General features: G+C 36.1%; 9 protein-coding genes, 1 non-coding gene and 1 pseudogene across 19 annotated transcripts; 6 read left to right on the top strand and 5 right to left on the bottom strand.

Moving 5' to 3' along the window:
• Positions 1-78,278: 78,278 nt before the first annotated feature.
• On the top strand, positions 78,279-79,253 carry LOC141506035 (olfactory receptor 1L4-like). Its single transcript, XM_074212435.1, has one exon. It carries the CDS (start codon positions 78,279-78,281, stop codon positions 79,251-79,253), a length of 975 nt encoding a protein of 324 aa, XP_074068536.1.
• Positions 79,254-103,207: 23,954 nt separating this feature from the next.
• LOC141517453 (olfactory receptor 1G1-like) lies at positions 103,208-104,146 on the top strand. The gene has a single exon (XM_074228458.1). The coding sequence runs from the start codon at positions 103,208-103,210 to the stop codon at positions 104,144-104,146; it is 939 nt and encodes a 312-aa protein (XP_074084559.1).
• Positions 104,147-137,757: 33,611 nt separating this feature from the next.
• On the top strand, positions 137,758-138,697 carry LOC141517444 (olfactory receptor 1E16-like; annotated as a pseudogene).
• A 37,061-nt stretch (positions 138,698-175,758) lies between these two features.
• On the top strand, positions 175,759-176,721 carry OR5C1 (olfactory receptor family 5 subfamily C member 1). Its single transcript, XM_074228435.1, has one exon. The coding sequence runs from the start codon at positions 175,759-175,761 to the stop codon at positions 176,719-176,721; it is 963 nt and encodes a 320-aa protein (XP_074084536.1).
• Positions 176,722-202,323: 25,602 nt separating this feature from the next.
• On the bottom strand, positions 202,324-240,444 carry PDCL (phosducin like). 3 transcript variants are annotated; one of them, XM_074211638.1, is made up of 4 exons: positions 240,324-240,444; positions 225,523-225,693; positions 208,571-208,752; positions 202,324-205,909 (listed from the first exon to the last, which is right to left on the bottom strand). In XM_074211638.1, the coding sequence occupies exons 2-4, from the start codon at positions 225,686-225,688 to the stop codon at positions 205,355-205,357; spliced, it is 903 nt and encodes a 300-aa protein (XP_074067739.1). In that variant the 5' UTR covers positions 225,689-225,693; positions 240,324-240,444; the 3' UTR covers positions 202,324-205,354. The 3 variants fall into 3 exon arrangements, with proteins under 3 accessions (XP_074067739.1, XP_074067741.1, XP_074067740.1); XM_074211640.1 differs by lacking the exon at positions 240,324-240,444 and adding an exon at positions 239,740-240,035; XM_074211639.1 differs by lacking the exon at positions 240,324-240,444 and adding an exon at positions 239,747-240,035.
• A 3,949-nt stretch (positions 240,445-244,393) lies between these two features.
• Positions 244,394-303,293, bottom strand: RC3H2 (ring finger and CCCH-type domains 2). Of its 4 annotated transcripts, XM_074211634.1 has the most exons (22): positions 303,096-303,293; positions 294,198-294,494; positions 293,571-293,688; positions 291,536-291,769; positions 289,962-290,137; positions 284,318-284,518; positions 283,639-283,771; positions 283,388-283,506; positions 273,456-273,568; positions 267,329-267,379; positions 257,834-258,142; positions 253,986-254,200; positions 252,726-253,162; positions 251,299-251,469; positions 250,072-250,227; positions 249,529-249,742; positions 249,341-249,425; positions 248,765-248,846; positions 248,532-248,666; positions 248,054-248,161; positions 246,852-247,000; positions 244,394-246,242 (listed from the first exon to the last, which is right to left on the bottom strand). In XM_074211634.1, exons 2-22 carry the CDS (start codon positions 294,426-294,428, stop codon positions 246,044-246,046), a joined length of 3,636 nt encoding a protein of 1,211 aa, XP_074067735.1. In that variant the 5' UTR covers positions 294,429-294,494; positions 303,096-303,293; the 3' UTR covers positions 244,394-246,043. The 4 variants fall into 4 exon arrangements, with proteins under 4 accessions (XP_074067735.1, XP_074067737.1, XP_074067736.1 ...); XM_074211636.1 differs by lacking the exon at positions 251,299-251,469; XM_074211635.1 differs by lacking the exon at positions 267,329-267,379.
• Positions 283,855-283,966, bottom strand: LOC141510728 (small nucleolar RNA SNORD90). Its single transcript, XR_012475148.1, has one exon. It is a non-coding gene; the product is annotated as a small nucleolar RNA SNORD90 (small nucleolar RNA).
• A 2,084-nt stretch (positions 303,294-305,377) lies between the features above and the next one.
• On the bottom strand, positions 305,378-311,197 carry ZBTB6 (zinc finger and BTB domain containing 6). Of its 2 annotated transcripts, none has more exons than XM_074211633.1 (2): positions 311,142-311,197; positions 305,378-309,922 (listed from the first exon to the last, which is right to left on the bottom strand). In XM_074211633.1, the coding sequence occupies exon 2, from the start codon at positions 309,913-309,915 to the stop codon at positions 308,635-308,637; it is 1,281 nt and encodes a 426-aa protein (XP_074067734.1). In that variant the 5' UTR covers positions 309,916-309,922; positions 311,142-311,197; the 3' UTR covers positions 305,378-308,634. The 2 variants fall into 2 exon arrangements, with proteins under 2 accessions (XP_074067734.1, XP_074067733.1); XM_074211632.1 differs by lacking the exon at positions 311,142-311,197 and adding an exon at positions 310,742-310,831 and having other exon boundaries at positions 305,379-309,922.
• A 294-nt stretch (positions 311,198-311,491) lies between these two features.
• Positions 311,492-328,692, bottom strand: ZBTB26 (zinc finger and BTB domain containing 26). The gene is made up of 2 exons (XM_074211631.1): positions 328,620-328,692; positions 311,492-319,468 (listed from the first exon to the last, which is right to left on the bottom strand). Exon 2 carries the CDS (start codon positions 319,456-319,458, stop codon positions 318,133-318,135), a length of 1,326 nt encoding a protein of 441 aa, XP_074067732.1. The 5' UTR covers positions 319,459-319,468; positions 328,620-328,692; the 3' UTR covers positions 311,492-318,132.
• A 2,650-nt stretch (positions 328,693-331,342) lies between these two features.
• Positions 331,343-573,719, top strand: RABGAP1 (RAB GTPase activating protein 1). Of its 4 annotated transcripts, XM_074211617.1 has the most exons (27): positions 331,346-331,414; positions 332,540-332,645; positions 382,687-382,887; positions 403,376-403,604; positions 406,066-406,270; positions 434,327-434,501; positions 437,852-438,009; positions 442,391-442,501; positions 443,390-443,456; positions 448,364-448,466; positions 449,288-449,457; positions 466,900-467,074; positions 471,393-471,486; positions 476,149-476,299; positions 536,477-536,590; positions 540,076-540,150; positions 543,957-544,082; positions 545,085-545,228; positions 549,838-549,879; positions 550,439-550,567; positions 557,954-558,046; positions 558,834-558,944; positions 563,509-563,613; positions 567,103-567,186; positions 567,883-567,954; positions 571,000-571,197; positions 571,899-573,719. In XM_074211617.1, the coding sequence occupies exons 3-27, from the start codon at positions 382,738-382,740 to the stop codon at positions 572,019-572,021; spliced, it is 3,204 nt and encodes a 1,067-aa protein (XP_074067718.1). In that variant the 5' UTR covers positions 331,346-331,414; positions 332,540-332,645; positions 382,687-382,737; the 3' UTR covers positions 572,022-573,719. The 4 variants fall into 4 exon arrangements, with proteins under 4 accessions (XP_074067720.1, XP_074067718.1, XP_074067719.1 ...); XM_074211619.1 differs by lacking the exon at positions 332,540-332,645 and having other exon boundaries at positions 331,343-331,414; XM_074211618.1 differs by lacking the exon at positions 331,346-331,414 and having other exon boundaries at positions 331,491-332,645.
• GPR21 (G protein-coupled receptor 21) lies at positions 483,087-520,126 on the top strand. The gene is made up of 2 exons (XM_074211616.1): positions 483,087-497,158; positions 497,606-520,126. Exon 2 carries the CDS (start codon positions 497,989-497,991, stop codon positions 499,033-499,035), a length of 1,047 nt encoding a protein of 348 aa, XP_074067717.1. The 5' UTR covers positions 483,087-497,158; positions 497,606-497,988; the 3' UTR covers positions 499,036-520,126.
• Positions 573,720-576,716: the final 2,997 nt, after the last annotated feature.

Below are 576,716 nucleotides of genomic sequence, written 5' to 3'. Positions count from 1 at the left end.
CAGAGGTCCCAGCAGCTAGACAACAAGCTGGAAGGAAGGATCCCAACTCCAAACAAAGTCTAAACCTTGGGAATATCGGGGCAAAAGACAGGACTGGACTGAGAACAAACCAATGCTAAATCAGAACCTGGAAACAAAGAAGGATATATAAACCTCTGCAAAGGCAAAGCCTGTACTGTATAGGCAATATCTTTGTCAACAAATCAGAGGTCAGACTCCAGTCCCAGCCAGAAAAAAAAAGTTGGATCTATATTCCCTATACCCCAGGAGCATAAAAAACTAAAAGAGTGCTCACTATAGAAAAGTACTTTACAGATAAAGATGTTAACAATGCCATGTCAGAAGAAGAAATAAGTGAAAAACACTCACAGGGAAATTCTCAAAACAGTCTATGAACTAGACTCAAATCCAAAAGCTCATTGAAAAGCTTAAAAAAAGAATTTAAATACCAAAGAAAAGAGGAAGAAGAAAAATGGAAAAAAAGAAATGAGAATCATGCAGGAAAATTTGGAAAAATTGACCAAAGAATTCAACTCCTTTAAAAAGTAAACACAAAAGTAATTGAAGAAAATAAAACCTAAAAATTAGAATTGAACAAATGGAAGCCAATTAATCTATGAAACTACAAGATTCAATCAAATAAAATAAAAATGTTGAAAAAATTGAAGAAAACGTAAAATACTTTTTAGGGAAAATGAACAACCTAGAAAATAGATCCAGGAGAAATCTAACAGAAAGCCTAGATCAAAAAAAAAAAAACAACACAGAACACATCATGCAGGAAATTATCAGGGAAAATTGTCCAAATCTGTTAGAACAAGAAGACAATATAACCACAAAACATCTCCAGAAAGACACCCCAGGATAAAAACTACAAAGGCTGTTATAGTCAAATTGTAGAACTCTCAAATAAAGGAGAAAATACTGCAAGTAGCAAAAAGGAAACAATTCAAATACAAAGAAAACACAATCAGACTCACACAGGACCAATCAGCATCAGCATTGAAGGTCTGGAGGGCCTGGAATACAATATATCAGAGAGCAAAGGACCTTGGATTACAACCAAGAATTTACCACCCTGAAAAATTCAGTATATGTTGTTAGGAGAAAGGTGGATGTTCAACGAAAGAGAGGACTTCCAGAATTTCCTGACCCAAAGACCAGAGATGAACAGAGAATTCAATCACCAAATACATAACTCAAGAGGTGCATAAAAAGGAAAATGAAAAAGGGGAAGGATAAAACAAAACAAAACAAATTTAGTCAAGACCATCAAATTGTATACAATATTAAAAGGGAAGCTATAACACTTCTAACTATTGAGAATTTTACTTCTCTTAGAATAATTAAAGGACCAAAAATAACTGAAGAGATTGGACTTAGAAGACATGGGTATAGTTTGGTCTTGTCTGTTCATTGAAGAGGTCCATGTTGACATCAATATGTTTGAGGCAAAATTCTCTGATGAAAAGCAGGGGTGTTAACTCTGAACTCAGTATCCTTGACCCACTTCAATTCTTCTATGCTGACAGAGCATCAAAAGCTGGGCAGTCCTGTGTCAGTGTCTCCCATAACTTACAATCATATCTATAGCTCTCAAGTGAGACCTTTAGAGCTTCTCAATACTTAGAACCCTTTAAGATTCTTATAGTTAACTAAATCAGGGTTTGATTTCACCCTTCTTCACTTAATAAGGAATTATGTAACCTGGGGGGGGGGGTAAAGTGTGAGAGAAAATAGACTTGGGAGGAGGGTATATAAAAGTTCATGAAATGATTTGGCTTTAGATGATACTTTGGCTCCTGAGGATTATGTGTTTTTGGAGGGTACTTGAAAATGCAGTAAGGAAAAAAATAATTATAATTTGACATAATTCAAGACTCTTGAAAAATGTACTTCTAATGAGACAGAACAGGGAAGAGTACTTAGTGACTTTGAAGCAATGCTGCTTATCAATCAAGCAATCAAGCAATCTGAGATAGTACTCTGATAACAATTTGAGCTTATCAAACAATCTATCAAGCTGCAGTTGATGATTATTACCTGAGTGATAAATAATACCAAGTGAAGAGGCACAAAGATTTAAACTTTTTTTTAGATTTTTTTTCAAGGCAATGGGATTAAGTGGTTTGCCCAAGGCCACATGGCTAGGTAATTATTAAGTGTCTGAGGTTGGATGTGAACCCAGGTACTCCTGACTCCAAGGCTGGTTCTCTATCCTCCCCAGATTTAAACTTTTAAAGGAAAAAAAGGGAGAGTGTGAACACTGAGTATTTTCTATTCAATAGATTGGACCCAGAAAGGGAATAAGATACAATCCCACTTGGGTTTAAAATCTAGCCTACTCTACAGGGAAGCAAGTCAGGGGAAGGGAAAGATAAGGGAAGAAGGAACTGATAAGAGAGAAGAATAAGGTATAAGTGAAAATAAACTGAAAGTTAAATTGTTAAAAGAAAAGTTAAAAGAGAAAGGGAGCAAAACTGATGAAGAAGAATAAGAAGAGAGAAAAAATAAAGAGGAAAGATAACATGGAAGGAAACACAGAATTAGTTATCTTAACTGTGTGAAGTAAGTGTGAAGAATTAGTTATCTTAACTGTAAGTGTGAAGTGTTGAACTGTCCATAAACGTGAAGCAGATAGCAGAATTTATTAAAAAGTTGAATCCCACAATATGTTCTTTACAAGAAACACATTTGAAGCAGAGAGATATATACACACAGGGAACAGGATGGAGCAAAATATACTATGCTTCAGATAAACTAAAAAAATATGGGGTAGCAATCCTTATCTCAGATAAAGTAAAAAGCAAAAATAGATCTCATTAAAAGGGATAAGGAAGGAAACTACATGTTCTTGAAAGGCACCATAGATAATAAAGTTATATCATTATTATACATGTATACTCCTAGTGGTATAGCATCCAGATTGCCAAAGGAAAAGTTGAGAGAATTACTAGGAGACATAGAGAACAAAATTTTAATAATGGGGAACCTTAACCTCCCTCACTAGAAATTAGATAAATCTAACCATAAAATAAATAAGAAGTAAATGAAGAAGGTGAATGAAATCTTAGAAAACTTAGATATGATAGACCTCTGGAGAAAACTTAATGGGGATAGAAAAAAATATATCTTTTTCTCTGTATATATGGCACCTATACCAAAATTGATCATGTACTAGGGCATTTAAAAAACTCTTAATCAAATGCAGAAAGGCAGAAATAATAAATGCATACTTCTCAGATCATGATGCAATAAAAATATATGAAATAAAAGGTCATAGAAAGAGAAACTAAAAGCTATTTGGAAATTAAATAACTTAATTTTAAATAATGAGTGGATCGAACAACAAATCATGGCACTGATACCTAAACCAGGGAGTACCAAAACAGACAAACAAAAATTATAGACCAATCTCCCTAATGAACATTGATGCAAAAATCTTAAATAAAATTTTAGCAGTAAGTTTACAGCAAGTTATTTCTAGGATAATACACCATGATCAAGTAGGATTTATACCAGGTAGGCAGAGATGGTTCAATATTAAGAAAACACTCAACATAACTGAACATATCAATAGCAAAACCAACATCATACGATTATCTCAATAGATGTGGAAAAATCCTTTGATAAAATACAACATCCAATCCTATTTAAAACACTAGAAAGTTTGGAAATAAATGGAGTTTTCCTTAAAATAATAAACAGCATCTTCAAAAACTATCAACAAATGTTATACATAAAGGGGATAAACTCAGAGCATTTCCAATAAGATCAGGGGTGAAACAAGGATGCCCATTATCACCATTACTATTCAATACAGTTTTAGAAAAGTTCATTCTAGTAATGAAAAAAGAAAAAGAAATTGAAGGAATCATAATTGGCAATAAGGAAGCAAAGTTTTCACTCTTTGTACATGATACGATGGTATACTTGGAGAACCCAAGTAAATCATTTAAAAAACTCCTTGAAACACTTAAAAAATTCAGCAAAGCAACAGGATATAAAATAAACCCACATAAATCATCAGCATTTCTATATATGAACAATAAAGCCCACGAGCAAGAGATAGAAAGAGATATTATATTTAAAGTAACTGTAGACAACATTAAATACTTGGGAATCTACCTCCCAAGACAAACCCAGAAACTGTATGAACACAATTATAAAGCACTTCTCACCCAAATAAAGTCAGATCTAAATAACTGAGAAAATGGCAATTGCTCAGGGATCCTTAATCATTTTTTTTTAATTTTGAACTCCTTTGGAGACTTCTGGGGAGGAACTAAGATAGCGGCATGAATCTAGCATGCATTTCCCTACACAATATTAAATGAAATCTCTACAAGATATTAAAAGTTTAGATCCCACCACCCAAAAACATAGATCCAAAACAAAATTTTTTTCAACTGCAGACATCATGGTGGATCTTCAGTGAATGTCTGTCTTCTGGGGAAAGAAGGAGTTAGAGCCCAGATAGGTGGGAAAGAGAAAAGGCCAGAAGGAAGCTTCTACAGCACAGCATAGCTCTTGATATCTAGATAGCAGACCAAATTGAGGTTCAGTTAAACATCAGGCTATCAGGAAAGGTTCCTTCCCAAGACAAAGTCTGAACCCCAGAGAAAACTGGTGCAACAGACAGGACTGTGTTGGGAGCAAACTACTGCATAGGCAGAATCTGGACATCAAGGGGGAAACAATCTAGTGCATAGGCAAAACCTTGGCAAGTGATAAACCAGCGACCAGACCACAATCCTACCACAAAAAGTTTGATACTATACTCCCTATATCCCAGGAGTAGAACTCAACTATCAAAATAAGCAAACACCCAAAGAGAATGCTAATCTTAAAAAACTAATATTCAGACAAAGATTACAATAATGCCCTTTCAGAAGAGGAAAGCAGTGACATATTACCTCCATGAGAAGACACTAAAGAGTTTATGAATTGGACTCAAATCCAAATCCTCATGGAAGAGCTTAAAACATTTTAAAAACCAAAGAAAAGATGAAGAAGAAAAATGGAAAAATGAAATAAGAACCATGCAGGAAAATTATGAAAAATTGACCAAAAAAAATCAATCCTTTGAAAGTAAAAATAACCAACTGGCAAAAGAATGTAATGTATTTTAGTAAATATTCATCCATTTCATTCAAAAAATAAAATCACCCAACTGGAAAATGAAACTTATCAAAAACTAAAATTAGCCAACCAGAAAAGGACAACAACACATTAAAAAGCACAAATAATAGACTAGAAAAGGACCTGGAACACAATATTATGGAGGGCACAGGACCTTGGATTATAACCAAAAATTAACTACCCTGCAAAATTCAGAATAATCTTTCAGGGGAAAAGATGGATTTTCAATGCAATAGAGAACTTCTAAAATTTTCTGATAAAAAGACCAGAACTGAACAGCAAATTCAATTAAGAAATGTATAAAAGGGAAAATGGAAAGGAGAAAAAGTTGCTAGTCAAGAACATTAAATTGCATACATCCCTAAAAAAGGAGGATAAAACTTGTAACTCTTAAGAATTATATTTTTTCTTAGGATAGTTAAAATAAACATTTAGAGAAGGTATGGGTATAGGATGACAATGAAATTGTTGATCCTTAAGCCAATACCTTAAGTATTAGAGGAGATTACATGAAGACAGAGACAGCAAAACAATAATAATGGGAGACCTCAACCTCCCTTACTCAAAATAAGATAAATTTAAATACAAAATAAACAAGAATGAAATTAAGAAGGTGAAAAAAAAACTTAGAAAACTTAGATATGACAGACTTCTGGAGTAAACTGAATATATCTTTTTCTCTCTTGTATGTAGCACCTATGCCAAAATAAATCATGTACTAGGACTAGGATTTTAAAATCAAATGTAGAAAATATGACATATTGAATGCATGCTTTTTAAATCATGATGCAATAAAAATCACATGTAATAAAGGCCATGGAATGACAAACCAAAAATTAGTAGGAAACTAAATAACCTAATATTAAGTAATCAGAGGATCAAACAACAATTCAAAGAAAGAGTCAACAATATCATCCAAGGCAATGAAAATAATGAGACATCATCCCAAAATATATGGAATGCTGCCAAAGCAGTTTTTAGGGAAAAGCTTATATCTCTAAATGCTTATATGAATAAAATAGAGAAAGAGGAGATCAATGAATTGGGCATGCAATTAAGAGAGTTAAAGAAAGAACATATTAAAGATCTCCAATGAAACAGCAAATTAGAAATTCTGAAAAATCATTGGAGAGATTAATGCAATTGAAAAGAAGAGAACCAATGATCTAATAAATAAAAATATGAGTTGGTTTTATAAAAAAAATAAAGTGGATATACTTTCAGTTAATATGATTTTTACAAAAGAAAGAATAATGACCAATATCAACATGGGAACTCACCATCAATGAGGAGAAAATTGAAGTAATAGTTCATAACTATTTTGCCCAACTGTATGCCAATAAATTTGACAACCTAGGTGAAATGGATGAATATTTCCAAAAAAAATATAAACAACTCAGATTAACAGAAGAGAAAAATATTTAAATAACCCCATTTCAGAAAAAGAAATTGAAGAGCTTATCAATAAACTCCCTAAGAAATGATCTCCAGGTCCATCTGGATTTACTAGTGATTTCTGTGAAACATATAAGGACAAATTAATTCTAATTCTATATAAACTATTTCTAAAAATAAAAGAATTTCTGCCAAATTCCTTTTATGATGCTAATATGGCACTAATACCTAAACCAAGAAGGGTCAAAACATACAAAGAAAATTTTAGACCAATTTCTCTAATGAACATTGAAGAAAAAAAAGTTTCAGCAAAACGGTTAAAACAAATTATGAGGAAAATACACCATGATCAGATAGATTTATTCTAGGTAGGCAGAGATGGTTCAATATTAGGAAAACAATCATCATAATTGAACATATCAATAACAAAACCAATAGAAATCATGTTTATCTCAACAGATGCTAAAAATTCTTTTTGCAAAATGCAACACTGATTTCTATAAAAAATACTAGAGAGTATGTATATTTGTGGAGGTGATGTCTTAACAAGCATATGAATTGGATTTGAGTGAGGGAGTGCTGTGCTAAGTCACTAGCCTCACCTTCTCCTCCAGAGCTATATGGATCCAGTAGTCAGATATGAATCAGGATGACTGGAGATGGCCCTGGATGCAAGGTAATCAAGGCTAAATTACTTAGCCAAAGTCACACAGTTAGTATGTCTGAGGCTGAATTTGAACTCCTATACTCCTAAATTCAAAGCCAGTGCTCTATCCACTGTGCCAACTAGACAAACACCGATGAAGTTAAAGAAAACTTTTAAGAAGACCTAGAGACCCTTATCATCAAGGTACCAAAAGACGACAAGCTTATAATTCTAGAAGATTTTAATGCTAGAGTAAACTTGGATTACCAGACATGGCAGAGAGTCCTTGGGAGGAATGAAATTAGAAATAGCAACAGTAACAGTTACCTACTACTGAAGACTTGCACATTTCATGACATTCTCATTACAAACACTGTTTTCCATTTACCTAAACACAATAATGCTTGGATGCACCCTCATAACAAAGGCATCTATTAAACTATGTGTTTATAAGGAGAAGAGACAGACAGGATGTGAGAGTGACAAAGTCAATGAGTGGTACAGAGTGCTGGACTGATCATAGACTCATCTTCTCTAATATTCACATTCAACCAAAGTGGTGGCCCCAAAGCAAAATGACTAGTAGAAGAATTAATGTCAAGAGATTAGAGTGTTTCTCTACCAGGAACAGTTTGTTGCTAACTTGGAGGGAAAACTGTCATCACACAGTTGGCAACAGTGGAGAAGAAAAAAAGTGGGCAGCTTTCAAAGATCTGGGGAATAGCACTGTGTTTGTTCATCTGGGCCAGAACACTCCCAAACACCAAGACTGTTTGATGAAAATGATAGGGAAATACAGAAGCTGCTAAATGAAAACTGAGAACTCCACAGGGTTTACCAGTAGGATGGTTCATCCTTTTCTAATCAAAAGTACAAGTGAAGCTTAGAAAGATACAGGACTCTTGGTTCAATAAGAAGGCAGATGAAATTCAGTTTTATGCAGATAGTAATAAAGTCAAAATGCTTTTATGATGCCCTGAAGGCTATTTATGGGCCAAAGATATATGGTGCATCTCAACTACTGAGTACTGCTCAATCCACATTGATTAATGATAGGGATATGATCCTAGAGAGATAGGCTGAACATTTACAAGTGTTCTTAACAGATCATCATCACCATTGACCTTTTACCTCAAGTTGAAGTCAATTAATCCCTAGATGAAGTTCCAACTGAAGAAAAGGTTTTGAATGAGGTTCCTTTCAAGTGACAAAGCACCTGGTGCTGATTCTATTCCAGCTGAGATCTACAAGGTGGGGGGATTCCATTACTCACCCAAAAACTGACTGAAATTTTCCATGTTATATGTCAAGAGGTTACCCCCTAAGAATTAAAGGATGCCTCCATCTTCCATCTCCATAAAGGTAAAGAGAATGAATGGATTGTTCTGTGACAATGACAGGGGTATTTCTCTTTTAGTCATTGCTGGTAAGATTCTTACCAAAGTCCTTGTCATTAGGTTGATCCTTCACCTGGAAAGTGGTCACCACTCTGAGAGCAGTGTGACTTCAGAAAGGGTAAAGGAACAATCAATATGGTGTTTGCTGTCCACCAACTCCAGGAAAAATGCCAGAAACAGAACAGAGGTCAGTTAACAATCCTTGTAGGTCTGACCAAGGCCTTTGTTTTTGTCAGTTGTGAGGGTTTATGGAAAATTATGTCAAAATTTGATTTCCCAGAGAAGTTCATCAGTGCTGTATATCAGTTCCATGACAGTATGCATGTACGGATTCTGGAAAAGTGAACAATTCTCTCAAGATTTCCCAGTCATCAATGGAGTCAAACAAGGATGTATCCTTGCTCCCATACTTTTTAGCATGATGTTTTTATCCATGCCTTCACTGTGATTGAATATGGCTTCAAGTTCAGCTAACACACTAATGGCAAATTCCTCAACTTGAAAAGGATGCAAGCCAAGACTAAAATGGAGGAAGTGTTGGTGCATGATTTTGTTTGTGGATGATTGTGCACTTAATGCAGCCTCTGAAACTGAGAAGCAACAAAGTATGAATCGATTTTCTGCTGCTTTGTGCTAATTTTGGTCTAACAATTAACATCAAGAAAACTTGTGTGCTCCATCAGCCAGCAACACATCTCTATATGCAGAACTATCAATTATAGTAAGTGGAAAAGTTTTAAGTACTGTGGACAAGTTCACTTACCTTTGTAGTGTCCTTTCCAAGGAGGTACACATTGACAACGAGGTTGACACACGCCTTGCCAGAGCTAGCTCAATATTTGGGAGGCTCCAAAAGGAAATGTGGGAGAGAAGATATATTAGATTGCCTATGAAATTGAAGACTACAGAGCCATTGTGCCAACCTCATTGCTATATGCCTGTGAAACCTGGACAATCTATCAGTGCCAGGAAACTGAATCATTATCATTTCTTAGGAAGATTCTTAAGATCATCTGACAGAAGAAGATATCAGACACTGATATCCTTTCTCAAGCTAAACTGTCTAGCATTCCAACATTACTACAGAGAATGCAACTACAATGACTGGACATGATATTAGAATGCCATAGAATACTTGCCCCCAAAAAAACTATTTCATGGAGAATTCACATGGGGCAAGCACTCACAAAGGGATCAGAAGAAGCAATAATAAGATATCCTGAAGGTCTCATTGAATAACTTTAGAATTGATTGTACAGCTTGGGAGACACTGGTATTCCCTCATCAGTGGGAAGGCAGAATTGAAACATTTCAAAGGAACCATGACATATGTAAGTCTAGAGTACCCACCTAGGTGTTCACATGGACTATTGTGCACCACCTGATGTAGAGCATTCCAATTTGTCTCAAACATAATGATGTCATTTTGTTCTTCTTCATAATGAAAGATAGTATAGGAATTAATGGAGCTTTTCTTTAAAAAATAAGCTGTATTTATCAAAAACCATCAACAAGCCTTATATGTAAGGGGAATAAACTAGGAGCACTTCCAGTAAGATCAGGGGAGAAACAAAGATGCCCATTATCACCACTACTTTGCAATATTTGAATTATGAATGTTATTTTGGCTATAAGAGAAGAAAAAGAAATTGAAAAATAGAATTGGCAAGAAGGTAGCAAAACTTCCACTTTTTTGCAGTTTATATGATGGTATACTTAAACCTAGAAAATAATCTGAAAAACTACTTGAAATAATTAATAATTTCAACAAAGTAACAAGATATAAAATAAATCCACATAAATCATCAACATTTCTATAAAAGTGAATAATAAAAGCCAAGGGCAAGTGATAAAAAGAGAAATTCTATTTAAAATAGTTCTAAGGATGGAGCGGCTAGGTGGCACAGTGGATAAAGCACCAGCCCTGGAGTCAGGAGTACCTAGGTTCAAAACCGGTCTCAGACACTTAATAATTACCTAGCTGTGTGGCCTTGGGCAAGCCACTTAACCCCATTTGCCTTGCAAAAACCTAAAAAAAATAGTTCTAAGCAACATAAAATACTTGGGAATCTACCTCCCAAGACAAACCCAGAAATTCTATGACCACAAATACAAAATACTTTTCCCTCAAATAAAACCAGATCTTAACAATTAGAGAAACATCAAATGTTCTTGGTTAGACTGAGCTATTACAATAAAAATGACAATTCTGCCCAAATTAAATTAGTTATTCAATGCCATGCCAATCAAACTACCAAAAATCTATTTTAAAGAGCTAGAAAAAATAGTAACAAAATTCATCTGGAGCAACAAAAGATCAAGACTATCAAGGGAATAGATGGAAAAAAAATTGCAAAGGAGGTGACCTAGTTGTAACCAGATATAAAATTGTATTATAAAGTGGCAGTCACCAAAACTGCCTGGTACTGGCTAAGAAATAATGCATTAGACCACTGGGTTAGAATAGGTACAAAAAGGGGCAGCCAGGATACCCAGTGGAAAGAGCACTGGCCCTGGAGTCAGGAAGACCTGAGTTCAAATCCAGCCTCAGACACTTAATACTTAGCTGTGTGACCTTAGGTAATACATTTAACGCATTGCTTTGCAAAAAAGAATAGGTGCAAAAGAAACAGTAGTAAGTAATAGTAATCTTTGAATGAGTTTGACAAACCCATTGACATTAGCTTCTGGAATAAGAATTTCCTATTCCACAAAAAATGTTGGGAAAACTGGAAAATAGAATGGCAAACACTAGGCATAGACCCATATTTCATACCCTATACCAAAATAAGGTCAAAATGGAAACAGGACTTAGGCATAAAGGATGATACCATAGACAAATTAACAGATCAAGAAATGCTTTATCTTTCAAATCTATGAAGAGGGAAGAAATTTTGACCAAACAAGAAATAAATTAGATTATAAATTGCAAAATGAATGATTTTCACTATTTTAAATTAAAAGGATTTTGCATTAATAATATCTATGCAGCCATGATTAGAAGGAAAACAGAAAGCAGGGAAACAATTTTCACAGCTAGTGTATCTGGTAAAGGACTCATTTCTAAAATATATAGAAAACTGAACCAAATGTATAAGATTATAAGTCATTCCTCAACTGATAAATGGTCAAAGGATATGATCAATTTTCAGATGAAGAAACTAAAAGTTATGTGTATATATATATATGTATGTATATGTATATATATATATATATATATATATATATATGTTCATGTGAAAAATGCTCCAGATCTTAGTTGATTAAAGAAATGCAGATTAAAACAAATATCAGGTACCATGCTTAGCTCTCCTCAAAAATTCTATGATCAAAGACAATTCTAAAAGACCTGTGATGGAAAATGTCATTCACATCCAAAAAACTATGAAGTCTGAATGTGGACCAAAGTATACTATTTTCTATTTCTGAAATTTGCTTTATACTTCATATTTTTTCCTCTCATTCTTCTTTTTTCCCCCTTTGGTTCTGATTTTTCTTTTATATGACTTTATGTATGACTATATATGATGTATAGAAATAGTTTAACATAGTTATATGTAAAATTACTCACTGTCAAGGGGAGGGGAGGAGAGTGAGGGAGAGAGAAAAATGTGGAATGTGGAATTGAAAATCTTACAAGTAAAAGAATGTTGAAGGCTATCTTTGCATGTAGTTGAAAAAATAAATAAATGGATGAATTTTTGAAAAAGGAAATGATGAGTCAGCAGATATCACAATGACATGGAAAGATTTTTACAAACTGAAACAAAGTGAAGTGAGCAGAACTAGGAAATCAATGTACATAACAACAGCAAAATGGTGTGATGATCAACTATGAGTAACCCAGCACTTCTCAGCAGTGCAGTGAAGATTGAAGCATATTTTTTTCAATTATTTTATTCTTTCTCAAGAGTATTTTTTTCTTTTGATCCATTTCTTCTTCTACAACTGAGACTAATAATTTGTGGCATGATAGCACATGGATAAACTTTTTCAAATTGCCTATCACTTTCAGAAAAGGGAAGGAGTGAGGGAGAATAATTTGGAACTCAAAGTTTTGTAAAAATGAATTATATAATTTTCATGCTATGGGGTGAGGGAAAAATACTATTAAAAATAAAAATAAAGTCTCCATTTTAATGTTATCTGGAAATTTTATATATTGTAAATATTAGCTAACTTTCATTTAAATTGTCCATTTTACAGTGCATTCCCTTTGATCCAACAATATCACTACTAGATCTGTATCCCAAAGAGACCATAAAAAAAGAGAAAAAAAGACCCACATGTACAAGATATTTATAGAAGCTCTTTTTGTAGTTCAAGAATTGGAAGTTGAGGGAATGCTCATCAACCGGAGAATGATGGTAATTATGGTATGAAAATGTGATAGTATATTTATTCTATAAGAAATCATGAGCAGCTAGACTTTAGAAAAGCCTGGAAAGACTGACATGATGAGAGGTGAACTGATAAAAAGTGAGCAGAACTAGGAGCACATTATATATATTAACAGCAACATTATGAGATGATCAACTATGATGGATCCAGCTGCTCTTTGCAGTTCATCAATTAAGGACTATCCTAAAAGATCTGCTATGGAAAATGCCATCCACATCTAGAGAAAAAAAAACTATGGAAATTGAATACAGAGCTAAGCATACCATGCTTACTTTTTAAAGTTCTTTTATGAATTTTCTTTCTCCTGCTTTTTTTTTCCTAATCCCTCTTTTACAACATGATTAATATGTGAATATTAAACACAATTGTGTATGTACCACCTTTGCTGCTTTGGGGAGCAGAGAACAGAAAGGTGATTGATAGAAAAATTTGGAAATCAAAAGTTTGCAATAAAACTACCTTTACTTGTAATTGGAAAAAATAAATGAAACCTAAAATAAATAAATCATGAATTGACTGTTTTATTGGCATAGAGATGGAAAAATACTATGTAATAATATCCTTTTTTCTTCTTCAATTGATGTGAAATTTTTAATTTGAGTATTTGTAATTTGTTTTTCTTTTTTAAATCAAATAATAAATGATTTATCTATTGTATTTGTTATGCAAAATGCATTCTCATACCTAACTAATAATTTTATTATTTGCTTTTTATTTTAAATTGAAATAATTTCTTCTATGGTATCCTAATATATACCCCAGTGCTTAATTGAGGTTTTTAAATTTGTAAATATTCTAGTCTTTAATGAGTTTTATGCCAAATTCCTTGATCTGTTCAGAGATATAAATTTTTCCTTAACAATGCTCTCGCTGCATTCAAAATATTCTGTTATCCTGTCTCATTGTTATCTATACTTTCTTCTTTTATCCGCTATATGCATTCATTTTCAAAGAGATCTCATTTTAGGGATGTAATATACATTTCAATTTTGCGTTCTTAAAAGGCAGAAAATTTTCTTATCACTCTGACTGAGTGTTTAGTGAAGACAGAGTCCACGTCATTTTTGTTGATCACTACATACCTACACAATTGTGCATTTCCATGAAATATTCAATTCAAAATATTGCATCTAAGCCTTCACTAGATACTCCTAGTATTACTGTATGAATCCTCTTAGGAATGTCCATGAAAGGAAATTATTCAGTCATTATTTGAATACTTCCAGGATGGGAAACTCACTGCTTCATAAGGAGGCTTATTAAATTTCAAGAAGCCCTAATTACTAGAAAGTTTGTGCTGAGAAATATGGATCAGAATAGAATGAGAAGAGTCCCTCGAGTCACATTTCCTGTTGAGTAAGAAGGCTAAGGAGACTCAGCCAAGATCTAATTAATTTTTTTACATCTCCCTATATCCTGAGTCCCCTGGGGTTAGCAGTGTCCCTGAGAGAGTTCATATACATAGCCTATGAAATGGTGGGAAAGCTGTAATAGAGTGAAATATAGTTGCTGATTAATCCTATTAGGAGGGTATAGTTGTGAGCGAATGATAATGAAGACCTATGCTAGGATTATGACACCAAGAATATGGAAAAGGGTGGATACAAAATTATATAATTAGAATTAACAAGGTCTGACAACCAATTGGATATGAGAGGTGAAGTAAATAGAAGAGTCAAAAATAATCCCAAGTCTATGAACATGAGAGAGTAGGTGTTAGTTATCAAAATAGTAACATCAAAAGGAAGAACAATGTGAATGGGAAGGATAGATAATAGCTTGGTTTGGAACATAATGAACTTGAAGAACTGATGTGGCATCCAAGTGCAGATGTCCTATAGAAGATGGTTTCTTTGTCTGGACTTTAAAAAAAGAACAAATAAATGCACATACACACATACAAACACACAAACACATGCACACATGTGAGTCATCTGATTCTGGGTGCTATTTGAAAACATCTAAATTAATAAGATTGAGAAGAGATATAATGCAAGCAAAGAGTTATTTGAGAAAGCAGTATCAATAATGATTGAGGGAAAAGCTAGAGTTTAAGAGGTATAGAAAAAGTAGATTATGAATAAGTTAAGACAAATATCTCAAGAATCTTGAAAACAAGTGGAAGAGTTAGATGGGAAGGAATGTGGATGTAATAGGTCAAAGGAAGAAGTTTTAAGGATTAGGAAAATGAGTATATTTGTAAGCAAATAAGGAGTTAGTGGATGGGAAGATATTGAAAAGGTATCATAGAAAGGAGATTTTTAATATAAAAATAAATGCAAATGATAACATTTATATGGTATTTTAAAAGTTTTCTAGGACTGTCCTCACAATAACCATCACAAAGGCATCACAACCCTGTCTTCTGTGATGGAATCCAAAGAGGAGAAAAATGGGTAAATATGCTGAGAAGTTTCAAGGATTGCTGGAAGGAATCAGAAAATTCCTGTTAATGGCATAAAATTTCTCAATAAAATAGGTAACTAAATTATTTTCAAATATGGGTACCTGGTATAATCATGCACACAGAATTGCTGGATATACTTCAGTGTACCCTAAAATCTCAAAAAACATGCCTTTTTTCCCTAAGGGGAAACAAAGGACCAATGGTAATGCAGCATCACTTTTTTTAGACAATCTGGAGTTCTGAGTCACCTTGAATGCCCTTCTCTGGTACTTGATATGTAGCAATGACATGAGAGGAGTTTGTAATAGGCACTGTGCAGACTTGAAGTGATTTGGACTGGATCAGGAGTCCTTGACCTAGAGACCACTGATCTCAAAGGATTCATTGATCGATTTTAGAGGCACTGTAAAATTAGATGGAGGGAAACTACATTTTCATGTTTGCATTTTATTTTGAGAAAGTAAAGGGTCCATGGGCTTCCCCAGACTGCCAAAGGGATCTAGAACACAGAAATGTAAAAAATCATTGTCTGAAGTCCCTTCTAACTCTAAATCCTCTGAACCACAAAGAATTAAAGTAGAAGTGTGGTTGAGTAACAGGGATGACCCAGCTGAGGGGCATAAAATTATGCTGGGTGGAATCAGCTTAATTTCTCAACTTTGGCTAGTAGTACTCAGTTATGTAATAGGGACAGGCCAGAAAAACCAGACAGGAAAAGGGAGCTCAACACAGAGTTGAGAATTCACATAATATAATAGAGTAGAAGCAAGAAATTCTGAGAGTATCTAAAAAAATCATTGAAAGAGGATGTCATAAATTGAGGTAAGTTATAGTAGGAAGTGAAACCAGAATATGAGAAATTGATGAAGATAATATTGAGGGGGTTGAGGAATGATGGATTATATGGAAAAGATCTAATAGGGATGAAGAAGTAACAAAGGAGTTTTATCTTTGATTTATTCCTCTTCCTTGCCTATCTTATCTAAGTGGATACTAGATCCTGTCCATTTTTTGGAGTGTGGAATTGTAAAGTTCAGGATCTTGGAGGTGATAAAAGTTTGTTATGCCCAAGTCAATGTATGACTGAAGAAGGGTAAAGCAGGTCATTGGATTTAGGAATATAATAGGAGGAACTGTGGAGTAAGCATATCAAGTGTTTTAGAGCAATTAGCAATATTATTAATGAAGAGGATGATTCTCTTGGTAACCCTATCTCTCTTCTCTTCTTTCTTCCATACTCTTTGGGACTTTGTCCTAGCAAATAGAAAAATATTCAGCCCAGTGCTCTGAGAATCAGAGCAGAGACAGGGAAAGGAACATGGAGGTGAGACCCTTCATGTTTAAATGTCATTCTTCTGGTTTCTTGCAAAAGTTAATATTTGCAACTGAAATGGTCAAAGTTAAATAAAACAGATTCTTGAAGCATTTCTAGATGAAATTTGTGGATTTGATCAGTTGGATCCTTGTTATGTATTCAAAACCTTTAGGATAGTTGCAGAATTGTTTCATGCATTATGGTATTCAAGGTTTTTGCTTGTCATGTTTTTATGGGAGACCTATGATCTTTGTATTATTTCTGCTTCTTCTGTCACAAGGTCAAATGCTTTGACCTGTATGAAATTCTTATGTTTTCCTTCTGTTATTGCCATTTGCTTCTCTTCCATTAAATTTTTTCAACTTCATTATTTTTTGTGTCCAAATCTGTTATTTTTTCTCTACATTTCTCTCAATCTTCCTCCCTCTCTTTCTCATTTTTCCCTTCTTTCCCTCCCTCCCTTCCATCTTTCTTCTCTCTCTCTCTCTCTCTCTCTCTCTCTCTCTCTCTCTCTCTCTCTCTCTCTCTCTCTCTCTCTCTCTCTCCTTCCCTCCCTTCCTTTTTTCTCCTTTACTTTTTTGAAGAGATTTCCCCCAATCATGTTCATATTTTTTGCAACTCTGCTATAAGTGCTTTCTTTTAAAATTTTGCTTCAAGGATTCCACCAACTGAATTCTATTTGACTTTTCTTATAAAAGTTGTATTTCTCTTTTAAAGCATTCTTATTTGCAATTATTCCATGATTTATCACAAGTCTACAACAAAATCTGGGTTAATTATCCTTCCTAGTCTGATATTTTTCAAAGGTAATATAGACTGTTTTTGAAGTTTTACTCATTCATCCTTGTTTTTAATATCCCATTTTTGGTTAACTTGTTTGTAAGTTAAATCCTTATTCAGGCCTTTTCTCTTGAATTTTTTTAATCTTTCAGACTTTTTCTTATATTACCAGTCACTTATTTTTCCTTACCACTCTTTGAATACGCTTTCAAAGTCTGTATATGTGTCAATATGGAAATATTGATAACTCTGCCAGACTAAAATCACAGTGGAGAGAGCTCACCCCAGCTTTGTTTATAATTCTCTTTATCTCAAATGCCAATACTCTCTTAGTCTTTATTTCAATATGCATTGCATTCTACCTTGCCCTTCTTTACTGACTTCAACCTCATCTCTAGTTCTTCCTTTCCTGTGTATGAGTCATTTTTATTATATTAGCTCAGTCTATCCATGAGCAGTTGATTTTTGCACAGTTATTTAAATCTGATTTTATTTGTGTGAAAAGTGTTTTATAGTTCTTTTTATAGAGTTTCTAAGTCTGTCTTGGCAGGTAGACTCCCAAGTATTTTAGATTGTGTGAAGTTACTTTAAATGGGAATTCTCTTTCTAGCTCTTGCTGCTGTATCTTTCTAGTAATATGTAAAAATGCTGAGGATTTACAAGGATTTATTTTATAACTTTCAACTTTGGTAAAGTTGGTAATTGTTTCAATTAGTTTTTAGATGCTTTTTTAGGATTCTCTAGGTATACCATCATGTTATCAGCAAAGTGAGAGTTTTGTTTCTTCCTTCCCAATTCTAATTCCTTCAATTTCTTTTCCTTCTCTTACTGTTGAAGCTAATATTTCTAATACAATATTGAATAGTACTGGTGATAAAGAGCATCCTTGTTTCACCCCTGAGCTTATTGGGAATGCCTCTAGCTTATCCCCATTGCATATAATGCTTGTTGATGGTTTCAGATAGATACTGAACTCTAATGTTTTTAGTATATTTAGTATATTTAGTGCTATATTTTGTCAAATGCTTTTTCAGCATCTATTGAGAAAATCATATGATTTCTGAGAGGTTTGTTATTGATATAGTTAATTATACTAACACTTTTCCTAATATTGAACCAACCCTGCATTCCTGGTAGCCATTTCTTCTAAAAGCACTAGAGAGCATAGGAATAAATGGAATGTTCCTTAAAATGTTAAGCAGTATCTACTAAAACCATCAACAAGCATTATCTGAAATGGGTATAAACCAGAAGTATTCCCAGTAAGAACAGGGGTGAAACAAGCATGTCCATTATTCAATATTGTATTAAACAATGTTGCTTTAGCAATAAGAGAAGAAAAAGAATTGAAGGAATCAGAATCAATAATGAAGAAACAAAACTCACTCTTTGCAGATGATATGACATTATACCTAGAGAATCCTAGAAAATCATTTAAAAAGTTACTGGAAACAATTAGTAGCTTTAGCAAAGTACAGGATATAAAATAAACCCATATAAATCATCAGCATCTCTATATATTACTAACAAGATAGAGCAAGATATAACAAGATGGGAGCAGAGCCAAGATGGCAGTAGGAGAAGAGCCTCTCCTGGGTGCTCTCTCTAAAATATTTCAAAAATCGTAAAATTATGATTCTAACTACATTTTTGAGAGATAGAACCTACAGAAAGATCCAGTGAGGTAATTCTCCAGCCCAAGGTAACCTGGAAAATCTTGGAAAAACTCTGTTCCACAGGGTTAGAGGGGCAGCCTGCCAGAGTGAAGAAACTTCAGCCTCTGGAGAACAGTCCCAGAGTGCCTGGGAGCCATGGCTCTCGGCAGCAGAAGCAGTTTCCTGACCTGAACCCTGGGGAACACACTGGGCACAACTCTGCCAGAGTGAACCTGAAACCCAGGCCCCCAAGGTGGTTGCAGCAGTAAGTGCAGTCAGCGTGGTCATGGCACTCAGCATGCCCACAACCAGGATACAAAAGCAGAAGCCTTCAGGCAACTATGCCCTGAATGCTCTCCCAGGTCTGTCCTCTGTCCCTGGATCAGGACTCTGAGGTCCTGACCACATTCAAATCCTGGTTGCAGCCTAGGCCCCCCCATAGAACATGGATCCACCCTCCAGCCCCATGGCAGAGGGGTGCACTTGTGGTCATTTACAGACCAGGAGAGCAGTCAAAGTCTCACACACTTAGATCCCTGTGGAGGGGTGTCCCAATAATACTCAAAAGCTCAGGAAGCATTCCAAAACCAGGCATAGGCTGGGGAAATGAGTAAACAGAGAAAAAAAGAGGAACTGGACCATTGACAAATACTTTGTCTCTGATCCCAAGGAGGATAAAAATACTCAATCTGAAGATGAAGAAGTACAAGTTTCTGCATCTAGACACACAAAGAAAAATGGAAATTGGGCTCAGGCTATGAAAGAGCTCAAAAAAGATTTTGAAAATCAAGTAAGGAAGATAGAAGAGAAATTGGGAAAAGAAATGAAAGAGATGCAGGAAAAACATGAAAAGAAGCCAGCAGCTTAGTCAAGGAGATCCAAAAAAACATGCTGAAGAAAATAACATGTTAAAAACCAACTTAGGTCAAATGGATAAAACAGTTCAAAAAGTTATTGAGAAGAATGCTTTAAAAAGCAGAACTGACCAAATGGAACAAAGGAGATAAGAAAGCTCTCTGAGGAAAACAAAATCTTCAGATGTAGAATGGAGCTAAAGGAAGCTCATGATTTTATGAGAAATCAAGACACAAAAGAATGAAAAATTAGAAGAAAATGTAAAACATCTCATTGAAAAAACAACTATCTGGAAAACAGATTCAGGAAATATAATTTAAAAATTATTGGGATACCTGAAAGTCATGATCAGGAAAAGAGCCTTGACCTCATTTTTAAAGAATTCCTACAGGAAAATTGCCCTGATATCCTAGAAGCAGAGGGAAAAATGGAAATTGAGAGAATCCACCAATCCTCCCCAGAAAGAGATCCAAAATAAAAACAACCCCCAGGAATATTATAGCCAAGTTCCAGAACTCCCAAGACAAAGATAAAATGTTACAAGAAACCAGAACAACACAATTCAAATATCGTGGAGCTGCAGTCAGGATCACACAGGATTTAGCAGCAACTACATTAAAGGCTTGTAGTACTTGGAATATAATATTCCAGAAGGCAAAAGAGCTTGAAATGCAACCGAGAATCAACTACCCAGAAAAACTGAACATCCTCTTCCAGGGGGAAAAGATGGACTTTCAATGAAACAGGAGAATTTCAAATGTTCCTGTTGAAATGACCAGAGTTTAGCAGAAAATTTGACCTTCAAATACAGGACTCAGGTGGAACATAGAGAGCAGAGGAGAAGGGTAAATTATGAGAGACTTAATGATGAGGACCTATATGTATTCCTGCATAGAAAAACGATGCTAATAATGCTCATACAAGCCTCCTCATTTGGTAGAGCAGGTAGAAGGAGCTTTTATAGATGAAGCACAGGAGAGAGCTGAATTTGAAGATATAAGATATTGTAAAAATGGAGTCAATGGTTAATAGATAAATGTACTGGGAGTAAGAGAAAGGAGATGTGGAATAGGCTAAGACACTTCATATAAAAGACTTTTTTTACAATGATATAGGGGTGAGGTAAGGGGGAATGAAGGAACCTTCACTCTTATCACAAATGGCTCAGAGAAGAAACAGCATACACACTCAATAGGGTATAAACATCTAGAGTAAGGAGGAAAGAATGGGGACGAGAGAAGAGGGGGATGTGGGTGGTGGAGGAAAGGGTAGATGATGGAAGAGAATAGTTAGATATAACACACTATCTTTTTTACTTTTTGCAAGGTGCTGGGATTGGGTGGCCTGTCCAGGACCATGGGGCTGGGTCTCTGGGGTAGTATGTGGGCTTGGGGGCCTCTTGGCCCCAGGGCTGGTGCTTTGTCCGCTGCACTATTCAGCTGCCCTACAGTACATTTTGGAAGAGGGACAGGGTGAAGGGAGAAAGAGAATGTAGTATATGGTAGTGGGAAGGAATGGATGGAGGGAGTTACCATCAACAGAAGCAACTATGGAAAAGTATGGAGGTGGCTTCTGTGATGTTCTTAAGATGAAGAATGTGATCCACCTGAGACAGAACTGATGGTATCAGAACACAGACTGAAACATATTTCTTTCTCTTTCTTTTACTTTCTTTCTCATGAGGTCCTATATTTTTGTGGGGGGCGGTATTATGTTTGCTCTTAAACAAGAATATTTTAGCAATGTATAAAGAAATGTGGAGTTTGAACTGAGACCAAACTGATACCTTCAGGATATGATTTCTCTCTCATCATATTCAACTTGGATCAATGTATACTGTGGAAACAATGCTTCAACATCAAAAGAATGGAAACTTAGAAGAAAATGTAAACTCTGTCTTCTGGGGGGGGAAGGAAGATTGGGGGAAAGATTACAGAATTCAGAAGAAATAAAGAAAAAAAGATGTAACAAGATATATATTACTAACAAGATACTAACAAGATGCAAGAGAAAGAGACAGAGAAATTCCATTTAAAATAACATTGGCCAACATAAAAGACTTGGGAGTTTATCTGCTAAGGGAGATTAAGAACCTTTATGAAAACAACTATAAAATACTTTTCACATGAATAAAATCAGATCTAAATAACTGGGCAAACTCCAGTTGCCCATGAGTAGGTTGAACTAATATAATAAAAAGACAATTCTACCTAAATTAAATTACTTATATAGTGCCATATTAATCAAATTTACAAAAAATTACTTTAGTGAGCTAGAAAAAATTCTAACTAAATTCATATGGAGAAACAAAAAAGTCAAGAATATTAAGGGAATTTTTGGGAAAAATGCAAAAGAAGGCAGCCTAGCCATATAAGATCTAAAATTATATTATAAAGCATCATTCATCAAAACTGTTTGGTACTAGTTAAGAAATAAAGTGGTGGATCAGTGGAATAGATTAGGTGCAAAAGACAGCAGTAAACAACTACAGTGATCTATTGTTTGATAAACTCAAAGATTCTAACTTCTGGGATAAAAACTCACTCTTCAATTAAAAAAAGACTGCTGGAAAAACTGGCAGATAGTATGGCAGAAACTAGGAATAGACCATCATCTTATACCCCATACCAAGATAAGATTGGGGCAGCTAGTTGGAGTCAAGAGGATCTGAGTTCAAATTTGGCCTCAGACACAATAACTACCTAGCTGTGTGACCTTGGGCAAGTCATTTAACCCCATTGTCTTGCCAAAAAAAAAGATAAGATCAAAATGGGTGCAGGATTTAGACATAAAAGATAATATTATAAGCAAATAAGGAGAACAAGGAATAGTTTACCTATCAGATAGATAGAAAGGGGAGAAGTTTATGATCAAAGAAGAGATAAAGAAAATTATAAAAAACAAACTGGATAATTTTGAATACATTATATTTAAAAGTTTTTGCACAGACAAAGCCACTGCAACCAAGATTAAAAGGAATATAGTAAATTGGAAAACAATTTTTATAACTAGAGTTTCTGACAAAGGACTCATTTCTAAAATATATAGAAAAGTGGGTCAAATTTATAAAAAAAAACAAGTCATTCCCCAAAAGATAAATGGTCAAAACAATATGGAAAGGCAAATCTCAGATGAAGAAATCAAAACTATGATCATATGAAAAATTGCTCAAAATAATTACTGATAGAGAAGAGCAAATTAAAGCATCTCTGAGGTACTACCTCCCACCTCTCTTTAGCCAATATGACTAGAAAGGAAAATTATCAGTGTTAGAGGAGATGTGGGAAAACTGGGACACTATTGCATTGTTGGTGGAGTTGTGAACTGATCCAACCTTTCTGGTGAGCAATTTGGGAATATGCCCGAAGAGCAATAAAAATGTGCCTACCTATCTATCAATATCCTGAAGAGATCATGAAAAAGGGTAAAAATCATACATGTAAAAAAATATTCACAGCAACTCTTTTTGTAGAGGCAAAGAATTGGAGATTGAGTTGATGCCCATCAATTCGGGAATGGCTGAACAAATTGTAGAACATGTATGTGATGGAACATTATTGTTCTCTCAGAAATTATGAGGTACAGGATTTCAGAAAAACCTGGAAAGACTTGCAAGAGTTAATGCTGAGTGAAATAAGCAGAACCAGAAGAACATTATACACATCAACAACAACAACATGGGGTCATTATCAACCATTTCAGCAACATGATAATCAAAGACAATTTAAAAAAAACTTATGATAAAAATACCATCCATATACACAGAAAGAATCAAGGGGGTTTTAATGAAGACCAAAGCTTATTATCTTCAATTTTTTTAAAAACTGTCATCTCTTCTTTTTCTTCTCTAATGTATTTTTCTTCTATTTGGATTTGATTCTTCTCTCACAATATATTCAATATTGATCTATGTTTAGTATAGTTTAAATATAGAGCTTCTGTCAGACTGCTTTCTTCAGGGGTAGAGGTGAGGGAAGGGAGGGAGAAAAATTATAAAACTCAGAACTTTGTAAAAGATGATTGGTGGAGTCTATTATTGCATGTAGATGGAAAAACAAATAAAATATTTTTTAAATTGTCCATCTTTCCTTCCTTTTAGGGTTTTTTTGGTTCTCTGCTGTGCACTTTTGATTTTATTTCTCCCCTTCCATTACATACCCAAGAAAGCTACAATTAAACACAGAGATAGATGTGTGTTATATATGTAACACACATGCATATACAATATTCATGTATGCACATATAGAAGTAAATATATATGTGCATATTCATAGATATCTTTAGTCATACACATATATATGTAAGACTCCACTCTGCTTACTTCCACTTTCTCTGAATGTGTAAAACGTCTTTCCATATTTTTTAAATCCACCAGCTCATCATTTCCTCCACCACAACAAAATTCCAATCTTGCATGGTCTAGTTATTTTAAATAATTTAAAACAATATTAAATGACTGGAATATAGGGAAGTTTTCTATTTTTCTCTTTTGATTAGATAAATTTTAGTTTTAACTTTTTTCTGAGATCATGATTACAATCCCTGCTTTTTTATTACATAATAAATTCTATTCCCAATCTTAATTTTGTTTGTGTGTATAATTTTTATAATATTTCCTGAAAGCGACATATTGCTGTGTTCAGGCTCTTATTTTTCTATATTTAAATCAGTGCCTTGTATATCTTAGGTATGAGATGCTTATCAAAGAAATCTTATCTCCAAATTTAGGGCCATTGAATTTGTCAAATATTATTTACTATATTGTTCTTTTACTTCTGGATTTTGAATACCTAATCTGTTCTACTCATCAACCTTTCTATTTTTTAAAATTAATCCCAAGTCATTTCATGATGATTCCCTGGTACTGTAGATTCATATATGGTACTGCTTTACTCCAAATTTGTTAATTTTTAAATTTTTTCCATTGAGATTAATGACCTTTTGCTCTTCCAGTTGAATTTTTAAAACTATTTTTTGTTTGTTCTACAAAGTAATTCTTTGGTTGTTTGATTGGTATGGCATTGAGTATATTGATTAATTCAGCTATTCATATCATTTTATTTTTTTATTTTGCAAGACAATAGGATTAAGTGACTTGGCTAGGGTCACACAGCTAAGTACTTATTAAGTATCTGAGGCCACATTTGAACTCAGGTGTTCCTGATTTCCGGGCCAGTACTCTATCCACTGTACCACCTAGTCGTCCCCATATCATTTTATTTTACTTGCATGGCATAATCAAGATTTATTCAATTATTTAGGTTTATATTTCTATACAAACTGTTTTATAAAATCACTCATTTATATAGTTTTATTGCCATTTACAATAGGAGTGGTACAGTCTTTAACTTGAAAAGGCTCCTAAGAAAAGACTAAAGTAGAGGGAGAGTTGGTGCATGATTTCTTTGTTTGCAGATGATTGTGCATTTAATGTAGCCTCTGAAACTGAGAGGTGGCAAATTATGGATTGATTCACTGTTGCTTTTGCTAATTTTGACCTAATAACACAAAGAACACACAGATGTTCCAAAAAAAGTAACAGATTTCTCTTTGCTTTGCCTAAGTTTATTCCCTCATTTTTTTCTTTCCATTGATAAGAACTATCATATCTAAAATTATATCAAATAAGATATTTTTGGAAAAGCCCTCAGTCATTCTCCATTACAAATAATGTTGACTCAGTTTTCAATTTTGTTATAGAGGTTTACTTCTTACATTGGTTTTGATGTTGTTTTTCTACAGAAACAGGTGTTGAATTTTGTCAAAAGCTTTTTATGATCTTGGTATATCATATTTTAATCATTTTGTCATTATGATCTACTATGATTATAATTTTTCTTCTATCAAACCAAACCTATAGTTCTGATAACCCTATATAATTGCTAATAGGGTCTCATAGCATTTTTAATTACATTTAATTTAGTTTTTGCATTAATATTATTAGGGATATTGCTTTACATTTATTTTCTCTGATTTGACTTTCTTTGACTTAGGTATCAAATTCACATTTGTATCATAAAAATATTTCACAAGACTCCCTCTTTTCTTATTCTGGCAATCAGTTTAAACAATGTTGGAATTTTTGTTTGAATATTTTATAGAATACACTTATAAATTCATTAGAATTTGGATTTTTTTCCATTAGGCCTTAATGTTTGATTTGTTCTTTTTATGATATTAGTTATTTAAAAAGTCAATTTCTTGTTCTGTTCACATATTTATATTTTTATAAATATTCAACAATTTCATCTAAATTTTGACAGTATATGACTAGGCAAAAAAATTTATGATAATTTACTCTATTTAATCTTCAAATGTTCCAATTTCTCCCTTATTTTTCAAATCAAGGATTTGGTTTTTATCTTTTTTTTTATTTCCATCAAATTAGATAAATGTTTCTATATTTTCTTGGTTGTTTTGCTTTTTGAAAAATGGAACCAAATTTTATTTATCAACTCAATGATTTTTTGTTTTTAATTTTGATAATCTCTTCTTTTTAAAATAAATTTTATTAATAGCTTTTGGATTTTTTCAAACACCAAATTTTCCATTAGCATGCCTCCTTTTATCCCTTCCAGAGAGCCATTCCTCAAAACAATAATATTTTCAAAGTACTAATAACCTGCAAAATTGATCAATATATTGAAAAATTCTGAAAGTATGTGCAAAGTACCACACCTGAGGATCTCCAATTTCTGCAAAGAGGTAGGTAACATGTCCTCTCATTTCTTCTTTGAAGTCATTTTTATTGTTATAAATTTATAACAATTCACTTTGGATAATTTTAGGGTTCTTTCTATTTTCATTGTAAATTATTGTGTATATTGTTTTCTTTATGCTACTTACTGCACTTCTTCAGTTTTTAAAAATCTTTCCATGTCTCTCTTTATTCATGATATTCAAGTCCCCTTAGAGCACAATAATATTACATTATATTCATGTGTCAAAATGTCCTTGACCATTCCCCTATCCATTGATGTCTATTTTCTTTAAGTTCTTTGCCAAAACACCCATACCATGCTTTTATAAATCTTGGTGTATATGGGAATTTTCTTTTATCAGTGAGGCATAAGCATAGTAGTTGAATCTCTGGTTCAAAAGGTATGGACATGTAAACAATTTTATTGCTATATTTTATTATTTTAATTATATTTTGTATAGCAATTTAAGTATATATTTATATATAAGAAATGTGTATATAAAAATACCCTGGATATTTAAATTAAATTTAATGTTATCAATATAATCACAATATGATTTCCAAAGAGATTATACTGAACCACAGCTCCACTAACAATGCACTAGTATAGGGGTTGACTAGGTGGCGCAGTGAATAGAGCACCAGCCCTGGAGTCAGGAGTACCTGAGTTCAAATCCAGTCTCAGACTGGATTAATAATTACCTAGCTGTGTGGCCTTGGGCAAGCCATTTAACCCCATTTCCTTGCAAAGAATCTAAAAATAAAATGCTAGCATATATATCTTCTTGACATAGATTATTTTCCTCTTTTGTTGCCTTTGCCAATTGGAGGAGTGTAAAGTAAGATATCAGGGTTACTTTTATTTACTCTTCTCTTATTATTATTATTAGTAATTGCAGCACTCTTTCATATAATTGAGGTTTTAATTGTTTTTGCTTGGGGTTATTTTTGCCTACATGTAAAACATTTCCATATTTGTCATTATCTACAAGAAGAATCAAATAAAAGGAAAAAAAGATGAAAGGAATAAAGTGAAAATGGCATGCTTCAGTCTATATATTCAAATATCAGTTCTTTCTTGTTATCCAAACATGCTACATTGTTACTCCTTTGGGATCATCTTGGATCATTGTATTACTGAGAAAAGCTAAGTCATTCAAAATTATGCATCATGCAATATTGTTGCTGCTGTGTACAATGTTCTCCTAATTTTGCTCACTTTATTTCACATAAGGTTTTCCAGAACTTTCTGAAATCATCTTCAATCATTTAGTATAGATCAAAATATTGCATTATGATCATATAGCCCAGTTTGTTCAGCCATTCCCCAATTAATGGGCAACTTTGAATTTTCAATTCCTAGCTACCACAAAAAGAGCTGCTCTGGAGGTGGGAAAACTAGGACAGCAATGCACTATTGGTAGAGTTGTGAACTGATCCAACTATAAAACTGTGCATACCCTTTGAACCAATCAAAGATTAGTACTTTGTCTATGTCTCAAAGAGATCTTAAAGGGGGGGGGGGGAGACACATTCATATGCAAGAATATTCATAGCAGCTCTTTTTGTAGTGGCAACAAATTGGAAATAGAAGGGATGCCCATCAATTGGGGAATGGTTGAACAAGTTATAGTTTATGACTGTTATGGAATACTAATTTCCTCTAAGAAATCATAAGTGCCTGGATTTTAGAAAGGCCTGGAAGGATGTGATGAACTGATCTAAGTGAAATAGGCAGAAGCATGAGAAGATCATATACATTAACAATGTGAGATATTATGATGGATGTAGCTCCTCCCAACACTTCGGTGATCAAGAACAATACTGACATACTAAGGAAAATGACATCCACATCCAGAAAACAAAAACAAAAACTATGGAATCTGAATGCAGAACAGACATACTATGAACACTTTTAAAATTTCTTTTGTTTTTTTCTTTCTTTCTCCTGTTTTTCCCTTCATTCTAATGTTTCTATCCCACATGATTGGGGGTTTTTTTTAGGATTTTGCAAGGCAAATGGGGTTAAGTGGCTTGCCCAAGGCCACACAGCCAGGTAATTATTAAGTGTCTGAGACCGGATTTGAACCCAGGTACTCCTGACTCCAAGGCCGGTGCTTTATCCACTACGCCACCTAGCCGCCCCTATGATTGGTTTTTAATCAATTGATATTTTCCAGTTACATACTATGAAAGTTTTTCAACAATTATCCACATGCATATGCATATTTATAAATTATATAATTTCCTTCCACCCTCCATTTCTACCCCTTTTCCCTCAGCATTGAACAGTCCAGTGAACATTGCACATATGCATTAGTATTTAACATATTTACAGATTAGTCATTTTCTTTACCATGAATTAGGACTAAAGGAAAAGAAAGAAAACCATGAGATAGGAAGGAAAAACACAAGAAAAATTTTAACAAAGTGAGTATAGTGTTTATTCAAATTTTGTAGGCTTTGTCCTTTAGTTTTTTTGTTTGTCTGGCTTTCTTTTGTTTTTCTTTATCTGGATAGCATTGTCCATAACAGGTCTCCCAGGATTGTCCTAAATCTCTGAACAACTGAGAGGAGCTGCATCCATTGGAAGTTGATCAATTCACAATGGTGATGCAAAAGTGTTCTCTTGCTCTGATCCCTTCACTCAGCAACAGTTCTTGTAATTCTTTCCATTAGAGTCCAACCATTCTTGGTTTCTTATAGAGCAATAGTACTCCTTAACATTTCCATACCATAACTTGTTCAGTCTTTCCCCAAATGACAGACATCCCCTCAATTTCCAATTCTTTGTCACAAAACCAAAAATAAACAAACAACCAAAAAAAGGAGCAGCTAGGTGGCACAGTGGATACAGCACCGGCCCTGGAGTCAGGAGAACCTTAGTTCAAATCCAACCTCAGACACTTAATAATTACCTAGCTATGTGATCTTGAGCAAGTCACTTAACCCCATTGCCTTGCAAAAACCAAACAAACCAATTCTTTGTCACTGCAAAAAGAACTGCTACGCATATTTTGGAAAATGTGGGACTTTTCCCATTTTTTTATTTCTTCTGGATATAGACCTAGTATTGATATTGCTGAGTCTAAAGTGATGATTGGTTTTATTGTTCTTTGGGCATAGTTCTATATTCTTTCCAGAATGGTTGGAAATGGTTGGCACCAACAGTGCCTTAATGTCCCACAACCTCTTCAACATTGATTATTTTCCCTTTTTAACATCTTACCCAATCTAATAGGTGTGAGGTGGTACCTCATAGCTGTTTTAATTTGCATTTCACTAATAAGAAATGATTTGGAGCTTTTTTTCATATTATTATATGTAGCTTTCATTTCTTCATTTGAAAACTGCCTGCTCATATCCTTTGACCATCTAGCAATTGGGGAATGACTTGCAACCTAATAAATTTGATTCAATTCTCTATATATTTTAGAAATGAGATCTTTATCAGAACCCCTAATTGTAAACATTGATTCCAAGCTTTCTGTTTTCCTTCTAGAGACTTTACTCACTGAGTGTAATATCTCCAACTGGCCAGTAGGGGATGCTAAAGGATTTGCTCACTGAGTGTAATTTCTCCAGCTGGTCAGTAGGGGGTGTTGGATGCTTTCCCTGGAGTGTCTGTGACCTTGACTGCGGTCTTCTCCCTTGGCCTAGAGGGAGTGATTGAAGCTGTTAAATACTTTTGTCTTCAATCAATGGTGGGCCCTACCCTGGGGTGAGGTCATCACTCTACCTATTGTCAGCTGAGGTGGTTCTTTTGCTCACACACCTGTGCCTGGGGCAGAAGGTCTATAATTATGTTTATTCTGAGAAGAGGCTTCAGCAGAAATAGAGGTGTGGACTCCTGACCAGAGGAACCCAGGGATGATGTCCCCAACTCTCCTGCACTGAAACTCTTCCCCCAGCCCCATCGGCAAGCTACAGATGGTCAGCACCAACACCAATGCCTCTGCTCCCTAGCTGACCCAAGCCCCCGTGGTTGACCAGGCTCTACCCCACTGCTGATCAAGCAGGTTCTTTGATGTATGGTATGGATGTTGTATTTTATGAAAGGCTTTTTTAGCATCTATTAAGATAATCAGATATAATACTACCTGATCATGGTGCATTATCCTAGTAATAACTGGCTATTATCTCTTTGATAAATTTTTATTTAAGATTTTTGCATCAATGTTCATTAGGAAGATCAGTCTATAATTTTCTTTGTTTCCTTTGCTTCTTCCTGGTTTCAGTAATGGCATCATATTGGTGTCACAAAAGGAATTTGGCAGAACTCCTCCTCTTTTTAAAATATGTAGAATTGGAATTATTCCTTAAATGTTTAATAGAACTCACTTTTAAATCCATCAGGATCTGGAGATATTTTCTTTTTTTTTATTGATTAAAGATTTTATTTATTTTGAGTTTTACAATTTCCCCCCATCTTACTCCCCCCACACACAGAAAGCAATTTGACAGTCTTTACATTGTTTCCATGTTGTACATTGATCCAAATTGAGTGTGATGGGAGAGAAATCATATCCTTAAGAAAGAAACAAAAAGTGTAAGAGATAACAAGATCAGACAATAAGACATCAGGTTTTTTTCTGAATTAAAGGGAATAGTCCTTGAACTTTGTTCAAACTCCACATCTCCTTATCTGGATACAGATGGTATTCCCCATTGCAGACAGCCCCTAATTGTCCCTGATAGTTGCACTGATGGAATGAGCAAGTCCATCAAAGAATTACATAATAACAGTTTTTTTCTAAATTAAAGGTAATAGTCTTTGGTCTTTGTTCAAACCCCAGGATTCTTTCTCTGGATACAGATGGTATTCTCCATTGCAGATACCCCAAAATTGTCCCTGATTGAACGCTGATGGAATAAGCAAGTCCATCAAGGTTGGTCATCACCTCCATGTTGCTGTTCAGGTGTACAGTATTTTTCTGGTTCAGCTCATATCGCTCAGCATCAGTTCATGCCAATCCCTCCAGGCTTCCCTGAATTCCTGTCCCTCCTGGTTTCTAATAGAACAATAGTGTTCTATGATATACATATACCACAGTTTGCTAAGCCATTCCCCAAATGAAAGACATTTACTTGATTTCCAATTCCACAAACAGGGCTGCTATGAATATGTTTGTACAAGTGATGTTTTTACCCTTTTTCATCATCTCTTCATGGTATAGACCCAGTAGTAGTGTTGTTGGATCAAAGGGTATGCACATTTTTGTTGCCCTTTGGGCGTAGTTCCAAATTTCTCTCCAGAAAGGTTGGATGAGTTCACAGCCTGGAGATATTTTCTTAGAGAGTTTATTGATGGTATTGATGGTTTCTTCAATTTATTTTTCTGAAAAGGGATGATTTAAATATTTTATTTCTTCTTCTATTAAACTGGGTAGTTTGATTTTAAGGTTTTTTTTCAAGGCAATGGGGTAAAGTGGCTTGCCCAAGACCACACAGCTAGATAATTATTAAGTGCCTGAGGCCAGATCTGAACTCAGGTCCTCCTGACTCCAGGGCCAGTGCTCTATCCACTGTGCAACCTAGCCACCCCTGTAGTTTGATTTTTGTAAATATTCATCCATTTCACTCAGGCTATCAAATTTATTGACATACAGTTGGGCAAAATAGAATTTTCTCTTTAATTTTCTCCTCATTGGTGCTAAGTTCACTATTTTCATTTTTTTTTTACTTTTTTGCAAGGCAAATGGGGTTAAATGGCTTGCCCAAGGCCACACTGCTAGGTAATTATTATGTGTCTGAGGCTGAATTTGAACTCAGGTACTCCTGACTCCAGGGCCGGTGATCTATCCACTGCACCACCTAGCCACCCCTGCTGCTTTCATTTTTGATCATGGTAATTTGGTTTTCTTCCTTTTTTTTTAAATCAGAGCAACCAAAGGTTTTTATAATTTACTGATTTTTTCATAAAATCAACTCTTAGTTTGATTTATTAGATCAATAGTTTTGTTACTTTCAATTTTTTTTGGTTTTTTTTTTTTAGGTTTTTGCAAGGCAATGGGGTTAAGTGGCTTGCCCAAGGCCACACAGCTAGGTAATTATTAAGTGTCTGAGACCGGATTTGAATCCAGGTACTCCTGACTCCAGAGCCGGTGCTTTATCCACTATGCCACCTAGCTGCCCCTACTTTCAATTTTATTAACCTCTCCTTTGGTTTTCAGAATTTCTATTTGGTATTTAATTAGGGATCTATAATTTGTCCCTTTTCTAGTTTTTTAAGTTACATACCCAATTCATTTATCTCTTCTTTCTCTATTTTATTCAAATAAAATTTCACCTAAAAATGCTTTGGTCGTATCTCATAAATTTTGGTGTGATGTCTCATTGTAATCATTTTCTTGATGAAATAAGTGAATATTTCCATGATTTTTTATTTGATCCACTCATTCTTTAAAATTAAGTTATTTAGTTTTCAATTAATTTTTGATTTATCTTTCTATGGCCTTTTATTACATGTAATTTTTATTGTATCATGATCTGAGAAGTATGCATTTATTATTTCTGCCTTTCTGCATTTGATTAGAACATTTTTAATGCTCTAGTACATGGTCAATTTTGGTATAGGTGCCATGTACTGCAGAGAAAAAGATATATTCTTTTCTATCCCAATTTAGTTTTCTTCAGAGGTTTATCATATCTAAATTTTCTAAGATTTTATTCACCTTAACTTCTTTCTTATTTTGTGGTTAGAGTTCCTAGTTCTGAAAGAGAGAGGTTTAGGTGCCCCATTATTATAGTCTTGTTGTTTATGTCTCCTTGTAATTTCATTCAGCTTCTTCTCTAATAATTTATGCTATACCACTAGGTGCATATATGTTTAATAATGATAAACCTTCATTGCCTATGGTGCATTTTAAGAAGATGTAGTTTCCTTCCTTATGCTTTTTAATAAGATCTATTGCCACTTTCGCTTTGTCTGAGATCATTTTTTTTATTTTCACTGAAACATAATGTGTTTTGTCCAGTCTTTTACCTTCATCCTCTGTGTATCTCTCAGCTTCAAATATATTTCTTTAAACTATATATTGTGTATTCTGCTATCCACTTCTGTTTTATGGAAGAGTTCATCCCATTCACATTTATAGCTAAGATTATTTTTTCCCTGTATTTCCCTCCATGTTATCTTTCCCTGTTTATACTTTACTCTTCTCTTTCCTCTTAATCCTCCTCACAATGTTTTCCTCCCTTTCCTCTTTAACTTCTCTTTCAAATTTGAACTACAAATTTACTTTCACTTATATTTGCATTTTCCCTTTTATCAATCCCTTTACCCCTTTTCTTTTCCTTCCCCCACTTTCTACTTCCCTGTAGGGTAGGATAGATTTTTAAATCCAATTGGGAATGTATGTTGTTCTCTGGGCCAAATCTATTGAACAGCATTTACTCAAGGTTCACACACTCCCTTCTTTCCCTCTACTATAATAGGTCTTTATGCCTCTTCAACTGGTGATATTTATCCACTGATACCTAGCCTTCTCCTGGTATAGTCCTGTTTTAACCCTATCTTTCACTTACAACCCCACTTTGTCAAAATATACTCCTTTTATCTCATCTGATAAAAGTACTATTCTCAAAGGTTGATTATTTGATTGAACAATAAGCAGTATTGCCTCCTAATCACTAGGTACACTTTCCTCCTCTGTTTCATTAGATAAATGCTTTTCTTTATTTATTTTCACATGACTATAAAAGTCTTATTGTAAAAGCAATCATAATCCACTCCCCCCCCCCCAAAAAAAGACAGACCTCGAGAAAAAGAGAAAAAAGAAAACATTGAATTTCAGACTGTGCTCACATATCATCAGCTCTGTCTTGGGAATGGATCACATTCTTTATCATCAGTCCATCAGAGCAGTTGCTTCAATATTTTTCCCCACAGTTGCTTTTGCTAAATGTATTTCCCTCAATTCTATTCCTCCCCACTCCCATTTATTCTATTCTCTCTCTCCTCTCACTTTGTCCTTCCTCAAAAGGGTGTTGTTTCTGACTACCCTCTCCCAAGATCCTTCCTCTCTTCTGTCACCCACATTGCCCCTCCCTTTGCCCTGTCCCCTTTCTTCTATCTTTCCTCTCCTTTTTCCTCTAGAGCAAGACAGATTTCTAGACCCTATTGACTGTGTATGTTATTTCCTCTCAGAGTCACATCCAATGAGAATGAAGGTTCACTCATTCCACCTTACCTCCCTGCTTTCCACACCATTGCAAAAGTTATATCTTGACTCTTTTAAGTGAAATATCTTTGCCCATTCTACCTCTCCTTTCCCTTTCCCCTAAATACATTACTTTTCTGCCCATTGACTCCATATTTATACTATATTATACAATATTCAGCTCCCTCCTATGCCTTGCCTATGTATTTTCCTTCTAACTGCTTGAATAAATGAGAAGGCTCACATAAGTTATCAGTACTATCTTCTCATGCAGGAATACAAGCAGTTCACCATCATTAAATCCCTCATAAGTTGGCCTTCCCATCTGTGCTCTCTATGCTTCACCTGAATCCTGTACTTGAAGATCAAACTTTCTGTTCAGTTCTGATTGCTTCAAAAAGGAAGTTTGAAAGTGTCCTATTTTATTGAATGTTCATCCTTTCCCTTGAGAAAGGATGTTCTCTTTTTCTGGGTAGTTGATTCTTAATTATAATCCAAGCTCTTTCGCATTCAGGAATAACTTATTTTAAGCCTTACAATGTCTTAATGTAGATGCTGCTAAATCCTGTGTAATCCTAACTATAACACTACAATATTTAAATCGTTTCTTTCTGGTTGTTTGTAATATGTTCTCTTTGACTTGGGAATTCTGGAATTTGGCTATAATATTCATAGGAGCTTTTGGGGCGGGCTATCTCTTTCAGGAGGTGATCAATGGATTCCCATAATTTTTATTTTACCCTCTTGCTTCTAGAATATTTAGCACAATTTTTCTGGATAATTTCTTTAACAATGAAATCTAGGCTCCTCTTCTGGTCATGACATTCTGGTCATTGGACTTTCAGCCCATAAGTTTTTAAACTCTCTCCTGAATCTGTTTTCCAGGTCAGTTGTTTATCCTATGCAATATTTCAGTTTCTTCTAGTTTTGTTTTGTTTCATTGTTTCTTGATTTCTCACAAAGTTATCAGCTTCCCTTATCTGTATTCTACATTTGAAGAAATTACTTTCTTCAAAGAGCCTTTTTTTTTATCTCCTTTCCCAACTGGTCAATTCTGCTTTTTAAGGCAGTCTTCTCATTGACATTTTGGACTGCTTCTTCCATTTGACATAAACTGGTTTTTAAAATGTTTTCTTCAGTATTTTTTGTATCTCCTTCACCAAGCTGCTGACTTGGTTTTCAAGTTTTCCCTCTATCAATCTCATTTCTCTTCCCAATTTTTCCTCTATCTCCCTTACTTGATTTTCTCTTCTTTTTTTTTTGCAAGGCAAATGGGGTTAAGTGGCTTGCCCAAGGCCACACAGCTAGGTAATAATTGTCTGAGACTCGATTTGAACTCAGGTACTTCTGACTCCAGGAATAGTGCTCTATCCACTGCACCACCTAGCCACCCCTCTTACTTGATTTTCAAAATATTTTTTGAGCTCTTCCATAGCCTCAGACCAATTCCTACTTTTCTTGAAGGCTTTCAGAAGCTTTGATTTTGTTATCTTCTGAGTGTGTATTTTGATTCTCCAAAGGTCCAAAGTAATTCTATTGTTTATTCATTTCCCCAATCTATGATCTAATTTTAATGCACTTCCCAAGCTTTTGAGTATTTCTGGGACATCTCTCCAGGGACTTTAATTCCTTCAAGGTTTTATGAGAGGCTCAGACTGTTCTCCTGGCCTGTGTCCTAGTCTGTGGATGATCACAAGAACCCCATTCTTTCCTGGAGCTGTGAAAAGGGTCCCTGTTCTGGCAGTTTGGGGCCTCAGACTGCAACTAGATGTGAGCAGAACAACAGAGTCTTGTCCCAGGGATAACAGAGAAATCTCAACAGTCTCCCCTGACCCCCTGACTGTCCATGGGCTGAATGCTCTAGAAGCAGCTGCTGAATAGATCAGTAGGCCTGCTTCTGGTTCCCTGGGATGAGTCTACATTGAGATCTGAACTGCACTGGGCTCTGCACTCACTGTGGTGCAGCAGTGTTTTTCCACTGACCTTCCAAGTTGTCCTTAGCGATCCCTGGACCCAAAATTGTGCCTGTTGCCATGGATCCAAGCAACTCCAGGGAGCCAGGCATCCCATTCTGGAAGGCTGGAGCTGGTTCACTCTGGTACATCATGGCTTGCGCTGTGCTGTGATCCTTTCCAACACTGCTGGAACAGACCCTTCCCACAGATCTTCCTAGTTGACTTTGGCCAGAAAACTGTTTCACTTAGTCTTTCTGTGGATTCCACCACTCTAGAATTTGGTTAAAGTCATAACTTTAAGGCCTTTACAATGTTCTGGAGGAGAGCTTCTGAGAATTCCTGCCTCCACACTGCCATCTTGGTTCTGTCCCTCAATACAGCTCTCAAGAATAATTAATTACATCAAATAATAATCACTTTACAATCCTCATGAGTCAAAGTAGAATGCAAAACCAAATCATTTCATGAATCATTTATACCATTCCACCCCTTCCAAAGTAGATGCCCTCCAATTGTAACCAAAGCATCAAACCAAGAATGTCTCTTCATGACCATTTTCATGCCCAATCCCAATAACTACACTCTCTCCCTCTGTCTCTATAGTACTCCAATCATAGCCCTATAGCTCTCAACAACCAAAGTATCAGGTATACTCCCTCCCACTGTCCCTAAAGTACTCCTACCTTGGTACTAAAACCCTAACTAAAATATGAACTGAGATAAGCTCACTTCCTAATCTCTTTATGTTCAACCCTTCTAAGTATGTTCCCAGCCCCTATGGTACTACAAATCTCTAATTATCTAGTAATATAAAGTCATTTCTCATTTAATTATGTATAGAGTATCTAAGTACTCTAAGTACTGGGACACCCTCAAGGTCTTTCTTAAGAACTTTAGCATTAATTGTAAGGCTTGGGAGACACTGGCATAGGCCCATCCAGCATAGAAAGCCCTCATTAGAGAAAGTGTTGAGTTTTATGAGCAAGGCAGAATTGAAGTTGCTCAAAGGAAACATGAGATACATAAGTTTAGAGTAAACATCCCATACGTTCACCTGGACCATTTCTGTCCAACCTGTGGTAGAGCATTCTGGGCTTATATTGGTCTGATCAACCACAGTTGGATGCACTGTATTTTGTCTGAATCATAGTGATGTCATTTTGATCTTCATCAATAATGAAGGATAAGAACTAACCATACCATATCCTCTAAGTACAATCTCTTCAACTATATTCAACCTTTTAACTATCATAAAAGAAATACAATTTTCAAGAGTTACAAGTATTATCTTCCCTCGTAGAGTTATATACACTTCAATGTTCTTGACTAACATTTAGTTTCCCCCGCCATTCCATTCACCTTTTTATGCATCTCTTGAGTCTTGTAATTGAAGATCAAATTCTGTTCAGTTCTGGTCTTTTTATCAAGAAATTTTGGAAGTCCTCTATTTCATTGAACATCCATCTTTTCCCCTGACAGAATATGCTGAATTTTGCAAAGTAATAAAATTCTTGATTGTAATCCAAGGTCCTGTGCACTCTGAAATACCATATTCTAAGTCTTTAGACCTTTAATGTTGAAGCTGATAAGTCCTGTGTGATTCTGATTGTGCTTCCTTTGCATTTAAATTGCTTTTCGATTGTTTGCAATATTTTTCTCCTATTTGAGAATTCTAGGATTTGGTTATGATAGTCCTTGGGGTTTTTATTCTGTAGGTGTTCTGTGTATTCTTTCAAGGGCTATTTTGTCTTCTTGATCAAGTATATTTGGACAGTTTTCTCTGATAATTTCTAGAAAGATATTTTCCAGGCTCTTTTCTTTATCTAGGCTTTCTGGTAGACCAAGAATTCCTAAATTATCTCTTCTGGATCTATTTTCCAGGTTATTTTTCCTAAAAGGTATGCTTTCTTCAATTTTTTTAGCCCTTGATGGAATCTTGGTGCCTCGTAGATTCACTAGTTTCTATTCACTTAATTCTAATTTTTAGTTAGTACCTTTAGTTATGACCTTTTGTTTTTCCTTTTCCAATTAGTTAATTTTACTTTTTGCTGAGTTGCATTCCCTTTCCAATTAGTTGATTTGAGTTTTACATGAGTTAGCTTTTTCCAGTTGGTCAATTTTATTTTTTTTTTGAAGAGTTACCTTCTTTTTCCACTTGGTTATTTTTACTTTTAAAGGATTGAGTTCTTTGACCAATTTTACATAATTTTTCTGCATGCTTCTCATTTCTTTTTTTCCATTTTTCTTCTTCCTCTCTTCTTTTGAGTTTTAAATTCTTTTTTAAGCTCTTCTATGAGATTTTGGATTTGACTCCAATTCATAGCCTCCTTTCAGACTTCCCATTTAGATAATTTGCCACCGCTTTCTTCTTCTGAAGTGGCATTTTTATCAGCTCTATCTGCATAGTAGCCATCTATGGTTATTACTTTTAGGTTTTTTTGCTCATTTTGCTTGTTTGAACTCTCTTCCAGGGGTATAGGAATTATAGATTCAAGATTTTTGTGCTGGGACAGGGGTCTGATCTCTGGCCAAGATGCAGAGGTTTGTTTCCTCCTTTATGTCCAGGCCCTGCCTATGCAGTAGTTTGTTCCCAACCTAGTCCTGTCTTTTCCCAGGTTTCTGACTTTATTTGGGATTGGTACCCTCATTGCTGGCTTGCTAACTGAAAGGTCTTGTGCTGTTGTCTAGCTGCTGAGACCTGGATTGCACTGTGGCTAAAAGCCTCCTGCTGACTTTCCCACTCTCCCACCTAGTTGCAGCTTACTTCCCCTTTTCCCCCAAAGATACAGACTTTACCTGAAGATTCTCCATGAAATCTGCAATTCAAAACTTGTTTCAATCTTTTATTTTTTTGATGGGATCTGTGGCTTTAATGTCTATGTAAAGGCTTCATTTGGCACTGTATAGGGAAAAGCTCTTGGGAGCATGTTAGTTTCACACTGTCATCTTGGCCCCATCCCAGAAGTCCCACACATGACTAATTTGGAAATATGTTAAACACTATGGTACATGTACAACTTATATCATATTGTTAACTGCCATGGGAAGGGGAGAGGGAAGGTAGGGTGGTAGAAAATGTAGAATTCATAAGCTTTAAAAAGAATGAATATGGGCAAATATCAAGTGCTCATGGATAGGCTGAGCTAATATAATAAGAATGACAATTCTACCAAAACTGAATTACCTGTTTAGTGACCTACCAATCAAATTACTTTAATGAGTTAGGAAAAAGTCATAAGTAAATTCATATGGAGAAATAAAAAGTCAAGAACTTCTAGGGATTCAATGGAAAAAACTGCAAAAGAAGGTAGCTTAGCCTTACCAGATATAAAATTATATTATAAAGCATCAGTCATCAAAACTGTCTGGTATAGGCTAAGAAATAGAGTAGTAGATCAGTGGAACAGATTAGGTGTAATAGCGGGAAATGATTATAGTAATCTGCTGTTTGAAAAACCCAAAGAGTCCAGCTTTTGGGATAAAAACTCTCCAATAAAAACTGTTGGGAAAACTGGAAGTTAGTCTGGAAGAAACTTAGATTAGAACAACAGCTCACACCCTATACCAAGATAAGATCAAAATTAGGATTTAGACATCAAAAGCAATATTATAAGCAAAGAAGCTCAAGGAGTAGTTTACCTGTCAGATCTATGGAAAGGAAAACAGTTTATGACCAAGGAAGAGATAGAGAACATCATTAAAAACAAACCAGATAATTTTTATTACATTAAATTAAAAAAGCTTTTGCACAGATAAAACCACTGTAATCAAGATTAAAAGAAATGTAGTAAATTGAGAAACAATTTTTACAACTAGTATTTCTGACAAAGGATTCATTTCTAAAATATACAGAGAACTGAGTCAAATTTTTTTTAAAAAAAGCCATTCCCCAGTTGACAAATGGTCAAAGGATATGCAAAGGCAATTTACAAATGAGGAAATCAAAGTGATCCATAGTCATATGAAAAATTACTCTAAATCATTACTTATTAGAGAAATTCAAATTAAAGCATCTCTGAGGTACCACCTCACACCTCTCAGACTTGTCAATATGACCAGAAATGACAATGATCAATGTTGGAAGGGATGTGGGAAATCTAGGACACTAATACATTGTTGGTAGAGCTGTGAACTCATCCAACCTTTCTGGAGAGCAATTTGGAATTATTCCCAAAGGGCAACAAAAAATGTACATACCCTTTGATCCAGCAATACCACTACTGTGTCTATACCCTGAAGAGATGAAAAAGGGTAAAAACATCACTTGTACAAAAATATTCATAGCAGCCCTGTTTGTGGTGGCAAAGAATTGGAAATCAAGTAAATGTCCCTCGATTAGGGAATGGCTTAACAAACTGTGGTATATGTATGTAATGGAACACTACTGTTCTTTTAGAAACCAGGAAGGATGGGAATTCAGGGAAGCCTGGAAGGATTTGCATGAACTGATGCTGAGCGAGATGAGCAGAACCAGAAAAACACTGTACACCCTGACAGCAACGTGGGGGTGATGACCAACCTTGATGGACTTGCTCATTCCATCAGTGAAACAATCAGGGACAATTTTGGGGTATCTGCAATGGAGAATACCATCTGTATCCAGTTATCTTATTATGTAATTCTGCTATCTCTTGTATTTTATTTTTCTTAAGGCCATGATTTCTCTCTTGTCACATTCAATTTAGATAAATATATATACCATAGAAACAAAAACAAAGCTTCAAGGAGCAATAAAGTGAAGTCCAACTTAAAAAAAAAGAAACATACTCAGCTCTAGCCCACTCACTCTTTCAAACACCCAATTGCTAATGACAATTTTAGACATATGTTCTATATTTCTTGGCATATAATTTCTCTTTATTGAGTACCTTATTATTACTCTTTGCTGTTTTCCTTATATTTCCCATGGATCTTTTATGTCAAATTTTTTATTGAATGCTTCAAAATCCTAAAAGACTAGCAATTCATTGAATATTCATTTTGTTTCTTTAAGAATTAGGTTTGATTTTGCTGTGTTTCATATTTGCACCCATAAGCTCAGTTCTTTTGCTCTTCAAAAGACTTTTCCAACATATCAAAAAAAAACTGTTTGCATTTCTCTAATCAATAGTGATTTAGAGAATTTTTTCTTTTGACTATAGCTTTGATTTGTCTAAAAACTGCCTGTTCATAACCTTTGGCCATTTAACAACTGAAGAATATCTTGTATTTTTTATAAATTTGTCTCAGTTCTCTATATATTTAAGAGATTAGACTATCATCAGAGATACTTGTTGCAAAAAAAAAAAATTTCCAGGTTTTTGCTTTCCTTTTAATTTTCTTTATATGGCATAGGATTTACTTATGCAAAAAACTTATTTTTTTTAATTTATTTTTTTATTCTCATTTTGTACAAATGTTTTTTTTACATTAATAAAATATTCTTGTTTACAAGTAAACAAAATACCCCTCCTCCTCCATGAATATAGATAGACTTGTTTGGGCGAAAAAAGTAAAGGGGAGAGAAAAAAAATTAAAATTAAAAAAATATTAATAGTAATAATTGTAGGTATGGCCAGGTGGCGCAATGGACGAAGCACCAGCCCTGGAGCCACAAGCAACCGAGTCCATATCCAGCCTCGTAAACCCAACAATCACCCAGCCGTGTGACATGCAAGCCACCCGATCCCCACTGCCCTGCAAAAACCAAAAAAAAGAAAGTAAAAAAAGACCCAAAATAAAATAAAATAGTAATAATAGTAGGGGTGGCTGGGTGGCAGACAGAGCATTGGTCCTTGAGCCAGGAGCACCTGGGTCCAAATCCGGCCCCAGACACCCAAAGATCACCCTGCTATGTGGCCCCAGGCAGGCCATCCAGCCCCACTTGCCCTGCACCCTCCCCCAAATAATAATAACAAAAAATGTGCTTGAGTCTTTGTTCCAACACCAACAACTCTGTCATGGGTGGATCTCATTCTTTGTGGTAAGTCCATCACAAAAGTTATTTCCATATTTTTCCACCCTTGCCATTGCTGATCGCAACTCCCTCCTTTCTTATTTCTCCACTACCATGTACTCTATTTTCTCTCTCCTTTCACTATGACTCTGCTGTAGGGTCACTGAGTGGCACAGCAGACAGATCCCTGGTCCTGGGGCCAAGAAGCCCTGAGCCCCCCTACCACTCCTTAGGCCCAGAATCCACCCGGCCCTGTGGTCCTGGACAGGTCTTCCATTCCCAGCCCCTTGCAAGAAGTAAGAAAGAAAATGTGTTATATCTGGCCACTCTCCCCTCATGGTCCATCCTCTCCTCCTTTATTCACATCCCCACCCCTTCCCCCCTGCTGCCCCCTCCTTCTTACTCCAGATGTCTATACCCCACTGAGTATATTTGCTGTTTCCTCTCCTAGCCATCTCTGATGAGAGCAAAGTTTCCTTCATTCCCCCTTGCCTCCCCCCTTCCATATCATTGCAATAGCTCATTGTAATAAAAAGAAATCTTATGTGAAATATCTTGGACTATTCCCCCTCTCCTTTTTCTTTCTCCCATTCCATTTCCTTTTTTTTTCTATTGATTCCATTTTTACACCATATTTTATCTTCGAATTCAGCTTTCTCCTGTGCTTCAACTATAAAAGCTCTCTCTACCTGCTCTATTAACTGAGAAGGTTCATATGAGTATTATCAGTTTCATTTTTCTATGCAGGAATACATGCAGTTCATCCTCATTAAGTCCCTCATATTTCCCCCCTCTCCTCCAATCTCCATGCTTCACCTGAGTCCTGTATCTGAAGATCAAACCTTCTGTTCAGCTCTGGCCATTCCAAAAGGAACATTTGAAATTCCCCTGGTTCATTGAAAGTCCATCTTTTTCCCTGGAAGAGGACATTCAGCTTTGCTGGGTAGTTCATTCTTGGCTGCATCCTAAGCTCTCTTGACTTCCGGTATATTGTATTCCAAGCCCTACGAGCTTCCAATGTAGCTGCTGCTAAGTCCTGTGTGATCCTGACTGCAGCTCCACGATATTTGAACTGTGTCCTTCTGGCTGCTTGTAATATTTTCTCTTTGACTTGGGAGTTCTGCAACTTGGCTATAATATTCCTAGGGGTTGGTTTTTTGGGATCTCTTTCTCTAGGGGATTGGTGAATTCTCTCCATTTCTATTTTGCCCTCTGCTTCTAGAATATCAGGGCAATTTTCCTGTAGTAATTCTTTGAAAATGATGTCAAGGCTCTTTTCCTGATCATGACTTTCAGGTATTCCAATAATTTTTAAATTATCTTTCCTAAGTCTGTTTTCCATATCAATTGTTTTTTCAATGAGATATTTCATATTTTCTTCTAATTTTTCATTTTTTTTTTGTTTTGAAGTATTGATTCCTGATTTCTGGTAAATTCATCAATCTCCCTGAATTCTATTCTTTGTCTGAAGGATTTGTTCTCCTCAGAGAGTTTTCTTATCTCTTTTTTCCATCTGGCCAATCTTGCTTTTTAAAGCATTCTTCTCCTCAATAACTTTTTGAACTGTTTTATCCATTTGACCTAAGCTGGTTTTTAGCATGCTATTTTCTTCAGCATTTTTTTGGATTTCCTTGACTAAACTGCTGACTTCATTTTCATGTTTTTCCTGCATCTCTCTCCTTTCTTCTCCCAGTTTTTCTTCCAACTCCCTCATTTGATTTTCAAAGTCTTTTGTGAGCTCTGTCATAGCATGAGCCCAATTTCTGTTTTTTCTTGGAGTCTTTAGATGCAGGAGCTTGTGCTTCCTCATCTTCAGACTGAGTATTTTGGTCCTTCTTGGGCTCATTTGCAAAATATTTCTCAATAGTCTTCTTTTTGTTTCTCTGCTTTCCCATTTTCCCAGCCTGGGCCTGGTTTGGGGTGTTTCTTGAGCTTTTGGGACACCCCCACAAGGGTCTCAGTGTGTGAGGCTCTGTCCTCCCTCCTGGTCTGTGAATGACCATAAGCGCCCCCCTCTTCCACGGGGCCGAGGTGGGGGGGACCCTGTTGTTCGGGGGGGGGGCCTAGACTGGGATCAGGATCTGAATGTGTTCAGAGCCCGAGAGTTCTGTTCTAGAGGCAGAGGACAGAGATAGGCAGTCTCTCTCTCTTCACTCCCCTCCCTCAGCTCAATGGGCTCATGCCCTGGGGGCTCCTGCTTACCGGCTCCGCCTACTTCTGTTTCCAGGTCTAGGCTGCCTAAAGACCAAGCTGCTTGCTGTGTGCCCTGAGGGCTGGGCTCCACATGCTTGCTCTGGCAGAGGTCCCCCACTGTTCCCCCACTTTGTGCCCGGTGCTCCTCGGGGTGCAGCTCAGGAGACTCCCCCGCTGCTGTGAGCTGAGACTCCCAGTACCCTGGGGCTGCCTCCAGGAGACTGAGGTTCTTTGGCTCTGGTGGGCCACCCCTCTGGTGGTCCGCCTCTCCAATCCCGGGGAGCAGAGCCTTTCTGCTCCTCTCCAGGTTACCTTGAGTAGGAGAACTGCCTCACTGGGACCCTTTGTGGGTTCTGTCTCTTGAAAGTTTAGTTAGAGTCCTTAGCTGATGAATTTTATCAGAGAGCTCCTAAGACTCGATCTCTTCTAGTTGCCATCTTGGCTCCGCCTCCACAAAAACTTCTAATTCTATATAATCAAAAATTTTTATATTTCATTATGCTTTTCACATTTTCTTCTACCTTAGATTGTTCTTTTACCCATATTTTATATGATTAGACTAACCTTGACCTCCACAGATGAATTCTGTTATTCTATAAAATAATTTTTGGTAGCTTTATTTGTTCAGTATGAATAAATAGATTAATTTATATAGAATTATCATTTTATTAAAATTATGAGCAACTGATATTTTTCTAATCATTAGATCTGACTTTGTGTGAGAAGTGAATTGCAATTGTGTTTATATACCTTATTTCCCCATGTATAAGACACACCGTTTTTTGAAAAATTTGGGGTCTAAAAACTGGGAACATCTTATACAGAGGTTGTAGGGGTTTTTTTACTTGCATTTCCTGCTTTTTCTTGCTTATTGTCTTTGTGCTCATTCTTTCACATTTGTTACCAATATATTAACTTATATTTTGCCACATTCTGCCCAGAAATGACTCAGAAAAAAATTTTGTAAAGTACTGAATTCAAATTAAAAACGATCCAGTTGCAAAAATGAATAGAAATCATGCAGCTGAATGTAAGTTTGGTCCTCCTTCAACTGGGAAAATAAGACTGGATACAGGAAGAAGAAATCCTACTGAAAATGCCATGACAGAAAAGACCATGAGAGGCAAGTCAGCAAAGTTGCCTGAGTTGGAGAGAGGATTGAAGAGCAAAGGGCAATTGGAATTCCTCTGTCCACAAAGATGGTTCAGCATGAGGCAAAAAGAATTACAGATGAAAAAGAAGTTACTGATTTCAAAGAAGACACAATTGGTCCCTCAGGTTCATGAAACAGAATGGTCTAAGCATGCATACATGCACCTGACTTGCCCAGGGAGTGCGAGTTAACCACCGACCAGAGCATATACAGGATAGCAGTTAGAGCCTCTCCTAAGAAAATGATTCATCATCAAACACAGATGAGGACAAGCTAATGGATGGGAGTTTTGAGAGTGATGTATAAATTTCATGATGAATAATATACATTTTTTTCAAATTTTGGACCCCCAAATTATGATGCATCTTATACATGGGGAAATATGGTAGTTTCTGTGTTAGTCTTGACAAGTAGACTTCCAAGTATTTTATATGGAGTTTCCCTATCTCTTGCTGCAGGACTTTGTAGGTGATATATAAAAATGCTGTGTGATGACTTAGGAAGATTTATTTCATATCCTCAATATTACTAAAGTTGTTCATTATTTCAAGTAGTTTTTTAGTTGATTCTCTAAGATTTTCTAAGTATGTTATATCATCTGTAAAGAATGAAAGTTATTTTAACTCTTTTTTTTTGTTTTTTGCAAGGCAATGGGGTGCCAAGGTCACACAGCTAGGTAATTGTTAAGTGTCTGAGGTCAAATTTGAACAGAGTTCTCCTCCTGACTCCAGGGTCAGTACTCTTATTCATTGTGCCACCTGACTACCTCAAGAGTGAAAGTTTTGCTTCCTCATTGCCTCTTCTAATTCCTTCAATTTCTTTTTCTTATTGCTAGGGTTAGCATTTCTAGTACAATAATGAATAATCGAAGTAAGACTGGGCATTCTTACTTCACCCCTGATAGTACTAAAAAGGCTTCTAGCTTATCCCCATTACTACAGATAATGCTTGCTGATGGTTTTAGATAAACATTGCTTATCATTTATCTATGTATTCCTATGTTCTCTAATAGTTTTTAGCATTTTGTCAAAGGCTTTTTCTGTATCTATTGATATATCCATTTTCATATAATTGTTCATGATTATCAATTCTTCTGAAAACTGCTTTTCATATCTTTTGACCACTTTTATATTGGAAAATGAGCAAGTGGCTTTTTGTTTTCTTTATAAACACACTATCTTATCTATATATACACATGTATATACATATAAACAACTTGGGTATGAAATCTTTATCAGAGATATTTGATAAATATATTAATTTTTCTTTTGGCTAGTTCCCATTTTTCTTAGATACATAAATTTTGTCTGTGTAGAAGCTTTTCAGTTTCCTAAAAAATTATCTATTTTAATTTCCTCAGTCCCTTGTTTCATTCAAATTACAATTCCTTCCTTTAGTTATTAAAGGTTAACAATTTGCTTCTCTTCTAAATTTTTTAAGGTGGATCTTTAATTTTAAAGTTCTATATCCATTTTGAATTTATTATGAAATATGGTATAAGATGTTGGCCCAAACTTAATTCAGCCAGAATGCTTTGAGGCTTTTCCAGTAGATCATTTTTTATCAAGACAATCATTTCCTATGCAAATTATGTTTTCCAATTTATAGAATACTTGAGTTCCATTGTTTTTACATTTCCCTTATCTAACCTGTTGCATTGATCTGTCTCTCTATTTTTAACCAGACAAATGGTTTTAATGACTGTCTGAAAATACTATTTCTTCATTACCCCTACTTTTTAAATTTCCCTTGATATTCTAATTCTTTTAATTCTCCAAAAGAATTCTGTCATTCTTTGACTGAATTCTATAAAAACATAATCCTTTGATAGATTGATATAGCACTTAAATGATCATGATAAAAAATTACCCAGGGGAAACACTGATTAGGTACTCCTGATAGTCACTGAATCAACAATGCAAAGGTAGATATCTCCAGAACACAGGCTGCTCTGTATGAAAAGTCAGTGTGCAGGGCATCAGCTTAGCAACCTTATATAGAATGTGAATGAGGAAGTAGCATAGAAAAATGGAATTTTACAGAAACTGGAGAGGATGATAAGGGTATGCACATCAGAACAGGGAAGATAAAGACCTAGTTAGTTATAGAAGAAGCTGTGATTGGGCAGTTGATGTGACTGAAGAAGTGGTCACCTCCATGCTGAAGTTCTTCATCTATATCCCTTCAAAGACAAAAAGTAGAACCTAGAGAAGCTGATGGACAGAAAGAAGTCACTGGCTTCATCTCATTAAATTCCACTTTCCATATCCCCCTTCCCCCTTCTATTTACAGTACATGCATCATATATGTATTTGTATTCCTAGGACTTAGCATAATATCTGACTCAACATGAGAGTTCAATAAATGCTTTTTATCTGAATGAAACTTTTACAACCTCCAATTCCTACATCTCAGTACCTATGTCTGTCTTAATCTCACTCACCTTTATAACTGCTTTCCATCAAATCATATTCCTTCCTGTTCTTCCAAACTTTATCAAAAATACTTTTCCTACCAGCACCATCTCCTATTTCCTAGAAGTTCAATGATAATGATCATTTTTTAACATTATGATCTTATTGGTAGAAGTTTTCCGTGTTTTTGCAATTGTTTGGGTGTGTGTGTGTGTGTGTGTGTGTGTGTATTATACATTTTGCATCAGGCTAGGGACTCCCTTAAGAAAAGTATCATTTCTAACATTCTTTTCCATATGAATGCTAAGTAGTAATTATACTTCTGCCATCACAGAGTAGAGTTCATTTGCCTCCCCCCCCCATCAAACTAGGATAATATTATCATAGTTTTAGAGAACATTGAGTCTGACCCTTTCAAATTACTGATAAACTAAGAATTGGAGAAGTTTTAAGTGACTTGACCAGCAACACAGTAAGTATCTGAAGTGGAATTCAGGCTCAGGTTATCCTGAGTCCAAATCTAGCTTCCTGTCCACTACTCCATACTGCTAACTATAAGAGCTTTCCATATACTTTATTCTTCCACAAAATAAATAAGAATTCAGTCATTCCCTTCTATCTAGGAGTTCCCTATTAGAAGAGACTTTTTGACTCTCATGAGATTGGAATGTCCCCATGATCAAGGATAATATCTCCTCCTGGCAGCCTAGGGAACGGGACAATGTATGTCTTCTTCATTCTTGAAAGTATCTCACAGTTCCTTGAAGAAGGAAATGATAAATCACTTCAGTATTTTTGTCAAGGTAAACACAGAGTCAGACATGACTAAACTACAATAAAAGCCTCAAAGTTCCACATACTAGGCTCTATCTATACCAGATACTTAATACATGCTGTCAGTTTAGCAGTCGGACCCAAGCCTAACTCTGCATCATTTCTCTTGTATTTATGCTTCAAATCCATCTCCTTACCTGATTCCTCCAGTCATTGAGGGTCTTCATGCTCTGGATGTTCCATTTTGTACCAGCTCTCCTGTTCAAAAGCATTTGAGTTTGTGTGTGCTGCAACAGTTTTAATGGCCTGGGAGACAAAAAATAGAGATCTCTATGCAGTGGGCAGAAACACATATTTTGCCACCTTGCAAGTCCTGAAGAATAAACTTTCTTGCAAGATAGAGATGATAACTTTACCCCCTGAATCCTAACCCCTCCTCTCATCTACAAAACAATAGTCAATGTTTCTGTCTCACCTCCAGATAGAAGTTCTTAATCTGGGATTCAGGAACTTGCTTTTCGGGTGGCTAGGTGGCACAGTGGATAGAGCACTGGCCCTGTAGTCAGGAGTACCTGAGTTCAAATCCAGCCTCAGACACTTAATAATTATTTAGCTGTGTGGACTTGGGCAAGCCACATAACCCCATTGCCTTGCAAAAAATAAAAATAAAAAAAAAGGAACTTGCTTTTTATGATAAACATATTTCAATAAATTTGGTTTCCTTTGTAATCTTATATTTTAATTTTATGAATATAAACATAGAAGGGGTCCATAGATTTCATCAGCCTGATAAAGATATAGCACAAAAAAAAGATTAAGAACATTAATATGTGCAATTATCTTTTTTATTATACTGTCATGGAAATGCTTGGTTTATTGCATAAATTTATTTTTTTTATTTTTGCAAGGCAGTGGAGTTAAGTGACTTGCCCAAGGTCACACAAGTAATTATTTAAGTGTCTAAGGTCAAATTTGAACTCAGGTCCTCCTGACTCCAGGACTTGTACTCTATCCACTGTGCCACCTAGTTGCCCCAATTTAAAATATTTTTGAAAATTAAGATTAAGAATCCCTGCTTTGAAATTAAAGCATCTCTGAGGTACCACCTCACACCTCTCAGATTGGCCAATATAACCAGAAAGGACAATCATCAATGTTGGAAGGGATGTGGGAAACCTAGGACACTAATACATTGTTGGTGGAGCTGTGAACTCATTCAACCTTTCTGGAGAGTAATTTGGAATTATGCCCAAAGGGCAACAAAAATATGCATATCCTTTGATCCAGCAATACCACTACTGGGTCTATACCCTGAAGAGATTATGGGGAAAAGGTAAAAACATCACTTGTACAAAAATGTTCAAAACAGCCCTGTTTGTGGTGGCAAAAATATTGGAAATTAAGTGAATGTCTTTCAATTGGGGAATGGTTTAACAAACTGTGGTATATGTATGTCATGGAACACTATTGTTCTATTAGAAACCAGGAGGGATGGGAATTCTGGGAAGCCTGGAAAGATTTGCATGAACTGATGCTGAGCAAAATGAGCAGAACCAGAAGAACATTGTACACCCTGACGGCAGCATGGGGGTGATGATCAACCTTGATGGACTTGATCATTCCATCAGTGGAACACTCAGGGACAATTTTGTGGTATCTGCAATGGAGAATACCATCTATATACACAGAAAGAATTGTGGAGTTTAAACAAAAGCCAAAGACTATTACCTTTAATTTAGGAAAATAAAACTGTTACCTTATTATGTAATTTTGCTATCTCTTATACTTTTTCTTCCTTAAGGATAATGATTTCTCTCTCCATCACATTCAACTGAAATCACTGTATACCATGGAAACAATGTAAAGACTAACAGACTGCCTTCTGTGAGGGTGGGGGGAGTTAAGCAAGATTAGGGGGAAAAATTGTAAAACTCAAAATAAATAAAATCTTTAAAAATAAAGATTACCTGCTTTGAACCAGGAGAACATCAGGACTTATGATGGAATTTGCTATCCACATCCAGGGCAAAAAAGGAGTCTGAATGCAGAACAAAGCATGTAATTTTCACTTTTAAAACTTGTTTCATGGGTTTTTTCTTTTTTTCATCTTTTTCCCATTTTGGTTCTGTTTCTTCATTCACAATATGACCAATATGGAAATATGTTAAACATGATTTTATATGTATAACCTAAATCAGATTTCTTGCAGTCATGGGGAGGGTTTAGAGAAGGGAGGAAGGTAGAAAAATGTAGAACTCAAAAGCTTACAAAAAGATGAATGTTGAAAACTAATTTTCCATGTAACTAAAAAATAAAGTAACATAAAATTAAAAAAAAGAATCTCTGCTTTCAAAGACTTACAATTCACTTTACATTCATTGTCTTATTTGGTCCACCCAAATAAGGTACTAAATATAATTCTATCCATTTTACAGAGGGGAAAAGAAGCTTAGAAAGAATAAATGTCATACTTGGGGTCACGTATCAAGGACACAAGTGCTTGAGATAGTATTATACCCTAGGTTTTCCTGATTCTATTCCCATATTTCTAAAATAATGTTCTCCAAAGTTTTCTTGATCATGTACTCCTATATTTTTTGAGTCTATACCCCCAATATAAATGCATTCATTCATAAATTATATTAATATTCTACTATATTAATGACTAAGTAAATTATAAAGTTGGGGGGGGAACGAAGTCAAGATAGCAGTATGGAGGCAAGAATTCCCAGAAATTCTCTTCTAGAATGCTTCAAACACTCAAATATTATGAGTCTAACCAAGTTCATAGAAAGACCAATTGAAACAATTTTCCAGCCCAAGATAACTTGAAAGATCTATAGGAAGGCTACACCAGGGTTGGAAGGGGCCACAGCACACTGTACTAGATTGAACCAGCTCTATCCTTCCAGGAATACTCCACAAAGCACCTGAGTCCCTGGAGGCACTTGGGTTCATGGCAGTGGGAGTGGCTTCCAGACCTCCCAAAGACAAATTGGAAGAACAGCTGGAAAACTCTGCCAGTGTGAGCATGGAGCCCAGTACAGCTCAGGACTCAGCACTGACCCCCGCCGTGTGGAGTTAACCAATAGGGAGCTGCTTCCAGAAAGCTCAGCCCAAAATCAGAAAGGGAGTTGGGGGAGACTGTTGAGGTCTCTCTGCTATCCCTAGGACAGAACACTCTTGCTTTGCCCATACTCAGATCCAGGTTGCAGTCTGGGGCCCCAGTCTCAAGTAAAGGAACTTTACTACCATAGCAGAGCAGGAACTCTCCTCACAGCTCCACAGCAGAGGGGAGTGTTTGTCATCATCCACAGTCCAAGAGAGCAATCAGAGCCTCTTATAAGACCTTGAAGGAATTAAAGTCTTGGGCGGGGAGGGTGTTCCAAAAACATTCAAAAGCTTGGAAAACATGTTAAAACCAGATCTTAGGCTGAGGAAATGAGTAAACAAAAGAAAAAATCTGACCATAGATAATTACTTTGGTCCCATGGAGGATCAAAATATACCCTCAGAAGATAGCAAAGTCAAAGCTTCTGTATCCAAAGCATCCAAAAAAATAGGAATTGGTCTCAGGCTATGGAAGAGCTCAAAAAAAGATTTTGAAAATCAAGTAAGGGAGGTAGAGGAAAAATTGGAAAGAAAAATGAGATCAATACAGGAAAATCATGAAAACCAAGTCAGCAGCAAAAAAAAAATACTGAAGAAAAAACATGTTAAAAACTGGTTTAGGTCAAATGGAAAAAGCAATCCAAAACATCAATGAGGAGAATAATACCTTAAAAAGCAGAATTAGCCCGATGGAAAAGGAGATAAGAAAACTCTCTGAAGAAAACAACTCCTTCAAATGTAGAATAGAGCTAAGGGAAGCTGATGACTTTGTGAGACATCAAGAAACACTAAAACAAAACCAAAATAAAAAGAAAATGTGAAATAGCTCATTGGAAAAACAAATGACCCCTAAATCAAAAGAAGGTCAAAATGGATACAGGATTTAGATGTAAAGTGCAACACCATAGACAAATCAATAGACCAAAAAAATATTCTATCAGATGTGTGAAAAGGGGACAAATTAATGACCAAACAAGAAATAGAGTACATTACAAACTGCAAATGAATGATTTAGATTATATTAAATTAAAAAGGTTTTGTAATAAAATCAATGTTGCCAAAATTAGAAGGAAAGCAGAAATCTGGGAAACAATCTTCACAACTAGGAATTCTGATAAATGTCTCATTTCTAAAATATATAGAGAGAATTGAATCAAACAAAAGGTTGCAAGTCATTCCTCAATTGATAAATGGTCAAAGAATATGAATAGACAGCTTTCAAATGCAGAAATTAAAGCTATATGTATAATCAAATGAAAAATGCTCCAAATCATTATTGATTAGAGAAATGCAAATTAAAACAACTCTGAGGTATCACCTCACACCTATCAGATTAGCTAAGATGACAAAAAGGAAAATGATCAATGTTGGAGAGGTTTTGGGAGGATTGGGACATTAATGCATTGTTGGTGGAGTTTGAACTCATCAAATCATTCTGGAGAGCCATATGGAACTATGTCAAAAAATCAATAACAATGTTCATACCTTTGACCCATAAATTCCAATTCTGGGCCTATATATCCAGAAGAAATCATAAAAATGGGAAAAGTCCCACATGTTCCAAAATATTCATGGCAGCTTTTTCTATTAGTCAAGAATCAGAAATTGAGGGGGATGTCCATCAATTGGGGAATGGTTAAACAAGTTATATTACAGGCAACCAGAAAGAAACAATGCAAATATCATAGTGCTACAGTCAGGATTACACAGGATTTAGCAACATCCACATTAAGGTCTCGGAATATGATGTTCCTCAAGGCAAAAGAGCTCATACTACAACCTATAATCAACTACTAGCAAAACTGAACATCCTTTTTCAGGGGAAAAGATGGATATTCAATGAAATAAAGGAATTTTAAACTTTTCTGTTGAAACAACTAGAGCTGAACAGAAAGTTTGATTTCCAAGTATAGGACTCAGATGAAACATAGAGTGGGTGGATAAGAAGGGCAAATTATGACAGATTTAATGATGTTGAACTTTGTATATTCCTACATGACAAGATAATACTGATAAGTCATTTATTAGAGCAGTTAGAAGGACCATATATAGACAAGGCACAGAAGAGACATGAATATGAAGGTACAGTACATTATAAAGATGGAGTCGATGGATGAAAAAGGAATGTACTGGGAGAAAGGGAAAGGAAAGGTTGAATAGACTAAGATATTTCATGTAAAAGAGTAGAGAAAAAGCTTTTGCAATGGAGTGGAAGGGGGGAAAGTTGGGGGGAATACTGAGCATTCTCATTGGAAATGACTCAGAGAGGAAACATTATATATACTCAATAGAAATCTCTTACCCTAGAGGAAAAAGGAGAGGAAGAGGATGGGAGAAAAGGGACAGGGGGAGTTGGGGGAGGGGGTTAGTTGAAAGAGGAGAGGAAAGATGATGGGAGAGTGTAGTCATATACGATGCACTTTTTTTCCTCCCAAGGCAATGGGGTTGGGTGACTTGCCCAAGGTCACATGGCTGGTTGGTTTTAGGGTATCTGGGGGGTGAATTTGGGCTTGGGTCCTCCTGGCTCCAGGGCCAGTGCTCTGACCATTGCACCACCGAGCTGCCCCCCAACACACTTTTGAGGAGGAACAAAGTGAAAGGAGCAAGAGAATAGCATAAATGAGAATGGGGAGGAATAGATGGAGGGAAATACAATTAGTAATATAACTGTGGGGAAAAAATAATGAAATCTTTGCTGGACTTATGATAAAGAATGCAATGTATCCAAGAGATAAGAGTTAATGGTATCTGATCACAGACTGAATTATAATTTTTTTCTTTTTCTCTCACTTTAATTTTCTTGAGGTTTCTCTATCTTTGTGAGGGGGAGAATTATGTTTACTTTTACAATAAGACTATTGTAGTGATGTGTAAATTTTTAAAAAATCAAGTTAAAAAAAGAAAATTTTAAAGTACACAAAATAGATATTTTAAAAGGATAAGATAAAAGTGAAATATTTAATCCCAAAGTATTAGAGAGTCATTGAATTTTATTGACATAATGGAGTGATATGCTCAGATCTGTGTATTAGGAAAATTACTTTGATACTTGGAAAGGAGAGTTGAGATTTGAGACCAATTAAAAGACTTTTTCAATAGTCTAGGCAAGAGGCAATGAGGACCTGAATTACAGTGATGCTTGTGTGAGTAGAGAGAAGGGGCTAGATATGAATAGCTTAGGAGGAAGACCTGACAAGGCTGACTTGCTTTTGCATTCTGTGTGCACAAAAACTAGCTATTTATTAACTAAACACTTGAAAAATGGTTTTCTTTGATTATATAACCTTTCTATCACTCTTAAGAGCTTATCACAGTGCTTTGTACACTGTAAAGTATTTGAAAATTACTCTGGCTTTAGAGTTAGAAGACAGATTCAAATGACATCTCTGCTGCTCTCCTTGAAGAAATAAGGTCTCTTCCACTATCAGATTCTGTGACTGTGAACTACAAAATGAAAAGATTAGATTAGATACTCTTTAAAGAGTCTTCCAGCTCTCACTATGAACCTATGAACAAATGAATGAATGAATGAATGAAACTTAAAACACTATAGAAATATGAGTTATCATAATTCCCTGGGCCTGCCATAATTATTCTTGTCTCATACAGGAGCAAAATTCTGGACAAGATACTTCATGGATATGGTCTAAAAGGACAATTTCTGGGTTCTCAAGAGCATGTAGCTTTACCTGACTGAAGTGAACAATATAGTGCCTGTTACTGAGAAGAGACTCCATTTTGACATTGGGAAATTACAACAGCCATGGAACTACATGAGGTTGACTGAATTGAGTTTTCTGGTTCAGGTTTCCATACAAAAGAAACCAAACTTTGTTTCATTGAATCCATTTAATTAGCCTGCAAAGATCAAACAATCCCTCATGATTTGTTAGCAGTGAAGGCAAGGAGGTAGTGGAATCTCTAGAGAAGTCTCCCTGGGGTCTCATTAACTAGGCTGAGCCAGTGACTATGACCCACAGAGACAGTCCTCTCCCTGTGCCACTGAAATCTTTCTGAAACTAGCTTCTACTTGGACCTCAGTGCTTCCCTCAAAGGGCAGGCTATACTCAGACTGGCTTCCTGTCTGGTCTCAGAGACAGAGAAATTGCTCTAAATATCCCTGAATTTGAAGTTAGAGTTCAAATCCCAACTCTGCCACTAACCAGTGGTGTGACATTGGAGAAATCATTTCTCTTCTCTGGGTCTCAGTTACCTCAACCCTAAAATGAGAGAAGCTAAGCTAGATGATCTCCTCTAGTTCTAATTCTATGATCCATTTTCTTAAGGAAGTTTCACTTGCATTACTCATTACTCATCCAGAATTTCATGCTTTAGCCCTTTATGGTATCCTGAGCCTGACCAAGCCCAGTGACAGGCAAAGGAGAGTGAATTTACTTTAGTGAAAGAACTCATAAATTCAGAGTCAGGAGAATTGAAGCCTTTCCTTAACTGTCATTTACTTATTGTATGATCTCTATGGTCACCTACCTTTTCTTGACTTCATTTTCTTTTTCTGTAATAGACATAGTAATGCATATTCTACACATGGGTAGGAAAATGATCAATAACTTAAAATCAATGGGGAGCTATAATTGAATAAATGTATTGTGCTCCTTCCATTTATTAATTATTATTGAGGTCTGATTCTCTCATGATATTGCAGCCTCCATGACTACTTTTTACAGTATGTTCACCCATTCCCCTCAGTTCAAGGTGGGGAGTCGGAAAACTTCTTGCTCCTCATTGCCACTCCCAGATTCTTTCTCTTTTCCCATCATTCAATAAACTCTCCAACTTTGAGGTTCATACAACTCTTCTTTTTCACTGAATTAAAATCCTGGTAGTTGACTGCAGAACACCAAGTCCTCAACAATTCAGTCCTCCCCTTCCGTCCTCAACAATTCAGAACATAGATCATAATTTTTCTATCCTTCCCATCTCTTGACTTCATATACTAGGGACTGCAACATACTGACTCCTTTTCAACATATTGACTCTTTCTCAAACATACTCAGGTCCTCAACTTAGTCACTTCTATGACCTACAGCTAGGTAATTATTGTCTGAGACCAGATTTGAACCCAGGTACTCCTGACTCCAAGGCTGGTGCTTTATCCACTATGCCACCTAGCCGCCCCACTCTCATCATTTCTTACCTGGACTATTGCAACAGGCTCCCATTTGGTTCCCTGTAACACATTTTTCTCCTCTCCAATATATGCCATACAAAGCCAAAGCCACTTAAAATATTGGTCTAATTGCATCACTCCCCTGCTGAAGAAGCTCCAGTAGGTAGCTCCCTATTGTCTCAATTATAAAATACAATTCCTCTGATTGACTTATGAAAACTTTCATAAACAGGATTAAGTCTACCTTTCCTTATAACATTCCCTTTCATGAACTCTACAAACTAGTCAAAATGGTTTTTTCTTGATCTTCTTCACATCTGAAATGCTACCTCCTATTTTTGTCTTTGAATAAGGATATCCCATTCCAAGAGGGTGCTCTTGGCAAACTTTTACTATCCTTAGCTTCCTTCAGAGATCAACTCAAGCACCACTTCCAACAGATAGCCTTCCCTGATTTTACCCTTTTCAACAACAGGTACCTTTCTTCCCCTTGAATTCTTTTTTTTATTCACTTTATTTACAATTTGTATTTATCCATGTGCATGTTGTTTTCCTCCCAAAAGAATGTAAGCTCTTGGAATGCCAGGACAGTTTCATTTTTCTCTTTGTATCCAGAGTGTGAGATGCATAGCAAATTTTTTTAAATGCTTATTGATTGATCAGGAGAGGAACAGTATCACAGAAAGGGAGAGATAAAAGAGAAGGAAGAGAGAAGAATCTAGTTGGAAAAGAAACTAAGTTATTAAACAAAGTCCTTACTATACTGTCAGGCATTTGATTTGAAGAGAGCAACTAAATTTTCAGAATCTTTACTGCAATTATCTACAAAAGCCTTTAGTTGGACCCTATACAAGATAAGGGCAAAATAGATACATGATTTAGATATAAAACGTGATACCATAAGCAAATAAGGAGAGCAAGCAATAGTTGACTTATCAGATATATGGAAAAAGAAGAAATTTATGACCAAACAAAAGAGAGAAAAACAAGGAAATCCTAAATGGATAATTTTTATAACATTAAATTTAAAAATTTTGTACAAACAAAACCAGTGCAACCAAAATAAGAAGAAAAGCAGAAAACTTGAGAAACGATTTTTACAGCTAGGGTTTCTGATAAAGATTTCATTTCTTAAATATATGAAGAACTGGGGGCAACTAGGTGGTGCAGTGAATAGAGCACCAGCCCTGGAGTCAGGAAGACTGAGTTCAAATCTGGCCTCAGATACTTAATTACCTAGCGGTGTGACCTTGGGCAAGTCACCTAACCCCATTGCCTAAAATAAACACACACACACACACACACACACACACAGAACTGAATCAAATCTATATTAATCCAAGTCATTCCCCAATTGATAAATAGACAAAGGACATGAACAGATAATTTTCAGATGAAGAAATTAAAGCTATCTATAGTCATAAAAAAACATTCTAAGACATGCCTGATTAGAGAAATATGATTAAAGCAATTGTGAGGTAGCACTTCATACCTATCAGATTGGCTAATATAATAGAAAAGGAAAATGACAAATGTTGGAGAAGATATGAGAAAATTGGAACATTAATGCATTGCTGATAGATTTATGAATGGATCCTGCCATTCTAGAGAACAATTTAGAACTATGCTCAAAGGGTTATAAAACTGTGCATACCCATTCATCCAGCAATACTACCACTAGATCTGTATTCCAAAGAAATAATAACAAATGGAAAGGAAACACATGTACAAAAATATAGCAGCCCTTTTTGTGGTGACATAGAATTGGAAACTGAGGAAATGTCCATCTATTGGGGAATGGCTGAACAATGTGGTATATAAATATAATGGAATACTATTATTCTAAAAGAAATTATGAACAGGCAGATTTCAGAAAAACCTGAAAAAGACTTAAATGAATTGATGCTAAAGTGAGCAGAACCAGGAGAACATAGTACATAGTATCAGCAGCATTGTGTAAAGATCAACTATGATAGCCTTAGCTCCTAGTAGCAATACAGTGATCAAAGACAATTCTAAAATATTTGTGATGGAAAATAACAATCATATCCAGAGAAAGAATTAAGGAGTCTAAATGCATTCCATTTTCACTTTTTGTTTGTTTGTTTTTTCTTTTCTCATGGTTTTCCCCCTTTTGTTCTGATTCTTCTTTCGAAACATGACTAATGTGGAAATATGTTTAATGTGACTGTACATTTATAAACTATATCAGATTGCTTGCTGTGTTGGGGAGGAGGGGGAGGAAGAAAGGGAGAAAAATTTGGAATTCAAAATCTGACAAGAAATGAATATTGAAGACTATTTTTACATGTAATTGGAAGAGAAATAAAATATTATTAAGGAAAAAGTCTTTAAATGGAACTGTCCTCTTGATTTGACTCCAGTGATGGAATAAGGGGAAAGACAATGCTATCAAATGAGGCACAGTTCTTTGCCCACTTTTTTTTCTTTTTGTTTTAAGTTAAAAAGACTAATTTGGAGAATACAACATCATTAGTCTCAAAAGATCAGGAGAGTGAGTCTTCCGGGAATTTAGTCATCTGAGTGAGAGCCTGGTCATCCAGTATTCTGAACATCTGGAAATCCAGGAGTTCAAAAGTTGAGGAGCTAAGCCCATGCCAAATTTTGCAACTAACTTAGCATTGTTGTTCTCAGGAGCAAGGACCCAAGGCAGCTTTAGCTGAAATAAGGATTCACCTGAAGCAATGTCACATTTGGATATGAAATTGGTGGGACCAATGCCACATACAAATTGGACTAAGTCTGAGACTACTTTCCTCAGAAACTGAATTGGTATAGGGAAGAGTATGCCCCTGAGATTTTGGGATTAAGAAATACTTTCCACTTTTGTCATCGCTATACCTTAAAAATAAATATTCCTTTGCAAAAAGCTGATTGATGGTGATTGGTGGAAATTATCTTTACTTGTAGTTGGAAAAATAAATCAATAAAATTATATACTTCTAAAAATAATGGTTATTGGTGTTAAGTAATTGAATGGAACTAGAGGGCTACCATTAGGAGGAATACACCTGGAATGATGGATAATCAAACTGGTGGCTTTAAAGAATAAACACACCCTAACCCCAAAGGATAATCACTAGAACATTAAGGGAAGAGATGCAGCAGACTCTGGGATGAAGAGCCCATAGCATATTGGCTGCATGAGCAAGGTTCCAGAAACACAAAAGCAAAACAGTCTCTTTTCTTGAATTCATATTCTACAGAGGGTAAAAAGACGGGTATAAACATATTTGCAGAAAACTAAAGATAAGGTAATTTGAGGAGGTAGAGAGCACTAAACACTGCAGAAATCCTGGAACGTATCACAGAAAAGGTAATTTCTAAGCTGGGGCCAGGGGAAAAAAGGATTTTAAAAGGGACAGTTGAGGATAGAATGTGTTCAAGGTTTGGAGGACATCTTTGTGGCAAGAGGACAGCTGTGTGGCCTTGGCCAAGCCACTTAACCCCATTTGCCTTACAAAAAAACCCCTAAAAAACAAAATTAAAAAAAAAGATTACATGGGGGATGAAAAATAGAAATGCTGAGTTTAAGTGAAACTAAGTTATTCTGTGGAATCTAGAGTGTATAAAACGAATAAATGAATGGTTGAATGAATGAATGAATTCAGTATAGCCCTGGTATAGTCCTCCCAGAGTGCCCATAGAGCCAAAGAATTTCTCTTGGAAGTGACCTCAGAGATAATAATCTAAAATTTTGTTGTTCAGTTTTTTCATCTTGTCTGACTCTTCATGATGTCATTTAGGTTTTTCTTAATAAAGATTCAGGAGTGATTTGTCATTTCCTTCCCCAGTTCCTTTAATAGATGAGGAAACTGAGGGAAACAGGGTTAAGTGACTTGTTCAGGGTCACCAGCTAGCAAGTGTCTGAGGCTGGATTTGAACTCTGAAGTGAGGCTTCCTGGCTCCAGATTCAGCACTCTGCATTGCGGGGCCACCTAGTGACACAATTTACTTTTATCTTTCCATGAATCCTTTAGACAAGATTACTGACAAGTGGTCAGAGGCCTCTATTTGAAGACTTAAAAACTTTCCAGTAAGGCAAAAGGGGGACAAAGTATAAGCATTAAACACCTGTTGTAAGAACTAAATATCTTTTTCACAACAGCCTTGCAGCATAAGTGCTGTTATTATCCCAATTTTACATTTGAAGAAACTGAGACATATAGATGAAATGACTTGCCCAGGTCTGAGGCTACATCTGGATTGGCTTGGGTCTTCCTGGCTCAGACTCAGCAGTCTCTCCACCACAGCCCGTAGCCACCTCTGCCTTTTGAGAATGGCCATTCTACTTCAAGTTAGCTCTGGGAATTAGGCAGCTCCTTAAACTGAGTCTAAATCTGTTTCTTTTCACTTCCACCCATTGCTCCTCATTCTTCCCTCTGGGGTCAAGCAGACCATGCTTAATCCTACCTCTGGGTGAAGCCCACCAAATACTGAAAGACAAATCTCTGGTGAATATTTTATCTCCAAGCTAAAACAATCTCAGTTCCTTCAACTGATCCTTCTGTAGCATAACCCACATGTTCACTGGAACACAGCCACAGTTCCCTATAAATGACCTATCAGCAAGCTCCTGGAATTTGTAGAATGTTGCTGTTATGATGCACTTCTGCAAAACATCTGTGTATGTGTGTTAATCTATGAAGATTAAGAATGGGTTTCAGTAGGAAAATGAAAATAAAAAAACATATGCAAATATAACATATGCAAATCAAACACACATGCTCTGGGGATCAGTATGGACAAAAAGATTTAAATAAAATATGCAAACACAGGGAACTAAATGTGGATGAAACTTGCATGCAGATAGGATCTGGGTGTGTAAAGAGAATGTGTGTTTGGCTAGGAGAGACATGATGATAGAATAGGTGTGGACAGAATGAGGATTAAATACAAGTAGATAAAAAGTGCTGGTATTGGAGGGATTTTCAGATAAACAAAGAGCTTCAATTCAAAGTGGAGCTCTGAAACTTGCAAACCTTGTGATCCTTAAAATGACTCTGGGTCTCACTTTCCTCTTCTTTAAAAAGAAGTTGGACTAGGTGACCTCTAAATTCATTTAGTTCTCAAACTCCTTGGGTCTTCTGCAGGTATGCACAGCAAGGGAAATCATGTCATTCAGCCAACTATGCTCTCTAACGGGGAAATTTTTTACTCCTAGTTGAAATATATTCTTGTTCTCGCTCTCCTTCACCTTCCTCCTCATTCTATCTCCCTCCCACTTCTTACTCCCTTTGCCACTCACATACATACATCCAAACACTCACAAACATGGGAAGCAATTCATCCTCCCCCAAGACAAAAACTCTTACATACCAAGAGAATCATGCAAAGTTGTATGGGCATTCCTCCATTCTCAGCCCCTACCTTCCTCTAATTTCCTTCCTAAGGGTAAGAGTCTCTGGAGTCCAATTTCACCTTTTGGCTCTCGGACAGGATCTTGGTGACATCATCCTCCTGGGGCAGCCAGTGCCAATTCTCTAAAACTTAGCATGGACAGACCTTTCTTGACTCTCCCCATAAGCAAATTCCCTTACCAGCTGCCCCACCCCTAGCATATCACCCAAGAGGAGGCTGATGCTGAAGGATTCTGACTACTTTCTATTCAATGACCTCTAAGCCTCCCTCCTCAGAAATGCAGGGTTGATTCAATACTGGCTTTTGCCCCTACATGTTCTGGGTCTTCCTTTTATACCAGACAACTGACCAAGACCAGCCCCAAGAGGGTAAGAAACAAAAGGCTCTTTGAGACTACAATTCTTCTAATCTATTCTCTGTCTTTCCCTTCCCTTCATTTACAATACTGAAGCAGAGGGAAGTAGGTTTACAATAAATAGCCTAGAAAACTAAGATTCTGGTCATGACTTTGCCACTGAAATGCTCTGTGACTTCAGACAAGTACTCTATCTCTCTGGGCCTCAGTTTCCTCACCTGTAAAATGTATGCCTTAAACCACATGATGGCTGAGGTGCCTCTCAGTTGTAAATACTTCCTTTCTCTATTTCTCTTTTCTTCTCCCTCACCCCTACCCCTGTCAATGATGAAATGCCAAGGATACCTCAAAGACTCCTATTTTTCCCATTGGTCATCTTGATCATTCTTAACTTTTTCATCTATAAGATGGCGATATTTTTATGATCTACATTGCTGGATTACTGCAAAAATCCAGTGAGAAATTGCATGTAAAATGCTTTGTATCCCTTAAAGTGCTATCCGATAGGTGCTAATAGCAGTGGTAAAATTGGTAGCAAAAATCAATCAAATGTGGGAACAAAATGTATGCTAGGACAGAATGTGTGTGTATAATAAAGATACAAATCTGAGGCAATTAGGACATACGTGTGCCGAGTCGTCAGGGTGCAGATAGATTTCCTTAAATGTGATATATTCTTCACTTCTTTATTCTCTTAAAAGTGATTCACAATATCTGACTCAACCAACAAGGTAAGAGGACCAAAACCCACTTAACCACTTTACCATTCTCTCATGCTGTGTGTGTGAAAGTCAGTCAATTATAGGTGCATGAAATCATCAGAGTCCCAGACCAATTCTATCCCAAATCTTTCTTTTGCCCACGTCCATGTGAATGGTGGTTTCCCCCCAAATTTCCTTCTAGTGTTTGCTTTCTTATTTTTCTTATATTTCCCTTGAGGAAATCTCCTTCTGTGGGAAGGGGAACTGTGGAAAAATATTCACAGTTCTAGGACCAAAGTGTTCTGTAGACAATTATCTGCCACTACTTTCTGAGCTCCATATCCTGATATTTCTATCCTCTATCCATAGTGTCTCCCATTTGATCCTTGTTAAGCTCAGTACTTTTGGTGTCTTCACTTCTCTAGCTCTGATATTTCCCTTATTCTGTTTCCAGAATATTATTCTGCCCTTAGGTATTTCCAGAGCCCCTTCTTTGACAAAGAATATAGATTATAGGTCATAGAGTTGACATCTAGTTTAACCTTTCCCCCATTTTCCAGAGAAAGAAGAGGGAAAGAGACTTGCCCAAGGCCACACAATTTAGTGGCAAAGTCAGAACCTGAAACCAGATTTTTCTACCATATCAACCTGGTTTATCAATGTAGGACATATCAGACATATAATATATACATACATATATATGTAGATATAGATACCTTCTTCCTTTTCCCTTCCATACCTTTCTCCATCAATATTTTTCCTTGCCTTTTCTTTCTTTCCCTCCTCTCCTTTTATTTCCTTCTTTTTTATTCACCTTCCCCCTTGTTCCTCTTTCCTATCTCCTCCCTTTTCTCCATTTTTGTCTCCCTCTCCTCCCCCTTCTCTTTTCCCATCTGTCTCATCTTTTCTTTCTTCATCTCCTCTCTTTCCCTCTTCCTCTCCTTTTCTCTTCTCTCCCTCCCTTTTCTTCTTTCCCCCTTTTTAATCTACTTTCCTCCTCCTCTTTTTCTTCTGTTTTCATCTGTAAAAGAGGGGGGTACTTTATTAGATGGACTCTCAAATCTCTTCCAGGTTCAGGACTCTAAAGCTAACTTTAAGCTCTAGCTCAGACATTTTCTTACTAGCTGTGTGAAGTTTGGCAAGTCACTTGAATCCGTGGTTTCTTCATCTGTAAAATAAGAATGCTAGGAATTGTTAAATCTATTTCACAGTGTGATTATACAGTACTTTGTTTACTTTAAACCACTATTGAAAAGTGAACTCTTTCTCTCTTTCCTTCTTTTTCCCTTCATCTTTTTTTCTCCTCCTTGTTTCTCAGCCATCTGGTTGACTTTTCCCTCTCTCTTCCTCTGTCCCCATTTCAGCACTCCTTTCTCCTCTTTCTCTCTCTTCTTCCATCTCCCTCTCTCTCCCCCCCTTTTTTCCGTCCTCTCCATGTCTTCCCATCTCTCTCTCCCTTTTCAATAACTTTCTCCTTAGTCTACTTCTATTTTCTTCCTCACCTTTTCTGTTTTGTCTCTCCTTTTCCCATTCTCTTTTCCTTCCCTTTTTCTTATTCCTTTCTCAGTTCCCAATTCCCTTTCATACTGCCTACCACCTCTCCTTTCTTCTTTCACATATTCTTTTCTTCTTCCCCTCTCTCTTCTTCCCCTCATTTCCTTTTCCTCTTTTCCTTTCCTTTCCCTCTTTCTATTTTCTTGTCACTTTCTCCCTTTTCCTTATCTATATCCCCCATTTAGGAAATGATGGTCCTTCTAAATTGTCTTCCCTGAGACAGCATCATCCTATGACCTGAGACCCCATAGAAAAATTCTGAAATCCATCTATAAACATATGGCATCCACAGCTGGACATTCAGGTGAGTGCTGAGAGATACTGTCTGGTACAGCCATACAGCTCCTATAGGACACAATGGAAATCTCTTTCCCAAAACAACTTTACCCCATTGGATAAAATCCCTCTAAATTGGATCATGGTTGTGATTAGCATACTTACATGAAGGCACTCTTGGAGATAAGGTTCTATCTTACTTAAGATAAGACAAATAGTACTAAATTTCGAGACAGGAAAGTCTGAGTTTGAATCCTGCCTCAGACACATACTTAGCTATATGACCCTGGGAAAGTGACTTAACCTCTTTCAGGTTCAGTTTCCTCAGTTGGAAAGTGGGGAGAGTAACTATAGATGTATATGTATTTATTCAAGTGTTTTATATGTATAAAGGGCTTTATTAACTTCACTATGAGTATGAAAAAAGGCAAATGTCCTCATTTTCAAAAAAAGAAAATGACAATACAAAATGTGGGTTAGTGAGTTTAACTTTGATTCCTAACAAAATTCTAGAATGTTAGGCAGCTGGTGAACATTTAGAAAGGAAACTGTAATCACATCTGCTCAATGTATATGATGACAGATTTCAAAGAATCTTAAATCTCAAAGTAAGAAGGAACCTCAGAATTCTTCTAATAAAGTCTAATCCCTACCTAAAGCAGAAATCTCTACAGCATCCTTGACAAGTAAGGATTGGTTATTTAGACTCTAACCAAAAGTCTCTAGCTGCAAAAAGCTTACTATCTCCTGAAGCACTCCCTTCCATTGTTGCACAGAAATAATTTCTTTCCAAAGTTAAAATTCACACTTTCTAGTTACTGGAAGAATAGATTTTATTTTATTTTTTTTTTAGGTTTTTGCAAGGCAAACAGGGTTTAGTGGCTTGCCCAAGGCCACACAGCTAGGTAATTATTAAGTGTCTGAGACCAGATTTGAACCCAGGTATTCCTGACTCCAGGGCTGGTGCTTTATCCACTATGCCACCTAGCCGCCCAAGAATAGATTTTAAAAAGTATTTCTAGGTCACTGTCAGTGATCTTTGAAAAAAATCATGAAAAATTAAATAGGACTTTAGGATTAGAGAGGAACATAAGCACTGTCTTGATCTTAAAAAAAAAGAAAGAAAGACTGGGGGCAGCTAGGTGGCACAGTGGATAGAGCACCGGCCCTGGAATCAGAAGGACCTGAGTTCAAATCCGATCTCAGGCACTTACTAATTGAGAAGCTGTGTGACCTTGGACAAGTCACTTAATTCCATTGCCTTAAATAAATAAAACTTAAAAAAAGAATGGATAGTCTAAAAACAATAGATAGAATGTTTAGGAAAAAATCTTTAAATGTAATATTAAAGGAATGAAGGAACATCAAAAAATCATCTAATCCAATTCCCTTATTCTACAAGTTAGAAAACTTGAACCTATACAAGCTAAATGACTTTCCAGTATTCTTAGGTAAGCAGAAAAAAAAAAAGTCAGGACTTGAACCAAGGCTCTCTGCCCTTGATGATTAGAATCCAAATTCTCTCCATTATAATATGTTGCTTAATACTAGTAGAGTACTGTCCAGGTATCTATTCTTGATCATGTACTGTTTAATGTTTTTACCAATGCCTTAAATGAAGGAAAAAGTCACATACTTAGCAAATTTACAGATAACATTAAGCTGGGAAAAATAGTTAACATATTGGATGACAGAAGTGGGATCCAAAAAGATCTTAACAAGACTAAGTCAATATATGTCATCTAAGATAATACCTAGAGATAAATGAATGTCTTACATGTGGGTTCAAAAACTCATCTTCACAAACACAATATGGTGAAGGCAAAATCAAAAATTAGTTTATGCCTTTTTTTAATGGAGCTTTGAATAGATTGCAAACTTAATATGAGCTAACATTTTGAAATGGAGGTAAACTGATCCAACCTCTATTTCAACATAATGAATCCTCTACTTCATATCCAAGTGAGCAGAAGCCTTTACTTAATACTGTCAAATGATGTGGAGCTCACTGCCCCTAAGGCTGCTTATTTCATTTTTAGATTGTTAATAAGGAGAACCCACCTGTTCTTAGTCACCTGGCCAACTTAGTGTACTTAAAGAAATAGATAAGTTATAGTCAATGATTTTTGAAAGATAGTAGAGGAAAGGAAAGGTACTGAAAAAAGGCAAATGTCCTCATTTTCAAAAAGAGAAAATGACAATACAAAATGTGGGTTAGTGAGTTTAACTTTGATTCCTAACAAAATTCTAGAATGTTAGGCAGCTGGTGAACATTTAGAAAGGAAACTGTAATCACAAATAGACATCATAATTTTAAGAACAGGTCATACTAGACTCACTTAATCTTATTTTATGAGTATTAAATTGATCAGGAGAATACTATAAACATAGTTTATCTGGAACTTTAGCAAAGAACTTGGCAAAGTCTCTCACTCTACAATATACCATATGTAAAGGAAATGGAAAAAGAAATGATAGCTTACATTCAAAGAAAATAAGTAGAAATTTAAATGTGAATAAAATTACAAGATTAATTAAAAGGAGGGGGCAGCTAGGTGGCACAGAGGATAGAGCACCGGCCCTGGAGTCAGGAGTACCTGAGTTCAAATACAGTCTCAGACACTTAATAATTACCTAGCTGTGTGGCCTTGGGCAAGTCACTTAACCCCATTGCCTTGCAAAAAAAAAAGATTAATTAAAAGAAGACAAAATGGCAAAAAAAAAATAGGCATGGAAATAAGAGCCCTGAAAAACTTCTGAAAAGAATTAATGAAGACATGCTCAACAAAGAGAATAAAATTTAAAAATAAAAAATTTATCAGAAGCAACAAACAGCAGACTTATGATGGAAAATAGAATTGCATACAACAGATACCACCTGAATACTTTTTTAAATTATTGAATTATCTAAATTCTTTAAAAAAAAATTTAAACCATAGACTTAAATGAAAAACTAAAAAGATTATGACACAATAACCATAAGTAATCCCAAGAATTTAGAAAAATAAAAGAATCTGAATACTATATTTCAGAAAATTAATGACAAAATTTTCCTAAATTGTTGAAAAAAAAATCAAAGTGAACCACTGAATGTCCAAAGGGAAGGGCGCAAAATTTAGTATGCATAAACTTAAGATAAATTCCTCCAGATACAAAGGACAAAAATACTACTAAGTATATGAAGAAGTGAATAAATAACTCACTTACCAAGTAAAAACAATTAAGATCAATTTTAAGGACAATAGAAATTGGAAACTGGAATACAACATTTATAAAATTAAGAAGCACAGGCCAACAACTCAGAAAGTCTTATTAAGATAAAAGATGAGGATTTGAAAAGCAAACTGAAACAGGGAGCTATTCACTTCAAAGAAACCTTTGAAAAATAAACAAGCCTTTCAACAAAAATAGCAACAGATTTTGCAAATAGGATAAAACAGTTGCTGTCAACAATGTGAGAATTCTCAGAGATGTATACTAGTTAAATCTTTAATGATTTCAAAAGGGAATTTTAAGAGTGAGGGGAAAAGAGGGATGAAGGAAAAAAGAAAAAGTAAAGTTCCTTTCTTTAATAAAGAGAAACTCCAAATTAAGATACAGCACCCAGAGCTGAAGACAGAACTGCAGATGTAATCTGGGTACATCAGAGTATTGTGAAAATATCTTCCTAACCCTGGACAGCACATCTCCCTTAATGTACCACAACTTCATAATAGCTTTTTTGGCTACCATATCACACTGCTAACTTATTGAACTTGCAGTCCACCAAGATTCTGACTTTTTTTCCCCATATTTTTCCTATTGAATTTCATTTTATTAGACTCAGTCCAATATTCTAGTTTGTTGATTATTAAAAATTCTTACTCTGTCATCCAGTGCTTAGCTATCCTTCCTACTTTTTTATCAAAACATATTTGATAGTCATATCAGCTTTATCTGTTTCTATGTCATTGATAAAAATGTGAAATTGTCCAGGACTATTCAAACATCCCTGAGAACATCTTTTAAGATGACAAAAAAACTGCTAATAACAACCCTTTAGTTCAGTCATTCTATAAGTTCTAAATCTAATTTCCTGTATTATTATCAAGTCCAGAAGTGTCATATTTGCTATCAATAGCAGTTGCCAAAACCAGATAAAAATGTAATTGGGTGGGGCAGCTAGGTGAAGCAGTGAGCACAGGCCCTGAAGTCAGGAGGATCCAGCCTCAGATCCTTAATTGCTTAGTGGTGTGTGTGACCTTGAGCAAGTCACTTAACCCCATTACCTTAAATAAATTTTTTTAATATAATTAGGTAACAAAGAAAATGTTAATTTGTAGTTTTCTAAGTCAATATGCAGCCCACAGATGTCTGTTTCTATTTGTTTGACACTTCTGGTCTAGCTCATCTATTTCTATCTCATGCACAAGAAAAGCATGAAAGACTATACCAATGACTGAAAAAATATAGGTAGAAAACATCAAGACATCTAAAATATTCTCCTAATCTAATAATGAAGAAAATCTACCAAGAAACAATATTAGTCTGTCATAATCTTATAATCTTTTTTTGTCCTGCACATATAAAGTACTAAATATTTCTTGAATTAAAATTGAAGTCAGTTAAAACCATTCTGTATCTTTGTGATCATCACTTTCTTTTTGATGTTCACTTATCACACTACTTACAGTGTGTAACTAGTATGTTTTCAGTAATTCATGTCCAGCTCATTGACTCCAATTTATAGATACCACTCCTTAATTTTTTTTTGAAAATATAAACAAATCAAAACAAAACTCTCTCTCCAATTCTATAGCACCTGTACCATATTTCAGGATATTTCCAAGATCACTGAGAGTGGTTCAATAATCACATATGCTATTTATTTTAGTGCCCTGCAATGTGGTTCACTGGGCCTGATGTTCTTTGAAGTATGTAATCACAGATCTGGAGCTGGAAGGGACCTCAGAGACTATTCAGTCCAAATGCCTTCATTTTCTATAGGAAGAGACTGCAATCCAAGGAGGTTAAGTAACTTGCTCAAAGTCATACACACAAGAAGCACTAGAAGTAAGATTTGAATCCAGATCTTCTAATTCTAGAGTCATTGCTTTTCCCCTTGTATCATGATGTCTCCACTGTCCTCTCATTCTCTTTGGCAAAGAACATGGAGTCCAAGTAATTGTTAAGCATCTTTGCCTTCTCTCTGTCTTCCATAGTTGTTCCATTCACCTCAAGCTACTTTCCTAGTCTTTTGTGTTTTCTTCCCTCTCCCCAAAAGCTTTTAACATGGTTTTACTGTCTTTAGATTTCTACACCAGTCTCAGATCATGCTAGGCTTCAGTGATTCTGAAAATATTCTTGGGACTATACCAATCTTTTGTATTCATTTTTCACATTTGCAACTTGTTTTCACTTTCCATTTTTTTTAATCTGTTTATTTGATAAGCTTCATATTAGTAAATTTAGAAAAGTTCCCATTTCTTTCACATTGGAATTGTATCTTTTTTTGTCTTAAGGAAGTACTGCAGTCTATTTATGCTCTTAAAACAGAGCTAGAACTAAAATTCAGAAGACCTGAGTTCAAATTCGGCCTTAAAACACATACTAGATATGTCACCCTGAGAAAGTCACTTAAGCTCTTTCTATCTCAATTTCTTCATCTGTAAAACTGGTATAGTAATACTACCTACCTTCCAGGGTTGTTGTGAGGGAAAAATGATATATTTATAAAATACTTTGAAAACCTTAAAGAGCTACATAACTATTATTTCAAAAATATGATATCCAGAACTAAACAGAGTATTCCAGATGGTCTGACTAGGGCAGAGAACAATGAGATTTATAACCATACATATGTGCACACACACACTTCTCACTCTGGATACCATATGAACATAGTTTTGGTTAATAGGATTTTTGACTGTCATGTCATTCCATTGAATGATATTGTGCTTTCTAGAAATTCTAGATCTTTTTCACTAGAACTAATGACTAATGTTGACTCTTTAATCTAGTATGGGCAGTTGTTCAGTCCTTTCAGTCATGCCCAATTCTTTATGGTCCTATTTAGGATTTTCTTGGTAAAATTACTGCAATAGTTTGCCATTTCCTTCTCCAACTCATTTTACAGATGAGAAACTAAGGCCAACAGGATTAAATGACTTGCCCTGGGTCACTCAGTTCAGATTTGAACTCATGAAAACAAGACTTCATGATTTCAGGCCTGGTACTCCATCCACTGCACCACCTATCTGCCCCCCAATCCAAAATTTTGTAGTCATTTTTAACCCAATAACAGAACTTTTATTTATTTCATTTTATTTGATTCTTCCTTGTCAAAAAACTGGGGGGGGGGGGGGCGTAGTTTCTTATTAGCTTCCTCACATTTATGTTGACAATTTGACAAGTTTGTCCATTCTAGCTTCATTAATAAAACTGTTGATGATCACTATTTGAATGCTATCAACCAGTTTCAAATCCACCTAATTTATATTATCTAGACACTATCACTCTAACAGGTCCATAAAAAGCAGAAGAGTGAAAGCATTTATTTAACAACCATGTTTGGGGTATTTTTTTATAATCATTTATTTATTTAATTATTTATTCTTATTTTGTACAAATAATTTTTTATACATTACTAAAATATTTTTGTTTAAGAGTAAATATAATACCCCCTCCCCCACAAAAATATAGACCCACATGAGCGATAAAATAAAGGGGAGAGAAAAAAAATTAACATTTAATAATAATAATAATAAAAATTATAAGTATGGCCAGGTGGCACAATGAACAGAGTACCAGCCCTGGAGCCAGGAGCACCCAAGCCCAAATCCGGCCCCAGACACCCAACAATCACCCAGCTGTGTGACCCCGTGCAAGCCACCCCAATCCCATTGCCCTACAAAAAAAAAACAGACCCAAAATAAAATAAAATAGTAATAATAATAGTAGGGGTGGCCAGGTGGCAGACAGATCACTGACCCTGGAACCAGGAGCACCCAGGTCCAAATGCAGTCTCAGACACCCAACAATCACCCAGCTGTGTGGCCCCAGGCAAACCACTCAGCCCCATTTGCCCTGAAGCCCCCCTAAAACAATAATAATAATAAATAATAATAATAATAATAATAATAATAATAATAATAAATGTGCTTCAGTCTGTGTTCCTACACTACCAGCTCTAGATAAGTCCATCACAAAAGTTACTTCCATATTTTTCCACTGTTTCCATTGATGATCGCAACTCCCTCCATTCATACTTCTCTACTACCATGAACTATATTTTCTCTCTCCTTTCACTCTGACTCTGCTGTAGGGTAGCTGAATGGCACAGCATACAGATCCCCAACCCTAGGGCCAAGAGGCCCCAAGCCCCCATAACACCCCTTAGGCCAAGCATCCACCCAGCCCTGTGGTCCCAGATATGCCATCCACTCCCAGTCCCTTGCAAGAAGTAAATAAGAAAATGTGTTATATCTAACCACTCTCCCGCCATGGTCCCTCCTCTCCTCCATCACTCACATCCCCCCCCCTTCCCCCTGTCCCTCTTCCTCTCTTTCTTACTCCAGATGTCTATACCCCATTGAGTATATATATATATATATATAATATATATATATATATATTATATATATATATATATACTGTTTCCTCTCCTAGCCACCTCTGATGAGAGTGAAGATTCCCTCATTCCCCCTCGCCTTTCCCCTTTCCATATCATTGCGATAGCTCATTGTAATAAAGAAAAATCTTATTATATGAAATAGCCTATTCCTCCTCTCCTTTTTCTTTCTCCCATTACATTTCCCTTTTATCTATTGACTCCATTTTTACACCATATATCTTCAAATTCAGCTTTCTCCTGTGCTTCATCTATAAAAGCTCCTTCTACCTGCTCTATTAAATGAAAAGGTTCATATGAGTATTCTCAGTATCACTTTTCATTACAGGAATAAATGTAGTTCAGCATCATGAAGTCCCTCACATTTTTCCCTTCTCCTCCAGTCTCTATGCTTCATCTGAGTCCCGTATTTGAAGATCAAACCTTCTGTTCAGCTCTGGCCATCCCAACAGGAACATTTGAAATTCCCCTGGTTCATTGAAAGTCCATCTTTTTCCCTGGAAGAGGACATTCAGTTTTGCTGGGTAGTTGATTCTTGGTTTCATTCTAAGCTCTTTTGCCTTCTGGAATATTATATTCCAAGCCCTATGAGCTTTTAATATAGTTGCTGCTAAGTCCTGTGTGATCCTGACTGCAGCTCCATGATATTTGAATTGTATCCTTCTGGCTGCTTGTAATATTTTCTCTTTGACTTGGGAGTGCTGGAACTTGGCTATAATATTTCTGGGGGTTGGTTTTTTTTGTTTTAGATCTCTTTCTCAGGGAGATCAGTAGATTCTCTCCATTTCTATTTTGCCCTCTGATTCTAGGATATCAGGGCAATTTTCCTGTAATAAGTCTTTGAAAATGATGTCAAGTCTCTTTTCCTGGTCATGACTCTCAGGTATTCCAATAATTTTTAAGTTATCTTTCCTAAATCTGTTTTCCATATCTGTTGTTTTTCCAATGAGATGTTTCACATTTTCTTCCAATTTTTCATTCTTTTGGTTTTGAAGTATTGAGTCCTGATTTCTCGTAAAATCAGCAATCTCCCTGAGTTCTATTCTTTGTCTGAAGGATTTGTTTTCCTCAGAGAGCTTTCTTATCTCTTTTTCCATCTGGTCAATTCTGCTTTTTAAAGCATTCTTCTCCTCAATAACTTTTTGAACTGTTTTATCCATTTGACCTATGCTGGTTTTTAACATGTTATTTTCTTCAGCATTTTTTTGGATCTCCTTGACTAAACTGCTGATTTCTTTTTCATGTTTTTCCTGCATCTTTCTCAATTCTTTTCCCAGTTTTTCTTCTATCTACCTCACTTGATTTTCAAAGGGTTTTTTTTGGAGTTCTGTCATAGCCTGAGGCCAATTTATGTTTTTCTTGGAGTCTTTAGATGCAGGAGCTTGTTCTTCCTCATCTTCAGATTGAGTGTTTTGATTCTTCTTGGGATCACAGGCAAAGTATTTCTCTATGGTGTTTCTCTTTTTTTTCTGCTTACTCATCTCTCCAGCCTGTGCCTGGTTTTGGGGTGCTTCCTGAGCTTTTGAGTATTATTGGGACACACCCCCCACAAGGATCTCCATGTGTGAGGTTCTGTCTTCCCTCCTGGTCTGTGAATGACCACAAGCACACCCCTCTGCCACAGGGCTGAGATGGGGGGGGGGGGGCCTGATGTTCTATAGGAGGGACCTAGACTATGATCAGGATCTGAATATGGTCAGAACCCCAGAATCCTGTTCTAGGGACAGAGGACAGAGCTCAGCAATCTCTCTCCACTCCCCTCCCTAGGCTCGGCACTCATGCCCTGGGGGCTCCTGCTTACTGGCTTCTGTTTCTGGTTCCTCTCTCTTTCTCCCCCTCTCCATCTCCCCCTCCCTACCTCTCTCCTTCCCTCCTTCCCTTCTCCCCCCTCCCTCATTTTGTTTCAATTTTCTCTATAAGGAGAGAATTTTTGGATTTAGAAGTACAAAAGAAATGATTGATAGGGAGTAGAAAACTATTCATTGTCAACAATTTCAGAAAACAGTTCTATTCCTTCTTTGATCCTACTCTCTCAAAATAGCTTTTAAAAAATCCTTTTTCTCTATTTAATATTTATCATCTATCTCAGGCTAGTTTGGACTTTCACACACCTAGACCTATTCCAGGACCTTTCTTTTGTATTCTTCCTCAGTTCTTTTCCCCTTTCTATCTTCTATAAATAGAGAGACAGATAGGAACTAGGTTATTGTTTCTTTGGTTTAAGGAACTCCCAATGAGAAAATTTCCCCTCTATCAATTTAGGTTTGCAACTTAAGAATCTTAGCAAGTTGTCTCCAACAGAGATGTCAAACAGGCAATTCCTGGGCCATATTACTGCCCTCAACTCCATCAAAAGTAGGCCAAACCAAATCAAAATGAAATTGAAAAATATTTAGCAAAATAAGTACAAATAAAACAGAGCACTGATAATGTTGATGGATGATTTTCTAAGTTAATGCATGGGCCAAGGGGATCCTTATGTACAGTTTAATGGTGCCTATTTCTATTTGACTATGTCTCTGTCTAGAGTATCAAGAAAGTAAGTGACTCACCCAAAGTCATTAGAGCCTGTGTCAGAGATGACTTAAATCCAGGTCTTCTTAATTCTAAAACCAGTTATTAGCTGTGCAAGCACCCTGGACCCTTGAGCTAATTTTCTTCATCAAAATAACTGTGCTTTACTTTTCATTTTGGGATTTTATTCTCAAGAGCTTCCATTCCCTTTTGGGTCAAATTTCCCTTAAAGAACATAAGATAATTTGTTCCTACCTCCTTTCTCTGAAACTTTTAAAGTCATTGAACTGAGGAACAGAACTTACTAAGAAAATATCCCTGGATCTGATAAGTCCCTCCAGGTTAAAAATCAATCCTTTACTTGTCATACTTACAGATTGATTATTTAACTAATTTTGAATTCACCTACCATAGAATCCAGGTCTTTTTATCTCATCCACAAGGATACTGTGAGAGGCATTGTCAAATGTTTTACCCTAATCCAAGTATAAGCACATTAGAGACCACCAGGAGTAGTAGTAGTAAATAAAATACTTGAGGGGAGACAGAAGACTAGTTCAAAATTTTCCCTCAGACAGGTCCAAGCTGAGCAACCTTGGACAAGTCATTAAACCCCTTAGTCTGTTTCCTTATCTGTAAAATAAGGAGATTAAATAGCACCCTGCCTCACTGGACTTTTGTAAAGATCAAATAATATGTGTAAAGTACTTTGAAAACCTTGAAAAATTATACAAATGCTAATTGCTATTATTATTTTTATTATTATCATATAGAATTCTCATTTATCTCTTTTGTCAGTCTCTTAAAAGATAATTAATTTAACCTTCCTGCTCTTGAGGAAACACAGTGAAGGATCTTCCCTTTATTACTGCTAACAGATCAATCCTTTAATAAGATGTTTTGAGAACTTTCCAAGACCAGAGTCAAGAGTGTCCTAACACCCTATGTTATCTTTTCTCATCAAGTTCTGACATTCTTTCTAGCATTCATGTTCTGAATTCCCTTCCAACTTTAACATTTTAATTTATATCTCTTCCAGCTGTAAACTTCTTTGTCCTAAAGTCTCTTCCATCTCTGACATTCTATGTTTTAAAATTGTTTCAGCACTAACATTCTATGAATCTTATATTCTATGTTGCATATTTTAAATTTAACACTTTTCTCTCTTCCTTAGAATTCAGTGTTCCTGGAATAATAGTAGTAAGTTTTAGTGAATTTTGTTTATCATTAGTTTATCAGATTTCTAAGTCACAGTGTAGGTTTGGGGTTTTTTTGGTTTTTTTAGGTTTTTGCAAGGCAAATGGGGTTAAGTGGCTTGCCCAAGGCCACATAGATAGGTTGTGTCTGAGACTGGATTTGAACCCAGGTACTCCTGACTCCAGGGCCGGTGCTTTATCCACTGAACCACCTAGGAGCCCCTAACAGTGTAGTTTTTTTGCAGTAGGTCTAAGGCAACCAATTGCTTTTCAATTTTTTTTCAGTGATGAGTGTAATTTCATAGGATGTCCCTCACAAGGTAGATTCCTTCTGTCTCTACTGTCAGTTGCTTGAAATTCCATCATTATTGACTGCATTCTTTTGAACTTTCTGATTGATATTTTGCATATTATCTTTAAAATGAGCTTTATTAGTCATTAAGTAACTGTATAATATCAAGTAAGTCACTTAATCTTCCTAGAGTTCTAGTTTCTTCATCTGTAAAATGAAAGAACTGGACATGAGCTCTAAAATCTTTCCACTTGAACAATCTATCAATATTTAAAATGCTTTTTTTACCTTGTGTCATCTGATACTCAAAGCAACACAAAAATAGGCAGAACTAATATTTTATACACAGAACTAAGAGATATAAAATGACTTTCTCAACATCACATAACTAATACAAAGCAAGAAAAATGGAGTCTCAACTCTCAGTCCAATGCCTTCCCCATTCTACCAGGTGACCTGTTAAAATGTAGAGAACCTTCTTGTCATTCTCTGTCTATAGAAAATATAATTTTAGACTTTTTTATTGAAAAAGAACATGTCTTGGAGTCAGAAGACCTAAGTTTGAGTTTAGTCCCTACCTTTACTAGCTATGTGACCTTAAACAAATCACTTCCTCTCTCTGATCCTCAATTTTCTAACCTGTAAAATAGAGAGAATTATATTTGTGTTTCCTGATTCAGAGTTGTTTTGGAAAAAAAGTACTGTGTAAACCTTAATAGGAGGGTGTCCCAAGAGTCTTAGAGCAGTTTAAGTTCTAATAAGTTCTTATTAAGTTTCATAAATTTAAATAAGGTCAAACTTATTAAAAACAAGTTACACTAAAACTATCCTTAGATCATTCTTATTTTTGAAATAATAAACCAAACTTTATTAATAGTAAAATGTCTCTGGAAATTCCAGATGCCCTGAAGGAAAAGAATAACAACACCAGCTGGGGCAGTGGTAGCACCTCTGGATTCATTCTCTTGGGACTATCTTCAAACCCTCAGTTACAGAAGCCACTCTTCACCATATTCCTCAGCATGTACCTAGTCACCCTCCTTGGGAACGTGCTGATCATTATGGTCATTTGCTCAGATTCAAGGCTTCACACCCCAATGTACTTCTTCCTGAGCATCTTGTCCTTCACTGATATCTGCTTCACCTCTGCTATTGTCCCTAAGATGCTGGTGAATTTCCTGTCAGAGACAAAGGCCATCTCCTACATAGGCTGCCTGGTACAGATGTACTTCTTCATGGCCTTTGGAAACACAGACAGTTATCTTCTAGCCTCCATGGCTATTGACCGCTTGGTAGCCATCTGCAATCCCTTACACTATGCCATGGTCATGAGTCACAGACGTTGCATCAGTTTGGCAGTGGCTTCCTGTGTGATCTCATACCTCCACGCTCTGCTACGAGTGGTGCTCATGTCCCGCCTGTCTTTCTGTGCTTCCCACATTATCAAACATTTCTTCTGTGATACCCAGCCAGTGCTGAAGCTTTCTTGTTCTGATACCTCCTCTAGTCAGGTCGTGGTCATGACAGAGACCCTGGCGGTTATTGTGACTCCCTTCTTATGCATAATCTTCTCCTACCTGCGGATCATTGTTGCCATCCTTAAAATCCCCTCTGCATCAGGAAAATGGAAGGCTTTCTCCACTTGTGGCTCCCACCTCACCATTGTGGTACTGTTTTATGGAAGTATCATCTATGTCTATTTCCGGCCACTGTCCAGCTACTCTGTGGTCAAGGATCGAGTGGCCACTGTCATGTACACAGTGGTCACTCCCATGTTGAACCCCTTTATCTACAGCCTAAGGAACAAGGACATGAAACAGGGCCTGGGGAAGCTGAGAGATAGAATCAAATTATAGAGATCACAGGCTCATGGCACCAAAGATTCAAAGAATGCTAGAAGTGGAGGGGCCTTTAAAACATAAGACTGTTGGAGTGAGAAGGAACTTAGAATAGAAAACATTATATTTGGTGAAAGACACTTTAGAAATTATCTAAGTCCAATTGTCTCACTTTGTAGATGAGGGAGTTGAAGCCCAGAGTGGGAAGGAGACTTTCCAAGGTCACAGGACCCATTATTGCTCTATGGTGGAAACAGCAGAAGTATGCCAAAGAAAGAGAGAGTAAGAAAGAGTTCCATGAATTTAGGAAAAGTGTGCATGACAGGTAGACCCAAAGACAAACTGCCAAATTCACAAATGTGCCAAAGGTAGTTATGAGTTTTATCAACTCATTTATTCTACCTATTTTGAGTAGCACTTGGTTCATGCAAGGCACTCATCTAAGAAAAACTATAACCAAGGGTAGGTTAACTTTGCCCCAAGGCACCATAATTTAAATAGTCTTGATAGTATTTATCCTCTATCACCTACCTTAGCAAGAATAATTAATTGACATAAGTAGTTATGATTTCTTCTTCCCTAGCTGTGGTGAACTCTGACCAGATCCCATATCCCAGGGTTCCTCTACTCACAGAAATTTGAGTTCCAAAGTTTTTCCTTAAGACTTTGTCTTTAAAACTTGATAGAAGGGTACCTTTCATGTTGCTAAAGGCAACATGATATAGTGAATAGAGAGTTAACCTCTTCTAAGACAGAAAAGCCTATATAAAGGGCTGGCTCTGTGGTCAGACTTTTAGAGAAGCATGGAAAAACTTGCATGAACTGATGCTGAGTGGAGTAAGAAGAACCAAGAAAACATTGTACACTTTAACAACAATATTGTGAGATCATCAACTTTGATGACTCATTGTTCAGTGATCAAGGACAATCTTGAGAAACCTGTGACGGAAGACATCTACATCCAGAGGAAAAAACTATGGAGTCTAATTACAGAGCAAAGCATATCATGTTCACTTTTTATGTTTCTCCTTTCTTTCTCATGAATTTTTCCCTTAGTTCTAATTTCTCTTTTACAACGTGACTAATATGGACATATGTTAAACACAAATATACATGTATAACTTTTACCAGACTGGGGAGGGGAAGTGAGAGTGGTAGAAAAACATAGAACTCATAAATCTGCAAATGGATGAATACTGAAAAACAACTATTGCATGTAACTGGAAAAATAAGATTTCAATTTAAAAAAAGGTTGGCTCTGAAACACATATTGACTGTGTGACCCCTGGGCAGGTTGCTTAATCCCTCAGTGCTCTAAACAATTCTTTATGACTATAAATTGCATAGAAAGAGCTGTCCCACATAGGAGTTTCCTCACCTAGATGTTCCCTACACAAATAAAATCATAGGTCTAGTTCCTACTCCTTCCCCATTTAAGTTGTTTTCTCTGATTGCATCTTGTAGTGCTCATGCTGTGCTTCAGAATTGTTAAATTTCAGCTCTAGAACTAAGTGTTCCTTGTCAGGACCATGATCCTATCTTCCCATTAAGCTACTCTATGAAAAAAGAATATAGACCATGAAGAGGTGTATGGTGATCTAGGGAAAATCATTCATTTACTATGAAGATGATTTTCTGACTCAAAGAAATCAAAGCTATTGCCCTAGGAGAACTCCAAACCTCTGTAGGAAACAGAACCACTTTTAGGATGGGGTAAACTAGACACATTTAGCAGGAACAAGCTAAGACCTTAAAAAAATATGGCAGACTTTTTTCATTAAATAAGTACTCTTCAGAAACCCATGTTAGTACAACTTTCCCCATCAAAGAATTTACAGAGTTGGTGCTCTTGATCCCACTTGTGTTGCCATTCTGAGGCATTTGAGCATGCCTCAGATTACCATACTTGTCATTTATTCCTCTCATGAATTATTTTACTTACTCATACACCAAAGAAGGTCCATCTGTTTATTTGGTAGCTCTCAAAATAGGCTACCATTGAGTCAAAACAATGGGTAACCAGAAGACTGAACATAAAGCATGTTATCTACTTCTTGATAAAGAGAAAATGGACTTGGAGTATAGAATAATTTAGATAGATAGATAGATAGATAGATATGGCCAATTTAGAAATGTGTTTTGTTTGATTATGCATATTTGTTATAAGAATTTTGTCTTTTTTTTAATTAATAGGAACATGGGAGGGAAATAAATTCTTGATACTAAAGTACAATAACAATGTTTGTGAAATTCCTGCATAGAATGGGGTTCCTGACATCCTTCTGGGCCCTGAGAAATTCCTTAGAAATATAAGTTTGGCTAGGCGCCTTTAAGTCTGAAAATAGTCTGATAGGACCCAAAGGGTCATGGATATACCATAAAATTATCTAAAGATTTACAAAGCACCCTTGTTAGCCTAATTATCTTGCTGTATCTGTTAAATTCCAGGACTGCCTCCCCCTTCCCCATATGCGGCTGGAACCATAAGATCATAAATTCTGCTCCCTCAAACCTGTGGGAAGCCTATGAATTCCTGACTCCCTCCATCTCAGAAAATATGTTCAAACATTACACAAAGATCCTGACCCCTCCACACTCCATCTATATAGAACCCTATGTTTACATATGTATATGACAAGACAATATATCTAACTGCTGTCTTTGTTTCTGTATCCCCCCCAAAAAAAAACACTATAAAAACTCTATCCCCTGAACACTCAGGTACTGTCTGATTTGGGTACTCTTCATCCCCAGGCAGTCCCCAGGAAAGAAATAAAGATCTCCAAACTTATCAAATTCTGATCTCCAACTCACTCATTGGGTACAACATTTGGAGGCCCCAGTGAGATCTTGGTGTTTTGTGCCACCAAGGGAGACCACAGGAGCCTCGACTTTAGGTTCAAATGGACTGCCTCTCCCTTTCCTAGGGGAGCTGGCCCCTGATGATGTTCCAGGGCCCCAGGACCAGGTAGACATAGTCTTAGTATGAACCTCTCCTCAAGTGCAATGCCCCAGTCACCCTAAGTGGAGATCCTCTTCCACCTCCGGAAGTAAACTTATTGTGGGTCTGGGTATAGACATTTGGTTGCAGGGAAATTCCATATCAGATGTGATGTCCAGGTCCCCTCTTTTGGGTGCTCGTTGTGATAGGAAGGAACACATCCGATCGACCTTTGGGCGGGAGAGATGGTTGGACAGGACACTGAAATCTTCCCTCACTGCATTCCTGAGAAGTCAGGAATTTGCCATTGGCCTGTGTTTGTTGATATGTGTTGAGATTGTCAGTTTGGAAAATTCTGTTGCGTTTGTGTGATCTGTGCTTGTGCCTCATCTGTCTTTATATGTTCAGATTGTCTATTTATGTGTGTGTTCAGGTTCTTCTATTGATACAAATGTGTAAAGAGCCCATCAATTTTGTTTTTAAGATATACAAAAAGATGAAATCAAGAATTGACTATAGTGGGGCAGCTAGGTGGCACAGTGGATAGAGCACTGGCCCTGGAGTCAGGATTACCTGAGTTCAAATCCAGCCTCAGACATTTATTAATTACCTAGCTGCATGGCTTTGGGCAAGCCACTTAACCCCATTGCCTTGCAAAAACAAAAAAAAAAAGATGACTATAAAGGGTTAATACAAACCCATGGTCTGGGAAGAATAGTGTCAGAAGAGCTAATGTTACTAGAAAGTAAAGTGAAAGACAGCAAAAGGGGATTGTGAGCAATATTGGAGGGAAAGGGACCAATTAAAGAACTGTTAAACAGCTACTCAAGGTGAATGTAATGATTATAACAATTGACAGGAAAATAAAGCTACTTAATTTATATTTAAGTTTTCTCTATCACAGAAAATTACCATTAGACTAGAAATAAAAGTAAGTAAAAGAGAGTTGACACTTAACATAAGTAAGTAGGAAAGTAGTAAGAGAATGACCTTGTAAATTCATTTTTCCAGGACCATAGGAATTCCAGATTATTGAAATAACTGAATGGTGTGGTTACTGAACTGTAACCAATGATCTTTATAAAATTATAAAGCCTGAAAGGGAGTAACACAGAAAAGAATTAAAAGATAAATTCTTTATTTTCAATGAAGAGAAAAAAATGGAATCTGCAAATTTTAAGTCATTGAAACTGACAAATTACTGGCAAAATTCAAGAACACAAGAAAAGAATCATTAGTGGACAGACATTAATCAAAAAGCAGTGATGGGACGGAGCCAAGATGGTAGCATGAAGACAGCATTTCCCAGGGACTCCTTCCCCCCAAAACTCCAAAAGTCATCAGATTATGACTCTATTCAAAATTTAGAGGGGCAGATAGCCCCTCTAATAGCCTAGTAAGTGATTATGCTTCTAGCCTTTGGCTTCTTATAGCCTTTCACTCACTTTCTCACACTTCCTTTCTATATGCTTCACTCTACCCTGTTCTCTTTTTCCTCCCTCCTTCCTCAATCTCTAGACATAGCATTGGTGACTGGCGAGACCACTGAAGATTTAGAATTCCATCCCAGCATGTAGGAAGAATAACTACTTAGAGGTTAATGCTCTTTTGCCCATGAGGTTGCCCCAGGACAATCTTTCTTTACCCCAGACTTGGTAGGGAAAAGCAGGTATGATGAGAGAAATGCAGAGCTCTGGCCTGGGAATCTTGAGATCAATATTTCTTTGCCATCTTTGCTGCTAAACCCACCAGGTGACCTTGTGCAAGTAGATTCTCCTTTCTGGCCCTCAATCTTCTTCTCTACAAAATAGAGGAGTGGATTTGATCATTTTAAAGATCTTTTCTAACTCTGTAATTCTAGGATTCCATTGCTTTGGGTCTCCTAACAACAACTACTGCTTCTGATCAGCATTAATCCCTGACCCTGGAGGCTTCCTTAATGAAGACCAGCAATAACAATAGGGAGAAATGAGATAAGGTCTTTTCTTTATCCAGGCTGCAGAGAAGACTTGGTTCAACCTTTGTGAGTTGATATTCTCTTTTTCAAATTAAAAACTTCCCAGGATACTTCCCCTAAACAGAGGCAGCTAGGTAACACAAGGAATAGAATGAAGAGCCTGAAGTCAGAAAGGTCCAAGTTCAAATCCAACCTCACTCTTACAAGCTTGTGTGACCTTGTGTAAATTGCTTAACATCTGTTTGTCTCAATTTCCTCACTTCTAAGTGGAAGAATAATACTCTCCAAGGATTTGGTGAGGATCAAATGAGATATTATTTGCAAACTGTTTCTCACAATATCTGACCATCATAGGTAATATTTTATTAAAGAACCATCATGGGGAGGCTAGGTGACCTTGCAAAATCCTTTAAAAAAAAGAGCTATCATGTCTCACTATCTGTCTCATTCCCTTATACTGTATGAAGGAGTTCTTTTTTTCCTAGACTGTGACCTTGGGGGGGGGGGGGGGGGCTTTTTATTATATTCTCTTTCCTCTAAGTTGAACTATCCAGTAGTACCTTCAAGTCACCATCTACCAGTAAAAATCCATTTTACTGCAGTGATAACAACCTCAGATAAAATTCTACTTCCTAATTCTTTCTAAAACTCCTAGCCCACACCTCAGATTTATGGCTTTACTCAGAACAGCTCTGATCCTGGGAGTTTACCCTGAAGATCATTTATTTTTGCCTCAAGATGCTCTCTCCTAGGGTGTTCCTAATAAATCTTTGAATATACTTGTGTTTGGCTTATACCATTACTTTAAAAAGATCCAGTGTTTCATTATTGTGGACACACAGATCATATGTCCCTACTTCCCACAACCCCTTTCCCAACCAAAAATATTTTAGTAGAGTCTTTATGACTTCTTTTGAGTATGCTCACCCAAATCAACTAGTCAAAAACTCTGGGGTGATGAATCTCTTCCCCATTATTATTTGTTAGACTAGTCCTCAAAAAGACTGTCTTTAACTGAGTATATACCTGAATCCTTTCCAGTTTGTTAGGACCTGCTACTTCAATGGCATAGCCTTCAAAAACTCCAGTCATCTCCTTATTCCTTGATGAGACATTGGCAGAGAACTGCAGTGGAAGACAAAATATTATACAAATCAACAAACTACAGAAACACAGCATAACTACAGGTCCTACCTTGCACAGACCAATTCATGGGCAAGGCATTATTTTCTGTTCCAGTTCTGATATGCTTATCCTGGCAAAGCAGCCAAGCAAATCTCAGTTATTGGAAGCAATAGGTCATATTGCAAGAAGGGGAACTCCGGACACAAAGGAATGAAATCTTTTTGTATAAACAAATTTTGTAATTTTTTTTCTATAGTGTTAAAATAGATAAATGTTCTCGATTCTGCACTGACTCTTGTAAACCCCATTTAGCAGTAAATCAGGTAACAGACACCTGGCTAGGAAATCTCGGAGGTTTTTAATTGCAAAAAGCACTCTGGACTTAACAATAGGAAGCCAAGTGCTTGCCCTTTGGGGCAGTAAACACTACTCGTACTAGTCTCAACAGGTGTTAACTAAGCATGACCCTTGGAGTAAGTGCAGTGGATACTACCTTTCTTTAGGTATTAGTCCCTTCTTAAGGACCAATCCTGTGGCAAGAGCAGTAGAAACTACCTGAAGCCAGATGCTAAACTCCTGAAATACCATCCCATTCCTCCCACCACAGCAGTGATTTAAATTGTAAATTTGTAACCTCTCCTCATTTCCAACCCCCACACAGCTTCCCCCCTTTTACCTTGTTTCAGTCTCAAAGAAGGGGAGGGATTTCCCCTTTGCCCACAGTCTCCTGACCCTTCTGTACCCAGAAAGTGGGCAAGACTATAAAGTCTCTGGTCTGGACTCCCCTCATGGTGGTTAGACTCACTCCAGTCTCAGCTCTACTGGCTATCTCTGTCTCTCTGTGCCTCTCTCAGTGACTGGAGACCAACTTTGTAAATCTTTTGTTTGCATTGTAAAGGGAATCTTCTTTATCCTTCCACACCTGAGGGCCTGACCTTCAACCTGACTTGGATCACATTGTTCTTTGGTGGGAGCACAAGTCCTAGAAGACCACCCAAAAGAGACCCCTCTGCAAAAAGCAAAATCTCCAATGAGGGACTTGGGCCATTTCCAGGTCACCACCCCCTCCCATGGATTTTGGGAGAGAACTTAAGGAGATCTGAGGGAGGAGCTAAGCCCTTTTGGCCTTCCAGTCTCCTGCTGACCCCTGGCCAGCTGGCCTGGCCAATTCAATCAGCAATCCACATGGTCTTCTCTTAAAACTCTTTCTAAAATATTCTTGTTTAAGAGTAAGCATAATACCCCCTCCCCCCCAAAAAATAGACCATCATGAGCAATAAAGGGGGAAAAAATTATTTTTACAAAGTAAGAATAAATAAATGAGAAAACTCTGACTTTTCCATCCCTTTCTTAATATGCTATAACTTGCTTTAATGAATCTCTATTTTCTTTCCAAAATCTGCATTCCTGAGTCTGAGTTGCGATTCTTTTGGGGCAGAACCAAATCCAAGAAACAAATCAGAGGCTACATTTCTCTGTCTCTGTCTTTCTCTCAAACTTCACCTCGTCTTTTGTGTCTTTTGTTATTAACTTCCAGCTTACAAACAGCTTGCTGTCTCTCCAGGAGGAAAAAATATTTTAACCTGTATACTTTGCAGACTTATATAATAAAACTTGGATTTTAAAATTCCAGGGTATATGTGAATTCTTTCACCAACAAGACCCCAGTCCTAAATTGGCAACAGCAATACCCCACACACACACACACACACACACACACACACATTTTGCCTCAGCTTGTGCTAATCACAGTCTGCCCTTTAGTCTCTTTCCCTCACAGCACTATTGAAACTCACTATCTTGCTGCCTTTCAAAAGAACCTAAAATGTGAACCTTCTGTAGTAACTTCTGAACTTCTCATAGTAACCTGAGCAACCTGGGAATTAAAATCTAAGTTTTTCCTGCCTCCCAGAATCTGAGAGTCAGGTGATTTCATCACCCCCAAACCATCCACAGCTGTCTCTTGCATTCCCCACCCCAGCTGCTCTAGCAGCACTTGAGTTACAGCCCCAACTCCTCCCAGGTCCTGATTGCAACTGCTCTTTCTGCTATTACGCTAGCTTCCTTCTGCTTGGATTCTATCCAAACAACTCTTCAAATACCCATTTCCCCAGGCTCTTCCTCTCTAGGGAAATTTCCAAGAGAAGTTTCCTTCTCATGCACTCATTAATTTAAGGATTATAAAAATTCAAGAATTTCAACTTGTTCATGAAATAAGAATTCATTCTACAGCCTGACAAGTTGTTGTCCATTCTCTCTTTGGAAAACATTAATGATGGGGAACTTGTTACATTTTTCTAATTGAAATTTTGTTTTTCCAATTACATGCAAAGATAGTTTTCCAACATTCATCCATTTGCAAATTTATGAGTTCCACATTTTGTCTACCACCCTCACTTCCTTCCCCCCCTCCCCATGGTGGTGAATTGTCTGGTAAAAGTTGTACAAGTATAATTGTAATTAGCATATTTCCATATTAGTCATTTTGTGAAAGAAGAATTATAACTAAGAGGAAAGGAAAAAGCATGAGAAGGAAAGGAAAAACACAAAAGAATTTTTGAACATAGTAATACTTTGCTCTGCATTCAAACTCCATTGTTTTTTCTCTGAATGTAGATGGCATTGTCCATAGTGGCTTTCTCAGGATTGTCCTTGATCTCTGAACTTCTGATAGGAGTCAAATAGGGAATTTATTACTTTCTGAGGAGCCCAGTCTGCTTTTGAATAGTTGTAATTGTCTATTTCCTGACATCAAGTCAAAATCTAATTCTTTGTAACTTCCATCTATTACTTCTTTGGGAGGCAAAACAGAACCTGTCTAACCTTTAAAATACTTGACCAGAATGTATACTAATGAAAAGACTAACAGACTGCCTTCTGTAGGGGGTGGGGACAGAAGCGAGATTGAGGGAGAATTGTAAAATTCAAAATAAATTAATTAAAAAATAAAATTGAATATTTGAAATCAGCTTGATCAGTTTTCTTATGTCCTTCCTGTCTTCCCTTCTGCAGACCAAACATGCTGCCAGTATTTTCAGCTAATCATCCATCATATGGCATGCTACAATCCCTTTCACCCTCTAGGGTGCTCTCCCCAGTGTATCAACATCCTTTCTAAAATGCAGTGCTTCAAACTGAACATGATCTAACAGAGCAGAAGACTGTAAGACTGCCATCACCTAATCCTAGAGTCTAAACAATATGGTCCCTGAAAGCAGCTCAAGATTACATTAACTCCCAACTAAATTTTGGAATAAAATTGAACTTAATGATAATAATAATAGCTAATATATGCTGTTTACTATGTTTCAGGCATATCATCATATAATTTTTCATATGATAATCTCAACAGTCCTGGGAGTATTGGTGTTATATTATTCCCATTTTGAAGATAAGGAAACTGAGACAAAAAGTGGTTAAGTGACTTGCCAAGGGTCACACAGTGATAAGTGTCTAAAGCCAAATTTGAACTCAGGTTTCCAGAGCTAACTCCAGAGCTTCATTCACTTCATGATCTAGCTATTCCTATCTATCCATGCCTTTCCCATATTATATTCATGTAAGCAAAAAAAGGATAAGATTCTCAAAACTATATTCCTGGTGAAAGAAATTGATTTCTTTAGAGAGTACTCAGCCTTCATATCAGTCACCTTGCCAAACTTCTGAAGAAATGTAAGACTTAGTTATCTCTTCCTGTGTTAATTAAAAAGTAGGACAATAATCAGGAGGCTGGGAGAACCTGTCCAGCCAGGAAGAGTTGTCAAGAGATCAGATAGCATTGAACAAGGCTGATAAGTCTTTGAGAAGCACTTTGGGCAACATAAGTCTCTTTTTCAATATAACTATTGTGAGAAATGTAGGGTATTGGTCTTCACTGGGTGTGTAGGGGAGCCCTTAGGGAATCCATTACAAAGGGGAAATGGCCCAGTCAATCACAAGACTGGAAGAGTTTTACTAATCCCATTCCAGGGATACCAAACCCCAAACTGGTTCTCAACAGGTCAAGAGTGACCTAGAGATCTTGACCTAATGCTAGCTACTGAGTTTGTGTAATTAGGTAATTGAATATTAACCCACATACCCCCTGTGACAGTTGGGGTTCTTTAGCATATCATGGGTCCTATGATGTGTGGGAGGGATCAAATTGGGGGCATGTTATGGAATGGGTGGACTTCTTAGATTGTAACTGAAACCCTGAGAGCCTATGAACATCCAAGAGGGAGGGGGAAGAGTTTCTGAAGACTATAAATTACCTGACTTTGAAGACTAATCCATGCCTCACGCCTAGGAGTGAGGTACCCATATATTGTAAGATGTATCTTGCAAGGTTCGTGAATAAAATGTACAATTTTCTCTCCTCTAGCAGGTTTTTCTTTTCATTCATTTCTAACAATTTGGGAGCTCATGCCAGGATCTTCAGAATTCAAGGAAGCCCCAGAAGAGATCGGGGAAGGAGCATTCATAGCTTGATTTCAAGCCAGATCCTCATTTCTTTTCTGGGGTTCCCTCATGTGGATCTCTGAATGAACCTGAAACCCTGCTATTGATGGGGAGAGTGATGGAAAATTGTGGAAACGATCCAGAAAGGTAGGAAACTTCAGTTTTTATCTTTTGAGGCTGACTCTAGAAAATTCCAAGAAAGGAAATCCTAGATGGAAGGCCAGGGGTTGAAAAGGCACCTCAGGGGAGGTGGAGGAGGGGAGGAAGAGACCCCCTCTGCCATCCAATACCCAAGGAGAGGCCTTTGGGTAAGAAATGAGATAGCTGGGACAGCAAGGATGCCATCCAGGGTAAAGAGAAAAGTAAGTTCATCAGATACTGCTATTCTGAATGGTCACAAATTGCCATCCAAGGACAATCTGTCTGATGAACAGTGAACCATAAGGTACTTTTAAATAAAGAGGAGGTGGAATATGCAGCATGCTGGATAATTGGGAATGCTAAATTATTCCTAAACAAGTTAGAAAAAAGATAAAAGAATATAGGTGGGGTCCTCTGGCTGCTCCTAGAGAGAAGGAGACTACCCTCAGGGCCCAAGAGGAAAGGGAAAGTCTGGAGAGAGGAGAAAAAGAAATGTTTTCTAAATTAAAGAAGCCAATTGGATCCAGTGCTGTGTGAGTGAGTTTGAATGTTCCCGTGGGAGTGTGTGTGTTCTATGTCTTGTCTTGTGTAAGTGTGTCTTAGGCATTTCTAGGTCTGAGGACACAGCTCAAGTTTTAAAAGGAGGGTTAGCTGGGAGTTGGGCCCAGGAGTTTCAGAAGGTGGGGGAGAAGGAAGTAGTGTGCAGCAGCCCCCACGTGGAAATCAGCCTTTCCCTCACTGAGCCAGTGGTAGCTGTACAAGGTGGGAAGGGAGGGGGATTCATAAAGAGAAAAAGCTGTGGTTTGAGGAGAGTTTAGAAGAGTTTAAGAGAAGAAAGAACCTTTAAGAGAAAAATTGAGAAGTTCTAGGAGGGAAGTTTTTTTTTTTTTATCCTTACTAGTGTCTGGGAAAGAGAGTCCATGCTTTCTCCCTGGGTCGGGGGAAGGGGTGGTCTTGATCCCATCCATCATCTTGTTAAGACTTGAACCCTAGACTGAGTCTACCTAAGTGCCCCACCCACCTGTGGAGGGTAGGGGGGATAGACAGGAGAGCTCAAGATCCCTCCACAGGTGGGATGTGTGATTGGGAAAGGAAAAAAAAAAGTATCTAAGATCCAGGGGTTAAGAGACTCCTTTATTGAAAGGAAATCATGTTTACTGAATATCTGCTGGCCACATGGCCTGAGTGATAACCATTGTTTTTAAAGTTTCTAAACTAAAATTTTGGAAAGCACACTGAGGGTTTTAAAAGAGGGATATTAGTGTTGTAGCATTCTGACAAAATTTGTACAAAATGGGAGGAATTAAATAACCTAGATTGTTAAATTAGTTTGGGATTAAACTATTTTAACACTATTGTAACTTTTTGCAAGGAGTTATGTGGTTTGGGATTTTAAACTTTATTGTAAACTCTATTGTAACACCTTGGGGTTAAAGAAAAGTGATATTGTGTTACTGAGAAGAAGTTATCAGGGATGTTTACTGATTTCTTTGGGGGAAAAGCTCTAATTGGTTTTAATGTTAAGTTCAATAATGCTAACAATTGCATTTTTATTTTGGATAGAGCTTTTGGAATGTGAGTGCTGGATTCTCTGTATAAGGTGATCTAAAGTTTTTGTCAAACTAAGCTGTTGGGAAGTTAGTTGAATTGTAATTACATTGGGGTTTTAAATGTGTCACGTATGAGATTGGATTCTGAGAATTTGGGGTAAAGAGGCAAAAGTGTAAAAAACATGGGATATTCATTTTGCTCTTGTTCTAAGGGAAATGAGATGTTTAAATAAGAATCTTAATGTTTAATGTATATTAACAGTGCATATTTAATTTTAAAGAAGTCAAGAATGTGGACTTCTCTCTTGGTAACTGCAGGCAGCTGATGGGGGGCTCTGAACACATTGCAATTGTGGTCCCTATTGTAAGGTAACTTATTGATGAATAAAATGGTTTTATCAGTTATGTGATATTCTTTTGTAACTGTAAAGAGATTATATTTGCAATATTTAGTTATCTATTGTGGATATGTTATTTGAATACTATACTGTTAAAGCCTAGGACTATAGTCTGATTGCTTTGAAGGGCAATAAGAAAAATGTGAAAAAGTATAACGCTTTCTGGGATAGATAATGTAATGATGGAGGAATTGCTTTGTACAATCTAGTAATTTGTGTGTTACTCTTATTGCTGTTCTGTTATAATGAAATTAATAATGCATGTTGGAAACTTAAATCTACCTAAGATGTTTTAATGGTTTTAAAGAATTCTGAAAAGTAATTTGTATGTTAGGGGTTGGCTAGGTGGTTCAGTGGATAGAGCATTAGCCCCGGAGTCAGGAGACCTGGGTTCAGGTCAGGCCTCAGATACTTAGTGATTGCTTAGCTGTGTGGCCTTGGACAAATCACTTAACCCAATTGCCTTGGGAAAAATAACCATTTGTATGTTGAGGATGTGAATTGGGAATATTTTGGATTTATATATGTGTATTCCAAAGCAGTGGTTGTTTGCTTTGAAGTAAAAGCACTACATAATATAGGAATGATAAACACAAGATAATTTGATATTTCTTTGTGCAATCTCTGAACAAAGGAGGCATTTATTTGTTGTAAGATACAACAGGCTAGAAGGAGGTTTCTCTAGTCAAGGGGAATCTGATATGTCATCTTTATATAGAGATGGAATAGATATGATTTCAGACAAAGGGATGTCTCTAGTAAGAGGTAGGAGACAGGCCTGTAGGGCCAGTCATAGTTACAATACCAGGTTTTTAGGCAAAGACCCAGGAAGGATACTCAGAGCTTTAGGTAGGGGTTTCATTAATTGGGCCTCCATTAAGATTATAATTGGAAATTACTGAATTGCATTCACTGGAAGTTGTAATTAGGTAAAACTATTTTAGATCACGGGACTTTTAATCGATTTTCTCTTTTGTCAGATACCAGGATGGTCAACAAAAAGAAATGCTACTGAGTAAATATCATGTTCTTGAAGCCAAGGAAGCCAATGGGCCAAGGATGTCAGGTGACAGAGATGGGCAGCCGAAGGAGCAGCTTCTCAGGATGGCTGAGGTTGGACCCCTTTGACTTGATTTCCCCAAAAATGACATTTGGATAATATCTCACCTGGAAGAATAAATCTGGCCTAAGCCATTTGACTTCCCCTTGTGACCTCTGCCTGGACACTGACATTCAATACTCATAAAGGAAATTTCCTTTAATGTCCTGGAAAGTTTTAGGTAAATTAGATCTAATAGCCAGAGATGGGTTAGGTGTCTGGCTGTGACACCTGCTATCAGCTACATGCTAAGATAGGAATTAAGTTTCCTTGGTTTTTGTATTAGAGGGGATATTTAGGTAAGAAGAATGGGAAATTCTTAGGATAATTACAGTTTCAAGTTCTAGTTTTAAGGAAAGGAGTGTGAGTTAGATAAGTATACCAGGAAAAGGAAAATATGGGAATATTTGGGAAAAAAATTCATTTGCTTAGGGATGTCATTAAGGAATCATTGTTGTAATGAGAGCAAAGATTAAAATTGTTTTATTTTAAGTCAGATGCTGCATACTCTTAGAAAAAAAGATGACTGTTGAATGTATGTGTATGGAGCAAACTCCCAATGAGAATGATCACATTGACTCAAACTTGTGAGTTTTCTCATGTAGTAAAATACTAACGGAAGCTTGTGTTAAAAGTGAACTATGTGTGTATCAATATGGCAATAAGGCAAAATGTAAATTGTAATAAGCTCCGGAATCTCATTGTTTAGTGATGGAAGCATGTATTTTGATCTGAATAAGATGTTAAGCAGTTTCTCTACCAGAAAACAAGGTCTCAAGGAGTCACCAGACCTGGAGAGGACTCTTTTTTGGAACAGATTTAGAAGATGCTGAAGGACACTGGATGCCTCCAAGGGAGGAGAGACACTGGACCAGTTTTCTCCACCATTTTCACCTATGTGTACATTGTTTATCTGTAACTTCCCCTTAACTCTGTGTGACACCCCTACTTATGCCCTTCTCCTTATAGAAAGGAGGAGGGGAGACAGGGTGAAAATGTTCTCCATTGAGAAAGAAAGAGGAGATTATTGGGTGGCATTATTATAGCTATGTGAGTTGGTATAGGGAATGAGTCCTAGCTCTGATTTAAGACAACAGGGTATTAGTAAAGATGGAAGGAGAGTCTAGCTGGCAGAAGTCAATGTCCAGTCTTTTGGCATGGCTGTTGGACTTGCCATAGTTCACAGCAGTTTGAGAATTGGCCTTGGGTACCCCTTGGTCTGGTCTAGATTCTCAGTCCCTGGTCAGAGGTGCATGGTGGCACAGGATTCTGATCCAGAGGAGAGAGATTCCAGTGGCATATGACTGAGTCAGTTCAAGGTGACTATTATTTATAAGTGGCTAGCCAGGAGATTTGCCTGGGGAGTAGCAAATGTCTGGACATGTCCAGAAGCAGGGTCTATATATATATATATATATATATATATATATATATATATATATATATATATATATATATATACATATGTATATATGTATATATATTCTGGACTGTACAACTTAAGGGATAGGTGGCTTCAGACTCATGTGAGATTAATGATGGTACCTGGATCCCTTGTAAAGATGTGCAAACTGGGGCAGTTGTTAAGGGAAACTGATTATGAGTTAGTATGGACTTGCAAGGAAAGTGCTGAAATGGCCATTTGCCAGAAAGATAGTTTAAGGAACGTCACTAGGTATATTAGCTATTCTTAGGGTTGATCCAATGGCACAAAATCAGGAATTTAGTTTGGAGCCAGGAAGACCTTTCTAAAGACATGGGTATAAAAACTTGCAGTATAAAAACTTATCATGATGATTATATGGCCTATTTAAGAGGGCCCCTTGGAAGTAAAGAGGAACAGTATTATCCATTTGTTGGAAACTATTCCTGGAAGACCAACTGTCATGGACCCAGCTCTGGACCTTGGCCACCTATGGGCTAGGAGATGCCTGGAGGTGTGAACCCACCCACATGGGTGCTGAGAATGCCCCAGTAACAGGAGTGGCTCTGCCCATGAGGGAGGAACAGGGGAGGAGCTGGGAGCTCAGGACTATAAAAGGGATGGGGCTGGGGAAGAGGAGAGCCATTTTTTGCTGCTATGTAAGCAATAAAGACCTGCTTGGTAGACTGCAACTGGGTGCTCTGTCCAGTTATTGCCCTCTGTCCCCAAGGAGGGTCTGTGCTTCTGAAGACCTGGGAAAGGTATGTATCCAGGCGAAGGCTCAGGATAGGTCCCCGAGCAACCAACTAGCACTAGAGAGACATTATTGGATTTGTGGGACTACTGCCTAGACCCAGTTGTCCAAAGAGTTGGTCAGGGAGTTATCTAGACTTAAGGGCCTACTGCCTGGGCACAGGATGGGAGTTGGTGCTATGGAACCCCAGTTTATCCTGAATAGACTAATAAGACTCTAAGCTGTAGTGGAAAAATTACCAGTCACACAGCTAGGGTCTTGGACTTGCTGGCTACCCAAGCCACGCAAACAAGAGAGGCAAGTATTCAACATAGATTGATACTAGACTACCTCTTAGCCAAAGAAGGAAGAGGCTGTGGTAAACTGAACTTGCCAACCTGCTGCCTAAAGGTAGATGACAATAGGCAGGTGGTAAAGAAGATAACCAGAAAGTTGGCACATGTTCCAGTCCAAACCTGGATGAGCCCATTTGTTGGAAACTATTCCTGGAAGACCAACTGTCATGGACCCAGCTCTGGACCTTGGCCACCTATGGGCTAGGAGATGCCTGGGGGTGTGAACCCGCCCACATGGGTGCTGGGAACACCCCAGTAACAGGAATGGTACATTTAGTACCTCTTGGATGAACTGGTTTACTGGTTCATGGTGGAAACAGTTACTGGGTATCTTACTATTGGCCCTAAGTGGGAGAATCCTATTAGCCGTGTGTGTCTCCCATGTAGGATCCAGTTAATAGTTCAAATAGTACAAGATTTTATCAATAAATTAGGACTGGTGTATGGCTCTAATAAGGAAGAGATAAAGATATTGATAGGGAAAGTCAGTAGTCCTATCAAGGATGAGGATTGTGAATTAATTTGAGGAAGACACTGCTGGTGAAGTATGAAGATCAAGTTGTTATTAAAAAGAAAAGGGCATGGGGCTGCTAGGTGGCACAGTGGATAAAGCACCAGCCCTGGAGTCAGGAGTACCTGGGTTCAAATCTGGTCTCAGACACTTAATAATAATTACCTAGCTGTGTGGCCTTGGGAAAGCCACTTAACCCCATTGCCTTGCAAAAAAAAGAAAAGGGCGGAGTTGTGAGAAATGTGTAGGGTGTTGGTCTTCACAGGGTGTGGAGGGGGGCCCTTAGGGAATACATTACAAAGGGGGAATGGCCTAGCCAATTAGGGTTTTCCTAATCCCATTCCAGGGATACCAAACCCCAAACTGGTTCTCAACAGGTCTAGAGCGACCTAGAGATCTTGACCTAATGCCACTGATTTTGTGTAATTAGGTAATTGAATATTAACCCACATACCCCCTGTGACAATTGGGGTTCATTAGCATATCACCCCTAGTATGATGTGGGGGGGAATGATGTTAGGGGCATGTCATGGAATGGGTGGACCTCTTAGATTGTAACTCAAACTCTGAGAACCTATGAACATCCATGAGGGAGGGGAAAGAGTTTTTGAAGATCATAAATCACCTGACTTTGAAGACTAGTTTGTGCCTCATGCCTAGGTGAGGTACCCCTATCTTGTAAGATGTATCTTACATGGGGCAGCTAGGTGGCATAGTGGATAAAGCACCAGCCCTGGAGTCAGGAGTACCTGGGTTCAAATTTGGTCTCAGATACTTAATAATGACCTAGCTGTGTGGCCTTGGGCAAGCCACTTAACCCCATCTGCCTTGCAAAAACCTAAAAAAAAATGTATCTTGCAAGGTTCGTGAATAAAATGTACAATTTTCTCTCACTCTAGCAGGTTTTTCTTTACATTTATAACAACTAATATAACTAATCTGATTGTGAAAGATTATTGAACTAAGAGACAGGAAAAATGACTTCAAATCCCTCTCGATGTTTACTTGCTATATGAACATAAACAAGTCACCTCTCTGAGCCTTGATCTCTTCAACTATAAATCGGAAATAGTAAAACTTGCACAAAGTGCCACATAGAGTGCTATGAAGAGTTCTTTGGACATTTTATTGATTCACATCATTCAGGGCAGTGATAGCAACTAAAGGTCCTTCCAACTCTAGGTCTATGATATTATGATATGGGAGAGACTGTAGGATCAAGCACCTTAATACTTTGATAGTGATTTAGTCTAGCCATTCTGAAAAACAATTTGCAATTACGTAAAAAAGTAAGTTATATACATCCTCTCTTAAACAGTGACTCTACAGCCAGAAAAAATGATAGAAAGGTCTTAATCATAACAAATTATTACTGGAAATATTCTTTTTGTATTAAAATCTAGAAATAATATAGATATATTAAGAATAAACACATTGCTGTAAGTGAATGTAATAGAGTATTAAAGTAACATAAAGTATGCCATTCTGAGAAATCTGAGAAGACTCATGTGAATAGAATGAAGAAAGAAAAATTAGGAAATCAATATATATAATCAAAATGAATACAGAAGTATGAATTTAGATTAACAAATGGCAATAAAATTCAGATCAAATTCAAGGATTAATTTTATTATTGACAGATGACTGATATTGGAATACCTCTCAGTAGACAGGTAGCAATCAGTATATTTAGAATGTTGTATATTTTGCCAGTTGAAATTTCTGTATTGGGTAACTTTTTATTATAAGAGCGAGTACTATTGGGACATTGTTGTTATTCAATTGTTTTCAGTCCCATTCAACTCTTGGCAAAGATACTAGAAGTGATTTGCTATTCCCTTCTCTAGTCCATTTCACACATAAGGAAACTGAAACAAATAGGGTCAAGTGACTTGCCCAAGGCCACACAACTTTTCAAAGTCTGAGGCCAGATTTGAACTCAGGAAAATTGGTATTCCAAGCCCAACACTGTATTTACTATACCACCCAGCTGGGAAGTAAATGCAATGTACAATCAAAATGCACAAAGAAAAAATTAACAACAATAAAGTCATAGAACTTTTGATGTATTAAACAATGAAAAAAAAGAACCCAGGACTTAGAATCAGAAAGACCTGCCTTTGAATTCTATTTTTTTTATGTGAAGGACACTTTATTTTCCCCAGGGGTAAGTTTCCTTACCTGAATATGATGAGATTGGATCAGCTGAAACTTAAGGTATTTTTCATTTCTAATATTCTGTGAAGCTGATTCTGGGTAGCATTCCTCTCTTATTGCCATACTGGGTCAGTTCATTATTCCAATTTTGATCATTAAATTCAAAATTGATAGTATGTGCAAGGCAATAAATATAGAAAAACAAAATAAATAGTCTCTGCCCTCACAGAATTTATAGCCTATTGGAGGGACACAAGTGAATATATAAATATAAACTTGATTAATTTAAAAGGAAGAAATATTAACAACTTCTAGTAGAGATGAGGAAGGAATATATTCTAGTGGGAACTGGGTTATTCAAAGGCATATAAGCAGGAGATGTGTTGTTGGGTTTTAGAAACAATAAGTAGGTCAATTTATCTAAAATATAAAACATAGGAAGGCGAATAATATGAAATTAGTTCAGAAAGATAAGTTGGAACCAAATAATGAAGGTCCCAAAATGAAGTGTTTGTATTTTAGCCCAAAGTCTTTAAGAAGCCATTGAAGAAAAAAAAAATCAAATTCATGGGGCAGCTGGGTGGCACAGTGAATAGAGCACTGACCTTGGAATCAGGAGGACTTGAGTTCAAATCCAGACTCAGACATTTAATAATTAACTAGCTGTGTGACCTTGGGCAAGTCACTTAACCCCACTCCCTTGCAAAAAAAAAATAAGCCAATGAAGATTCTTGAAGAGTGATCTGACATGGTCAGACCTGTGCTTTTGGAAGACTATTTTTAAAGCTCCATGGGGCTAAGGTTGGAGAGAGCACAGACTGGAAACAGGAATGCAATAATGCAAGTAAGGAATAATAAAGACTTGAACTGGAATAGCAGCTTTGTGATCATAGAAAAGCAAATCTTGGGGTTATTTTGGAAGTGCAACCTAAAAACAAAATCTTGGCAATGAACTGGAAATAGAGTAAGAATGAGGGGAAGATTAAAGATGCCTTAAGAGAAATAGAAAAGTTAGAAAGAAAGTATTTAATAGGGGAAATTATGTGTTTGAGAAGGTGGATGTGATGAAAGGGCAACCAGTGCTACAAGACTGTAACCCAGGATGGAAAGAAGAGTTGTATATATATATATATATATATATATATATATATATATATATATATATATATAGATTCATTGCAGAAAAGTGATCATTAAAATAATAGGAATTTTTAGGAAGTAGAAAGACATATAGAAACATGGATATATGTATCTATAATATTCATATAAATATGAATATATGTATCTATGTCTATTTTTTGTTTTATATATGTATATGCATATACACATTTATACACATCAAGCACTGGCACAATTTACATAATAAACAATTGTTGATTGGTTGAAGTAGACAGTGCAAGCATAATTATCTCCATTTGATAAATAACTTCTAAAAAGCTATTATTTGCTCAAGAGTCAGATTCCGAATTTAGGTCCTCTGATAGATAGCACATTCATAGTTCTTTCCATTAAGTAACATTCGATTCAATGGCATCCCATCAGTGTCATCATTCAGCCTCTGCTGAAATACTTATATTGACAGAGTTCATTACCACACAAGGCAGATGAGGGTACTTTTCAAATAGGTCTGTTTTAGAGTTATCCTTATTTTTTGTCAAAAGCTGAACCCTATAACTTTACCCAAACCCCAGTTCTAACCGTCTTGTTGCAAAGGAAAATTATAATCTTTCTTGTATCTGAAAATACTTCCAATATTTTATGGGAGACATCATTTCTAAGTCTTTTTCTTTTTTTTTTTGACTTACAATTGTGTGTTAACATTTTAACTACTTAAGGGATTATACCTTGATATGCACATATTGTCATAGAACCCCAGAGTTGGAAAAGATCTCAGTACATCCTCCTTTGTGTCCCTGACATATAGTCATGTTCATTCTTTGCCTGAAGGCTCTGAAATCATGATGAACTCATTATTTCCTGAGGCAGTCTATTTCACTTTTACATAAATAATTGCTAGGAAATTCTTTCTAATATGGAACAAAAACCTGCTCTCTGCAAATTCCTTCCATCACTACAACTCTCATTAGTTTCTATATAAGTTAGGCTCAGGATAGAGGAAGACAGGGACCAGGGAACATTTGTCAACAGTTCTTTTCCCTGCTCCCAGAGCTGGTCACTCTGAAGGGGAGGCGGTCTACCTGACTCCAATTCTCAGGAGGCCCCTTGGCCTGGGAGAAGTAAATAGGTCAGATAATTACTTTTTTTTTGGTCTTTAATGAAGAAACTGGGGAATCAGTCTCAGTGGCCTACCAAGCAACCAAATCAACAAAATACAAAAAGCCCGAAGTTGGATCCTGCTCCCCACTTTCCCCAGTCCTGCCCTCTCTGTTTCCTCTGCTATTTGGACTGGTCTTATCTTCAATCAGCCCCCTGCCATGAATCTCCCATAATACATGGAAAGAAACGATGCACTGAGTGATGGTGTCATGGTAGGAAAGGACTGATTGATGGGGATGATGAGACTAACTGAAAGTTTTGACATTGCCTCCTCTCCTTTCTCTCTATAGGTCAATCCTATCTTGGCTATTAAGATCATTGGTAAGAAGACTCATTCCATAACCCGCAAGTTCCTTCAAGGTCCAGTTAGGACAGAAGGAAGGGAAGAAAAAACATTTATTAAAAACCTACTGTGTATCTACTCTGTGCTAAGCATTTACAGATATTGTCTTCTTTGATCTTTACAACAACTTTTGGAGGTAGATGCTATTATTTTGTCCATTTTACAGTTGAGGAAAGGAGACAAACAAAGGTAAGATGACTCTTGCCCAAAGATGTGCTGCTACTAAGTGACTGAGGTCAGATGTAAACTCAGGCCTCCCATCTCCAGATCCAGCACACTAGATAAATTGCTTTAATGGTTAAAGATCAAGATAGTCAATATCCAAAATGCCACCCCATTCTGGAACAAAGGCAGGAGAATAAGGCTCAGGACTAAACACACACACACACACACACACACACACACACACACACACACCCCTTGTCTCACTACTCATCTTATCACAGGCTACCTCTTCACCAACATTTATCAAGTATTCACTTCACCCTAATCACAGGTAGGTTTCCTAACTATAGTAGGTCTTTTCCTCACCAGTTCTGGTCTCTGGAGAGGACTCTTGGAATCAATGAAAGAATGAAAAGGAATTGCTAAATAACTCTTCTACTCCAGGCAAGTTTCCTCAAAAGGCCTCATGCCACACTGCTACAAAGAAAGTCAAATTTGTTAGAAAAATGCCTGGAAACTTTTACAAACATTTTTAAAAAGAAATTTAAATAAAAAATTTAGATTTCTAAAATGGGGGGGAAGACGATTGATATTGACTTCTTTTCTGTGATAACATACCTGCTAGTTTTCAGTAAACTGGGGAATTTAAGTCTAACAGTTGTCCTTTATTAATGTTGATGTATAGAGCTGTTTCTTCCATCTATATTGTCATTGTACCTGTTGTATTTAGACTCCAGCTCAGAATAAACATTTATACTGACAGGCTATCTTTTGGGTTCCACAATAGAGTCTCATTTTTTTCAGATGTATATATTGGTGAAAGATCAGTTCAAAAATACTATAAGCTATTATTTCTAAAAATGAAAAGATGAAAAGGAAAAAATTATAATGGCATGATCAACCTCTTTGAAGTGTAAATCTTCCTCTAAAGCCTCATTTATGGATGTCACTTGTCAAGAACTCACCTTTGGTTTTAAAGGTCATGAGTGTAGACCTAGAGGAAAAAATACTAAATGACTGCTTTCTAATAACTATCTAATTAAAATCAGTGTAGGTGACACTGAGTAATTAAACAATAGATTTTTTTCCATTACAGCAGCTTTTAAAGGCCATCTACTAAGTCTTAGAAACAACACAGAAGAAAAGACAACTCATGCCAACAAATTACCAAGATAATTTCCAGAACTGAAGTGAAGAACCCTCCCATCACAAACTACATAGGTTTGAACTATGTCACAAATAGGATGGAGGAAACTGAAAATCAGAAAGACAGGATGGGGAGGCCATATAGCAACCTAAATGAAGCTCAGTCTTTGATGTCAGAAAACCTGAATTTGAGTACTTCATCTGACACATACTGGTTAAGTGAGCAAGACATTTAACCTCTCAGTCCTCTAAGCAACTCTCTATTGCAGAATATCTTCCATTTATATGATATTTCAAGTTTTGCAAAGTACTTTGCATAGGTTATTTGATCTCACAAGAACTCTGAAAGGTAGGAGGTATTATCCCCACTTTAGAGAAGAGGAAACTGAGATTAAGAGAAGTTAAATGACTTGCTCAGGGTCATACAGCTAATAAATGTCTGAGGCAAGATTTCAATTCAGGACTTCCTAAGGCTAAGGCTAGCACTTTATCCTCTTCTCCGCCTAATTTTCCAGTAGAGGACAATGTGCACTGAGAGAAAAAATTTCTTTTCTGGGGAATAACTTATACCTATGAAATCACAGGTGAGGATAAAAATAAAAGTAGAGGTGCATAGAAGGGAAAAAAAGAACTGGACTTAAAATCAATGGATTGGACTCCAAGTTTTGACCCAGACAGAAACTAATTCTATGATGGGCACATGACTATTATTTTGAAAACACAGTTTCTTCATCTGTCAAAAGAGAAAGTTAATAAATAACTACATGTCAGTGTTATGAAGAAAACATGATAAATCATAAAGCACTAAGAAAACTGACTAGACTTTTGACCCAGTGAAGAAATCCACACTGTTAAAACTGAGCAGCAACTATTCTGAAACTTATAATTGAAGAGTTACCTAGGGAATGGAGAGATTAAGAGACTTGACCAAAGTTAAATGGTCAATATCTATCATAGATCAGATTTGAACCGAAATCATCCTGAAACTGTCATTAGCTTTTTCTTCCTAACAATACACTACTTCTATATGGGAAAAATATAGACATTGTTATTGCAATTAACATTATCCTGGGAATTTCAAATTTGTTCCCATATCCCCTTTCCAAAGTGACCATTCCAGAGACCAGAAATGGTATGTGGAAGTACCACTCTCATCTTTTGGTTTCTCTATTTTAGCCAGACTTCCTTCCAATAAATTTTTTTTCAGAAAATGCAAAAGGGAAATATAACTGACATCTCTGAATTCCTCCTCCTGGGTCTCTCTGAGCAGTCAGAGCAACAGCCAATTCTCTTTGGACTGTTCCTGGCCATGTATCTCATCACCGTGTTGGGGAACCCACTCATCATACTGGCCATCATCTCCAACTCCCACCTCCACTCCCCAATGTATTTCTTCCTGGCCAACCTCTCCTTTGTTGACACCTGTTTTACCTGCACCACAGTCCCCAAGATGCTAATGAATATCTGGACCCAGCATCAGAATATTTCCTATGCTGGGTGCCTCACACAGATGGATTTCTTCATGACTTTTGCTCTTCTGGATGATTTCCTCCTTGCTGCCATGGCTTATGACCGCTATATAGCCATTTGTCTTCCTCTCCACTACACCATGGTCATGAGCCCTCTACACTGCGTGCTTCTAGTGACTGTGTCATGGCTCTGCTCCCACTTCATTGCCCTCTCCCTCACTCTCTTCATGGCTCAATTCTCCTGTAGATCTCATGTGATTCCCCACTTCTTTTGTGACCTACTACCCCTTCTCAAGCTTTCCTGTTCAGATACTACCATCTTTCAGGTGATGATGTTCATTAATGCCAGCTTGGCTGGTTTTATCCCATTCACTTGCATTTTATTCTCCTATATCCACATTATTTTCACTATTTTCAAGGTTCCTTCTGCTGATTTGAAGCACAAAATCTTCTCTACCTGCGGCTCCCATCTCTCAGTGGTCATTCTCTTCTATGGAACTCTCATTTTGGTATATTTACAGCCTTCATCTTCCTACTCAGCAGACACTAGAATCATTGCATCTGTGATGTACACAGTGGTAACCCCCATGCTGAATCCCTTTATCTACAGCCTGAGGAACAAGGACATAAAGAGAGCCCTAAGGAAATTGTTCAGTAGGGGAATGGTCCCCTCTTGGTGATATGCCATAACCCTTAGCAGAAACTCAGGGACCATTAGAAGACTTATTTAGTCCCTTTGCCTTCATCTCCTGATCAGCTAGGATGATAAATGCATCTGACTTTCCTATAGCCCATTCTTGTGAGATGTCTTTCAGATGCCCGATTCTTATACCTTCCCTGAAAACCAAAACATCAAATGACCCAAGTACAAGACAACAACCAGAACCAAACTTCAGAGTAATGGCATTTCAGGAAGGGCTCTTTTCTTCTCTAGGACAAATTATTTCCTTTCCCCTACCAGTGACAATCAAATCTGAGGTAAGTGGGGATTCCGTGCATCTTGGAAGGACAAAATTTAACTACATTTCTAGTGCTGTGGACTGATTGACAATGAACTGAACTCACAAGTATGAGACCACATCAAAAAAATGAAAAAGAGGTTTTCATTGATTTAGTACATACAACAATGGTCTGTGAAAAGCAGGAAACCATTAAAAAGAGACAAATGACACATAGATGAAAACAGGTAATGTACAAAGCCACCATAAAGTAAGTTTATGATAAAGTGTATAATGTGAAATCTTCAAAGTCTGTTCCTTGCCAGAAGTTATTTTTGTATGTTTGTTTAATAGTGAAGGAGAGACTGGGTAAAAAGGTCCCTGGCACCCAAAACAGTATGTGATAAGGAAGCTGAAAGGGCTTAGAGAGAAAGAAACATAAAAAAAAGCCAAAACAATTTTTTTTCCAATTTAACAGTTTCAGTTATCATACAAAGCAGAAAGATGGGAGAAGCATAAAATAAAATTCCTCTGCAATTATCTATTCCAAGGTTCAAGGGCAGACCATTTCTATGGAAAGACTTATTTCTCTTTAAACAATCTGTTCTGCTTCCATTGAAGGCTGGGCATGTCCAAGCTGAAGGTACCCCAAGTCTTAAGAACATGATCACTGGCTTGAGGTCAGGTATGTAGCTTATCTTAGTGAGCAAACAGACAACTTGTCTAGAACAGAGGATCTTAAATCCTTTGTGTTGCACACCTTTTTGGCAGTCTGCTGATACCTATGGACCCTTCTTAAAATAATATCTTTAAATACACTAAAACTCAAAGGATTAAAGGAAATCAAGGAAATTCACTATAGTTATCAAAGTGTTTTGGAGCTCCTAGATAGATAAAACAGGCAAGAGCTTAAAAAAGATGGAACTTCAAAGGAACTGAAGATAGCCTGAAAAAGGAAAATAACTTGTGGATTTTAACTGTCTCCAAATACTTGAAGGACTGACACATGAAAGAGGGACAAAATTAGAAGCAATGATTAGAATTTTCAGAGAAACATAATTTACTTCAATAAAGGTAAAACTAATTTCAGGAAAAGACTGGACTAGATCATTTATCCACAGCAAATTCACACCAATCAGTAAAACAATCTTGCTTTTTATATCCTAAAAATTCAAAAAGTATAATCCTCCTCTTTGACTATCAACATGAGACATGGTGGAATAGGAACAAGAGTTTTGACTCTGGATTTTGAGTTCAAATCCCACTTCTGATTCTTTGTATCTGTATGACCCTAAGAAAGGACCTCATCCCCGGGTCTCTCTGGATCTCTGACTTTATGATTCTGCTCCTCTCATTCCCAACTTCTTTCAGCTCCCTTCATCTTGTTTTCCACTATTTGGAGCATAGAGAGCTAGGAAGTCCCGGCAATAGTCAATGAATTCTGGTCAAACTGTAAAAAAGGACTAACACTTCAAGGAGGGCATGAACAAGATACTCTGAAGTAACTTCATTTCTAAGATTATAGCATTCAATGACCACCTCATTGACCCTGGTTCATTATTCTGTTTTCCTCTAGTTACATTGGTAGAGTTTGATGAACAGAATTTAATTTAATTTGATTTCTAGGATGACCTTGCTTTAGTAAGCAGAACACTAAACTTCTTTTTTTCCAGTATGTTTCACTGGGGCTATAATTCAAGCTCCTTCCATAGTAGGCCAAGAGTTCCCTTAGGGACTTGGTCACACTATAAGGAAACAGAACTGTATCCTGAGTTTGAGCTTTGCTCTGGGCAGTAACTCAAAAGGGCAGCATAGAAGGGAGATGTTTGGGATTGGAGAAACAGAAAATGTGGTTCTAGTAAGACAATCTATAGACCTTCAGTTATTATTGAGGCAGAGGGAAATGCCAGGATAACCAATGCCAACCTCCTAATGACAGCCCAAAACTGACACCTCCCTTAAGATACTGTGGAAGAGAAATAGTTTAATTGGAAGATCACAGCCTATCTCCAATGAATATTAAATGACCTTTGTGCAAGGCTCTGTGCTCCATGCTAATGACACAAAGATATCAGTGCAGTGAATAGAGAGTATCAGATCTGGAGTCAGAATGAGCTAAATTCATATTCATCCTCAAAACACTTAATAGCTGTGTGACCTACTAAATAGCCAAGAGATACATATCATATACTTCACAAGTCATTTTTCTTCTCCAAGCTAAACCACTTCCAGTTCTTTTGAAGGTCTGTCTTTTAAACATATGACTGCTTTATCTACCTAGGAACTCTGAATTTTTTTTTAATTAAGAAACATTTTGATAACTGCAATGAATTTCCCTGATTTCCTTTAATCCTTTGAATTTTAGTATATTTAAAGACATTTAGCCTCTGCCTGATGGAGTTTCTTCATATGTAAAATTGAGATAAAAATAGCACCTATCTCCCAGGGATATTATAAGAATAAAATGAGATAATATTTGTAAAGCCTTTCACAAAATTTAAAGCACTATATATTAATGCCAGCTCTTACTGCAATTAAACATTAATGGTTCACATTTATAAAGTATGTTAGAGTTTCAAAATTACTTCCTTCAAGCACTTGAAGGTAATAATTTTGTTTCATTATTCCCATTTTAGAAATGAGTAAGTTTGTCAGTCAATAAACATTCTTTAGTGCTAATAAATAGCAAACACTGTAAAGTTGAGTTATCTGACCTCACAGTTAATCATCTAGTGAGGGTTAGGATAAAATTCAGGTCTTCTGACCTAAATATAGTCCTCATTCCTATACAACATTCAGCATTAAGACATAGCCCCTATCCTCTGGGAGCTTATGGTCTAATAGAGTAAACATGTCTACAAATAGAAATGATATATGACAGAATATAATCTGTGAAAAATGAAGATTGAGATAAAAGCCATGTGAAATTTGAGGTGAGAGATATAACTTTTAACAGAAGAAAGGGCAAAGCAGGGATTGAGGTAGGTTTAATGGAAGAGGTGACATCAGTCTTGTACTTTGAAGGAAGGAATAAATTTAAATGGGAAGGATTTGGAGGAAGCAGCACACATTAGACAAAAGGGCTGGTTCCCAGGCATAATAAAATATGATCCTATGACTCAAATGAGCAAAAATATAGACACAGAAAAGCACAGGACAAAAATAGCCCTATTTGAGTCTAATGTAGATGATGTCAAGGGGAGTAGTGTGAGATAAGTTAATAACAATAATAATTATCATTTACAAAATGCTTTAAGATTTGCTAAGCACTCTACAAATGGTACTTTATTGAATGTTTACAAAGACTAAGGTAGGTGCTATCATTCTCATTTTACAGAGACTAAGAGAGTGTCTGTGACTCAATGAAGGTCACACACTACTGTAGTGTTTGATGAAGGATTTGAACTCAGTTCGTCCTACTTATCTATTCTCTAGGTCACTTAGTAGACAAAAGACAAGAAGATCTTAAATTCCAGGATCAAAATTATTTAAATATTTCATTAGGCAACAGGGAAACAACAAATGATCTTTGCATGGATAAGAATTATGATTAGACCTGTATATTAGGAACATGATTTGAGCAATTATATGAAGAATGCATCAGAGGGGGAAAAAAAAGATAAGTCAGGAAGGTAAGATACAGAGTCAATCTCCTCTGTCTACCTCTCAATAGTCACAGGAGAAATATTAGGATGAAAACAAACTTTTTTGCCAAAAAAAAAAAACTTAAGAAGGCAAACATTTTAATTTTGGACTACAATATAATACATTTCCTTTGGCCCTATTTTCTTCTCTTCTTAACAAGCTCTTTATTTTCTATACCAGATTCCATTTTTTTCTTATCTTCAAGAAGGGGTAAACAGTAAATCAATCAATAAAAATGTATTAAGTATCTTTTAGGTGCCAGGTAGTATCTTATGCCTGAGCTTACAAAAAGAAGCAAAAGGAAGTCCCTATCCTCAAGAAATTTACAATTTAATGAAGAAGATAATATGCAAACAATAAATATCTATAATAAATACTCCCATTTATCATATATATGGATATATATTCTATATAGAGAGAATATGATATTCTCTCTCTCTCTCTCTCTCTCTAGATATATATATATATATATATATATATATATATATATATATATATATATATATTAAATGGGAAATATTTCAAAGAGGAAAGTGGAATTTTAGTTGGGATTTAAAGGCTCAATGTTAGAGCAGAGGAGGGCAAGTAGTCCAGGCAAGGGAGACAGAAAGAGAAAATGCCCAGAACCAAAGATGGAGTGTCTTGTTCATGGAATATCCAGGAAGCCAGTGTCACCAGATCAAAGGGAACATGTTGAGGAGTTAAGTGTAAGAAGACTTGAAAGCTAGGAGGAGGTTAGGTTATAGAGCTTTGAATATCTAACAGAGCATTCTGTATTTGATTCTGGAGGCAATAGTAAGCCTTTGGGGTTTAATAAGAAATGATCTCATCTAAATTTTAGAAAAATCTCTTCAGTGGCTGAATAGAGAAGGGATTGTAGTATGGAGACTTGAGGCAAGCAGACCCATCACTAGGCTATTGCAATAATCAAAGTATGAGCTGATGATGGCATGTACTAGAGTGGTAGCGATGGTAGGGAGAGAAGGGGCATGTTTGAGAGATGCCACTAAGATGAAATTGACAAGCTTTGACAACTGGGATGCGGGGGTGAGAAGAGTGAAGAATCCAGGATGACTGCTCCTCCATCATACACCTGAGCGACTGGGGGTTGTGTTCTTAAAATAGAGATATCAAAGGAGTGTTTGGAGGTGGGGTGAAGAGATTAAAGGGAAAAACAATGAATTCTGTTTTGAATATATTCCTTTCTTATGCTCACATAAGGCTAGAAGATAGGAATTTGATGAGTCATAATTGCTGCAGGGCATTCCCAAATAAGAATATTCTATCAGTGCCAGTCAGCACCTTCTCTACAAGGTATAATTTGGAGAGATACTTGGTGTCATGAGGGCTAAAGTTAATTTGTTACGGGTCATAAAACCAGCATTTGTCAGAAGTGGGACTTTTACCCAGGTCCTCCTATCTCTGGATACATTCTTCATCCACTCCACCACACTGTTATGATACCCACCTAATAGTAGTAGTAGTACTTAGTAGTTAGTACTTGTAGTACTTAGTAGAAGTTTTAGTAGTGGTGGTGATGGTGATAGTAGTGATAGAAGAAGTAGAAGAAGCAAAGAATTGTAATAATAGTAGTAGCAGTTGAAGTAGTAGTAGTAGTAGTAGTAGTAGTAGTAATACTAATGGTTGGAGAAAAAGAAGAGGAAGGAAAAAGAAGAAGAAGGAGAAAATAGTGGCAGGAGGAGAAAGAAGCAGTACTTCTTATCTTCAAGAAAGGGTAAAGAGTAAATCAATCAATAAAAATTTATTAACTATCTATTAGGTGCCAGGTAGTATCTTATGCCTGAGCTTACAAAAAGAAGCAAAAGGAAGTCCCTACCCTCAAGGAACTTACAATTTAATGGAGAAGATAATATGTAAATAATAAATATCTATAATAAATACTCCCATGATAAATATTCCATATATATATATATATATATATATATATATATATATATATATATATATATATATATATGGTAAATGGGAAATACTTCAAAGAGGAAAAGCTTAATTGAGTGCTTAATTGAGTTATGCAGAAATTTTCATAGAAATTTCTTATTTTCTATAAGGACAATTCAGTATTAAGTCATGAGCACCAGAAATTATAGTGAAGCTATCCTCAAGGAGTGCAGTTGTATCGATAAATATGGATTATGTAAGTAAATGGTAGAAACTATGTGGCATGGTGCTGTTGGCTGAAAAAATTTGAGACTCACTAAAAACTTAGTTTCTTAGTTAAAATCATAGGTCAGTATAATTCATAAAAGCAGTCATTTAATCTATCTAAACAAAAGTCTATAGAACTTTAGATATAAAAGAATCAAAAAACAGTAATATTCCTCTCTCATATTTATCTGGACTCCACAAAAAAATTAAAACAGGATAATGATGATGATGTTAACAATAATAACAGTTCATAGTTCTATAGCACCTGAAGGTTTACAAAGCATTGCCTTCATAACAACTCTATGAATATCTTTGAGTATCAATATTGTATTATGTACATTTTAAATAAGGAAACTGAAGACTTATTCTTAGTCCCATAATAAATGCATTAACAAGTATTACTGTGTGCCTTCTAGTTGCCAGATATTGTTCTGGCCCTGGGGAATAGAAAGACAAAACTTGTAGCACATGTTCTGTAAGGGAACACATCATATACCTATAAAAGTATAGGCAAAATATATGTAACACTGTATATGACACCAAAGAGATCATTTAAAAGGGGGGGGGAAGATCCATATATACAGAAATATTTATAGCAGCTCTTCTTATGGTGGCAAAAAATTGGGAATTGAGGAGATGCCCATCAACTGGGAATGGCTGAATGAGTTATGGAAAATTAATGTTGAGTACTATTATTCTGTAAGAAATCATGAATGGGTGAACTTCAGGAAAAACATGGAAAGATCTGCCCTGATACAAAATGAAGTGAGAAGAACCAGGGGAACATTGTACATAGTATCAGCATATAGTAGATCATTTTGTGATGATCAACTGTGATGGACAGTTTTTCTCAGCAACACAAAATCCAAAAGATTCAGGATGGAAAATTCACATCCAGAGAAAGAACTAATGGAATCTGAATAGAGATTGAAGCATACCTTTTTCACTTTCTTCCATTTTTGTTTTTTCTATTGTTCTGTTCTTTCTTTCACAACACAATAATAGGGATATATGTTTTACATGATTGCACATATGAAATCTATGTTAAATTGTTACCATCTTAGAGAGGGGATAGAGGAGAGAGAGAGAGAAAATTTGGAACTCAAAATTTTATATTAAAAATGAATGCTAAAAAATTAAATTTTAAAATATATAAAAATAAGCTTGTATATGTCTTATAGGTAAAATACTTTGTTAGGAAATATTAAGAAAATTAGACTCAAGTCTAGTTCTTCAAGTGCAATGCTTCACACATTTAAATGCTATCTTTGGGCAGGGGCAATTCTAATTGCATTGCTGGGGGGGGGGTACTCCCCCAGGATGCTAATCTTCTCTGTAGTGTTGCAAAAGTCAGCTGGTTGGCACAGTGTTTGACAAAGCACCAGCCCTGGAGGCAGAAGGACCTGAGTTCAAATCCAGCCTCAGACACTTGACACTTACTAGGTATGTAGACCTGATTGCCTCACATCCAGAGCCATCTCCAGACAACCTGATTCATATCTGGCCACTGAACCCAGATGACTTCAGAGGAGACAGTGAGGCTTGTGCCTTAGCACAGCAACCCCGCACTCAAATGCAATTCATTTGTTTGTCATGGCATCACCTTCCTGATAGGGTCTTTTTGAAGAATAAAGGATAAACATCAGTTCTTCAAGCACAAAGGAACTGGTGTCAAACACATAAAAACAGTGTTCATTAAACCAAACATAAGGATTCCTGTAGGCTGCATATTGACTTAGAAAACAACATATTCACTATCTATTTTCTATTGTATTTCCTAATTAACTATTTCCCAATTACATTTTGGGACTGCTCTCTGGAATGTGGCTGGCACTTGTTTGAGAAAATAGTGTCACCACTACTTAATTAGAACCTATAGTCTTGGGAATATCTTTCCTACAAAGTTTGCTCTTTCCGTCCCTCACATTCTCCCTTCAGATTGACCTTAAATGACTTGCCTCTCTCTTCTAAACGTGGACTGGACTCCATTTTAATCTAATTCCATCTGGATAAGTCTGTGGGAGGAAATAACAATGATCAACAATAATCACAATGCTTTGTGGTCATCCTACATCTAGTCTCTTCTTTCTCCAATTCATCTTAGAATTACCAAATTGATATTTCCAAAGCAATGTCTTGACCACAGTACCACCTGATCAAGAATCTTCAGTGGCTCCCTATTGCAGATACAAACTCTTTGACTTGGCATTTTTAAACCTTTCATAATCTGTCTCCAGTGTATCCTTGCAAGGTGATTATATATTCCTCCATCTCTAACTATTCTATGCTCCAGCCAAATTGACCTTTATAATGTCTCCCAGATATAACATTCCATCTCCATCTCTTGGCCGATGAACAAGAAGTGAATTTATTTAAGTATTTTTCTAAATTCTACTTCAAATACATAATCAAAAAGTTAATTTATGTAATAAAATAAAGAATTATAATAAAATAAAATTTTATAATAAATATGGAATGTTTTTCTTTTCTGAATGGAAAAAAATGAGACAGCCTGGTTGGTGGTCCAGTGGATAGAGCATCAGTCATGGAGTCAGAAAGACATGAATTCAAATCCAGTCTTTGTCACTTAATACTTACTAGCTGTGTGACCCTGAGCAAGTCATTTGATCCTGATTGCCTTGCAAAACACACACAAACACAAACACGTCTTTGAACATGTTAACTGTTCTGCCTCCTCATCTCTTTGAAATTCTAGCTTCTCTTCAAAGCTTAGACCAAGTACTGTCTTCTCAAAAAAATTTTCTGATTCTTCCACTTGTTAATTTTAATTTTATTAATTTAATCTATTCTGCACATATTCTGTGTATCCCCCTCATAGTGTATAAATCCCCTTAGACAGTGTCTCTTTTTGTTCTGATACTTATTAAGTGCTTTTTATTGACTGATGTCTCAATTGACTGATTCATGTGAAAACTTACCCCAACTTCACAAACATTAATGTAGGTGCTCCTGTATACAGAAGGCAATTATCAGGTGCCGTTTGAGATAAGTGAGATGAGACATAGTCATTACTGTTCACATGGTATTCACAAACTAAAAAGCAGACTGGCCATGGAATCAGAAAACCTGCACTTGAGACTAGGTTCCAATATTTACGATGTGTATACTTATAAGCAACTCACTTATCCCATCTGAGTCTCACTCAAATAATCTGTGTCAAATTGTTACTGTCTTAGAGAGGGGGTAGAGGAAGGAGGGAGAAAATTTGAAACTCAAAATTTTCTCTGTAAAATGAACAATCCCTGGTGTACATGATTTACAGAATTGTGAGGGAAATATTTTGAAAACTCTCAAGTGTATTAGAAATGTGAACTGTCATTATTGACAAGCTTAATCTTTCAGAGGAGAGGGGGAGTCATTTGCTGTTAATAGGGTGGGAAGAAAGTTGGAGTTAGAGGAGAGAGAAAAAGATATGCAAGGGTTACTTCGGATAATGATGAAAGGCATCATTAAGAGTAGAGTTTGTAATAGGGAATCCAACTGAAGTGGAAAAGAAGAAAAATGAAGCAATTGCCATGGGGAAATCAAAAAGGGAGGATAGACATATCAATAGACAGATAGGTTAGATGAATAGAAAGGCAGATGACAATGTCTTTGAATCATTTTTCTATCCTAGTTTGCTATTTCCTCCTCCAGCTCATTTTACTGATGAGGAAACCAAGTCAAACTGAGTTAAGTAAATGGTTTAGGTCATATGGCTATTAAGTGTCTGAGGCCAAATTTGAACTCAAGGAGATGAGTCTTCCTGATTCAAGGCCCACTGCAGAACATAGCTGCCCAGAGATAGAAAAAGAAATAGATAGATATTTTAAGATTGATTGGATGCATGGATAGATAGATAAGATAGATGGATAGATAGATAGTAAGATAAGATAGATTGGATGGATGGATAGATAAGATAGATAGGTTGATAGATTGGATGGATTGAATAGATAGACATGGATAGATAGATAGATAAGGTTGATTGGCTGGCTGGCTGGATAGATTGGATGATTTGGATAGACAGACATAGATGGATAGATAGTAAGATAAGATTGGATGGATGAATGGATGCATAAAATAGACTGATAGATTGGATGGATTGAATAGACAGACAGATGGACAAATAGATAGTTAAGATTGATTGGATGGATGTATGGATAGACGGATAGGTTTGATAAGACTGTTAGATGGATAGATGATAGATTTGATTGATAGATAAGACTGTATATATGAATAGACAAACATAGAGACAGAGATGAGAAGATGGATAGTTGGATGGATGGGTGGATGGATGGATGGACACCGAGAGATAGAATAAAGGAAGAGACAGAGAGATAAGAAAAAGCTAAATTCTTTGCACTGCCCCCTGAGACTTGGAGATACAAAGAGAGGCAGACCTTCTAATGAGGAAGCAACATATGGCATGGGTTCCTAAAGCGGGGGCAGACACATTTCAACGAAAGTCTCTAACTGCGATAGCGGCCTCGGCAGGGACTCTAGTGGCCACGGTCAGGGCAAGGCCAAAGTGGGGTGGAGGAGTCTGCGCCGGAAGCCGAGGCCGAGGCCGCCCCCTCCCCCATGAGGCCCCGAATCCGGCAGCGTTCCCGCCAGGCACGAGTGCTGGATGGCGGGAGATGGCGCGGAGGCTCGGGCATCGCGGCTGGCGCGGTGGCAGCCGTCAGACCCAGGGGTCTCCGCCCCCCGCCGGGATAATTGCACCAGAACCGCCCGGGGCTTCTCCTTCCAGCCCAGGCGGATCCGCTCCACAGAAGAGACTCGGCGGTTTCTGAGGGGAGCGCGGAGGAGCCGCCCCGGGCCGGGCCGCACGAGGCCGACGCAGCGAGACAGGACATTCGGGACCCGCGGCGGCCTCGGCCCGGGCTGCGGGGGCCTCGGCCCGGGCTGCGGGGGCCTCGGCCCGGGCTGCGGCGGCCTCGGCCCGGGCTGCGGCGGCCTCGGCCCGGGCTGCGGCGGCCTCGGCCCGGGCTGCGGCGGCCTCGGCCCGGGCTGCGGCGGCCTCGGCCCGGGCTGCGGGGCATCGCGCCGCACCCGCGCCCGCCCCGCTTGTCACCGTTTCTGCCGCCTGGCAACCCGCAAATGGACCAACAGAAGCGATTTCTAAGAACTCGGGGAGCTTCACCCGGAGTCCAAAGGGATCCAACCCCCGGCGGGCGAGGTCCGGGCCTGGACAAACTAGAATTAGACCCAACACGAAATTCTCTGACCCGGAGATCAGAAAGGTAACGTCCCCCTGACCCACCCCGGGAACATGCCGCAACCGCCATAACTGCCCCAAGTTTTGACAACGGTTAAAGCATTTTTGGCCAAAGATAGTCATTTTTCTTCAAATAGTTTAATATAAAGTTTCCCACTTTGCCAAAAAAAAATCTTATGCTACAATCTCAGTGATATATTATAGTCCCACCAAAGGGTGGGGGAGGGAGTCATAGAAAAGTCATGAGGAGAGAGATGGAAGGGCGAACATCCCGCTGCTCTGACGGTAGCGCCGTGGTTATGTCACCGATGGATCAGGAAGGATTCTTTACTTTGAAGTCACTTTTATCTTTAAAACTTAAAGGAATAAATTTTTGATTCTGCTGCATCGTTAGAATGACCCAAGGCCACCAGGGCTGTGAGAGCAGGGGCGGCTCTGGCTGAACTTGACCAAGATCAAATGAGGCATCTGAGTTAGGCCATCTGACATTTTTTAGTGTTAAGTAACCTTGAATTTTAGAATGTGGCTTGGTAGTTTGCATTCCAAGGTGGATGGAACCATCTGTTATATGTAAACAAATGACTTTGGAAACAAAAAGGGAAGGAAGGAAAAAAGAAGGGAAGGAACCTTGGAAGAGAGAGAAAGGGAAGGAGGAAGAAAAGAGGGAGGGGAGAGGGAAGGAAGGAGGGAAGGGGGAAAGGAGAGCAGAAAGAAGGGAGGGAAATTAGACACGGCAGAGAGAACCAGACTAGAACCGAATCCGGGGCACAAACGTAAGCACTAGTAGCATAGAAATCGCTTATTTTGGCCCGTTTGCAGATTGCCAGTCAGAACCAAGGGATCCAAAGCATCTTAGCTGCTACCAGAGCAGTGTAGTAAGGTTTGAACTGAGACTGAGGCAAGGCCTTCCCTAACAGGGATGATGTTGCTGCTTACTTTGTCTTATTTTCTTTCCTCTTTGGGACATCTTGGCAATATCATCAACTTTTTCCCCATAGATCTAGAATAGAAAGTCACCACAGACACCATTTGTGCTATCTTACTTTAGAAGTAAGAAAACCAAACCCAAGTGATTTTCCCAAGGTCACATAGTTTAAAGGTCAGAAGATGAGAAGCCAGTTCCTAGAAAGCCAGCACTAGCATGCTTTTCCGCTATACCATGTTTCTTCCTTCCCTTTTATCTTACAGTGAGAATTAACTAAGGATAATTCAGTGGACCAAAGACCTTGTTCCATAATTATCTTTCACCACTCCCTACTGCATGAACTATTCATCATCATCTGTTATATGATCCAAGCTTTTTAACCTCTATGACTTGGCTCCCTTTTTGTTGTAGGTCTTCAATGCTGCCCTCGAGTTGTTGAATTCCTGCCCATCCTTTAAAGATACACTTAACTATTATTTCCACAAAGAGATCTCCCCTAAAGCCTTATCTCCTGAGTCTTATCTGAAGGACAGGCCCGGGACCTGCTGGATCCTCCTGAGAAGATGTTGAGGAAGGCACCAAGAGACTTAAAGGTGAAAAACAAGTCAATACACAGCCACAACCTGGCTTCCTCAAAGGCTTTAATGTCTATTTCCTGAGAGGCAATATCCAGATTCTCCTTTCTTGTCTCTTTGCAACCTTGACTGTGGCCTGGACTCAACAAAAAAGGATTTGACCCTTGACCTTTAATGACAAATATGAGAAGTTTGCCTCCCTCTCTCCTTTGACTGCTTTTGCAGCAGATTCCATAAGGCCAGGGCTTGAGAAATATTTTGGGAGATTGATACTGATCTTCTGAACTCTAGATATGAAGATATTTTAACCCTTTGGGGGGAAGAGACTGGAAACAAAGGGAAAGATAGAAAGAGAGCTCTGGGTCCATCCCTCCAAACCCATTTCTACCTCTTTGGGGAAGCAGATAGTCACCTCTGGACCTAGGATAGGCCAGGGCAGATGAACTTCATTGGAGAGGGAGAGAAATCTTATCTTCTTGATAGCCTGTATCCTGCAGCCTGTGAAATACATCCCCACCCTACCCCATGATGGCTAAGGTTGATGTGAAAAATGGAATACCTTTGGAAATAAGTGTTCCAAAACATAGGAGAAATAACTCCTATGAACAATGTATGAAAACGAAGCATATAAATAAAGTATTCTCTTTTGAAAGCCACAAGGTGGATATGTCAATGTCTGTTCTTAAATAGCATATTATATAATTTATATTTTTCTCAAACTTGATTTATAGAAAGTGAGCATTTGTTAAGGCATAAAAAATCCAAAATAAATCCAAAAGGCAAAAATTTTATACATTTTTGGTAGATGAAAATGCAATAAAGTTATCAATAAAGACTTCCTAAATTAATGAATGGATCAAGGAAAAATAAGAAAAAAGAAAAACAATAAGCAAACATTCCAAAAATTTATGCCTTATTTTGTGTTAGGTACCTTACAAATATAATTTCATTTTATTCTTAATTCTGTGAGTTGTTATTGTTATTCCCATTTTACAGTAGAAGAAACTGAAACAAACATAAGTGATTTTGCTAGGATCACATAGTTAGCATATGTGTGAGGCCAAATTGGAATTTAGGTGTTCAGACTCCAGGTTCAGGGTTCTATACCCTGTGCCACCTAATTGTCTCTACTAGCTGAACTACCATACCGGCCCAATGGCAAACTATATGATAATAACAGGGATACACTTGTATTTTATATCCAGGGTGAATCCAGACTGGTAGTGCACAAGAGTCTTATCACATCCTAAGGGCTCAGGAGTTTGATTAATGACCAGGTCTGGCCCGGTCATAACACAACTTATATACAACACCAGTGTGCCTTGCCCTTAACAGATTCTCCCTCACTGGGGAGAGAAGAATCTTTCTTTGTACAAAGTAGTTCTCTGTTGTTTTTTGTGACTACTGAGAGATTATTGCTTTGTATGTCTTTTCCCACTATCATTGTAAATAACCACCCTTATGACAATTACAAAGCCCAAAGCTAATTCTTTATTGGCAAAGATAAAAAGCAAATGGTTTTCAAGGCCTTTGGATCACAGTAGGTGTTTAGCAAATTGATATTAATGGGGACAATGGAAGGTCTCCCAAACACCTCAGAAAGCCTAGGAATCAACGCTTGATTAGCTGGCTAATCTGTGTCACCTTCAAAACTAGCACTATCTGGTAGAGTGTATTAGGATCTCACTATCATTACAGGGCTATACACATGATGTAAGAGTGCTGTTGTTTTGAGTCTGCAATCAGTTGCACTACCCTTGCCTCTCATACCTTTCATGGACTAGATATAATATTTGACACCGCTGTTGAAATTAAGCTGTGACGTTTTCCTAGAGCATCATGCTCAGATTCTTTTGGCTTGTGCCAATTAATCCAGTCGATCATTTAATAAGAACCTATGTCATGTTTATTGTTAATTATTTTATTGCATTTTGATCTACAAAATGTTAAATAATGAGGTTTAAAAAGAAAACAAGGAAATAGTCCCTCAAGAGCGCAAATTCTATCAAGGAAGACAACATATAAACATAAAAATCTACACAAAATTAAAACAATGTAATTTTTCAGATACACATCAGAAGAAAAGAATATGATGATAATTGCATAGAAGATATACAATGGCAATCACTTTTAGAACAATGGGACCTGAGAGACATATGGATATTTCTTGGTTAGTATAAATTACGGTAGAATCTGTAATAATACATGACCATATATAATAATATATACTAACATATAACATATGCAAATACATATATATTTCAGGAGTAACAGGAACTTAGTGGGACCACAGAGGTGGAAAATGCTTTGTTATTTAGTTCAATAGCCCATTGAATCCAAGAGCAAGTCAACTCTGCATAGAAATGGAGGGGATTTTCCTTAACATAGTAAAAAAAAACAAAAAACATTTATTTGAATTCAAAACTCAGCATTTTGTGCTATGTAGATATCTTAAACTCTCCCACTAAAAAGAGAGAAGAATAAGATTAAGTCTACTCACACAATTATTATCATAGTACCAGAAAGTTACCTATAGCAATAATGTAAGAAAAATAAACTGGGGGCAGCTAGGTGGTATAGTGGATAGAACACCAGCCCTGGAGTCAGGAGGACCTGAGTTCAAATGTGACCTCAGATACTTAATTACCTAGCTGTGTGACCTTGGTCAAGCCACTTAACCCCATTGCCTAGCCAACCCCCCCCCCAAAAAAAAAGAAGAGAAGCAAGCTGAAATAATAAACATTAACAAGAAATTAAAAGTTACATTTTCAAATAATGTTTTTTTAATTCCAGGAGAATCAATGAAAAATTAAGACAATAAATAGCCACATTAACATGTTTGCTCTCCTTGCACACATTCAAAATTTGGGAAATGAGTTTGTGATAAAAATAAACTACAGAAAATGAACCAAGAAGAAAAGTTAATCCATTAATTATAAAAAATACCCTCTTTTTCACATCTCTTTTTTCTTATTTTTTTCCAGTTACATGTAAAGATAACTTTCAGCATTCATTTTTATAAGATTTTTACTTCCACATTTTTCTCTCTCTCCTCTTGATAGCAAGTAAGCTAATATAGGTTGTACATATGCAACAATTTTATTAGTCTCTTGATGGGGGATTATATACTTCCTGCTATAAAAAAAGGATCCAGAGAGGTAAGGCTGATAAGTACACCACACTCAATGGATCTTTTTTTATACCAAACCACAACAGATTTTTCTCTCTCTGTTTCAGTATCTATAGCTACTTCCTCTGATTTATTGGAACATCTTCATTTCTTTCCAGTCTCCAATATCTGATATTGTTTCTCTGATGAATATGAGTCCTTTTTGGTACATAGGAGTCTTGACAGCTTGACTGATGAACCATACTCAGAGGACCAAAGGTCATGAAACTCTATGATCTATGGGTAAATTTAAGTTAGATCTAGAAAATACCTTAAGAGATCACCTAATCCAATGACTTCATTCAATCAAAGTAACTAAGATAAATAAAAGATGAGTCCTTAAACCCAGTTCTTCTAATAAGTAATAAAAATGGAGAAAATTATACTCTTAATTTGCTCTCTCATGTCCTTGCTCTCTACTTCTCTCTCTCTCTCTCTCTCTCTCTCTCTCTCTCTCTCTCTCTCTCCCTCCCTCCCTCTCTGTGCGTGTGTGGGTGTGTTTAATATTTTTTATTTTTATCATGAGTCCTTTGGAACTGTCGTGGATCATTGTATTGATCAGAGTAGCCAAGTCTTTACAGTTGATTATCATTACAACATTGCTGTTACTTAACACAATGATATCTCAGTTTTTCTCATTGCCCTTTGTACCAGTCCATATAGGTCTTGTCATGTTTTTTCTTAAACCAGCCCCATGTCATTTCTTATATAGCACAATAATGTTCCATTACAGTCAATACCACAACTTGTCCAGCCATTTCCCAACTGTTGAGCATCACTTTGATATCCAATTTTTTGCTGTCACTAAAAGATTTACTTTATTTTTGTACCTAAAAATCCTTTTCACTTTTCTCTAATTCCTTTGGGATATAAACCTACTAGTAGAATTTCTTCTTGACTTTGAACTTTACATTAAAATTGGAGCTTGCTCATCTTGGGATAGATAGACATTGTCCCAAGCTTCAGGCTTTTTCATGCTGTTGTATTCAAAGCTAGTTCTGGAAGTCTGCAAGGTTTTTGGTATTGCCAAGGGAAAGGTATAGTTGTTACTGCCCTTCTAATCTGCACTCTAATCTTTACCTTTGGTCCCCTGAAGTCACACATGCCAACATTCCTCTCTGCCCTGGAACAATGACCCAGACCTGCATTGTTGCTAATCAGTGCTAAAGTATATAATTTTCTGGCATGTCTGACTCCTTGCTGTCTGGGCAAAGAGAAGCTCCTACTGCCGTGAGGAGCCACAGCCATGCATGTGATCTCTGGTCAGCCCCACCCCCCTGCGCTCCACCCAAATTTCTCCTGCCAACTTCTTAAGTTTTCTTTGGTCAAAAAAAAGTCTCATTGACCTTTTGTTGGTTCAGTTACTCCAAAATTTTATTTGAGGCACTTATTTACTTTAAAGTTATTTGGAGGGGAATTTTTTCTTCAACATGCCAATGACAAGAGAAGGTACCACGATTTCTCATAAGAGTGATAACAGAACATCTTGTTTTCAAAACAAGCAAGTGTCCCAGTGAGTGGAAGATTCCCAATAAAACCTTCTTACGGTTAATATCCTAGTGAAGTCATCTCAGAGTTAAGAAATATTAAGAAAAACAAACCATTATTCTTAGAAGAAAGACCTTGCATTCCAAATGAGACTTGTGTTTTCATGATAAGCATATTTTTATTAACTGGGAAAACAGTAAACTATTTTCATGGAAAAACCTTGCATTACAAAGAAGCTCAGAAGCCTCTTGTTTGATGATCAGTGTGCTGTACAGGAGGATAGTAGACTTTTCTTAGACCTTTATTTAACTTAGATAGACATAGATGGTCATTAGAAATCTTTTTGGTATTCTCACCATCTTAATGGTGAATAATATTTTATGAAACTGTTTTATTCTTCTCTTTGTTACTAGGTAGATTTTTTTTCACGAAAAGATTGTAACACTGAAAACTCAACCAATTGGGTTGGACGAGATGGGGCTAGGGAGGGGAGGGAATCTTGTTAGGCCATATAATCTTGCTTGACTATACCTTGGATGCAGCTCAGTGATCTTCCCTACCTTTGTGAGACTTGGAGTATGCCCTTCTCTCGAGAAAAGCAAATAAAAACTTTCTTTTTGCTCAGACCAGTCCCTGGAGATTTTATTTAGTATATTTTTATAATACACACTTGGAGCTGGCTAAGATCTTTGAACACCTGCTGATTTGGGGTCTGGCCATCAGCCCAGTGCTATGGGATTGCTTTTCTTTGTGCAAGGGAATTATTCAGGGGACATGGAAGAGCTTTCCTTATTAATCCTGCAAAGGTCTACAGAATCCTTTATATCATATCATATGAGTCCATCTTTACCATAGAAAAAGAAAAATTGGATCTCAATCATAACTAATTTCCATATATCTACCAGTATGCAATGTTACATATTTCATTGCTTAACTTTAAGCTATGGAGATCATAGATATGTCACTTGTGAGAAATAATATGTTAACTCACTATTCCATGGATTATATATTAGATTAATACCAGAAGATTAAAGTACTTTGATAAAGTGGGCAAAATGAGAATTCAAAGATCCTTGAACTGTCTTGTCATTTCATACTATAAGATCAATGAGTGCCGGAACCATATAATATGTTTCTTTTTATCATAGGCATAACAGAAGGCAAGATATATAGTATATGTTCAATGGCTATTATTTCCTGCTCTAGAATTTTTAATTATATGATCTTTTCATTTAATTGTTGACCACTTCCCTCTTGATGCATTTCTAGTATGTCAATGTACTTTATAAATAATGACCCAGAAATTAACACTGTATTCCAATAGTCTAAAGGTCAGTTTTGCTCAACTCAGAAGATAACTTTAAGCACACTAGACTTAGAATCAGAAGTATTGACTTTGAGTTTTGGGTCTGACCCTTGGTACTTGTGTGGGCCTGAACAAGTCATTTAACCTCTGATTCTCAGTTTCCTCATCTATAAAATTAGGAAAATAATCCTTTTATGACCTATCCTTATTATTAGAGAAATACAAACCAGGATCTGGAGGCAAGGATTGTGATGAAGCACATGACCAAGGTGCACAGCTCAAATTGTTTGTCTGAAACAACAAATATTAACATTTAGCACTAGTATAGATTGGATAGACTGGGATGTTATTCAATGGTCACAAAATACTTCCCATTCATTTATTTTTTTTTATTTATTTTTTATTCTCATTTTGTACAAATGTTTTTCTTTACATTAATAATATATACTTGTTTACAAGTAAACAAAATACCCCTCCCCCCATTGAATATAGATAGACTTGCTTGGGCAAAAAAGTAAAGGGGGAGAAAAAAATTAAAATTAAAAAAAAAATAGTAATAATTGTAGGTATGGCCAGGTGGTGCAATGGACGAAGCATCAGCCCTAGAGCCACGAGCACCCGAGTCCATATCCAGCCTCATAAACCCAATAATCACCCAGCCATGTGACATGCAAGCCACCTGATCCCCACTGCCCTGCAAAAACCAAAAAGACCCAAAATAAAATAAAATAGTAATAATAGTAGGGGTGGCTGGGTGGCAGACAGAGCATTGGCCCTTGAGCCAGCAGCACCTGGGTCCGAATCCGGCCCCAGACACCCAATGATCACCCTGCTATGTGGCCCCAGGCAGGCCATCCAGCCCCACTTGCCCTGCACCCTCCCCCAAATAATAATAACAAAAAATGTGTTTCAGTCTTTGTTCCAACACCATCAACTCTGTCATGAGTGGATCACATTCTTTATGATAAGTCCATCACAAAAGTTACTTCCATATTTTTCCAACGTTGCCATTGCTGATCGCAACTCCCTCCTTTCTTATTTCTCCACTACTATGTACTATATTTTCTCTCTCCTTTCACTCTGACTCTGCTGTAGGGTCGCTGAGTGGCACAGCAGACAGATCCCTGGCCCTGGGGCCAAGAAGCCCTGAGCCCCCATACCACCCCTTAGGCCCAGAATCCACCTGGCCCTATGGTCCTGGGCAGGCCATCCAATCCCAGCCCCTTGCAAGAAGTAAAAAAAAGAAAATGTGTTATATCTGACCACTGTCCCCCCATGGTCCATCCTCTCCTCCTTTATTTACATCCCCACCCCTTCCCCCTGCTCCCCCCTCCTTCTTACTCCAATTGTCTATACCCCATTGAGTATATTTGCTGTTTCCTCTCCTAGCCAACTCTGATGAGAGCAAAGGTTCCCTCATTCCCCCTTGCCTCCCCCCTTCCATATCATTGCAATAACTCAATGTAATAAAAAAAATATTATTATGTGAAATAGCTTGGACTATTCCCCCTCTCCTTTTTCTTTCTCCCATTCCATTTCCCTTTTTTTCTTATTGACTCCATTTTTACACCATATTTTATCTTCGAATTCAGCTTTCTCCTGTGCTTCAACTATAAAAGCTCCCTCTACCTGCTCTATTAACTGAGATGGTTATATGAATATTATCAGTATCATTTTTCTATACATGCAGTTCATCCTCATTAAGTCCCTCATATTTCCCCCCTCTCCTCCAATCTCCATGCTTCACCTGAGTCCTGTATCTGAAGATCAAACCTTCTATTCAGCTCTGGCCATTCCAAAAGGAACCTTTGAAATTCCCCTGGTTCATTGAAAGTCCATCTTTTTCCCTGGAAGAGGACATTCAGCTTTGTTGGGTAGTTCATTCTTGGCTGCATTCTAAGCTCTTTTGCCTTCCGGTATATTGTATTCCAAGCCCTACGAGCTTCCAATGTAGCTGCTGCTAAGTCCTGTGTGATCCTGACTGCAGCTCCACGATATTTGAACTGTGTCCTTCTGGCTGCTTGTAATATTTTCTCTTTGACTTGGGAGTTCTGCAACTTGGCTATAATATTCCTGGGGGTTGGTTTTTTGGGATCTCTTTCTCTGGGGGATTGGTGGATTCTCTCCATTTCTATTTTGCCCTCTGCTTCTAGAATATCAGGGCAATTTTCCTGTAGTAATTCTTTGAAAATGATGTCAAGGCTCTTTTCCTGATCATGACTTTCAGGTATTCCAATAATTTTTAAATTATCTTTCCTAAGTCTGTTTTCCATATCAGTTGTTTTTTCAAAGAGATATTTCACATTTTCTTCTATTTTTTTCATTTTTTTTGTTTTGAAGTATTGATTCCTGATTTCTGATAAATTAATCAATCTCCCTGAATTCTATTCTTTGTCTGAAGGATTTATTCTCCTCAGAGAGTTTTCTTATCTCTTTTTCCATCTGGCCAATTTTGCTTTTTAAAGCATTCTTCTCAATAACTTTTTGAACTGTTTTATCCATTTGACCTAAGCTGGTTTTTTAGCATGCTATTTTCTTCAGCATTTTTTTGGATTTCCTTGACTAAGCTGCTGACTTCATTTTCATGTTTTTCCTGCATCTCTCTCCTTTCTTTTCCCAGTTTTTCTTCTAACTCCCTCATTTGATTTTCAAAGTCTTTTTTGAGCTCTATCACAGCCTGAGCCCAATTTCTGTTTTTCTTGGAGTCTTTAGATGCAGGAGCTTGTGCTTCCTCATCTTCAGACTGAGTATTTTGATTCTTCTTGGGAATCACAGATAACGTATTTCTCAATGGTGTTCCCCTTGTTTCTCTGCTTGCTCATTTTCCCAGCCTTAGCCTGTTTTGGGGGTGCTTCCTGAGCTTTTGGAACACTCCCACAAGGGTCTCAGTGTGTGAGGCTCTGTCCTCCCTCCTGGTCTGTGAATGACCATATGCGCCCCCCTCTGCCACGGGGCTGAGGTGGGGGGGGCCCTGCTGTTTTATGGGGGGGCCTAGACTGCGATCAGGATCTGAATGTGGTCAGAGCTCCAGAGTCTGGTTCCAAGGGCAGAGGACAGAGCTCTGCAGTCTCTCTCTCTTCACTCCCCTCCCTCAGCTCAATGGGCTCATGCCCTGGGGGCTCCTGCTTACCTGCTCCACCTGCTTCTGTTTCCAGGTCTAGGCTGCGGAAAGACCAGGCTGCTGGCTGTGTGCCCTGAGGGCTGGGCTCCACGTGCTTACTCTGGCAGAGGTCCCCCACTGCTCCCCCACTCCGTGCCGGTGCTCCCCGGGGTGCAGCCCAGGAGACTCCCATGCTGCTGTGAGCTGAGGCTCCCAGCGCCCTGGGACTGCCTCCGGGAGGCTGAGGTTCTTTGGCTCTGGTGGGCCACCCCTCTTCCGGGCCACCCCTCCAACCCCGGGGAGCAGAGTCTTTCTGTTCTTTTCCAGGTTACCTTGAGTAGGAGAACTGCCTCACTGGGTCCCTTTGTGGGTTCTGTCTCTCGAAAGTTTAGTTAGAGTCCTTAGTTTGTGAGTTTTTATCAGAGAGCTCCTAAGACTCGATCCCTTCATGTCGCCATCTTGGCTCCGCCCCCCCCTTCCCATTCATTTAGATAAGTTTCTGGACAGGACTAGAGTTTAATTAATTATGACAAGAGTTACAATTATTAGTCAGTCTTTAATCCAAATTTAGCACTGTCCACTCCCATAACTAGGGTTCAGTCTGGGGCTAAAGTTAAAAGATCGGTCTGAGGGAAGTGAATTTGGAGCCAAGAGACTTGAGTTAGAGGCGAATTCCACCTTTTCCTGTTTATGTCATCCTTGGACAAATCATTTTACTTCTCTAAAGATCAGTTTATTCACCTCTAACATAGGGACAATAATTACCTTGCTGTGTTTGTATCAAATGAAATCATTATGTTAAATACTATCAAAATATTATTAATTCTTCTCTCTACCTTTGCTGTGATCAATATTTATTCTAAGACTGCTTTCCTGCTATTACCAAAAAGTCTTGCTGAACCCTGATGTTACAAGCCTAAAAGGGAAATATGGTTTTAGAGTAAATGGTGCAAGAATCTTTTTATTTCCCAGTGGAATGGAATTGGGTTATCCTTTAGGTTACCTGGAAAGGAGATGCAAGGTCCAACCAAGATTCCAAAGGATGGATGAATAAGCTTACTACCAACTCATGACAAAAAGATCCTAGACTTAATGTGGAGTAAACATGTTGCTTTTTTTAAACACTGTCAGTGCAAGAATTTATTTTGTTTTATTATACATACATATATATATATATATATATATATATATACATATATATATATATATAAAATAAAGATGTTCCTTTTCTTTTTCTTTGTCATTGGAATGGGAGAAAGATCAAATAGGTGCTTAATTGAAAAAAATATTTAAAATAGACATGAATAATGGGTGTAGAGAAATAGAATTTGAGTCTATCTTATTTTCCAGGGTCCAGAGAGGGATGATATAGAGAAGATGACATTGAAAATCTTGCAGAAATGACCAAGTGTATCTCAGAGAACTGATGAAGATGCAGTCTTCCCAGAAGAGTGATAGACTCAGGGTACAGAATGAAATGAATATTTTGCTGCATAGGAATGTCTTTTTATAGATTGCATAATTATTAAAAGGGAGAGGCTTTATTTTTATTTGAGGGAATGATATAATGGGATAAGTGCTATAGTGTTGAGAAAGAAGAAAAGAAAGAAAAGAGTTTCACTGAAACTTTTTTTAAAAAATCTTCAAAAAGCACATAAAATGCTTCATAAAAATACATAAAAGATCTAAAGAAAATTCAGAAGGAAAGACAATTAGAACTTTGCTAAATTTATTGCATACCTTTTTTAAAATAGCAAACTAAATGCAACAGATTTGTAGTTTACAATACTTTTCCTTTTCTACTAAGTAAAATGAAACATTTTCCTTTGGAATTTGTTAAATTCAGCATAAATATTATTTTTTTAATCATGTGGAAATGTAAAATAATGGAAGCAAAATAATGAGATTAGCAAAATTCTAGAGTTATGTTGTGGAAAGATCTTGAGAGCAACAGATGGGATTTCAGAAAAACCTAGAAAGACTTGCATGAATCAATACTGAGTGAGATGAGCAGAACCAGAAGAACATTATACACACTAACAAAAACATGTGATGATGATCAACCCTGATGGACTTGTTCATTCCATCAGTACAATAATCAAAGGCAATTTTAGGGGATTTGTGATGGAGAATACCATCTGTATCCAGAGATACCTTCAATTTTTAAAAGTTGCCTTATGTATTATATAATTTTGCTATCTCTAATGTTTTCTTTCTTCCTTTTGGATCTGATTTTTTTTCTCACAACACATTCAATTTTGATCTATGCTTATCAAAGATATAAATGTGGGGAGCAGAGCCAGGATGGTGGCATGAGAACAACTTTTCCTAGGAGCTCTCTCCAAAATATTTCAAAAAATCCTAAAATTATGACTCTAACTAAATTTTTGAGAGACAGAACCCACAGAAAGATCCAGTGAGGAAATTCTCCAGCCCAAGGTAACAGGGAAAATTGTGGGGAGGATCTGTTCCACAGGGTTGAAGGGGGCATCAGTGCAGCCAGGATCATCACACCTTAGCGAAGGAGCACCAGCCTTCCAGGAAAAGCCCACAGGGTGCCTGGGTACCTGGAATCTGGTGCTCCTGGAAGTAGAAGCAGTTTCCTGACCTGCCAATCCAGGGAACACTAAGCACAACTTGGAAGATCAATGGGGAAACCTCTGCCAGAGTGCAGCCATGGCCATTAGCGCAGCCTAGATCCCAGGAAACAGAAGCAGGTCCCCAGAGCTGCCCAGCAGGAAGCTGCCCAGTAGCTGTTTTCAAAGTGCTCAGCCCACAGAAGGTAAGGGAGTGGGGGGGAGACTTTTGGAGTCTCTCTTCTGTTCCTGTGACAGGACTCTTATGCTTTATCCATAATCAGGCTCTGGTTACAGTTTGGGACCCCTCATTAGCCTAGAACAAGGACCCTCCTCACAGCTTCAGGGTAGAGAGATGTGCTTGTGGTCATCCACAGACCAAAGCACAGGCCAGGAGAGCAGTTAGAGCCTTTCATAAGACCTTGAAGAAACTAAGGTCCTTGAGGGGGGTTCTCCCAATCATACTCAAAAGCTCAGGAAACATCCAAAACCAGGGCACAGGCTGGGGGAAATGAGTAAACAGAAAAAAAAAAGAAACCTGACCATAGACAATTACTTTGACCCTATGGAATATCAAAATACACATTCAGAAGATGACTTTGGTCTTTGGTCCAAGATTCTATATTCAGTCGTCTAAGAAATATAGGAGTTGGGCCCAGTCTATGACAGAACTCCAAAAAGATTTTGAAAATCAAGTAAAGGAGGTAGAGGAAAAATTGAGTAGAGAAATAAGAGAGATGCAGGAAAAACAGGAAAACCAAGTTAGCAGTTTGGCGAAGAAGATCCAAAAAAATGCTGAACAAAATAACATGTTAAAAACTAGTTTATGTCAAATGGAAAAAGCAGTCCAAAAAGTTAATGAGGAGAAGAATGACTTAAAAGGCAGAATTGGCCAGATGGAAAAGGAAATAAGAAAGCTCTCTGAGGAAAACAAATCCTTCAAATGTAGAATGGAGCTAAAGGAAGCTGATGACTTTGCAAGGATTCAAGAAACAACACAATATCAAAAGAATGAAAAACTAGAAGAAACTGTGAAATATCACATTGAAAAAAACAACTGATCTGGAAAACAGATCCAGGAGAGATAATATAAAAAGTATTGGGCTACTTGAAAGTCATGATCAGGAAAAGAGCCTTGACTTCATTTTTAAAGAATTTTTATAGGAAAAATTGCCCTGATATTCTAGAAGCAGAGGGCAAAACAGAAATTGAGAGAATCCACCAATCTCCTGAAAGAAATCTAGAAAAGAAAAATCCCCAGGAATATTATAGCCAAGTTCCAGAACTCCCAAGTCAAAGAGAAAATATTACAAGCAGCCAGAATGAAACAATTCAAATACTGTGGAACTACATACAGTCAGGATAACACAAGATTTAGCAGCTTCTACATTAAGGGTTTGGAATATGATTTTCTGGAAGGCAAAAGATTTTGGAATGCAACCAAGAATCAACTATACAACAAAACTGAACATCGTCTTCCAGGGGAAAAGATGGATTTTCAGTGAAATAGGGGAATTTCAAATGTTCCTGTTGAAATGGCCAGAGCTGAACAGAAAGTTTGATCTTCAAGTACAAGACTCAGGTGAAGCATAGACAGGGTAGATGAAAAGGGTAAATTATGAGGGATTTAATGATGATGAACTGCAAGTATTCCTGCATGGGAAGATGATACTGATAATACTCATATGAACTTTCTGATTTATTAAAGCAGTTAGAAGGAACTTTTATAGGAAAGGTACAGTAGAGAATCAAATTTGAAGGTTTATTATATTTTTTAAATGGAGTCATTGGGTGAAAAGGAAAGGAGAGGTAGAATAGACTCACATAAATGAGTCAAGTAGTTTTTGCAATGGTGTGGAAGGGGAGAAGGCGAGGTGAGGGAGCCTTCATTCTCATCAGAAATGGCTCAGAGAGGAATCCCCCTTAATAGAGAATAGAAATCTAGAAGGAAAAAAAGGAGAGAAAGGGGATGGGAGAAAGGGGACAGGGGGAGGGGCGGGGGATGTAGGTGATAGAGGAGAGGGTAGCTCATGGGAGAGGACAATCAGATATAATACATTTCCTTTTTTTACCTTTTTGCAAGGTGGTGGGATTGGATGGCATATTTTGGACCAAGAGGCTGGGTGATTGCTGGGTCTCTGGGGTGGAATGTAGGCTTGGGGCCTCTAAGTCCTAGGGCTGGTGCTCTTTCCCCTATGCCACTTGGCTGCCCCACAGCACACTTTTGAAGAGGGACAGAATGAAAAGAGAGAGAAAATATAATAAATAGTAATAGGGAGGAATGGATGGAGGGAATTATAACCAGCAACAGCAGTTGTGGAAAAATATGGAAGTAACTTCTCTGATGGACTTATGATAATGCGATCCACCCCAAAGACAGAATTAATAGTATCAGAACACAAACTGAAACACATATTTTTTTTTCTTCTTTCTTTCACTTTATTTCTTGTGAGGTTTTTTTATTTTTGTGGGAAGGGGGGTATTTTTTACAATAAAACTATTTTAGTAATGTTTAAATAAAAAAACTAAATTAAATAATTAAATAAGAAAAAAGGATTATAAATGTAAAGCTTATATCAGATTGCCTTCTATTGAAGGAAGTGGAGAGGGAAGGAGGAAGGGAGAAAAATTGTAAAACTCAAAACCTTGCAAAAAAATTGATTGTGAGAAACTATCATGGTATTTAATTGATAAATATAATATTTATATAATTAAAAATAGTTATATGACTACCAAAAATGTGGTAAAAAAAATATTAAACTACATAAAGAGAAGCAGTGTCCAGAAAAAAAGAGGTTCTTTTCCCTGATTAGACCAACTCTGGAATAATGTGTTGAATTCTGGGGGTTTCTTAGGAAATATAATGACAAGAGATAGTCCTATCCAGAAGAGAAAAGTAATTGAGAGAGGGTTGGCATTCGAAGATGGAAGTTAATATGACTGTTTGTAGAAGTGAAGAGAATACCTGAGTAAAGAGAATTATCATGACTTCAGATATTTGAAGTATTATGTGGAAGAAACATTAGATTTATTTTGTTTGTCTTCATATGGCAAAATGAGTAATTATGGAGAGTAAGAAGAAGCAAGTTTCGAATCACTATAAGAAAGAAATTCTAATGGCAGAACTGACCAATAATAGATTAGGTTGCTTCAGTAGCTTTCCATCTCTAGAGGAGTTCATACAGAAACTGAATGGCTACTTGTCAGGGATGCTGTAGAAGGTATTCCTTTTCAGACATAAGTTGGACATGACCTCTGAGATTCAACATTGAGAGTCTATGAATCCAATTCTGACTTTAATTTCTTCTCTAATTCATCAATTTAAATTCATCAATTTAAAGAAAAAAAAACCATCATGTGGTTAGATCTGAGTGAAAAGAAGTGATTCATAGACTAACTATCAGAGCCTAGGGCTCTGATTCCAGAAAAGCCCCAGAAGGGCTATTGCTGAGTGGTATGAGATTACTGTTTATATACAATTTGTGGTGGGGAGGGGATTGCTTTACAGTCCCTTAGAAGGATTAAATTGGCAGCCTGTGTTGGATGAACTGGAGGGGAGAGAGAGGCTGAAGGCATATCCCTGACCTTGCCTAGTTCCTATGCCAGACACATAAATGCAATCTACTAACCAGATAATCTCTGCCACACAGCTACTCTTCATTTTGAGTGTGATATCTCATCCTCTATTTACTAAGTGGCAACATTGGCTAGTAATTTTCCAAACATTCTGCCTTGAATTGCCCTTATAAGCATTTATATATGCACTGAGAGAATATAAGTTTTGAGAGATCATGGAAAGTCATTTTTTAGTTTTTCATCTTCATTGGTTAGAAAAATGCACTGAACATAGAGGGTGTTTAAAATATTTATTGAATTGAATTGAATCAAAATCACCATCATAATCTGTTATTCATGCAAAAGTCAGAAGTTTTGTGTATCTCTGAATGAGAATCCTATCATCATACCAACAATAATAATGATTATTAATAATAATGGCATCTTGCTCCTATATAGCACATCAAAAGTTCTCTACACATGTTGTCTCATCAGATCTTCCTATAATCCCTGTAAGTCAAGTGCTATTATTATTTTTAAATGAGGAAACAGGTTGAATAAGGTGAAGCAACTTTGCCTAAGGTCTCATATGTAGTCATAGAGATAAGAGATGAATGCATGTTCTTTGATCCAAAGCTAGAGTTTTTCCCACTGTGCTGCTCTAATATCAGGAATCTTCTAACTCTAAATCAGATCATGTGTATTTTCTATATATAGAATCTTAGACCCAGAGTGGGAAAAATGAATTACCCAAGATCATAACTAATAGTGAGGGAAGTGGAAATCTGCCACCCCAAGTGTCTCCTATCTTCAAGTCCTCTGCTCTTTCCATCACAATATCCTGCATTTTAGAAATACATGGCTAAAGCATAGAAACATCAGAAAAGAGGGGTTTTCAAAGAAAATGTGCTATTTAATAAAGATTCAGAGGAATATAAGAAATAAGAAGGGAGAATCAACACTATAATGGTTCTCCTAGGGACAGCTTCAATCACTAAATTAGGAGATCAAAGTTATCCTAAACTCCTACCAATCCAATATTCTATTCCAGGTAGTGTTCTACCATCATCTTAACAGGTCAAGAATTCTTTCTTTTTTAGTTTTTTGCAAGGCAATGGGGTTAAGTGGCTTGCTCAAGGTCACACAACTAGGTAATTATTAAGTGTCTGAGGCTGGATTTGAACTCCTGACTCCAGGGTTAGTGCTCTATCCGCTGCACAACCTAGCCATCCCAATTCTTTTTTTTTTAAGAAAAATTTTATTTATTTTGAGTTTTACAATGTTTCCCCTATTCTTTCTTCCCTCCTCCCACCCCTGGCAATTCTTATTAGTTTATGTCAGTGATAGAAGATTTTTCCACATATGGTTGTAATATATACAAAGAGAGCTAAGAAAGATAAAATACAATCCAAAGAATTTTAAAATATGCCATATGAAGCAATCTTCCTTTGCATAGGTTTATACATAATTATATAAGACATATGGTGCATTGAAATCAGGATCTGGGTTCAAATCCCTGAGAACTGGGTGGAATAAAGTGTCAGAAGCATGAATAGAGAAGATTGTTTCCTAGTCAAAGCTTGATAGGGACCTGGACTGAGCCTGATTGCTTCTTATAGATTAAGGTCATTGTTTGAGCAGCTGAAGTTCTTTTCCAAATATTCTAAAATCTTCATTAAAAAAGTTAAGCAACTCTCTCATCAGGCAATATTAGGATATTTTCCCCTGATGTTATCATGTGAAAAAGAAAATAGGAGCGATTATTACATACAGTAATCAAGGTTAGACGAGTGTCCAGATATCTCAGAAGTGAAAAGTAGTAAAATTTAATGGAAAATCTGGATTTTTCAACATCAAACACAGCATTTTAAATGTAATGGGAACTCAATAAATTCTAGTCATAAAAATTTAGGGATTGAAACAAGCTCAGATATCAATTATTCCAGCATTCTGTCCCATACGGGAATCTCATGTATCCCACAAGTGAACAATTTTATAAAATGTTGTGGTTTCCAATGTATTTTACATAGTTTATATATTTGGTCCTCTTAAAGTGTGAAGTATCCCCAGCAATTCAGCAAACAAATGTGTGCACATTTATTGGTTGAATGGTTGAAGTTGGCAGTGTAAACAGTACTGTCTTCTTTTGACAAATAACTTCTAAGGTACTTGCTTCAAGTTCACTCTAATCAGCTTCAGCTAGGTAGCACAGTGGATAAAGTACCAGGTCTGAGGTCAGAAAAGATCTGAGTTCAAATTTAGCCTCAGATACATATTAGCTGCTTATCCTTGGGCAAGTCACTTAACCCTGTTTGCCCCAGTTTCGTCATCTGTAAAATGCCCTGGATAAGGAAATGACAAAGAGGTCCAGTATCTCTGCCAAGAAAACCTTAAATGGACATGATTTCTCTCTCGTCACACCCAAATTGGATCAAGGTAAAACATGGAAACAAAGTAAAGACTGACGGAGTGCTATCTGTGGGGTGGGGGTGGGGGAGGGAAGCAAGATTGGGAGAAAATTGTAAAACTCAAATAATATCTTTAATAAAAAAAAAAAACCTTAAATGGAGGCACAAACAGTCAGTCAGACAAAACTGAAACAACTGAACAATAATTACATAGGTAGGGCCAGAATTTAAACTTATATCTTCTGAGTCTACATTCACATTCTTTCCAATATCATAGCATGTTTGCTGACATCCCTGATGGATGGTTATTTAGTCTCTGCTTAAATCCCTCTATGGACAGGGTGCTTACAACCACACAAAGCAAATGATGCTAATTTTTAGATAACTGTTTTGGTATGATTCCTTATTTTTGATCATCTTAACCTTGCCCATCCTCAATTCTGCTCTTTTTGAACAAGAAAATTATAATCCCTTTTATGTCTGATAATACTTCAGATATATGAATGCATACATCATTTCTAAACCTTTTTCTCTCAGTATTCCTTGTTAAATTTTTAACTTGGGGGGGGGGCAAGGCAAAGGGGTTAAGTGACTTGCCCAAGGTCACACAGCTAAGTGTCTGAGGCCAGTTTTGAACTCAGGTCCTTCTAACTCCAGGACCAGTGCTCTTCCACTGTGCTACCTAACTGAACACATTTTTAATGTCTTAATGGATGTCCTCAATAAGGATTGCTTGGCCTATTAGGAATGCATGTGTTGCCATAAAATCACAGAATTGGAAAAGAACTAAGAAGGTTCTTCATAACTCTATTAACAAATGGTCATATTTTCATTCTCTCCTTGTAGATTCCCCAATTATGGAGAACTCACTATCTCCTAAAGCAGTCTTTTTCACTTTTAATAACTCTAAGTGTTGGGGGGAGGGGAGGAGGGGGTCTTTCTTATATAGAACCAAAACCTATCTCTCCTGAAATATCTTCCATTAAAATCTTCGATTTATTTCTAGAAAACTTGAGGCTCAGGATCAAAAAAGATATTGTCTAAGAGTTTGGCAGCAACTCCTTTGCCTGCTCCCAGAACTGGTCATTCTAAGGAGGTAGAGTCCCATATCCCTCCAACTTTGAGAATTTGTGCCTGAGAGGCTTAGAATGGAGGTCAGATAATTATCAGATAATTACTTTGGCCTCTAATGAGGAAGCTGGGGAATGTGTCTCAATGGCCTCCTAATCAGCTGAATCAACAAAATATGAAAAGCCCAAAGCTGTTCCTGGATTCAAGTGCTTGCTTCCCAGTTTCCCCAGTCCTACCTCTTTCTTCTCCTCTATATGGAAAATTGGTTTCTCATTTTCAGTCACCTCCCTGCTGTGAATTTTCCATTCTCCATAGGAAAGATGAAGAAACAGACAGCACTATGCTGTCAGTGATGACCTGCTGAGATAACTTGGAAAAGCAAGGTAAAAACTGATGGATGTGGGATGGGTGACTTTCATACAACATCTAGCTCTCCCTTTCTCCTTTAATGTCAATTGCATCCTGACTACTATGATTATTGATAAAGAGACTTTAATTCTACATTCCATAAGAGTCAGGTCTGAACAATTAAATAATAATATGCATATTAGTTCAAATACTAAGTCTAATAATGCCCAAAGAATGGAACCAGGATCCAATTTACCCATTCTCTTATCTCAGGCTCAATCTTCACCAATATATAATAAAGAAATAATCTCACCCCAAACATAGGGAGAGTTCTCGATTGTTGACCTTTTCCTCACCACCTCTGGTCTCTCAGGGAGGTTGAGAGGTTATTAATGAGTGAATAATTGGAAAAAGGCATTTATTAAATGAGCACTCTGATCTGATCCCTCTTTACCCACCAGAGAGGACCACCAAAAACAAAAGAAAGTTAGGGGTATACCTCAATATTCTCTATAGTCCTAGTTTATTCTCAAAGTTCCATTTGGCATAGAAGTAACCCTAATTTCCAAAGGTCTATATCAGAAATGTGCAAATTCTGTCAAACTAGAATGGATTTGTGAATTCAGAGTAGGGGATACTGAAAGTTTTCTTTCTAAAGAATAGCTTAGAATTCTCAGAGAGGATTGTCACCTGGCTAATTGAAAAATAGGTTTTTCCCCTTCCATATCAGTTATCAAAGGCCATCTACTAAGTCACAAAAGAAGTTATAAGCTTCTTTGGAGGGATGACTCATGCCAAGAAAATCTCAAATGATTTCCAGAGTTAAAGGAAGTGAGAATATTTCAGGTTATAAACTATACAGTCTTGGTGTGTCACAAGCAGGGTGAAGGAAATTGAGACTCAGAAGGACAGTGTGGAGGGGCCATATGGCAGACTAAATAGAGAATGAGTGTAAGTTCCCGACTGTGACCAACACTGGTTGTATACACTTGGACCCATTCAATAATATCACTACCCTTCAGGAAACTACTTAAGATGTGGAATTTCATAATAGTATATGATCTATGATGGTAGAAGAATTTTCCTCATTTAGGAAATAACTTAGAGCAATGAAATCATAGATACAAATTTTGTTTTAAAAATATTGTATTAAGGAAAGAGTAGTGGACTTAAAATCAGTGGGTTGGGGTTTGAGTTTTGACTTTAACACAAACTACTTATGAGATGAGAACATATCTTTGTTTCTTAGAGTCTCAGTTGTTCATCTGTAAGAAAAAAGAGAGAAAATTAATACTGGCATGGTGATGTTATAAGGAAAACACCTTATAAACCATAAGGCACTATAGACATTTTGCTAGATATGGACTTAGGAGTCTGTTAAGGAACTCCCAGTGAGGAGATTCCCACCATCAATACAGAGCAACAACTATAGGGAAATTTATAAACTTAGAGAGATTAAGAGATTTTTCCAAGGTTATACAATCGGTATTTATCACAGAATTTAAACCCAAGGCTTTTGAAACTGAGACAAACTGTCTACCACCATGCCTTACTCCTATATATGATGGAAATGTGGTTTTTGTTATTCTTGTTCTCATTATTATCATCACCATATCTCATAATTTCCTAGGAATCTTATGCCTAGTTCAAAATCTTAATCCCAACAAGAACATATATTGGCATTATGTCCCATTTTCCACAGTAACCACTCTAGAGATCAGAATGGTAGATGGAAATACCACTACCTTCTGTTGAATTCTGATTTAGCCACACTCCCCTCCAATCAGTCTTTTTCATGTGATGGGAAGGGGAAACACAACCATCATCTCTGAACTCCTCCTCCTGGGACTCTCTGAGCAGCCAGATCATCAGCTGATCCTCTTTGGGCTGTTCCTGGTCATGTATCTAGTCACCATATTGGGTAACCTACTCATCATACTGGCCATTGCCTCCAACTCCCACCTCCACTCTCCTATGTATTTCTTCCTAGCCAACCTCTCCTTTGTTGATAATTGTTTTACTTCCACCACAGTACCCAAGATGCTGATGAATATCTGGTCCCAGCATCAGAATATTTCCTATGCTGGGTACCTCACATAGATGTATTTCTTCATGACTTTTGTTCTTCTGGATGATTTCCTCCTTGCCACCATGGCTTATGATCACTATGTGGCCATTTGCCTCCCTCTTCACTATACCACAGTCATGAGTCCTGCACGGTGTATGCTTCTGGTGACTGTGTCCTGGCTTTGTTCCCACCTCATTGCCCTCTCCCTCACTCTCTTCATGGTTCAGTTCTCTTTTTGTGGATCCCATGTTATCCCCAACTTTTTCTGTGATCTTCTACCCCTTCTCAAGCTTTCCTGTTCAGACACTAACATCTTTCAGATGGTAATGTTCATTGATGCTGCCCTGGCTGGTTTGATCCCATTCACTTGCATTTTGTTTTCCTACATTCATATTATCTCCACAATCTTCAGGGTCCCTTCTGCTGATGGGAAGCACAGTCTTCTCCACCTGTGGCTCCCACCTCTCAGTCATCATTCTCTTCTATGGAACTGTCATTCTGGTGTATTTATGGCCCTCATCCTCCTACTCAGCAGAGATAGGAACTATCGCATCTTTGATGTATACGGTAATAACTCCAATGCTGAATCCCTTCATCTACAGCCTGAGGAACAGGGACATAAAAGGGGCTCTAAAGAGGCTGCTCAGCAAAGGAATTATTTTCTCTTGGTGAACTGCCACAATACTAAGCAGAAATCCAAGGACTACGAGAACATTCACTCTAATGACTCATGCTTTTAAAAATGTCTTGGTTTGACAATAATTTTTTGCACTGTGTCTTTCAGAAGTCTTCTGCATGTACTTTCCTTAGTGACTCAAGCATCTGATAACCCAAGTATCACAATACAACAGCCTCAGAATAAGGGTATCTCAAAAGAAGCTCATTTTTACCTCTGTAACAAACTGCATTACTTCCCCAAGAAGTCATGCCCAATCTGAAGGTAAATGTCGAGTCTCTGCATACTAAAGGGACAGAATCTATGATTGTTCTGATGGACTGATTAATAACAGACTGACCCTGTGGAGGTGGTTAGGGACAAAACCAGAAGATAGAAAAGAGATTTTCAGTGAATTCAGCCTACAAATGAATAATATTCTTTCAGAAAAAATGTCATTCATTATAGACAAACCATAGATTATGCATGACAGGAATGTACAGCATCAACAAGAGGGCAGCTGGTGAGAAATAGTGTCATGAATATCTGGTAGTCCCTTATTTGAGAAAAACTTGTTTATAGTGAAGTGTGAACTGGACACAAAATGCAGAGTACTCAAGGTAAAGCAGCAGTGTGATGAGGGCAAGGGAGGAGAGACAGAGACAGAGACAGAGAGACAGAGACAGAGAGACAGAAACACAGAGACAGACAGACAGAGACAAAGAGAGACAGAGACAGAGACAGAGAAACAGAGAGAGACATAGAGACACAGAGACAGAGAGAAGAGGCAGAGATAGACAGGCAGAGACAGAGACAGACAGACAGACAGACGGATACAGACACAGTCACAGAGAAAAAGAGACAGAGAGATAGCAAGAGGAAAAGAAGGAGTTAGAGAAACTCAAGCAAAGTTTTCCTATTTAAGAGTTTGGCTAAAGCCCATTCCTGCATATGGATGAATTGAAGAGGATGGTGGGTTACATAAAGCAGGGCAGTGATTAGTGCTAAAGTTTAAAGTCAGAACATTACTGTGGAAGATCTTCTCTCTCCTTACACAATCTCTTTTCCTTCCGTTGAGAGCTGGGGCCTAAGTTGAGAGTAAGTCTGAGAACATGGTTAGTGACCTGAATTTATGTGTGTAGTCAGCCTGGTATGAAGGTCTGAGTAAATAAAGCAGAGTTCTTAACTTTGGTGGTCTAGTGAAGCCTATGGATTCCTTCTCAGAATAACATCTTCAAATTATAGTTGATTGAAATATAATTATGAAAAAAATTTTAATTCACAGAGCTCTGATTAAGAGCTCTAAGTTGAGGAAAGTTTCTAGGTGCTAATGGGATGTTCCTTCATGGAAATTGGAGGCTGTTTATCCTGGAGATAAAATAGATACATGGAGAACATTAATTTTATCTCCACTTATCTTCAGTACTGTCACATGAAAAAGGGATCAGAACTAGTAGCAATGGGTGGGAGATTCAGAGAGAGACACACTATAGCTCCAAATAAGGTAAAACTCGCTTCAGATAGGAGTTGGACCAGATCATTTCACATTTTATAACAAATTTCTACTAATCTTTGCAGAAGGTCCTTATTTCTTATATCCTATAAATTTTAAAAGTGAAATCCTCCTTATATATAAGTGTTCTCAGGAAGTAAAATGGTACAGTAGAAAGAGCTCTGGCCTAGGAGTGCTGGGTTCAAATCCCACTTGTGATTCTGTATAATTGTGTCACTTTAAGATTCCTTGGTCTTCAGTTTGTTCAGCTATAAAACAAGAGAGCTATAAAATAAAATAAAGTTGATGGCCTCTAAGGTCTTTTCAGGCTCTTGATTTATGACCTTATACTCCTCCTAGTCCCAGTTTCTTCCATTTCTATAAATCCTGTTTCTTAATCCCTGGACCCTGAAGAGCTAGGAAGTCTATTCACTGATGTCTAGTAATGTTTCCTGAACAGAGTTGTTATTAAAGTAATTACCGCTTCAATGAGTTGGACAAGATGCTCTGAGGTGTCTTCTCTTATGATATTTTCTTTTGAATGTTCTGGTAGTTTTATGAATGGAATTCTTAATTTGATTCTAGGATGGTCCTGCTTTCAGATGCAAGGCTTTGCCTCCCCTCTATGCTTCACCAAGGCTGTAACTCACACTCTTGGTAGCAGATCATTGCTATGCCCCAATAGAAGGATTCAAGGCTATTTTCTTTGTCTATTGGGGATATCCCTTGTTATGCACTGCTTCTGGGCAGCGACTCAGAAAGGCAGGAGGGTAATAGATACAGTGAAAAGAAGAAAGAAAGATGTATTTCTAGTAAGACAATCAATAAGCCTTCCAAAGAAATAAGCCTATGTAAACAGGAAGAGGGACAATAAGGTGATGCAGTAAATAGAGTCATGGGGCTCAGTGGTAGTGGAGGTGGTAGCTACAGCCAGCATAAACCTACTGGAGTCATGTAGATATATTCCTAGAAACAAGTGTTTATGATGACAATTCAGAATCAGGTTATCAACACCAGTAATTACAAACTGATTTTTATGTAAGAAAATGGTAGAAAACATTGCAAAAATTAATCATTCCCTAAAAACCTAGCAAGAATTGGTTAAAATTACTCATCAGAAGGTACTATCTTCCAAGAACTAACATGGCAAAAGTCCTTACTATCAATATAGACCTCAAAGACCTAGAGAAGTCAAAGAAATAAATTGTACTGGAACTGGCCTGTTATCATAGACTAGAATATTACCTACAACCTCTGAGATAAAGCATTAGTGTATAAAACTTTTTTTTCAATAAAAGTATTTTGTTTGTTTTTCCAACTACATACAATGGTAGATTTTAACCAATCATTTTTTTGCAAGGTTTTGTATTTTACAATTTTTCTCCCTCCCTCCCTTCTCCCCCACCCCGACAGAAAGCAATATGATATAGGCTTTACATTTGTAAACATGCTAAACATAGATCAATATTTAAAGTGTTGTGAGAGAAGAATCAGATCCAAAAAGAAGAAAACATTAAAGATAAGAAAATGACATAATACATAAGACAACTTTTAAAAATTGAACATAAGCTTTGATCTTCGTTTAAACTCTACAATTCCTTTTCTGTATACAGATGATATTTTTCAACACAATTGTTTTAAAATTGTCTTTGATAATTGTACTGATGAAATGAACAAGTCCACCATGGTTGATCATCACCCCACATTGTTGTTAGTCTGTATAACATTCCTCTGGTTCTGCTCATCTCACTCAGCATCATTTCATGCATCTTTCTAGGCTTTTCTGAAATTCTATCCTTCGTGATTTCTTCTAGAACAATAGTGTTCCATCATATATATATATATATATATATATATATATGTATGTATGTATATACATCATATACATATACATCATATACATATACAGTTTATTCAACCATTCCCCATTTGCTAGGAATCCCCTCAATTTCCAATTCTTTGCCACCACAAAAATTGATGCTATGAATATTTTTGTATATGTAGGATTTTTATCCTTTTTCATGATCTCTTCATGATACAGCCCCAGTAGAGGTATTGAAAAGGGTGCATACATTTTTATTGTCCTTTGGGCATAATTCCAAATTGCTCTCTAGAAAGATTGGATCAGTGTGCAGCTCCACCAACAATGCATTAGTGCCCTAGTTTTCTCACATGCTTTCCAACATTGATCATTATTCTTTCAAGTGGCCAATATGAAAGATGTGAAGTGATATCTCAGAGATGCTTTAATTTACATTTCTCTAATCAATAATGATTTAGAGCAATTTTTCATATGACTTTAGATGGCTTTGATTTCTTTGTCAGAGAATTGCCTTTCCATATCCTTTGATCATTTATCAATTAGTTTTATCAACTAGTTTTTTTGGTAAATTTGACTCAGTTCTCCATATATTTTAGAAATGAGTACATGTCAGAAACACTAGTTGTAAAAATTGTTTCCCAATTTACTACATTCCTTTTAATATTGATTACAATAGTTTTGTTTGTGCAAAAATGATTTAATGTAATCAAAATTATCTAGTTTGCTTTTTTATAATGTTCTCTATCTCTTCTTTGGTCATGAACTGCTCCCCTTTCCATAGATATGACAAATAGACCATTTCTCTTTCTCTTAATTGGCTTATAATGTTACCTTTTTTTGTCTAAATCCTGCACCCATTTTAACCTTAACTTGGTTCAGGATGTGAGATGTTGGCTTATTCTTACTTTCAGCCATACTATCTTCCAGGTTTCTCCACCAGTTTTTATCAAAGAGTGAGCTTTTATATCAGAAGATGGAATCTTTGAGTTTATCAAATAGCAGATAACTAGAGTCATTTACTGGTATCCCTTTTTCACCTAATCTATTCCACTGATCCACTACTCTGTTTCTTAGCCAGTACCAAATAGTTTTGATGACTGATGCTTTATAATTTTAGACCTGGTATAACTAGGTCATCTTTCTTTGCAATTTTTTTCATTAATTCCCCTGATCTTTTTGACCTTTTGTTCCTCCATATGAATTTAATTGCTATTTTTCCTAGCTCAATAAAGTAATTTTTTGGAAGTTTGATATGGCACTAAATAAGCAATTTAATTTAGGTAAAATTGTCATTTTTATTATATTAGCTTGGTCTACCCTTGAGCAATTGATTTTTGCCAAGTTATTTGGATCCACTTTTATTTGCGTGAAAAGTGCTTTATAGTTGTTCTCTGAAATTTTCTGAGTCTGCCTTGGCAGGTAAACTCCCAAGTATTTTATGTTATCTATAGTTATTTTGAATGGTATTTCTCTATCTCTTACTGTTATGTCTTGTTAGTAATATGGAAATACTGAGGATTTATGTGGGTTTATTTTATATTCTGCAACTTTATTAAAGTTGCTAAGTGTTTCAATAGTTTTTAGATGGTTTTCTAGAGTTCTCTAGGTATACCATCATATCATCTACAAAGAGTGAGAGTTTTGTTTATTTACGATTCTAATTCCTTCAATTTCTTTTTTCTTCTTTCATTGCTAATTTATTATTTTTTTGCAAGGTAAATGGGGTTAAAGTGGCTTGCCCAAGGTCACACAGCTAAGTAATTATTAAGTGTCTGAGACCAGATTTGAACTCAGGTATTCCTGACTCCAGGGCCGGTGCTCTATCCACTGTGCTGCCTAGCCATCCCTCATTGCTAATTTCTAATACAATATTGAATAATTGTTTCACCTCTGATCTTATTGGGAAGGCTTCTGGCTTATTCCTATTACATATAATGTTTGTTGGTATTTTCATATAGATACTGCTTATCATTTTAAGGAACATTCCATTTATGTCTATGCGCTCTAGTGTTTTTAGTAGGAATAGGTGCTGTATTTTGTCAAAAGCTTTTTTAAAAACTATTGAGATAATCAAATGATTTCTCTTAGCTTTGCCACTGATATGGACAATTATGCTGATAGTTTTCCTAATATTGAATCAATCCTACATCCTGGTATAAAGCCTACTTGATCATACTGTATTATACCAGTGACAACTTGCTGTAATCACTTTGCTAATATTTTATTTAAAATTTTTGCATCCATATTCATTAAGGAAACTAATTTATAATTTTCTTTCCCTTTTTTTTTTTGACTATTCCTGTTTTAGGTACCAGCACCATATTGGTGTCATAGAAGAAATTTAGCAGATCTCTTTCTTCACCTATTTTTTTTCAAATAGTATTTATAGTATTAGAACCAAATATTCCTAGAATGTTTGATAGAATTCACCTCTGAATCCATCTGACCCTGAACCATCAGGAGTTCATTGATGGCTTGTTGAATTTCATTTTCTGAGATAGGGCTATTTAAATTATTTAATTTCCTCTTCTTTTAAGTTGGACAGTTTATAATTTACTTGTTTCAACCTCCCCCTTCATCCTGTCCCTTTAATATTCCCCCTTTTTAAATAATTTTTTAAAATCATTTCATCAAGTCATGGACATACCATGAATGTCCGTATCTTCAGCCTAAGTATATTCCCTGTAATTTGTACAGTTCTCAAGAGTTATGAGATTCTTCCTCCCAGGTGTGAATACAGCTAATTTCATCTTCTTAGATAACAGTTATTTTTTTTTCTTTTCCCCTATTTACGTTTTCATGTATATCTTGAGTCTCCTGTTTGAAGATCAGATTTTCTGTTTAGCTCTGATCTTTTCATCAGGAAAGATTTAAAGTCACCTCTTTCATTAAATATCCATCTTTTACCCTGAAAGAGAAGGTTCAGTTTTGCTGGATGATGGATTCTTGGTTGTAATTCAAACTCCCTTGCTCTCCAGAATATCATATTACAAGTCCTTCGATCCTTTAATGTTGATACAGCCAGGTCCTGTGTAATACTGAGGATGACTTCGTGGTATTTGAATTGCTTCTTTCTGGTCACTTGCAGAATTTTCTCCTTGATCTGATAATTCTGGAATTTGGCCACAATACTCCATGGTGCTTTCATTTTGGGAAAGGGTTCAGGAGGGGATTGATGTATTCTTTCAATAATTATTTTGCCCTCTGGTTCCAGGATATCAGGGCAGTTCTCCTTAACTATATCCTGAAATATGGAGTCCAAATATTTTTCCTTTGATCAGTGATTTTAAGTAGGTCCTTGATTCTTAAATTGTCTCTCTTGGATCTGTATTCCAGGTCAGTTGTTTTGCCAATGAGGTAGTTTTCTTTTTTTATTTTTGTTTAACAGATTCTTGTTGTCCCAAGAAGTCATTACTTTCCACAGATTCCAATATTTTTTTCAGAGAAAAATTTTCTTTGTATGCCTTTTGTATCTTTTTTTTTCCCATTTGATCAATCTAATTTTGAAGGAATTGTTATCCTTTTGTGTTTTGCTCAATTGTGTTTTTTGAGGGAATTATTTTATTTTTGCATTTGTCCAATTGTATTTATAAAGGATTTGTTTCCTTCTGTCAATTTTTGCTGTAAGATGTTTTCTCTTGCTTTTCTTTTCCCAGTTTTTCCATTTGATTTTTAAAACTCCTTTCTGATTTCCTCTTTTTTTCTGTTGGTTTTTTTTTTCTGATCTCCTCTGAGAAGTCTTTCTTGGCTGGAGGCCAATTCATATTCTCCTCTGAAGCTTCACATATAACATCCCTTCTTTCCTCCTTTTTTGAGCTAGTATCCTTATCTCCAAGATAGCATTCACTAGATCCTGCTTTTCACTGGCTTTTTTTCATTTTGGGATGATAACTTTCCCTAGAGTCTTGTATTAGGGGAAGGGCTGGTTTGCAGACTTTTGTTTATTGAGAACCCTACAGGCCTTGCTCACCAGCATTAGGAACTCCAGGGGAATTATTCAGTGGAACAACAAGTAAAGAAAGCTAGAAGCTTTCCTTTATATTGTCTTGTGTTGGGGGTGTCAGTGACCTAGTCCCTAGGTCTGGGACTGGATCTGGACTGTCCTTCTACAACCTAGTCACTGGGCTAGACTGTCAGGGATAGAAACACCAGAGCTCTCTTTGGATAAGCAGGGCTTTGAAAGTCCTGCTGCCTACGCCCGGTCTTAGGGCATAGTCTGAACACCTTGGGCTGTTTTCTATGTTTGTACTGGAGAAAGTCAGGCCCTACCATAGGAACTCAGGAGGTTCCTTTGGGAATACTGGGGGCTTACAGTTAGGGCCATTATTCAGACAAGTAAGCTGGCCAGATAGGTTTCCTGGACAGCTAGGCTGAAACTTTTCCAGTTGGGCCACTGAATACATTGCAAAGGCTTCCACCAAGGTTTTCCAGATGAGTGCCCTGGTCTCACCCTGCCATTAGTATTCTGGGTCTCTGCACTTTGCACTCTCCCTCCAGGGTTACAGACCTTGCTGGAAGATGCCCCCATCTGTTCTTCTGTGTGTTCTGTCAATCCAAAATCTTTTAAGAGGCTTGAATCATGTCACTTCTGAAGGAAAGCCAGGAGAGCTTAAAATGGTGCTTGACTTCTATCTGCCATCTTGGCTGGAAAAGTGTATAAAACTTTAAAAAAGTTTTTAATAGATGTCTTCATACCATATAATTATTATCTCCAAACCAAATGAAACAAAAAGTGTTCAAAATTTAGAGACCTATTAGGGAAAAAAAAATCAAAATTACATGGAATATCATACTTGTCATCTTGTCTGCTAATGGAATTATCCCTCTCAGGGATCTGTAGAAGATAAGCTTATACCACAATAATCATATTCAATTACAAAAAGATTGACATTTTATCCTGTATAATGTCTATATAAGTGTAAATATAGAATATTAATTATTAACATTAATTAATATGCAATTGATGTGCAATATTAATAATAATTAATATTAATTAAATATAAAAGACTAATAATGTCTGTGGTTCATTTTATTTGACTTTGATCAGAAAAAATCAAAAAGCAAGATAAGGATAATGAGAATGATAGTGATAATAATAATAAGAAGAAGAAGAACTTATGCTTTTATAGCACTCGAAGGCTTAGAAACTATTTCTTTCACAATAGTTCTCTAATATATAGGTATTTTCAATATTGTATCCATTTTACAATATGTAAAGTGAAGGCTTGTTCATCAACAAAATAAGTATTTAAGTTTCTTTGACTCATCATTTCTCCAATATTCCCTAACAATATTACCCATTTCTAACCTACTGCCAAGACCTATTTCAGCTATGTGTCATCTCTCAAATACTCTCCCTTCTCTCTTCTACCACTGCCACCACTCCTACATCATTTCACAGCTGGCATATTGTAATAGCCTGCTAATGGGTCTACCTGTCTCAAGTCTCTCTCCATTCCAATTTGTCCTCCATTCAAGCCATTAATGATTTTCCTAAAATGTAGAACTGACTATTCCACCCCCTTACTCAATACACCCTAATTGGTTCCTTATCACAGCCATAATCAAATACATAATCCTCTGTTTGGCATTCAAAGTCATTTCCAACCAGCCCTCTATTAGATTCTGGCCCTCAAGTCAGGAGAACTAAATTCAAATGCGGCCACAGAAACTTGTTAGCTGTGTGACCTTGGGCAAATCACTTAATGCTAACTGCCTCACATTCAGGGCTCTCTCCAGTCATCTTGATTCATATCTAGACACTGGACTCAGATTGTTTCAGAGGAGATAGTGAGGCTGGTGACTTAGCACTGCACCCTCCTCATTCAAATCCAGTTCATTTGTTTGTCATGGCATCACCTTCCTAATTTTATGGTCTTCTTTGAGATCAAAGTACAAACATGATCATCATCATAATCATCATCATCATTCCAGTCTTCTTAAACTCTAGTCTCTGCCATTTACTCTTTGACCTAGTGTCACTGGCCTCATGGCTGTTATACCAAGTCACCATCTCAACTCTGGGAATTTTATCCCAATGTCTCCCATGCCTGAAATGTTGTCCCTTCACACCTCTCCACCAGTTGCCTTCCCTGACTTTTATTAAGTCCCAAATAAAATTTCATTTTCTACAGGAAGTCATTCCTAATCTCTTTTAATTTTAGTGCCTTCTCTCCATTAATCATTCCCTGTTAATCCTATATATAATTTGTTTGTACATATTCATTTGCTAGTTGTCTCTCCCAGTCGATCATGAGCTGCTTGAGATTAGGGACTGTCTTTTGTCTCTTTTTGTAACCTCATAGTTGGTGCTTAATAAATGTTTGCAGACTGACTTACTTGTCTGCTTTTCATGTCATGAAGGTCATAAGTGGGATGTGAAGCCAGCAGCTGGGAATCCAGAACCAGCATTTTTCCACTGATACATGTTTCTTCCTCTTCTGTCTCAGAGGGATAAATAGCTTTCTTCCTTGCTAAGATTTAATTATTACTACCTAAGCCTCTAATGACATTTCCAATTACTATTCCAAAGACCTTCATCCATAATTACCTTCCACTATTCCCATTGCATGATCTATATTCTAGTTAGACTAGACCTATACCTCATCCTCTATTACATGGCCCAAGCGCTTCAATCTCTCTAAGCAAGCTCACTCTCTGCTTTAGTTGAATTCCTATTCATCCTTTAAGGTCAGTTTAAATACCTCCTCCAGGAAGCCTTCCCTAATTTTTACCCCACCTGGGACTTCTTCCTTGGGCCTCAAATGACACTCTGCTTGCATCATTCTTACCAATTATTATTATACATATTAATCACATTCTTGATTTTTTGCTACTCTCCATTAAGTTTCATAAAGTTCTAATTTATTTAAAAATTTTGTATCTCCTTTCAGAACTAATTGTAGCATGGTGCTCTGTATAAAATCTAACAAATGATTCAATTACATTAAATTTTTCTTTTCTGCTATTGAAAATATTATTAGAGTTTAGATTGAATTTCAAAGAGTCATTCTTCCCTTACCTCTGCTCCTCCCTGTCTCACTAACCTCCCTTTTCAGTTCCTCATTCCAGCTCTTACTATGAAGATCTGTAAAGGAAATGTGCTCATTCCCAGAACACTACTACTGGGATTCTCAACCTTCAGTTTCTCTAAGTTTCACTGGAGGGACAGTCATTGGGCACAATGAAATCTCACTTGCTTGCCCCCTTAGTGTGTGGATGTGAGAGTTTATGTGCCAAAGTTGAAGGAGAAGCTCTGGGTAACCTTCTAGAACCAATCTGACTGCAGAGTCAACAATGAGAGTGATGAATATTCACTGTCACTTTAACACAAGGGCAGAGAACCTGGAACTGGTAAGGCAATTTAGAAAATCTATGAATAAAGTTTCTTTCCTTTATCTTAATCTTCTCTCTCTTCATTTTTCTTCTCTTTCTTCTATCTCCTTGTCTTACTCTTTCTCTTCTTCTTTCTTTGTCATTTCCCTTGTCCTCCTTCTTCTATTTTGACAATTTTTCTCCTGATTTACAGAATTCCTCATTTGTTATGTTACCTCCTGTTCACATATACCATGTACCTCTCCATTGTCCTAGATATCAAGATCTACGAATTGTTTCTTTATCTTAATCTTCTCTCCCAATTCATCCTTCCTTCATCTTTCTTCTCTTCCTTCTTTTTTCTCCTTGTTTTTCTCTTTTCTTCTTTCTCTTTTTTTTGCCTTTTCCTTCTATTTTAAAACTTTTTACTCCTGTTCTTCAGAATTCTTCATTAGTTATATGTTACCTCCTGATCACATTCTCCATTGTCCTAGTTGTGATATTGCCTTTTAAATCTTCTGAGATTGTTTAATTCCTTTAATTGGTGTCATATAACAACATTGATATAATGTTGGTATTAAAATACAGGCTCTTATTTTCATGGAAAGCTTGGAGTCATTTTTTTCAAAATTTTCAATTTCTCAAAGACAATACAGTTTATACTGACTAGTTATCCAAATGCATAATGTAATTTGGGCAAAAGAAATTATTCATTCAATTGGTCTTTTCTATGTGAATAATCAGATCAAACTTTTTTGAGTTATTTCAGTTCTTTTCCCAGTATCTCTGGAATACTTGGGGACTTGATGCCATAAGTATAATATGATCAACAAACAAAAATATGGAGGATATCACTATTTACAGGAATTCCTCTTCTACTTGAAATCTGTGTTAGATCTGTTATTTGGTGCATTGAAAATATATTCAACTTCATTGGGGGAAGGAAAATTAAAACTAACACAACTAAAACATGAGATTTAAAAGCAGTCAAGCATAAATTTGAAAATTTACAGCAGTGTGCTCCCCACCAAAAAAAGGAAATAAAGTTTCAAGAAACAGAAAATGCAGTGACTTTCAACAGAGCTTGTCTGAGTTGCAAAACATTTGCAAACTATTGGAGATAGGAATGTATTCATACAAAATATCTAAATTATTCTCTTCCCAACAAGTAGGAAAGATGATAGTTTTATAATGGTCTAATAAAGAGTTGATCTGATCCTAAATTCATTCAGATATCATTACAATCTTTTTTTTTGTTCAGTAATAAGAAAATGCAATTTTATGAATACAAAAAAGATATCAGGAAGACAGTGAGACTCACAAGAACTAGTAATATTTATAATGTTATAAAATGCTAAATAGGCTGCTAATGTTCCATTTAAATGCTATAAAATGCTAAATAGGTTAGTAATACTGCATTAAATAATGAATATATCCATCTGGAAACTCAAACCATACTGACTGAATTCTATTTTTGCCATGCATTTTGCTATAGCTATAAACAAATCCCACTACCTGCTGGTATTCATGTTACATCAAAAATAATTACACCATATATTTTAACTTGGTGCATGAGGCAGAATTCTTTTTAACTGTAAATTTGATTTGCTTATTGCCTATAATCTCAATTTAATTCTGTCAAAAGTATCTGTCAGTGGTTCTTAACATCTTTATGTCAAAAACCCCTTTGGCTATCTGGTGAAGTCTCTAGATACTTTCTAAGAATAATGCTTCATAAAATAATATTCACAAAATAAAATACTTGGAGTTGCAAAGAAAATGGATTATATTAAAAACAATTATCAAAATATTTTTCTTAAAAATTTAACCTTTGGATTCCATGTAAAGAATCTCTAACCTATGTTTTCAAATTAGAGCAAACCACTGTACAACTGGAAAATGGCAATAGCTTCCAATTGGGAATACTGAATAAATAAATTCAGTAATAAATTACTGAATAACTTATCCATATTTAAATTAGGTCAAGAAGGATGTAGATTGCTGAGAAGGCTAGGTGACAGTCCTGCATAGGTAATGACTGGATCCTTCTGATCCCATTCCTCTATTGTTTTACTCCTTTCCCTTTAATGAAAAGTTTTTATTTTGGAAGAACATAACTCCAGTTATTATATCCCTGAATTAATGTGAATGACATATAGATCAACTGTTCAAGAAATATCTCTGACCTTCACTCATGATCAAATGAAATCGGAAGTCTTATTCTCAACATATCCATGAAGTCAGTCTATAACTTTTAGACCCAGACATAATAGAAAAATTATTCCTGCTTTATGGTAAAATCCTCTTTCAACTAAAGGAAATACCTAAATGTCTTATGAAGAATTCAGTGTCACTATGCAACTTTAAATACAGAATGTTGTGAATACAGATGTGCAATAATTTTCTTGTAAATATTCTATGGGTGGTCCTGGTCAATCCCAGTGTAACTTTCCTTATGTAATAAGTGTATTAGTAAGTTCACAACTCTATTTGCTTACATCCCTAAAGATCAATCTCCTCTAACAACTCTTGAGGATGTTATTATTTTCCAAAATCAGAGCCTAGAAACTGAGAAAAATGCCAAGTTCCCTATGGTAAATGACTATACCAAAGTTCTGCTTCCATGACATCATGCATATTATCAAAGTTGGTGGAGAAGGGAATAGGAGATAGAAGAGGATGTCTGAAAGAGAAAAGATTGATTGAGTCCAAATTTTCCCTTGTGGCCCATAAGTGCTATGTGAACTGATCTATTTGCTAAGCTTTAATATGGGAAAGCCTATTGAAGTAAAAAGGACAGCTCAGACAATCTTTTATAACTATATACATATATATTCAATATATTCAAATGCCTAAATTCTATTCGTCTGGATACCTGCTAGTTTTTGCTAATATATATTAAGGTCAGATGGAAACCTATTAAAGCAGATACTGTCACAGATAGTGATATGTCTAGATTTGGTATAACTTTACCTATCAATACTGACAGATGTACCCATTTTACTGGACAACTTATAAAGAAACCTGTAGACCAGTGCACACTGAACAATATTTTCACCATCTGTATGTTACCCTACATCTACAGGACAATAGAATGATAATATGGAAATTTTAAAATAATTATCACCAAAATATATGCTGAAACTAAACTTCAGAGTTTTTCCATAATCCTCATGAATAAAGATCTACCACCAATAGGAAAATTGAACCTACTCATATTCATACCATGGAAACATTGTAAAGACTAACAAAATGTCTTCTGTAGGAGGGAGGAGGGAAGCAAGAATGGGGGAAAATTGTAAAACTCAAAATTAATAAAATCTTTCTAAAGAAAAAATAATAACCCCCTCTTTGGTACTTTGTCAAATTCCAAAAGAGACCCTTCCTGGTAACCCCCTGCTAGTACCTTTACATCTAAAGCTACATTGTGTCTACTTTATATGGATCCTGTTTATATGTGAATAAATGTAAGATATTTAATAAAATGTTAGATTTCAGAAGTTGGGGCCTCATTTGACTTTTTCTTGTATTAATATGATTAACACCATGCCTAATATATGATAACATTTAATAAATGCTTAGGAAAGTGTTTGCTTTATACATTACTGATCTATCTGATTTGTTTATGAAGCTTCCTCTAAGACTCATCACTAAAATTAATGATTAGGACAGGTCTTCATGTGGTAGAGATTAACCTTGTTCTCTTAGACCCAGTTGGGAAAAACTAGGAGCTATGGGTAGAAGTTGTTAAATGTCAGATTTCATTTTAATATAATGTGAATCGTTCCAACAATTTATTCTTTATATTTGGAATGCATAACCTCATAAGTGAATCGTGAGTTTCCTATCACCAAAGGCTGGTTGACCACTTCCCAGAAATGTTTTATAGAGTATTTCTATTTAGGAACAGCTTAGACTAGATCATGATCCCTTCTAACTCTTAAAGTCTAAGATTCTATAATTCAATACATTTTGAGTTCTGACCTAGTTCTGAAATTATATGATAATATGTATTTCCAATCAGAACAAGATTCTCACTTGGAAAATCAGTCAAGCAATATAGGTAAGCAAGAAAACAAATTATAGTTTTTTTTAAAAGTGGTAGGTATTGGGGCAGCTAGGTGGTATAGTGGATAGAGCACCAGCCCTGGAGTCAGGAGTACCTGAGTTCAAATCTGGCCTCAGACACTTAATAATTACCTAGCTATGTGGCCTTGGGCAAGCCACTTAACCCCATTGCCTTGCAAAAGAAAGTGGTAGGTATTTCCAAACTATGTACCCAAAAAAGATATAGAGCTAAACATTTTCTCTAATTCTCCTAAACACTCAAAAAATCCACAAAATAAAAATTATGAGCAAGAAGTAAAATACTTGCAGCTGTCTCCATAGGTCAAGACACTAAAAAGTCTAACAAAATAAAAACCTGATGAATTAACACCAGAATAGGCTAATCTTTAACCCCTGATATATTAATTCAATACCCCCTTCCTATGCCAGTCCCTGTGCTGTGGAAGAGTAGCACCACCTAACCTATGGGCTTGTGACTAGGATCCATTCAGCAATTTCCCTGCCACTACTGTAATTTCTGCCAGTGCATACTGTTCCAATTTTTATCCCACCATCCTGTAGCTACAAACAACACAACTCAACTCTACCCACTTCTAGCCCTAAAGAGAGAAAATAGAGAAACCAGAAACCTACTAGGAGTAGGAGGGAGGGATGCAATTCAGTCAAAAACTGAAGAGGGAAATGAGGCAAGTTTCAACAAGTGTTGGGATCAAGGGTTCCAAATCTGAAGGAAAGAGGACTGAAATTCAATCTCCTCAGAAATCAACTGGGGTGGGACTGAAGCTGGTGAAAAATAAATTCCTCAAGATGCTGAGACAACTTTGAGGTCTAGTCCTCAAAAGATCACCATCAAAAGGAAAGGAGTCAAAAAAATAAGTGATAGGATAATGTAAGGTGTGTGGGGTGGGGGGGAGACTGAATTTATCTAAGCTCTCTGAAGCAAAATAATGTAGTTAAAATTATGTAGTTAAAATCTGAAAGCAAATAAATGAACAAGAAAGTTATTAAAATAGAAGATAAGATGATCTCTAGTACATCTAAATGAATCCAAATTATCTCTGAATAAATAATGGAAGAAAAAGAAAAAAAATAATCAACATGATGAATCAGAGGACCCTGTGGATCCCTGAGAGAGAATGGAAATAAAATGGAATAAAATAAAATAGAATACTCTTGTTTCAAAAGAGATACAAAAATTGGGAGAGTGGAATTTAAAGCCTTCATAGAAGAAATAGTGAGCAGAATAGAAAAACTTGAATCTATGATGGGAAGTCTCTCTACAAAAGTAAAAGAGAGACAGTTATTTGGGAAGTCAAATATAGAAAAAAAGCTAAAAAAGAGAAGAAAAAGGCAATATTATTAGAAGAACATAAGAAATGAAGTCATAAAAAAATTGGAAAGTTAATTAGGAATTTGGCACAAGTGCCCAAGCACCAAATTACCTGAAAATTATAATGAACCAAATAGAATCCAATGACTCTATAATTCAGCAAGAAATATTAAAACAAAGTCAAAAGACTGAAAAATAAAATAAAATGTAAGATAAAGCACATAGGATTTCTATATAATCAAATGTATTGATGTCAAATACAGGATGGTTAGAGATAATTTACAGATTATGGATATTCTAGAGGAATATGGCAAAACAAAACAAATCTAAATCTAATCATCAATTTTAAAACAAAGGCAGATATTCAATAAAAGAATAACTTAAAACATTCATTTTTTAAATGACAAGATAATTTGCTTTGAAAACACCCCAGCAACAGAAACACAAGAAAAGCAAACAAACCTAGCAACCAAGGAAGGCACAAGCAAAAGAACAGATTACCCAAGAATAAATGGAGGGGGTACTAGAAAAACCTATGGGGTTAAAAGCATCATTGTTGGAATTGTCATCATCTTCATCATCCACAATAATATAACAATAAGGAGGTCATTAAGAGATTTCTTTCTAAAAGTACACAAGAAAACAAGGGTGAAGGAAAAAATAAAACAGAAGTGATAGTAGAAGAACAGATTTGAAGTACCATGGACTAAAGATGACAACAGGTGAATCAACATTATGTAGGACTAAACTGTAGAATAAGAGGACATAAAAGGAGAGAGAGGAAGAAGAGAGAGAAACATGTCATGTACCCTAATCAAGTCAACAGTAAACACATAAAAGGAAATAACTCCTTTAGTCTTTCAGGAAGAGTGAGACTAAAGAAAAATGAATGAAGTGACAAAGTGGAGAATTTAAAAATATAAATAAGGAGAAAATCTCAAGTGATGGGAGGTGATCAAACTAAAGAATACTCCCATGAAGAGATGTATGTATCTCTCTCTCTCTCTCTCTCTCTCTCTCTCTCTCTCTCTTTGTTCCTCTCTTCATATATAATATATATATATATATATTTTATTTTAAAATGTACATATATCTAAAAGAAATGGTGACTTTGAAATGAATATAATCAGCAAAGAGTTAGTGATCAAAGATATAGCAACTTCTGAGAAAATGTTTTTCCTCCAGAGGCAGAATCTTGCCTCAGAAGAAGGGAAAAAGAGCTCCTGCGGGCAACCAACATGCTGAAACATATGAGGGCATGGGTCCAGAGAAGAGATTTATTGACAAATTAGAAAGAAAACTATTTCAATCTTCTGCAGAAATGAATTCTTCTAAGAGTGAGGTACTATTGAGGACCACAGTTGAGTGGGTCTCTGATGATGATGGCTGAATAAACCATCTCGGTAGAAGGAGTCTGCTCTTTACCTGGTTCAGTTCTCCATCCCAGGAAGCTTAAGTAGTTACTTTCTAAGCATACTATGTTCCTAGAAGATAAGAAGTTATGCCACACTTGATATGCCAGTACATACAGCATAGCCTGAGAACAAGGGCAGTACTCAATGTGCTCAAAGGATTAGATAAAGAAGGGACCTTAAGGGGCAGCTAGGTGATGCAGTGGATAAAGCACTGGCCCTGGAGTCAGGAGTACCTGGGTTCAAATCCATTCTCAGACACTTAATAATTACCTAGCTGTATGGCCTTGGGCAAGTCACTTAACCTCATTTGCCTTGCAAAAACCTAAAAAAAAAGGGACCTTGTGATTTTTGCAATATATAAGCTTGTGCACAGTTCAATAAATCAGATTTCCTTTTCCTTCTTGTCAGAGTCCCTCTCTTCATTTATTAGTCAGCCTTCAGTCATGTAACTCTTTAACTCTTTCCTCACTCCACTGCAAGTTGGTGTGACTACAACATTCTGGCGCCCAACGTGGGGCCCTGAGAACACTGATAGCAGGCTAAGGGGGTGTTGCAAGCCCACCTTAGTTTCAACTGAAGATCCCCCTTGTTCTGGATGAAGACCAGGCATCTAAAGATAAGGTAAGGGGAAGGCTAGGAAAATCTGCTTTATGGTTACTTTTACTTTCCTCCCGAGGAAGTTAGTAACAAACATGGGGCAAATTCAAATTAAGCAGCCCAGCCAAGAGACGTATGAGAAAGTCTTTTTGAAATTAATGAAACACCGAGGACTTATAGTCACAAGAAGTCAGATAAAAGAATTCCTAGATTTAATAGAGATCACATCCCCCTGGCTACCAAAGAGGGGAACTTTAAATCCAGAAAAGTGGAAGGAGTTTGGGAATATTTCTTGTCAGTAGGAGCTGAACAATGTTCATTGTTTCCAATTATATAATGTTATAAAACTATGCCTAGTGGACCCTGCACATTATAGAGAAGTCCGTAAATTTGATGTAGGGGCACAGGTAGAAGGAGGAGGAGGTGAGTCAAGAGAAATGGCCTCAGAGTCAGATAAAAAGGCCAAAGGAGAAGACACAGGAGGTGGTGACAAAGAGACTGAGCTTATTTGTCCCACTGCTCCTCTGTTGTCACACTGCCTCTCTTACAGTAGCATGCAGCCCTCCACACCTCCAGTGGAAAAGCCAAGACAAAATAGAGAACAGATGTCCCTGCAAGTTAGTTATGAATATAAATATATATGTATATAAATATACATGTATACACACACACACACAGACTATATATAGTCTGTGTGTGTGTGTGTGTGTGTGTGTGTGTGTGTGTGTGTGTGTGTTTAAATACTGATTGGATGTTTTACATCTCTCCACTGACCTAGAGAGATGGAAAAATGTTTCTATATTTTGAAATTTTGGTGCTAGCCAGGGTGTCCAACAATCTCACTTGGATAAATTTGAAATCTTTTCACATAAGAGTTGTTTCTGTGTTTGTATTAATGTCTAAACTCGTGTGTGTGTGTGTGTGTGTGTGTGTGTGTGTGTGTGTGTGTAATTCAGATCTGATATACTTACTGTTATTTGAGTTAAATGTTACTCTTTTTAGTTTCGGTTATGTTTTCCAGATCATTGGGCAATGGGCTTTGGCTATCTGGAAGACAATAATTACTCCTAAATGTAAGAAACAATCATAAGTGATAATTATACAAAATAGTTCAGAAAGTTTTACAGATTTTATTTCTTGGCTACTAGAAGCATTGAGAGGTCTATGGGAACGGGCCCTGCATTAGACATGATAATCAAGCAATTGGCTTTAGAGAACTATACAAATGATTATAAACATGCTTTTCTCACCCTTTCAAAGGATACAGACCTTGATTTATATGTTAGCAGGAGCTTGGATGCAGGTTCTTACACTTTTCAAGCAGCTGTGATGACTATACAAGACAGGAAAAGGGAAAATACAGAAAATGAATAAATAGTGTTGACTTTTTATTTTCCCTGCTTCTTTGCTGTGATTATGTGCTATCAGAATGCTTCTCCCCACCGCCCCCACCCTTCCCTCTCTCCACTGCATGCCAGCTTACAGTTCTGGCTCTTATCTCTCAACCTTGAAGTTAACTGAATTGGAATTTATTAAGAAAAAGGACTAATTTATAAGCAAGAATTATTTCATGAAGGCTTAGTAGTATAAGTGCCAAAAGAATTTTTTTTTGGCGTTAAAAGAAGCAGGGAAAAGACAGTGTATATTACCAAATACGTTAATTAAAGAAATCATAGAAAGAAATGCTATCTTAATTTAAGAAAGTTTAGGGATAGTAAATTCCAGAAAGACAAGAGAATCAGGTACATTTTAAGGTATATAATTTGATTACAAAGAAGTGCAAGAAAAAGGTAAATTAGTTAATTTTCTACCAGAATAATTTGGTTACATTATATCTGCAGGAGTTTATTAGTATAGATTTTGATAATGTTAGTTATTACAGAGATTGATGGAATACTGGGGATCTAAGAACAGAAGAGCTCCCAGGAAAGATTTTGGACCTTGCTCCTGTGGGAGAAGTTAAGTGATTTATTCTATCTGAAGAAGGGGACATGGGATATTCTAATTAGGCAGTGAGAATTTTTTTAAGTGGCTGTTTGCCTTCTCACTAGTTATACTAGTTAAAATCTAGAAGTGTTAAATATGAAAACCTTTGAGTGGAAGAAATATTGTGAAAGTGGAATCACATAGAGGTATGTACTAAAATCATAAGAGCTAATGGAAGAGAATAAAGGGTTGTGAGGAAAAATAAAAAAGGCAGATAGAGACAATTGGAGTTTTTGAAAGTATGGAAATTGGTTAAAGCATGTAGATAGAAGGTTTGAGTAGGTTTGACATTATATAAGTAAAAGGATTGATTTTGGGATTTGGGGAGCTTTGGGAGGTGATTTCAAAAATCAAAAAGAAAAAGGTAATATAGAAAGCTAAAAGTTCAAATGGAGATATATGTAAACTGAACTAAGGAGTTTGTAAAAAAAAGGGGGGATTGAGTTTTTTTATTCTAATGTTTTATGACTCCTCCAAAGTTATAGGAAGAAAAAGAATTAATGAAAATGTTATAATAGATAGGGACACAATAGCCTTGGTAGAGGCTGGGAGTCTAACAAAACTAATCTCATGATAGACTGTGAATTATGCGCTCTTAATCAGGCTTTAGAATTACTAAAAAAAGAGGAAGGCAATACTTTACATTGATTCAAAATATGCTTGGGGTACCATTCATGTATCTGGAAAAAATCTGGGGTGAGTAATGATAAACAATAAAGATAAAGAATTAGTACATATTACTTTATTATCTCAAATTGAGAGGACTCTCTAATTCCTAGAACATTAACATTAAGAAGTATTGGTCAGTGAGGATAGAAAACTCTTTTAAGTTAGAGCACTGATAAAGATAAAAAGAATTTGCATACTTTTTAGGCTTTGAAAAGAAAATGATTTAAGGTTACTTTGAATATGACTTTTGGAATTTAAGAGAAGTAAAAAGAAAATATTGTAATTATAAAAAGGGATTTTTAGCAACAACTGGTCTTAAGAATTTTTCTGTATTGCAAAATTCTAGGGAGTAAAGGGAATATACATGAAATTCAGATATGTGTTTAAGTGATGTTGCCATAATTTGAAAATTGCATTAGATGACCACTTTTGCAATATCTGGCAGTGAATTGATTGGAAAAGTGATAAACCCCATAAGACGAAAAGTTTGATATGAAAGCACTTGCTAAGTAAATGTTGTTTCTTCAAATTGGGTAATTCTATAATATGATATATCCTCTGTACATAATAATCTGAAAATACATGTAATTGAATTAAGAGAAGCATAGGGATATTAAAACACTCTTCCAAAAACAAAAGAAAGGGGGAAGATTAGGATGTAACCCCTACCAACAAGTTGAATACTTTAAATTTTCTTTTATGTAACATTTCAGAAGTTATACCAACTGAATGACAATTTGGAATTAAAAAACTAGGAGTAGAGAACAAAAAACAAACCTATGAATCAATGGGTCCTGAGGGTCCTGGGAACAAACATGCTATGTGGAAAAATCTGGCACTAATGCCTAGCATGGGCCAGGAAAAGTAATAACCAGGGGCAAGGATTTATTTGTGTTTCCCCAGGTAATGGAGAAGCAGAAAGCTATTCACCTGTACGGAGTGCCTCAGAGGTCTACAAGCTGCAGTGGAGACATAAAAGAAGACACCCTGCAAGGAGGCGCAAGAGACCAAAATACATGGAACAAACCTGAAACTATGTTTGCTACTCTTATCTATGGCAATGATGACTAAGATGGCTCAGGGAATAGAGACAACATAAACCCATTTGGCTTATTGGAGTAACCCTCTGTGGCTATCCCTAGTCAGGTGGGAAGATCCCTCAGTACCCATAGTAATGATTGGCCCTAAGATGCTGGAGCCCATATTTGGCCCCCTTTAGAAAATATCACTATAGCTGACCCTATTGGGTTCAGTTATACAGGTTTGTCCACTACTCCCCCAGTATGTTTTCCCCAGTTGGGTTGGGTTCTGATCCATGTATTCCCTTACTAAATGTAACTCATGTACTCCAGGCAGGACATGCCTTCGAAACCTATGGCACCGTTACTTTTAATCTGACTATGAACAGTCCTAACACCACTGTCAACAATAACACATAGACTAGTCATCTACCACTCACACTTTGTTTAAATAATACATTTTGGACATTGTAAAGTAGGTACCCCTCAATAGTTCAATGCCATTCTACCCATGCCCCAGAATACTAGTTATGGCACAAACCCCACAATTTCTACCCTCATTGGGACTTGGGTAGACAATGGGTCTATACAGAGGGGTTGGGTCAAACCTATATGGACTACACAAATCCACAAAGATCAACAGCATATATCTAGAAAACATTTGCCACTACTGATAACATCATCTTTCATGATTATAGGGGGCACGTACACACCAATGAAACAACACAGAACAGTATCATGAAATGTCTCCCTATGATTTATGGATTCCTAGTAGGGAATGTCATCACTAAAAACAAACAATGAGGGAAACTTTGGAATGTGAAATATATGAAATGTGAAATTGTTCAGTGTATAAATAAATCTTTAGTTATTCACAAACATGTCCTCATACTAACACAAACTCCTTTTACCCTCTTACCCATTAAAATATCGGGTTGATATCAAGCTCCATCCTTACTCAGCTAGTAAAAAGAGGAAGATGTAAAAGGTGCATCTTGTGTATTATTCTAGGAGTTATTTTTCTTGCTTCACTTTTAGCTTCTGCCACTTCAGTAGCAGTATCAGTCATATCTATGCAGGTGGGAACAAAAACTGATGAATTTGTTACAGAATTGCAAAAAAAAAGGATCTAAAGCATTACAGCAAAAAAACAGAATTAATAAGGATCTCCTTGCATTGATTGATAGTGTGAAGGACGTATTGCTTGTAGAAGGGAATTAATTTTTTCTGTTAGAACATAAATTAAATATGAAATGAAATGTGCTTATAGATATGTACCTCTTTGTGTTATCCTAGTAAAATATAATACATCCGATTATTATTGGGATAAAGTTAAAAACAATTTGCTGGAGCATTTGGAAATAGCTCTTTAACTTTGGATATACAAACATTAAATAATATCATTGAACAAATTAATAATGCATCTTTAAATAATTGAATGTAAGTGAAATTGTTGAGAATCTCTGGAATTTCTCAAAAGAAATGACTCCTATACATTGGCTTTATATACTTGTTTCACCTCTGATAACTCTGATCATATTAGTACTCTTTGCCCGTTGCTTTCTTCCTCTATGTTGCCGTTTCTGGAACCAGGCCATGAGCTCCATTAGAACAGAATTATATTCTTAAGCTTTAACAAAAGAAAGGGGGGAATATTGAGGACCACCGGCAAGTGGGTATCTGACCATGATGGTTGAGTAAACCCTCTCAGTGGAAGGAGTCTGCTTTTTACCTGGCTCAGTTCTCCATCCCAGGAAGCTTAAGTAGTTACTTTCTAAGCATACTATGTTCCTAGAAGATATGAAGTTATGTGGTTGTGATGCACTTGATATGCCAGTACATATAGCATGGCTTGAGAATAATGGCAGTATTCAGTGTGCTCAGGGGATTAGATAAAGAAGGGACATTGTGATTTTTGTAATATATTAGCTTGTGCATGACTCAATAAATCAGACTCTCTTTTCCATCTTGTTGGGGTCCCATCTCTTCATTTATTAGTCAGCCTTCAGTCACATCACTCTTTTAACTCTTTCCTCACTCCACTGCAGGTCAGCAGGACCCCCAACAAGGTACAATAGAAATCCAAGGAGAAAGGGGGTAAGACCTACACAGTAATAATATAGAAATTTTCAGAAAGAAATCAAAATAAGTACTTTCTGAAGTTCTAATTCCTTGAGACAGAGACTAAAGAAGGAAAAAACAAATAGAAGGAACTTGACTGAAAAAGTTTGAAATTGGTAGAAAGGGCAAAGAATTAATGAAGATAGTGAGAATAAGATGCTGCTTTCTGAAAAATGTACAGAAAATTATTTTAAAAACCATCAAGAAAAAATAAGCTTAAGGGGAAGATAGAAAAAGAGATTTTATTTAACTGATTAACTCTGAGAATCAAAAAGAGAAAGAATGAGATAATTAGTTAAAAGAAAGAAAAAGGAATTAATAAGATAAATTAAAAAGTCCATAACTAGAAAAAGGGGTGGGTGACAAACAAGTACTTTATCTCTTGAGCTGTATTTACTTATTATCATTGCAGAGGAAGAGGACCCAAGTTCTATCAGGAAAATAAGAGGACATTATAAAACTCTGGTAATATGAAAGAATTAAACAATTCAATAGAAAAACTGGTTAGATAAGAAAAAAAAAAAACTCTATCACTGTAGCTTACAAGAAATATACCAGAAGAGGAAAGACATTCATGAAATAAAAATAATAAGCAGAAACCAAGTTGGCTTTGAGATGAATGCAAAAAAGCAGCAGTTGCAATCATGATATCAACAAAGGAAAAACAACATTCAGAAAGGAAAAATGGCTAAACAAGGAAACTGAATTACACTAAAAGAAAACATAGATCAAATGAAATTGAACATTAAAATCATGCTGGAAAAACTAGAATTAAAAGACTTATGCTACTGAGTGGTACTATTGAAGATTACACAAATTTATCACCATATGTAACTTTTGCAAAAATTGATGATGTATTAGGTTACTGATATATGCATGCAAGTAAACAGAAAAAGGAATAAATAGTAAGCATATCCTTTACAGACTATGTAACACAAAATAGGGATCTATTCTAGGTGCACAAATAAAAGACAGACTCAAATGAAAACTTAACAATGAAATTCTAAATAATGATTGGGTCAAGGAATAAATCATAGATACTATTAACAATAATATGAAAAAAATAATAAAAATATCAAATTTTCTGGGTTAAGCTAAGGCAGAATAAACCATCTGTCATTGGGTTAAAAAATAAAATAGATCAATGAAACAGACTTGATAGAATTCAATAACCCTTATTATATGAACTCAAAAACAAGAAATCACTTTGGAAAGAATTTTATGGGAATATATATCCCTAACCAGACAGTGGATAGAAGCACTCACAAAAGATAAAATCAATAATTTCATTGCATAAAAGTGAATAGTTTCTGCACAAACAAAACTTATATGCTTATCTAATTTTTATGATTATGCCATAAAAATTAGATAAGCTGATCAATTTTATTTTAATATTTTAGTACTTTATTATATTTAATACTGTAATATTAAAGTCAGTTAAATGGGAAAAAATCTTTTTATCAAGTTTCTCAGATAAGAGTTCATTATCCAGGGCGGCTAGGTGGTGTAGTGGATAAAGCATCGGCCTTAGAGTCAGGAGTACCTGGGTTCAAATCCAGTCTCAGACAATAATTACCTAGCTGTGTGGCCTTGGGCAGGCCACTTAACCCTGTTTGCCTTGCAAAAACCTAAAAAAAAGAGATTGCTATCCAAGACATAATAAAAATTTATAGATATAAACCTTTTGATACATACATATATATATATATATATATATATATATATATAATGTATATATGTTTATGTATTTACAACCAATGGGCAGCTAGGTGGTGCAGTGCCCCACTGGTCTTGGATCCAGGAGGACAGGAGTTCAGGTACTTGCCACTTACTGTGTGACCTTGGCAAGTCACTTAACTCTGATTGTCTTGGATTGCTCTAGTCATCCTGATTCATATCTAGCCACTGGACCCAGATGACTCTGGAGGAGAAAGTGAGGCTGGTGACAAAGCACAGCACACCCTCACTCAAATCCAGTTCTTGTGCTTGTCATGGCATCACCTCCCTGATGTCATGGTCTTCTTTAAAAATGAAGGACAAATATTATGTAAATACAACCAAAAACATTTCCAAAAAAAGAACTGAAAATTCTAAACAATTATATGAAAGAATGCCACAAATCACTAATAGAGAAATCCAAATTATTAATAGTTAGAGAAATGCAAATGGAAACAACCTTGAGTTCTTAATTTACCATCAAATTGTCAAAGATCACAAAATATGACAATGTTGATGAGGATGCAGAAAGAAAGGGACATTAATACATTAGTATGACCACTTTATATTTTTTCTAGTATTCTATTTTTCCAATTACATGAAAAAACAATTTTACATTTTAAAAAATTTGGGGGTTCCAAATTTTCTCTCTCAGCTTCTCTCCCTTCTCCTCTATTGAAAAACTAAGCAGGGTTGGGGATAGCTAGGTGGTACAGTGGATAGAACACCAGCCCTGGAGTCAGGAGTACCTGAGTTCAAATCCGACCCCAGACACTTAATAATTACCTAGCTGTGTGGCCTTAGGCAAGCCACTTAACCCTACTGCCATGCAAAAACAAAAACAAAAGAAAAAAGAAAAAAGTAAGCAGGGGCAGCTAGGTGGCACAGTGGATAGAGCACTGGATAGAGTAACAGCCCTGGAGTCAGGAGGACCTTAGTTCAAATCTGACCTCAGACATTTAATAATTGTCTAGCTGTCTGACCTTGGGCAAGTCACTTAACCCCAATGCCTTAAATTTAAAAAAAAAGCAAGCAATTTATATTGATTATACATGTGCAGCCATGCAAAACATATTTCCATATTAGTTGTGATGTGAAAGAAGATAGATTTCTCCTCCCCTCCCAAAAAAACTCAAAAAAAAGTAATTTTTTAAAAAAATTCAGACTTTATCAGTATTTTTTGTAATAGCAATGACCTGGAAATAAAATAGATACCCAAGTTATATGCATAAATGTAATAGAATATCATTATTCCTTAAGAAATAACAAATATGATAAACTCAGAAACTTGGACAAACATGATTTAATGCAGAGAATAAGCAGATACAAGGAAATGAGACACATTGATTCCAATACTGTAATTGAAAAAAAAACACAAAATATTCAAAACTGAATCTATTAAAATTATAAAGCATAGAATCATATCCCAAAGAAAAAAAGAATGGGGAAAGAGGAGAGAAAATACTAAATATTTCTATTAATTGAAAAATATTTTTTTTTTAAATTACACACATGGACCTAAAGAATAGACATAAGAACCTTCTCTCATTTCTTTCCAGAGATGGCAGGTCAATAGCTGGGAAATACTAAGTATATGGTCAAATTATTTTATTTCTTGATTGATTTTGACTTTTTTAAAAAACAAAGCTCCTTTTATTTTTTCTTTATTTAGAATTTTGCAAGGCAATGGGGTTAAGTGGCTTGTCCAAGGCCACACAGCAAGGTAATTATTGTATCTGAGGCTGGATTTGAACTCAGGTACTACTGCCTCCAGGGCTGGTGCTCTATCCACTGCGCCACCTAGCCACCCAGATTTTGATTTTTAAACTCTTCTTTCTTCAAAAATATATTTGGTATTTGATAATTTTCTCCAAGGGGGAGGAAGTAAGGAATTCAGGAGGAATTTTACGCATTATGAAAACAAACGATATCAATAAAAATTTCAAAACAGAAAAGAAAGAGTATTTTCAACAATGCCAGCTCTTAGGAAAAAAAACAATCTCAGAATCTAATGGGAGAGAGAGAAAATATCTGAAGCACGACCAGCTACTTGGAGAGAAGATCATATAAATGATCTCTGGAGCCACAAAAAAGACCTGGAGTCACTCTAGAGTAATAAAACACAAGGCATAATATAAACAAACAAACCCTGAACTTTGTCCTCCCCTACTGTGATGTCCTATTTAAAATGATAGAGGTCCTTTTGGAAGGTTTTGTCTCTCTAGCAATCTCCAGTGAATTTTCCTTCAAGGTGGGGAATCTAAACCATCTGTGTGTATCCCAAGGTTGTATGTATTCCTGTCTCTGGGATAAATAAAAGAATGTCAATGTCTGGAATATCATTAGGTATTCTCTCTAGGAAACCCAAATTCATTTTTCTTCCAGGGGAATTTCAGACCTTTAGAGCAGTTCCATAAGACTAGAATTCTGTCTCTAATAATTCCTGAAGCAAAAGCAGGACTCAACATATTGACAAGGAAAATTACTTCTGTAATGGCTCCAAATCTTCAAGCTTTTTTTTTTCTTTCCAAGGGGAGTCCAAACCATAAAATTGCACTATGACTCTGGAGGAAGTATAAGGTCCTGAGAGTAAAGTAGTATTCATTAAAGAAAAGAACTGTATCAATTTGCTAAAGATTATTATTATGTGTTTTCTTTGGAGTGAAATGAAGGTTATTCTGTAACAAATATGCAATCCTTTCATGGGAGCTTGGGAGCCTAAATATAAAGTAGAGAATTAGATACAAATTAGATTCTGAAATTTCATTTACAAGAAGACCCTTGAGGTAGGGTAAGGCAAAATGAGCAAAGGAGATATATTTGGAGGAACCCTCCTAAAATTAAACATAGCCACTGTAAATCTAGAACTTTGGGCACTGGCCCACAGTTTATTTAGTAATTCACAAAAAGAACAAATGTTTTCAAGTTTTATTTTGTGAAGAATATTGTGCTAGGCCTTATAGTAGGAATAAGTTTAAAGAAGGCATAGTCCCTGCCCCTATGGAGTTCCCAGTCTAGTAGAAGGCAAAATATATATAATAGATTTGTAGTTTCATGTACAATAAAATTTTCTTTTCTGCTCTGTTGTGGAAATGCTTGTTTTATTTCTTAATTTCAGAAAATGAATATTTTTTTAAATTTAGAAGGAAAATTTGCCACATGGAAGAATATTAAAATATTTTTTTCATAATAAGTATAATAGAGATTACAAAGTAAAGGAATATGTGAGAACCATATAAAATTCTGTGTGAAAGTAAATACCCACAATTACAAAATATCTAAACAAATTGCGGCACAAAAATGTTATAGAATATTACATTATGCTATAAAAAATGATAGAGAAAAACATTAACTGATGCAAAGTGAAATAAATAAGCAGAGTTAGGAAACCAATATGCATAGTTACTATAATAATGATAATGGAAAGAACAACCATCACAAAACATTTGAAACAATGCTCCATGTTCTAAAAGAATAAACTTAGCCCCAAAGAGAAGACAGGGAAGGCATTTCCTTCTTGTTCTCATCCTTTGAAGAAATATAGGGTCCATGGGTATGGAACATTGTATTTGTCTATTAAATAGCTATTTATATCTATAGATGTCAATATATACCTATATATAAATAAATATATCTATAGATAGATAAATATCAGTTTGGTGATTTTTTTTATCTTATTTTTCTAAAAAATTGGGAATGATTATTGGAAGGGAAAAGGAAAGAAACAAAGAGAAATCTAGATGATGTTAAAACAAAATATATCAATAAAGGTTATTAAATCAATATGTGAAGTCAAATAGCTATCAACTGAAACAAATCAGAAAAGGCTTCCTGGAGAAGATATCTGAGGTAGGTTTTAAGGGATACATAGATTCAATAGAGATATTATGAGGAACACTTTTTGTCATATGTGAAGATTCACAGAAATCAGACGTACGGTTATTGTTATTTGCAGCCAAACTTTTCCAGTCTCCTCTAGCTTTGGGATGTGAGCAGCATTCCCCTGTCAGCCACAGACCCAGAAGCCCATGAGGATGTGAAGAGACAAGTCTCTATGGGCTCTAGGGAAGAGGAGAGATGAGGGATTGGGTAACAGGGTGGGGTGTGGAGGGGGGAGGCATTGTAGCATTGTAGTATGCTCTCTATAGACCTGTGAAGGACATAAGTTGATGTTTCATCCCTGCCTTGGTGGAAGGGGGAGATAATTTCCTGCTAACTCCCTCACACCGTGTCTACTGAAGAAGACACTTTGGGACTCACTTTTATCCTAGGTATGTCCTTTATTAGAAACTGAACCCCTTGTTTCTTTTTCTACATCTCTGTACCATGAAAAAAATTACCCAAATATTTTCTTGGATGTCCCTTTTATAAAGATAAAATATCCTCTTCTTAGCCTATGAGCTTAGATAGGTTGAATAAATTATAAATGTGGTATCAAGTTAAGTGGTGAGTTGATTGAGAGTGGTAAAGAAGGCAAGATTCAAAAGATCCAAGCATTAGGGTAGGAGTCAGAGGATGAAAGTAAGAATGAGGAGGGTATAAGTGAAAAAGAATTCTGTCATTTCTGAGTAATGCAAATTATAGTAGAAAAAGTCCTTGACTTGGGAGTCAAAAGCCCTGGATTCATGAACTGCTTCAGTAGCTATATGACCTTAGGCGAATCAATTCTTCTCCCTAAGCTTCAGTTTTCTCATATTTAGAAATGATACTGCAAACAGAAATAGGACCAAAAGAAAGTCATCAGTATTGGGGGATGGATTCAGAAGATCATCTGAAGGAAAAGAAAAGATACAAGCAGGGGAAGAAGGTGGTGGAGTCTATTGGGGGGGGGGGAGTAGGGAGGAGGAATATAAGCATTCTATTCAAATATGTGAAAGTGTCAAAAAAGAAGAGAAAGTAAATAAATTTAATCTCCCATCCTTGGACCCAAGCCATAGGCTAGAATTCAGAATTTAGTGAAAAATAGCACATAGGAAATCTTTGGTTTGCTGTGAGGGGAAAAAAACATCCTTAATGAGAACTATAAAAAAGTGAAACAGACTACAAGGTTTCCCCTCTCTGAAGGTCTGCAAATGGAGGTGAAAACAAAGGATACTACAGGCAGAATTCTATATTAGAATTCTAATTAGAAACAAGTTGGTCTAGATGAACTCTGAACATCCTGCCTAACTCTGAGATGCTAAGTCTTGCTCAGAGGCAGCATGGGTGATAATGAAGCCATTTTCTGGCAGTTAGTTTCCACATCATTAAATGATGTGTTTGGTCTTAGATTGTTTAGATTTAACTGGTTATTTCAGATTTACAAAGAAAATCTATGTATTATCTCGATTTTCATAGCAATATTAACAGTTATGCATTATAAAAGGAATAGAGATAGATGAAAGATGGATAGATAAATAGATTAATATCATCATTTTCCAAATGAAAAGAGTGAACCTCAGAAAAGTTAAGTAATTTTCTCAAGGTCATATACCTAAGAAGTGACAAAACTAGGACTTGAATTCAGGGCTCTTATCTCCAAACCCCCTGCTCTTGCCATTACTCATTGCACATTAATGACCTCTAAGATTCCTTCCAAATCAAACATTCTAGCATTCACCCTTCACTCACAAAGCACTGAAGTCTTGTTCATTTTGCAGATGAAGAAATGGAGAGGGTCACAAAATCTCTCTGCTCTTCGATGTATGAAGGTGAGTGATGCTTTCCTTGTGAGAGTGTAAACTGAGAGACGGCTCTCAATAAATTGATATGAACTGGGGTGGCTAGGTGGAGCAGTGGATAGAGCACTGGCCCTGGAGTCAGGAGTACCTGAGTTCAAATTCGGCCTCAGACACTTAATAATTACCTAGCTGTGTGACCTTGGGCAAGCCACTTAACCCCATTGCCTTGCAAAAACTAAAATAATAATAATAATAATAATAATAATAATAATAATAATAATAAATTGATATGAACTGAGTCAAGTTTCCTCTCTCTTTTTCCCTGTGGAAGTCACTACTTAACTGTTGTAGAGAGAGAACTCAATTTGAAATCACAGGACCTGAATTAGTGATACTTTACTACCTATGATAAATCATTTAACCTTTCTGAGATTCAATTTCTTCTTCTGTAAAATCAATACTAGACTAGATGGGGGCAGCTAGGTGGCATAGTAGATAAAGCACATCCCTGAGTTCAAACCCAGTCTCAGACACTTGGGCAAGTCACTTAACCCCATTGCCTTATCAAAAAAAAATATTAGACTAGATGATCTCTAAGGTCTCCTCCTGCTCTGTAGCTATGATCCTACAACCTGAAGATTTGGCCCCCAGATCATAGCTTGCCCACTCCCAGTCTAGCAGGTAGATAAAGCATGATATAATATAGAACCTTACATGATAAATTCATGATAATGGTTCAAAGTGCTACTTGAGATCCAAGAGGATAGGGCTTTACAGATCAGGAGGATCATAGAAAGTTTCCTGAAGAAGTGGCATTTCAATTGAACAAATAGTGAGGGAAAGGCCATTTCAGGCACAGGGACTACTGTGAGTAAAGACAAAGAGGCAGGAGAACTCCAAATATATTCAGGGACCTTACATTGGTTAAGTTTGGTTGGAGAGTAGAATAAGTAGAAGGGAACACTATGAAATAAGGCTGGAAAGGCTGTGATGGTATTAGATTTTTCCAGGCAGAGGAGTCTGAACTTCATTTAGCAGGCTAAAGGGAGTCACCAAAGGGTTATTCACAGAGGACTGACATGCAGATCAATGTTTATTATTTTGAGAAAGGTTAATTTAACATTGCCATTCATAACTTTATTTTCATAGATTCTGCTATATAAGTATTTATCCAAACTCATTTTGAACCTAATTTTATTTCCATTCTATCCAATGTATGGGGAAAGAGCTTCATCTTTTACCTTTTCTTTTGTCCCTACCATTTTAGAAGATTGCTGTGAACTTTACAATCCACAATGCAAAGATAATATTAATTGGGATAGTATGTTTTAGGGGAAGATCACTGGAATGTGAATCAGAAGATTTTAATTCAAATCCAAGCTCTTCCATTTTTACAAGCTATTTAACTCTGAGTCAGTTTCAATACAGATAGGAAGCACAATGGATAGAGCTCTGGACCTGGAGTAAAAAAGATCTGAGTTCAAAAGGCCATAGACGCTTCCTAGCTGTATGACCCTGTGCTAGTCACTTATGCTCAGTTTCTTTAACTATAAAATGAAATTTTTAGAGCACTTATTTTCCAGAATTGTAATGAGGATCAAATTAGATATTTATAAAGCATCACTCTGCCTGGCACTCTTTTTCTTTCTGTCTCTACGCCTCAGTTTCTGCATCTTTAAAATAAAATCATTGGACTAAATGATCTTTAGAGTTTCTTTCAGTTTTAAATTCTATCATCTCAGACCTCCTCCCCTACTTTGCAGCAGGTATTATTGACCATTACTTCCTCCTTAAAACTGTTAAATTTTTGGTTTGGTGACCTTGCACTTTCCTAGTTCTCCTCCTAGCTCTCTATTGCGTCAAAGCCCAATTTAAGTTCTGACTACCTATAAAAAGTACACTCTTGAGATTTATGAAAACAAAAAAGAGATGTAGACAAAGGATGATGGCTATCTTTTGCCTTTTCTTGTATCTCCAGCACTTAACAGAATAGTGGGTATTTATTAAATTTTTATTGACTAACTGAAAGAACCAAAGAAATGACATCTGATCTAAGCCTTGAAGGAAGATTAAGAATTAAAAAAAAAACAGAGATAAGTTGTTTGTCCATTCCAAATATGAGAGATAGCTTAAATGAATGAATAAAACAGAGTTAGGAGGCAATATATATTAAGTTCACGGTAAAGGAAGTAGAATTGTTTGTCTGCCATGAATAGTATGAGAAAGGAAATAATGATAAAGAAGCCTGTAAAGATTTATAGGAGAGAGATTATGAAGAGCCTGAAGAGACAAATTAAAGAATTTATATTTTATTTTTAGTCTAGACCAAACTAGGGTTTTAGGATCATAAATTTGGAACCATAAAGGATCTTAGTTCACCTCCTCATTTTACAGAAAAGAAAACTAAGCCCTAGACACATTTAAATGACTTTTCTTAAGAGACACATGAAGTAAATGATAAAACCAGTATTTGACCCTGGTTCTGAGACTGTAGATCCAATATTCTTTATACTATACCATGTTACCTCATCAATAAGGAGCTACTGGAATCATTTGAACAGGAGACTAATATGCTCCAAATCTTTGCCTTGGGAAGATTATTTTGGCAACTGTGTAAAGGATGGAAAGGAGAAGGGAGAGATTGGTGACAGGGAGTTTAAGATGCTATTAGAATAGTCTGGCTGAATGATATTAATCTGAACTAATGTGGCAACAATGTAAGTGGAGAAAGTGGGATAGCAGATATAATTAAATTTGACCACCAATTAGATATTGGAGGAGGAATGGGTTGAAAAATGAGAAGAATTCAAGAGGATCTTAGTATGTTTCCAATTTTAATAACCTTAGAATTCTAAATGCTACAAACACAAAAGACCATTTGAAATTTTAATTATATAAATTTCATTTCTACTTAGTTTTGTGAATTTTGATTAATAATATTTTAATTTTACCAAGATGGGGCACTCTGTCACTATGTATAATTTTGTAGCACTTCTGTATGATACTTTTTCTTACCAATTTTCTTCCTTGGCCAATTCATCACTTGATCTATTTCTATTACACTTTTTCTTGTGGGGATCATGTCAAAGCTGTCACATATGCATTGAATCTTCATTCTTTTTATGATCTTAAGGCTAAGATTACAAATAAAATCCTTTCAATAAGTGAGCAGCAGCTATTGGAAGTTTTTACAAAGATTAGAAATGGACAAGAGCAACAAGACAGTGATTATGTTGAATTTTAATAAGAAAATACATCATGAGATATTTAAAAGCTAAATGATGAAATTTTTTTGAAGTCTGTAGTAATTATACTTCTAAAGTTATTAAAATTTTTAATTGCATTAATTGCATTAAGACTCTACATTTTATGTAGATTTAGGAATTTTCTATGTATGGAGTGGTAATAATTGAGGTCATATGAAAGAATGGGAATTTCAAGGAAGATAGGGAGGAAGAAATGAGAAAAGAGACAGAGCTTTATGATACATCAATTCCTGGGAAGAAAGAGAAAGATGGCTATCCAGAAAAAGAAAATGAGAAGAAGTCAGTGATTAGTCAGTGATGTAGACAGAGAGAGGATCAAGAGAGCAGTTCCATAAATGTTAGGGGAGAAAAAAGAATACAAGAAAAGAAGTGGATGTTTAGCAATGTTAAAAGCTCAAAGAGGTTAGGAATATTGAGGACTGGGAAAACTGATTTAGAAACTAATATCTTATTTCAATAAATGGTGTCAAAAGGCAGATTTCAAGGGACTAAGAAGGGTAGCAATTGGATGCAATTAATATAGATTGCTCTTTAACTCTTTCTAGGAATTCAGTAGTTAAAAAAGAAGAGAAATATAAGATAATAACTTGAGGAGATGGCATGGTCAATGGAAAATAGATGTTGTTGTTGCTACTGTTATTGTTGTTTTAAATGATAAAGTAAGGGAAAACTAAGTCTATTTGTAGGCAACAAGAAAGAAACAGATGAATGAAAGGAGTCTGGGAAGAAAGTATAATCCTGAAAGAGAAGGGAAGAGATAAAATAAGACCAAGAGCACAAGTGGAGAGTTTTCCTTTATATACAGTAGGGCTCACACTTATGGAAGTCTCACCTTGAAGGTAGTGCTTTTAAGATTTGTCAAATGTAGGGGTAGCTAGGTAGCACAGTGGATAAAGCAGGGGCCCTGGAGTCAGGAGGACCTGAGTTCAAATCTGGCCTAGACACTCACCTAGCTATGTGACTTTGGGCAAGTCACTTAAGCCCCATTGCCTTGCAAAAAGAAAAAAAAAACAAAAAAAAAGATTTGTTAAATGTATTCCTTACAATGTTTCTATGAAGTAGACAAACATTAATGGTAATATTTTACAAATGAGCAAACTGAATTCCTGAAAGGTTCTATGACTTGCTCATAGAATGTATGAAACAGAAGAGGAGGTATGGAGGTGAGATAACACAGTTCATGATGGATGACTTCAATACTCAGTAAAGTCAGAGGTGAGGTAATCTGCTAAAACAAAGAATCAAAGTGGAGTTGAAGTCTATTCAATTAAGTAATCCAAGTGTCTAGTAAGGCTCCAGCAGAGAGCCTTATGCTCCCCACTGGAGATGCACAGATGAAAAATGGCATAGCTTCTGCTCTTAAGGAGGTTACATTCTAATGGGGGTTACTTTATGCATATGAATAAGTATGGTTCAAAGAAAAATGTGTTTTGAAATGATTTACATTAACCAGTCCCATATAGCTCTCGGATTCAGTTTGGTCATTTATAAAATGTTTCCATTAATGCTTGTCTCCTTCATAGAATCATTGTAAAGAATACACTTGGCAAATTGAAAAGCACATTGGTTCAATAAACTCAGGGAGGGAAGGGACTATGTTTTTATTCATTGGTGTCTCTTAAAAGTCACATGACAAGTATTTTGTTCATTAATACATGAATAAATGACAATTAATAATCACATTAATCTGATTATTCAACTACCTTAGGCCTCCTCAGTTCCCATTTGCTTGACCTTTCCTGACCTAGATGAGCTTCTACAATTTGAAATTTTTCATTATGTATTTCTATTCTAGATAATTTTTTAAAATCCTAAGTAACATCTTTATCTGAATATAGGTATATTCCCTAAAATTAAGTCTTTGGGAAATAAAGGACTAATTTTCCATTTCATTGATAGAAGACTGCTAAATTAAGAAATTCCCACTACCAATTCAGGTCAACACCTTCTCTGTAGTCTAGTTTTGTTATGTTGAGTCCTCTCTGACTATTCTGGATACCATTTGGGGTTTCCCTGGCAAAAATACTGGGGTTTTTTTTACCATTTCCTTCTCCAGTTCATTTTACAATTGAGGAAACTGAGGCAAGTAGGCTTAAGTGACTCACCAGAATCATATAGCTATTAATGTCTGAGGCTAGATTTGAACTCAGGAAGATTAGTCTTTCTGAGTGCAAGTCCAGAGCTCTATTCTCCACCTAATTGCTCCTTGTTTATACAGTCAATATGTGTCAGAAGCAATACTTGAAAACATGTGTTCCTGTGATCTATGCACAAACCCATGCTACCTCTCATAGGTATAAACAACACTAACTTTAGAATATACTTGGACTCTATTCCGTCTGACAAAGGAAGGAAAGTATTATGTCAAGGGAAATATCCCTTTCCCATGTTACTAAGACATGGAGCAAACTGTTGAAATCTTTGCTGCATCTGCCTCCCTCGAAATGGCAAGTCAGCAAGTTCTTCCCCCAAGACCCATGGAACTTTCCTTTCTACCCAGTTTTCTCCCTTAGAAACTGGAGAGGGAGGGTGTATATTGTGATGGACAGTCCTCACCCACCTTTTGTTTATTCTGCCTCTTTTCCCAGTTGCCATCCTGCAGGATGACCCTGGAGAATGCCACTTGGATTGATGGAGCCCCAGCTGAATTTATCCTCCTGGGTATCACTGACCGCTGGGACCTGCGTGTAACACTCTTCCTGGTATTCCTACCCATCTACCTCTTGAGCTTGCTGGGAAACATGGGCATGGTGTTGCTGATAAATGTGGACCCCCGGCTCCACACCCCTATGTACTTCTTCTTGGCCAGCCTCTCACTCCTAGATGCCTGCTACTCCTCAGCCATTGGCCCTAAGATGCTGACAGATCTGCTGCTGTCACAAGCCACCATCCCCTATGTAGCCTGTGCCCTCCAGATGTTTGTCTTTGCGGGCCTGGCAGATGCTGAGTGCTGTCTCCTGGCAGCCATGGCTTATGACCGCTACGTGGCTATCGGAAATCCACTCCTCTACACTACGGCCATGTCTCGCCGCCTTTGCCTCTTGCTCTTGGCAGCCTCCGGCTTGGGTGGTGCGGTGAGTGCCTTTGTCCACACAGCGTTCACTTTCCGTCTGCACTTCTGCCACTCTCGTGAAATTAACAGTTTCTTCTGTGACATCCCACCACTGTTGGCCATTTCCTGTGATGATACCTCCCTCAATGAGCTGCTCCTTTTTGCTGTTTGTGGATTCATCCAGACGGCTACAATGCTAGCCATTGTTGTATCCTACACCTTCATCCTTGTGGCTGTGATTCGCATGAAGTCGGCAGAGGGGAGAAGGCGGGCAGCCTCCACCTGCGGTTCCCATCTTACCGCTGTGGCTATGCTATATGGCACTCTCATTTTTATGTACCTGAGACCTAGCTCCAGTTATGCCCTCGATACTGACAAGATGGCATCTGTCTTCTACACACTCGTTATCCCTGCCCTCAACCCACTCATCTACAGTCTCCGCAACAAAGAGGTAAAGGAGGCCCTTCGAAGGACCCGAGACCGATTTTGCTTCTCCTCCCAACAGCACCAGTGAAGGAACCAAAAGACTGGGTTGAGGGTGAGAAGAGAAGAAAAAAATGGGAGAAAGGGTACCCTCACACTACTACCATATTTTCAAATGACTCAAGGATTCAGAGAGGGTAAAAGAACCTTTGCTTTTCTGGAGATAGAGAAGGAGTATGTGCCTCTGGATAGACTTAGTTCTGGGATGGAATTATAGAGTTTTGGAACTGGAAAGAATCTTGAACAGAGAATTTTCAAAACTAAGAGACCTTGGGGTGGCTAGGTGGTATAGCGGAACAGGCCTTGGAGTTAGGAGTACCTGGGTTCAAATCCAGTCTCAGATACTTAATAATTACCTAGCTGTGTGGCCTTGGGCAAGCCACTTAACCCCATTTGCCTTGCAAAAATCTAAAAAAAAAAAAAAAAAAAAAAACCTAAGAGACCTTAAAACATAGAACTGGAAAGGACCTTTAAAAAAAATCCAGTCCAACTACTCAATTCATATTTTGTTTTTATATCACTTTCACCTCCAAAAATATCCCTCCCCACTCCTCTACCCAGAGACCCATTACTAGAGAAAAATAAAGTAGTTTGGTAAAGCAATCCAACACATCCACCAAGACCAAAAGTATATGCTTCTGCGAGTATAGGGAGATATATTCTCATCTCTCTTCTTTGGGACCAATATTGATCATTAAAATTATACACAGAATCCATTTTCTTCATTGCTGTTCTTTCCATTTAAATTGCTATAGTATGGGGCAGCTAGCTGTTCATGCTCAGACACTTAATAATTGACTAGGTGTGTGACCTTGGACAAGTTACTTAATCCCATTGCCTTAAATAAATATTTTTTTAAATTACCACAGTAATTGTATGTCGTTTTTTCTGCTTCTCATGAACTCACTTTGCATTAATTCATAAAGCTTTCCATGTTTTTCTGTATTCTTTACATTATCATTTATTAAAATAAAATATTTCCTTGAATTCATATGCTACAAATTTATTTAACCATTCTCCAAAAGATAGGAATCTACTTTGTTCTAGTTTTTTGCTATTATAAATACTACTGCTATGATATTTTTAGCATGAGCCTTTCTTTTTTAAATTTTTTATACATTTTTTGAATTACATGTAGAGATAATTTCAACATTCATTTTTGTAGTTTTCTCTGTCCTTTATTTTGCTCTCTCCCACTCTAGGGTGGCAAGTAATCTGATGTTATACACGAACAATAGTGTTATATATATTTCATATTAGTCATCCTGTGAAAGAAGAATCAAAACAAAAAAGAGGAAAAAGCATGAGAAGGAAAAAGCAAAAAATATTTAAAAAGGTGAAAATAGTATGCTTTGATCTACATTCAGATTCCATAGTCCTTTCTTTGGATGTAGATGGCATTTTTCATCACTGTTCCTTTAGAATTATATTTGATTGTTGTATTGCTGAAAAGAACTAAGTCTATCATAGTTGATCAAAACACAATGTTGCTGCTTAAGTGTATGATGTTCTCCTGGTTCTGCTCACTTCACTGAGCCATCATTTCATGTAAGTCCTTCTGGGTTTTTCTGAAATCTTCCTGCTCATTGTTTCTTATCCATTATATACAATACCACAATTATTCAGTCATTCTTCAACTGATAGGCATTCCTCAATTCCCAATTCTTTGCCACCTCAAAAAGAACTGCTATGAATATTTTTGTACATGTGGGTCTTTTTCTCTTTTTTTGTGATTTCTTTGGGATACTAGTAGTGGTATTTCTGGACAAATAGGTATACACAGTTTTATTGCTCTTTTTGCATAATTCCGAATTGCTCTCCAGAATGGTTGGATCAATTCACAACTCCACCAATAGTGCATTAGTGTCCCAGGTTTACTATATCCCCTCCAACATTGATCATTTCCCTTTTCTGTCAGTCTGATAGGTATGAGGTCATCTCAAAGTTTTTTAATTTGTATTTCTCTAAAGATATCTCTAAAGATAACTTTAATTTCTTTATCTTTTGATATCCTTTGACCATTTATCAATTAGAGCATGACTTGTTTTTATAAATTTGACTCAGTTCTCTATGTTTTAGAAATGAGGGGCCTTTATCAGAAACATTGGCTGTAAAAATTGTTTTCCAAATTTTTGCTTTTCATCTAACCTTAGTTGCATTGGTTTTGTTTGTACAAAAACATTTAAATTTAATGTAATCAAAATTTTCCATTTTACACTTCAGAATGTAAAATTCAGATTCTCAATCTCTTCTTTTGTTATAAATTCTTTTTCTTTCCATAGATCTGATTGGAAAATTGATTCCTTGCTCTTCTTATTGGCTTATGTTGTCACCTTTATGTATAAATCATGTATCCATTTTACCCTATCTTTGTATAGGGTGTGAGATATTGGTCTGTGCCTAGCTTCTGCCACACTGTTTTCCAGTTTTCTCAGCAATTTTTTTTTAAATAATGAGTTCTTATCCCAGTGGTTCTATCAGGTTGTTCTTTTTCCACCGAAGTTTCAGGAAGGAAAGCTAGTGATAGATGATAGATCTAGAATTGGAAGGTATTTCTTTTTATAGATGAAGAAACTGATATGTAAACCCAGAGTTATAAGTTATAAAGAGTTGCCCACATCTATCCAGGTCATAAATAAAAGAACTTCGTCTTGTGTTCCCAAATCATTTTTACTAACTCATGATGATGCTTTAGGATTAACTGACAAAAATTGAACCAACTCCTCTTCAAATGGCCAGTCATGCCCCATGGTTCTCTAACCTTTCTCCCATCTTGTCCAGTCCACTTGTGCCTATAATTCCCCTGCTACTAAGGTCAGATTCCCTCCTGACTTTCTATGTGACTGTCCTTTTCTAAACTCATGACACCTGCCCTTTAAATACTGCTCCATGAGGATATTACCTTTTTCTTTCCAGTTCAATCTGCTTGCCACTCTCTTATACCACTAATCATCCCTCTAACTGAACCCAACCTTTGTTGCAATTGTGGCCTTAAATGAAGCTAACTAGATAGCATCATTTTAATATACAGAGGCAATCTCTACCTATATTATAATAAATAACAAAAGAATCTATCAACTTAGTCTTATAATAAATAACAGGGTAAAGGAATATGGAATAGCATGAGATGAAGTTCTTTATCATAGATTTATTATATAATTGTAGCTGTAAAAATTTTGGAAGCCATTTAATCCAACTTCTTAATCAGAGAATGAATTTCCTCTGAAGCTGTTAGAGAATGTGGTCATATAACCTTGGCTTAGTTTTGAAGAGATACAGAGAAACCTTCACCATAAACTCACAACAAGGTGATAGGAACACATTTCAGTATTTCAGTAGTCTGAGATAACATCAGTATAGGTGTATCATCCATCTATGCAGACCTTGGTCCATCTGTGTTCTAGTAGGTGATCTTCATGAGTTGCTATTCAAAAAAAATAAGATGACTTTACACTCAATCATGAGCTGCTGAGGCAGAAGCTCCATTGTTTTCTCGGCATATCATGATAATTTTCCATTAGAAGAACTAGTCCCAATTCCTAGAGAAGTTACTACCTTCACCCTACTGCTTGACTTAATGATTTTCTCCAAGCTCCAAAGAGACCCAAACCTGGTTCCACAGAGGAAAATATTAATGAGCTCCCCCCCCACCACCCAGTTCAAATCCCAAATGTCAAATTAGGGCTGTCTCCTTGCTTTGGAGACCAGGGGAGGGAAGGGGAGAAATGTCTATCTCTGATTAGATACTCAACTGGGCTTAAAAAATAAATATTACCAAGGGGATATAACCCTCAAGTACTTCCCTATCAATTATAACACAGCTGTGAAGAGTCAGTGAAGAGTCCTAAGACTCTTTTGGGATTTAGACTCCATTGAAGTCAACTGGGATTGGTGGTATATATGTATGCCTATTTTTTCTTTTATGTACATGAGTGATGGTGTGTACCTGTGGGTACTGGGGATAGACTATGGACACCATGGTCTGTGGGAATGATTTGTGTAATAGTGTGGGATGGTGTGGTTGTGAGTTTATGTAACTTTTGAAACCCTAGGACACCAATGCTAGAAAGAGACTTTTAAATAAAGAACATTCAGACTGAAGAGATCTTACAGTGTAGAATATTAGAGCTAAAAAGAATTTTTAAAATATCTTTTCCAACACTTCCTCAATTTTACAGTAGGAAAAATTGAAGTCTCCTGACCAATAACTTTCCCCAGTTGCCTTGGGTTTGGATGCATTTATGCATTTTTGTATAAATATATGTATTTTGCCATGTATAGTGCCCAATTGTTAAGGAATGATTGCATATCACTGCGTGTGATGTGATCTTATATGCCTCTTCATGAGTTTGACTATCTGTAGCTATTAAATATCTGATAAAGCAGTTTAAGGAATCATTTGAAGCAGGCTAGTTAGTTTGGCTCTGCAATTTGTTTGCAGATATCCATCGATTGGGTTTCTAGGGTTGTGATCAATTTATTCTCTCCTGTAACTTCCATCTTAACCTATCTTCTAGGTATGTATACCCTAACCCTGCCCCTGGGTCACTGAGGTTCCAACTAGAAGGTTGAAGGAAGTGGGATCTGAGAAGAGATTTCATGTAGATGAGCAGAGACCCACTCAACAAATAAAAGAGACAATGTCAGGGAGGCAGGATAAAGAAATTTAAAAAGTCAGCAGGCTTTCTCCATGAACTTGGCAGAGGAAGGACTGAAGGAAATGATCAAGGAGTGAGGTCCTTTCAATTCACCAAAACCTTTCTCCCTCCCTAAATTCCCTTCTGCCACTGAATCCCCACTCTCACTAAAAGTTTGAAATGGGATTGAGATGAGGTGGAGAAATTGGAGACTCTTGTGGGATGACTTACAGGTGAGTCTGTGACTATGTAAGTTCTGTATATGAGCTTTCCTTTGGGCTACATGTGAGTAAATGTCTCCAAAAGATTTAATTTATAATGGTTATTGTCCTTCTCGATGTCTCCTGTGTATAGAAAGCACTACAATTTAAAGGCTTTAGCATCCCTTACTTCCTTTTGGTTTTGAGACAGCTCTGTAAGGGTGAAAGGCAAAAGAGCTAGGGATGATTATCTTCATTTTACAAATAAAGAACTTGAGGTTCAAAGAACTGAAATTATTTGCCCACAGTCTTAACAAAGGTAGCCAGGGAGAAAGCCAGAACTCAACACTCATATCTTTTAACTCCCAATATTTCTGGGTCTTTCCATCATAACATACTATCACAATAAGTGACCCCCTAGAGACTGGCTCTCTGTTGTCTTTAGAATCAAACACAAATTCCCCAGTTTATTTAAAACCCTTCCCAGTCCGACCCTAACTTACTTCTCCATACTTTTTTTGCACTCTTTCAGCTAAATTGACTTGCACAGGATATTCCATTTCTTCTCCCTAAGTCTCTGCTTCTTGAAAGGAAATTCTTCCTCACTACTGCCTTAGAATCCCTAACTTCCTTCAAGCTTAAGCAGAAACTTAAGCAGAAATTATTTTTTTTTCATTTATGTTCCCAGCACTAACAGAGCCTGGTAGATGGTTTGGAATTAATAAACTTGTTGAATGAGCATGCAGATAAATAATAATAACCAACATGCATTTGGTACTTTAAAAGTATTAATCAAATGAAGGAAATGTTGAAAGTGAATAAGTTTTAACATATTTTTTATAACAGGTGACTGGAAATTATCCTATTTCATAAAATCTTCCTATTGATCAGTTTAGGGAACAGAGAGGAGTGGGTGAGGTGCAATCAAAGCACCTTCTAGTAGTTAAGTCAATTAGCTTTGAGATGACTCCTTTAATAATAAACAATTGCCTTCAATTGACACTCCCCTTTTCCCCCTCCACCTCTTTCCATACCTTGCCCCCTCCACATCCTTCATTGGGGCTGTACTCTTTTTTGAAAGACACTTCTATTTTAGTCAGGAGACCCACCCATTCCACTGCTAAGGAGAATGGCCCTTGGGCCTGATCTCTCCAGCTAGCATAATTCTTGATGTAAAGAAATATCACTAAATATATTTGTCAATCTAAGATAAAAGGTATTGATCTTTATTGGTTCAGTTGGTCCTCGCAGCTACACTGTGAAAGAGTGACTGGGAGTTATCCTCATTGTACAGATGGAAACCATGCTCCAATGAGGTTAAATAAATTGTCCAAGGATTAGCAAGGTAGCTGATTTAAAACCAGATCCTTTGATTCCCATAATATATTTTCACTACATTTATGAATTTGCTTTTAATTGAAGTTTTAGTGATGAGGACAGAAATATAAGTTGAAAATGTTTCCAGTTGCTTAAGATATGGAAAGAAGCTGGATATAGGCAGAATTATAGAAAAGCTCCAGCAGAACAATCATGGAAATAGGGACAGTGCTAATTACACAGCATCTAGGGGCTCTTGGATTCTCAAAAAAAGCAGAAACAGAAGGTGGTGAGTCATCCATTTGTGACAAATAACCACCCAGTATTCAAAGAATTAGAATCCCAAAATAGTAGAGCTGGAAAGGACCTTGGATTATAGAATGTTAGAGAAAACAATGTTAGTGCCAAAAAGGACTTTAGACCTTGAAAGATTAGAACTTAGAAGATAGAATTATTTATAATCGAAAGGGACTATGGAACTTAGAAAGTTAGAAAATATTGAACCAGAGAAAAATCCTAGAAAGTAGAACATTAGTGCTAGAAGGGGTCTTAGATTGTAGAAGGTCAGGGGTAGTGGTTAAGTGGATAATGCACTGGCCCTTTGGTCAGGAGTACCTGAGTTCAAGTCCAGATTCAAACATTTATTAGCTCCGTGACCCTGGGCAAGTCATTTAACCTTGATTTCCATAATAATAATAATAATAATAATAATAATAACAACAACAACAATAACAATAATAATGCAGAAGATTAGAAAAAACACAAGGTATTAGAACATAAAGGAATGTTAATATTACTTCCTAAGTATTTCCTTTCACACATTCTTCTTTACTGTCAAACTATCTCTTGTACTTGACATTTCATCTCCCATCTTGTACAATTCTAGAACATGTAATATTCTCCTTCCATCTTAAATAATCCTTGTCTTCCTTCAAAAGCACAGTTTAGGTCCTACATTCTACAAAGAGTCTTTCCTAACCCACTAGTCAAAGTGCATTCTCTTATTCTTGAAATTAATGTCTATTTATCTACTTGTGTACAAAGTGTCCTCCACCTACAATCTAAATAGAATAAAAGCTCACTGAAGGCAGAAATTGTTTCCTTTGTGTCTTTTGTCCTCAATATCACATACAGGGTATTTAATAAATGAACAGAAAATTAGAACATGGAGTATTAGATTTTTTAAAACAGATTTTAGAACAGAGTAAATAGAACATTATAAATGTCAAGATTCTGGAAGGATTATAATTATAGGTTGAAAGCAGGAAATGACTTTTAAATTAATCTAGTCCCTCAATTTGAAGATGAGGAAATTGAAGCCCTCAAAGGGAAAGGGATTTGTCTAATATCACACAGGAAATAAGCAGTCAGAATTTGAACCTAGTTCCTTTGAGTCCAAATTCAGTATTCTTTCTATTAATCTTAGAATATTAGAACAAAGAAATGACAGGGCTGGAAGAGTCCTCATATAAATCTGCTAGTCTATCACCCTCAGTCTGAAAAGACTCACTAGTTTCTTTTTTTTGTTATTTTTAGATTTTTCAAGGCAATGGGGTTAAGTGGCTTGCCCAAGGCCACACAGCTAGGTAATTATTAAGTGTCTGAGGTCAGATTTGAACCCAGGTACTCCTGACTCCAAGGCCGGTGCTCTATCCACTGCACCACCTAGCCACCCCGAGACTCACTAGTTTCAAACCCTTTCTAGCTTTGCTTTGCATTTCTGTGACACCACCATTCAACCAGTCTCCCACGTTTGAAACCTTAAAATGGTTTCTTTATTTCTTCCCTATCTATGACTTCTCACACATAGTTTATTTCCAAGTCCTGTAGATCTCACCTCACCTCAGCAAATCACTCAAATGTATTCTATGCTCTCTATTTCTCCTACCATTCCAGAAAGAGAGAGAGAGAGAGAGAGAGAGAGAGAGAGAGAGAGAGAGAGAGAGAGAGAGAGAGAGAGAGAGAGAAAGAGAGAGAGAGAGAAGCTCTTTGAGATCCCATTTGGGATTTTCTTGGAAAAGAGGTTGGAGTAATTTATTATTTCCTTTTCCAGATCACTTTGCAGATAAAGAAACTGAGGCAAACAGATCAAATGAGTTACCCAGGGTCACATAGTAAGACTCTGATGCCAGATTGAATTCAGGAAAATGACCCTTCCTGATTCCAGACCTAGAACTCTACTCACTGTACCACCTGGCTGTTGAAGATCTACCCATCCTTTAAAGTCACCTCCCCCTAACAAGCCTTTCATAATCTCTTGATCAGTATCAGCTTTCTCTTTGGTTCTCAGAATTCAGGATCACCTTATTTCACTTAAATATTGTAATGATGCTTTTTCTTTTAATATTGTTATTTCCCAGGGACCACTCCCCACACCCAATGCAAGAAAGCACTCCATTGTAACAAAAAGTACAAAATGAGCCAACACACCCTGACCAGATCTGACAGTGTTTGCTGCATTCAGTACTTGTATAACCTACCACCTCTCTACCTAGAAAATATATGTTTCATCATCAATTCTCTGGAGCCAAGATTGGTTATTGCATAAACGTAAGTTCTACTATCCATTAGTATTTTTTCTTTACATTAGTGTGGATATTCTGTATATTTTTTATGTATTTCTTCACTTTTTCTATATATATTTTTTTGGTTCATTTCCTCTGCATTAGTTCATATGAGTCTCCCCAAATTTCTTAGAATTTTTCATATTTGTGGTTTCTTATGACACAAACCTATTTCATTGTATTCAGTCATCCTTCATTCAATGGGCACATGCAAAGTTTCTAGGAGTTTTTAATACTACAAAAATAGAAATACTTTGCTATATTTGGTACACATGTAGAAAATTAAAAACAAAGAACATAATGTGTTAGTTGAAAGAAGTGTTATTTCATATTACTTCCTTTGATATACTCTTCATTTCAGTAGAACTGGCCTGCTAGCTTATTCCACATATATGACATTCCCTCTGTAACTTTGAATCAGGAAGGTATGAAAGACTTTCTCCTTGGCTTCCTGGGAATAACAGTTGTGTATCCCTGGGTCAAATAATATAAGCAATTAGTTGGGGGTTTTTTAAGAAAAGAGTTTCAAATTATTCTTCAGAGTAGTTAGATTAATTTACAATTCCACTAACAAAGTATTAGTATTCCTAGTTTCCTTCAGTTCCTCTAGCATTGACCAACTTTTTATCTAAATTGGGTGTAAGGTGAAATTCAGACTTGTTTTCCTTTACAGAGTTATTTAATTTATCTTTTTAGTGATTTGGAACAATTTTTATATGGGTTGTTAAGAGTTTCTACTTCAAGAACTCATGTTATTGTGAATTATAGTTATTAGTTTTAGTATCTTATTTTTCTACTATGAATTATAATAATAGTTAATAATAGCTGATAATACTGTGCTAAGTGCTTTATAATTATCACCTCATTCAATTCTCTCAACTCAGGTTGGTAAAAATTATTATCCCCATTTTACAGATGAGGAAATTGAGGCAAACAGAGGTTAAGAGGCTTGCCCAAGCTCACAGAGAGTAACTTTCTGAGAGCAAATTTGAACTCAGGTCTTCCTTATTCCACATCCAGCACTTTATCTACTGTATCACCTAGCTACTTGTTAGGCTGTAAACTCAACTTCGTATCTCCCTTAAGGAATGGACTTGCTTCCCTGAGACAGGGAAGGCTATTAACCAATTGGATCATAGGGTATGAGAGTTGGGAGAGATTATTTAACCCAGCACCCTAATTAGTTGAGAAAAAAGAGGCCCAGAAAGAGATAACTTCTCCAAGGTCACATAGCTACTAAATAGCAAAGGTAGGGCTTGATCTTAAATCTGACTTCCAATCTATTGCTTTTGCCAATCCCATGCATAGAAGCACTCCCACATACCTAGAAATCCCCCCCCACACACAAATGTTGCCACAACCATTAGATGACAGAATGTAAGAATTAGATGGGACTTTCTTTAGCATTCAACTCCAGAGAAACCTAACACCCTTCTGTCACTTCCCACCAGAAAGAAGTTCAATGACCTGAACACAAAAAACAGAGCTAGAAATCAAATCCAGGTCTCCTCCAATTCACACCCTTCCTTCCTTCTTCCCCTTTGTCTATTCTGGTCCTTTCAGAACTTTCCTTGAATACTATACTGTGAGAAAATGGAACTTAAAGCAGGAAAGATATATTCCCTGATTACAGCCTATATTCTCTGGCTTATTTCAGTTCATAGGATAATAGAATGAGGCCTGGAAGGAGAAAAGGAGGAATATGTGCTAAGTGTTTTATAAATATCATTTCTTTTGATCCTCACAAGGAATTCTGCATTGTAAATTCTGTTTTCATCCTCATTTTATAGCTGAGGAAACTGAGGCAAACAGAAGTTAAGGGACTGGCCCAGGGTCACACAGCTAATAGGTATCCAAGGCTAAATTTGATCTCAGGTCTTTTAACTGTGCCACCTGGTTTCAGGAAGAGACTTTTGAGGTCACTGTGTCTAGTATCTTCATTTTACAGTTTTGAAGAATATTTAGTCCAGAGAGTTTCAGTGACATAGAAAACATCCCTGAGGCAGGATTTAAGCAAGTTTTTCTAACTTCAAGTCCAATCCACTACACAACACTGTCTGTCAATTATACTTCATTTCAAGCTCACTTTTACACCTGCTATCTGTAGAGCACTGTATTAAAGATTGTGGAAGTTACAAAATTAAAATTAGGTACAGTCCCTGACTTCATGGAGCTTATAGCTCAGACTGAAGATACAACATACACACCTGGTCTTTCATAGGTTCAGTTACCCAAGTATTTACAGTACAATGACTTGAACTTCTAGTTTCCATGACTTTATCAAAAACTTTCTCTAACACATGACACAAACCCTTCCTGTCTTAATAGAAAGTCTTTTTTCCTAAGCAGATAAACCTGAAAATATTCATTACCTGGGAGTCAGTTCTCTGGGAAGAACCTGTTCTGATGTTAACCCAAGTCTGACAGTCTTTTCCAGTTCCTATCCTTGAAATTTTGTCACATTAGCAAGTCCCTGTTATATTTTTAAGAAACTTCAGTCCCTTCAATGTCACCATAAAGCACAAAAGGAGAATTTGAGTATATTTACACTAATTGATATCTAACAAGCACACCTAAGAAATGTGAGCAATGTACTTTATAAAATCTGAGGAGACAAAGGTCTTTACTAACAGGAAAGGTCAGGGAAGGCTTCCTGAATTAGGAAGCAATGAAATTAGTCTTCAAAGAATAGGTAGGAATGAAACAGAATAGGGAAAGGGGAGAGCTTAGCAAACACAGGAACAACATAAGCAGAAGCAAAAAGGTGAGAAAGCATGGCTGTGTACAGAGGAGAAAGCAATTTGCCCAATCTGCCTGCTACATTGAGTGCAGGAAGGGGAGCAGTGTAGTTTCAGGTTGTAGAACTTTGAGTGTCTGACTCACAAATATGAATTGCACTTTCTTGGACACAGAAAAATGTTAAAGAATCTTGAGCAAAGGAATTACGCATGATCTATAAAAAGGAAGATTATTCAATTGACTTCAGCAAAAAAAAAAAGTGAACCTTTATGTCTCTTTCTATTACTTTTACCAGTACTATGTGTCCAGCCCCAGTGTCTTTTTTCCTATGACACTCAGAGAGATTGATTGTTTTTCAAGAAGGATTTAGATGGGGGCAGGTAGGTGGCACAGTGAATAGAGTGCCAGCCCTGGAGTCAGAAGGACCTGAATTCAAATTTGACCTCAATTTGGCCTAACTGTGGGACCTTGGGCAAGTCGCTTAATCTCTTTGCCTTAATAAACAAACAAACAAACAAGGAAATAAATAAGCAAACAAATTTTAAAGAGGATTTAGATGTAGTTACAGGAAAAGAGATTTCCTTGGCCCATAACTATTGAATTACAGAACTGAATCTATAAGATCCTTAGTAGAGCCATGGAGACCAACCCAACCTCCTGGGTTTACATTCTCCTCTCCCACCACTCAGACATCTAGACCTGGCCCCCACCTGTCTCTATGAGCAGTCATAGAAGCATAGCCTTCTCACAGACACGCTACCAATCCATCTCCTTGCAGGTTTTAATGATAGAGGAGATCTTGTAAATTACATGGTCAATTTTTTTCATCATAGTGAGGAAATTGAGTATCAGAGGGAGATAGTGATGAATCTAAAGATACCCAAGTCATGTGACCTTTGAGCTAGGTGGTGTGAGCAGAGATCCAGCACTAGAGTTCAGGTCATAGGATCATAGGACTGCATTGGGAAGGATGTCAGAGACAAGTCCAACTTCATACATCTTTCCCTCATCCCTCCCTACAGATAAGGAAATAGGCCCAGATGTTAAATACCCACCCACAAGTAGAAAACTGCAAAAGCTGTATTTGAATTCATGTATTCTGACTCCACATCTTAGCTCTTCCCATTATACCACACTATTCTATTCCTATACCAAGGTGGTAGCCACCTAGCATCCTCATCTCTTCTCTCTGACTTCTAAGTGAGTACTTTCTCTTTTTTAATTTTTGTTTTCCAATTACATGTAAATATAATTTTCAGCATTCATCCCTTTACAAGTTCATGAGTTCCATATTTTTCTGTCACTCTTCCCTCCCTTCTCCCTTCCCATGTTGGTGAACAATCTGATAAAAGTTGTACCATGTACAATTGTGCTTATATATTTCCATATTAGTCATGTTGTGAAAGAAGAATTAGAACTAAGGGGAAAATCCTGAGGAAGAAAGAAAAAAATAAAAAGAAATTTTTAAAAGTGAACACAGTATGCTTTGCTCTGCATTCAGACTCCATAGTTCTTTCTCTGGATATGGATGACATTGTTCATAACAACTGCCTCAGGATTGTTCTTGACCACTGAACTATTGAGAGAAGTTGTATCCATCATAGTTGATCATTTCACAATGTTGTTAATATGTACAATGTTATCTTGGTTCTACTCACTTCACTCAGCATCAGTTCACACAAGTCTTTCCATGCTTTTCTAAAGTTGACTATTCATGATTTCTTTCAGAACAATAGTACTCCATAACATTCATATATTATAATTTGCTCAGTCATTCCCCAATTGATGGACATTCCCTCACTTCCCAATCCTTTCCCACTGCAAAAAGAGCTGCTATAAATATTTTTAAACATGTGGGACTTTTCCTGTTTTTATGATCTCTTTTGAAATATATAGTAGAATGGTATTTCTAGATCAAAGGCTATACACAGCTTTATTACCCTTTGGACATAGTTCCAAATCGCTCTCCAGAATGATTAGATCAGTTCACAACTTGACTAACAGAGCATTAGTGTTCCAATTTTCCCACATTCTCTCCAACATTGATCATTTTCTTATTTTTCTTCTTGGCCAATGTGATAGATGTGATGTGGTACCTCTGAGTTGTTTTACTTTGCATTTCTCCAATCAATAATGATTTGGAGCATTTTTTTATATGACTACTTAGTTTTTTCATCTGAAAATTGCTTGTTCATATTCTTTATCATTTATCAACTGGAGAATCACTTATAATCTTATAAATTTGATTTAGTTCTCTATATATTTTAGAAATGAGGTCTTTATCAGAGACACCATCTGTATTCCTTCTAATCTTGACTGCACTGGTTTTATTTGTGGAAAAACTTTTTAATTTAATATAATTGAAATTATCCATTTTACAATTTATAATGTTCTCTTGTTTGCTTATAAACTTCTCCCATCTCCATAGACAGACAGAATGTTTCTTGTTCTTGTAAATGATCTATGGTTTCACCCTCTATGTCTAAATCTTGTACCCATCTTGATGTTATTTTAGTATAGGGTATGAGATGTAGGTCTATGTCTAATTTTTACCATACTATTTTCCAGTTTTTCCCAGCAGTTTTAATCAAATGGTGAGTTCTTATCCCAGAAGCTAGTATATTTGGGTTCATTAAGTGGCAGATTACTACAAGTCATTAACAACTGTTTCTTTTGTACCTAATCTACTTCTCAATTTTTTTATCCAGAACCAGACAGTTTTGATTATTGCCACTTTATAATATAGTTTTAGATCTGGTATATGTGAGGTCACATTTCTTTGTATTTTTTTCCATCAATTCTCTTGATATTCCTGACCTTTTATTGCTCCAAATGAATTTTGTGGCTGTTTTTTCCCCCCAGATCAAGTGACTTTATAGTTTCATTGGTATGGCATAAATAAGCACTTTAAAGACTCATCAGAGTGAGTCTTTTTTTTTCCATCTCCCCATCACCCTTGGTTATTCCAAATCTATGTGGCTGCCAGCCCTACTCCCCATGCTCCTTTAGATCTCACTCCTGTTGCTTAGGGTGGAACTTTCTGTGTCTTCCATTGTGACAACTTTCTCTTCTGAAAAACCAAGATACACTGATATGATTTTGAATGGAAGCTTCATGGAAATAACACTCCTGCTTTCAGTGAAATGAACTTGATGGGAAGGTCACAATGACATAGAAGAGTTCTAGGTAGGTAAATGGGAGAACCACTGGAGAGAAGGTTGCTTTCTCTTAATCAGTCACCTGTTTCTATTCCCATATTGCTGTTGGATTTTTTTGTTTTTTTCCACATTTATTGAGAGATAATTTGTTTTCTGTTCTTAATTTTAAAAGCAGGCAAGTCTAATCTTTTATTCTAGCAGAACTGAGTATGTCTCTCATTGTGATATTTTGGGAGAGCACTAGAAATGGAATCAGAGGACCTGAGTTTCCAAAACAGCTCTGATGCTTACCACCTATGTGAACTTGGGCATGTCCCTATGTAGATCTGGGCCCTGATTCCTCACCTCTAAAGTAAGATGGTTGGATTATATGGTACCATTATGCCTTAAATCTATGCTCATAGGACACCACCAAAATCAACCTCTTCATCTCTCATCTCTAAGAAGGACACAGCCAGTGAAGAGCCAGCCCACTAATCTTTCTAACTCTTGTCATCATATTTATCATCAAACAATCCTATAATTATCACAAAAATGCTGCTTTTTTAGAATTAGACAATCCCTTAGAAAATAAAATGTTACAGCTAACAGAGACCTCAAAATATCAAAATGTTAGAACTGAAAAGGATCTTGGAGTATAGGTCATGATAATGACAACATATTTCTATAGCACTTTATGGTTTAAGTGTGCTTTGCTGATTGAAATCTTACAAAATAGGGTGTATAAGGATTATTTCCCCCATTTTATAGATGAGGAAACTGAGACTGAGAGATCAAGTGACTTCCTCAGGTAGTAATTGTCATAATCAGAACTTAAACCCTAGTCTTCCTAGGGTCAAGTCTAACATCTTTCCCATGTACCATGTTATGGATTTTTATTGATCATATAGCCTAGTTCTTTCACTTTTTTAGAAGAGGAAACTAAAATGATTTGTTCAAGATAAAGCAGGATTTTTGACTCCCATTCCAAAGCTCTTTGCACCAGCTTATACTATCTTATGATTATGAAGTGGTCTCCTACCTTCCCCTTTCCTTTCCCTGTTAAGTAGGTTTCCATGAAAACTCTTTCTGGTGGTGCTTAGAGGTAGAATGCCCATCTGGATGTAATGGAAAAGTCATTTAGATTTAGATTTGGATTTAGAATCAGAGCTTTCAGTTCAAAGTTTAATTTATTACCATGCAGAATCATAATATTTGAAGGAAGTTGAATAGATGATTCCAGGGTCTCAGATTTAGAGGTTAACTAAGCATGTGTTCTCAATTTACTGATAAGAGGACTCAGTTCTCAGCCCTCTTTGCTGTCCTCACTGGATGGCTCCCCTTCTACAGGTTCCACAGCTCATGATGTTACCAGATCTCCTAAACTGCAGATAGGGTTCATTTGGTGAAGAATTCACATAACCATCTGACTCCAGAGTGCAAGGGTATAAAGAAAAAGAAATTATTAAGAATTACAGCAAACAAATAATATACAAATGATAGAGAAGGATTTTCAGTTAGATGTTATAAAGGGTTATAGAATTATAAGGTTTTATAGGGTTACAGGCGTTATAGGCATTATAGAGGGTTAAGAATTCTCTAAGAGATATAAACATGTGGAGAAGAATTCATAATAGTAAACAAGGCAGTCTGCTGCCTGGCCAAATTGAGTAGGAAAAGGGGGTAAGGAAGAGGAGGAAAAGGAGGTAATGACTCCTTAAATATATTTTTTGTGGTAGGAGGAGCAAGGGTGGAGGTTGAGGAGTAATTTAACATCTAACTTGAGGGAGAGTCTACTGTACATATTTCAGGCCTGTGATTAATTAACACTTGGTGTGAGGCAGCATTTATTGCCCATGAGTAGCATCTTGTGCCCCAAGGGCATGACCAAGATCAAATATATGGGTCACCTAAGTCCAAAGTTCAACTTTAACATTAAAGGTATAGATAGGGATATTTAGGGTTTACAAAAGTCAATACAGAATGGAGAAACACTTTAACAGAAAAGAAAATTTACAAGATTTGTTTCCCTTATGATAATTCTCTAAACCTAGAGTTTCCCTGTTACAGTGTGAGTAATGGCTAGAGATTGACTATGACCCAATAGTCAGACACCACCATCTCTGCACCAGGAAAGTCTTCCTCCTGAAATCATTATGAGTTAGGGGTACTTCAGGCATCAGGGTAAGGGTTGGGATAACCCCATTTAACTTGTGCACTTGCTGTATTTTACCCCTGTCCCAGGAGCAAAGAATTTTTAGAACTGGAAGGAGGAATAGGACCTTAGATATCTCATCAGATCAGATCTCATTCAACAGTTGAGGCCAGAGCAAGGGAAGTGCCTAAGGTCAAACATTCTTAGTCATTCAAAGAGCAAAATGAACCTTTCTTTCAAATGTAAATCTTGAACTCTGGAAAGTAGATCAGAAACAGTTTCCCAGAGCAGGACAGATTGTTCTGAATCCTTGGAAAGCTGTGTCAAGTAATCTTGGGCTATGTCAAATAATCTTGGCAAGTAAGGCAACCATGGCAGAAGAAGCTTGGGGCAAAGAGAACAGAAAGAAATTTCAAAACAACCTTTTAAGTCAAATGTGGTCTGGGCTATTTTATGTTGTTCCAGATCTGTAAGGGAATTAAGAGGTATGATAGGAAGAGACCTTGAAACACATGGCTTCATGGGGAAGGAGAAGTAGGGGTCAGGATTCCAAAAGATATATGCCTCAGTATGTATCTCAAGTCCATCACCTCTCAGGAGGGTAGGTAGCAAGTTTCATCATGAGTTCTCTTGAATCATAGTTGGTTATGGTTTTGATCCTAAGTCTTTCAAAATTGTTTGTCTTTAAAACATATAAATTGTTCTCCTAGTTCTGCTCACTTTACTTTGCATCAATTCATATAAACATTTCCATGATTTCTTCTAGTACAATAACATTCCATTACATTCATAAATCATAATTTGTTCATCTACCCCCTAACTGAACATATTCTTAGTGTCCAGTTCTTTGGCACTACCAAAAAAAATTTCTATAAATATTTCTGTAATATAAGATCTCTTTTTCCTTTGATCTCTTTGGGATACAGATCTCATAGTTGTATCACTGGATCAAAGAGAATTCACAATTTATTAACTTTGGGGACATAATTCCAAATTACTTTCCAGAATGACATGTTGAAACACATTGGGAACCCATGATGTATGGCTATGGAGCCAGGCACTTCAAAGAAGTTTCCAGAATAAATCACTTTAATCTTGCACCATGGTTGGTGCCATATGGCCACCATTTTTGTCTATTACAGATTTATACCTTCAGGGTTCTAGGTTTTGGGGGTAGGATTTTTGTTGTGGGAGGACTGGGAAAGGATAAAAACTCTCTGTGGTTTTGTAGAGTGGCATCATTTCAGCAATTTTATACTCATATGGAGCTTTCGGTGACACTAAAAGATTAAATGACTTGCTTAATGTCATTTAGACTTGGATCTAGATACATTATGACTGTTAATGTGTCTCACACCATCTTTCACAAAGATGCTTCTGGGCTATAATTCCATTCATAGGACTTCTAAGTTACTGGGTCACTTTATTGGATATTATTCTATGAACAGATTTTCTATGGTCTAAGTTATTGCTGCTGGAGCAACTTGGAATTTTTATACCAGATTCTGGAGGCAGGAAAATTGCTCTAAGCTGGAAAGGAAAATTCAGGGTAGAGATATAATCCCTAAGACATTAGTGAAGGTAGAGGAGGAGCTTATTTCTGTGAACTATTTGCTTCTTTCCTATTTTAACAAATCATTTTTATTAATTAGGTGATAATTAGACCATAGTTGCCAGTCTGAAAACTACAACAATGATTTGGTGAATAAAGAATTGATCCCTCTCCTCACTCATCCATCTTTCCTTCTCTACCTCCTCTATCCCTGTCCACAGACAGATGTGATCCCAGCCACCAACCAATTCTTCTTTGAGCTTATGTTATATAAAGATCACTTCCAGGGGGCGGCTAGGTGGTGCAGTGGATAAAGCACCGGCCCTGAAGTCAGGAGTACTTGGGCTCAAATCCGGTCTCAGACACTTAGTAATTGCCTAGCTGTGTGGCCTTGGGCAAGCCACTTAACCCCATTTGCCTTGCAAAAAAAAAACAAACTAAAAAAAATCACTTCCAGGCAAAGGACTGCAAAGGGTCAAGATCCTCTAGAAAAATATGAAGGGAAGGGAGTTGGGCATTTTTGCTAACAGAGGTGCCAACCCAGGTATGTACACCATGTATCAGTCAAGGGAAAGGGAAGATTCTGTGACTGTTTTCCTAGCTCTAATTCTTCAATTGGTCTAGTCCCAATTGGGATAAGGTCTATCCTCAGAGAAAGCAAGAAGAGCCTAAAATCAAAAGACAGAAGACTAAGAAGGCTAGAGAATGACAAAGAATTGTTGAGGGCCTTGGGCCTAGTAGTTTGAAGAGTAAATAAAGACTAAGGATAAGCATTCTCACCTATATCTGGGGACCTTAGCTCTTCCCATTTTATTTTTGGATAGTAAAATTGTGGTCAATACTGCCACCACCCGGAAAATCCAGTCATAACCATTCTAAAATCAGAGAATCTCTGGAAGGAAATAATTTATACCACTATCATCCTTCCCATTGCATCAATCCAACTGTAATCCTAGGTTCATAGATTTGGAGATGAAATATATTTAGAACTTCTAATATGGAAGATCATTGAATCATATCCTCTTATTTTACAGATTAGGAGACCGAGAGTAAAAGCATTTAAGTGACTTGCCCAGTGTCTAAGGTATTATTTGAACAAAAGTTTTCTGGACTCCAAGGCCAATAGTCTAGACCCACTACTCCAGGCTTCCAAAGGTTTAAGGATAGATCCCCCTTATAGAAAAATATGAAATATTCAGAGATCACAGTCTTTAAAGGTCCTTTGGTCTAAGTCTCTTCTTTACAGATGAGGAAAATAAAGGTTAGAGAAGGTAAGTGTTACTAGCCAAGCTCACATGGCTAGTAACAGAACTAGAATCCAGACACAAGTTTTCTGACTCTTAAATCTAGTGCTTTTTCAATAGATAGTTGCTGACCCAGTTTGAATCCATGACTGTCCCAACACAACAGGCTCTGTAAGAAAATTGTGTTCTTAAGGTGCCTCAGGATTTTGTTGAGTCAAGAGTCATCCCATAACTGAATCTTTGACATTTTCTTCCCCTTACAAGCAAGCAGACAATGAACAGTCATCCACAGCTATGACACATCTGGAAGATGAAAGACTAGAATAGACTTTAAAAGTCTCTTTAAAAGTCTCAAAATTGACCCAAATTTATCCTGACAAATTATAGAAACTCTTTGCTGGAACTAAGATCTCACTTCGATTTGACAGTTCACAAAAATCAGAATTGGAAGAGACCTTATAAACTGCTTTATCAACCAATTAATAATTGGCATTATTAATCATTAATAATTAAAATGGATAAGTGATATTATTAATAATTATTAGGTGCCTATTATATGTGAGTCATTGAACAAGGTACTTAGAATACAAATGAAATGCAAAAATGAATCTGTCTCTGCCCTCGAGGAGCTTATATTCTATTCAGGGACATGTAATAATGAACATTTACAAAATAAGCTAAAATTAGGCATTCAGAAAAGTGCTCCTTTACTTCTTTGTGTATCATGGCCTCCTTTGGTAGTTTCATGAAACCTTGATTCCTTCCCAAAATAATATTTTAAATGCATGAAATAAAATATATAGAAAAACAAACAACAGAAACCAATTGTATTGAAATACAAATGTGTTGAAATTTATCAAAATAGAATTTTTCAGGAAGCAGAACCAAGATGGTGGAATGAAGGGAGGAATTCCTGGAAACTCATTCCCCAAAAAACTGCAAAATCCATCAAATTATGACTCTAGACAAAATTTAGAGGGGCAGAACCCACAGAAAGACTGAGTAATACAATTTCCAGTCCAAAACAACTTAGAAATTCCATGGGAAAGGTCTGTTCCACCAGGACCAGGGGGTTGGAAAAAGCCACAGTGCAGCCACAGTTGCAGCACAGCACAACTGGGCTGGGTGCCTGGGTACGTGGCAGAGGGGGCTGTTTATAGACTTCTTGACCCAAGGATCATCAGGGAAAGCCAGAAAGGGTGATGAGAGAATTCTGCCACACCAAAGTGAGTGCAGAGCAGAGCTCTGGTCTTAGAGCAGGACCTGTAGTGAGAACCTGCAGTGGGAGTTGGCAGAGCCACCTAGCCAAAAGATGATAAGGGGGTTGGGGGAGACTGCAGAGGTCTCTCCACTCTTCCTGGGGCAGGACTCAGCTGTTTTCCCACACTCAGATCCAGGTTGCAGTCTGGACCCCCCACACCACCACTATAGCTGAGCAGGGACCAGACAGGCAAGAGAGTAGTCAGAGACTCTCATAAGACTTTGGAGGAATGAAGATCCCTGTGGGTTGTCCCAACCCTCTCCCCCAAAGTCTTGAAAGTGCAGTAAATCAGTCATAGGCTGAAGAAATGAACAAACATTAAAAGAAGAATCTGACCATAAAAAATTACTTTGGTTCCATGAAGAATCAAAATACATACTCAGATGACAACAAAATCAAAGCTTCTGTATCCAGAACCTCCAAGAGAAATAGAAAATGGGCTCAAGCTGTGGATGAGCTCAAAAAAGACTTTGAAAAGCAATTAAGGAAGGTAGGAGAAAAATTAGGAGGTGAAATGAGAGTGATGCAGATAAATCATGAAAACCAAGTCAACAGGTGAAAGAAATAAAAAAAAAAATACTGAAGAAAATAATATATTAAAAACCAGTTTAGGCCAAATGGAAAAAGCAACACAAAAGGCAAATGAGAATGTCTTAAAAAGTAGAATTGGCCAGCTGGAAAAGGAGATAAAAAATCTCTTTGAAGAAAATAACTCCTGGGGCAGCTGGGTGGTACAGTGGACAGAGCATCAGCCCTGGAGTTAGGAGGACCTGAGTTCAAATTTGACCTCAGAACACTTAATAATTACCTAGCTTGTGTGACCTTGGGCAAATCACTTAACCCTATTGCCTTATTTAAAAAAAAACCTAAAAAAAATAACTCCTTCAAATGCAGAATGGAACAAAGGTAAGCTGATGATTTTGTGAGAACTCAGGAAGAAATAAACTGTACCCCCCCCCAATCAGAAGAAATATGAAATATCTCATTGCAAAAACAACTGACCTCAAAAACAGACAGATCCAGGAGAGATAATTTAAAAATTATTGTGCTAACTGAAAGTCATGACCAGGAAAAGAGCCTAGACTTCATTTTTCAAGAAATAATACAGCAAAATTGCCCTGAGATCCTAGAAGCTGAGGATAAAAAATAGAAATTGAGGGAATTCACAATCACCTCCTGAGATCCCAAAAGAAAAACTTCCAGGAGTATTATAGCCAAATTCCAAAGCTCTCAAGTCAAACAGAAAATACTAAAAGCTGTTAGAAACAAAGAATTCAACTACCATGGCTCTATAGTAAGGATTACACAGGATCTGGCAGCATCTACATTAAGGGCTCATAGGGCTTGGAATGTGATATTCTGGAAGGCCAAAGATCTTGGTTTACAACTAAGAATCAACTACCCAGCAAAACTGAATATCCTCTTTCAGGGGAAAAAAATGGACTTTTAATGAAACAGGGGACTTTCAAACTTTCCTACTGAAACAACCAGAGCTAAACAGAAAGCTTGATCCATAAGTACAGGACTTGGGGGAACCTAGAGAGGGTAGATGAGGACTAATTATGAGGAAATTAATGATGTTGAACTACTTATATTCCTACATGGGAAGAAGATACTGATAAGTCATATGAACTTTCTCATTTATAAGAGCAGTTAGGAGGAGCACATATAGACAAGTCACAGGAAGGAGCTGAATATAATGGTATAATATAGTAAAAAGATGCAATGGATGATAAAGGAAAGTACTGAGAGGAAGGGAAAGGAGATGAAGAAGGGGCTAAGATATTTCACATAAGAGTCAAGAAAAAGTTTTTGCAATGGAGTGGTACAGGGAGAAGGCAAGGGGGAATGAGTGAGCCTTCATTCTCATCAGAAATGGCTCAGAGAGGAAATAACATACACACTTAATAGGGTGAGGAAATCTATCTTACCCTAGAGAAAAATGAGAAGAAAAGGATGGGATAAGGGGGAATGGGGGGGAGGGAAGGGGGAGTAGGTGATAGAAGAGAGGGAAGATCATGGGAAAAGGTACTCAGATACAACACACTTCTGAACAGGAACAGGATGAAAGGAGAGAGAATGGAATAGATGAGAGTGGGGGGAAATACAGCTAGAGATAGCAACTGTGGGAAAACTATTGAAGCAACTTCTCCGGTGGCTATGATGGGGAAGGCAACTCATCCCAGAGACAAAACCATTGGAATCTGAACACAGGACTGAAGTACACTTTTTTTTCCCTCTCACTATTCTTGAGGTTTCTCATTTTTTGGGGGGGGGCGGGTGTTATGAATACTGTCACACCAAGATTATTTTAATAATTAAAATAAACCAAATACATAATTAAAAAAACTGTTCATGGAACTCAGTATAAGGGCCTCTGAATTACAAAATTTCAAGTTCAATTTTTGAGGACTAGCATTTGAGGCATTAGGAAAGAACAACCCCTTCATTTTAAGGTTGAGGAAACTGAGACCCAAAGAAGGGAAGTGATCAGTCTTCTAATGCCTAAACTGATGTTCTTCCCTGCTTCCTTGTTTGTTTTTGCCTAAATAAACTTGTGGCTCAACTTTTCATCCCGCCTGCTCCCTCAAATGGTTCTGACTTATTATTGCTCATAGCTTCCACTTCTGTAGCAATATTTTCCTGATAACAATCTTGTGGAAGCAGGCATGGAAGTAGTAGTATCTCATGTTACAGATGAACTATGACCCCAAAAGGATTAAGTCCATTTGAGTAGGGTTAATAGTAAGGGTGGTAACTTGGATTTTGATGCAAATCTCTGGAGTCTGAACCCTGGTGGTTCTGCACTATCACAAATAGGTGAATATACCTTTTTGTCTCTGCCTTGGGTTATAGAATTGGAATACTGGCTGAACCTCTTCCTTGTACTTGTAATGTTCTATTTTGCATGAAAATTATTTGCTGCCTTTTTTATTTCACTTTTCCCATCACTTGAAAAGGAGGCAGAGGGAAGGAACAAGCTAAATTTCATGAGAGCAGGTTCTGTTCCCAGCCTATTTTTGTGTTAACGAAAGTTCAGAATCTGAGATAGAAATGGCAATAAAAAACAGTAATCAGCTCTATTTCACCTTTGTCAGGATTGCTAAATACCTCCTTGAAGAGTACACACATTTTTAGAGGTCATTGGTATTATTTTGGAATTATTTAGAATTTGGAATTGGATTAGTATATTCCCCCCCCCCCCCAAAAAAACAAAACACTAGCACCACCACAACCAAATACCAGCGGAGTCTTGGTAACTTCCGGCTGAAAAGGAGTAAACTGGGCTGGGAAAAAAGGTCTAGGTCTGGGTCTAGACTTGCAGGGTAAAATTTTGATTCGCAGCAGAAATGTTGCCCTAGCACATGAAGGCACTGCTCTTGAAAAAGTGCTAATATTCCTTCTGAGGAAGCAGGAACCCTGCAAGGAGGTGTCAGCTCTAGAGACAGCAGCTGCAACTCTTGGGAAAAAAGATCAAACATCTTCAGAGGCAGAAACACTCCTGGTTCCAGTAACTCCGTATTGGGAATAGCTATTACAGCTGAGAGAAAACTTGGAAGCTGTCCAGGGAGTGTCTGATCCTTTTTCGAGCCGGCAGCATGGAAGTCTGGGGGAAACTGCTTAGAATCTCTCAGGGATGCAGGGGAAATGAAAAGGGAGGGGGGATTTTCCCTTGTTTTTTTCCCAATCTTACTTATTAATTTTATTAGCATGTATTTTTAATCCCAGGTCTATTGGTTGAGAATACCCTATTTGAGAACTGTATTTGCATAATGATTATCCAAAATAGTTGTTGGGCCCATAGGGCTTAAACTTAAGCAAATATATTCTAAATTGAATTGAACCTATAATTTTTTTTAACTCATGCTTTTTTCTGTTCCAACTGTCATTCTGCTTCCCAAACTCAGATTGCCTTACTGCTCCCTGTTTCATTCTAGTTTCCAAAGCTCTAGGCCCACAAATTGCTGCAAATAGTCTCCTGGATGTGCCCTATTCCCTCCTCTCAGGAAATCACTCCAACAGCTCTAACATTATGTTGTAATATTCTCTATTTTGAGATTTATTCCACTTCTAAGGGTCTGATACTGTAACTCAATGATAACACTGAACCTGAAAAATAAGAAAAAAGATTATATCTTAACAAATTCATCTGAAATACAGATTTTGCTTGGCTATGGTGCTGACATATTCCTACTTGATGTAGCATTTCCTGACATTCTTGATGTTTCATTTTTCTAGCTGACTCATTTTTCCTAATTTTGGCTCTTTTACTCTTCCCTCAGTTTTTTATTTTTGCCTTCTTTGGGTCCCCCCCCCCTTTCTCTCTCTCTTTGGTCATGATATGGAATAGAAATATACATGTTTAAAACTGTTAACACTAAAGATTTGGGAAATTGGGATATTAATGCACTGTTGGTGGAACTGTGAACTAATCCAACCAATACTACTACCAGATCTGTATCTTAAAAAGATCAGAGAAAAAGGGAAAAGGCCCCCCAAAGTCAAAATATTTATACCTCTTTTTATTATGGTAAAGAATGGGAAATTGAAGAATAATCAATTAGGTTTTACAAGTTGTGATATGATTGTGACAGTTACTATCATGTTATAAGAAATGAAAAGCCAGATGGGAAGACTAAATGAATTGATACAAAGTAAAATGAGCAGAATCAGAACATTGTACATAGACAATGATATTGTATAATGATCAACTATGACTGATTTAGCTATTCTGGTCAATACAATAATCCAAAACAATTCTGAAGCACCTAAGATAAAAAATACTATCTATCTCCAGAGAGAGAACTGATAAAGTCTGAGCACAGATTCAGTATAATTTTTTCTTTATTTTTTTGGTGACATAGCGAATATGGAACTGTTTTACATAATTTCATGTATACATGTATAAATGATATTACATTGTTTTGCCTTCTCAATAGGTAGGGAAGGGGTAGGAGGAAGAAAATTTGAAAATAATTTTTTTTCAACAAATGTTAAAAATAAGTAAATCTATTTAATAGTTTTATATTCTTTGTGCTTAATTTTAAAAGAGAATGAATTTTTAAAACTTTGTCATCCAAAGACTAACTCAAATTGGTTATAATTTGCTAACATTTATAAGCATGGGCAAGTCAACTTTTCTCATCCATCAAATAATGGATAATCTCAGCATTAACTTTGCAGGGTTTGTTGTAAGGATCAAATGAGAGCTAAAAGCACTTTGAAAACCTTTAGAGCACTATGCTAACATTATTATTGTTGCTGCTATCATTATCGCAATCGTTTGTTTTTGAGAGCTTTGTCTATTCAGATTCAAAGGCTTTTCATTGTCAAAAAAAGCTCCCCTCTTGTCATTCTTTCTCCTCTACTGCCCTCCTGTGGTCATTCTTGGTCATAGCCTTCACCTTGTCTTAGAACTCTCACTAAGCTGAATTAGTCATCTGGCCCATCCATAAAATTATAGGATATATAGTTGGAAGGGACTTTAAAAAATTTGGAAGCAAAATCTGCTCATTTTATAAATAAACTGAAGTCCAAGAAGGAAAAGTTGTGTGTACAGGTCCAGGTCCACACAAATAATAAGCAGCAGATTCACAGATCAAATCCCATTCCTGTCACTCCAAATCAAACCCTCCTTCCACCACATATACATACCCTTACATTTTCTATTTAATGCTATGGTGTTTTAATTGGCTAAGGGTCTTTAGCCCCTTTTCTAGACAGAGAGATTTATCTGAACAGATTATATGGATGTCTTGCTATTTTGTTCAGTCCAGGCTATACTTGAGATGGAGAGGTTAGTCACTATTTTCAATTATTTTAAGATTTTTGGAAGAGAAAGTAAACTTTTTCTGCTTGACTCTAAGAGAAAGAAGTAGGATTAGTGAGTCCTGAACAGAATGGGCTATCTTAACAGAAAAGTTAGCTTCCTGTCAGTAGAAGTATTAAATAAAAGATCCTGCTTCAGGGGAGAATAAATGACTTCTGAGACTTCTTCTCTTTATAAGAACCTATCTCCCTTTACCCCAAATAAAGGTTGTGAATCATGGTTTTAGAAGTCAAGTTCAATTTTAACTACTATACCACTGATATAACCCCTGGGTTCCTGAAGACTTACAGGAAAGGGCTCTGGCAGTTCTTACCAAGATGCAAAGGTATGAGTACTCTGTGGGTCTTAAGGAACCACTCTGATCTTAGGCTTGGCATAATTAAAATTGGAGAGGTTCCTCCCCAGGATGTTAGTCCCGGAAGGTAAACTGTCTAGGATACTGTCTAGGATATAGTAATTCATGAAGTTTATTAAACTGTAGTAAGTACTCATGGTCTTTTTAAGGTTTGTAAAATGTCTTTGTTACAACAGCCCCACAAGGAAAACAATACAGCACCTACCTACATTGCTAGAAGGAGCCTACACAATGATAAATTAGATTTCTGGAGCTGAGATGAGAAATTGACTGGCAACATAGGGCTGCATTAGAAGTACCAAATACACAGGGGCGGCTAGGTGGCACAGTGGATAGAGCACTGGCCCTGGAGTCAGGAGTACCTGAGTTCAAATCTGATCTCAGACAATAATTACCTAGCTGTGTAGCCTTGGGCAAGCCACTTAACCCCATTGCCTTGCAAAAACTAAAAAGTACCAAATACAGCCCAGAGGGTTGAATTGAAACCCTGTCCCTCTCTGCTAGTCGAGTTCTTAGGAATCTGCAAACCCAAATGTGAAATTTTCGCCAGTTTCCCACCTTAGTAACAACTTTCCCTCTCAAACTTCACACAGTATTTTATTTTTATTTTCTAACTCTCTAGAACACTTACTATATAATCCTGTGCATCAAAGCATTTAGTGTGTTTTTAATACTGCTAGCCTCTCCACTTAAGGATATCTGAACTTTGTGACTCCTTAAGCAGAGCATTCCACACATTCTAGGTATGCAACAAATGATTATTCTGTTGAGACTTTCACCTTTCAGAGTCTCAATATTCTCATCTGTAAAATGTGTATAATGATTACTGTATTGTTTTCCTTTTGGGGTTGTTGTAACAAAGACATTTTACAAACTCCAAAAAGACCACAAAAATGGTAAGGAAGCAAGACTCTAAGGAGCATCTAAAGGATACAACACAAAGATGGCTTTAACTAGCTCCTTCCATGTAAATTCCAAGTAAATTTTTACTTCAGTCTCAAATGTCATTTCCAAGCAGAGTGACTCTTCTATAAAGCAGGGCAGATGCCATCCCCAATTAAACTTAATTCTAGATTTAATGCAACAACAGGATGTCACTGCCAGAAGCAAAGGCCATTTCCTCATTAATATAATCAGAATTTTACCCACACATATCATCTGGAATATTTTAACAACAGACTGTCAAAGTAGGGGACTTGGAAAGAATGTGATACCTTCCAGGGCTAAGCATATGACCAAGAGAATGTTTAAGTAATTGCAACATTTATAAAGTCAACAAAGTTCTAATTATGGTATCCTTGAGTTTTAGAGCTAGAAGGGACTGCTGAGATCATCTAAAGACAGTTTGCAGAACAATGCCATGTGAATGCTAAGTAAATATTGATTGGTAATGATAACAAAGATATTATGTAAGAGACCCTGAGGCAAATAAATTGTTTCCTGTTTACACAACTTTGAAGCCAACTTCCTACAATGATTCAACATTTTATTGATCTAATCTAAGAAAGGTTAAGAATCTTTAATTTTACATATAATAAAGGAGTTTACAAAGAATAGGCAAAAAGCCAAAGTGCACAGGAAGGAACAAAATAAACATGTAGACATGTGGCTCAGAAGAAGCCCCCAACTTGTTCATATTCACCCCTATATTACTAGACCCTTTCCCTACCATTTCAATCTATTTCCAGATCACTATCTTCACTGAAACCAGCAGTTGGATTATGTATTGATGTCAACAGCACCATTTCTTTTTCTGGAAGCAAACCACACTCTTGTAAAAATGCCTCCAGGTCCACAGCGAAGAAATCTTCTCCAAGTTGGTCAGTGACTCGGACAAAATTACCAATTAATTCTCCTCCCTTATAAATCAGCAAGGCAGGAAGAGCATTACTGGTGAAGCGGGAGCTAGCTCCAATGAGGGAGCTCTTCACTCTGCAGAATTTGACTGAAGTATACTCAGCAGCAAGACATATCATACAGCCATTCATTGCTTCCGTCCCAGGGATGTCATCTTCATAAATGTGAATCACAATGAGAGTGCTTTTCTGTTCTTTATCAACTGTATCCAAAAACGCTTCCCCACTGGTAATCTCAAAGACCTGCCTGAATTGGTGGTGTCCACTGTGCAACTGTTGCCTCATCTCATCCATTCGTTGCTTCCTATACTGTTGCAAAAACTCTTCATCATCCTGTTCCTCATTCAACATGCCATACTCCTTCAAAGTCATCTGCAATAGGATCGAGAGGTTGATAAATTAGTGCAAAAACAAGTTTCACACAAAATACAAGCAAGTACATATACACTAGTCAAGAATAAAAAGGGCTCTTTGCATATCAGTGGCATAAAGGATTACCAAGGGCCTCAAAGCCAAATGCTTGTTAACAAACTCTTCACCTCTGGACTGAGACCAGATGATCTAAAGAGTTGTTGGGTCTCCTCTCTCTCTCTCTCTCTCTCTCTCTCTCTCTCTCTCTCTCTCTCTCTCTCTCTCTCTCTCACACACACACACACACACACACACACACAAAATCATCACCTGGCTCTCAACCCTTTGGTGATGGTTTTCTTTTCATTTATTGAAACTAGTCCCAAGGTAATATTTGGGTCAGTGGCTTGTAAATGAAGCATTAGGCTGTAAAACATGTCAGAGCTTTTGTTCTCTTGATCTAGCCTTACAAAGGTCACCAACATATCCCAAAGAGACACTGGGGACTAAAATGAAGAAAACACACACTATTCAAACTTCAGCCTTCTTTTTGCACTCTCTTCTCTCTCAATACTCTCTCTCTTCTATTTAGGCAAGCCAGGGGCAGCTAGGAGGTATAGTGGATAGATGTTTGTCCTTCATTATCAAAGATCATAACATCAGGATGCCATGACAAGCTTGTGAATTGGATCTGAGTGAGGGGGGCTATGCTCAGTCACCAGCCTCACTTTCTCCTCCAAAGCCATCTAGGTCCAGTGGCCAGATACGAATCAGGACCACTGGAGATGGTCTTGGATGTGAGGCAATCAGGATTAAGTGAATTGCCCAAGGTCACAAAGCTAGTGTCAAGTATCTGAGATGGGATTTGAACTTCTGTCCTCTTGACTCCAAGGCCAGTGCTCCTCAGGAAGATGGGAGTGCGACCTTGGGCAAGTCACTTAACCCCAACTGCCCCACATCCAGGGCCATGTCCAGTCAGCCTGATTCATATATGACTACTGGATCCAAATGCACTGGAGGAGAAAGTGAGGCTGGTGACTGAGCACAGCACTCCCTCACTCAAATCCAATTACTATGTTTGTCATGGCATCACCACCCTGATGACATGGTCTTTTTGAGAACAAAGGACAAACATCATTTGGTAACCCAGGAAATACACTTTAAAAATAGGTGTAATTCACCTAAAAATGCTCTTTAAAAAGTCATTTTGTATTAATAGAACGAAGACAAAATAACCAAACTTCACTATAACAGCTCCAATTCTACTACAATAGTATTAATCAATCATTTCAGATAAGACCAGTTTAGCAATACTTGGCTGACTGGACACCCTTTTCTTTGTCCCTTATTAGGAAGGCTTCCTTTGGAACCAAATGTCCTCCACAATATTGTTATGTTTAAATGTTTTCTGTGGAACCAATAAATATTAGTTGAAATATGAATGTAAAATAAAATTAATGCTTATTTTGGTAATATTCATGAGTTTTCATGTCTAGTGGCAATGGAAAAAACATCACCGTCATAGAAGAAAAAAAGGATGGTAATAATAATAATTATATTACATTTCTATAACTATACAAGGATAATCTATGCAGGAAGGGATTTGAAAGGTATCATTAAAAACAAAGGATTATAAGAGGATCATGAGACATTATTCATGACACAGGATCATGAGAAATGGAAGGGACCTTAAAGGTCAAAGAGTCCAATCTTCCTCAGTGTAAAGATGAGCAAACTGAGGCAGACAGAGGTTAAGTGACTTGCCCTCATCATCCAGATAATGTCTAAGGTAGAATCTGAACTTCAGTCTTCCTGATTCCAAGTCCAGCAACTCTCTCAATCCAGTCTCAGCACCACATAAACCAACTTACCACAAGTACAATCAGAAAAAGAGGATGGGTTCATCATGAAAAGCAAGAAGCAAAATACGACCTGCTTCTACACAAAACAACAAAGAGAAAACCGGCAAGGTGAAAGGATTGGGGTCTGTAGAGATGAAAAGACAGCACCCACAACATAATTATCATGTTTATCAACATCACTAGCATTTCCATATCACTTTTTGCAAAGAGGCCATATTTGAACTTAAATCTTCTTTATTCTCGATACAGTATTCTATGTGCTGCACTAAGAGAAAACCACTGGAGAATCAAAGTGCCCAACAATCCTCTCACAAGAGATCTGTCAAGGGGGTGGTATAGTCATTATTCCCTTTTACAAAGGAGGAAAGAAAAGTTCATAGAAATGACTTGCCTAAGTTCATAATATTACTAAATGTCAAGACCAGAATATTTTCAGGCATTACACTTTTTTATCTTAAATAAAATTAGTAGTAGAAAATACACAATATTTATTAAAACAAACCCCAAACTCAAGTCTCACAATTCTCTACAATACAGAAAATATTTTATTGGTATGGTCTAGAGTCAAAAAGACCCGGGTTCAAATCCAGCAAGGAACATGTATTAGCTGTCTGACACCAGGTTGTTTGTATCAATTTCCTGTAAAATAGAGATACTAACAGCACCCATCTTGAAGAGTTGTGGGCATCAAAAAATTTAATAATAATAAAAAGCACTTACCATACAGTAGACACATAATAAATGCTTATTCTCTCTTTTTATCTAATTTGGTCTTTAATATCCAGAGCAAATTCCCTGATAATGCTTGGGTCAAAATTACCTTCCCATTGATTTTATCTTGAAGTTCTCTCTGTTTCTGTTTGTCATCCTCTTCATCCAAATGAGATCTACAAGTCATGGACAACCTCTTGATGAGCCTTTCCATTTCTCTACACTGCTCCTCTCTCTGTTCTGTCTCCAGTTGCTTAAATCTGCGCCAGTCGTTGATGACACCTTTTGGACCTGATGGCAACAGACACCACAGGAATAGTAAATCATTAGTGCCTGCTATGGAGTGGAACAAGTGTGATAAAGAGAAGTTGGAAGTCAGGAGAAATGGTTTGACACCAGTTTTGACACTTATTGACAGTGTGGTCTTTAAGCAGACTATATCTTCTCAAATGCCCCTTTCTAATTTTAACATATTTCATGTCCTCATCTAAAAATCAGAGAAAAATCTAGTAACAGGTTAGCCCTTTTTCTCTAAGCAAAGGAATTGGCACAATAATTCACATAATTAAAGAGACCATTCCTATTTTATTTCAATTCTCTCAATGTCATCCTCCATTCTGTTCTTTTCTGCAGCCTCAAAAAAGGTAGCCCTTTTCCTTGCCTATTCTAACCTCTCTTCTTGTGACCTGGTTTCTGTTCCCAGAGTTCAACTCAAGGCACTCTATTCAGAGTCAGCAATGATCTCTATTGATAAATCCAATTGCCTTTGTTTTCTCTGATCTTTCTAGAGAATTTGACACTGCTGACCACCACCTGAATATTTATCACCTTCTTGTCTTGACAAAGTTCTCTTCTTACCTGTCTGGCCATCCTCAGTCTATCTTGGAGGATCATTGTCATATGCTGCTCCCTCAAACCCCAGGATGCTGTCCATAGGCCTCCTCTCCTCTCCCTTTATACTCATTTTTCCTGATGATTTCATCAGACTCAAGGGTTCAATTCTTTCTCATCTCCACACAAATGACTACCAGATCTATAAATAAAGCCAATTTCTTTCTCCAGAGCTATCCTGCACAGCAGTTGGTACATAGTAAGCACTTATTAAACATTTGTTGATTGATATTCAACTGCATGTTACAAGCATATTAAATTAAATATTTCAAAATAAAACTTTCCATGTTATATCTTAAATCTACCTTCCTTCTCCTTACTTTCCCTATTTTTTCAAGGACATCACCACCTTTTTAACCAAGTTCATAAACTCAACTCAACCTCCACTCCTCCCTCTTTTTCTTTCCCACATGATTCTAGTTTTATAACTCTTGCATCCATCCTACACTCTGGTCATGTTATAACTGCCCCAGTTCAGTTCTTTAATCAACTCTCACCTGACTGCTCTCAATGGCCTCTTACTTAGATTCCCTGCATTACACCTTTTTCCTCTAATTCATCCTCTACATAGCTGTCAAAATAATAATCCAAAAATACAGGTTAAGACCACATCATTCTTTTCAATGGCTTCTTTTTGCCTCTTAATAAGCATCTCAATACTTTTAGACAATATGTATGATGCAGTAATTGGCAAAGAAAACAGAGCATCACAGGATCTTACAGGAAATTACCTACTGATGCTCCCAAAACATTCTCAATCCTTTCTCAATAAACTCAGTGCCAGGTTCACTGTCTGCTTTTCCACCCCAATTCCTGATCTCACACCAGAGGTCTTCAACACACATACTGATATCTCCTCAAATGTCCTAATCTCCCTGTTACTCATTAATTGAGTTCCCATGACCTCCACTCATTCAAAGTTACGCCCAGGTAACACCATTGAGCTGGTGGTCTATCACCAGCGAGGTCCTTCTCAACCTCTCAAATCTTTTGATACTTCATTCTCCTCTTATTCTCCATCTTATTCTACAGCCAAACTAGACTGTTTGATGCTCCTTGCATATAATGTGCTACCTCCTGTGTCCATGCCTTTGTACTGATGTTCACTATTCCTGGAATGCTCACTATCTCCTCATCACTAACTCCTTTAGTCCCAAGTGTTCTTCAAGACTTGACATAAGTACTACTTTCCCAGTTGGTAATGTCTTCCTATCCAATGTTATCTTGTATACGCTTTTTAAAAAAATATTTTAAATTTCCCCCAATTACACATTAAAAACAATTTTTAACTTTAGCTGATTTTTTAAAAAAATTTTAAGTTCCAATTTCTATCCCTCCTTCCCCTTCCCTGAGATGGTGAGCAATCTGATATAAGTTATACATGTGCAATCATTATTTCTACATTAGTTGTTTTGTGTAAGAAGATAAAAGAGAGAAAAATATAAGGAACGAAGGAAGGAGGGAGGGAGTGAGGGAGAGGAGGTAGAGAGAAACCAAAATGACATCACTATGTTTGAGACAAATTACAGTGTGTACCACTATGGCTGATCAGACCAATATGAGCTTGGAATGCTGTGCCATAGATTGGGTACAAACAGTCCATATGAACACCTGGGGTGCTTACTCTAAACTTACATTAGTCATATTTCCTCTGAGGTACTCAATTCTGCCTTACTTAAAGAGTGTAGCACCTTCACTGATGAGGGCATGCCAGGATGAGCAGTCCTGTGCCAGTGTCTTCTACGCTGCACAATCAATTCTAAAGTTCTTAAGAGAGATCTTAAGGGTATCCCCATTATCACTTCTTCTGATTCCCTTGTGAGCACTTATCTGTAGTGTTTTTGTCAAGTGAACTTCTGACATTACTGTCATTGTACTTGCACTCTTTATAGTATATAGTATATAGTATATAGTATATAGTATATAGTATATAGTATATAGTATATAGTATATAGTATACATTTGATTGCTGGGTAGCATAGCTCAAGAAAGGACTTTTCAGGTATCTTCTCCTGCCAGGTGATCTTCAGAATCTTCGTAAGACAATTTAAATGGAAGTGATTCAGTTTCCTGACATGGTACTGGTAGACTGTTCAGGTTTCACAGGCATATAACAATGAAGTCAGCACAATGGCTCCGTAGACCAATGTAATAGTTAGTCTATTACCAAGGTCAGTGAACTTATCCACAGTCTCCAATTGCTGTATTCAATGGCATGGTGCTGACTGATGAAGCACCTGTGTTTTCTTGGTATTAAATGTTAGACCACAATTAGCACAAGCAGCAGATCCTTATTTTGTTGCAACTCAGCTTCAGAGGCTGCATTGAGTGCAGTCACCTGCAAACAGAAGATCATGCACCAACACTACCTCCACTTTGGTCTTGACTTGTAGCCTTTTCAAGGTGCAGAATTTGCCATCAGTGTGATAGCAGACCTTGAGACTGTGTTCATCCTCAGTGAAGGTCTTTCCTATCTCTGAAAACATCATGCTAAAAAGCGTAAGAGGAAGGACATATCTTTATTTTGTTCCACTGGTAACTGGGAAATCTCAAGAGCATTAACCACTATCTAGAACCTGGGTAAATAAACTATCATGGAACTGACATACAATACTGATGCAACCAATTTTTTTTTTGGCTTTTTGCAAGGCAAATGGGGTTAAGTGGCCTGCCCAAGGCCACACAGCTAGGTAATTATTAGGCGTCTGAGACCGTATTTGAACCCAGGAACTCCTGACTCCAAGGCTGGTGCTTTATCCACTATGCCACCTAGCTGCCCCAGGGCAACCAAATTTTGACATATTTTTCTGTAAGCCCTCACTACTGACAGTATCAAAGGCCTTGGTCAGATCTATAAATATTGTATACACAACTCTATTCTGCTCCTGGAATTTTTCTGGAGTTGTCAGGCAGCAAATACCTTATCAACTGTTCCTTGACCCTTTCTGAAGCCACACTGGTTCTCAGGGAGATGACCATCTTCTGTTGAGAGTCACTTGAGCAAGTCTGGGTTAGAAGATCAGTTATGGCTAAATAAACCCAAGCTTTGGTGACCCTCGAGCTGAAGGCTTTCTGTGGAACTCTGGTGTGATAACACAATTAATTGCATCATCCATGGCCTCACTTGTGTGATAGCCCTGTACCCAAAATTCTTGACCTGGGTTATATCCTGCTAGGTTATTTCCTACACTAGTTTTAGAAACATCATTGTTTTTATACTGTATGCTAATTTTGCGGTTTTCTGCTATAAAGAACTATCTAATACTATCAATAAATGGCTCTGCTAGTTGTCCTGCTAGAACCCCCACTTGTACGTACGCATTTCATTTTTCTCTTGAGCCAAACTAATCCTCCTGCTGGGGGCAGGGGTTCTATGGGCAGGGGACTTGAAGCTGGTCTGGAGGCTAAAAGAGGCTTTCAAGAGAAGAAACTCTCTTGTGGAGGAGCCATTAAAAGTCCCAGGACAAATTCAGGGGTAAGGGGTAGGCTTACCTACCGCTTTGGAAGAAAGCCCAATATGGCAAGGTTTTCTTTTTCATTTTTTCCAAGCTAGTACAGGGTGTAATAGGGAAGGACCTATGTAAAGTAATAAAGAAACAAGGGCAGGGCGTAAATTGTTTCAAGAAACTGACTAAAGAGAAAGGCCTAGAAATGAATAATAATAATAATAATAAATAGAAAAGGTTTTATAGACCTTTTATGAATGTTCTCCATGGTTCCCAAGGAAAGAATTGAGCTTAGAAGGTACTTTGAATCTACATAATTGAAGAACAGTGTGTGAACAGATAAATGAATATTAATATGATAAAATGCAGTTGACTTTTTCTCTTCCCTGCTTCTTCACTATGATTCTGCCAGAATGCTTTCCCCCACTCCTCCCTCTTTGCGGCTTGTCTGTTTGTAATTCTAGCTCTTATCACTTGATCTTGAAGAGTTTTTTAAAAAAAGAACTAGCTAGAGAGAAAGAATTACTTCATGAAGATTTGGATAAAGAACTGTTAAAAAGGAAATTTATTTGGAGTTAAAATAATCAGGAAAGAGACAGTATATGTTACCAAATATGTTATATAGGGCAAGTAATTCCAGAAAGATGAGAGAGTCAGGTTAATTCTAAAGTACATAATTTGGGCACTAAGTAATGCCTATAATGAAAAAAAAAAGATGGGAGAACTAAATAGTTAATCTTTTACAAGAATGTTATAACATAGCTTCAGGAATTTATCAATATAGATTATGATAATGTTAGTTATTATGGAAAATTATGGGTCTAGTGAGGATTTAAACACAGAAGATTCTACCACCCCCCCAGAGTAGAATTAGGACTGTCCCCTTAAATAGAAGTTATTTGGTTTACTCTATTTGAAGAAGGGGACAGGGGATATTCCAATTAGGCTGAGGGATTTTTGAGTGACTGCCTTCTCAAAATATATAAGTTAAAATCTAGAAGTGTTAAATATATTAATACCTTTGTATGGAAAAATGTACTGTGATATATTGAATGCTCTATATATTTTCTCCAGTGTGAAAGCAAGGTGGGGGTTTTCCCCGGAGTTTAGGGGTCTCTCTGGTTCAAAGTGCTTTGATTCTGTTTATATGTTTTATATGTGTCTGTTTTAAAATACAGGAAGAGGGGGCGGCTAGGTGGTACAGTGGATTGAGCACCAGCCCTGGAGTAAGGAATACCTGAGTTCAAATCCAGCCTTAGACACTTAATAATTACCTAGCTGTGTGGCTTTGGGTAAGCCACTTAACCCCATTGCCTTGCAAAAACCTAAAAAAGTAAAATAAAAAATAAAATAAAATACAGGAAGAAGGAAACTCTTAGCTGTCTCTGCATGGTCATGCCTACCATCATGTCTTTGTATTCTGATTGGTCAAAATCTCTTTCCTTTTTCTCTTTTCAAAATTTGATCTTTTTTCTTTCTTTCCAAAAACTCATGATTTGACGCCACAGGAGATTTTCCTGAAAATCATTTCTCTTAATTTCTATTGTCTGTTTTCTGGTCTGATTGTCTAATAGAATTTTACTTACCGATTTGGCAACTTATAAGGGACCTAGTAGAAACTGAAATTGTCCTTAAAATTATGTTTCTTGACTGGTCTTAATTAAAAAATTTATGGAAAAGAATAATGGAACACTATATTAAGGGAATATGTAGGTAATTCAGTTTGAGTAATGAGTTCTGAAAAGATCTGGATTAAGAAAATAGGGTTGCAAGGTAATATGAAAAGGCATAGAGACTATTAGGGTTTTTGGACCATTTGTGAAGTTTGGAAGTTGGTCTGAGCCTGTAGAAAGTAAGTATAAACAGGTTTCACTTTGTATCTATAAAAGATGGATTTTGGGAACTTTGAAAGTGATTTACAAATCAATGTAGTAAGAGTAGAGAGCTATAAGTCTAATACAGAGATACATGTTTAAACGAGGTTGGGATAATATGAAAATTGCAATAAACTGCCATTTTTGTGATCTCTTGCAGTGAATTGATTGGAAAAGTAATGAACTCTACAATTTAAAGTTTGATATGAAAGCAATTGCTAAGTAAATGTTAACTGCTTCTTGAAATTGGTTAATTCTATAATGTGTCAATCCTATGTACGAAGTTATCTGAAAATACATGTAACTGAATTGAGGGGTTTGTAAAAATATTGATTTTTTTTTTATTATGTTTTTTGGCTCCTACAGAGTCATAGGAGGAAAAAGGACTAACTAATGGGAATGCTAAAATAGATAGTATTCAGAATGGCCTTGATAAAGGCTAGGAATCTGCCGAAACTTTTGTTAGCATAGACTTCTGAGTTACATGCTCTTAATCTGGATTTCTAATTCCTAAAAAAGGGGGTATAGTTCATGTGTTCAAAATATTTAGGGTGACAAAGGAATGATAAACTGTAAAGGTAAAGAATTAGTATATAGGGCAGCTAGGTGGCACAGTGGATAAAGCACCGGCCCTGGAGTCAGGAGTACCTGGGTTCAAATCTGGTCTCAGACACTTAGTAATTGCCTAGCTGTGTGGCCTTGGTCAAGCCACTTAACCCCATTTGCCTTGCCAAAAATAAATAAATAAATAAAAATTAAAAAATGAGAATTAGTACATACTATCTTGTTATCTCAAAATGTGGGGAATCTCCAATTCCCATTTTGTCAGTGAGGATAGAAAGCTCTTATAAGTTACAGTATTGAGAAATTAGAATAGTACTGATACAGATAAGAATTTGTAAACTTTTATAATCTGTATAGGAAAATAATTTAAAGTAATTTTGAATATGAGTTTTGGAATTTATAAGATTATTAAGAGAAGTATTAATAAAATCTTGCAATCATTAAAAGTTTTAGAAACATCTGGTCTTAAGAATTTTTTTATTGCAGTTTTTTGGGAGTAAAGGAAATATACTTTATATTGAAAATGTATTATGTATAATCAGTAAACTTTGAATAAGAACAGATTCAAACAATGTTATTTTGAAAATTTAAAAATTGTGTTACAATAACAAAATATGAAAGAATTGAAGTGGCATCCATCACATTTTTAAAGATTTTTTTTTATAACAAAGTTAATGGATACTTTGCCAACAGGTTATATCTCTCAAGGTCTTTTTTGGCCCAGAGAGTTTGTGAAAAGCTTTGTTTTTACATCTATAAATTTATCTATATATTAGAAATTATATATGTATCTTGTAACACTGACTTTGGTAAAAGATTTTACATTGAGTTTTTGAAATTCACTCATATTTCATATATATGTACATATATATACACAAAGCTAAATTCATAGAGAATCTTATTTCTTTTTGAAAATAGGAATGTATTTGGAATAAGAGGAAAATAAGCTTATGAGATGTGAAAGAAATTTGTGTGTGAAAGAAATAAGAGAAATTGCTTTGTTTTTGCTTTAAGAGAATAAGATGTCAGCTTGGAGATCTTATGTTCATATAGGTTAAGAGTTAAATGCTCAAATTTAAAGAAGTGAAATGGTAAACGGAGAAGAGAGTATAAGAGATTGTAAAGTATACCTTAATTGCAATTATTTCCAATATTATCAAGTATATGTGAGGGACTTTGAAAGATGATTGGGAAATTGAAAATTATGTAACCCATAGTTAGATAACTTGCTGATGAGCAAGATGTTGATAAAGTTATGTGATCTAGTTTGGTCTATATAAGCTATTTTACTCTAATAATATCTAAACTTAGAATTAATAATTGATCGCTTTGTAGAGATAATGAGAGAAAATATCAGAAGTTATAACCCTCTGGGTTCCATGAAATTTTTAAACAATGTAATGGATCTTATTCTAAACCTGTAGGTCCAAGCATATATGCAATAAAAGAAATTATATACTCCTTTTACATCTATATGAAAGAATGAATTATATGCTATATTACTGGTATTAAGAGAATGGCCATAACTCCTTAATATTTTTATGGACAGTAAGTATAATTATCATGTGATCAGACCTTTATTAATCATAGCACTGATGTAGAATTATTGCAACTCTTTAAAGAATTACTAGAAGTTATTAGAAACAAATACAATTTCATTTTTACTTAACATATAAATTCCCACCCTGGATTGTCTGGACATAGATATATATATATATATACACACACACACACACATACATACATATACATATATATATATATATATATATATATATATATATACACACACACATAAATACATATATGTAAAGGTAATCATAGGACTTATCAATTAACCCTTCCACTCCTTAAAAGCTTAGTAGAAGAGTAAGCTCAACTGTCTCACAAAAAATTTCATCAGAATGCCTCTGTACTAAAGAAAGAATTTAAAATCACCAGAGAGCAAGCTAGGAATATAGTAATATCCTGTCCCCAAAGGGGTATTTACCTACCCCTCCAAATTATTTTAAGAATCCTAGAGGCCAGCCTCTTGATGAGTTATGGCAGATGGATGTGACTCATTATGCACCTTTTGAAAAATGAAAATATTCCTTTTTCTGTAGCTACATTTAGTTCATATACACTGGCAACAGCACAAAGTCCAGAGGTTCTCTAGGTATGATTGATCATTTATTCTACTGTTTTGCAGGGATATCAAAATTTATAAAAAATAGATAATAGCCCTGGATATACTTCTACGGCATTTAAACAATTCTGTCTATATTGCAATATAAAACATTACAGGCATTCCCTATAATCCCACGAACTAAGCTATAGTTGAGAGGAAGAATAGGTCATTAAAAATGTTCCTACACGGGCAGCTAGGTGGTACAGTGGATGGAGCACAGGCCCTGGAGTCAAGAGTACCTGAGTTCAAATCCAACCTCAGACACTTCATAATTACCTAGCTGTGTGGCTTTGGGCAAGCCACTTAACCCCAATGCCTTGCAAAATAAACAAATAAATAAATAAAAATGTTCCTATATAAACAGAAAAGGGGGACTGTGAGCAAATACTAGGTACACCTAAATAAAGCTCTGTATTCATTAAATTATTTGACTTTGGATGATAAGAATAAAACTCTGACTGCAAAACAGTTTGGCTACAAAATTACCATAGGTAACATAATAAATACACCTAAGAGTACTCTTAGGGTAGTGTGGAAGTATACTAAAGATGGACACTGGAAAAGACTTGATCAATTACTAACCTGGGGTCGAGGGTATGTTTTTGTTTTGTTCACAGACAGAAAAACTGTCTGGATGCCAGAAAGGAAAATCAGACCATGCAGAACAGATGATCAAGTAACACAGAAAATGAATATCTTAAAATTGAAAAAGAAAGCATAAGAGAAGGAAGGACAGACCACACAAAAGGAAAACACAATATGGACTTATAGGACAATTTGTGATGCTTACATTAATCATGAACAATTTAGGGACTGCAAAAGGAACTGAATATTGGAATTATGCTCAAAACCCTCCATGGATAACTACTATATTATGGGGAGAAAAGTATGGCTGAAGTTCTTTGATAAGGGAAAGCTGCAAATTATTTGGGATATAGCAAATTTACTACTAGAAATATCAAAGAAGAAATGCTGAGAAGTTAGGTATAATTTTTCTGACTTACATAGTATAACACCTATGTGTTTTTGTAAAAAGTATACTGTTGAACTATGTATTAAATTAAGTAAAACTAATCATTCAACTCGTTCAAATATTTATAGTATGGGAGCATTTAGGACCTTAGAAATGTTAGGAGTTCCATTTGTAGAAAAGAACTGAAGATAGAAATAGATTTCCTACAGCTTTTCCTTGTTTAAAATTTACATGCTTGGGATTTTAAACATGAACATTTCCCACCCTGAGTTGCTTGTCACATCCCATGCAGAGGAATTTAGCATCATTGCTGAGAAAGAGAGGTGAATAATGTTAACTTTTACAATTGCATTATTAGAGCATGTGTCTGTAAAGAAGTGATAAATAAGGAAAAGATAGAAGGAAAATATACTTAAGAATTGTCAGAAAATGTTACTAGAGCATTTAAGGCTCAGAAGACTTTATGAAAATCTTTACCATTTGATTAATGAATTACAAACTTTTGTAATGAACAATTTGTGTTAGGGAAGAATATATAGATAGGAGCAAGAAATTGAATGATTGGTTGTCTTCTCCACCTGTAATTGGTACACTGTTATATGGTATTATTTCTGTTTTCAGTTTTGTTGTAATCATGATATTGAACATTTGTTGTTTGTCTCTCATTTTAAAATCTATCTTTGCCCTGAATAAGAGTGTGAATTTCACTTCAAGATATTAAAAACCAAAGGATAGTTCAAATCCAGTGTTGATCATGTTTTTGGTGAATTAATTCAATGACAGAAAAACCTCCCATCTGGAAGGCTTAAGAGTTGTATTAGTTGTTTTGGAGTTGCAATTATTATGCTTGTATCTCTTATAGCCTCATCTGTATCACTTGCCCTGTCCATATCTAATCTACATAATGAAGTTGTTCAAGCACATTATTAAGAGGAACTTAGTAAAAATGTAAGTTCGCAGGGCGGCTAGGTGGCACAGTGGATAGAGCACCGATCCTGGAGTCAGGAGTACCTGAGTTAAAATCCAGCCTCAGACACTTAATAGTTACCTAGCTGTGTGGCCTTGGGCAAACCACTTAACCCCATTTGCCTTGCAAAAAATCTAAAAAAAAAAAAAAAAGACAGTAGTTCCTATAGGAAATGGTAGAGTTCAGACAAATACTTAGTTGTGAATATGCCTACATGTGAATTTGTGTGACCAGCCTGGAATATAATAATACTCAATGGGAATGGAATAAGGTTAGAAATCACCTTAATGGATTGTTTGGGAATTCTACTATATCTTTTGGTATTGATGATTTGAATAAGTTGGCTAAAGACATCCAAGAAATCTCCTACTGAGACTTGATTCCTAAAAAGACAGCCAATAAGATAATTGAGTGGTTTTATCATCCTACCCTCTTTGGGCATTGGGCCCAGAGTATTATACAATTGTGTCTTATATTGATTCTCTTGATGTTTCTCCTTTGCTTTTTACCAGGTTTAATCGAAGTATTTTTTTTCTGTAACCAAAGCTACTATATATGCTATCAATAGAATTCAGAATCATGTAACCCAGGTTGAGTATCAGGTTGGGCAACTGTACAAACAGAAAAGGAGGAAGTGCTGAGAGCTGCTCAAGTGAGTTTGGGTTAGAAGGTCAGTTATGGCTAAAGAAACGCAAGCTTTGGTGACCCTCGAGCTGAAGGCTTTCTGTGGAACTCTACTGTGATAACACAATTGCGTCATCCATGGCCTCACTTGTGTGATAGCACTGTAACCAAACTTCTTGACCTGGGTTACATCCTGCTAGGTTCTTTCCTGCTGCTAGTTTTGGAAACATCATTGTTTTTATCCTGTATGCTAATTTTGTGGTTTTCTGCTATAAAGAACTGTCTGATCAATAAATGGCTCTGCTAGCACCCCCACCACATTTCTCTCTTGAGCCAAACTAAGACTCCTGCTGGGGGGGGGGGTCCCTATTAATCTTCCAGGTGAAGGATCAGTCTATTGAGAAGGACCCTGGCAAGAATCTTACCTGCAGTAACTAAAAGAGAAATACCCCTATGATTCTTAAAGGACAATCTATTCCTTTTACCTTTATAGAGATGGAGGCATCCTTGAATTCTTGGGGGAATAACCTCTTCATGCCATATAACCTGGAATATTTCAGTCAGTTTTTGGATGAGCAATGAACACAGACATAGTAGATCTTAGCTGGAATAGAATCAGCACCAGATGTTTTGCCACTTGAAAGGAGCCTAATGGCATTTAAAGCCTCTCCTTCAGTTGAAGTTCAGCTAAAGACTGACTGACTTCAACTTGAAGTAAAAGGTCAATGGCTTCTGCATTGATTGATGATGGTCTGTTAAGAAAACTATGGATCTCTCTAGGATCATGTCCCTATCATTAATCAATGTGGATCCATCAGCACTGAGTAGCTGAGTTGCATCATAAGTTTTTGGTCCATAAATAGTTTTCAGGGAATCATAAAAGCATTTTGGTTTGTTATTATCTGCATAAAACTGAATTTCATCAGTTTCTTACTGAACCAAGAGTTCTGCATCTCTCTAAGCTTCACTTATACTTTACTTTTGATGGAATTAAATGCTGCCTTCTTAGAAATGGATGATTATTCTGCTAGTTAACCCAGTGAAGTTCTCAGTTTTCTTTTAGCAGCTTTTGTATTTCCCCATCATTTTCATCGGACCAGTCTTGATGTTTGTGAGTATTCTTATCTAGATGAGCAAATGCAGTGCTGTTCACCAGAGCTCTGAAAGCTGCCCACTCTTTTTCTACTCCACTGTTGCCAACTATGTGTTGGCTCAGTTTTCTCTCCAAGTTAGCAACAAACTGTTCCCACTCCAAGAGACAATTTAATCTTTTGATATTAATTCTTGTAGTAGTCATTTTGCCTTGGGGCTGCCACTTTGGTTGAATGTGAATATTTAGCTTAGAAAGGATGAGTCTGAAGTCCAGCACTCTGCATCACACACTGCTTTTGTCAACCTCACACCCAGTCTCTTTTTATAATCATATGGTCTATTAGATGGCAATGTTTGCTGTGAAGGTGCATTGAGGAAGTTTTACCTCATTTAGGTAAACAGAAATTAGAGTCAGTGATAAGGTCATGAGACAAACAAGTCTTTAATAGGTGACCATTGCTGTTACTGTTTCCAACCCCATTTCTCCCAAGGACTCCCCACCATGCCTAGTAGTCTGAGCCTACTCTAGCATTAAAGTCACAGAATTATAAGCTTAGACTCTTTTGGTACTCTGACAATAAGGGTCTCTAGGTCTTCATAACATTTTTTTTTTACTTCCTTGGGGTTCATTATGGTGGGCACATAATGCACTGATACGGCATGACATTTTCCTAGAAGTGGCAATCTCATTGTCATGACTCTGTTGTTCACTCCTTTTGTTAGGCATTCAGGAATGTTGACTAGATTAGTTTTGATTGTAAAACCTATCCCAGCTTCATGGCGCTTTCCTTCACTGTAGATACTACAAAAATGTATATTCAGCTCCAACACCTCAGTAATATGGCCTTCATTTGCCAGTCTTGTTTCACTCAGGGTTGCTATTTGGATATGATACCTGCTGAGTTCTCTTGTAATAAGAGTTGTTTTGTCTTTCAGGTCTATTGGATTTTGTGTTGTCTATGAGTGTGCACACATTCCATGCACCAAATGATGAATGGAATCTTCTTTGAAGAAGCTTTTGCAGATTTTTTTTTGTCTCATCTGCATTGAGGGATCCTTGCCTGCCATGGGGTTGGATAAGCAGAAAATTTTAAGGGCACCTTTTCTAGCCACTTACCCACATCAAGAGGTGAGGCTGCTCAGTCAACCAGGGGGCTGAGGAATCCCACTGCTGCTTTCAGTGAGCTGGGCCACCTGTGTGCAGGGTTGTGATTACAGCTCCTAGTGCACCTGCTGCTTCATCACTTGCCTGTTGCCACAGGACTACGAGGAATGGTAAAGTATGCAAAAATGCATGCAAAAATTGGATTTAAGAGAGATAGAGTTTTCATGAAGTCATCCATCTCATTCTCTCCTCCAAAGTCATCATGACCAAGCATGGCAAGACAGAGTCAAGACAACTGGTGATGGCTCTAGATGCAGTGGATGACTTGACATCTTTGATGTCTAATCAAGCTCCAAGTGCTCCACAGCTCCTTCAGCTGACTTCGTGGCCACTGGAACAAAATGTTCTCATCTGCCCATGGAAGACTTCATATGCTTGGGTTGGCACCCTCCCCCCCAATGAGTTGAGACTCCCTTTGTTACCCTTAACCTGATTTAGCCCATCTGCCAAAATGGTTTACCAGGGTGTGGCTCCTGTGTATGCTACAGCTTCTTGGAGACACAGATGAGAGCTGAATGGCTCAGACAGACATCAAAAATGGAAAGCAGCCCTGAAAAGGGCTCGGCATTACTTAGCTGTGTGACCTTAGGCAAATTACTTAACCCCACTGCCTTGTAAGAAAAAAAAAAGAAAACAAAAGGCTCAGCAGCCCTCACACCAGAGATACTAGTCTTTCTTCCTTGAATACAACCTAAAATGTACAAATGGGACCTTTTTCCTTTTTTTTTTTAAATCACTTCGGGAAACAGACCTAGTAGTGGTATTGCTGGATCAACAGGATCAGTTTTATAGTCCTGTGTCTACTTTCTATGTGTCTTGTAAATAACCACATAGGTACAGGTTATCTCATCTCCATCAACATGTAAGCTCCTTGAGGGCAGATACTATTCACTTTTTTCTTTGCAACTACAGTGGCACATGTTAGGCATTTAATAAATGTTTGTTGACTGATAAACATTCTATATTCTTCCAGTTTTAACATCATCTTATGATTTAATAGTATAGGAAAAACAGCATACTATAGTGAAAAGAGCCCTGGACATGAAGACAGATGACCTGGGATAGAATCTCAGCCTCAGTTTCCTTACCTGTTAATTACTGACCCTGGCATTACTTCTATCACATGTATGCTGTAAGGAAAGTGGTTTGTGAATCTTAAAGGCAATACATTAATCTGAGTCACGTAATTGATGATAGTAGTGGTAATATAAGTGAATTCTTTGACCCAAAACTCCAATCTGCCTAGGACCTGAGAGGTGAATGGGCAAAAGAAATGACTCTACTTTCACTGGAGGGGAGGAGAGGGGAATGTGACAAAAAAAAGTTTCTTACCAAATGTAACTTTAATACAGGATATACAGGTTAAGGACCTGAAAGATGCATCCTGGTACATCTGTTTATGGTACTGATAAAAGCTAATACCATAGCCACTCATGTTGGATAACCCAGTCTTGCCTATTTTTTATGGTTCCACAAGGGGCAACTAGGTGGTGGAGAGGACAGAACACTGGCCTTGGATTCAGGTCAGACAGGAGATCTGAATATGGCCTTAGACACTTGTCACTAGCTATGTGACCTTGGGCAAGTCACTTAAGCCCGACTGCCTCACATCCAAGGCCATTTCCCATCATTCTGATTCATATCTGGCCACTGGACCCAGATAGCTCTGGAGGAGAAAGTGAGGCTGGTGACTTAGCACAGCCTCCTCCTCACTCAAATCCAATTTACATGCTTGTCATAGCATCACCTCCCTGATGTCATGGTCTTCTTCAAAAATGATGGATAAACATTATGGTTCCACAGATGTCAGTGAATTATTGGAACTAATCACTTCGATTTTCAGACTAGGAAACAGGTCCAGAGAAGGAAAATTACAGAATCTCAGAGCTTACAGGAGAAGGGACTTCAGAGGTCATCTAATTTAACATGTAAATAAATAGGAATCTCCACTAAACTATCTCAAATAATAATAGCCTCTGCTAGAAAACCATCAATGATGGGTAACTTGGCAGCCAACCCCAGAAAAACTGAAAGGGTGATCAGCGGTGGCAATGGCTGCTTGTGGAACTCTCAGCCCACAGACACTAAGGAAAAGAACTGGTCAACTGATTTCAGGGGTCCCTTTGCTGGCCCAGTTATCTATTGCTTTGCCCATATTTGGATCCAGGTCACAGTGGCAGTCCCAAAATAAGGAGCACTAACTAGCACACCAGAGCTTACAGCCACAGTGGAGTGGGAACTCTCACCACAGTTCTAGATTTTTTCCTTATATCACACTAAAATCAGATTCTTTGAAAGTGCCACCCTTAAAGCTTCTAGTTCTGCCATTTAGGGACAATTTAATTCCAAGGAAATATCCTCTTTCATGAAAGCCTTTCAAATACTTAAAGATAAGGGTTGTGTTTCTGTCCTCTTAAATTTTCTGTTCTCTGGGCTAACTACCATCACTCCCTTTGGCTGATCTCCATATGGTGTGATCTCTAGCTCTCTTGGTGCCCGATCTTTGCATATGCTCCAGTTTGTCAATGTCTCCTCCAGAGCTATCTGGGTCCAGTGGCCAGATATGAATCAGAATGATGGGAGATGGCCCTGGATGTGAGGCAGTTGGGCTTAAGTGACTTGCCCAAGGTCACATAGCTAGTAAGTGACAAGTGTCTGAGGTCATATTCAGATCTCCTGTCTGACCTGAATCCAAGGCCAGTGTTCTATCCTCTGCACCACCTAGCTGCCCCTTGTGGAACCATAAAAAATAGGCAAGACTGGGTTATCCAACATGAGTGGCTATGCTATTAGCTTCCCTAAAATATGATGCCCCAAACTGAACAAAATACTCTACAAGTGTCTATCCAAGACAAAGGAGGGGATGACCATTATTTCTCTTGTTCTGAAAACTATAATGCAGAGTAATACTGTTAAGTCACTTTGCAGTAACATCTCATACTAAGCTTTGAAAGCCTTTGATCCCTACCCCCCCTTCAAACTGTTGTCTGATTTGATTCCTCTATCTCAATCCTCTTTGTCAGTCAGTGGTAAAAATGGGACCCTAAAACAATTCTTCTCGACTATCCTTCTCCAAGACTCTTTCCACTACACCAAATTTCTTAGAACTCTTAGAAAAGGCAACATGATATAGGAGAAAAAAGTACTGGTAAGGAGAAAAATGAAAATAGACCTAGAAAAGCTAGGTATTATTCTTTTTATAATCTACCATTGTCCAAATTTGGGGATATGATTTTCCCATTCATGATTTTATCAGAAAATCAGAAAAGTGACAAATCCAGTAGTTTTCCTGTACCTGTGTTAACTGTGATGCCATCCCTGGCCAGCTCAGTGTCTGCAGGAACAGAATCACCCAAGGCAGTGTCTTTATTCTTGTCTTCCCTCTCACTGTCTTCATCCTCACTACTGCTGTAGTAGTACTGCAACTTCTCCCCAAGTAGCTTATCATCCAAAGTGGTCATGGTGTCTAAAGAGAGAGAATCTCAGTTTTAGAAGGGATGCTCAGAGATGATCTAGTTCAGACTCTCCTTGAGTAGAAATTCCCTCTAAAATAATAATGATATAAGAATAGAATTAACATAATGCATGAAGGTTTGCAAAGCACTTTACAAATGTTAACATACCAGATCCCCAAAATAACCCTTTTTACAGGTGAGGAAATGGAGACTGAGAGAAAGGTAAAGTGATGTGCCCAAGGTCACCCACCTAGGTAGTGTCTGAAGTCAGATGCCAACTCAGATTTAGGTCCTCTAATTTATTTCCTATGGTACCTCATACCTATAAGAAGCAGACATCCATCTTTGGTCATGGGAAATTAACTAACTTCTGAGGCAGTCCATGCCACATGGATAGTTCTGAGGTTTTTTTAAGAAAGATTCTGAACCTAAATTTTGCCTACAGTTTCTGCCAAATGGCCTCAGTACAGTCCTTAAGTTTAATGCATCTCCCATATGATAGTTCTGTAGATACAGTTACTTTGATTGGAAAAAACACTGGTTCTGAAATCAGAACTATGCTTGAGTCCTAGTTTTGACATTTTCTATCTCTGCAGGACTGGAGAAGATACTGTAAGTATTATTATTATCAGAAATGAGAATAATAATAATACTTACAGTATCTACTCTCATTAAATGAGTGAGAAAAGTATTTTGTTATTCTTAAAATGCTATACAATTGTAAGATGTCATCTGTTATATTTGTTATATTGTATATATTATATTCTACAATAGTAGAAATAGCAATAGATTTGGAGTCAGAGATTTTTTTTCTTAGCTTCACAATTTGCAACCTGAGGCAACACTGGAAAAGTCCTTTTTCTCACTGGGTCTGCTTGAAACTAGAACATCTTTAAAATATTTTCAATGGGCAGAGCCAAGATGGTGGAAAAAAGGCAGGAACTTTTAGGTAAGCTCTCCCTCAAGGCCCTCCAAATACCTTTAAACAGTGTTCCCAAACAAATTCTGGAGCAGCAGAACCCACAACAGAACTAGGTTCGAACAATTTTCTAGCCCAAGGCAACTTAGAAGGTCAGCAGGAAAGGTCTGTCTAACAGGATGAGAATGGAGTACAAACCAGTGCAGGCCACGGACCAGTGCAGACCCAACCCCAGAAAACCTGAAAGGGTGATCAGCTGTGGCAATGGCTGCTTGTGGAACTCTCAGCCCACAGACACTTAAGGAGAACAACTAACTGGTCAACCAATTTCAGGGGTCCCTTTGCTGGCCCAGTTCTCTTAGTGCTTTGCCCATATTTGGATCCAGGTTACAGTGGCAGTCCCAAAATAAGGAGCACTAACTAGCACACCAGAGCTTATAGCCACAGTGGAGTGGGAAATCTCACCACAGTTCTAGATTAGAAAAGAGTGCTTGTGGTGACTCACAAGATCAGAGGATAGGCCAGGAGAGTAGTAAATATATCTCTCCTTAGATCACACAGTCTTGGAAGAACTGAAAATTTATAGGTCTCTAGAAGTTTCTGTGAAAACAACTGCAGAAAACCCCTGAAGCTGGGAACAGTGTGCCCTCCACCATGAAAGCAGAGCCTACTTCAGCAAAGAGTTAAAATTCAAAACATAGGCTGGAACTGTTGTTGGTGGGGTTGTGAACTGATTCAACCTTCATGGAGAGTCCAAAGGCCATGAAACTGTGCACATACTTTGATCCAGGTCCATATCCCAAAGACATCCAAAAAAAGGATAAAGGATCTATTTAAACAAAAATATTTATTGCAGGTCTTACGTGGTGGCTAAGAATTGGAAATCAAAGGGATGTCCATCTGATTGTAATAGAATATTATTGTTCTATAAGAAATGACAAGCAGAATGATTACAGAAAAACCTGAAATACATTACCTGATGCAAAGTATACAGAACTAGAACATAGTATACAATAACAGCAATACTGCTATTATTTTTTTTTGATTAGCTATTCTCAGTAATTGTAACAATCCCAAAGGACAAATAAAACATACTATCTGCCTTGAGAGAAAGAATTGATATCTGAATACAGATTGAAGCATTCTATTTTTCACTTTCTTTCATACTTTCTCTTTTATTCAATTCTTGTATAAAAATGACTAATATGGAAATATCTTATGTGATTGTCTACAAATACCTTTTTGATTGTTTAACATTTCAGGAAAAAGAGGAGGAAGGAAGAGATAGAATTTGGAACTCAAAACTTCAAAAAAGTTAAAAAAAATATTTTAACTTGTAATTGGGGGAAATAAAATATACATTTAAAAAGTAGGCTGGAAAATAAGCAAACAACAGAAAAAAATCTATTGGAAGTTGCTGTGGTGGCAAGAAAGAGCAAAACAGACATTCAAAAGAAGACAACGTCAAAATTCTTACATCCAAATCTCAATGAAAAATACTAATTAGTCTCAGACCCTGGAAGAGCTCAAAAAGGATTCTGGAAATAAAGTAAGAGTAGAGGAAAATTAAGAAGAGAAATAAAGGTAATGCAAGAAAAAAATCATGAAAAAAGTCAACAGCTTGGTAAAGGAGGTACCAAATATACTGCAGAAAAGAACATTTTAAAAAATATAACAGGCCAAATAGCAAAAGATATACAAAAATCCAATGAGGAAAAGAACGTCTTGAAAAGCAGAACTCACAAAAATGGGGGAAAAATTCACAAAAAATTCAGTGAAGAGAAGAACTACTTAAAAAGCAGTTGGTCAAATGGGAAAGGGAGGTATAAAAGATAGCTGAAGAAAATAATTCCCTTAAAAATTAAAATTGGAAGTAAGATTAGGGGAAAAAATTGTAAAACTCAAAATAAATAAAATCTTTAAGAAATAAAAACAAATTAAAATTGAAGAAGTAGAATAAATAAACCAAAATAATGAAAATAGACAACGCTCAGTGGAAAAACAACCAACCTGGAAAATTGACTTAAGAAAAAAATAATTTAAATTTCTGAAACTCCTAAAAAACCATGATCAAAGAAAGAACTTAGATATAATTTTTCAAGAAATTATTAAGGAAAACTTCCAGATATCCTAGAACCTGAGGGTAAAACAGAAATTGAAAGAGTCTATCATTTACCTCCTGAAAGCAATCACAAAATGAAAACTGCCCAGTAAATTATAGCCAAATTTCAGAGATCCCAGATCAAGGGGAAAAAATGTTACAAGTTGCTAGAAAGAAATAATTTAAGTAATGGTAATAATAGGATAACAAAAGATTTAGCAACTTCTACATTGAAAGGATCAGATGACTTGGGATATATGATATTCCAGAGGATAAAGGAACTAGAATTACTTACTCAACTATCACTTACCAGGAAAATTGTGTATAATCTTCAGAGAAATGGACATTCAAGAATTGAAGAGTTTCAAGCATTTCTTATAAAAAAAAACCAGAGCTGAATAGAAAATTGAATTTCAAATACAAGATACAAGAGAAGCATAACAAAGTAAACATGAAACAAAAAAATAAGAGACTTAAGGTTAAATTGCTTACATTCCTACACGGGATGATGATATTTGTAACTTCTAAGAATTTTCTCATTAGGACAGTTAGAAGGATTATATATAGACAGAGAACACAGATGTGAGTTGACTATGATACTATCTCAAAAATAAAATTAAGGGGTAAGAAAAGAAGAATGTACTAGGGAAAGGAAAGGGAAAGGTTGAATGGGAGTAAATTATCTTACAGAAAAGAGGCACAAAAAAAAATTGTACTATAGAGAGAAAGATGGGGGAAGTGGCATGAAATGCTTGAACTTTCCTCTCAGCAGAATTGACTCAATGAGGGAACAACAGACATACACAATTAGGTATAAAAATCTATCTTACAATCCCAATGGGAAAGTAGAAAGAGAAAGGGATAAGGAAAAGGGTGCTGCTCATAGAAAAGAGGACAGACTGGGGAAGAAAGTAGTCAGAAGCAAACCACTTTTGAGGAAGGAAAGGGTAAAAGGAGAGAGAACAGAATAAAGAGGAGGGGGAAATAGGATGGAGGAAAATACAGTTAGAAATCATACCTGAAAAAAAAAATTTGAAGCAAGTTTCTCTGATAAAGATGTCTCAAATATATAGAAAAATAACTCAGATGTATGGGAATAAAAAACCATTGCGCAAGTGATAAATGATAAAAAAATATGAAGTCAATTTTCAGATGAAATAATCAAAGCTATCTATAGTCACACAAGAAAATGCTCTAAATCACTACTGATTAACAAGTTAAAACAATTTGAGGTACTGCTCACATCTATTAAATTGACTAATAGGATAGAAAAGGAAAACAACAAATTTTGGAGGGTATGTGGGAAAATTGAGGCATTAATGCATTATTGGTATAGTTGTGAACTGATTCAACCATTATGTATAGCAATTGGGAATAATGTCCAATGTCCAAAGACCTCTAAAACTATGGATGTCCTTTGACCTAGCAATATCACTACTAGATCTGTATTCCGAGAGAAATAAAAAACAAAAAGGAAAAGGACTTATCTGTACAAAAATATTTATGGCACCTCTTTTCTAATGACAAAGAATTAGAAATTGAAGGGATGTCTTTCAACCAGGGAAACTATATATGACTGTAATGGAATAATTCTGTGTTATAGAAAATGATGAGTTTTAGATGCACTCAGAAAACCTGGACTTACATGAACTGATGTAAAGTGAAATAAGTAGAACCAGAAGAAAATTGTACACAATAATAGTAATATTGTGAGATGATAAACTGTGAATAACTTAACTATTCTCAGCAATACAATGATCCAAGACAATTCTGAAGGACTTATGATGAAAACTGCTATCTATCCAAGAGAAAGAATTCAGTGAGTTTGAATGCAGATAGAAGCATACTTTTTAAAATCTATTTTTCCTGTTTTTTTTGGGGGGGGGGGTTGTCTGTGTTTTCCTTTACAACATGATTAATATGGAAATGTTTTGCATGACCACACATGTATAATCTATATCAAGCTGTTTGCCTTTCTCAGTGGGTGAGAAGGGAAAGAGAATTTGGAATTCAATTTTAAAAACAAGATGTTGAAAATTGTTTTTACATGTAATTGGGAAAAATAAAATACTAACTACAAAAATAAATTTTAAAAAATATATTTTCTGCTCTAAATCTATGATTGTATTTTTACTTCGGCCAGATTGACTCTTTGATTCAATAAATTAATAATTATCTATATACAGGCACTATGCTAAACAGAAGGGATAAAAATATAAAGAGAAGATAGTTCCTGCCCTTAAGTAGCTTATAATCTACTAGGAAGAGGGAAGGGCCATAATAAATTCACCAAAAAGTTAAGACTATATAAAAAATAAGCAACAGAGTGACGGGGAGGGAGATGTTGAGAACTAAAAACTGGTAGAATCAGGAATACCTTTTAAAGGAAGTAATACTTAAGATGGACCTTGGAAAGGAGCTGGGTATTCCAAAAGGACAGAGGTAAAGAGAGGCATATTTGCATAGGCATCATCATATACAAAGGCACAGTGAAAGGAGATGAAATTCCTTGGATAGGAAGAGCAGCACAGAGTAATAGGAATAATGTGTAATTGGCCTGGAAAAATGGACTGAAATCATATTGTAAACAGCTTTAAAAAACAAAAAAGAATTTGTATTTTATCCTAAAAGTAAAAGGGAGCCACTAAAGTTACATGAGCAAAGGAGCAACATGATGGCCTATCTTCTAGGATCTAAAAGACATCTTTATAATGTGCAACTGTGAACACATGCAATCATCTAACACAATTACACATACAACCACTTGTCAATATTAAATTATTAAGCAATTTTATTCTCCATGACATAATGGAAAATAGCACTTGCCCTGGAATTAACATACCCAGGTGAGTTTCAGCTCTGACAATTACTAGCTGTAGGACTTGGAACAAGTTTGGGTCTTAGATTCTTCATCTTTCAAAAAAAGAGGAGAGTCTAAAACAGGCTCAAAATTAAAGAAGTTAGAAGTTTTAATGATATGAGGAATACAGAAAGAAAGATTCAATAATTATAAGGGTCATGAACCAGAGAATGAGGGTCTAGGATAGACAAAGAGAATGGATAACAAAGAGTGAAAGCAACCCTCTCTAGAAAGGGGTACAAAAAGTGAAAATTTAAAAACTAAGAAACAAGACTACTAGAATGGAAGGAGAAAAGGGAATAAAAATGAAGGAAAAATTAAATAACCTAATAAAAGCATGAGAGAAAATGAAACTAATATGAATAACTCTAAAGGGAAAGATATAACAGATGATTGAGACTGGAAGTGAGGGGAACAGAGCCAGTGAGAATAGGGTCATTTAAAAAAAAAGACTAAATTAAGGGAATATATACATAAATATATATATATATATATATATATATATACATACATATATCATATATGAAACACATAACAGGAGAAAACATATTAGAAAAATTCAACAGGAGAGAAAAATGGAGGAAAGTATAAAACTGACTCTCATAACTTTTAAATATGAATCAATTAAGTCAATAAAACAAAAAACCCAAAAACAACAGAATGGATGAGGAAACAAAGCTCTACTATCTGTGCTTACAAGAAACTGTTGCTTACAAGAAAAACTTTTATACAGAGAACTGAGTCAAAATTATAAGAATATAATCTTTCTCAATTGACAAATGGTCAAAGGATACAAACAAGCAGTTTTCAGAGAGAGAAATCAAAATTATCCAGTCATGAAAAAATGGTATAAAGAAGCTATAGAAATGCAAATTAAAACAATTCAGAGGTAATACTTCACATCTATCAGGTGGGCTAATATAACAATAAAGGGAAATGATCAATGTTGGAGGGGATGTGAAAAAACTGGAACACTGATGCACTTTTGGTAGCGGTGTAAACCAATCTAACCTTTCTGGAGAGCAATTTGAAATATGCCCAAAGGACAATAAAACTGTATATACCCTTTTATATCCAAAGAGATCAATGAAAAGGGAAAAGGATCCAAATGTACAAAAACTGTGCTGGAAAAGAATTGGAAACTGAGGGCATGCCCATCAAGTGGATGAACAAATATATTCAAGCATATGAATGTAATGGAAATTATTGCTCTATACGAAACAAAGAACAGACAATTTCAGAAAAACCTAAAAGACTTAACAAAGAATTGATGCTGAGTGAATTGAGTAGAACCATGAGAATATTGTACACCTTAACAGCAACATTCTGTGATGATCAACTTTGATAGACTTAGTTCTCAGCAATACTGTGATGGGAAATGCCATCTATATCCAGAGAAAGAACTACTTTGAATGCAGATCAAAGCACTATTTTCACCTTTAAATTTGTTTTATGCTTTTTCCTTCTTGTGGTTTCCCCCTTTTTCATTCTGATTACTCTTTTCCATTATAACTAATATGGAAATATATGTAACATCACTGAACATGTATTAAACCATATCAGATTACTTACTATCTTAGAGTAGAAGGAGGGAAGGGTGGGAGAAAGAAAACTTTACAAAAAATGAATGCTCAAAATTATGTTTACATATAATTGGAAAAACAAAAACAAAGATATACACAAAATTAAACTGAGGCAGACAGAAAAAAATCTGCTGTGAATTAAGTGAATCCAAAGACATAGGAATTGCAGTCATACTATATTATAAAGCAAAAACAAAATTCAAAAAAATTCAAATAATAAAAAGGAATAAACAAGAAAGCTGTATTATCCTAAAAGGATAATACAGATAACAAGACCAGTAATAATTTTAGATGCTTCCAATCCAAATTAAAGAAACATTAAAAAGACATAGACAATAAAAGCAAGAGCAACAGGAAATTTCAACATTCCTCTCTGTTTTAGATAAGTCTTATAAAAGGGAAAAACGTGGAACTGAAAGAATTAAGACTTAAAATATCTTCAAAACTCGATTACAAAATTGGATACATATTTCTAAGCACCTCATGGAACTTTTACAAAACTAAATATGTACTAAGGCACAGAGATATTGCAACCAAGGGCAAAAAAGCAGAAATAGTATAAAATAATATAAAAACAGTTAATGACTCAAGAACCACAAATAAAAAAACACCGAATCAAATGAAGACTTAACAATGAAATGAGTGTATCAAAAAACAAAAAAAAAATAATTATATGAAAGAAAATGACATGATGAACTGACTTTAAAATTTCTGGGCTGCAGATAAAGGGGGAAAAATTACATTCCCTACAAACATGCATTAACAAAATAAAAAAAAAATTAATGAATTGAATATTTTTTTAAAAATAGACAAATAAACTTCAAAAAAATCACAAAATAAGATATGAATATTAGAGAAAAAAGTATATAAATTAGAAAACAGAAAAACCCATTACAATAATGAATAAACTGAAAACTAGTTCTTTGAAAAGACCAATAAAATTGCTAAGCTTTTGGCTACTCTTAAGAGGGCAGAAGATTAAATCCATAAACTATAAAATGAACAAGGTGAAATCACAATAAAACTCAAAGAAATAGAGAGTAATCAGAACATATAATACAGTTATAAGCTAACAAAACTGAGAATGCAAAAAAAGGAGAATATCTTCAAAAATATAAAATATCCAAACTATCAGAAGAGCTTGATAGAGATCTTAAATAACCCAATCTCAGAAAAGGAATAATTTCAAGCTATAAAGGAACTATCAAAGAACAAAAACTCTTGGCCCTATGCATTCAAAGGAAAATTCTATCAAACTTTTATTAAATATAATTAATCACATTAAATATTAAAGCATCCAAAACCACACAATCATTTTAATAGATCCAGAAAAAGTCTTTACAAAGCACCACTTTTTCAGGTTAAAAGCTCTATTTATTATAGGCATATAAAGTATAGGTAGAAAGGGATCTTTCTTGGCACCACAAAAATGATCTATCTAAAACCAAAGGCAAGCACCATAAGCAATAGGGACACACTAGAAACTTTTTCAATAAATGTAGGAATAAATAACACATACTATCCCAACAATTATTTTATATTGTTCTAGAAATGCTAGCAACAATAAGAAAAATGTAAATAAAATAAAACACTCCAGATGATAATGATGATATAGTTGGGAAACTTTGGGGAATCAGCAAAAGATATTATAATTGAGATAACTTCAGCAAATTTTTAGCCTACCAAAAAAACCCTCAAAAATCAACAGCATTTATATAATAACAAAACCCAAGAAACAAAAATAGGGAAATATCATACTAAATAACTACAAAACACATTAGATATGTAGAGGTCAACCTACGAAAGCACAGGAAAAGACTTGTAGGGACTCAATTTCTTTTTTTTTTTAAGGTTTTTTTTTTGCAAGGCAATGGGGTTACGTGGCTTGACCAAGGCCTCACAGCTAGGTAATTATTAAGCATCTGAGGCCACATTTGAACTCAGGTACTCCTGACTCCAGGGCCTGTGCTCTATCCACTGTGCCACCTAGCCACCCCCGTAGAGATTCGATTTCAAAATGTTCCTTAAAGTAATAAAATAGCTGAAAGAATATTTAGTGTCCTGGGCTAGACATTGTCAATATATTAAAAATTATAATACTACCAAAGTTAACTTACACTTTTAATGTTATAGCAATCAAATTACCAAGGGGATACTTTATGGAACTTAATACTAAAATCTTGAATATCAAGGAAAAATGATCACAAGGGACGAACAGAAATAGCATCTCCAGACTTGAGATTCCATTATAAAGTAGCTGTCACAAAAACCATCTGGTATTAGATCAATGGAAAAGATTAATAAAGGAGAATCTGAAACAATGGAACTAACTCAATAATGCAATGTTAGATAAAGCTGAAAACATAAATTAGAAAAAAAATCCTTATTATGCTAAAAAGTTCTGAGAAAATTAGAAAATAGTCTGGCAGAAATTAGATGAACACCTTAGATTATATTCTACAATACTTTCTAAATGAATATGATATTAATATTAAAGACTATATAATAAAAGAATCAGATTAGAAGTAAATCATATACCTCTCAAAGCTATGGATAGGGGATACATTCCTAACCAAAGAAGAGAGGGGGAAAATACAGAGATAAAAAAAATTAACTTTGATTACCTGAAACTAAAATGTTTCTACATAGATAAAATTTATACCCCTAAGATAAGAAGAGGAGTGGTCAAAAAGGGAAAAAAAATTTGTATCAAAATTCTCTGGTAAGAGTTTGGTATACAAAGAGATATAGATATTGATATACTGTAAAATATTCATAACCACATGAAAGATTGCTTCAAATACAAATATAAACACCCTGTAAATTGGCAAAAATGATAAAAAATGACAAAAGTCAAGGTCAGAAAGGTTGTGGAATGATAGGTATACTAATATATTGTTGGTGGAACTGTGAAACTATAAAACTATTTTGGAAAACAAATGGGAATTATGTAAATAAAGTAACTAAAATGTCCATGAACTTTGAACTAGAGACTATCACTTGGGCTGATAGAAAGTCATTATTTAAAAAAAGTCCCCATATACTCCAAAATATTCATAACTACTTTTTTGTGATATGAAGTAGTTAGATACAAAGTAGATAGATGCCCATCAATTAGAGAATGGCTAACGAAATCAGTATATGAATGTAACCAAATATTACATGCTATAAGAAACTGAATACTATGTGCTATAAGAAATTATGTTATACAATGAATGGAGAAGAGCATGGAAAAAGCTACATGAACTGATGCAAAGTGAAGTAACAGACAAGAAAACAAACTACAAACTAACTATAACAATATAAATGAAAAGAACACATAAAAATCAAAACTAAATATAGCATGATTATAAGATTCAGAGATATAAGAAGATACCCTTAAAAAAACCACTGGATGGGGATGGAAGGTCCTCAGGCCACATGTTTTCTGACTTTTTCAATTTATCAATTTTGATTTTTTTTTCCTGTTTAAAAGTTTCTATCTGTTGAATGGGATGACTCTTTGGGAGGTGGTGGAGGAATAATGAAAATATTTATGATGATATAAGGAACAAATCTGACTTCAAATCCAAGGCTCTTCCTCCTGTATTACAGAAGGCTTCATCAAGAGAATAAAGAACAATGACTTATTTATCTAGCATCAAAGGGGAATAAGGTTTTCAACATGTATGAGGAGTTTGATAGATTATTGGAATCCCATAGTTTTTTATTTTAATAATTTTGAATATAAATACTAATTTAACATTAAGCTATCTGAAAAGCACTGAAATTTCAAACCCTTAAATGCCAACTTTAGTTCACTAGAATATGATGTCTAATGTCCACTAGCAAATTTAATATAAACTTTAGAGCATGTTAAAGTTGGAAGAGATCTTACAGACCATGAGACTCTTATATCACAATTCAACTGGTAAAACTTCCTTTTGGGATTGATGATGAAAAAAAGTAAGGTAAGAGAAGTGATCTGCCAAAGTTACCCAGTAAGTGGCAGAACCAGAACTCTTCTAGGCTCCAAACTCTGCACCTTAGTTCGTGAATTTGAATAGGGTATATTGAACATAAATTAACCTATTCTTGATGATTCTGGATCATTTTGCATATCAGTTTGGATTTACAGCTGTGCATATTATAATGCATTCCAATTATATAAGATTATTTGCCTCTGAACTTAACAAATGCCAGTCTGTAGTACTTTTTATATAAAGGTTTCTCTCATTTTTTCTCTCATTTCTGTACCCACTGAAGGGAACTGAATTACCAACTAGTAGACTCAATTCCCTTGTGTGATCTGTCTCTTCAAATCTGAGATGGGTAGAGAAACTAAGTAAGATTGCCAGTTAGGGACTGGATGAGTGATATCATGGGTTCTCTATATTAAAAAAGTAGTGTCTAACTCAAAATTGAAAGAGACCATAAAAATGTATATAAAAATCCTCCAAGCAGCGCATTAACTTAAAAGTACCATAGATAAATATTATCCATGTTCTATTGTATATTTATTATTTCCCAATTGCATTTTAATCTGTATTGAATCCACCTCTAACCTAGAACACAGAGAGATTAAATGACTTGTCCAGAGTCCTTAAAGTCAGGACATGTCAGGGGCAAGACTTGAAGCCAGGCGATGCTAAACTAACTCTTGAGGCCAAGTCTTCATTCACTTTTGCCATGTTGCCTGTCCTCCATAAATGTTAAGATACAATTCTAAAATAGCATGCTCTAAATGACAGCCTGAGAGCGAGGGTTATTTGTTTTAGTGCTGAGTTCCTATGAGATCTTAAAAACTGGCTCTCGGGGCAGCTAGGTAGCATAGTAGATAAAGCACCGGCCCTGGAGTCAGTACCTGGGTTCAAATCCAGTCTCAGACACTTACTAATTACCTAGCTTTGTGGCCTTGGGCAAGCCACTTAACCCCGTTTGCCTTGCAAGGAAAAAAAAACCCTAAAAAAAATGGCTCTCCTAGGATGAAAATAGGTGACATTTATGTGGGAGCTCAGATCTGTCACCATTGAACTCAGAACCACTCTTTCCAGCTATCACCAAATGGCCCAAATATGTGGGAATCACTCCTGGCACCTGGTACAAACCCCTCACAGATATTATGATGAAAAATAGAAGAGTGAAGTGGTTGTTCCTATTTAGGACTTACAAGAATCAGTAACTTCTATCATTATCATTAATCCTCCAGTACCCTGCTCCAGAACTTTTATGATTAGCAAACTAATATCCTACTTGCTTAATTTCTGTAATCTAGAATATCCTTTTACTCAGAAACCAACCCTCTTCCTCTTCAATTTCTCCCCATATTTATCCCAATCCAGTTCAGCCCTACTCCTTTGTGGACTCTATACTTTGCCTGCCAATTCTACTTTATCTTTTGGAAGACTTACTATGAAGAAACTCTTTATTCTCCATCTTTTTTCTCTCTCACACTAGAACTCGAAAAGTTCTAGCATTCAGGAAAACTCAGCTTTCTATGGAAACATCTCATTTCCTTTCCACTCCATCTCTCCAATGCTAATTGTTTTTTGATGCCTCTCAACACAACAAACCAGAAGCAATCAGCGTACTTCTTGCTTCCCTCTGCTATTTCCAGACCTTTCCCTTCTATCACAATTCAGCAAATGAAGACTCATTACTTCTCAGTTGAGATTGCTGCTGCTTTCAGCTACCAGACTTCACATCACTCTCTCTTTTCTCAAGAAATTCAATATCTAAATCACTGTCTTGTTATTCACCAATTCACTCCTTTATCCTAGAGGATATAATATACATGATAGTTCAAGTCTGAACATTGTCCTCCAAGTTATCAAATTCTTCCACTCTCATGATTTATGATAACCTATGTTCTCAGCCAGTCACAGGATGGTCACACCTTAGACTTTACTATGAACTAAAACTTCATAATCTTGAGTTTACAAATTCAAGCTCTTCTTTGACCTGCTCTTTTTTTAAGGGTTTTGCAAGACAAGTGGGGTTAAGTGGCTTGCCCAAGGCCACACAGCTAGGTAACTATTAAGTGTCTGAGGTCTGATTTGAACTCAGGTTCTCCTGACTCCAGGGCCAGTGCTCAATCCACTGCGCCACCTAGTCGCCCCATTTGACCACCTCTTAAAAATATCCTTGTATTTCTCCCTCTGCCTCATTCCTAAACTTATTCTTTCCTAAGATTTCCAGTTCCTCCATCCCTATTTGTTTATGCAGCTCGTTACTTTACCTATCAGTTCATAAGACCAAAGATATAGATAGAAGGGACCTAAGCCACAATCATTCAAACTTCATTCCTTTGATCCCTCTCATCTCCCCCCCCCCCCATCCTGCCATTCTCTAAACTTGGGTCAATTTGTCCTTCTCTGATCCTACTTCAAAGTTTCTGAATCGTGCTAGAAATCACATGATCATGCTGACTGGGTTCTAATAAACCACGTTATGTAATCTCTATCGAGTCCTCATTGCCCAGTGACAATCCTTTATTCTTCCACTGTAAAGTTTTTGACTTTCTCTTCTCTTTTTCAGACCCCACTCGACCTCTCGTAAATGACCTATATCTTATTTTGCTGAGAATATTTAGGTCATTCTTGTTGAGCCCCTCACTTCATACTTCAACTCCGGCCATTGGCTTTCAGTCCGTCCATCATCCACCACCTCTCCCTTCTCCTGCATTACAGCCAGGCATCGTGGGAAGCAGGTGACATCCTTCAAGGCATCCCCTCCAACCCGAACTAGTACAAGTTTCTCGGTCTCTCCTCCACCAGGCTACCAGAGCGCACATCTGACTGGCGGCGCGGAGGCCGTCATCTGGAGGGACAAACAAGTCTCCCCGGGGGCCGGCGGGAAGCCCTTTCTGCCTTTCCGGGCAGCCGCGCTGCGCTTCCCTTTCTCCTTGGGTCTGGTGCGGGCGGTCCCGAGCGGCCTCTGCCAGGCGCCTGGGCGCCGCGAGCAGCTCCGCGGTCGGGGGTGGCCCCGTCCGGAAGCTCGGTGGGGCTGCAGCTCGCGGTGGGGCAGGGACTTCCTGACTGGGCCCCATTTGATTGGAGGTGCCCGGAGAGGCCCCGAGGCTCCCTCCCTCCTTCCGGGCCGGCGGCCCGGGCTCCGGCCCGACTGCACCGCCTCTCCCCGCGCCCCGCCCCGGCCCCCGAGCCCTCCCATCCCTTTCCCAAAGCTCCGGCGCAGCTAACCGTGCTTCGCTCACTCCCGGTCCCGTCCGGGGGGCAACTCGCCTCCGGGGCTCGGAGGAGCGGCAGAGCGCTGCGGGAGGAGGGCGCGAGGCGACTCCTCCGGAGCCACAGACAGGCACCGGAAAGCGACCCCCCCGCCCAGGCGGCGGCAGAGCCAATGGCCGCGCGCCCCGCCCCGCCCCGCCCCCGCAGGGTCGTCTACGAGTCCTGCTCCTGGACAAACCTCTTCGGTGCAGCCGGGCCTACCAAGCCAGGGCGCTATTTCCAGTGCACCGCCCTGTTGGACTATTGGAGGGAAGTTTATTTTTCCTCACTCAATTTGTTCCTGGCCAGAAAAAATTTAAAGGCTCTCCAAGAAAAACCTTTGCAATATTATACTCACAGGATTTAGCGAGAGGAAAGGTAAATATTATTAGAGCTTGTACTAAGGTAGGCCTTGGCTAAGGAGGCCAAATCTTAAAGAAGAAACAAAAACAAAAAGATTAAAATTTTTCCATGGGTCGTCAGTAGCAAAGCGGGGATGGGAGTCCCCAAATTCCTGGGCAAATTGCAGAAAAATCACAATTAGGATAATGGGCTATATTTATAAACTTTACTTTTTAAGTACTTTTTGAAAATGACCTGAAATACAACAAAACAATCTTTTAAGGTGGACAAATAATTTTATTTCGTGCATGCAAATACATGTCAAGTACTGCAAACTTTTCCATCAATTTTCTTTCAAACACTGAAAACCATGATGCTCTATTCTGTGAACAGCCAAAGCTAATATCTTTTTACTTCAGTGCTACAGCAAAAACACACAGAATTCACTCTTTGCTATTCAGTATCATCACAACCCTCATTGTTCCATCTCTGCCCTCCCCCCCAAATACAGGCCTGTATAGTATCCAAGCCTTGCCCCATTTAATCCTATTCCTATAGCACAAAGGGAAACATTACAATTTGGAAATTCAAATTGAAATAAATGGAATAGAATTTATTCCCATATATATCCCCCATTTCATTGTACAGAATTATTTTAAATTATAGTTTTAAATAGAAGCTGAGTATATGCCTTAAAAATGAGCATTTAAATCCATCTTAGAGATGGTGCCTGCTTTATACATGATGGGTGTACACCATCTTTAATTTCATTTACATTTCAATCGAACAATAGATTTGCAAAGAAAATGTCTAATACAGACGTAAAAATATTCACACTAGAGCTTCACAATCGGTTGTACAATTGACAAACAGGCCTCTTTTCCCAAACTTTCCAGCTAAGCAAATTTATAAAATGTAATCAATGCAACGAGAAAAAACATTTCTTAAAACTTTCAGGGAAAAGAATATGCGATAAACAGTATAAATGCAGACAGCAGATGCTGCAAGCTAACCACGATACTCCCAAGTGGCTGTACAGTGGGTATGTGCAGTACCAATAAAAGCCACATGTGTTGTATCACAACTACAGTATAATTGTTTGCCCAGCTAAAGAGAACGCATGCACTTCCATGCCTTGGATTAACTGAGGCCTAATTCTTGATAGACTGATGGGATATGTGCAAATGACCTTGGCTTTTGGCAGTACTATATGCAGCCAGTGTTTGTATTTTGCTGGTTTGATATTATTTTAGAAAAGTGTGGCAGGGTGGGGGAAATGCTGATTTGGGGTTTATGGGATTACCGTCAATGTAATTCCATTGTCAATGGAATAATGTGGGGAAATTTTGACATACTAACCCTTGACACTAGGTGCCTAGGACATTCCCTTGCCAGCAAAGGGACAATTGGTGACTTCTAGTACCAAGGGATTAATTGCACATTTAATCAGAAATATGGACACATCTGTGTTCTGCTTGCAGAAGGGGTCCATGTGTTAAGAGGGATGCTCTAAACTTTAGAGTCTAAAGTAAAAGATCCCATCAACATTATGCTTACTAAAAGACCAGAAAACACACTTTCCAGGAATTTATCCATTGTAGCCCTTTCCCCTTTAATGATTATCTATCATACTGGTGACATCCTGCCTGGAGATTGACTCAAGAGAAGAGTTAGATACTACTCAGACACTGTGCAGAAACCACATGCAGCTGATACTTAAACATGTACTTCATGCTAACAAGACAACTTGAACTTCTGACAACTGTCAAAAGTATGCTACATGAGATTATAAGACAATTTCCAAATGATTCAACTTTCAGGTCTTGCAAACGGTTGTACACCACTTATCAACTCATCCTATAATAACTAACTTGGAATAGCACATAATTTGGATGTGCTATATATCCTTAGCATCAAATTCAAATTCAAGTGATTAGATTCATGACAATGGAAACTGCTCAGTACTAGAAAGTGAGGTAACCCTTTCATTGTGTCCCTTCACACAATGAAATTATTCTGCCACTTGGTGACTAAAAATAAAATTTCCTTTGAAATGTATAGTGCACAATTTTTATCCATGCCATTAAGATACTGATCTCTTATAAGCTTCTGAAAGTGAGTGCTTTAAAAAACTATCATCACTTTTACGTTTTCTCAGGAGAATACAGCAGTAATATTTTACGATAACCTATGTATGAAATCAGGTCATGCAACAGGATTATCCTATCCTATTGATTACCCATACTGTTCATGGAACTCAGAAAAAATATTAAAATCAAAGGAACAATACTATATGCTCTGGACTGTTGTCAACTCCGTTCCTGGTCAAGTCGTAAAAGTCCATAGGTCAAATGATTTAAATATTACTGAACAGAAGCAATATACAGAAATAAGTCACTGTGCAATTATTGGTGTTTTCCTCTTTTGACTTTCAATACACATAGATATGCACTTGTTGGAAAACAGAGCACAGACAGTAAATCTGTTTTACAGTTTCCTTATCATGGCACTTTTGTGAAAAAGGGTCACTTTTCTGCTCTCTTCAAGTGGCACATATCCACCTCCTTTGCCTCACAATATAACTAGTTACAAAAGCGAGACTGCTACTACTCATAGTAAAGTTTCAAAACAGAATAACTCCAACACAGAATCAATTCTTATGTTAGTAGTAAGAAAGAAGAGTTTTCAGGTTGGGGATACCTGTTTTGTGGGACCACCCGCTGCAAGAAAAGCATTTTTTGTTGTTTTGTCTTTTTTTTAAACAATACATCTGTTCTGAGACATACCAGTAAGGTTGGCAGGTATACACTAAATGCAAATGTAATTTCACCAGACAAGTAGGCAAACATCTAAGCAGTTATCCCAACCCCCTCCAGCAGAGCACAACCAAGTTTTAAAATTGCAATTTTAAAATTAAAAAGATACGGTTAAATACACAAGATCAATTTATGTAGTATATATTCACCCCCAGAACATGCTGAAGATGGTCTGTGTAGTTCTGTTGCACAGAGGGTTCTTTCCCTGAGGGCGCATAAGGAGCTCTCAAACTGTTAATAGGTCTCTATTTTTGTAACAAAATAGCAATTTAAAAATCTTAAAAAAAAATACATCACCTTCAACATGGAAGATCTCACTATTTAAATATCCAAGAAACAGACATACGGTTTGCATATACTTGAGAAGGATCATATATAGCAAAGAAAGTATGTCGGAAGCATTTCAAATGTAGTAAGCTCATATTTATAGAAAGGTTCTGATATAAATTATACAACAATCATGTTCCTGTAATATACTAGGCTAATTTATAACATCAGAAATAAGTTAATGTAACATGGTTTACTTCCTATTCATTTCAGGCTACAAGGTGAAATAAATAATATTTCTTTGCAGGGATGGGGAACAATGGCCACTGCAACAAACAGTATTAGCCAAAGGAAACTACATAAAGGCTACTGTGCTGTTATGCTACAAACATTTTCATACATCTGAGTATTAAATAAAAGTGTAAGATCTTCCATACTGACACTAGAATATCAAAACTACCCCCCCCTTGTTTCTCAGATATATTTACAACATATCAGTCATATTATGGGCATGTTCATTAAGACAGATATCAAACACTGGCATTTTCTTATTCTGATCAGGAAACCTCAGGGAAAAGATAGCCCTCCCCACCCTGACCCACCCACCCACCCACCCCTGGAAATGTGCACAAAACTTTTGTTATCAAAATCTTATCTGATACATTGCTGTGGTTTTGTAAAACAACTAACAACTCAGACGACCAATAACATGATCCTGTTTAAGCATTTTGCTAGCAGGAAAAGCCCTTACATACAGTACACCTGGTGAAAGATCGCTTGGCTTAAAATATTCCAGTACAATTCTCAGAATAAACAACTTCACAGAAGTTAATTAAAAAAACATATTAAAAAGTAAAATTCATTTCAAAGAAATAGGGGAAGAAAAGAGACACAAACAAATACAGATAAGGTTACCAGGTAGGAGTGCCCTGCTTATGTTTTCAAAATGTTGACTGTGCAATTTTAAACTTCAAAGAATTCTATTTCCAGAGCACTTGGGAATCATCAATTGATACTATCTACCTTCAGATAGCATATCAAAATAATCTTTTCCAGTCACATTTCAGCAGGGCAAAAAAGCACTCTTGTCTGGTTTGGGGTTTGTTTTTTCAGTCTAACTGGAAGTCAGGTAATGTGATATTATTACACGTTTCACAGCCTTCTGAAACTCAATAGCCAAAGAACATGCAAAATTAAATGCGAACATGAAATTATGATAAATATTTAACCAAGAAAATTCAATGAACATTTTCCCACCCCACCCCAAATTAATTTAAATTAAAAACCCAGCAATACCATCTCGTTAGTCAGTGCAAACACTACATACAGGGTTTCCACAAGAAAGCCTAAAAGCACCTGATTCTTTTGCCAAGTCATTGGATTCAATAATGTACAGGTGTAAATCTGCATTAAAAAAACAGCCATTATATTAGTGCATAATTTATCAAAATTGTTAAAAACGATTCTGCATATAACTTAAGAGAAGTCAATATCTAGTACATTAGCTGAAGGACTTAGGCACTTGGTTACATTTTTAAATTACTTACTTAAACAAGTAGCCTGTATATAAATATCAATAGTAATAAAGCAGAAATTATTCCTGGAAAAATGAGAATTTTTTTTTAAAAGCTGTAATGCTACAGCAAAGCACTGTACCACACTCCTACACATTATGCAGTAAAACAAAGCTAGTGTGTTAACCCTGTAAAAATCTAAGGTAAGACTGCCTACCTTCACTCTTCAAAAGAAAAAAAAAACCCACAAAAAATCCCATGCAAAGTTCCATAACAAAAGATAAATAAAGCAGCTACAGGGAGAAGATGGGAAATTCTCTCAGTAAAACAAAAAAGAAACAAATAAGTTAATAATGTTGACTTTCACTAGATGTATCATTGTAGGATCCTGCTAGTTTAATAACTGAGTTGTTAATATTTTTTATAGAAGCCATTTAAAAGAGGAATGGCTCAGTTACTGCACCGGATTGCTACAAACTCATAAAAAGCTGCTTTAAGCTTAAGTAAAATGTTGTCCAAATTCCAATCATTTCTGGAAAGTGAACTTGTTACCCTAATAAAGTAAATTCTTATTTTTCTTTCAGAATGCTAATGTGAGAGGGCTCAAAGTATCAAAGAGTCCACAGGAAATGGATGCCCCCAGTATTATTTTTTTAAAAAAAATATACATTATATAATATATATATTATATATATATAAAAAGCTAAGTGTAAATGCTTCCATTGTGTGGTCACAAATTCCAAAGATGGACCTCCTTTCAGCTGTTAACCATCTTCCCATTTGCAACAGGCTTTAAAAAGTCATTTTTATCCTCAGACATAATATGAGCAGTTTTCAAGATGAGATTGCTGACACTGACAGATGTGGTGACTGGCAGGCAACTTGCATTGCTAATAGATGCTGGGATTGGCTGGCTGAAGCAAGAAGTTACCGGCAGGACTGATTTTTGTTCCTCCCTGAAAGGGAAAAGAACAAAATTGACAAGTGATTGGTTTCACATTAATAGGAGCCACATACATCTGACAAGAACTGTAACAAAGTATGGTAAAAGAACTATAGTATATGACAGCAATGTTTAAATAACAGTATCTCACAATGCTCTGGAGTATACAAAACGTTATTCTTTTCAATAACTATGTGAGGTAGGTAGTACTAATTATTATCATCCCTATTTGACATAGAGAATTTTATTATCTTGAATGCATAATAAAGTTTCCTTTCTACCTGACTTCTACTCGGTTTCTTTCTTGCTTCATTCCACAAAATAATTATATTATTCTTTATTTATTTCCAAAATAAAAATAAAATTGTTGCCATATTACACACACACACATACACACACACACACACACACACACACACACACACAAACACAAATGGTATTCCATTGTGGTCGTATGTACTTTTTTCTGATTGGCATAAAAGCCCAGAAACTAAATCTAACTTCAAATTTCTTTCTCCTTTTGTAATATTCATGCTCTCCATGTATGTTCCCTTTCATTTCCTCCCCATACTTTCTTCCCCATACCTTCCCCAACACAGATTTTGAATTTTCTAACACTCACAGAATCACATGGTCTTCACCTAAACTTTGCCTCTTGGGCTCTACTGGTTCCTTTGGATGTTGCTTTAGTGGATGGCCATTTTCCATTGTAGTTCCATTCAGTAGCTGATCTTTTTGAGAAGTGATACCAAGTTGTATGTCCAGAATCTCCTAAATAAAAAATTTCTTCAGTTGCAAGATAAATTTCTTTGTTGTCAGACACCAACCTTCCTTATCCAAAGGAATTCTATATATACTCACAAATACTAGCAAATTTCATCTTTTTTTATGTCTGAGTATTTAATGTATAATTTTGGAAAAGATATTTTGCTTTCTGCCAAAATATACAGCAGAGCTCGCTATTCCTTGCTGTTTCAATTTATAAAAAAAATCAAAATTTTCATGTTATTCAAGACCTTTGATAGTTTGAAATTAGACTTTTCACAACAATTTTCACAAAAACTATACTCCCATCAAAAAATAATTTGTCATTCTTTGAATATACATTCTGATCCTAACTCTGCTCATGTTTTCCCAATCCTTGGCAACTCCATATGTCTTAATTTTACCCTTCCTTCAAGATACAGTGCAAACAGTTTTCTTTGTGAAGTCTTTATATGATCATACCAATATGGAATTAATAGTTAATTACAGACTAGTATAAGAACAAGTAACTTTGATTTTCTTAATGTACATTTATATTCTAACTTCTGTTTCAATTTTTTGTACACATTATTTGTATAAATTTGTTAAGTTCTCTCTATATATACTAAGCTCCTTTAGAGCAGGATCTTCTCTCTTTTTAAATTTTTATCAGTCCTTAACACAGTACTTGTAGGGACCATTTTATATGATATACTTGCAAAAAAGATTAATTCCCCGGAAAATTTCTAAGAACAAAAGGGTACATTTGATGGACATTTATTATGGGTATTAGATTATTATCTTATGTCACATTTGTCCACAAGAAAACTACAAAGTTTAAATATAGGACATCAACAGAGACAAATGTGCCTAAATAGAGCAGAATTCAAAAACTTGATTTCCCCAGCATTTTCTAAAAGACCATCTACAAAATCTAAAAACTGTTAAAAGACCACTATAAATCTCATCTCCTGGTGTTGTTCTCCATTGTAAAAATACAATCAATAAATACCAAAGGAAATGCTTCCTACATATAAAAGAGCCATCAGAGCACACCCAGAATATATAATTGCTACTTACTTCTATTTGTTCACCTTGTCCATCAGGTTCATCAGTGTCAAGTGCTGAAAGTTCTAATTCAATATCTCGATCAGGCTTAGTATCTGCTGTATCTTCTGTATAATCATTCTGAAAATCAAATAACATTCAGACAAAAAAGAATTAAAGTTTCTCTTTATAATTAGAAAAAATGAAAATCAAAATACAACAGGTTAAAAAGCATTTCCATCTAAATTATAAAGGTAGAGAAACTCAAGCTCAAAGGAGTCAGATAATCTACAGTCACATAAGTAACAGAACTAGAATTTAAATCTGGTTTTCTGACTCCTCTCCAGTGTTTTTTCTACTATGACATGCAATCTTCAAAAAGACCCACCAAAATGTAACATAAACATGAATTAAAACTAATGCAAAATTGAACAAAACCATTAAGAACTGAAATCTTTTCCATACATCAAAATACATAAATTTAATTGGTTTAGGATTCAATTCTCTTTACCTCTCCATTTCTCAAATCCATTTCCTTGCTTAGGAGATTTAAGGTAAGATGACTGGCTTCATCCAAGGAATTCCATTTCTGTTGCATGGCTAGTGCATTGGCTTCCCTCTGAAGCAACAATGAGTTGCTCTTTGCCTAAGGAAAATAAGAATTAAAAATCCACAGACTTCAGCTGTCTAATTTTCAATAATGAAAAACACAGAAGGATGTGTAACCAACATAAATAATCCTACCTGCTGAAGTTCAATGCTTAGAAGATCTCCAGTACTGGAATGCTTTCTATGACTAGATAAATCAGCAACAATAAATCTATCCCTTTAAAGAAAATATAATAAATAAAAAGTCAATGGGAGATATATTATCATCAATCTTTTTTTAAAATTAGAATTTTAAGTAATTGTACCATATCTCTTAAAACATCAAATATTTTCCTAAGTTGTGATGAAATCACAGTATCATCCAGTTCTCAGTCTGGAAGAGACTTTAGATATCTATTCCAATGTCAAATTTTAGACAAAGTGGCTTACCCAAGGATTCTATCTGAGTCTCTCTAAAGCACACACATGTACATATGCATACACACACACCACACACACACAAGCATGCGTGCCCACAAACAAACCTAGTCAATGGAAAAGCCTACTTATTTACCAACTTCTAATGTCTACTCTTGTGCTCCCTCCATGACACCATGCTTCCACATATGGTCCTAGATATAGAACAAATATCTCCTAAACAGTGGATATGGAATTTATCTTTTGAGTGCATATAAATATATAAAATCCTAATTAATCAAAGATCAGTCTTACCGTTCTATATAATGTGCTGAAGAAGCAGAATCAGAGCCATATGAACTCCACCTTGAATCAACAGCATTGACGTAGGGAACATAATCTGCAGAAATGTAGATAATTAGCTGTGACAAAGATGAAAAATAAAAAGCAATTTCTTAGAAGTGACCTACAGTACACAAAGTGAAATCAGTAATCTACAATACCTGATACACTGATGGGTTTAGTAGCACTTCCTTGGGAAGCAGTGGCCTGTATAGGATCGGTGGTATGGTAACCTGTCCGGGAAGATCTGGAAATTGCACCCCATTTTGAGATAATAGGTCCATCACTAAAAGGAATTATAGGATCTTCTTCTTTCATCCTTCTCTGTGTTTCAAATAAATGTACTCGTCTCTTAACATCTCCACTATCCAAATCCTAAAAAAACAATAAATTTCAATAAAACAATATTTCAATAAAAATAGTACTTCAATATAACAAATATATGATCTTTCTTCAACAAGTAGTACAAGTACTTCCTTTCAGAAGATTTAGATTCAATTTTTCAGGGTTCAAATTTTTACTGCTATCCTGACAAGAGAAAACATCAAGTCTAAGTAGAAACACTGTTTAAATCAAATAAATACTTTCTACCTTCATGAAACATAGGCCTATTCATTTCATTTGGATTTATTCAACAAGAAAATGACAACTTTTGCTCATTCATAAATTTGAGTCAGCATGCACTATTCCAAAAAAAATCATACCATTAACACAGCATTTGAATTAGCCATTACATCCTTGGGCTCTGAATCAATGGCATTTATACAAGAACCTATGGTGCCACAGGACCAGGGTGAATAATGGGAAAGATGATCTTCCTCAAATTTTGTACCACGTACGTCAGTTACATTCTCAGAGAACTAGTGAGAAAAAACAAAATACAGTCGATTTTTACAGTTATATTCACTAATTTGTAACTATTATGAAGTTTACATAATAACCCCCATCATGAGGTTTTTAGCTATTAAAGAAGCGGGATTATTTTCCAATGACTAACAGAAGAAATGGAGACAAACACGTCTTCAACAATTTTAAGTCACTTCAATTAGAAAAATGAACTTTATCTTTATTTCCAATTTATCTAATCATTCCTTCAGTATTCTTCCTAAGCATATAAATACAAGGAAATACTATCCAAGTAAGTCAAACAAAAAAAATTTTCTCATTCATTGTATGTTAGACAATGCAAGAGATAAAGAAATATATGACATATTCTGTACCAAGAATGAGCTTATTTACAGTTAGAATAGAAAGGCATATACACATGAATTGTAAGAGAACAGGTAACTGACAAATCATTAATAATGAAGAGAGAATGAATAAGAGAAAGGAAGATGAATGTGGGCTGGAGCAATTAGAGAGGGCTCCCAAAGAGCAGGGACTCAGCTTTGAAAGATGAATAAAATTTATAAAGCTGTAGGAAGATGAAAGATGATATTTCACTCTGGGGGAGGGGAGAAAGAATCAGTACTAGCATTGAACAGAGAGAAAAATATGTAGTGCTAAAAAAATATACTTTTAAGATCTATCATTCTGATGAGATGTTTATAACAGAAAAAAATTAATTTTGAAACAAATTTTTGTCATTTCATTTTAAAGACACATTAAACAAATAGTTTGCTCTGGAAATAATGGAACTGAGAACACTAAACTAAATTTAAGATATCCTAAAGTGAAAGGTTAATTTAGTACTAAGCAAATGGCAAAATCTCTCAAGTCCAAATAGCATAAATGATACACTACATTGTTTCTACATTTCTTCCTGATGAGAATTATACTACTAGAAAGTGACATATTTAACCATGTAATAGTGTAAAACAAAACCATTCATGATTTTTCCACCTTGCTAATTCTAGTTTAAATAAGCACTTCTCCTTTAAGCAAAAATAAATGTTTGACCTGACCCTGAAAGGTATGAAATAACTTCCTACCTCAGTACGAAAGTCTACACTGAATAGAGGAGAAGGTGGTGTCGGTGACTGTGTTGCCATAGGAAGAGTTGAAGAAACAAGGGATGCTTTCTGGGTATGATATTGCGCCCACTGTTCTGGTTTTCGTCTTAACTGATCCTCATAACTGGTTTTCAAATGACCACAAGGTTCCTAGGGGGAAACAACCAAACATTCTTAGTTTATCTAAAAAATCAGAATAGAATATGAAATGCCTGTGCCAAGATAATAAAACTAATTTACTATGCCAATTTATTTTTAAAAAGGAGAGAGAATTGAGGCACCGGCCCTGGAGTCAGGAGGACCTGAGTTCAAACCTAGCCTCAGTCATTTAATAATTACCTAGTTGTGTGACCTTGGGCAAGTCACTTAAACCCATTGCCTTGCAAAAAAAAAACAAAAAAAGTGAGAGATCATGAAATTCTACACATACACATGTGTCATTTGTAAATATATGTGTGCACATATATGTATGTGAATAAATGTGTATGTATATGTGTATTTTTTACAAACTCAAATGCTTAGAGAAATGGAAGAAATGAGAGAAATAAGACAATCTGAGGAAGAGAGTGAGGTAGGAAAGAGTGATGGGGAAAAGAATAACCAATGATTTCTTAATTCACTTTAAGAATATTTATTAAGCACCTTTTACATACATTTCTCTATAATGAAAGCTCTGGGATGTTCAAAGACAAAACATAACTCCTGTCCTCAAAGGGTTTTCAATATAGCAAGAGTGGTAAGAAATATAGCCAGATACAAATCAGTATACAAGAGTGCAAAAAAAGATAAAAAAGTGGTCCAAGATCAGAAGAAGAAATCATTTCCAGGCTGTGTAGATAATCAGGGAAGGTTTAGTGGAGGGAAATCTTGCAAGATTGATACACTGTTAACAGAGATGGGGAATAGATCAAAGGAGATAAAGACATTTTGGAATTGTGAAATGTGCATAAAAAAGCAGAGGTAGGAGTAGACTCAGTTTAGTGAGTAGTTCAATTTGGTTGAAACAGAGTCCACAAAAGGAAGTAGTATAAAATTCAACTCAAAGATATGCTGAAGCCTCAGTTCATAGGGTCTTGTAACATAGAGTGTGGTCTTTTATTCAACAATGAAAAGTCATCGAAGATTCCTCAGAAGTAGATGTCAAGCCAATCTGGCTAATGTGAGCAAAATGGATAAGACTGGGGGCAGTGCAATACTCTAGGTTTGAGTTTGGATTAGGGTGGTGTAAGAAGAAATAATAGAGGCCCAAATATAGCATAATGTTATCAATTATCAAATAAGATAATATATAAGAAAAATAAAATGCTCTGTGCTTGAATTTTGATGTTTTACTTACACACACACACACACACACACACACAAACACATGTCAAAGGTATAGTTTTCTTATTTCCATTATCACTTACCCTCGGTAAAGGTACAGTAGTCCTTGGTTCACTTGGTGGCTGACAAGCCACTGGATAATACCCATCTAGGGAACTACTATATCTTTCTCGCAAAGATGTCTGATAGACAGACGAATGCATCACATCCATCGGAGGTAAAGAATTACTCCTAATAATGTCATCTCGTTGGTACATTGGTGGACGCCAGATGCGCCGGCTGTCATACACAGGAGCATACATTCCGGAAGGTACTGGGGGAACTGGTCCATACGGCTGCGGAGGAGGAGGCTGGTAAGGAGAAGAATTCACTCGATCTCGAGGGGGAAATGTACTGTAATGATCAGCATATGGCACGGAAGCCGGTGGGAGGGAAGATTCTGGAACATTATTGGACCTCACAAAACGAGGAACACAGGGAGCCACACCAGCTGGTACCGTTGGAGGTGGTGGGTAGTATCCTTGAAAATTGGAAAGAGGCATATTTAATGTGGTCTCAGTACTATCTAGGATTGTAATGGTTTCAAAAATTTTAAACAATACTGAATTTGCAAGTAAAGAAAATTTGTTTTTAGTCAAAAAATCAATCTTAGTTATTTGGGGTTATAAATAAACTATATATTAAATCATATGACTTTAAGGAAATTATTGCCAATTATTGTCTTTCTAAAATGCAATTTTAGCTCCTCTTTTCAGCTAAAGCCATTTTAATTCTGGGGAAGTGATCATCATGAATATTGATTTTTTTTTTTAGCTTCAAACACTTGGTTAATTGTTTGGGTGATTATTGAGATGTTTTGGCTCACAGGAATTATCTTCCTTGAACTACAGGTCACTTAGTAACAAAACAAAATTTTTGTTTTGCTTTTTTTTTTAAAACAAAACTAAACAAATAAAACCTTCTCTTTTTAGGTTTTTTTTAGGGTGTGTTTTTTTTTTGGCAAGGTAATGGGGTTAAGTGGCTTGCCCAAGGCCACACGGCTAGGTAATTATTAAATGTCTGAGGCTGGATTTGAACCCAGGTACTCCTGACTCCAAGGCTGGTGCTTTATCCACTGCGCCACCTAGCCACCCCAGATAGAGCACCGGTCCTGGAGTCGAGTACCTGAGTTCAAATCCGGCCTCAGACACTTAATAATTACCTAAGCCGTGTGGCCTTGGGCAAGCCACTTAACCCCATTGCCTTGCAAAATCCAAAATCTTCTCTTTTAACTTGTAGGGCTCAATATAGTTAAACAAATTTTAGATCAACTATATATATATGTAAAATTTCAAGGTACTTACCTGTCTGTGGATACTGTGGAACTTCAAAGGATATCTGGGTCCTTGGATCTGGAAAATACTGAATGCTTTCAGAAGGCTGAGGATATACAGGTACTCTAGTTACAAATGAGCTGGATTTTGGAGGCACAGAATTCAGCTCTGTTCCAACAGTAGGGGGCCCAGCTGAGGTAGCTGCTACATTGCTTACAGGAGTCTTGGGTGGAGAACCAATTTTACTGGTGGGAGGAAAAAAGTGGAAGGTCAACCCATATACACAGCAGTTTAACTAGAGCTTTCCTCTAGACACCAAATTTGGTAATGAAACCTCAGAAAATGACAGAATATTTCTGAATTGGCAAATCAGCCAATACCTTTTAGAGCTCACTTATAAATGGATAAAGCACCAGCCCTGGAATCAGGAGGACCCGAGTTCAAATCCAACCTTGGTCATTTAATAATTGCCTAGCTGTGTAATCTTGGGCAAGTTACTCTAAACCCCATGGCTTTAAATAAATAAAATTTTTAAAAAGAGCTCACTTATATTATCAAAGTACAGTTTTGTAGTAATATAATAAAAACTTATAAGGAGAACAATGGGAAGACTACAAACACATTCTCAAGCCCTCAAGTCATTTTCCCTTCACATAGTTTCTCCATTATGGAGAAAACATCATGAGAATTCTAGTTCAATAGATTCCTTCCACTATACAGATGTGTGCAGAATAGAGAAAGGTTATCATTTAGTGAGTTACTGTAAATTTTATCTAGATTAAATGACCTCTATATAGATTATAATATATTACTTGAGAGTAAGTTAGGTGACATGAAGCTGCTTTTTTTAAGGCAGTAAGGTAAGAGCAGCTATCAGCTTATTCTTACCTTTCTTATTTCTTCTTTAGGTCAAACTTTTGACATGATCTTGAGAATTGTTACACATTAGAAGCTTGATCTTGCAAACTGACACAGGAACACAATATTCCTTATACCAAATGAATTACAGGGCTGTATATTCAGTATTGTAGGGCAATGGCAAAGGATAATGGACCTGGATTCAGGAAGACCTGAATTCAAATCCAGTTTCAGAGATTTACTAATTGAATAAGGTAAATTACTTAACTTCTATTTAACTCTCTGTTTCCTCAATTGTAAAACAGAGATAACAGCACCTATCTCCCAGGTTGTTGATCACATGAGATATTTGTAAAATGTTTAACAACTTAACAAAAACATATATGCATGTAAATGAATGCTCCATTCCCTTCCCCTTCAACACTTACTGAAGAAAAAGCTTTTCCTTCATTGAGTATATAACAAGGAATATAGGTTGCTCTTAAGTCACAGCAGACTGGCCTAGCAGTCTATGAGCTGCTGTGTGATACAGAAATTAACTTTAAGTATGATGTGGCATTAGTAAGTACAAACTTAAGTTTTTGTAGATTTGTAGGTATTTTAGAACTGTATTTATTTCTAGGAAGTAAATAAAGATTGCAAAAAAACCAAACAAGCATTTATTATTATATGAGGCACAAATTTTAAAATTGTTCTTCTTGACTTTGTGACCTGGTGAACACTCTAATAAAATACAATCAGGGAAAAGTGATTTTTAAAAGGATCAAAATAATAAAGATATATATATATATATATATGTAGTTATTATTATTCCCCAATTATCAAATCCATTGTGTAGATGAGAAAGTTGAGGCAGAGAAAGATCAAGTGATTTGTGCAAGGTAGCTCAATTACTCTTTTGAATCCAAGAACAACAATCTCCATTTCATACTATGCTATCATTCATCAAGGCCCCAGCTCTTTGATGCTCTCCTTCCACACCAACAGTCAATAGTGTCCTTATCCACTGAACTTCTATTGCTTATACACTAGTCTGTAATCACACAATTTAGACAATATAGTCTATGTCCTATTATTTTTTTGCTTTTGTTCACGCGCTTCATAAAACTAGAAGGTAGAGTTGAGAAAAGGTTGAGCCAGGAGTTAAGAAGAATTGAGTTCAAATACGGCCTCAGACACTTACTGTGTGACCTTAAGCAAGTCATGCTATTTGCCTCAGTTTCCTCAACTGTAAAAAGTGAAGACAATAGAACCTACCCTTGTAGAATTGTTGGAAAATTCAAATATTTGTAAAGCACTTAGCACAGTACCTAAAACATCATAGGCGACCAATAAAAGCTAGTTTCCTCTTCCTTGAACTAGACTATAAGTTACTTGAAAGCAAGATTTGTACCACCTCTATATGTCCAAAAATATCAAGCAGATAGAACCTAAATAGATACTAACATTTGATTGTTGTTACCTTCTCCTCTCTAAAATATTACTATATTTAGAACTTTTCACATATTTTCAAATATGAACAAAATTATAGCTAGCTTTCTACTAAAAACAGTGCTAAGTAATTCTGTGCATTTGTAGAATACATTGTACTTTAAACTTACACACACTGTGTCATACTTTTAGCATCATAATTGCACTTAAGGTAAGCAGGAAAGCTTTTATAATACTTTAAAAGTTTTCAGTATAATTTTCATTCCCAATTACAAGTAATGAAATTGAGACTCAAAAAAAGCTTTGCCTATACAATAGTAAACTTTGATAAGAAATGAAATTAGTATCCAGGACTCCAAGTCTAATATCTTCACTAAACCACATTATATACCACATGTTATACTCACTTTCCTACATTTGGAATTTAGAATTTAAGTTTCTTACAAGATAGGTCTTTTGTTTTGATTAGAATTTGTCCTATTCATTCAAAATATGATTTGATAACATTGTTGACAATTATACAAAGAATCATAAAAAACAAGAAGAAACTTAGCCTCAGAAGTAATGGGAACCAATCAGAAATCTTGGTTTCCAAATAAATTCCACCAATGAATATGTGATATAGTTGAAATAGATACAGATTCAAATTTCAAAGACCTGGATTAGCAGTCTAATTCTACTTTCTTCTACCTTAGATTAGTTATAATTTCTTTATAGCTCAGTTTCCTTAAATAAAATATCTCTAAAGTCTCTTCCATTTCTGAATCGTATGAACCCATGAATAACTGAAGTCAATGACAAACCACTTCCCTACAACCACTAAGTTTTTCCATCTGAAAAACTAAATGATTTAACCCTACACCAAGGTCATACTTACAGCTTAATATATAAACTAGTTATTACTTTTAAATACCTAGGCCAAATACATATGCATTCAATAAATATTAAATGATTAATTTTTCTATAAGCTGAAATTTTACTAAGAAAAGCAGAGTGGTACAGTATACAGATATGGCTTTGGAGACAACTGGGATTCAAGTACTACCTCTGACATATACCACTAGTTGTGTGAAATGAACAAGTCACTTAACTTTTCAGTGCCATAGTTAATTCTTTAAAAGTATAATTTACAAATCAGTCATCCATAATATGCACTCATGAAGTGAATTTACCAAACTTAGAGCATCAAAAAAGTATTACTACCATAAAACTGTACTTCAGTTCTAATATAGGACCATGATTACAAAGGAAAATACTTTTACAAAAAATATAGTTAACCACTTTCTCCAAAATATCACAATTGTTATTATTTCCATAATGTTATACATGCTATACAAAATACTTTCCTCATTAATATGCTACTTGCCAAATAGTGTAAGAATCCTTTGCATCATTATAATTGAGACAACTAAGGCTCAAAGAGGTTATTGAGTTATTGAATTTTGGAAGTGTAATTCAAACCCAGAACACTAGACTCCAAATTCAGCTTTCTTCTTACTACAGCAGGAAGATTCTCAGAACTATCCAGATGGATTCAAAAGACTTTCAAAGACATAAACTGAAATATTTTAACTTAAAATAATACCTACTTTTCAGTTATAGATTCTGCAGAAGTCCCAGATATATTCTGACCACTGGAGACAACCTTCCCAACTTTCTTCACATTCTCCAGAGCTCTTAATGTGGTATCAGCACCACGAGGGATTAGCTGGGAAACACTGTTCTCTGCACTTGAAATCCCATTGGTACTTGGAACAAGTTTCCCAGTTGTTTCAGTACTTCCTATGACAGAAATTACATTTCCAGCTGTGGTTGTGACAGTGTTATTTACACCAACTTTATTTAGGAGAGGAAATGTTCGTACAGTTGCTGCGATCTTTTTGTTCCTTAAACGATACCTGTTTTCAAAAAGAATAAAGAAAAAAACAATACAAATCTTTAACTACCATTTCAAAAACTAAAAATGACTAATATTCAGAAAAATATCAATTAAAACAATCATGGGGTATATTGATATTAGTAAAGATGATAAAAGATGGAAAATTTGAATGTCAAGAGTTATGAGACAAACAATGAAGCTGTGAATTGGTCCAACTGTTTAAAAAATGTGTGATGCAACAAGTTACTAAACTGTTCATAATGAACTATAAGGCAGAGATCTCATTATGGGGTTTCTATCCTAAGGAAGTTAAAGCAATGATAAAAAATAAATACACATGAAAATATTCATAGAAGCATTTCTAATTTTAAAAATATGAAAACAAAATATGTGCCTAATGATTAAGGAATAGTTGAATAAAATATGGTATGTAAATATAATGAAGCACTACATATTATTCCATAAGCAACAATACAAAGAATTAAAATGAAACAGGGAAAGATTTTTATATGATATAGTAAAAAAAAAAGCAGTGTCAAGAATAAACAAAATGATTATAATATAAATCAAAACAATAAGAAGCAACAAAATGAAGATCAAATACAAAGGATAACTGATATCAAATGGCAATTGTATATTTCTATCCTTTATGTCATAATGGCCTACCAGTTATTACCTATGACAATTTATTTCCTTCTCTCGTACTTTTGTACCAATAGTATTTCAAGTCTGGACTATATTCCCTCCTCATTTCTTACTGATAAATTACCTAAAATTTTTCCAGTCACAAAACTCCTACCAGAGATCGTCACTAACCCATCATCCTCCACCTTACTGCACTCATCATCTAGAAAGTAATTTGCTTATGGTTGTATTTTTCATGATACTTTGTAGCATCACATTTTGTTTTCATTATCACTTGTACATTGTAGGTATTTAGTTAGCAAAATTTATAAAGTACTTAATATGTACCAAGTACTACTATGTTAAGAGTTGGGGAAATAAGGAAAGGCAAAAATGCAACTGCATGTAAAGAGTCCATATTCTAAAGGGAGTAAGAGGGGATGAAAAAAAATTGTACAAACAATCTCTATGCTACATAAATGAAAGACAATCTAAGAGGGAAGGTCCTTGGAGGGAGGCAGGTGGTGGAAAAGCAGACATTAGGATTTGAGTTGAAACGAAGTTTGAAGGAAACCAGGGAAATTATGTTAAAATAATGGGATCTAATGATTCCTGAAATGCTTATTACTCTCACTGCATATTGCACTCCCGAAGATGAGTATGTTCAGAAAGATCACTATGAAGATTAATTACAACTTATATGTTCACATTTGTGAATAAAGATGAGAATAAGAGAGTCTATGAAGGACTCACTTGGACACTCCAAAGTATATCAACACATAATTAATACTCTATGGCTATAATGCACAGTAGAAGATAGCAAAAAGGATGTTGCAAAACAAGATTCTAAAGAAAAAAATGTTACAGAATATACAGAAGGCTCAAATGTAGACATCATGAATACTTCCTAAAAGAAAAAAAAAGGAGAATCTTGGACATGTTAATCAGTAAATTAGAATCAGAAAATTTGGAAATGATATTTTAATGTTGGAAATGACTAGTAAACAATAAGTGAGTTACTACTGAAACATCTACATCGTCATGCCAGATTTTAGAAGAAATAAGAATGTCATGCAATTAACTACAAAAAATATAAATGAATAAATGAAGATACATTTTCTAGACTATCATTATTTCGGGAAGAAGTTTAACCAGAAGGGAAGCCCAAGTCAATTCATTCAGTAAACATTTAAATCTCCTTGCCCCTAGAAGAACACAGCAGAGCTAGAATTTAAACTCAAAAATAAGATCATACAGAGCAGAAGGGCACCCAAATAGTGCAATGGAGAAAACATTAAGCCTGGCATCAGGAAGACTCATCTTCCTGAGTTCAAATTCGATTTCAGACAATTAACAGCTAGGTGACCCTAGGCAACTCATTTAATCTTGTTTGCCTCAGTTTCTTTATCTGTAAAAAGAGCTGGAGAAGGAAATGGCAAACTACTCCATTATCTTTGTCAAGAAAATCCCGAATGGGGTCAGAAAGAGTCAGACACACTAAATGACCAAATAGAATAGTAGAAACTAATGAGTCTAATGAATAATATAATGAAAACAAGTTTACAGTAAATGTAGCAAGAGACCCAAATAAACAAGATCATACAGAGCTCATGAAAAGATGAAAATGGAAAGACAATGAAATGATAAAAGATAGAAAAGAGATGTGAAGATTTCTCTAACAAACTCTTGGGTCCACCAATAAGAGAGTCTAACATTTGGATACTCTAATGTAATGGTCTCTGATTTGATATATGACAAAGTAGAAATAACACTATAGAAAACAAAGGATGGGATCAGAAAAATGGACTAGTTTTCTGCAAATTTATCAAAATTTTGTGCTTCTATGAGCTATATAATTATAGATCATGACCCAATAGACTACCTTTTAATCATACTTCCTATATCCTGGCAGAGAGAATGTAGACTAGAAGACTAGAATGAAAAATACATTTTCAGATAAGGAAAATATGTGAATTTTGTTTTGTCTGTTATTTTATATAACTATGGTATATGTTACAAGACAGCTTGTTTTTAGACAGGGAGAGTGGGAAAAGAGAAGAAAGTTGGGAAGGAAAGAAAGGATGGGATAGTGATACTTAAAATAAAAATGTCAATGAATCATTTTTAAAAAACAGAAAACAGATTTAAGTTCAGGAAGGAACATATATAGGGCAGTGTTGGAATTATGTTAAATCTGAAACATTAAGACAACAACAACAACAAAAATTTCTCATTCTATACATTTTAGAGATTGATGGCTTCATATGTAATTTTCTTTGCATAGAGAAATGTGAATTTCATCTGTAAAGTTCACATGATTAAAAGAATATTTTTTTTAAAAAATTAAGAAAATATGCACCAAATTTGGAGCAATTAAAATTGAATCCACAAGATAAAAACAAAAGATAGAACAAAAGGTAAGAGCACATGAAATAACAGCAGAAAACGGAAATATTACAGTTCTTGCTTAACATATCCAGTATTATATCACACCACTTTCAGGTACTGGCAAAGGAAGTAACTTCAAAGGCTAGTTTTAGGGACTGGCTGTGTGTGCAAAGAGGTATTTCTACACATTTCTACACATTTTCTCCACAACAGTGACTCTAAACACCCCTCAAGAGAAAGAATAGATCAATTCTGCACAGTCACATTAAAAAAAAAATACAGAAACTTGGGTAGGAGACTGGGGGGGGGTGTGGATTGGCAGCACAGAAGCAACAATGAAGTCCTTGGGAATTCTATGTCTGAAAGAAATGGAACTACAATTCTGCATTAAAAACTCTTAATAGAATTTATCCCAAGAATATTGGATAGGCCTATCCCTAATCATGAAAATGCTAAAGACATACGTCTTAAAGGTCTGCACACCAAATGAAAAGGGATGAGGAGAGAAGTTATAAACAAATGACAAGGAAACAAAAGACTAAAATTCCAAGGAAGCAAAGCTTTATTTTTTTCATAAAATTTAACTTTTTAAGGAGCAAACCAACAATGAGACTCAAAAGCAAAAAATAAAAATAAAAAATAAGATTTTTTCAAACCAAAAGAGTTCCCATTAAGCTGCATAATTCTAAACACCTCACTAAGAGAAATGAAGTAAAATGCAATTATCAAGAAATGAAAAAAACTCTCTTATATAAAATATTACTTAAAATAAACAAAAAAGCAGAACCATCAAGGAGAAAACATCCTCCTTCCTGTTCCTCATTAACAATATTTTTATCTCCCATCCTCATCTTTCTACTGGTCTTTCCACATGCCTAGAATGCATTCCTCTCTAACTTCTGCCTCACAAAATTTCTATTTGCCTTCAGAATGTAGCTCAAGCACTAGCTTCTACATGAAATGTTTCTTCATTCAATCCCTATTGCCTTCACTTCCAGATAACACTGAATTTAACTACTTTATTTATAATTCTGTTGTCTCCCCCATTAGAATGGAAATTCCTTGGAGAGGATTTATGTGAATTTATATCTCTAGTTCATGGAAGAATAAGTACTTAGCAAAGACTTGCTAATACAATGAAAAAGAAGAAAAAGAAAAAAAGAAAATCTATTTCATAGAATGACTCCTATGTTCCCCTATAAGTGAATCAATAACTTTTATGAAAAGGCAAATAGTACGGAGTTACTCAAGACAGAATAGGAGACAGCACACAGTGAGTAATTTAAGAGATGTACCTTCACCAAGCCTAGAACAATGGAAAATTGATGTTATTTCTTTAGCCTCTTTCAGTGAAGATGGCACCTGGCACCATAAAGATTTCCAATTTCCCAAATGACTATCTCAAAAATAAGAAAAAAAAGTTCCAGATGAAACAAAGATTAAAGAAAACCAAAGAGAAGCACTAGAGACCTTTATCTTATAAGTAATGCATAAAGAAATGGTCAAACAACCTTTAGATAACTGGCACCAGGAAAAGGACAGAAATCAGTACAACCTCCTGGGTGGGGTTAAAATGGGAGATGGGACCTTTCCAGATACCACTCTAACTTTTCAATTCCATCTCACAGGTATGAAAAAAGGCAGGTTTAAGAAGGAGGATGGTCTGGTCTAGGTTGCTTTCAGACAGAACCACTGTAGGGAAGATGGATCCTGGACACAGATGCCTGATGTGTAACTTCAGAGATTGGACAATGCAGTAAAACAACAACAAAAATTCTCAATCTATACATATAAAGAGATTCAGGGCTTCTTATACAGTACTTTTCTTTACAAAGAGAAATGTATGTGTTGTAAAGTATTTATTTTAAAAAATTAAGAAAATATGCACCAAATTTACTGCAATTAAATTGAACCCAAAAGATAAATACAAAAAAACACAACAAAAAGGAAAAATCTCATGAAATCTAGAAAACAGAATATGGGTGAGGATGGAATTACACAGATCCAGTCCAACACAATCTTGATTCCTGATCTTCAGTGAAAAACAAGAACTGAGCTTAGTTATCCTATCTCAGTGGCAAGAAACAGCAGAGCCCACTGTGGCACAAAATCCTCAATACACCAGTTGAAAATTAAGATGTGAATAAAGAAGGAAAAGTAATACAATGAAAAAGTACCGTTGAGATAATCAGAAGAAAATAGTTAATAATTATACTTAGTATCCTATCCTATGGTTTGGTCACAAAGAAGACTAATACAATAATTAAGCTACTTACTGTAAAGACAAAGAAGTTTAAAGAACTCTGATCAATTCAATGATCAACCATCATTCTAGAGAACTCATGATGAAACTTGCTAACCATCTTCTTAAATGAGAGATAATAAACTCAGTATAGATTGAAACACCTATTTTTTTTAATACATTAGCAAGAGAAATTTATCAACTTATCTACTGATTTTGTTTTTCAAAACAGTCAGAAGAAAGTGATAAATTAGCTTTTTTGTTCATTGAAAAAATAAAATTTGGCACAGCTAGGTGGCTCAGTGGATAGAGCACTAGCCCTGGAGTCAGGAGAACCTGAGTTCAATTACCTTGTTGTGTGACCTTGGGCAAGTCACTTAACCCCACTGCCTTAAATAAAAATTTAAAAAATAAAGTAAAACAAAATTTAATATGAAAAGGAGGGAAGTCATAGTTAAGAATAAAATCTTCATATACACCAATATTTACATCAGCACTTTTTGTGCTAACAAAATATTGTAAATAAAATAGATGCTCAATTATTAGGGAATGGCTAAAGAAATTGTAGTATACAAATGTAATGGAATACATTGTGTATTATAATAAATTACGTGATTGATGAATACAGAGAAGCATGGAAACATTTATATGAACTGATACAGAATTAAGCAGAGTCAAGAAAATATAGCTGTAACAAAGTAAATGGAAAGAAAACCTACAACAAAAAAATAAAAAGTAAACATAACAAAATTTTCGAGAACAATCAGGACTTGAATGAAGAGCTATGCTATAACATAACAACCCATTCCTTCAGGGAGGTTGGAGGCCCACAAAGTTTGTATGTTTAGACTTTTTAAATTTATAGATAAGTTGTGCTGATTATTTTTTCCTCTTTAAAGTATTTGTCATATGGGAAGATTCAATGGGTGGAGAATTATTTGGCATAACTATAATAAAACTTATTTAAAAAAATAAAAGGGGAAAGAGAAAGGGAAGAAGGGAGTTTAAGATAAGATAGAGTGGGAGAGAAAATGTTCACAATCAAAACAAAATGCAAATTAAAATGACTGGAATTTAGACCTTACACCCATCAGATTTGGCAAAAATGACAAAAGTTTAAAATGGCAGGCACTGGAAGGGCTAAAGGAAAGTCATACCCAAAATGTCAAACAAATATATACTTTGACCTAGCAATAGCAATACTAGGCAAATACCATAAAGAGATGTAAGAATTCATGTCCACAAAAATATTTACAGCAGCAGCTTTTACATCAGGAGAGAATTTAGAAGCAATTGAAGAATGACTGAACAAATATAGTATGTAAATGTAATGAATACTACTGAGCTAGAAGAAATGATAAATTCAGAAAATCCTAAGAACATCTGGATGAACTGATACAAGATAAAAAGAGAACTAGAACGTATAATTAAAGGAAAATTAACTAACTCCCACGTCTCCGAAGAAAGATAGTTTTGGACAGCAAATTTTGCTTTGTTATTACTTGGTTACATTTCTTTGTCATGAGAAAAGAAACTTCTCTTGGGAAAGAACTGGGGATGAGTTAGTGAATAATAATATTAAAGGTGATTATCAAAAAAATATCAATATTAAATTACAAAATTACAAAATTAGAAAACAAAAACGTTCAGAAAAGAGATACAACAATCCTGATGCTACTGTGCTAAGTCTAAAATATATTTTTAGAAAAATTGTAATTGAAGTCAATTGTTTCAAAGAGTTCTTTTTTCTTCTTTGAATCTTGAAATGGTTATGTTTAAGTTAATAATAAAAATGAAATAAAAAAACTAAAGTGGGATGCTAGAGAATATAAGAAATGGAAAAAAAAGACACTAGGATGAGATTAGAAGATAGGTTTGACCTCAGAAGGGGAAATGCTTGGGCATAGCTGTAGACAGTTCCATGGTGAGAGGAAAGAGAGAAAAAGATAACTGGTAGAAGACAACATTATAATGGATTTTATCAGGAGAAAATAGGCAGAATAGAAGATCACCTTTTTTGTCTAAGAGTTCTATCATCTCCAGTAATAAATGCCATCAAAGCAGATGAAAAAAAAGGGACCCTAGAGATGGCCAACTCTGTGTGCTTGTGGGTGTGTATGTGTACGTCTGAGAAAGAGAAAGAAATTGAGAGAAATAGAGACACAAAAGGATTGAGGTGGGGTAGAGGGTGTATACAGATTAAAATATAGGATATTCTGTCATTAGGAATATTAAAGGGAACATGGTAAGGGCAAAAGGTAGAGTCAGACTAAATGATTTAGAATTCAATGATTACCACCGTATGAACTGACAGTTTTAAACATAAAACATGGGGGAAAAAAAGCCACAACAAAGAGAAAATAAACATTAAAAAAAGTATAAAAGGTTAGGATAAAACAAAAGCTAAAAATTGGCATAACGTTAAACTAGGAAAGGAAAAAAATAAATTTGTTGCACTAGAAGGTCCACCTGACAGAAAAGAAATCAGGATAGGAGAGAAGGAATAAATAATAAAGACAAAGTAAATTAGACTTTCCTGGGAAAGGTCACAAGGAAATGCTACTTATTTTAAAAGGTTGAAGCATAGGGGAGAAGGTAACATTTTCAATCACACTCAAAAATATGGGCTAGTACAGACAAGGAGGAAAAATTTATGAAAAAAAGCAAAGAGGTGGGTTGGGGTAGTGTTATGGTGGGGAGCGAAAAGAATTTGATATCTTTGGGACAGGCAAGGTATATAGGAGTAGCAGGGTGAGTATATGGGAACAGACTACCATCACAGCAACAAAAGTAAAACTAATCCCAGGGGAAAAGAATTTATTTAAAAGGAAAAACATGAAATTAAACATGAAATGAATAAATAAATTGAGAAGACATAACCCTATCCATCAGAACCTAAAATGCATGTGGATGGTAGAATAGATAAGAAAACTGAATATAACAATTTTCTGCAAATATTTACAGAAACTGCAGTAACTCTGTCAGACTATTTGCTAATACTAATATTTAATATTAAATATTTAAAAATATAATAAGGTAAAATGTCAAGTTAAAAGAAACTAGTTTAAATATAATTAATCACTATCAAGAGTAAATATATATTTACCAAAAGGCACTGCATGTAAATTCACATATGAAAAGTCAATTAAAAGATTTTTTTTTAAAATAATTTTTTGTTTAGGGTTGTTTTCTTTTTTGTTTTTTTCAGAGCAATGGAGTTAAGTGATTTGCCCAAGGTCACAGAACTAGGCAATTATTAAATATCTGAGGTCACATCTGAACTCAGGTCCCCTTGACTCCAGGGCCGGTGCTCTATCCATTATGCCACCTAGTTGCCCCATAAAAAGAGGGTTTAACATAAGAATTGCAAGAGATTATAATGTTCCTCTCTCAAAGCTGAATAAAACTGCCATAAGAGGTAAGAAAAATACAGAACCAACTATAAAGTTATATTTAAAATAGTGGATTAAAATTTTTTTTCAATTAAATTGTCAAAAACCACAAATATCTCAAAACATGATGAATACAGTAAAAATCTTTACAAGAAGCTGAACTACCACATTTTGAATTTTTATGATTAAGGTTTGACAAGTATTAACAAAATGTTATTTTTTTAATCCTTCTTTTCTTCATTTAAGCAATTTAAAAAATATTTTACGAGTGAGAAAATTAAATACATTTATTTTGCAGTATCATACTTTTACAAAAATATATTATGTATCAAGATTGCAAAGATAATATACACAAATGTAATAAGCTAAATATATTAATAACATACTTCACAGATAATAATTCAATAAAATATCTATTAACACAAGGAATAGAAGTAAAATATACAAACCAAAATGGAGACTTAATAATGGCATCCTGAATTATGACTGGATCAAAGAACAAATCATAGAAACAATTAACAACCATGTGAAAGAGAACGATAATGATGAGACAACATACCAAAATTTTGGGGGTGCAGCTAAAGCAGTCCTCAGAGGAAAAATTATATCTCTGAAAACATACATTAACAAAATAGAAAAAGAGAGGATTAATAAACTGAGTATTCAATTTAAAAAACTAGAGAACCAACAAATTAACAAACAAAATAAGCACAAAAGAAGAAACCTTGAAAATTAAAGATAAAAAAGACAACAGAAATGATAAACAAAACTAAATGCTGATTCTTTGAAGAGCCAAACTAAACCAATAAACATTTGGCTAACATTATAAAGAAAATTGAATTATTAACACTTTTAAATGAGTAAAGTAATTCAAAACAAAGAAATGAATTTAATACTTGAAACTCCAATCACAATTATATCTTAGCAAAAACTAAGAATTTTATAAAATGGATGTTTACCTACAAAAATATGAAACATCTGAATTAAGAAAACATGAAATAAAAATCCAAAACAATGGAATCTCATAAAGCAAAACTCAACATGTCAATCTGAAATTATAGAGAGAAAAAAACAATGACCAGGTGTATGTACAAGGGAATTATATTAATAATTTTTTAAAGCAATTTATACCTATCCTAGAGAAGTTACTGTCAATACTTAATAAAGAACTCTATAAAACTTCTTTCTAATAATATGGTTCTATAACTAATTCTGGGCAGAATAAAGCAGAGAAGAGAAATATAAACCAGTTTTCATTAATGAATATTGATGTAAAATTTCTTAAATCTTAAAATATCCAGAAATAATAATTATGACCAATTGGATCACTATGCAAGGATGAATTGGTGTTAGGAAAATAATGGACATAATCCTAATAAAATAACTTCCTCAAAGTACATTATTATAACAAATATCAAAAAGTACTTAAACTATAATATGAAGATATGCTGAAAATTCTAAAGAGTCTAGAAATAAAAGGGTCCTTTCCAAATCTAATAAGCATATCTCAGAAAAAATAAACAAGTTATTATTTGAAATAAAGTTTTTACAGGTATAAATCAAGGATATTCTCTCTTCATTCTCTTTTATAACAGTTCTAGAAATGATAGTAAAAGTAATAAAACAAAAAGGAATAAAAGTTTCATGATCATCATCATCAAAACGAAACCAAATTAAGTGTTAATATATGACACAATGATTTACTGAGAAAAAGTCAGAATTAGCTTAGAAACTGAAATAAACAAGAGCTCCAGTAAAGTGGCAATACGTAAAATAAACCCACAAAAATTGTCAGCATTTATACACAAAAATAACAAAAACCAGGAGGAAATATTAATCAAGTGACAAGCATTTATTAAGCACCCACCATATGACAGGAATTGTGCTAAGTGCTAGAGTTAAAAAGACAAAAATGAAACAGTCCCTGTCCTAAAATAAGAGAAACTGCACAAATTCATCAAATAACACTCAAGATTTATATGGAATTATGACCTAATTAAAGCCATATTTAAGTAGAATTATGACCTACTAATTATAGTCATATTTATCAATCATAATTGAGCTGCCATGTAATGAAAACAATAAGCAAAACCCTGAAGCAATCAATTTCAACAGGCCAGTCTTTGATAGACTCAAGAGCACAAATTACTTTGTCAAGTACCACCCCCCCCCCCCACAATTCAACAAGAACTATCAGGAGAAATGAAAAGCTCTTTGGTAAAAAAATGGTTTAGAAAAGCACTTGTATATACCATATATCAAATGCCAAATGGATAGAACATCTAATTATAAAAGGTCACATTTTTTAAATTGAGAGGAAAAGGGACATGAAGGTATCTTTCACATAGGAAGAATTCTTAATTGGAAACTTTTGTAAAAGAGCAAAAATCAAGGAAACAAGGAAAAAGGAAACTGTTGTATGGGGGAAAAAAGTTTTGCCAATCAACATGTAAAACACAAGGTATAAGGATATTAACATCCTAGACCTAGCTATTTCCCCAGTAGGTAAAAGTGGTCAAAGGAAATGAACAGTTAAGAAATTAAGAATCAAAGACTATTAATAGCCATATGAAAGAATATTCCAAATCACTAATGATAAAGAGAAATGAAGATTAGAACAGGTTTTACCTCATATCCAAAGTGACAGAAATAGCAAAAGATGAAAGTGATCAATGATGGAGGGGTTAAAAAAGGAAAAGTCATGCTTATAAACTACTAATGAAGTTAACTCTCAAACCATTTAGGAAAATAATTAGATTTTTTTTAAATGAGTAAAACATTTCTGCACTGGAAATTAAGACAAAAAAGAAGTTTCCATGTAAGCCAAAATATCCAAAAGAGCACTTGCTGAGGTAGCAAAACAATTGCAAACAAAGTGCTCAACAACTGGGAAATGGCAAGCAAATTTTGGTACAAAACAACATAGAACTAGAACAGAAGAAACAACAAATATGAGGAATAGCACAATGAAAAAACAATTTATATATATATATATATATGTATATATAATACATACATAAACATAATAAATTCATGTAAAAACAAAATTTTAAAAACAAACTGCCAAAAAAAAAAGGGTAGGTATTTGTAATGACTATCAAAATGTAAATGTAAAAAAAAAATAATGAACTGAACATAACAGAATTATGTTATATGCAAAGCTACACATACAGAAATGATGAAAAACCACTTTATTCCTTTTGCTGATCAATGGTGTGAAGTTTAATATGCTGTCAGGTCAGTTAGTTGATTCATAGGTTGACTTTCTAAAATGTTGAGTTTTAAAAAAAATCTGCTACAAGGAAAGACTCACTGGGTAAAAGAGTTTTAAAGGGATATACTGGGAAATTAATGATATAAAAGTGGAAGGGATCAATAGAATTTTCAACAAGACCAAAAGAAAAGAAAGATATGAAGAGTTGGAGCAGATCGAAAAAAGGTAGAGAATATATTTGCTGGTGGAGAAAAAAAATCACATATTACAGTTTTTTAAAAAATGTGACTGAGAAAATTTTAGTCTTAATCCTTACTTTTCCATCACTACAAGATTTTTTTGGTTTGTTTTGTTTTTTAAGAATAATTTATACACACATATCAAAGGCATTTCTGGAGATATGAGAAATCTTTAAATTTGAGTCTTTAAAAATTAAATCTGTGTGTCACTCAAAGAAGAAAATAGTAATCTTTAAAAATAAATCACAAAGTAACTACTTGGGTCAGAGGATAAAGCACTAGCCCTGGAGTCAAGAGGGCCTGAGGTAAAATCCAAAGTCAGAAACTTGATACTTTTTAGCAGTGTGATCCTGGGAAAGTCACTTAATCCCAATGCCTCACCAAAACAAACAGAAAAAATGGCAGACTACTTTCAGTTATACCACTGACTAAAGGATATTGTATTCTACGGAGAAAATATCTTAAAAGTTCTCCAACAAAATTTCTTCTAAGAATATAAAAATCATACAACACTTTTTGAAACACTAAATAGAAATAACTTATTTGGTGATTAATTATATCAATAGAAGGATAAAACAGTTATCTATATGCTTGCCAAAATTGTTTGCCATTATCATGAAAGATGTGCAATAAAATCCAAATGGAAAAGAGATTCCATATGGAATTTATGATGAGGTCCTCTGGATGATCCTGAATACAGATGATAATATATTGATTACATTAACCATGGAGAAATTGCATAGCTTTCCACAATGAGATTTATGATCTCTCTGAAGAGTTTAGACTCTCTTTCACATTAGAAAAAAAGGCCATGGATAAAGAATGTCCTTTGTCCAAATGAAGAAATAAAAATAGAAAGAAAAACAGCAGAGGTTGTCTAATTGACTCAGGATATAATGAGAATGAGCAATGAAATGGGCCCCAAATTGAAAGGGAACTAAGTAGGCTGGAATGCTTTCCAAAAAAATTGTATGAATTTAATGTCCCTTTTATTCTCCTAGGAAAAAGGCAATATTCTTCTGTTGCTGATATATGACTGCAAGCTATAGAAAATTGGAATCTTTAAAATTAAAGCTGTGTATCACTCAAAGAGCAATGGAGAGTTGCATCATGGTCTCACATAATCCCAGAGGTTCAAATACCATCTCAGTATGCTCTAACAACTACATAGTCTAGTTAGTACCATACTCTCTTAACCTCCAAGATGCATATCAACATTAAAAGTTTATTATATACATCTCTAACTGGGTGACCCATAAACATTTCAAATTTAACAAGTCTGAAACATAACTTGTCATTGTTTCCCAAAACCCAGTCTTCTTCCTAGTGTCCTGTACTAAGGGTTCTACTATTTTTCTAGTCATCAAGATTTAGTCATCCTAAACTCCTTACTTTCACTCCCTTGATTCTGCTTCCACAACTCTTACACATCCATCCACTTTTTAACTTCATGACTACACCCTAATTCAAAAATTTATCACTTCTTGTCAAGAATATTATAATAGTGCTTTCCAATCCATCTTCCATACAGCTGCCAAATTAATATTCCTAGACGTCAATCTTGACCGATCAAAAAACTTCAGGGACTCCAGGATATGATACTAATTTGGTTTAACACTTAACACTATTCAACTTCTGGGTCTAGTTTATCTTTATAGATTTATTTTACATTATTTCCTCTAATATATTGTAAAAGCAAGAAAAATAATCATAAATGCACCTTTCACCATTTCACTGATTCATGCAGCTACTCTCATGAAGCATCCTCATTATCACTCATCAGGTCTATTTTTCAGAGCTTTCTAATTGGTGCCCCTGACTTAAGGCTGTCTCTATTCTAACTCATCTCAGAGCTGCCAAAATGATTTTTCTTGAGTTCAAGTTTGACAGTAGCATTGCTCTACTCAATAAAATCAATACTCTATAATGCATTTGATATCAAATTTAACTGCTTTCATAAATTTAAATCCCTTCACAACCTAACTCTAATTTTTGTTAGCCTCATCTTCTTAATTCCACTTCTCACCTACAAGATGTTATACCGTATTTTTACTTATTTTGTTAACATTTCCCAATTACATTTAATCTGATTCAACACACAATGCCTGCCTACCTAGAGTCTGTCAACTCTAATCTAGCTAAACTGACCTTGCTTTTCTTATAGGTTATTATAAATTACTCTTTTGTCCAAGAATGAAATTTCTCACTATTATCTAACAAAATAATAATCTTCAAATATTCAGCTCAAACACTAATTCCTACATAAAGTCTTTTCTGATTCCCTCAGTTGCTGATGCCTTCCCTTACTTACATAATGTTGTATTTATTTTTCACTTATTCAGTATATTCTTATATGTATACATGCTGTCACTCCCAAGAGAAAGTAAAAAACTTGAGCAGGGGCTGTTTCATTTTTTGTCTTTGTATTTCCAACTACTATAAATAGTTCCTGGCACACAGAAAATACTTAATAAATGATAGTTTATTAAAATAATTCAAGAGTTCAGGGAAAAGTCTATGGGAGCCTGGAAAAAAATAGGAATTTATATTTTACTGATAGCACAGAAATGAGAAATATCTGCATTTAGTAACTGCTAAACTACTTGTGAGTTTCAAAGTTTATTTTATAGATTGTGGCCTTGGAATACATTGAACATCATATTGGGAATAATGACATGGTGATAGGGACTGGACAACTAGGATTGAAAAGACTTCTTCCAGGCTTCCACTGGATGATGAAAAATTGGACAAGACTCTGAAACAGTTCAAGTTTATCTTTCAGGTCAGGCTTACTTGCATGATAATGAAACTTGGGCTCACAATTAAACCCTACAGTTTTTTTTAAACAATTTTTCTTTATAACTATTTTTAAGATCATGTGCCAAGTAATATGAAAAGTTGGTAGAAAGAGACCTCAAAACAACAAAAAAACAGACTTTTATGTAATTCCTAGAGTAAGATGCTTGCCCATATTTAATTCAGTGGGAATGCTGACCCTGGATCAACTATGATGCCAAGGTACAAGACGGCAATAGAGAAAAGACTCCAGTATATTTTTGATATGCATTTCATTTAATTCTTTGGAAAGTAAAAATTTAGCGATTTAAAGCACTTACAAAGTGAGACTATCTACATCCTCTAAATTTGTTACAAAATCAGTAAATGGACTGTTATATTTCTATACCTTCAAGTTAGTAAACAGAACCACAATGAGGCAAAATTCTCATACTTACTTTTCAAGCTCTTCCTGAGAATGAGCAAATGTACAATTTGATCCTCGTGGACACCCCCCCTGCTGTCGCAGATCTCGGCACATACTAGTTTTATATTTGCTATTTGGTTGCGGCTAAAAAAGAAAAATAAAAAGTGATTATATTTAAGATGCCAATACTGTTTAAAATTATAAAAAAGTAAAGACAAGTTACTATTCATCACTGGATATTAAGCTCTTTCAAATCGTACCCTTACTTATGTCTTTTCAGAAGATAAATCAACTATTCAGTTTTGTTATGGCTATAAGAGAAATACAACGTGGCTGTAAGAGAAATACAACATTGTGCAATACAAGCAACCATTATAATCTTTTGTGGATTAACTGAAATTGGTTCAAATGTTCCGACTATAAATTGGGAACAAAATACAATGAATCTTACAAATGTTAAAGAGGACCACTTCTTTATCAACTTAAAGTTCTCTCCTATTAAAAAAATAGTTAAAGTTTAAGAACGAAACCCAGAATTTATTGAAAGATGCTATAAAAGGAAAGTATTTCCAGGTATTTTTATTTGAACATGACATATGCAGACTGTCAGGCTGGTTGTTTAGATGTTCTCAGTGAAATTCATGGTTGCTTGAAAGAGTTTGGTCTGGCCACCAAAACTGGGGGGCGGGGGGGAGAGAAGAGATGAAGAATATGTTGCCAAAAAACATAAAGCAGTTGAATAGATGTATGTGACTTAAGTTATCTGGGACAGGCTCTCTCTCTCTCTCTATGAGAGAGAGAGAGACAAGGGGCTGGATTCAATGTCAAAAAGAAAAAATAAACTAAATCATAAATATGAGTATTCTTTATGTTGTGGATTTTGAAATTCATCAAGTTCACCAAACACTTATTAGCACCTACTAGATGGCACTATGAGTCAGTAAACTAGCATTTATTAATCACCTGCAATGTGCTAGGTATTGTGCAAAGAGTCAAAGATACAAAAAGCAAAAAAGTACCTGCTTTCAAGGAATTCAAACTGATGGAGGAAACAACATGTAAGCAATTACATATAAACAAGATATATACTGGATAAATCAGATGCATATATATATTGGATAAATCAGATGCATTCTCAGTTTGAAGATTAATATTAAGAAGTCCTGGGAAAAGGACTTTAGCTGAGTTATGGCCAGGGAAGCTAGGAGGCAGAAATGAGGAGTGAGTACATTCCAATCATAAAGGACATTCAGTGAAAGGACCTGGAATTAAGAGATGGAATGTCTCATGTGAAGAACAGTAAGGTCAATGCTACAGGAATGCACAGTGCAAGGAGGGGACTAAAATGGAAAGGTAGGAAGGGGTTAACTTTGAAGGATTTGGAAGGCAGAGGATTTTATATTTGATTCTGGAGGCAATAGGAAGTCATAGAGTTTATAGGAGAATGATATGATCATTTTTAGAAAGATCAATTAGCTTAGAAAGATCAATTTGGTTGCTAAAGCAGAGCATGGACTAGAGCAGGAAAAGACTTGAGGCAAGGGGACTAAATAGTGTTGTTTTGGTCATGTCTGATTCTTTGTGACTCCATTGGGATTTTTTTTTTCACAGAGATGCTGAAGTGATTTGCCATTTCCTCCTCCAGTACATTTTACAGATAAGGAACTGTTAAGGAAAAAGGTTAAGTGATTTGCCCAGGGCACAAAGCTAGTGTCTAAAAAATAGGCAATTTGCAAAACTTCAGGTGTTAAAGGTGAAAGAGGTACTACAAAGGTAAAATAAAACAAAATGTCCATACCCTCAAGAAGCTTCTAATCTGGTAAGGGCAATAGAACACAAGGAAAAATAGCTATAATAAAATTAGAACACGATAATGTAAGAAGGATTACTACACTTTGGGTATTCATTTATCAGCTTAAATGACAAATTCTCTTTATTTAAAGCTATGTACTTCGTAAAATCCACTGATTTAAATATGCTGATAGGTCAAATGTTAATAAGCACTAAATTTTTGCTATATGCCAGGAACTATAGTAGAGATACAAAAAGAAGCAAAAAACAGTCCCTGCCTTCAAGAAATTTATAATCTAATGGTATGATACAAAAAAAAAAGAACAAAAGAGAAAACCAGACAAAATACTATAAGAAAAATGGAAAGAGGGGAGAATACCTTTATCCTTTCACTGAGGGCATCAGCAAAATTAGGAAATGCTACCTGGGGTAAACTGAAGAACTTTAAGAATTTCAACAAACACAGATAAGGGAATAAAAGATAATTTGTGTAACTTCAGTGTTAAGCTAGACATTGTCCATAAGAGGGCAAATAGTTTCTCCATAACATCTGTATTTTGCTTGAGCTCTTTTCTCCTCCCCAATTCCTACCCTCATTACTGGTGACCCTGATATACAAATTGATACTCCCTCCAAAATCATAATTGATGTATTCTGCAACATATTTACTTCCAATGGCGCCACTCAACCTCAGCCATACAAAAAAACCTTTTAATCTGGTTATCACCCACAAATACAACAACAACCTCTATGTTGAAGAACTCTGAAATCCTTTTACTCAATTATAATATATTTGTATTCCACCTCTCCTTCCTACCTTCCTTTACCAAAACCTACTCTTTAAACACACTATGACCTCTAACCCTCAATTTCTCAGGTTCTCTACTATGCTATTATTTGTGCACTAGGCACTCTTTTTCCTCTTCTCGAATGCTCGGTGAACCAGTTCAACTACACACTGTCCTCTGAAGACCCTGGCTCCCTTAAATAATCAACTGCAGGGGGCGGCTAGGTAGCACAGTGGATAGAGCACTGGCCCTGGAGTCAGGAGTACCTGAGTACAAATCCGTCCTCGGGCACTTAATAATTACCTAGCCATGTGGTCTTGGGCAAGCCACAACCCCATTGTCTTGCAAAAAACCTAAAAAAAAAAAAATAATAATCAATTGCACCTGCCAAGCTTCTCTCCTGGATGACTCTCATCCACTGCCTATGCTCATTTTTATATACGTGTGTATGTATTTAGTTGAATGAAGGCAAAAAAATTGTTTAATTCCACTATAAATTTTATGTTATATAACCTCTTCTGAATCTCCACATGGTATACAAATCTATAGCTTCCTAAACAATTCATTATCCCATTCTCCAAAGTGGCTATTCCAAACCTTTTAAATTTCTCACGGTTTCCCTCCCTTCACTCTAAAAGGAACAGGCTATCTTAAAAATGGGAAAGGAGTAAGAGAAGAATTAAGAATATTTACATGAGGAAATCAAGAAACCTAGAAGATAATATGGTGGAGAGTATTTAGATGAATGAAAAAAGGGACAAAGTGTTGCTGAAGCATAATATCGATCACCTAAACAAATCGAAAATTAGCATTTGGGAAACTGTACATACTAGATGTGGATGGAGCATGACACTACAGCAAAAGAGAACTCAATCCCAAAGATTTCTTCTTTCCAAAAACAGACTAGTTAATAAATTAGTTATTTGACTTATAAGAGGAATTTCTATTCTGGAATCAGATTCTGACCAATAAGAAAGAGTGGTTGCTGAAGTCAAAATAAAAGGAAAAGTAGGCATATACAATGATCAAAGATTCAAAGATTCAAGACATCTATAATAATACGATTTGTATAAGCAAAAAAAAAGAAATAAACTAGATCATTACTGATTAGAGAATGGCAAAATAAATTATAGTATTCCATTAGTACACTCAAGACATTGTGGCAAAAAAAAAGAGCAAATTGGGTAAACTCTGTTGTCAAATTTCGGGAAAACATGAATTATTCACACAAGACAGGAAGGTATAGAAGAACTGTAACCTGCACTGGATGCAAGTGAATGAAATAATGAGAACAAAGATCTATTTAATTAAATATATGAATGTAATGGACTATCACTTTGCTGTAAAAAACAATGACTATAAACAAAGGTAGGCACAGCTAGATTTGGATGAACAGTTGCAAAGTGGATTAAACAGAGTCAAGATATCAATATACTCTGATTACAAAATCAAAAATCGAAAGAACAACGATTAAAATACCATGTGATTAAAATAGCCAACTTAAGAAGAGATGAAAATTCACCTTTCTTCATTGTGGATGTAAGGGAAGCAACATGGAAGTGAAACACAGCACAAACATCTGATTTAATCAATGTATTGGTTGATTTCAGTTAACTTTTTTAAAAATTCTTCATTACAAAGGACAGATGGGGGGCTAATATACTGGGAAAATTAAGGTTATAAAAAGATATAAATAAAAATAAAATCAAAGTAAAAATGGAAAATTTTCAGGAAGGTGGAAGAGTGTCACTGCACCAGAGTTTATTATTACAGAGGAGAGGGAGAACCACTGCATAGTTCTACATGAATCTTAAATTTTGGGAAAATAGATTTCAAAGTAAAAGGTTAAGTAGGATCCAAAGACCAAATATTTTATAGGAGAAGTTGGCCCCCAAAATGGCAAGTTTTCCCAAACATAATTCTACAGTTATAAACAGAAATTATTCCTACTGAATAAAATGAGTGTGGTTTTTTTGGTAGATGGAAAAAAAATAGAAAACAAAGATTTTGGTAACTGTTGATAAAGGAGTGGCTGAACAAATTATACAAAATTATTATACCATAATTTTATTATGACAATCGAAATGGCAAACAGGAATTCAGAAGGACAAGGAAAGATTGTTATAAACTGATGGAAAGTGAACAAGGAGAATATATGCAGTGAGCAAAATAGCATAAATTAAAACATTAAAAGGCAGTCAGGCTAAATTTAATTCTAATGGACTATCTTAGTTCTAAAGCACAGCTATTTGCCTCTCAGTTTAGAACTGGAAGAAGTTCTGAAACAGAACACAGGCTATATAAGTCAGATACAGTTATGACACCAACTAAGTTTGCTTAACTATTTCATTTTAAAAGGGAGAGTAGGGACAGCTAGGTAGCACAGTGGATAGAGCACTGGCCCTGGAGTCAGGAGTACCTCAGTTCAAATCCAGCCTCAGACACTTAATAATTACCTAGCTGTGTGGCCTTGGGCAAGCCACTTAACCCCATTTGCCTTGTAAAAACCTAAAAAAACAAAAAAACAAAAAAAGGAGAGTAAAATGAGATGTTGGGGGGTAGGGGGAGGTAGATGGAGGTACTGGGAAATGACTATGACATAAAAAAAAAATAAAATATACTACAACAAAACTTAGAAAAAAGGGTAAATACCTAGAAACCAATGTAGAGGGAGAATGAACTCAAAAATAAACTCAAATTTTCAAAAGATATATCATATAAATGTGTACATGATATGAAAAACATATATACTTAGCTATATATACTTAATCAATTTATTTAAAAATATTTAATTATGTATATAATGCAGGAGCTAGAATTTTAGAGGAAGTATCAATATGTATGTCAGTCACCAGTAATAAGGGTAGGAGCTGGGGAGAAGAGAAAGATTGTAAATCAAATACTGAAATCATATAATATTTAATAATATAAATACACACTCTATGCATCTATCTATCTGAACACTACCAGATTTTTACAAGAATTTTATCAAGTGTACTAAAGGCCAGAAAAAATGAGGTTGATGATGCATCAAAGTACAACTAAAGTGTTTTTAAGCTATAGAGCAACTAAGAGCACAATCAAAATAGGGATAGGGAAGGCTCAAAGTATATAGAATAATAAACAAGGGCAGAAGGCTGAACTACTCAATTCCTAGTTTTCTTCAGTTTACTTTTTTCCCCCTTCAAAGCAGAATGATCTGTGGATAGGAAAAGAGAAAAAAAATATTAAAAACCTAAACCTTGCAGAGACAGACAGCTTACCTGCACCCAATGAGTTTAAGTCACCAAGCTTAGACAAATTCTTATGTGATTATGAAGACAAGTTGTTGAGATTTCAAAGATCAATGATCTTTGAAAGATCAATGATCTTTGAAAGTTCTCGAAAAGAAGAGTACTCTAAAGGGCAAATATCCCAATTTTCAAAAAAGAGAAGAGAGCAGAACTTGACAACAACAGACCAATGAGTAAGTTTTACCTTCTACAAGGGGAAATACTACAACACATTATTAAGAAAATGGTTATTCAAACTTAAAACATCTATACAAAGTAAAGATACTTTTAGTGCCTTAAAAGGGCACTAAAACATGCCCTCATCAATATCAGGTGATGATGTATAGTGATATATAGAGATGATGAGAATCAACTTATGCTAGCAATTATTTCGTAAAATAAAATTCTTAAGAGAGTTGACCAGATCACAGAGAGGTTAAGAGACTTGTCCATGATTAGGAAATCATTACGCATCAGAGACAGGACTTGAACTAAAGTCTTCTGACACCAAGGCAGTTTTATATCCTTTATGCTATACACTGTCACTCTGGAGAGGAGAAGAAATTAAATTGGAATAAATATAAAGTTCTATAATGGGATCCAAAACACAGGATAAGGGTGGCATGGACAGAAAACTGATCCTGTAGGGGTTTTACTAGATTGTTAGCATGAGACAATGGTCAAAAAAGCTATCAGATCTTAGTTTGTTCAGAACAAGTCCCATTCTGCTTTAGTTTCTCTCTCTCTCTCTCTCTCTCTCTCTCTCTCTCTCTCTCTCTCTCTCTCTATATATATATATATATATATATATATATATAAAATGTGTCCAAGGAATCACATTTTAGTTAAGATATAGACAAACTTGAATTTATTTGGATAGCAGTGGAATGACTGAGTTGGAGTCAGTAAGATAAAGAGTTCAAATCCGGCACTATATATTTATGAGCTATGTAAACATGGGTGACTTACTAAAAAACTAAAGTTTGTCTCAATTTTCTCAAATGTGAAATGGAGATAACAATATCCCCTTCCCCCACTTAGTACAATGCTTTCTCATCTAGTAAAAGCTATATAAATGTTAGCTATTACTATTTCCACACTAGGATCTGAAAAAACTAGGGATGTTTAGTTTGAAGAAACAATCATTTGAAGGGAACATAATAACTGTCTTAGGCAATTTCTGAAAAGCAATGATGTAGAAAGGTGAATTAAATTTGTTTGGCTTGGCTCTTTTTGGAGCAATGGGAGGAAACTGTAGTTTTAACTAAGTTTGGTATAATAAAAAATTGCCTTAACAATTCAGGTTTTGCAAAAAGAGAATAGGTTACACTCTCACTGGAGTTCTTCAGAGGCTGGATAACGATTTGGTCAAGAGGTATAAAGCATTCTTGGTCACTTATGAGTTGGAATAGACAGGTGCTGGGATACTCTCACATATGTTTTCCAATTCTGTAACATCACTGTTAGATTTGTACATTAGGGAGATTATTCTGGCAGATGTGTGAAGAATGACTTAAGAGAGAAAAGAGAATAGTAGTATGAACCCAAAGATATTGGATTAAATTTGGAGGGGGGAAAAAGGAAAAAAAGACATGAAAAGACATAAGGAAATTGAAGCATAATATGCAATGATGACTTGAATATGCCAAAAAGACATCAAGGAAGCATAAAAATGGGAGCAGTGTGAATAGTGTGAATGAAGGATGGGAGATGGAATAAGCAAAAAAAAATAGTGTGGTGTTTTTTTTAAATGGACAAGTTTTTCAGCACTGAATAAATATTTCTGCAAAATAAATAAATGGGTTGCAACCTGTACAAGAAGAGATAACCATGCTGATGACAATATCAACTCGGTGAAAATAGTCACTGTATGTATTTTTCCTGATTCTTCAATTTGCATAAATTCCCATCTTCCCAGACTTATAATCAATGCTTCCTAGAGACCAATGAGTTATTATAGTTTTTACATTCATGCATCACAATTTGTAGAGCTAGACTCCTATCAATTGATAACTTTTCCTAATTTTTTGCTACTATAAAAAAGCACTATTTGAATTATTTTTTAAAGCCATTATTCTTACCCACTTAAGATTTTTTTTTTGAAACAGGAAAGCCTATGAAGCAGCAAACATCAAAAACCCTTTGGTACTGATTAAAAATTAGAAAAGTAGATCAATGACACAGATGAGAAAAGGGAGAATCAGAAATAATGGTGCTAATAATCAAGTAAGCTTTAGGTTTATTTTACTCAGCATGAATTACTCAGGAAAGAAGTCCCTTTTTGAAAAGAACTGCTGAGAAAACTGGAAAGTAAGCAATCTAGTAGAAATCAGGCTAAGACCAACATCTTATACCATATTCCATAAAGAATTCAAATTATTTAAGAGTAAAAGTCATGGCCCAATAAAATAGTTGTCAAAGGATAAGAATATACAGTTCTATAAAAAAGTGCAAACTATTACCAATTATATGTGAAAGAATGGTCCAAATCATTAATAATGAGAAATGAAAACCCAACAACCCTGAAGTTTTACCTCAGACTCAAGAAAGAAGAAAAATGATAGGAATCATCAAAGCTATCTGTTTGTGGAGAGGCAGAATAACTGACGTACTGCTGAAGAAACTAAAAATTAGCAAAATCATTCTACAAAATAATTTGGTATTATGGAAATCAAGGGTCCAAAATATCTATAGTCTTTGACCCCAAACTTCACTACTAGGCATATATGCCAAAGATATATGGCAATAATAAAAAGGCTCCACATACCACAAAATAAGCAGCAAATTTTATGGAAGGAAAAACCAGCACAAGTAAATGTATATCATTTAGGAAATAGCTATACAAATTTTGATACATGAACACAACAGATGAGTAGTGATAAGTGTGATAAGAAACAATAAATATTGAGAAGTATGAAAGAAAATGAATGGGGCAAAGAAGATTCAGTAGAGCAAGGAAAACAATATGTACAAATGACTACAACAATATAACCAGAAAGATCATTAAGAACAGAAAATTTACAAAATTACAAAAAAACAAGCTATTTATCTCTTCCTCTATTGTATTTTTTTTCCTCTGGGCAGGAGGAGAATCAAGGAGAAAATCTAGGTGGCGTAAGAATAAATAAAATTTTATTTAAATAAAGGAAAATGACTCAAACTAAATCTTCATTTCTACTCAATTATATTACAAAATATAGTCAGGAATCTGAGGGTCCCAAAGAACCTTTCGGGGATCTACAAGGTCCAAACTACTTTTTATAATACTAAAAAATTTCAATTTCTAAAAGAGAAAATCATCAATAGAAATTAACCCACATGAATAAAAGTTCTTTTCATGTGGGGTTGGAAGTGCTCAATAAATTTTGAATGTAAGTTGAGACTAAAAAGCTTGAAAACCACTGATTTATAGTAATTCATTTAGACAGTAATAATACCATAAAATATAGTGAATCCCTGTTTAAGATCATCTTCAAACTCTTGCTATTGAAAAGAAAGGACTTGTGTTGCTCATGGTACTAGTACTAATTTATGTAGCATTTTGAGATTTTGCAAAAAACTTTGCACATACAATTGTCTCATTTGTTGCTCACAAATGCCCTGTGATATAAAGACTGAGGAACTTACAAGAAAAGTTAAGTAACTTACCTGCAGCTATTAAATAACTGAAGCAAGATTTTAACTAAGGGCTTCCTAATGATAAGTCTAGCTCACTTCCTATTGTACCACCCAAATGTCACTAAAAAATTAATTTTCCACAAGAAGGCCAAAAGGGCATAACATCACTGACACTTAGTAATACATATTTTGTTGCTGTTCAATCATTTTTCTATCGTGTTCAACTCTACATGAGTTCAACTGAGATTTTCTTGGCAGAGAAAATAGAGGTTTGTCATTTCCTTCTCCAGCTCATTTTACAAATGAGGAAATTGAGGGAAATAGGGTTAAGTGACTTGCATAGGATCACAAGGCTATTAAATGTCTGAGACCAAATTTAAACTCAGGAAAATGGACCTCCCTGACTCCAGGCCAGGCATTCTATCTACTATGCAACACTGCCCCATTATCCACTTAGAAACTGAAACAGTCAGAAATACACATATTACTCTCACCTGTGGTGTATCATGGCCTTTACGACTATAGTTCTGAATAAAGTCCACTAGTCCATGAACCACGGTCTTCACAGCAACCATTGCATTTTCAAGCTGCTCCCAAGTTGGTGAGACAGCATCTAAAATGATGCAACATAAGAAAACATATAAGCAACATTCTAATTTAGTGATATTTTCACAAAAATGTTTAAAGGGTTTATATAAAAAGGTAGAATTAAAATTTACAAGCAATTGGGCTATGCTTCACATACCTGGATTAGGATCAATGTTTGCAAGAAGTTCCAAATGAGGCCTCAATCGGTTTAGGTTTGCTGGATCACCTGTACGCTGCAAAACAATTGTCAACTCCTGGACACTCTTTGCAAAGGATTCTGGAGACTGAAGCTGAAAAAATACAGATAATAAACCATTTAACTTAAAGCAAATAACTGTTTTATATTCAAATTATATCCCTTCTTTTCATTAAAAGTTTTTCATGTGTCTTCAGATTTCACAGAATGATTATCAGTGATGAATTGAATTACCATCTCAGAATCTGCCCTATGAAATTTCATCATGAGACACTTTGAAAATCCATAACCCATGTTTCCATAGTGCTTTCAATCTTAAAATTATTTTTCTCATGATAATCCAGGTAGATGGGTAGAACTGGTATTATCCCCATTTTACATATAAGAAGATGAATTCTCAAAGGAATAAAATGACTTACTCAATAGCTCACAATTAGTTAAGTGGCAAAATGAGGACTTGAATCCAGGTCCAGACTATGAGAAAAATGTGGACTTTCAAAACTACTTTTCTAGATACTAACATAATTTTCTAAGTATCTTTCCAAATAATTGGTTGCCTTGATCATGCTGCAAGTTAAATTTAAAATTTTTTATTCCCTATATCCTAGGAAAAAAAATCAGAAGTTTTCACTTTACAAACCTTATCAATGATAGACTGCATATGTGATTTATGTGCCAAATCACCATAGAGAAGTGAAGACCACTGTTCTGGTGATATACGAAGCCCTGCCTCCATAGCAATATGAACTATCTGGGCATCATGCTCCCTTCGCAAAGCTTCATAACTTCTAAATTCTTCTTTTAATTGCATCAGAGAAGAATCTTCATCCCTTTTTGTGACCTGAAAATTATAAGAAAATAAAAAATTCCATTTCTTTAAGAATGAGCCAGAAAATTGCCTGGATTAATTTCCTGAAAAATTTAGAAGCTAAAACCAACAATTTTGCTCTAATATGTGGGGAAATTAACCTGAGCATCTCACACCACATCCCAAGATAAGGTCAAAATGGGTATATTTCAAGTTAGGCTTATCTGTCAAATCTACAGAGAGGGAAAGAATTTATGATCAAACAAGGGGGAGAGAGCACTGTAAAGTGCAAAATAGATTAATTACATTCAATTTATAAAGTTTTACAAAAACAAAACCAATGTAAGCAAGATGAGAAGCAAAATAGAAATCTGGGAAACAATTTTTATAGCCAACTTTCTGATAAGGAGTCATTTCTAAAATATATAAGAGAACTGAATCAAACTTATAAGAATACAAGTCATTCCTCAATTAATAAATGGTCAAAATGAACAGGAAGTTTTCTAGCTATTTAAAGTCATATGAAAAGTGCTCTAAATCATTATTGATTAGAGAAATGCAAATTAAAATAATTCTGAGGTACCACATTACACCTATCAAATTGTCTAACATGACAGAAAAAGGAAATGATAAATGTTGGAGGGGATGTGAAAAAAGTGGGACCCTAATGCACTTTTAGTCAAATTGTGAACTGATCCAACCATTCTGGAGAGCAATTTGGAACTATATTCAAAGGGCTCCAGCATTATCTTTACTATGTCTGTATCATAAAGATATCACAAAAAAAGGGAAGAGAATCCATTTGTACAATAATATTCGTAACAGACCTCTTTGTGGTGGCAACAAAATGGAAATTGAAGGGCTGTTTATCAACTGGGGAATGGCTGACCAAACTGAGGTATATGAATATGATGAAATACTACTCTTCTATAAGAAATCAAGAGCAGGCAGATTTCAGAAAAACCAGGAAAGATTTAAATGAACTAAAGCTAAGTAAAATCAGCAGCACCAGAAAAACATTGTAGACCTTAACAGCAACATTCTGTGATGATCAACCATGATAAGACTTAGCTCTCCTCAGCAACACAGTGATCAAAAACAATTCTAAAGATTTATGATAGAAAATATCATCTACATTCAGAGAAAGAAGTACAAACTCTAAATAGAGAACAAAGCATATTATGTTCACTTTTTGAAATTTGTCACGTTTTTTCTTCCTCATGGCTTCCCCCCCTTTCTTCTGATTCTTCTTTCACAACATAACTAATATAGAAATATATTTAACAAGATTGTACATGGGGACGGCTAGGTGGCGCAGTGGATAGAGCACCAGCCCTAGAGTCAGGAGCACCTGAGTTCAAATGGGTCCTCAGACACTTAATAATTACCTAGCTGTGTGGCCTTGGGCAAGCCACTTAACTCCACTGCCTTGCAAAACCTACATCAGATTATCTGATGTCCTGGGGAAGAGGAAAAGAATGGAGAAAAATGTGGAACTCAAAACCCTACAAAAAAAAAAGAATGGTGAAAACTAACTTTACATGTAAATAGAAAAAAAATAAAATTTAAAAAATCTGCCTGTAGTCATATATGATACACATTAACAAAGTATGGAACTTTAATGAAACATCTTATTAGGGCATTATACAACTCTACAGAGTATAAAACAAACTTTTGCAAACATGGTCTTTTCTGCAAAGCTGAAAATTTATAATTGTATTCATTTCTATAAGAAATTATTTGCTAAGAAAGCATTAAATTTGGCTGAGATTTTATTACTTTGTGACTCAATTAAGATGATTAAGGACAAGTTAAATTTAAGAAATGTTTGGGAAGTTCAATTTGAAATGTTCAATAGGCAGTTGAGATAGGGCAGATGCCAGGGGAGAATGGCAATAGAAAGATATGCACATACAGATATTTACAAATAGGGAAAATAGAAAGACATGCATATTATCATATCTTCATTACATAATGGGTATATTGCATATTGCTAGATAATCCATATACATTTTAGACATAATATATATAAATGCAGGTATACACATACGCACAAATAAAATAAAAATATATATTCCATGTGAATTGATGTGGTTACCCAAAGAAAGAAAGTAGACAATGAAGAAAGTCTTTGAGAAAATCTTAGGGAACATTCAAAGTTAGAAGTAATGACACAGAAAAGACAGCAAAGTAGATTGAGAAGAAACATACAGATAGGAGAATGATGTCATAGAGTGGAGAGTATCAAAGAAGAAAGGAATTTTAGTAGTGCAAAATCAAAAGAAGTCAGAAAGAATGAGGATCAAGAAAAAAAATCAGATTTGGTATTTAAAGGATCACTGTACAATAGCAATTCATTACATTCATAAACCATAATTTGTTCAGTTACCAATTGATGAGTATTTCTTTTAGTAGGAAATGAAGTGCCAAAGAAATGAAAGAGAGATGATTCTAGATAAACTTAGAAGGATTTGTATGAGCAAATACAAAGAGAAAACAGAACAACTTATACCATAATATTAATTGTCTGAATGACTAAACCAATGCAATAATCAATAATCACTCCAGAATACTGAATAAATGCTGATGATGAATATTAATGACATCACAATGTAGAATTGATATACTAACATATAGAGTAAGACTCACAATTCTGCATGTGGTAAAACTGCCAATTTATTTTTCTTGACTAAGTTTATCTATCTGTAAGGAATTTTAAAGTTTTCCTAGGGGAGAAGGAAGCGGAGAACATGGGTAAAGTATGGGTGGGAGAGAACATAAGATGAGGAAAAAAGAACGTTGGTTACTTTCAAAATAGTAATTTCACTTGAGTGAAGAGCTCAATCATGGTCACTGATGCAATCAGAAATTACTGAGAAATTAACAATATATAAACCATTATGCTAGATACTGTTCCCTATCCTTGTACACTGACAACATAGCAAAGAATATGACACACAAGTTTAAGTGCAGACTAGTTATAGTGCATAAATACACGATGACAAAAACACAATAAGTCAATACTGAAGAGATTTTAGGAAGAAAGGTACAGCAGTATTGTTGATAGTGTGAATCAATACAATCATTTTGGAAAGCAATTTATATTTTGCAAAATAAGTAATTAAAATGTTCATACCTTCTAACCCAGTGATTACATTACTAGGTTTACACTCCAAAGGCCATTGATAAAACAAAGTCCTACTAAATAACAAAATTTTTATTATAGTACACTGGCAATGAATTGGAAGCAAAGTAAATGTCTATTAACTGAATAGCTAAAAAAACCTGCACTGTGTGTGAATGGAACATTACTGTGTTCTAAAAAATGATGAATGTAATGAATGTGGAACTTCTATAGGAATCAAGCAAACAACAAAATAAGCAGAGCCCAGAAAAACAATACACACAATGACTACAATCACATCAATGGAAAGAACCACAAAAAAATTTGAAATGAATGTTGCAAAGTTATGAAGGGCATGGCTCTAAAGAAGAAATGAAAAGATAAATCCACCTCACTCCTACATTGCATATATTTTCCAGATGTTTTCAATGTAGCGATATTATGCTGATTCCCCCCCTCTTTTTCTTTTAACTTTTTTTTTTAGGTTTTTGCAAGGCAAATGGGGTTAAGTGGCTTGCCCAAGGCCACACAGCTAGGTAATTGTTAAGTGTCTAAGACCAGACATGAACCCAGGGACTCCTGACTCCAGGGACTCCTGACTCCAGGGATGGTGCTTTATCCACTGTGCTACTAGCTGCCCCCTTTAACTCTTTAGAGGTATTATTTGTTATATGTGATGGCTCTCTGGGAGGGGAGAGGATGGATAGGTAAACTGTAGGGAACTATGGGAATATTTTTAAAAACAATAAAAACATTTTAAAACACGCAAAATGACAATTAAAATGTAAAGAACTACAAAATCATCAAGATTAATAATGTAAAATTACAAAAAAAAAACCCAAGTATTTCTTCCAGAAAAAGGTAAGAAAAGGCACTTCCTCCAACTCCTGTGCAGAAGGAGGAGGTTTGGGGGAGGGGCACTGTATTTTCACAGACTTTTTTAATGTATAGATTGATTTTACTGGAATTTATCTCTAGTTTTTTTTTCTTTAAAAGTATTCTTTGATAAAATTCCTCTCTGGGAGGGGAAAGGGAAGGAAAAGAAGAAACAAACATAAAAAACAAAAGACACTAATTACAACTTAATTTAAAATGTGTAATATCATATGGCAAAAGGACAAAATATGTAAAAAAATTGATGATTTACAAGAAACAATAAGTCTTAATTCAGGATAACTCTTAGTGTGAAAAAAACCCATACATACTGAAACAAAAACACTGGTTTATCACAATAGTTAAAGAAGGTTCTTTGATGCTATTTTTTTTTAAGGTACCAATGAATACAATGGGTATATTGAATGCCTTATTGGTGCAGAAACATGAAATATTTTTGGAATATATTTTTAAATTCTAGCATGTATTGATTAAAAAGAGAGCATCATCTACTAAAGCATTGTTGATTGAGTTGTGAACTGATTGAACCATAATGTGGAGCAATTTGGAACTATGCCCAAAGGGCTATAAAACCATGCATGTCCTTTGACCTAGAAATGCCACTACTAGGCTTGCATTCCAAAAGAGATAAAAAACAAAAAGGAAAAGGACTTATATGTACCAGGATATCTGTGGCAGCTCTTTTCTGGTGGCAAGAAATTGGAAATTATGGGGATGTCCATCAATCGGGGAAAGGTTGAACAAATTGTACTGTGTGATTACGTTGGAATGTTATTCTGCTATATGTGAGAAAAGATGAGCAAGATGTTCCAGGAAAAACTTAGAAAAATTTACATGAGCTGATTCAAAATGAAATGATCAACTGTGAATAATTTAGCTTTTCCCAGCAATACAATGATCCAAGACAACTCCAAAGGACTTATGATAAAGAAATGCTATCCTCCAGATAAAGAGAATAAAATGCTAAATAACTTTTTAAAATGAACATCATCCAGGAAAAAGCAAACTCAGGAAACAAGATAATAATTTAAACAATTATGATTTACAAGAGAATACACACTGACTATGAAAATGCAAATGAAAAGATCAGTAAAAGGAAGTCACACTATGAATGATTAAAAAAATCAAAGAAATTGTAAAAGATAGTTAATAAAAGAGAGATCACCATGCAAAGCAGAGAAGTAGGGGACTACAACAAAACACTGATAATAATGTCAAAAATGATCACTGTATTTGATAATTTTCTGGGGCACTTAGGGAGGATTGAAAGAAGAATGGGGTGTGGAGAAGCAGAGAAAGTTGAATCAACAGAGATAAAGAATATAAGTATTAAAAATGGGATTTTTGCCTTTTATTAAAAGCAAGTTTAATTTTTCCCTGTTTAATACCTCATTTGAAATGTTTGTCAGTTTTTTTTATTAAAAATGTAAGCTGACATTCTTAATTTTAATCTCATACCTTAAAACAAGAAGCACGATACAGTAGCTGCACAACATGACCAATACTTGTTTTTGATGCCTGAGGAAATCTTGGTTCCAGTCTTTGGACAACAAAAAGTACCAAAACTTTTCTTGAGAGAGCAGAACCATCTTCCAGAGCCAGCAATACCAACTTCAAGGCCTCTTCTTGCATAGCTGGAAACAATTAAGTCATAAAATATAAAAGAAATTTTAATTGAAGAACACTATAAACTTGTATTTGGCATTATGCTCCAGCATAGGGTGTGTGGTAATGCATTATCCAAAATACTACTCTATTTAATATGGTAGAATAAAATAATCTTACAATTCACATAAAAGATTAAAAGAAAAAGGCACACATTTATTCTTAATTAAGGAGACAAAGGATCTGGAAATCAATAGGAATAAGGAGTATAGGTAAACAATGGAAGGAAAAATGGCAGAAAACATCATTTAAATAAGGAAAACTCTTTGTTCCTACAATTTGTTGTTCAGTTGCTTCAGTTGTGTTGAATTCTTTATGACTCCATTTGGGATTTTCTTGGCATTTTCTGATGTGGTTTGCCATTTCCTTCTAAGTCACACATTTTACAGGTGACGAAATTGAAGTAACTAGAGTTAAGTGACTTGTACAAGGTAACATAGCTAGTCAGTGTGTGGGGCCAGATTTAAACTCAGGTTATCTTTACTTCTTGGCCCAGCACTCTATCAACTGCTTCATCTTGCTACTTTACAAGTCAATCTACGGAATAAATCTGAAACTATTATAGAAAAGATACAACTTATAATGTAGAGCAAATATGTCTTGGAATCCATAATTAATGTAATAAGTATAAGTAACTTTTAGGGCAGAAAGACCCTACAACCAATGTAGACTGACATTTTCTCTGTAATTAATCTTAGGGAGTTGAGTGAGGTTAAGTAACTGAGAGGTTAAGTAACTTTATCAGGATCACATGGTTAGTATGTGTCATAAGTAGGACTTGAAGTCATGCTTTCTTGACTCCAAGACTGGTTCTTAATATAGAAAGAAATGTATTTAGTCTCAATTTCTTTTTAAAAGTAGAGCAAATATCAAGACACTGATTTCTATTCCTTAAGTTTATACTAGCTATATATTTCACTGTACATACTGTCAACTTAATGTAAAGGTGCATCTACATACAAAAGTTTTCTTCCAATGATCAATTTTGGCTTCTCACTACACCAATGAAACATTCACCATCTTCAAAAACTACCACAACAAAACCCACAAATTTTTAAGAATGAAAACAAGAATGGAGCAAATTCATAAAAATTTATCACTGCAAAATGTTTGGACACACAAACTGCTTAGAATAAGTCAATCTTAAAAAAAATAGTGAATAAACATGTAAAACAATGGATTATTAAATATGATCTGACAATGCTTTATAGAAATTTTTTCTTAATTATTGTGCACTGAACAAGAAAATAAGAAAATTAACTGATTTATCCCGAATAAGTTGAAAAAAGTATTTAACAAAGTATTTATCTCTGAACTTGTCAGGAACTGTGTTCCCTGAAAAGAAGTTTTTTTTTTTTATCTTTTACCTGGTCCTAAGAATTGGCATCCCCGAGCCCTAACAGCAGCCCATAGATTAGCAGACAATTGTTGAGGGTTCTGGTGTTGTAAAATCAGTTCAGTTACAGTTCTTTCCCCAAGTGATCGTGCTGCTCGCATGGCTCTTACACGACCTTCTTCTTCCACAAGTTGACAATTTACAAGAGTCACCAGTTTTCTTTGCATAGGACGGCTCAGTGCACTCTGATTCAAGCTAGCAACACCTTTCAAAAAAGGGAAACCAAAAGATCTAAGCTTTAAAAAAAAATGAGTTGAGGATTTTTAAAAATTTTTTTCAGTATTTACTTCACTAATTGAGCTATAATCCAAGTTTGTTAGTTGCTCACAATCTACAATAGTATTTATGTCAAACTTTTAGAGGTGGTTAAAGGCCTTAGAGCTCAAAAGAAACTTTTAAAATTCATTTAGGCCAGCCTTTTCATTTTATTAACAGAGATATGCATCTCAGAGAAGGGAATTTATCTGACCAAAGTCACACATTATCAGTGTCAGAATCTGGGATTTGAACCCAAATCTTGAGATTCCCCAATTTGGTACTATTTCAAGTATCATAGTATATGCTTTGCTTATGACTAATATCTACTTTCTGATTGCTCAACGTTATATAGCTTGTATGTCTGAGGCAGAATTTGAACTCTGGTTATCCCGACTCCAAATCTTTGCCTCCATATCCAAGACCAGTTTGGGTAGACCATTAAATTTATGAAGGGCAAGGCTAAGCCCTAGTTTCTTTAACAATAAAATAAGAAACTCAGGCCTTTAACGTCTTTTCTCACTCTAAATACTAAATATTTTGGGTTCATCAAGACAACTTGGGTTCTGATATGCATATAATGGTCAATGATATTTTATTGCATATAGACTAAAGAAAGTATTCTGGATCCATTAATAACAGATACTTTAACAGACAGTAATCTGATTAATGTGAATTCTCTCTCTCTCCAGTGTAAACTTATCCAGGTCTTTATATCCTGAGTGCTTTCCCTTCCATGTATCTTCCATATGGAATCTACCACACATACTGGTGATGCTCCTCTAGCTTTTTAATATTTCATAGATAACAAGACAACACTCAGACTATCCATCTGTTATCCTTCACTTTTACTGCATGAGAAGCTTCCATCCTTTAGCAGTCACATAAAAAGACAACACAGTTTACCTGGCTGTTGTCAGTTATTGATTACTAATGATAGCAATAAATTTCTCTTTTCACTTAAAAGCAAAACATTTTTCTTCTGGGACTTATCACACAATCCTATGTAAAAGTAATGTAACAAACCACTGGACTTTTTAAAATTCCTTGAGTAAGGGATCACATTCCATATTTCTCTGATATTTCTCAAATGCCAAGAATATATTTCATTAACAAGATGAAGAAGACAATGATAGTAGCTCATATTTAGAGGTCTGCAAAATGCTTTCCTCAAAATGAATCATATATATATATATATATATATATATATAAAATCATCTACAGTACTTTTCAGAGATGAAGAAACAAAGTCACAGAGATTAAATGACTAGATAGGGTTACATGTAAAGGTTGGAGACAGGATTCAGTATCCTTACTGAAGAAATTTAAGTTCAACAGAACAAAAGAAAGGTCTCCTTAATAAGATTTGTTAAAGTGTATATTCTAAGAATTCTAAATAAATAGTTCTAGTTTAACTAAAGAATATGAATTTCTCCTATTGCTTGGTTTGTTACATTTATTTACTATGATGAATCTGAATACTTATCAATAAAAATTCCTACAAGAAGCAGGCCTTCCATGCCTGTCTGACCTATATGATTCCTGTTTAAATCCTCCCATAAAATAAAAAATGAAACCAAAATAATAATAATATAGGTTCTCAATAAAAAAAAGACAGTTGGATCTTCTGTCAAGTCCATTTCAAAATTTTCAGTGCTTTACCTCAGGGTATCAAAATTAATTCTTCCATGGTTAATAATTTCCCATCAAATCCTACCAATCAACAGAGACATAGTTTTTAAGAAACTTACCCTTCCCTCCACTTAGTGGTTTTAAGTAGAGTGCCAAATCCTCAACACATTTCTTTGCAACCTCATAGTGCTTATTCTCTCCTAGATTACTTAATTTTACTGTTTGATGATCTGGTACCTAAAAAGGGAAACTTCTCATAAATACAGCTTCAATACATTCAGCTCTATATGATAATCTTGCTCAGCATAAACTATAATTCTAATAGAATCAAATCAAAATGTCAACAACTGTAAATGAACTATAGATCATCTAAATCAACTAATTTATTTTATAAATAAATAAATTATGGACCAGACGGAAGTGCTTTTCCAGAAAACTGATTCAACACTAATGTTGTCTACAAATTTCAAATCTTACAAAACTGTTTCTCCATTACTGAAAGTTACTGAATATATAACAACATATTCATAGTGCTTTATTATTTATAAAGTTCCTTCCTCACCACAGTCCTGTAAGGTATAACCATACAGGTATCATTAGCCTCATGGAAGGAGGCTCTATGAGACTGGGTACTCACAAAACCAAGAATAGGGGACATTCAAATTTATCTTAAGTGAAAGCCCAACATTTTTATGCTACTTCTCATGTAAGGCCAAAACAAAAATCAGTACAACTTTATACCTTACCTGGGCTCCAACTAATTGGAGAAGTGCAAAGTTTACAGGAAGCACATCAATGTCTGTGTTGATGGCAGTCTGGTCAAAAGGGCATGCTTTTCGGTGAAGTTTATTTAAGCAGGTCTTGCAGACGGTGTGTGAACAACCTAAACTGATGGGCTTGTGCACATTTTCATCAAATTCATTATAGCAGATTGGACAGGACAGAAATTCTGTCCACTGAGCAGCCTGCACAGGCATTGTGGAAATTGGGTGCTTGTTTAGCAGTCTAGCAGATCATTATTTCACTGTGTAGTGTTATGTTAGCTAGAAAGGAACAAAAAACAGAAAGAAAAAAAAATTATTCCCATATCTTCACCATCAACACTAAAATATTAAAGCAATTTTGATTTGCTATATAAGCTAAAACACTGTTTTATTTACTTAATAAAATATTTAGTAATTTTATATAAATATAAAATGTCTAATAATTCAATTAAGACAAATAAGGTCTCATGCTTAGTTGCCACTCAATTATTTAACTAAACTGAAACTGAATGAAACTAAATTAAAATTTCAATAAACATGTGTGAAAATAAAATTACATAGCAATCATTCTTATCAACTAATTCAACAATTGAAATGCCATGACAATAAACAATTGACAATGACCAAAGTTTAAGCAGATTTTGTTTTCTTCATTTTTAGAGACGTGCACAATAATACAAATTTTATGTAAAAGGGAAAGGGACTATTTTCCAAATGAATATTCATAATGGCAGAGGTAATTTATTAAAAGTCAGATAAAATACATCAAACAAATAACTTTCTTCATTACTTAAGAAACTTAAAAGGTTTGGGATGTTCCTTAGTGACTAAATACAATCACAAAATAAAAAGTAACAATTACAAGCTGTAAAAAGTATATTTTTAAAGAATCACAAGTAATTTTTAAAGCATTTCAATGCTATTCCTCAATCTAAAGATGTTTTTGTCACAATAAAAGCTCAAAACTATAAAACCAACTGTGATTCACTTCATAAAATTGGCACTTATGAGCTATGGATCCATTTTTCCTGGAATGGTTTAAAATGAAGCAATTTACTTAATTTGGAGATTTTTGTAGGTAATTTTATTTTTAACCATTGGTAAGAAAATTTTTTCTTATAGGCAGGAAGCAGTTATTACATGAAGCCCAAATTTATGCTTTATATTATCTGTATATCTGTGATCACATTAATTCTGAATTTTAAACTTTAGGAATTAAAGAGTAACTTTTAAATCTCATTTAAAAACTTGAAATTTAATTTAACAAGAGACTAAATGTATTGTTGGGGGGGAAGGAATAGAAGGAAGAAATGGGAGAGAGAACTTAGAAAAGCTTTGTCCTGTTCTGCCCACATAGAGCTTACATTATAGTAGTTTCTACAAATATCTACCTCAATGCAAAAAAGAGAAATGTGAACAAGCCTATTCACTTACAGATTTCCAGGTTTGGAAAATCTGGGAATTTTCAGATATAAGCAAGTTATAACTGAATGGCTTGAAAGTCCACATGACACAGATAAAGAAACTGAATCCCAGACTCAAATCAATTTAATGCTTATTGACTGACTTATTGATTGAAAACAAAAAAAAAAGGAAGCCATATGTAATATTCCTCCAAGTATAACATATCACAGCATCACAGGATGAAAGATTTAGAGCTTAAGTAAGGTCACCTAATCTAATCTAATGTAATCTGACAGCAACAACAAATCTAAAGCACTCATTTTACAGAAAAGGAAACTGAGGTATAAAAAAATTAGATTTACCCAAATTGATAATAGCAACTAGTAAAGCTTTATTTCCTATGCTGACATAAAATAAAATCAATATATATGAGCAAGTTGCATTAATACTGATGTACGATTTGAAATGTTAACACAAGCAAAGTCAATTACAAAAATTATTATCTGTAAAACTAAAATACTTAAACAGTACAAAGAAAAAGATATTACTGATACATAGAATTTCTGAATCTAGAAGAAAGTTTGTCACAGTTCTTTTCTTTGTTTTCAAAGACTGCAAATCTTTAATCATTTTTTTGGGGAAGACCACTGAATTTGGCATCAGGTTTGCCACCTTTGTGACCTCAGGCAAATCACTTGACTTCTCTAGATCTCAGGTTCCTCAACTGTAAAAGGTATTTAAATCGTATCAGTGTTCCCCAACCAATGAGCCTAAGATCTTTTAAAAGTCAGAGGATCAATGAAAAAGATTCCTCAAATCCAGAAAGGCAAAAGATTTAGCACAATAAGTTAACCAAACTTCCACAAGTGCATATGGCTGATCATAAATCTATTTCTATTTGTTTTAAAACATGGTCTTTCTATCTCAGCCAACAAGAAGTACAAAGATTACCCATAGATGGATCTCACTATTGATTATTATAGGATCTTTGATGCTTAGATTCCAACTTCTAGGCAACTTGATGAGTTTCCCCCTCCCCACCTTCTAAGGGACATACTGGTCTTAGTGCAGACACTTCATCAACCTAGCCCAATGCAATTCTGAACTCCCAAACTCAGATCAGCAGGTCTCAGTCTACCTTGGTAGTAGGACTTAAAGGTGAACACCCCACCTAGTCTAATTAATACAACTACTACTATGTAAAGGATGGAAAAGTACCCATTTATGAAATTTGAAATTAGAAAGGCCTGAAAAAGGTGTAAACCGAAATTCGATTATATATTTCCTCCTACTCTAATCCTTTGATTTTATGACAACATATGAATACTCAAGAGATAATATAGCAAAGATATTTAAACTCCAAATAATCTATATTCAAGAATATGGCATTTTTGTTGGTGTCATGGTCTCCAACTTAAAAGCATGCAGATACAAGATTGAATCTAAGATATTTCAAAAAGTATTTTTTAACTCAAATTCAGGACAATTAAAAAGTACTTATATAAATTTGACAGGTTTTCTGAGTACTAAAAATCTGGTCATTTAGGACAATTATACAGCTGATACTATACTTTGCTCATAAAACTGGTTACTTGCTAATACACTGTTGAGCATCATTAGAGATTTTTAAAGGTTTTAAAACACAATCTGAGAATCAAGGTAAATTACAAAACAAAAAAATGTCCCCCCAAAATTCAAAGGGAAAATACTATTCTGTTTCAATTATTTTATATTAAACTCAATTCTAGATATAAAAAGAGCTGATTAGTTTTACAAATTTATTATAGAAGAAATTCTCGGGGCAACTAGGTGGCTGGCCCCTGGAGTCAAGAGGACTGAGTTCAAATCTGATCTCAAGACACTTAATAATTGCCTAGTTGTGTGACCTTGGGCAAGTCACTTAACCTCACTGCCTTAAATAAATTTAAAAAACAAAAAGAAATTCTCAGATCTTTCTAGGCAAGTTTATATCTTCCAGATTCACAATGCCACACCCATGGCTAAGAAGTTTAAAAAAAAATTTTAATGTTAAAAAAATTAATTTCTAATATTACAACAGTACTTACAAGCTGGAAAAAAACAAAAAGTTTCAATGGCATTAGACGAAGAGATCATTTGTTTACCGGTCATGTTTTTCCCTAAAATCTGGAGTACTCTCATTCAGTCAAATAGGACCACTAAAATATGTCATAGATTCCTGTTTTACAATTACTTGTTTAGAAATACTAATTCAGAAGGTAAATTCTAGAAGTCTATTAAATTAGCAAAAATAGTCTTTCAAATCTTTTATTTACTAAGACAATCATCATTGGTAGAAAGTTTAAATTTCTTAGAAAAGAATTCAAAATTGAAGTCAGCTATACAATGAAATTTTAAAATCCTTTCCATTCCAAATCACTTTAAACATGGTTTCTGAAGAAATGATAACAACTACTAAAGAAAAAAGGTAGATGGCAATTATTTGCGCAAGTGTTTTCAAACACATTAAAAGTCTTAAAATAGAATATGTGGGCAATTTAATTTCCACATAAATTTAAATAAATGTCTTTAAAAATAAAAGATAAAATTTATTATAGGAAATAGAGTAAATTTCCTTCCAGATAGACTGAATCAACTCTGAATGAAGTTATATATTCATTTATGTCTATTATGTTTTTTAAAGGCAGAGATAAAAAGATTACTCAGATTCCTCAAGACTACTTCATTTGTTAAATATTTTCAGAGAGCAAGACGATTAACACTTCACTCTTCCATATAACTTAAAAGTCATATGAAAATAATATGGCAGTTCTTCAACTCAAATATTGGAGAATTTCTGTCAATGAATATATTCTTAATTGCTACTGCTGTATAAATAGACTTCTGATCTATTTAAAAGTGGAATTTTTTTAAAATTCTGAGTAGGGGCGGCTAGGTGGTGCAGTAGATAGAGCACTGGCCTTGGAGTCAGGAGTACCTGAGTTCAAATCCGGTCTCAGACACTAAATTATTACCTAGCTGTGTGGCCTTGGGCAAGCTACTTAACCCCATTGCCTTGCAAAAAAAAAAATTAAATAAAAAAATAAAATAAAATAAAATAAAATTCTGAGTGTAATACTTTTCTCTTACATGAAGCCAAAAAAAAAAGATTTTAAAAAACTAATCTTGAAAATTTGTGTTGAAAAAAAGCACTTAAATTAAGCAATAAAAAGTTGGGGTCATATAAATTCCTTAACCCAAAACACTAACCGTAGGTTTGTAAAATTCTAATTTAAATGTTATGAGAACAATGTGGTTTGCAGAATAATAAAATATTTAAAGACAAAATGAATTTTCCAAGGACCACAAAAATAATCTAAGAAAAAATTCTAAATTTCAATCATTGAAAGCACTGAGGAAAACATTTAAAATTAATTTTTATTAGGCAAACTTTTAGTTACTATAACTATAGGGCAGCTAAATAAGGAATTTTAAAAATCATAATTTGATTTATTCCTTTTCTTGTACCTTCCACATTTATACATAGAGTAGGCACTTAAAATGCTTTTTTGAATGAGACCTGTTCTAATAGCTTTTCAAGACATAAACCCCTCTTTGTAACATTTGCTAACATGGAAAACTACAAAAAAGTTACTAACTTACGTGACAAATATGATGGAAGGATGAAAATATTGTTTCAAAAGAGCAAACATTATATACACTTAATAAATTTTGCTTTCTATTATTAGCAAACCATAATCTGTTATCAAAAAAAAAAGTTCATTGTTGTATTTGAATTCATATTACTGTAGAAAAAAGTTTAGAATTCTACCACTGCAAAAATTCCTCACTCACTATTTTTATTTTTATATAGTCTACAATACGAAAACTATATTAAGTTTGGCTATTACATGTAAACTAATCAAATCTTTGTCTCAAATAGGTGTATTAGGTTTGTAAATCACATGTAAAAATGGTATAAATAAGATATTACTTCATATTTGTATACTCTTTACCAGTATATCCTTGGGCAAGTCACTTTTACCATTCTGAACCTAAGTTTCTTTAAGAGGGATGGGGGGCAGGGAGGGAGAAGAGAGAGAAAGAGACCAACTAGATAATCTCTTAACTCTCATCTGGTTCTGAAAGCTATGATCCTAGCTATAAGTGCTAGAGAAAAGGAAATGGATAGGTCATTCTGTAAGAAATTACAGATGGTCAGTCCCAGTAACTTCAGTGATACCAAGGAAATATCAATGGAAGCAACAGAAGAGCTACCAGAACACTTGAAATAAGAGGCCCTGAAAAAAAGTCAGTGTAAAAAAGTATGGATGGCTTACAATTAAATTTAAGTTCAAAAGACCATTATTTATTATGAATAGTAGTAGTTTTAAGTTTACAAATACTATTCCTTGTGAGAGAGATAATAATGAAATACATGAGGGGGATTTCAATGCTTTAAGGAACCCTTGGTAAGGAAAGAAACTGTCTCCACCATTGCAGATGCATAAATTTTCTACAACTTAAGAGGATTGTCTAGATCATTGAAAAATTAAGTGTCTTGCTGACTCCCAGGTAAGATTTCTGCTCATTATGACAGAATGTCTCTCAGTTTAAGTACTATTTCCACCATTTTACAAATGAGGGAATTTAGGCACAAAGATTAAGTAACTCAATCAGAATTGCATAGCAACTACTGGTACTGATTTTTTTATGGTTAAAGTTCAACATTATTGCAAACATAACATAATACTTCTCATTTAGATACCTTAAAATTCATAATTAGAATTTTAAATGGATTTAAATCATTTTGCCTGCACTTTCAGCTACTAATTCAAAAAAAAAAAGAAAATAATCTAAGATTCTAAATTAGTACTCTAAATTATCCCGATTTTGAGAAAAGGCTCAAATATATCATTTTGAAGAATTCTCCATAGTTCAGCTGTTTAAACTACTGTTCAAGTGATTTTGGAGTTTAAATCAATTCTTAAATGGATTTAAGATTACACTCTCAAATGATATTTTCTAAAACAAATATTTTTCCTATTTTATTATAATCTACCACTCCCAGTCAAATTCATGATCCTTCAGCAGTTATCAAGACCAAAAATGAAAACACATCCCCTTTAGATGGCACAGTTGTGTTTATCAAGTAATTTTTGCTGTGCATATTTATCCTTCCCAGTGAAAATCAAGCTCTTTATCCTTCCAGTGCTATTAGGCTAATTTTGAATAATAAGCTCTATCAAGTTTGTTTTCATTTGACTGCTTTTAATGAAATAATTTATTTCTTGGATAAGCAGCCAATGCTCTGAAGTCCACATTACAATAAAAGAGGATTCAAAAGCAACTTTACTTTATATTCTGTTAATGTCTCTTTACTAAAAAGAAATGAGTGCAAAAGTCACTCGGAAAAAAGCCTTTCACATAATTACAAAGACAATAAGGAAAATCAAAATGTTACTAATAACATTAACAGTGAATGGATACAGTACAACAATCATTTTTTCTTCAGAATGCTTTATCAGTTTGCTTAATTTTTCAATTCTGGGAGAAAAATTGATGTTTCTGGATAATAAAAGAACACTCTTGGAATATTGCTGGAACTATAAAACTCTAAAATGCTTAAACTACAATACAAATTTCTGTTTTTTAACTTAAAAAACTTAGAAATACCAAAAAAATTCATGAAAATGATGTTTTTTTAAAGTAGTAAATATAGCAAAATAAAAAGTTGGTAATCAAGTAAGGAAACTGCCCAATTAATACAGGCTTCTAGTGCATGTGATCTTGAAATTGAAAACCATCCACTCCCCCCCCCAAAAGTAACAGAAATCAAATTTTGTTGACATTTTTTGTACTGGTTTTTGTTCACAGAATTTGATATATTATTGTTAAAAGGAAATAAGCCTGTGTGGCCTTGGGCAAGCCACTTAACCCCATTTGCCTTTCAAAAACCTAAAAAAAAACAAACCAACAACAAAAGGAAATAAGCTAGAAAAATCATGATATGAGGGTGGGGAGAGAAGTCAAATTTAAAGAGATACAAGAGCTTCCAAATATGATTCAGGAAAAAAAATCTAACATGTATTAGTAAAATACCCATGAGAGAGATGTGAGCATTCAGGTTAGGCATACTCCTTATAATAAATACTACTTTTTATTCCTGACCCTTTTCCATTTGTCAATATTGCTTTATTAGTGAAACTAAAGATGAAAACAGCCATCATAACCTTTTCAATTCCTTAATGCTAAGGACAAGTATTCCCTTTGATTCATTCACTAATGTGATGTCCAGTTCTGTTTTAAATGTCTTTAAAACAATGATGCTTTACAACATTCCTCTAAGATGGTGGAAGATTCGCCCCAAGAGGCTTTCCCGCAAGGAGGAGGAAAACAAGAACATACAAACACACCAATAAATAAATTCCCTGGCTCTCTTTCATTCAATTATCCCAGTCACATCCCCAGGGTCATCCTGTAACCAATCCTCTTTCCTCTTACTGCTGAGACCCCTTTACATGGTACCAAGGGGCATTGTTTTTAGTGTGGTTCAAAATACAGAGGCTGTTATTCAAAAAAGACAGGTGTGTGAGAGTGTAAAGAAGGAAAAGGGTCTTTCTTCTATTCACGAAAGACTCAGATTCCATTCCCTACCTGGGCCTCAGACGAAATGACACACTGGTAGAATGAATGATGTCTAACTCCATTCAAACTCTCAAACATCATGATTCTGCTAATTTCAGAATCATGACTAGTCTCTTAATGTATTGCTTTTGTTTTGCTTTGTTTTTTTTTTTAAGAAAAAAGAAATGACAAGGGAATGGGAAGGGGAAAAGATCGGGTGAAGGTGAGGAAAATAGGTAATAAACGTTGAATGATTGGGAGAGGAGAGGGCAGGAGAGTAGGGATGGAGAGGGTAAGACAGAAGGGAGTATTGGGAAAGAGGAAGACTAGAAGACATGGAAGGAGGAGCGGGAAGAAGGAACCGGGGGAGGGAGACTGGGAAAGTAGAGAGGGAGGAGGGAGAAGGGAGAGGAAGGGAAGGGGAAAAGAGAAGAACGGGAAAACGTGAGAAGAAAGGGGAGGAGAAAAGAGGGGAAAGGGGAGGGGAAAGGGGGAAGTGAGGGAACGGAGAGGGAGTAGAGTAAAAAAGGGGGGAGCAAGAGAAGTGAAAATATTAAGGCAGAAAAAGGAAAACGTAAAATGGAGAAAGAACAGAGAGCCAGTAGAGAGCTCGGTGGGGCTCTGCCCCAAGAAGCCCGCTCTGCGGCCGCGGCTCCCGCCTGGGCGGGGCGAGGGGAGGGAAGATGAGCGGGTGCCTTGCCCCTCCGGCTGCAGTCTACCAGCTGAGGAGACAGAGGTGGCAGCGGGAGCCCTGGGGGAGAAGGGGAGCGCGAGAGAGCGCAGGCAGCCCGGCGGCCAGGCGGCCCCGGCTGCCGGGCGCCGCCGTTCTCCCCGAGTGCCCCTCACGGCCTCCCACAGGCCCAGGCCCCGGTTCCCGCCCGTCCGCCCTACCTGAGGGCCCGGGCGGGGTCGCTACGGGCCGCTCCGGGGAGCCCCGGGGCGACGGCGGTGACGGGGGTCGGCGACGAAAGCGCCTCCTCTCCCCGGGGCACGGCTCGGCTGCGGCTCCGCGGCTTCAAACTCCATCGGGAGCAAGCGGGGAAGCCCCGTAGGCGTTGGCGGTGTTGGCGGTGGCGGCGGCGGCGGCGGCGGCCGCAGCGGCGCCACCTCCTCCTCCTCCTCCTCCTCCTCCTCCTCCTCCACCTCCTCGCGAGAGGCGGACGAGGAGGGAGCTGGGCCCCGGGATCCCCTCGCGAGAAGATACACCCCAACTCGCGCGAGATCGCGCATGCTTATTCTTCACTCTTTGCTTCCCCCTTAAGGCTCGTCACCCTTTTCACGTGACGAAGGAGCTCTGCTGAGGTACTCTGGGAAGCGGAGGAGGACCGAAAGAGATTTCTGGGAAATTCCCATCCATCCATCCATCCACTGTGTGTAGCGACCCGGCATAACAGTTTCAAGCTAAAGTTGACCGAGGTCTAGGAAAGTTCCTTCCGTGAAGTGGTTCAAGGACATGGGGAGATTTAATTTCTCTCCGTCTACGTCTCGCCACAAAGTTGGCATATAACTTCCAAACTATTTTTGAAACGGTATTGGCCCCAATTCATACCAAGCTGGTCCTTAGGAACAAATGGCAAATAAGACCGAGTTTGTAAATGGAGCCCTGCTATTTCTCTTTCATATGTTAAATGATTATCCTTTAGGTCTACTCTAAGTCTAAAATTCTATGACCCCTGAAACTGCCGTTTCTGATATTTAGTGGATACACAAACCTTTTGATATAGGAAGTTTTAAACTTAGATGTTTTAAGTTTTCCTGATGCATGTTCTCTACCAATTAAAAACAAGTAGTTAAGTAATTGATGAAATTTTCTTCTGTTGCTATGGATTTGAAATGAAGTTAACTTCCACTTTGCAGACTAAACCAAAGAAAGTATAGGAATTGCTTTGAGTGGGTGACTGACCAAAGCATTTTACCTAAGTCTCTTTCCTCATTTGTAAAATAGAAATAATCCTCTCACCTCACAAAGTTATTGTGAATTACACTTTTAAGGTTTGCAAACAAGGAAAGAATTTTTGTTGTAAACCTCAAGGCCCTACCTTTTCTTGAAAATTCATAAATCTCCACAAACTCACTACTTTCTTATTTAAATCCTGAATATTAATGTCAGTTTCATTTGAGAAAATGATAAAAGTCAGGGGAAAAGGGACAAATGGCATTTCATTTGGAAATCAATGGCTAGTTTTCCTCAAGATCTTTAAAACAGAGTAAAGTCAAAGCTTTAATTCAAAAATATGGTCCTTCTCATTTTCTCTTGACCATGAAAAAAAATCGCATTCCGTTTCTCTACAATAAAAACTTTCTACTCTGTACCAAATATTTATAAGAAGGGTTTAGCAATTTCTAGGACATGGTAGGCAATAAATACTTGTTTTCTCTTTTCCCTTTTCTACCCTAACACACTTGCATTCCTAAAATTAGATTCCATTTACCAATCCCTATTGGGATTTTTCAAGCACACAAAGCTGAGAACTCTTCATGGAAACGTTGTGTTATTGAACAGTATGACTAGTACTTGACCTCTCTATCCCAACGATCCAAGAGTGCTTTACAAAAAGATTCTCATGAGGTATAAATACATATGTGTAAATATCTGTAGACACATCTATGTGTATCAATATATATATGTATCTCAGTCCCTAAGCTAGTTACAATAGGAAATATTTTTCAAAAATTGAACTGGGCAAGATGTACATTCCCCAAAAATGTTCTTATAAACCATTCTAGCTACCCACAAAATAATTTAAATTTTAAAACATTAAACTACCAATGAGGAAAAATAAAACTTCAAATTAAATCTCAAAATTTCTTGGGGCAGCAAGGTGGTGCAGTGGATAGAGCACTGGCCCTGGAGTTAGGAGTACCTGAGTTCAAATCCAGCCCCAGACACTAATTACCTAGCTGTGTGTCCTTGGGCAAGCCACTTAATCTCATTTGCCTTGCAAAAACCTTAAAAAAAAATTTCTTCTAAAAGTTGTTTATCTAAATATCCAAATATCTAAATTTTAAACTCAAAAGACAGTACTAATTGCTGAAAAAGTGAGATCCTTGAAAGCAAGGACCATGTCTTACTCAGTGTATCTTAGGCAAAGCTATTTTTCAATTTCATCTCTGTCAAATTGGGATAATTGTACTTTCTTATTTCATGAAATTTTTGTAAGGAAAGTATTTTGGAAAAATGTAAATCCTAGCACATAAGCCCATTGCTCCATTCATAAACAGTAACTTAAAAATGTTTATTGAAAGAATATTTTCTAAGGAAAAAGATCCATTGAAGTGAAATTCTATCATTTAAAACATTTTGTGTAGATCTAAGAATCCCTCTTCAAGTTATCTCAATCTTCTAGCTCAGATGACCAGTGGAATTTAATTTCATAAATCAGAGCTGAAATCTAATAAATCAAATTCACTCTTTTCATTTTTTGCATATATGGAAAGGTGCAGAAAATCTAAATGACATTTTCAACATTTAAGATTCTGTGATCCTTTAATATTATGTTTTTCACAAATATCCTAGTAACAATCTTTAGCACCAATATATTAAATGATTCTCATCTGAGGGGTGGCATGAGCTATAGAAAGGCCATCCTTAGCATAAGACAGACTTGGTTCAAATTCTGCATCCAATACTAAGTAGCATTAAAATTAGAAAATCATTTAACTTCTCAGTATCGTCAAGCAATTCTCTAAAACTGGTAGACAACATTGCTTCTCCACAGTCATAGAGAACATTCCACACTGTTAACCCCATGGGTTTGGGCATTAAAAAAAAAAATCCCTGTCAACAAAATCCTCAAAAATAGTTGAACCATTTGAAAATATGGCATTTCAACAAAAATATCCCACAGAATGCCTATACAACACTAGGATCATCCATGGTGTGTGATTGGCTTTGTCTTTATAGCAGTCTTCCATAAAGGTTCAGGTTAACCCCATCAGAAGTCATCACCTGGATTTTTGTGATGAGAAGCCTGATATTTGTCTTTTAGGTTAATTTGTATTTTGTCAAGATTTTTACACAATTAATTCCTATATTGCAAGAGGCACAACCAATCAATTAACAAGCATTTATTAAATGTCTATGTACCAGGCATTGGGGCTACAAAGATAAAACAATCCCTTCCCTCAAGGAGCTTACATTCTATAAAGGAGAACGTACACAGATAAGTAAATACAAAATATACACATAGCAAATATAAAGTAAACGGGAGGTAGGGCAAGAAGGAAGGATACTAGGAGAATCAATAAAGGCCTCACGTAGAAGGTGGCACTTGAGTTAAGCATTAAAGAAAGTTAAGTATTCAGAGGCAGAGCTGAGAGAGAGAATACATTCCAGAATGAGGACACAAAGTCTCAGAGAAATGAGATGCTGTGTCTAGTATGGGGAGCAGGTAGTTCAGGTTGTCGGAACCTATAATAAGAATGGAAAAGAAAACTGGAGAAAGATTAATGAGATTAAATGCTAAAGAACAAGAATTTGTATCATAAAAGAAATAGGGAGTCACTTGATTTAGAAGAGTATAGAAGTGTTGTTCAGACTTGTGCTTTTAGGAATATGACTTTGCCAGCTTTGTGGAGAATGTCTGGAAGACAGGAAGAGATCTATTGAAGGGAGATTAATTAGGAGGCTACTGAAATATATTTAACACTCAGTCACTTGTCTCAGAGGTGGACAAGATGTCATAATCCAACAAGATTCTACCGTACCATAAATATATAGAAATAATAGGGAGCTTTAGCATTAAAAAGAATCAAAATTAATTTACTTCCACTATACTTACTGTACATATATAGTTTTACTTTTGGCACATCCATGGAGAATACCTATATCTGCATAAGAAAAAAAGTACTCATTATTTTATTATCAATCCTTGAAAGTTAGCCCTAGTCACATGAATAAAAATTTATCACTAAGAAAAATCACAACCTTCCACGTACAATACTAAGCTAAAAAAAAACAACTAGGTTAAAGCACTGCCATAACAAAAAAAAAAGATATTGCCAAGACAAAGTAAAAGTAGTGTTATGAAGAACACATTCCATGTTTTTATAAATTGTGTATTTCTAGGAAATACTGTTTCTCATTGGTTACAAAATCATAATAATAAAAATATTTGATATGTCTGTATTAAAAATGATCTAGAGATCACAGCTTATTTAGTATTCCTTTACAAAGTATGTGAATCAGTAATTCAAATAAGCCAAACTTATTGTCAAATGGAAATAAATTAAAATATATTTTTAAAAAAAATTGCATGGGTATAATTCCTTTTTATTCCAGTGAGAGAAATGTTTATAGATTTCTATCTATGTGTATAGTTACATATGTATGTTTTTACATATAAAACATATACACATCTTGGAAAATATGTGTATACATATTACATTTACATATGTGTATTAAAAAAAATCAACTTTAACCCTGCATATTCCTTTGGTGGCACAAGTAGGCAGCAACATATTCACAATGATAATGTGTGCCCAAAAATTTGTATAAAACATACTAATAAGGATTAGCAAAGTGGTTTGGCAAAAAACTAACAAGAGAAATAATAGATGGATAGAATGCACAAATTCTGCAATGTTATCCCTCAAACAGTTGAAAAAAAGATCCAGATGATAACACCTGATGTGTTAGGTTGGACCCTTATGGAAGATTGATATAAAGATAAAGCCAATCACATAGACTGAAAAAGTGTGGATGGATGCCCTTTAGATAAATGGAGAAAATATTCACACTGAAATAAATAGGCTGAATAATTTATCTGGAGGCAACAGTAATATTTTTTATAAATAAGAAATATTATTTTTTTATAATTTCAACCAGATAGTTAACCTATTTGGTTTAGAAAAAGTGGCAGAATTTATAAAAGTAACCAATATATTTATCCTAGTTAGGAAAAGATTCATCACATTTGCTTTCTTCTATAGGACAAACAGTTCTTAAGTGATTCCAAAATGAACCAAGAATGATAGTCCATGATTTATTTTCTTCTCCTGGTCACCAAGATAAGAGTACAAGTAAAATATGGTTGCTATTCCTGTGTAAAGCACTAACAATGCAAATTCAAAAAAAAAAAATCCGAAAAAACCCACTGAATTCTTTCTGCCCCTTAGTAAAGAGTCAATTAACAATATTAATAGAGAATCTATGTTTACAACATTCTAAAAAGTACCAAATAGGTTGGCTATGAAAATCAACTAATTAATATTTTGGTGATAAAATTTAAAGCAAACAGAAATCTATCAACCATTCCATTAACTCCAACAACTTTTAAGAATAGATATTACAAAAACATTAGCATGACAATACATCCAAAATTAAGACAAATATAGGAAGGATGGAATGTAGAATTAGAAAAGAGTATTTTTGCAGAACTCAAGATAATAGTTTATAATATCAAGTGTCCAAAGCAAGCTTATATTAATATTAATCATAGTCTATTTTGACTTTTGTGATGATGTCAAGGTTTGCCCTTTCACCACTACTTCTCCCATGAACAGAAGTTAAGTGCTTTTTAAGGGCAGATTTGTGCTTGAAGTCCATGTCACAACAATGACATTTATAGGGTCGGTCTCCACTGTGAATATTCAAGTGGTCCTGAAGAGTGCTCTTAGCAGTGAATGTCTTTAAACACACAGAACACTGGAATGGTCGAATGCCCATATGACCTCGAATGTGTCGGTTAAGATTTTTCTTCTGTGTAAATGTTTTTCCACATTGCAAACACAAGAACAGTTTGTGCATTTTCAGATGCCGAAGATAGTTTTCAAGATGAAGAAATCCTCGCGGACACTTGGGACACTGGTGCCTCCAGGAATAACCCTCTTCTAGACTTTGAAGTCCATTTGTTACACCAACACTGCTTTCTGTATTTTCACCAATAAACCCTGGAAAGTGATTTCCAGGAAGTTCTGTCATCCTACTTTCCACTGTAGAATTAATCAATGAATGCTGTGTTTCTGGGAAATACATATTTGATTTAGAAGAGGTACAAGGCTGTGAAAACTGCTCACTTTCTATAGTGGGCACATTGATGGAATCCATTCGGAAGATGCAAATTTCATCATCTTTATATCCTATTTCAACTGTTGAAATCTCTGATGTTTTCATATCTTTTTTGTCCATTATCAAGCTCTGTATAGTAGGCTGCAAAGCATTCTCTTTTTCTTGCTTAACTTGGATGTCCAAGTTTACAGGGCTGTCTTCAGAAATCTCAATTATTTCACAATCTCTCTCTAAATTTTCATCTTCATCCTTTAGCTCTGGATAAGAGGAATGACATATCTCAGCACCTTGACTATTGTTCTTCATAGAAGAATCTATTTCCAAATACTTGGACAAAGCTTCTGTGCACTTCTCCACAATATGTACCATTTGAAGGTAACTTGCAGCAGTCAAATATTTCAAAAGTTCTTTCCTTTTAACCTCCAGTGCACCAGTATAGCAGGAGAGTAATAGCTTTCGGCCAATCTCTGCACTCTGCAATATGGTAATTCTGACCTGCTTTGACTGGTTGAGTAAAAACTGATCTCTCATGAAAGTTGAGCAAGCAGCAAAAATCACTTTATGTCCCTGGAATTCCGTGTCATTGATATAGATGGATACGTCACAAAATAAATTCTGCTGTCTCAAGAGGTTCATTTTCTGTAGGACAGCATCACCTTGTTGTTCAAATTGGAAGTGCAGGACATCAGATTCAGCAGCCATGGTCACACTTATTAAGAAAAACAAAACATAAATGTTATAGTGGGAGATGTCACTCCAACTTAAAAGTGTTTTAAATTACTGTAGTTTGAAAAGAATCATTTAACTATGTCAAGTCTAAATGCTGGCAGATATTTTGATACTACCTTGTTATGTGACTTTGAATCTGTTGCCTTATAATTTTTTAGAAATACAGGGAGGGGAGAACATTTGTAGATCATTTAGTTCAACTCCTACCTGAAGCCCATAACATTCATGGAAGTCAGGTACCCTAAATGGCCTAGCTCAAACGGGGTAAGCCAGCTTTCTTTTGAAGCTTACTACCTCACAAGACAACCTATTCCACTGTTAGACAACTGTTAAATTCTTCCTCATTTTAAGCTAAAACCTACTTCCCTAAAAATTATACTCACAAGTCCTACTTCCCATTTTGTTCTTTAGGATTTAGTTGAAATCTAAGTCCTCTTCTACAATATGTGACAAATATTTGAAAAGTATTCATGCCCCCTAAACCCAAATTTGCTCTTCTCTGGGTAAAATATTTCTCCTATTCTAGATGTTTCACCTCTCCTGTCTTCAGTTTATTCACCAGTAAAAATTGCTGGACTAAATAAAATGTAAGCTGTTATTGGTACAAGGCAAACAGCAAATTCATTCAGGAAAGGATGAGAAGGTGGCATCGGGGCATCTTCCCTAAAAAAAGTCAAAACTAAATGATCCCTTGGAACTCTATCGTTAGGAGACTCAATCTAGTTAGAAAAGCAGAGCGATATAGTGGAAGGGGCATTAGGCTGAGTTAGGAAACCTAGATTAAAAATATGATTCTCACCTTCGCTTGCTCAATCACCAAGAACAAATCTTCGTAAACTCTCTGCGGCTGTTTCCTCATCTATCAAATAAGGGAGTTGGTACGGATCCTCTGGAAAGGCTCTTCCAATCTAAAAGGCCATGAATAACCTCCTCGAGCCTCGACTTCTAAATTTATCAAAGGTGGATGCTAAAATCCCTGCCGACCTCATACGAGTGCTGTCAGTGGAGCTGTTGCCATCGCACGGTCGCTTCCCCCTTGCCAGAGTCCATCCCAGGGCCTATCCCTCCTTCTGCGGCCCCTTCTCTCCAAACCCTAGCAATAAAGAACAGGGAAAGGCCTCGAGTCCAGAGCCTGACCTCTGACCTCTGCCCACCGCCAGCCCCGAGCTGACCCGAGCGTTCCCACCGTTTACACTCACGCGCGGTGGCCACGGACCAGCAGTTAACTGCGCCCTCCAAGGTGAGCCCCTCGGGCAACAGCAGCGGAGACGGCTACAACCGCTGCCCAGTCCGGAAGCTTGGCCCAACCTGGGACAAAACTCTTCCGGGGCAAGTCGACTTCACCCTCCAGTGGTCGCTCCCCCTGATTTAGTAGCGACCGCGGCAACAAGACTGGGATCTGAGCAGCGAACCGGAAGCACATTCCTACGGTCATACTACCCGAACCAGACTGACCTGCGTGCGACAGTTTGACCCCGACTTACTTCCGGCAAGCCCCCGGAAGTAGTTAAGGGGCGTTTTATCTCGCCCAACTTTCTCCTTTCCTCAATTTGAGAATCTTTGCTTGAGCTATTTGCTAAGTCCCTGGAAGAGCGCTATTCCCTACCCTCAGACTTAAGCAGAGGGAGTTTAAATGCGCTTATATATTGTCAGGTTCTTCGTCCGAAGAGCAGTTTCAAATGAGACTTTTCCCTGAATTTATTTAAAAATCTGAAATTAATCCAAGGCCTTTCTTTACAGATGAAGAAAATGAGCCCCCCTCTCCCAATAACATCTAGTATGCTGTGTCCTGAGGCCCCTCCCATTTATAACATTCAGTATTCCAACATTCATTTTTCTTGGGAGTTAGAAATCTAATCGAGGATAAAACACAAATGTTGGAGGGGCTGTGTAGAGAGAAACAGACACTATTGCACTGTTTGATAAGGTTAAGAATTAGTCCAACTATTCTGAAAAAAGCGATTTGTAACATTAATAGTTACTATACTGCAAACCTTTTGACCCAATAACCACTACTAATCATATACTCTAAAGAGATCAAATAATGATGAAAGGTTAAATGTACAAAATAATTCATAGCTGCTCTTATAGTAGCTTCAAAGAACTATAAAAGAGGGAGTTCCCATCATGTGGATAAAAGCTGATCAAATTTGGGTAACAGAATGCCACAGTGCTAAAAAGAAATGACAAAAGAGATCTTTAAAAAAAAAAAACCTGGTCAGACTTATATGGAAATTAGCAGAACAAAAACAATTTACAAAATAAAACATTATTAAAGGCAAATGATTTTGTAAGACAAGACTGATCAATACAATGACCAACATCAATTTTAGACCAATAATAAGGTATGCAACCTGCCCCCTGACAGAGAGGAATGGATTCCAGGTGTTGGTATTGAAATAAATATATGCACATATATATATATATACACACACACACACACATACATATATACACATATTTGAACATAACTATTTTGGGAATATGTTATTTTGCTTTCTATTTGTTACAAGCATTCTTTCCAATTAGGGGAAGGAATATGAGAAAATAATTGTTAATAAAATTAGACAAAATAGATAAATTTAGAAATCTTCAGTTGCAGTCCTAGCTATAACACTGACTACATGTGTGAACATGGGTAGGTTATTTCATCAGAAAAGACTAGATTCTTTATAAAGTCCAACAATACTATTAGGCCTCTTCAACAACATCTAAAACAAGATCAATAAAATAAATTGGCATAACAAAACAAAACAAGTACATGAAAAATGCTTTTTGGCATAACTGACATGCAATTAGTTGGATGTGTAGGCCACTGAGTTGGTATATCCATACGTGCATATTAAGACAGACCCAACATAAAAACGGATGAGCTGGGATCACAGATACACAGGAAAAAGAATAGGTTGTATTTCATTCTGAAAATATGCAAGACTTTCAACAGTTCCAAGTCAATCTTTAGACAAAGACTTAAAATCAGTACTTTCTTAGTGATGTTGTGTTTCTATGAATGATGTAACATCCCAATTGCAAAAAAAAAAAAGTTTAAAATTGTGGGTGACTGCAAGGACAAAAAAATGAAACCAGAATGAAGCACATTATCAATACCTATGGAAGGAGCTCTGTAATTGGAAAAGGTTAGGCAGTCAGTGACAAAGCAACAGTAAAAGATAATAGATGACACAATGAATGCTACTCTGATTGCTACAACTCCCACTAATATCCAATTATACCATATACATCTAGGATGATGAAGTAACCAAAGAGCAGTATATAGAATAGGAACAAAGATCAGTGGAATAAAAAAAAAATACAGGACTAAAGGAAGCTCAAGTCAAGAAAAAAGAAAGATTTTATGATAGATGGACAGAGACTCCAGACACATGCAGCCTGGTCAGAGATCCTGTTTTGCTCATGATTCCTCCCAATTCCAACAGCACTCAACTTTGAGGGACAAAAAAAAATAATTACAGGGCTGAGGTAGTTTTTCCTCTGAATTAGTAAGGCCTCAACTACTGTGGACTACTATTATCAGAACCTTGGATGAGCTTTTTAAGAATACTCCAAAAGGCATAGGTGGCTGTAGGATGGGGTGTGGTCACAAAGTATTTACAAAATACAAAGTAACACTAAGTCTTGATTTTGCATTATTCATCCTTAACTCTTCTATCTTTTGATGATTCTTATAAATATATAAAGACATTGCTCACTGTGAAGCAAATCTGGAACCTGAAGTCCTGCAATTAATATTCATTCAAATGGTAAACGATCTAAAACAAAGGTTTCTCAGCCCATTTTTTGTCACGGCCCCCTCTGGACATTTATCCAAAAAATCATTGGACCCATTAATCAGCAAGGAGTGGGTGAGGGATTCAAACAGTTCCAAACCCACCCTACTATATAATCATCGAACACCCCCCCCCCAGTTCCCCAGACAATTAGTCTCGATGATTTATTTCTTCCTGACAGCATTAGTCTTAGCTTCCCTTCCTAATTAAAATGGTTCTAGATCAGTAATATCAAACTTTAAACAGAAACAGGAGGAACTAACATAAGAATCCCTGATGGTAACAAACTGATTTTAAAATGTAGTTTAACCTATTTCATTGTATTTTTGTTAAATATTTTCAAATTAAATTTCAATGTGGTTTAGTTGCAAGTCACATGTCTGGGTTAGATGTTGGGACACCCCTGAATCTAGATGATCTCTAAAGTCCGTGATATTTCTAAATGCCATGATTTGTTAATATCTACATTGACTATAAGTCAATATTAGAATGTAAGATAAAGAGGTAGAGTGGTATCTTTTCACCTCTGGAATTCTCCAGACAGAAAACTAAGTATAACAGGTGTTTTATATTATTTCCTATTCTCCAATTTGGTAATTAACACCTTCATCTCAGTAACCTTTAATTCATAATAATATTGTCTCTTTGGCTGTGCCATCATTCATCATTACTGATCGGATAGGAATCCTAGGTGATCAAAGATTATGCCAAGAGATTATGCTTTGGCTGGCCTATCAAACAGAATAGAGTGTAAATAGATCATCAGCATCAATGAATTAGCCACCAAATAAGAGATTCAATTAAAAAAAAGGCAAGTTATCAAGACTATCTTCAAAAGAATCCCAGAGGAAGAATACTACCTATTCCAATGCAATTCTGGATCTTTTAAATTATTTCCTAAGTGTTAATGGTGAACTTAAATTTAGACTTTTAATTCACAATTAGCTCCCTTATTTAGCCAATAAGAACAATAGCTATTTTATAATCTATAACTAACCTCCAAACTATATGCAACTTTGAAATAATTTGGACTAGTAACTTGGTAACTTTTCTAGTAAGTGAATATCTTAGATTGTATCCTAAAAGTGACACCATCCTATAAATAACTTACCTTCACTGGCACTCAAGGATCTCAGAAGAAATAGGGAGAATGAAGCAAGCCATGGACACCAGGGTTTTAGTTGTCACACTTTTATTAAGGAAACTTCCTCATAATAGGTGAAGAGGTAGTTTATAGTCAGTATGTGTAACATACAACAAGTTTAGGACAGCTGTTCATTAGCTGAAAGTAGACAATGGAAGAAGATACTTTGCTATATAGTTGACAGTATTGAAAAAGTGAAACTGGTCTCAAAGGAATGCCCTATTTATACGGCTTTTAATGAAAAAAATTTAAAGGAATTAAATCTGTATCTGATTTACCTTTCTAGATGTTAGTCACTTCAACTAAGTGCTTGAGGTTTTAAGTTTTTTAATTTTTAAACTGTAGTGTTAAACTTAACAGAATTCCTTCTTCCTTTTTGTGCTTTATGGGGTTACAACATCTAAGATCTGTAAAATTCTAATGTCGAGTAAATAAAAAATTTTAAAGTCATTCTACCACAAGAATTTAAAATGTTTTCTATGTCATTCAGTAGTCTGGTCAAATTTCAATACAAGCTAGGAAACCTACATATGTGGGAAAAAATCAAGTTCAAGTTAAAATAGCAAATTTAATAAGCTTCAATGAATTTCATTAAGAAAATCTCACTGAAATGAAAGGGGCTCCCTCTCCAGCTAAAAACTGGAGGAGAATTCAGTCACTTTAATGATTTATATTTGCAGAGAAGGGCTAAGAGGAAATAATGATGGTAAATAAAACCAAAGTGTCAGGATATTTATAGTTAAGTGCTCTTAATAATCCAAGGTAGTTTTCTTCATTATTCCTTGTTAAGTCAGAGACCACATTAGGCAGCTGTGGTATCACAGAAAAAAAAGAAACTGGCCTGGGTAGGAGTCAAGACATGGATTTTAGTACCTGTCACTAAGTCTGCAAATAAGAAACTTTGAGACCCTGGATAGTCCCAGTTCTGCCACCAACCAGCCAAATGATACTGGCAAGTTAACTTTCTGAGCCTCTGTTTAGTTCTCTGAAAAATGAGGGGGCTGGACAAGCCCTAATAAACCCAGAAAGTCTAGTCCTCAATAAAAGTGCTATATGTAACTTTGAACTCTTGCCTATTTAGTCAAACTAATAAGAAAAAGCTATCTCTAAGAATGACAGCACAGCTTTCAGTTAATGAATTGTCTCTTGACTTTGCCATGTAATTTTTCTGTAGTTAAATGATGCTCAAAGCAAACCTAAAACAAAATAGTTTAAATGTCTTGTTTTAACTTCTCATTGTTGCATAGCACCAGTACCTTCAGTTAGACTTTGTAAATTAGGTAGTGTCAGGGAGCAGCTATATCACAATCTACTTATTATATTAACAGGTTTAAGCGCTTACTGGCTCTACCCTTAAACACATTTTGCATTAGTTGTTTAGCAAATAGCATGGGAAAGAAGTTTTTAAACAATATTGATCAATAAAATGCTTCCAATTAGATTCACAAAAACATCATCCAACATACCAACCACATGAATTCCCTCAAACCAGTAAGTTTCTTTACATGCACTCAAAAAGATAAAATACTTTTTAAACTTGATGGAACTTAACACAATCTAATTCAGATATAGGCTTTGGGCTTACTTTCTATTTGACTCTCTCCCACCCCGTATTCTTATACTTGCCAAAGGGAGGAGCAATACAGCAAACAAGTCTATGGCCACTAAGTAAACTGATCTCACTTGTTTTTAAGAGCAGAATATTGTTCAAACCACTCCTTTTCAACCAGGAATCTCTAGCTAGTAAACACTGGCTGTTTCTTTGCCTAAAACCTAGTAGTGACTTAAAGAGGAACCAAAACCTTCAGTTAGCATGTCATGCTTTATCTTAATATCAAACAGTTTAGTTTTTAATTAATCCTTGAGGAACATGTGGAATAAAAGTTCTGTTTTAAAATGATAATAGATAAATCATTTCCCGTCCTTGAAATCAGTTTTCTCATCTATAATAAGGAATTAAACTAGTTGATCTCTAAGGTCCCTTTCAGCTCTAACATTCTATGATCCTACGACTATCTAAATCTAACTCTGATGTCATATAACAGTTAAAACTCCAAAATATTATTCAAGAGGCAAAGAAAAAAAACTATACAGGTGGATTGATTTGGTACTAATGGGTCTGTTTCAGATATGGAGCTATGTTTGGACATCATTAAAAGAAATACCTGATTATAATATGTGCCTCTTGTGATCCATTAGGTATTTTTTCAGTTGTTTTAGGTGTGGAAGTACATTGTAACTCAAGAAAAGTGCAATTACAGTTTTCAGAATATGCTCTACAAAGTATTGGACAATGTACTTTTCTTATCAAACTCATTATCAATGTGGCTCACTAACAAATCAACTACCAAGTAGCCTTTTTAGTTTGTTTTTTTTTTAAAAAAAGATCATCACTCTTCAACACATCCATTATGTATGCCATTTGTCTAGGCTTTAAAAAAAATCAATAGACAAGTAACACTGTTCTCAGAAGCAACTGGCCTTTTTATGTAATATTCTAATTGCAAAAATCAAAGGTTTTCACTTTGTGAAAACATTACACAGTGATTTTAACTGCTGTCATTATATGTGACTATAATGTTATTAAAGGTGAATTCTACTTGAGTGGGCAGGTGTGGCTGAAAATAGCAAAGTGTTTACCTGATCCATGTGAATGGAAATCAAATTATTAATACTGTTTAAAATATGTAAAATGAACTAAATATACTTCATGTAAACAACTTCAAGATGAACTCAAATGAAATTTCTGGAAGAAATAAGATGTTTAACAAAAATAAATGAATTTAACCAATGAGCAACCAGTGGTTCATTCTATCTGAGGTCAAAGGTAAAAAGAATTTAACATCAGTTGTCTTTTAAAAATCTCAGCTCACTTTTGTTAGCAATTTACAGTGTTTTTCATTTCTTCCTAACATAGCATCTATGATGGAAAGTAGTTGAGGTTAATTTGTTGTTACCATGCCCCACAAAAAACCCAAAAAGGGGATCAGCCAGAGTCATGAGTCAATGTGATTGACCCACAGTATAGTAATTCTCAAGAAAGAAAAAGAGATACTTATGGGAAGAAAATTCATCACCAAAAACAAGGTGAAAAGGTAGTAAAAACACCTTGAAGCAGAAACTTAACAGGTGCTTTCATTGAGCCTTAACTGTACACATCGGTTAAATTAACCAAAATTCTCCGCACCTTCACCCCCCATGTTATAAACTGTTCTTCCTGCTCTCTTGATCAACAATTTGTTATGTGTAAAATACTACTTAATTAACACAGGTACCATCGCTCCTTATAGTCAGTACCGCTTGGGCCAGTTTACCTGCATCTAATACCTGGGATGCATCAGGTGGCTGCTGGCACCCTTTAGTTTCTGTGACTGTTGTACAAGCAAAAGAATCAAAATCCACTGTGAGGTCTTGCACATTTCTTTCATTAGCATTATCAAAGCTGTTTTTACCATGCAACTGCTTCAGGTGTTTCCTCAAAACTGGTTTATGTGCAAAAACCATGTCGCAATAGTTACATTTATGCGGCTTATCTCCACTATGAAGGTTAAGGTGATCCTGTAAGGAGCACTTCTGAGAGAAGGTTTTCCCACAGATTTTACACTGGAAAGGTTTGATGCCTGCATGTACTCGCATATGTCGGTGGAGGTTGCCTTTCTGAGTGAAAGTCTTTCCGCAGAGTAAACACATAAAGAGTTTATGCATTTTTAAGTGGTTGGCATAGTTCTCTAGATGACGGAACACCCTGGTACACTTTGGGCACTGATGATGCCACTGAAGGCCTTTGTCTACGCCACGGTTATTAGGACCAAACAAGTCTTTAGAGGCCATAATGATGTTATCACTACCTGCATAAGAAAGGGCATAATTGTGGAGATGGTTTTGTTCAATTTCATTTACTCTGTTTTCCACAGTTGAATTAATTAAGAAGTGCTGAGGTTCTGAGGAATGTAAAGCAGTTGGTTCAGAAGAAATAAACTGATTTTGATCTTTTTTACTCCTAACTTCTGAAACCTCCCCAATTGATTCTACTTTAACAATCTGAATGTCACTGTCCTCCATGTCCATACTATCCTCAGAGGGCTGAATACAGGGGGAGTCCTGCTCTTGTGAGTCTCTGTCATCTACCTGCTGTTCTTTTGAGTCTGAAGAATCACTCTGCTGTTCACATTCCTCTTTGCCCTCCAAGGGCTGCTTGGGCTTTATAAACTTCCAAAGGGCCTGTGTGCATCGTTCTACAATGTGGCTCATCTGAAGAAAGCTTGCAGCTGTCAAATAATTTACCAGTTCCATCTCAGGAAATTCCAGAATGCCACTATAACAGGATAGCAGCAATTGTCTCCCCACTTCTGAACTCTGCAATATGGAAATCTTTATTTCTCTGGAATCATTCAGTAAAAACTGGTCTCTTAAGAAGGGTGAGCCTGCAGCAAACACAATTTTATGTCCCTGAACCTCAATATCATCTATGTGAACTGCGACGTCACAAAACTTATTTTCTTCTCTTAACTTGTTCATTTTTTGTAACATTGAATCTCCATAATTTTCAAACTTGAAGCGAAGGAGATCTGATCTTTCAGACATTGTGGCAGACCTAAAGGGCGGAAATGTAGAGATGTTGAGATAGGGGAAAAAAAGTAAAAAATGTAAGAAACCTGGGCTTCATTTGCAATATATATATATATATATATATATATATATATATATATATATATATATGAAAATTACCTATTTGCTTTTAATGAAATGTTCCTGGAAAGACTATAGCTTTCCAAGACAAATGAAAAATTATTCCTCATCAACAGTATCAAATGTACTTAGGAGTAAATAAACAAACAGCTCAATGCTTCTCTTTTGTCAACACTTAATGATACATATCATTTGTTATTCAAAGACGTTTTTAGTCTTTCCAAATAAAAATTTGATCAGATTAAAAACAAATTGGAATGAACCTAAATAAGTTGGGATGAGTTATCTACTGAGTTAGATTTTACTTAGAACTAAGAACTAAAGCTCAAAGTTATGTTTTCTTTTCTTTTTTTTTATTTTTGCAAGGAACTAGGATTAAGTGACTTGCCCAAGGTCACACAGATAGCTAATTACTAAGCCTTTGAGGTTGGATTTGTACTCAGGTCTTCCTGACTCCAGGGCCAGTGTTATCCCCTATGCCATCTAGAAGCCCCTCATGTTTTCTCCAAGGAAGGTCAAGCACTTGAAAAGCTGCTCACTTCTCTTAGGAAGAAAAAGAAAAATCTTATTGATTTACTTCCTAAAATAATGCAAACAACTTGACTGCCCTATTCCTAGACAGATGACAATATGGCAGAAATATAAAAGGAAACATTTAAAAAAAGTTAAAAATGAATTAAAGGGTTTCTAGGAAAATAGTAATTACAGTAACAGAGAAAGTGAGGTTGGAGTTGTAGGAAAGGTAGAGACAGAGCCTATATATGGATGTCTCAAAAAGTCTTTTGAGGATTTTAAAGCTTTTAATATCAGTTCTTTGTGGTGCAGAAAGAATAGCAAGTTGGCCAGTTTGGCCAGTTAAAAGTTTGTTTTTAAAAGTTTAAAACTCCACTGAGGCTTTTGGCATACCATGTATATAACATATATGCAAATTTAAAGAGGCTTTATTATTATTTTTTTTTAGGTTTTTACAAGGCAAATGGGGTTAAGTGGCTTGCCCAAGGCCACACAGCTAGGTAATTATTAAGTGTCTGAGACTGGATTTGAACCCAGGTACTCCTGACTCCAGGGCTGGTGCTTTATCCAATGTGCCACCTAGCTGCCCCTAAAGAGGCTTTATGAGAGCTCATACAGTACCTTGTAATCAGTATAAGTAAATACTCAGTTCAGATATCAAAAGGGGTCAGATATCAATGGAATGGAAGAGAAAATAAAGCATTTATAGCAAAAAAGAACCCTTTACAAAATCTCAATTCTATTAAGATAGTTGATGACAACTCATAGGAAGAAAAAAATCCAAAAACAAGAAAGATGAAATCATTTCTGTGGTCTATTTTTAAGTTTTAAATATTTCATTTATTAAATACATATATTATATATAGGAAACATTTAACAGCTTAATAAAGCACCAAAAGTTATAAATTTACAGTAATTTTGAATATCAAAAACCAAGCTAGCACTTCTTTTGGAAATATACTTCTTCCTGACTGCATTATCTCTTAGAATTGTCTAGCTCAGACAAATATTTCCCTCCATGGAATCATCTGGGAAAGTTAACCATAGCAAATCATTCAAATATTGTAGTATGAACACTATTGAGAACTAGACTTATAGGTTACATCTTCTTCTGATAGTTTAAGATTACTAACAGGCAATTATTCTTTGGTTTATATTTATTGGTTTTCTGAAAATTATCTTCTTAAAAGCAATCTGAATGTTGTAAAGACAAAGTCTTGAGAAATCAATTTCTGAGGACTGATGAGGAAGAAACAGGCCATCTCCCAAAAGAGAGATGATGGACTCACAGATGTACATTGTTTTCTAACACAGTCAATGAAGAAATCTGCTTGTTTGTGTTTGTAATAAAAGATTTGTTTTCCTTACTTTCTCAATATAGGGGGAGAGATAATGATGTGTTGAGAGAAGATAGATTATCATGTAAAAAAGCCCCAAACTTTAAATACATAAATAAATCAAAAGTGTACTTTTATTGCAAAACTAACCAAAAAAAAAAACCTAACAAATGTGATTTATCTCAAATACTCCCCCCAAAGGGCTATAATTTTGGTGAGGCTTCATTTCACATTTATGTATTACATATCAGCCTGTTCAGGGAAGCTTCCCCAGGTATTTCAAGTAAAAAAAGACATTAAATCTAATTCATTAATTCATTCATTCTACATGATTTTATAAAATGACTTTTGTGTGCTGAGCATTGAGCTAAAAACTGGAAATACAAAGGAAAAATAAAAAAAAAAGCCCCTGCCTTCAAAGGTTAGGTTCCATGGGAGAAGAGTGGGCCTTGGAAAAACATACACAAATACAAAACAGATACAAAATAACTTCCAGGGGAAGAACTCTTACAAATGGAGATCAAAATTTGCTTCTAATAGAAGATCATACTTGAATTGATCTCTGAAGGAAGGTGAATTGGTATTGCACTCCAGGTGTAATAACTATCCATGCACAAGGCACAGAGACAGGAGATTCAGTGTTGTGTCTGGAGATTACCATGTAGGTCAGACAGATCAGAATATCGAGTAGAAGTGGGAAAGTAACAGGCATTAAGCCAGGAAAGGTGGATTGCTGCCCAATTGTGAAGGGTCTATAAGCCAAATAAAACAGCTCTTAAAGGCAAGGTGGTACCACTGCAGCTTCCTGAGTTGAGAAATTAAACTGTCAGAACTGTCTTTTAGGAATATCACATTGTCATCTCTGTAGAGGATTTAGAAAAGAGGGAGACTGTAATCTGGGAGACCAATTATGACTGCATTACAAAATCCCGGCAAGGGGTGAAGCAGAGGGAAAGGAACAAGTGCAAGAACTATCATAGGGATGGCATTAAGTCCAAATTTGTGAATGTGTTCCTAATAAGTTCTTAAAAATTAACTGGAAGGAATACTACCTCCAGGAAGACTGGAAGGGTGGTGGTATCCTGAAATGAAATTGGAAAATAAAAGGAAAGGAAGGTTGAAGAAGTATATAGGAGGAGAGTGGTGTCAAATAATGATTTCTATTTAAGACAAACTCTGTTATAATTAATTGATACTTACTTGAAGATATCAAACTACCTGTGGGGATAGACTTAAAGAAAAAAATTATGGAATACATAGATCTTGGGATTTTCTGTTTAAGGGAGCATGATGAGATTACTGAGAAAAGGAATAGAGAAGAAGGCTATGTCAAAGCCCTGGGATATATAATCTTTTTTTTTTTTTAGGTTTTTTTGCAAGGCAAATGGGATTAAGTGGCTTGCCCAAGGCCACACAGCTAGGTAATTATTAAGTGTTTGAGACCACATTTGAACCCAGGTACTCCTGACTCCAGGGCCAGTGCTTTATCCACTGCACCACCTAGCCAACCCTGGGATATATAATCTTGAAAAAGAATGATTTGCAGTCATCATCAGTCAACAAAGGAGGCTCAGTAGAAACAATTAAATAAATACATGCTCCAAGAGAGAGCTGTGCCATTAAGACCCAGGAAGAAAAGCTGTGTCAAACACTATAATAAGGTCAAGAGGGATGAGGAATGAGAAATGCCCCTCAGATTTTATGATTAAGAAATCACTGGGAAATTAGATTCAAACCAGCATCTCATCATATATCATTATGAAAATGAATATATGAAATGAAATGAAAATGAAAATGCTACAAAACTTTAAAAAGTCAAAAACAAATTAGAGATATAAAGAAGCTATCTTTCACAGTTACAGATGAAAAAGTTTTCCAAATTAAACAAGGACAGAAGATTATAGAAGATAAATTAAAAATTTTGATTACACAAATTTGAAAAGCTTCTACACAACAAAATTAATGCCATTAAATTAGAAGGGGGGGCAACTAGGTGTCGAAGTAGATATAGCACTGGCCCTGGAGTCAGGAGGACCTGCAATCAAATTCAATCTCAGACATGGAATAATTAATTACCTAGCTATGTGACCTTGGGCAAGTCACTTAACCCCATTGCCTCGCCAAAAAAAAAAAATTAGAAGAGAAAGAGTCAACTGGGGGAAAAATCTTTAGAGCAAGTTACTCTAAAGTCCAAGATATATAAAAAATTGATTCATATTCTTTGACATTTTAGCTTTTAAAGAATATATGGGAACAAGAACTATTCTTCAAAAGCTAAAATGTCAAAGAATATGAAGAAAGAAATTATCCAAGTAAGAAATCCAAGCTATCAATGGCCATGTAAAAAAACTCCAAATTACTAAAAATAATAGAAATAGAAAATTAAAACAACTCTGAGATTTTTATCTTATATTTAGCAGACTGGTAAAGATAACAAAAAAAAAGAAAGTAACTGTGTGGAATTGTGGGAGGGTAGACACAAATACCCTATTGGTGGAGCTATGAATTTGTTATCATTCTGGAAAGCAATTGGTAACAGTCACTAATGCTCTATCCATTCTGATTCTACAAAATTACTACTAGACTTACACGCCAAAGACATCAAAGAAAGAAGGAAAAATTCATGTACCCAAATACTTATAGAAGCACTTTTTATTGTAGGAAAGAACCAGAAACTGGGGGCAGGGGCAGAGCAAGATGAAAATGCCTGTCAATTAGGGAACAGCTAAACAAATTATAATATAATAATTATATATAGTATATATAATTATAATTATATGAATGTAATGATATATTATTTTGTCAGATATGACTTGAGGAAGAGAATTAAAACAGACTCAGTGGGGAATAGGATAAACAATTAAAAGTAAAGCAATAAAGTATATAATATTAAAGTTGGAATGAAATCAATACAATTGTGATTTTCTCTACAATCATTCAGCAACAGTATGTAAGTTAGAAAGACAGATGATGGAAGTAACACAAAGGTTGGAGTTTAGAAAGGCAGTGATTGGACAGGAGAATTTAAACATAAATAATAATAAACTACTAAATACAGGAGTCAAGACTGTGAAGGGAAGAAAGTGAAGCCAGAGCAGGGATGACTGCCTAGAAAGTAAGGATAGTTGGAATGTTTAGAGGTTGCAATGAGGATAGCGACAAAAATAGAAGTAGTAAGGAACAGGAAGAAATTTTAGGACAGATGTTTAGATAAAAGAATTTTAAAGTTCTAAATTGTAAAGATGTGATCTTTGTTAAGAACAATGATATGGTCACCCTTATGTGTGGCTAGGGTAGAGTGATGGTACAGTTTACTGGAGTCTGGGAAGTTGATGAACTAGAAAGCAAGATAGGATATTTGAGATAATATTTGCACTTTTGTTTCTATGTTATATTGTGCACATATGTCTGTCATCTCTTTAACTAGAGGCATTATTATATTACCTTATTCAATTCATTTCAACCATTATCATATAGCTAATTTTTTTTTTAGGTTTTTGCAAGGCAAATGGGATTAAGTGGCTTGCCCAAGGCCACACAGCTAGGTAATTATTAAGTGTCTGAGACTGGATTTGAACCTAGGTACTCCAGACTCCAGGGCCAGTGCTTTATCCACTGTGCCACCTAGCCACCCCATATAGCTAATATTTTCAAGGAAGGCCTCCAACAATTCATTGTGATGTGCAACTGGCATTGAGTTTTCAAAGGCTATAGAGCAATGGAGACCAAAGTGACAGTTCTCAGTAACTATCTGTAGCCTAAGAATAACTTCAGAAAAGTTCAGAAAAGGTTTATTCCTTGCCAGTCAGCCATAGGAAGACTATCTTACTAAAGGTTACAATCCATCAATATAACAAGTATTTTAGATACTATGATATAGTGGGAATGACATAAAATTTGGATTTAAATGACCTGCCTTTAGAATTGGAAGGAACCTTAAAGCTAATCTTCTCCAACTTACCTCATAGCTGGTTTTGTGTTGGGGGAAGGGGGTTGGAGGGAGGGAGAGGGAAGGAGATAAGATCAAGGATGGCTATGTATTTTATTCAAGAACATAATCAGTGACCAAGCTGGGATGAGAAACCGAGTCTGACTCCTAGTTGAAGACTTCTTTTTCTTCAGCTCATTTGATTCCCCAGAAGAGAGGGGTGTAAAGTACATAACTGCTTCATTGTTTTCTGTGAAAAACAGAATGCTGGCCTGCAGGCAAACAAAACATATGCTCAAGAAAGGACAAAAGTGCCCATCATAAAGGCTGGAAAGGCTTCTCTACCATATGTTAGACTAGCATTTTGCACATAAAGACAATATCCATTTAAAGTCCGCTAATTTTCCAATTCCCAACATGAAGTAATAATAATGTCCAAAGGCCAGAACTTTATGGTCAGCTAAAGCAACAGATGGTTTGATAGAAAATGGTGGAATTTTAATAGACATGGTACCAATTAGTTCTCTGGAAAAGGGAAAGATTATTTTCAGAAAGGTTTATTCCAATTGAAAGGAAAGGGTAGAGTGGAATTGGAAGAAGGGAATGTAGATCGCTTTCTTTTTCTAGGTCACTGGTTAAAAGACAGCAATAGAGTGGCTTAAACACCAATGCAGATGATAGGACAGAGATGTAACTCACAAAAGAGCAACCTTGCTATGTCCTTAACATTTAGATTTTGCAGTGATATTAGAGATAAATTTCATATGTGACTAAAACTAAAATAATTTCCTTAAATGATTTTCCAAACTCTCTCTGCCACCAAATGTCTTCTCCATTACAAAAATATATTTTAAAAATTTTTTTTTTTTGGCAGGGCAAACAGGGTGAAGTGGCTTGCCCAAGGCCACACAGCTAGGTAATTAGTAAGTGTCTGAGACTGGATTTGAACCCAGGTACTCCTGACTCCAGGGCCGGTGCTTTATCCACTGTGCCACCTAGCTGCCCCCACAAAAATATATTTTAAATCCAATATCCAAAAATATGTGATTTGGCTCTTGACCTTCTATTAAGTAATAAAGATAAGCAAAAAAGTCCAGAGCATTCATTTCTGAAACAATCAGTAAATGCCATGAAAGTCTATTTTCTTAAACTACTACTGTATTCCTCACAAAGCAGACATCTTTTAAAAAAGAGGAGGAGGTTCAATAATTGCTGACTGATTGATAAATCAAAGTCTATTTTCCCAACAGGAAACTTGGTAGAAAAAGCAACAGATTTGGATTCACTGGTCTTGGAATTCAAATCTTAAATTGGAACTAGCTATGTCACTTCATGGCTTTGTTCTTTACTTTCATCATCTGAAAAAGAAGGTGCTTGGACTAATTTCCTTCCAAATCATAAAATTTTAAATATTACAGTTCCCATTAGGTAATAACATACAAAATAGCTTAAACATATATTGCGTTTAACAGATTTCAAAGTAATTTCCCTGTGTAGTATTTTACCTGTTTACTAGAACAACTCTGAGGTATGAAATGCATTTTGCAGATGAGGAAAATGGAATCTCAAAAAAGCTAAGTGCCTTTTCCTAAGTCACATGGGTGTTTTTAACAAACACTGGCACTAAAACCTCAGACTCTTTTGACTCATTCCAATTTCCACTGAACTATATGACTTCCTTTAAGCTTGAAATGTCTTGTTTTCTTAAATATCATTATTATAGAAATACTGTCCACTTCAGGTTATTCTATCAGGCACTATAATTTTATGATTCTTATCTTTATCACCAACAATACTGAAAAATCTTTCTTTATGAAATAAAAGATTGTCTTCCTAGCTTGTTTTTTCAAACCTCATCCTTTTTCCTTCAACCTTCACTTATCTGTGAAACCACATCATTTTACATATGAGGAAACTGAGGTTATTAAGAGTGTTTCCCAAGGTCACACAATCAGTGACAGAGCAGGCAGGCTTTCAAACCCAGCTCTTCTGCCTCCAAATCCAATATACAATCCATTGAACCGACTATTTATGTCTTAGTTCTAACAACTCTGTTATGATTATGCCCAATAGCCTTTCCACAATTGATTCTCACCTAAACAAATACTCCCTTTTATATGTCCCTCTGCTGGAAATTGGCTGTTACAGAATCATTTGTACATTAAGAATTCCTCTTCCTAAAAAATAAAAAATGTCCTATCCATAAGATGCATCTACTCAAAAACTTTATGAAAACTTCTAAATATCTGATCGTAAAGTAAGAAATGAAAAATCGGTGGATCTCTGAAAGACAATTTGACTAGCGTTGCTAAATAATAACGGATGAATGATACCTTTTCCTCAATGTAACAAAGGACCATTCTCCACCCTCAAAACTTTTGATGCTACTGTATCTGTATTTCAGAGTTCGTGTCAGAATGAATGTGATGGGCATTCGTATATGATCTTCCTCCTTAAGAAAACCTCAGCCGATTGCAAACACAAGAAGACATAAGGAATATTAATACTTAATAGATGGCTTTTCCCACTTCAGGGAAAAGGTTTTTACACCTTCCCGGGATGAAAACTATGTCACCCCGGCCCACCACTGCCGCCGCCGCCGCGGCCAGCCGAGAAAGACTCTTCACATCCCGGTGCCTAAGACCCAGGACAAGTGACTTCTTCCAGGGCCTCTACTTGCCCTCGGCTTGTAACGTCTCTAGTGCCAGGGATGCTCCCGACCAGCGCCGCTACTCGCCACCTTCGTCACCTGCCGAAGCCGAGGGCTGTGGCTTGATTTGCTCCCAGAGATGGAACGGGGAGGGCGGAGGGAGGGCGGGGGAGAGGGGGCGGTACCTCGCCGGAACGCCGGACGGGTGTCTGAAGCGGCTGGAAGGAGGCTGCCGGCGGCTGCGGCGCGGAGAGCGGCGGCCGGCGGGCCGGGCCCCGGGCACCCGCCTGGGCGGCGCGCAGCCCCCGCCGCCTCCCGGCCATCGGACTCCAGGGAGCACTACGCTGCCATTCACCCAGAGTTAAAGAGGAGGAAGTACCTGGACAGAGAGAGGCGCCTGGGAGGCGGGGCCGCGCGGGAAGGCGGCAGCCGCGGCGTCCGACCCTCGGGGCCCGCCGCAGCCGCTCCGTCCCGGGCCCTCCGCCCCGCCCGGTCCCCTGCCCCGAAGCCCACCCAGGGACTTCCCGGGAAGGAAGCGGCCGAGGCGGCCAAATAGGGACCCTTCGGCCCCGCCCCACCGCAGGCCCCGCCCCACATCCCCGCCCCCCCCGCCCAGTCCCGCACTTACCAACCGAGAGTGGCCGAGGCTGGGATCCCGCACAGCCTGGAGCTCCGGCCCCTCGGGGGCTCCGGGGGGGAAAAGGGAGGGGGAGGGGACTGCGGCCAAAGGGGGGGAGGGGACAGGGACCGGAAGCGGAAGGGAAGCCTTTGAACTTCCAAGAATGCTTCCGGGGTTTCGTGACGGATTTCTTCGTATCTCCAGCCAATCAACATCTCGGCACTGAAGTGCGGCTCGGAAAAAAGACTTTGCAAGCTGGCCTTCTTAACCCGTTCTTTTCCCCTCCTGATGTAGGTCTCCTCACCCTAGGGCCTGAGGAGTGAGCAAGGCACTCTTCTCCCGGACGGGCTGGAAGTCATTTCCATCTTCTGCTCTTTAACCCTTCCACTTTACATTTCTCCTCCCTCCTCCAACCCAGCCTCAGCCTAAGCTTTCTTGTATCCAGTATTCTTCTGTGCCCCAGAATTATGGGCACCACTCTTTTGTCCTGATTGTTTGTTTGCTTCGTAAAAAGGCATGTTGAGTCTGGCTAAGCTCGGTAGAGCAAATCAATCCTCCCCCCCCCCCCCATGGTGCAGCTGAGCATCTATTTTGAACCGTGCCCCCTTCACTCTCCTGTCCACCTCTTATTTTAAGATTCCTTTCCGGGCCCATAGCCTGGGCTTTTTAGTAAGGCATAGACTGCGCCACCTTCCAGCAATTGGTACCCGCCTCAGGATATCAGAAATAATGGTGGATTTTTAGTCAAAAGATTTGTTACTTGTGACAATTTCATTGTTGCTACTTGTGTAGCTAAATAAAAATTCCTAAACACTTCCTGCTTTAATTCCTAAGATCCTGTGATGAATGTTCTATTTGATTATTTTTTTTAGGTCTGTTTATTTTTTGCAAGGCTAATGGCGTTAAATGGCTTGCCCAAGGCCACACCAGTTAGGTAATTATTAAGTGTCTGAGACCGGATTTGAACCCAGGTACTTCCGACTCTCAGGGCCGGTGCTTTATCCACTTCACCACCTAGCCCCCCCCCCCCCCCCCCCCCCGATCTTTTGGCTACTAGAACGAAAGCTCTTTTCAGTAAAAATATGCTTTAAATACTTGTTAAATTGTATTAAATATTCTGGTCTCAAGAACAGCTTCTCTTCTAGCTCTCTGCATCCCCACTACTATATAACAAGATGCTCTATAAATGTTGATTGGTATCTTTCCAAAGCTTTTTTTTTTCTGAACCACTTTATTTTGCATTATAGAGGCAGCTAGATGGTGCACTAGATGGAGCACCAGCCTTGAAGTCAGGAGGACCTGACTTCAAATATGAGCTCAGACACCAGACAACTTATTAATATGTGACTGAGCAAGACACTTGGCCCTGATTTGTCTCACATCTCCAATCGTCCTGATCTATATCTAGCTACGGCACCCAGATGTCTCTGGAGGAGAAAGTGAGACTTGGTGATTTAGCACAACACCCCCCCACACACACACACACACACTCAAAATTCGATTCACTTCATGACCTAGCCTACCCGATGTTATGGTCTTCCAGAAGGAAGGACAAACGTTATTGCATTATCCAAGTTAACCACCTAAGGTAATAATAAGGTAATAAATAAACTGTTATATCCAATGTGCCTTCTAAAATTTACATTACTCATTCCCTGCTACAACACTGTTGGCTCTAAGGAGGTAACACATGGTGTCCATTCCAAGTGTCCTAGTAAACAACGTGGTATAGTGAAAATGCTTTCCATTTCTTTGGTGCTTTAGGTAAAAGTTACTATTATCCCCATTTGATAATGAGCAAACTGGATCTCCTTGAGTTGAATTAAATTTTTTTAATAATCGGGCCCCAGAGTAAAATGTAACTCCCCTTCACAAACTTTTGTCCAGCCAAGTACATGCTGTGCCTCATATAAACAAATCCTTGCTGTTGCTGACCAATTGACAAGCTGTCCCCATGGTCTCCCTCCTGACTTGTACCTTTTGAAACTACCTACTTTCAAAGCTCAATTCTAGTGTCACTGCTAGGCAAATGCAGCCTCCTCCCATCCTGATCCTAACAGTTGCTAGTGACCCCGCCAAATTCGGACAATGCTATGTGATTTTACTTCTTTTGTACAAACTAACACGTAAACCCTTGTTTCCTCTATAAAATGCAAACTCCTTGTGTGAAGGCATGTTTGATCTATCTCCATTACCTGACACACAAGTTCTTATGGCGATGCGGCAAATGTCAAGAACTGGAGCCTAGATCGCCTGACACCCCAGTTCCTTTCATTCTCCCCTATATCAGAGTCACCGCCAACATCTATTACTTACTATCTCTGAGAGCCTCGGGAAGTCAAGTAACAGAATTACCCTCTCTGGGACTTAGTTTCCACCTTTGTAAAACAAGGGGATTGGATTCCTGTAACTCCAGGGTTCCTTGCAGCTATAAATCTCACATCCTTAGTTCCCGGTTTCCCTTTTAAGTTCAGACCCAGAAAAATCCTCTCAGCTTCCCGGATCTATCAGTTCCAGCCTCAGGAGCTGGTGAGAAGGCGCAGGCGCAGCTGCTCTAGCAGTTGGGGAAACTGGAAGGAATCCGGTGTGGGGAGACCCAGGTCTGCGTGCCGCATCTCCTAACCAATAGGAGTCGTGGGCCCAGGTGTGCGACCAATGGGACAACGCGGGAGGCGGACCGGAGGGCGGAAGGAGTGCAGTTCACGTGATGCGGGAGGGGCTAGGGGCGGGGCAGAGAGGCCCTGGTTGAGGAGCCTCGGGGACAGGACGGCTGCTGCTGAGGAGGAGACGGCGGGTCGGGTCGGGTAGGGCCGCGTTCCCCCCTCCTAACCCACCCACCCACCAACCATTCTCCGCGGGCGGGGAGGCAGCGCCACTCACTGTGATCCCCGCGAGCCGCGTGAGGGAGGGGAGCCTGGCAGTCCACCGTGCTTCCCCCTCTTGCGAGGCTCGGGCCCCTGAGTCGCCGTCTACTTTGAATCCCACCTCTTTAGCCGGCCCTAGGCTCGGACCTGAAATCCCTAAAATTGCTAGATTAGGTGTATGTGGGGGGATGGGATGCCAGGGAGAAGCATTGATGGAGATGGGCGCATGCGCAGGAAGCAGCCCCTGACCAAACCGGTTGCCCCTGTCTGGGTGGGGGTGTGTGCTTGTCTTCTTTACCCCTTTTCCTGGAAAGGAGACCACCCTCCTTTTAATCCTGACCCTCATGGCCTCGCCTCCAGCCCTTGAACCTAGAGTATTCAGTCAGAAAAATAATGCAATTACAGAACTATAAATTTGTTATCCCTGGGAGGGACTTTAGAGATTTATCTAATCCACCCTCAGTTTGCTCATCTGTAGATTTAGAAAGACTTTGACAATTAAGAGTCTTTGCATCTTTGACATATGTTTTTAAGGCCCCTCGCAGCTTTAAATCTTGTCTTAAACATTTATTTTGCAGATGGACTAACTGAGGTCCATTATTTCGAGTTAAACAGCTTGCTTGTGACAGAATTGAAACTAGTTGTCTCTTGAATTTCTTGTGCTTTCCATGCTTCCAAATTCATTATCACTCTCCTATTAATTCCTTCTCTTGTTTTCTGCAAGGCCTCTCCTATCTTAAAAACCAAACCAAACCTACAATTTCCTATCAAGTTATTTAATTTTGTAGACAGGAAAGAGATCTAAGAGAGAAAGACTTGCTCAGGATTTCATGGCTAACAAGTGCTAGAGCTAGGTCTTCTCCTAATACCCTAATCACATTGTGCTAGTCCCACCTCTTCTCCCATTAAAGAATGTTTGCCCCTAAATCTTATCTTTGTCTGTCATATTACAGCACATCTGGAAATCAGCCTGAGCTATAAAGGTTATGGAGAATGGCTTGCCATTCTCCCAATTGTGAGTTCTCTGTTTTTGTGTTGATCTTTTTTTTTTCTTTTTTTTTTTAGTTCATTCCTATAACATTTCTTTTGGGAACTCAAAGCTTCCAAAGACATTTACTAAGCACCAGCTATGTGGAGAGTATTGTCCTTACTGCTGATGAATAAAATTTAGGTAATAACTTGGTTTCTGTCCCTACTGAATTTATGGATTAATATGGTGATGAGACTATACAAGTAATGAAATTATCTGATATCATTTGGTATTCCAAGTGCATAAGGGAAGTAAAAACAAAGTGCTATACTAAATATTAAGGGAGAAAAGCAGTTACTAAGTAGAGAAGAAAATTCGCAAAGGCTTCCTGAAGTCAGAAAAGGGAGCTTTGAGCTGGACTTGAAAGATAAGAATTTGGTAGATAAAGAGAACAACAGTCCAAGGTTAAAGAACAGTGTTCTTTATGGGACATAAATGGGATGGGAAATCAGTTTGATCTTTTCCCTGATCCCTCATGATATTTGTCAATGTTAATTAAATAATTACAAAGTTCATAGAATGATAGGATTTAAAAACTGTAAACGACACTATAAATCATCTGGTCCAACCCTTTTATTTTACAGATGATGAAACTGAAACCTAAAGAGGATAACTGATTTATCCAAAGTTTATATATATATATATATATACATATATATATATATATATTTATATAAAATGGCAGACCAAAATTTGAACCTTAATCTTTTAACTCTAAATCCTATACTGTTGTTGATAAAATGTTTATTTTTGGCAGCAGGGAAAGGGTGGAGGAAGAGAGAGAGAGAGAAGGATGGCCCAGATTTTCCTCTACCATTGCTGATAGGTACTTGCTCATCAATTTACAGTCTTAAATAGGTATCTGGAGCTCTGAGAGGTTAAAGTGACTTGCCCAGAGTTATTCACTTAGTGCTTTTCAGAGGCTAGACTTGAACTCTGAGCCTCCTGACTACCAGGGCTTCACTATTCTCTTAATGCCTATCAAATATAGCCATGGAAGTAGCATGGCCCCAGCTCTTAAGTATTTTTCATTATGAGTCTCTAGAGTGCCCTTGTGCCTATTCTATCTGTCCTATTTTTGTCATCATCTTTCTCTACTTTTACTTTTGACTTCATTCCTGAGCTGCAGTATTTATCTTAGGAAGCTAATGTCCTAGAAGAATTTGTTAAGCTAACATATTAGTAGTACCTAGTTCTTATTATACTCTTAAACCTGAAGTTCTAGGCTTACTACTTAGTCTTCATTTTTTTATTTGTTTGTTTTTTAAGAAATAAATGATCATAAAATTTAAATTTATTTTGAAATTTTTATTTAAGCAAATACCTGACTTCTCAGGTTGTCCCTTCCAGCTGGTTTATATTATATAAGCCAATGGTTCAATTGAAGTTGAAATGAATTGCATTTGTCATTTTAAATTCTTGTGGTTCAATGGCCGGATATTATTTCTAATAATATCAAAGAATAAGTGAATTTTTTCATTCATGTATTTCATTCAATCTGGTGTCTGAATACTGAATACATAAAAAAGGATGTATGAGTAAGCACATTGAGATTCTTTCATGTCATTGTTTGCCTTTATACTTTGAGTAGGAAAAAATAATATTTTTTATGTGTCCTTTGGGACAACTATAGGTTTTCATATTTGAAAGTTAAAATTTAGAATTGACAGTTTTAAAAGTGTAATGACTTTGGGAATTCTCGGGGGCACTGTACTTTTTTTTTTTAAAAGTAAAGTACATTGGCATTACCATCTAAAATGTATATAACACCCTAATTTATATTTTTTAACTGATTTTCTAGCATTTGTGTTTTCAAACTTTCCTAATTTTTAATTTTCTGACTAAGTATTGAATTTTCTAAACTATCTAAAAAATTAATTCATTTAATTTTTAAGATATTATGTGATCTGTGAATACTCTTATTGGTATAAGTGTTAAAGTAAATCAGTTAATGTCATCTATAAAATAATGGGATTGGATAGGTGATATCTATGATCAATTTCAGCTCTTGGCCTTCTGGACATTGTTATAGTGCTGATGTGGTAATACAAGATTAGCATGTTTCATTTGCTCTCCTATCCACAATCATTTATTAAGGGCCTACCAAAGATTAAATATAATAAAGGTCTTGTCTTCAAGGAACTTAACTGTCTCAATGACTATTATACAAATAATTATAAGTCAAGGAAAATGAGGTAAGTGCAAAGGAGAAGGAAGAGGCTATGTGAAATGTGAGAAATTGGAATCTCAGTTGGACCTTTAAAGGAAAAGGAATGATTAAGGCTCAATAGATAGATATCTGGATAGAGTTGAGGCATAGGAGATGTTTTGAAGTATCACAGAGAGAGGAAAGGATGGTGCAGCTTGGCAGGAATGAAGGATTTATGAATACGAATAATTTGAATTAAAGCCAGAAAACTAGACTTCAGGCAGACTGTTGAAAGTATTCAGTACTAGTGTTTCTACTTTATTTGAAAGACAACAAAGCCACTGAAGGTTATTGAGTTGAGATGTTTGTAGAGGATATGATTATACAGTTTAGACAAATCTTGTTGTAGAGTTCCTTACTACTTCATCAAAAAATAATACCTTATGAAGAGAAAAATGTCCAGTTAGATTGACACCTACTTTGCTCATTTTATCAGTGTCAGAAATAGTTTGGTTTTTTTCTTTGTTTTTTCAAGGCAAATGGGGTTAAGTGGCTTGCCCAAGGCCACACAGCTAGGTAATTATTAAGTGACTGAGGGTGGATTTGAACTCAGGTACTCCTGACTCCAGGGCCAGTACTCTATCTCCTGTACCACCTAGCCACCCCTAGAAATAGTTTTTGATCAGAAAAATTTGGATTTTGGTTTTGCTTTTGAGTCTCTGAAAAATGAAGGAACTAGAAAAGATGATGGATCTGTGTCCTTAAGAGCTCCAATGATATTTACTACTTAAATTTGTTTAGATGATTGTTAATCTAAAATGGTTTGTTAATCTTTTTGTGTCATAGAACTCTTAGTGAAACCTCTGGATTCCTCAATATAATATTTCCCAATGCATAAAATAAAATATATATGATTACAAAAAATATTGAAATTCAAGGATTGAAATATTAAAAAGTTCACTGCCTACATGTTAAGAACCCATTGTCTCAAAGCTGTGCTAGTAGGTGCATATTGGTGCACACCTGTTCTCCCTGCTTACAGGGAGGCTGAAACTGGTGAATCACTTGTACTCTGGAGTTCTAAGAGGTGGTGAGCTAAACTAATTGAATAACTAAGTCCAGCACCAATATGTTGAGCCTCAGTTAGTATGGAGGGTCATTAGGCTGCCAGACCAAATCAAATGAGAAATTAGATCGAAATTCTTTGCTGATCAGTATGTAGATCAGGCCCATCTTGGGGCATTACCCTTCTAACTTGGGTAAAATGGGAAATACAGTCTCAAAATAAGATCTCTGCTAAATAACTTTGACATTTTTGATCAATGTTTTTATACTAACTTTTTGCTTAAGATACCTTTTTTAAAGTTTTCTATTTTTTACTTATTTAATATTTTATTTTTCCTCAATTGCATGTAAAAACAAGTTCTAGCATTCATTTTTAAAGTTTTGAGTTTCAGATTCTCTACCTGTTGCCCTCTCCCATAAAGCAAGCAATTTCTAATGGGTTAAAATGTGTAGTCACTTAAAATATTTCCATAATAGTCATGGTGTTAAAGAAAACAAATCGCACCTACCCCACCCCCTCCAAAAAAAACTCAAGAAAAATCAAGTTAAAAATTATGCTTTGATCTGTATTCAGATATCATCACATTTTTCTCTGGGGAAGCATAGCATTCTTTATCATAAGTCCGTCAGAATTGTCTTTGGCACAGCACTTCAGAGAAAAACTAAATCATTCACAGCTGATCATCCTACAATATTACTGTTACTTTATATACAGTATATTTCTCATGTCATCTGCTCATATAAGTCTTTCCAGGTTTTGTTGAGAGCATCCTGCCTATCCTTTCCTAATAACAGAATAGTATTCCATCATAATCACATGCTGCAGTTTGTTCAACCATTCCTCAACTGTGGGCATTCCCTCAATTTCCACTGCCTTGCCACCAGAAAAGAGCTGCTATAAATACCTTTATACATATAGGTCCTTTTCCTTTTTATTTTTCATATGTTTTGGAATGCAGTGGCATGTGCCCTTTGGTAATGGTTCCAAATTGCTCTACAGAATGATTAAATCATTTCATAACTCCTCCAAATAGGGAAATGTTTGATTTTCCTTATATCCCCTCTAACATTTGTCATTTTCCTTTTCTGTCCTATTAGCTAATCTAATAGGTATATGGTATACTTCTGACTTCTTTTAATTTGCATTTCTCTGATCTTTAACAAATTAGAATTTTTTTTAATATGCCTGTTGATAGCATTGATAGCCTCATCTGAAACTGTCATATCTTTTGATCATTTTATCTATTGGGAAATGGTTCTTATTTTTTATAAATTTGACTCAGTTTTCTGTGTTTGAGAAATGAGTCCTTTATCAGAAAAATTAGTTACTATTGCTAACTGTATTTCCTTCAATCCTCCCTACCCCCATTCATTTTATTTCCTCTCTCTCCTTTCACCCTGTCCTTCAAAAGGGTTTAGCTTCTGACTAGTCGCCCCCCCTTCCCTCCCACAACACTCACCCTCCTTTCTCTTATCCCCTTCTCCTCCTACTTTCCTGTAGGGTAAGATAGATTTTGATAACTAATTGAATGTCTATGTTATTTCCCTCTTTGAGCCAATTCTGATGAGAGTAAGATTCACTCACTCCCCCAACTTCCTCCCTTTTCCCCTCTACTGTAAAAGCTTTTCCTTAGCTCTGTTATATGAAATAATGTCTTACCTTTTTTTTCTTTCTTCCACTACATTCTTCTCTTATCCCTTAATTTTATTTTTTGTAGATAGTATCCGTCTATGTATACTCCTTCTAAATGTCCTAATAATTGAAAAAGTTCTTAAAAGTTATGAGTACCATCTTCCCATGGATGAATAGAAATTGTTCAACATCATCAGGTCTCTTATGATTTCCCTTTCCTGTTTACTTTTTTTATGCTTTTCTTGTATCATGTATTTGATGATCAGATTTTCTTTTCAGCTCTGATTTTTTTTAACAGGAAAGATTGAAAATCCTCTATTTCATTGAAAGAGTATGCTCACTTTTACTGGGTGGTTGATTCTTGGTTATAATCCAGATTCTTTTACTTTGTGGAATATCCTATTCTAAGCCCAATGATCCTTTAATGCAGAAACAGCTAAATCTTGTGTTATCCATCTGTACCTCAGTGATATTTGAATTGTTTCTTTCTAGTTGCTTGCAACATTTTCTCCTTGACCTGAGAGCTCTTAAATTTGGTAATATTTCTGGGAGTTTTCATTTTGGAATCTTTTTGAGGAGTTGATTAGTAAATTCTTTCAGTTTCTATTTTGCCATCTGATTCTAGGATATCAGAGCAGTTTTCCTTGATAATTTTTTTGTTTGTTTTTTAGGTTTTTGCAAGGCAATGGGGTTAAGTGGCTTGCCCAAGGCCACATAGCTAGGTAATTATTAAGTGTCTGAGACTGGATTTGAACCAAGGTACGCCTGACTCTAGGGCCCCGGTGCTTTATCCACTGTGCCACCTAGCCACCCCCATCCTTGATAATTTTTTGAAGGATGATGTCCAAGTTCTTTTTTGATCATGGCTTAAAGTAATCCAATAATTTAAAAAAATTTTTTAACTTTTTAGATCCCCTCCCCCAACTACATGCAAAAACAACTTTCAACTTTTAGTTCCTAAACCTTGAATTGCAAGGTTTCCTCCCATCTCACACCCCCCCCCCCCATTAAGAAAGCAAGTTAGGGATAGCTAGGTGGTGCAGTGGCTAGAGCACTGACCCTGGAGTCAGGATGACCTGAGTTCAAATTCAGCCTCAGGCACTTAATAATTACCTAGCTGTGTGACCTTGGGCAAATCACTTAACCCCATTGCCTTGCAAAATCCAAAGGAAAAAAAAAAGAAAGAAAGTTACTTGTGTAGATTAAAAATGTATAGCCACAAAAAAAATGTATAGCCATGAAAAACATTACTACAATAGTCATGTTGTAAAAGTAAATATAACCCACCCCTTCCCTCCACGAAGAAAGAGAAACTTCAAGAAAAATGAGTATGGGGAAAAGGGTATGCTTCAGTCTGTTTTCAGAGACCATCAACTTTGTCTGGGGATGGATAGCATTCTTTATCATACGTCCATCAGAGAAATTGCTTCAATATTTTTTCCCATAGTTGCTATTGCTAGCTATATTTCCCTCCACCCTATTCCCTCTCACCCCATTTATTCTCTTCTCTCTCTCTCCTTTCTCCCTGTCCCTCCTCATGTTCTTTCTTTTCTATACCTACATCCCCCTCCCCTCCCCCATCCCCTTTCTCCCACTCCTTTCCTCTCCTATTTTCCTCTGTGGTAAATTAGATTTCTATACCCAACTGAATGTGTGTGTTATTCCCTCTCTGATCCATTTCCAATAAAAGTAAGCCTAACTCCCCCCCCCCCCACTTTCCCCCTCTTCCATTCTACTGCAAAATCTTTCTTCTCCTTTCCCTATCTCTCAATACATTCCTTTCTTTCCCATTAAATCCATTTTAGTAAAATATTATACTTTCTTTTTCAACTCCCTCCTGTTCCTTGTCTATATATACACCACTTCTAACTGCCCTAATAAATGAGAAGGGTTCACATAAGTTATCAGATTCATTTTCCCATACAGAGATTCAAGATTTGTCCTTCCCAACCTCCCTTCCTATGCTTCACCCAAATCCTGTACTTGAAGATCAAACTTTCTGTTCAGTTCTGATCATTTCATCAGGAAAGTTTTGAAGTCCCTGATTCATTCCATTTCCATCTTTTTCCCCTCCGAAAGATTATGTTCAGTTTTGCTGGGTAATTGATTGTTGGTTATACTTCACCCTTTTTTTGCCTTTTGGAATATCATATTCCAAGCCTATGAGCCCTTAATTTGGAAGCTGCTAAATCTTGTGTTATTCTGATTGAGCTCCACAGTATTTAAATTGTTTCTTTCTGGCTGATTGTAATATTTTCTCCTTGACTTGAGAGTTCTGGAATTTGGCTATAATATTCCTGACAGTTTTCATTTGGGGATGTCTTTCAGGGGATAATCAATGTATTTTTTTTTCAATTTCTCTTTTAACATCTGCTTCTAAGATACCAGATCAGTTTTCCTAGATAATTTCTTGAAAAATGACATCTAGAATTTTTTTTGGTCATTATTTTCAGTTAGTCCAGTCCAGGTCAGTTATTTTTCCAGTGAGAGATTTCCCATTTTCTTCTAGTTTTTTCATTTTTTTGGTTTGCTTTTTTTGTTTGTTTTTTGTTTTTGTTTTTGTTTTTAGTTTTTACAAGGCAATGGGGTTACGTGGCTTGCCAGTGTCTGAGGCCGGCTTTGAACTTGGGTATTCCTGACTCCAGGGCCCATGTTCTATCCACTGCATAACCCAGCCACCCCTTTTGGTTTGCTTTTAATGTTTCTTGATTTCTTATAAAGTCATCAGCTTTCCTTAGCTCCATTTTACATTTTAAAGAATTGTTTTCTTCAGAGAGCTTTTATATCTCCTTTTCCATCTAGCCAATTCTGCTTTTTAATATTTTTCTCCTCATTGGACTTTTGGACTGTCTTTTCCATTTGACCTAAACTGGTTTTTAAGATGTTATTTTCTTCAGCATTTTTTATTTCTTTCAGCAAACCACGAGCTTGGTTTTCGTGATTTTCCTGAATCACTCTTGTTTCTCTTCCCAATTTTCCCTCTACTCCCTTATTTGATTTTCAGAATCTTTTTTTTGAGTTTTTCCATAGCCTGAAACCAATTGATATTTTTCTTGGAGGTTTTGGATGTAAGGGCTTTGACTTTGTTATCTTCTGATATGTATTGTGATCCTCCACAGAACCAAAGGAATTGTCTATGGTCATATTTTTTTTTTCTGTTGTTTGCTCATTCCCCCAGCCTTTTAACTCTTTGTTGATGTAGGACTCTGCTTCCAAGGTGGAGGACTCACTTTTGAAGGTTTCTGCAGCTATTGTCAGATCTACAAGTTCTTAATTACCTCAAGATTTTATGAGAGGCTTTAACTGAGGATGATCACAAACACTCCTGCCCTGGAATCATGAGAAGGGCCACTGCTCCACTGCAGATAGTAAGCTCTGTTATGTTTCTGCTCCTTTTACCTGGATCTCAGTATGGGCCAAGCAACAGAGTCCTGCCTCAGTGATGGCAAAGAGATCTCTGCAATTTATCCTGACTACTTTACTGTCTTTGGGTAGTACATACTCGAAGCAGTTCTAGGTGGCTTCCCAGGCCTGCTCCAGGTTCCCTGGGGCTTGGTCTGTGCTGAGGCCTCTGCTGAACTGATCTCTGCTTTCACTCTGGTGTGGCAGAGTTTTCCTGCTGCCCTTCCCAGTAGTCCTTGGCAGTCCCTGGACTGAGAGGTCTGGAAACCATCACTGCTGCCCAGACCCAGGCACCCCATCGTCATACCAATCAAACTTCCAAATTATTTAGAGTATAAGAATAATCTTCATTTAAATATTAATAGAAGTGTTGATAAATGTCATGTTGATTTAAGATCATAGGGAAATTTATGGAATCACATTTTGTTCCTTTGTGGTTAACTAATTTGCCTTTTAATGTTCTACTTTTGAGTCTTGAGAAAATTTAACTGAAGAATTGATACTTGTGAATGTTTCTGAAGGAAACATAAGCTTATAGATTCATGGAACATTTGAACTGAAGCAGACTTGAGAGATCTAGGTCAAGGTGAAGTAACTTGCTCAAAGACACTTAGCTAATTAATAGTAGAGGCAGGCTAGAAATTATTTCTCCTAATTCCCAATCCAGTGCCCAATTCACACCCATTTGTTCAAGCAGTGTTTATTGTTTATTTTTTCTTTCCAGAAAAAAACATCTGATATAATTGAATGGATATTTAAATTGGAAATTTTACCATTGTGTGACCTTAGCAGCCATCTTCCTCTGTTTAATAGAAGGGTAATGATGTGACCAAATATGGTAGAATCTATTTCATGAATATATTAACTGGTGGGTTTTAGCCTCCAAAATACAGTAAGATTACATTTGAAGTAGTCATCAGTTTATAGTATTGTTAATTAAATAAGCCTTCCATAAGTTTGCTATAGTTCAAATAGGGAGGTTTTTGAAGCTGACTTTTCCAAAAAATTATTTTTCTCTTTCACTCAGTGAATAAGCTTTATATCAGGTGTCCCAAAAATCTTAGTGCAAATTGCACTGAGACTTTTAGGACACTTCCATATACATTCTGCCTTCGTTTAGTTTTGTGATTAACATTAAGATTTAAATTGATCCTGTATCACTTTCTTATTGAGCCTATTTATAAATAATTGGTTTTGTCCTGTAACTGTTGCTTTTTGTCCTATGACTGCTTAAGTCATTGTTTTTTGTCTCTGAACTTAGTTTAGCTGACCTGTCATGAGTTAAGTTTAAAAAATCCAACTAACTACCTCAAGGAATTTAACTGACCTTGGAGACAATGTGAGAAAGTAGAATTTAAGCCTGATATATTTACCATCAAGCCATCCTTCAAGAAGATCTGGTTTGCTGTCCAAAACTCTGGGCTGCTATCTCACATCCATGCTCAGACTGTGAGCACTTGTTAGTCTCATAAAAGAAGAGGGAAGGAGAGGGTTTGCTGGCACTCATTACTGGACTTCCAACCAATTTTGCTGTTCCCTATGCCTTAGCTCTGTAACCAGTCACGTTACCCTTAATGTGTGATGTCATCTACTCTGCTCTGTTCTTTGTTTTATGCTTCCCAGAACCTGTAAAAGGAGAGCTGTCCTTTTGCTTCTCTTCGGCATTGATGGAGAAAATCAATTGATCCATTTATTGACATGCAAATGCCCCGACTAATAAAGTTTGCAGAGATCTGACTCAGTTTACCTTGTTCAGTGACAACATTGAACTGCACGTAGTACCTTGGGTAACAGCCTTGGGAATCACTTCTTACTTAGAACCAAAGGATTTAGAGCTGCAAGAAATATTAAGAGATTATCTAGTTCTACCTACTCATTTTACAAATAAGGAAATTGAGGCCGAGAGAATAAGTAATTTGTTTTATATCATAAGGTAAATGGTTGGGCAGCTAGGTGGCACAGTGAATAGAGCACCAGCCTTGGAGTCAGGAGTACCTGGGTTCAAATCCAACCTCAGACACTTAATAATTACCTAGCCGTGTGGCCTTAGGCAAGCCACTTAACCTGATTGCCTTGGAAAATTTAAAAAAAAATGCATAAGGTAAATGGTAATTGCATTAGAATTCAGAAGTCAGAAAATCTTCTCCAAATTCAGTGCCTTTTCTATCCTCCCCACACTTATTTATTTTCTTATATTTGTGTGTATATATATATATGTGTGTGTGTGTGTATGTATATGTCTGTCTATATATGTGTAGTATGTATACAAATATATATTTATGTATGTATATGTACATCTATATAAAAATCTGAGATGTGAGCTTTGATGTGCATTTTTCTTTTAATAATTTTGCTAGATTTGGAGGTTCTGATCTCCAGGGGTTAATGATCTGTGACATTCATATGCTCTTCTAATAAGGTTACATTTGCATACAACTTCAGTAATCTTTAACTTTGACAAAGAAATTTTTCTGTACACTAAAATCTGGCAGAGCTCATGCCTTAAACCCTGTTGCCAAATTAGAAACTTTTATGGAAATATAATCATTAGTAACATTTAAAGATTAAATTTACATGACTCCTTTTCAACTTGACAAGCATTTAGTACATACTAAATGGCAAGAATGGTAACATAACAGGAAAAAAAACTGTCTCTGCTCTCAAGGAGCTTATATTTTTCTGTGGATTCATTTGCACAGGAAACTAAATACATAATCACTTGAGGGTAAAGTTAACAGTTCAGTGAATTGCAGAAGCATATCTCCAAGAAGTGGCACATGGATTGAGCAAAGAATTTTAACAGATAGAGGTGAGAAGTGAATTCCACTTTATGAGTAGGTGGGAGGTGTAATACAGAATTCTGGTAACAACAGTAAGTAGGCTAATTTAGATAGAAACTTGGACCATGTGAAGGCGAGTAGTGTGAAATTATGCTTGGAAAAGTAGGCTGGAGTGAGATGGTAAATATCTTAAGTGCTGAGCTGAGGATTTTGGTTTTTATCCTGAAGATAATAGAGAACTTCTAGATTCTTGGCAAGGGAGTGACTTAGGCCTGTACTACTGAAAGATAATTTTGACAGTTGTATAGAGAATTGGAGAAGGGAGAAGAGACTGGAATAGGGAGACCAATGCTATTGAAGTAATCTAAGCAGAGATGATAAGTGCCTGGATTAGGGTTGTAGTGTTATGAGTGAAGAGAAGGGAAAAGAATGGAGGGGGATATTGTGTTGGTAGAAGTTTGGAGGAAGGGTGAGTTGAGACAGGAAAATAGGTACTGTTTTGAACAAGTAGGATCTGAAATGGCTACAAGACAGATATATGGAGATGTCCAGTTGGTGATTTTGGACTAAAACTCTCAAGGCTACATGTATAGATTCTGTCTGTGATAACCAAAACCCATGGCAACTTACTAAGAGTTATTAAGAACTAGTAAGTTAGTGTAGTGAGAAAAGGGTAGAGAGCCCAGAGAGCCCTGGGGTATGATCTTCAGAGCAGACAAGATAGAATCAGACAAGTAGGAATCGAACTGTGGAAAAGGGGGTGTTTGATAATGTCCAGAAGTCAAAAACTGGGGACCAAGAAAAGGCCATCATCAGATTTGACATTTTAAAAATCACTGGTAATTTTAGGGAAAAGAGGTAGGGTCAAAAGTCAAGATCAAAAGTTGAAAAGTGATTGGGAGTTGAGGAAGTAGAAATCATAAAATCATTGATAAATGATGAAAGAATATGAACAGGCAATTAGTTTTAGATGAAGAAATCAAAACTATAATAACATAAAAAAATCTCTAAATCATTATTGATTAGAGAAATGCAAATTAAAATATACTTTTGAAGTATCACCTCACAGCTGACAGATTGGATAACATATCAGAAAAGGAAAATGACAAGTGTTAGAGGGAATGTGGGAAAATTTGGGACACTAGTGCACAGTCGGTGGCAATTATGAACTGATACAACCTTTCTTGAGAGCAGTTTGGAACCTAAGCTTAACCTTTGACTTAGCAATTCCACTGTGTCTGAATCTCAAAGAAATTATTTAAGGTGATTTGGGGAAATAGGGACAGGAAGAACCTATATGTACAAAAATTTTTGTTGCATCTCTTTTTGGTTGGCAGAGAACTGGAAACCAAGGGGATGGACATCTTTTAGAGATGGCTTAAACAAGTTGTAGTCTATGATTGTGATGAAGCACTATTATGCTATATTAAGTGACTAGTAGAAAACCTGGAAAGACATAAAAATGATGTAAAGTTAAATGAGCAGGACCAGGAGAACATTGTACATAGTAACAGAAATATGTAACAAAGATTAACTGTGAATGATTTGGCTATTCTCAGCAGTAAAGTTCAAGATTTTAATGTATGATCCAAGACAATTTTGAATGACTTACAATGAAAAATGCTGTCCATCTCCAGAAAAAGAACTTAAGGAATCTGAATGTAGATCAAAGCATACTTTTTTCCTTTTTGTTGTTCTGGGTTTACTTTCATAACAAGATTCATATGAAAATATGTTTTGCATGACTACATATGTGCAATGCATATCAAAATGCTTGCTTTCTCAAGGAAGGGAGAAAGATAGTGGAGAGGAAGAAAATTTGGACCCCTTTGTTATCAGAGATGACTAAAATGACATCACCATGTTTGAGACAAATTATAATGTATCCGACTGTGGCTGATGAGACCAATATGATCACAGAATGCTCTACCACAGGTTGGGCACAAATAGTCCATGTGAACATCTGGGATGCTTATTGTAATCTTTACTTTGAGAATGACATCTGACTAGCCTTCCAGCTGTAAATTTCTGTTTCTGCTCCTTCAAGTTATCTCTTCATATTACTTGCCTATCTGCTAGTCCACCCTCACTTTAAAATGTAAGTCTATCCCTGTCAATTCCTTGCTCTTCCTGTTCAAATCACTATGCTTCAGAGACCCCATGCCTTCTGCCAATTATTCTTGGTTTGTCTTAACTCATCTTTCTGAAAAGCAGTCATAGTTAACCTAGGTAATTTTTTATTATTGCATTTCTCCAAAATATTGACCACAGATTAATTTGTTTTAATTTGCATTCAGCCATTTAAGTAAAAAAGAAATAAATTATGCAGTATCTCCAAGCTGAACATATAGGATTTATGCATGGCAAATAAATGACACAGTAGAGCAGATAGAGTAGATAGCCTTTGAGTCAGGAGATCAAGAGTTCCAATCCAGCCTCAGACACTTGATACTTACTGTGACCTTGGACAAGTCACTTAACCCTGATTGCCTCTCTTCCAGGGCCATCTCCAGTTGTCCTGATTCATATCTGGTCACTGAATCCATATGGCTCCATAGGAGAAAGTGAGACTGGTGACTTAGCTCAACACCCCTTCACTCAAATCCATCCATGCTTGTCATAGCTTCCTGATGTCATGGTCTTCTAGAGTGAAAGACAAACATAATAATCATAATAATGGTCCATGAGAGACTACAGACTACCTAAGGGGAAGAGAATAACTGTTGAAGGCAAGGAGAGAAATTCTTTTTTTTTTTTTTTTTTTTTTTTTAGGTTTTTGCAAGGCAAATGGGGTTAAGTGGCTTGCCCAAGGCTACATAGCTAGGCAATTACTAAGTGTCTGAGACCAGATTTGAACCCAGGTACCCCTGACTCCAGGGCCAGTGCTTTATCCACTGCGCCACCTAGCTGCCCCTGAGGAGAGAAATTCTAAAGGCCGTTTGGACATAAGTCCGAAACCCAGTTCTACCACTTTACTTCCTGTTTACTATAAGATGAGTCACTTCTACCTCTCTCCATTTGTTTCCTCCTCCATAAAAGAATGCAGTTAGATTCTATCTCTAAGTAAAATCTTCAAGCAGCTCCATATTGCTCTGGTAAACCTACAATTCTTTTCTAACCAGTTGACTACTTTATTGGTTTCTGGAATGGTAGTGTATTTAAAAAGTTTATTCAAAACTACTGAAAAACTCTCTAACTCTAATTTGTTTATACGACAAAGGTGTAGTTTCATCCTTTGTATATGGAAGATGACCCTATTTAATAACTACTTTCCCTCTGCTTCAAAGATAGATTTCTATTGCAGATGTATACTATATACTTTTGTGAGAAAACTAATAGTTGTGGCAGTGGGTGAAAAGCATGTCTGGAAATTAGGAGATCTGGATTTTAGTCCCAGTTTCTACATTTATTAATAGTATAACTGGAAAAATTACTTCACTTCTCTGAGGTTCATCCCCTATAAAACAGAGATCTTTTTCCTCTACCTCTCACAGGGTTATTGTAAGAAAAATGCTTGTAAATCTTAAAGTATCACAGAAATATGAAGGGGGTAGGTAGGATGGGAGTGGGGGTTGGGCCTACTATGTTCCAGGTATATTTTTTTTCCTTAACAAATATTGTTTCATTTGATCCTTACAATAATAGTTAGCTGCTATAATTATCTCCCTTTTACAGTTGAGAAGACTGAAGCAGAGATCTGGATGATCTGCCCAGTGACACACAACTAATAAGTATTTATGAGTTTAGAACTCAGAACTGACTCTAGCTGCCTCTGAACTATTATTAATCATAATCATTACCTAGAATAATGGCTGGCAGTTAATTAGGATTTTGAAATTTGTGTTCGATTAGACATAAATTTACAGTAACCCTTCAAAGTAAATAGTACAAAAATTTGTACCCTTTTTTTTTAATAGAGGAGAAAACTGAGACAAACAAGAACTGTAATAACTTGCCCCCATGGTCACACAGCAAATAACAGAAGTAATAGAACTATGATTTTCTTAATTTCAGTCCCATGATTTTTCCACAGCACCACTCTAATTATTCCATGAATTGAATAAATTGTGTCTTTTCAAATGTAGCCCTCCTCAAGAATATAAGCAAACTAGTTGCTTTTTTTAAAGGTTACATATGAAGTTTTATTCTCTAGGATTAACCATGAAACAATTAGGTGGAGGCCATTATGGTAATGACCAACCTTAATTGAGAGAGGGTAGTATTTATTCAAAAATAAAGGATAGGGTATTCATTAGCTTCTCTGTAGGCCTATCTATGAGGTTGTACAGTACTGAGTTGCTCAGTTGTTCATCAGAAACTATTATCCTTATGTAATACTATCTGAAGAATTCTTATCTCTTCCTGGACTTAAAGTTTCATGAGGGCAGATCAGCCTCCTGTTCATTTGTCTTTTGTAATTGATATTTTATTTTATTTTATTTTCCAGTTATATGTTATGAAAGTTTTTCAACATTCATCCACATGCATGTGCATATTTTTAAATTTCATAATTTCTTTCCACCCTCCCCTCCCCAACAAACAGTCAGGTGAATACTGTACATACACATTTGTATTTAACATTTATAGATTAGTCATTTTTGGAATGAATAATTAGGATTAAGGGAAAAGAAAGAATACCATGAGATAGGAAAGAAATACATAAGAGTAATTTTTAAAAAGTGAATGTAGGGGCGGCTAGGTGGCGTAGTGGATAAAGCACTGGCCTTGGAGTCAGGAGTACCTGGGTTCAAATCCGGTCTCAGACAATTAATAATTACCTAGCTGTGTGGCCTTGGGCAAGCCACTTAACCCCATTTGCCTTGCAAAAAAACCTAAAAAAAAAGTGAATGTAGTGTTCATTCAGATTCTGTATTTTGTTTTATTTTGTTTTTCTTCCGCTGGATTGAGCATCATCCATAGCTGGTCTCCTACAGTTGTTTGTCCTAGCTCTCTGAACTGCTGAAAGGAGCTATATCCATCAAGGTTGATCAACTATTTTTGTTAATGTGTACAATGTTTTGTTGGTTCTACTGCTTTTGCTCAGCATCAGTTCCTGTAATTCATTCCATGCGTCTCTAAAGTTCAAACATTCATGGTTTCTTAGAGAACAATAGTTATTCTATAACATTAATATACCATAACTTGTTCAGCCATTCCCAAATTGATGGACATACCCCTCAGTTTCTGATTATTTGCAATTACAAAAAAGCTGCTATGAATATTTTGTGGGACTTTTCCCCAATTTTTTATGATTTCTTCTGGATATAGACCTAGTTTTGGAATTGTGGGGTTAAAAGATATGATCAGTTTTATTGCTCTTTGGGCTTAGTTTCTTATTGCTCTCCAGAATGGTTGGTTTAGTTCGCAGCCTCACTATTGCTCAAGGTTACATCAATCTTATGTAATAAAAATGACAGTTCTACTTAAATTAAGTTATTTATTCAGTGGTTCAATTTATAGTCCCATCCTCTCACAACCTTTCCAACACTGACTGTTTTCCCTTTTTGTCAACTTCACCAATCTGATAAGTATGAGATGATACCTTATAGTTGTTTTAATTTGCATTTCGTTGATCAGTAATGATTTGGAACATTTTTTCATGATTGTATAGTTTTAATTTCTTCATTTGAAAACAATCTATTCAGGGGCGGCTAGGTGGTATAGTGGATAGAGCACAGGCCCTGCAGTCAGGAGTACCTGAGTTCAGATCTGGTCTCAGACACTTAATAATTACCTAGATGTGTGGTCTTGGGCAAGCCACTTAACCCCAAATGCCTTGCAAAAAAATAAAAAAACAAGCAAACAAAACAATCTATTCATATCCTTTGACCATTTATCAATTGGTGAATGATATATAACCTTTTAAATTTGATGGAATTCTCTGTATATTATCAGAACTCCAGCTGTGAAAATTGTTAACTAGCTTTGTTTCCCTTCCTTTTTTGACAGCATTATTTTTTTTATCAGCGCAAAAACTTTAATTTAGTATAGTCAAAATCATCCATTTTGTAATTTATAATGTACTCTATTTTTTGCTTGGCTTTCCATAGATCTGACAGATAGAGTATTTCTTGGTCTAAATTGTCTTAATTAGTCTATGGTGTCTAAATCCTCTACCTATTTTGACGTTATTTTTATAAAGGGTGTGAGATATGGGTATGTACCCAATTTTTGCCATACTGTTTTCCAGCTTTCCCAACAATTTTTGTCAAATAATGTGTTTCTTATCCCAGAAGCTAATCTTTGGGTTTGTCAAAACACTAGATTACTGTAATTTTTCTTTTGAACCTATCCTAATTACTGGTCTATACTCTTATTTCTTAACCAGTACCAGGCAGTTTTTATGATTGCTGCTTTATAGTATAATTTTAGATCTGGTAGACTTGAGCCACATTCCTTTAATTTTTTTTCATCAATTCCCTTAGCATTCTTGATCTTTTGTTGCTCCATATGAACTTTGTTATTTTTTTCTAGCATGATTAGTTATTTGGTAGTGTGATTGGTATGACACTGAGTAAGTAATTTAATTTGGATAGAATTGTCATTTTTATTATATTAGCTCAATCTAACCATGAGCAATTAACATTTTTCAATTGTTTAGATCTGACTTTATTTGTTTGATAAATACTTTGTAATTGTTTTCATACAGTTTCTAGGTTTGTCTTGGAAGGTAGATTCCCAAGTATTTAATGATATCTGCAGTTACTTCAAATGGAATTTCTCTTTCTATTTCTTGCTTTTGAGATTTGTTGTTAATATTTAAAAATGCTGATGATTTATGTGGGTTTAGTTTTATATCCAACTACCCTGCTGAATTTGCTGTTTCAAGTAGTTTTTTAGATTTTCTTGGGGTCTCTAGGTATACCCATCATATCCTCTGCAAAGAATAAAAATTTTGCTTCCTTTTTTGCCTATTCTGATTTCTTCCATTTTTTCTGATTTCTAAAGCTAACATTTCTTTTCCTTTTTTTCTACTAATCATTTTTTATTAAAGATTTTATTTGAGTTTTACAATTTTTCTTCCAATCTTATCCCCCCCCCATGGAAAGCAGTCTGTCAATCTTTATTTTGTTTCCATGTTTTATATTGATCCAACTTGAGTGTGATGTGAGAGAAATCACATCCTTTAAGGAAGAAACAAAAAGTATGAGATAACAAGATCAGACAATAAGATATCTGTTTTTTTTTCTAAATTAAAGGGAATAGTCCTTGAACTTTGTTCAAATTCCACAGCTCTTTATCTGGATACAGATGGTATTCTCCATTGCAGACAGTCCAAAATTGTCCCTGGTTGTTGCACTGATGGAATGAGGGAGTCCTTCAAGGTTGATCATCACTCCCATGTTGCTGTTAGGGTATACAATGTTTTTCTGGTTCTGCTCATCTCACTCAGCATCAGGTCATACAAATCCCTCCAGGTTTCCCTGAAATCCCGTCCCTCCTGGTTTCTAATAGAACAATAGTGTTCCATGACATACATATACCACAGTTTGCTAAGCCATTCCCCAACTTGATTTCCAATTCTTTGCCACTACAAACAGGGCTGCTATGAATATTTTTGTACAAGTAATGTTTTTACCTTTTTTCATCATCATCTCTTCAAGGTATAGACCCAGTAGTGATATTGCTGGATCAAAGGGTATGCTCATTTTTGTTGCCCTTTGGGCGTAGTTCCAAAGTTCTCTCCAGAAGGGTTGGATGAGTTCACAGCTCCACCAGCAGTCTAATAGTGTCCCAGATTTCCCACATCCCTTCCAACAATGATCATTATCTTTTCTGGTCATATTAGCCAATCTGAGAGGAGTGAGGTGGTACCTCAGAGAAGCTTTAATTTGCATTTCTCTAATTAATGATTTAGAGCAATTTTTCATATGGCTATGGATTGCTTTGATCTCCTCATCTGTAAATTGCCTTTGCATATCCTTTGACCATTTGTCAATTGGGGAATGGCTTTTTGTTTTAAAAAATGACTCAGTTCTCTGTATATTTTAGAAATGAGTCCTTTGTCAGAATCATTAGTTGTAAAGATTGTTTCCCAATTTACTACATTTCTTTTGATCTTGGTTATAGTGGTTTTATGTGTGCAAAAGCTTTTTAATTTAATGTAATCAAAATCATCTAGTTTGTTTTTGGTGATGTTCTCCATCTCTTCCTTAGTCATAAACTGCTCCCCTTTCCATAGATCTGAAAGTTAAACTAGTCCTTGATCTTCTAATTTGCTTATAGTATTTTTTTTAATGTCTAAATCCTGTAACCATTTAAATCTTATATTGGTAAAGGGTATGAGGTGTTGGTCTAATCTAAGTTTCTTCCACACTAACTTCCAATTTTTCCCAGCAGTTTTTATCAAAGAGAGAGTTTTTATCCCAATAGCTGGACTCCTTGGGTTTGTCAAACATCAGATTACTATAATCGTTTCCTACTGTTGCTCCTAGTCTATTCCACTGGTCCACCACTCTATTCCTTAGACAATACCAAACGGTTTTGATGACTGATAAAGCTAACATTTCTAATAGTATATTTGAATAGTAATGTGATAGTGGACATCCTTTATCTTATTGGAAATACATACTCCTAGTTTATCCCCATTACATATTATATTGGTTTTAGAAAGATACTGCTTATTATTTTTAAGGAAAACTCCATTTATTCCTATATTCTAGTGTTTTTATTAGGAATAAATATATTTTATCAAAGGTTTTTTCAGCATCTATTGAGATAATCTCAATTGAAATTATCTCTTGGTTGAGATTTCTATTGGTTTTGTTATTGCTATGTCCCTTATATTAAGTGTTTTCCTAATACTGAACCATTCCTGCTGACCTGGCTTGAATCCTACCTGATCATGGTGTATTGCCGTAATCTCTTTGCTGAAGTTTTTTTTTCTAATTTATTCTTATTTTGTATAAATTTTTTTATACATTACTAAAATATAATTGTTTAAGAGTAAACATAATACCCCCTCCCCCCAAAAAATATAGGCCCACATGAACAGTAATGTCAAGGAAAGAGAAAAAAATTAAAGTTAAAAATAATAATGATAATACTATAGGTGCAGCCAGGTGGCGCAGTGGACTGAGTACCGACTGGAGGCAGGAGCACCTGAGTCCAAATCCAGCCCCAGACACCCAATAGTCACCTGGCTGTGTGACCCTGGGCAAGCCACCCTAACCCCATTGCCCTGCAAAAACAAAACAAACAAAAAAAGACATTAAATAATGATAATAATAATAATAATAATAATAATAATAATAAATATGCTTCAATCTGTGTTCTAACAGCTCTAGCTCTGTCATGGGTGGATCACATTCTTTATAATAAATCCATCACAAAAGCTACTTCCATATTTTCCCACCATGGCCATTGCTGATCACAACTCCCTCCATTCGTACTTCCCCACTACCATATACTCTGTTTTCTCTCTCATTTCACTCTGTCCCTCTTCTTAAATGTGCTTTAGGGTAGCTGAGTGGCACAGCAGACAGATCCCCAGCCCTGGGACCAAGAGGCCCGAGGCCCAGATACCACCCCTTAGGCCCAGCATCCACCCAGCCCTATGGTCCCAGACAGGCCATCCAGTCCCAGCCCTTTGCAAGAAATAAAAAAGAAAATGTGGTATATCTGACCCCCCCCCCCAGTCCATCCTCTCCTCCACCACTTATATCCTCCATCACTTACATCCCCCTCTTGCCCCGTTTCCCTTCTCTCCTTCTTACTGTAGATGTCTATACTCCATTGATTATATATGCTGTTTCTTCTCCTAGCCACCTTAGATGAGAGCAAAGTTTCCCTCATTCCTCCTTGCCTTCCCATGTTCCATATCATTGCAATAGCTCATTGCAATACTAAAAAAAAATTATTATATGAAATATCTTAGCCTATTCCATCTCTCCTTTTTCTTTCTCCCATTACATTTCCCTTTTAGCCATTGACTCCATTTTTATACTATATTATGTTTTCAAATTCTGCTCTCTCCTGTGCTTTATCTATAAATGCTCCTTCTACCTGCTCTATTAAATGAGAAGGTTCATATGAGTATTATCAGTATCATTTTTCTATGCAGGAATACATATAGTTCATCATCATTAAGCCCCTCATAAGTCCTTCTCCTTCATTCTCTATGCTTCACCTGAGTCCTGTATTTGAAGATCAAACTTTCTGGCCATTCTAACAGGAACATTTGAAATTCCCCTGGTTCATTGAAAGTCCATCGTTTTTCCCTGGAAGAGGACATTCAGTTTTGCTGGGTAGTAGATTCTTGGATGCATTCTAAGCTCTTTTGCCTTCCGTAATATTATATTCCAAGCCCTACAAGCCCTTAATGTAGTTGCTGCTAAGTCCTGTGTAATCCTGACTGCAGCTCTATGGTATTTGAATTGTGTCCTTCTGGCTGCTTGTAATATTTTCTCTTCGCCTTGGGAGTTCTGGAACTTGGCTATAATATTCCTGGGGGTTGTTGGTTTTTGGATCTATTTCTCAGGGAGCTTGGTGGATTCTCTCCATTTCTGTTTTTCCCTCTGCTTCTAGAATATCAGGGCAATCTTCCTGTAGTAATTCTTTGAAAATGATGTCAAGGCTCTTTTCCTGATCATGACTTTCAGGTATTCCAATAATTTTTAAATTATCTTTTCTAAATCTGTTTCCCATATCAGTTGTTTTTTCAATGAGATGTTTCACATTTTCTTCTAATTTTTCATTCTTTTGGTTTTGAAGTATTGTCTTGATTTCTCACAGTCATCAGCTTCCTTAAGCTCCATTCTACATCTGAAGCGTTTGTTTTCCTCAGAGAGCTTTCTTATCTCTTTTTCCATCTAGCCAATTCTGCTATTTAAAGCATTCTTCTCCTCAATAACTTTTTGAACTGTTTTATCCATTTGACCTAAGCTGGTTTTTAACATGTTATTTTCTTCAGCTTTTTTTTTTTTTGGATCTCCTTGACTTAAGCTGCTGACTTCTTTTTTCATGTTTTTCCTGCATCTCTCTCATTTCTTTTCCAAATTTTTCTTCTATATACCTCACTTCATTTTCAAAGTTGTTTTTGAGCTCTGTCATAGCCTGATCCCAATTTCTGTTTTTCTTGCAGTCTATATAGATGCAGGAGCTTGGACTTCCTTATCTTCAGATTGAGTGTTTTGATCCTTCTTGGGATCATAGACAATGTATTTCTCAATGGTGTTCCTCATTTTTCTCTGCTTACTCATTTCTCCAGCCTGTGCCTGGTGTTGGGGTGCTTCTTGAGCTTTTGAGTATTATTGGGATTCACACACACACACATACACACCCCACAAGGATCTCTGTGTGTGAGGCTCTGTCTTCCCTCCCGGTCTGTGAATGGCCACAAGTGCCCCCCTCTGCCACAGGGTTGAGGTGGGGAGGGCCCTGCTGTTCTATTGGGGGGGGGGCTAGTCTGTGATCAGGATCTGAATGTTATCAGAGCCCCCAGAGTCCTGTTTCAGGGGCAGAGGACAGAGCTAGGCAGTCTCTGTCCACTCCCCTCCCTAAGCTCAGCACTCATGCCCTGGGGGCTGCTGCTTACTGGCTTCTGCTTCATTCTGGGATCTAGGCTTGCCAGGGCCAAGCTGCTCGCTGTGTGCCCTGAGGGCTGGGCTTCACATTCTGGCTCTGGCAGAGGTCCCCCACTGATCCCTCAAGTTGTGCCCAGTGCTCCCCAGGGTGTAGGTCAGGAAACAGCCCTCGCTATCTTGAGCTGTGGCTCCCAGTGCTCTGGGGCTGCCTCCAGCAGGCTGCAGTTGCTTCCATCGGGTGGGCTTCCCCTCCAACCCTGTGGAGCAGAGCTTTTCCATGTTCCACTCATTTCCAGGTTACCTTAGGCTGGAAGATTGCCTCACTGGATCCCTCTGTGGGTTCTGTCTCTCGAAAATTGTGTTACAGTCCTTATTTTATAAATTTGGAAATATCAGAGAAAGAGCACCTAAGAGATGATCCACTTGGTTCCTCCCCCACTAAAGTTTTTGAGATTTTTGCATCACTGTTCCCTAAGGAGATTGGTCTGTAATTTTCTTTGTTTTGATTCTTTCTGGTTTAGATATCAGCACCATATTGGTGTCATAAAAGAAATTTGGCAGAACTATTTTTTAAAAATAATTTATGGAGAATAGGAATTAATTTGTTCCTTAAATGTTTGGTAGAATTCATTTGAAAATGCATCTGAACCTGGAAATTTTTTCTTAGGAAGTTTATTGATGGTTCTCCATATTATTTTTAAAATGGGGTTATTTAAGTATTTTATTTCCACTTCAGTTAATGTGGGCAATTTGCATTTTTGGAAATATTCATCCAGTTTTATTCAGGTTATTAAATTTATGGCATACAATTAGGCAAAATAGCTTTGAATTTTCTCTTTAATTTCCTCCTCATTGGTGGTGAATTCATCCTTTTCTTTTTTGATAGACTGGTAATTTGGTTATCTTTTGGGGGGGGGGATCAGATTAACCAAAGAGTTGTCTATTTTATTGGATTTTTTTCATAAAACAAACCCTTAGTTTTATTTATTAGGTCAATGATTTTTCTTATTTTCAAGTTTATTAATTTCTCTCTTGATTTTCAGAATTCCTAATTTGGTATTTGATTTGGGATCTTTTTTTTTAGTTTTATTTTTTTAGTTTTTGCAAGGCAAATGGAGTTAAGTGGCTTGCCCAAGGCCACAAGGCTAGGTAATTATTAAGTGTCTGAGGCCTGATTTGAACCCAGGTACTCCTGACTCCAGGGCCGGTGCTTTATCCACTATGCCACCTAGCCACCCCCTGATTTGGGATCTTTAATTTGTTCTTTTTCTACCTTTTTTAGTTGCATATTCAATTCATTGATCTCTTCTTTCTGTATTTTATTCATATAAGCATTTAGAGATATAAAATTTTCCCTAAAAACTATCTTGACTGCATCCCATAAAGTTTGATATGATGTCTCATTGTTAATCATTTTCTTGGGTGTAATTATTTTTCTGTTTTGCTGTTTGATCTACTCTGTCTTTAAAGTTAAGTTATTTAATTTCCAAATAATTTTTGGTTTATCTTTCCATGACCCTTTATTCCATATATCTTGTATCATGATCTGAAAAATATGTATTCATTATTTCTACCTTTCTGAATTTGATTATAAGGTTTTCATGCCCTAGTACATGGTCACTTGTGCTGCAGAGAAGTAGGTGTTTTCTTTTCTATCCCCATTAAATTCTCTCCTGAGGTCTATTATATCTAAGTTTTCCAAGATTTTATTCATCTTTTTAACTTCCTTCTTGTTTATTTTGTGGGTAGATTTATCTAGTTTTGAGAGAGGATGTTCAGGTCCCCCATTATTAAAGTTTTACTTTCTATGTCTCCTTATAATTCACTCTGCTTTTCCTCTAGGAATTTGGACATTATACCACTAGGTGAATACATGTTTAATAATGAAATAACTTCATTGCCTATGGTGCCTTTTAACAAGATGTAGTTTCCTTCCTTATCCCTTCTAATGAGATTTGCTTTTGTTTTATCTGAGATCAGGATCACTAACCCTGATTTTTTTTTTTACTTCAGCTGAAGCATAAAATATTTTGCTCTAACCTTTTACCTTTACCTTTGTCTATCTCTTTACTTCAAATGTGTTGCTTGTAAACAACATATTGTGAAATTCTGATCTTTAATCTATTCTGCTATCTGCTTCTGCTTTGTGAGTGTTCATCCCATTCACATTTACAGTCAAGATTATTAAACCTGTATTTCCCTCCAAGCTATCTTTATTTTTCTCTTTCCTTTCCTCTTATTCCTCCGCACTAAAGTTTTGCTCCTTTTCCCCCCTTAACTTTTCTTTTAAATTTTAACTCTCAGTTTATTTTTACTTATATCTTTGCCTTCCCTTTTCTTTTCCTCCCCTCTGTCCCCCCCCCCCACTTCCTTATAGAATATCATAGAATAGTATAGATTTGTAACCCAAGTGAGAATGTTTCTTATTTCATCTCTGGGTCAAATCTATTGAATAGAATTTAATCAGTGTTCACACCCTCTCTTCTTTCCCTCTACTATAATAGATCTTTGTGCTTCTTCACCTGGTATTATTTATTAATAGAAGTACTATCAATCAAAGGTTGATTAATTGATTGCTTGATAGCTCAAATACTATAAAAATACAGTCACAGGTTAATTGATTGCTTGTTTGTTTGATAAGCAGCATTACCTCATAGTCACTAAGTACCCTCCCCATTTCTGTCTCATTAGGAATATAATGCTCAAGAATCATGAATCATATCAAATTATAATCATTTTATACTTTACCCCCATTTCAAGTACCCTCCAAGGACACACAATCCTCATGAACCAGAGCATCATGCAAAGCCAAATCATTTCATGAACCATTTTTACCCACCCCCCAAGCAAACTCTTTCTCACTGTCCCCCTCCCCACCCTTTAGTTCCCCAACCATAGTACTTAAACCTTTGTTTGCTGAAGGAAGGATTAAGTACAATCCTTCCAAATAGGTTCCCACCCTCTGCACCTAAAGTCAGTTCTGATTTAATTAAATATAGAGTCTCTGTGCTCTAAGTACTGGGACACTGAAGGTTTTCCCTAAGAACTTTAACATTGATTGTAAGGTATAGGAGACACTGTCTTAGGACCACCCAGCATGGGATGCCCTCAGCTAAACTTTTTGAGCAACAGAATTAAAGCTTTTCATCTAAGCTTTTTGTCTCAAAGATAATCATGTCATCTTAATCCACTTCAATGGAAAGATAAGAACCAACCATACTCATATGCTCAAAATCCAATCTCCTCAATTATTCAACCCTTTAATTATCCTAAGAGAAACACAGTTCTCAAGTTTCAAGTGTGATATCTTCCCTTATGGGGTTGTATACAATTTGATATTCTTGACTAACATTTATTTTGTTTGTTTACCTTTTTATGCATCTCTTGAGTCTTATATTTGGAGATTGAATTCTCTGTTCAATTCTGGTCTTTTTATCAGGAAATTTTGATTGAATATTCATCTTTTCTCCTGACACAATTATGTTGAATTTCACAGGGTATTAAATTCTTGGTTGTAAACAAAGGTCCCTTGCCCTCCAATTTAACTTATTCCTGGTTTTCTGATCCTTCAGTGTTGTCCTCTGTAAGTCTGATTTTATTTCCTTTGTATTTAAATTGCTTCTTTTTTTGCTGCTTTCAGTATTTTCTCCTTTATTTGAGAATTCAGGAATTTGGATAATAGATCTTGGAGTTTTTATCCTGGGTCTCTTTCTGGGGTAGTTCTGTGTGTTCTTTCAATTGCTAATTTGTCTTCTTTCTCTAGTAGATTTAGACAATTTTCCCTGATAATTTCCTAAAAAAGATATTTCCCAGGTCCTTTTTTTTTTTTGATTTAAGCTTTCTAGTAGTCCAGTAACTTTTTTTTAAAGTTTTTTGCAAGGCAATGGGGTTAAGTGGCTTGCCCAAGGCCACACAGCTAGGTAATTATTAAGTGTCTGAGACTGGATTTGAACTCAGGTACTTCTGACTTCAGGGCCAGTGCTCTATTCACTGCACCACCTAGCCATCCCTAGTCCAGTAAATTATAAATTTATAAATCATAAATTATCTCTCCTGGATCTATTTTCCAGGTTGTTTGTGTGTGAGATAAAAATCCACTTAAAAAAATATAGAGACTCCTCTGAGCAAAAAAAGGAAAGTTTATTTTGGTTTTTCTGGAGAAAAGGGCACCCCCAAAGTCTCACAAAGGTAGTGAAGATCAAAGAGCTGCCCCAGGTGACTGCCCCAGTCAAGCAAGATTATATAGCCTAGCACAATTTCCCCTCCCTAGCCCCCTCTCTTCCAACCTGATTGGTTAAAGTTTTCAGAGTTACAATCGTTACATGAAAAGTCTACCCAGAAACAAAGAGAAGAATAAAAGTTTTTCATAAAATATTACTTTACCATCCAGATGGCAAAGGTATAAAAGAAGATTTCTAATGACCTTCTGTTAAATGAATTAATGTCTGAGTATGCAAGGCCTTCTAACAGACAGGCTACTGTTCTCATAGTCCATTATCAAACAGGTGGCTAACTAAGACTGCAAGGTCTCTTCTCTGGAAGTATTCTTACTATTTCCCTCCCTAACAGAATCAATGCAAGGTATTTCTGGAAACAGTCCACTGTTTCACTCCCTAGCAGAATTGGGAGTGTGTCTGACTGGGAATGCAAAGTCTCTCCCCCTCTCCTAAGGATAGTCTGTCTTTGTTTTAATGATTTTTAACCCTGAGAGGACTTAGTGAAGTTAGTGAAGATTATTAACTCTTTTTTTTTTAGGTTTTTTTGCAAGACAAACAGGGTTAAGTGGCTTGCCCAAGGCCACACAGCTAGGTAATTATTAAGGGTCTGAGACCGGATTTGAACCCACTACTCCTGACTCCAGGGCCGGTGCTTTATCCACTATGCCACCTAGTCACCCCTGATTATTAACTTTTAAGAGGGAATATTCCATTCATTTGTTTTTCCTAAAAGACACTTTACATCTTCAATTTTTTTCAGCCTTTTTACTTTGATGAATCTTATAGTCTCATAGATTCATTGGTGCAAATTTGTTTAATTCTAATTTTTAGGGTTTTACTTTCTTCAGTTAGTTTTTGTGTTTCCTTTTCCAGTTGATTAATTTTACTTTTTGCTGAGTTGTATTCCCTTTCCCAATTGGTTGATTTGAGTTTTAGATGAGTTACATTCCTTTTCCAGTTGATGGATTTTATTTTTTGAAGAGTTAACATTGTTTTTCCTGTTGGCTGTTTTTACATTTAATGAAGTTCATTTCTTTGGTCAATTTTTCATAATTTTCCTGCATGACTTCTCATCTCTTTTTTCCATTTTCTTCTTCATCTCTTCTTTGGCTTTTAAATTCTTTTTTTAAGCTCTTCTTTGAGCTTTTGGATTTGAGTTCATTTCCATAGATTCTTTTGAGAACTCTCCCATAGGTAATTTTTCATTGTTTTCTTCTTCTGAGGTAGCATTGTGGTCCTCTTTATCTGCTTAGTAGCTTTCTTTAGTGAGTGCTCCCTAATTTTTTTTGCTCATCTTGATTGTCTGATCTCTTACCTGGGGTATAGGTAGTATAGACCCAAGTTTTTGTGTCTTTTTTTTTAAGATAATTTTTTAAATTTATTTTTATTAAAGATATTATTTGAGTTTTACAATTTTCCCCCCAATCTTACTTCCCTCCCCCCCACGGAAAGCAATCTGTCAGTCTTTGTTTCCATGTTGTACATTGATCCAAATTGAGTGTGATGAGAGAGAAATCATATCCAGGTAACACGATCAGACAATAAGATATCTGGGTTTTTTTCCCTAAATTAAAGGGAATAGTCCTTGAAATTTGTTCAAACTCCACACCTCTTTATCTGGATACAGATGGTATTCTCCTTTGCAGATAGCCCAAAATTGTTTCCAATTGTTGCACTGATGGAACGAGTGAGCAAGTCCCTCAAGGTTGAACATCACCCCCTATGTTGCTTGTTAGGGTATACAGTGTCTTTCTGGTTCTGCTCATCTTACTCAGCATCAGTTCAGGCAAATCCCTCCAGGATTCCCTGAATCCCCGTCCCTCCCGGTTTCTAATAGAACAGTAGTGTTCCGTGACATACATATACCACATTTTGCTAAGTCATTCCCCAATTGAAGGACATTTACTTGATTTCCAATTCTTTGCTACCACAAACAGGGCTGCTATAAACATTTTTGTACAAGTGATGTTTTTACCCTTTTTCATCATCTCTTCAGGGTATAGACCCAATAGTGGTATTGCTGGGTCAGAGGTTATGCACATTTTTGTTGTCCTTTGGGCATAGTTCCAAATAGCTCTCCAAAAAGGTTGGATGAGTTCACAGCTTCACCAACAGTGTAATAGTGTCCCAGATTTCCCACAGCTCTTCCAACAATGATCATTATCCTTTCTGGTCATATTGGCCAATCTGAGAGGTGTGAGGTGGTACCCCAGAGAAGCTTTAATTTGCATTTCTCTAATAATTAATGATTTAGAGCAGTTTTTCATATGGCTATGGATTGCTTTGATCTCCTCATCTGTAAATTGCCTTTGCATATCCTTTGACCATTTGTCAATTGGGGAATGGCTTTTTGTTTTAAAAATATGACTCAGTTTTCCATATATTTTAGAAATGAGTCCTTTGTCAGAATCATTAGTTGTAAAGATTGTTTCCCAATTTACTACGTTTCTTTTGATCTTGGTTACAGTAGTATTATCTGTGCAAAAGCTTTTTAATTTAATGTAATCGAAATCATCTAGTTGGTTTTTGGTGGTGTTCTCCAACTCTTCCTTAGTCATAAACTGCTCCCCTTTCCATAGATCTGACAGGTAAATTATAGACCCAAGTTTTTTTTATGTTGGGGCTGGGATCTGATCCTTGGCCAAGATGTTGCTTATGTAGTCCAGGTATGGCCTTTGCAGTCCAGGTGTTGCCTTTGCAGAAGTTTGGTTTCTCCTTTATGTCCAGGTTCTGTCTATGCAGTGGTTTGTTCTCAACCCAGTCCTGTCTTTTACCCCAGTATTCCTAGGGTTAAGACTTTGTTTATGGTTTGGATCCTCCCTGCCTGTTTACCATCTAGCTGCCCAGATCTATGCTATTGTCATACGGTTGGGACTTATATTGCATTTTGGCTAAAATCCTCCCCCTGACTCTCTTCCTCTCCTGCCTAAGTGGCTTCACTTCCCCTTTTCCTTCAAAGAGAAAGCTTCACTGAAGAACCTCAAACGTGTGTACCACTGAAACCTTCTTTAGATCTTGTCTTTTTTTTTTTTTTGGTGGGATCTGTAGCTTTAATGTCTGTGCAGTCTTCACTTAACTTTGTGTAGGGAAAAGTTCCTGGAGCATGCTAGTTTCACACCGCCATCTTGGCTCTGCCTTGCAAGTCGCAAGCTAGTTGCTTTTTAATGCTATGGTTTAGAATCGCAGTGTTTTCCAGCTTGAAGGGACTTTAAAGGTCAAAATATTAACTATTCTATCTCCAAACATTTATTAAATGTTGGCACTGTGTGAAATACTGAATCTGTGTTTTTCACAATTTCTTTATGCTAAATTTTTAATGCCATATATAATGTAAAAACATATATATGCAATGCTGTATATTATGTTATTATTACTATGTGTTCATGTATTTGCTTCCTCACTCCCTTTTATTTTCAAGTTCTTTGTCATTACTTAAAGAACTTCTATTAATATTTTTCTGCATATCAGTCCTTTTCCTCTTTAATCTCTTTCAGTTATAGGCCTTAGTAGTAGTATAACTGAGTCAGAGAATACACTTTAGTTAGTGATTTTTCAGATAGTCCTAAAGTGCAAATGATTGGATCAGTTTATAGAATGAGTTCATGCTCTAAAGTAGCTAACATATATACATACACATATACACATATGTATGTATGTGTGTATGTATATACATACATACACACACAGTTCATATAGAATGAACCCAATTGTTTTCATAGGGAAGCAGTAGGATCAAGAAAGACTTCATGTAGAAAGTGACATTTGAGTTGAATCTCAAAGGAAATCAGGGTTTGTCAGGTGGACTTGAAGAAACAGTCAATTCTAGGCAGGGAGTCAACAAGTACCAGAGTCTAAAAATAAGCTATGGCATACTCTGTGTGCAGAATGTTGAATTAGTTCGGTGTGACTGGATCACAGCAAAGGTAGAGGAGAGAAATATGTAAGATCAGGAAAGTAAAAAGGGGTGAAATTGTGACATTATTCCTTATCTTGTTTAGAGGATCTACTCAGGTGTACCCCACATGCACCCTTACCTGTTTCTCCAACTCTGGGCCTTCTTTGGAATGCAAGATTTTCTTAACATAAAGTATTTCTTAACCCTGAGAGGATTTCACCAGAAATTATCCCTCTCAAATCCTGTCTCTCTCTCTCTCTCTCTCAATATATATATATATTATATATCTCAATAATATATATATATGTAAATATGTGTAATTTCTGTATCGCATTTGCCTATATCGGTTTACTATAAAGATCCATACATATTTTTTTTATCTGAAGTCTTCTCACACTATCCATGATATATCCCCTCAGCAAGATTCTAACATTCATCATCCCCTCAGGTTCTATTCTCTCTTCCTATCCAATTGGGACTCATCTTCTCAGTGATGTGCTGGCCTGGTCTCTCTTTTCCCCTGGAAACTTTCAATATCTTTATGTATCTTCAGTGTCCATTCTAAAACTTTCTCTCCAGTTTGGATGACTTATTGAGATCTTCTCTTCTGGTAAAGAAACTTCTTGACACAACATCCTGTCATGCTTAGACTCATGTTTTCATCATTAGACAATAAAATTTTAGAGATAATACAATTTACATCTTCCCTTACTGTCATTTGATATATGTATATGTGTGTGTATATATATATATATATATATATATATATATATATATATATATATAACTTTTGAGAAAATAAAACTTCCATAATTGTTTCACTGCATACCTTGGATTCACTGAAATTGCTAGATTAATTTAAACTTATACATTAGATGATCATCTTAGTACTAAGCATGTCCAAACAGTCTTAACCTCTTGCTCCTTACTAAAATAATAACTCAAGCATCCTTAACTCAATGTTTCTAAATATACTATAGGTGATTCTTTTCCTGATATACTCAACTGACTTACATTCCCTTCCTTAAAGTAGAATTTGAAACTGCTTTTTGCACAGAATTATTAATTGAGATTACAAAAATCTTTTTATTCTTCTTACTTAAATATCCTCTTTCTAACATCAAATCGGGGGAATATTAATTCTTGTCAGCACATATTGCTAACAACAAAAGTTGTTAAGCTATTAAAGCTATTAAAACTCCAATTGACCTAAAATTTCTGTATCACATTTACCTATATTGGTTTACTATAAAGATCCAGGATATCAAAGGAAAACTGCTTTATAGATATAGTTTTGATTGTTAGTTTCCAGGTGGGAGGTTATATGCATAGTTATAGTCAAATTCCTTAAGCCAAATTTTAGATTTGTCTGGTGAGCCATTATTCAAATGCCACATTTGAGGAAATCAAGTCAGAAAGGGTACAAACTCAGGCTGTATTGAAAAGCCATCCCTTCAATTTTTTTATCCCAATGTCACCTGTGGTCTAGAAACCTTTAGGCTTCAAAAAAGCATTGACCCAACAGCTCTTCCTTTTCTGAGCACACCTGATATTAGACACAAAACAAAAGCCAATTAAAATCCCCATGATCTAAAATAGTAATTCCATCTGATTACACCTTCAGTTGAATTTATTTCACAAGGACTAAATACTTATTATAATCTTGTGATAGTTCACAATCAATCAACTCCTTCCCCTACATATATATCTACTCTGAGCATCCCTCTGCTGGCACTAACTTCTGATCTGCAGACTTAAATCCCTTTGAAATCATATCTGCTTTATTTCTAAAGATGCAATGTCAGTGGTCTCTTGGCTAGAGACTCCTTCTTCTAGCCTGCTATATTACACAGTAAATACCTCTTTTGGCTAGGGGATCATCTCTAGAATTTTCACATTAGCCAGAGATTGTCACAGAACAATTTCAAATTATTATCATTATTTTTAATCTTTCCCATGTTACTCAGGTGCTTTTACTTTAAAGCTGGAATCACAGTTTTGAGATACATATATACATACATGTATATATGCATCTATATATACCTACTTATAAATATATATGTATGCACACATAACCATAATAATCCCAATTTCCATATATATTGGCAAATAATTTTCTATAATCCTGTTTAATTAAGCAATGTTTCAAATGCAAATCATTACATTTAGAATTCTTGGAGTCCAGTAGAACATCTTAGATGACTCTAAATTTTCAATATGTTATTAATTCAAAATGTAGCAAAACAATAATAAGAGTAATACATTAGTTACTAGATTTTACAAAATAATCTTTCCATTATCTCATTTATACATGAACCTACAGATCTAGAGCAAATTCCAACACATTGTTTAAAAATTTCAGGGATGCCAGAGAATCATGACTTTTGATATTTTTCCTCATTACTGCTACAGAGTAATCAATTGCTATTCCCAGTTATTGGTAATTAATTAATTGACATCATTACCAATAACTGGGAATAGAAATTGATTACTCTGTAGCAGTAATGAGGAAAAATATCAAAAGTAAATCACACAACTTTTCAACATCTTACTCAATGATAAGTTACCTAACTGATATATATATATATATATATATATATATATATATATATATATATATATATATATATATATTTAAGTTACCTAACTGATATATATATATAGGAAATTGGGAAGTATATCTTAACTGCAAGATATCCTTCCAGCATTCTTCAGAACCCCTCACACTTATTTAATAATACTGGAAGGATATCTTGCAGTTAAGATATACTTCCCAATTTCCTATACACTGTTCTTCTGAGTTTTCCATTTTTCTTCTTTAAAATTGAACATTTAACTCTTAGCCTTCATACAAAAAGGTTTCCATGCTGACATTTCATTCTGTTAAAGCCAAAATAAAACAAGTTAGGCTAACTTTATTGCTGAATTTTTTTTACACAAAAATTTCTTTCACATCTTTGTTTTATAAGCTTATTTACCTCTTATTTCAAATACATTTCTATTTTCAAAAAGAAAAATGAGATTCTTCACAAATTTAACTTATATATACGATAATTTCAAAACCCCAATATTTGTAAACTTTTACCCATACCACTGTTATATTTACATAGAACAGGATTTCAAATAGATACATTTTCTTCTTCTCAAATGACAGATGTTAAGTAAGCTATTTTGATCTTACATATAAATATTCCCTTCCATAAACTTGAGGTGGAAAACAAAGCTTTTCACAAACTCTCTGGTCCAAAAAGACCTTGAAAGAGAGATAGACCATTGATGAGCTGTTCTCTAATGTTCTTATAGCAAAACTTTACAAATGTGACAGATGTAACTTCAATTCATTCAATGTTATTATAAAACAATTTTAAAATCTCAAAAAGTTTAGTTTAAATCTGTTCTTATACAAAGTTTACTAATTTCATATGACACATTTCAATTTCATGTATATTCCCTTTACTCCCTAGAACTTTTACAATACCGAAAATTCGTAAGACCAGATGTTTCTAAAAATCCCTTTTTATGATTACAAGATTTTCTTTATACTTCTCTTAACAGTCTTATAAATTCCAAAAGTCATATCCAAAATAACATTAAATTATTTTCTTTTCAATACCCCAAAATTTGCAAATTCTTATCTTTAATCAGTGAAATTCTAAATTCTCAATACTCTAACTTATAAGAGCTTTTATCCTCACTGACCAACTGTTCTTAATATTAGAACATTACATCATCATAATCAAAATTGTACATTTTTTACAAACTCCTTAATTCAGTTACATGTATTTTTAAATTACTTTGTACAGAAGATTAACACATTTCAGAGTTACTAATTAAAGAAACAATAATAAAATAAAAATTAACATTTGCCTGGCAATTACTTTCATGTCAAGCTTTTCAGATTATAGGCTTTATTGTTTTCCAGTCAGTTCACTGCCAGATATTGCAAAAATGGCAATCTAATGGAATTTTCAAATTACCCCCAACCTCATTAAAAACACATAACAACTTTTCATAAACCTGGGTTATGCAAAACTAGAAGACATTCCATAGCTTATCAACTGACTTATATTTCTCTATTCTCTTTCTCTTATTACATTTTTTTATTTTTTTAAAGTTTTTGCAAGGCCAATGGGTTATGTGGTTTGCCCAAGGCCGCACAGCTAGGTAATTATTAAGTGCCTGAGGCTGGATTTGAATTTAGGTACTCCTGACTCCAGGGCTGGTACACTATCCTCTGCACCACCTAGCCACCCAAATAACTTCTTTCTTAAGAGGTTAGTCCTAAACCTTTTTGGGGGGGATCTTCTATTCTTAAATACTCAAATGTCTCATATTTTCTCTCATATTTTGGAAATGAAATAACTAACATTATCAGAATCTATATTTTCACTACTAAACTTCTGAAACTATAATGCTACCATAGAGTAAATTTGGTTTCATTTTGTTAAATGATCAATTATTTCCAGCACTTGCTGTAGTTTTCCTTTATCTGGCATTGCTGTATAATCAATTTAAGGACAAATATCCAATTCCCTACCTCCTGGAATTTACTTCCTCAAAGTTTTCTCAATGTCACATAGTATTTCTTTCATGATTTGTTTATTTAATACATCTGGTAATGCTCGTTGTCTTTTTTTCTGTTCCTATAACTTCAAATAAATTCCCTTTTTAACACTCGTTTTACCAAGTCTTCATAAAACATCTCTCTCTCTATTATTAATTAGTCCTTTTTCTTATTTCCTCTTTTCTCAAGGTTGAGATAAGAGGTAGCACTGGTCTGCAAGAAGCGGAGGGGTGAGGGAAGGGAAAGAAGCATTCTGGGAGCACAAAATTACAGAGAAGAAGCAAGTCAACAGTATTTAATCATTTTCTGTAGCAAGTCAAAAGTATTTAATCATTTTCTGCACTTTTCCCTTTTACTTTGGTATTTCTTCCTAATTATTCAGGCACTTTGGGGAGTAATTTTTTCCCTTGCCACTTTGAATGTGACCCTCCCATCTGTACAGACTCAAATTACTTGCGATCTACTTTGCCCTATAGACCCCTTACCATGTGGGTTGCCTCTGGACTCTGTGTTCCCTATAGACTCTTAACTGCTTGGGAGTTCCTCTGCCTCTATCCTTACAGACTCAAACTGTTTAGGTGAGGAAGAGGCCTCACCTGATCTTGTCCAGGTCCTGGATGTCTTGCCTGCCTGGGCTTGTGTATACAAACTTAAGTAATCCTGTGATACCATTCCTTTGGATCAACATCTGGGCCTGTCTCCCATATCACACTGCCCCAGAGCCTTCAGGCTTTCATTATGCTCAAACTAAGTCTCTCCTCCCAATTCCTCCCCATTCCCTAAGGGATCTGCCTGGGCACTAAATCACAAGCTAACCAAGCAGTCAGCATGGCACCTACTCATTTCAGTGTCCAGGAGAGTCTTAAGGAGGGGATTCTTTACAGCCAATGTACCAGAACTGTATGTGATAAAAATACACTAAAGAAAATTTTTAGAGACTGGGTCTGAGCAGAAGAAAGTCTGTCTTTATTAACTTTTCTCAAGGAAAAGAGCAAACTCCCTCAGTCAGAGAGAGCCATGCTAAGGCAAGGCAAAGAGAGTCTACTTAGACCCTGACCACAGCTTCCCCTCCCTAAGCCCCTTCTCCTTCAACCCATAGGTTGGGTCTCCAGAGTTACAATCCGTTTGCGGAAATCTACCCTAGTAACAGACAAAAGGAATGAAATGTTTTCACAAATTATTTCCCTCCAGATAATGAGGTAACTTAAAAAGTCCTAGTGACCTTCATAACTATCTTAATTAGAATGAAGTAAAGTCTATGCAGAATGTCTTTCCAATCAGCAAAAACATCCTTAACTAAAAACGGGAGGCTCTTTCTTAACATAAACAGTTTCTTAACCCTGAGAGGACTTCACCAGAAATTATCCCACACATTTTGCAGTCTCTCCAATGTGATCACATTCCCATTCATTGTTTCCATCATATGATCCATCCATCTCATTCTCTGATGTCCTTTTTTCCTTTTGCCTTCAATCTTCCCCAGTGAATCTCATCTCATTATGTGACCAAAGTATTTAAACCTCATCTTCAGTTTTTGATTTCCATTGAAAATCCTGAATTAATTTCTTTAAGTAATGTCTGATTTGATCTCTTTGCTGTGCAAAAAAAGTCTCAAAAGTCTTTTCTAGAACAATAGATGAAGAAGAAAAATATTAACTATGCAGTTCTAGGCTTTCCTAAAATAGTTCAATTCTCCCAGCCATACATTCATTGCTTCTGTAAAAAAACCATAGCTTTGACTATACAAATCTTTGTTGGCAAGGTAATGTCTCTGCTTTTTAGTGTGCTGTTCAGATTTGCCCTAGTTTTCCTTATAAGGAGTATGTGCCTTTTAATTTCATGACTACTTCATTGTCTGTCTTGATCTTTAAATCCAAGAATGTAAAATCTGACACTGCTTCCATATCTTTTGCCTCTATATGCCAGGAAGTGAAGCGACCAGTTGCCAAGATCTTAGTTTTTTTGATGGTAAACATCAAGACAACTTTTATACTCTATTCTTTCACCCTCATTAAGAGACATCTTAATTCTTTATTTTCTGCTAATAGAATGGTATCATCTGCATATCTGAAATTGTTGATATTTCTCCTGGAAGCCCAATTCTAGCTTTTGATTCGTCCATCCTGGCATTTTACATGATGTGCTCTACATATAAGTTAAATAAATAGGATAACAATATACAACCTTTTTGTACTTCTTTTCCAATTTTAAATCAATCATATGTTCCATGTTTGTTTCTGTTGCATATTGGCCCATACAGAAGTTCCTCAGGAGACAAGTAAGATGGATCTAGTACTTCCATCTCTTTGAATACTTGCCTCATTTTGTTGTGATCCATACAGTTAAAGGTTTAAGTTGCTTTCTTCGTAATCCAGGAAATGTTGACAATTTGGGCTCTAGTTTTTCTGCCTTTTCAAAAACAGTCTCCTCTTCTGGCAATTCTCAGTTCACATATTGCTGAAGTCTGTCTTGTACAATTTTGAACATAACCTGGAGTGTGAAGTGAGTGCAGTTGGTCAGTAATTTGAATGTCAACTGATCTTTTCTAATCCAGTGGCCATTGTTGTGTTTTTTTGTTGTTGTTTTTTTGTTTGTTTTCTTTTTTTTTAGGTTTTTTGCAAGGCAAATGGGGTTAAGTGGCTTGCCCAAGGCCATACAGCTAGGTAATTATCAAGTGTCTGAGACAGGATTTGAACCCAGGTATTCCTGACTCCAAGGCCGGTGCTTTATCCACTGTGCCACCTAGCCACCCCCATTGTTGTGTTTTCCAAATTTGCTGGCATATTGAATTGCAGCACTTTAATTGTATCATCTTTTAGGATTTTAAATCACCAGCTTGAATTCCATTACCTCATCTTACCTCATTTTTATCAATGCTTCATAAGGTTTATGACTTCATTCTTCAAGATGTCTGACTCCAGATCAGTAAACCACATCATCATGGTTATCAGTGTTCTTAAGTTTTTTTCTATGTATTTCCACCACTTTTTAATCTCTTTTGCTTCTTTTAAACCCTAAGAAATCTGTGGTTCAGGGGGAAGAGCCAAGATGGTGACAAGAAGTGATTGAGTCTTAGGCGCTCTCTGATAAAACTTGAAACTTAGGACTCTAAACTTTCGAGAGAGGCAGTTCTACTCAAGGTAACCTGAAAAAGAGCAGAAAGGCTCTGCTCCCCAGGGTCGGAGGGGCGACCTGCCAGAGGGGTGGCCCGCCAGACCAAAAGAACATCAGCCTCCCGGAGGCAGCCCCAGGGCGCTGGGACCCATGGCTCACAGCAGAGGGGGAGTCTCCTGAGCTGCACCCCGGGGAGCACCAGGTACAAAGTGGGGGAACAGTAGGGAACCTGTGCCAGAGGGAACAAGTGGAGCCCAGCCCTCAGGGCACACAGCCAGCAGCTTGGTCTTTTGGCAGCCCAGATCCGGAAACAGAAGCAGGCGGAACTGGTAAGCAGGAGCCTCCAGGGCATGAGCCCATTGAGCTGAGGGAAGGGAGTGAAGAGAGAGAGTCTGCAGAGCTCTGTCCTCTGCCCCTGGAACAGGACTCTGGGGCTCTGACCACATTCAGATCTTGATCGCAGTCTAGGCCCCCCCCCAATAGAACAACAGGGCCCCCCACCTCAGCCCTGTGGCAGAGGGGGGCACATATGGTCATTCACAGACCAGGAGGGAGGACAGAGCCTCACACACTGAGAGCCTTGTGGGAGTGTCCCAAAAGCTCAGGAAGCACCCCAAAACCAGGCCAAGGCTGGGAAAATGAGCAAGCAGAGAAACAAGAGGAAGACCATTGAGAAATATTTTGCATATGAGCCTAAGAAGGATCAAAACAGTCAGTCTGAAGATGAGGAAGCACAAGCTCCTGCATCTAAAGACTCCATGAAAAACAGAAATTAGGCTCAGGCTATGACAGAGCTCCAAAAAAGACTTTGAAAATCAAATGAGGGAGTTGGAAGAAAAACTGGGGAAAGAAAGGAGAGAGATGCAGGAAAAACATGAAAATGAAGTCAGCAGCTTAGTCAAGGAAATCCAAAAAAATGCTGAAGAAAATAGCATGCTAAAAACCAGCTTAGGTTAGATGGATAAAACAGTTCAAAAAAGTTATTGAGGAGAAGAATGCTTTAAAAAGCAAAATTGACCAGATAGAAAAAGAGATAAGAAAACTCTCTGAGGAGAACAAATCCTTCAGACAAAGAATAGAATTCAGGGAGATTGATGAATTTTCCAGAAATCAGGAATCAATACTTCAAAACCAAAAAAATGAAAAATTAGAAGAAAATGTGAAATATCTCATTGAAAAAACAATTGATATGGAAAACAGACTTAGGAAAGATAATTTAAAAATTATTGGAATACCTGAAAGTCATGATCAGGAAAAGAGCCTTAACATCATTTCCAAAGAATTACTACAGGAAAATTGCCCTGATATTCTAGAAGCAGAGGGCAAAATAGAAATGGAGAGAATCCACCGATCCCCCCCGAGAAAGAGATCCAAAAAAACCAACCCCTAGGAATATTATAGCCAAGTTCCAGAACTCCCAAGTCAAAGAGAAAATATTACAAGCAGCCGGAAGGACACAGTTCAGATATCGTGGAGCTGCAGTCAGGATCACACAGGACTTAGCAGCAACTACATTGGAAGCTCGTAGGGCTTGGAATATAATATACCGGAAGGCAAAAGAGCTTAGAATGCAGCCAAGAATGAACTACCCAGTAAGGCTGAATGTCCTCTTCCAGGGAAAAAGATGGACTTTCAATGAACTGGGGTAATTTCAAATGTTCCTTTTGGAATGGCCAGAGCTGAACAGAAGGTTTGATCTTCAGATACAGGACTCAGGTGAAGCATGGAGATTGGAGGAGAAGGGGAAAATATGAGAGACTTAATGATGATGAACTGCATGTATTCCTGCATAGAAAAATGACACTGATAATACTCATATAAACCTTCTCAGTTAATAGAGCAGGTAGAGGGAGCTTTTATGGTTGAAGCACAGGAGAAAGCTGAATTCAAAGAAAAAATATGGTGTAAAAATGGAGTCAATAGAAAAAAAGGGAAATGTAATGGGAGAAAAAAAAAGGAGAGGGGGAATATGCCAAGATATTTCATATAATAAGATTTTTTTTATTACAATGAGCTATTGCAATTATATGGAAGGAGGGAGGCAAGGGGAATGAGGGAACCTGTGCTCTCATCAGAGATGGTTAGGAGAGGAAACAGCATATATACTCAATGGGGTATAGGCATCTGGAGTAAGGAGAGGGGAGCAGGGGGAAGGGGTAGGGATGTGAATAAAGGAGGAGAGGATGGACCATGGGGGGAGAGTGGTCAGATATAACACATTTTCTTTTTTACTTCTTGCAAGGGGCTGGGATTGGAAGGCTTGACCAGGACCATAGGGCCAGGTGGATTCTGGGCCTAAGGGGTGGTATGGGGGCTCAGGGCTTCTTGGCCCCAGGACCAGGGATCTGGCTGCTGCGCCACTCAGCGACCCTACAGCAGAGTCAGAGTGAAAGGAGAGAGAAAATATAGTACATGGTAGTAGAGAAATAAGAAAGGAGGAAGTTGCGATCAGCAGTGGCAATGGTGGAAAAATATGGAAGCAACTTTTGCGATGGACTTACCATAAAGAATGCGATCCACCCATGACAGAGTTGTTGGTGTTGGAACAAAGACTGAAGCACATTTTTTATTATTATTATTATTTGGGGGAGGGTGCAGGGCAAATGGGGCTGGGTGGACTGCCTGGGGCTACATAGCAGGGTGATCTTTGGGTGTCTGAGGCCGGATTTGGACCCGGGTGCTCCTGGCTCAAGGGCCAGTGCTTGGTCTGCCACCCAGCTACCCCTACTATGATTGCTATTTTATTTTATTTTGAGTCTCTTTTTTTCCCTTCCCCAGCACAAGTTTTCCCCACTGCAGCTTCGGTATATCACTGATCTGCATGAGAAATTAATTGGGAATTTGTGGGGAGTTTTGCAGAAGCCAGAGATGATCCACAGAAACTGCAGATGATAAAGAAAAAGTTTAGAAAATCACAGATGTATAAACTATATGTATAGCATTGTATAATATTAACATATAATTTATCCTTTAATATAAAAATTTCTTTTTTAAAGTTAAAATAAATAAAAAAATTAAAGTTTGATGAAAGTCAGCAGATGACATACAAAGGCTACTAGTATTTTTAATTAACATTGACTTACATATAGCCTGTGACCAAACACTTGGCCAAAATTTTATAATGAGGTACTGTAAATATCCCATAAAACAAAACAAATATCCCATAAAAGAAAACCAAAAAAATTCTGATATAAAGTGAGAGACCCCCCATAAAAATGTTTTTTAGGTTTTTCAAGGCAAATGGGGTTAAGTGGCTTGCCCAAGGTCACACAGCTAGGTAATTATTAAGTGTCTGAAGCCGAATTTGAACTCTGTACTCCTGACTCCAGGGCTGGTGCTCTATCCACTGCACCACCTAGCTGCCCCACGAGCCAAAAATTTTACGTGGATTTTCCAGGTCACGAGGGTTCCACTCTTCTATATGTGAAAGAGATTTCATGTGGAATAAGTATAGACATTTTTTGTTTGAACTCCCTGAGCAGAGCAATGGATAGAAGTTGCAGAGAGACAAATTGAGCAGCAAGAAAAGTATTCTTATTATGAGAGCTATATGACTGGAGAAATTTTGGGTTCTTCCTGCTTAAAAGTCTTTGGTTAGAAGCTGTATAACCAATTCCCTGGATGTTTAGAGCAGGTTCCTTCTCAGAACCATTAGGAACAAATGGTCTCTGACTTCTTTCATGACTGAGATATTTAACATTTCTACAGCACATAAAGGTTTATAAAGTGTTTTCCCCAATACAGTTCTGGGAAGTTGTAAAGGGCTTCAAAATCTAAATAGAGAAATACATATTTTATTTTAGAGGCAACAGAAAACCACTTGAGTTGGTTGAATAGGGAAATGCCATGGTCAATCTCTGCTTAATGAAAATAACTGGCAGGAATGTGTAAAATGAATTGGAGTATTGAAGGATTTGAGGAAGGGGAACCAGTTAGACTATTGCGAAAACCTAGTTGAGAGGTGTTAAAGGCCTGACTAAAATGGTAACTGTTCCATGGAGGAAGAAGGTTGTATGTGAAAGATGTGAAGATGAAATAGCAGTATTTGGCAATTGATTGATATGTGGAGTAAGGAGACCAAATGCCAAAGGCTACATACATCACAAGATAGCGATGTCTTCAGCTCATTTAACTACCACTTCATTTCATGCTTTTATGTTACCTCCCTCCTGGATTATTACAATAGTTTCCTTCCTTTTTTCCTCCCTCTACTCTTCCCAGAGCAATCCCTTATAATGAATTCAGCAAAACTAATTGACATGTTGTCCCCCCCCCCCAAAAAAAAAAGGCCAGTATTGAATGTAGCACTCCCATCCATGGATCCTAACTTTTTTAAAAGGACTTAGTGAAGGTTTTTATATATTTCTTCTTTGGGGCCAAACTTAGTCATTATAATTTCTCAACAATCTACTTCAGTTGTTTTCTTTCTATTATTCTTTGTATTTCCATTCTTATAGCCTTTGTATATAATTTTCCTTGTTCTGCTTATTTAATTTTTAGTAGTTTTTTGTCTTTTTATGCTTCTCTCTATTCATTTTCATAATTTCCTTTAGCACATTAATATTCCATTAAGTTCAATAACACATTTTGTTTAGCCATTATCCAATTAGTGTCCAGCTGTTTGTTTCCACTTCTTTTCCACCACAAAAAAAATCACTGCTCTAATTTCGAATTAATAAAAAAGTGACTAAAATTTCCAACCTTTCATCCAGAGATTCCACCACTTCACATATCCAAGGAGATCATAGTTTTTGTTTGTGTTTTTTAAAAAGGTTTCATATGTGAGAAAACATTTGTGGCAGTACTTTTGTCATAACAAAGTACTGGAACCTAACTATGATGCTCATTTATTAAGGAATGACTAAACAGATTGTGATGCATTAATGTAATAGCATATTGTTCTGCTGCAAGAAATGACAACTATTATGAATATAGCAAAGCATGGAAAGACATATAAACAGATATAAAATGAAGTAGAGCCATGAAAACAATCTATGCAATGATTTTAGCAATCTAAACTGAAAAAACTACCATGACCAAAAAAAAAAACATCTAAGATGAATGTTGCAAAATTGTAAAGCACAAATCTGGCTACAAAGAAGGAATATAAGAAGATAACTTCTCCCCACTCATTTGTACGGGTTTGGGAGTAAAAGTGTGGAATATTGCATAGAGCCAGGAGCATCCAAGCCCATATCTGGCCCCATACACCCAGCAATCACCCAGCCATATGACATGCAAGCCACCCCAACCCCACTGCCCTGCAAAAACCAAAAAAAAGAAAACAAGACCCAAAATAAAATAAAATAGTAATAATAGTAGGGGTAGCTGGGTGGCGGACAGAGCACTGGCCCTTGAGACAGGAGCACTTGGGTCCAAATCCGACCTCAGACACCCAACGATCACCCTGCTATGTGGCCCCAGGCAGGCCATCCAGCCCTATTTGCCCAGCACCTCCCCCAAATAATAATAAAAAATGTGCTTCAGTCTTTGTTCCAACACCACCAACTCTGTCGTGGGTGGATCACATTGTTTAGGATAAGTCCATAGCAAAAGTTACTTCCATATTTTTCCACCATTGCCATTGCTGATCTCAACTCCCTCCTTTCATATTTCTCCACCACCATGTACTATATTTTCTCTCTCCTTTCAGTCTGACTGTGCTGTAGGGTTGCTGAGTAGCGAAGCAGACAGATCCCTGGTTCTGGGGCCAAGAAGCCCTGAGCCCCCATACCACCCCTCAGGCCCAGCATCCACCGGCCCTGGAGTCAGGAGTACCTGTGTTCAAATCTGGTCTCAGACACTTAATAAGTACCTAGCTGTGTGGCCTTGGGCAAGCCATTTAATGTCATTTGCCTCGCAAAAAACAAACAAACAAACAAACAAACAAAACCTTAAAAAAAAAAGAATTGTGATCCCTCCATCTCATAGGCTCCTTTCTTTCTCTAAAAATCTCGATTCAAGTGCCAAATTCTATATGAAGTCTTTTCTGATCCCTCTTTAATTACCTTGCAATTCTTTTGTATGTCTCGTGGTGGGGGGGCGTTTAGGGCCTGACAGAGTAGGCCCTTAATAATTATTGATTGGTTCATTGCTAGTTTGGAAAGCATATTAAAAGGTTTTCACAAAGTATATTTCAGTATTAAGATTAGTCATTTCAACCAAGATGGGCATTTCCTTTGCAAGTGAATCTACCTTTTAAGAAAGACTTTGTGATCTGAAGCAGCCATAAGGATTCATTACTTTGTGCTAAAGAACACCCCAAACTTAACTAGACCAGATTTGTCCTCAGAAAAGACATACATTTTCTTTCTAGGTTCAAGCTAGAACCCTAGATAGACATAGGGCCCACCAAAGTTCACACTTTGTTGTCAAAGCCTAAAAAAACTTCAGAAACATCTCCTTGATAAGCTGAAACATTGGAGTTGGACTTAAATAAAGCAAATTATTATATGCTAGTAGTTGGGGAGGGAAGACAGAAGTGGGAATCAGCTTTTAAATTAGTAAGGTGATAACTTCCTTTTCAAGTTACTTATATCTTTTTACTTTTTGCTTGGGAGTGTGTTACAGAAAAATTTTATCATAGCTTTCGACCTGGTAATTACCCTACTATTCATTTAGTTCAAACCCATTATTTTACACATAAGAAAATGAGGCCTTGAGAAGTTATCTTGCCCAAAGTCACACAACTAGCAAATGACAGAGTTAGTATTTGAACATGCCTTTTTTAGAAATAACCCATATTGAGTTAAAATCCAAGAAACTAATGGGTTGGGAGTTTGTGTTACAATACTCTTGCTAGTTATCAAAATAACCCCAGATTCCAAAATTAAGGATATTCTCCTTTTTTTCTTTATTTCTTGTACATGTTTATTATCTTTAACATGAAATTTTGTTCAATACCCATTTCCTCTAGTTCAAAGAAAAGTTTTTTTAAGAAAGATTTTATTTGTTTTAAAATTTTTCACCTATTCTTACTTCCCTTCCCCCCCCCAGAAGACAGTCTGTTAGTCCATTACATTGTTTCCATGGTATACACTGATCTAGGTTGCATGTGATGAGAGAGAAATCATATCCTTAAGGAAGAAAAATAAAGTATAAGAGATAGCAAAATTGCATCATAAGATAACAGGGTTTTTTTTTTTCTCCTAAATTGAAGGTAATAGTCTTTGATCTTTGTTCAAACTTCACAATTCTTTCTCTGGTTACAGATGGTATTCTCCATTGCAGATAGCTCAAAATTGTCCCTGGTTGTTGCATTGATGGAATGAGCAAGTCCATTAGGGTTGATCATCACCCCCCATGTTGCTGTTAGGGTGTACAGTGTTTTTCCTGGTTCTGCTCATCTCTCTCAGCATCAGTTCATGCAAAGCCCTCCAGGCTTCCCTGAATTCCCATCCCTCTTGTTTTCCAATAGTGTTCCATGACATACATATACTACAGTTTGTTAAGCCATTCCCCAATTGAAGGACATTTATTTGATTTCTAAGTCTTTGCCACCACAAACAGGGCTGCTATGAATATTTTTGTACGAGTGATCTTTTTACCCTTTTTCATCTTCTCTTCAGGGTGTAGACCCAGTAGTGGTATTGCTGGATCAAAGGGTATACACATTTTTGTTGCCAAAATTGTTGTTTCTTGTGAATATCAGGTTTCTCTTTGACTATGGAGAGAACACTGTGGATTTGTGGAGTTTATATTTTAAATCTAGTGACTTTTTTTAATCAAAGCAATTTTGCTTTTATAATTTTATTTTTTTAAATTAATTTTTATTAAAGATATTATTTGACTTATAATTTTCCTCCAAATCTTACTTCCCTCCCCCACCCCCTCATGGAAGGCAATCTGTCAGTCTTTACTTTGTTTCCATGTTATACCTTGATCCAAATTGGGTGTGATGAGAGAGAAATCATATCCTTAAAGAAGAGACGAGAGGTCTAAGAGGTAGTAACAAGATCAGACAATGAGATATCTGTGTTTTTCTAAATTAAAGGGAATATTCCTTGAGCTTTATTCAAACTCCACAGCTCCTTATCTGGATACCAATGGCACTCTACCCTGCAGACAGCCCAAAATGGGTCCCGATTGTTGCATTGATGGAATGAGCAAGTCCTTCAAAGTTGATCATCACTCCCATGTTGCTGTTAGTGTGTACAGTGTTTTTCTGGTTCTGCTCATCTTACTCATCATCAGTTCATGCAAATACCTCCAGGCTTCCCTGAATCCCCGTCCCTCCTGGTTTCTAATAGAACAATAGTGTTCCGTGACATACATATACCATATTTTGCTAAGCCATTCCCCAATTGAAGGACATTTACTTGATTTCCAATTCTTTGCCACCACAAACAGGGCTGCTATAAATATTTTTGTACAAGTAATGTTTTTACCCTTTTTCCTCATCTCTTCAGGATATAGACCCAGTAGTGGTATTGCTGGGTCAAGGGGTATGCACATTTTTGTTGCATTTTGGGCATAGTTCCAAATAGCTCTCCAGAAGGGTTGGGTGAATTCACAGCTCCACCAGCAGTGTAATAGTGTCCCAGATTTCCCACAACCCTTCCAACATTGATCGTTATCCTTTCTGGTCATATTGGCCAATCTGAGAGGTGTGAGGTGGTACCTCAGAGAAGCTTTAATTTGCATTTCTCTAATAATTAATGATTTAGAGCATTTTTTCATATGGCTATGAATTGCTTTTATCTCCTCATCTGTAAATTGCCTTTGCATATCCTTTGACCATTTGTCAATTGGGGAATGGCTTTTTGTTTTAAAAAATGACTCAATTCTCTGTATATTTTAGAAATGAGTCCTTTGTCAGAATTATTAGTTGCAAAGATTGTTTCCAAATTTACTACATTTCTTTTGATCTTGGTTACAGTGGTTTTATCTGTTCAAAAGCTTTTTAATTTAATGTAATTGAAATCATCTAATTGGTTTTTGGTGATGTTCTCCAGCTCTTCCTTAGTCATAAACTGCTTCCCTTTCCATAGATCTGACAGGTAAACTAGTCCTTGATCTTCTAATTTGCTTATAGTATTGTTTTTTATGTCTAAGTCCTGTAACCATTTGCATCTTATCTTGGTAAAGGGTGTGAGGTGTTGGTCTAATCTAAGTTTCTTCCATACTAACTTCCAATTACCCCAGCAGTTTTTATCAAAGAGGGAGTTATTATCCCAATGGCTGGACTCTTTGGGTTTATCAAACAGCAGATTACTATAATCATCTCCTGCTTTTACGCCTAGTCTATTCCACTGGTCCACCACTGTATTTCTTAGCCAATACCAAACAGTTTTGATGACTGATGGTTGATAATATAATATAATTTTACATCAAGTAGGGCTAAGCCCCCTTCTTTTGTACTTTTTTTCATTAAGCTCCTGGAAATTCTTGACTTTTTATTTCTCCATATGAATTTACTTACAACTTTTTCTAACTCATTAAAGTAATTTTTTTGGAATTTTGATTGGTAGGACACTAAACAGTTTAGTTTTAGTAGAATTGTCATTTTTATTATATTAGCTCTACCTATCCATGAGCAGTTGATATTTGCCCAGTTATTTAAATCTGATTTAATTTGTGAGAAGTGTTTTAGAATTGTTTTCAAAAAAGATTCTGAGTCTGTCTTGGCAAATAGACTCCCAAGTATTTTATATTGTCTGAGGTAACTTTGAATGGGATTTCTCTTCCTAGCTCTTCCTGCTGTATCTTGCTAGATGTATATAGAAAAGTTGAGGATTTATGAGGGTTTATTTTATAACCTGCAACTTTGCTAAAATTGCTAATTGTTTCCAGTAGTTTTTTAGATGATTTCTTGGGATTCTCTAGGTAGACCGTCTCTTCCTTCCCAGTTTTAATTCCTTCAATTTCTTTTTCTTTTCTAAGTGTGGATGCTAACATTTCTAATACAATATTGAATAGTAGTGGTGATAATGGGCACCCTTGTTTCACCCCTGATCTTATTGGGAATGCCTCTAGCCTCTCCCCATTTAATATAATGTTTGTTGATAGTTTCAGATATATACTGCTAATTATTTTAAGGAACAGTCCATTTATTCCTACACACTCTAATGTTTTTAGTAGGAATGGATGCTGTATTTTATCAAAAGCTTTTTCAGCATCTATTGATATGAGCATATGATTTCTGATAGTTTTGTTGTTGATATATTTGAATATACTAACAGTTTTCCTAATATTGAACCAACCCTGCATTCCTGGAATGAATCCTACTTGATCATAATGTACTATCCTAGTGATAACTTGTTGTAATCATTTTGCTAAGATTATATTTAAGATTTTGCATCTATATTCATCAGGGAAATAGGTCTATAATTTTCTTTCTCTGTTTTAACTTCCTGATTTAGGTAACAGCACCATATTGGTTTCATAGAGTTAGGCAGAGTTCTATCTTTGCCAATTTTTCCAAACAGTTTTTATAGAATTGGAACCAATTGTTCCTTAAATGTTTGGTAGAATTCACTTGTGAATCCATCAGGCCCTGGAGATTTTTTTTTTTTAGGGAGTTCAATGATTGCTTGTTGAATTTCTTTTTCTGAGATAGGGTTGTTTAGGTATTTAATCTCTTCTTCATTTAAACTGGGCAACTTATATTTTTGTTTGGTTTTTTTTTTTATTAGATTGTTCAAGGCAATGAATGGGGTCAAGTGGCTTGCCCAAGGCCACACGGCTAGATAATTATTAAGTGTCTGAGACTGGATTTGAACCCAGTTACTCCTGACTCCAAGGCTGGTGCTCTATTCACTGCGCCACCTAGCTGCCCCACAACTTATTCCATTTCACTTAGATTATCAAATTTTATTGGCATAGAGTTACACAAAATAATTTCGAATTATTACTTTAATTTCTTCCTCATTGGTGGTGAGTTCACCTTTTTCGTTTATGATACTGGCAATTTGGTTTTCTTTCTTTTTTTAAATCAAATTGACCAGAGGTTTATCAATTTTATTGTTTTTTTTCATAATACCAACTTTTGGTTTTATTTATTAATTCAATAGTTAGAATTTTAGAAATTAAGAAATATATTTTTAAAATTTCTTATTTCATTTTCAGTTAACAAGAATCTCATTTTTTCCATCCCATGAGTTTAATTTTTGTCCATCTCATCTTCTCTTCAGGGGGAAAAAGGAATAACCAAAAGTCTTGCATTAAATTTGTATTGTCAAGCAAAATAATTCCCTCGTTGACCATATACAAAAAAATAGATGTCTTATTTTTCACCTTGAGTTCTTTACCTCTTTTATCTGGAAGTGGTTAGCATGCTTAATCATGAATCCTCTGAAATCAAGGTTGGTCTTAGTATAGATTTCAGTTCTCAGTATTTCAGATTATTTATCTTTTCAATGTTGTTGTTATTAAATAAGAAGTATTAACCTGTATTTTATTATGGACAGAACCAGGAAATAGAATTTTCAGCTTTTGTCCAATGAATTATCCCAGTAGGCAGAGCTCTTAGGAATGGACAAAACTTTTTTTGAAGTTCAAAATATTGGGGCATTTAATAACAACATTTTTTTCATTAGCTGGAATAGTGAATTCATTATTCTAACTTAAAACTGATAGTGCCATAACAATTTTTAAAGCAGTTATATATTTTTTCTAATTTCTTCATGCTCTTTATAAATATCAATGTGATATTAGTTATTGGAAGGAAATAGAATTTAAAATGTGAAACAAAACTGAATAAAAATTATTAAACATAATGTTTGTTGTTTTCAGGTTAATTATACAATCAGAATTTTATTTTTCTATTTGATGACTTCTTGGGGCATCACCTTCTTGGTAGTCTTCTATTTAAGGATCTTTATGATTTTTGTTTTTCAGGAGTTTTTAAAATATTAAATCATTCATGAGTTGAACTTCCTTCTTTGAGTCATGGATGACAAGGCCTCTGTTGGAAAAATCAGTGTCTCCTCAGACTCGGTATCAACTCTTAACAGTGAAGATTTTGTCTTGGTTTCCAGGCAAGGAGATGAAACACCATCTACAAATAATGGTAGTGATGATGAGAAAACAGGACTGAAGGTAAGAAGTTTGACCCTGAGATTTTTATGCTTTCCTCTAAGTGAAATTTAAGCTTGGCAGTTTGACTTGAAAACATTGAAATTGATTTTTTTGTCATTTTTTGTCATTAAGCATCTTTTGTCATTAAGCATCTTTTCCATCTAAAATGAATTTGATAGTATTTGTTTTTGATTAAGGACTTCCTTAGGGATCTTTTTCTGCTTAATTTTGCAGTAGTCATAACTGTTTATCAAAATCATTTATTGCAAGATAAACATTTGTGTTGTCTTACCATTTTCGTGTCTCCCATAATAATAGTAGCTCATATTTTATATGGTGTTTTACAAATTAGACTTTGACAATTAGACAAGAACCATTTCTTTTCCCATTTTTGTATGTAATTAAATAGAAATTATTCCTCTTGTTCCCTGTTATTTTCACCACCACCACCACCAATTATACACAAGAAAACTAAGGCTCAAGAAATTAATTGCTTATGAAGGTCAGTCAACTAGTCAGTAGAGGAGCAGGTGCTGCCATCTAGGTCTTCTACACCCCATGCCCAGCATTTTCTCCAGGTCATGCTGGGAGAGGAGGAAAGTACATGTTTTCTTTGGGGCCTAATTTATCTTCCATAAGGTCATTGCTAGGCCTGCAGTAGTATTTAAACTATACTTTAGTATTACTAAAACAGCTTTAAATGTATGACCTTTTGACCATTTATTTACTTGCCCTTTGTTTGCCATATGGCAACTTCCCTTTTCTCATGCACTATTGCTATCTTACTTTCTTGGGGTTACAAAGAGTGTTGCTTGTGTTACCCATGTTGTATCCATCGATAGCATTGAAATGGACACCAGATGTCATCTAAGATCACCTTCCATGTGTGACAGATAATGAAACTGAATCCCAGAAAGGTAAAGTGATCTCAGAAAAAGCACTCTTTCCACAGTGATTGTCACTGGCACAGTTAGATAAAAATCACTTTTAAAAATCTTTTGCCATTCTTTATCACCATCAGAAAAGAGATGTCCACCCCAAGTGTCAACATCCTTCCAATTTCTTTTTTTTTTTAAAGTTCTTCAAGAAACACAGTTTTTGAGAAAGCACAGTACAGTACCTTATTGAGTTGAATTTGTTAAATTCAGGCTTAAAATCAGGGAAACTTGAGGTTAAATCTGTTCTAAGTTATTTGTTAACTACATTATCTTAAGCGAGATACTTTACCTCTATTTGTCTCAGTTTTTCTGATGATAAAATGAAGATAATAATAGCATCTTCCCCACCCCCACTCCCACCCCTGGATTGTTGTGAGGATCAGATGAGATGTTTGTAATGCACATAGCACAGTTTTAGGTACTATATAAATGTTTTTATTATTATTATTATTATTATTATTATTATTATTATTATTATTATCATTATTATTATTGTCATCATCATTGTTGGAAATGTTATATATAATCATTTTAACTTGTCACCTTTACTCAGTAGAGGAACATCTTATAAATAATGCATTTATTTAGTAGGCTATATTCCTCCTTGTGTCTGGCATAGTGTTAATTACTGAGGAAACAAATATAGGCAAAAGACTGTCCCCTGCCTTCCAAGAGCCCACCAGTAATGAGGAAAGACAATAATTAAATAAGAACATACAAATAAGCTATATTACAAGTTAAATAGAAATAATTAAGAAAAGAAAAGAGAATTAAGATGTGTTAGGAGAAGGTTGTCTGTAGAAGATAGAATTTTAGCTGGGACTTATAGGAAGTCAGTAAGAGAGATTAAGAGGAAGAACACTGAAGGTGTGGGAGACAGCCTGAAAAAAATTCAGAGCCAAGAGATGGGCTAAAAACAGTCTAAAAACAGCAAGGAGGTCATTGTTACTGAATCAAAGAGTACATGGTGAAGAGTGAGGAATAAAAAGACTGAAAAGATAGGAGAGGCTAGGTTATGAAGCACTTTGAATATCATGTAGAGAATTTTATATTTGATCCTGAAGTCAATAGGGAGCCACTACATTTTAGTGAGTAGAGGAATGACATAATCAAGCTTCTGTTTAGGAAAATTGTTTTGGGGACCAAATGGAAGATGCATTAGAGTGGGAAAAAAATTGAAGTGGGCATGTCTACCAACAGGTTTTTGCAGTAGTCTAGGCATGAGGTAATGAGGGCCTGTACCAGAGTGATGCCAGTGTCAGAGGAGGGGAAAAAACGGCATATTTGAAAGATGTCAATGAGCTGAAATCAACGGATCATGGCAACACCTTGGATATGGGAGGTGAGAGGTGGTCAAGGTTGTCACTAAAGTGTGAGCCTGAGAGACTGGGAGTATTATATTACCTCTTACATTAATAGGACAGGCAGGAAGGAAGTAGGGAGAATTTAGAGAGAAAGATAATGAGTTCAGTTTAAGATGTCTACTTGATATCTATATCAGATGTCTGAAAGATAGTTGCATTTGCAAGATTGAAGATCAGCAGAGAAATTGGGACAGGTAGATTTGAGAATCATCATCATCATCATCATCATCATCACAAAGGTGATAAGTAAATCCTTAGGAGTTGATGAGCTCACCAAGTAAAGCAGTCAAAAGGAAAAGGGAAGAGGACCCAGGACAGAACTCCTGGGGTTTTCTAACTCATAATTAAAGGGTGTGTGCTGAAGGAGGATCCGGCAAAGGAGACTGAGAAGGAGCAGTCAGGTGATAGGAAGAGAAGTGGTACTCTAAAAGCCAAGAGAAAAGAGAATATCAAGTAGGAGAAAGTGATCAACAATATTTGAGACTTCACAGAGGTTTTAGAAAATGAGGACTGAGAAAAAGCCCCTGGACTTAAGAATTTCATCGATAACTTTGGAGAGAGTAGTTTTAGTGGAATAAAGAAGTTGATGTCCAGTTGTAAAGGGTTAAGAAGGTAGTGAGAGGAGAGAAAGTGTATTGTATGTGGCCTCCTCAAGAAATTTAACTATAAAAAGCAAGGGATATAGGGACAAATAAAAAAGATGGAAAGTTCTCTCTCTACCTGTCCCCCATGCCTCTCCTTCTCCCGTGGCTGTAGGCAGTAGGCAAGGAACTAGTAGAGAGAAATTGAAACTAAGTGATAGAGTAGGGATAACAGGAGGAAATCTATTGGAGAAGTCTGAATGAAATGGGATCACTAGAACAGGTAAAGGAGGTTTTCCTTAGTAAGGAATAAGGCCACCTCTCCTCATATGAGACATGGTTAAATGAGGACATAGTGATAAAAGGCATATAATTCATAGGAAATGTGGAAGAGGGAAAAACAGAAAGTTTATAACTAATGGTCTAAGCTTTTCCTGAAAATATGAGATGCAGCTCTCAGCTGAGATAGTTCAGAGGTTTAAGGAGAGATGAGAAAGTTCAGAAGTGTTGTCATGGAGACTTGGAATAATGAGTTGAAGAGGGCAGTATAGTAGGTTTACTTAGAAGCAGTGAGGTCCCAGTTGAGATATCATAACATAAATTTGTAGTGGACCCAGTCACATTGGTTACTTATCTGGCTTTCTCCATCTTCATTCAGTTGCTTATCTGTGGGAGTAAAGGCAATGGATGATGGGAGTGATAAAAGGATGCTTAGTAAGATGTAATCAGTAAAAGGGACTAGATAAGGATGAAGGAACTAGAAAACTCAAGAGAAGAGGACTTTGTAGATTTGAATTGGTTCACCAAAGGGTCAAGATGGGGAAAAGAGCAGAGAGTACTAAATGCAGGGAATATGATCTGGGAGAAAATTTGGGGTTCATGGAATTAAAGATCACAGTATGAACAGAATAAGGTTTGATAAGGGAAGGCAGAAACAGAGTAAAAGCTCAATAGATTGTTGGACATGGGGGTGGTACATTTGTGAGTGATCAAAAGCATGACTACCTTTTTGTTTGAGGAGTATTGAAAGGTATAGGCCAAGAGAAATGAGTTGATAAAGGAACTAAGTAAAGGTGTTTGAGAGAGAGTCAATTTATGTAGCTAGGCCTATAGGAATATCATCAAAAATCTGTGTTTTAGCCACTAAAGAGTCCAAAGGGAACTTTTCTTTCTACACCATGAATCTGGCTGGCAAATGAAAGATATATTTCCATTTTTGAATGTAAATCAATTCTAGAAATCTCCAAATTCTAATAGAATTTCCCCAACTGTTTAAGGAGCTAGTAAAGGCTCACAGTATCTAGTATAATCTTTGTGGAAGAGTTGGAAAATTTAATTAAACGCATGTGATATTGAGATAGTCTATCAGTAATTGTCAATAAAGAAATATTTAATAGATTTGTGGGCATCTTATTGGAGATAGTTTATTTGTATTTTCTGGATGACAATCTAGGATACAGAATTCTTTAGTGTAAAGATCCCAGGATTCAAACAGTACAGATTATTTGAAATGGAGAAATGTTTAAATAAAATATGTGTATAAATGTGATAAAATACTTATTATGCTGTAAAAATGATGAAAAGAGTGGTTTTTGAAAAACTTGAGATGATTTAGAGATGTGAGCAGAATAAGGAGAGCAATTTATACATTATCAACATCAAAACATCAAACAGCTTTGAAAGACTTAGAAACTCTGATCAGTAACTAGGATTCTAAAGGACTAATGATGAAATATGTATCAACTTCCTGATACAAAGGTAAAAGAATGCAAAAAGTGTGTTCAAATATATAATTTATGTATATCTATACAAACATTCTCATTTTGTACTTTCACTTCTCTGTATACACAAAAATGTGCGTATATCTATATGTGTGTATGTGTATATGAGGAGAAATCTGTTTCACCTGGCTATACAAGTATCTCATAGGAAATTTGTTTTCTTCCTTAGCTGTTTTTTTTTGGGGGGGGGGCAGGGGAATGGTTAGAAGGAGGAAGGGAACAGTGGATAGAACACCAGCCCTGGAGTCAGGAGGACATCTGCATTCAAATCCGACCTTAATAATCACCTAGATGTGTGAACTTAGGCAAGTCACTTAACCCCATTGCCTTGCAAATATATAAAAAAAACACACACAAGAAAGAGGAAGGGAAAGCAGATTATTGCTGATTAAAAAAAATTAAAGGGAAGAAAGGACTAGGAAACAGATGGATATGGAAGGTAGGAAAGATACTTAGATTTTGGGTCTGAGTTACTGGGAGGATAGAGGTTCCTTCAACAATAATAAAGTAATTAGAAAGAGGGGAGAGTTTAGGGGGAAAAAATAATGAATTCACTTTTGGACATGTTGTGTGTGAGGTGTCTAAGGGACATCTAGTTCAAGATGTCCAGTAGGCAGTTGGAGATGTGAGACTATTTTGTACCATATAAATGTTTCCGAGAAACGTCAGGATAGAGATGATAACTAATTCCAATGCAACTGAGAAAGATAAAATAGTATAGAGGCAAAAGAGATGAGGTCACAGAGCTGAGCACTGGGAGACACCCAAGTTAGTGGGCATGAACTAGATGGTACTCTAGCTAAGAAGACTAAGAAATCTGGTAGGACTAGAGAATAAGGATAGAGTAGTGTCATGAAAAATCTAGATAGAAGAGAATTATCAAGAAGACGTGATCTTCAGTGTCAAATATTGCATAGAAGTCAAGGCTGATGATTCAGAAGAGTTCTTTAAATTCCATGATTAAGGAATTATTGCTAGCATTGCAGAGAGCAGTTTTGATTACACTGTTAATGTCTAAGGTGAAATTTGAAGAAGCTAGGATCTTACCTACCTTCATGGCTAATGCCCAATGTCATCCACCAGAAGCAGTCATTGTCTTGAATGTTTAAACTTAGAGTTTGCTCCCTACTCCCATGGTTGTGATAGAGGCAAAATGTATCTATAAAAATCATTTTTAAAGTGATATTTTTAAAATGAAGAAACAAAAATATGAACAACATTGATCTAGGCATTTTTCAAACATATATGATCTATATTATATATTAAATGCTCTCACATGAAATCTAAGAGTCTTTGCTTTTGAGTACAGGCTCTGCTACTAAATTTCTGTGTGACTGGTCATATTACTGCCTTGGTTTCTTCCTCTGTGAGTTAATTACATTTAACTAGATGATTTCTGAATGAGTTCCTTTTGACTCTTAACACTAGAAATCTAGCATACAAAAATCTCTTAAGGAAAGCATTTTCTTACTCAATGTCCTTTCTTGTAGAAATCATCATTATTAGTTATTATAATGGTAGTATATATGGATATCTAAGTGTCGATTCTTTTGTGGAGTTTGTTAAATTTGAACTGGTGTTCATTTGACCTAGATTCTAGTTTCAGCTTTGCTGCTAGTAATTATAACTTGCATTTCTACAAAGTCCGTTCTTCACCAATCCTGTGACATGGATAATGCAAGAATTACTATTATTCTATATTCTTAGAAAGGTAAAAGCATTTTGCCTCAGATATCACACAGCTGATGTTTTCATTTCATACATTCTAATGAGAACTATTTCATACATTCTAATAAGAAAGAGCATATAAGATGGTGATCATTTAAAGGAATTTCAGAGTTTATGAAGAAGAAAGTAGAATATTGTATAACAAGGTCAAGGGTGTAACTCACAATCTCTGTCTAGTTGAAGTGGAAGGGAGGATGATTGAGGAACTTGGAAGTTGGAATATTTGAAAGTGTGTTCATTATGAACATTGAATTCCCTTAGAAGATAGAAGCTAGAAAAAAGAGACTGTGAAACAGGCACTTAACTTATTGAGGAGGAAGAAGGATATCCTGGAGATTTAGAAATAATAACCACCAGAATGTAGATTGATTGATAAATTTGGTTAATGTGAACCTCAAAGGAGAGTTAATTTAATGAGGGTATTTAAGGTAAAGTCTAGAATTGCCAGTGAAGGACAAGTAGTATTCCAACTCCCCTACCAATACCAGAGAGTCAATATGAGAGTAAATATAGCCAGTTATTAGAAAGGGTCTTGAAGGAACCGGTATCATTGAGAGGGAACTTTGTCTCAGCAAGTTTCAGAAAATGGAAGGAGTAAGAAAAAGGGTAAAAAGTTTATTAATTATAGAGCAGACATTCTAAAGTGCACAATAGAAAATATTGAGCAAATCTGGAGTGTGACATTGTTGGGGACTTAGCCATTTGAGTTTAGGCATGAGAGTGTAACAAGGTGACAATGGGTAATGGGATTGTTGTAATTAAAGATTAAAATAGCAATGGATTGTGTGAATATGAATTCCTTGCTCCAATAATTACCTCACGTCACTTGTTATCCATAATTTGGAAAACCATTGAATTAGATGATCTCTAAGGCCCCTTGTTCTAATATGCCATGATATTTTATAACTTGATGTCAATTTTCTTTTTACAGTGAAACCTGACCTTTAATTTGACTTTTTAAATTTTTTTCTATCTAATTATTCAAACTATTTAGTACTATTTTTTGTTTTGTTTAATAAATAGCCTTTTTGGATTTGTCAAAACACGTTTGTGTTTTGGAACATGGAAGTTCAAGACAGTTTCCAAATTACTACTTTTACTTTAGTTTTCACTCTCTTTTTCATAATGGAGTGTAATAAAAGTTGTAGGGATAGGAACTGGCTCTGGGATTTCATTGGTGTAAGGATCTCTAGGTAAGTCCTCCAACACTGCAGGTTAGCACTTTCTTTGCAATATTTAATCTTAGAGAATAGCTTAGAGCACTTGGAAGTTAAGTGATTTATTAAGAGTCACATAATGATTGTGTCAGAGGCAGGACTTGAATTCATATTTTCTTGGTTCTCAATTCTTTACCTTTGACATCATGGTGCCCATAATGTAAGAGAAAAGAGATATCTAAATTGGAGCCTCAGTTTTTTAAAAAGTCATTATTGGGGTGGCTAGGTGGCACAGTGGATAGAGTACCGGCTCTGGAGTCAGGAGTACCTGAGTTCAGATCCAGCCTCAGACACTTAATAATTACCTAGCTGTGTGGCCTTGGGCAAGCCACTTAACCCCATTGAGAGTCTCAACCCTAAACAAAATCTGAACCCTAGGAGCACTGGGCAAAATCAGGCCTGGCTTGGGAACAAACTACTGCCTAGGCAAAGCCTGGACATACTCTGCATAGGCAACTCCTGAGTTGCATAGGCAACATCTTTGCCAGTGATAAGCCAGGGATCAGACTTCTTGTCCAGCACAGAAAGCTTGAGTCTATATCCCTATATCCTAGGAATAGAATTCAAGCAATCAAAATGATTTAAAAAAAAACAACTAAAATAATGAGGAACCTCAGCCTTTCTCTCAGAACTAAATAAATCTAACTACAAAATAAACAAGAAGGAAGTTAAGAAGGTAAACAAAAATCTTAGAAAATTTAATGAATAGATCAGAGAAATAATCAGTAATTCAAGGAAAAAATTCAAGTAAATCCAAGAAAATTATAACAGTGAGGCATCATATCAAAATTTATGGGATGCAGCCAAGGCAGGTTTTAGGGGAAATTTTATATCTCTAAATGCTCGTATGAATAAAATAAAGAGATTAATGAATTGGGTATGCAACTAAAAAACTAGAAAAAGAACAAATTAGAAATCCCCCAATTAAATACCAAATTAGGAATTCTGAAAATCAAGAGAGAGATTAATAAAATTGAAAACAAGAATATCATTGACCTAATAAATAAAACTGAGTTGATTTTATGGGAAAAAAATAATAAAATAGATAAACCTTAGGTTAATCTGATCAAACAAAAAAGAAGATAACAAAATCACCAGTATCAAAAATGAAAAGGGTGAATTCACCACCAATGAGGAGGAAATTAAAAAGAAAAGTAGAAGCTATTTTGCCCAACTGTTGGCCAATAAATTTAATAACCTGAGTGAAATGGATGGATATTACAAAAATACAAACTGCCCACATTAACAGAAGAGGAAATAAAATACTTAAATAACCCCATTTCAGAAAAAGAATTTGAAGAAACCATCAATAAACTCCTTAAGAAAAAAGTCTTCAGGTCCAGATGGATTTACAAGTGAATTCTACCAAATATTTAAGGAACAATTAATTTCAATTCTACATAAACTATTTAAAAACATAGGGAAAAAAGTTCTGCCAAATTACTTTTGTGATACCAATATGATGCTGATATCTAAACCAAGGTGAACCAAAGGAGTCAAAGAAAATTATAGACCAGTCTCCCTAATGAACATTGCTGCAAGTTATTACTAGGATAATACACTGTTATCAGATAGGATTTATGTTGGTAGGAATGATTTAATATTAGGAAGACACTCAACATATTTGAACATAACAATAACAAAACCAACAGAAATCATGATTATCTCAATAGATGTTGAAAAAGTCTGACAAAATATAGCATCCATTCCTATTAAAAACACGAGTATAGAAATCAGTGTTTTCTTTAAAATAATAAGCAGTATCTATCTAAAACCAACCACAAATTTTATATGTAGGGATACACTAGGAGCATTTCCAATAGTATCAGAAGTGAAACAAGTATGTTCATTATCACCTTTACTATTGAATATAATATTAGAAATGTTAGCTTTAGCATTAAGAGAAGGAAAAGTTGGGGCGGCTAGGTTGCACAGTGGATAGAGCACCGGCCGGGAGTCAGGAGTACCTGAGTTCAAATCCAGCCTCAGACACTTAATAATTACCTAGCAGTGTGGCCTTGGGCAAGCCGCTTAACCCCATTTGCCTTACAAAAAAAAAAAAAATTTAAAAAAAAGAGAAGAAAAAGTAATTGATGGAATTAGAATTAACATTGTATAAACAAAACTTTCCCTTATTGCAGATGATGGTATACTTAGAGAACCCTAGAAAATCATTAAAAAACTACTTGAAAACAATTAACAAATTCAGCAAAATAGGAGAATACAAAATAAACTCTTGAATCATCATCAAAGCAAGAGATAGAAATTCCATTTAAAGTAACTGCAGACAATGTTAAATACTTGAGAATCTACCACCCAAGGCAACTCAGAAACTGTATGGATACAATTACTAAACACTTTTCACACAAAGTCAGATCTAAACAGTTAGAAAAATGTCAGTTGCCCATGGTTAGTACAAGAAAAACAGAAAAATCTACAGAATCCGAATGAACACTATGTTCACTTTTTAAAATTTCTCTTATGTTTTTCTTTCCTATCTCATGGTTTTCTTTCTTTTCCTTTAGTCCTAATTCCTAATCCAGAAAATGATTAATCTGTAAACATGTTGAATACAAATGCATATGTATAATGTTCACCAGACTGTTTACCATTGAGGGTAGGGAGGTGGGAAGGGAGGGTGGAATGAAATTATGTAACTTCTAAATTTGTACATGCATGTGGATAAATTTTGAAAAACTTTCATAACATGTAACTAGAAAAATAAAATATCACTTGTTGGAAAAAAGTCATTATTGAGGTTTTATTTTTGGATCACCTATATGCACTTCTCTGCTCTTCCCAGAGAGCTAGCATTTATAATCAAGAAGAAAAAAGAAGGGGGGGGGGGGATCAGTAGTTTAATAAAAACTAATCTATATTGAAAATATCTGACATCTGTTAGATGCATTCATTTTGGTTTTGCCCCAGCTTTTCAATTTCATGTAATTGAATCATTTTATTTTTTTATAATTCTATTTATTTGTGAGTTAACTTATTTATCCTTCATCACAAATACCTCAGGCAAGTATTTATCAAGTATTTATTATCAGGTAGGCACTTTGCTACTTGAAATACATAGAAAGACAAATGCATAGAGTTCACCTTCTAATAGAAGAGATGTATAGACAACTATGTACATAGAAAATGCATACAGGATTAAATGAGAGACTATCTAAGAGGGTAAACCTTAGTAGTTCAAGGCAGGGAGTATGGTAAGGGGCAGGGAGGAGGGAAATTACTGGGAAAAGATTCTTGCAGGTGAGATTAGAAAACCAAGTAAGTCAAAAGATGGGAGTCAGGAGAGCAATTCAAACATAGGGGGCATCCAATATAAAGCCATTGAGTTGGGAGACAGAGAACCATGCGTGAGAATAGTAGCCTGGTCAAAGTTGATGGATTCTAGAGTATGTGGGAAAGAATAAAATGTAAAAAATAAAAATCCTGAAAAGGTAGGGCCTTTCATGTTCAACTATAACATTTGATCCTTGAAGCCAAGGAAGTTTATTGAGTAGTGTAAGAATGGAGCAACATGGTCACACCCATGTTTGAGGAAGATTATTCATGGGGGGCTGAACTGGAGTGCAGAGAAATTTGATAACATTAAAAGGTGCCTAATCTGATTCTCTTCTAAATTTTTTAATGGTAGAGCCTTTCATATTCAGATAATTTTTAATTTTGAATTTATTGTAATGTACATTGCAAAATGTTAGTGTGGACATCATTTCTATTACTTTTTAATTTTTCCCTGTAATTATATTGAAATAGAGATTTCTTTTCTAGGTAATTTCTGTTTTATGGGGCATTATACTCTGAGTTTAGCAAGTTCAATTTTTTTTATCCTTTTATCCTTTTATTTTTATTTTATTTTATTTATTTATTATTTTATCCTTTTATTTTTTGGCTAGCCTGTTTCATTGAACTACCCTCTCTATTTTTAACCAAATATTTTTGATGATTACATTTTTATCATTTTTGATGATTGTTTATAATATGGTTTGATGCAGAAAGGTACTATTCCTCCTTTATTAGTATTTTTGTTCACCTTGATAGTCTAGAGTTTTTGTTCCTCTGCACCCAGTGTGCAATAAAACTGCATTCCCTTCAATCTAGCAATTCCACTACTAGGTCCATATCCCAAAGAGATCATAAACAAAGGGGAAAAAAGACACACATTTCAAAAATATTTAAAGCAGCCCTTTTTGTAGTGGCAAAGAATTGGAAATTGGGGGATGCTTATAAATTGGAGAATGACTGAACAAATTGTGGTGTCTGGATGTGATGGAGTACTATTGTTCTTGAAGAAATTATGAATGACCGGACCTCAGAAAAGTCTGTAAGACTTATATGAACTGATGCTAAGTGAAGTCAGAATATTTTATATATTAGCATCAATATTGTGGGTTGCTTGACTGTGATAGACTTCCTTCCTCAGAAGTACAATGATCAAAGACTATTTTAAAAGATTTGTGATGGAAAATACCATTCACATTCAGAGAAAAAACTATGGAGTTTGAATGCAGATCAAAGCATTCTATTTTCTATTTTTTAAACTTGTTGAATGCTTTATATTTTTCACATCTCGTGGTTCCCCCCTTTTGCTCTGATTCTATGTATGTTAAACATATAAAAATAGTTTAACTTAATTATACATCATTAACTATATCAGAACACTCACTATCAAGGGAGGTGGGAAGAGAAGAAGGGAGAAAAATCTTAAAAAATGAATTTTGAAAACTATCTTTGCATGTAGCTGGAAAAATAAAGTTATATTTTTTTTAAAAAAGTTGTCCCTCCACATTAATTTTGTTGTCATTATTGTTGGTAATTGGAACAGTATATAATATATTTAAATTAATTTCAGTACTCTAGTAATTTTTATCATTTGGCTTGATCTAGTCACAATGATCCTCCAGATATGTTATTTTTTTTATTTCTTTAAAGAACGTTTTGTAGGAGCAGCTGGGTGGCGCAGTGAATAGAGCACCAGCCCTGCTGGAGTCAGGAGTACCTGAGTTCAAATCCAACCTCACACACTTAATAATTAACTAGCTGTGTGGCCTTGGGCAAGCCACTTAATCCCATTGCCTTGCAAAAACCTAAAAAAAAAAAAAAAAGAACTTTGTAATTATATCTATAAGGTATTAATTGTGCTTTAGTAGATTGACTCCCATATATTTTATACATCCATTTTCCATTATTCACTTTTGAATTTTTTTCATTACTAAATGGAAATAGTTTTTTGTGAGGTTATTTTGTATTCTGCTATTTAATTGAAGCCCCTAATCAAAGTTTCACTCTATTTCTGTTCTCTCAGATTTCCTAAGAATCTTGTCCTCAACAAATTGGAATACTTTATTTCCTCTTATGCCTGTAATTTCTTTCTCTTCTCATTACTGTTAACAGTTCTAGAATTGTTACATATATAAGCATGTAAAGGGAAAAGCCTTGCTTTACTGTTGTTTTTATGGGAATGCTACTTTGTTCCGCATTTCATACATACATATACATATATATATATGTATATGTATGTGTGTATGTATGATATAATTAAATTTTGTTTTACATCCTCAGTTGCTTTTATTCATCAGTATTTAATTTTAGTTTCTTTTGCTACTTCAGTGACTTAGGCAGTTAAATAAGGGTCGATATGGGGGTTCACATTTCAAAAACAAAGTAGAAAGTTTTTCTTTGATAACTTGTGATTAGTTGACTATGACCAGTTTCATTTTGTTAATTTGATTCTGAGCAAGTGTCATGGCATAGTGAAAAGACAACTTAATTTTGACCTAGAAAAGCTCAATTTGAATTTTGATACCAAGTTGAACCCTGCTTTGCCTCTAATTTGTTTTCTTTGGGTTTCAGTTTCTTCATCCATAAAATGAAGTATGTTGGATTAGATGATCTATGAAGTACTCCTATTTTTAAGATCCTAAGAGAATCTAATCACATTCTTAAGTTTCTTCCTGTAAAAATCAAATCTTGGTAATTTAATTACTCCTTTCAGAAATGAATCAACCAAGGTTTTCATAAGGCTTTTTAGTTACAAAACGCTTTTCTCTCAGCAACCAAAACTATGAATTAGATTAACACAGAGAAGGAAAGTGACTTCAAGTTTATAGAACTAGAACAGAGATTCAGATATAGGTCTCTTGATCTTAGGTCAGCATTTCTGTTACAAAACCTATTTCTGATGACAGTAGATTTAAATTGCTTTGGTTCATGATTTTTATGGCCAGTTGCAATTGTTATTTTTTAAAAAACTATTTTCTCCAAGTTTTCACCTTTATTGGGACCTGAATTCACTTCAAAAAGAGATTTCAAATGGAAAAATCAAATATCTTTGCTTCTTATTATGATGAATTCTTTGTTAGACAAATCAGCAAATTAACAAGTCTCTAGGCCTCAATATTTAATCCATAATATTATTGAATGTTTTTCACTTGTGAGTGAATAGTTAGAAAGGTATGTTGTTTTATTTCTAAGAAATTTGTAATTTTCTTGTCTGTACTCTCTCCTATCTGTATCCCTAAATGTGTAGGACTTGTTTTACAAATCAAAACTGTTTAACAAACATTTGCTAAATTGATTAATATTTCTTGTGCAAAGGATGAAATAATGTAGTCTGTTGGAAAGAAGACTGAGTTGGTTGTCAGCTACCTGGTTTTGAATCTACCTCTATCTATCACTTAATTGTATCACCTTTGGCAAGTCATTGCCTCTCTAGGCCTCAGGGAGGTTCTCCTGTAAAATGAAATTGAGTCAGATATTATTTAGACTACTTCCTACTTTGACCTTGGATCTCTTCCAGCTGATATTGTCCGATCTTTCAGAGGATTATCCAAAAAATATTGTTTAATTACTGTGAATTTTAATTTTAAAATGTAGTTATGAGTTTGTCTCTTTAAAAAGTTTATAATTACCTACATTCTTTTTTGTGTACACAGTACTGATAGAAACTCCTGCAAAGAATTAGTGAATATAGAAAATTTAATCTTTGTTCTCAGGGAGTTTACAGAACAACAAAAGAATTCAAACTAAAAATCATCCTTTGCTTGAGTAAGCAATCATCAATATTCACTTATAAACACACAAGAGCAGAAATCTATAAACATATATCAGGATTCAGATATGTTCTAGAAATTGATAAATTATTAGTGTTTAAAGCAGTCTAGCTATTCAGTAGTATTTGTTGTTGTCAGTTTATTTCTATGTTTAGAAGGGAATGCTTTGCAACTTGTGACCCAGCTTCTTCATTATTTGATTAAAAAATTGTTGGGAAAGTTTGAAAGCAGTTTTGAAGAAATTGGGAATAGACCAATATCTTATACCATTTACCAAAATCAGGTCAAAATGGATATAAAGAAATATGTTACAAGAAACTTTGAAGAACATAAAACATAATTCTTATGAGATTTGTGGACAGTTGAACAATTTACGAATAATTGAGATATAAAGCATTGGGAGATGTAAAATGGATTATTAAATTTAATTTAAATTTAAAAGGGTTTATGCAAATAAAACCAATGTCACCAATATTAGAAGAAAATCTGAAAATTGGGGAGAAATTTTTATGAACAGTTTCTCAGATAAAGTCACTCAGTTGATTAATGGTTAGAGAATATGAACAGAGTTTTCTAATGAAGTAATCAAAACAATTATTGTCATGAAAAAATGCTCTGCATTATTTTTTTTATTTTTTTAAGGTTTTTGCAAAGCAAATGGGGTTAAGTGGCTTGCCCAAGGCCACACAGCTAGGTAATTATTAAGTGTCTGAGACTGGATTTGAACCCAGGTACTCCTGACTCCAGGGCCGGTGATTTATCCACTGAGCCACTTAGCCACCCCTTCATCATTATTAGTGATTGGAGAAGTGCAAAGTAAAACAGTTTTGGGAAGAAGTTTTACATCTGTCAGATTGGCTAAAATGATAAAAAGGGAAAGCAAAAAATGTTGGAGTGGAATGTCGAAAAATTGAGACAGCAAATCGCTATTGTGATCTAATCTAGCCATTTTGGAGAGTAATTTGGAATTATACCCAAAGAACTAGAAAACTGTCTATACCCTTTGACCCAGTAATGCCTCTATTAGGTCTGTTCCCAAGATAATTAGATAAATTATGGCAACAAAAACCTGGAAATTGTGAGGATTCCCCAATCAGGGAATGGCTGAACAAGTTTTGGTATATGAATGTAATGCAATACTGTTGTACTGTAAGAAATTATAAATTCAATGATTTTAGAAAAACATTAAAAGACTTGCAGGAGAAAATAAAAAGTGAAATGAGCAGAATAAATTGTTTACAGTAACAACAATATTGTTTTAAGAACAATTTTGACTGACCAAGTCATTTTGATTATTGTAAAATTATAAATTAACTATTTGTATCCAGGCAAATAAATGATAAATAGAAATATTCATAGTATGGGTTTTTTATAAACATACACATATTTGTGTCTAATGGTAGCCATCTCTAGGGAGGGGAAAGGGAAAAGAAATAATAACTTTATTATATATTCAAAAAGAAAAACAAGTTGTACATAATAGATTTATTGTCTCGTATGCAATCTTTTTTCTCTGTTCTACTCTGTTATGGAAATACTTGCTTTATTTCTTAGATTCATAATGCAAGCCAACAAATTTTTAAAAATTAAGGAGATTAAAGTATCATTTCAAGGAAGAAATTTGGATGCATTTTTATATAAGTATTATGACAGTTAACATTTGATTTAGTAGTTGGTAAAACATAGCTCCTACAGTAATAGTATTGCTAATCCAAACAATAAGAATGAGATAAAAATGAACAGAAATCAATAATAATTATATCACTCAAACAAAAAGAAAGAAACCTACCTGGCATGTATTTCAAGGAGACTAGAAACCAAGGTATTCCATTGGTTTTTCCTGATGGAAATTCAGAAACTTAATCCTCCAACCACAATTTACAGTGAGAGCTCCATGAATGTTCTAGTGTGTTTTACAATAAAACATGTTGATATCAGATTCCCTAATAAGCTAGCATTACCTGTAGTTTTGGATTGTTGTTTTTAATTTTGGACTTCCCAACATCCATATTTCCTTCTACCTTAGGTGGTCTTTTTTCCTTCTAATCTAACTTTATATTCATTCTCTACTCCATAATCAGCAGTAACATTCTAAGTCCATGTTAAGCTTATGTCCTCCCATCTCTTCTTCGACCTTGCTTTATCAATTAACCCTTCCTGCATCCTCTACCCTTTTCTACCTTCACATATTTTAGGCCTTCCCTAACCTTTAAAGACAAACAAACAAATGTACCCATAAGCTGCTGTCCCTCAAGCTACTGTTGCTTCTTTCTTCATTTCTACCCCCCAAAAAATATTTTACATACTCCTTAAATCCTTGCAACATTCCTTTTCCCTCCCAGCTCTACTGAAAATGCTCTTCCATTAAATTTTTTCAACACTTCCCCAACATCACCAACCAAATCCCAACTCTGATTTATTATGCCACCTAAAGCATATCATTGTATCTGCCTAAATATTCTTTCCTCAACATTTATAAAACTTGTCATCCAAAAAAAGTAAGGACAGGAACTGCTCTACTCTGTTTTTGCTTTTAGATTTCTAGTGCTGAGCATAGAACCTTCGTAGTCACCTAATGAGATATTGAAAACCCCTTGCTTTCTCACCTTCCTCTTAACTTTGGAGGTAATCTCAAAGAATGGTAATAGCAATAAGAGCAATCAGGAAATGCTTCTTGTGAAAGGTAAAAAATTTGATGGAAGCTAGGAAAGCAAAAACCTGCATTTGAGGATAGAGAGCCAGTAAAAATGTATCATCAGGAGATGAAATGTCTTTTGATGAATGAAGAGGCCAGTGTTGCTGGATCAAAGAGTTTGTGGAAAGGAGTAAGGTTTAAGAAGACTAGAAATATAGGAAGGGGCTAAGTTATAAAGGGTTTTAAGAAGCAAACAGAAAATTTTACTTTTTCTGCTAGATTTAATGAGTTGCTGGAGTTTATTAAATAGATATGATCACACCTATACTTTAGGAAGATCAACTTCCTAATTAAGGGAAGGATGGATGGAAGTGAGGGGACAGACGTGAAGTAGGGCAACCAACCAGCAGAGTTTTGCAAAAATCAAACTGCGTGAAATAAAGTTACCCTAAAGAAAAATCCTCAGAGACTGGGTCTGAGCAAAAGAAAGTCTTTATTTGCTTTCTTGAGAAAGGGCGCACTCACAGACACACCAAGATGGCGAAAGTCAGAGAGCCGAGCCTTAAAGCACATCAAGTTTGGTTTATATAGATCCTAACCACAACTTCTCCCAACCTAACCCCCTTCCCCTTCAGCCCATTGGCTGAGAATTTCAGGGGGTGCAGTCCTTTCATGAAAATGTTACCCCAACAACAGACACAAAGAAAGAATGCAATGTTTTCACAATATGTATCTCATCAGATGTTGGGTTGACCTGGTACCAGACCCTCTTAGTTTAGAGGTCCTGATGACCTTCATAACTGTTTTGACTAGAAAAAGCATGATTTTCATGGCCATGTGCCTCAGTCAGCATAAGTCTTATTGCCAAACACAATATCCTGGGCCCCTTGGAATATTTGGGTTTTCTTGAAATAAACGTTTCTTTAACCCTGAGAGGAGTTCATCAGAAATTATCCCACTTATGGCTGTGAAGTGAAAAGATCCTCCACCAGGGAAGTAGTGATTTCTGAGTAGAGAAGGGAGCATTTATACATGAGATGTTTAGAGTCAGTCTTCTTTGCTGCTTTCTCTGCTTCATAAATCTAAACTTCCTCCCTTTCTCTCTTATCTCCTATCTAGTCCCTATTACTACTTTCATGCTTCAGTACTTAAGATTCAATGAAGATTATTGCAATAGTTTCCAAGATGGTATTCACTCCAGTATCTTTGAATTCCAGTCTGTCTTATAAACTGATAAGTTTTTCTTTTTCTTTTTTTTTTGGAAAGACAGTGGGGTTAAGTGGCTTGCCCAAGGCCACACAGCTAGGTAATTATTAAGTGTCTGAGGCCGGATTTGAACTCAGGTACTCCTGACTCCAGGGCCAGTGATCTATCCATTGCACCACCTAGTCACCCCCTGAAAAGTTTTTCTGAAGTATAACTTGGATTCTGCCACTCCTCTTTTCTGAATTTTTGTGTAATTGCAATATCCTATAGTAGCAAGATCATTGGGCTCAAATATAGACTCCATTATTTTAGTCATTATGTTACATTGTGTGTGTCACTTTCCTACTTCTAATCTTAGTTTGGCATCTGGCAAGTAAATAGGGTTAGACTAGTTGATCTCTTAATATGCCTTTCAGTTTTGAATTCTCTTTTCCTGTTATTTCACTGGCCTCACAAGCAGTCTTAAGATTTTGTACCTGACTTATTGCATTTTTACATTCCACCTAAATTGTACTTTTTTGTGTATAGTTACCTTTCTCACTATAATGTAAATCGCATAAAGACTGAGACTGGCTTACTCTTATTTTTCTCCCACCTACTAAACCTAGCACATAGACTAGCTCATCAGCACATATTGAATTTAATTAATTATTTGGGATATGTTTGGTGCAATGTACCATTGCCTTTTCCTAAATTGCAGAAATATGAGTTCAAACTTATTTGTGAGTATTACAAGTTAGTTATCACTTGCTCTTGAACATTTTTGCTTTGCCCATGATCATCTAGTGCTTGGAAATAAGCCATGGTGAAGGCAAGAAAAGAAATACTATTCCTGAAATGAAACTTCAGTTCATTTTGCATTCCATTAGTCTTTTTATCATTCATAATCTAAATATCAAAAATTTTTCAAAAATACTTAATGGGGGGGGCAGCTAAGTGGCACAGCCCCGGAGTCAGGAGGACCTGAGTTCAAATGTGGCCTCAGACAATAATTGCCTTGCTGTGTGACCTTGGGCAAGTCACTCTTAACCCAATTGCCTTAAATAAATAAAAATTAAAAAAAAATACTTAATGCTCTTTACTTTAGATAGATGTGATAAAATATATACAGTCATTTAATGGAATGCTTTTTTATGTGATCATAAACTTTTGACATATACTTATTTTCCAGGGCATAAGAAGAGTACTAATAGTATTCCTTCATGACACTTTGTCCTACTGGGCATATAAAAATATGAAAATTGTCAGTAGCACTAGTTGAGTATATCATAAGAAAAATCAACCAAACAACTGTGGTAGTCTGTCACATATTCATTTATCTATTTCAAAATCTCAAGAATACATGATTTAATTGGTATGGTTACTTTCCCACAGCCCCCCTCTGCCTCATTAAGACCATAGTAATTAGTTGCTATATTCAGAAATATTCCTTACTTGGTTGTTATACTATTAGTTGTACTTATATTTAGGTCCAGATAGATCATTCCTCGAATGACTCAGAGCCTTTACAGATTGGCATAGGATCTACCAACCCTTGTGCTCCCCTGGTGAAAGCTGGAGATTCCAGAATTCCCTCCATACTATGATCCCACTAAGCTCAAAAGGCTTTGCATATGAGTATTACCATAGACTCTTTGTTCATAATTAATTCTAGGACTGGCACAGTTGAGTAAGAAGTAACTTGTTATCTGAAAAATTGATCAACAGTTTTGGGAAAACAATAACAACAGATGAATCGCACATAAGAAATTACAGACTGTTTTCATAACAGCAATTATAAATGAAATAACAAATTTTCAAGTAGTAAAGGGGAGCTGTATGAATCAATAATGCAGCTGTAGCTTCATTCACTTCCGGTCTTAATCTGTTCTGTTTGGTTTTTTTTTACAAGCAATGGAAAATATCTTTGTATTAAAAGAAAGACTGATGATTTATTTGAGTCATAAACTCTGTTTTTATCATTACTGTTCTTGTTGATGGAATGTTTTTGACTCTTAGATTGTAGGGAATGGAAGCGAACAGCAGCTGCAGAAAGAGCTAGAGGATGTACTGATGGACCCACCAGTGGAAGATGCTGACAAAGAACATATGGAAAGAACACAGCTTGATGGAGAAGGAGATGGACCCCTTGCAAATGAGCTCTCCACTTCATCAACTATTAACCCAGTGTCAATAACAGGACTCCAGAAACCAGAAATGAGCCTGCCAGTGAAACCTGGACAAGGAGGTTAGCAATGTTCAGTTGCCTGAAATTTTGTTCTGTAAAGGAAAGAACTAAATTCCTAGTCCAAACTAAGAAAAAAATAATGTCAATTTGCTCAAGCTCACAAGAGAATTAGCAGGAGAACCAGAACCCAGTTCTCCCAGGCTATAGTTGATGCTATTTTCATATTTATATCCATATACTCTATTTTCAGAATGTATACAAATAGTTCCTACTTTATAGGAACTTTTGATTCTAAAGTCTTGTTTGAGGCCATCTAAATTTCCTTTTGAATTTATTTCTTATTAAGTTAGTTCAACAATCCTTTAAGCACAATGCTAGGTGCTGAGTTATACAATATCAAAAACAAAAAGTTACTGCCCTTAAGGAATTTAAATTCTTTAGGGATAGAAAATAAAGTATAATATACTTTATTGGTGATGGAGGAGGGAAGTGCTTATAACCAGGTAGATTAGAAAAGACTTTGATTAAGAGACACCAGAATTGAGCCTTGAAAGAAGCTAAAAACTCTAAGAATTAGAGATGAGAAGAAGAATCTATTTCAAATGTGGAGGATTAGGATTCTATGCCCATACAAAATAGTAGTTTTCAGAACTGAATGTGAAAAGGGAAGGGAAAGGCACAGAAATTTTTTGTGAATAATAGAAGACAGGTCGATTTGAATTGACTGTAGGTTATATGAAAGAAAAGAATATACAGGGTTTCTCAAAAGTCTTAATGTAGTTTTAGGATTTAAAGAATAACAAGGTTGGAAAGGTACTTAGGATCAAGTTTGTAAAGGGCTTTGAAAACCAAACAGAGGAATTTGCATTTTACTCCAAAGGTATTAAAGAATCACTGGAGTTTATTAAATTGAGCAGGGGTTTTCTAAGGCCTCCCCTTTAGTCACTTTGGCAAATGTGTGGGAGGATAGAGTTGAGGGAGCAGCTGTGAGAGAAGTAAAATTAGATTTATCAGTCATCAATCAATTAATTACCAAACATTTAGTAAACACCTGCTCAATGCTAAGTACTGTCACTATGTTCTAGGAATACAAAGACAGCAATGAAGCAATGAATCAGTCCCTATTTACAAACATTCTATTTAGGGAGACAACATCTTCGCATGTGTGCATGCATGTGTGTATGTACATATGTATATATATATATATATATACACACATACACACATGTATATATTCTATATCAAATAGATTCAAAAATAAATGCAAAGTAATTTCAGGAAGAGGGTATTGGCTCTTCAGAGGCTCAAAAAAGTCAGCTGGTAGAAATTTGTGCCTAAACTAAGTTTTAAAAGAAGTGAGAGTTTCTGTGAAGTAGAAACTAAGAATGTTTGAGAAATGAGGGACAGTGCCAAAGCACTGTGCAAGAACTAAAAAGAAGGCCAGCTAAAAAGAAGGCCAGCATGACTGGGATCATGGACAATAGGAAAAGAATTGATTTATATCGTGACTAGAAAAATTGATTAGGCCCAAGTTGTACAGGCTTTAAAAAGTCAAAGGTACTTTGAACAGAGATAGTAAATCCAGAGTAGCTAAAGTGGTTGCTAAAGGATAATGTGTTGAAAAAAAATAGAAGAGACCCTGAGAAAATCACATCAATAAGTAAACATTTTCTGGATTATGATTCAGCAAAAGCTACTGAGATGGAATGTTTAGCCATAAAGGGGGAACTCTAAGAGAGTACTGTCATAAAAGCTCAGAATAGGGAAAATATTTAGGAAGACAAGATAGTAAACATTATAAAATACTGTGGAAAGGTCCAGAGGTTGAGGATTGATAAAAGATGATTAGATTTGGCATGCTATTAAAGTACTGATAACTGGGAAGAAATAATTTCATTTGAGTGAGGTCCCAAGCACTATTACAAAGGCATGAGAAGGGAGTGAAGACAGAGGAAAGTGGAAGGCAAGAAGAGGATGCAGCATTTTCTAAGACATTAGTAATAAAAAGGGAATAAAGATATAGATAGGTCCCTGTGTAGGGTGCTAGAAGAGATAGAATATTTAGATTACATGAGATCTTACATATATCTTTAGATAACATATATATCTTTCCATATATATGTATATTAGATAACATGAGATCTTACTATATAAGATATGTTAAGATACATATATCATGAAGCTCACCATATAATATTGGATTAATTTGAATAAAAATTATAAAATCAAAAAGATATTAGGAATTTTAATTGCACTTCAGATCTTGATTCAGATTTTACAATCAGAATGCCAGTAATAAATAATTCTTAAAAATAAGTCAATAATAAAAATTACTAACTCATTCCAGGTAGTATATTGACCTCCATTGGTGTTGCTTTCTAAGATTGAGTCACATATCCTCCATAATACTTAAAAATTTCAGCACTTGAATTTTGTTTATAGATTTTTTTTTTGGACAAAATATATTCTGACCAACATAATGTGAAAATAGACTATATACTTATTTCATTCTGTTGTTCAGATTCTGAAGAGTCCAGTCCTTTTACACCAGTGGCAGATGAAGACAGTGTGGTCTTCAGCAAACTTACTTACTTGGGCTGTGCCTCAGTGAATGCTCCCAGAAGTGAAGTAGAGGCCCTAAGGATGATGTCTATCTTACGAGGACAATGCCAGATCTCTCTCAATGTGACACTTTCTGTGCCAAATGTGTCTGAAGGAACTGTAAGGTATTATATTCCTCCTAATCGAATTTTTTCCTAACTCCCTAATGCAAATCCTCTTTTTTCATGTTATTCTAGTATTTTATGCCTTTGCTTAAGTTTTTACTTCAGTTTAAACTGCCATGCTATTCCTTCTTTTCTGCTTTAGAAATAATAGCATTAGGTCTGGATTTAAAGTCAGAGGACCTGATTTTGAATTTTGATTCTGACTTTGTGTAACCATTGTCAAATCTTGCACCCTCTTTTTTAGTGCCATGTAAATATGAGTTACTGATATAATATTATATCTTTATTTTACATTGGGATGCCTCTGGGCATAGTTTAAGTCTCATATTGAAAACTTTCCCTAAGATATATGTTGGTGTTTCCCTTCTTTCCTTTTATATTTAATTAAATATTCTGTATAATTAACTTCTTAAATGTCTGTCTTCAAATTTATTTTAACACTTTGCCTGAACATCTCTTATCTTACATTTACACTTACAACTAAACATGCAATTATCTCACTCTCCTTTGTTTCATAATTTTTTTATGTTTTGGTCTTTTCCCCATTACATTTTAAGCAATAGTAATAGTTGTCCTTTGGTATTGAAGAAGACCATAACATCAGGAAAGTGATGTCATACTTACACATAAGATTATTTACAATGAGGGGGCTTTATGCAAAGACACCATTCTTACCATCCCATGTGAGTATAGTGTTCGGACATAATAAGATCAGGACAGCTGGTGAAAACCTTGACCTTTTCAAAAAGTCAGGTCTTTTCCATATCACTGAAGCTCTTCAGCAGCGTGGTATTGTCAGGCAAAAAACTTTCAAAAGTAGGGTAAAGCCAATCCATCTCTCAGTGGTCTAATTGTCATTACAGCAACAAACTTTAGACAGTTCAGTAAAGCTAACTTGTCTCAATGTTATCATTTTACAGCAACAAACTTTTTTTTTTGTAATTTAATATTTATTCTCATTTTGTACAATTTTTTATACATTAATAAAATATTCTTGTTTAAGAGTAAACAAAGTACCCCCTCCCCACAAAAAATATAGACTCATTTGAGCAATAAAGGGGAGAAAAAAAAATTAAAATTAAAAAAATAATAGTAATAATTGTGGGTATGTCCAGGCGGCGCAGTGGACAGAGCACCAGCTCTGGAGGCAGGAGCACCCGAGCCCATATCTGGCCCCGTACACCCAACAATCACCCAGCTGTGTAACATGCAAGCCACCCCAACCCCACTGCCCTGCATAAACCAAAAAAAAAGAAAACAAAAGACCTAAAATAAAATAAAATAGTAATAATAGTAGGGGTGGCTGGGTGGTGGACAGAGCACTGGCCCTTGAGACAGGAGCACCTGGGTCCGAATCTGGCCTCAGACACCCAATGATCACCCTGCTATGCGGCCCCAGGCAGGCCACCCAGCCCCATTTGCCCTGCACCTCGCCCCAAAACAACAATAATAATAATAATAAACAAATGTACTTCAGTCTGTGTTCCAGAACCACCAACTCTGTTGCAGGTGGATCATATTCTTTATAAGTCCATCACAAAAGTTACTTCCATATTTTTCCACCGTTGCCATTGCTGATTGCAACTCCCTCCTTTCATATTTCTCCACTACCATGTACTCTATTTTCTCTCTCCTTTCACTCTGACTCTGCTGTAGGGTAGCTGAGTGGCCCAGCAGACAGATCCCTGGCTCTGGGGACAAGAGGCCCCAAGCCCCCATATCACCCCTTAGGCCCAGCATCCACCTGGCCCTATGGTCCTGTACAGGCTATCCAATCGCAGCCCCTTTCAAGAAGTAAAAAAGAAAATGTGTTATATCTGACCACTCTCCCCCCATGGTCCATCCTCTCCTCGATCACTCACACCCCCCCTTCCCCCGTCCTCCACCCTCTCTCCTTCTTACTCCAGATGTCTATACCCTATTGAGTATATATGCTGTTTCCTCTCCTAGCCACCAGATGAAAGCAAAGATTCCCTCATTCCCCCTTGCCTTTTCCCCCATCATATCATTGCAATAGCTCATTGTAATAAAGAAAAATCTTATTATATGAAATATCTTGTCCTATTCCCCCCCTCTCCTTTTGCTTTCTTCTATTACATTTCCCTTTTTTTCTATTGACTCCATCTTTACACCATATTTTATCTTCAAATTCAGTTTTCTCCTTTGCTTCATCTATAAAAGCTCCTTTTACCTGCTCTGATAATTGAGAAGGTTCATATGAGTATTATCAGTGTCATTTTTCTATACAGGAATACATACAGTTCATCATCAAGTCCCTCATATTTTCCCCTTCTCCTCCAATCTCTATGCTTCACCTGATTCCTGTATTTGAAGATCAAACCTTCTGTTCAGCTCTGGCCATTCCAACAGGAACATTTAAAATTCCCCTGTTTCATTGAAAGTCCATCTTTTTCCCTGGAAGAGGACATTCAGTTTTTCTGGGTAGTTGATTCTCGGTTGCATTCCAAGCTCCTTTGCCTTCTGGTATATTATATTCCAAGCCCTATGAGCTTTTAATGTAGTTGCTGCTAAGTCCTGTGAGATCCTGATTGCAGCTCCATGGTATTTGAATTGTGTCCTTCTGGCTGCTTGTAATATTTTCTCTTTGACTTGGGAGTTCTGGAACTTAACTATAATATTCCTAGAGGTTGGTTTTTTGAGATCTCTTTCTTGGGGCATCTGTGGATTCTCTCCATTTCTATTTTGCCCTCTGCTTCTAGGATATCAGGGCAATTTTCCTGTAGTAATTCTTTGAAAATGCTGTCTTTTTCTGATCATGACTTTCAGGTATTCCAATAATTTTTAAATTATATTTTCTAAATCTGTTTTCCATATCAGTTCTTTTTTCAATGAGATGTTTAACATTTTCTTCTAATTTTTCATTCTTTTGGTTTTGAAGTATTGATTCCTGATTTCTGCTAAATTCATCAATCTCCCTGAGTTCTATTCTTTGTCTGAAGGATTTGTTTTCCTCAGAGAGTTTTCTTCTCTCTTTTTCCATCTGGCCATTTTTGCTTTTTAAAGCATTCTTCTCCTCAATAACTTTTTGAGCTGTTTTATCTATTTGACCTAAGCTGGTTTTTAGCATGCTATTTTCTTCAGCATTTTTTTGGATTTCCTTGACTAAGCTGCTGACTTCATTTTCATGTTTTTCCTGCACCTCTCTCATTTCTTTTCCCAGTTTTTCTTCTAACTCCCTCATGATTTTCAGAGTCTTTTTTGAGCTCTGCCATAGCCTGAGACCAATTTCTCTTTTTTCCTCGGAGTCTTTAGATGCAGTAGCTTGTGCTTCCTCATCTACAGACTGAGTGTTTTGATCTTTCTTGGGCTCACAGGCAAAATATTTCTCAATGATGTTTCTCTTGTTTCTCTGCTTGCTCATTTTCCCAGCCTTAGCCTGTTTTGTGGGTACTTCCTGAGTTTTTGGGACACTCCCACAAGGGTTTCAGTGTGAGAGGCTCTGTCTTCCCTCCTGGTCTGTGAATGACCATATGCACCCTCCTCTGCCACAGGGCTGAGGTGGGGGGCCCTGCTGTTCTATGGAGGGGCCTAGACTGTGATCAGGATCTGAATGTGGTCAGAACCCCACAGTCCTGTTCCAGGGCTTGGGGCTGGGCAGTCTCTCTCTTCACTCCCCTCCCTAGGTTCAATGGGCTCATGCCCTGGGGGCTCCTGCTTACCAGCTCCTCCTGCTTCTTTTTCCTGGATGAGGACTGCCTTGGTGATGCTGCTGCTTGCTGCTGGCTGTGTGCCCTGAGGGCTGGACTTCAAGTGCTTGCTCTCGCAGAGGTCCCCTGCTGGTCCCCCAATTTGTGCTTGCCGTTTCCCAGGGTGTAGGTCAGGAAACTGCCCCTGCTTCTGTGAGCTCCCAGGCTCCCAGTACCCTGGGGCTGCCTCCGGAAGGCTGAAGTTCTTTCTCTCTGGTGGGCCACCCCTCCTATCCGTGAAGCTGAGCCTTTCTGCTCTTTTCCAGGTTACCTTGAGTAGGAGAACTGCCTCACTGGGTTCCTCTGTGGGTTCTGTCTCTCGAAAATTTAGTTAGAGTCCTTAGTTTAGAAGTTTTATGAGAGAATGCCAAGACACGATCTGCTCTTATTGCTATCTTGGCTCTGCCCCCCCCCCCAAACTTTTCAACAGTAGGGTAAAGCTAAACTGTCACACTGGACATCATAGGAACCATGATGCTTTCCAAGGTTCAGGCACCTCCCTCAGGGCAAACGCAGGGCTTTTGATTTGTTATTTTTCTTTAGTTGCATGCCTAATGCATTCTTCTGTTCTTTTACTGTTATTAATACAATAAGCATTAGGAGATTTAAATTTCCTTCTAAGTATTGCTTTGGTTACATCCTACAAATTTTGGTTTAGTTGACTTATTATCATTATCTTTAGTGAAATTATTGACTGTTCTTATGATTCATTCTTTTGATGCACTCATTTTTAGGATAGGTTATTTAATTTCCAATTAATTTTTTTTCTCTCTTTCAGAAGCTCTTAATTGAGTGTAGTTTTTAGATAGATTTAGTATTTCTGCTTTTTTGCAATTATGTAGCTTTTATGGTCTAATACATCTTCAGTTTTTTTAAGGTGCTATTATGCATAGCTGAGAATAGGTAGACTTCTTTCTGTTGCAATTCAATATTCTCCAAAGGCCCATTATATCTAATTTTTTTTCATATTCTGTTCATCTCCTTTATTTCTTATTTATTTTGTGATTAGATCTAAATCTCCCTGAGGGGTAAGTTGAGGTTCCTTACTATTAGGGTTTTGCTATTTTCTCTTTTAAGACATTTAACTTTCCTTCAAGAATTTGTTTACTATGCCATTTAGTGCATATATATGTTCAGTATCAATATTAATTCATTATCTCTAGTACCTTTGAGTAAAATGTAGTTTTCTAGCTTTTCTCTTTTAATCAACTCTATTTTTGTTTATCCTTTGTATAAGGTCATTATTAATGTACCTGCCTTTTTTATTTCAACTGAAGTTATAATAGATTCTTCTGCAGTCCTTCATTTTAACTTTGTATATATCATACTATTTTGTGTATTTCTTATAAACCATATATTGCTGGATTCTGATTTCTGATCCATTCTGTTATCCTCTTCTATTTTATGGGGGGGGGTTATCCATTCACATTTATAGTAATGATTGCTAATAGTATATTTCCCTCCATATTTTTCTTTTATACTTGTCCTTTTTTTTTTAACTGTACCTTCATCAAGAGGCTATTTTGCTTCAGACTTCTGCCTCCCTTAATCTACCCTTTCCTTTATCACCATCACCACCACTTTTCTCTTAACCCATTTCCCTTTGACTTTGATATTGAGAAAGATGGATTTCTATGTGGGTGTTCGTGTATTCTTCCCTCCTCATACTAGTTCATATAATATTAAAGTGCAACTGTTGTCTGCCCTTCCTTCATTGTATAAATTCTGTTACATAAATTCTTGCATGCCCTATCTATATGAGATAATTTTCCCCATTATTCCTTTCCTTTGGCCCCTCTCCCAGTGCATCCTTAATTTTTACCCTCCCTTTCTTTTTATATCATCCCAGTATAATAGAATCATGCCTATGCCCTCTTTATAAATTAATTCCCTCTGACATCCCTAGTGTTTATTAACTTCTGAAGGATTAACATATATCATTTTTCTATGTAGGAATGTATACAGTTTAACTTTGTTTAGACCTTCATGATTTCCCAATCATGTTTACCTTTTTATGCTTTTCATATATTATGTTTGAATTTAAAATTTTATATTTAGAATGCTTGAAAATTCTCTATTTCATTAAATATCCATTCCCTTCTCTTCCCCACTTCCCCTTAGTCCCCCCCCCCCCACACACAGTAAGATTATACTTAATTTTGCTGGGTCAGTTATTCTTGGTTTTTGTCTGAGCTCCTTTGCCTTCTGGAATATCATATTTATACCCCTGTTTTTTTGGTGGTAGTTGCTAAGTTTTCTTTGACCCTGAGTATATATTTTGTTTATTTCCAGCTGTTTTTATTATTTACTCCTTGCGTTTAAGATTTCTTGTTTTGACTAATATCCCTAGGAGTTTTCATTTTGGTATTTCTTTCAGGAAACATTCAATGGATTTTTTTCAATTTATATTTTTGTCCGCAATTCTGATTTATCTTGGCAGTTTCCCTTTTTAATTTCTTGAAAAAATTCTTTTTTGTTCATGGCTTCTGGTAGTTCAGTGATTCTTAAAATAGTCTCCCCCAATCTCTTCCAATTCAGTTTATTTCTTCTATGAGATAGTTCACATTTTCTTTTGGGTTTTTCCTAACTTTTAAACTTTGTTTTATTAGTTCCATTGATCCAATAATGTCTCATTAGTTAAAAGTTTTCACTTAGTCAATTCTAATGCCATCTGGCCAATTCTGATTTTTAAGAAGTTTCTTGACTGTTTTTTGGTCCCTCTTTTACCAAACTATTAATTCTCTTTTCATAATTTTCTTACTTAATTATTTCTTTCCCCAGTTTATCTCCTACCCTTCTCATTTGATTTTTTAAAATCTTTTTATTTCTATTCTTTAAAAAAAAATCCTTTCACTCTTGTCAGACTTGTGTTTGATCTGTATTGTTCTTTTGAGGCTTTGTAGTGTTTTCAAGGGATTGTATTTTTGTGTTTATATCTTGATCTTCCTTGCCACTATAGTAGTTTTTCTGCTCAGGTTCTTTTTTATTTGATGACTTTTCCAACTTACTTATTGACTTTGGATTTTCTGAGGGTGTGGGGCTCTTGTCACCTCTGGCAGGCCAGTGTCTGGCCTGAGCTTCTCTATCTTAGCCAAGGAAGAGTTCAAAAAGGATTTTGCAATTCACATAAGGGAGGTAGAGGAAAAATTGTTTTCCCAATTTAGTTTGTGTACCTCTTAAATTTTTATTGCTCCCAAGATGGTGTGATCTGGGGAGAGATCTATTTACTACTCTCCTGTTTACTTTGTGCTTTTGCAAATCTCTGACCAGTTTGGGTTTTAAGCATGTGTATTTTTGAGTTTTCTCAGTTTTTACACTCAGTCATTCCTAGTTAGCCCACTGGGAGGTTCTGTAGATTCTGAGAGACAGAAATACTTGCTTTCTCTTGGTTTTGGTCTCCTACCCTGTTTTATTCCACTGCAAGCTTATATGTGGGACTAAAGGTTGCAACTATACCCCATGTTTATTCCTGGGCTTTTTTGCACAAATAGGGTCTTGCTCCTTCATGATGACAACTGTTCCTCTCCATCCTGGAACTGTAACCCAGGACTGTATAGTGGACAACAAAGTTGCCAGATGGCACCTGTTGCTGCACTTAATACTAGTTCGGAGGTCCCCTAGTGTCTCTTTTTGTGCCAGTGTACCCTTAGTAATCCCTGGAATTCAGCTGACTGACCCTTACTACCCTCCACCCATTGTCCTCAGATTGCTCTGTCTTCCTATACTACTCTGGGCTAAGAAAATGTTACTTACTTTCTTGACTTTTCTAATCAGAATTTGGTTGGCTAAGCTTTCAAGTTCATTTTGGAGAAAGCTGTCAAAGAGCTGAAGCAAGATGGCACCAAGATGGTGAAGTATAGGCAGGGACTTGCCCCAGCTCTCCTCTAAACTACCTCCGAGACCTTTAAATAATAACTCTACACAAATTCGAGGGTGATAGAACTCCTAAAAAGACAGTGAAACAATTTTCAACTCAAGACTATTTGGAAGATCAGCAGGAAGAGTCTGTTGCACCATGGTCAGAGAGGAGTGTAGAGCAGTGCAGATCACGCCAGAAGGAACCGGCCCCAGTTATCCAGGAAGAAAGGGGACAACTGGGTCAGTGACAGCATTGGTGGTTTCCAGATATCTCAACCCAGAGATTGCCAAGGACAACTTGGAAAGTTAGCAGGCAAATTCTGCTGCATTGGGATGAGAATGGATTGCTGTCTAGTGCAGACTTTAACAGCACAGATCTGGTCCCAGTGGAACAGGAGCATCCCTGGGAGTCACTGATTTAGCACAGGCAACTGCTTCCTAAGCTCAGTCAACAGACGGTAAAGGGATTAGAAGGAGATTACAGGGGGGTCTCTTTGCTATCACTGAGGAAGGACTCTGTTACCATACTCTGATCTGGGTAAAAGTCCTAGGAAGAAAAAGAGTAAAAGTACAATAGAGCTTGTACTGCAGGGTAGCAAGGGACATTCTTCACAGTTCCAGGACAGAAAGAAGTGCTTGTGGTCACCCACTGAATAGAGCACAAGTCAGCAGAGTTGTCAAAACCTCTCCTTTGATTATACCACCTTGGAAGAATTGAACACTTGCAGGTCCTTAGAAGTGTCTAAAAACATTAGCAAAAGACCCCAAAGCTTGGAACATATGCCCTCCTCACTGGAAACAGAGCCTTATCTTAAAGAGTTAAAATCATCTCATGGGCTGGGGAAATGAGCAAACAATAAAAGAAAAATTTTCACCAGATAGTAGCTATGGTGATAAGGAAGATCTAAACACACTCTTAGAAGAAGATACTTAAGTTAAAACCTCTATATCCAAAAGCTCCACATGAAATATGAATTGGTGTCAGGCTAGGGAAGAATTCATAAAGGATTTTGCAATTCAAGTAAGGGAGGTAGAGGAAAAATTAGGAAGAGAAATGAGAGTGATGCGGGAAAATCGAGTCAGCAGCTTAGTGGAGACTCCTCCAAAATACTGAAGAAGATAATATCTTAAAAGCCAGACTGAACCAAATTGAAAATGAAGCCCAAAAAGCCAATGAGGACAAGAATGCCTGAAAAGCAGAACTGACCAAATGGAAAAAGAGATAAAAAAGTTCACTGAAGAAAATAATTTCCTAAAATATAGAATTTAACAAATTAAGAAACAACGAAATAAAACCAAAATAGTGAAAAACTGGGAGAAAATGTGAAATATCTCATTGGTAAAAACAACTTACAGAGAAAATAGATCCAATAGAGATAATTAAAACTTATTGGACAACCTGAAAGTCATGATCAAAAAAGATCTAGGTATCATCCTTCAAGAAGTTATCAAGGAAAATTGCCGTGTTATTCTAAAGGCAGTGGGTAAAATAGCAATTGAAAGACTCCACTGATCACCACTTATAACTTGAAAGAGTGAAATGAGGGACAGCTAGGGGTGCAGTGGATAGAGCACCGGCCCTGGAGTCAGGAGGACCCGAGTTCAAATCTGGCCTCAGACACTTAATAGTTACCTAACTGTGTGGCCTTGGGCAAGCCACTTAACCCCATTTGCCTTGCAAAAAAAAAAAAAAAACCTTTTAAAAAAAAGAGTGAAATGAAAATGAAAACTGCCAGGATGGAGAAAATATTGCAATTAGCCAAAAAGAAACAATTCAAGTATTGTGGAATAACACAAGATTTTAGCAGCTTCTACATTAAGGGATTGTAGGTTTGGAATATGATATTCCAAAAGTTAAAAGAGTTTAGATTACAGCCAAGATTCAGATTCCCCGCAAAATTGAACATAATCTTTCAAGGAAAAAGATGGCTATTCAATGAAATTGAGAACTTTCCAACTTTGCTGATGAAGAGCAGAACAAAATTTTATCTTCAAATATGAGACTTAAGTGAAGCTTAAAAAGGTAAACAGGACAGGAGTACCTGTGTTCAAATCTGGCCTCAGACACTTAATAAATTATCTACCTGTGTGGCGTTGGGCAAGCCACTTAACCCCACTGCCTTGCAGAAAACAAAACCTAAAAAGGTAAACAGGAAAGGCAAATCATAGGGACTTAATTTGAACTGCTTATATTCCTGCATGGTTAGATGATACCAATAACTCATATGAACTTTCTCATTTATTTGGACAATTAGGAGGAGCGTGCCATGGACAAGGTACAAATGAGAGTTGAATATAAAGGGATAATATGTTTAATAGGTGGAGTTAGAGAATTAGAGAGGAATGTTCTAGGAGAAATGGAAGGGGGTAGAATGAGGAAAATTATTTCCCATAAAAGAGACAAGGAAAAACTTTTTTGCAGTGGAATGGGAAATGGGGGGGGGGGGGTTGAAGGGAAGCAAGTGAGCCTTACTCTCATTGAACTTGACTCAGAGAAGGAATAACATCCACTTAGTTGTATAGAAAAATCTGTCTTACCCTAGAGGAAAGTGGAAGGGCAAGGGTGGGGTGGGGTAGAAGAGTGGGTGGAGGACTGGTAGAAGGAAAGGAAGATTGTGGGAGGAGACAGATGCAGAACACTTTTGAGTAGAGATAGAGTGAAAGAGAGAATAGAATAAATGGGGATAGGAGGGAAAAAATGAAATTCAATTAGTAATAGCAACTGTGTGAAAAAATATTGAAACAAGTTTCTCTGATAAAGACCTCATTTCTCAAACATAGAAAACTGAATCAAATTAACAAAAAATAAGAATCATTCTCTAATTGATAAATGATCAAAAATATAAACAGTTTTCAGATAAGGTAATTGATGCTGGCTATGGCCATATTCAAAAAAAATGTCCTAATTTACAATTGAACAATTGTGAGGTGCTGCCTTATAGCTATTGGATTGACTAATAGAGCAGAAAGAGAAAATGACAAATATTGTAGATAATATAGGGAAAATGAAACCTTAATGAACTTTTAGAGGAGTTGTGAAATGATTCAATCATTCTATATAGCAATTTGGAACTATAAATTAAAGGACTATAAAACTGTACCTACCTTGTGGCCTAGTAATACCACTTCTAGGTTTATATTCCAGAAGAGCTGAAAAACAGGAGGGAAAAGAACCTATATATATAAGGATTTCTAAAACACTTCTTTTCTGGTGGCAAGAAATTGGAAACTGAGGGGATACCTCAATGGAATGATTGAACAAATTGGGGTATGTGATTATGATAGAGTACTATTCTGCTTCAAGAAATGATAAACCAGATGCTCTCATTTAAACCTGGCAAGACTTACATAAACAGATGCAATGGGTAATGGACTATATACAGAGTAACAGCAATAATGTAACATGATCGGCTATGAATAGCCTAGTTTTTCTCAGCAATATTGCGACCCAAGATAACACTGAACAGACTTGTAATAAAGAACACTATTGGGGCAGCTAGGTGACTCAGTGGATAGAGTACCAACTCTGGACTTGGGGACTTGAGTTCAAATCCTACCTCAGACACTTAATAATGACCTAGCTGTATGACCTTGGGCAAGTCACTTTATCCCATTGCCTTGCAAAAACAAAAAAATACTGTCCATACCCTAAGACAAAGTTGATAGGATCTGAATATAGATTGATACATACATTTTTTTACTTTAACTTTCTTGAGATTTCTTTTTTTGGGGGGGCTATGTTTATTTTCATGGAAGTGTTTTAGAATGACTATTATGGAAATATTTTGCATGACAACTCATTTTTAATCTATAACAAATAATTTACTTTCTCAATGAGGATGAGTAGTTAGAAAGAAGGGAGAGAATTCAAAACTTGCTTTTACAAGTACCTGAGAAAATAAAATAAATAAAATTAATAAAAGGAAAAACTAAGGCACAATTGCTACATTTTAAACTACCATCTTAACTCTGCCCCCAAACACACTTAATTCCTTCAGGAATAGCGTATTAGCTAAACCCCAACTATCTACCTTGAATCTCACAGAGATATTTTCCAAGTAATTTTTGTAAAAAAAAAATTTAACACAGTGCTTTATGTGGTAGTTATGAGCACTGAACATAACTGAGGATTTGATTTTGCTATCTCTCAGTTTTCTAATTTGTTCACTGATTGTCATTAAAATCTAAGTTTTGGACTTAATAGAATCAAGTTTTTTCAAAAAAGATAAACAAAAACAACAGAAGAATCATATGAAAGTTATTATGGTGACAGGGAAAATCAAGATGCAAATCCAGAAGAGGACAACAGTGTAGAAATATCCTATGGGCATTACCCCAAAGAAAAACAGGTAATGATCTCAAGCCCAGAAAGAACTCATGGAAGAGCTCAAAAAGGAGCTTAAAAATCATCTAAGAGAGAGGTAGAAGATAAAGAAATGACAGTGATGCAGAAGAATTATTAAAAGAAAGAGTCATCAGCTTGGAAAAAGAAAACAACTGTTTATAAAGTAGAACTGACCAAATGTAAAGGATACAAAAATTCACTTAAGAAAACAACTCCCTGGGGGTGGCTAGGTGGTGCAGTGGATAAAGCACCGACCCTGGAGTCAGGAGTACCTGGGTTCAAATCCAGTCTCAGACACTTCATAATTACCTAGCCATGTGACCTTGGGCAAGCCACTTAACCCCATTTGCCTTGAAAAACCTAAAAAGGAAGGAAGGAAGGAAGGAAGGAAGGAAGGAAGGAAGGAAGAAACAACTCCTTAAAAGTTGGCCATATGGGAAAGGAAGGACAAAAGTCAACTGAAGAAAACAACTCCTTAAAAGTTAGAATTGGGCAAGTAGATGCTAATGACCCTCTGAAGCATCAAGAATCAATCAAACAAATTCAAAAGAATGAAAAAAATAGAAGAAAATATAAACTACCTCATGGGGAATAAAACTTACCTTGAAAATTGATCCAAGACAGACAATGTTAGAAGCTTGGGTACCTGAAAGCCATAATCAAAAGGAGTACATCTTTAAAGAAATTTTCAAGAAAGGGGGATGGAGGTAGGAATTCCCAGAAAATCTTCTCCAGAACACTAAATATCTTAAAATCATGACTCTAACTAAGTTCTAGAGGAACAGAACCCACAGAAAGACTGAGTGAAACAATTTTCCAGCTCAAGATAACTTGGAATATCTATGGGGAAAAACTTCCACTGGGGTTGGAAGGGACTGCAACACAGCCACAGGTGCATGCACGGAATGAGCTCCAGTCATCCAGGAATAGCCTTCAGGAAGCCTGGGTCTCTGGAAGTGGGAGTGGTTTCCAGATCTCTCATCCCAGGGATTGCCAAGGACAACTTGGAAGCATGAAAATTCTTCCAGAGTGAGAGCGGAGCCTATGCCAGTACAGCTGCAACTAAGAACTGGAAACAGGCCAAACAGCCACCCAGCAGGGAGCCACCACCAGTGTCTGCTTCCAGAGAGGTCAGCCCATGGATGGTAAGGGGGTGGGGGTGGGGACTGTCAAGGTCTTTCTGCTATCTCTGGGACAGGACTGTGCTGCTTTGTTCACCTTCAGATCCATAGAAGTGCAGGAACCTTCCTCACAGCTCCAATGCAAAGGGGAGTACACAGACCAGAGCATAGGGCAGGAGAGTAGTTAGAGTCTCTCATAAAACTTTAAAGGAATTGAGGTCCCTGAAGGATGCTCAAAAAGACTCAAAAGGGGGGCAGCTAGGTGGTGCAGTGGATAGAACACCGGCCCTGGAGTCAGAAGTACCTGAGTTCAAATGCGGCCTCAGACACTTAATAATTACCTAGCTTTGTAGCCTTGGGCAAGCTACTCAACCCCATTGCCTAGGAAAAAAAAAAACATTCAAAAGGTTGGGAAGTATGTTAAAACCGAATCATAGGCTGGGAAAATAAGTAAACATAAGAAAAGGAATCTGACCATAGACAATTACCTTGGACCCATGGAGGATTAAAACATATACTCAGAAGATGACAAAGTCAAAGTTTCTGTAGCCAAAGCCTCCAAGAAAAATAGGAATTGGTCTCAGGCTATGGAAGAGCTCAGAAAAGATTTGAAAATCAAGTAAAGGAGGAAGGGGTAAAATTGGGAAGAGAATGAGAACAATACAGGAAAATCATGAAAACCAAGTCAGCAGCTTGGTGAAGGAGATACCAAAAATACTGAAGAAAACAGCATGTTAAAAACCAGTTGAGTTCTTCGGGGGGGAACTGTCCAAAATGTCAGTGAGGAGAAGGATACTTTAGAAACTAGATTTGGCTAGGTGGAAAAGGAGATAAGAAAACTCTCTGATGAAAACAATTCTTTCAAATGTAGAATGGAGCTAAGGAAAGCTGATGACTTTGTGGGGAATCAAGAAATGATAAAAACAAAATCAAAAGAATGAAAAACTAGAAGAAAATGTAAATCATCTCATTGGAAAAACAACTGATCTGGAAAATAGATCCAGAAGAGATAATTTAAAAATTATTGGGCTACCTGAAAGTTATGACCAGGAAAAGCATCTCGACTTCATTTTTAAAGAATTTCTTCAGCAAAATTACCTTGATATCCTAGAAGCAAACGGTAAAATAGAAACTGAGGCAATCCACCAATCACCTCCTGAACGAGATTCCTCCCCCCAAAAAATTAAACCACAGGAATATTATTAACCAAATTCTAGAACTCCCAATTCAAAGAGAAAATATTGAAAGCAGCCAGAATGAAACAATTCTGAGCAGCATCTACATTAAGTTTTGGAATTGAAATTGGAATATAACATTCTAAAAGGCAAAAGAACTTGGTTTACAACCAAGAATCAACTACCCAGTAAAACTGAACATCCTCTTTCAGAGGAAAAGATGAGCATTCAATAAAATAGGGAATTGTCAAACTTTCCTGTGGAAGTAATCAGAGCCGAGCAGAAAGTTTGATCTCCCAAGTACAGGAAGAAGGACAAGTAGAGAGGGTGGACAGAAGGGCAAATTATGAGGGATTTAATGATGTTGAACTACATGGGAAGATGAAGTTGATAACCTATATGAACCTTCTCACTTATCAGAGACGTTAGAAGAAGCATATATAGACAAGGCACAGGAGAGTGCTGAATATGATCGTATAATATAAAGATGGGAGTCAATAGGCAAAAAAGGAATGTACTGGGAGAAATAGAAAGGAGACAAAGAGTGGACTAAGATATTTAACATAAAAGAGTCAAACGGGGCAGCTAGGTGGCGCAGTGGATAGAGCATCAGCCCTGGAATCAGCAGGACCCGAGTGAGTTCAAAACCCAATTCAGACACTTAATAATTATCTAGCTGTGTGAAACCTTGGGCAAGTTACTTAACCCCATTTCCTTGCAAAAAAGAGTCAAGAAAAAGCTTTTGCAGTGGAGTGGAAGGGGGAAAGGGAAATGAGTGAGCCTTCAGTCTCATCAGAAATGAGTCAGAGTGAAAACAACATACACTATAACAGTGTATAGAAATCTCTCTTACCCTAGAGGAAAAAAGGAGAGGAAAGGAAAGGGGGAGAAGGGAAGGGAGGAGGGGTAGGTGATAGAAGACAGGGAAGAACATGAGAGATAGTGATTAGATACAACATGCTTTTTTTTTTTGGTAGTCAGTGGGATTGGGTGTCTGGGGTTGGATTTGGTCTTTGGTCCTCCTGACACCAGGTCTGATGCTCTATCCATTGTGTCTTACAACACACTTTTGTGGAGTGTCAAAATAAAGAGAGAGAGAGCGAGAGAGAGAGAGAGAATAGCATAAATGGGAGTAGGGAGGAATAGAAGGAGAGAAATACAGTTGATAATAGCAACAGTGGGGAAAAATATTGAAGTGACTTATCTCATAAACTTATGATAAAGAATGTGATCCATTCCAAAGTCAGAGCTGATGATATATGAACACAGATTGAAGTTCAATTTTTTTTCTTTTTCTCTCACTTTATTTTTCTTGGGGTCTCACTGTCTTTGTAGGGAGATTGTGTTTGTTTTTGCAGTCAGACTTTTGTAGTAATGTTCAAATAAATAAATTTTTAAAAAATTATCAAGGAAAACTGCCCTAATATCTTGGAAACAGGAAAGAGATCCCAATATATAAACTCCAAAGAATATTATGACCAAATTATAGAAATCTCAGATCATAGAAAAATTGTGCAAGAGGCCAGAAAGAAGCAAATATGGAGGATCACAATCAGGATTACATAGGACTTAGCAGCTTCAAATATTAAAGGATTGGGGGTCATGTAATGTGATATTCTAGAAAGCAAAGTAGAACTACAACCAAGAATCACCTGCCTGGCTAAAAGGGAAAGAAAGGTCATTCGTGAAATAGAGAACTAGTTCAAGCTTTAATAAGGACAGGGCATCCAGTGGTCAGACCTCCATGTATTTCAGCACATAAGGTAAAAAGGAAAAGAAAATCAAAGGGATTTTCCAGCCAAGATGATGGAAAGAAGACAGGCAGAGTTCTAAAATCTCCTGATCTTCCTCCCATCTATGATATGAAATAAACCTCTTAACAGAAATCTCATCAACAAGACCCAAAAAGAAAAGCCACGAGAAGAACATCCACTTCAAGATCTGTCTTCTGAGATCATGAGTGAGTCTTGGTACAGAGGGAGGACTCTGCTGGGAGTACCTGACCAGTGAGAGTTTGGGAGCCTGGATCAGCCATAATTATCTGTTGGGCTGGGGCCTGGGAGCCTGAGGGCCCAAGAACCGGACCAGCTTGATCATTGACTGGGCTAGAGCCTGGTCAACCACTGGGGCTTGGGTTAACTACGGAGCAGAAGCATTGGGGGGCGGTGCTGATCCTCTGGAGTTTGCTGACAGGACTAGAGAGAGAGCTCCAGTGCAGGAGAGCTGCAAATGTCATCCCTGAACTCCTCTGGTCAGGAGGAACTCAGAGTCCATACCTCCATTTCAGCTGAAACCTCTTCTTCTGAAACCTCTTTGTTCTTCTAGAACAAACACAATTACGGACTACTGCCCCAGGCTAAGACTGAGCAGCAGAACCTCCTCAGCTGAAAGTGATCACCTCAACCCAGGTTATAGTCCACCAATGATCAAAGACAAAAGTATTTAACAGCTTCAGTTACTCTTCCGCCCAAGGGAGGTGGCCTAAATCAAGGTCACAGACACTCCAGAGAAAGCAACCAGAACCCCTACTGGCCAGCTGCAGATATTACAATCAGTGAGAAAATCCTCTGGTACCCCCTACTGGCCATCTGGAGATATTACACTCAGTCCAGGGAACCCAACACCAAACCTTTGTGAACCAGCCCCTCCCCAACTCAACGTCTTAGTAAAATGAAGAAAGGCCAGTGGTAAGAAGGGTCTTTTCCTTCCAAGAATTTTTCTATGGACCCTCCTCAGAGAGACCTAGAACCTCTGAGGAGAATATGATCTGGTCTCCAGCACAAAAAGGCAACCTTGAAGAAATAAGGAAGGACTTTAAAAATCAGTTGGAAAATTTGGGAAAAGAAACCCAAGAGAAGATTAACACCTTGCAACAAGAAAAAGAAAATCATTGGAAAAATACGATTGGACAAATGAAAAAAGAAACTAATTTTCTCAAAACCTCAATTGGTCAAATGGAAAACTCTTTCAAAAATAGAATGACCAATTGCAAAAAGGTAAATGAAGAAAATTCTCTAAAAAGAAGGAGTCTATGGAAACTAATGACTTCATGAGACTGCAAGAGCCTGTTAAACAAAACCAAAAAATAGAAAAAGTAGAAGAAAATGTAAAATAACTCATTAGCAAAACCAGTGACCTTGAGAATAGATCGAGGAGGGACAACCTGAGAATTATAGGTCTTCCTGAAAACATTGAAGAGAAAAAAAAAACCTAGGCTTAATATTACAGGATTTAGTGATGGGAAATTACCCTGATATCATGGAACCAGAGGTCAAAATAGCTATTGAAAGAATATATCAATCCCCTCCGGAAAGAGATCCTAAAATGAAAACACCAAGGAATGTTGTGACCAAATTCCAGAACTATCAAATAAAAGAAAATCCTGCAAGCAGCCAGAAATAATTTAGATACCAAGGAGCCACAGTAATGATTACACAAGATCTGGCTGCATCAACATTAAGGGAAAATCAAAGACTTTCAATGGATCTGGACTGTTTACCTCCATATGTGGAAAAATCATACTTGCAATTCTTTTTTCTTTTTTTTTTTTGCAAGGCAGTGGGTTTAAGTGGCTTGCCCAAGGCCACACAGCTAGGTAATTATTAAGTGTCTGAGGCTGGATTTGAACCCAGGTACTCCTGATTCTCGGGCCAGTGCTGTATCCACTGAGCCACCTAGCCACCCCAATATTTGCGATTTTAATAGTGGCACAATTTTTAAGAATTACAAATATAGTAGTGTAGCCCATAAGTAGCACAGTAGATAGAGCACTGGCCTTGGAGTCCGAAGTTTGAATTCAACCTCAGACACTTGACATTTACTAGCTGTGTGACCTTAGGCAAGTTATTTAACCCTGATTGCCCCACATCCAGGGCCATCAACCTGACTCTCATTTGGCCACTGAACCCACATGGCTAGAGGAGAAAGTGAGGCTGGTGACTTAGCACAAAATCCTCACTCAAATCTAGTTCATATGCTTGACATGGCATTACTCTCTGATGTCATGGTCTTCTTTGAGACAAACACCCAGAAGGACTATACATGGACAGAGAGTCTGGGTATAAGATAAATTTAAGGAAATGACATTAAAAAAATAACAAAAGGATGAGAAAGAAGAGTATTTTTGCACAGATTGCAGAAGGAAGGGAGAAATGGAATGAGGTAAATTATTAAACATGAAGAGGTACAAAAACTGTTACAGTAAAGGGGAAGACAACCTTACTTTCATCAGTCCTGACTCAAAGATGGAATAAGAGACAAAATCAGTTGAATATAGGAATCCACCTTACTCAACAGGGAAATAAAAGAAGTGGTGGTTAAGAAGGGGCTGGGAGGGGACTGACAGGAGGAATAACAGATTGAAAGAAATATAGACAAAAGTAAAACATTGGTGGTGAGGGAAAAGATGAAGAGAGAGAACAAACAGGATAAAAATTAGATTGGAGAGGCATCCACATTAATCATAACTTGTAAATGTGAATAAATTGAACTCACTTATAAAGTGGAAGCAGATAGCAGAGTGGATCAAAAATCAAAATCCTACAATATGTTGTTTACAAGAAACACAATTGAAGCAGAGAAACAGAGAGTAAAGGTAAAGGGTTGAGGCAGAATCTATTACACTTCACTGAAGCAGGAGTAGCAATCCTGATCTCAAGACAAAATAAAAATAAAAATAGAGCTAGTTAAAAGAAGGAAAGAAACTTTGTCTTGCTAAAAGGTACGCTAGATAATGAAATATCAGTACTAAAGACATATGTCCCAAGCAGTATAGCATCCAAATTCATAAAGAAAAAGTTAAGTGAATTACAGTTGAGTGAAAAGATAGAAAGCATTACAAAATGCAAAATAGATAATTTTGATTTAAAAAAAACCCTTTGTTCGAAAAGAACCAATGCAAACAAGATTAGAAGGAAAGCAGAATCCTGGGAATCTTTACAAGTGTCTCTGATAAAGGCCTCATTTCTCAAATATAGAGAGAACTAAATTAAGAATATAAGCCATTCCTCAGTTGACAACTGGTCAAAGGATTTGAACAAGCACCTATCAGATTGTCTTATAAGACAAAAAAAGAAAATGATAAATGTTAGAATGTGGAGAAAGAGACACTAATGTATTAGTGATGGAGTTGTGAAACTTAATTCTGGAGAACAGTTTGAAAATATGCTCAAATGACAATCAAACTGTTGAACCACTAAAATCACTACTAGGTTTGCATCCCAAAGAGATCATAAAAAAGGGAATAGGATCTACCTGTGTAAAAAATTCTTATAGAAGCCCTTTTGTGGTATCTAAATATTGTAAATCAAGAGGATATCTATCAATTGGGAAATGTCTGAACAAGCTGTGGTATGTGAATGTAAAGGAATACTATTGTGCAGTAAGAAACGAATATGACTAATAGGGAAATATGTTAAAACATGATTGTATACATAAAACTTGTACAAGATTGTTCATCACTTTTGGAAGTGGGGAGGGGAAGGTAGTAGAAAAATGTGGAATTCAAAACTTATAAGATAAAACAAAAATAAATAGACCTAGTTAAAAGACAGAACGGAAGAAACTTTGTCTTCTTAAAAGATATACTAGATAATGAAATATCAGTACTAAAGGTAGATATCCAAACGACCTTTATATATAATTGGAAAAATTAAATTAAAAAATTTCAATAAAAAAAATAAATTATCGGGGCGGCTAGGTGGCGTAGTGGATAAAGCACCGGCCTTGGAGTCAGGAGTACCTGGGTTCAGATCTGGTCTCAGACACTTAATAATTACCTAGCTGTGTGGCCTTGGGCAAGCCACTTAACCCCATTTGCCTTGAAAAAGCCTAAACAAAAAAATGAAAAAATAAATTATGGACAGGCTGATTTCAAAAAAGCCTGGAAAGACTTATAGGAGCTGATGTAAAGTAAAATGATCAGAACCAGAAAAACATTGTACACAGTATCAGCAGCATTATGTAATGATTTTTTTTGTGAATGCCATCTCTTTTCAGCAACAGAGTGCTCTTAGACAAGTACAATGGACTCACAAGGGAAAATTTATCCACATCCACTTAAAGGATTCTGAATGTAGATAAAAAGCATACGATTTTTCACTTTATTCTTTTTCATGATTTTTTTTCTTTTTAATATGTTCCTTCTTTGACAACTGTGACTAATATAGACATATTCTCTATATGATAGCACATGTGTAATCTATATCAAATTGTCCACCATTTTCAGAAGAGGGGAGGGAGAGAGAAAATTTGGGATTCCAAATATGTTTTAAAATTGAATGTTGAAGATGGCGACAAGAGCGGATCCTGTCTTAGGTGTTCTCTCAGATCTTCAAAACTACGGACTCTAACTAAATTTTCAAGAGACAGAACCGACAGAGGGACTCAGTGAAGCAGTTCTCCTACTCATGGTAACCTGGAAAAGAACAGAAAGGCTCTGCTCCCCGGGGTTGGAGGGGTGGCCCACCAGAGCGAAAGAACTTCAGCCTCCTGTAGGCAGCCCCAGGGCCCTGGGAGCCATGGCTCACAGCAGTGGAGGAGTTTCCTGAGCTATGGCTGAGGAGCACCAGGCACAAATTGAGGGAACAGCTGGGACCCCTGCCAGAGAGAGCTCATGAAGCCCAGCCCTCAGGGCACACAGCAAGCAGCATGGCCACCACAGCCCAGATCCAGGAAACAGAAGCAGGTGGAGCCAGTAATCAGGAGCCCCCAGGGCATGAGCCCATTGAACATAGGGAGGAGAGAGAAGAGAGAGAGTCTGCAGAGCTCTGCCCCTGAAACAGGACTCTGGGGCTCTGAACACATTCAGATCCTGATTGCAGTCTAGCCCCCCCCCCCCCAGTAGAACAGCAACCCCCCCCACCTCAGCCCCATGGCAGAGGGGGGCGTATACGGTCATTCACAGACAAGGAGGGAGGACAGAGCCTCACACACTGAGACCCTTGTGGGAGTGTTCCAAAAGCTCAGGAAGCACCCCCAAAACAGGCTAAGGCTGGGAAAATGAGCAAGCAGAGAAACAAGGGGAACACCATTGAGAAATACGTTATCTGTGATCCCAAGAAGAATCAAAATACTCAGTCTGAAGATGAGGAAGCACAAGCTCCTGCATCTAAAGACTCTGAGAAAAAGAGAAATTGGTCTCAGGCTATGACAGAGCTCAAAAAAGACTCTGAAAATCAAATGAGGGAGTTAGAAGAAAAACTGGGAAAAGAAATAAGAGAGATGCAGGAAAAACATGAAAATGAAATCAGCAGCTTAGTCAAGGAAATCCAAAAAACCAGCTTAGGTCAAATGGATAAAACAGTTCAAAAAGTTATTGAGGAAAACAATGCTTTAAAAAGCAAAATTGGCCAGATGGAAAAAAAGAGAAGAAAAATCTCTGAGGAAAACAAATCCTTCAGACAAACAATAGAACTCAGGGAGAATGATGAATTTAACAGAAATCAGGACTCAATACTTCAAAACCAAAAAAATGAAAAATTAGAAGAAAATGTGAAACATCTCATTGAAAAAAACAACTGATATGGGAAACAGATTTAGGAAAGATAATATAAAAATTATTGGACTATCTGAAAGTCATGATCAGGAAAAGAGCCTTGACATCATTTTCAAAGAATTACTACAGGAAAATTGCCCTGATATCCTAGAATCAGAGGGCAAAATAGAAATGGGGAGAATCCACAGATCCTCCCGAGAAAGAGATCCCAAAAAACCAACCCCTAGGAATATTATAGCCAAATTCCAGAACTCCCAAGTCAAAGAGAAAATATTACAAGCAGCCAGAAGGACACAATTCAAATATCATGGAGCTGTGGTCAGGATCACACAGGACTTAGCAGCAACTACTTTAAAAGCTCATAGGGCTTGGAATATAATATACCGGAAGGCAAAAGAGCTTAGAATACAACCAAGAATCAATTATCCAGCAAAACTGAATGCCATCTTCCAGGGGAAAAGATGGACTTTCAATAAACCAGGGGAATTTCAAATGTTCCTTTTGGAATGGCCAGAGCTGAACAGAAGGTTTGATCTTCAGATACAGGACTCAGGTGAAGCATAGAGATTGGAGGAGAGGGGGAAAATATGAGGGACTTGATGATGATTAACTGCATGTATTCCTGCATAGAAAAATGACACTAATAATACTCATATGAACCTTATCAGTTAATAGAGCAGGTAGAAGTTGCTTTTATAGATGAAGCACAGGAGAAAGCTAAATTTGAAGATTAAATAGGGTGTAAAAATGGAGCCAGTAGAAAAAAGGGAAATGTAATGGGAGAAAGAAAAAGGAAAGGGGGAATAGGCCAAGATATTTCATATAATAAGATTTTTCTTTATTATAATGAGCTATTGTGATGATATGGAAGGGGGGAAGGCAAGGGCAAATGAGGGAATCTTCACTCTCATCAAAGGTGGCTAGGAGTGGAAACAGTATATATATATATATATATATATATATATATATATATATATACTCAATGGGCATATTATATAGGCATCTGGAGTAAGAGATGGGGGACAGGGGGAAGGGGGGGATGTGAGTGATAGAGGAGAGGATGGACCATGGGGGGAGAGTGGTCAGATATGACACATTTTCTTTTTTACTTCTTGCAAGGGGTTGGGATTGGAAGGCCTGTACAGGACCATAAGGCCAAGTGGATGCTGGGCCTAAGGGGTGGTATGGGGGCTCAGGGCCTCTTGGCCCCAGGGCCAGGGATCTGTCTGCTGCACCACTCAGCTACCCTACAGCAGAGTCAGAGTGAAAGGAGAGAGAAAATATTCTACATGGTAGTGGAGAAATACAAAAGGAGGGCGTTGTGTTCAGCAATGGCAACGGTGGAAAAATATGGAAGTAACTTTTGTGATGTACTTATCATAAAGAATGTGATCCACCTGCAACAGAGTTGTTGGTGTTGGAATAAAGACTCAAGCACATTTTTTATTATTATTATTTTTTGGGGGTGCAGGGCAAATGGGGCTGGGTGGCTTGCCTGGGGCCACATAACAGGGTGATCATTGGGTCTCTGAGGCCGGATTTGGACCGGGGTGCTCCTGGATCAAAGGCCAATGCTCTGTCTGCCACCCAGCCACCCCTACTATTATTACTGTTTTATTTTATTTTGGGTCTTTTTTTTCCTTTTTTTTTTTTTTTTGGTTTTTGCAGGGCAGTGGGGATCGGGTGGCTTGTATGTCACATGGCTGGGTGATTGTTGGGTGTTCAGGGCCGGATGTCGGCTTGGGTGCTCATGCTCCAGGGCTGGTGCTCCGCTCATTGCTCCACCTGGCCATACCTACAATCATCATCATTATTATTATTATTTTTTAATTTTAATTTTTTTCTCTCCCCTTTATTTTATCACGCAAGCGAGTCTATATTTATTGGGGGAGGGGGTATTTTGTATACTCTTAAACAAGAATATTTTATTAATGTATAAAACATCTTATTTGTACAAAATGAGAATAAATATTAAATAAAAAAATATGAGGGACAGGACTTCAGAAAAGCTTGGAATGTCTTACATGAACTAATGCTGAGTGAAATGAGCAGAACCAGAAGAACATTTTATACACTAATAACAACATATGGTGATAATCAACTGTTATGGAATCGTTCATTTCAGCAGTACAATAATTAAAGACAATTTTGAAACAATTTTATAGGAAATACCATCCATATCTAGAGATGGAACTGTGGAGTTTTAAATGAAGACTAAAGCTTTTTATCTTCAATTTTTTGGTTTTTGCAGGGCATTGGGGTTGGGGTGGCTTGCATGTCACACGGCTGGGTAATCATTGGGTGTATGGGGCCAGATATGGGCTTGGGTGCTCCTGTTTCCAGGGCTATTGTTCTGTCCATTGCTCCACCTGGCCATACCTACAATTATTACTATTATTTTTTTTATTTTAATTTTTTTTCTCTCCCCTTTACTTATCGCTCAAGCGAGTCTATATTTTTTTGGGGGAGGGGGTATTTTGTTTACTCTTAAACAAGAATAGTTTATTAATGTATAAAAACATTATTTGTATAAAATGAAAATAGATAAATATTAAACATAAAATACTGAATATTAAAAATTATCTTTACATTTAGCAGTTTAAAATACTGTTTAAAGGGGCAGCTAGGTGGTGTAGTGGATAAAGCACCGGCCTTGGAGTCAGGAGTACCTGGATTCAAATCCGGTCTCAGACACTTAATAATTACCTAGCTGTGTGGCCTTGGGCAAGCCACTTAACCCCATTTGCCTTGCAAAAACCTAAATAAAATAAAATACTGTTTAAAATCTAGCTGAGAGGTGATGAAGGTCTGAACCAAGATGGAAACAGGATGAGTGGAGAGAATGGATCAAATGTAAGAGATATTGTAGAGGTAGAAGTGGCAACATTTTACTACTCATTGCATATTTTGAGTGAGGAAGAATTATAATTTGAGGATAAAGCCAAGGTTATTAACTTGGAACTTTGGAATAGTTTTGCTCCAAAAAGAAGACTTTTTTGAAGAGAGGTGCTTTTGGGGGAAAGATAATGAACTGTTTGTATATTTGTTGAATTTAAAATATCTCCAGCATTTCCATTTAAAATGTCAAATAAGCAATTGTTGTTCATGAGATTGGTACTGAGTTGGGTAACATGTTGGATAGATAGATCTATGAGTTTTCTGCACAGAGAAAATATCTGAACCTATAGGAGCTGATGAAATTACTGAGAGCGAATGTAAAAGGAAAAGTGAAAAGGAGAAAACTTAGGACTAACTTGAATAGAACAATCAATGTTTATCCTTCAATTTCTTTTTTTTCTATTCTTTTTTTAAAAATTTTTATTAAAGATATTATTTGAGTTTTACAGTTTTCACCCAATCTTGCTTCCCTCCCCCCACCCCCACCCCACAGATAGCACTCCGTCAGTCTTTACTTTGTTTCCATGTTGTACCTGGATCCAAATTGGGTGTGATGAGAGAGAAATCATATCCTTAAAGAGAACAGAATTCTCAGAGGTAACCAGATCAAACCATAAGACATCTGGGTTGTTTGTTTTTTTTTCCGAATTAAAGGGAATAGTCCTTGTACTTTGTTCAAACTCCACAGCTCCTTATCTGGATACAGATGGTACTCTCCTTTGCAGACAGCCTAAAATTGTTCCCAATTGTTGCGCTGATGGAATGAGCAAGTCCTTCAAGGTTGAACATCATTCCCATGTTGCTGTTAGGGTATACAGTGTTTTTCTGGTTCTGCTCATCTCACTCAGCATCAGTTCATGCAAATCCCTCCAGGTTTCCCTGAAATCCCGTCCCTCCTGGTTTCTAATAGAACAATAGTGTTCCATGTCATACATATACCACAGTTTGCTAAACCATTCCCCAATTGAAGGACATTTACTGGATTTCCAATTCTTTGCCACCACAAACAGGGCTGCTATAAATATTTTTGTACAAGTAATGTTTTTACCCTTTTTCCTCATCTCTTCAGGGTATAGACCCAGTAGTGGTATTGCTGGGTCAAAGGGTATGCACATTTTTGTTGCCCTTTGGGCATAGTTCCAAATAGCTTTCCAGAAGGGTTGGATGAGTTCACAGCTCCACCAACAGGGTAATAGTGTCCCAGATTTCCCACATCCCTTCCAGCAATGATCATTATCCTTCCTGGTCATACTGGCCAATCTGAGAGGTGTGAGGTGGTACCTCAAAGAAGCTTTAATTTGCATTTCTCTAATAATTAATGATTTAGAGCATTTTTTCATATGGCTATGGATTGCTTTGATCTCATCCGTAAATTGCCTTTGCATATCCTTTGACCATTTGTCAATTGGGGAATGGCTTTTTGTTTTAAAAATATGACTCAGTTCTCTGTATATTTTAGAAATGAGTCCTTTGTCAGAATCATTAGTTGTAAAGATTTATCCTTCAATTTCAAAGAAGACCATGACTTCAGGGAGGTGATGCCATGACAAGCACATCAATTGGACTTGAGTGAGGGGGGTGCTGTGATAAGTCACCAGTCTCACTTTCTCCAGAGCCAACTGGGTCCAGTGGCCAGATAAGAATCAGGATGGCTGGAGATGGGGTTGTAACTTACCCAAAGTCACACAGCTAGTAAGTGGTATATGTCTGAGGTCACATTCGAGCTCCCATCCTCATGAATCCAAGATGAGTGCTCTGTCCACTGTACCACTTAGCTACCTAATTGAATGTAACACCTCCAGTTAAGAGGGTATGATGTGGATTATGACCCAGAAAAGAAGACTGAGGAGTGATCAGATATGTATGAAGTAAATTAGGAGACTAGTGTCAAGAAATCACAAAAAGTTTGGAATGGGAGAGGATTTATTAGTTAAGAAAATAGGTTAAGTTGTAGACCTACTGACTTGAAAGTATATCTGGGACAGAAATGTCCAATTGTAGTTGTTAGTGTCAAACTGAAAGCTTTGGGCAAAGCCCAGGAACAGTGATAGAGATTTGAAAGTCATCCGAACAGAGATGTCAGGTACCCCCAGGGGAGCTGATGATGTTATTAGGTAATAATGTAAAGAAAAAAGAGAAAAGAGCCTAGGCAAAACCTTGAGGAACATTGATAATTAGAGGCCATGCTATGGATCTACATTCTCTTGTTGATTGGCTGAATATCAGTTCTGTAATCAGAGCATCTCATATTTTCTTTCTCTTTCCTCACTCAGCTTCCTCCAATTATATTTCCTTCTCCATGCAGCTTGAGGCATAGTATCTTAAGCATTTTTCTGACAGTGCTTTTCCTCTATTCATTAAATTCCAGTGACTCCTTATTTCTTCTAGGACAAAATATAAACTTCACAAGTTGGCTTTTAAAACTCTTTCACAACCTACATTTCCAGCCTCATTATACATTTTTCCTCTTCTCACATGCTGAGGGTTCAGCTAAATTGACTTTCTCACTATTCTTCACACATAACACTCTTATTTTTTATAATGTACTTGCCATCCTTGATAACCTGAAATAGGCTTCCTTATCTGTATCTTATAGAATCTGTAATTTTCTTCAAAAAGAAACAAATGCCAACTTCTATACAAAACCTTTTCTCAATCCCTTGTTATTCATATCTTCCCATCCTATAATTATCTTGTTTATTTCACATTTATTCTGTATGTACATATAGAAATATATATTATCCTGGGCAAGACACTTAACCTCTGTCTCAGTTACTTCATCTGTAAAATGGGTAAAAAAAGGCACCTGCCTTCACAGGAATGCTATGAAGATAAAATGAGATATTTGTAAGGTATTTAACAAGCCCTAAATCTTTGTAAACATGCTAGCTAATGGTATTATTTCTTCTTGTTTCCCCAGCATCTAGCACAATTTCCTGACACAGAGTAGACACTTAATAAATTTTGATTGGAGGCTCATCATCAGGTGATTTTTTTTTTTAACCAAGAAGTGTTTTTTTTTTTTAACAAAGCTGAACCCAAGAAATAGTTAACTCCTAGAAGAAGTTATGTTAGGTATGTGTAAGGAGTATCACATCACTAAAATCACAATTTGTTTAGAATTTTAAAAATCAATTTTTGTAGTATTTTTTCAATACAATTCTATCCAGAATTATATAACTAGTAAATATCATAGATTCAAACCCAGGTCTCTTGACTTCAAATCTAATATTCCACTACATTACACTATGCTGTCTCCTTATAAATAGTACCTTCAAGAGTTCTCATATGACTTTAATGTAGAAAAACTGAAGATTAATATGGTGATAATATTCAAAGCAGATCATATGATATTGATTGAAATGTGTCTTTGAAAAGTTATATATATGCACCAAAATTATAGTTTTTATAACATTCTGATCTTTTCCTCTTAATCTTTTGTTATATTATAAAACAGACTTTTGGATCCTCAAACAAATACAGAGATTGCAAACTATCCCATCTATAAAATCCTCTTCTGTGTTAGAGGCCATGATGGAACTTCTGAGAGCGACTGCTTTGCTTTCACAGAAAGTCACTACAATGCTGAACTCTTCAGAATACACGTCTTTCGTTGTGAGATACAAGAAGCTGTAAGTCTCTTAAGACAACTGCCTCTGCAACTAAAGTCCTTTTCCCCAAGTACAACATCTTAGATGACCTTTCTCTGTTTACTGTCTGTTATGTCTAGAAAAAGATATAGTGAAGTTATAGTTAATGAGAATCAAACTACCCCCCACCCCAGTTACCTGGCTTTTCCCCTTTTTAGCTAGGGTTTTAGGAGACAAAGTCAAGGACAAGGTGTTTTTTTTTAAATTATTACCCAGATCCATCCTGGGTTTGTTCCTGATTCATCTCTGCTCAGACCACAAGTCTCCATGTGTATATGCTGAATGAGGAAGTTGGACAAAATGATCTAATATTTTGTAGTTCTAGCAGGCTGTGTTGTGTCCAAGAGTCTTCTCCCCTAATGTCTTGTGTTGTGTCATTGTACAATTTAAAGATCCTTCACACTTGCACATTCCAGCTTGTATGTTCTAAAATTCATTTTTCTGCAGACAGTTCCCTGCTCTCACGGTCAATGAGTATTCACTTTCTATAGTATAGTGCAGTATGTGAAGAACCCTGGACTCTGAAACCCTGGGTTCTAGCGTCTGCTCTATCATTTGATAGCTACTTGACCTTGAGTAAGTCATTTACACTTAACCTCTCTGATTCTCAGTTTTCTCATTAATTAGTCATCAATGAAATATTTTTAAGTGAATAATATGTACCATGTCTGTGCTAGACATTAGGGATACAAATGCCAAAGAAAAAAAAAGGAGGCAGTCCCTGTGCTCAAGATGATTAGAATCATTTTTAAAATATAAGAATAAAAATACATTTTTGTCTCATAAATTTGCAGGGAGAATCAAATGTGTTAATATAAAAAAATCCCTTGTAACTGCTAATTATGTTTGCTTTGATTCAGAGCCATCATTAGGTGATTTATCACCTATACAAGTTTAAGGTGGTTGTTTATCTGCAGGACTCTTTATTGAGAGAGGCAGCTTGGCATAATGGAGACAGAGCTGACCTCAGAATCAAGATATGAGTTCAAATCCCAGGTCTGTTATTTATTGTCTGGGTGATGAGCAATTATATCACCTATCAGTTCTCTGGGTAACTCTAAAAGCCACCAGTCACAGAGATCTACATTCATGACTGCCTCCCAAAATTCCACGTATCAATGAAATCAGGTTCATCCCCTGCCTTTACTATATAATGAGTAACTAGTGTTCAGAATGATGACCTTCAGGGTCATCAAAAGAATATTTTCTATACACAGATTTATATAAGCCCTTCTTTTTGTAAATAAAGATACCAAGGGCCAGAGGTTAAGCAATTTGCCCAACTCCACAATGGTAAATAGCAGAGCTGATTTTTGAACCCAAGCCCTTTGACTCTACCACCCTTTTGGCTCAGCACTACCCTGCTGTGATCAACCACATGCTTTCATTAAGCACTTACTGTCACATGCACAGTGGCAGGTAAACTTAGATGTGAAAGGCAGGGGATTCAGTCACTACCCTTTCAAGAAGTGGATGTTTATTCAATTCTACCTAAGCAGAAGAATGTAGAGGCAGAATTTTGTGAATTTTTCAGCAAGTATTAAGAAAAAATTATCCATTTAATTTTCTTGAAATATATATTTTACACAATATTTAAAAATTTCCAACCCTGTAAAGTACAATTAATGGAACATTCAGTTTAGTTGAGCTTTTACTGGGTATGTTGTTCAAGATTCCTGTTTGTGGCATTTTTTTTAACATTTCTAAAGCTAGATGATATTGAATATTATTCCTATTATATATTTGGGTTCATGGGTATAAATATTAATACTAAAAGTTCCTTATAACTTGAATTGGATCAAAGGAATAAAAATCTGCCTAAACCAAGAAAAAGTATACAGAAAGTATTTGGCTGGAATATTAGCAATATAAACAGTCTTATTGAATCTTTTATGGAGACAAGAGGTAGCACATAATAATAACAACAGTAACAATAATAATAGTATTAATAATAAGTGATAACATTTACATAGCAATTTAAACTAAGCTTTATCTTATACCTATACAGTAATCCTTTGAGTATTATTTCCATTTTATGAGTGAGGAAGTTAAGACTGAGTGAGATTTAGTGATTTGAACAAGGTATATAGGTATTAAATATCTGAGGAAGGATTCATGCTCAGGCTTTTCTTATTTTGAACTGAACATTCTATACACTATGCCCCCTGTTTTAATTATGAATGCCAATTTTTGCATTTGGTTGATGTGGGTATTCTACTTCATGTTAATGTAAGAAATGTATATGGAGGTAGATATAGTAGAATGAGCAGTGGAATGAAAGTTAGGTAATATGAGTTCTACTTAGTAGAATTCTGCCATTTATTAGCTATAGGATCTTTATTTATTTAGTGTCTCTGGGCTTCATTTCCCTCAGCTGCCAAATGAGGAATTGAGGCCATATCCCAAATGTTTTCATAGTGGAGCTGCCATACTATGGGGGTTCATAGAAACTCTTTGTGTCCTGGGACACTGGATTTGGAGTTTTGGAATTTCTCTGCAATTGAGTCCCAGAAGACCCTGTAGGCACAGGACTCTCTAGCCTTTTCACCCTTCTGGCCATGTCCCAACAAAAACCCCTCAAGGCTTTTGGAATCCCTGGTTGCAAGACCAGGACCACTTATGTGGGCCCTGAGAGCCACTGCATTCTGCAGGTTGGACATACTTTCTAGTCCAGGACTTTGTGAAAGGGTGGGATTAGAGACTCTAAAGATTCTTCTAGCCCTAATCCTTTGATTTAATTTTGTAATTGTTTATGTCCTACTTCTTTTACAATTCCTAATTGATAGAAGTCTGTTTGCATGATATATCCAGCAGCAGTCACTTCCACAATTATTATAGCAGGTTGGTGATGTGTTCTTAATAGCCTATCAGTCTTTGTGTATTATCTAATTATTTAAGTCATTCCCCCCCCCCCCCCCCCCCAGAATCTGTCAGATGATCCACTGAGTTCTGGCTGGCCACAACTCTCAAAGAGTTATTATGATGATTTAAGGACTAGGGACCCTACAAAATTACTTCCAACTTAAACTTCCCAGGTTATATAATTCATATTTTTCTGACTGCCTCTCTCGTCTTAAATGCTCATTCTGGATAAGATTACCCTCATTTGAAAAACTAAAAAATGGGTGTTATCAGAGAAGAGAAACTATTGTAAATCCCCAGAAAAAAAAAGTGAAGTGCCTCATTAGCATGCTGTGTTTCAGCAATCAGAGGCCCCAGACTCTAAAAACACTTTGTGGAGGAAGAAGCAGCAGCCTTCCCATTGCAGAAATGTATTTGCTAGTTTTTCTACAAGCTTCATACCTAACCTGTCTGGTTCTTTATGACTTCAGGTAAGTCGCATTCTCTACAGTTTTGCCACTGCCTTCCGCCGTTCTGCCAAACAGACCCCACTTTCTGCCACTACTGCACCGCAGACTCCTGACAGTGATATCTTCACCTTCTCCGTGTCTTTAGAAATAAAAGAAGATGATGGTAAAGGCTACTTTAGGTAGAGAATATCCTTTTATTCCTTTGCTGTCAATCTATATTAATATAATCAATGTTTGTTAGTAAAACAAGTAAAATGTTTAGTCATATAAATGAGTTCTGTGAAATAAATGTCTCCTATGTTAGAATTTTTTATTTAACAATTTCAAGGGATTGTTTTGGGCAATTTTTAAAAGGTAGAATTTAGAGATTTATCTTACCAAAAGCATAAAAGGAAAATAATCAAAGAACATTCTTCCTTGGAACAAAAACTATCTACTTGGTGCCATTCTTTTTAAGCCAAATTAAATAATATAGATTTGATACATTTGTATCCTGAAGGACATGGAAGCTAAGCCAGCTGCGTGTGTGTGTGTGTGTGTGTGTGTGTGTGTGTGTGTGTGTGTGTGTATTGTATATGCATATGTATATGTATATGTATAAGCTTGACTTGCTGTAGCATAAAGGGCCTCTGACAACTGAAATTGAATTTTCTAATTAAAACAAGAGAGGCAATGTATCCTATTGTGTAGAGGAGCAAACCTCAAATGCTAGAAAATCTGAGTTCAAGTTCTTATTCTTACACAAGTTGACTTCATATTTCTGGACAAATCACTTAACTCTCAGCACCCTCTAGAACAGTTTTCTAAGACTATAACTTCAATCTTCATCCATAGAGGAAGTTCCTAATGAAGTCACTAATGAAATCATGGGTCCAAATTATAAATAAGTTATAAATAACACTAATCTGAATACACAGGTAAAAGAGAAATGGGGGTTTCCTCTGAAGGCTGTGCCCTTCCTTGGGGATAATAAAAACTATCTTCTTTCTGAAAGTTAATATACTACCTTCCAGGACTATCATCTTTATTTCAGAAGTAAACATAGCACTAGACTAGTAGTAAGAAAGCCTGGGGATTCTGGCTCTGTAATCTTGAATAAGTCACTTCACCTTTCTGAGTGAAGTTAGAAATAGAAATACTTATACTCAGAGGTTCTTTGTGATCAAAAAAATTATTAATATTTAGCAGCTATTTTTATAGTCCACAACCAACAACTTGTTCTCCTCTCTAGTTGACCCCTTCAGTTTATCATAAAACTCCTGGTTATATTACAAAACAGCAAAAATATTTTAAATTTTCAAAGATCTGTAATTTCATTGGTGAAGATACTACTTTCATTGATGAAAATTGCAAGCCCTCCAAATCTTAGTGGATGCCCTTAAATGAATTCCTATAGGAAAAAAAAATATTGTCTTGTGACCAATATGCGGACTGATGCTATGTGATACCAGCCTCTCTGGACTGTTCCCCAGTAAACAGACACATCACATGTCTATTATCAGGTTGCATTTGAAGCATTCCTGACTTGATAAATTATTGCCTTGAAGTAAACCATTCTTCAGAAGAAAATAGTAGTAAAGGAATAATAAAAACAACTTATTTGTTTTTTACCACTTTTATTCTTTTTTTTTTTGTTTTGTTTTTTGCAAGGCACTGGGGTTAAGCGACTTTCCCAAGGTCACACAGCTAGGTAATTATTAAGGGTCTGAGGTTGGATTTGAACTCAGTTCCTCCTGACTCCAGGGTGGATGTTCTATCAACTGTGCAACCTAGCTGCCCCTTCAATATAGTTTTAATAATAACTGTGATAATTATAATTACAAATTTGTGGTGGGATAGATTTTATAATAAGTTCACTTCTTACAGGTATATATGAATTTATAAGAGATTAGCATGACTATTGATCTCATTGTTAATCAGTCTTAATTCCTCTGGTAAAAGGAATAAAAAAATTCCAAACGTTAATGATAAAATTACCAATTCTTTTTAGTTTAATGTAAAAGGATATAGTTATGAGGTCACTGGGCCTATACAAAAATTTTAATCTTTTCTTCTATCAGACCCCTTTCACAGTCTAGGGAAGCCTAAGGTCCCTCTTTTAGAATAGTTTTCAAATGCATAAAATTACAGTGCTTTAGATTACAAAGTAAACCAATTAGTTATCAATGTATTTTTTTTTAATTCCAGGACTCCAGATAAGGAACCCCTGTCTTAAAATTAAAAGACCTAGAATACAGGCTTCCCTCTCTAGTCAAACATTATGTATGAACATAGCAAATATCCAAAATCCCTTCTATCTCTAAAATTCAATAGTTCTATTAAAAGATCAACATTCAAAAGAAAAAGTCCTTTCCATTCCTATTCAATAATATAGAAAAATGTCATTTATATTTACTCTATAATATATGAACCTGAGTCATCTTGGTTTAATGGTGGGTAAAAACACAGATTTAGTGAACTTTTGTTCAAAGCCTCACTGGTACTTGTTATATGAACCTTGGGCAAGGCACTTCATATCTAGAGTTCAGTTTTGGGTCAGACTAGATGTGCACTAAAGTCTCTTTCAGCTCTAAATTCATGATGCAGTGATCTTTCAAGGCTCAGATTTCTATTTATCAAATATACTAACTACTTCACACAATGGTCAAATGAAAGCATATATAGTGTGATGAAGTGTAACATTACTTTAGTACTCCTAAAAAAATCATTGATTTTATCTTTGTAATTAGCTGCTCCCTAATGCATATCACAATGACTTACTAGATAAGTTTCATGAGTTGCTCTTTGCAACTTCATTACTGGTAGGCAAACTTTTTTGTGATGTCTAGATTGATGGGACTTACAGAAGGTGTGAACTGTGCTACTATATGTAACCTTTAAAAACCCAGATCACCACATCCCCAGATAAGTATAGGAAAAGTATGCCTTAAGTGAAGAATACTATGTTCACGTTGGAAAAGATGTTCAACTTCATGGGCATGGTTTCTACTGATGCAAATTACAACATCATAATGCCTCAGGAAATGGTCTTCTTGATATATTGTGGCCCAAATAAAAGTTCATCACATGATAGCCAATCTTCAGGTGATGAACCTCTCCTAATTTAGCTAAATCAGACCTCTGACAGCAGACACCTACTCTATTGCTAGGTTTGGGTTCTTCTAGCACAAATTTCCTTTCTTTTTTTCTTAGCCCAAAACCTCCGTGCCAGGATCAGATACTGGAGCAGGATTTTAATGAATTATTATCTTAACATTATTACAATTGGAGAATATAGAGTTAATTATTTGGCTCATAATAAAGAATTATAAATTGTGATGGTCTATTTCTTTTCCTAGGTTGCCCTCATATTAAACTCAAATCATTGTACACTCTGAATCACATACCTGTTTAAATTATTCACTTCTCCTGAAGAAATAGTATGTGCAACATTATAATAACTCTTGTAGTTGGTTTTTTTTACTTATGTCATTTATCCCATTAAGTAAATGTAACTGAGAAAAAAGAAGAATAGAGATCACAGCTCTTGTTTATTTTTTAGGGCTCAGGGAAGTGTAGTAGTATGTAATAGAAAGTATACTGGTTTTAGAATCAGGAGCTAATTTCAAATCCTAACTCTCATTTATTTCTTTGTAATCATTTTGTTTTTACTTTGATCTCAAACAAGTTATTTAATTTCTCTGAGTCTCAGTTTCATTTGTAATATGAGAGGATTGAAGTAAATGATCTCCAAGCACATTTTTTAGCTCTAATATCATAAATGACAGGGTCACAAATTTAGAGATGGAAGCTACCTTAGCTACCCAATTGAGGTTAATGACTTATTGAAGGTTTCACAGATCCTTTGACAACAAATCCAGCATTTTTCTACTAAATCATCCAGGGATTCTATTAGAAATTTTATATTTTATTTTAATAACATAGCAATAATGCAAAGTCAGGGCCCCTTCAGAGCTTCATTAGTTTTTCAAAAGAGGAAAAAGAAAACACAAAGATTATGGTTTAAAGACTTTTAAAAATTATACTATATTGTGAATATATATTAACTAATTTAAATTAATAAAAGCAGTAGGGCAATTTTCAAAAGACAAAACACAGGAAAGAAGTATGTAATTTCATGATTATTGAAGACATACAATTAAATCAACTTTGAAAGCAATTAAATCTCATTACTTAAATTTAAATTAAATCCTCATATCCATCAAATTGGCAAAAATAATCAAAAGCATTCAAACTGTGCTTGTGGATTGTGAAGAATCAAGTACACTCAGTCTTTGCTGGCAGAATTGCAAACTAAATGAAAGCTGTTAGGTAGTTTTATAACAGCATTATTTGTGATTGCAAAAAAACTGGAACCAACCTAACTGGAAGTAGGGGAATTGTTAAAACTAATGTAATTTTGTAATAATGTAATGCAATCATGATTGCCAAATATGAAGACGATAAAGTAGTGAAATAGCATATAAATTTGAAAGCAAATTTACTTAATTGTATTAATGTTTAATAATAAAGCTCATAATCTTTTATTTAACTTAACAAAGCCTTTCATTTTGTCTATAGTGCAGTTCCTAAAGACAAGGACAGGCAATGCTTCAAACTACGACAGGGAATTGATAAGAAGATTGTTATTTATGTCCAACAAACAAGTAACAAAGAACTTATCATTGAAAGGTAAGACTTGTCAAAAACATAAAACTTCAGGATCACTTAAGTTTTTTTAAAGCAAAAATTCTCATTTTTCTTTTAAAGACATGGTTTCATCTCTGTCACATTTGGCCATTCAACAAACATATATGTAGCAACTACCTTAGATAAAGCATACTTTTATAGGAACTGGTGGGGAGATAGGTAGAATATAAAATTAACTATTCTACTGGAAACTTTGACAGTTTTTTAATAATGTAGAAATTCTTTCCAACTTGTAATATCTACCCTGAATTTTGCTCTGGCATGTTTGCTGTAGCTATATTCTTACTAAATAAAAGGTGACCTCATTTTTCAGATTTATGGTTTTGGTTCATTTATTTACTTATTTATTTTGGTTTTCATTGAGAAACAGGGATTTTATTTATGCCAATCATAAATATATGAAATTAGAAATTCTTAATAATTTAGTATCTGTGATTTTTATTATTATGGGCTATCTTTTCCACCAATACTAATAGCTGCCCTTCCGTGTGTGGTCTCAGGGAACTGCTATTGCCAAAATATCCAACTTATAGCAAGTTATTTGATGGAGAACTGCTCTGCATTTCATTTGCCTGGTCCTTGAATGACATATTATCCATTGATGAACCCTGTCCTTAAAGAATTTCTAATTTAATTATACCTACAATATTTCTCATTTTGCAGAAAATCCAGGATCCACCTTCATGTAATAGTGAAATATTTGAGGAAGACTTGTCTGTGGAGGGATAATAGGAAATTGAATAACAGTTAATATACTCCAGTTTTCCAATCAGAGCATCATAAATTGACCAGTTGCTTTATATTTTAAACTTTATTTACTACATATGGTTTTATTTTTCCAAGTTAATTTTTGATACTTATTTTTTGCAGATGTTTTGGCCTTCTCCTTAGCCCTGGAAAAGATGTGCGGAATAGTGACATGCACTTATTAGATCTGGTATGATCACGTTTTGATGGCAGGTTTATATTTGATTTTCTCAATAAAGAACTGTTCACTCTTCTCCCCTTCCCCATCCCTGCAACCATACTTCAAGAGAGAATGGTGTGATAGAAATCACTAGATTTGGAGTCAGCATATCTAGGTTCAAATGCCACCTGTGAAGAGTTACATACTACTTATGTGACATTAGGCAAGTCATTTATCTTCTCTTGTTGTTCAGTCATTTACTTGTGTCTGATTCTTCATGACTATTACAGTACTGTTCATGTGTTTTGCTTGGCAAAGATACTGAAGTGGTTTGCCATTTTTTCTCCAATGGATTAAGACAGACAGAGGTTAAGTGACTTGCTTAGTGTCTGAATTCAGATTTGAACTCAGGTCTTCCTGACTCCAGGCCTAGTGTTCTCTCCATTAAGCCACCTAGCCTCATCCTTATCTTCTTTAGGCCTCTGTTTTATCACCATAAAATAAAGGGATTGAACCAGATGATCTCTGAAGTCCTCTCTGGCTCTTAACTTTCTATAGTCTATGGGGAAGTATCCACAACTTTAAAATTATAATTCCTTCACAGGACTGAAGTTTTGTAAGATTTAAGGGTAGAAGGGAACTTAGAAATGATCTAGACCAGGGGCTCTTAACCATTCTTATGTCATGGATCCCTTTGGAAGTCTGATGAAGCGTCTGTACTTGTCCTCTGAATACTTTTTGCATAAAATTACAAAAGAAAGCAATTGTATTGAAATATAATTATAAAATTAATTTTTAAAAACAAATTCATGAACTCAGATTAAGAACCTCTGATTAGTCTAACTTTCTTGTTGAGTAATTAAGAAGTGGATTATACCCAGTAGAGAGAATCCTAGAAGTAATAGAGAGCCACTGGAATTTATGGAATAAGGAATATCATTTTGGTGAATTTAGAGGAAGGATTGAAGTGAAAGGACATGAATCAAGCAGAGAGGGGATGTATTCACTGACAATTCAGTGGTTATATACATAGTGAAACATCTCTATCCTTCATGCCCCTCTATCCTAAATCCTCAACCTGTTGTTCCTTTGAGTCTTTTTGTTTTTGAATATTGCCAGGCTATAACTGTTCAGCTCTTCCTCCTCATTCTTATTACATGAGCAATCCATTCTCATTTTTGGATCTTTCATGTTTTTTACTGTCCTTTATACACTTCTTCAACTAAAACTACTCTCTCAAAAGTTACTATTCTCTTAACTGACATAAATGACTTTTTCTCAATCCTCATCCTTTATGATCCCTCTGTAGCAGATGACAATACATCTAGTTCTAGTCCCTCTTTTGAGCTTTAGTCCCTCATTATCCAAACAGGATGTCCTCAGATTCAACATTCCCAAACAAACTCATCTTTTCCCCCAAATCCACTCCTTTCCCAAACTTTCCTGATTTTGTTGAGACCCACTGTCCTTTCACTTACCCAGGTTCAAAACATTTAAATCATCTTCAGCTTATAAGTTTTCTTCATCCTAAATATCCTTTCAGTTGCCACGTCTACCTGCACAACATTTCTTGCTTTTATCCCAGGCCCTCAATTAGCATTTGTTTATTTTGTAACTATCATCCATCTCTCTCTATCTATCTCTATGTATGCATGTGTATATATGTGTAGAGAGAGAGAGAGAGAGAGAGAGAAAATATTATCTCTTGTATTAAATTGTCTGCATCTTGAGAGTATAGACTGTTATTTTTGTCTTTACATCCAGCTAATAGAGCAAAGCCTGGCATAAATATATACTTTATTTTTTTTTTGAGGTTTTTGCAAGTCAAATGGGGTTAAGTGGTTTGCCCAAGGCCACACAGCTAGGTAATTATTAAGTGTCTGAGACCGGATTTGAACCCAGGTGCTCCTGACTCCAAGGCCAGTGCTTTATCCACTACGCCACCTAGCCGCCCCAATATATACTTTATTAAGGCTTTTTAATTGATTACTTAATGTTTCCCTCCTGTGGTTCCTGAGTTTACTCATGAGTGTATTTTTTAATATTCACTGCTACTCCTCTCCCATTTCTTTCAGAGCCGTATTCTAATTTACAATTCTCAATTCACCAATCGTCAGGGAAAGGTTAAATCTGCTTATTTGAATTATAATTTCTAGTTTCCCCTTTATTTCATACATTTGAATATAGGAATCATATGACATAGGTTTTATTATTGGCTCTTTTATCATATTTTTCCCTTTTGTGAACTCAGGTATTTTATTTATATTCTTCCTAGATTTTTTCTTTTTTTTTTTTTGTGCAAGGCAAACAGGGTTAAGTGGCTTGCCCAAGGCCACACAGCTAGGTAATTATTAAGTGTCTGAAACCGGATTTGAACTCAGGTACTCCTGATTCCAGGGCCGGTGCTTTAATCCACTACACCACCTAGCCACCCCCTATATTCTTCCTAGGTTAAGCTATTCAGTATTACCCATCTCAGAAGATGTGCAGGGCAATTTCTTCCTTCTCTCATCTTTTTCAGTTTAAAGCACTTATGCAATTGCAAGACAAGGCAATTTAACTCTTACCAGCCTCTGTTTTTGCCCAAGAATATCTCATTCTTGTGTCTTATACCATGATGTAGAAATCCAAATCCCTTTTTATCAAATAGCATCTTCTAAACTTATCGCCTACTTTCTAAGTCTACTTTTCCCTTCTGAATTCCTCTTTTGATGACAGTAGTGATGAATACATCATCTTTGCCTTTAATATGGTCCTCAGTTTCTTTTCCAGTACCTCATAATCTTTAGCAATTCTTTCTAGGTTCTTTCTGGCAGTATCATTTATATCCACATGAATTTTCATCTAAAGTGGGTAGTATTCATGTGTTACAAGGTTTAGCAAGGCAGTATCAACCTACACTACTTAGCTCTTGTTCCACCTGATTTTTTATTGCCTTTTGTCTCACTTATCAGTACTTGTGGACTTATATCATCATTCATTACAAAACAAACAGGTGCCTCCTCCAAAGACTATTTAACTCCCCTTTTGGGGATATTTCCTGTTTATTTTTCAGTTGGAAATGCTCAGAGTTTTTATCATCCTTGTTACTCTGCACAACTCTTAAGGTTCTTTCTTTCCCCACAGTCTTTCTGATCAAGATATGAGGCCCTTCTGTTGCTTGAGATTCATTTACTCCTGACATTTCACTTGGAGCACTTCCGTTTTTTTTTTTTTTAAATACATGATCCCTGTGACCTGGAAAGGCAAGAGGGTTTATTGAGCCAAACAATTCCAACTTGGGGATAACTCGAGTATTAAATCTCAAATTGCTTTAAAATTTGTGTTGCCTTCAGCACAGATATCCTCTATGACTTTGTTCCTGTCTAGCCCATTTTTTTTCTTTTTTCCTATTAGAATGAACTTTCTTAGAACAGGGTCTGTTGCACGATGTCTGGCATGTACATAGGAGATATTCATTGACTGAGAGAAGAGTGAGAATACTTTATCTCTCTTCATACAGTATAACAGCAATGTTAAGAGTCCAGATGTGGAAGTTCTCCCCTCACTGCAGTGATTAATTGATCTGATCTTAGAAATCCTGGCAGACTGTTTCATTAGACTTCTGCCTCTCTTTTTCCCCTCCCTGTCAAGAGTGTATGTTATTACATGAATAACATCAATTGTACTGTATTTTTGTTTTTCTTTCTGAAAATTTGTTTTTCCCTTATCTGCATTTCCTTTTTTTAAATAAGAATGTATTGCTTGCCATCTTAAATTATCATTCTCCAAATTGTTTTTAATGTACCTGTACTCTCATAATAAGCTGATTGCTGAGCAGAGCAAAGCTTGATACAGAAATCAAGTGTTTGAAACGGAGGTCATTTGATTTGATTTTTTTTTCTTTACTAAAAACAAAAACAGTAATTACTGATATGTATATAGTGCTTGAGGCTTGCAGAGTGTTTTTATATATCTAATCTATTTGAATTTTGGTGACAACCCTATTGTGTACCAGAATCATTGCTAATTTCACAGGTGTGTGATTGTCCTAAATCACAAAACTCAGCAAGTTCAGTCTTTTCCCACTGTACCATGCTCTGTACTTTATAAAGTTATTCAGCATTCCTGGCCTTCAGTCTCTTACCTTAGAGAGGGAAGAGAATCCCATTAGGTATTCTCTAAGAGCCCTTCAGACTACCATCCTGTGATTCTGTGAATCAAATGAAATGATATATGTGAAAATATTTTCTATACTTCAAAGTTCTTTAATTAGTATAATTGATCTCTTTTATTATTGGTCTTCTTTAGAATTAAACTTGTACTTTGTTTGCCTCCATGTTCAAAATGTTGTCTTTCCAAACTATTGAGTCTATGTTTAACACTAATGCTTCTGCTATCCACTTTTAGCTAACCTGAGATGGGAAAATCTCAATTTACAAAACAGATAAATTAAAAGAGGGTTTTTTGGTTTTACATAAGGAAATGCTTTAGAATTCCTTTAGATGTTGAGTTCATCTGTTCTATTTAAAGCTTTATTCATTTTAAAGCCATTTGTTTTAAAAGTAACTTTTTAGGAATTCTCCAAGTTCCCAAAGTAAAATACTTGGACCTTTACTCCCTTGAGCTCATTTTTTTATGTGTGTACCTCTAATTTCACTTTGCAGCTTAATATTCAGTACTACCAATATTCGGTACTACCAATTTTCAGTACTACCAAGTTTCAGACCTTGCAATAAAGGCCAGATTACCCTCTCTGATCCTTTGTTGCCTCTCCTAAAAAATGATATTGTTAATTCTTACACTACCATTCTTATTATATTGTTGAATGTAATTTGCTTTATAAATTGTTATAAGCATACAGATATCAACTAATATTTTTGGAGAGACAGCAAAATGAACATTAGCTATTAGTATATCACATTTTAGCTCAGGCTTATTTTCACTCTTTTCCTTAGGAATCTATGGGGAAAAGTTCAGATGGGAAATCCTACATTATTACTGGGAGCTGGAACCCCAAATCCCCACACTTCCAAGTTGTAAATGAAGAAACACCAAAAGGTATTCTCTTCCTCACAGATGTTTGTGTTCATGACTCCTAGGAAGTTTCAGACTGTTGTTATCATTGGATGTGGTCAGCACAGCTCATTTTATGTTATAGCAAATGCTGTTGAAACAGCAACAACAGAAATTCAACATTACCTAAATCCAAGCCTTCAAATCCATATTTTGCCAATAAATAAGACAAATTTTGTCTAAAAGAGCTCCTCCTGGTTCTGCTGCTAATTAACTTGGGGATTTTTGGTGAGTTTATGACCTTGCTGCCTCTCAATTTCCTCTTCTATAAAGTGGAGGAGACTAAATAATCTTCACATTCCTTTAGAGTTCCAGTTTATTTGAATTTTATTGAACTATGATTTGAATTGTGAGCAAAAAATAATTTCTTTTAGGTAAAAGTTACTGCAAAGGATTTTTTAAATGATTTTTTTTTAGGTTTTTGCAAGGCAAATAGGTTTAAGTGGCTTGCCCAAGGCCACACAGCTAGGTAATTATTAAGTGTCTGAGACTGGATTTGAACCCAGGTGCTCCTGGTTCCGAGGCCGGTGCTTTATCCACTACGCCACCTAGCGGCCCTGCAAAGGATTTTTTGATAATGGGTTTCAATCTTTTTCTTTTTAGAACATTGCTTCAGACATGTAAAATTAATTAGATCAGCTTTTCTAACTGTAGTTACATATTTATAATATTGATATTTCTAAAATATATAATTTTCTTAATGGAGATTTATTTTAATTATTTGATTATATACTATTGCTTATTTTGCAGAATTAATTTGTCTTAAGCATGCAAATAAATTGCTATCCTTTTCTCTCTATCTTCAGACAAAGTGCTGTTCATGACTGCAGCTGTTGATTTGGTCATAACAGAAGTGCAAGAACCTGTCCGATTTCTTCTGGAGACAAAAGTTCGAGTTTGTTCACCTAACGAGAGGCTATTCTGGCCCTTCAGCAAACGTAGCACTACTGAAAATTTCTTTTTGAAGCTAAAACAGGTATTAAGCTTTTCTGCACAATTTTTAGGATGGAAAAAAAATAAATCTAGAACTTTTCTTTAATTCAAAGGCATTTATTTGATCTTAACACTCTAAAAATTAGAGATAATTCATTTTCTTTCCCACTATCTATATATTTAAATAGATAGATAGATAGATAGATAGATAGATAGATAGATAGATAGATAGATAAAAATTAATTTTGTCCCTTTCAAGAATTTACTTTTGGACTTGGCAAACATGATTTTTGTTGATGGCTTAAATATTTTTCTTAAGTAATCAGAGCTTGCATTTCTCTCATACTGGAAATTTTGTCAAGCACTTTTCTCACAATTGCTCTGTATTATCTGAATTTTGTAGAAAATAAAAGTAGAGCATTTAAAGTAATATTTACTAAAACTGATAAAGGCACAGTATATTGGAAAGAACCCATTATTTCATTTATATTTTCAATTATGTTTTTGCCTTTTTTTTTAATCATCAAAACCACTCCCCCTTAGACCATATTTAAAACCTTACCTTGTAATGAAGAAAAACATTGAAGCAAAGCCAACCAATGACATAGCAACTCTATCTGAGAATATGTGCTATTCTACATTCATATTCCCCACCTCTCTACAGAGGGCAGAATAGTTCCATTTCATTTCTCTAGGGTTATTAAATTTTACTGTTCATCAGTATTTGATTGCATTTTTGAAATATTATAGTTATAGTCATTGTATACATTATTCTCTTAGTCTTGTTTTCTTTCCCCTGCATCACATTGTTCCACTATTCCTGTTTCTTTCTCAAGTCTTTATACTTATTATTTCTTAAGGTAAAATAATTTTGCAGGTACTAGAGTTTGTTTGTTCATTCCCCAGTAGATGGATACCCTGTATTTATTGCTACGTAAAAGAATTCTGCTTTGAATATTTTGTTTTATACATGACCTTTAGAAACATATTGTTGCAGTTAAAAGATTTAAAAAAAGGATACTGGACTGTTAGTCCCCTTTCTCAGTACCAAAGGGCCTAGACTTTGACTTGGAAAGTTCAAAAAGTTGATTTCATCAACTCAGGCTCTAGAAAACAGCTAATACTAAACATACTCATAGGTGAATGACTGATAAATCTAAATGTCAGTATTTTTAATTCCATTTATGGAGACCTATTTTTATTCATTTCAATAATCGTCTTTCAAATTATTCATTTATTTATTTTTCAGCTGCATGCAAAGACAATTTTCAAAAATCATTTTTTAGTAAATTTTTGAGTTTCACATTTTTCTCCTTTCCTCCCTCCAGCCCCTTAACAAAAAGCAGTGTAATATAGGTTATAAATGTATAACTATGTTACATATTTCCATATTGATTGTATCAGTTAATTAAGTGCTTTCTATATGCCAGGCATTGTACTAAGCTTAGCTGGGGATAAAAAAGACAAAAGACAGCACCTAATTTCAATCTAAGGGAAGAGATGACATGCAAACAAATATATGCAAAACAAAGCTCTATAAATAGGAAATAACAGAAGGATTGGGATTAGGGGTTGGAGAAGGCTTTCTGAAGAAGGTGGGATTTTAGTTGGGACTTAAAGGTAACCAGGAAAGTCATTCATCAGAGTGAAGGAGAAAGAACATTCCAGATATGGGGGACAATTAGAGAAAATGCCCAACCCCAGAGATGGAGAGACTTGTTCATGGAACAGCTAGAAGGCCAGTGTCACTGGATCAAAAAGTATATAAGCAGGGAATAATGTGAAAAAAGCCTGGAAAGGTAAAGAGGAAACTAGGTTATGAAGGGTTTTGAATACCAAACAATTTTATGTTTGTTTCTGGATGCCTTGAAAAGCATTGGAATTTATTGAATGGAGTGGTAAAATGATCGAACCTGTGTTTTAGGAAAATCAGTTTGGCATCTGAACAGAGGATGGATTGGAGTGGGGAGAGACTTGAGGAACGCAGATCACCAGCAGGCTTTTGCAGGAATCCAGGCATTAGTTGATGGTGGCCTGCACTAGAGTGGTGGCAGTGTCAGAGGAGGGAGAGGTGCATATTTGAGAAATGTTGTAAGGTGAAATGGACAGGCCTTGGCAACAACTTGGATATAGTGGTGAGAGATAGTTGAAATATCATTTATACATCAGTAGAAAAATTAAGTTTGATGATTAAAACAAAAATCTCCAGGATCTCTATGTTCTATTTCCATTGATTTGTGACTTATTATTGAGTTATTCTTCTCTTTAGTCTTCTTAGCCCCAGAACAAAGAAATAGTATCAAAGATTAGAAGTTATAGGAAAGGGGTAGCAAGCTGGTGCAGTGGTTAAAGCCCTGGAGTCAGGAGGACCTGAGTTGAAATCCAGACTCAGATACTTAATACTTACTTACTGGGCAAGTCACTTTTGCAAAAAGAAGGAGGGGGAGTGGGGGAGAAAAAGAAAGTAGTTCTAGGAAGACAGATTCAGTGAGGAAAACGTAATAATTAATTTAAAACTTTAGTGATTCTTTGGTTTCATCAGTGATTCTTTAAACATTTTTTAAAAAGATTTTATTTATTTTGAATTTTGCAATTTTTCCCCTAATCTTGCTTCCCCCCCCCACCCCCCACAGAAGCCAGTCTGTTAGTCTTTACATTGTTTCCATGGTATTCATTGATCTAAGTTGAATGTGATGAGAGAGAAATCATATCCTTAAGGAGGGAACATAAAAGTATAAGAGACAGCAAAATTATATAATAAGATAACTTTTTTTAAATTAAAGATAATAGTCTTTGTTCAAACTCCACAATTCTTTCTCTGGATACAGATGGTATTCTTCATTACAGATACCCCAAAATTGTGCCTGATTGTTGCGCTGATGGAATGAGCAAGTCCATTAAGGTTGACCATCACTCCTATGTTGCTGTTAGGGTGTACAATGTTCTGGTTCTGTTCATCTCTCTCAGCATCAGTTCATGCAAATCCCTCTAGGCTTTCCTGAATTCCCATCCCTCCTGGTTTCTAATAGAACAATAGTGTTCCATCACATACATATACCACAGTTCGTTAAGCCATTCCCGAACTGATGGACATTAACTCAATTTCCAATTCTTTGCCACCACAAACAGAGCTGTTATGAATATTTTTGTACAGGTGATGTTTTTACCCCTTTTCATAATCTCTTCAGGTTATAGACCCAGTAGTGGTATTGCTGGATCCCAGGATATGCACATTTTTGTTGCCTTTTGGCATAATTCCAAATTTCTCTCCAGAAAGGTTGGATGAGTTCACAACTCCACCAACAATGTATTAGTGTCCCAGATTTCCCACATCCCTTCCAACATTGTTCATTGTCCTTTCTGGTCATATTGACCTGTCTGAGAGGTATGAGGTGGTACCTCAGAGATGTTTTAATTTGCATTTCTCCAATAAGTAATGATTTAGAGCAATCTTTCATGTGATTATGGATTGCTTGATTTCCTCATCTGTAAATTGCCTTTGCATATCCTTTGACCATTTGTCAGTTGGGGAATGGCTTGTCTTTTTTTTTTTAATTTGACTCAATTCTCTGTATATTTTAGAAATGAGTCCTTTGGGGAAGCTAGGTGGCACAGTGGCTAGATCACCAGACCTGGAGTCAGGAGTACCTGAGTTCAAATCTGACCTCAGACACTTAATAATTACATAACTGTGTGGCCTTGGGCAAACCACTTAACCCCATTGCCTTGAAAAAAAACAAAAAAATAGAAATTAATCTTGTCAGAAATACTAGTTGTAAAAATTGGTTTCCTGTTTACTACATTTCTTTTGATCTTAGTTACAGTGATTTTATCTGTGCAAAAGCTTTTTAATTTAATGTAATAAAGAAATGTTTAGTTTATTTTAATGGTGTTCTCTATCTTTTCCTTGGTCATAAACTGCTTCCCTTTCCATAGATCTGACAGGTAAACTAGTCCTTGATCTCCTAGCTTACTTATAATATTGTTTTTTATGTCTAAATCCTGTATCCATTTGATCTTATCTTGGCATAGGGTGTGAGGTGTTGGTCTAATCCAAGTTTCTTCCATACTAACTTCCAATTTTCCCAACAGTTTTTATCAAATAGAGAGTTTTTATCCCTATAGCTAGGCTCTTTGGGTTTATGAAATAGCAGATCACTATAATCATTTCCTGCTATTGCACCTAGTCTACTCCACTGATCCACCACTCTATTTCTTAGCCAATACCAGACAGTTTTGATGACTGATGCTTTATAATATAATTTTAGATATGGTAGGGCACTTTTTTTTTCATTAAATCCCTGGAGATTCTTGACTTTTTATTTCTCCATATGAATTTACTTTTAATTTTTTTCTAACTCATTAAAGTAATCTTTTGGAATTTTGATTGTTAGGGCACTCAAACAAGTAGCTTAATTCTGGTGGAATTGTCATTTTTATTGTATTTGCTTGGTCTATCCATGAGCAATTGATATGTGCCCAGTTATTTAATCTGATTTTATTTGTGTGAGAAGTGTTTTTTAATTGTTTTTAAAGTTTCTGAGTCTGCCTTAACAGGTAAACTCCCAGGCATTTTGTATTGTCTGAAGTTACTTTGAATGGGATTTCTCTTTCTAGCTCTTTCCGCTGCATCTTGATAGTCATATGTAGAAATGTTGAGGATTTATGAGAGTTTATTGTATATACATATATATCCTGTGACCTTCCTAAAGTTGCTAATTATTTCTAGAAATTTTTAAGATGATTTTTTTTTGGATTCTCTAGGTATACCATCATGTCGTCTGCAAAGACTGAGAGTTTTGTCTCTTCCTTCCCTATTCTAATTCCTTCGATTTCTATTTCTTCTCTTATTGCTGAAGTTAACATTTCTAATATGATATTGAATAGTAGTGGTGATAATGGGCATCCTTGTTTCACCCCTGATCTTATTGGGAATATCTGTAGCCTATCTCCATTGCATATCCTTGTTGATGATTTCAGACAGATACTGCTTATTATTTTAAGGAACGATCCACTTATTCCTATGCTCTCTAGTGTTTTTAGTAGGAATGGTTGCTGTATTTTGTCAAAAGCTTTTTTAGCATCTTTTGAGATAATCATGATTTCTGATAGGTTTGTTATTGATATAATTTATTATACTGACAGTTTTCCTAATATTGAGCCAACCCTGCATTCCTGGGATAAATCCTACTTGGTCATGATGTATTATCCCAGTGATAACTTGTTTTAGTCGTTCTGCTATGATTTTATTTAAGATTTTTGCATATATATTCATCAGAGATATAGGGCCATAGTTTTCTTTCTCTGTTTTAACTCTTCCTGGTTTAGGTATCAGTACCATATTGGTGTCCTAGAAAGAGTTAGGCAGAGTTCCACCTTCACCTGTTTTTCCAGAGAGTTTATATAGAATTGGAAACAGTCATTCCTTAAATGTTTGATACAATTCACTTGTAAATCCATCTGGCCCTGGAGATTTTTTTCTTAGGGAGTCAATAATGGCTTGTTGAATTTCTTTTTCTGAGATAGGGTTATTTAGGTATTTAATTTACTCTTCTTTTAACCTGAACAACTTATATTTGTGTAAATATTTATCCATTTCATTTAGATTATCAAATTTATTGACATAGAGTTGGGCAAAATAATTCAGAATTATTACTTTAATTTTCTCCTCATTGGTGGTGAGTTCACCTTTTTCATTTATGATACTGGGAATTTGGTTTTCTTCTTCTTTTAATCAAATTGACCAGAGGTTTATCAATTTTATTGTGTTTTTTTCCATAAAACTAACTCTTGGTTTTATTTATTAGTTCATTAAGTTTTCTTGCTTTTGATTTTATTAATTTCTCCTTTAATTTTTAGATTTTCTAATTTGGTATTTAACTGAGGGTTTTTAATTTGTTCTTTAATTTTTTTAGTTGTATATTTAGTTCATTGATTTCCACTTTCTCTAATTTATTTATGTAAGCATTTAAAGATATACTATATCTACCCTGACAGCCACCTTGAGTGTATCCCATAGGTTTTGGTATGTTGTTTCATTATTGTCATTATCTAGGATAAAATAATTAATTCTTCCTAGAATATGATGTTTGATCACTCATTCTTTAAAATGAGGTTATTTTAGTTTCCAATTAGTTTTGGGTCTATATCTCCCTGGCCCAATATTGCATGATTTTTATTGCATTGTGATCTGAGAAAGATGTATTCACTATTTCTGCCTTTCTGAAGTTGATTATTAGGTTTTTATGCCCTAGCACATAGTCAATTTTTGTGTAAGTGCCATGTACTGCAGAAAAGAAAGTATATTCCTTTCTGTCCCCATTCAGTTTCCTCCATAGGTCTATCATGTCAAGGTATTCTAACAATCTATTTATCTCCTTAACTTCCTTCTTGTTTATTTTTTTATTAGATTTATCTAAATCTGAGAGCCAGAGGTTGAGGTCTTCCACTAGTAGTAGAGTTTTGCTGTCTATGTCTTCCTGTAACTCCTTCAACTTCTTCTCTAGAATTTGGATGGTATGCCACTGGTCTTTACCAGTGGTTGCAGAGCGCAATACATTCATTCCTTTTCTTGCTTTGTGATTATTTGTGCTTTCCCATAGAGGTTCCCATATATAGCATGCTGGCTTCTTTCTTCTGCATAGTTTAAAATTATATATGAAAACAGTGGAGCATGCACAGCCCCTCTTGATTATTCTTTACTCCTATGACCCGACTAGGTTACTTTTTTTTCCAGGCATACAACTTGCTGATACCATCCTTTAAAACTTTTCTCCAGTACAGTTCTTTATTGATAATATCCTGCAGCCTGTTCATGCCCACCATGTACCTCTCCACTGTCTTTATGCCACACTTAACTTTACCTCTATGCAAACAGGTAGTCTGTGACTTAAAACCATACAACACCACCAGATGATTACTGATGTTTAAAACAGCAGCCTTTTATTTCACAAAGAAACTAGAAATTGTTAAAAAGCCTTGCACACAGCTTCCAGAGCAATCCAATCTACTCTCCTTTACTTTTTCAATTATAATTATCCAGTCAGAATATTTGTCCAAGAAACAGCCAAGTTGTGCAATGGAATAGAGCACTGGGCCTGGAGTCAGGAGGACCTGAGTTCAAATTCAGCCTCTGAAATGAAATAATTACCTATGTGACTTTGGGCAAGTCACTTAACCCCATTGCCTTGCAAAAAAAAAAAAAACAAAACAGAAAAGTAAATTCTAGAATATTTGTACAAGAAATATGTACTATATCACTTAGGAGGCTTTATAAAGTTCTATAGTTTAATACAGTGAACACAATATCACCCACCAACAAGATCTTCTGGAGGACTTCACCATCTATAGGCATTCTGTCTTTGATTTTAATTCTATACTAGAAATCTTCTTTTAAAGTGCTAAATACCTTTGGGTGAGCAATATCTCTATTTAATAATCAGAAGAACATTGGGTGGTTTTATCTCTATTGTAACCTCTTTCTAGGAATCTTGTGTGATACTGATTTACACACACACACACACACACACACACACACACACACACACACACGGTTGAGAGTTGATTGGGAAGAAAAAATCCAAAATCTAATTTTGCTCTATTCAAATAATTTAGTTGAATCTTGCATTTCCTTCTTAGTTATCTGACAGTTCTGATACATTTTTTTGATTGTTAGTAATGAAAACCTGCTATCTTTTCTGATAACTTCATCAAGATGTCCTCTGTGTCTGCAAATTGATCTCAAAAAATTTTGATGGCAAAGGAAAATATCTTTATCAATGATAGTTATTAATATTTTTCAGTTGCCTTTTTGATAATAATTTTTCTAAGCCTTTAGTTTCTTCCTCCTTTCCAGATAGCTTAGGAAGTCCTGCCTCTTTACCCACTTTCTCAGTACCTCAAAAGGATTCTTTAATATCCTCAAAATCATTTCACCTCCAACATAGATTTTCTCTACTTAATTGATTTAGTCCACCTGCATTTCCTGTTTTTGGCTTAAATTATTTAAAGCCATTTCTCCTTCCATATTCTAGCCTGTGATTTTAAAGGTGCAAATGTGGTAGTTCCTTTGTCATTGATCAATAAAAGAGATAATTACAGAAATTCTTACATATCTTTTCCATTTTTAATTGTTCATCTTGATTCCTCAAATTTTCTGCCATTCGAAGCATCTGCTTTAAGAGAGGATTGTGATTATGTGTTCCATCTTCCTCCAAAGAATTTGCTAACACTATTTACCTCCTTAACTTACCCGTAGTTGCTGTATTCCCTTTGATCAGGAGAGTATTCATTTGCTGGCTAAGGTAGTTTGTAAACTTATTGAGAGCTCTGTGTTATGTTGAGTTGTTGATTTATATTGGTTAACCTTTCTTAGTAAAGTTCTGTTTTTTCCTATATTTGTTCATTTACCTCTTTCCCCATTTATTTAACATTTACAGCTTATTTAAATAAGACAGTTTGGAATGTTCTCAATTGTATGCCATATCTTTCTCTTTATTTTTCTAATTTAATGATCATTTTGATATCTACTCTAAGTTAATGATCTGACTGTTCAATTAATTAAAAATGATTCACTCTGGGGCAGCTAGGTGGTGCAGTGGATAGAGCACCAGCCTTGAAGTCAGGAATACCTGAATTCAAATCTGGCCTCAGACACTTAATAATTACCTAGCTGTGTGGCCTTGGGCAAGCCATTTAACCCCATTTGCCTTGCAAAAACCTAAAAAAAAAATTCAGTCTCTGGCAACTGGTTGTTTATCATCTGTTATCATGTTCATTTCATTTTTAAAGTCACTTGATGCTTACTTATTCAATGCCTTATGTCTCTGATTCTGAAAAAGGAATGATACATAGGTATGAAGCTTCTTTGTAGTCTGTAAACTTTGGAGTCTTTCATTAGTCAATCCTGAATCTTATTTTTAACATATTTTTCACTGTTCTGAATTAAATAATTACAGCTGCTAATAGTTTTTAATTAACTTCCTCCAAAGTTTTCCTTTTAGCAGATCCTTTCAGCAGATCCTTGTCAGGGATATTAAATTATTAAGAATTTTGTTCAGATATGATTGACCTCTAGGGTTCATTTTGATACAAAAATTTTGTGATATTCTATTTTGATAATAGTCTCAACAAGCCCTTATTACACAACATTCCTATGTGCTTTCTTGCTAGTTGTTAAGTAAAACTAAAACATATTTTACCTCCTAAGCAATATTGAAGACCCTGACAAAAACTTCACTTTTTGGATTACCTTTTAAAGGTTTCATTCTATTATATCCACATTGCCTCAAATAAGTCACATTTAATAAGATCATCAGAGCATATCTTATATAAACTCCTTGAGATTTGTGAGACTTGTTTTCTTGATAAAAACCACCCTAATGATTTCATCAATTGCATGATTGTCAAATTTAAGAAAGCATTTAATTTAGTCATACCACTTTAAAGACTCTCTCCATCAACATTTTACAAAATTCCTTGAAAGAGATAACAAGGATAACCCTGTTCAATGATTTTTATATCATTCATATCAAAAAAGGATTGAAACAGGGAAACATGAATTCACCAAAGACATTTGCCTACTGGCTTGAAGTCAATTACTGTCACAACAGTCTAAATTGAAGAGATATTCCCTAGAAATGGCAACGTCTTTCACATACTTTTATTTGCGGATGATATTGTTCTAATTGTATCAAGCTCCAGAGCAAGATCTTGCCATTTCTTTTTTCAACACTCCCTTCTCTTTTCTGACACTGTCATCACAGTTATGTGGACCATTATTACTTCTCACCCAAATATTTCAATAGCCTATTGTTGGTCTCCTTGCCTCAAATTTCTCCCAGTTCAGTCTAACTTCTTAGCTATCAAAGTAATCTTCCTAAAGCTTCTCTCCTTTTCTCCCTCACATTTCACCTGTCCACGTTCTCCCTCCCTCCATCTCCCACCCAAAGCCTGCTATCAGTGATCCAGTACCACTGACCCACTTGTTGGTCCTTTCATCAGATGCTCCATGTCACAGCTTTGCATTTTCATTGATTCACTCCCAAATGGCACTCTCTCCCTCTTCTCCATGTCCCAGTTTCCTTCAAGTCTCAGCTAAAATTCCCTTTTTTTGGAAGATCTTCCTCATCCAACTTAATGCTAGTGTTGATTATCTCCAGTTTTTCTTGTATAGAGTTAGTTTGTATTTAGTTGTTTACATGCTGTTTTCCTGACTAGACTGTGAGCTCTCTAATAGCAGATTGTTTTTTGCCTTTTCTCTAGCATTAGCACAATGTCTGCCACATAGAAGAAGCTAGGTAACTGAAAGAAGGAACATTGGAGAGCCTCCTAGTTGAGATCTCCAATCACTCAAAAGAGCTTAACTACTCAGACAATAAAAAAAAAAAAAAAATCAGTAGAGTGGATAGAGCACCAGCCCAGGAGGATCTGAATTCAAATGCAGCCCAGACTCTTAATAGCTCTATGACCCTGGGCAAATCACTTAATCCTGATTGTCTCAAAAAAATCAGTAAATGAAGAATATCTTTTGTCAAGACTCACATGCAATTAGATAGGCAATCTATATCCCTTTTCCATTAAGCACATGTAGTTTAGAGAGTAGCAAATGAATAAGAATTCATTTGAATAAGAAGAAAGTATCCTGAATTACTTTAGGGAAATTGAAATTTTCTGTTAACAATTTGTTTCTTCCTGACTTAAAATAGCATTTTTTTTTTGCTATTATGTAGCTATATATCATAGAACAAATATTGAAGTTGAGAATTACCCAAAGGGCAATCAGAAGGTACATGGAGTTACAGAGATACATGGAATTACAAAGGAGAAGCAAGGATGCCAAATTTTTTTTAAAGCCATTGTGAAAACTGGGGATAACCATTTGATAGTTTGTATATTTTATTGGCATCCTCAGGATGGCAGGAGGACTGCCAATACATTGAATAAAATCCAATCTGAGTTTTTGGTTCAGTAAAATGGAAATTATAAGGCTTAAACCACCTATTTTATAGGGTTATTGTAAGAGAGTAATATTACCTATGTCCCTACTTTTAATGTCACATAGTAACTATGAACTGTGTGCTGTAGTCTTTTTTCCTAGAATCCTCTTTGTCATTCTCAATTATCAAACCTATTCTGTTCATCCTTAGATTTTTGTAGCTTCTCTTCATTCGATACTATATTCCCTTAAGAAAAAGTCACATATACATATTCTGCAATCCCTGGTAGACTTATAGGCATTCAAAATGGTTAGGATTGATTTGAATTCTGCACATAGTTATAAAATATTTCAGTATAATTCTTTTAATAAGTCTTAATAAGTCTCTTTTAACTTGGGATCATTTTGCCAAAAATAACTTCATATAGGATAGAATGCAAAGTTTTTCTGCAAATGATGAGGCTAATAAGACTTTTAAACCTATTCTAAATGACATAATGACAAAAAAAGATTTTATATTTTATATTTCCCTGACAATAAAAAGAGAAATGAAGGAGGAAATGTCCTAGGTTTAATCTACCACTCTTTTTATTTGGATGAAGCATTTTCTTAAGTAATGAGAAATATGTCAACAACTCATGTTGTAAGTTACAAATATTTGTGTGGAAAAAAAAGACTTTGCTGCTTTGAAATTTCAGAAATTTAATTTAATTAACAAGGCATCTTTTAGTTTATCAAACTTGCATACATTGTAAATTTTATCACAATTTTAATGATTTTTGATTCCCAGAAATGGTTATATTTGAAAACAGTTTATATATACATTAAGTTTATATGTTCTTTGACTATTAAGATCCCATCATATATGATCCATATGATCCCCAAACCTTTTTTTATCAGGTTTAATCAAATACATTAATGATCTGCTTATTTTCTTTAGAGATTTTTTACTCATTTTCTCTTTGTTAACTGAATATTTTATAATATTTTAAATACTTTATATTTAATTTATAATATTTTAATATAATATAATATTTTAAATACTTTATAATATTTTAAATATTTTAAATTTGCTTGAATTCTCAGTTTTGTTAACCTGTGTATTGGGTATCTCTGAAGTTAAAGTGTTCATTCTGGGAGCATATTGCCAGCATTCAATGAAATCTCAGTAACTGATGGTAGAGTGCTGGATTAAATTGTGAATAGCTGTTGAACTGATACCTCCTTGATCAATTTCTAATAGTTTTCTTAATGTATTCTGTATTTGTTATATTTTCTTTTTTTTTCTTATTACTAATTTGGGCTGTAAGGGCATTTCCATTATTTGCTTGCCAAAAAATTAAGCATAAAATGCTTCCCTTTTTGCAACTTGTTACCCCCAATAGTTATCCTTCCAAAGCAAAACTTCCCTTTAGAAAGAGGGAGATAGGGGCAGCTAGATGGCTCAATGGATAGAGCACCTACCCTGTGGTCAGGAGGACCTGAATTCAAATCCAGCCACAGACACTTAATAATTGCCTAGCTGTGTGTCTTTGGGCAAGTCACCTAACCCCATTGCCTTGCAAAAGAAAAAAAGAAAGAGGGACATATAGACAATAAACTTTTCTTAATCCTCGATTCTTTGTTCTTCAAATAAGGAAACACAGTAATTTTCTCAAATGTTAAGAATATGTATGTATATATATATATATATATATATATATATATATATATATATATATATGTATGGATATATGTGTGTCTGTAATTATATATTTATATAGAAACTTTAATTTCAGTCCTTCTCTTCCTCAAACCCATTCTCCCCACCACCACTACCCACCCAAAAAATAAAATGTGAATTCTTGGTATCTTTATTTTTTAATTTAAATTTATTTTTATTAAAGATATTATTTGAGTTTTACATTTTTTCCCCATCTTGCTTCCCTCCCCCCCCCCACAGAAAGCACTCTGTCAGTCTTTACTTTGTTTCCATGTTGTACCTTGGTCCAAATTGGGTGTGATGAGAGAGAAATCATATCCTTAAAGAGAAGTCTAAGAAGGTAACAAGATCAGACAATAAGCTATCTGTTTTTTATTCTAAATTAAAGGGAATAGTCCTTGCACTTTGTTCAAACTCCACAGCTCCTTATCTGGATACAGATGGCACTCTCCTTTGCAGACAGCCCAAAATTGTTCTTGATTGTTGCACTGATGGAATGAGCAAGTCCTTCAAGGTTGAACATCACTCCCATGTTGCTGTTAGGGTATACAGTGTTTTTCTGGTTCTGCTCATCTCACTCAACATCAGTTTATGCAAATCCCTCCAGGTTTCCCTGAAATCCCGTCCCTCCTGGTTTCTAATAGAACAATAGTGTTCCATGACATACATATACCACATATATATTCAATATTGAAATGACTTCATTGTCTATGGTACCTTTTAGGAGGATAAAGTTTCCTTCCTTATCTCTTTAACGCTATCTATTTTTGCTGCTGCTTTGTCTGAGATGAGGATTGCTACCCCTGCTTTTTTTACTTCAGCTGAAGCAAAATATATTTTGCTCCAACCTTTTACCTTTACTCTATATGTATCTCTCTGCTTCAAATGAGTTTCTTGTAAGCAGCATATTGTAGGATTCTGGTTTTTAATCCACTCTGCTATTTGCTTACGTTTTAAGGGAGAGTTCATCCCATTCACATTCAAGGTTATGATTACTAATTCTTTATTGCCCTCTGTGCTATCTTCCCTCTGTTTGTATTTTTTCCCATTTCCCCCCCCCTTTCATCCATATTCCCCAGTCTTTTGTTGCTGAAAACCACCCCCTTCAGTATGTTTGCCCTCCTATATCACACCTTCCCCTTTCTTTCCCCTTTCCCTTTTTCCCTTTTCCCCTCCCTTCCTTTTGTTATTTCCCCTTATTTCCCCAACTCCCCTTCCCTTTCTCCGTCCCCCCTCTCCTTTTCCCCTTTTAATACTTGAAAGGTTAGATGTTTTATAAGTTAACTGAGTATGTGTAGGTTGACTTGAAGCCAAGTCTGATGAGAAGATTCAGGCATTTCTCCTCTGCTCCCTTCTTCCCCACTATTAGTATAGGTTCTTTTTTTTTACCTCTTAGTGTACTGAGATTTACCCCATTCGATCCCCTCCTTCCTCCCGTCTCTTTTCTGTCCCCCTTTTTAGGGCCGTAGTGGGTTTTTTTTATATCCTTCTATCTAAGTCATAGAAAATTCTGAGTGTCTGTCCCTTCTAGTTCTGTATATTCTAACAAGTAGAGTCCAAGTTCCTGAGAGTTATTAGAGTCTTTCTCCCAAGTGGGGTTAAAGCCAATTACATCCCATTAGATAGTAGTCTCATGGATAGGTCATGAATGTCCATCATTTCTGGCTAGGTGTATTCTCTCTGTTAGAGTTACATTTCTCAAGGTTTATGAGAATCTTTTTTTTTTACCCCCATTCTGGGATATTGCCAGTTTCAACTTACTCGATTGCATTTTTTTTCCTTTTACCGCCCCCCCTTTTTTTTAACCTTTTCATGTGTCTCTTGAGCCTCCTGTTTGATGTCCAAATTTTCTGTTTAGCCATGGTCTTTTCATCAGAAATTTTTGGAATTCTTCCATTTCGTTAAATGTCCATCTTTTTCCCTGGAAGAGAAGGCTCAGCTTTGCAGGAAAGTAGATTCTTGGCTGCATTCCAAGCTCCTGTGCTCTTCAAAATATCTCGTTCCAGGCCCTTCGATCCCTTCAAGTTGACACAGCCAGGTCCTGCATGATCCTTACTGTGGCTCCTTGATATTTAAATTGTTTCTTTCTGGCTGCTTGCAGGATTTTCTCTTTTATCTGATAGTTCTGCAGTTTGGCCACAACATTCCTTGGTGTTTTCATTTTAGGATCTTTTTCTGGTGGGGATCGATGTACTCTTTCAATAACTACTTTGCCCTCTGATTCCATGAATTCAGGGCAGTTTTCCATCACTAGATCCTGTAATATTAAGTCCAGGCTTTTTTTCTCTTCAGTGTTTTCAGGAAGTACTTTAATTTTCAGGTTGCCACTCCTCAATTTGTTCTCAAGGTCAATGGTATTTTACATTTGCTTCTATTTTTTCTATTTTTTGATTTTGTTTAACTGACTCTTGCTATCTTGTGGAGTCATTAGTTTCTGTAGACTCTATTTTTGGGGGAGGGGAGTTTTCTTCATTAACCTTCTGCAACTCCTTTACCAATTGGTCAATTCCACTTTTGAAAGAGCTTTCCATTTGACCAATTGAGGTTTTGAGAGAATTAATTTCTTTTTGCATTTGCTCATTTGAGGATCTGAGAGAATTATTCTCGTTTTGTAATTGTCCAGTTGATGATCTGAGAGATTTATTCTCCTTTTGTGTTTGTCCAATTGTACTTTCTAAGGTATTGTCTCTTCCAAATTTTTAAGCTCCTTCCTTATTTCTTCAAGGAAGTCTTTCTGTGTTGGAGACCAGATTGTATTCTCCTCAGAGGTTCCAGGTCTCTCTGGGTTGGGGTCTTTCCCTTCCAGGAATTTTTCTATGGATCCAGCTTTCTGCTGTCCCTTCTTCATTATGCTCAGACCTTGAGTTGGGGAGGGGCTGGTTCACCTGGGCTTGAGATCGCTGAAGGCTTTACTGAGTGCAGTTTCTCTGGCTGGCCAGTAGGAGGTGCTGGTTGCCCTCTCTGGAGTGTCTGTGACCTTGATTGAGACCTTCTCCCTTTGCCAGAAGGCAGGAGTTGGAACTATTGAATTCTTTTGCCTTCAATCAATGGTGGGCTTTTCCCTGGCCTGAGGCCATTCCTCAGCTGAACTGGTTCTTCTGCTCCTACAGCTGGGCCTGAGGCAGAAGTAGTTTGCATTTGTTTGGGGAGAGGCCTCTATGCAATGGAGGCATGACTGGAGAAGCCTAGGGATGGTGTCTGCAGTTCTCCTGCACCAGAACACTTCCCCCCCAGCCTGGTCCCCGAGCTCCAGGGAGACAGCACCAACACCAGCACCTCTGCTTCCACGTGGACCCAAGCCCCTTTTGTCCAGCCCCACCCCTGATCCAGCAGGTCTGGCCCTCAGACTCCCGATTCCAATTCAGCTGTTAATCTGGCTGATCCGACCCGGATTCATCCAAGGCTGCTGCAGGAGACAAATCCTGAGGTAGATGTTCTTTCTCCTGGCTTTTCTGGATCGGATTTCTTTTAAGAGGTTTGTTTCATGTGATAGATGGGGAACAGTTCAGGAGACTTTAGAACTGTGCCTGTCTTCTCTCCGCCATCTTGGCTGGAAGTTTCTTTGTATCTTTTCTTAGTTTAGAAGTATTGCTAACTGATCATTCTTAATCAGATTTATATGGCACAACATTAGAGATGTAGCTTTTCAAGTTTTGTTGGGATAAAAATAGTTCACATTTAGTCCATCAGAAGAAATAGGAAGAAAATCAACAGAAACTAAAGTTTTTTTACAGTAACTGAAGATACACAGACGATAGACTGGACCTTCATAGATCATTAGGACTACAGAAGCCTTAGAATATAGAAAAGCAAAGGAGAAATGGTCCTAGAGCATAAAAAGTTAGAACAAAAAATTCTGACCTAGAATGGATCTTAGAATACAAATTATTAAAATTGAAAGGAATATTAGTGATTTTCTGTTTAAGCATCTCCTTTTATAGATGTAGAGCTGGGGTGCAGTAAGATGCAGTGATTTGCCAGAGGCCACAGGCAACAAATGAGTGGCAGAGCCTCACTCTCAGATCTACTAGTTCCCTAACCCCATCCATTTTGCTAAACCGCATAGTATGTATACATATATTTATATGTATACATGTATATTCTTATGGTGTAATAATTTTAATTTTGAGGTTTTATTTTATAAAACCAAAGTAACAATTTCACACCTCTTTCCTTTTAGAGAAATTAAGAAGCCTTCTATTTTGAGCTCTATTTTTGAGATCTCTGTCCTCTATTCTATACCAGAAAGCCATTGTACACCATTCATCATTCTCTCTTATTTTCTCTAGTAAAGAAAAACTTGACTTTTCTCTTTCCCAAGGCCAAACTTAATAAAGTTTACAGTTTTATCACACATTTTCTCCTTGCAAAGATTGTTTCTTCAATAATTCTCATCCTCTAATTTTTATATTTTATCTACTGGTTCTTCCTTGCTACCTATAATATGCCCAGGTTTCTCTTGTCCTTTTCAAAGCCTTCACTTAATTTTGTCCTCAAATTATCACCTCCTAGCTCTCTTTTATTTCACAGTCAGACTCAGAAAAGATTGTCTACATTCTTGACCTCCAGTCTATGCCCTTATTTTCTTGTTTCTCACTGACTTCTCTCTTTTTCTCTCTCTCTCTCTCCTCCAATTTTATTTGTCTACACGTGTACATGTTATTTAATTAGAGTTGAACATAAGTTCCTTGAGGGTCATTTTTTTTGTTTTGTTCTTTTAGCTCCAAAGCCAACATAGTGCTTTGCACACGGTAGGTGCTTAAATATTCACTGAATCAAATACAACACCAAATCAAAAGCACAAATCAAAAATGAATAAACCTAATTCGTATCATTCTTTCCCAAAGATAAAACAAAAAGACAGAAAAAGTAACACTGACACTTTATATGAAGTTGTGTGCTTGGAGAGTGAATCAGAAAGAGAAAGAAGAAAAACTACAGCCAGTCCCTCCCTTCGCCTGCCACAGTCAGGGTCCCAGAGTTCAATGATACCTTCCCCTCCAGAAGATGATGAAGAGGAAGGTAAGTTTTAAGTTAAGTTTATGCTGTAGCTTCAGTTGCTTGCAGGCTTTTTTGAAGTCATGATATTATCTGGTATTATTTTCTAGTTACAACTGTGAAAAATAAAACTTTTTTAATACATCAATAAGCATTTTTATCTTATGATTAAATTTTTATTTTTGTTTTTAAGTTTTATGTATATATTTATATATATATATAGTTTTCCTGGTTCTTATTACTTCACTTTTCATTAATTTGTCTTCATAGACTTCATTATATTCATCATCTTTATTTTTAAAATAGTATTTTATTTTTTCCAATTACATATGTCAACAAGCCTTTATTAAGTTTAACTGTATGCCAGGCACTATGCTAAGCTTTGGGAATATAAATACAAACAGAAACTCCCTCAAGGAGTTTATGTTCTTTTTTTTGGTTTGTAATTTATTTTTTCCTATAACATACAATGGTATCTTTTCAACCAATCCTTTTTTTGCAGATTTTGAATTTTACCAAAAATTAAAACTTATACCTGTTAAGTTTATATACACATATAAACACATATATTTTATGGTTTGGGAGTGTTTTTTTTTTAATGAGCTGTAACACTGTAGTCCACTTTAGTCCCTAAAGCATTTTGAAATGGAGAAGAATTTATTAATGTTAGAAGACTCAAGAAGATGGGTACATCACAGAAATTCAGCTCAAGTTAGTTATTTTTTCCATTTCAAGATTGTCCTTTATTTTTTTTTTATGTTTTATTTTAATTTAAGGCAATGGGGTTAAGTGACTTGCCCAAGGTTATACAGGAAATTATTAAGTGTCAGAGGTCAGATTTGAACTCAGGTCCTCCTGACTACTAACCACTGCACCATCTTTTTTTTTTTTAGGTTTTTTTTTGCAAGGCAAATGGGGTTAAGTGGCTTGCCCAAGGCCACACAGCTAGGTAATTATTAAGTGTCTGAGACCGGATTTGAACCCAGGTACTCCTGACTCCAAGGCTGGTGCTTTATCCACTATGCCACCTAGCCGCCCTCCAAAGTCTATATCCACTGCACCATCTGACTGTCCCCTGTCCTTTATTTTAACTTGCCACGACCAACATCAAAATGTTGGGGGGAGAGCAGCAAAGCATTTGTAAAACCTGATCTTTTCAATGAACCTTGATTACCTCCAGAGTAAAATTCACATTCCTATATTGGAATGTCATCTTTTCTCACTTAAACTTCTTATTTCTGTTAGTGAATCCAATATCTTTCCTGTCATTCAAAACCAAATATATGGAGTCATCTTTGACTATTTCATACTTCTTTCATCCTCTACAAATGAATATGTTTCCTTCTTATCTGTGGCATATTGAAATTCCCTCCCCCCCCCCAGACTCTTTTCTGTGAAATATCTTAGCCCATTCTAATTCTCCTTTCCCTTTCTCCCAGTGTACATTCCATTTTTGCACATTGACTCCATCATTATAGTATATCATACCTTTATATTCAACTCCCTCCTGTGCCTTGTCTAAATGTGCTCCTTCTAACTTCTCTAATAAATGAGAAGGTTCATAAGAGTATTATCAGTATCATCTTCCCATGCAGGAATACAAGCAATTCAACATCATTAAATCCCTCATAATTTGCCCTTCCCATCCCAAGCTCTCTAAGCTTCACCTGAGTCCTGGAATATTTGAAGATCAAGCTTTCTGTTCAGCTCTGGTCATTTCAACAGGAAAGTTTGAGAGTCCCCATTTCATTGAAAATCCATCTTTTCCCCTGAAAGAGGATGTTCAGTTTTGCTGGTTAGTTGATTCTCATTTGTAATCCAAGCTCCTTTGCCTTCTGGAAAAGCATATTCTAAGCCCTGTGAGCCCTTAATGTAGACACTGCTAAAGCTTGTGCAATCCCGACTAGCTTCATGTTATTTGAATTGTTTCTTCGGTCAGCTTGTAATATTTTCTCCTTGACTTGGGAGTTCTAGAATGTGGCTATAATATTCCTGGGAGTTTTCATTTTGGGATCTCTTTCAGGAGGCGCTTGGTGGATTCTCTCAATTTCTATTTTACTCTCTGCTTTTAGGATAGCAGGGCAATTTTTCTGAATTTTTTTTTGAAAAATGAAATCTAGACTCTTTCCCTGGTCATAACTTTCACATACTTCAATAATTTTTAAATTATCTTTCCTGGATCTGTTTTTCCAGGTTAGTTGTTCCTCCAATGAGATATTTCATACTTTCTTGTAATTTTTCATTCTTTTGTTTTAATTGTTTTATTTTTTTTCTTGATTTCACACAAAGCCATCAGCTTCCCTTAGATCCATTCTATATTTGAAAGAGTTATTTTCTATAGAGAACTTTTGTATCTCCCTTTCCATTTGGCCAGTTCTGCTTTTCAAGGCATTCTTCTCATTGGCCTTTTGGACTGTTTGATCTAAACTGGTTTCTACAGTGTTATTTTCTTCATTTTTTTGTATCTCCTTCACCAAGCTGCTGACTTGTTTTTCATAATTTTCCTGCATCACTCTCATTTCTCTTTCCATTTTCCCTCTACCTCTCTTAACTGATTTTCAAAATCCTTAATTGAGCTCTTCCATATAGCCTGAGACCAATTCTTCTTTTACTTGCAGGCTTTGGATACAAAATCTTTGACTTTGTTATGTTCTGAGTGTGTCTTTTGATTCTCCATGGGACCAAAGTAATTGTTTATTGCCGGATTTTTTTTCTTCTGTTGTTTGCTCCCGAGCCAGTAACTTGATTTTTACTCTTTTTTTAAGGTGAGGATCTTCTTCCAGGGTGGAGGATGCACTGTTCCAAGTTTTTGAGGGTTTTTGCAACTGTTTTCAGGGACACCCCCCCAGCGACCTCAATTTCTTCAAGTTCTGAGTCTCCAACTGTTTTCCTAGCTTGTGCCTGGTCTGTGGATAACCACAATCACTACCCTTTGCCCTAGAACTGTGAGAAGGGTCCCTGCTCTGCTCTGGCAGTATGGGATGCCAGACTGACTATGACCAGGATATGAGTATATACAAAGCAACAGAGATAGTAAATAGAACTATATAGTCTCCCTCTACCCCCTTCCCATCCAAGGGCTGAGCATTCTGGAAGCAGCTTCTATGTGACTCCGCAGGCATGCTTCCAGTCCCTGAGGGTCAAGCCTGCACTGAGGCCTGCACTGAACTGGGCTCCGTGCTCAATCTGGTATGGCAGGGTTTTCCTGCTGGGTTTCCAAGTTTTCCTTGGAAATCCTGGGACTGAAAGGTCTGGAAATCACCCCCCACTCCCATGGACCCAGGTGCCCCCAGGGACCCAGACTCCTGGTGGGTTGTTTCTGGATGGCTGGAATTGGTTTGCTCTGGTGTGGCCTGCACAGCCTGCACTTTCTAGCTCTGGTGTAACAGAACCTTTCTCTGGATCTTCCAAGTTGTCTTGAATTGGAAAATTGTTTTATTCAGTCTTTCTGTGGGTTCCACCACTCTAGAATTTGTTTAGGAGGTAGTTTGGTGGTACAATGGGGGCAGGTAGGTGGCACAGTAGATAGAGCACTGGCCCTGAAGTCAGGAGGACCTGAGTTCAAATCTGGTCTCACAGACTTAATAATTACCTAGAGAAGTTGGGAAACCACTCAACCCCATTACCTTGCAACCCCCCCCCCCCAAAAAGAGCTTATTTGTTTCAAGTTATTATTTAGAGGTATTAGAAGTGGTCTGAGGAAGAGTTCCCAGGATTTCAAGCCTTTACTCTGCTATCTTGTCTCCCTCTCAACTCTAGTTTATAGTAACAAAATACTCATTTGAAAATGTAGTATATTTTCTTTGTATAATAGTATTAAAGATTAAAAGAGATCATCCAATGCAGGCTCCTTATTGTAAAGATCAGAAAATTGAGGCCTAAAAGGTTAAATTACTTGTCTAAGACCATGAACTATTAAGTGCCTAAATGGGATTACCACCTAGGTTTTCTTGAAATTCAGTGCTCTTTCCTAATCATAAAATATTTTGGGGGGTAGTAGAGTTGGGGGGGAACCACGATTTGATGAATGCACTGATTTAAATAAAAGTTATTTTTTATTTGAGACCTAGCCAGTCCATTTCCTATCAAATGCAAAATTAAAAGATTGTCCCTGCCATATAATGAATGAAAGCTTAGATTTTACTTAAAGTAGTCAGTGCATTTGAATGCACATAGAAATGGATATTTTCAAGGTCATAAATCAAATTTGTTGAAAACATTATTCATTAAAAGCTCAAAAGTTTGTAATAAAAACCAAGCAGCTCTAAATTAGTAACTAGTTCAATTTTTCATTTAACACAGTCCTTTTCATCATACTATCTTTGTGTTCTGTTTGTTAAAGATAATGATGAACCTCTCTTAAGTGGATCAGGGGATGTATCCAAAGAATGTGCCGAAAAAATTCTTGAAACTTGGGGAGAACTACTATCAAGATGGTAAGTTTTATAATAACCTCTGTTTTGTTCCAGAAATTCATTTTGTATACTGTGATGCATACCTTAGCAGAGTAATTCAGCCTGGGAATGAATAATTGAGCCTCATCAGAAGCAACTAGATGTAATGTAAAAACACAGAATCTCAGATCAGGACATCTAAATTGAAATCTTATTTCTAATACTTCCTAGCTACATGACTTTGGACAAGTCACTTAACTTCTGAGTCTCAGTTTCTTCATTGGTAAAGTAATTGACCTGGACTAGATAATATCTTAGAGTTCTTCTGGTCCTGTATTAATATATTAAAAATATTTATTATTATTTTAATATAATAAATATTAATATTTATTCATCTATTTCCTTTCAGCTAAATTGATGACTAGAGAAATGAAAGGATCCCCTAGGAAACATTGCTCTGGATAGTCAGACTTACTTTAAAAGGATTATATTTCCTTAAGCTCTCTCTTATATTATGAAAAAGGATGTTAGGATGATGAGATTATAATTTATATTTTTATCAAATTATATTTTGATGATATGCACATTTTGTAGAATTTTATAGAAGGAAAAGAAGTAATTTGAATTCCTCTTGAATCTCCTCTGTCTAATTATTAGACTCATCAATTAAGTTGATAAGTCTCTTCCTTCATGATATAATGTTTGTCCTTCATTTTTGAAGAAGACCATAACATCAAGGAGGTAATGCCATAACAAGCACATGAATTCAATTTGGGGGGGGGGCTCTTCCAGAACCATCTGAGATCCAGTGGTCAGATATGAATCAGTAGCACTTGAGTTAACCCTGGATGCAAGACAGTCAAAGTTAAGTGACTCACCCAAGGTCACACAACTAGTAAGAGTCCAGTGTTTGAAGCTGGATTCAAACTCCTGTCCTCCTGACTCCAAAGTTAGTGCACTACCTACTATGCCATATATTGACCTCCTCCATGATACAATTTTTCTTGGAAGGAACATTTGACTTATTTTGAGCTGAATCATATCATGTTCTATCTCGGAATTTTAAATAGATTCTCTGTGCCCTTGAAGGATAGAACTACCTTTGCTGAAGTATCACTTTTGTGATACTTTATATTTTCAATAAAATATTCCTATATACTAGGAATTGTCAGAGAGAAACTTTGGTTTGTTTCCTCACAGGTTTGGTTTTAACAGATCATTTATCAATCTTTTCCCTGAGCACTGAGTAGTATAGGGTTCTATTTTTCTCCAATAATAGAAAGCCAAATGTAAACTTTTAAAATCTCTGTTCTCTCTCTCCCCTACCCCATACCAATTCTCTGATAAACAAATAACTTTCCTATATTTTGATTTTTCCCTCTTTATCAGGAGACAAAACAGCCACCATTCACATTAAAACTTTGCTTTCAGAACAGATTTTGAAGTGTCTAAGGAACTAGTGCTGGCAGATATGAAAATATTTCATATCTTGAAATTGTCTTAAAAATTAAATTGAGTCTTTTTTTGCCTAATAATAGATTTTAAATCACTGAAATGTAGTTTGAAGCACTCAGATCTCTGATCAGATTTTAATGAGGCAATGTTCCATAATGAAAAGTGTACTTGAGTCAGAAAACATATTCTAAGGCCAAACCAACCATGGGAATGTGGAGTTAGGCATTTTTCTCTCTGATCATCAGTTTCCTCAACTATAACATAGAGGAGATATTTTCCTCAACCTACCTCAAAAGAATTTTTTTCTGGAGGCAATTGAGGTAAAGTGACTTGCCAAAGGCCACACAACTAATATGTGTCTGAGACTGGATTTGAAGTAGGGTCCTGGTAGTCTATCCACTGTACCACCTAGCTGCTCCCCTCAAAAGATTTTTGTGAGGAAACTTCTCTGTAGCCATTGATAGAGCGTTGAACTTGGAATCAAAAAGACCCTATAGTTAATATCACTGGTTGTGTGACCTTGAGCAAGTTATTTAACTACCTCTGTTATTATTATCTACCTCTCATTGTCATTGTGATAATGTTTTCAAGGTACTTTGCAAACCTTTTTGTGCCATGAGTGCTATTAATTTAGTTAATTTTATTATAATTATTATTTCTAACCTGAGAAACTAAATCCTAGATTTTTCTTATTGTTTGAAGTTTGCCCTTTATTCTCAAAAAGCACCAGTGACATCACAAGGATGATGCCTTGACTTTCTTGTGAATTGCATTTAAGTGAGGCAGAGCTCCACAAAGTCATCAGTCTCATTCTCTCCTCAGTCATCGGAGACCAGTGGCAAGACAAAAGTCAAGAGAAGTAGCAGTGGCCCCCATAGGCACTTAGTTTTGGGATATATTGTAGAAATCTATTCTATCCTTACCTGAATCATAAATCCCCATTATTATCCCTGAAAATCTAGTCACTTCCTGAATACTTTCAATGATGGGGAATTCATTAACTTAATTAGCCCACCATTATACAAATGTGGCTCATTATCAGCTAGCTACAAAGTTAATATGTTTTCCCATCTGAGCAAAGCTGTTTAAAACGGTTGATCAGGGACAGCTAGGTGGCACAGTGGGTAGAGCACCGACCCTGGAGTCAGGAGGACCTGAGTTCAAACCTAATCTCAGACACTTAATAATTGCCTAGCTGTGTGACCTTGGGCAAGTCACTTAACCCCTTGGCCTTTTTTAAAAAATTTATTTAAGGCAATGGAGTTAAGTGACTTGCCTAAGTCACTCGACTAGACAATTATTAAGTATCTGAGAACAGATTAGAACTCAGGTCCTCCTGACTCCAGGGCCGGTGCTCTATCCACAGTACCACCTAGCTTCCACCTGCTGCACCCCCTCCATTGCCTTTCCAAAAAAAAAAATTGCTCCTAAGTATAGTAAGCAGAGCTAAGAAAACATACACAGTTTTGATGTCTTTTTCATATGTATCTCTACAAAATACAGATAGAGAATTATAGAAGTTTAACAGAGCTGGAAGGGTCTTACAGATTACCTATTCTGACTGGTCATTTTATAGTTGAGTAAAAGGAGGATCCAAAGAAATGAAATGATTTGTAAAAATGTCAGGTCTCTTAAAAAGGCCAGGTCTCTTAGCTTTTCCAGTCTAGTGCTTTTTCTACTATGCCACATTACCTTCTAATTTAAATCTAACATTCAAATATAGACATAAAAAGAGAGACAGTGCATGAACATATTAAAACCAAAATGTATTTAGGCAAATAAGTACCATGATAATTCAGTTAACAAACGTTTATTCAGCACCTGTTGAATGCAAAATATTGTACCAGCTCTTGGGAGAGATATAAAGCTTCATTAGATAAAATATAATCCCTCCTCTTTAGAAATTTACAAACTAGCAAGTGGATGAAACCAACAAAGATAATTAATATACAATATATGATAAGCACATTGCACAAGTTCACATATAAAGTACTATTTTAGAATCTGAAAGGTAAGGTAAATAATATTCATTCATTTAGCAATCATTCATTCAGTGTCCATTGTATTTGATAAGAGAATCCTAGAAATTATTTTATAAATATAAACTAAGTTACTACAATCACTTGTGCTTTTTCTTTTCAACTTAGTTCCTTTTAATTTTAAATTTTAAAAATTTCCTTTAAATTTTTTAAAATAGGGTGACTAGGTGGTGCAGTGGATAGAGCACCGGCCCTGAAGTTAGGAGTACTTGAGTTCAAATCCGGCCTCAGACACTTAATAATTACCTAGCTGTGTGGCCTTGGGCAAACCACTTAACCCCATTTGCCTTGCAAAAAAGACTAAAAAAAATAATTAAAATATAAACAAAAATGGTGCCTTACTGCAATAGAGCTAAAGCTCTATTACTTTCTGTAATTACCCTAATAATCATATGTTAAATGTCCCATGTGCTATTCTAATTGGTTATCTGAAAAATCATGACTTTTAAAGGCCATTATGGTGGAAACAGCCAAATGATGAAAAATGACAACAAATTTTTTCTAGAGTCATATTAATGTTCTGAGTATTTTTAAAACATGAGCATTACATTAAATGTCTATGAGAACAGAGTTTGATATGTATTTATCAGCATTTTTAGAAAGTAAATTTGTACTTCAGTTAGATGACTTCCATGTGTAGCTGTATTCAAGATGATATAACTAATTCAATCTCTAGGTTGCCTTATGGTTAGATGTTCTGTTAATAGTTAATCTTATTCATAGTAAAATGTCATTGAAAGCTTGATTGTAGATAGATGCTTTGTATGTGTGACTATAGTCAAGAATTGTATAATTGTACTCAGAAAATCCTTTGTAAATTTTATTTGGGTGTAACTTAAATGTTTGGCATTTAGTCATAGATTTAGTTGTGTATCAACTGGGGATAATGTTTACCTCAACAGGACTATATTGTTTCACTAGCTTTTGAAATAATTCTAGCTTTAGCCTTTATTGTTCATAAAAGTATCTTCTGGTAACATTGTTTATGTGTTTTATGCTAAGATATATTAGTAAACTTTATAGATATCACATAAAGTTTAGTTTAGACACCTTTGGAATCTTGGCATGAGTGGTCTTTCTTTGTAATGAAGTGTCACAGGAATATATTTTTTTTTCCTATACCTGAAGCTTTATTCTATATTGTGTGTTGTCTTACTATCTTCCTTGTTTGTATTTAAGTCCTAATCATGAGCTGTGGCTTCATTTTTAGGCATTTGAACCTGAGTGTAAGACCAAAGCAGTTATCATCTTTAGTAAGAAGTGGTGTTCCTGAGGCTCTTCGAGGAGAAGTATGGCAGCTTCTTGCAGGATGCCACAATAATGACCACTTGGTTGAGAAGTATCGCCTCCTCATCACAAAGGTAAAGAGATTATATAAAATACTTTATGTAGTTTTCTTTTTTTATTCATCTATAATGCAAAATGTACTTACAGTGTCATTTACACTTTAAATGTAATTAAAGAAATTGTCCAATCCTCCTGTGTATCCCTTTTTCTCCCCTTCCCCCTAAACTATTGAAACAATAGAAACTATTGTAAAACTATTGAAATAAGTGAGGGAACATCAATTTATAACATGAGCTTCTGTCATGAAGATTGGCTTTTATTCCTTCACAGCTTAATGATGTGAAGTCTTAGAGACAATAGTGGTCTTATGAAAAAAGCACTGAATAACAAATCAGGATACTTAGGTTTCAGTTCGCACTCTCTGACACTGACTTGCTTATATGATATAGGATGAGACACTTTCTGTTGGCCTCAGTTCCCTGGTTTATATGTTGAGGGAATTTGAGTAAATTACTTTTAAGGGGACTTTTATACTATTGTTGTGGAAAAAATTGAGATGATAATATAATCATAAATTTAGAACTAGTTCCATAACCAAACTGAAAAAATATTTCTTAATGGTCAACATGGCCGGTCTCCAGTGGATTACACCAGAGAAATGTACTTGGCTCTATGTCCTTTAACTTTTTGATCAGTGACTTAGATACAGGCATAGATGTTATGCTCCTCAAATTTTCAGTTAAAGTTGAAAGAAATAGTACACACACAGAAGCTAGACCATTGGGTTTAATCAAATAAGATAGAATTCATTAGGGATTAATATAAAGTCTTGCTCATGGGTACAGAGAAGTCAGTTCCACAAAAATAAGATGAGAGAGGTATAAATAAATCACATTTCTATTAAAAATTATCTGGGGATTTAGTAAACTCAAGTTCAGCAAGAATGAAAGTGTACTGTGGTTGTCATGAAAATTAATGCAGTCTTGGGCTATATCCAGGTACAGGGAAATAAATGATTGTCCCACCATACATTGCTTTGATCAGACCTCATTTTGGAGTATTATATTCAGTTCTGTGCTCTAGAATGCCGAAAGGACATTGATAAGATAAAGAATTAAGCTTTCAAGAAAAGACAACTGGGATGGTAAAAAGCATCAAGTTTCAAGGTACATAAGTATTGTTTGAAAGAACTTGAATTGTTTGACCTGGAGAAAAGAAGTCTCAGAGGGATAGATGACAGTTTTGTTCAAGTATTTGAAGGATTGTCATGTGGAAGAGGGTTGGCCTTGTTCTGTTTGTCCCCAGAGGGTAGAACTATGTGTGGTTAATAAAAGTTGTAATGAAATCAATTTAAACCTGATGCCAGTAAATATTTGTTAACAATTAAAGATGTCCAGAAGTAATAAGGTTTGCCTAGAGAGGTGGTAAAGCAATTCAGCAAGTATTTATTAAGTACCTCCTACATATCAGTTACTATGCTAAGCACCAGGGATATGTAGAAAGGAAGAAGTGATCCCTGCTTTCAAAGAGCTCAGAATTCAATGGGGTAGACAATACATAAACAGCTATGTACAAACAAGACATGTACAGGATTCACTGGAGATAATTACAAAGGAGAGGCACTAGCAGAGGGGAGTCAGGAAAGGCTTCTTATAAGAGGTGAATTTTTAACTGAGTCTGGAAGGAAGCAGAGACTAGAAAGGAGAGAATTCCAGGCACAAGGGACAACCATTGAAACCACATGGAACCAGGATATGGATTATTGTGATTGAGGAAAAACAAGGAGACCAGTGAAAAGTATATAGAGGGAAGTGAGAAGTCTAAAAGGGTAAGAAGGAGTCTGTGTCTGAAAGACTTTAAAAGCCAAAAAAAGAATTTTGTATTTGATCCTGCAGGTGATAGGAACAACCTAGAGTTAATGAATGGGGGGTGGAGAAGGTGGGGAGACACAATCAAACTTGTACTTTAGCAAGATCACTTGATAGCTGAATAGAGTTTGGACTACAGTGGAGAATTTATAGGATATTGGGGGGAGCAGAAATGTGTAGGAGAAAATGAAGAGTCAAGGATGACATCTATTATATTTCAGAATGATTGTTAATGACCAGGAATTATGAAAGTGGCTTCAAAATTATAATAGAACAAGACATTTACATATCTGATACTTTTTTGTATTATGTAACTAATTTGCTGATTTTTAATTCACTGAAAAATGGAAATCTGTTAATGGTGGCTTTCACTGAACTAAGGTGATATCTCAACATACATATGAGCTCAAAATCTTGTGACCACAGAACTAGGATTTTCGGTTAACCAAAAAATTTTTTCCTCTTCACCCTTCATAATAAATAGATCTTGCCATTTTTGTATTTATCAAAACTGCTTGAAGGAAAGGGAAAATACTACTAAGGTATACTAAATTAAAACTTTGGTTTTTGGTTTCTACCAGACTTATCTCAAGCATTTTGAACCAACATTTTTATTTGTGAACTCATAAACATTGCCATCAGTCTCCAGCATTGTAGCCAAAGCCAGGTGCATTAACTAAGGATTTTTCACTGATCATGAAAATATTCATCAGTTCTTATATTTCTTCTCTATTAGAATAATAACTTATTAGAATAATAGGATTTTAGAGCTAGGAGACCTCTTGAGACCTCTAAGCAAAAGAAATTTTTTAAGGTAGATCATTTCCAGTTTTAAACAGCTTCATTCCTTTTTTTTTTTTTTTTGGAAATTTTATATTCATTTTAAACTTAAATACAAAACATAAAAAGGAAAAATAGTACATTTTTATGTATCCCACAAAACATGAGAGAATTCAAGATAAAACAACAAATTTCCAGTTCCAGAAAACTATAAATATTACACATTGTTTTCCAAGTACCCAACTTGTCTTTGCTTACTTCTACACTTTCTTTTGTTCTTTAGTGTATACTTTTTACCCTACCACCCTAAAAAAGGCTACAATGAAACACAGATATACATATATATATATATTATATATATTATATATATATATACACACATATACATAGATTATCTATAAGCATATATTTACACTCATACACATAGAAGTAAGACCATATTGTCCATATGTCCACTTGTCATTTATTTCTCTGGAGGTGTATACCATCTTCCTTTCATAGGTCCAAGTCTTCCATGTTTTTCTAAATCAGCCAACTCATCATTTCCTACATCACTGCAGTATTCCAATATAATCACATCCTATCTGCAATATTATCTATGAAAATTTTTCTCTAATTTTTATATTTTTCTATTTTTAGATACATTGATTTTATTTATACAAAAATATTTAATTTAAAATAATCTAAATTATCCATTTTACATTTCAACAATGCTCTTGTCTCACAATATAGTTTGAGGTCTATTTCTTAAATGTTTAATTCAGATTTTTAATCTATTTCTGTTTTGTGGGAAAATTCATCTCATTCACATTTGAAGCTTTAATTACTTGTATAATTCCTTCCTTTCTATTTTTCTCACTTCTCCACTTCACTCTATCCCTCCTCAGTATAATTTACTTCTACCTGCAATCTTGCTCATCCACTCCTCTAAGAGTCCCTCCCTTGTCTTTTCTCCTTACCATTATTCCCTTGATTTCTTTGTTTCTACATTTAGGAAATTTTTATACCCTTTTTGACATAAATGTGGTTCTCTCTTTAACCCATTTCCATCAAGAGTAAGATATTAGCACTATGCAGCCTCCTCTCCACTTACTTCTTTTATTTCAGTTCTCTTTTTCATATCTCATTGTATGAGATAATTACTCCTTTTTATCTTTCCCTACAGTTTTATTATTTTTAGAATCATCCCATCATACATAGCTCAACCCAAGCATTTCTTTTAAACTACCCAAACAATAATGATAGCCATAAGAGTACTGATAATATTTTCACATATAAGAAGTAAATAATTTGACCTTATTGATTCCTTTTATATCGGTCTTTAATATTTATCCATATTTATTCTAGATCTTATATGTCAAATTTTCCATTAAATTTTGCACTTAGGGGCATCTAGGTGGCGTAGTGGATAAAGCACCGGCCTTGGAGTCAGGAGTACCTGGGTTCAAATCAGGTCTCAGAAAATTATAATTACCTAGCTGTGTGGCCTTGGGCAAGCCACTTAACCCCATTTGCCTTGCAAAAACCTTAAAAACAAACAAACAAACAAATAAATAGATTTTGCTCTTTTTTTGTCACAAATGCCTAAAAGTCTTTTCAGTTCATTAAATGTTCATTTCTTTCTTTTCTGGATTATACTTAACTTTGCTGGGTAACTTAACCCTTGGTCATAACTCCAGCTCTTTTGCTCTATGAAATATAGTTTTCCAAGACCTATGGTCCTTCAATGTAGTAGCTGTTAGGTCTTATGTAATCCTTTTTGTAGCTCCATGATAATAAATTTTTTTTTTTTCTTGTTGCTTCAGTTATTTTCTCCTTAATCTGGGAGCTCTGAAACTTGGCTATGATATTCCTCTAAGTTTTCATCCTGGGATCTTTTTCAGGTGATCAATAGTTGATTCTTTTTTTTTTTTTTTTTGTCATTTCTGCTTTACCTTCTTGTTCTAGAACTTCAGGGCAATTTTCTTTGATAATTTCTTTTAATACTATAAGATTCTTTTTTTCTTTTGATAACTAAGTTCTTATATTGTATCTCTTCAGTCTAATCTCCAGATCAGTTGTTTATCTGATAAAATGTTTCACATTCTCTTCTGTTTTCATTCTTTTGTTTTTCTTTTTATTCTTCCTTGGTTTCTTATAATTATATAAGTCAATTCTAGTTTTAAAAGAATTATTTTTGGGGGGGTGGAACCAAGATGGTGGTAAGAGTACAGCCTCTCTTAGGTGCTCTCTCCAAAATACTTCAAAAACTTTAAGATTATGACTCTAAATTTTCAAGAGACAGAACCCACAGAAAGATCCAATGAGGCAATTCTCCCGCCCAATGTAACCTGGAAAATAGTAGGAAAACTGTTCCATGGGGTTGGAGGGACCACACTTCACTGGAGCTAAGGAACTTCAGCTTCCTAGCACCTGGGAGTGTTTGCTCCCAGCAGCAGAAGCAGTTTCTTGACCTGCACCCCAGGGAGCATCAAGCACAACTTGGAAAATCAGCTTGGAGACCTCTGCCAGAGGTAGCACAAAGCCCAGACTCTCAGCACAGCCATGGCAAAGCATAGCCCAGATTCCAGGAAATGGAAGCAGGCCTGTGGAGCCATCCATCAGGAGCTTCTAGGCAACTGCACCCTGAGTGCTCAGCCCACTGAAGGTAAGGGAGTAGAGCAAGCCTGCTGAAGTCTGTCCTCTGTCCCTAGAACAGGACTCTGGGGCTTTGACCACACTCAGACCCTGGTCCTAGTCTAGGGACTGCCCTCACAGTCCCATGGCAGAGGGGTGAGCTTGTGGTCATTTACAGACCAGGAGAGCAGTCAGAGTCTCACACACTGAAGTCCTTGTTGGGGGTGGGGTATCCCAATAATACTCAAAATCTCATGAAGCACCCCAAAACTAGGCACAGACTGGGGAAATGAGAAAACAGAAACAAAAAAAGGAACCTGACCATAGACAATTACTTTGGTCCCATGGAAGTCCAAACCACACAATCAGAAGATGAGAAAGTCCAAGCTTCTGTATCTAAAGACTTCAAGAAATATAGAAGTTGGGCTCTGGCTATGACAGAGCTCAAAAAAAGATTTTTAAACTCAAGTAAGGAAGATAGAAGAAAAATTGGGAAAAGAAATAAGAGAGATGCAGGAAAAACATGAAAACAAAGTCAGCAGCTTAGTCAAGGAGATCCCCCCCCCAAAAAAAATGCTGAAGAAAATAACGTGTTAAAAACCAACTTAGGTAAAATGGATAAAACGGTTCAAAAAGTTATTGAGGAGAAGAAGGCTTTCAAAAGCAGAATTGGGCAGATGGAAAAGGAGATAAGAAAGCTCTCTGAGAAACACAAATCCTTCAGATGTAGAATGGAGCTAAAGGAAGCTGATGACTTTGTGAGAAATCAAAACACAATACTTCAACACCAAAAGAATGAAAAATTAGAAGAAAATGTGAACTATCTCATTGAAAAAAAACAACTATTCTGGAAAACAGATCCAGGAAAGATAATTTAAAAATTATTGGGCTAACTGAAAGTCATGCTCGGGAAAAGAGCCTTGACCTCATTTTAAAAGAATTTCTACAGGAAAATTGCCCTGATATCCTAGAAGCAGAGGATAAAATAGAAATTGAGAGAATCTACCAATCTCCCCTGGAAAGAAATACTAAAAATACAAGCCCCCAGGAATATTATAGCCAAGTTCCAGAAGTCCCAAGTCAAAGAGAAAATGTTACAAGCAGCCCAAAGGACACAATTCAAATATGGAGCTGCAGTCAGGATCACACAGGACTTAGCAGCAAATAAGAGTAGATGAGAAGGGTAAATTATGAGGGACTTAATGATGATGATCTGCATGTATTCCTGCATGGAAAGATGATACTGATAATACTCATATGAAACTTCTCATTTAATAGAGCAGGTAGAAGGAACTTTTATAGATGATGCACAGGAGAGAGCTGAATTTGAAGATATATTGTAAAATGGTGTCAATGGATGAAAGGGAAATGTATTGGGAGAAAGAGAAAGGAGAGGGAGAATAAGCTAAGGTATTTCATATAAAAGATATTTCATGTAGCTTTTGCAATAGTATGGAGGGGGGCAAGGCAAGGGGGAATGAAGGAACCTTCATTCTCATTGAAAATGGCTCAGAGACCAAACAGTATGCACACTCTAGAAGAAAAAGGAGAGAAGGGGACAGGGGGGGGGGGGGGGGGATGTGGATGATAGAGGAGAGGGTAGATCATGGGAGAGGATAGTCAGATATAACACATTTTCTTTTTTTACTTTTTGCAAGGTGCTAGGATTGGGTGTTCTGTCCAGGACCACAGGGCTGGTTGGTTGCTGGGTCTCTGGGGTGGGAGTTAGGCTTGGGACCTCTTGGCCCCAGCCTCTGATCTGTCCGCTGTGCCACTTGGCTGCCCCACAGCACATTTTTTAAGAGGGACAGAGTGAAAGAAAAGAGAAAATAGATTGTAGTGGGGAGGAATGGATGGAGTGAATTACAGTCAGCAACAGTAACTATGGGAAAATACAGAAGTAACTACTATGATGGACTAAGGATACAGTGATCCCCTCGATACAGAGCTGATGGTATCAGAAAAAAAAATTATTTTCTTCCTTAAGTTTTTGATTCTCCATTTCTAGTTGGTTGACTTTGTTTTCATAATTTTCTTGGTTTCTTGGATTTCTCTTATTTTTTTTCAAATTTTTCTTCAGTCTCTGACAGGCTGTGCTTGGCATCCCTCCACAATGGAAGTTTCCTTCACTTCTCCTACTCAGTCATCAGACTGTTCATGAGGTTCCTGAAACTGGGTCTGCCTCCCAACTCAGCTGCCCCCAAGGCTTATTTTTTGTTGATTGAATGTTTGTATTTCACTCAGGCCAAACTTCTGAGGAGATTTGAGTTTTTCCTAAGGTCCTCTCAAGTTATCTTAGGAGGATCACTGCTTTACACCAATTCCTATTTATTTCCAGTTATATGTTTACTCTGAAACAATGTTCTGCCTTTTTTTGTGGAAGAAATTTGGAGAACTGAAAATTTTCTAACCTCCATCATCTTCCCAGAATCCTTCCCAATTTTATCCTTTTTGACCACTTATCATTTTCTTGTTAATACTCTTAGTTTTCTTTCCACTGCTCTCCTGTGAATCTTCTACTTATCTGACTATTCCCTCCCAGTTTCCTTTGCTGCATTGTTATCCAGGTCACACCCATTAATTGTTCAAACTATTTCTCTTGATATCATCAGCTCATCTCACTGATTCTCAGATTTGTTTATCCAACTCTTAACTTCTTCCCCTAACCTCCAGACTCAGATCTTTAGCTGTCTAGTTTTTTGAACATCTCAAACTGATTATCCTATAGATAGCCAAAACTTGGTGAGTCCAAAACTGAACTCATTAGGTTTTCCCCTAAGCCCTCCCTCTGGTTAACTTGTCCATCGCTACTGAGGGCACCTCCATCCCCTCAATCACCCAGACCCACAATCTAGATTTCTTTTTTTCACTTCACTCTCTCCTAGCCAGGCAGCTCCCACTTATCTAATCAAATGCCAAATTTTTTTATTTTACTTTTGTAATATATGTCCCCTTCTCTCTTCTGACACTGCCACCTCCCTTATGAAGGACCTCATCCTTGGACTGTTCTTAAAATATTTTGGTTGGTTGTTCTACCTCAAGACTCCCCACTCCAGTCTATACTGCACTCAGCTGTCAAATTGATCTTCCTAAGTGCAGTAAACCACACTGGTTTCCTATCACCTGCAGGATAAAATCCTCTTTTTAGCTCTTAAAGTTTTTCAGATACTGGCTTCTTCCTACCTTGTCAATCTTGTTACTCCTCTCCTGACTTCCTAATAGTTCAGTTAAAATCTCACCAGTTAAAGAAATCTTTCCTGACTCCCCTCTGCTAGTGCCTCTCTTTTGTGATTATTTCTAGTGTATCCTGAAAATGTCTTGTTTATACATAATTGTTTATTATGTCTGCCCCATTTTGATTGTGAGCTTCTTGAAAACAGGGATCACTTCTGCCTTTCTATGTATCCCTAGTGCTTAGCATACTAACTGACATATAGTAGGCACTTAATAAATGCCTTTCCACTTGATTTTACCTTTAACTGGTGGGGAGTTTCAAATTATTAGGATTTTTTTCCCTCCTAGGTCAAGACCCCACAGTTCTGTAATTAGTGATCTCTGGAAATTTAGGATCATACATATCAATATATACACGAACATATATGTGTACACATACTCACACGTATTTATGTATGTGTGTGTATGTATATACATACATACATACAAGTCTGGTATCAGTATGGGATAGAGTCAGAGGATTTTTCTTTTGACCTCCAGTTCAGTCATTCACTCTCATGAGTGGTTACTACATGCAGAAAGCAATTTTATTTACTTAAAGGAAGAAAAAACTAGATTTGCCTCTACTTTTTAATCTTTACTATTTGGGCTCTAGTATTCTACACAGGAAAGGTGATATGCTTTTGAATCTTTTTCTCTCCCCATATTTTCTCCTTCCTTCCTTTTTCTTTTACATTATGTTTTTATTAAATGTAGTTTATCCTGAATTGCAGTATTATAGGTGCTGTAGTATAGAAATCATCATAGCACCTTAGTTCATAATGTGTATTACCTTGATTAAGTCATTCAATTTCTCAAACTTTGGTTTTCTTCACTCTAAAATGATGAGATTGAATTAGATAATATCCAAGATCCTTTCCAGCTTGAAATTAGATGCTCTTCCTGAAAAAATTCACATTTGCAAAAATAGTTATAGCAGTTCTTTTTGTAGTGGCAAAGAATTGGAAATTGAGGGGATGCCCATCAATTGGGGAATGGCTAAACAAATTGTGGTATATGAATGTGATGGAACACTATTGTTCTATATCATGATGGATGGGTCTTCAGAGTAACTTGGAAAGACTTGCATGAATTGATGGTGAGTGAAATGAGCAGAGGCAGAAGAGCATTATATACACTAACAGCAACACTGGGTGATGATCAGCTATGACGTACTTGTTCATTGTAGCAATACGATAATCAAAAACAATTCTAAAAATTTGTGATGAAAAATAACATCCATATTCAATGAAGGAATTGTGAAGTTTAAATGCAGACCAAAGCTTACTATCTTCAATTTTTTAAAAGTTATCTTATGTATTATGGTTTTTTCTCTCTAGTATTTTTTTCCATTATGATTTGATTCTTCTTTCACAACATGATTAAAATGTATCTGTGTTTAATATGGTTATACATGTATAGCCTTTATTAGGTTGCTTTCTGTCAGGAGCAGGGGGGAAGGAATGAACAGAGAAAGAAAAATGTAAAACTCAAAACCTTAAAAAAATGATTGTTGAAAACTACTAATGTATGTAGTTGGAAAAATAAATAAATTAAATATTTTTAAAAATTAATTGGATGACCTTTAAGATTATTTTATGCTTGAAATGGGATGTTCTAATGAAAAAATAGATTTGAATAAGAAACAACCACTTTTGAATCAGAGGTGGAACCAAAGGATATTTTTGAACTTTCATGATATCATAGAAAAGAATTTATCATGGGGGAGATATATATGTATGTGTATAGACACACATATACACATACATACATACATACATACATATACATACACATATAGGGAAGAGATGCTTATAATTCAGGTTAGGCTATTCCACATCTGAGAATCTTAATTCTAAAATGACAAAAGCTTGAAAGTGTTTTTTAAAAGACTATTTCCATATTTCTGAGACTTCTTAATATTATCCCCTAAATACATCTTTCTGTTTTAAGGAAAGATAGGCTGTATGTGAATTCTGTTCAGAGTATATTGGAACAGAGGGGGAAGACACTAGAATTAAGATGAATCTGACAAAGCTTCCTGTAAAAGGTTGTTTGAATGAAATCAGGGAATCCAGGAGTTGGATATGAGAAGAGAGGGCTCTCTATTCCATGATGGGCAACAGCCAATGACAGAGCCTGCAGTTTGGTAACAGTGAGATGGATAGTTTCACCAGCTCTACCTTGTGATGGAGACGTTTAAGGTCTAAAATGTATATGAAAGGTGTTGTCTGTGGAGGGAACTTGCAGCAGAGGTGAGGATAGTAAAGAGGGAATGACTGGGACAAACCTAGGAGTCTGGACTGATAAGAGAATGTATTCCAGGTGTGAATGATGCACAAAGTTGGGAAATAGAATTTCATGTGCATGGAACAAATTGGTCAGTGTTAACTGGATTGTAAAATGTGTGAAGCGGATTAGTGTAAGAGGTCTGGAAAGATAGGAAGGGCTTAGTAAGCCAGTCAGGATAAATTATATTTGATCCTGGAGGTAATAGGGAGTCACTAGAGTATGAGTAGGATAATAATGTTATCAGACCTACACTTGAAGAAAATCATTTTGTGAACTGATTAGAGGATGGGTTCAGAGGAGAGAGGGACTTGAGCTAGGCAAACCAATTACATAGTAATTATAGTCCAGGTGAAATGTGATAACGTCCTATTCAAGGGTGATGGTTGGTGAGTGGAGAAATAAGGACATACAAGATGTGTTGTGCAAGTAAAAATGACAACATTTTATAATAAATTGGATATGTAGGATGAGGAAAAGTAAGGAGATAAGGATGACATCAAGGTTGTGAGCCTGAGTGACAAGAATAGCATGTATACTCAATAGCAGTAAAAAAGTTGGGAAGTAGGAGGGTTTGGAAGATAAGTTGTTTTGAGACTTTGTTGATTTTTGAGATGCATATGCAACATATCCTAGAAAATTCCCCAAATGCAGTTGGTAATGTAGGACTAGAACCCAGAAGAGAGATTATGAAGACCCAGATCAAAGTGTTGGCACTGTTGTGATTAATGAATGTGACCTGGTTGAAGATTTAGCAAAGGAAACTAAGGAAGAGCTGTCAAACAGCTATAAGAAAAACCAGGAAATATGAAATATGAGGAAAGAATAGTCACACACAAAAATCTAAAGGAAATAAAGAATATACAAGAGGATAGGGTGATCAGTAGTATCAAAGGCACAGAGAAATAAAAAAAGGTGAGGATTAAGAAAAGATCATTAATTTGTGGCCTTGGGCAAGCCACAAGCCATTGCCTTGGAAAATCTTTTAAAAAAAAAGATCATTAGATTTGCCAAAAGAAATCATTGGTGAAAGTCATCAGTGACTCTGGAGGGACCAGCTTCACTTAATTGATATGTGAAAACCATTATACCAAGTGTATTGAAGAAAGTGAAAAAGCACAGGAGCAGAGATAACCTAGAATAAAAAGATTTCTTGGTGACTTCAGCCAAGAAGTAAAGGAAGATAACCAGTGGAATTTTTGTTTTTTAAGAGTATTTTATTTTTTCTAATTACATGTAAAGACAATTTTTAGCATTCAGTTTTTCCAATTTTTCTCTCCTCTCTTTATATAATGCTAAGCAATTTGATATGTTATATACATATTTGCATATTAGTCATGTTGTAAAAGAAGAAACAGACCAAAAGGAAAAAAAAAACACAAAAATAAAGAAAATGATAATAAAATGTCTCAATCTACATTCAGAGTCCATCAGTTTCTTTTTCTTAATGTGGATAGCATTTTTCACTATGAGTCTTTTGGAATTAGGTCACTATATTACTGTGAAGATCTAAGTTATTCATAGTTGATCTTTACACAATAGTACTGTTACTGTTTACAATGTTCTCTTGGTTCTGCTCACTTCAGTCAGCATCAGTTTATTTAAGTCTTTCCAGGTTTTTCCAAAACCCATCTGCTCATCATTTCTTAGAGAACAATAATATTCCATCATAGTCATATACCACAATTTGTTTAACCATTCCCCAGTTGATGAACATTCTCTCAATTTCCACTTGTTAACTATCCCAAGAGGAGTTGGTATAAATATTTTTGTACATGTAGGTCCTTTTCACTTCTTTATGATCTCTTTGAAATACAGACCTAGTAGAGGTATTGCTGGATTGATCCAAACACAGTGGTTGGATCAGTTCACATCTCCACAAACAGTGCATTAGTGTCCCAATTTTCCCACAAATTCTCTTAACGTTTATCATTTTAATTTCTTGACATATCTGATTTATGTGAGGTGGTTTATATCTTATAGTTGTTTTAACTTGCATTTCTCTTATTAATAGTGATTTAGAACACTTTTTATATAACTAGAAATAGCTTTGAATTGTTCGCCTGAAAACTTCCTCATTATATTCTTTGACCATTTATCAATTGAGAAATGATATTTGAGAAATAAAGTTGAGAAATTTTATCAGAGACCCTTGCTATAAAAATGGTTTCTCAACTTTGTTTTCTTTCTATTCTTTGTTGCATTGGTCTTGTTTGTGCAAAAACTATTTAATGTAATATAATCAAAATTATCTATTTTATTTTACCAATGCTCTCTATCTCTTCCTTGGTCAAAATTCTTCCCTTCTCCATAGATCTGATAGTTAAATTATTCCTTGCTTTCCTAATTAGTAAATGGTACTACCCTTTATGTTTAAATCATGAACCCATTTTGACCTTTTCTTGCCATATTGTTTTCCAGTTTCCCTAACAGTTTTTGTCAAATATGCCAGAAGTTCTGGGGTTTATCAAACACTAGATTAATATGGTCATTTACTTCTGTGACCTGTGCACCTCATCTGATCCACCATTCTATTTCTTAGCTAGTAGCATAGTTTTGATGATTGCCATTTTATAAGTTAGTCTGACGTCTGATAAGCTAGGCCACCTTCCTTTGCATTTTTTCATTAGTCCCTTAATGTTCTTAACCTTCTAGAAGAATTTTGTTATTATTTTTTCTAGATATATAAAATAGTTTTTGGTAGTTTAATGTGTATGGCTCTTGAATGAATAATTGAGTTAAGATTTTCTTATTTTTTTATTACAGTTGATATTTTCCCAGTTTTTAGATCTGACTTTATTTCTGTGGAAAGTGTTTTGTAATTGTATTCATATAGTTCCTAGGTTTGTCTTAGCAGGTAATACTTAGCAAGTATTTTAAACTTGCTATTTTCTAGTCTGAAGTTATTTTAGATGAAAATTTTCTTTCTATTGCTGCTGGACTTTGTTGGCAATGTGTAGAAATGATGATGATTTACGTGTTTATTTTATATCATGCAACTTTGCTAAAGTTCTGAATTATTTCAATTAGTTTTTTAGTTGATCCTTTAAGTCAGGGCTATCCAAACTTACTTTTATATGTTTTTATTAAAACAATAGACAATGTATTTTGATTTGCCATTTTAATGAGAACTCTATGGTAGCTTGGCTTCCTTTACTAAAGTATTTAGTACATCCACAGATGAACCACATAAAATCACCTTGTGGGCTGTGTGCAACCCATAGGCCACATTTTGGACAACTGTGCTCTAAGTATACTATAATATCATCTGCAAAGAGTGCCTATTCTAATTTCTTCAATTTATTTTTTTATTTGTATAACTAACATTTCTAATACAATATTGATTAATAGAGGTGATAATGACATTCTTGCTTTTACCCCAGTCTTATTGGGAAGGCTTTTAGCTTATCCCTATTACAAGTAATGCTTGCTGATGATTTTAGATAGATATTATATATCATTTAAGAAGAGCTCCATTCATTCCTATGCACTCTAATGTTTTTAATAAAAATGGATACTGTATTTTGTCAGAAGCTTTTTCTGCCTCTATTGAGATAATCATGTTTTCTGTTGGTTTTAATATTGATATAATCACTTATGCTGATAATTTTCACAATATTTAACAAGCCCTACATTCTGGGTATAAATATCATTTGGTTATAGATCTTTATAATCATTGTTATAATCTCTTTTAAAATTTTTATATCAGGATTTATTAGGGAAATTGACCCCTTGTTTTCTTTCCCTGTTTTGACTCTTCTTGGTTTAGGTATCAACTCCATCAATTTGTATCATGAAAGAAATTTTAATGGGACTATATTTTTGACCTGTTTTTCCAAATAGTTTATATAGTAGTAGAATTAGTATCTTAATTTAATCTTTAACTATTTGCTAGAATTAATTTGTGAACCCATCTGGTCCTGGGGATTTTTTCTTAGGGAGTTCATTGATGGCTTGTTCGGTTCATTTTTATAAGATAGGTATATAAGTATTCCATTTCCTTTTGTGTTAATCTAGGCATTTTATCTTTTAGTAAATATTCATCCATTTTGCTTAGAGTATCAGATATATTGGCATAAAAAAGGGCAAAATATGCCATAACTGTGCTTTAATTTCCTCCTCACTGTGGTGAATTCATCTCTTCATTTTTGATAATGGAAATTTGTTTTTTTTTAATCAAATTAACCAATGATTTGTCTAAATGTTTTTGTTTTTGTTTTTCATGAAACCAGCTCCTTCATTTATTATTAGCTCAATGGTTTTCTTATTTTCAAAATCTTTGGTTTTACGGATTTCCAGTTTGGTACTTAATTGGAGATTTTTAATTTGTTCTTTGCCTAGTTTTTTTTAGTTATATACCTAGTATGTATATATGTATGTATATACTCATGTATATTTTTTCTTGTCCCCTAGACATACCAAACCAAAAAAATTGAAAACAAAATTCATCATCTTCCTTGCCCTCCTCCCTGCAAACTTTTCCTTCCTCCTAGCTCCCTTATTTCTCTTAAGGGTACCACTGTGCTCCCAGTCATCTAGGTTTATAACCCTGGAGTCATCTTCAACTCTTCTCTTTCTTGTGTCCCAGTTAATTACCAAGTATTGCCAGATCTTCTTTTAAAAAAAAATGAAGGTGAGGCTAGGTGGATAGAGCACCAGCTCTGGAGTCAGGAGTACTTGAGTTCAAATCTGGCCTCAGACACTTTAATAATTACATAGCTGTGTGGCCTTGGGCAAGCCACTTAACCCCATTTGCCTTGCAAAAACCTAAAAAAAAAAAAGCACAAGAGATAGCAAAATTAAATAATGAGATAATGTTTTGTGGGGTTTTTTTTAAAATTAGAGATAATAGTCTTTGGTCTTTGTTCAAACTCCACAATTCTTTTTCTGGATACAGATGGGTATTCTCCATCGCAGATACCCCAGAATTGTGCCTGATTGTTACACTTATGAAATGAGCAAGACCATCAAGATTAATCATCAACCCCATGTTGCTGTTATCATGTACAATGTTCTTCTGGTTCTTCTTATCTCGCTCAGCATCAGGCTTTTCTGAATTTCCATCCCTCCTGGTTTCTAATAGAACTATATAATGTTCCATAATGTACATATACTACAATTTATTCAGCCATTCCCCAATTGATGGACATTCACTCAATTTCCATATCTTTGCCCCCACAAACAGGGCTGCTATGAATATTTTTGGACAGGTAATGTTTTTACCCTTTTTCATGATGTCTTCAGGGTATAGACCCAGTAGTGGTATTGCTGGATCAAAGGGTATGCACATTTTTATTGCCCCTTGGATGTAATTCCAAATTGCTCTCCAGAAAGGTTGGATAAGTACACAGCTCCACCAACAATGTATTAGTGCCCCCAGATTTCTCACATCATTATTCTTTCTGGTCATATTGGCCTATCTGAGAGGTGTGAGGTGGTAGCTCAGAGATGCTTTAATTGGCATTTCTCTAATCAGTAAAGATTTAGAGCAATTTTTCATATGACTAATGATTGCTTTGATTTCCTCATCTGTAAATTGCCTCTGCATATCCTTTAACCATTTGTCATTTGGGGAATTATTGCCAGGTCTTCTTGCATCCTTCTCCTTTTCCCTACCCACAGGTTCCTTATGCTGAGCTCTCATTTCTACACTTCTTCTAGGCTTTCCTTTCTTCAGTTTTTCCTTCACAAGGCTGCCTAGTATATTTCCTTAGACTTAAATTTGGCCATATTACCTTACTGCTCAAAAACTCTCAATGATTCTTCACTGTTTAGAAGAATAAATTATTAATAGTACAATTTAAGACTTTTTACTATCTGAACTTTTCCCCCTTCCTTTCATTCTGACTTCTTTTTATCACTTCTGTGTTGCAGTCAAATTAGACTGTTTTGCTTCACTAAATTTCATTATTTTCTTCCTAGAAGGCTCTGTTCAGATCTGACCTCCTCTGTGAAACCTTACAAGTCCCTCACTTGTTATTGTTCAGCTTTTTTTCTCACTTTTCCTCACAATTATATTTCAAAATGCTAGCTTCTTGAGGACTAGAGTTGTTTTATTTTTACCTTTTGCATTTTCTTGCACACAATAGGTACCTTGTAAATGTTGATTTGAAATAAAAATACACTATAACCTACTCCTAAGCAATGTCTTAGAACAGTGAACATCTGGAAAAGTTCAGTAACTAACAGATCAATTTGCTGAGATTGCTGTTTGGCTCCAGTTCAATTATGAATCCAAAGGGCAGTTTTGCCTTTAGCTACAGTTGCTGATCAAAGGGTAGGAGCTTCTCTGAACAAGCTAAAAATTAAGTATAAAAGTGCTCAAAATCAAGCCAACTAACCTAGAATCTGAATGTGAGATTGTCCATGACAATAAAAGGATATCAACCACACTGTGGAAACCCTCTTGAATACTGGGCAAGTGAGTTTGAGCTCTCCTTCAAATGGTAGGAGACAGTACACAGAAATGATTTGTCTAGCATTGTGTAATATGGTGGATTTGGAGCAAAGAGAGTGTAAAGTCAAAAAGAACTACCAGGAATGTATTTCAGAAAGGAAGTCATGAGTGCCTATACATAGATACTGAATGTAGCAATAGAGAAGAAAGGAAAATATGAGATGGATTGTGAAGGTAGAATCAGTATGACTAACTGATTAGACATAAGAGGTGTGGGAAAAGGAAAGAAAATTATGCTATCAAAATTTTGAATCTGAGACTGAGTGAATGGTATTACTGCTGACAAAGTCAGAAGGCGCAAGAGTTTTTTTGGGGTTTTTTTTTTGCTAGACAAACGGGATTAAGTGGCTTGCCCAAGGCCACACAGTTAGGTAATTATTAAGTGTCTGAGGTCGGATTTGAACCCAGGTACACCTGACTACAGGGCCAGTGCTTTATCCACTATGCCACCTAGCTTCCCTTAGGAGCAAGAATTTTGAAGGAAACAATAAAAAACTTAAATTGGAACATTTTTGAGTTGTTTATATTCACTTGCATTATTTTTACCTATTTTTTAAAGTGATGCCACTTTTAATTTGATAATTCTCTTCCATAGTGTCTTCCAGATGAATTTGTATTCTAAACAGATTGGTTTGTTTTAAACTTGATTTCTAAGTCTCTTAGCAAGGAAACTAAAGTTTTGCCAAAGGAATAGTTCTGGGAGCTTTTTTTTAATCATCTCATCTCATTGTGACAGCTATTTTATGTCAGTTAAGCTTTCTCAGTAAATAGTAATAATTGAGGCCAATATATTTGCCTTTTTTATTTTATTTTTCATTTTCCGTCTTTAGGGAACTCATCTAAATAACTCAGGCTAAGTGAACTGCAGTTGTTAATCTTTGTTCTTCAAGTCTGACATTTATTTTTACTTTTGTTTTAACTAGTCACTGGTCTGATTGAACATAGATAGCTGATTCTAATAATGGCATCTATATCAGCAACAGTTACTTATTACGCAATTCATTTTTTGTTGTATTATTCAGTATATCCACATCCATTGCCTTCTATCTCTCTTCTGCTTGGAAATAGATATTGTGTGAGATCATGGTACAGTAGAAAGGCTATCTATTGAATTTGGAGTCAAAGGACCTGCATTCAGATCCTTGGGAAAGTCACTTACTATCCATAGGCCTCAAATTACAGAGTTGAACAAGATGACTTCGGGGATTCCTTTCATTGCCAAGTATGTGATTCTTCATGAAATCTCTAGACGCATTTCATGAAACAGATGTATGGAACTTTACTGACCACACATAGAAATCTTGAGCAGATGATATCTTTTCAAATGAAGGACAACTAACTGTACATTTCATTCAGTTCTATGATTTTCTAACCACATTGAGCTGTTTCCGTGAACATACTTATGTGTTCTTGTTCACATTATTCCCTTCACCTGGAATGTATTCTTCCCTCCCTACAACACACACACACCTAACCTGTCACTATTATAATCCTATTTGTCTGTCAATACCTACCTCAAGTGCTACTTATTCCTGATTTTCCCTTTTCCATCAGATTTGATCAGTTCCTCCTCAGAATTCTCTGGATGCTTATGATGTTTCCATTTGTGTCTGTGTTTAAGCTCTCTATGTTCTAAGTTCCTTGAAAGGTAGGATCTGTTTTCCTTAGCTGTAATCTTCCTCCCAGGAATATTGGGGAGGATCAAATGAGAGATATTGAAAAAGCATTTAGCTCAGTACCTGGCACATTGAAGGCACTTTGTGAGTGTTAGCTGTGATTGGGAATTTATCTAGAATGATGACTCACATTTCCATAGTTCTGTAAGTTGGTTCCATATTTTTCTCACTTGTAAAACATGTAGCATTTTTTATGGTTAAGGAAATTGAGATATTAAGATTTAAGTTGATATGCCTATACAGTCTAGTAGGTGTTGAAACTAAACCATATAGCAAGGTCTTTTTGATGATAAGCTAGAGCCTGTTCCACACATCTTATATAGCAGACTACATACTCATCACAGGTCCTACTCTGGCCTTAATAGATTTTTAAATTTGAAATACTTTGTGAATTGTGTTAAATTACTGTAAATTCACCTAAGAAATCATCTTATAAGTAGGATACTGACCAAAGTAGGCTTTGAGGAAATAGTCTGACATTACATTTCAGGAATTCTGTATTAATTATATTTATTTAGTCAGATGATGGGAGCCACTTAATAGGGATATAGTAGAAAGAATTCATGTATTAGACAGGAAATTAGACTAACTACTTCCACTCTTACCCTGGGAATTGATAGCTCCCTCTTAGTTCTCAGCTCTGGTATAGACATCAAATTATTGGGATATGATCTACTTGAGTGAATTTGGGGACTTCTTTCCTAATTGGAAAAACATCATTTCTCATATGAGTTTACCATAAAGTAAATCATAGCTTTTCACATTTGAAAAACAAGTGCTCACCCAAGATGAATAGAAAGAAATGTGAGAAGCAAAAGAAAAATGAAAAATGACATGTCATACAAATTTGCTTCCTTTTTTGATAATTGTGTATGGGCCCTAATGTAATAGGATACCCAAAATTGGCATTTCTGAATATCCCCCCCCCACTGATAAGTAAGCTGAAACTGATTACCATTTCTACCATTATGAATTTCATTTTGTTCATCTTGTTTCAAGCCAAAAGTAAGGCAAATGAATTAATAACAAAGTTTCCCAATGAAACTTCCTCTAATTCTCCAGCCAGGATGGGATGAGTATGGATGGGTGCATTCATTTCCCTGCTCTGCTGCTATTTGTTGGAGTAAGTTTCTTAGCAAGATGAAGGAAACTGGAAAGCAAAGATGTATATGACAATGCCATTTTGTTCATTATATCTAAATTTGAATCTGTGTACCCTGCAGTTCTTTCTTTATAAGTCTGATCTCCTTCATAACTTTCAGAAGGGGTAAAGGTTTTTGTTACTACAAAAAATGTGGTGATTTTTATGGTGTTACTATGTACAAATTATTTTCACCATCTCTCTTAACATTTATTAATTAAAACTCAGTGAAACACAAATGAGCAACATTGCATTGAATTTTTAGCTTAAGAACTTTTGCTGCCTGAATCTGTGATCTTTATGTTGCCATGAACTGCTAAAATGCTTTTCATGTTTAGAATATTGTTTTTTTTTTCCCTGGGAAAATGCAGTAAGTGAACAGGAATTTCCTCTCCTTGATACGTTTGGCAGTCTTTTTTTGGTTCAGTTCTGAAGACAATGTCATGATAAAGACCTTCTCACAACCTCATTACTGCTTTACTTTGGTATATCTGGAGAAAGAGGAGAATTCTAGAGCCCTTTGCAGGAATATTTTTCAAACAAGCTGAAACCATAGCTTTAAAAACTGCTCTGTAGACTGAAGAATCTCTTATCAATATGCTCTCTCACTTTCTCCCTACAATTCAGTCTGGAAAACAAGGAGCATCTCTGCTGGTGCATTAAAATGAGCTAAAGGATGCCAGGGTATATGCGCGTGCGTTTTCCCCTCCTTCCCCCTCCCCCTCCTTTTCCCAACACCACCCCCTCTTGTTTCCCCTCCGCCTTGGTTCTCCCCTTCTCAGTGTCTCAGTTCTGCAGTAAATGAGACAGAAGCACATTTCAGCTTTGCAGGGCTTGCTGATTGGGGCTATATTAATGGCTTTTGTCTGGATCGAAACATATGGAAATTTCAGGTAATGCTTTGAAAAATAAACTGCATTCTGTTCAGGTTGTTTTTGAGTAGGAAAAAATGTATGTCTTAGGACTGAATAGAATTTAACTAAACTATGTTAATTTCATCCTGTAAATAACACTGTAAAGTGGTTTTTCAAAATCTCAGTTATAATAATTTACTTAATAAAGTCCCCTTCCCTCCCCCTCCTCAAATGATCAGATGAAGAAAACAAATGGAGCTATTTGTATTTGACTTCATTTAAATTTTTCCTGATGTGTATCAGTCTTTAAAGGGGCTTTGCTGCTATGTCTTTTCTGCAGCTTTAGAGATTGATTTTGTGGGGGTAGTTCAAAGGGTTTAGGGGAATGAAGCCCTAGGCAATGGTGTTTGATGAGGGGGTGACTGTGTTTATATACCAGCAAATTAGACTTGAAACGTAAAATGCTTTCTCCTTTTCTTCTATCAGCTGCTCAGAGGAGACACATTGCAACTCCTGCTGAAGCCCCTAACCTTCTTCCCTTCTCTTCTGCCCCTCCCCCCTACCCTCACTTGGCTTGAAGAAGTGTCCCTGAGGTTGGCCTCATCCCTGGTGTTATGTGCACAGTGAAGTTGCCACTATGGTCATTATCAGGACTGACCACACAGCTGCTGTAGGCTCTGGATGCCACAAGGAAAGTATAGAGCAGTCATATTTAAAGGGAAATTACACTTCAGGAAACCCACAAGGAGGGCAGAACCTGAAGTAAGTGGATCAAGACTCCTCATTCCCCACTCAACCTATGACAATGACAGCAACTCTTACCCCAAGAGACAGGAGCATGAAGTGAAGACGCTATTGCAACCCTCAAGATGAACTCCACTTTGGATGGTAATCAAAGCAGCCGTCCTTTTTGCCTTCTGGCAATTAACTATTTGGAGACTATCAATTTTTGCCTCTTAGAAGTAGTGATTATTATCTTTTTAACTGTGTTGATCATTTCAGGCAATATCATTGTGATTTTTGTTTTTCATTGTGCACCTTTACTAAATCACCATACTACAAGCTATTTTATCCAGACTATGGCATATGCTGACCTCTTGGTGGGTATGAGTTGCCTGGTCCCTTCCTTATCATTACTCCATTATCCCCTTCCATTGGAGGAATCTTTGACCTGCCAAATCTTCGGCTATGTAGTGTCAGTGCTGAAGAGTGTCTCTATGACTTCTTTGGCCTGCATCAGTATTGACAGGTATATAGCAATCACCAAACCCTTGACCTATAATACAGTAGTCACACCCTGGAGACTCCGAATTTGTATTTTGGTGATTTGGCTTTATTCTACCCTTATTTTCCTACCTTCCTTTTTCCACTGGGGCAAACCTGGATATCATGGAGATGTGTTTCAGTGGTGTGCAGAATCCTGGTCCACTGATCCTTACTTCACCCTCTTCATTGTGATGATGCTATATGCCCCTGCAGCTTTTGTTGTGTGCTTTACCTACTTCAACATTTTCCGCATCTGTCAGCAGCATACCAAGGAAATTAGTGAAAGACGAGCACGCTTTAGTAGCCAGAGTGGAGAAACTAGGGAGGTACAGTCCTGCCCAGATAAGCGCTATGCCATGGTTCTATTCCGTATCACCAGTGTTTTCTATATCCTCTGGCTGCCATACATCATATACTTCTTGCTAGAGAGTTCTGCTGGTTTCAGCAATCGTACCACATCCTTCTTGACAACCTGGCTTGCCATTAGTAACAGCTTCTGCAACTGTGTCATTTACAGTCTCTCCAATACCGCTTTCCAGAAAGGGCTGAAGAGACTCTCGGGGGCCATGTGCACCTTCTGTATAAGTCCATCAACAGCCAAGGATCCTTCTTCTAAGAGCAAAGGATCCCCTAATGGATGCCATGTCTGAAATGACTCTCAGCATGTTTGTGTTACTGGTTATTTTCCTTTCCAAGTATTTCTTAGTCAATTAGGAAATTTAGAACAACAATCACATCAAATTAACCACTTTGTTTGAAAGGAAATTTTTCTGAGCAGTGTTTTGGGGTCATAACAATTAAAACAATGTCATGGAGATTATTCTGGTTCTCAAACAAATCATACCATGTCTGGCACTTCTCTTTGGTTATCGTGTCTTCATCTGGATACGGGAAGCTTCAGCATCAAGGAAGTCTTGATTTTGTACAGCTTTACTGTTTTCTTTCCAGCTATTTATGTTATATGTAAATAGTTTCTCTGGACAAGGAATGTCCAGCTGTGGCAATGAATTCTAGGAATCCTTATATTTGCCAAAGTATATCTTCTTTGAAAATTTCAACACTGTGAGTGGGCTGAACTAGTGAGAGTGGCAGAATTTTATGTCTTTTCTTTCCCAGAATGAGAGATCTCCACAGATTGAATAATGTGAACCCTTGAACATTATCTTTATAAAATTGCAATGAGCCATGCAATAACAGTGCAGTCTAAGTCATGAGGTTGATTGGAAGCTGCTTTTAGCCTCAGCTCTATGCCCTCCTTCACAGCTCTCTAAAGAACCATTATGCAGGGATGTGATTTAATCTATAAGATTTGATTCTGTGTGTGGTGTGTGTGTGTGTGTGTGTGTGTGTGTGTGTGTGTGTGTGTTCACATGTGCTATAAATGTTTGAATTCAGTCAAATATATCTATTACAATAAAATGTATTTTAATAAGCTAAGAAACAATTATCTTTAATGACACAATTATGGCCGCAGTTTTGATCATGTTGCCAAGTTGAACAATATGTTGTTAAAATCTTACCAGCAATGATATTTGTCTTGCTTATATTTTATCCAAAGACTTTTGAGACTTTGTCTCTTGCAATATCAGGGAAAAGGACATAGATTGAAGGAAAGAGGATATTGTGTTTTAGGCAAGAGAATTAAAAAGAACTGAAAGCATTTATTTGAGGCTTATTTTTAATCATGATTTTACAGAATCAATGAATACAGCAAAAGCTAATTCTTTTATGGAAATGTTTCTTATCTGTTGCTAGTTAAAATCATAAATGTTCATTGGGGGAAATGGTTTTAAGGAATCTTCATTTGAAAAGAAGGGTTGATTTTTTGCTTCTCTGTTTACTTGAGAAAAATCTGGTGGGGTGGGTCATTATTATCTTAAAAACTTCCCTTTTAGCCAAAGTATTTACAACAACTAAGTTCAAAATTTGATTCCATAAATCTGCTGTGAATTGATATCTACTGATTTGTTTTTTAAACATAGTTGTTTTATAAACAAGGTATTTAATGGATTCATGGTTTTGTCATAAAGGCTGCTTCCTTCCTTTGCAGCAGCCCTTTTACTTTTCAGTGTTTATGAGTTACCATCATCGAAAACATTTGTCATCTTGTGATTAGGCTTCTGTTGATGAGACCTTTTTCATTTAGCTATGCTGGTTTCTTAGACAACAGACATACAGTCTGTCACCAGCCTCATTCTTAGTAGGGCTGCTCAAACTTTTTCCTCTACTGATATATACCCTCTGAAAACTCAGAATCTCCTCCACACTATACTTCAGCACCAGAAATGGATTTTAATAGAGGAAGCAGAAGGTGCATTCTCATTGGAGAATAATCATTCCCTAGGAATTGTTTTGCCATATTTCCTTTTTTTTTAAGTAGATCTTCAAAGAGGGTGTTTAATAGCTGCCATTTAGCTCGACCTAGCCAAAATTTCTGAAGTGCTTTACTGTTAAAGTGCTTTCCTCAAAACTATCCTGTGAGAGATCAGTAATATGAATTTATTCCAGTTTTACAGATGAGAAAACAGTTCAGAGATGTAAAGTGATCTGCCCATAACCACTTAATGTCAGAAAAACAGAATGTGTCAGATCCAAGGCTCAAATTTAGTTCTTATGACTTTGTCTCATAATTCTTCCAGTGTCCTAGTTAATTTATCTATATTGATGGTGTTCACTGTGATGAAAAACAATAGCAAAAAGGGGAATAATGTATAGTAGATAGCTAAATTGTTTCACAATTCTAAGAAAGGACAGGGGGACATGAACAAAATATGTAAGTACATTTTTTTGTGGGGCTTTTTATTTTTTTAAATTTTCTATCTGCATTCTTAGATCTGCTGGAAAAATAATGTATTTGTGTTTATAAGAGTTTTATGTTGTTTTAACTTCATATATATTATACATATATATCGTGTCCAATATATAGTCTATACTATGCTATTATGCAAAACTAATTCTTAAATGATTGAGTATTTATTAAAACCCAGACTTCAATTTTGTTCTTCTCCATGGTAGCTTCTTTGCTCTTTTATTCTTAATCTGATTTTTAACTTCTTTGCTTTTCAAAGTTTATCTTGAAACCATGTTGATTTGAAAATAGCCACATGAAATCAGCACTTAAATGAAACTTAGCACCACTTTTTTCTACCTTTTGAAAGTGTTATTAGGTTGTACCATTCTCACTCTTAGTTATTAAGAAGAGGTAAAGACCCAGGAGGATGAAAAGCCACTATCGTTTGCTCATTAACAGGATAAATGCAATTTATTCAGATCTGTGTATAATATATTTGTGAAACTTTCATTAGCAAATATTAAAGTCTTGATATCACCAATTTTTGTAAATGGATTTCATAACTGGTGATAAGTTTTCTTTCAGTTTATGGGACCTGTAATTTTTTCTCCCAGAAATATTTCTCAAGTAAGAATTGAATTCTGAGTAAGTGAACAAATATTTATTTTCCCCTACTATGTAAGGAGCATTGTGCTTATAGAACTAAAGGAGATACTAAATGTAGATAAGCTATAGCCCCTACCCTGGGAAGCTTTCAGTTAAGTAATGACATGTGACCTACCAATAAGATTGTAGAGAGTACTGGACCATTTCCTGATTTTTTTTTTTTAGTTTTTTGCAAGGCAAATGGGGTTAAGTGGCTTGCCCAAGGCCTCACAGCTAGGTAATTATTAAGTGTCAGGCTGTATTTGAACTCAGGGACTCCTGACTCCAGGGCCAGTGCTCTATCCACTGCGCCACCTAGCCGCCCCCATTTCCTGAATTTTTATAGTTGAGGAAACTAAGTTCTGGAGAGAAGAGACTTGCCAGAGAAAATAGCAGGACATGGATCTTCTTACTCTAAATTCAATGTGCTTTATTCTATACCACACTGTAAGTTTAATGCAAAATAGTTCATGGTGTAGTGTGTGAGAGTGGAAAAAATTGAATAGAGCTTATGATGTCTGAAATAGAGAAAGACTTACTGTTTGAAAGAAATAAAAGCTTTCATAGGACTAGTGACATTTGAATTGAACTTTGAAGGATAGTTAGGAATTCAGCAGGTGGCTTAAGAAAGAGAAGGGAAAAGGCCTTTCAGAAATTTGCAATAGCACCTAGTCAAAAGCAGAGTGACAGACAAGCTCCAAACATTTGGTTTGGCTTGGAATAAATGGAAATAAAGATGGACTATGAAGGTTCTTGAATGCCAGACTGACAGATGTGGGGGGGAAGGATGGGGGTTGAATAGTTTGAATCTAGAGGAGTGATGGGTCAGATGCATAATGAAAATATATCTAGCCTTTACTGAGAAGAATGGATTGCAGAGGAAGAGTGTAGGTAGGAAAAGCTGTTGGGAGGCTATTGCAGTACTCCAGACAGATGGCAAGAGAATCTTGTATTAGCAGTGAGAGGTTGATAGAAGAAATACTGTGAAGAAATAAATTCTGATAAATAATATTAAATTCCTAGTAATGCCTAAATAAGCTACTGTTCTCTTAATGACCAGAAAGAGGCTATTGCATTTATAAGTTTCTTTCAGTTAGTATATTAACACCAGATGTTTTTTCTAGTGCCAAATTCTGATTCTGTAGTTTTTTTATGTAAAATTTGCTATCAGTTATCAGAAGGGGAAATTGAGTAAACAAGGAATTTTAAAGAAAATAACTTGACTGGTATTTACTTATTTTTCTTGTAGTCAATGCCTCCTATTTCCATGAGTGTCTAAAATTTTTTTAACTTATACAATTCTCATATTTTTCACATGTCCATGATTCCTTTTCTTTGTTGAACAATCTTCCTTACTTGTGAGGAATCACTTTATCTTATTGATTAGTGTCTTTTTTATTTTCCAGGTTTTTTTCAGGTATCTTCATTTAATATCATAGTTTGGTCATTTACAGCTCAAATACCAAATGGCATAGTTCATATTGAAAATACATATTTTTAGACTCAGTTACCTTTCCTTCTAGCTACAGTATGTAACTGCTAGATCTCAGAAGGAAGATAAGCTTACATTCTTTGTTTTTGGTTATTTGGCAAAACTGACTTAAGAGTGTGGCAAAATGGCAAATTCTTCCATAACAAGTTTGTAAATAAAATTATTTAATTTTTTATTTAAAAATTCCTTCCTATAGTTTATATTTAAAAATTCCTTCCTATAGTTTCTTCTGATAGCCACATCTGATAGCCACTGCTTAATTCTTGGATAGCAGTGGTAGGTGACAGTGATTAGCAAAGGCCATATGCTTCACTAAACTACTTTCATGAAAAAGGTCATCATCTACATTGTAACAGAATGGATATTTGAGAACACTTTAAATGGACTTATTGATTGATTCAAAAAAAACCCTATCTGTGAAAAGTGTGTCTTTAGGTTTCTTTGCTGAGCAATTGTAATAATGATTGACTTGAATAATGTTCATTAAATCACTGGCTTCAAAACTTGAATTTTCACATTAGCAATGTATTGTTTCCTGACTTTGAAGTTGAAAACTGAGGACCTGATATAAAGTCAGGGCTAACTCTGTGAGAGTGGTCTTCTTTTTAACTTTCATATTGGGCAAAAGATTTTCAGTTTGCTTTGTAGATATAATTCTCCCCACTGTCCCCTTAAAAAATGCTTAATACAAGATGGCTATATATGAGATATCTTCATTTATGTGATTGTATCTGTGGATTCTTTTTTTAGTCTGTTTTGCAAGGCAGTGGGGTTAAGTGGCTTGCCCAAAGCCACACAGCTAGGTAATTATTAACTGTCTGAGGCCGGATTTGAACTCAGGTAGTGCTGATTCCAGAGCCAGTGTTCTATCCACTGCACCACCTAGCTGCCCCTGTATCTATGGATTTTTAATCCTTAAAAATTACAAATTAAAATTTCAGTGGTTAGAGATCCATTACTGTATGCAGAGATTTGGGAGAATTTCAAGGCAACTTACTCCAACTGTAGTAGAAAACTTTTCCTAATTTAGAATTTTGAAAAAGTGTTTAAATGAATCATTATCATTAAGTGAGTTTTTGCACATTTCCTATTTCAGATAACATGAAAGAAAATAATAAATGGTGTTTTTTTTAAAAACAAAATAATTATTCCTTATGTTTTAATCGGCTTACTCTGCGATTTAAAAAAACTTAAGTGCTCACTAATATACAAGAACGTTTGCTTAATACTAGGTATACAAAGTACATATAAGAAAGAAACTGTTCTCAAGGCAGAAGACATGTTTACAAGTAACTGGATATTTAGAGATGCAATAAGGGCAAAAGAGAGGACCAGGTGAATTGCTTTGTGAAATCTAAGAGGAAGAGAATATTTTAAACTGAAGAATCACAGAAGATTCTCCTTTGTTGATACTGGAAGGGTGGGAGGAACTTTGAAACAGGAAGCATTGGAGTAGCCATCCCTTCCAGGTAAGGAGCAAAGATAGATATTAGAGAGTAAAGAGTGTTCTACTTTTGATGAATTTAAGAGTATACGAAAAGTCCTAATATTGCATAACACTAAATAGGTAAATTAGAGCAATTACTGTAGAAGTCCTTGAATGCCATAATCTATAATTACACTTTTAATTGGTGGGAAGCTACAGAAAAATCTCTTGGTAGAGGAGTAAAATTAGCATAATCAGATTTGTAAATATTTCACTTTGTCTTATTCACAATTAGGTAAGAGTTAGGTCAGTGTTTCTGGCTTCCTTTGGCATAGGTGGTAGCATTGTATAATGGAAAGAGCACTGAATCTAGAATTAGAAAACCTGACTTCAGATCCCAGGTCTGTCACTTAATTGTACAATATTAGGCAAATTACCTGGTCTCTATAGGCTTTACTTTTCTCATCCATAAAATTAAGGGGTTGGAATAGGATATCTTTAAGATAATCTGTGACTCTAAGATAATATATAGGCCCTGAACTTTGTCAAATTCAGAACCCAACAGCATGTGACTCCTAAAGTGAGCAAGATGAGAAAGATAGGGAAGGTCAATATATTTCTTTTATTTTTAAAAGAAACATTTGTTTCTTCCTATATGGTCCACTTTTTCCCATATCACTCACTTTTCATCAGGATAACTATAGTCATCATATTGCTGATGGGACTAGAACATTACCAGAAGTGAGGCAGGCAAAAAAGACAGCCAGCCAGGACACAATTTGGTTTAGAGAATGGGGAGGGCAGTATGCAAGAGACCTTTGTAATCTTTTTTTAATGCTAGAAAAGTTCTTACTCAATAGCATGTGAGTATTTTGTCTTAGAAAAATGAAGCAATACAATTTTGTGAATAATACAATAAAGGTTTGAAACTGCCAGTTGAGAATAACACCCAGAAGCAATAATTTTCAAATGCTTGGATGAAAGGGCACAATTTTCAAATCTTGACTAGGAGTACACAACTGACTTTTCTAAGTCAGGAAGGGCACTGATTATTTAGAAGTAGTCCAGTGGTATGCAACGATTCTTCCAGGTCTTCTTTAGTTTGGTCTTGAACTCAAGAGATAATGTAATAGAATAGAAAGCAAACGATTTTGAATTAATCAGTCCACATTTATCAGATGTCTCTCTTCTGTTCTAAGTGCTATGGATGCTAGGCCAAATATATATATATATATATATATATATATACACACACACACACACACACACACACACACACACACACACACAAAACAAGATCTATACAAGATAAATAAGGCAAGTACTGGAATTAAGAAGGTTGAAGAAGATTTCTAGTAAAAGATGGGATTTAGTCCCTGTAAAGTCAGGGAGGTCAGTAGTTAGGGAGAGAAGAGGCAGAGCATTCCATGCATGTTGAACAACCAGAAAAAATACCCAGAGTGGAGAGATGAAGTGTCTTATTCTCTTTTGGAGTACATGATAGGTAGTAAAGCATAAGAAGACTTGGAAAGGTAGGCTAAGTTATGAGAGGCTTTGAATGGCAAACAAATAATTTTGTATTTGCTCCTGGAGACAATAAGAAGCCATTGTGGTTTACTGAGTAGAATGACGTGATCAGACTTATGTTTTAGGAAAATCATTTTATTAGGTCCTGGATTGGGTTGGGGTCCTTAAAATAGGCAGGCTATTGTAATATTCTAGATGTGAGATATTGAGGGCCTGCAATAGAGTGGTGGTAGTGTCAGAGGAGAAAAGGGCACATATTCCAGAGACTTTGCAGAGGTAAATGATTTTAGGTGAAAGATAGTAAAGTAATCCAAAATGATTTCTAGGTTGTGAATCTGAGAAATTGGGAAGATGGTGCTGCTCTCTACAGGAATAGGGAAGTGGGGATAAGGGAAAGAGAGTAAGTTTCATTTTTGGACATAATAAGTTTAAGGTGGCAGTTGGAGATGCAAGATTGGAGGTCAGCAGAGAGGATGGAGCAGAATAGGCAGATTCAAGAATCAGCAGCACAAAGATGGTAATTAATAATAAGAGCTGTTGAGATCACCCTGTGAAGTTGCATAGAGGGAGAAGAAAAGAGGGCTCACTCAGGCAAGAACCCTGAGAGACAGCTATATTTAAAGGGCATGATCTGGGAAAGGATTCAGCAGAGAAAACAGTAAGGCATAGACAGGTAGAAAAGAAGCAGGAGAGAGTAGTGTCCCAAAAAACCTAGAGATAAGAGAGTATCAGGGAAGAGTGACCAATAGTATTAAAGGCTGGAGAGAAGTCAAGGAGAATGAGAATTGGGGGGAAAAAAGACCATTGAATTTGGCAACTAAGAAATTAGTAGAAACTTTGGAGAGAGAGAGGTTTCAGTGGAATATTGAGGTTGGAAGCCAGATTTTTTTTAAAGGGCTTAAGAGAAAGAAAGTGGAGGCACCTATTTTTAAAATGGTCTATTTGAGAAGTTTAACTTAGAAAGGGCAGAAGAAATATAGAGCAATTACTTAACAGAGATGAAAGAATTTTTTCAGGATGGGGTGGGACCTAGGCATATTTTGAGGCAGTAGGAAAGGATAAAGATTGAAAATAAGTAAAGATGGAGTTGACAGAGGGAACTGTTTAGAGAAGACAGGATGGAATTGGATCACTTGAGAAAATAGAAGGGTTAGTCTTGTTAAAGAGTAGGGACAATTTCATCTTGCTAAACTGGAATGAAGGAGGAGATAATGGCAGAAGGCAATTGAATGATAAAAGATGAGGAAGAAGGGAGGGGGTGGTTCATAGCAAATGGCCTCTGTAAAATAAGAGACAAAATTCTCAGTTTAGGGGCCATGGGAGCTTTGACAGGAGATAAAATGGTTGAAAGAACTGCTGTGAAGAGTGGGATATTAAGTTGATAAGGTATAGTAGTGTTCCCTAGTGAGGCCCTAATTGAAGAATTCAGGTTTGAATTCTAGCTTACCTTAAGTAACTTATCTTAACTGAGATAATTTTGGACAAATTTTTAAGCCTCATTTTCCTCTTCTGTAAAAGGAATGATTTTAAACTTGATTGTCTTATGTCTCTTCTGACTAAACTCTGTTCTCCTATATATAGAGATGCTTGGATGAGAGTTCATGACAGCAAAGGACAAAGAGGGAAGGAGAGGGAGGGAAGCACAGTGATGTCTGGGTGACATTATTGCTCATAAGTCCACTATCATAACTTATGAACATTAAACAGCTGCCATGCAGCTACATCTGCAGCTATACATGTTGGGGGTGGCAGGGGATGGCCTTTTCTAGCTCCATACAGGTCCAGGAAACAAAGTAAGAAGGAAGCTGGGGGATCAGAGGTGTGGAAAACTTCAAAGAAAGAGATCTCCTTTGACCTTGATTTGCATCTAATCATAAGCCTATTGCCTCATTGTCTTCTCTGAACCTCCTAGAAAAGAAATAATGATAAGAAAAGTCAGTATTCATAATAACACTTTACATTTTGCAAAGCATCTTTTTCATAAGTTCACTGAGAGGTAGATATTATCAATCAATCTATCAGTGATTATTTATTAAGTGCCTATAAAGTACTAGGTACTGAGCCCACTTTTGCAACTACAAAAATGAAAGTAATTTCTACTTATAAGGAGCTTATGTTCTAAAGGGTAGACAAGTGCATGTAAAAACATATTAAGAATAAACATTAATGAATAAACACAAATACATAGAAGGTAATTAAATACAAAGTTGTTTGGGAAGGAGAAAGATGGTGAGGGAATGAGGAAAAACGGAAGAGAGGAATTGTGAGGTAAACATTAAGGAGTGAATCTTTCCAAGCTTGGGAAAGAACCATTCTAAAAACATGGATGGGGGAGATGGGGGAGGGGGTTGTAAGTCAGGAAGAGAGAAAGAAGGCCAGTTTGACAGAGGAAAAGTGTGGTCCAATGAGATTGAAAAGAAGGTTTTGTAGGGCTTTAATATCTTAATAAAAGAATTTATATTTGATTCTAGAAGTAATAGGTAGCCCTCAAAGTTTGTTGAGCTGGAAAATCACATGGTCAGATATGTACCTAACGAAAATTAATTTTGTAACAAGACTGCAGTGGTAAAAGACATAAAGGGAGGAAGACCATTTAGGAGGCTTTAGCAATAACCTAAGTGAGAAGTAATGAAGACCTAAACTAAAGTGGTTACTATATGAGTTAAGAAAAGGGTTCAGATGTTATAAAGATAGAAATGACATGATGTAGGAACTAATAGATATGTAGAGTTAAAGAAAGTCAAGAATCAAAGTAATGGCAAGTTATAATGGAAAAATAGTGGTATCTTTTGACAGAAATAGGAAATCTTAGAATAGAAAAAGATTTTCATCTGGGGTTGTTTTGTTTTCATAGTGGGAGATATGGGGGAATATGGATTGGGGAAAACAATGCGATTGGTTTTAACCATTATATTTATTTCCAGAGTACCCAGTTACAAAAAAGTCCAGTAGTCTGGTGATGAAGGACTAGACTTCAGGGCACTAATTGGGATTGAATATATAGTTCTAGGGGTCATTGTCATAGTGATGAAAATTAAACAATACAAGTTGATGTGGTTACCAAGAAATAGTGAAAAGGGATAAGAAAGGAGAGTGTAAGACAGATTTTGGGAACATTCCCAGTTAGGGTACATAACAGCAATGATGAATAAGCAAAGAAGACTGAGGAGAAATCAAATAGCTGGGAAGCAGGAGAGTAATGTTATTAAAATTCTCAAGAGAGTATCTAGGAGAAAAGGATGATTAGTAATATCAAATATAGTAGAGAGGTTAAGAAGGATTAGGACCAAGCAAAAACTCTCATTATGCAAGTCACAGACAGCTACTAACTTTGGAGAGAGCAGTTTGAGTCAAGTAATGAGAAACTCAGAAGCCAGATTATAAAGGGTTGGCAAGTGAGAGGAGAAGAAGGGGAGGTATAATTACCCCTATTTAATAGATTAGGAAGTTGATTAGAGGAAGCATACTGCAATTGAAGCTGCACCTACTATAGAACTTAGAGGACCTGGTTTTAAATTCTGCCTCTTGTCAGATATGCTGTTCAAGCTCTTTGGATCACTGTTTCCTCCTTTGTAAAATATGACTGGGCATCAGAGGGAGGAGTTAATGATGGGATGGCTCCTGAGATCCCTTCCAGCTCTAAAGCTATGATACTATGATCCTACGAAACTGAGATAGGTTCCTGACTTGCATTGTAATTCTCTTTCTACTCTACTTAAACAAAAATTAAGCAAAAGTGGAAAAGTATACTGTGAATGGGAGCTATGCAAGAGAGGACACACCCACAGATGACCCCTAGTACTAAGATAGAATCATGTGAAGCATGAGCATATTAAATAAGTAATATTCAAGGAAAGTTTGATAATCAGTCACCAAATACAGAGTAAGAAAGGACTTAATTGCCATACTGAAGTGTCTGAATTTTAGCATTGTATATGTCAATAAGCCATTGGAAGTTTTTGAGTAAAGAATACAAAATGGTGTATTGATCTGGTGATGGTGTCCAGGATGGCTCAGAATAAGTAAGAAAGTAAAAGTAGAGAAAACTAACTGGGGAGTTGTGGCTGTATTCTGAACCTGGAGTGTTTAGGTACAGAATTAAGGTGTTGGGAGTAGACATGAAAAGAAATAGCATAGTTTATGGTAGAAAAAAAGTAAAGATGCTTCTAGAGCCTTCTCCATTAATAGCTTGCTGTGACCTTGAGCACACTATTTTCTCTGAGGTGCAGCAAAACTACCTGTTTTGATTTTTTTAAGTGGTAGAGATACGAATTAGTCAAGAAAATCCACAAGGTCCCCTCTATTTTAAAATTCTAATTTATAGCATTTTACATAGTATAACTTTGATTTTTTTCAAGGATAGAAAATTTCAAAAAATTGGCAATAATTAATGACTGATTATTACAAGGATGCAGACATTGAGAATCTCTTTTCAGTTCAAAGCACTGGAACAGAAATTAGTAATGGAATCTCAGGTAAGGAGAGAAGTTCAGTTTTAGAGAAAGTTGAATTTTCTGCCTAATTTTGTTGAGAATTGCTAAACTTGGGGATAAAGAAAGAAACAATTGCTTTCTTGCCTAGAACTGAGACACATTCCAAGCCATCCCAGAGCATGAAAAACCCAAGCCAGAAAAAAAAAAAACATTTGTAAGGAAAGACAAACTAACCTATATTAGATGGAGAATAAAAGTTAGATATATATGAGGAGAATGAAATAATCTGATTCAATTTTAGAATAGAGTTGACATTTAAAGGAATTCATTTCTCAGTTCATGTCATGGCCGATTAACTGTTAGTGACTGAGTAAAAGCTTTGCACTAGATATATTCTCCCACGGGGAGAGAAAAAAGATGGGTGAGGGAAAATTTTTATGCCATGCTGCTCTCTACAAAAATAAAAATTAAAATGCCAGTTTTCCCTTCTACTCTCTTTTCACATTAAAATCAAAGATATTCAGAATTTCTCTCAAGCTACTTGAGAGGTCACTTAGTTTAGCTGAACAAGACATCCTCAACTTGCAATCATCCAACTTCCATTTGAAGATCTCCAGTAATCAGAAACTTACCGTATCCAAAAGCCGTCTGTCTCACTTGTAGACATTTATAATTATTATAATTTTTTCCATATATTGAGCCAAAATCCATCTCCCTTCTGTTTCCCCCTCTCATTATTCCTAGTTCTCCCTTCTAGGGGATTCTCATGTGATAATTTTAGTGATCTGCACAAAACACCAAAAAAAAAAAAACTTAAACCAAAGTTGTCAAGGAAAGACACTTTGTATTTGCTACTTTGGGACGTTTATATTAATACCTTCTTTAAAAAATCTCAGAGCATTCCTACCACAAAACAGATCGTTAATAATAAAAATACAAAATGACAAGATTTGTTATTACAAAGGACATTGTATATCCTAAATCCTTCAAAAGTATTCAGATTTTAACAAGAAAGATTAAATTTTGGCTAAAGTAACAGTTTGATTTTCAGGGTCAACACACTAAAGCAGTTATTATTGGACTGAATTGGTCCAACAATTCTGGAAAACAATTTGAAATTATGCCACAAAAACGACTTTTCATTCTGAAAGTGTCCCTTGCCTGTTGATCCATAAATTACCACAGAGGTAAGAAAGAAATTTTAAGGTCCCATATACACCAAAGTTTTCATAGCAACACTTTTTGTAATAGCAAAGAACTGAAATAGGATGCTCATCAGTTTTAGAATGGCCAAATTAAGTTAATGGTTTGTGAATGTGTCAGTGGGAAGTAGAGCAGAGAGAGCTGGCTTCTAATTCTGGAAGTCCCCAGTTCAAATTCCACCTTTGACCCATATGGGGAAGTCATTTAACCTCTCAGTGTTCTAGGCAACTATCTGAGATGCTTAAGTTTCAGATAAAGTGTCAGCTTGCATTAATAGAGTCTCCTCATCTAGGGGAAATGAAATCACAGATCTAATACCTACTCTTACAGAAACATAAAGGAATATGACTCGACTGCAAAGAAAAAGATGGTGACTGGGTAATCCCTAGATGACAGTACTAAATGAAGCTGGATTAAAGCTATAAAACTACACCCTAATAAATAAAATAGTAGCTATTAAAATGGTTTTGCAAAGTAAAGTGTGTATGTATATAAAGTATCATAAAAATCTTACAAGTGAAGGGGTCCTTCCTGGTCATTTATCCAATCAACAATCTGATTCATTACCACCCTGTATTATATCCTATCCCCAATAAGTGTATGTGGTTATATAAATGCAGCTTTAAGGTGGTAGGAAAATCAGTTTCACAAGTATAAGATAGGAATGCATGACTAAACAACAGATTGTCTGATGTGTGACAGATTGTCCAAAAACTAAGTGCAAATTTAAGCAACATTAATAGAAATTCACTGGTTAGGTCTGGGGTAGTTATTGCCATCAGATCCCATGTCGTGATCAGTTCTGAGCCCTACATTTTAGAAGGGACATTAACAAGCTGGAGAATAACAGTAGTCAAGATGTTGATGAACCTTAAGATGTTAACATTAAAAGAATCAATGAAAATGGGGATTGTTAGCCTGGAAAAACTTTGAAAAATGGTGGGGAAGGTGGTCATAGGCATGTGGGTAAAGGATTAGATTTTTTTTCTTCTTGGCTCTAGAGTGTAGAATTAGGAGGAACAGTTGGAAGTTATATAGTACCATATAAAGAAAAACTTTCTGATAATTAAAGCTGTTTAAAAGTAGAATGAACTGACTCAGAATTAGCACACCACTCCACACACCCCCACTAAGAGGTCTTAAGGACCTCTAAATAATTATTTATTGGGAATGTTGTAGAAATGTCTCTGAATGTATGTATAAGAGGAGAGGAGTATTTGAGGAGAAAGCTTGAGTCTTAGACTTAAATTTATTTGGGAAATTTTCTCCAGGAAAATTCCCAATGCCTGGACTGTTAAAATCTCATCAATAAAAAAGTAAACTATTTAAAAGAATATTTGTGGTCTACAGGCAGATTAAGTGATCAAATAAAACTTTTTTCTTTTTTTTTAATTTCTCTTTTCTTATGAGTACCTTATGGGACTAGATTCCTGCTTAGATTATTTTTAATAATAATGGTTCCTTCCTAATACTAGTTCTAAGAAGTAAGCTAGATTTATACAAAATTGTAAAAATTAATTTCACTTTAACCAGTTTTTTATTAAGTACAAAGGAGATGAATAAAAGAGAAACAACAACTTGGAGATTTGCAGTAGTTTAGCTGAAAGTTAGTAACAACCCAAAAGGGTCATAGCTAATCCAAAAAGACAGAAAGAGACAGAGGATTTATTATAGAGCCAGAATTGACAAGAATTGGCATCTGATTGAATTTGGACTGGGGGTAAATGAAGAGTTGAAGATAACTTTGAGATTTCAAACTTGAATGACTAGAAGGTTGATGGTACCTTCTGTAGAAATAGAGAAATTCAAAAGAGGTCTAAATTTAGAGTGGATATTAGTTTCATTTTGGACCTTTGAGTTTGAGTTTGAAATGTCTTTGGTACACCCACATGAAGAGTTCTAGCAAATGATTGGGAATGTGATACTAGAACTCAAGGGAATAATTGAGCCCGTGGAAAAAAATGAAATCATCAAGAAAATGTGAAGAGAAAGAACTGACTTTTGGAAAGCAAAATATTTTATAGATGATCCAGCAAAGGTAGTTTGATGTCAGAGTAGCCAGACTTATATGGATGATAAATAGGATAGACCAAGAAAAGAATATCTAGAAAGAGGAGAGTGATCAACATGTCAAAAACTGCCTAGAATTTGTATTAATGGTGTTCTTTCTTTTTACAGTTTTATGTGAAAAAGGGCTACATGGACTACATATTCAAAATGACTTATTAAAGTGACATAATATTCAAAAGAGTTAATGTGATCTAAAACTGAATCACCAGAAGCATAGAGTCCCATATGAATAAAGTGATAGCTCCCTTGTCCTCTAATTTGGACAAATTACATCTGGAACGTTGTATTCACATTTGTTGCTACTTTTAAGGAAGACCATTGGCAAGTAAGTCATATAAAATATAAGAAATGTACACATATTATCTCAATATCAAGAAACTCCCAGACTTTATAAAAAAAGTAGAATGGGGCGGCTAGGTGGTGCAGTGGATAGAGCACTGGCCCTGGAGTCAGGAGTACCTGGGTTCAAATGTGGCCTCAGACACTTAATGATTACCTAGCTGTGTGGCCTAGGTCAAGTCACTTAACCCCATTTGCCTTGCAAAAAAAAAAAAAACCTTAAAAAAATAGAATGGAAAGCCTTAGAAAGTATGGGGAGTATCCCACTACTGGTTGTCTTTAAACTAAAAGAGATGACTGTCAGAAGTAGTATAGAAGGCATTCTGCTTAGATACAGATGATCTTTATCTTCTGATGGAGTTTCTGTAGTTTTCTAATTGTTGGATCAAAACAAATGCCTCTCTGTGCAAATGTACATAAAACCTAGTCTCTTTTTCTTTCTGTATTATTTCCCACATACACAGATCCTTAACTATAAAAGGCTATCTTTTTTTTTGACTCTTCAAAACATCTATATTGCTTTAAACAGTCTAGATTCATGAAATTACAATATATTTGAAAGATGAAATTCACTCCATAGTCAAATCAAGCATCAACTTGGTCCTGCACATGGGACTAAGTAATTTATAGGAAAAAACACCTCTATAGAATGGATAAATATCATCACTCCCCTTTGTCCGCTTTCCAGAGAGCAAGGAAAATGAGAACTAGGCCTCCTTATTGATCAGTATGGCATTTAGGGCAGTTAGGTTGTACAGTGGATAGAGTGGTGGGCCCGGAATCAAGAAGACTTATTTTTGTGAGCTGAAATCTAACCTCAGACACTTGGTAAGTATGTGACCCTAATCAAGTCACTTAACCCTGTTTGCCTCAGTTTGCTCATATGTAAAATGAACTATAGAAGGAAATGGCAAACCACTGTGGTATCTCTGCCAAAAAAACCCTCAATGGGGTTGTTAGGAAGAGTCACCCGTGACTGAAAACAATTGAACAACTACATGACTTGGTAAAGTATGGATGCTTATAGAAAAGGACTTAAACAACAAATGAGATTAGAACCAAAGAGCCAGTCTTGCAAGAAGTGAGCTTTGTATCTCCAGAGTCTGAGAAGAGCTCTCCCTTTAAATGGTACATTTAAGTTTGCTAAACCTTGACTGTACAAGTCAATAAGGTTGGTCAGGGGAAAAAAAATCCTTGGTACAAACAATTCTAACACATTTAGAGTTCAGTTTTTAGTTTTTAGAATGATATCATAAAATTGGTTCCCTCCCTCAGAAATCAGAGAGAACACTCAGGCCATGACCTGTAGACTAGATGGAGTGGGGGGGGGGGGATAATAAATACATCAAGTGCTTCTTTTTTAAATGAAAGAAATTTTTAAAGCTGCACAATCAGGATTGAGTTATGCAGTTCACAAGCATGCTACCATGAAAGGAGAAATTATATTTAATCAAGGAGAAACTGAAACTGCCACCATATAGATTTCTTGTGAATGATACTGATGCAGCTAGACTAGCAACACATAGGACAGTCACAGATGTCTCTTCATTTTGCCTCAGGTCTCCTTGTAAGTCTGCTTCCATGTTTTCTTGGACATTAGCTTCTCCTTTTGTACCTAAAAAGTCTCCAGAACTTAGTTCAGAAAAATTAATTCTTTGGAACCCAAGTAGTTTAAAATCATCTCTACTAGACTAAATTCCTGCTGACTTAGGTCAAAAAGGTAGATTTTTTTTTTCAGGAGTTGCCAAACAATAGATTGTTTTGTTCCCTGTCACTGCTTTCTTTAGGCTCATCAAAGCCCAAAGGAAAATTACACCCTCTGCCCCAAAGTACGTAATATTTCAAAACTAATCCTACCATTTAGATCAACGTACTTGAAGGTGGGTCCATGGATGGCAGACAACGTCATCATTATTGTCCATTTATATATTTGTTGTTTTTTTTTTAACAGACATGGTTTTCATTGATAAGTTGAAGAAGGGATGTTTGTTCCATTCAGATTGAACTTAATGACCTCTGATCTTGTGCACCAATCTTTCATTTCTGTAGTCTATTGAAGGAAAAGCACAAATAACATTTTCTACTTAGAAACATAGTCTCAAAACTGAGAGTGGCTTCATGGTTTAAGTATAATTCCTACCTGAAATGTAGAATTGCTCTATAATATCTGCTGTTAAATGATCATCCATTGACAGATGATTCACTATTTTACAAGATATCTAGTTATTTATATCATTTGGATAGCTCTATTAGAAACTTCTTATGTTGAGTTAAAATTTGCCTGACTTGAATTGTAGTTGTCTTTCCCTGGGAAATTTCTTCCCCTGAGGCAAAGCATGATACATCTAGTAGTTCCTATCCTTAGGTTCATAAATTTGTTTGATCAATATTTTGCTAACCATATTTCAATATAATTGGTTTCCTTTGTAATCATCTGTATTTTACCTTATACTCCAGTCCATTCTCCATTCAGATATAAAAGTAATTTTCCTAATGACCATATTACCCTCCCTTTTCAGTAAAATCCAATGACTCCCAGTTACTTCTAAGACCAAATATAAAAACATTTTAAAACTTTCATAATTTGGCCCCTTCTTACCTTTCCATATTTTTACACCTTATATTCTTCCCTACATACTCTGAACCAGTGACATTGGTCTCTTGGCTGTTTCCCATTCAAGTCCCTCCATCTCTAAACTCCATGCCTTTTTATTGGCTGTCCCCCAAACATGAGTTTCCTTCTCATCTCCACCTCCTGGCTTCCATTGCTTCCTTCAGAGAGCAGCAAAAATCCCCCCTTCTTAGAGTAACCTTTCCAGGTCCTCCTTAAAGTTGTGCCTTCCTTCATTATCTCCAGTTTACCCTGTATACTTGTTTGTACACAATTATTTTCATGTTTTCTCATTAAATTATAATCTCCAAAGGTGCTGGAAATAGTTTTACCTTATCTTTGTATTCCCCAGTGCTTAGCATTGTGTCAAAAACATAGTAGTTACTTAATAAGTGCTTCTGGACTTGGTTTGGCTTACATTTAAAAACATTATTCTGAAAAGGGGATAATCGGCTTTACCAGACTGGCAGGGTGACCCAGACAGGGGAAAAAAAATGCCTTAGTCTAATGTCTGTTTTACATGACAATCCTTCAGGTAGTTGAAGACAATTCCCTTTCTCCTCTCCCCAAATTAATTATACACTATGAATTTAGAGCTTAATGGAACCTTAAGAGATCTTCTCATTTAATTTCCCACACACCTATAATAGGCAATTTGTTTGTCTAAGTTCACAGAGATAGTAAATTTTTCCCCAGTTAATTACCTCTAGTTTCTTCAACCAGTCCTCTGCTTCCATCCCCACTTATAGCTTTCCCTGGTCCCTGCAGCTCCTGTCAACTCCCATAAATACCCATCATGTACTTACATCTACTTTTTATCACTTCTTCTCTATTGTAGACTCTATGAAGACAGCAATTATATCTTTTTTGTGTTGTTTCCTTAATGTATAATATAAGATCTTACATGTTTTATTGTACTTAGTAAATGTGAATTCAATTCCATATGGCTATAGGTCCATGGTAGAATTTTAATCATAATTGGTTCACTGAAATGCTTCTTCAAATATAAACTCTCACATTCTGCACAAAGCTTTTCCCAGCCCTCCTTAATGTTAGTGGCTTCCCTCTGACATTATTGCCGAGTCATCTATTATATATCTTCATATATATATGGTTGTTTTTATGTTGTATCCCCTCTTAGTTTGTAAGTTCCCTGAGGTCAGGGAGCTTTGTATTCTCAGTGCTTAGTGCAAAGTCTGGCACATAATAAGCACTTAAAAATGGTTGAGATTTTTGAAAATTATATTTCATTATTTTGATCAGCAAAAATCCACCTTCTTTTCCATCCCACAAATTGACAACAAAAGAAAAATAGCCATCATGAACATATATAATCAAACAAACTAATTTCCTCATTAGCTCTGTGCAAAAAAATTTATGTCTCATTTGGGACCATCTCTCTCTTAGAAGTGGGTAGCAATTTTTATTATTAGTTCTCAGGAATCATGGTTGGTGATTATAGTGATCAAAGGTACCATTTCTTTCAAAGATATTTGTCTTGATCTTCTTGCTATTTATGTACAAATTGTTCTCCTGATTCTGATTATTTCATTTCGCATCATTTTGTACAAGTCTTCCCACAGCTCTCTGAAAACATCTTTTTTCTTGGGGGCAGCTAGGTGGCACAGTGGATAGAGCACTGGCCCTGGAGTCAATAGTACCTGAGTTCAAATCTGGTCTCAGGCACTTAATAATTACCTAGTTGTGTGGCCTTGGGCAAGCCACTTAACCCCATTGCCTTGCAAAAACCTAAAAAAAAAATTCTTTTTTCTTAATGGCTCAACAATATTCCATTACATTCATATACCACAACTCACACAACCATTTTTGAGTTTATGAGTATCCCCTCAGATTCCCATTCTTTGCCACCACAAGTCACATATATTTTTGTACTTCCTTAGTTTATATTTCTTAAGAATAATCCCTTCCTTAATCTGCTCACTAATTTGATCTTTTCCCTTCTCTTCTTTCCGTTAACCTGTTGAGTTACCTGTATGTTTGTCCTCAGCTAAGTATGTTTTTGTGTATGTATGTATGCATGTATGTATATATATTATACACCAGTTCAGATGAGAGTAAGGTTCATGTGTTAACTGCTCCCACCAAAATCCCTTCTCCTTGTATAGAAGTCTATTTGTATACCCAGATTATGTTAGATGATTTTCCCTAACCTTTTTCCTTCTCCATTCCTGCCTCTCAACCCCCCCCCCCCAAATAATCAAGAACTACTCCCAGGACTTCTATCTAGATTCCTTCTAATAATTCCGGCTGATGATAGGATTCAATGGGCACAATTGTCATCTGTCCATATTAGAACATAAGCAATGTATCCTTTTAGAGTCCTTGATCATTGTTAATTTTGTGTTTATCTTTTTATGCTTCTTTTGACTCCTTTGTCTGAAATTCAGTGTGTTTTTTCAAGAATGCTTGGAAGTCCTTTATGTCATTAAAAATCCACTTTTTCCCCTGTGGAATTATTTTCAGTTTTGCTAAGCAAGTTGTCCTCTGCATCTGGAATATCGTATTCCAAGCTTTCCACTACTTTATAGTGGTGATTATTAAATCATTGGTGATCCTGATTATGGCTTATTATTTATTAAATTCTTTCTTATTTTTTGCAGTATTGTTTTTGGGGTTTTTTCTTTGACTTGGAAGATCTGGATTTGTCTATGATGCTCATGGGAGTTTTCATTTTGACGTTTCTTTCAGGAGATTACATTCTTCTTTCTTTTACTTTGTCTTCTGGTTCCAAGATATAGGCAGTTTTATAGTTTGATCGTTTTAAAGATTTCTTGAGCTCTGCCCCTAGAACAGGACTCTGGAGCTCTGACCACATTCAGATCCTGATCGCAGTCTAGGCCCCCCCATAGAGCAGCAGCCCCCCCCCACCTCAGCCCCGTGGCAGAGGGGGGCACTTATGGTCATTCACAGACCAGGAGGGAGGACAGAACCTCACACACTGAGACCCTTGTGGGAGTGTCCCAAAAGCTCAGGAAGCACCCCCAAAAAACAGGCTTAGGCTGGGAAAATGAACAAAGAAACAAGAGGAAGACCATTGAGAAATATTTTGCAAATGAGCCCAAGAAGGATCAAAATACTCAGTCTGAAGATGAGGAAGCACAAGCTCCTGCATCTAAAGACTCCAAGAAAAACAGAAATTGGGCTCAGGCTATGATAGAGCTCAAAAAAGACTTTGAAAATCAAATGAGGGAGTTAGAAGAAAAACTGGGAAAAGAAAGGAGAGAGATGCAGGAAAAACATGAAAATGAAGTCAGCAGCTTAGTCAAGGAAATCCAAAAAAATGCTGAAGAAAATAGCATGCTAAAAAACAGCTTAGGTCAAATGGATAAAACAGTTCAAAAAGTTATTGAGGAGAAGAATGCTTTAAAAAGCAAAATTGGCCAGATGGAAAAAGAGATAAGAAAACTCTCTGAGGAGAACAAATCCTTCAGACAAAGAATAGAATTCAGGGAGATTGATGAATTTACCAGAAATCAGGAATCAATACTTCAAAACCAAAAAAATGAAAAATTAGAAGAAAATGTAAAATATCTCATTGAAAAAAACAACTGATATGGAAAACAGACTTAGGAAAGATAATTTGAGAATTATTGGAATACCTGAAAGTCATGATCAGGAAAAGAGCCTTGACATCGTTTTCAAAGAATTACTACAGGAAAATTTCCCTGATATTCTAGAAGCAGAGGGCAAAATAGAAATGGAGAGAATCCACCGATTTCCCCCCCCCCCCCGAGAAAGAGATCCCAAAAAACCAACCTCCAGGAATATTATAGCCAAGTTCCAGAATTCCCAAGTCAAAGAGAAAATATTACAAGCAACCAGAAGGACACAATTCAGATATCGTGGAGCTGCAGTCAGGATCACACAGGACTTAGCAGCAACTATATTAAAAGCTCGTAGGGCTTGGAATATAATATACCAGAAGGCAAAAGAGCTTGGAATGCGACCGAGAATCAACTACCCAGCAAGGCTGAATGTCCTCTTCCAGGGAAAAAGATGGACTTTCAATGAACCAGGGGAATTTCAAAGGTTCCTTTTGGAATGGCCAGGGCTGAACAGAAGGTTTGATCTTCAGATACGGGACTCAGGTGAAGCATAGAGATTGGAGGAGAGGGGGGAAATATGAGGGACTTAATGAGGATGAACTGCATGTATTGAAAAATGATACTGATAATATTCATATGAACCATCTCAGTTAATAGAGCAGGTAGAGGGAGCTTTTATAGTTGAAGCACAGGAGAAAGCTGAAGTCAAAGATAAAATATGGTGTAAAAATGGAGTCACTGAGAAAAAAGGGAAATGCAATGTGAGAAAGAAAAAGGAGAGGGGGAATAGTCCAAGCTATTTCACATAATAAGATTTTTTTTTTATTACAATGAGCTATTGCAATGATATGAAAGGGGGGAGGCTAGGGGCAATGAGGAAACCTTTGCTCTCATCAGAGATGGCTAGGAGAGGAAACAGCAAATATACTCAATGGGGTATAGACAACTGGAGTAAGAAGGAGGGGGGAGCAGGGGGAAGGGGTGGGGGTGTGAATAAAGGAGGAGAGGATGGCCCATGGGGGGACAGTGGTCAGATATAACACATTTTCTTTTTTTTACTTCTTGCAAGGGGCTGGGATTGGATGGCCTGCCCAGGACCATGGGGCCAGGTGGATTCTGGGCCTAAGGGGTGGTGTGGGGGCTCAGGGCTTCTTGGCCCCAGAACCAGGGATCTGTCTGCTGTGCCACTCAGCGACCCTACAGCAGAGTCAGAGTAAAAGGAGAGAGAAAATATAGTACATGGTAGTGGAGAAATAAGAAAGGAGGGAGTTGCGATCAGCAATGGCAACATTGGAAAAATATGGAAGTAACTTTTGTGATGGACTTATCATAAAGAATGTGGTCTACTCACGACAGGGTTGATGGTGTTGGAACAAAGACTGAAACACATTTTTTGTTATTATTTGGGGGAGGGTGCAGGGCAAGTGGGGCTGGGTGGCCTGCCTGGGGCCACATAGCAGGGTGATCATTGGGTGTCTGGGGCCGGATTCAGACCCAGGTGCTCCTGGCTCAAGGACCAATGCTCTGTCTGCCACCCAGCCACCCCTACTATTATTACTATTTTATTTTATTTTGGGTCTTTTTTTTTCTTTTGGTTTTTTGCAGGGCAGTGGGGATCGGGTGGCTTGCATGTCACATGGCTGGGTGATTATTGGGTTTACGAGGCTGGATATGGACTCGGGTGCTCGTGGCTCCAGGGCTGGTGCTTCGTCCATTGCACCACCTGGCCATACCTACAATTATTACTATTATTTTGTTTTAATTTTAATTTTTTTTCTCCACCCTTTACTTTTTTGCCCAAGCAAGTCTATCTATATTCATGGGGGGAGGGGTATTTTGTTTACTTGTAAACAAGTATATTTTATTAATGTAAAGAAAAACATTTGTACAAAATGAGAATAAAAAATAAATTTAAAAAAAAGATTTCCTGAAATATGATGTCTGAGCTTTTGTTTTTAGTCATGTTTTCAAGTTAGTCTGATTATCCTTAATTCCCCCCCCCATCTGTTTTCTAGGTCGTCTGCTTTTGTTATAAGATACCTTATATTTTTTTCTATTTTCTTTCAGTCTTTTGACTACTTTTACTATTTTTGGTTCTCTTATGGAAAGATCATTGTTTTTTATTGGTCTTTTCTATTTGTTAGGAAATTTGTTACATGGGTAAGGTTTTATATTCCTCTTGTGCAAGCTGATAATTAGATCTCTAATTTATTATTCATAGTTCTTAATTTCTTTTACATTTTTCCCCTTCTTTTAGAAAACCCTCTCTCTCTCTCTCTCTCTCTCTCTCTCTCTCTCTCTCTCTCTCTCTCTCTCTCTCTCTCTCTCTTTCTCTCTCCCCCCCCCCCCCATTTCTTACAGGTCTAGATGAGTTGTGTCCATGCTGTGTTTTTACTTGTAGATGTTTTGAGTCATTATCTTTTGGATTTGTGTCTTTTATGTTGTTAAGTCATTCATTTTGTGCAATGGGATTTTCTTGCAAAAATACTTGAGTGATCTGCCATTTCCTTCTCTAGGTTTTTGTTTGTTCGTTTTTTTTAATATAGGTAAGAATTAAGTGATTTGCCTAAGGTCACACAGCTAGTAAGTATATGAGGTCAGATTTGAGCTCTAGTTTTTCTGATTCCAAATCTAGTAATTTATCTACTTTGCTATCCAGCTGCTCCATCTTAAGTTTACCCATCACTGTAATAGCATTTTGAAATGCAATTCTTTCTTAGTTTGCTCATTCTTTTAACCTTTCTGTCTTCAGACTTTATGTTGGGGCCATGTACTTTGCACTTCTAAAATGAAAGTCTGGTTTAAGCTTGTTGCTGCTTTCTTGGGAGTACTGAGTTTTGTGATATTCCAGATCCCAGGTAAAGCCTGAGCTCTCACATAGCTACTACCTTAGTTCAGGTCTTCATTCTCTTTTGCCTAGATTATTACAACAGCTATTGGTCTTCTTGCCTGAAGTTTCTCCCCACTTCTCCGCATTCTCCACATTGTGAGGCAAATTTCTTTTTTTTTTCCAGTCAGCTCTAACCATGTCACTTCTCTTCTCAATAAACTTAATTGGCTAGCTCTTGCTTTTAGAATCAAAAAAAAATATTGTTCTTCTTAGCTTTTAAATCCCTTCATAACCTGACCCAAATTATCTTTTTATTCTCATTGGGCATTACTTCTCTCCTCCTGGACTTTGCAATCACCCTAACTGGCCTTCTTTATATACTCTCTCTCATCTCCTATCTCCATGCCTTTGCCTTAACTTGTTCCCTTCTGGCTTGGACTTCTTCACTGAAGCCTCATAGAAATACTTTTTTTCCTTTAAAGGTGAAAACAGCTAAAGTTTTGTCTTCTCTGCATGAATTCTTTCCTGGTCCCCTTAACCACTGATGTCCTCCCTTCTAAACCATCTTGTATTTAGCTATTAAGTAAAAATATACATATCATGAGAAAGAGAGATATTTACGTGTGTGTGTGTGTGTGTGTGTGTGTGTGTGTGTGTGTGTTGATATCTCTCCTTTTGGAATGTAAATTCTTTGAAAGTAGGATTGTGTTCAAGTATTTCTATTCCTGACATTCTAATATACTGCCTGACATGTAGTAGAAACAATACAGACTTATGATGTATTGATTGACTAATTAATGACTTATCAACTTCTCATAAGAAACTAGATTTTCCTGAGCAAATTATTTAACTGTAATGAAATGTCTTTAAATGTTTTCTTGAAATTCTTAATTGTATTTGTTATATAAAAATCATAAACTTCTTAAAAACATAGTTTTTTAACCTGAGGTTCATGAACTTTAAAAAATATTTAGAAAATTTCTATGTAATTATTTCCTTTACCATCACAGGAATTTTATTTTATGTATTTAAAAGTGTTAATTCTGAAAAGGAATCCATAGACTTGACCAGACTGCCAAAAAGGGCCAGGATATAAAAATGTTTTTAACCCTTGTAAAGGGTGCTGAGATTGTCAGTATAATGAACATATTAATATATTAATTCTAACTTTGGGTTCTTTGCTAAGTAAATTTTACTTTATAAATCATCTACATTAATGAATTATATATTCAAAAATTTATTCAGGGACATTTTACATGTAACTCTTACTTGGTCCTCTTATAATTAAAGAAGAGTTCTCTGATTTTATTAGCCCAATTACTTCCTGGAAAACTAGTTCTTTGTGAATTGCTATGACCAATAAAAAATAAATCATCTAATAATGAACTCTTTACTTCCCTAGGATGCTTTTTGGTACCCATCTATACTCATAGTCATTTCAGCTTGATATAATTGACAATCCAGAAGTCACACCACAAAAAGGCATTGGAAATGTAGACACCGGACGAGAAATTTCACTTTGTAACTTAAACAAAACTATTGAGATAGTATATGCCTTTCAAAGTATTTCAGCTATTCTAAATGTTTTAAGAAATATAGTTTATTTTACTTTTCATCTTTCTCTTTACTTGGCTTTTAAATTTCATTCTTATAAAGAATGCCACCTTTGTCACTTCTGCCTCACAAAGATCCTCTCTCATAAACACTTCCTAACCCTTGTATGGACCTCCCAGAACAGATTTTTTAAGAAAAGAAGAATCAAAAGTGGCAAAGGCAGGAAAAAAAAAGTTGACGGTGAAGTTAGTATTTATGCCTTATCTATACATGATGTGGGACAGTTTTGCCAAACACTGAATAATTTTCCTGTGGGAAACTTGAGCCCTAAAAGGAAATGAACATAGCTAACTAGAGGTCTGCATATCACAAGGGGCTCACATCTATTTTTAGCCTATCTCTATAATGCCATATTTGGATGGAAATTATGTGATATCAGGGCACAATTTTTTTTTCAATAAATGGCTGTCCTTTCCGAAGATATCAATCTAGATTGTTAACATGTGCTTTATTTTCTCAGTTCAGCATACATAATAGTGCTTATGTAAATAAGAATCCTAAATAACATGGTTTTAAAAATACTTATAAGGTTAAGAAGCAATAGGCATATTTCTGGAACATGCAGTGTATATTTGTGGTTCTTGACAGTTCTTTTTTCAATTGAAGATAAAACTGCAGGTCTCCAGTTTCAATATGCAGTTTGGGGGAATGGGGGGGATGGATTTTTTTGCTATTTGGAGGCAAACTGGAATTTGGAGATAGAAAGAAAAGAGGAAATCTTGGGTTTTTTGTTTTCTCAATGAAAAGAACACTTTGCTCCAGAAAACCATTTGCAGCTTTATGAAAGTCAGATTTTAATCAGAAAATCTGGGTTTTGAGTATCACCTATAATACTTACCTGCCATATGAAAAAGCACAAGTAACTTACCCTTTGACACTCAGTTTCATCTGTAAAATGAATAATCCTTGCCCTCCCTACTGAATGGTGGTATTTGTGAAGAAAAAACTTTACAAACTATAAAGTGCTAAAGAAATAGGAACAGACTTTTTTGGTTTAAGTTAAAAAAATGACCTGCCTGCTTTCCCTTTCTTACTTTGATTCCCAAGAGCTAAAATGAGATAGAAATATTACTTTCTAATGATGGGTTATTTTAAAGACCATTTCATTTTTGTCTTTTTATCAGTAGCTACTAGCTTGATGCATAATAGGTACTTAATCAGTTATTATTTTGTTACAGTATCATAGGTTAGGGATGGAACAGATCCTCGAGGTGGCTTATCTTGTCTACAACCCTCGTTTTATAGCTCAAGAAACTCAACCTGAATGAGAATTAAGTGAATTGCCTTACTTTACCAAGGTAACAAATTGCAGATAGGAATCAGGCTCAGGTTGTGTGACTCTTAATTTTTACTCTCTATCATTCCACAGTGTCCCCAAGCAATGGTGGTAATAGCTGCCGTTTTCTTTAATTTTTAAAATATTTTTTGATGCCTTTGTCTTTATGTCACCTTCTGTGAAAGGAAAAAAATCCTTTTCCACAGTTCCAGATTGAATCCTTCATTTTAACTGAAAAAAAAAAAAAACAACGAACAAAAAGTATCTACTCCACTGAAATCACCTGTCATTTCAATTTTCAGAGTTCAAATCCTGCTCCAGACATTTTTTAACTGGGACTCTGGACGAGCCACATAACCCTGTTTGTCTCAGTTTCCTTATCTGTAAAATGAGATGGAGAAGGAAATGACACACCACTTCAGTATTTCAACCCAGATGAGATCACAGATACAACTGAAATGACTGAACAACAATAAAAGACAAGAGTTTAAAAGTGCATTTTAAGCACTGAGATCAGTCATTACAAAGATTTGTAAGAGATTGAATTCCTTGTATGAGGAATATCTAGGCTAGATTGGCTAGACCACAGAATATGTGGAGGAAATATTGTACAATAAAAATAGAATGAGGCTTAGGGATAGGTTATGAAGTCCATTACCATTCATCTGACAAATGATGTTTCCAGAAGTACAGTTTTGACCATATCACCCCTTCCTACTCAGAATTCAAATTCAGGTCTTTCATTAATATGAGAAGGTTGAAGGGCAGCTAGGAGGGGCAGTAGATAGAGCATTGGCCCTGGAGTCAAGAAGACCTGAGTTCAAATGTGGCTTCAGACACTTAATAATTACCTAGCTGTATGACCTTGGGCAAGCCACTTAACCCCATTGTCTTGTGAAACCTTAAAAAAAAAGATAATGCTGAGTCAAGACGACTAGATACAGAAAAAAGTACATCAAACTTCCCTTCCTTACCTATTCCAATTCTTTCAAACAGGAAGGATTTGAGACCAAATCTTCATCTTGAAAAATCAAGGAAAAAGGTACTTTAAGTCATTTTTCCAGCCTAGGTTGTTACAGAAAGTCAGAGAGAGATCTGTGGATAGTGGTGACAGAGTTCTGCCTAGGAGCAAAGATTCTAGTGCATGGAAGAGCTTTGTGCCAAAGTAAGAAGAGGTCTCAGATCCAAAACAAAGCATTAACTTGTGTAAGGTACAGGAACATGTACTGAGTGGTAACCCTGACTCAGTTCTAGATCACAGATCCAGGCAAACTAAAGAGGATACTTGTACCAAGCAGGGATATTTCAGGTGGCAGAGCAGGTGAAGGTTTCTATGTTTATACCAGAAACAAGTAGTAACTGTGTGGTTACTGACCCTAGAAAGCTAAACTGAGTCTTAGTTCCAACTTCTAGTCTCTTCTGCAACTTTCAGAGAAATAACCGGTATAGGAATGTCAGACCAAACAAAAAACAAAAAACTATGGTTCGGTGTCTCTAAACGAGCAGAGTTTATTCTAAATGCCTGAGAGTGTCTTGATCAAGTAGCAATCTACCAAAAGTCCAGACAAGGCAATCCCATCACCTTGTTGTCAGACTTAACTTGCAGAGCTCAGGTCAGAATAGCAATCAGACTGCACCCAATCAGACCATTTTGGAAGCACTGAAAGATTTCATATCCCCAGCCTGACACCCAATCTTTTGATCTTAGAGTAAGACAACACTCAATACAGCCAGCATCAAGACTGATCCAGACATTCTTCCAGAAGTGCACAGAGCCAGGCCCTAACAAAAAAGTACAAAGTCAGGAAATAGGCTGAAAGAATGGACAGATAAAAAAGAAAAAGCATCTCAGCATTAAAATCTCTTATGTTGATAGAGATGCTCAAGACACAAATGTGTTCAAGCAAAGCCTCAGAAAAAGACAAAGCATGGGTACAAATTCAGTTAGAATTCCCAAAAGAGATAAAATGAAAGATTTTTTTTAATTTAAAAAGTTTTTATAAATGAAATGAGAATGCTAGAGTAAAAAATTTGGATAAGGAGTGAGAGAACCATAGATAAAAGAATTGAAACAGGAATTATCAGCTCAGTACAAGACAAAAAATTGTATCCAAGTAACATACTCCCTGAAAAGTAATAAAGACCCAATACAAGTCTGTGACACTATGTGACAATAATACTAAAACAAAATCCAATTAAAAATAACTCATAGAGGCAGCTAAAGTAGTGAAGTAGACAAGAAAGGAGGACCTGAGTTCAAATATGGCATCAGATGCTTAATAATTACCAATCTGTGTATCACTTAACTCCATTGCCTTGCAAAAGAAAAAAAACATTAAAAACAACTGACCTGAAAAATATACAGGAGAGCTAATTTAAGATCACTGAACTAATCATTCTGGAGAATAATTTTGAACTCTGCACACCCTTTGACCCAGAAGTACCACTTATTAAGTCTGTATCTCAAAGAAATAAAAAAAGGAGAGAAAATGTATTATTTGTTTAAAAATATCTATAGCAGTTCATTTTATGGTGGCAAAGAATTGGAAATTGAAGAGATGTCCCTCCATTGGAGAATAGCTGTGGTATATGATTGTTATGGAATACTATTGTGCTTTAAGAAATGACAAGGGGTATGGTTTCAGTAAAACCTAAAGATTACTTATATGAACTCATACAAAGTGAAGTGAGCAGCAGAATCAGGAAAAAAATTGTACATTGTAATAGCAGTGTTGTAATGATGGTCAATTGTGGAAGATTTAGCTACTCCTGATTGGGCCAATAATCCAAGACAATTCAAAAGAACCCATGGGAGCTGAGGGACTCTGAATGGAAATTGAAACATACTTTTCACTTTAATTTCTTGATATTTTTTTGTCTGTTTTCTTTTGCAACATTGCTAATATGGAAATGTGCTTTGAATGACTTTTTCAAAGAAAGGTCAGAAGTGATAGCAAAGAAGAGAATTTGGAGCTCAACTTTTAAAAAATGTTTACATGCAGCTGGGAAATATTTAATGAAATAAATAAAAAATAGTTGTAAAAAATTTAATTCAAAAAATCACTGAGATATCTGAAAGCCATGACTGAAAAGAAAGCCCTTAAATATTTTAATTTTCTTTTAGGTTGGGTTTTTTTTTTTTTTTGCAAGGTAAATGAGGTAAAGTGGCTTGCCCAAAGCCACACAGCTAGGTAATTATTAAGTATCTGAGGCCAGATTTGAACTCAGGTACTCCTGACTCCAGGGCAGGTGCTCTATCCACTGCGCCACCTAGCCACCCCCTAAAAATTTTACTTTAAGAAATAAAAAACTGCCTACATCTCTTAGGACCAGAGGGCAAAGTTAAAAAAAAAAAAGAATCATCCACCAATCACGTCCTGAAAGAACCTCCCAAATGAAAATTCCCAAGAACATTACAGCCAAAATTCAAAATGCCCATGCTGCAAATGCTGCACATAGCCAAGACAAAGTTAAGTACTGAGGAGCCACAGTCAAGATCACCTATGATTTAGCAGCCACCACAGTAAAGGAGAAGAGAGCTTGGAACACAACATTCTGGAAGGCAAAAAAGAGGGTTTTACAGCCAAAAATAACTTAACTAGCAAATGCTACAGAGGAAAAAATGAATTTTTAATGAATCAGACTACTTTTAATGCATTCTTGATGAAAGAACTGTTAAGCATCACAGAAACTTTGAAATTCCAATCTAGGAGTTAAGAGAAACATAAAAAAGATAAACCAAAATGAAAAATGATCAAGGACTCAAAAAAGGATAAACTGCTTACATTCTAAAATGGGGAGATGATAATTGTTCCCAGTGAACTCTTGCATCATCAGGGATCATAAAGGGAATGTAAGTCCTGGGAGTGTTTTTTTTTAATATCTTGATAATCTTAAAAGAAGAATGGAAAGGGAGGGGAGCAAAGAGATACTATACTCCTAAGTAAGACAGACTTGGAGGATATACAGAATTTAACAGCAGTTTTTTCAGTGTCAAAAGAATTGGATATGATGAAAAACTACTGTGATAAAAGAAATGATGGATGAGGATGGTTTCAGAGAAGTACTGGAGGGACCTGTATGAAAGGATGCATTGTGAAATGGGCAGGATGAAGAGAATAACTTATACATCAATATAGTAAAAGACAAACAATTTTGAAAGTCTTAGGAACTCTGATTAGTATAAAGATAATTCCAGAGGACTACTATTACTTCCTGATAGAGAAACGAAAGTCTTAGAGTATAGAATGAGATGGTGGGGGGAGAACATGGTCAGTTTGGAATTTGTTTTGCTTGACTCTTTGTTTGTAAAAGGGATTTTCCCATTCTCAGTTGTGGAGGTGGGGAGGGAGAGAAGGAAGGTTTTTTTTTCTAATTGAGAAAAATACAATTTAATTTAAAAAGTAAGATAGGTATAGTACCAATGAACCTCCAAGGATCACTGAATCTTTAGCTAGGCAAGGATGGATCCAGAGAACTTTGATTTTGTTGACCCATCTGTAACAGGAATGACATAATACCATTCCATAGGGAGACCCAGAGCTGTCTCAGGAAATTCTACTAGGGATTCTAGACCCTCATGTCATCTGTGCTGTTGAGGAGTCTTGTTTAAATGTGGGACATGATGGCCTCTGAGGTCTTTTTTAAGTCTGAGATTCTATGATTCTGAACCAAGGGATTAAAAAAAAAGAAGAAAAGAAAACTCAGTTAAAAATAATTCGGGTCTCTCAAGAATCTAAGTCTAGCACTCATTCTATCAACTAAACCACTTACAATTTCTTAAAATTTCTGTGTTTAAAATGTCAGTTTCATGCTTGAGCTAAAATGAAGTAGGGTCCTGAATGGGACAAAGAATAAAATCCTCTACTTGTAATTAGAATACTCAGTATTGAATCTCTCAGCTCTGTTACCTATCTTATGGCATCAGTAAATTCAGTTAGCCTCATTTAACATTGACTTTGTCTTCCTCAACCAGGGATCATTACATTCACATTGCCTAACTCACAGATTCAGTGTTAGAAAGTACTAAACAACCAGTTGATCTAACCCATCCTTGAACTTCAGAGATGTCATGAGGAAAGTGCTTTTCAAACCATAACGTGTGATAGAAATTGTAACTTTATGCTCTTGTAGACAAGGAACTACATATTTTTTTTTACTTATTATATTTATAACACTATTCAGCAGAGCTGAAATAGATCTTTTAACAGAACTCAGCAGAATGTGAAATTTCAAAGCTGGACAAAACTTAGGGAAAAAGGAGTGCACAAGGATAAATGGCTACAGGGGTAGTATGATTAGTACATCAGATCTTTAAGAAATCCTAGGGAAAAACCATAAAGTTTCAGATAAGAAAACTAAAGCACAAAGAGGTAGTGATTTATACGAGATTATACAAGTAGTAAGAAGAATTGGGCCTTTTGAATCTAGTTCAGGACTCTGTCCACCATGTCCACCAAAACCATTTTTGTTGCCTCTTCTTAAAATAATATTGCAAGGGGTGGCTAGGTGGCACAGTGGTTAAAGCACCAGCTCTGGAGTCAGGAGTATCTGGGTTCAAATCCAGTCTCAGACACTTAATAATTACCTAGCTGTGTGGCCTTGGGCAAGCCACTTAACCCCATTTGCCTTGCAAAAACCTAAAAAAAAAAATATTTCAAGCAGAAATTCCTAGTTCCCATCTATTTTCTATACTACTAACTACACTATACTATACTACTGGCTGTACTCCCATCCATATAGTATACTACTTAGAAAGACACCTTTTAAATTTTTATTCCATTTGTTTTCTTTATTTCAAAATGTTGTTTGTTTTACCTTATTTGTGAGATTTTAAAAAACTAGACTCTAAAATCATTTGAGACAAGAGTATCTATTTTTAGAGAGTAAAATGGAACAAAGAAACAAAACTATCATGGTGCCTTAACACTGATGTGTGTAATTGAACATAATTTTGTTTTGTTTTTATTATTACATGATCACGTTGAATGCATGCCTATATAGGATAGGAATCATAAGAAAAGGGATTTTTGTCATTTCAGCCACAGGCTGTTCGAGGAGCATCATTCTTTCCAAGACTGGTTTATTTCTCATGGCATTCTTCCATTGCCTTTTCTTTGAGTCTTACTTCCTTTTTCTTCCTGCCATTCTTAGCTTTCTGTTTTTCAGTTTGAGTTTATGGGAGGGTGTGTATTCAAAAAGGTTTCCTCCTGTTCCCAGTGCCCTGCTAATGCTGAGAAGTTACCCAGTAGGCCAATTCTCACAGCAAGGGATAAAAATAGTACACAAGGAAAAAGGTTACACAATGTGGGGCTGCAGGGGGGTTTTACTACCAGACATCTTTAAAGCCAGGTTTTAGGGAAGAAAAACTATGACCCTAACATTATCATTTCCTTAGATTTTTCCCTGCACAAACTATTTATTAACAGCTTGAACAGATGCAAAGTACAGCAGCAGGAAACAAACCTCTCTTCCTTTGGTCATGTACACTAAAAGGACATCAGGAACAGGGCATAGTGAAAATAATTGGTTAGAAATTATCTAAATAATGTGAAAAGAATACAGCCTTGTTGCTTGAGCTGGTGGTTTTAGTTGCCCTTTCTATATGGACATTTAGCCAGTTTAACCTTAAACATCACTAATAGTTGAAATATTATTGATATTCTCCAACCATAAGTTCATGTGAGCAAGGCCTATGTAGAAAGAATATGTTATAATATGGAATGTTAGAGATAAAAAAGGACTTTGGAGAACACCAGTATTTTTCAGTTGCTATAACTGGAGCCCAAAGAAAAAGGCAGTCCTTGACCCAGAGGAGACTGCAGTTTATTTATATTTCTCACATTGATATAACCCAGTTTTAACCAACCATTTGTTAAACAATTTACAGTGTTCCAGGTAGCTCCTACCTGAGGTAAAACTGACTAAATTTTCAACTCATCTCATCCGAGAAAACATGTCCAATGATTAGTAAATAATAAAGATAATTGTCATTGAGGAAGGGAAGCTTAAGTGGCTGGTGGGGACCATGAGGGAAGACTTATCATGTGAGAAGTGGTCCTTGAGGGGCAGCTAGGTGGTGGAGTGGATAGAGTACAAACCCTGGAGTCAGGAGGACCTGAGTTCAAGTCTGGCATCAGAAACTTAATAATTATCTAGCTGTGTGGCCTTGGGCAAGCCACTTAACCCCATTGCCTTGCAAAAATCAAAAAAAAAATTACCCATCTGGGTGACCTTGAGCAAGTAAGTCACTTAACCCCACTGCCCTGCAAAAAAAAAAAAAAGTGGTCCTTGAGCTGACCTTAAGAGGTAAGGATGATGCAAAAGGTGAAAAGGAGCAAAATTAAGGCCATATGAGTAGGGAGAAAGGAACAGCTGGGAAAATATAGAAGTGAATTTGACAGTATTTAACAAATAATTGGATATATAGCATGAAAGAGAAGGTCAAGGCTTGAAATGACTCTGAAGTTATAAACCTGGCCTATAAGAAAGATACTATGCTCCTGGACCCAGGAAAATTATTCCACCCAGACTGTATGTACTATATATGAACTTCAACTTGAAAGTGCTATTGGCCTACATAAAGATTTCTAGAAAATCTCCCATCTAGAAGAGAGCCCTCCTCCTCTGTCTTGCACTCCTGCCTTGGCTCTGCATTTGCATTTAGAATGATCCTTGAAGTCAGAAATTGTCATTTTGCATCTTTATTTTCACAGTACCTGGTGCTGTGTCTTGTGCATACCAAATGTTTAATAAATGTTTATTCATTCAACAGTCATTTCTTTAACAGCTTCTAAGTTAAGTACTTTGGCATTTTAGAATTCAGGGCAATACAGAGATAATGAAATATAGCCCCTATCCTTAAAAAAGGAACACTATAATGGAGGTAGGAAACAAATAAAATTCATATTAGAATATAATAAATATATACAAGAAGTACAAATAGCTTTTCAACAGCATACTGAATAAATGAATTACCATAAAGACTTTCAGGGGGAGTTGTTCTTTTACTGTTTGGTTATATAGTAATGAAAGAGTCAAAGATGTTAAAATTCTTAGAGGAAGAGTAGCTTGTTAAATGTCATAATTTTCCTCTTAATTCCTTTTTTCTTATCTTTTCCAATGTGTATTAGTTAAAATTGTTTATTCATTTTCTTGCTTATACCCTGACAGAATAAAGTATTTCAACCATGGTATTATTTTATTATGCTCCAAAATAGCTAACAGTACTTTTTTTTTTTTTTTTTTTTTTAGTTTTTGCAAGGCAATAGGGTTAAGTGGTTTTCCCAAGGCCACACAGCTAGGTAATTATTCTGTGTCTGAGAGGCCGGATTTGAACTCAGGTACCCCTGACTCCAAGGGCCAGTGCTCTATCCACTGCGCCACTTTGCCGCCCCTCTAACAGTACTTCTAAAGAACTTTTTCTCTCTGTGTTCTTTTCAATTATCTAGAGATTAGTGCCATTTTATACTATTGTGTTAATCTGGTACTATTTCCACTTTACAGATAAGGAAACTGAAACCTTGACTGGTCAAATTAATTGTCCATGATCATACACTAATAAAATTTTTAAAAGTCCAGAGTTCATAGCCAGGTCTTTTTGCCTCAAAGTCTAGTTTTCTTTTTGTTATGTCATGCTGCTTCTCTCTTCATCTAACTGCTTCTAAATATTTAAATTACCACAGTGATATCAAGAGTCATATACAAAGAAAGCATTTGTAAGCTATTGAAATAAACACAGAAACACTACTACTTTTACAGATTTTTCTCAGCTTGCCTTCCCTTAACACATTCACTGGAAGGAAATCTCATCATGTTTTATACTAATCCACCTGTATAGATCATTTCTGAGCCTAAAAGAACATTCCTAGAGAAGCCAAGGAAGAGTGTCACCCTACCTTTACCCTTTACATGTCATTTTCCTTGTAACACCATGAGGCAAATATTCCTAGTATTATCTACAGTTTACAGATGAATAAACTGAGACTAATGTGAAGTCAATTCATATTGGAACAGTCTTATGGGGAAACATTTTTATTTCAAATTAAAGTCATAAAGGAGTATAAATTTTGTGATCTTTTCAGAGATTGCAAAATAATGAAATGATAAAGTAACAGTCACACTTCTGGGCTTCAGAAGGCACTTAACACATAACTGGGTGAGAGAAAGATAGATGGATAGATAGATAGATATACACATGCATATACTAGGGACAGATATTAAAGCTGTCAAGATTCCAAGTAAATCTTATGAAAGGATGGATACAAACATTTGTTACACTTAGTTAAATCTGGGATGGAGATAGCTAATCCTCCCGGGAGTTTGACTCCTTTGGCCAAAACAGAAAAATTTCATCCGAATCTTTTCCTGTATCCTGTTTGCCTGGCTCTCTCTGGCATTCAGCTCTTTAGTTTCCACAGTGAGTGGATTGCTATCTGCAAGCAGATCTTCATTTTTATCATATTTGCCTTTAGGACACTCAAGTCATCCTTCCCATGTACGAGACTTGGTAAATGGGTCTTGTCCCAAGGGGTCATTTAAACTATTGTGGATCCAAATGCCCAACCTCTCCATCTCACTTCACTGATCTTGGCAACCACAAGCATTTAGGGAGAACAAACATTTTCTTACATGAATATGCTGACTGTTCATTTCTTCCCTTGAGACATTAGGTTAGGTTAATTCCTATGGGAAATCTGTTTTGGAAAGCTACTTTTCCCTTATGCAAACCAAAAGGTCACCAGTACTTTTCTGTTTTAGAAACAACATTTCTTTGCTGTGGGTTATGGGATATGGCACCGTATGGGTCAGGAGGAACATTAATGCTGTTTTGGTCAAAAAATTGGTCTAACACAACTTCTGCTGATTCTAGAACTTTCAGACACTAGCTGTAAACTATTTGTCATAGTACTTGTCTTAAAGAACTCCAATAGCTAATCCTGACAGAGATGAAACCTGGAACTCTATGACAAGACTTAGGAGTCTTGGCTAAGATGAAAAGCCATAAAGGCTCCAACAATGGATAGTCAAGAACCAGCCTAGGTATATTTGAATATTCTCAAATCATTAGGACCACAATATGATAAATTTTCCAGCCACTGCAGCTCTCAAAATCTATCTACCAAGTTGTAGGGGAATTGTAGTGGGAATACTGATGAAAAAACAGTTCCATAAAGTAACCTTAGAGAAATAGTACATACAAATTAGCAATTTGTAGACCATACCATTTGCTTAATAATGAAAACTTTTTCTACCTTGTGTTTCTACAGGAATCTCCCCAGGATAGTGCTATCACTAGGGATATTAACCGTACGTTCCCAGCTCACGACTACTTTAAAGACACAGGAGGAGATGGTCAAGATTCATTATATAAAATATGCAAGGTAAAAATTTCAGTTTTTAGTAGGTTTGAATTCATCAAAAGTATTTACAAATGAGACCTCAATTTCATATTAAATTTTGAGAGATCACAGCTACAAATTGTAATAGAGAACCTCAGTAATATAAAAGGGAGCCAATTCTTTGTAAATAGTTCTTGATTTTAATCATGAATCTTTGTGTAGCAATGGAAGCAAAGAGGCATTTGTGATTAAACTACTTTAAATACAGAAGATTATTAGCAAATTGTCATATTTTCCTCTGTAACCTAAATAACTTGTCTGACTAGAACATTTCAAGATTCAAGTTATTCCCTACTCCATTTGTATATTTAGAAATCTTGCTGAATTAGTTTCAAAAAATTTAAAGCAAAAGGAAATCTAGGACATCATCAAGTCTTAACACTTCAGGAAAAAAAACTTGAGACTCAGCCAGGTAACATGACAATATGAAGGAGTAACTGGTGAGTGCCTCACATGATGGGTTGTATCTGGACTGGTCTCTTGACACTCATCTTGTTTTTGCCTTCCCTTCACACTTACAGTTCAGAAATCATGATTAAATCCATACTGCCACCGTTTCTAGGAAGGGTATGTCTATCAATCTGTGATTCTCACCCACCATCCCGATAACTTTCCAAACCAAAATGCTTTTCCCCAGTCAACACGGCTTTGTATCTGTATACGCTGAACTTGGTATAGTGCTAGCTGGCCCCCAAAAGCACTAAATACATGCTTCAATCATTCATTGCCCAAGTTAAGAAAGTGACTGAACAGCACAGTGATTATTCAGAGCCCTCTCTCTTGATCAGTATCCAGAGCTTTTTTCAGAAGCTGATGAAAATTTTTTTAGTTTTTTTTATTTAGTTTTTGCAAGGCATTGGGGTTAAGTGACTTGCCCAAGGTCCTACAGCTAGGTAATTATTATGTGTCTGAGGGCAGATTTGAACTCAGGTCCTCCTGACTCAAGGACTGATGCTCTATCTACCTAGCTGCCCCTGAGATGATGAATTCTTAAGAAATTGTTTTTATCTCAAAATCTTCATTTTTATGGACAGGTTATAGACTCCTTTGAAATGATCATTGTCCTTCTACATCAGTGGGGCACCTACTCACAGGGGGACAAATCATTCTGAAACAAACAATAAAAAAATTTATCAAGGTGCTTTAAATGTTGAATTGTATACTATAAGATGTTGTGTTAAGGTGTTCAAAATTGAGTTTTTCTTCATCAGATGCTTAAGTTTGTCTTTACTATCATATTCTTCTCATCTAAACATTTTAGCCAGTCTTCTTTTTCCTCCATCTTGTACTTTTATAAGTTATTAAGTCTCTGGCCACTTTACAGAAAAAGAATTATTAAAAAGTTACCCATAAAAAATAAAAATATTAAAGCTTCACATGAACCTATATTTTCCTTTGTTAGCATACATACTCAGTTTCTCCTATGTTCTTTATCATATTGATCAGTAAAGCCACTTAATGTAAGAGAAAAACCACTGGATTTGGAGTAAGACAGTTTTTAATCTCTTCTTGTAAGTTTGGATTTTAAGTACTTAAGTTTGATAAGTACATTGAGGCAAGGTTTGTTGCCATTTTTCATGTTTGTGTACTGAGCATCTGACATTTAACAAGTGACTTCATACATGTAAACTGAGGCAAATTCATTCACATTTATTAAGCATTCACTGAGTTTAAGATACATAGTGCTAGCTAGGAATGAAAATGAAAGGGGCCTTCCATTCAGTGAGTTTACATTTTACAAGGGAAATAAAATATGGACACAATTGTATAAATAAATACAAAGTAAGATGTAAGTCATTTCAAGGAAGAGAGAATACTAACAGTAGGTTAGCCTCAGGTAGGATTTGGTAACTGAGTGTGACATTATGAGGCAGCTAGGAGACACAATGGATAGAGTTGCAGACTTGAGTTCAAATATGACCTCGGATATGCTTACTAGCTCTGTGTCCCTGAGCAAGTCACTTAACCCCAATTGCCTTACCCCCCCCAAAAAAGACATGTTATACTACCTTAATGCTATTTTGAAAAAAGTGTTTCTAAATCAGGAGACAGGCCTTTTATTTTTGAGCAATTCAGTACTAAGAATTTGATATATCACTCTTAAATTTATATAACTAGGTTGTGAAAATTTTGGTCTGAACCTCTGGAAGTACAATTATGATATAATGGGGGAAAAAAGCTTGTATGTAATTTAATCGCATAATAAATTTTCAAACCCAATTGAGTTTTCCTCAAAATTAATTTTATTTTATTAGCACTGCCATAAGGCAATGAATCTTGTATTAGGAGATCTAAAATACTTAGGAGATACTTAAGATACTTAGGATATTGCTTTATTAGAATCAGAAGGATCCTAGTAAGAAACATAAATGGAAAAATAAAAAGGGAAGGGATCAAGGGGAGCCTCCTTATTAATTGAAGGGAAAACCATAAATCTATATAAATCTCATTTCTACATGAAACTAAAAAATTTTTAAAAGAATTTTAGAAAAAAAAGTCCTGAAAAGTAAAAAGGCCAAAAAAATCCAGTACTAAATCCCTAAGAAGTATAGATTTTCTATAAAATTTATTTGTGTTTGTTGTTGTTTTGGTTTATTTTTTGTAAGGCAATGGGGTTAAGTGACTTGCCCAAGGTCACACAGCTGGATAATTATTAAGTGTCTGAAATTGGATTTGAACTCAAGTCCTCCTGACTTCAGGGCCCATGCTTTATCCATTGTACCACCTAGCGGCACCCCCTATATACTTTAGAAGAAAAGGATCTGAGAAGATGAGTAGAAAAGAATGGCAGCTAGTCAAACCTAAAAATATATTTTCAAAAAAATCACCCTTATCCAAAAATGTGTTCCTGTGGGACTAGCCTGACCATTCTTTCTTTACTGCTTTGTTACTTCTGCACTTAGATGACTGGAGTCTTCTAGAAGAACATAGCCCATTCAGTCACAACCATTGCCATAAGGCAATGAATCTTGTATTAGGAGATCTAAGATACTTAGGAGATACTGATTATTTGTACTGATTATTTGATTACTTATGTTAGATCCAGGAGGAGATGCATAGATAGCTAAGTCTCATGGACCTAAGAATGGCAGGAATGACCCCTCCTGTCATTTACAGGAAGAAAATCAGCTTGACCCAACTTCTCTATCTCTAGTACATAGTGTCTGATGCTTGTCAGCACTCTGATCTGGTAGGATTTGATATGGGATCCATGCTAGAATTCACTTTCCTCTGATTAGACTGAACTTCCTTATCTGTAAAAATAATGTTATTGGATTCAGTGATGCCTCAGGTCCCTCCCAGCTCTATCAAGTGGAATAGGAGACAGCTGAGCTGGTCAGGAGGCTACTGTGTCCTTCCTCTGTTTTCCACTCCTCTGATAAGCTGCATTGCTCACAGGCAAGTCCAGTTGCTTTCCTTGATACATGGGTGATTTGACATACTAAAAATCTGTGTTCTTTTTCCAGGCCTATTCTGTGTATGATGAAGAGATCGGCTACTGCCAGGGCCAGTCGTTCCTTGCTGCTGTGTTACTTCTGCACGTAGGTGACTGGAGTCCTCCATAATAGCACATAACCCATTCATTTATAACCCTTAATTAAGAACTGATTATTTGATAACTTATGTTAGGTCCAGGGGGAGATACAAGGATAACTAAGCCTCCTGACCTCATGGAGTTTACAATCTAACAGGAGGGAGAAAATAGAAGTAGTGAGGTGACTCAGTGGATAGAGTGCCAGGTCCAGAATTGGAAGATTTGAGTTAAATGCAACCTTAGACACTTAATAGCTGTGTGATCCTGAGCTAAGTCTCTCCCCTTCTTGGCCTTTGTTTCTTTTTTTTTTCTTTTTTTTGTAAAACAGAGATAAAAATAGCACTTACCTTCTAGGATTGTTGTCAAGACCAAATGTGATGTTGATTATAAAGCATTTATACAGTCCAGTGTCTGATGCTCAGAAATGCCATATAAATTTTAGCTATTATTTATTATACCTTGATATGCATAAATCATTAGCTGTAATACAAAATATGATATGATAAAAGCACAAGAAAGATATAGAATACATTACAAAGACAAATCATTTCTGACTGGGAAGACAAGGAAAGACTTCCTGCAAGAAGTAGCATTTCATCTGGGACTTGAAAGATAAGCAGGATTTCAAAAGGCATAGATTTGAGAGAGTTAGGAACCATATGCTAAACATGGAAAGGTATGATTAAGAACTCATAGTACATGATGCTGAATGAAATGAACAGAACAGAAGAACATTGTACATCCTAACAGCAACATGGGGGCAATGATCAACCTTAATGGACTTGCTCATTCCATCAGTACAATAATCAAGGACAATTTTAGGGTATTGGCAACAGAGAATGCCATCTGTATCCCCGAAGAAGAATTGTAGAGCTTAAAGAAGCACCCCCCCCAAAAAAAGTTGTTTTATGTGCTACATAATTTTGCTATCTCTAATATTTTATTTTTGCCTCAAGGATATGATTTTTCTCTTACCACATTCAGTTTTGATCAATGTATAGCATAGAGACAGTGTAATCAGACTGCCTTCTGTGGGGGGGAGGGAAGGGGGGGTAGGGGAAAAATTGTAAAATTCAAAATCTTAACCAAAGGGTGATGGGTAGAAACTACTATTGTATATAATTGGAAAACAAATAAAATATATAATGAAAAAAACAGCACAGAAAGCAATCTAGTTTATCTAGTTTTACACTTATATGATGGGGAGTAGTGTTTGATAAAGCTGAAAAAATGGAGATGCCAGATTTTATAGGTCCATGAAAGCCATACTGAATTTATCACACACACACACACACACACACACACACACACACACACACACACACATCCCATTAAACTTAGTTTTTATCTTAAATTTGGCAGAAGTGGACAATATCATTGTCAATAAAGTTTTTCATGAAATTTAGTCAAATAATCACTTTCATAGTGCTAAGAAGAACTTTGTGAGCACTTAAAAGGTGAGGCAGCTAGTTTATGATAAATTTTAAAAAGGAAAGAATAGTTATTGCCATATAGGACATAAAATATAGAACCAAAAGGAACTTTATAGCTCATAGAGAACAGCCTCTTTATTTTACAGAAGTGGTAACTAAGAGACTGAAAGGGAGAGAGTAATTTGTCCGAGATCACACAGCTAGGAAGTAGCAAGAGTTAGGATTCAAATTTAGCTCATCTGACTCCCAGCCTTGTACTCTTTCCTGCCCTTCCCAGGTTTATATTTGTCATTAGATTTCGGTTTTCACAAGATTATCTTGATTGATTTGTTCTTAGCATTGGACCTCATTATATTGTTTTCCAAAATAAAAGATGCAGTAATTATGGTCCCTTTATAAAATAGTAGATAGCTCCCTAAATATAATTATTGAAATGCTGGTGCTTGCCATATTGACTGTATGGATGCTGTCAGCTCTCTAGCAATGTCATCACTTAAAATAATGATGAGTCTTATTCCTGAGTTTATTGAGGCAGAGTAAATCATTTTCCTCTACATTTGGAATCTTCCCTTTCCTTTAAAATGCAACTCATGTGCAGCCTCTCCAGAAACTCTTACCTTATCCTGCACATTAACTTTCCCTCTAATATATTCCCTCATGTAGTACTTCATTCTGTTCACTGAAATAAAGAGAAGAGTTAGTACTTTTGTAGTACCTGCTGTGTCCTCATATTCTCACAGTGTACTTAGCATGTGATATTGTGTGTTTCATGATGGCTCCCTAAGGTTAGGGAATTTGTCTCATCTAAGCTTTGAATCTCCTGCCACTCCAAGAACAGTGCATGTAGTCACGAGATTGTGGAATGGTTAGATTCACGTAGAAATGACATACTAGGGGCAGCTAGGTGGCACAGTGGATAGAGCACTGGTCCTACAGTTAGGAGTACCTGAGTTCAAACCTGGCCTCAGACACTAATACTTACCTAGCTGTGTAGCCTTGGGCAAGCCACTTAACCCCATTGCCTTGCAAAAAAAAAAAAAAACCTTAAAAAAAAAAGAAATGAGATACTAGATAGGTATCTCTTTCCAACCTATCTAAGGAGCCATGAGAAGAACAGTAGAGATCTGTTAAAATCTAGAGATGTGGGTTCAAATTTCTCCTTTATGACATACTAGCCTTGTGCAAATGGCCAAGTCATTTCTATTCTACCTCTCTGCTAAAAGGAGAGCATCCATTTCCCCAGTCTATCTTACAGTATTGTTTGGTGGTTTTTTTAATATGTTTTGTAAAATATGAAGAACTAAATAAATGTGAACTATTCTTATTAACATCATTATACTTTATGTAACAATATGGGCCTCTAAATATACTCTCACACGATAACCCAATAGAAGTCTTTTAGCTATTACTTTCTTGATCCTCCAACCGATTTCCAATGGTTTCCATACTCATCTTGTGCTAACTTCACCTTCCCTTTTTTTTGAGAGATTGTTGCTGTAATAATGTAGAGTCCTAAATGTAAAATTTCCAGTGCTTTAAACAACAAGATATTTTGCCAGGTTCTCAAGGCAAAAATTGTCTTTTTTTACTGTACTTTTTCATCACATTCTGGGGTAAATATAACTTTGATAAACAAAAGTCAAGATTTCTCTAGGAGTTTAATTACAGTATAATTAACATTCATTAGCAATGCATAGAGTCTCTAGTTATATCTTTTCCGATCAGTTGAGAAAAGTTAACATTTTTTGACAGTAAGGAAATTATAATGGATTAGATTCTTGATGTGTTGAGGGATAGCTCAGCATAAAATGAAAAATGTCACATCAACAATCAAGAGACTGAAGTTCTAGTCCTAACTTTGCTATTGTTATGTTCTACTTAGTTTTTTAAATCTCTATAGAAATATACCTTAATCAAGTCAATTTTGTTCTCTGGACCTCAATTATCCCTTATATAAAAATGATCTGTAGAGTCACTTGTAAATGTTGTTTTCACTATTATAAAGTCCCTTTATGCTCTGGCATTCTTTTGAGTTGATTAGTTTTAAAATGACAAATTGTTTTCTCCATGTTTTAACCTCATTCCATAAGATGATCAGAAAAACAAATAGAATTGACAAAATAGTCCTAGCTTTTCATAGCATTGTAGTTTTTAACATTGCCTCTTTGACTTGAGGAGGTGATGGCTGAGTTTAGAAATGAGACTTGTCTCTTGTCAGAGCTGACACAGTAGGAAATGTAAATGCAGATCTTTGCTGTAGTTCACCACTCTACTTACTGCCATCCAAATGAGGACAGGAAGGCATGAGATTACTGTATTGAAAAGAAGAGAAACTGCTGTAAAATCTGTTTTCTTATTTGTTTTATCTTTTCTTTAATAGATGCCTGAGGAACAGGCTTTCAGTGTTCTGGTCAAAATCATGTTTGATTATGGACTCAGGGAACTTTTCAAACAAAACTTTGAAGATTTGCACTGCAAGTTTTACCAGTTGGAGCGCCTAATGCAGGTATAGGGCCAAACTGTATTTAATAAATGATAATGCCACTTTTCCCCAGGCAGACCATATCTGCAGTATAGTACTCAGTTAGGAAGGGGCTATAGCATTCCAAAGCACATCCAGAGAAGAGCAGCCAGGATATATGCAAGGAACTGGAACACCTGCCATACAGATATCAGACAGTCCTGTGAAAGAGCTGCTTGATCCCAGAGAACAGAACTAGAAACAACAGAAGTTATTGAAGGGCACAACATAAGACTCAATGTAAGAAAACTTCCACATCACTAGAGATGTCTAACAATGAAACAAATTGCATTTATTTTTAGTGAATGCCCCCCTCCCTAAATGTTTTCCTTAAGGGGATAATCCCTTTTTAATGAGACAGTTAGAAGATGGACTAAATGACCTCTTGAGGTCTCTTCCAACTCTTTAAGTTACTATAATTGGGGGGGGGGTGTTACAAGAAGATTTTAATTTTGTCATACATTTCCCCATGAAATTATTTTTTTAACATGTTTATGGTAGAAAGGTAATAAGGCATAACTCTGATATATATATATATATTTGTGTGTATATATATATATATATATATGAACTGTTTGTATTTTTGTAAACATCCCAAAGACAAAATGATGTTCCAGGGACTTTATCAAAACATAATTAGTTAAGAAATGTTGTTCACTAAGATGTTTGGATTTTCTGTATATGGTTCTTATACTAGAAGAAAACCCCAGCTTTTCCAAATATATTTAATATAATACTCAATATATTTATTTGGGAAAGGGCCTTTTTTGTTCTGAGTAAGGTTATAAATTGAACAGTAAGAAAACTGATTTTGCTCCAGTTAAATTCCAGATGTTGTATTTTCTTCTCAATAATTGTTAAGGAAAAGAGAGAGAAAGAACTCTCATATATATGTGACTTTATTATCTTCTTTCTGGTGATTTAAGAGTGTTCAAAATGTGAATCAACAACTATATTTATTCCCAAAGCTAATGTTTGCCATTTCAGGAATACATTCCCGACCTGTACAACCACTTCCTGGATATAAGCCTTGAAGCACATATGTATGCTTCCCAGTGGTTTCTTACACTCTTCACTGCAAAATTCCCTCTCTATATGGTCTTCCATATAATTGACCTGCTGTTGTGTGAGGTATGTAACAGTGACTTCATAACTTTGCCTGTGCTTTATAGCCTTCTTCCCAACTTTCAAAAACAATAACATGGTTTTCTTATTATTATTATTCAGATCTGGTAAATTGAGGTATACCTTGTAAAATTCCCCTGTGCCAAATATTCCCATTTTACAAATTATCTTAAGAAAATCACTTTATTTCAAAGAACTTTAATATCTCATTTGTAAAATGAAGAGATTGGATTAGTTAAATCATTTCATATATTCTGTACTTGTTTGACTTGTTCAAGGTCACCAAGTTAATATATGCAGAACTAGCATAGCCAGGGCTTTTAAAGATCACAGGCATTAGAGCTGAAAGACACCTTAGGATACTATTTTGCCCAATTCCTTCCTTTTACAGATAATAAAACTAAAGCTCGGGGAAAGGAAGTCAGTGAGTCTATCGTCACCAGGCATCTAAATGCTTAATATGTGCCAGACCCTGTGCAAAGTGTTGGGAAAGCAAAGAAAGGCAAAAAACAAAACATATTTTCACAATGAGCTCACAGGCTAATGGAGGAGACAGTATGTAAATGATCACATAACAAAAAACAGGCAGGGTAAATTAGTGCTTCCCTAGGGTGACCAGGAAAAGCTGCAAAAGATAGCATTTTAAGTGGCACTTGAAGGAAGAAAAGGAAGTCAGCTGGTGGAGAAAAGGAAAGAAAATGTATCAAATATAGGGACTAGCCAGTGACTAGACATGGACTTGGGAAGTCATAGTTGACATTGATCAAGATAGTAGCAGCAGCTCTGGGTGAGAGGATGGTGTAGGGTGTGGAATGTTACCACCTTGTGGCACTATTTTATATTTCTATAGCACTTTTCTGTTGACAAAGCAGTTTTCCTATGATAGCCATTTGAGATATATAATCCTAGTATTATATCCATTTAACAGATAAGGAAACTGAGTAAAGTAACCAGCATAATTCCTAGGAAAGCATTTACACCATGCCTTATTATGTTTAAATCAAATATCCACTATGTATTAAAAAGACTGAAAAAACATGTATTGTGTACAGGGAACAGATAGAATGTCATTGGATCATAGAGTATATAGTAGTGAGAACAGCATAAAGGTAGGGAGGGGCATAGTTGTGAAGAGCTTTAGAAACTAAGCAAAAGTTTATATTTGATCCTAAATGTAATAGGGAGGCAGACATTGTGCTAAGTAATGAGGTTACAAAAGCAATAGACCTCCATACTTTCAAGAATCTCATAATCTAATAGAGGAACACAACACCTAAAATCTGGAGAAGCATGCTTCATACAGGGACATATTGAAGATCTACGACTATGGAGTATTTTCATCTCCTTAAAGTGAGGATATGAGAGTATCTCTAATATCTACCCTCCATCCTTCGGGTCAGAGGGGAAGGAAAGCCCTCAGGGCCAGGAAGCAAGGAGATAGTGTGAGTTTCAGAATTGATTCAATCTTGCTAACAGTGGAGTTACTGGAGACATTGGTGAAAACCAGGCACATCAGCTGGGTAAAAGATGAGAGGGACCCATTAGAGTTTATTGAGTAGACAGTTATATGAGCTAAGCTGTAAGATCAGTTTGATAACTAAACCAAGGATGGACTGGATAGAGACAAAATAGAGAATGGAGGAAGGAAGACCAACTAGGAGGCTTTTGCATTATGCAGGTGTGAGGTGACAAGGCATTCATCAGACTGATAGCTATATCAGAGATGAGAAGGGGATGTTATTCAAGAGAGGTTTCAAAGGACTTGTCAACAGATTTGATAAATGGAATGAGTGCAAGTTGAATTGTTGAGGATGGACACCTAGATTACAAGTAGGTGTGAAAGAGAAATCAAGAAGGGAGGTTTGGGATTAATCAAAAATTGGAGATGAGAGAGTTTGGGACTAAACAAGTAAATCTGAGAAACACTGACAAAAAGATTATAATTTAATCCATGGGAGGTAATGAGATCACCAAGTGAAATAGTATAACAGGAGAAGAGAAGGTCATTGGATTTGACCATTAAAGGATCATTAATAACTTTGGAGAGAGTGAGTTTTAGTTGAATGATGAGGCAGGAAGCCTGACTGGGGAAGATTTAGAATCAAGTGGCCAGAGGGGTGGGAGGAAAAAGAGGTACATGGAGACTCTTGTTGTGGATGACTTTCTCCAGGAGTTTGGCCATGAAAAGGAGGAGAAATATGGAATATGGATGCTGACAATAGATAATCAAAAAAAATGAATTTTTAAGGATGTTGGAGATAAGTATGTTTCTAGGCAGAGAAGCAGATACAGGTTTGTTTTAGAAAAACAGCCAGTAGATCGAGAAAGTAAAGATTAGTGATAGAACAGAGATAATAGAGGAAGCAATCTGCTGGAAATGACAGAATGGAATGGGATAAAGGCTAAATATAAGGGGTTTACCTTGACAAGAAGAGCCATCTCCTCATCTAACATAGATGGATGAGAAGATAGGGAAATTGTCAAAGTGATCAGGGATGAGAAAGAGATAAAGGGGAGCTCTAGGCTAATGGGGTTAATTTTACCCAAGATCACATAGATCACAATTTTAGCCAGCATTCAAACCGAGATTTTCACACTCCCAAGTCTGATGCTTCTTTCCTCTAGAGTACACTAACTTCTACTTTGCACTCTGCAGGATCTCAGGGGAAGACAAAGAAAATAAGACATTTCATAGCAACCAGGAGTTTATGATTCATTGTCTGAAAGGATGAAAATTGAGATATTTATAAATAAATGAAATGTAAATTAGAATATGTAAATGTATAAGAAGATTATAAAGTCTTATGAGTTCAAATGAAGGTGAAGACCTTTCCAGAAGAGTAAAAACTTCATATAGGTACCTTGAAGGACACGTAGGATATCAGCAAAGTGAAGAGAATGACAGGTGTTGGTTAAGGGAACAGTGCAAATAAGGGCACAGAATTTCCTAATCTCTCTTGTTCAGTGATCTACATAAATTTGTTGGTTTCTCATTGCACTCACAGAGAGTGAATGGAACAAAGTCATTCAGGTGAATTCAGGTGAAAAGGAAGGTTGATCTAGGAAAAAGTATAATTATAAGGAAGGAGGAAAAGAGGAAGATTTTTACACATGTAGACCTTAAAGTGGTTCTTGGTCACCAAATGGATGTGATTGAAAGGCAGTGTGGTCTCCTGGAATGAGACCTGGAGACAAAACTGGAACTTTTAATGAAAAGATTTGAATTTCAGTCTGAGCTCTTACCTATAACTTTGTGCTTCTTGAGTGAGTTGTTTTCCCCCCCTTTTGATCACCATTTTCTCTTCTATAAAAAACACAGATGGTTTCTAATTTCCCTTAGAAAGACAAAAGTTTTTGAACTACTTTCACTTTCTAATGCTCAGTTTGCTACTCTTGTGGTGATATGGAAATGACTTGATTCTAAAAGGTCAGGATCTCCCATTGATCACCATCCATCTTAATCTTCCTATGTCAGGCCACTAGACTCACCTGGGATGGTAAGAATGGTATCTTCGCACAACATCCCCTCACTTTAATCAGTCTTATTTGTAAGTCATGACATCACTTTCCTGATGTAATGGTTTTCTTCATGATCAAAGAACAGCTACTCATCATCACTATTACATTCACCTAAAAACTTTTGGGAAGAAAAGGCTTTATTTTTATAAAGGCAAAATTATTGGAAATATCAGCTTTATATTTTTTTTACTTTGCTGATTTTTTAATGTCTTATTTTCACATCATGGTCATGTCCAAATATTGAGCCCTTCCTTGTGACAAAATGTCAAATGATACTAGCCATCACAGTTAATTCTGGCTATAATAATATTGGGTGCCAAAAACTTGTTTCATGTTTCCTGAGAAAAGATGGTACACTAAAAGACCACTTCTACTGAACTCCTATTCTGTTTGACTCCACAGAACTAAACAAGGAAACATGGGTGGAAGTTATAGAGAGGCAGCTCAGCATGCATTTCCTTTTAATTAGATCCAACCACAGGTACACTGAGTTGCCAGAAAATAGTAGTTTTCTCAGTCTTGAGGGTCTTTCAGCAGAGGAATAACTAACCACTTGTCAGAGATGTTTATTAAAGGCATTCCTCTTCAAATGTGTGTTGAATGGTAGAGAATTTCATAGAGCTCTTCTACCTCAGAGGTCTATGATTTCAGTTCATGGGAATAAGAAAGAGTACATACATAGACTGTTTGGATAAAGCTGCCACAAATGTGACACACCTGGCCACCAAGCAGTGAAGTTTTTGGAATATATTGGTAAGTTTTAACATAATTCCTTACATAACAGCATCTATAAAATTTAAATTTGAATCATATGGTCCCATTTAAGAAATTAATCTTGGGAATCATATGAGAGTAGCATAAGAGACATCCTTTCTCAGGAAAACATAAGATGACCTTGAAATGGATTGTCAGCTCAGAGCATTAACTCTATACTTTCCCCAGATATTCTGTTCTATGGTTAATGAATGGTTCCTATGTTTTGGAGATTTAAAAGATGTTAGAGATCACTGTTTCAAACATAAAATTAAGTTTTTATAAATCAAATATAATAACCAGACACAGGTACTAAAATTGTTCATTTTTCTCTCTTCTTTAGGGAATAAGTGTTATTTTTAACGTTGCTCTTGGTTTATTAAAGGTAAGCCTTTCTGTCAAATTTTTATTTCATCTATACTTATGTAGCTATTAATCTTGATGTAAACTTCATCTGCCACCTCCCACTGTCGTGTCTGTGCTTCCACATGTTGGGGCTGCAATTCCCTGATAAAAATTTGGAAGAGACCTGTTTTGACAGACCTATATCAAGGATATATTGAGTGCAAACTCTTGTACTGTAAAATTAGGAGATTTGTCTCATAAATCTTACAGTAGAGAGACCACCCATAACTATGATATATGTTCAATGTATTATATAGGTGTAAAACCAAGTGTATTTTGATGAGGAGAGGTATTAGGAACCAAGAGGCTTTATGAGTGAAGTAGCCTGTGAGTTAAGCTTTGAGGGACAGGTAGGGAGGGATACGATAGATAAGGAGAAAAGAGGACATTCCAGGCTTAGGGAATGATTGCTCAAGCAAAATCAGAGAGAAGGAAAAGCACTAGGTGTAGAAATTGTCTTTGGGTTTATTCAGATATTGCTTGTGCATTTTCAACACAAATGTTTCTGTGTTCATATGTATCTAATTGCCTTTTTGAAGACTTCCAAGGATGATTTGCTGCTGACAGACTTTGAAGGGGCTTTGAAGTTCTTTCGTGTTCAGCTTCCTAAGCGATATCGGTCTGAAGAAAATGCGAAAAAGCTAATGGAATTAGCTTGCAATATGAAGGTAAAAAATAATTTTAAGTTTTTCTCCAAGTCGTTCCTGTGAACAGCAAAAGGAGAGATAAGACTAGAAACCAAGGGGCTTATTTGAATCACAGTAAGTTATCTGATTTACCTGGAGCCTAAGGAAAATGAAGAGAAGGAATCTGAGGAGGGAAAAAATTAAAAAAAATTAGGTTGGGGCCAAATCTTGGAAGACCTTGAATGGTAAATGAAGTGTTTATGCTTTTTTCAGTAGTTAATGGAGTTATATACGATTTTTTTTTGTAACTATTTGCTGTATTTGACCTCAAGGTTCAGGTTAGAGCAAGGATCTGAATTCAAGTTTCTATAGGAAATTTGATATGCTGCAATTTTTTTTTTTTTGTTTTTGCAAGGCAATGGGGTTAAATGACTTGGCCAAGGTTGCACAGTGTCTGAGGCTGAATTTGAACTCAGGTCCTCCTGACTCCAGGGCCAGTGCTCTATCCACTGCACCACCTAGCTGTGATATATTGCAAATTAGTACAGGATGAGCATTATTAGTCTGTGGCACAACAAGCAGACAAAAAAAAAACAAAGTATACTTAACAGTACAGCAGAGATCCAGCAACACATACACAAGGCCAGGATTACTCTTGTGAGGAGGGAGACATGTATTGTGGCAAAGATCTCAGTGAATTTTACACTCAGAGTGGAGTCTCAACAGGGAGGTTTTTTATACCTTAAAGATGAGCTTGTTTGAGAATAGTTAAATGACACCAGATAGAGGAACGAGCACTGCTAATCAACGCATCAAGAAGTGAGTGGGAAATCCCCTGATTCATTTACCTACGCCAGGCTCAGGAGAGTTTCCTGAATGGAACCAGAAATTGGGTTAGGGCTTTAATAGATAATCAGGGACCATCAGAATAGATGTTAATATGCAGTTGGGAGCCTTACCAGTCACAAACCTTGATCGTTTGCATGTTTGATAAAAAATCAAGATAAGTTAGGACAGTGAAAACACATAGGCTGTCTGTTACTATTGGTATATTTATGGTTATTAGACCCTTTAACCAAAGTGATTTCATATTGAAGTCTTTAAACAATATATTTCAAAAAGTTATAACACCATTGAATATACCAAACTCAGAAATAAAACATTTATTTTGCCACAAGTCAATATGATGATAACATTTAAGAGGTTTACAAAATTCATTCTTCATGGGAAGTCTGCAAAGTATTTAGTATATTATTAACTGCTTTTAAAAAAGAAGGAAACTGAGACCTTGAATGGTTATGTAACATCCAGAATCAACCAGCTGGTAAATTTTGGAGCCAAGCTTTGAGTCTTAAGTCCTGTGACTCCCACGTCAAGATTTCCCCAGTAGGAATCTGGTTAGTCCTAGCTTCACTTTCCCTTCCCAGGGCGTGAAGAAGATAATTGATAGGGCATAGGCACATACAGAGTTTTCCTGAGTCACACTTGAAAGAAACTAACAAGAAGGTGACCAAAGAAGTATGATGTCTGCCAAGTTCTGTGGGAATCAAGAAGATGAGGACACAGCAGATGCGTTACAAAACAGAACAAGTAAAAAAACCTAAAAGGGGGGGGGCAGCTAGGTGGCGTAGTGGATAAAGCACCGGCCTTGGAGTCAGGGGTACCTGGGTTCAAATCTAGCCTCAGACACTTAATAATTACCTAGTTGTGTGAACTTGGGCAAGCCACTTAACCCCATTTGCCTTGCAAAAAACCTAAAAAAACAAAACAAAACAAAATGGAACAAGTACATGAGAGTGTGTCAGGGCTAGGGAGGAGGGCGAGCTGCTAAGGAAGGAAGGAGTCAACCTGACTGCTCTGGTGATCATTCCATTGAACTTTTGGACATGACTCGTCTTACCCTTCCAGCAAGTGATTATCCCTGTCTCTTGAAGAAGCCTCTTTCCCTTAGGAACAACTCCATGTGGTGCTCACACTTCTGCCCAGTAACACCTGGCAAGTGTTCAGTCTGACAATTGTCCCAGTTTGACTGTCAGGACTACTACTTCTTTATATTCATGACCATGTACTCATTACTTAACTTCTCCAGGCCTCAGTTTGTTCATCTTTAAATATATTGGGATTTGTATTGGTAGTTGATTTCTAAGCTTCCTTCCAAGTTTAAAAACCCTTTCAGGAATACAGTGTAGTATGGTGGGAAAAGTCCTTGAGTCAAGAAAAACCCAGATTTTAAAATTCTACCTCTGGAGTTTATTAATTTTGTCACCAAAAACAAAATATTTAAACTCTCAGAGCCCCAGTCTCATCTGTAAAATAGAGATAATTCTTTTAATACCTGTCTCACCTTATCTTTTTTTGATGAGGCTTAAATTAGGTGAGGCTTATAAATCACTTTGTAAACATCGAAATGCTGCATATATATTATAATTAGCTTTATAATTAGCATGTTCTTTGTTATCCCCTAAATCCAATCCTCTCACCAAATCAGTTGCCTTCTTCTATATGTACTAGCTTGACATTGTTCCTCAGAAAATGTGATTCTTAAACTGTACATAATACTCCAAATGTGTCCTGACCAGGGCATTAGTACTCCTTACTCCCACTGTTCTAAGTAGTATGCTTTTACTGTTGTTTCATTTCAATAATGATCAACTCTTTGTGAGCCTATTTGGGATTTTCGTGGCATAAATACTGGAGTAAGTTGATATTTCCTTTTGCGGTTTATTTAAAAGTGAAGAATGGAGGTAAACAGGGTTAAATGACTTGCCCAGGGTCATACAGTTAATAAGTGTGTGAAGCCAGATTTAAAATCAGGGATATTTGTCTTCCTGACTCCAGACCTTGCACTTCATCCACTGTGTTAACCTACCTGCCTAATGCTTTTACTACTGCAGTCCAAAGTCATAATTGTTTTTTTGGTCATCATGTTCTATTGTAGGCCACCTACCTTCCATGATCAGATGGAAATAGGATGGAGGGAGAAAAATGAAAAAAACATAATAGTTACAATAATAATAATAATCATAAACCTATTTCTATAGCACTTTAAGGTTTAAAAAACCCTTAAAAATTATATCTCATTTTAGCCTCAACAAAAACTCTGGGAGGCAAGTATTATTTTCTTCATTTTATAGATGAAAAAGCTAAGGAAAAAAAGCTATAAAATAATTTGTTAAGGGTCAGACAGCTAATAAGTGTTTAAGTCTGGATTTGAAATCTTCCTGACAGCAAGTCCAATACTCTGCCATACTGCCTAGGATGTTTCACTGATAAAGAGTATCAACTTTGTACTCTCCCTCCATCCTTATTCATTCACAAGGCACAATTATGCCCATGGAATCCTTTCCCAGAAGTTTCTCCATTTAAGATCAATTTCATAGGTGATCATCAGCAGTATAGGCCCTTTTTAGGAATCTGCTTTCTAAAATCTAAAAGACTATTTAATCAGAAAAAAAGGAAAAAAAATTGTTAGAATACCTGATCCTCTCATCCAGATTTCCATTTTGACTCTCCTTTTTCCTGGGATCATACTGTCATGATGAAAAGCTGTAACTATTTCTAGGGGTAATCTGCAGACTTCCAGGACTGACTCAGTCTTAGTCTGCTGGCCAGCAGAACAACTGTGCTCTTAACTTCAGTATGGAAGAGTCTGATAAATCACCACATTCCAGTCTCCTTAATTCCTTTTCAAAAAGAAAATAATAGGGCAAAAGGAAGATAAAATTCTTTTGAAAAATACCTTTAAAAAAGTAACTATTTTGGTTACTAGTCTCTTTAGAGGTATAACTAGGAAATATTATGAGTAAAGTTGGATAGTCTTCGATAATTATTAGGACCAGTAGTAGAAGTGACCAGTTTTGGCTCATGTTATCTAAAACTTTCTAATGATAATCTAATAATCAGAAATAATCAAAAGTGAAACAAGTATGTTTCTGAGGTCATGAGTTCCCCATAAATAGATGGCTTCATGGAGAGACCATATGATTGTCTGGCATATTGTAGGAAGTCATGGATACAGTTTGAAATGTGTAAGTCTGAAATACTGTGCAGCTCTGTGATCTTCAGTTGTAGATCAGAAGCAAAGGAAGCTAAGTCTGGCTGGACAAGATGAATTCATTACTGCATGGTTCTCACTAGGGGGAGCTTTAACCCAGTAGTCATCGTTCCCACCCCCCCCCCCCACCCCCCATACCATTTTCTTGCAAGACTAATAGCAAGGCACAGCAAGACTTGTGTTCTGGCCACAGATCTAATTTGTTTGCATTTATTTTCCATTCCTCCATATTGATCTTTTAGGATTGTTTATCCATTTACCAACCATATAAGTGTTTTATGTAGGTGCTTTCTCTGAGTATCACTTAGAAACTCAATAAATACTCAGCCATTGGCCCTAAACCACAGTAAAGGTTTAAAGCTGACCTATGCCTTAGGCTTTGTGGCCTCCCCAGAAGTGTTTAATGGGTGTCTTCCTACAACCTAGAACGAAAGCAGTATTCTTTTCTTGGCTGGCACTGCTTAGGCAGAGTCCAAGACTCCATTAATAGAAGTCTTGGTTGAGACTGGTCTAGATAGCAGTAGCTTTGGGGAGAGGAAAGTGTAGGGTGTGGAATATTATCACCCTGTGGTGCTATTTACATTTCTATAGCACTTTTCTGTTGACAAAGCAGTTTTCCTATGATAGCCATTTGAGATATATAAAGTATTATCTCCATTTAACAGATGAGGAAATTGAGTAAAGTAACCAGGATAATTCCTGGCATTACAACCACATTTTATTATGTTTAAATCAAATATTCACTGGGTATAAAAAAAGACTGAAAAAACATGAATCATGAAATAATTTATGGCAGCAAATCAAGTACTAACTTTTATGATGTGTAATATAGATTCAGAAAAAGGTTGTAGCATTTTGAACTGAGGTAATCAAAAATTATTTCACTCACTGCATGCCTTTGCATTGTCCTCTTCCTACCTTGGGGTTCCTGAGACTTTATTTTCTGCGCTTTGATTTGGTTGACTCTACCAACTCCCTAGGGTATAATTACCTTTTCTCTGCAAATGACTCCAAGATCACTTTCCTCAGTGGAGGGCCCTGAAGACAGGATTTCCCATAGATATCTCAAATCCAACCTGCCCAAAACAGAATTCATTGTTTTCCCCCAAGCCAACCCCCATAAGGACTTATTTCTATTAAAGTTAATAAAGAATTAAAAGGAATATATAATAGGCTATGGGTTGGAGGATCACAGATTTTGAGTTAGAAGGAAAAAAAAACAGATTAAATGACATGTCTAAAGACACCTAGGTAACAAACAGGGATTCAAATCCAGCCCCTGCGACTACAAATCCATAACCTTAGCTGAGGCATTAGCTTGGAAAAAGCAAAACAAAAAAAAAGTAATGGTGAAATTTTTCTAAATGTACCTAAAGCTAAGAGGGAATGATGTCTTTGACATCACAAGCAAAATAGCCAGTGGAAAGGATAGAGATGGTGGAAAAGGAAGAAGAGAGGAGGTATATGAAAACAGGAACTGTCCCATAACACAGAAGGGTTACAGAATTCAAAGTGGAGGTGGCATAACCAGAGGAGGGATGTGCGTCTTTCAGTGTTGGTTGAATTTATAGTTAGAACAAATGTGTCAGAAAAGAAATCTCACCAAATTAACCAACCCCTTTTAAAATGAAGGTGGAAGGGGGCAGCTAGGTGGGGCAGCAGATAGAGCATTAGCCCTGGAGTCAGGAGGACCTGAGTTCAAATCTGGCCTCAGACCCTTAATAATTACTTAGCTGTGTGACCTTGGGCAAGCCACTTTAACCCCACTGCCTTACAAAAAAAAACTTTAAAAAATGGAAGTGGAAGTTTTGCATTTAATTATACTCAGTTATGCAGTCATATTAATGTCATCTCCCCAAAATCTTAAAACAACAACAAATACAAATTTTTATAGTAGGATTCCCAGGCTGGCCAAAGTTCATCTTCCATTTGTACCTGAATATTATACAATCTCAAGTTGGAAGGGACTTCATAGATCTACTAATCCAAATGATACCTGAATATGCATATACTCTCCAGCATATCTAAAAAGTGATCATCCAGCATCAAGTTGAAAATCTTGAATATTGTGGAACCTTCTGAGGCATCCATTCCACTTTTATAAAACTCTTAATGTTAACAAGTTTTATGTTGATTTAAAATTTGCCCTAAGACATTCACCTCTTGCTTTTAATTCTGCCTTTTGGGATCAAGCTAAGTAATTGACAGATACTTGAAGACAGTAATCACATTTCTCCTAAGTTTTCTAATCACCTTGCATCTGACCTTATTGCAAGTTGATCTCCCAGCCTCAAGTCTTTCCCTATTCCAGTCCATCCTCCATTCAGCTACTCAAGTCAACTTCCTAAAAGTCACATGTGACCATGTTAGCCCTCTTCTCTGTACCATCCTCCCCTCTCTCCATTCAGTAAACTCACCTCCAGGATCTCCTATTTCAAATCTGTTGGGCTTTTAAAGGTCTCCATAGCTTTTTTACTTTCCCACCTTTATTCACTTTACTCTTCTTTATTCTCCCTCCACATTCTGTGATATGGTATAATCTTTCTTGCTGTTCCTTGCACAATACACCCCATTTTCTAGCTCTGTGCCCTTTCACTGGCTGTACTTCCATCCTAGTATTTTCTCCCTTCACAAGTTCGCATCTCTTAAGTCCCAATTAAAATCCCCATTTCTGCAAAAAGCCTTTCCTAGGCTTCTTTAATGCTAGTGCCTTCCCTCAGAGACTTTGTCCAGTTCACCATGTATATATCTTATATAGATGCAGTTAGTTGTATGTTGTTTCCCTCATTAGAATATTAGCTCCTTAAGGATACAGACTTTTTTGCCTTTATCTTCAGTGTTAGTGAAATGCCTGACCCATGATGTTGTTCAGTCATTCAGTCCTATGTAACTCTTCATGACCCTATGGATGACACTATCCATGAGACTTTCTTGGCAAAGATACTGAGTGGTGTGCCATTTCCTCTTCCAGTCCTGGCCTATAGTAAGAACTTAGTATATGTCTGTTGACATGTTGACTGATTCTAGAGCAAACATTCTCTTTTCTTATGACATGGCCTGCAAATGTCTTACCATCGTAGTTATCTTTTCCTGGACCAGTTTGTCAATGCCTCTGCCAAAACAAAGAACCCAGGAGAATTGAATATAATATTCCAGCTATTATTTGACCAGGACAAAGGAGAGTAGGACTCTCATTTTGTTTGTTTTGGACACTACTCTTTGATGGATATGATTTAAAATGAAGGTAGTGCTTTGGGTTCCCATGTCTAATTGTATATTTGAATTGAGCTTGCACTTCCATCTTGTTTTTGCAAGAATTATATGCATGTTATTTTCCCTCTATATCTGTATATTTGTCCTTTGATCTCTCATAGATTAGCCAGAAGAAGTTGAAAAAGTTTGAAAAAGAATATCATACAATGAGGGAGCAGCAGGCCCAGCAGGAAGACCCCATTGAACGATTTGAGGTATTATTCCAAGGAATTCAATGTAAAATCCAATCCATTTGCCATATTTTATATATTTTGTCTTATAAAATTTTGCCTGTTTTTGTCTTTCAAGTTATAACTAGCATTTTTTTTCCAGAGTTCATTGTTTATAAGTATAAACTTAAGTTTCAGACTAAGCTTTCAAACAGTTGTTTAAGGAAACAAATAAAGCAGCCAACAGCCCTGAAAATTAGAAACCACTTACCTTCCTATCACAGTTAAGTCATAATAAGTAGCTACTTGACCAAGGTCACTGGATTTAAAATTTTCTTTCTGGAAGTAGAAAATAGGAAATGGAAGTGGTTCTTATTCTTAAAAATCACTCCAAGATAAAGCAGATTTCTAGGATCCCCAGAAATTTATTGTTTTTCACAAATGTTTTAATGATATTTATCCTTCACTTTTGAAGAAGACCATGTCATCAGGGAAGTGATACCATGACAAGCACATGAACTGGATTTGAGTGAGGGGGTGCTGTGCCAAGTCATCAGCCTCACTTTCTCCTCCGGAGCCGTCTGAATCCAGTGGTCAGATGTGAATCAGGACTGCTGGAGATGGCCCTGGATGTGAGGCAATCAGGGTTAAGTGACTTGCCCAAGGTCGCACAGCTAGTAAGAGTCAAATGTCTGAGATCAGTTTAGAACTCTTGTTCTGACTCTAAAACTAGTGTTCTATCATATGTGCCATGGTGGTTTTCCCAACATAGGACAAATTGAGAAACTTTTTCTTTCTGCCATTTGTATGTTCATGTCTCCTTACCTCCTAGAGGGAAAATAGGCGCCTCCAAGAAGCTAACATGAGGTTGGAGCAAGAAAATGATGACCTGGCCCACGAGCTAGTAACCAGCAAAATTGCACTACGTAAGGACCTGGATAATGTAAGTCTGAGCTAAACCTATATGGAATTAGCACATATTAAAAATCTTAGAACATTTGATTTCTGGTTTTTTTTTAAACTTCTATAAATCCTTGAATGCCTTCTTAATAGAAACTATAACCATTTTTCTACTTGTTAAATTTCTTCTCCCATTCTAGTTTGAAAATATTACATCATTTTTTTCTCAGGATACATCCCTTTGGACTTAAATTCACCTCATCACCCTGCTTTAACTACAGTTCTACATACCTAATCTCACTGCCTACGTTCTGACTTTTTTATGAATTGTTTTTTAGTTTAACATTTTATTATCAATAAAACTTGTCAGTACTGAAAAGGATCCATTATTTCATTGACTTAAGTACTTCTTCTACTGCTGTACATCATAACACCTCCACACCTTAGTTACATAATATGGGAAAAAACCATCACCTCATGAGTACCCTTTTCTCCCTGCCAGCATAAAACTTTCATTATAAGTTTTTGTTGGCAAGATATAAATTCTACCATTCCCTTCCCCCCAATTTTGGAACATCTTCCAATGGTGGCATTTCTGGCACCATGGTAGCCCACATATAGCAAAAGCTCCTCCAGAAAATAGCAGCTATTAACAATTGTGGATGTAGTTAAACAATCTTATTTCCAGCATTACTTATCTACTCAAAGTGGATCCTTAGCAGCCTAGAGCTTCAAAGAAAGAGTCCTCATTGTATGTTAATTGGAGACCCTCAACTAGTAGCTGATGCCATGAATTGGATTTGAGTGAAGGGGTGCTGCACTGAGTCACCGGAGTCTGCATAGAGCCAGGGAGAGAAAAATTGTGCCAAGCCAAATTTTCCTTTCTACTTTGAAATGGAACTTTAAGTGCCATCAGACCTCAGGATGTTGTTTCATATATGGGGATGCTACCCCCAGTTTGAAGTTATGACTGATAGGGTGAATTCCCAATATGATGACCCTGAGCTCTGAACTCTGTTTTCTTGGACTTCTGCCTTGGTATGAAGGGGTAATAAGTCAGCAGAGAGTGTTGAGTAGTGTGAGATTAAGGAACCCAAGGAACAGGCTGCAGAGCCTCAGGAGAGAGACCTTGAACTCCCTGAGCCTATGTCTTCATTTGTAAATATGGGGAGGACTTAGACCTATCCTGGTTTACAATGCAGTTTTCCCTTTTTTGATTCCTTGTTATTACTCCTGTTTTGCATAAGGAAATTGAGGTTCAAATATGTGAAGTGATTTTCCCAGGATCATAGAGATGGTGAGAGTAATGACAGGATCCTCTGAATCCAAGAGCAGGGCTTTTCCAACTATATTCCACACTGTAAGTCCCAAAGCATTTTATGCTTATTTCTAATTATTATTAATGTTTAGGGTGGTGGAAAATGTTCCAGAGAGAGAGAGAGAGAGAGAGAGAGAGAGAGAGAGAGAACTAAGGTGGATGACTTTTCCTCATATATATAAAGCAGTTTATCATTTGGTTCCAGCTGAATGTAGCTTGAGCCGTTGTGTATTGGCCAAAAATTGACAATCTAATGGTACATTACCATACCACTAGCTTAAAAGTGAATTGACTTCTCTGCTAAAAAAGTTTTTTATACTGATACCAAGAGGGTAATATTACTCTTAGACAGTGACTTTTCAAACTTTTCCTTCCATTGCTATACAGAAGGAAATAATCAAAGCAATAAACCAACACCAAAAAACACAGTTTGGTTAACAGTGCTCCAGTACATCCATGATTTCATTATTGTATGATAATATTTCACATATATATATATATACATCGTAAGACTTTCCCTTTACAAAGCTTACCAGATGAGTTACAGTCTGCAGCATTTGAGGGAATACTTGCATAAATTAGATCCTTACTAGCCAGTCATTGTAATGGGGAATGTTATACCCATTTTAAACATGCAGTAACTAAGGCTCAGAAAGTTAGTTAATTGACTGGTTTGTAATACCAAAATTAAAGAGAGTCTTCCATCAAAGGTCCGATGCAGAAAGTTGGCATTAGCTGGTGTTAATATAAGACTGAATGAAAAATAGAAATCATCCCCCAAAAATCCATAATAATTTAGCAACATCATTCATCTCTGACTAAAGGAAATCGTTGTGAGTCACAGAGAGGGGCATCTGCCTGAACTTGTGGCTTTCTTTATATAAATACCATATTCCATTGTTCTTCTTTAGCTGCTTCAGATCAGCAGCACTGAAAAGCTGTAGGAAATTTTTCAACACCAACTCTATGGGTCTTACTGAAGTCTAAAGCAGAACTAAAAGAACAGTATCCATGTCCCCGAAGTGCATTCACATATCTTCCTCTCAAATTGAGAGGGGGAAACCAGTTTCTCTCACTTTCTTAAGTATAATCAAAGTCAAGGGGCTGTCTTACAAGATGACCTAGTTTTTGTCAGTCACTGCTTCAGTTTCTTTTCTTTTTCTCTTCACTCCTCCAGTTCCAAAAGATGGCAAACTGAATAGCTGATATTAATGGTTTCTGGAATTTTCCCCCCAATAGCAAAATTACCTTTCATCTCTTGACATTTCTTTCTCATTGGTTTCTGAGGAAAAAAGTCATTTTGAATATGGCAGAAGAGATCTTGGTTCCTATTCGAGATTTTTCTCTCTATGTTAGACAGATCATTTAGGTTCTGTGACCCTCAAGGTTCCTCTTTGTAAAAGGGACCTGTGTGATAGGATCAATATAAGGAAAGTATTTTGTAAACCCTAAAGTACTATAAAAATTTTATTTGTTGCTATTGTGCTTTTTCCTTGAATATCCTTAAAAGCCTTAGGACAGTAATGAGTCTGCATCTGTGTGCCATAGAAATTGATCTTTGAAAGCTGTCATTTTTTGGTACAGTCCCAACAATGTATGCTTATCTCTATGAGGGAAGCAGCAATTTATGTTACTGGGTTGGGGGAAATGATTCTCATCGACCTGAAGGTTTTGGTGTATGTTTTTTTTTTTCCTCCAGGCAGTCATCAGTTGAATTTCTCTTTTTTAGAAAGCATCCCATTTTGGGTTGTTTGATTTTTTTTTTGGTTTGGTTTGGTTTTTTGCAGTCTCTGAATATACTCACCAAGATCTGACTCTGATTTTTAGAGTTGTGGCTCTGCTACCAAAAGAGAAAGAGAACTTATTCCTTTCCAACCAGGGTTCTTAGTCTAAATTGCCCTCTTCAGAACTTTGACTTCAGGGTAATGTCATGGAAGAAGTCTAGATATTATTTTATAATGCTTATTGCTGCTTGGCTTTATCTTCCCAAAGATCATGATTAATTCTATATAATTTCTCCTCACATTCAACTAGAATTTTATCTGAGCAAGCTTTCTAAACACTAGAAAGGAAAATGGGGCAGTTTTCATATAAATTATGTGAAGAAGGAAAAGTATTGGGTCTGTAGTGCAAAAGAAAACATAGTTTCTTTCCTTCTGACTTTTGTTTCCTTGATTTGGGGTTCTCTTTTTTCTTTTGTATCCTAGGATGTTTTCCCTGTGCTCTCACTCACCTTAAATATATAGTTATCCAGTCCCTTGCATTTGGTACCTTCTCTGTCACCACTGCTAGACTTTTGTTGTTGCTTACTAGTCTTTCTATTTGTATCTTCCCTACTCAAAAGGATTCTCCATTTGGTATTAAACCATTTCAATATGTATAGATAGAGCTGATCATATTGTCCCTCTACTCCAAAAATTTTAGTGGCTTGCTAGTGACATTGAAATAAGGTTCAAACTCCTTTGCTTGGCATTCAAAGCTCTGCACAATTAGGCACAATCCTTCCTTTTCTATACTATCATTGCCAATTATCAACATATATTTTATGTCCAAACCAGATGGAACTACTTTGTCCCACCTCTAAAAATACACACATGTGTGCACACACGCGCACACACATACTTCCCATTTTCATATTTGTTATTATTCCCTTTCCTTCAAGCAAGTGCCATTCTTCCCTCTTGTGCCTGTTGAATTTCTACCATTCCATTAAAACACTATTCACTCGACTTTCTGTCCCCTTCTAACATATACAAGTACAGTTTGAAATTCAGTTCAGGAAGGGCCCTTTCTGTCTTGCATACTTATTTTCAACCTTTATATGAAGGCCTATATTTTTTGAGATTTGATTTCTCATAATTTTTTCTGATGTGATTAAATTTATTCAGTAACTCATTCTGGTGTCAGCTCTTGAATACCCACCTCTAAAGTTATTTTTTTCAAGCAGACTTTAAGAAAGTAAAAAGATACAAGTTTTCTCTCAGGTAAGTGAGTGGGAACTGAAAAGGTTCAGATTCTTTCATAATCAGCTGGAAGAGATCAGCAGAACATACAGAAGTCATCCCTGGATAATGAGGAATGCAGCCATCTGCACAGAGACAGGAAGTCAGGAATTTAACCCAGCCTCACCACTAAGCATTTGTGTAGCCTTCAGAAAAAGACACTTCCTTCTCCTTTCTTGTCTTCTCTCTCCCTGCCTTTAAATTGAGTGTTAAACAAGTTGATTTTTTTCAGCTCTAACTTTTCAAGATTCTCTGATAACCCCTAGTGCAATATGTCTGTGTTGCAGGCTGAGGAAAAGGCAGATGCCCTGAATAAGGAGCTGCTGATGACCAAGCAGAAGTTGATTGATGCAGAAGAAGAAAAAAGGCGGCTGGAAGAGGAATCTGCTCAGGTGATCAATGTCTCTGGGCCACAACTTACTTCCTCTTCCTCTTCCTCTTCCTCCTCTTCTCACCCTCCCCCACCCTCCCCCACCCCAGCCTTCCTGCACCTGGAAAGCAGAGGAATGTAGGGTGCCACCCTACTAAGTGTAGGGTGGCACAAAGAGAGCACTGGATCTGAGGACAAGAGACTTGGGTTCAGGTCTTGCCTGGTCTATATTATAGCTATGGAACCTTGGGCTATTCAATTCTCCAATCTTAGCTTCAGATTTCCTCATTTGTGAAATGAATTGGAATTAGATGTTCTCCAGTCATTTCTGGCTCTGACATTGTATATTTTAAACATTCCTTGTTTCAGAATCTTGTCTACCCTTAAGATTCTAGTTCTAAGCTTCCTCTGTCATACTGTAACTGAGGGCTAAAAGACAATCATTCAGGGCAAACACTATATTTCCTGTTGGCATGGGAAAACCTGAGACACTGGATTATGTTTATCTTCAAAGGCTCTGTTTCTTTACTGCTTATAGACTAATGGTCCTTAATAATTAAAACTAGAAAGGAAATAGTAGGTCAGTCTCCATCCTTTAATATGGCAAGAAAGAATTCTTTAGCCCAAGTTTTGCTACTCTATAGCTTTATATAAAGTAACATGAAGCAGTGGACTATGGAGCTTTCAGAACTTGTCTTGAATCCTCCCTTTACTCAGGCTGATCTTGGGCAAGGCTCACTCTACCCCTTAGGAAAACTGTTTCATCCATAAAATTTAGGCTAAGAAAAATTTAGGCTAAATGATGTCTAAGATTTCTCCCATCAGTAACATTCCTGATTCTGTGACAGGTACAAAGAAAAATTGTAAACAGAGGAGTCCTTGTTGTGATCTGGCTAAGAGTTCATTACTCTCTCATGGATCTTTGATACCAGCAGTGCAGCCCATTCCTCCCTTCTACTGAGACCTTCTATATGGAGAGAGAGAGAGAGAGAGAGAGAGAGAGAGAGAGAGAAAAGAACAGCCAAGCAGTGTTGGCTGGACCATGTTCAGAGAAGACTGTTGGCCCTGAACTGGAGTCCAGCTCAGGTTTTTCTGTCTTGCCTTTCATCCAGAGGGCAAAAGATGAACTCCCTTTCTCTAACTAGACCTGGAATTAGGTAGAAGGTAAAAACCAAAGGAGATGAGGATATAAATTTTACATTAAACAAAGAATCAATGGTACTCTAAGAAGGGGGAGGGTCTCCACCCAAGATTACAATTGTTTGTTACAATCATAATTCTCTACTTCAAGTCAATTTACATCTCAAGAGTCAATTTATATCTCCACCCAAATTCTTTCTGTTACATTCAAATTCTCTTCATCTTTCCCTGCATCATTCCCCCCTCCCCAAATTATTTTAGGACCAGATTCTTCTGGGCCTCTCACAGTCCATTTGGAGATGAATGTATTACAGCAAGGGCTTCATTGAGGCAGGGTCCAGGGAATGATTGGCTCGCACAGCTGGTTGGCATCCTGCAGAGGCTGATCTTGGAGATATACAGCTAAGAGAAACAAAACTCAAGGAAAAAAAATTGAGCAAGCAAAAACAAAAGATATTGTAACAGAGTAGGCTATTTAACAGAGGTCTGATAATTAGGAAAAAAACTAGAAGGTCTATAAGGGGGAAGAATTATACTTTATGATCCTAAGTCAGTATCAAAATATCTTTTATAAGAATATGGGCTCTGATACATACTCTTTATCACCTCACATTTAGACTATTGCATTAGCCTGCTTATCTGAGATCTCTCCTCACTCCAGTCCATCTTCCATTTAGCCACAAGTGATTTTCTAAAATATATGTTCAACCATGTCACCTTCTTACTCAATAAACTTCAAGTGGCTCCCTATTGCCTCCACAGTCTTACATACAAAATCTTCTGTTTGGCATTCAAAGGATAGACTAACGTATCACCCCACCACCACCACCACCTTTCCAGTCTTCTTGTATCTACTCCCAGCATGTACAGTTTTTTTCACCAATTGCTATTTTATTTTTCCAGTTACATGTCATCAAAGTTTTTCAACATTCATCCACATGCATAAGCATATTTTTAAGTTACATAATTTTCTCCCACCCTCCCTCCCCACCACCCCTCCCTTCTGCAGCAGTCAAGTAACTGTTGTACATACACATTTGTGTTTAACATGTTTACAGATTAGTCATTTTTGGTATGAGGAATTAGGATTAAGGGAAAAGAAAGAAAATCATGAGATAGGAAAGAAATATATTAAGAAATTTTTAAAAAGTGAATGTAGTGTTCATTCAGATTCCTTAGGTTTTGTTTTTGTTTTGTTTTTCTTCCTCTGGATGGGGATAGCATTGTCTATAGTCAATCCCCCACACTTGTCCCTAGCTCTCTCTGAACTGATGAGAGGAGCTGCATCCATCAAGGTTGATCATCTCACAATATTGTTACTAATGTTTACAATGTTGTCTTGGTTCTGCTTCCTTCACCCAGCATCAGTTTCTGTAATTCGTCCCATGCTTCTCTAGAGTCCAACCATTTATGGTTTTTTATAGAACAATAGTACTCCATAACAATCATATACCATAACTTGTTCAGCCATAACCGATTGATGGGCATCTTCTCAATTTTCAATTCTTTGCCATCACAAAAAGACCCAGCATGTACTTTTCGATCCAGTAGCACTCCTCTCCTTGCTATTCCTTGAATAAGACAATCAATTTCTTGGGTCTGGAGGTTTTTCTCTGATTTTCCCTCGTATCTGGAATGTTATTCCTCCTCATTTTCACCAGTTGACTTCCTTCAAGTCCCAAATAAAATTCTATCGTCTAAAGGAAACTACTACTATCCTTTCTTAATTCTATTTATATTTCCTATTCTATTTTGCCTGTATAGCTTGTTGGTACCCATTTGTTCCCCCCCCCATGAAATTGTGAGTTCTTTGAGGACAAGGATTGTCTTTTACAAACCCTTTTTCTATCTCTAGTACATACTAGGCCCTTAATAAAGGCTTATTAACTGACTGACTGACTGACTGACTGTGGTTTGAATCAATAGATGCTTTCCCCTCTGTTTACTTAAGGAAGTTGGCTATATCAAAATTGATGATAATAATACCCATTTCCACATTGTTTGAAGGTATATGACAGTTTTTCTAACAGCAGACCTAAATAGTGGCAATATTATCACCATTATCAAAGCAATTTGATTTATAGAGAGTATTAACATTTCCAGAGTGCTTTCTCCTCAAAGTCCTGGGAAGAACATAAATGCAATTACTATCATCCTCTCCGTTTTATAGATGAGGAAACTGGAGCCCACAGATACAAAATGACTGTCCTATAGGTTCTTTAGTGGGTTTTTGGACTCAGCCCCATGTTGTCTTCCTGCAAGTCTGGAACTTCTTTCTCTCCAGAGTCCTGCAGAAAAGGTCATTTAATGCATGGTGATAATTATATGCACAATTTCAAAACTCTATTCCTTTTTACTTTCTGTTCTGTAGCTGAAAGAAATGTGCCGCAGAGAGCTAGACAAAGCAGAATCAGAGATTAAAAAAAACAGTTCCATCATTGGTGATTACAAGCAGGTATGTGCCACTCGTCCACTGATGCTACCTTCTCCTCTCTAGAGAACATTGACAGATTTTTTTTCCCCTAGGAGAAATCTATTCTCCCCATAAGTAATAATAATAGCTTCTATTAACGTAGTGCTTTTCTCACCACAATCCCAATAGGTAATTTTTACTATTTTTCCATTTTATAGATGGTGAAACTGAGACTCAGAGGGTTTGTGATTTGCCCCAGGGGTTAGCACAGCTAGTTAGTCCTGGTCCATGAAATTCAAACAGATTTATTGAGTCTAAGTCTAGGACTTTTTGAACTATCCCTTGCTGTCTTACCCATCTTGATTCTGTTAACACTGGTTAGACATTCTCTTAGCATCTAGAAGTGACAAGTTTCAAATTCTCTTTCATTTATATGAATATTTAGTAATTGTTTTTTCCTTTCTGTGCCTCTCATTCCAATTTTGTATGTTTACCATATTTTCATGGATCATCTAGAGCTTGCCCTTAGGGGAAATGAGAGTAATGTTAATTCAACTAAGCAACCTGAATGTTTCAATTTTTATTCCCTTCCCAGTACCCCTAAATATCATACTCCCCCCCAAAATATTATTCCTGAATGTTCTCTTCTATCCAACTTTGGCCTTGAGTGAATCATAAGCTTGATTTACACAGATGATTTGCACTGTTTCAGATGTTTTGTGGATTGTATTCCCTTAGATTTGTTCCCAGTTGAGTGAGAGACTAGAAAAGCAACAGTCAATAAACAAAGCAGAAATTGAGAAAATTCGGGTAAGTGACTTTCTTTAGTGTATTGGTACTATTTGCTTTTAATTTAAGGCAAAGAATTTATAAATTTTATTTACAGCACTATTCATTATAAACTACTAGGCAGGACAAATAGTGGCAAATGACATGTTCCAGTGATGTGGAATGGAAATGAAATTGAGAATATTGTTAATAACCTTACTTCCCATGGGACAGAACCATGAGCTTTACTATTAGGTGTTGCAATGTTTCTTGGGGAACTGAATCACAAAATGTTAGAAAAGGAATAGACCTGAGGACATACCATGTTAAAATATAGAATACAGTGTTAGAGATGGAACAGATTTTAGACTATGGATCACCTTAGTATTCAGCACTTAGAGGAGCCTCTTAGGATTTATCAAGTTCAAGTTGTCAATGAGCTGATAAATGTTAAGAAACAAAATTAGAACTTGGGGTTTATGCTTTCTATCCAATACTTTCCTGTGTAAAGATTCATATTTCTTTTCCACTGCATTTACAATCAGGAAATTCTTTTAACTTCCAGTTCAGTCAAAAATTCACTGTGACATCTCAAATAAGTCACTGTCCTGGTTTCCTCATTTATCAAAAGAAAGGATTAAAACTAAAGGATCATTTAAGGTCTCTCTAGCTATAATTTCTATGACATCAAAAAAAGGTTATTTCAAATAATGTAGGATCATTTTATTGAACTCAGAGATGTCACATTACTTTATCAAACACGATTGATTACTAGAAACTTGTTTCTGGTGTACTCAAAAGGGGTGTTTTATGTTTTGTGTGTGTGTGTGTGTGTGTGTGTGTGCTGTTTACATAGAAATACCATATGCATATCTCTTTCTAACAGAGATGGTGTGGTCTATTGAGTACTTGCTGGTGCTCACATTATATATTTTATATAGCCTCCAAGAACCTATAGTCACCTCCATATCAAAAGTAAGCACAGGAAGAAAACCCTATCGAGAAAAAGTTGGCAGGTTTTGGTACTGATTAGAGATCTCATAAACTGTAGGTTCCATTGTTGACTGGTTTCTGCAGGACTGTGAAGACATAAGGAAGGTGCCATTCAGGTCAGGACAGTTCATGACTTCTGATCTTATAAGGGCCTCAAGGACTCTGGCTTAGCTCAGGAACAGTCTCTTAAAAAACATTCAACTCCTTGCCATTTGCAGATGCAGGACTTTTGAATCAGTCTTTGATCTTAGTTCACTAGGCCTCATTCTGTTTTCTCATCTATAAAATGAAGGGTCTAGACTATATTACCACTGAAGGACTTAGAAGGTTCTGTGCTTTGCAGTCCCTTTCATTCTAAGTACCAAAGCAAAATACTGACCTGCAGATAAAAGATTGGTAACTGCCTCAGTTCCCCAGTTCAAGATCGAGTTGGCTATGTAACATGCCAGGCCTGTAGAAGCTGTACTAACTCTCCCTTGAAGCTTTTTGTTTACATTTTTCTGTTTCACCTGCAGGATAGGAAATCAAGGCTTTAATTTGATTTAGGCTCCAAGTGCATGACTAATAACATCACCTATACTCTCTATCTGCCTTTTAGTTCTTCCACTTCTGCAATTTTACACTTTCATGAAACCATCTTGGGTTGTCTCTTTCAAAGAGTTCTAGGCTTCTCATTTAGCCTTGCCTTTGAAGGCTGATTTACCAGGAAATTGATTCTTATATTTCCCAGCTGCCACTTTCTTGTGATGATTCTAGAATCTAGAAGAACAACAGTCTCATGTTCTCTTTGTCATCTAGTCTTCCAGGGTTTTTTACTTCTTCAGCAACTCAGTTGAATTAGTTATGATAGCATCCCTCAATCTACTTTTATTAAATACCTACTAAATGAAAGATACTGTCCTAAGCCCCGGGTAGCCTAGCCCTAACATTCTATATCCCTCCCAATGCACTTTCCAGCTAGCTCCATCATTCTTTATTCTAAGCTCTCTTTCTGCTTTAATATATATATTTTATATATATATATATATAATATATATATAAATTATTATATATTATAATTTATATTCCATTATCTTTTGCAGCTTTGATGCACCAAGATTCTAGGTAAACTGTTCTTTCAACAATATTCTGTTCTCCATTTGCTGCTAATTACAAAAGTAGTCACATATATAGAATTTCTTGGCCAAATTTCTAGTCATGCCAGAAAAGCTGTTTTGTAAACTATTACAGAGAACACAGAAATGATCTCATTATATGAAATTACATATTGCTACAGTTTATATCAAAACTTAATCTGCAGCATTTTTATCAAAGGATTTGTCACTTAAAGAAGTTGTCTTGTCACTTGGTTCCTACATTGTGTGGCTGGCTTCATGAAAGTAATCCCTCCTAAAATAACAAAAAAATGATGTCAGTTTTGCGAGGGGTAGTGGAAGGATATTCTAAATATATTTTTGGTGAAACTGAAATGTTACAACCATTTTAAAAAGCAAATTGGAATTTTGGATTTAATGCCCCAAGGAAGCTAGCTATAAAGTCTCCATATAGACCAAAATATTTCTAAATAATTAGGAGATAAAGTAGATGTCCAACAATTGGGACATGGCTAAGCAAGTTTTTTTTGTTCTGGAAGAATGATGTGCATAAGCCAAGCCAAGAAAATAGTATACACAATTATTACAACAATGTAAACGGAAAGAACTACACACCAGAACAATAAAATCATAATGATCTTTCAAAATTGAACTAAAGAGACAGGAGGACACCCCCAACACATCCCTTTGTGGAGTAGGCAGGCCACAGGTGTAAAGACAGTGTACTTTTTGGACTTTTTCAATAAATTGATCTACTGAGCTGTGATTTGTTTTTTTCTCTATTTAAAAAGACTGTCAGAGGGGTTGGCTCTCCAGGATGGGAGGGAAAGGAATACTGGGATCATGTAAGAAACAAAAATATCAATTTATACATTTATATTTACATATACATATATATGTGTGTGTGTGTGTGTGTGTGTGTGTATACATATATATATTTTTTTTTTCCTTGTGGACCAGTCAGTGACACTGCCCTTGACTGTCTGTTCTCTGCTTTCAGCATAAGGTGGATGATTGTGAGCGCTGCAGAGAATTCTTCAACAAGGAAGGGCGTGTGAAGGTCATCAGTGCAGCCACAGAGGCTTCAGATGACGATACCGATGAAGAGAAGGAGACATTGAAAAACCAGCTGAGGGAGATGGAGCTGGAGCTAGCACAAACCAAACTGCAGTTGGTTGAGGCAGAATGTAAAATCCAGGTGAGGAGTCCCACCAGATGACAGTGAGCCAAGGACATATTGTACCTTTACAAGGTCCTTTGGTAGTACTATAAGCTGCACCCTTAAAATGACATTTCTTTGAAAGGAAAAAATATAAAAGATAAATAACATCACTGCCATGTACTATTGGCAAGTTCTTCTACAAGCTGCTTTTCGAGGAAGGAATTCACTTTTATCTCTTCTTCTGTATAATAAGGGAAGACAATAAGACCACAAGAGCAGAGGCATTGTCTTCACCATTTCTGTGTTCCCTACTATGTCTTAAACATAAAAAAATCTATTTAACTGAATGGAGGGTTCATTGCATGAATTGAACACATGAATGTGACAGTGATATTAAGGACCAAGATCTTGGCATTTGAGCTAAGATGTCACTCAGTTGGCTTTGCTTCTAAAGCCAAAATAACATTACAGTAGGCTACCTGGTTCTATAGGAATGTTACTAATGCAAGAAGGTAGGATGGTACACCGAGACCGACACAAATGGCATATGGCAAAAGTGGGATTTGAACCCATTTCTTCCTTACTTTAGCCACCAGGCCACATGAAATGGTAAAATGCCAGTGTCTGAAGACAGGGTTCAATCCTAGGACTTAATGACTCCAAGGCAGCTGAAGGCTGAAATGGCCAAACTAGCGCCAGCAGAAATGTCACTGTGGGTCTTATGTTTTCTCTTTCAGGACCTGGAACACCATTTGGGTCTCGCACTAAATGAGGTCCAGGCTGCCAAGAAGACTTGGTTCAACCGCACCATAAGTTCTATAAAGACAGTTACTGGTGTCCAAGGGAAAGAGACTTGTTGAGGTGACACCTCCAGAGTGAGACACACCTTCTTAACACACCGCCTTTGGCTGCCTTCCTCGGCCAGATGTTTGATTCTGTGACATGTCAGAGGACCAGAATGTATATAACCTAGAAACACAGCAGCATGTCAGGATTTTAATAGATCAATGATAAAGTGGATGGAAACATGCAAAACAAGGCTTCCTGTGTAGGACTCTCCATACTACTGATATTTTAACAGGTGTTCTAGCTAGATTGAAACTCTTCAGAGAAGCATTCTATTGTGAGGACCCGACCCCCCCCCCCCCCCCCGCCCGCCTCCAGAGGCCTTTTTCAAAAACTACCAAGTAGGTATGAAACCTTAACATACCCTGCGGCCAAGTTTACATTATAAGTGTAGAGATCTTTTAGTCAGTTTGGATTTTTTTACCTTGTGTGCGTGTGTCTGTGCATGTGTGCATATGTGCACTCGTGTGTATGGGTACATTATGCATATGCACTTGTGTATATACATGTATACACACATGTATAAAATGTGCACATGCATGCATATATACATTGAGAGAATGGCAGAGATAACATGTCAATAACCAAGAGCACAGCTCAAAAGTCTCTCTATAAGGGGTCTCTCCAGGGAGTTCTTTTAAAGGGGAAAAATGGAAGGGTTTCATGACTACAGTTGGTACAATCTGTTAGACCCACACCACACATTTTTCTGTTTGACATTATTTACATATTTCTAATCAATTCTATGCAATTCCTTTTTTTTTTTTAAAGCACTAGCTGCCAAATGACTTCACAGCTCCATGTTGGGTGATTTGTCTTTGAATGTGAGATGTGAAATAATTGGGGCAAATGTCATTTTACTTACTTCATAGGGAGTTTTAGTTTTTCTCAAGCCCACACCAGGACTGCTGACATGTAACTAATTATGTGGCCGTTTGGACAGTTGATTCCGTTTGAGGGCTATTCATTTTTTCTTCCCCTCCCCCACCCCTAGGAGAAGAGGAGTTCCCCAACATCAAGGTTTTTAGTTTGCACATATATTTGAATGAGGAGAAGCTGAATTGTTTGGTCTTTTGGGATGTGTATTTTATCTGCACTTACAGCAAGGCAGTGGTGCTCTGGGACTCACCAGCTACATACTTTCACTGACTTTCCGGGGACACAGCACCTGCTCAGACTCTGGATCTGTGAGCTGGGTTCAGAAGCCCTGTTCTCAGAGCATATCCTGTGAGTGGGCCTTTCCCCATTCACACTGGCTTGAAGTTCTCACTTGAAAGCTATCGAATGAAGATTTTAGCACCTTGTTTTTTTTTAAAAGATTATTTTCACTTTCATTTTTAATTTATAATGGTTTATGTTGTGCTGACAGATCTCTTGTATCATAAGTGAATACTTTCCTCCCCCCTTTACCCTGTGTGCAGTGTGAGCAAGCTGGTTACAAAAAAAGATACTGGTTTGTATATAAAGATACTTGGTTTATTTTGTAATTTTTCTTGTTGACTGTACTAATGCTCACTAATGTGACCAGTGACGATGGAGGTGACATGCAGCTATATATACCCAAACCCTTTCCTTAACTGCTTCCATCATCTTTATTGTTTAATCACCCAAACAACTTGTGTGTCCAATATTAAGTTGTGTGGACATCGTGCTGGGGTAGTTTCAGTGTGTAACTTTATGAATTGAAATATAAACCAGTAACATTCATTGTATTATTTTTCTTTGGTTTTGTTTTATTTTAATAAAAACATAGGCATTCATTCCACTGAGCATATATAAAATGGGTTATTATGATCCTAAAATTGGAGGTTAGGAGGGAATTCCTCACAGAAGCATATGTCTTCAGTCAGCTTCTTGTAATGGTCCAAATCTAACTTCCATTTTATTTTATATCTTTTCCTTCTGAGACACCTTGGAAGAAATAACTGAGAGCGAAGATTTAAGATTCAAATATTTATTGCGAACACTGTTTGGAGAAATACATGGTCTGGACAAGACATGCTCCCTGCCCTCATGGAGCTCACAGTCTAATAGAGGAAATAAAATACAACATATATATTTTATATAGTATATATAATATATATATATATATATATATATATACATATATGTGTATATACACAAACAAAACACTACATTAAGGTATTATTTAAAAGAGGAAGGGAAAGGTTATCATAGATGGGAAGCATTAGTAAAGGTTTCACGGAAAAAGCATGACTTGGATATTAGGATAAGGATTCAGTTGGCAAAGGGGAGAAAAGAGGAATGATATGAAATAAGGAGCAGAGAATGTAAATTGCAAGCTCAGGGAAAGGGAGGGGAAGAGAAGAGATGTTGAATTTGTTAAAAGGATTAGGAGATCAGGTTAAGAGAGGGTCTTTGAACTCTATTTGGTGGTCATTTTTTCCACTTTGCTCAAAATCTATGAATAAATGATTATTCAGGCAGTGTGAAAGAGCAGTATTTGTTAAGAGGCTATATTACCATCTAGGCAGGTTATGTTAGGTAGGAGGAGGAGGAAAGTTATAAAACTGGAAGCAACATTCGAGATCTTAACCTTGTCTTTTGTATTGTGTACCCCTCTGCAGGCTAGTGAAACCTACTCAAGAAGCTTTTGTAGAATTAACATTTTTAAATGTATAATTTTAAAGACTCTTTAAACATGTTCACAGACCCAAGGTTAACTACTTGGGACTAGCCAACAATCTCATTTTAGAGATAAGGAAACTGATGACAGCCTTATTAGGAAGAGACTTCCCCTTGATTTTTGTTATCAAGAAGCAGCAGAGCTTGCATTTGAAACCAAGTCCAGAGTAGGGACAGCTGTAACAATATACTCCCTCAGTTTCCCCAGTTACTTAAAGCTGCTACTTTGAAATAATTATTTTCAAATTGTAGGCACAAAGTCATACTCTGCTGCTCATGGGAATCCTTTCTCCTCAGGATCCTTCTGCAACGGAGGGTGAGGGAGAAATTTTACACAACCCAGACACCAGACATTTAGTATACCAATTTGAAAATTATGGCACATATTTCTATTACAAAAAAAAAATTCAGGCTTGTCAAGTGATACAAGGATAATGATGATAATGATAGAAGCTCTTTGAGGACAGGGACTGTCTTTGGATCTTCAGTACTACTCATATTTTTGCTTTCTGTTTCTTACTAGAGTCAAGTCTTGAATGCTCTTCACTACACACTGCTTCCCAGAATTCGATTAGGTGGTCTCTTCCCCCAATCCACCTCTTGGACATAGAATAAGAGCAACCCAGATAGGGCTCAGGTTGCTGTTTCTTGAGACTTCCCTTAGACTACCTACTACTCGGAGACAAGCATCCTGATTCCAGGGGCAGGAAGCCTAAAGCTGTGCTGGTTCCAAATAAATTTCCACTAGGCAATGACTTCCTAAGCTGACCAGGGGTGAAATCACTTGAAATCACTTGCCATGAGCTTTAAACTTGCTTGTGGGGTGGGAAAGAAAAATTGGGATAGCAGTGAGACTGAGACTTTTTTTTAATGGCTGAGTGTAAAGAGCCTTAATTTTACCAAATTAACAGGTAGCTCATTCCCTCCAGGCCTTGCTCCCGAAACCTCTGGACAGGCCATAGATCTCCCTGAAAGCATGCCCGACTTTACTCATCAAGTAATTAAGGTACTGGAGGATTAAACCTGGGCCCTCAGCTCAGAGCATTCCCTCAGATGGGAATGATTAGTTCTGACTCTGGGCTGAACTTCTTAGTATTGGCCAAAGAAAAGCCAGTCTTTAGGCTAGACTTTACACATCTGCAAAACCAGGGGGTTAGACTAGAAGAGGAACCAGGAAGACTTGCCCATGACCACACAAAATCAGCAATACTAGGATACAAATCCAGATCTACCAGGGCTCTTGTAGATAGGAGATTTTGAAAAAGGACATGGTGCTAGCTCTTAATAGTGTCTTCTAATGAGAGAGACTAGATGAATCCACAAAGAAACATACCACCCCCACCATGAGTACAAGCACCTAACCCAACCCCATGTGTCCCTAAGAGAGAAGCAGGAAGCACACAGTACCCACCCACTCACAACTTGTCTCTTGGCCACTAACTGGGTAATAAAATGTCAAAAACACCATAGTCTATGAACTGACACCTGGAATAGACTATTATTCCACAAGTGAAAAAAATTTAGTGGTCATCCTCTAACTAAAACTTCCAGTGAAAAAATAATTCATTCCCTACTATCTTCTCCCTAGATCTCTTTGGGTTTTCATTATTCTGCTCTATCATGGTGCCCTTCCTGTTAGATCTCTCATGCTAGATCTAATACCATTTTATCCCTATCTCTTTCTCTTTTCTATTTTCAAATTTTAGGCACAAAGTCTTTCTATATACTCTGCTGGCTCATGGAAATCCTTTCTCTTCTCCAGGATTCTTCTGCATTGGAGGGGTGGGGGATAAGGGAGAAATTTTGATAGTAGGTTATATACCTCTTCCTACCCTTTCCCTTGGATTTATTTATCTCTGTAGATGATTCCCAACTAGCCCGAGTCTCTGATTGCCGGTTGGACATTTCAAAAAGGATGTTCTGTAGGTATCTCAAACAACATATCCAAAACAGAACTTAGGATCTTTGCCACAACCTCTGCCTTCTAGATATTCTCAAGAACACCATCCTACTCCTATTCTAGTCACCCAGGATCAATCTCATGTTTCCAATCAGTTGCCAAA

The sequence above is a fragment of the Macrotis lagotis genome, chromosome 1 (genome assembly GCF_037893015.1).
Source record: "Macrotis lagotis isolate mMagLag1 chromosome 1, bilby.v1.9.chrom.fasta, whole genome shotgun sequence".
NCBI classification, from domain to species: domain Eukaryota; kingdom Metazoa; phylum Chordata; class Mammalia; order Peramelemorphia; family Peramelidae; genus Macrotis; species Macrotis lagotis.
This window is presented reverse-complemented; position numbering and strand designations above follow the sequence as displayed.

Excerpts from the sequence above, each read along its gene's own strand:
- LOC141506035 (XM_074212435.1), top strand. The coding sequence starts at position 78,279 with ATGTCTCTGGAAATTCCAGATGCCCTGAAGGAAAAGAATAACAACACC.
- PDCL (XM_074211638.1), bottom strand. The coding sequence starts at position 225,688 with ATGACCACTTTGGATGATAAGCTACTTGGGGAGAAGTTGCAGTACTAC. Across the intron at positions 208,753-225,522 it reads TGGCATCACAGTTAACACAG|GTCCAAAAGGTGTCATCAAC; the intron begins GTACAGGAAAAC and ends TGTTGCCATCAG. Across the intron at positions 205,910-208,570 it reads AAGATAAAATCAATGGGAAG|ATGACTTTGAAGGAGTATGG; the intron begins GTAATTTTGACC and ends ATCCTATTGCAG.
- GPR21 (XM_074211616.1), top strand. The coding sequence starts at position 497,989 with ATGAACTCCACTTTGGATGGTAATCAAAGCAGCCGTCCTTTTTGCCTT.
- OR5C1 (XM_074228435.1), top strand. The coding sequence starts at position 175,759 with ATGACCCTGGAGAATGCCACTTGGATTGATGGAGCCCCAGCTGAATTT.
- LOC141517453 (XM_074228458.1), top strand. The coding sequence starts at position 103,208 with ATGCAAAAGGGAAATATAACTGACATCTCTGAATTCCTCCTCCTGGGT.
- RC3H2 (XM_074211634.1), bottom strand. The coding sequence starts at position 294,428 with ATGCCTGTGCAGGCTGCTCAGTGGACAGAATTTCTGTCCTGTCCAATC. Across the intron at positions 254,201-257,833 it reads GCAGAATCTATAACTGAAAA|TAAAATTGGTTCTCCACCCA; the intron begins GTAGGTATTATT and ends TCCTCCCACCAG. Across the intron at positions 249,743-250,071 it reads ATTCAAATGCTGTGTTAATG|GATTTGGATAGTGGAGATGT; the intron begins GTATGATTTTTT and ends TTGTTTTTTTAG.
- ZBTB6 (XM_074211633.1), bottom strand. The coding sequence starts at position 309,915 with ATGGCTGCTGAATCTGATGTCCTGCACTTCCAATTTGAACAACAAGGT.
- ZBTB26 (XM_074211631.1), bottom strand. The coding sequence starts at position 319,458 with ATGTCTGAAAGATCAGATCTCCTTCGCTTCAAGTTTGAAAATTATGGA.
- RABGAP1 (XM_074211619.1), top strand. The coding sequence starts at position 382,738 with ATGGATGACAAGGCCTCTGTTGGAAAAATCAGTGTCTCCTCAGACTCG. Across the intron at positions 467,075-471,392 it reads AGAAGATGATGAAGAGGAAG|ATAATGATGAACCTCTCTTA; the intron begins GTAAGTTTTAAG and ends TGTTTGTTAAAG. Across the intron at positions 558,047-558,833 it reads ACCCCATTGAACGATTTGAG|AGGGAAAATAGGCGCCTCCA; the intron begins GTATTATTCCAA and ends CTTACCTCCTAG.